The 515,701-nt window shown below is 48.4% G+C and overlaps 5 protein-coding genes and 5 long non-coding RNA genes across 22 annotated transcripts; 5 read left to right on the top strand and 5 right to left on the bottom strand.

Moving 5' to 3' along the window:
* Positions 1 to 29,795: 29,795 nt before the first annotated feature.
* Positions 29,796 to 264,535, bottom strand: Xkr6 (XK related 6). The gene is made up of 3 exons (XM_004848447.3): positions 263,212 to 264,535; positions 65,758 to 65,954; positions 29,796 to 48,241 (listed from the first exon to the last, which is right to left on the bottom strand). Exons 1-3 carry the CDS (start codon positions 263,973 to 263,975, stop codon positions 47,277 to 47,279), a joined length of 1,926 nt encoding a protein of 641 aa, XP_004848504.1. The 5' UTR covers positions 263,976 to 264,535; the 3' UTR covers positions 29,796 to 47,276.
* LOC110350053 (uncharacterized) lies at positions 65,768 to 72,218 on the top strand. 2 transcript variants are annotated; one of them, XR_002396354.2, is made up of 3 exons: positions 65,768 to 65,935; positions 67,055 to 68,265; positions 69,051 to 72,218. It is a non-coding gene; the product is annotated as an uncharacterized LOC110350053 (long non-coding RNA). The 2 variants fall into 2 exon arrangements; XR_002396353.2 differs by having other exon boundaries at positions 67,055 to 72,218.
* LOC147826863 (uncharacterized) lies at positions 186,985 to 263,203 on the bottom strand. Its single transcript, XR_015453347.1, has 2 exons — positions 193,531 to 263,203; positions 186,985 to 191,594 (listed from the first exon to the last, which is right to left on the bottom strand). It is a non-coding gene; the product is annotated as an uncharacterized LOC147826863 (long non-coding RNA).
* Positions 264,536 to 271,233: 6,698 nt separating the features above from the next.
* Positions 271,234 to 282,667, bottom strand: LOC110349997 (uncharacterized). Its single transcript, XR_002396238.2, has 4 exons — positions 282,602 to 282,667; positions 278,296 to 278,435; positions 273,904 to 274,041; positions 271,234 to 271,745 (listed from the first exon to the last, which is right to left on the bottom strand). It is a non-coding gene; the product is annotated as an uncharacterized LOC110349997 (long non-coding RNA).
* A 39,284-nt stretch (positions 282,668 to 321,951) lies between these two features.
* LOC110350054 (uncharacterized) lies at positions 321,952 to 325,251 on the bottom strand. The gene is made up of 2 exons (XR_015453343.1): positions 325,099 to 325,251; positions 321,952 to 322,945 (listed from the first exon to the last, which is right to left on the bottom strand). It is a non-coding gene; the product is annotated as an uncharacterized LOC110350054 (long non-coding RNA).
* A 312-nt stretch (positions 325,252 to 325,563) lies between these two features.
* On the top strand, positions 325,564 to 364,481 carry Mtmr9 (myotubularin related protein 9). Its single transcript, XM_004848448.4, has 10 exons — positions 325,564 to 325,891; positions 336,213 to 336,321; positions 340,447 to 340,572; positions 341,681 to 341,854; positions 343,787 to 344,004; positions 348,056 to 348,217; positions 350,584 to 350,725; positions 352,828 to 353,048; positions 356,135 to 356,286; positions 359,055 to 364,481. The coding sequence occupies exons 1-10, from the start codon at positions 325,710 to 325,712 to the stop codon at positions 359,225 to 359,227; spliced, it is 1,659 nt and encodes a 552-aa protein (XP_004848505.1). The 5' UTR covers positions 325,564 to 325,709; the 3' UTR covers positions 359,228 to 364,481.
* Positions 364,482 to 368,452: 3,971 nt separating this feature from the next.
* LOC101705643 (L-threonine 3-dehydrogenase, mitochondrial-like) lies at positions 368,453 to 388,732 on the top strand. 6 transcript variants are annotated; one of them, XR_015453342.1, is made up of 10 exons: positions 368,474 to 368,570; positions 374,153 to 374,364; positions 376,439 to 376,481; positions 377,132 to 377,202; positions 378,137 to 378,286; positions 378,386 to 378,558; positions 379,632 to 379,722; positions 380,665 to 380,982; positions 381,521 to 381,710; positions 382,756 to 382,986. XR_015453342.1 is itself a non-coding variant. In XM_087216742.1 (10 exons), exons 2-9 carry the CDS (start codon positions 374,169 to 374,171, stop codon positions 381,658 to 381,660), a joined length of 1,182 nt encoding a protein of 393 aa, XP_087072868.1. In that variant the 5' UTR covers positions 368,474 to 368,570; positions 374,153 to 374,168; the 3' UTR covers positions 381,661 to 381,684; positions 387,898 to 388,732. The 6 variants fall into 6 exon arrangements, 5 of the variants coding, with proteins under 5 accessions (XP_087072869.1, XP_087072868.1, XP_004848507.2 ...); XM_087216742.1 differs by lacking the exon at positions 382,756 to 382,986 and adding an exon at positions 387,898 to 388,732 and having other exon boundaries at positions 381,521 to 381,684; XM_004848450.4 differs by having other exon boundaries at positions 380,713 to 380,982; positions 381,521 to 381,684.
* A 20,312-nt stretch (positions 388,733 to 409,044) lies between these two features.
* LOC147826862 (uncharacterized) lies at positions 409,045 to 443,477 on the top strand. Of its 3 annotated transcripts, XR_015453346.1 has the most exons (4): positions 409,045 to 409,647; positions 411,310 to 411,427; positions 411,879 to 412,070; positions 418,621 to 443,477. It is a non-coding gene; the product is annotated as an uncharacterized LOC147826862 (long non-coding RNA). The 3 variants fall into 3 exon arrangements; XR_015453345.1 differs by lacking the exon at positions 411,310 to 411,427 and having other exon boundaries at positions 433,369 to 443,477; XR_015453344.1 differs by lacking the exon at positions 411,310 to 411,427.
* Fam167a (family with sequence similarity 167 member A) lies at positions 419,498 to 434,349 on the bottom strand. The gene is made up of 2 exons (XM_021261361.2): positions 433,969 to 434,349; positions 419,498 to 422,071 (listed from the first exon to the last, which is right to left on the bottom strand). The coding sequence occupies exons 1-2, from the start codon at positions 434,347 to 434,349 to the stop codon at positions 421,808 to 421,810; spliced, it is 645 nt and encodes a 214-aa protein (XP_021117020.1). The 3' UTR covers positions 419,498 to 421,807.
* An 18,331-nt stretch (positions 443,478 to 461,808) lies between the features above and the next one.
* Blk (BLK proto-oncogene, Src family tyrosine kinase) lies at positions 461,809 to 508,843 on the top strand. 5 transcript variants are annotated; one of them, XM_004848453.3, is made up of 13 exons: positions 461,809 to 462,089; positions 494,019 to 494,175; positions 495,643 to 495,694; positions 496,752 to 496,845; positions 497,531 to 497,629; positions 498,474 to 498,577; positions 503,596 to 503,742; positions 504,257 to 504,409; positions 504,614 to 504,793; positions 505,560 to 505,636; positions 507,145 to 507,295; positions 508,011 to 508,142; positions 508,481 to 508,841. In XM_004848453.3, exons 2-13 carry the CDS (start codon positions 494,071 to 494,073, stop codon positions 508,684 to 508,686), a joined length of 1,500 nt encoding a protein of 499 aa, XP_004848510.1. In that variant the 5' UTR covers positions 461,809 to 462,089; positions 494,019 to 494,070; the 3' UTR covers positions 508,687 to 508,841. The 5 variants fall into 5 exon arrangements, with proteins under 5 accessions (XP_004848510.1, XP_087072866.1, XP_087072865.1 ...); XM_087216739.1 differs by lacking the exon at positions 461,809 to 462,089 and adding an exon at positions 489,512 to 489,714 and having other exon boundaries at positions 508,481 to 508,842; XM_087216740.1 differs by lacking the exon at positions 503,596 to 503,742 and having other exon boundaries at positions 508,481 to 508,843.
* The last annotated feature ends 6,858 nt before the right edge of the window (positions 508,844 to 515,701 follow it).

Raw genomic sequence — 515,701 nt, 5'->3', positions numbered from 1 at the left:
GTGACCAGAGCAGCGCCCAGGTGTCCAGAGAAGCTATGCGAAGCATGTTCTTAATAAAACTCACCTTTAGGGATCTAGACTAACAAGATAACTTCCTTTATTTCATAAAAGTTAGAAAGAAGAAACACAAAAGAGTATTTACTATTAGTAACTATTCAGGAAACAAGAGGGGAGTGCAAGTTAATGGGAGCAGCTAAGTCGTGGCATGAAGAATAAGATTAAAATAGAGATTTGGACTTAGGAAGGCAAGATAATGAACATTTTAGGATAACTAGGGGATCTGTTTAATTATAGCAGTGAAAATGAAGGCACGTATACAGAGAGAATAGTGAATTAGTATTTTTCAAGTCCCACATATTTTGGTCTGTGATTCAGGAAGATAAATATGGTCAGAAAGGTTGAGGCAGAAGTCTGTGATGGTCTAGTACTGACCACCCATCACCATGCCCGAGCATGCCAACCTCCCCCCCTACAATGCTCTGTACGAAGCCACAAAGGAATGTTGTAGCACAGATTCTGCATTTAGGTGAATCCAAAGTTTCTTCCACCTCCAGCATCCTCTATGTCTATGAAATATTCATGAGAATTACAGCAATTTATCTAGAAAAGAAACAGAGCTGGAGCTCGTCAGTTAAATTTCCCTTACTCCTCAGAGACAGCAGCCTGATACAATACAAAAAGCAAAAACAAGTATTATAATGGCAGTCAGAAAACCTAAAAGCCCAAGTTCTACTATAGGCTTGGCAGTATGGCTTTGGACAAATCATCTCACCTCTTTTAGTATCAGCATTCCAATCAATATTTTAAAAAGAGCTGAATGATATTTGAGGTGGTTTCCATGTGTAAAAACTTACAGAGAATACTTTAATCCAAAAAATACAACTCAATAGTCTGACCATTAGGGAAATATAGCATGAGAGTTCAAAATTTAAATTTGGAAACAAGACATCCTGGGTTCATATTTTAGCTCTGTCACTCACCAGCTTTGCTGCTCTTCTGTATGCTGGGCTGAGTACTTCTCTCCTCTATGCAGCTATTCTTCATCTGTAAGATAGGAACAACAGTGCCTACTGTGTAGAGGTGTTACAGGGAGTAATGAGATGCTACTTTTCATGTGAGTCATTATAATATTAAGTAAAATGGAGGTGAGGGTGATTATACCAACAATTCTTTGTTGTTTCAAGCATGTACTAAGAGCTAGGGTTACAAAGGTGGACAGAAACAATCAAGTCCCCTACCCTCATTGAATTTGCATTTTAACAGGGGAGATGACGTGAATCAAATAAGTATATCAAATGCTATAAAGGAGTGATTTGTGTGGTTAGAAAAGAATATAATATAAAGACAAAAATTAGGAAGCATATGAATGTAAATGTGAACTGGAGCCACGTGTCATGCCATGAGCAGTAGAAAGGGATGTGTTATGGGAGCTCAGAGCAGAAGGCTCACCCCAGCCAGGAGCGGCATGGAGAGTGTGGGTGGCCTGAGATTCTGCCTCTGTCTCTGCCAAAATTTTATGACATCATGCTATAGCCATCACAAAAGGGCTGTGAAAATCTGTAAAACTCAACCCTCCGAAATCATGGCCGCAGATCCAAATTAACATTATGGTGTCAAAGGACCCATGTATTTCCTCGGTCTTATAACCTCAGTTTATTGCCCTAACACAACTTCCCCTAACCTTTGAGTGAGACAGTGACAAGTTAGTTTCTCATATCGTGAGATGTTTCCAGGGGCAGCTGGTGGGGAGGAGAGAAGGATGGTGGGGCTGGGGCAGGGAGAGGCCTGCGAAGAGGAGGAGTAGAAGCAGAGTGAAGGGTGGACGACAACAATAGAAATAGGATGGCGACTGACGGAGTACCCTCTCCAGGCTTCCTGTCCTGACTGCAGGTGGAGGGTTCTGGTCCTGACAGTGGGAAAGCCAGAACCTCCATTATGGCGTGATGAGTGGACACCCTGGAATCAGCCGAGGAGGCTTCCCAGGCTCCACTGTTGGTGCCTCCGATCCTTTCTACACAACTTTCTTTCTGCTTTCCAGTGTTCACTGGCTAAGCAGCCTGGAGCCCAGGAAGCTCTGCTGGTATGGTCTGTCCCCACCATGGTGGGCTTCCTGGCTGTGGTAATTAGCACAATGAACCCCCACATTAGGAGTCAAATGTGGCTCTGGTGCTGCAGTTGTGACCCCACTCTGATTCCTCATCTGCTATTCCAGCAGATTGCTGTGATGACTCAGAGTGGACACAGGGACACCTGAGAACAGAAGCAATCTAAAGGTACACATGGCCACTGCCCGGGGCCTAATCTTCTCTATTCCCGTTCTTCGTGTCCTACTTTCCTCTTCCTCTGCACTTACCAGCTGGTGAGCCTAGGCAGCTGACTTAGTAAATTTCCTGTGTCTCAGGTTCTCCATCCACGTGCTGCTATTCTTTTTTTTTTTGGTATCGGGGATTGAACTTGAGTCCTTGAGCTTGCACAGCAGGCAGCCAAACCACTGAGTTAAATTCCCGGCCCCATCCATCCACGTGATAGATGGTACCCGCCTCAAAAGTGCTATACGTGCTCTACAGTGAAGATGTGTGACCTGCCCATAATTCCTATGTTGGGACCTAATCCCCAGTATGAGGGTATTTGGAAGGGATTAGGTCATGAGGGGGAAGCCTTCACGAACAGGATTAATGCCCTAATAAGAGACCGAACAGACTCCCCCTTCCCCTTCTTATCGTGTGAGAACTCAATGAGAAAGCTGCTGTCTGTGAGCTGGGAAGCGGCCCTCACTGGGCATGGAACCTGCCAGCACCTTGACCTTCGACTCCCGGCCTCCAAAACCGTGAGTCATACAGTTCTGTCATTTATGGGGCTGTGTATTTTGTTACTGCAGCCCAGAGTGACTGAGACGACACATACATTGGCGGTTAAATTAGGTGATTTGGACAGCACTTGGGATGGAGAAGGAACTCAGGAAATGGCCTGCCGGTGTTTATGTGCACATAGGTTTTGGTTTTGTTGTTGCTGTTGTTGCTTTGTTGTAACGGTCTGTGTCACCTAGGCCACCATCTTGATCTGTCCACTAATGATTTCAGTGTAGTAGTAGACAAGGGCGATTCTCAGGGGCAGGGGTGAGAACCTTTGAACTAAGAACTCTTCGGAGTTGGACCCTCCTTGAGTCACTAGGTGATGAGGAGCTGGTAAAGAGGAGGCCATGATCAAGAAGCACAAATACAGAGAAGAGAGACTATTTTACAGAAATCCCTGTAAGTCCTACAGCACATTTGTGATTTAGAGTTAATTTACAAAGAGCACTTTTAGGAAACTCTGTCACGAGAAATATTGTTAAGTAAATAAAACCGTTTGCAAAACTGTAGGTACCTTATTTTTAAAAACTCACTTTAAGAAAAAATATGTACGATAGTCTACATATATAGTTAATAGAGGCATGGGAAATGTGGGGAGAATATTTCAGACTATAAATACTAGTATTTTCTGCAAAGTGGGAAATGAATTACAACTTCTACAGCATGCATTTCTGTATTGTCAAAACTATTAAATAATAACATAATGTTTCTTTACCGTATCAGAATGGTTTAAATATATCTATCCACCCTATTAGTATGAGAAAGGGCCACACCCCCTTGGAATCTGGGGTCTGCATGTGGGATGGACGCCGTAAGAATCTTGCCTGGACATTTCACTCATCTGATCCCCTCAATCCAAGGTGTGCTGGAAACCGACTCTAGGCATCACCTTGTTGACAGCTACCTGATACCTGTAGGGCCCCTAAGAGCCAAGCAAGCGCAGATCCACTGAAATGACAGCCAGCTGGCAAAACCAAACAAAAAGCCATAATCCTGCAGCCAAAGATAGAAGAGTAGGACTTCTCCCACAGTCTTCTCGGAGTGAAGACTCCACAACAGGGCTCCAGGAACCCCTTCGAGCCCCAAGGCCTCCCTGGTCTCAGGGTGCTCACCGTCCACCACACCTGGCGCTGGCTGTCTGCGTCACATTCTCCTTTGTCTGCATTTTCTTTCCTCTCCCTTTGCCATCGCTTTCCCTGCAGATGTTCAACTTTAGCTTTTGCCTGTGCTGCTTGATTTCTCTTCGCCACATAGCCTCACACTTCTCAGGGATCTCCCTTGCTTCCAGGTGCCCCCCAAGAGTTCTTCGGGATCTTGGCCTCACCTTTGTCTTCATCCTCTGTGGCTGTGGGTCCTGCCTCGGTACTGACCAGGGCCCTCTCTGCCTTAGGAGCTCTGTTTCCCAGAGTCTTGTGCCTGGGACCAGCCCTTCCATCCTTAACTAGACCCAACGGGGTTCTGTGTAGACCCCCCTGCCTTGTGTCAGTGTAACCCTTTCTGATCTTAGAAGGGGGTGTGCTGGAGACACTGATGTTCTGTGAGTGTCTGATGCAGCTGCCTGGCTGTGGTGGAGGGAAGAGTACAGGTCTGGGAGCTGATAGCCTGGGAACCAGGCCCAGTGCTCACCAGGCCAAAAAAGTCAGTCGACTGCCTCTGCAGCTTCACTCCTCTGGAAGATGGCACCCGCCCAAGAGGAACCATGTGCCTGACCAAGAAGGATAAATGACAGAAGGTGGAAGGCAGGACCACTGTGATTAAGAGGCTGAGTCTAATCGAGCCATCCACAGCACACCCAGAATGCAATTCAAGCCGTTGTCATCTTCCTTTCCTCTGTTTACCTCACAAAGTCCGAGGGAGTGTGGAGCTTCAAAATGTGGGAGCATTTCCTCAGCTGTGCTTGTCCAGGGTGAAGGCAAGGGGGCAAGGCTTTGCCCTGGCTGCAGGGTCTCCCCTAGACAATCGCTGGAGACCACTGAGGATCAGCCATGGGGTGACATTCACTGACTGTTCTTGAATCACAGCATCAGCCACCTTGGGCAACTTCTGTCTCTCTTTTTTTGAAAACATCCTTGGGAAGAGCTATTATTAATCATTTCCCTCTGTTTTTGGAGAATTTAAGAGCAAATCTGGAGGCTAGGGCAGAGGAGAAAGTGTGCAGCAATGCAGAACTCAAGTTTTAAGGGGGCCTGAGCAAGAGGGTTGGGGCATAGCAGGAAAGTTGCTCATCTCTTGGTTTTGCCTGGAGCAGAAACAGGCCTTGCTGATAAAAGGTAAACTCATAAATTAGTCTTCATGGAAATAAGGGACAACTGAAAGAGAACCTGAGGTCATTAGTGTGAATTTCACATCCTACACAAACATTCTGCGTTATTGAAAACTCTCAACTTCTGGTCTCAGCAGCACTTCGTTGAGCTACAGGGGGTTATTCATGACAGCCCTTCCCAGAACCCCCACTACCAGTGAAACGGGAAGCCCAAACTTGTCTTTACATATTACCAGGAAAAGAAGGCCGGCCTTTGTGTGGATGTCTGTGCCCACCCATGTCCTGCCCAGATTCGAGTGTTAAAATCCTAAGCCCAAGGCAATGGTATAAGGAGGTGAGGAGGCATGAGGGTAGAGTCCTCAGGAGTCAATTAGGGCCCCCACAAAGGGGAAGCGGGGAGCTCCTGCCCACTCCACCACAGGACAACACAGAAACCAAATCTGGTAGTGATTCACTCTTGTCCCAGCCTCCAGAACGATGAGAAATAAATTTCCGTTGTTTGTGGGCCACTCAGTCTATGGTACTTTGTTAGAGCAGTCCGAATGGACTAATGTAGGCAAATTGTACATCGGCACGGGGTGAGAGTCTTAAATTCTGGGCCCAGATTCCCTAAAAGTGAAAGTCCAGAAAGGGGTCTTCCATCGTTGTCTTTGATGTAAACATTCCGTAAAGGTGGGACACTAGATGCACTGCACGAAAGGTCTTAGTTTAAGGTGATCAAACCTCCTTTATCTTTTTTTCAGAACCTAAATCTTTGTAAACAAATCTTTGCAAACCTGCTGCAAGCTAAAGATTGCCCATCAGTTTAATGAGAGTTTTGGAAAAGAGATTTGGGACTGAATGCACTGAAGGGGGCTTTCCATTCTTCCCTGCTGGCCACATCCCCACATTTGCCCCTTCACGGGACTAAAGCGCCATCTGTTCTATAAAACTGGTCACTGATCTGTTTCTGAAGTACTGGCTTAGGACTTGAAATAATCTGGCAGTCAGTTCCCTGTCCAGCGTCACATGTTCTTGGAAGAGATTGAAGATACGTAGGGGACTCAGAAGGCAAAGCTGCCTCCCTCTGCAATGCTCCTCCCAGAAAACAAGCCTGCCCTGCAGGTGCCGCCCCAGAGAGGGAGTGCAGGGCACAAAAGGGAGGTGGAGAAAGTTGCAAGTGTAAAAGGGTGGGGAGAAGGGCCATGGAGGGAGGCGGAGCCAATGGCCGGAGGTCACAACTATGTGGCACTCATCTGTATCGCACTTCCTTCTGATCACAGCACCCCAGGAGTGCTGGATCGGGGCAGCCTCCTGCAGAGAGGACCCGCCCATACCGACATGGGCTCCTTTCAGGTAGGGTCCTCCGCTTGCCTCCCAAATGGCACAGTTTGGAAATGGACTGTGTCCAAGCATGCAGCAGAGGGAGTAAGTCCAGGACTCACATGAGCACCACCTGTTTGCCAGGCAGGCTGTGCAAGCTGTGGGAGTGCAGCCCCACGGATGCAGTTCCAACCGACACCTCTTGCTCCCTTCTTCCTCCCTCTCCCCCCCCCCTTGTTTCCACCTGCCCAGCCCACCCCACCTTCCACGTGCCATCCGGCAGAGTCCAAACTGGGCACTGATTTTGCTTTGCTCCTAAAAAAGCAATAAGAAACAATGCTAATCCAACAATAAGAAACCTTTTTGCTGGATGTCCCTGGGGCTTGGGCAGAAGACAGTGTGCTTCAGGGATCCGTTTGTAGGATTTCTAGCATAAGGCAATAGTAGTGGGGAGGGCACAATCCAGAGCTTTTCTGTCTCTCTCCATCCTCCAACCTCCATGTTAGCAATGATTTCTCCCCTCCGGTTTCTTCTCACCTTAGCTTCTCTGGGGTTTCTCCTGCCTGGCCCCTTGCTTGGCCTTCAATTGACAGCCCACATCTGGCCCTCTGAGTGGGTTGTTCAGGGGCACACGTGGCTGGGAGGCCATACTCAGTGTAAAGCACCCCGAGAGGAAGTTGGTACCTAGCAGGCCCTCCACTTACCTCCTCACCCGCCCTGTACCATATTGTTTTCTCCTGGGGCCAGCTGCTTCCAACTCCCAGGTGCAAGCAGCCTCTGCCCACACTGAAGTCAATTAGCACTCCATGTTTTGCACCCCTGGAGGATCTGTCCCTCCCCCGCTATGCATAAAGAAAAAGGCACACACACGTGTTATTAAAATGAACTGTTTATATTATCTCAGTTGAGTCAATACATTATAATGTATTAAAATGGAAAGGTACAAAATTGAAATAAATACTTTCTGATTCATGTATAAATCTTTTTTTTGTCAAGATGACTTTTATCGTTAGTACATGTCACAAGAAAACATTTAAAATGACACCAAAACAATCATTGAAATCATGGTGCGTGGAGGAAAAAGGTAAAGAAAACAACCGTTGGCTTGTTTTGGCATGAGATCTTGATGCAGTTTGGGTTCCCCAAAACCATGTGAAGGGTGGTAAAATAAAAATGCTCAAAACTGGCTTAAAAAAATAAACAGGCTTTACAAAAGAAAACTCTCTTTTTTTTCTTAACCCAGCCACTTCTCTACATGGTCTGCACTTACAATAGATACATTCATTATTGTCCAAGGGAAGACAGCAACTGCCGTTCAATTAAAGAGCTTGGTGGACAGGCTGAAGAAAGATGCTGCAGCTGAAGGGGAGTAGCGTGTTCCAGAGAACGAAAAAGTCTAGATGGTCCTCACTGAGCATGAGGGGTGGAGGGTCTCTGGGCGAGAGGTGGAGGGAGAGGAGAGGGAGAGTCCAGATCTGAAGCAACGGAGACCAAAGAAGGGCATCGGCTTGGCAGTGGTCACAAGGGGCCCGGGCATCTCTCCTGCCTGAGCAGTCCTGGGCTTGTCCCCAGCCTGGGAACATTGCTCTGTTCTGTCAGTGAGAGGTGAACCCTGGGCTTTGGAGCCAGGCCTTAGGCTCTTATCAGGCACAGCAGCAATGGGGAGACGGGGCGGGCCTCCCTCGGATGAATGCCACACACAGAGGGGCTTCTCAACAGTTCTGACTGCTTATTAGGTGGTCATTAAGGCAATAAGGACTTTAGCAAACTAGAGGTTAAGGGCAGCTAAATTCAGCCAGATTGAACGTAAACAAAAGGTGAGAAGGGGTCTCTTTCTCCTCAGCTACCTGTCCCCCAAGTGCAAGGGGGCCTGGCCTCCTGAAGCTGAATTTACAGTACACAGTAGCGGAGGGCTTGCCCTTTGGAAAGAAGGCTCCGTGGAAAGAAGGCTTGTCCCTGACTTGGGGCAACTTAACCAAGTTTCTACTCTCCACATCTCTCTCCTGGGCTCACTCAGCTGGCGAGCAGAAGGCCAGGCACCAAGGTTCATGGCAGAAGTCAGGTCAAGACCCCTGCTAGCAACCACCTGGCCCATCCCAGTGACCTGGAACACCATGGGGCCTGCAAAGCCCGGCCTGGTGATTGCACACCCCATGAGGCCTATGCTCAGCTGGAGAAGAGGACAAGCATTTCAGGGTTCTGGAATGGTCCCTCAAAGCAGATGGAAAGATAGCAACACAGCCATGGGGATGTGGAGTCCTGGGTGGCCTCTGAGGGGATGAAAGAAGCTCCTTTGACTTGGATCCACTCACAAAGTTGCAGAAGACAGAAGAGTGCAGAGGGGAGAGCCTTCTCCTTCCTTTGTGCTCTGGAGGAAGGACACAGAGTCACCTTGGAATAAAGCTGAGGAGACAGGAAGCTCAGAGCTGCCTGCTGTTTGGGGTCAACTTCAGGCAAGAAGCTGGGTGAGCTGGCAGCTGCAAGGTCCTGGCGCTGATGAAGAGGCTCTCAGATGATTGCTGCCAAAGAGCCACCTACCTACTCCTGCCGGTGCAGCACCCGTGAGCTTGGGAAGGCAGACAGGAGCCCTTCTATCCTCCAGACTGAGATGGCAGGCTGGGGAGTGCTCTCCAAGAGATGCCTTGGGCCTGCGGCTGCAGTAGCATGGAGACCCTGTGCCCTAGTTACTCAGGACGCCCTGAGCGTGGGACATCCCTGAGGACGAGATGTGCACTAGGAGAAAAGTCAGTCGTAATGACCAGTCATCTGTGCACCAGTTCCCTGCCTGACTTTTCTCTGGTGCAAGCTATCTTATTTTGTGGGCAATATATTATGCAGGACTCTAAGAACTATAATAATAAAGAAAATGTGATCATCAAGCTGTGGGGATGTGAACAAAACAGGATCGGCCATGAGACAGTAATCACTGTTGAAGTGGATTGATAGACCCATGGGACTTCCTTGGGCAATTCTACTGTAATACGTGTTCAAATATTGTCTAATGTATCCACAATACAAAACAAGTCTTCTTGGAGGTTATGTAGCTTAATTCCCCATTTTACAGACGGAATTCGGTGGGCAAGGGCCCAAAGTCACACAGATTTCCTGCAGAGACAGTAGTACAAGAAACCAGTCATCTTTTGGCAGGGATTGGGATATTTTGGCTGGATTCACATTTGTCACTCAATGTCATGCTCTGCTCTTACCACTTTCAGAAGCAGGCTGTGATCTTTAGAACTGCTGCCAACCAGCCTTGGGAACATGATGCTGATGGCAAGCTTCCTTTCTTGCTTTGCTCAGCTTACAGACACCCATCTGGGGAGCTCAGTGGAGCCAGCACCTTGGGCCTGGGTGTTACTGTGAGCAGCAAACATGACCCTACGGACTCGAGGTTTAGAAAGCCAGTTGGAACAGACAAAAACTGAAAACCTGCTATGATGGCAATGCCAGCTGTGTAGAAAGAGCGCACAGAGGCCGACCGCAGTGTGCACCCGTTAGGCGCCATTCAGCAGGTGTGGATGAGAGGAATGGATTAGGACAGTGGGGTCCTGAAACAGCATAGGTCCAAATTCTAACATGTTCTCTAATTTTAGAAAGAGAGATCATAATTATAATCATTATTATTCATATCAAGCAAATTAGCTTTAGGACCTATGGCCCTGACTTGGAGGTCATGACGGTAGTTTCTTTTCTGGTTAATTGGCCAATTCCCCTCTCTAGTAGAGCCACCAGGGGGCACTCTGTAGCCAAGACATTTTGAGAGGCAAAACCATCTCCCCCTACCAGTGATGGTGAACCTTTTCGAGCTTTCAAAGATAACAAAGAGCCTGCTGCAGCTGTGCTTGGGTTCACCATCACTGCACCCCATCCCTCATCTGAGGGGATCAAAGCAATTACCGTACTGGCCCACCCCTTTTCAGGGGAAACACCACCAAGCAAGGACACTAAAGGTCCTTCCCGAGCCCTGCCTGTGGCTCAGGCTTTTTGTCAGCCCAGTTGGGGGCCTGGTAAGGGTGGGGAGTTTTGCATTTTGAGAGGAGGGAGAGAGCCGAAGAGCTGGATGGCATCCTTTGAAGGAGTAAAGCCCTTTAAAAAGTTTGATGTCTTTCCTGTACTTTAATTGGAATAAAAGACAGCTCTCCTCTTAAGAAGAAAAAGGCTCCTCAGAACTGGAGTCTAGGGAAAGGGAGGCAGGACTCATAGGCCCTTCTCCGGGATGTGACACAGTAAGAATCGAGGGGGGCCTTGAGAGCAAATCACAGACTCTGATCCAAAAACTCAAAGGAACATACACATTCTAGATGAGATCTTTGTGAGCTGGAGGAGGGGGAGAGGATACAAACCCCAGAGTCCTTCCAAAGGGAAACAGGCCAGAAGCCGGAGCTTCCAAGTTCCGTGAGGGAGGAATGGTGGCCAGGAACCCTGCCAGCACTTTTAGGAAGATGATACTCAAAGAAATTCCCAGCTCTGCCATTTTGTGTGAGGAAAATATGCTTTGGCTGCTGGTGGTTCAGTGGAGATAAAAGTTAACAGAGGGAGGCACATAAAAAACAAAACCAAAGGAATTTGTAGTAAGCATTATGAAGATTTGCCTGGATTAAATAGTTGTGAGTTGGCTAAAACAGATTACTAAGAGGGACTGGGAATATTCTCTTGGGGTGGCCAGAGGCCTCAAGAGTGAAGATATCCAAGAAGGGAGGGATGAAGAGAACAAGGGAAGGAGAAATGGCCGGGAGAGGGTGGGAAGATGGATGGATGGTCAAACCGCTTTGTGATTATTTAGAAAAATCTGTCTCAGCAGGAGACTTAGGAAGGCCAGGTTATAGATTTAGATTCTCCCATTTCTTATTGTTGTCCCTCTCTTCCTTATTCCTCAGAAATCCAGGTAAACGCGACGTCAGCTCATTCGTCATCCCAAATGCTAGTCTTCTTAGCTTGGCTTACACAGGGCCAGGATGGGACAACAGGGAGCGTGCGTGTGTGTTCACACTGATTATGATCACCGGGAAAATGAACTCTTTTCCTTCCCAGGGATTTATATCAAGCCTGGTGGTTGGGAAAATATCATCCGAATTTCCCAAATTAAAATGAAGGCTCTGAGCCAGTGTTTACCAAATAGCAGAGGGACCCAGTCTGAGACTTGGGAGGCAGTTTCTGATGAAGTCCTGTTCTAGCTATGTCTCTCTGGCACATCCCTTCCCTCTCTGGGCTCCATGCTCCCCCATGTGAATGGACGAGGCTGGGCACATGAGATGCTGTCGCTCTGGAATAGGCATGAATGGGTGGGAGCTGGATTCTGGGATCCTGAAGATCTCTAGAGCCTCAAATGCAGAGAGGTGATCCTGCTCCTGGCAAGGGGCGAGCAAACTTTCCAGAAGGTTCCAGTGTCAGCGCATTGCTTCTCCAGGAGGAGAGAAGCCTGCCTGCCATGTCTCTGTGGAACTACGCAGCTTTGCAGTCAAGCTTGAATCTGAGGAAAAGTAGGAAATGCTTTCGAACTGAATGAAAGTTCAGTGTATTTTGAAAGACATCTGACCGCAATAATGGGCAATAATATGACCAACCTTCATAGCTGCATACATCACTGAGATGTGCAATGCCCACAAGAAAGAGGGTGCTTGTGAAGCCTTTGAGCTCTGAGCTCTTGACTTTGAGGAGGGAGAAACGTGGAACATCCAAGCGCTGGTCCACTTGGTTGGCCATAGGATGGACAGTTCACTACAAAGCCATTAAGCCCAAGAGCCTGAAAAGACTGGCTGTAGCCACAGCCTGAGGAGGAGGGAGTACCCCATCTGCAGAGGGGTGCACTGTTCAGTCAGACCAGTGTCTGAGAAAGTCGGCCCTGGAAATATCTACCTGGATGCTTCTAACACCAACTGTGCATGTTGGTTCCTAGACATGGGGGGAGAGAGGAGGTGTCTATTGAAATTTGGGGTGGGAAAATACAGAATAGCATACTCTTAGCATTCCCATGGGAAAAACAAGTCCATAGGTTCTGAGGAAAGACAGGATCTGGGACAGGGACTCAACTCCTTTGACCAGAGATATTGCCTAAAAATTCTGTCTCCTTCCAAGTTGTGCAGGAGCTCCCCGGGGATAAGAGGACTGTGGGTCCCAGGCTCATCTTGAACTAGGACAGGACCTGGCCTTTGAGACATGTCTTTCCCCTGAGCACATCCGACGTCCAAAGGAGCAGAGGGGATCCTGCAAGCTTTGTCCCCAACCACAGGGCGATTCAGTCTCTTAGGTAGTTAAGGATCCACCTTTTGCTTTAAGTGTACTAAAGACCCAAGAAAATGTAGTTGCTTCTCCCTGCTCCCCACACTGCCCTTTCTAACCCTACCGATGAGGAAACAGAGGCACAACGAAGTCACCAAGTTTTCTGCAGTCTTGCACGGATCTGGCCACACTCTGGCAAGAAAGCCTACAAGGGATGTATACGTCCCTTTCTGAATCCTTCCATATCTTCCCTTGCCTTTCTGCTTAATTCACATTTAAAGTCTGTCTGCTGTCTATCTGTCTATAATATAGCATATGTACTATTATATATAAAATATAAATAACTCTTAGTTTCCTGCTTACCTTCCTGTCCTTTTCTTCTTCTTTATATAACTAGGACTTGAAAAAAAACCCAAACAAAACAAAACAAGAAAAGAGCTGTTCCGAGACAAGGGAGAGCCACAGGACTGCTCGAAGGATGACCTCCAGAAGGAGATGGCAGCCCTTGTCCACAGGCCTGCGTGCTTCACATCTGGGCTGCTCAGCAATTGGGTGGAATACAGTTCAACAGAAATCAGCAATGGAGACACCTGTGCCAGATGAAGTGAACTTCCACAACCTGGTTTTAAGGAACAGTAAATACAATAGAGACAGATAGATACACTATGTTGAGTCTTCAATACTAAAGCAAGTTATAAATAGAATTATGCTAAATTAAAGAAGACAAACATCATTGGGAATAGTCTGGTCAACAACCAATCACCATGAGAATCAAAAAGTAAACCAGCCTTTTCACTGAGTACCTCCACGACATTTCTCAATGCACTAAGTACATTTTAACCATGCAAAAATACACAAACATCTTAACTAGGTTGTTTTTCTTTTTGTAAAAAAAAAAATCAAACAGCAACATTATGCATTTTTGTTAATTATATTGGTTAAAGTAACAGCCAGTGGCTGCCAAATATCAGATACATCATATACATATTTTTATACAGAATCTGGACAACACAACATTACACATCAGAGAGAGAAAGAGAGAAAAAGAGAGAGATTATTTGTTCCTTTGTGATTTTGTTGTTGTTGTTCAGTAAAAAAAAACATAAAGTAAAATATGAGAAGCAATGCTAAGAAGGAAAACACTTCAACAGTTAGGATTACACAGGAGAATTGCTAATCGGAAATACAGGAGGAAGAGTTCATATTTAGGTCTGCGTCTAGAATTTTCTTCACCAAGAAACCAAGGAGCACAACAGGTGTATTGGTTGGAAAAGCAGAAAGAGAGATAACTTCATGCTGTCTGTTTCCCAGCACGTTTCCAGCAAGAAGAAAAAATCATAATCACAAATTAATTTCACAAGTTTTGTTTCCAAAAATGTCCTCCCTTACCCAGGAAACTGGGCAATGCAGGGGTGGGGGCAACTCAGTCGAGAGAGTCCTTGGCAAAGGTTTGGCCAAAACCACTGGCCTTGAATTAGTTGGAGATGTGAGCTGTCTGTGGGAATTCACGCAATGGAATGCGACGTCAGCTTGCTCCATCTAGGCAAGATTTCCCTTTGATGGCCAGAGACCAGGCCGGAGACACAACCCCCATGACAAGTTCTCAGCCAGGCCCAGTCCTGCCCCTTAAACTTTTGGCATCAACACAATCATAAGAATTCAACCTGGAAAGAAAACAAGACCTTGAACACAAGCTATGGAAGCGCTACTGTGGATACGGTTAGATACAAAAATGTGAAAATTCAGATGTAATCAAAAATACAAAAATCAGTTTCAATAAGATTTGCTTTTTTTTTAAACCATTACAGTGCAAGGTTTTTCAAATTACAGTAAAAGTTATGTGTCTGCTTACAGTATCTAGAGAAAGTAGCTGATTTTGTTCTCCTAGAATCAGAGGTCCCTGATAAGTGAGATTGCACCAATCGGAAATCAACCAGCACAATAAATGGAGATCTTAACAGACACGGGGTTCACCATGGCCTTCGCCCCTTCAGACGGTAACAAAGAATGGCATCGTTTGCACAACTCATCAGCGTGAGGTTCTTCCTCATAAAAAAATGATAATAAATAGATGGTGTTCAAATGTCAACAAGAAAAGGACTGGAAAACCAGGGCTGAAGGGTGAAGGATCCTAAGGGAGTTTCCCACATCACTGAGCTTTTACCTCTGTACTTTAAAAAGAAGAAAGAAGAAGAAGAAGAAGAAGAAGAAGAAGAAGAAGAAGAAGAAGAAGAAGAAGAAGAAGAAGAAGAAGAAGAAGAAGAAGAAAAGGAGGAAGAAGAGGAAGAAAAAGTCTCTGCCTGAGCCTCTTTGGCCAATGCCAACGCGTGCTTCAGCTCCCTTATCCCAGGCTGATGGGAAGGAGAGCAACGCCAGCTGCAGGAGGGAAGGAAACAGAACAGCCATCAAGCCTGGCCCCCAGGGGAGGAAAAGGGAACCAAATGAGAGCTGGAGGCTGTGCTGGGGGACCGAGGAGCCTCCGACTGGCAAATGGATGGCCCTTGCCAAGGCTGTGGTGCCTCTGAGTCTCGTGCTATGGAAAGAAAGGGAAAGAGGCAAGAGCCCAAAGGACATCTGGAAACAGGGGTGGCCACTCCACCAGAGCCTCACCTTGGGGCAAGAGGCTGCAAAAGAGCGGTGTGGCTGAAGGAGGGTCCCAGGTGACGACTGTCTTCATGTCCATGCAGTGGGGCAGGAGGAGAAGCCGGGGGCCTGGAGGAGCTGCCGCTTGAGATTTGCAACGCTGACCAGGCAGGGATGGGTTTAGAGGTTTTTAGCACACTGGAGAGCCTTGGGGAGCCCTCTCTCTGTGACCAAGAGGAGGGGACAGATATTTGGCACCTCAGGCAAAGACAGACAGGAGCAGAAGCCAGGCAGCATGTCTGTTGGTCTTTGGCCTTTCAAGCAGCTCTTCTCTTGTCTTTCCCAAGAAAACAACTCTGACTCATGGGATTGGTTGGTCCCTTCCTAGTCTGCCTGTCCCTCCTAATGGTACGTGGCAAGCTCTTCTCAGCTGGTTGAATTTTAAATGAGGAGCTATTTTAAACAGCAAGAGACTGTTACTCAGGGCATGGGATTGGCCAGTCCTGTGTGGGGCGAGGACTGCAGACTATCCCTTCTCCCCTGGGATGTGGCTGGTGGTTTGATCTACTGGCTTCCTATCAGCAACCTGCATGGGTAGAGGTGAGTGAACCCTTGACTCACACCTACAGGCTAAGAAAGGAAAGAACCACAAACTCTCCTGCCATGTTAGCAAGTCTTCCAACCTTTGAAATAGAATGTGAAGTGGTATTGGAGCCCAGGAAGTACTGGATTATTCATGGCCACTGGAGGACATTTGGGAATGCTTTAACAACTTTGTTACATTCCTCAAAAGTAAAAGAAGGCTCCCTAGAACCTGCAGGCTCAGTGCCCATGAGCAATCACACAGTTCTGGGTCCTGCTGTCATGGATGGAGGTGGACAGCTGAGCTCAGTGAGCACATGGCTCCCTACACATATGGCTTATTGTTTATGCTGAGTCCCAGGCTCAGGCAGAGCCTATGTGCCTGTCCCTCCTAGTGTGCTTAGGTAGCTCATGCTTATTCAGACCTCTGGCCAGAAGGGATCCTGCCTACCCAGTCTTCCAAATCTCCTCTCTTACTTTCCCACAGTCCAGCACCCAGCTGTGGCCTATTATAGCAAAGCAGTCATCCTGAAAGCATGCTCTATGCTCCTCACCAAAACAGCCCACAGCCTGGTCCTCGGCTCATTGCTCTGAGTGTTGTAAAGTGGTTGGTTCCTCCAAGCCAGCTGAGGTCTACAGGCATTTCACAAATCCCCCAACTCTGCCTAGCTCCATTCACTCCCTCCAAATGGTATAGTTTTGATCTGACAGTTTGTGGTTGAAACACTTAAGGATTTGTGATCATGGGACAGGATGAAATGAGGAGGTGGGATGATATGGAGTCCAGAAAGGCTACAGCTATATTCTAAGAGGCCAGGACATGCCCCAGGACAAGGCTGGGATGTCCTGTTCCTGGTATCGGAGACTATTTGGCAGCATTTTCCTCCAGTTTTGGAGTTACTCATGGCTGAAAGACATTCCTAGCGAGGGTGTTTGAAGAACAGACATCTCTATGCCTACCTTGGTGGGAATTGGTGGCCTGCACACTTCTAACTCTCAAAAGAATGGGGTTGGCTCATCACTGACTGGGGCATGAGATTCAGGGTGGATTCTTAGTCCTTGGTACTGGTGTTGCCCTCAGGCAGGTCAACTTCTCTGACCTTCAGTTTCCTCATGTTCATATTAGATGTGACCTCACTATTCAGGCTGTTGAGAAGATCCAATTAGGTATCACATAGAAAAGCAGAAAAGGTCCATAATTTGGGGGACCCAAAGTTCACTTTTAATGGACAGTCACCTGCTCTAAGTGGACTTACAAGGAACAGTGGAGTTTGCAGGATTCCTTTTTGCATGGTTTTGTTTCACTTGGTCAACAGTGTCTTTAGAGATCAAATATGGTCAATCCCTATCTCATGGTGAGATAATGCTTTGGCCTTCACCCCAATACACTTAAACACTTAGCCATCACCCTAAGAAAAGGGATTGGAGACACCAATGTGTTTTTCATGGTGAAGATCAGTGTTTTGAGTATATTTATTAGGGTGGTAAGCAGTTGGCTTCATCTTTCTCTTTTAAATCAAGAGAAAAATATAGTTGAGTTGATTTAGGAGATATTTACCTTCAATTTAAAGAGACTCCCCCAGGTCCTTATGTTTATACACATTAGCATGGTTAAGGAAGGGTGTACACTTTTTCTCGGAGGAATGGGTGTGTTGATTACACCATTGTATGGAGGGAAGGAATCTTAGGGAATATTGTTTTCATTTGCAAAAGAGGAAGCTCTGCCTGGGCTGGTGGAGTGGGCTGGTGGCAAATCCAGTACTCCAGCTGGACTGTAGAGAGGAGGACTATGCTTGCAGGGGCAGAGAGGCTGAAGACAACAACTCCACATGGTCCTGGCATGCAGCAACACAGCTTCCTAACTCTGCATTTCTACATACAGAAGTCACTGGGTTTCAACTAGTTATACTTAGTGAAAATCCTCTGGTCAACTTTCAGTGGTGCAGTATGCTGAATTGAACTAGGAGATCTTGAAGGTTTAAATAAAGAATGCTATTTTTCATCCCTGTTGAACAGTAAAGACTTTTTAAAAATCCAACTCCTATTGACATAATCTGTAGCTTTGAAACAGACTTGTTTGGACTAAATAAATAATATAGAAATGAGCACCTGGTTAGTGATGAATGCAGTGGATGTGATACATCTTGACTTCAGAACTCTGTTGATAAAGTACCTCAAAACAGCTCTCAGCATTTTCTATGAGGATAGATCAGTGACAAAGGAAGAATAATTCTTGAAAGGAATTGACAACTAACTGTTGGTTGAAAGGGACATTGTGGGATTAGCTGAGGGCTTCTTATCTCACAGGGAACTTTTGAAGGTTATTCAGCTAACACAAGGTCCAGGATGACCCTCGTGCCATGTCTTTGTGCCCTGTGTTTCTCTCAGCTGTTTCCAAGAGAACAACCTTCTTCCTCATTCTCCCATCCCATTTACAAACTCACAGCATCCCGCTTAACCTAAACTCTTTGAGGCCATAAGGTTCAGAATGAAGGCCTGTGATCCATGGATGTGAAGAAATGATGGTTAAGAATGATGGGTAGAATACTGTAGTGAGGTTGAGTTTCAGGTCTTTTGTTTTCCCTGGATGTAAAGCAGGAAAGGGGCCCATTTTTTCTGCCTCCAGATCTGGAATAACATAATTGTAGGGGAAACAATCCATTTTCTTCACAGAGAAATCTACCAAAAGGAAAGAGGACTCTTACTACTCCCCCCATCTTTGTCTCTTCTTTCTATTTAAGCCATTTTTCCTAAGAGAGCATTGCTTTGGAGAAGGCTGTTGGTAATCTTGTAAGAGATGTCCTCTAAAAATGGTAGTCAAGAGAGCCATATATGGTACCCAAGGGGGACTACATTTAGCAAAAGGAAGGGACAAACTGTAGTCATTGTTTCCTCATCAACTGTCCCTAATGTCCTAATCTGAGGATGGGCCACCCCTGAGGAATGCTCAGCAGTCCTTCAGAAAGGCAGGTGAAGGCAGAGAGTTCATGATGCCTCCTACCATCTCCTCTGTCTTTCAGCTCAGTGATGTTAAAGTTGTCTTCCTTTCCTGGAACCCAAAGAGCTCCATCTGTGCTCATCAGTTTCAGCCTTGATGAACAGGGCTGAGCCTCCCCATCAGACTATCAATTACTCAGGGACAGGGTCCAGGCAAGGACCTGGCATCTCTGCTGGGTGAATGACAAGTGAGTCAGAATACTAGCTCATGAACAGAATGACTCAGCTGTGCGTTCTGACTGAGCCCTTCATTCTCAAAAGAAGAAATCTCTTCTTTTAACCTCACGATATAACTGCCAGTTTTGATGACTGGGGTCAGACAAAGTCAAGGTCTTCGCATGCTTCCTGAGGCAAAGAGCCCAGTCCTTCAGGTTGGCCAACTTGGACACAACAAATCGTGCTACATACAAAGTTTCACTGCTCAGTTTCTTTTAAGCAGTTTAAGTTCTAATGACAATGATGCCACCACTCCATACCCCAGTGTCTTCTCTGCCATAAAAGCTTCTTGGGAAAGACCAAAAGAATACCAATGGAATTAAAAAGTAGGCTCTCGTAGTATCTGCACGAGGCATTTTTTTAGGGAAAATCTTTGGAAATGAAGGAAAGGATTTGTATTCTATACATCAGACTCAAGCTGATTGATGTCTTAGGGGCTCTATTCTTGGCCATCTCAGATGGATTGTTTATACACAGGTAAAACTATCCTTGGCCACTATGGGCCCAGATTGAATGCCCCATTGTGGGCTGGATCCTCAATGTTCAGTTGGGCAACAGGGAGAAAAGAAAGGCGAAACCCCCCACCAATGAAATAAGAGAGTGTGTGCCAGAGGCACGGGGACAATGGCAGGGGGCTTCCCATCAGGACACCTGAGCTGGTAGCCTGGTGTTATCTCTTAGTAATGGAGGAAAGTAGGAAAGATCATCCCATCCCATCACCTCTAGATGATAATGTGAGGATGAAGAATAAGTTAGGTAAACTAAATAAGCAAACAGAAAAGCACTTAGCAAACTGGCACGAAACACTCAGTCAATACGAGTTAAGTCTGAGATGAAAGATAGCTTAGGTGACACACTCTTGGCAGATAACATTGTGGGTGAGGCACACAGGAGCCAGGGAAGGTCTGGGTGTCACCCTCAGGGGATTTGCATGTGTGGTCAGGCTCACCGGGAAGCCAGCTCATGTGTGGTAAAGAGAATTATCAAAATTTGAGGTTTTGAAGCTTGAAGTTAAAAATTACTTGTGCAGAGAAGTCTGTTTTTTTCTGAATGGATGCTGCACAGACATAGTTGATCAATCAGCCCTAGGGAGGGAGGTGGGCACCATCCCACCCAAGTGGAAAAGAACCCAGGCCATGGATTGGCAACAATGGAGGTTAAAGAGAGAATGACCACATGGAACAAGACTAAGAGAACTTGGCATTTCTAAGCCTGTTTGCTCCACTGAGTTCAGGACAGTCATCCCCTACATTTCTACTTAGACATGCTGAGATGCCTTTGCATCTCTCATTGGATATCTGAATGTTTTTGTTTTTGTGCTTTTCTAAGCCTCAAAACATGGAATTAGGTTGAAGGAATTGTGGGAGAATTTGTGTGTAGGGCTGAGGAAATTGAGGACTATGGAGGAAAGAGTTAGAGAAAAACAATTTTTCTTGGCTTCCCTTCCTATATACTTGGTGGTACCTGGAAAAGGCCAGAGCACTGAACAAGTTCTAGGAGATATGGGATCTCCAAATCCCAAAGCTCAGTCCCCCAGTAGGACAACGCTGTGTGCATTTCGACCAGCTGCTGTGGCTGCTACAGTGAAGCCTTAGGGCTGACCAAACTCTTCACAGTTCAACTGGTTCTGGGAGCTGCAGTAGTCTCAAGTTTTGTAGAATTGTGGCCTAATCAGGAGTGAATTGAAAATTTATTTAGAAATGGAAGCTGGGCTCTTCAGTGACTTTTGGAAAACTCAGTCTTTAAGAGATGCCATTCATTACTCAAATTCCTTCCTTTTGACTTTAAAAACTCAGTGGTCCCAGAAATCAAATGTAGAGTGGTCAACTGACACCTTCTAACCTCCTGAGGTCCCTGCACTGTGGGCACATGCAAGTCACCACTTGAGCCCTCATTGTTCCCAGCTTCCACCACATGTATAGCCCCAGAGGAGGCATCACACAGAACACAGCTGCAGCAAACTGAACACTGAGCCCTGGCATGCACACGGGACGCCGACCAGTGCCTTCAAGCCCAGCTTCAGAAGTTGTCCTGGAGGCCTCTGCAGAGAGGATGTGGATCTCCATAAGGGGGAGCCATTCTTTGGGTCACATTTCCAACCCAGAGTCAGCCTTCCTGCAGAGAAAGGACCGTTCTTTCAACAGGACAGGTGAATGCCAACAGGCAGTGACAGACAGAGTACAGAATGAATATGTGCTGCTGGAAATGGTCTTGCTTTCTTGTCAGAAGCCAAACACCATCTCAAGTGAATGGATGATAGGACACAACTGTGAGCATGGCCAGCCCGCAGATTCCAGGCCAAAGGCCAGTGTTTCAAAGGTCTTCCCTTACTCTTCTCTGTGGAGGTGCCACTCCGTGTTTTGGATGCCCAGTATAGCACCTTGAACCTCTCTTTGGGCTCTATTTTTCACAGTATCATGGTTATTTCTTACTGTTTCTAATTAAAAGCCCCAAAGTTTGTTTTGCCTTTAGATCCCCTACAGTTCTACCCCTGTGTTTGGCAAAGTAAGTGTTGAATAAATACTTGATAGTTGGCAGAGCGAATTTGAGGTGGGAACACTTTCTTGCAGGAAAGCTGCCGTGAAGTAAAAGAGACTCATCACCTGCTGCCTCAGCCTTGTGCAAGGAAGATCAGTGCATGGTGGACCCAATGACCTGGAATTTTAAAGCCCAAAACTCTGCCATGGCTGTACAACACCTCAAATTCAGGGGGAGAGAGATCCTTGTGCCATTTGACCCAACACATTGAAATATACCTGCCACCTCTGGTCCAGTCATTTCAAAGTTCCTCAGGCCTAGAAGATGTTCCTGGCTGGGAGAAAGGCCCTCAGCAGTCAGCTGGGGGAGAGGGAGGGCAGAAGTGGAGTCCAACTTGGACAGAGTGGATTCCAAATTCAAGAGTTCAAGAGTACCTAACAGCCATCAACAGCATCAAAGGCATCTCCATCCAGAACCATCACTTCCGGGGCAGTGCCTTCTCTCTTCCCAGGGGACAAAGAAGTGTCTCATTGTCCAGGAACAATGAGAAACACTAATGGGATCCTCACAGAAGTATGGAAAACTCCCCCGCAACAAATCACCTGCAGCAGTCCGGCTCAAAGAGCAGCCCAGTCTGCAGAGGCATGCCACTGGACTGGGAAGGTGGGAGAAAGGAAGCTTTGTTTCTGGGAGAGTTGAGGCTTGCCTTCCTCCCCTGTTCCACACCACTCTGACAAGGGTGCTGGGATTTCCTCCACCAGAGATTTACACATCCCCTACCTGGATGAAACTGGCCCATCCAGGTCAAAGGTCCTGACCGCACCTTCTCCTTGGGCGACAAAGAATGGAACCTTCCTCTAAAAGAAAGAAATTAAACCTGATGTTCCGGGCCACAGCCACATGGTGAAAATGCCTCTGCTACCAAGGCAGGCGGCCCTCTTTCTGTCAGCCCTGACATTCCCAGAAGTACCTGCTTTAGGGTCGAAGGTGGCCCAAGAAAGAGGAAAGAGTGGCTAGCCCAGTATTCAGGCTTCAAAAGGTCTCCAGTAAGTGGGGATCCCCTGTGAGGTGCAGGGAGGTGGAACAGGCATCGTTGGGCATTGGGCAGGACGGAAGGTGGAGTATGAGAAAAGATCCCACAAAAATCCACCGAAATAGGCTCCTCTGAACCCACCACAGCTGTCACCAAAAGAATAAAGAATAACAAGAATTGTGCTTTCTAGTAACAGAAAACAAAAACAAAAAGCCAACGTGTTTAATTATCTTAAAGGAAAGCTTGGAAAGCTCAGTGAGGTAGCAAATTCCTCAAAATCGAAAACCAGCTTTGGAAGCATATTTTCATTGTGCCCATCTGTGTGGTTGTGTGTGTGTGAATACATCATATATTCCCACTCACCAACTCATACATGTATATACATATAAATATATATTTATCAGTATAATTTTCCTCCAAATCAACACCAGTGTATTCCATCTTCAGCACACATTTTTATCTGCATTTCAATTCATAGACAGACCATTGTACCATAAAAAGAGAGAAATAGCCAAGAACAGGCCAAGCATAGCCTAGCCAGAGTTGTTCCGAAAGCTAGTTCTGCATTGTTAAAGAACAAAGATAACCTCCCCAAGTACAAGTTAAAATGTCAATTATCAATACACACCAGCAATTCTTTATGATCGTTGGAAGAAAAAAGAGAAAAATCCAACATATTATGAAGTTGAATCTTAAGTGTTTTCATTTTTTGTAGTATGATATGCATTTTATGGGAAAAGTCATCATTTGTGGAAATGATTCCTCCCTTTGATTACTATTTCCCCTTGCTCCTTGGAGTTGGGGAATAATAAAAGATTTATAGGATTTTACAGAAGGGTCATTTTTAAGGATATTTTACTCTAATGTACAGACCTTTCTTTATCCCACTTAAAACATACTGAATAAACTTGAGAAAAGCCCTACATATTTTGGTCAAAGACACAGAAAAACAAAGGTTGTAAAACTATACAAATTACATAGGCTCACCACCTAGATGTGCTTAGCTAAAGGAAAGTAATTCTGTCCAAACACATAGAAAAAGGGAATCAATTGCAGACAATCCACCTTCTATCCAAGATTCCAGGAACCTGTCCTGTAATTGGTCAGGGCTCTTCTGAAAAGCTTGAGTCTCTATGGCATCGCTGGCTTGTAGACTACAGTTATTTCCAAAGCACCATCCCTCTTAACACATGGTATGGAAGAGAGTTCCAGAAGGTTTAGAGAAGAGGTGGGGCTGGGCACAGCATAGTTCACCACCAAATAGCACAACACACAAAATCAACCTAGAGAAAATGGCCAAGTCAAAAAAGTCAAAAGGAGCCAAATAGACAAGAACAGTAGGGAGTCAGTGAGTTCCATATTCCATGCCAAGAAATTGAAGTTACAAAAAGAAATAAGGTTGGACATAAATAAATAACAGCAGCTTCAAAAAGTCAAAGCCAAACCAATGTTTCCTTTTTCCCCCTACACACAAACCTTTCATTTTGAACCCAAAGCACAATGGCGTTGAGATCAATAATTGTATCTGGAAGATTCAAGTCTGCAGACACTTCCATTGATCACGTTGAGTCCACAGAAATAAAGCACCTTTGAAACCAAGAGTTGTTCAAGAATCCTAATGTCTTATTCAATGTGTCAAAAAAGCACAGTTAAAATAATTAGAATGACTCATCAAATGGCAAACACAATATTGACTTAGCGAATGGACAAAAGGGCTCCCGAGGACGATTCACAACTAAGAAGATAGAGCACAGTAAAAGGCTATGACGTTTCATGAATATTCTGTTATAGCTTTGAACTTTATTGCAAAGCAAAAATATATATTTTTATATATATATATTTTTATCTACATTTCACCTCTGACACTGTACACAACACGAAAGCACAGGAAAACCAAAAAAATCATAATGAGGTAGATACATAACACTTACAGATGGAGGAGACTAAAGATTTTAAATTTGGCTTAATACAGTGGTCATCAATGTCTGCATTTTCAACACAGCAGCAAGCATTAATTCACTGGGCAAGAAGCCCAGGGATCTCAAATCCAAAAATAAACCCCATTAAAAAATACCTGCTTCAAAATGAAAAAAAATTTTTTTAAGTTAGCATATCAGATGTGTTCAATTGCAAACCCTGGTAAAATTAAGAAAAAAATTGTTTTTGCTTTTGTGCCCAGGGGAAAAAAAGTAATTTAAATATATCAAGTTAGGAGTAGCCTATCCCTTGGGGTGTTCTCTGTACTCTTGTTTGGCGGGGTTCAGCACCTCCTGAGCTGGGCAGGACATGGGATGGTGAGAAAGTCAGGGATTCTTCCTTCTGCCTGCACCGCCTCGCCATGGCTGCTGCTGAGGCCGCTGGCTTTGGGGCCCTGAGGACGGGCTGGCTGGAAGGGCGCTTGGTTGCACCATGCCTTTCCTCTGAGGGATCGGCTGCTCTGGGAGATGGAAGCAGGGGCACCCAGCCTGGGACAGTCCCTTTCCCTTGGGCATCTCCACCCACAACTCTGCCAGTGAGGAGCTGGGTGGGTCATCCAGAAGGCCTCCTTCTGCCTCGATTTTAACCCCAACCGCCCTGTCCCTGTCCAAGGCATCTTTGGGCACCAGGCAGCCAGGGCAGAGAGCTGCTCCCCACTGTCCCCATGACTGGGTCTGAATGGAGGGAGGAACCTGGGATGGCTGAGACAGTGCCTAGAGAACGGAGCTAAGGTCCAGCCGGCACCGCCGGACAGCTAACAGAGACCCAAGAGAAAAACGCAGAGGGAGCAAGGCTTGGACCCGGGCCCAAAGGGAACCAAACTTTTTAGGATAGTTCGAGAGTTATTTTCACTCCTCACACGATCCTGCTTTGGGTGAGAAATAGAAACAACGGGGAACAGTTGCAGGCCAGGTCAGCCCCCCGACCAGAGGGAAGACTGGGGATCCCAGTGGAGTCAGTGAGAAGATGGTGGGCCGGGGGTGGCCGGGGGACAGGCAGCGTGAAGGTGGGGTGGTCTCCTTGGCCTCCCAGAAGCCAGTGTCCCCTGGGCTGTGCTGCAGGTTTGTCCTTCATCTTCCCATGGGACTGTGAGTGCCTTGGGAGACCCTCTTTCCGCTTGTCTTCCCAGCACTGCACCTACCCCAGGGCATCACCCAGATTGAACTGGGCTTTTGGAAAACTCGACAAGGGGATCTGAGTGGCTCAGAAGGGAGGTGTCTGCGGCGATCTCTGCCTTGAGACGCTAAGCTCCCCCACGCAGGCAGCTCCCAGGCCTCTCCGACCTCCCTCCGCCCGTCTCAGACAGAGACTTGCATTTGAACTTGGAACTTAAAACACTGGGCCCAGCAGGGAAGGAACTAAAATCAGTTCAGCTGAGTCTGTGTCACAGTGGAGGTCCCTGCGAGACCAGGCAGGGCCCTGTCTGTCTTGGGCAATTCATTTTAGGAGGCAGAGACAGGGAGTCTGTGACTCCGGTTCTTGCCTTCAGGAATTCCTGAACAGGGTTCGGCCTAGCGCAGTTCCAAGAGTCCTGAAGCTCATTAACCCAGAGCCTGGATCTCTGTCCCCAGCACCAAAGAAATTAGCTGGGGCTGCAGCAGGCAGTTTTAGGCTGATTCTAAGGGAGGACTCCGATGTCAAGGCATCCATAGTAAAAGAACAGAAGGAGCTTCATCCTTAGGGGCCTTTGAGTTTGACATTTTTGTCTGTGACCTTGTGGAGGAGCAAAGGTGGGGGAGTCTCCTTCACACCCTGAGAGCCCATAGTGCCTACGCTACACCCCACTTCCTCTCTTCCCCTTTCTCCTCCCCCTTGGACTCCCTTCATCCTCATTACATTGTTTTCTCCTATAAGCAGTTCACATGGCTGTGAGCTTCACTTTCTTAAGCCCCCTCTTTTAATGTGGGCCACTGCATGCCCTAGCTTAGGTGGTGACAACTGTTTATCTCCCCAAATCTGAGTGCATCCACTCAGCACTCAAGACTTTCCATGGAATGCATTTGCTTACCTCGCTGGGGGTTTTTGGTTTTTGTTTGTTGGTTTTTTGTTTTTTTGGTACCAGGGATCGAACTCGGGTCCTTGCGCTTTCACCTTGCTGTTTTAGATCTGTTTGGTTTGGATCAATCACAGCCATCACTAGGTTCACCCCTGTGTTTTCAGAGATGGGGAAACTGAGTCTCACGGAAGGCAAGTGGCCAGCCCAGGACTGCGGGACAAGAGCAGCAGTCACAGTCTCCAACGCTGTGCTCATCTCCCACCTCTGGGACATTTCCAGCTGAGTCCTTCCTGATTCTGACCCATAGCCATTGTCCAGAAACCTGCTTAGAACTGACCAGGGAATCTTACATTTCCTAATTTCTTCTAACTCCACCTGTCAACTCCTCTAATGAATCCTAGAGGAAATTACCCATTTATCTGGAAGTCATCTTTTGAGGTAATGGAAAATGAAAGCAAAACACAAGGAGTCAGAAGGGCTCTTCCCCTTAGGCCTCCTGCACCGGATGTGCCCAGGGCACCCGCAGAACACAGGTACCCTGCTACCTTTCCCACTCCTTCTAGCTTCTGCGGGCATCGGCAGAGACAGTGCCCAGGCTGCATGCCGCCCATCTCCAACTGTCCATGCTGGGCCCTGTGAGCCACCTGGTCTTTGTGGGCCTTTGGAAGAGGAACGAGGTGGACCTCTGGTGTGGGCCAGAACCAGAATAGCCGACTTTGACTCCTTGACTGACTGCAGGGCCCTATGCGAGTCACAGCACCTACTGAGTCTGTTTCCTTGTCTGTGAAACGAGGTGGGATTTCTCACCCTGCAAGGGCTGGGAGGGGGTCGTCTGTACAAAGGTACCAACATGGAACTTCCCTCATTTCTGGTGCTCAGTTGACATCAGATGATTCTGAGCTCCCCTGTCCTTCCAAAAGTTCCTCACTGCAACTTGCTAAAACCACTACTAAGGACCCACTGAACTCTCTGACCCAACATCCCTGGGCCAGTGGGAATCCTGAGCACTTGTCTTCTCTGAAGGGACTGTCCCCTGCTCCCATCCCAGCACGCACAGCATCTCTGTCCAGGTTCCTTCTTCCGAAGCAGCCAGGGAAGGTGCTGGGCTGCACCTGAGTCCCCTGCCCTGGCATTAGAAATGGCCCACCTATGGTGCCAAAGGAACTCAGGTGCCAAACGCCAAATGCCACCATGGGACACATTCGCTCTGGCGGGGAAGCTTCCTTGCCGGGGTCTGCCAGCACTTGTTGTGAGCTGTTGGGCTCCAGACGGGCAGGTTCTATGGGTCCAGCTCTGCGAGAGAGACTCAGCATTGCTGTGGTCCCCATAGGCAGGCATGGCATTTCCAGACAGGAAGAGGGCCACAGCCCAGACAGGTGTTGAGAAGCCTGATCTGGCTCTGGGTGAGGCGTGAGAGAGATCTGGACACTTCTACCTTGAGGCCCCTTTGGGTGTTGCCTTAAACCCAGGGCCTCTTGGAAGACCTGGAGACTTTGGATCTCCGAGGCCATCTCGGGGCCTGAGTACAGATGGGCCAGCCTGGGAAAGGGGCTAGGGGCAGTCACGGGACAGGATCTCAGCAGCCTCTGAGAGGCTCCAGGCTCCCAGCCGTGTTTTAGGGCAGCCAGGGGTTGGGAACGAACTTTCTTATGTCCTGGAACGGATGTCCTCTGGATTTTCTGAGCCTTAAACACAGGTCAGCTCCTGGCAAGACTACTGGGGGTACTTATGCAGCTGGACCCCGTGATAGGCCTAATGATCCCCAGAAAACTACCTCAAAGGATAAAGCAGCAAAAGGAAAGGATGAGTGAGCATCTCCTGGGGTGGGACATGGCAGGAGTGGTCTGCAGACAGGACAGAGGTGAATGAACGACACTCCATCTAGATCTCCTGAGTAGCTAAGGGAATGTCTGAGACCTGCCAGCGGGGAGCAAGGCTGCTACAGACCATGCACTTTCCTTGGAAGCCAGACTTCCTCTCTCATCCCCGAGGAATCCCGTTGAAGCTCCCCCCAGCCACAGAGTGGGAGCGGGTTGTGCTGGAGCAGTTAGGCAGTGTCTGAATTTATCTTTAAAAGCTGTCTTGGATGGCTTGGCCACCTTGTGCGAGATTTGTAAACCGTGAGCAAAACTCAGACTTGTGCAGGATCTCAACCGACAGAGCCGAGAAGCTGCCTTCTGCACGCAGGACTGTCCCTGCCTACTTTGTGCTTTGTGTAACCTGGGACCTCGATTCTTCCCTGTGACATTTGTCAGAGCCCCGTGAGAGCCTTCTGGATGGGTTGGGAGTATGCTGAAATCCACCTCGTTCCTCAGTAGCTAAGGGTAAGCTTCTAATCCGTCTCCAGATGGCCTACAGTCTGTGGGAGGGCTAGCTTCCTGACCAGACTGTCAGGCGCCCGAACATTCCCCTTCTACCCAAATTTCAAAATGGAAGCAGAGGCATTAACCCCACTCAGGCAAGCTGCCATTGGTGGCTGGCGGCAGGGAGGGGTACCAGCAAAGGTGCCATTTGGCACTGGGAATGGGCCGCAGGTTGGGACAGCAGCTAAGGAGGATGTAGATGACTGACAACTAAGGCGAAAGATTCTAGTTGACCCTCTAGGGATAGGTTACTCCACATAGATGACCACAAAGAAAGGAAGCAAGACACCAAACAGGGCATGTCCTTTTCTGCGTACCCCAGCTCCCTGCTGCGGGTGTATCCAGCCCCAGGATGTAGGGGCTACAAAAGCTGCAGGTGTACATCAAATCACCCAGCCCCAGGCCACATGCTTAGGGTTCTACTTAAGCCAAATTTTTTTTCTTGCCTTAAGTCAACACATCCCCCAAACATATACCGCACAAAGTAGAATCCATAAAGAAAATAGATATATCAAACCAAGAGGAAGATGAGAACAGGCTGTAAACATGTAACTGAAACACAAAATACATATCAGTTTTTCCCCTACAGAACCAAGCAGGTGTACATCGAATCATTTCAAATGAAAGCAAAGGAAACTGCTTGTTGTTGTTGTTGTTGTTAGCTCTTAAATTTAAGAAAAGAATCGCGGTAGCATGCTCACCTTGAACCAGGGGTCGGATATTGTGGTTCTTGGACAAAGGAAAAAAATCTGTGAGGGATAGGGAAACAGTTTGGAAATCTGTGAGGGATAGGGAAACAGTTTGGAAATCTGTGAGGGATAGGGAAACAGTTTGGAAATCTGAGGTGAAGGCGGGAGGGAGGAGAAAGGGAAGGATTGCATAGTTGTGAAACAGTGGCTTCTCATCAAGGTGAACAAGTGCATCTCGGATAAAATAGCATTTGATATAGTTTTTTTCTATTCATTTCTGTTTGCTGTATTTTGTTTTCTGTCCACCAGACATTTCATACACTGAGACATATATACAGTACACACACACGCACACACGCACACACACATGCTAGCGCTAAACACCTGAATTACACAGCCAACCTCTGAAAGGACTCCACACCACTAGTTCTGGCACAGTTTGGATTCACCAATACACTCTTCCTACACCTTCGCCCCACTTCCTATCAAAAGTTGTCTTTCAGATTCTTGCTTTCAGTAGCAACTAAAGAAGGGTTGGTAGTGGGGATGAAGGTGTGAAAGACAGCACCAGAAATGGTTCAATTCTCTTACTGAACTTCCGTGGCAATGCCCCACATTCTGGGTGGGAGAGGGGGTCATTATTCTTTAAGAGATGAGAGATAAAACAACTGTCTTTTAAAAAAGTTTTCTTGAGGTAAACATTCTATGTTAACACCCCAGCGGAGACCATTTTTACAGTGCTGTTGAGAAACCTTCAAATAAGGAAGAAAACCACCAATGTGTGACAGCAATGCTTAGAACATGAAAAATCACATCTCCATTGTAACATTCCCATCGTCTCTCATTCAGCCTAGTCCTTCTGGTAACACTCAGAACAGAACAGAAATGTCAGTAATGTCAGGAATCTCTCTGTGCATCACCATCCAATCCCCACCATGAACCTCTCTCGCACACATACTAAAAGTTGTGAACCAAGTGAAAATTAAAACCAAAGATGAGCACTGTACATTTTCCCATTCTTTCTATCTACCTCAAGCACACATAAATATATATATATCATATATATAATATATGGTAATTTACATTAATATATGAAATAGCAAAGGTCTTTTAGTTACATTTTCTAGAGAATCTCAGCCTCTTATCTTTATTTTCTATTCTCTCTCATTTTTTGGATAAACAATTGGCTATAACAATCTATAGTAAGGCTTCACAGAAAGAATTCTGCATGTTTTGTTTTTCTCTAAGAACCAAAGTATATAAAATGAGGTTTGATTCTAGCACCTTATACAGTATTAGTGATGTTGTTCCCTTGGGAGAAATTAGCACTACCCAACATCCTAAGTGAATCTCAACCAGTTATACAATATTCCAAGGTATTGCCAAAGGAAGGACACAAAACGTAGTAGAGATGGAGGAAGAAAGAGGAACAAAGCAAAACACCAAGATTAAAATCTTAGCAACATACAAACAAAATCTCAAAAACACGTCAAGTTGCTGTCTCCAGATTAATAATGATGTAATGATTTTGTGTCCTTGATTAATCCTTTTAAGTTACCCTTCCCCTTGATGTAAGGAAGGAGTATGATACCTACTTTGGATGGGGAAACAGTCTGGAAAACTTATGCAGATCACAGAGGAAACCAAGTCCAGAAACACAGTCAGGAATGCCTGAACTCTGGCCCCTTACTCCCAGACTGTTCCTCCCAACTTTGAGTGGTGAATTGAGATTTTGGAAAAGCAGCTTATTGGTCACAGGCAGGGAAGCCAAATGAACAAAGAATTTTTTAAAAATATCAGCACCAAAGGAAGTTGAAAAGAAGCTGCTCTTTGCTCCCTTATCAAACACTCATGTGATGGAGACAGCAACTTTCACAAGAAAGGAGAACGCTCTTGTCACAGGAGAAAAACCCATCTCATCCGTCACTGTCCTTCCCCAACGTCATTCTTCCAAGAGATCCATTAGTTCCAGCTGAGTAGTAGTATTTTTTGCAGAGGATTGATCAACTCCCAACCAAAGCTGCATCAGAACCTCAATTATATAATCATATAACTATAGTGACATGTCAGTATCTATATACGTATACATTAAAGTCTTTTACCGCACTGGCACATAATACCAAGGGAAGTACTGGCATTGCTGCTTGCTGCAAGTGGCTGCCTTGAGTGGAGTGAATGACAAACAAGCACCACGAGAAAAGGCACCACAAGGTTTCGAGAAGTTAAATTATTTGTTGTCACCACCCTGACCTGCCATGACCTTCTGTCACTACCTGACCACCCTGACTTTCTGTTTCCTACCCTGGTGTGGGGTAGGGGGGGAAGACAGAAAAGTTCTTCATCCTCAGGAAAGACCCTGGAGCCATTGATTCAAAATATCTCAGCCCATGTGCATTTGTCTACTCCAACACAATAGAGAGAGAGGTGAAAAAGAGCCTGACACTGTTTTTTTCAATGCAACTGTCTTTTTTGGCTAAGAGAAAAGGAAAAATATTTCAGCCTTTAGAAAGTAATGAGGAGCCTCAGACTCTGGAAACAAAGATTTCCTAAAGACGAAAAATCTCATGCTAAGAAAAATCTATATAGAATTGTGTTTTTCTAACATAACTTGGCTGTGATGCATTAAGAAAGAAAAAAGAAAGAGGGAACAGGAAGGAAGGAAGAAAAAGAAAGAGAAAGAAAGGAAGGAAGGAAGGAAGGAAGGAAGAAAGAAAGAAAGAAAGAAAGAAAGAAAGAAAGAAAATTACATCCATAGGCAGAGTTTGCGACAAATAGAACCAGTTCTAGATTAATGAGGACGGACAGATGCCCCTGTCTGTCCACATAGCCTTGAACCATACAGGTTGACTTAGAATCAGTTCTACTCCATCCACAGAGTCTAGCCAAGAAATGGAAGCCATTGGCCACCTGGAGCACCAAAATTCTGTGTGCCACTGTCCAACTGGGAAAGGATTGCAAGCTGATGAAATGGCATTGAAGCTATCATTAGAGCCTTTGCCAGCCTTGAAATATCCACACCTCTGTTCCTCCAGGTGAGAGCCATGCTACATCTGCCAATGGGAATCCTGTCTTTCCTGCAGGAAAGTCTCTGGGCACAGAGGGGGAACAGGGTCCCCCCACCAGCCATTGTCCCTGCCTGGCTCTATGTCTGGGCTGGGAAAGGGAAGTCCACTGGCCATGCTGGTGTGACCTGCAGGCTCCCAGGATGTGCCTTCCACTTCCAAGCCCATGGAGACAAGACACGGAGACCTGTGACCAGGATCAAGATGGTTCCCCGCACAGGGACCACTCTTCCCAAACTCAAGCATGAAGGACCCTAGTTAGCAAAACAGACTCCATATTGCTGCTTGACCCACCTGCCTGCCCTTTAGGTGAACTCAGAAGGAAGAAGCTTAGAAACCTCCTCCCCTTAGACAGTCTCTTTAGAAACCACAATTAATCAACTATTGTTTTACAAATGTTCTAACCGCAGGACATTCTGCTTCCTTACCTTTCGCTTGCTTTGCTAGTTCTACCCCCATAGGGAGGCCTAAAAACTGTTGGCCTCCAAGGTGTATAAAACATGTTTGTCTCCCCCCAGTCGGGGCTCGAGTCCAATGCTCAGCTCGGGTCCCAGCTGGTAATAAATTCCTGTGTGGACTTAATATCGGTCTCTGGTTGATTCTCTCTCGCTGGGTCTAACAAAGCCGACATATCTCCTGAAGACAGGAGGAAGCTGCTGCTGGTGGTCTTCGAAATACATCATTTAAATGAAATTCTAGCTTTCCTTCTGGTTCTTTGAGCTGGGCTTTCTGGTTTTAATGGTTTCCAAATTCAGAGTTTTGTTTGTACCAAAAGTGATCACCCCATTTAAGAAAGATAATAATAATCAAATAAATAATGTGTACTATCTTCCAACATTCCAAAGTGTTTACCTAAGCCTACTTCAAGGGCAGGGACAGCAGAGGCAAACAAAAGACTTCTGTCCAAGCAGTCCTTCAGTCTCAAAGGGCTTCCTCTAGCACCTTCCTGGGACAGAGAAAAGCCACCAGTCCCCCTTTCCCGGGGCCTCCTCGTATGCTCTCTGCCACCGACTGCTTTCCATCCCAACAGTCCTGGTTGTTTGGGAGTCTCTGCCTTAGGCGCTGGAGGGGAGTGGTCTCTGCTTAATTCTTCCTTTCTGGGGTTTCCAGAACCTCCTTCTGGACAGGACATTTACACCCCTGGCCTCAGGCCCTGCCCTCCTCCAACCTGGGACCACAGCAAGTGGAGTCTCAAGGGGAAGCGCAGCTCCATGCTGCTGCTGGCCACCAGAGATGGGAGAAAGGGAGGGAACCCCAGTCTCACTGGGGGAGACTGGTGGAAGGTGGAATCTGTGGCCCAGGGGATGAGAAGCAGGGACAGGCTCAGCTCCATGCTGCCTCCGCCCATAGCCTCATGCTCAAGATCATGCGCTCCCCCCGGGGCCCTGCAGCATTTTCCTGGGCCTTTGTGCCATCACCGTTTGCCATGTACTAGGCAGTCATGCACTATCTGAGTCATGACCACTGGAGTATTTTAGAACTGGAAAGAATATTTTGGACATGAGGACATTGATGATTAGAAAAGCCAAATAACTGCCTCATGGCCACAGAGTTCCGATTTAATGATTTCCTACTGGGAGTCTTTCTGCTACCCCATTATGCCAGGCTCAGATTTCCTTTCCAGACTTTACAACATCTTTTGGATTGTCCTTTGATATTTCCCCTCCCTCTTGTTTGATCCGTGGGCAAGGACTACGGTTGGCATACAACAGATGTTCAGTTAAATTACATTCGGAGAACCGGGGTTTCTTTCTCCCTCCAAAGGTGCATGTTAGTTACATCACCCCCACTGCACTAGGGGCCCTGGCCTTGCCCAGAGAGCACCAACCATCACCTGTGTGGCTTTGTCATGATACACAGCCAGGTGACTACCCAGGCCTCTCGGGTATGCTAACCTGGCCCTGAGAGAGGGGCCGTCACGGACTCACTGGAGTTCCCCCAGGTGAGGAATTTGACTAACAGCAGGTAGCCATGAACCTGTCCCTTTGAGAAGCTCAGCCTGTACACTTTGTTCTCAGCCTGTAGTTTGCGGAAGATTATTTCAGCACCCTCAAGAGCAGAAGTGAGCCAGGTCTGAGCTTTGGAAGGTGCACGCTATCCACCCGGTTCTTCCCAGGATGTAATTACATCAATGCAGGAAATGGAGAAGAGAATGCTGGCTGCACACATGGGTTTACTTCTATGCAAAGTTGCTGCCCTATGGTATCAGGAATGCAGGGGCCTGGCCACCAGCCTCAGCTCCTAACAGCCAAGTTCTCCCACTTTGCCTTTAGGGATCCACTTGCCCAATCACTTCCTTTGGGGTGGGATGGGGAGTTTGGAATCTAAAAATCAATGATGTTTAAGGCCCTGCTCCCTAGAAAGCCAAGAATACAAGTTTCTCAGGCAGCTGAGGCTCCGTGGACAGGAACGACTGGAAATTGTGTTAGCCCTTTAGGGAAAATTACAAATTATATGCACTCATGGCTCTAAATTACCTGAGAAGTTCAGGAAATGGGAAGCCTATTCCAGCACCTTCACGGGACAGAGAAAAGCCACTTGTCCCTGTTTCCCAGGGCCTCCATGAAGAGTCTACTAGATGCGTCATCAGCCTTAGTGGGTTACCCTGAAGAAGGAAGACTGGGAGAAGAGCATCGAAGAAAAACTAAAATGCGAGAGGAGGTCCCTGAAACCCGGTTCTGAAGACAGAGACCAGATTCCAGTCTTCTGAGACCTGCAGACTGCAAAGGGCCTGAGAGCCATGGGCTCAGGAGAAGCCACAGTGCCTCATGCATGGGGTGGAGTCAGTGGGGCCAGAGCACTGCCACACCATGCCACGCCAGCTGGCAGCCAGGCTCAGGCTGCAAAACCCTGGGGCGCTCGGCACTCAGCAAACTACAGAGACAGCCCGAGACACCAGGAGATGTTGATGAGGTCGCAGAGAATATTTTCTCCTTCTCCTCTTCCCCTCTCACTCCACTCCTCTCTCCTCTCCTCTCCTCCTCTTTCCCTTCCTTCCTTCCACTTAAATATTTTTTTGTGTGTAACAAACCTGTCAGGTTTTTTTTTACTAGTGAAAGGCTGAAGCCACACAGGAAGCCCGGGCTGCCCCACTGGCCCATGACTGCTCTCTCATCTTCCTTCATCCCACCTCCTGATTTCTCTCCTTGGATTCCATGGAGAAGCCTCTCTGTGACACCAGCAGAAAAGTGGGTCTCTTGAACACATGCTCTCACCAGAAAGGCCCCGCAGGGGGAAGAGAATGGAAACATTGCACACCAGGGTTTGGGCCTGGGGACAAAGGGACCTAAGAATGTGTCCAGGGCCAGAAGTTGGACTGTGCGTAGATGTCCTTAGGGAAAGCAGAGTCAATGGCTGCCTGCATGGCTCTGGGGCTGGGATGGCACAGCTGGGATGAGGCAAGGGAGGAAAGGTGATGGGGTGATGGCTGGTCCCGGCATGACAGTGCACACCAGCTGGCCCCAAGGCCACAAGGCCACACCGCCAGGTTTCCAGAAATACAGACCACACATGAGTGACAGATCAGAAGAGCCCCGGAGGCTCTTCTGGGGGACTGGGGCTAGAAAGGTGTCTAGGGGTCCTGGACAGACCCTGTGGACTTTGCCACCAGGCCTCCCAGGTGGCGGGGGAGTCTTAGCAAGCACCTGCCGGATCTGAGCTGTCCTTGAACATGGACCGCAGGACTGAAGATGGCCGCCTTGGTTCTTCCAGCTAGAGCAGGAGCTCGGGAAGGAAAGGCTGGTGGCTCAGAACACTGCCTCATGGGTGCCTTCTCCCTCCCAGAAGCACGTGCTCTCCCCTTCCGAGGAAGGATTCTTCCAGTGCGCCCAACATCCTGTTGCCTCACTTGTGCTCGTTTCGTGGCCGGGACAGAAGGGGACTAGAGTGGTTTTTCACTGCAAATGTACCTGTGCTTTTTCTGAAGCTGTCAGAAAGACCAAGGTTTGTCGTCCTAGCAGGAGAAGTTGTGGCTCTGCTGGAACTAGCCGCCCCCAACGCCCCCAGCAAGTGCCTGAAATGTTTCCCACCTATCAGAGTTGCTAGGAGGACTTTGCATCTAGGCAGGGGAGTCCCTGCCCCTGAGTCCTCAAGGTCTAGCCCAGCTTCACCTGCATATATTGATCCTGCAGGTCAGCTATGCATGCAGTTCATGGTCCAAGACCTTGGTGGCCAAAGAATATCCAACATCCACCAGGATCAGAGCTGTGGCAGACAAGCTCCAAGCTCCATCACCTGTGTTTGTTTTCTTTCCCTACTTTGGTGACTGTCCTGCTAACTGGCCAGGTCTACTTGTGTGATCAGCATTGTGCAAAACAGGGAGCTGTCTAGGAAGCTGTTTCCTGGAACACCCATGTCGGGCTGCAGACCTACTAGGAATGTTGGTCACAACTAGAGAGTCTCTCAAAGTCCAGTACAGAGACGAGGGTGTTGACCAGCCAGGGGTTTCTTTAAGACCCTGTGCCCTCAAGAAAGGAAACCATTCATCTAGGTCAGGTCTACTCTAAGTCTACCAGGAGCTTTAAATATCAGAATATTCTTTCCCTTGAAGCTTTCAAGACCTTTAGGAGAAAAGACACACACATATGTATACATACACATATACATATCCAGGATTGCCACATGTATGTATCTCAGTGTGATCAATAAGCACAGAATATGGTTACCCTCTCATCGCTCCCTGGCTTCTGCATAGTTCGTAACAATTTCACAATCTCAATCACCTCCTAGCTGAGGAGGTTTTCAGTGTGCCTGCTCTCTCCTTCTGTTCCCTCCTTGGGCAACTCATAGTAAGTATAAATCCAAACAGGGAGAAAGCCATCAAGCAGGAGCAGGTCCACAGCACAGTGGTTGACAGTGTGGCAGAGGGCATCTGTGGTTGTTATTTTTATGAGATAATGCCCCAGATAGCCCAGGAGCTGTGAAAACTGTACATTTTCTGTCATGGCCCACATTGGCTTCACAGGCTATGAGTGTCCCGACTGCATTCCAAACACTGTCTGTCCCTCTCTCCTATCCTCCACCTTCATGAAATCGCCACCAGGGACCCAGTGCCAGACCTTTTAAAGGCACATGGATTTTAACAAAAGGAAGAGACAGCTCCTGTTCTTGACTTCTGGCAGACTGGACCAATGGCAGTACTGGGGATGGCGTGATGCATCGGGCAGAAGCATGCAGCAATAGTGGTGCCAAGGCAAGTGGAAGGCTGTAGGAGCCAGGGGAAGCAAAGAGCCTGGACGTGCAGACGAGGCCTTGTGGAATCAACAAATCAACACCAAAGCTGGGAGCTGTTGGTCGGCATGGGTTACAGAAGGGAAGAGACTTGGCTGAGAAACTCAGAATGAGCCAGGGCAAGATGGCAGCTCCAGAGGTGAAGCCACCCCTTCCTCAGGCTCCAGGTAGAAAGGGAAAGGATGTGAAGGCTCAGCGCTGCCTTGGGTACCTAAGGGAACTCACTGCGACCTCCCCAGTCCTTTATCCAAGACAGAGAGGACCACTATGGACATCTGAGACCCCATCCCTTCTTACAAAAAGGATTTGTTTTTCAAACCAAAATACCTTCCTTTTCTCTTTGTCCTTTCTACCCTCTGAAAGGAAAATTATTTCTCTTCTACCACACCAAGGAAGCTCCCACTGCGTTCTGAGGATTTCTAGGGACTCTTGATCACTGAAAAGACCATTCCCATAGCTAAAAGCCTCAGGGAGCACCCTGAGGAAGCTTCAGTGTGGGGCTGGAATCTGCACCTGTTCAGCTCAATAGAGGGTTTGGCTCTTTGCAGAATTGAGTGAATCCCTGGCTCAGCACTCTCCAAGCAATCAGAGATTCTCTGTGTTTTAGAACACGTTAGAATCCAGACTTGGTTCACTGTGTTTAGAAAGGGAAGAACTTTCTGCAGATGGAAAAACAAACAAGAAATAGTTTAAAAGGCTTTGTGTTATGTGAGGCAGCTAAGCAATTGAAAATGATCCCCTCCTCCCCGAAAGACATCTCATGTTTTAATCTGTTTTCTAGTAAAGACCCATGTCTTTGGAAGCCAAGCCTTTCCAGCAAACAGCGTACCAGACTTTCCTAGGAAACGAACAAACCAGAAAGTGCCCACTCTACCAGGACAGCAGAAGCAAATCATTCTCTGGGTCTAAAGAGAGGAGATGAAGGCTGCAGTCACAATAAGTTGAGCACAGGAGGGACAGTTGAGATAATAGAACCAAATGTGCTCAGCACTGGGAGCACTCACTGCCACGTGCCTTCATCTCCCCTCGAAGGGAATACAGTGAGCCACGTTTGCTTCTCAGAAGGGCATTCTCTGATGGGCGCCACGGGACTTACAGCCCTTCCTTCTTGCTTGCCCAGATACTCAGGCAGGAAAGGAGAGTAGCTTCGCTGGGCAGAAAGTCAGAGTTCACCTTTCTTGCCCTCAGCTGAGATAACACTGCTATTCTGCCCTCTTATCTCTTTAAAATATTCTTAACCTAAAAAGAACAGAGGTGGAGCTCATGTCTTTTCCTCCACTGCACCAAGCATGGTGCCTTGCACGTAGTAGGTGCTTGCTTAGTGTTCAAAAGGATTTTAAATAGAAGCAAAGTGATAACCATAACACTTTGATCCTTCAAGCGCTTTACCAGACATTAATTACTTTATCCTCACAACATCCCTGTGAGGTAGGTAAGCAATATTCTTATTTCACAAGAAGAGAAATTGGCCCCAGAGTGACTGAACCTAGGTAGGTCTGTGGAAAGACAGAGTCCTACATTTTTTGTTTCCAGATACATGATCTGTCCATAAGACCATGCCTCTCTTTTCTTTAGGCACTTTCTCTGATACTTTTGTTTACAAAAAAATGCTGAAATACGTCACTCTGTAAAATCAATTTCCTCTATTTGAAAAAAATATGCTTTGCCCTTTCTGCTTCAGAGAGTCAGGAAGGACTGACTAGCTGGTTGCCGATGCTTTGCTTCCACATACTCACTCTCCTCTTCCTTTCACCTTTCCTATAGTCTACCAAGGCATCCGGTTCCCTGGAGGTCCACACGGAACCCATCCTCAAAGTTCTCCTTCCCGAGTGCCACACAATCCATTCACCAGTCCAAAGGGTGCTGGTGGACTCAGAAGTGGGTCTGGGGTCTTGTGCATGCCTTCCTTTTGGTAATCATCAGAAATATTTTCTGGAAACAAATAACCCTGGCAGATTTTGGCCTAGTCACAGAACAATCAGACACAAAATCCAACAGAAGTCATCACTGATTTCCAGGCAGTGACCTGGACCCTCGTGCCATCACAGCAGTATTCACCTTGGGGAGCAGGGTCAGGGCAGGTGGGACGGAGTTTGGGCTCCACTGTCAAGGGCGAGAGGTTTGGGGGCAGCAACCGAGACCTGCCCTTGGAAGCACTCTGTTCCTCATGACAGTTCTTTCTTTCCCTTTCTTTTTTGCTAAGAATTTCTAGATCAGACATACCTGTCAGGGCCAGATTGACTGATCCATAACAGTTGAAGCTTCTATAATTCTCCTTTCCAGTTCTCAGAGCCAATCGCAAATCAGTGTCCCAGCTGGGAGGCTTGAGTGCTAGTGTCCTCCCTGGTTCCCACCTGCCCTCACTCTGGGTTGGGTCCCAAGAATACATAAAGTCCTTTAGGATAGGTCTGGTTTCTTGCTCAAAGTGTAGCTTGGTCCTTGAAATGATAACAGTCAAACCATAATAAAAAGGAAAAAAAAAAAGGAAAGAAAAAGAAATTCAACTTAGTTTTTCCAATTCAAATGATGCGGAAAAAAAATACCCTGATTTAGAAAAAGAAAATTTGTGATAGTCCCCACCCCAGCCTTGTTTATCTCTGAATCTCTGCCTCCAGGCATCAGTAAAAGCACACCGGGGAGGGATGAAGACCACCATGGGGACCCACATATTTGGTGACTGGGACAACTGAAAAGCAAATTTTGTTTTCGGTATTCTGCAGAGGGGAAAGAGAAGGTGAGTCCTTTGGATGAGGTGAGCCTCAGGGTTTAGAACAAGGTGAGAGATACTTTCTGAAGAGCTTTCTGCCACCTTTCAAACAACCTCCACGCACTCACGTACCTCCCTTCTCTGTCTGCCCAAAGTTCAGTGGATATCGGTTTTCAGATTGACATTCCCATAATTGGTCCTTTAGGACAAATTAACATCAAGAGATTTGGTTTAAGAATTACAAGTGGTCAGTTTGAGCCAGGTGACCAGGGTCACCTGACCAGGGTACCATTGAACTGGGTTCACAGTGCTGTGAATGTCTAAGGACTCCAGGGATGTGAGTCTTCTCCCTGTCCATGTGTCCTTCCTGCTCATCCTGGGGGCTTCTGGGTGCCAGTGTTCCTGGAAATCTCCCTCCTTCCATGGTTTTATTTCCCAAGGAATGAGGCTGCCCCTCTTCCTCCCACCATACCTTCGCTACAGGCAACATCGAATCCTCACAACATCCCTGAGCAGGAGGGAGAGCAGAAGTTGGCCCTCTCCCTCTTCACTTTACAGATGGAGAAACCAAGGCACCGAGAGGTGAAGTGAGTTATCCACAGTCACAGTGGGGCCCCTGAATCAGCCTGTGGCATTTCCTGATCTTTCCCGATCTTTCTGGGCCTAAGAAGAGCGCCTACGAGGTGGGCAGCTGGAGCAAATCCTCAAGCCCCCTCTAGCGGAGAACCCGGGAGCTGCACTGCAGATGAGCCGAGGAGTTCATTGAACTGGTGAGCGCGTCTGTGTCCGCCATGACACATGGCCTAGGTTTGCTATGGACAGTTCACACAGTTACCAATTGTCACTAGACCAAAGGGAAATAATAAATATCTTTGTCTTCCTTGGTTTGAGGTTGACTTTTTAGGAGTAGTGTACCCTGGAGGCAGGAGCATAGTTACTGCCTGACTTCAGTTTGGGCCAGGATCTTGGGATTACTATTAGGAGTGGGTGGGCCAAGGCAAGGTCTCCTACAGGACCTGCACATTGTCCTGCATGCAACAGGGCAGCCCAGGGCAGTGTCCCTAGGTCCTGCCTGCTCATGTCCACTGTGGTCTGGTCGTAAGTGTCGGCCTGGTGAAGGGGAACCTCCTGCCGCACTCCGTCTGCTGCCCTCAGGAGCTGTCATTAACAGCACTCACGACCTTTGGCTCCAGTATGGCTCAGCAGTGTGCTGCCAACCACTGCAAGGAAAGGCACAGGGAGCAAGAAGAAGCAGATGGTGCCTGGGGGAGAGGAATAAGGCAGACAGAACCAGGCGGGCAGAGGAAAAAAGCTGTAGCTGGATCAAGGCAGTGTGTCTGATATTTGGCCAATAGCACAAGATGCAGCGTTTGGAGCCGGAAAAGAAACCTTTAAAGCAGCTGAAGATGGGGGAGCAGGAGGTGTGCATTGCCACTGCAAGAATTCAAAATAAACGACATCCTTTTCCCCAGAGAGGGGCTTAGGAACACATCTCTGAGAGGGCAGTGTTGCCATGTTATGTCTTGACATTGGGTTGGGCACACACTGATTTAGGATGCACAGGGACAGGCTTCTTACAAGCTTATGGCACTGAAACTGTAGATGGGCTGGCCTCTGGGATACCCACATTCCCGAAGCTGGGCTGTGGGTGAGAATGGAATGTTGCTTCTGTGACAGTGGCCAGACTGGGATGAGGACAAAATGACACAAACTTGGACCTGGACCTTCAGGAAAGGAGTTCCTTGTGCCATGCTATGTGAGGAGGGCCATCATCCTTGAGGACATGTTGGAGAATAAAGCAATGAAATCCCTATAAGCACGGCTGGCCCGGCTCCTCCCCTTCACTAGCACATGGTCTTTCCCAGGGCTCCCCTAAGCACTTCCGGTCTACTCTGCAAAGTTCCCTGTCTATACCAAGAATGTCACTTGGATCTAGGTGAAGTCACAATGATCTTTCTTCCCTTTACATTCTCTAAATTTAAGTCCCATTCCCTCCAATCAAATCTGATCATGTTATTACAATATTTCCTTAATGGAACAGGAAACACCACTCTAGGGGGGACCAGACAGATGTCAGCTGACTGTCACCAGCTCAACCCTCCAAAAAGCAGGGATGGGCAGGTGTGGAAGCTTTGGAGTGCACCCCAGTCTAGCTTTCTCTTAGGCCTCGCACCTGCACGCTGCTATCTCCTGGCTCCATTCCTAGTTAAGGGGCAGAGCACATTGTGCTCAGGTCCAGCCACAGGAGCGGAGCAGCAGAGACAGGGAAGAGGAAGGTGTGAGGTCTCCAGCAGGAGCACAGACACCCGAGGGAGTTCAGATGGATACAAGGAAGTGGGGCTGTGGCTCTACCTGAGCTTCTCCAAATGAGGCCAGCACCAGACACCTTTCTTCTGTCCTTATGACCAGGTGGAGGGAGAATGGAGAAAACGACTTAATTTGGCTGGCTTGTAGTGGCACAGGGGCCGGTGCCCGTGGTGTGAGATGGCACACAGCCAGTGGAATCACCCTCGTGGCCAGACAGGTTCTGCTCTCTTTCAGCCTCTGTGGGACTCAATGAGAGGCCGCAGGGACCACAGAGTGCTGGGTGATTCTGTGCCTGGGTAGTGGTGGGGTCCCCTGGGGCCATAGGGAAATGCTGTCTCCCTTGATTGTGGCTGTTTCATGGTATGGCACTGCAGCCAGGAGAGACTGGGTCTATTCCACTTTGGCCCCTGATTGTCTTGGGGTATGTGTTCTCCATGGGATCCTTGGCTCCCAGCTTGCTGAGACAAGTGTGACTCTAGAGTCCAAGGTAGCACCTTCCAGAGAGAGTGGACAAATGTTCGGGATATGAAAAACTTTGGAGCAGGTGAAGTCAGTATCACTGATGCAGTGAATTGAAAGCCACTTATCTCCCCTCATCGTGGCCTTAAGAGACACGAAGCCTCCTGTCTCAGGCTGTGACCGTGAGCTCAGCAACATTGCCCCAAAGACGCCTGAGCAGGCTGAGGCTTCCTTACATGGAGAGGCCGATAGAGGCAGCGAGACCTACCGAGCACAGTGACAGAGTTTTCAGAACTGTTGCTAACAAGAGCAGTCCCGTTATGGTGAAAGACCCTGCTCCTTAGAATAGAAAGAAGAGCCAATGCCCTGTGGGCTTAAATGACATGTGGAACGGGGGAAGATTCAGTGGGGGCCATGAGGAACAGAGAAGCAAGTTTATTTTATTCTACGGCTTCTGGTGCCGATGGCCTCATCTCCTACCAGAGCCAAGTGCCTGGATTATTATTTGTCATCAAGGTGTCCTGGGAAAGAAATGGGCCCAGAGATGTCTTTTTTAAAATGCTGTAGGCCATCCACCAGGAAGCAGCTGGGACAGAGTGGCCTGGCACCTTGCTGGCCCATAAACAGGAGGTTATCAGGAGCCCAAGCAAATGGCAGGTCCCCAGGGGATGAGGCCATCATATCATATAGGTGCAGTGGCCAAGGAGGATCTGGATGTTCAGGACCCGAGTCATCTGGAGGCGGGGACAGACTTCCCCAGTGGATTTCTGCAGTGACACCAGGGCCATCTACCTACCAGCAAGGGGAGTGGATGCCTGGGGCAAATGGAGAGGGTGTTTCCTGGTGACTAGAAAAGCAGGGACTGCTAGAAGATGAGGAGCAAGTGACAACAGGGGACATCTGTCTGGTCACAGTGCTTGTCTCCCTCTCTCCCTTCTCTGCGGCTCACCTTCCTTCCCTTTCCTGTCTCTCAGCAAAACCGTTTTCCCAGCAGGTATGAACAGGTGCAGGGGCTCACCTGCACCGTGGGGACAGGTGCCAGTGCCATGGAAGAGTGGGGAAGCAGGGTGGAAAGGAGAAATGTGTCTCAGCCCCGGCTCCCAGAGCCGTGTCCAATAGCCACTGAACTCAAGGCCTCCTGCGCTGCCCTGTGGCCTCCTCCTCCATCCCTGTGGCTACTGCCTCCCTGAGCTGGGAGCCGTCCGCCAACTCTTGGTGCTCGAGGTCAACACCTGAAGTTCTCTTTCTAGGTCTTGTGTAAATGTGAACACGCACACACACATGTGCACTAAATGTGGAGCAGTGAGAGAGCTGGCAAATGAAAACCCATGATGGGGTACAAATGAGAAGGAAATATATCTAAGCACAGACAAGAAAGCAGAGGTCCCAAGGGGGCACGTTGGGGACGGCTTCAAGGGAGCGGTTCCAGGGACACACAGAGCCCCCGACCTGGGGCAGACAAGAGCGGGGACCTCAGCCAGCCTGAGGGGTGGCCCCTCACCACCTCACCTTCCCCAGCCTCAGCAGAGTACACAGCAGAGTTTGAAAGCAGGGTCCTCAGCTGGTGGCATTGGGACCAGGGGACACCCGTAGGGAAGCGCCTCAGCTGCAGGAAGCTGGGTGTGGCTGGCCGTGGCTGGCCGGCCTGTCCCCTGGCTGCACCTGGGTAGCCCAGCTGGCCTTCACCACAGGCCCGGGTGTGCTCTGTTCCATCCTGCTTCCTAGGGAGGGGACCCGGAGGACCCCAGGGGATGCTGTCAGAGAGGGGGCCAGGAAGCACTGCAAAGTTGCGAGATAATTCAGGTAAGCAAGGAGATTGGAACAAAGGAAACAAACATTTGTTTTACAACTGATTTTTTAAATTTTTAGATAAACAATGAAGGAGATGAGAAGGAGAAGCCTCTTTGAATAATAACTTTCGAAAAAACAGCTCCACAAACATAAAAAAAAATTCCTCAGTGGAACAGCTTTTCCAGAATAGTTCAATGTGAGGCCTTGCACCCTACACAATTGTATCTGGAATTTTCTTTTAAAAAATTGCAACTACACACAACAAAGACCAATAGTATTTACTTTAAAATATTGTGTGTGTATATATATACTTATATTTATATATATATATATATCGTCTTTTGTGGAGATATTTTTCTTTTTTTATGTTTTTTTTCTTTTCCTTTTTTTTTTTGTGCCCAAGTAGAGATACAGTGGTATTGTGATGGTACCGCAGAACTTAGAAATAGTCCTGAAAGGAACAATACTCCAAAAAATAAAAAGTTGACAAATGGTTGAACACATTTGCAACACCTCCAGATATTCAACTTGGTACAATGAGAAAATCAATAGCAGAATCAAGTCCTCACCCACGCCACGTGGCCTCGCAGACCTGTGTCTGCTGCTGGTGGACACCTGCTCTCTGGGGAGGGGCCTCGTGCGGGCACCCCGAAACCCCCACCCCACCCGGGCCCTGGCGCTGGCCCTCCAGAGAGCCACGACAGCGCCTGCCTCCTAGCAATTTTGTGTATTTCTGGCAAGACCTTGCAGCAGGAACACACACACATATACACGTGCACTGTGGGCACACACACACGCATACACACACACATATACACTGCACACACAAATTTCCCACTCAACCCAGATGCACCAGGTGAGCTGAATGACTTTCAGCCAACCACAATGACAGAAGCACCAAACAGTCTTTGAAATGGGTCAGTTATTAGAATTTGACTTTTTATATATATAGATATATATATTCTAGTTTTCCTCTTTGTGTTATGTTTTCTTTTTTTTCTTAAAAAAAAGCACAAATGAAAAATGAATAATTCTTTCCAGATCAATTTAAGGCTTCCCACCAAATGGAAACAAGAGGCCTTACACACTAGCATATGTGATAGATGCATACCGTTGTCAGCCTTAAAATGACGGAAGAGATCTTTGCCGGTCACGGATTAAGTATTGTGCCTTTAAATTGATGTCGTTCTTTTTGCTACTATGCTGAGTTTTATTATTACTGATTCTCTTTGATGGCCGATATGGAAATCTCCTTTGATTGGCTGTAGAATTTCTTGACCTTACCGAATTGTTAGGGTGGCCTTTTGTTTTGTTCTGCTTTGCTTTTCACTGAGAAACAAATGCAATTCTTGCAAGGTGAGCACTGACATGTCCCATGGTCAGCCTTCCAGCAGCCTTCGGAGCCATTTGAGATCCAAACGGCCCTTTGGCTCCTCGAAGGCTCTGCCAGTGGGGACAGGGACAGGAGAGGAGGGAGAGAAACTGAACAGAGGGAGGGGTTTTATGCCTTTGCTTTTGGTAAATTTGTTTTCTTCAATACAAATAATCAGATAGATAGGAAGAATGATTGCTTTGTATTGTATTCTGTTGGCTGTTTTGTGTTTTCATTTGTAGATTTGCTTCATTTGATTATTTAATTTTCTCTCTCCTGGTGCAAAAATCACCAGAGAGTTTTGCATGAGAAAACGTGACAGTACTTAATGAAACTCAGCACCTAAGGGCATAAGGCAGTTGCAGGTTTTTTGTTTGTTCGTTTGTGTTTGTTTGTTTTGTTTTGTGTTGTTCTTTCAATCAGCACCAATCCCATAAATGATCTACACTTGGTGTAAGGTATAAAATTTTTTTTCTTTTGGAGTGGAGACGACTCCTCCTTCTCCATCCTATGAACCATAGTGTGGGATTTTTCAATACTGTTTCTTATGTGTAAAAAACAAAAGAAAGGTTTTCTTTTTGTTTTTCCTTACAAAACATAGAGAATATCTCTGTATACATACAGTGACTGGAAAGAAAGCCTATCTGAAGGGGACGTGACTTGTTGATGTTTTTGTAGTGGTGTCGGTGGTGGTGTAGTGGTTCTGTGTACTGGGGAAAGGGAGGGTTATATTTCTTGCAAGCGGCATTGGCCGCAAACCAGACTCAAGGTCCCCTTCTCAACTTGGGTCAAGATGTTCTTAGAGTGAAGACTCGTACTGCAGCAACTCATAGAGGAGCGGCCCATCTCGATAACGAATGCCTACTGCCGTGGGGGTGACATACTGCAGGATGTTAATAGTCCTTCTCAGTCTCCTGTCCACAAAGTGAGCATCCCAAGCTGGGTACCTCTTTCTTGGCATGTCAATCTTAATGAGGGGCCCTTCTGGGTAGTAAGGACGCCCCGACGGGGTAGAGGGCCCCAGGGGTCTCACTTGGAAAACGGGCAAGCAAGTGTCAGCTGTGAGATCCTCCTGTGGTTCCGTCACGGCTCTGGTGGGCGTAACCTGGGCCCCCCGGTACCCAGGGGTCTGCGGTGCCATGGGCTCAACATCGGGGGGCAAAGGGATGCCCCAGAGCAGCTCGGCACAACAGGAGCTGGCAAAGACCTTAGCCCGAGGCCCCATGGGATGCAGCACACCATAGTATAAGAGCATCAGTGCGATCCCAGCCACAAAGCTCACAAAGACACAACACAGTGCTGGCACCGCGTAGGAGTCAGTGGTCTCCGGGTTTCTGTAAAAATACCAAAGGAACGTCAAGGCAGCATTCTCGGTTAAGACTATCGTATAATATGCAAACATTCGGTATCGAGTCCGCCCTTCCTTGACGTTAAACCAGCAGAAAATGTACACAATCCCTACCACCATGTTGAACAGGATCTCCTCCCACTTGGACATGCAGAAGTCTGTCCCACCATGGATGACCCAGAAGGCCATGGCACACCAGTGCACCACCACGAAGATCCCGAAGTAGAGCTGGAAGATGGAAGCAAAGAGGGCAAAAGAGATAACCCGGGATGAGATGGTGAAGAGGCGCCAGAAGAGGTGGATGAGGGCCCCTCTGTAGCTCATGCTCTTCTTGTCGTCCCTGGAGTCCCGCAGCAGCTTGTGATAGGAGGCTAGCACCCAAGCCAGGGACATCAGGGAAGTCACAGAGGAGACACCTGCCAGAAAGACACAAACCCACACAGTCAAAACCTTGCACATCAACCACGGGTTACAGCAGGGCTGCCGGCCGAGGAGACGCTCACACACACCTCCATCTAAAGGAAGAGGGAGAAAGAAACACAAAGTCAGGAATCGGACTTGGGCCCACAGCCACTCCCTATGCTGAAGATTTTGCACACCTTACTTTGCTTCTACAGCTCTGCCTGGAATTGCAGGAGCTCCTCAGTGGCTCGGGGGTGAAGCTGAGGCCAGTGCACTTGGCCAGGAGTGGAGAATGGGAGCCACATCTGTCTAGAAGGGATCCCTGCTGCATGTGACATATGAACTCCCTGTCACCAGCAGCCTCTGCTCTCAGTGAAGCCCAGAGAAGGGACTGCAAATTGGGAAGACCAGTGGTGAACTCCCCAGCCCACTCTTCAGAGTGCTGTAGTTGCTCTCCTTCCCTGGCCTCAGCTCACTCGAGGCCCCATGAAACCCTTTCCTGGACCTTCTTCCCTTTGGCTTCTCCCCCATCCTCATCTCCCCATCCTACCCTGACCAAGGACCTGGGATATCTCACCCACTCATCTGGCAACCTCTGTCACTCTGCTCCCTTAGCCTCTGCACATCCTCACTGCTTTCTCCAGCCAACCCCTACTCAAGTTCTCCTGGGCCTTGACTGATGCAGCTGCCTCCTCTGGTTTCCCTCTGAGTTCAGTGGCATTGGGGGCACCTGTTCCACTCACTAGCTTGGCAAGGTTCCTAAGGCCATTGCCCTCCATTTCTGCCCAGTGTACAGAGTCTGAAAATGTCTGATCCCAAGTGATACTCGAATTGCCGTTGAGCAATTTTACTTCTAACTCCACCTACCTGATACTTGTAACTAAATCAAATGGTACACCATTAATAGATACTGGACTCTCTCCATGAGCCATACCAACTCCTCTCAAACAAGTTTGCCTGTCATCCTCAGCATCTCGGGCACAGCTCCACTCAGTCAACCTGACACCTCTTTTGCGGATCCTTTTGCCTTAAATTTCAGAGCTAAATACAACTAGATATCTGAATGTCATCCCACTGGCAACCATCTCCTCCCAAAGTTTCTGTTCTCCCAGAAGACAATTCCCCTACGACACTCTTCAGTGCTGAAATAAAAATTACCCATTAGTTTTTTCTCTTAAGCAAAATTGTTGACTCTGGGAGCTCCATTCATCCAGGACCAACTGAGCAGCCCCAAATCCTCCGTGTTCCCCTTTTCTTTTCCTAGTTCTCCCTATAGTGATCCAAACCCTAAAGAAGAATCAGAGTCCTGCCACTTGATAGTCCTAGCATTTACACTCCCCAACCCATCTCCCGAGGCCCTCTCATCTCAAATCAACGCCCAGCGACTCAGCTTGCAGAACAATATGGTGCCATGCAAACTCAGTATGTTGGCACAAACATAGGAAACACCTGGACGGCTGACTGCTACAATGAACAAGCATGTGTTGCTTTTGTAATAACAACAGAGATGCAAAACGAACAGTAGAGGGGAGACTCAATCCCAACTTTTCCATGGAAACCAATCTGGAGAACACCTCATGAGCAGCTGTGGAATGTTCTGAGGAGACACTTTCAGGGCCTGCCTTGCTCCCGGTACAGTGACACAGCTGCATCTCAGAGGACTGAGTGTTTCCTAGGTTGTTATAGAACCCAGCTGTGTTCGAGTTGTTACGTTGGGCAGGGAGAGGAATAGGTCCTCTTAGGAGTGATGGGATTTAGGGTGTGGGTTTCTAGGGAGGAGGGGACATGGGCAGTCATACATAGCCCAGTGGTCTGCACCAAGTTTATTCCCAATCGTGGGCCACACCCAGAAAGTTCTTTTCAAACAGCCTTGTGGCTCCAGCTGAACTCTGCCCTTCCTTCCTTCCTTCCTTCCTTCCTTCCTCCCTCCCTCCCTCCCTCCCTCCCTCCCTCTCTCTCTCTCTCTCTCCCTCCCTCCCTCCCTCTCTCTCTCTCCCCCTCCCTCTCTCTCTCTCTCCTCCAGGCTGGCCTCGTACTCATGATCTTGCTTCTTCAGCCTCCCCAGTGCTGCGATTACAAGCCTGCGCCACCCTGCCCAGCTCAATTCGGTCTGAGTGTGCTGCTGAGTAGACTTGAGGTGCCAGAGGACAGCCCCAGCTGTCACTGTTCCAACTCCACTGCTCAGCCTCATTCATTTCAAAAGTGAATGCAGAGGAATTTGGGTGTGTAACAGTCATCACTAGCAGAGCTAAAACTGGACCCTTCATTTCCAATCTTCCAGTCACCTATGGCATGTCCCGTCTGTCACTGCGATTTTGAGGACTGGGGCTCCGTTCTTGCCTTGCCTTTCATGAGGTGCAGCTGCAGCCTCCTGTCTGGGCTGACGCTCTCGGTGGGGACTTCTGGATTTTCTCTGCAGAGTTTGACACAAATGTTTCCCGATGGTTGTAAGACATCGATGCTAAGTTCCAAGGAGGGCTCAGGGACCGGTCACAAAGAAGGCTGGACTGCTGAGCACATAGACAGTGCTGGCTGAAGACTGGCAGCCACTCCCACCTCTCTGCTGCATCTGTTCCTAACTTGGTGAGCAATGCGCTGTGCACGGCATTATCCGCACTTCCGCCTCCCCATCTACAGGAAGCAGAGGCTCGGGAGTCTGGATGGGCAGGTGGGGTAAGTGAAGGGGGCCTGGTCTCCACTCAATGCCTGCTCCTCTTTCCACTGGCAGTGGCGTAAGCCTTTGCCCTGGCCACTTTCTAAATTCACCATGTCACCAACGAGCTCCTCATTCCTTCCAAGGGTCTTGGCCCATTCTACTGTTCCAGAGTCACCAATCCTCAGGACACCTCTGAGAAGGAAGGCCACCAGCGTGGGTGGGTCAGAGGTGGCCCACTAATTCTAGGGAGTCAGCGGGGGCAGGGTGAGAAGCCAGCACAGAGGCAGTCATGTGCTGTGACCCCTGTCAGCGTCACTCACAGAGCACCCACATCTACTGTCTGCTTTGGAAGCCCAGCCCCGTGGAAGATGCACCATGGGGCTCATCAAGGCCACATGAGGCCATGTGCGGGCCCACTCCAATCTGACCAGTGTCCTTATAAGAGGAGGATGTTGGAACACATAGAGGGGACACCTGGGCACATAAGCATGGAGGGAGACCACCAGGGGACATAGCGAAGGTGGCACCTGCCAGCCAAGGAGAGCTGCCTCAGGGGACACCAGCCCTGCCGACGTCTGGCCTTGGACCTCCAGCCTCCAGAAGTCTGAGGAAATAGAGCTCTGCCAGTCTGTCTGTGGTACTTTGTGATGATGACCCTAAGACACGAACGCTGGTCTCCCTTCTGTCCTCTCCTCCTCTCTCCCCACCCACCCCAATCCGGAGGAGTGAATCCAGGGCCTTTGCACTGAGCTACATTGCAAGACATTTTCTTTTTTCAGACAGGGTCTCTCTGAGTTGCTAGATTGCCCAGGCTGGATTAAACTTTTGATCCTCCTGCGTCAGCCTCCCGGAGTACTACATAGGGTCACAGGCATGTGCCACCACCCCGAGCTGTAATCTCATTTTTTAATTTAAGAAATTTTTTTTCCAAAAGTGTACATCTGCTAAGAGACAGGCACAGGATTTGGAGTCACAGTTCCACTGCAGTGGCCTTGAAAGCAACCTAACAGGCCCCAGACTCAGGCCTCAGTGAGAGACCAGGAAGGGTAGAAGCTGTGGAATCCACAAGAGGGCCTCAATTATTGGGCTAAAAACCCAATCTGAATTCTACTCTACCTTCCTCAGAGGCATAACATTCACGCCACAGAGAAAGAGGCCACTCCAACAGCATTAGCTGCAGCCGCCTCCTCACTGCCAAGTGACTCATCTTCCAAGGCCTGCAGTGAACCCTGGGGCCCAGGGGACCCGAAGCTTTCTCTCAGCAGAATCTCACGGGACGCACTCTGCCTTGCCTGAGGTGAACCCCAAAGTCAGTGCTTCTCCCAGACCAGACGCCAGCCCGCACGACTCCCTGCCGGTTCCACCTCTGCCCTCTGGCTCCATGCTGGTGCTCAGCCGTGACAGGCTCTGGGGTGACCTTCACGCCTCCTCATGCTTTCTGCACACGTGGCTTGCAGCCTTCTGCCGAGTGGATCCACATCCAGCGGCTTCGGCTGGGAATGTACTAGGAGGAGCCTTCACGGGCAGCTGCCCGGGGCCAGCCTAGGAGCAGCCTCTGCCCCCGGGCTGGGGTCTCAGGTGCCCTAATGTAATGACCACACCTCCTGGCCCACCGAGCAGAGCAGGAGGGACAGTCATTAGGCGAGGTCCAACTTGGTGGTCTCAGTGCCATTTCAATGCTGCTAATTGGGCTTTTCACCCACTGGAGAACAAAGCAGAAGATGTGCAAGCGGGATCCTGCTGAGGGGACTGGGGCGGGGCAGGACTTGGACCCGGACAGGGAAGATGCGGTGGAGACAGGAGGTGCAACGCAGGAGCTGAGAGGAGGGGTGGTAGGGAGGCCGGCACCCAGCGAGCTCAGGATTGAGCCGTGTCCCTCGCTCACCACGCGCAAAAGAGAGTGCAGGAGCACTGTGACAAGCCCCAACGGCATTCGCCACGCGAGCCAGAGGCGACCCCAACCCCGGCACAGACAAGGCTGGGCTGGCCACCAGTCGGCCTTCTCCACCCTTGCCACAGGGCGCCCGGTGCCACTGCCCCCCAGAACCACAAGTGGGAAGCACGTTTAAAGCAGAGGAACTGGAGGGGGCATCAAGCACCGGGCACAGCCGGACTCCTCGGGCTCCCGGGCCCTGCGCCTCCCACGCCGTCGCTCCTGTCTCCTCCCCAGCCCAGTCTTCACCCCACACTTGCTCCTTTCTCTCTCTCACAGCCCGGCTCGGCTCCTCTGAGCCTGCAGAGGCTGAGGCCCAGCTCAGGGCTCTCTTCCTGGGTGATGCCTGACACCAGGGCCCATCTGGTCCTCTCTCACCCCTATGCCCCAACGTCAGCTGCTCCTCACGCTCCCTGGATCTCTTTTCTTTCTCTTTCTGTCTTTCTTTCTTTCTCTCTCTCTTTCTTTCTCTCTCTTTCTTTCTTTCTTTCTTTCTTTCTCTCTCTCTCTCTCCCTTTCTTTTCTTTCTTCCTTTTTTTTCTTTCTTTCTTTCTTTCTCTCTCTTTCTTCTTTTCTTTCTCTTTCTTTCTTTCTTTCATCCTTTCTTTCTTTCCAACAGGGTCTCACTAGGTTGCCCAGGCTGGCCTTGAATTTGCAGTCCTCTTGCCTCAGCCTCTTGAGTAGCTGAGATTACAGTCCTGTGCCACCATGCTCAGCTGTTGAGCACTTTATGGCAATCTTTCAATGCTGGGCCTATTACCCCCATTTCACAGATGACAAAAGTAGAGCGGAAGTGAAGAAACTCAGGTGTGGTCTCAGCCATACATGGCCATCACCTGTGCACCTGGCATTGTACCCCAGTGGGCTGGGCCCCCAGAGTCCCAGAGTCGAGGTCTGCACTTGGCCGGCCACTTGCACCTCTGCACGTCCACGAGAGTGTCCACCTCGTAGCCTGGCCTCCTCACTCTCTGCCAATGTCATTTTTGTATTTTTTTCTGCACCCAGTTCCTCTTAGCAGCAATCTTCCTACATTTTTAAAAGCCCACAGCCTCTTCTTGGAAATGTCTCCAGGTAAAGATGAAGCAGCTGTGCCCAGTGCCTCTCAAGCACCACCAACTGTCTCCTTCCTGGCCTCTGCCAGGTGACACAACAACATCACAAAGCCATCTCCCTCTGCAGGCAGCCAGGGGAAGGAAACAAGCTTGGCAGAGGCTTTCAGGGAGCCAGGCTCAAGGACGGAAGGAACTCGGCCAAGGTCACACGGGTGGGAGCAGTTAGTGCTGGCTCTGAGGCCGGGACTGTGTGTCTGTCCCAGGGTCAGGGTCAGGGTCAGTGTGCTCCACAGTCGCCCGTGTTTAGAATTTGGGGGACTTTGGAGACTGGCTGACATCATGCAAGAGGCTTGAAGTCTTTATGAGGGGAAGATGTGTACCCCACAACCTGACAAAGGCTAACGAACAAGGGCTCCACCCAGTCCTGCCAAGGGCTGTTTGTGCCGAACTTACCAGCACACCACCAGGCAGGGTCAACCACCCTTCCTGGAAATCTTGGTAGCTCTCTGTGAAAATTAGAAGGGCCTGTCTCCACAGCCAGATGGACACTTCCGGGCCAGCACCTGTCACCCACCACCTGCCCCCAGCCAGAACCAGACTCCTCAAGGCAAATGTGAACGCAACAAAGAAAGCGAATTCCTTCTTAAACACCCGCTAAAAGTACCTTCATCTCGAAGTCAATAATTCCAGGTCTAACTGTGTTCTTTGAACACCATCTTTCGAAAGGACCGACACACGTGTTTCCTCACACTCCTACATCTGGAAAGGGTGCGATCCCCCATGACATCTCCACTGGCCCTAAAGGACAGAGTGGACAAGATGGTTCCCACCATCTGTGACCGGGGCCCTCAGGACTGACATGTCTGGGGCTGGGGAGTCAGGGACAAAGTGGCCTAGGGTCAGCACAAGAGGGAAGGTTGGGGTGTCTCAGGAGAGCCGAACTCTCTGGCTGGAGAAAAAGCTGTAGGTAGACAGAATTCCAATCTGGCCACCACAAGGGTAGCTTCAGTTCCCATGAAATGCTCTTTTTTGGCTTTGAGCCCACGCATAGCACAACATCTGCTACTTTCTACTAAGTTTGCAATCACTGCTACACCTCCTGTCTAATGAGCAGCTACTTTGGTCCAGATTGTGGACAAAGCATTTGCCATAAATTAACTCAATTCTTCCTACAAATCTGTCAGACGCAGTGGGCTGGTTTACAATGAGGAGAGCGGGGCTTATAGGATAAGTAACTTTTCCATATCAAGTGGTCAGAATATTGCCAAAGTGGGATTTGAACACCAGCCTGCGTGAATCCAGAACTCAGTTTCCCTTTTCACTCCCTAGGAAAGCGCTATCTCCTCTTCCTCGCCAACACGATGATGAGTCAGCATTCAGGTTGATACACAGCTTTCTTATTGTGCTCATCACCACCTGTCAGCCCTCTGATCACCTCTTAACACTGCCAAGGTTGGATGTGTGGTCTGGGGGGCTGAGGACCCACCCTAGAGGCCTGAGTTTCAGGCATCTGGAGGCAGCAACATCCCCTTCTCATCTTTCTTGCCTGAATTCCTGGGATGGATTCTGAGCCAGCCTCCCTCCATCTGCCCTGGTCACACTACGCTGCTCACACTTCAGCAGCCAAAGTGGCTAAGTGACAATATGTCCCTCCATGTGGCTTCCTGAGCCTCTTAGACCACCAGTGGTCACTGGTTTCCTGGCTTTCTTGGGGGAGGATATACACACCCACCATGATGAACTCAGCAGTGGCCACAGCCTGTGTCTGGGCCAGGCTCTGGGCTGTGTGCAGGACCTAGCCAAGTCACGCTGCTCCTAAAGATGGGGCAGCAGCATGCTCCTGAGAGTGTGCTCTAAAGCCAGCCAGAGCTGCCACCTTCCTGCCATGCAACATGGGCACTGTGCCCACCTCCTCATCTGTAAAAAGGTGATAGTAACTGCATACCAGCCATGAAAGAACTGTGAGGACTGAAGGAGCAATCGCAAAGCATGATGCCCACGTAAATGGGTACAAATAGAGTCACACAACCACGGGCCTGCGCCGTGCTGCCTCAAGCGCCTGTCCTTGCTCACCTACAGCGATGCTCCCTGCCTTTCTTCTCAGTCGCCTCCTGCTCACTCTCCGGGCTCAGCCCAGGCATCGCCTTCTCCCAGGACCCCCAGGGTGCACAGGGGAGACTGTCTCTGAGCTCACCATGGCGCCTTGTGCATTTCTCCTCCATTGCTGCTATTTTATAGCCACTCTTTCTCCCTCCCCTAGCAGTTCGTTTCAAGAGTAGCAAAACTGCCCTTCGTTCTTGCAGAGAAGTCACCCAGCAAATCTTTTCTGAGCTGATGCTTCACAGATGCTGCTTCCGAGCAAACCCAGGTAACCCTGCTGTTGACACCCTGACCACAGGACGCTGTAAACAAAACGCCTCAGCTGTCTGTGCTGGGAGAGCAGCGTTGCTTCGATTGCTCATTTAACCCACCTGCCCCATTGTGTCAGTTGGCCATGGCTGCTGTAACAAATGACCACAAATTCATTGGCTGAAAACAAACCAATTTATCACTACAGAAGTCTGGAGGTCACTCCGGGTTTTGCAGGGCTGGTGCGGCAGGGCGCCCCCTGGAGGCGCTGGGGAGTATCTGCGTCCTTGCTTTGCCAGCTTCTAGAGCGGCCTATCCTCCTTGCCCCTTTGGCCTTTTCTCCGTCTTTAGAGCCACAGGCCAGCATCTTCACATCTTTCTGCTTTAATTGTCACACTACTTCCTGTCCCTCTGATCTCCTGCTTCCTTTGTATCAGGTCCAACAGGGTAATCAGAGTGATCTCCCCATCTCAAAATCCTTAATCACATGTGCAGAGTCCCTTGTGCATACAGTGATATGGAGAGGTGCTGGGGTTAGGGATAGCATCTTGGTGGCCATAGTCAGCCAGTAACATCCATAACCACCCACTTAACGGCAAGCAGTCATTCTTAATTGGGTGATCTCACCCACAGGAGCCATTTGGTGTTGCCCAGAGACATTTGGTTCCCTGTAACTCAGGGTACAGGTAGATGGAGGCCAGGGATGCTGTCCAGTATCCTTCCATGCACTGGATGCACCCCCCACCACCACCATCAATGATCTGGCTTAGATACAACAGCTGTAAGGCAGAGTCAGGTTAGGCAGGAAATTCCTACGTCCTCAGCATTCTCCAGTGTTCTAACAGCTGGAGATTTCACCTTTCCAAGGAGAGCCCCTGGGAAGTTGCGAATATCCTGGAAAAAGCCCTTGGGGTATAGACACACGGACCTCCTGGTCTGACAAAGAGCAGTTGGTTCCTAAAGAAAGACCCACGTCCTGATCTGAAGCATGGGCTCCCAAATGCATTTCTCCTGTGGTTGCCAGGGAAGCAGGGATGGTGGGAAATACCATGGGGCCACTTGGGAGGGTGGTGCCAGCCCTCCCTGCAAGGAGCTTCAAGGTCAACTACAGCAGGGAAGCTAACTCCAGCTGTGGCTTCACGCGCCTCTTCCTTCTGAGATGCTGTTGGAGATAAGGAGACACCACCTTCCAGCAGCTGGATAAAGGCCAGGCGCAGAGACATCAGAGCAAGTGGCAGCCCCTGGGCTGGCACAGAGTGAGCTAGTGGGGCAGAGCCATCTGCCCTCCCGGAGGTCCTCTGAGCCCGCTGTCATTCAGGAGCACATAGCTGGCCTGGTTCAGTGCCCTGCTGCTTCCGGAAGTGATGGTGGGTGGCAGGGCAGTGGGAGGCCCTAGAGGGGACATGGGCTTTACCACAATGCCCCTGGCTTGCTCTGGCTGTATGGTCTTGGGCAAGTGACTGTCAAGCCTCAGTTTATTATTTGTGAGCCATAGGTAAAAATATAGACTTTGAATATGCAATGAATTATAAATATGGACCATGTAGGCACATCTTTGCTTATGCACATAAGTGTGTATTTAAAATATACTCTATATATTCTCTACATATGCATATTTTAAATATATAGTGTGTGTACATATGTAGATCATAGAGAGAGAATATACAGAGTAAGTGTAAATATATATTCTCTTTTTTAATATATACACTCACTATATATATACCTATATACTCAGAATATTCTTCATATTACTCAGATATCTATTTATTGTCACCTGTTTCCACTAAAATCTAAGCCCCTAGAGGGCAGAGACCCTCACCCCATCTTTTTTTTTTTTGGTACCAGGGATCGAACTCGGGTCCTTGCGCTTGCGGGGCAGGCGGCAGAACCACTGAGCTACATCCTCGGCCCCATCTTATTTATCTTCAAGCCCAAGGCCTGGCACCGGGCAATCCCACCACCCGGGGCATGGTCTGGGAGCAGACAACACCGGGAGGGATTATTCCTGCTTTAGACAGGCAGGAATGTGGCTCAGAGAGGTGGCCCTGGAAGTGACATGCCTGCAGGGGAAAGGCCTCGCTGCCCAGCTAGAGGGCCACTGCCCGTGGGGCACTTTCCCTGTGCCCGGGCAGAGGTGCCACCTACTCCTCCTCAGCCCCTTGGGTGGAGCGCTTAGCTGTGCTTCCCTGCCCAAGGGATGTGCTCTGTGAGAGCAGCGCACAAAGCCAGGCCAGGGGTCACAGGAGGAGCTGTGCTGGGTGCGGCAGGATGCAGCGCCTTTTCTTCCAAGTGAGGTCTCCGGAGGCGACCACGGGGACAAGCAGAGCAGGGCTTGGAGGGCATGGCAGCAGGAAGCCATCACTCCAGAATCTCCAGGTCCTCCTTGGGGTCTGCAGCTTGGAAAAGCTCTTCTGCTGCTCAGCCACAGCCTCTCCAGGAGCCAGACTTTTCTCAGAGGCCAGGATCCTTCAGGGCTGCTGCTGGCATCCTGCAGAGATTTCCGGCTTCCTCCGCAGTGTCAGAGCTGGTGGGGGTCTCCTGCTGTGGCCCAGGACCCTTTGCAGCTGCCACTCAGCTCAGTGGACTATGTATACACAGTGTCCCTCAGCCGGTGGCTTTCCCACGCGGGCCACAGGCTGAAGAGCGGCTCTGTGCACCAGACCCGGGGAGCTGAGCTGGGCCTGCACAAGGCTCCCTGCCTGGCCTGGGACCCTGGTGCCAGAGATTCATGCTGAGCCACCTCTGCTCCTGTCTGCCTCTCGCTGGGCCTCAGACACAAGCAGCTCCGGTTGCCCAAGGCCTCTCCTCCGTCTTCCCTCCTTCTACAACCCTTCTTCCAGAAGGCCACCGTCGCTGCCTCCCACCTGTGCACCCCAGCTCCAAGGTGACCTGTAACTGTTTCTGCCTGGCTGAGGGGTGCGAGAGGCTCTGCTGCCCTCCCTCTCTGCTTGCTCCACTGTGCCCCTCAGGGCTTGTTATTCTCCAATATATGAAACAAAATATTTGCTTTGCTTACTGCCTGTCTCTCTGCAAGAGAGGCAGGTACCAAGAGGGCAGGGGTTCTGTTTGGCTTTTTTCTTACTGTGTCTGTCTCCAGCTCCTACAGACACTATAGGGCACATAATAGATTAATAAGCACTTCCTTGCTAGTCATTGCTCAGGCCTCTAAACTTGCTGCCGGAGTGCCTTCTCCTGGGGCACCACCGTGGTCACCTCTACCAGCTCAGGAAGCTCATAGCAGTGTCCCGCTCTGTGCCAACTTCTCATGCACAAACATGACCAAATGGCCAACTGCTACTGTACCTGTATCAGCTGTAAGCAAATCCATTGAGTATTCCATTCTTGGATTTTTTTTCTGCTGTTTTAAGACCCTCCTTGTCCGTTGTTAGGGGCAACCTCCCTGAAAGGCTTGATTCAGGCTAGATTGAGGCAGTTCAGCAAGTTCTGTGTGACAGCATGTTTTGTGACTTTGAAGAGGAAGGGTTGAGGGTTGTGCTGCCTGGCCAGCAGGACCTGTGGGTGCACACAAAGCAGACTGCCCATGGTACTGCCTCCAGAAGGGAAAAGGAGGCAGAGTCAGGAGGAGACTCGGGGAAACACCTCTGTCCGTGTTCTGCTGGAGGAGGAGGTCCTGTATTGACGTGGCTCTCTCCATCAGCAAAGACGAAGAGGCAGAATAGTCAGAAACAGGGGACCAAGAGGGACTTGTACATCTTCTCCTTTATTTATCTGCGGGTGGCCAAGACACAAGAATGAAAGGGGCAACCTGAAGATGAGATCTCATGTGGGCACCTCTGTGTACCCTCAGTCTGAAGCTCAGGGCATCCCAGAGGTGGCCCAGCTGCCCTCTGAGAGGACTGCAGCCAAGGAGCGTCCCACCAGGGAGGGGTGGGCACGTGAGCAGACAGGGGCCCAGAAACTCCTCTGGGCAAGGGCATTCATCACCCAGTGTTGTTTGATGCCACAAATTGGCCGTTTCAGTAACAAATTTGACTTCCTGTTTATGAGGGAACAAAGTGGGAAAATAACAGCTATGGTGAACGGCACAGACCCAGGATCTGCCACCCACGGCCAGGTTACCATTGCTTCAGGGCAGCAGCCTCACCCCACTGTAACCGGGTCCCAGGCGATGACTGTGGCAGTTTGAATGTGATCCCCAAAGCTCACGTTCTGGAAACCAAATCCTCAAAGTATAAGTTAATGGGATCTGGAGGTGGAGCTTTCAGTAGGTGACTATGATCCAATGAGGTCATGAAAGTAGTGGCTTCATGAGAAGAACGAGCCAAGCTGGCACACTTGCTCCGTCTTACCATGGCTGCCCTGTGCCACATTCTGATGTGCAGGAGCCTACACCAGATGCCAGAGGCATGCTCTTGTCTTCCCAGCCTCCAGAGCCGTAAGCTGAGTACACTTCCATTCTTTCCCAATCACTCAGTCTCTGCTATTCTGTTATACACAGAAAGTGGACTAAGACGATGAAGTAGTTACCTTTTGTGTTCTGGACTTGCAGAGAGTGACAGCCAATGCGCACGTGAGCAGGACTGGAAAGGACCAGAGAGCATTTGTCACTTAAGAAAAGAAATGCTCTAAGAGGAGACATGGATGTTGTCCCTTTTGGGGAGAAGAAGGAAGGGAGGTGCAGCAGGAGCCCAGCAGCCAGCACTGGGAAGCCTTGGGAGGCCTTCCATGCGCCTGTGGACCAGCACCGGAAACCGTGCTCCTTCCTCGAGGGAGGCCTGGTCAGGGCACCGAGCCATGGGAGCTGAGGCTCCTGTGAGAGGCTCTTTGCCCTCACCAGGGGAAGAAGCAGCATGCGGAGCAGCAGCTGGAGACAGCACAGGCACACTAGCCTAATGTGAGCAGGAGAAGGGGAAAGATCGCTCACCTATTTGAGTCATTTGGTTGCTGTCAGTCAGAGCTCTTGCTAGAAAAAGAAGCTGACGTGAAATTCCAGTGCAAGCCACCGGAAGGGCTTGTGAGGCCAGAGGAGTCTGGCAGTGGAGTTAAGAAGGAAGAAACTAGTAGGGTGGTTGGCACCAAAGACACAGAAACAACGGTGCCTCATTGCTTCTCAGACACGTCTGTGTAAAGGAAGATCCACGTTTGGTTGCAGGGCTTCATGTTCTCTCGCACTTCTTTGCCTTAGCAAAGACGCTTGTGTGGATGCAAGTGTGACCCTGGGATCTGTGATTATGAATGGCTAGCTGAAGGACCATGGGCTCTTCCTGTCATGTCGTCATCTCAACTGCAGGCCAGGTGGCAAGGGGCAGGGGGCCCTTTGAGAGTGCCTGCCTTGTTGTGGCAACTTCCTTCCTCCTCTGTGTGTCAGCTTCACAATGGGATCGATGGCCCCTGAGGCTGACATCTCCCCACCTCCACTCATGGGTTCCCAGAGCTCCTGGAAAGCACCGCATGACAGTGTCGCTTAGAAGAACAAGTCACAGCCTGCTTTGTTCACCGCCAAGAGACGCCCAGCCCCGGGGGCACATTGTCAATGTTCCCCTGAGCAGGGCTGCTCTGCACCTCACCAGCTCTGTACCCCATTACTCTACCTTCAAGTTCCAGTCCCAGCCCAAACCCAAGCCCATCTAGGGACCTCCAGTTGTGGCCCTAACTGAATTTGAAGGTTGAGGGGTACCTGCAGTTAGGCGGTCTCTGAGGACACCTGGGATTTCCTCTGGCTCCTCTGAGACAGAAGTCTAAGAAGATTGAAGGACCGTGCACCATATTGGGTGTGTGGGGCACTAGGATTCATTGCCAAACCTCTGACCGAGCCGGTGGGGCACTTTGGAATAGTCCTCGCTCTCCCTTGGGCTTCAGCTTCTCCATCTATAAAAGTGGTGAGCTCCATAATCACTGAAGTCCCAGTTTCCAGCACAGAGGCTGAGATTTTATGTGCAGGGCAGCAGGAGGACAGGCAGCCTTCAAAGAGGCCGGACTCCCTTTATCTCTCAAGAACCTCATTCGAGGTCAGAATGACAGGCGGGTGCTTAAGTGGCAAGGTTTTCCCAGAGCGGGTGCCTGGCGTCTGTGTGTGGACAAGCCTTAGGACAGGAGGGTCCTAAGTCTCAAGCCCATTCCTGACTGGTCACACTCAGCTCTCTCTGGGAGCACCTTGCAGAGGTGGCCTGGGCAGGAAGCTCTGAGACTGAGGACACTTTCAAATTGCCAGGCTACACACACTCAGGAGACAAGAGGCAGAAGTGTCCTCTCTGGTCCAGTCCTTGTGGTGGCCCCTGGAACTCACGCCCACCTACACACCCATGCTGATCAGCGTGTGCTGGTCCCCAGCTGGGCAGTGGTGCGTGACAGTCCTTCCTCTCCCTTGGATCACGGACCTGCTCCCACAGAGTTCGTGCAAGTCTGTCTCCTTCAGACTCAGCCCCAGCTGCCCTGGCTTACAGCACAGGCTTGGAGCCTGGCTGCCTGGGTAGAGGCCCCAGTCCCCCCTCACAAGCCTATGGCCTTGTGCATGGTCCCTGACCTCTTTGGGCCTCAGCATTATCAGCCACAGAATGGGAATAATAAAAGCGTCTGCTTCAAGAGCTGCCGTGGGACTTCAATGGTTAATCAGTCCATATGAGCTTAGACTAAACCCCGTTCTGAGCTCCCAAGTTTTAACTTTGGGTGTTGGCATAGCCACCACTATCACCACCATCCTGTGGGCAACGCACTCCATGGTCCCTGGGCTCAGAGCCCCTCCCCACCCACCGAAACAGGCTCTCTCAGGCCTTGTCCCTTGGCACTTGTGTTCCAATGCCCAACCTTCTCCTCTGAGTGAGCTCCTACTCATCCATCAAGACCCAGAATGAACGTCACCTCCTCTGTGATGTCCCCAGAAACAGTTACCTTCTCCTCTGTGCTCCCGAAGAACCAGTGCCTAAGTTTTGAAGTCTAAAATGCAGAGTACCAAACTCTAAATTCCTGAAGGGCGGGTGACTTTGCAAACGCATTCGGAACACGCCTGGCCCATGCTGGGATGAAAACGAGATGGTCACGGAGCCCCGTGAGGAGGAGGACTTGGCCCCTCCAGCACTGTGAGTCCTGCTAGCGAGCCCCCAGCCCGACCCCGCCGAAGTTCACACAGATGCATCTCAAAGGCCCAAGGTAAGGAGAGCTGACAACACTGGCAAGTCCCATCCATCCCCAGGCTCACTCTTGCCAGAAGCGCAGTTAGAAGGCCTTCTGCTGTGCACGTGTCAGGCTCTTCTGCTCCTGTGGTCAGTTCTCCAGAACAGCCTCTGAGGTGCCCACCGCTCCATGTCCTGACTCCCTTGGTCCCCGTCCTCTGAGCCCTCAACAACCCCGCACCTGTGCCAGGTGTCTTTGTTCCCTTGCACAGCTCTGTCAAGTTTTCTGCATGACCTCTCCCCCCACACATGGCCTAAATTCAAGCTTGTGGGGCCACTAGGCCCCTCTCTGGGCCCTGCCTTTTGCTTCCTTCCTGCCCTCCTACTGCTCACCAGCCACACCAGACCAAGCCACACTCTTTCTGCCTCAGGGCCTTTGAGCAGGCTCTTCCCATCACTGCTCCTTCCTGCCTGCCATCATTCCCTCACCTAAGTGGAAGCTCTCCAGAGAGGCTTCCTTGGCCCCTGCCTCAGTGGGCTTCCTTCCTATTAGCCCCGGCCCCACATCACGTAGGCACGGAGACTTCCCACATCTAATTGTTTCGGGCCATCTCCCAGAGAGGACGGAAGATTTGCAAAGGTGGGCACCAGGCCTGCTGGGTTCCCTGTGACTCCTCAGCACACGCCAGCCCCTGGCTGGACACACCTGTGCAGAATCGCAAACTGCCTCGCCGACGTGGAGCCATGGATGTGGCTCACCCCACCCTGGCAGCCACTCTGGAAGTCTCCATTATTCCCACTTTACCAATGAGGAAGCACAGGAAATTGCCCCGCCTCAATCATCAAGTCCAAAATGACAGGGTAGAAAGTTGCAGGCAGTTCTCTCTGCCTTTTCTGCAGGCTAGGCTGCGTTCCAAGCCCACCCCAAGCCCAACACCAGCACAGCCTCCATGCACATGACTCCAGCATATTATTATTAATTATTTATTATTATTTCACCAAAGTCTATATTTGTGGGGAGACTGCATACAAATATACCTTGCAGGCTGAATACTGTATTGTTACCCCAGTGACTAGTGAGGACCAGGTGTAGAGAGATGGCAAGCAAGGTACGGGCAGAGGTTGACGCCGGGCAAGATGAATGGAAAGCCCAACTAGTAAAGCAGTCGGGATGGTATCAGTGATCTCTCCACCCACCTACAGCATTCACACGATAGGGCAGGTGGGAGTCATCGCAAAGCCTGACGAAGCACGGCCAATGAACCAGGGATCTCACCAGTAACACCTGGGGCCCCATTCGGCAGACAGAGCTACAACAAAAGCATCACCAGACACAGCAGACACTGAATAAAGACTGCCAGGGCCTGGAGGTGACAGCCCAGGAAACACACTAGCCGGAGGAGCAGGGCCAAGCAGGGCAGGCGCCTCTCCCCCAGCTGCCTCTGCTGCTAGATCACACATGCTCCTGCCAGCCTCTCAGTCAGCACCTCGGGATGAATCCTCCCGGCAACTTTTCTGTTTGAATACTCCTAGCGACGAGACAATCACTGCCTCCTGAGACCAGCTTCCGGTTGCTGGATGGAATCTCTCCCACCTGAATTGACAAGTCTCCCTGGCGCTTGCACTGCCCTTTGGCATGATTTTTCCTTCCCCGTGACACCTCTGCAGATGCTGGGATTCATACACCCCAAGACTTCCCGGGCTATCCCATCTCCCCCAGGGGTCGCCGTTTCTGGCCCTTCCGGTCCCGCACCTCCTGCCCTGGGAGAGCTCCTGTGCCCCTGGCACATGCTCTGAGACCTGGCCTTGACCCGCACACCTAACCTCAGGGGAGCTCCTGCGGCCAGAGTGCTTAGAGGGCCCCCTGCTGTGGAGACCTTGCTGTCTGCACTGTGCTGGGCTCCTGAGGATCCCCGGGCGGTACCTGAGGCCAGGGACAGGTGTGTGCCACCCTCTCCCCAACTGGAGCTCAACCCCTGCAGCCTGTCTTACAGCCGGGCCTCTGCCTGAGCTTGGAGCAAGAGCAGCACAGCTGAGCCCACGTCTGACGCCTATCGGATTCTGCCTTAGAGTCGCATGCCATCTCCAGGCCGAGCTTCCCACCCACAGAGGGGCAAACACCCGGCCCAGGCCAACGCCCGAGGAGAGGGGCCGCTCCGGCGGCTTGGGAGACCCAAGGCTCTGAGCTCTGCGGGGACCCGGCTGGCCCTGCTGCCCCAGGCGCAAGAGAGCCCGCTCTGCGCTGCCCGGGGGGTCAAGGTGTCTTGGGAAGGCTGAGCAGGCTCCCACAGGGGGGTCGGGGAAATCTGTGCCCCATCAGCATCGCATGCCCTGAGCTGGGCATCCCCGACCCGCGGCGCCAGGGGAGATGCCAGGACCTGCGCGGGCCGGAAGCCGCGGGTCAGCCCGGTGGGGGCGTGGCCGGAAGGTGGGCGTGGTGGGCGGGGCGGGGCCGACGCGCGGCACTCACAGGGCAGCGTCTCGGCGCTGTTCTTCTGGATCATTATGCAGAGCTGTAGCACCAGTTGGGGGGCGCTCTCCAGGAAGGTCTCCAGGAGGCGCAGCATGTTGACGTCTGCATATTCGTACATCATAGCCCAGTAGAAGCGTCGCTGGTGTTCCTTCTGCCGCTGGCTCTGAATCCCCAGGTACATGGTGCGGATATACCTGCCAGGAGACAGGGGACAGAACACAGGAGCGTGGGTGGGCGCCGGGGCTGCAGTAGGACCCGGCAGAAGTCCGCTAACACCAAGAGCCCCTCCCACCGCTGTGGGCAGAAGTTCTGGAGGCTTGGATGTGAGTCTAGGTTCATCCGGCCCAAGGACACAGTGCTGAGGCCTGGGGTCAGGAATCCTAGCCCTCCTGGCCTCCATCTGCTCATCTGGAGAATGAGCCAGGAGGGCCACATGATAGCCCAGGGCCGGCCAGTCAGGCATCTCAGCAGGTCTGAGGGGTTCCCCAGGTTCAGTTGGGGGCCATTCTGGCAGGGCGGCCCCCAGATCTAACGGTCTGGAGAGGAAGGTAATTGACATTTGTGAGTACTGCTCCCTGGCTGGCCACACCCAGGTGGTGAGTCAATGGGCATAATTCTCACCGATGGCAGAGGGACAGCTGGGGCTCCCAGCGCCACCCCACCTACTCAGGCTGGAGTCGATGGCAGAGCATGTAGGAGGTGGCCCCAGGCCACTGTCCACTGCGGCTTGTGTGTCCCCCTCTACACCAGGGAGGCCCAGAGATGGCTAGGGAGCCTCCATCCCTGGGCAGTCCTGCATCCACTGACTCTACTCTCAGGGTGACACCCAGGCTCCGTGGAAGGCCCAAGGGGCAAAGGGCGCAGGTACAGGTGGAAAAGCAGAGGCTCCAGGTCAACTCTGCAGACGGGGACCTCGAGCCAGCTGTCCCAGCCCTGTACCCTGACACAGCCTCCGGGGTGGGTGGCGCTGGATCAGCCAGAAGACGTGCCTGGTAAGCTCTCACCCTGGAGTTCTGTCTTCAAGCCCCAGGCAAGAGGAAGGTTTAAGGTGCCAGGTAAAACCAGCAAGAGTCCGAGTCCTGGGCTTTGTGTGCCCAGTTAGATCAAGAACAGGAGCCGCGGACCAGGTGCCAGGCCCATGGGAGGAGCTGGCATACATTACTGCGCCTTCTGAAATGCCCGGCTGGAGTCCTAAAGATGCAGCCCATGAATGACACCCCATCGAGGCCCTGCTGTCCTCGAGCATTTCCAGGGGCCCGCTTGGGACTATGTATGGTGCTCTCTGTCCCCACAGGCACTGCCCTCCCTGCCAGCATCGAGTCTCCTCAGCAGCCTGCACTTCCACTCTGCCCCATGACAACCTCTTCACCTGGCACCCAAAGTGCTCTTTTCGGATCCCGAGTGTGACGGTGCCACTCCCTCCCTCTGCTGACCTACCTCAGCTTGCCACCGCCCTCAGAGTAAGCCACAGCTCTCACGGCCCCCAGCCTTGCTGTCTCTGGGCTCACCCCTGTCCTCTTGTCAGCCCCTTCTCATCTGTCTTTCCTGTCTGTCATGAACTCCAACAAACGTGCTAGCAACGGGTCCCCCCTTCGGGGTCTGGAGAACAGTGCCGTGGCATGCTGTCTGCATTTCAAGGGCGCCTGCCCCAGCCAGGCGCTGCAGGTCTCCCAGCTCACGGAGTCACCTGTGTGGGCCAGGTCTAGGTATCGCCGTCTACCAAGCGGAGAGACTGAGGCTCTGAGGGGAAGCAAAGCCCTACATTCTGGTTGTTTCGAGTTCTGTCACTTGCTGGCTGTGGCACTTCCCACGACTTGTTGCTTCTTCCCGGGCCTGTGAATTCACAACACCAGGGAACCAGGGGAGAGGCCCAGGAAGGGAGGGAGACTGCTGTGCCCTATTGGCAGAGCTATGGCAGGGAGAGGGACAGAGATGCACAGACTAAGAGAGGGAAGAGAGAGGGAAAAAAATCAGAAGAGAGAGAAGTAGGAGGGAATCAAAGGAGGAGGAGAGAAAGGCATCCAGTTCTGCCTGGCACTGAGGATCTCACCAATCCAAAGTGGTCCCTGATCCGAAACTCAGCTCTGCTCTGGTGCCATGGGCACAGACTCCACCGGAAACCAGACTACAGACTGCTGTGCTGCCCCACAAATGGCCAGCTGCTGAAGGAGGGGCTGTGTGGCAGAACTGAGCCTGCCTATCTATGACGCCTACGCCCAGGTTCACCAAGGTCTGCCCTTCCCAGGCCCAAAGGAGCCCTGCCCTGTCCCCCACCCTCCATCTTCCCCCAGGCTGCCTCTCTGCCCACCGAGGCTAGGGCAGAGGAAGGGAAGCAGCCCCGAACATGCTAATCAGACCGGAACACTTGCAGGAGAAGCTGACTTGTCTCAACTGTGACAGCCCAGGGCACAGGAGGGGCAAAGCTGGAGCCTGTCCCCAAGCCCAGCAGCAAAGAGGTGCCAGGCACAGCGCACTCCAGGATCTACGGCAATCAACCTGCCCAGTGTGAGTGTGGGCCTCCTGGTCCGCCGAACACGCAGCTCTCCCTTCCCTCCTTGATGCCTCCAGGCCTCAGCAAGGCTCCTCCTCTCTCCCCGCTCTCCTTTTGGGGTCCTGGAGGTGACAGGAGCACTGTCTTGTAGCAGTTAGGTCTGCACACTGCTGAGGCTTTATGGCCGAGGACCCCCGTGTCCGAGAGTGAGCTGACCAGTGCCAATCACACAGGGACGGGGAGGCAGGGCTGGGGCCTCTGCCTCCCTGATGCTGCTTGTCCCCCAACAGCACAAGCAAAGTGCCTGTCCCTCCTGCCTACACACGCTGTTGTCCCCAAGGGCACAGGCATTTCTCCTCTGAACGTGCCCAGTCGTGCCACCTCCTCTCTCAGGAAACACCAGTTGGGAGTGCTGGGAGCGGTCCCCTCTCCTCTCGCCCTCCCCGCAGGCCTCTGCCTGTCTGCTTCCGGTTGGTCTGGGTGACCTCTGAGGTCCCCCGCGGGCTACTTCTAGCTGGCCTTCCAGCTCTTCGCGCAGACAGCCTGGCCGGCGGCCACACGGTGGCGCCAGACCCTAAGCGTCGCGGGAGGGACGCTGCACCCCGGTGATCTCATACCTAGGACGCGCGCGCCCTCCTCTGCGACAGCGCGGGTACAGGGCCGGTGGGTGAGGCGCGGTGCGACCGGAGGTGAGGCGCGGTGCGACCGGAGGTGCAGCGTCGCGAGGGGAAGGCACAGTGATGCAGGCGACACGCGGCTGCCAGGCCTCCAAACTCCCGAGTCTTCCCTTCCTTGGCAGGTTCCAGATGAGAAGACACCAACCTGCTCCTCCTGGGTCTGCTTCCATGTCTGTGTCACCTCCTGTCGCACTGCCTCCCCCGAGAACACTGGCTCATATGGAGCACAGGTGGTAATGCAGAGAGCGCTCGGAACTGGGCCTGGCCTGTGCCCCCCAGGACTGTCAGCATGGGCAGGTCACCTCCTGACTTAGCCCCGGCCACCCAAATGCAGCAGGGAGGGCGAGCTGCCTGGCCTCTGAGCTTCTGCCCACATTTTATGACCTCATTCTTCCTCAAGCAAGCTGCTTCACACGGTGCAAAGTATTAACTCATTTACTCCTCATAACCACAGTATTAGCCTCATCTCACGGGAGGAAAACTGCAGCCTCAGTTTACCCAGCTGCATAAGTGGCTGCACAGGGCTTTGCATCATCAGGCAGCCTGGTCCAGGGCTAGTGCCCTTAGCGCCTGCCACATGCCTCTGTGGGACTCCATTGCCTCTGCCTTCAGCACTAAGTCCAGCCTGCCCCTCGTGACAGCGGAGAAGCAGGGTTTGCCCTGAACCCTGGGCTCCCTCGCAGTCTGCCACACAGCTGTGTTACCTGGTCCAGTGGGGCCCAGGAATGGATGCCTCTGAGAATGGGAGCGGCCAGCAGGGGAACATTGAAGCCACCACCTGGTGGGTGAGCCCTGCTCCCTGGGGTGCACTCTTCCTGTCTTCTGTCAGCCACTCTGCTCCACTGTGAGCCTTGGAATTATTTGCAACCCCCATCTCTGGCTCTAGGAGAACCCTCGAGTCCTGTGAGCAGGCTTTTTGACATCAGCACTTCTTTTTTCTGTTGACTCATCTGAGATTCAGAGAGACTGACCGATTTCCCCAAAATCACATAGCCAGTCATGGTCTGGGCAAATTGGAGAAGAAATCCCAGACTGTCTTGCTCCACTGGGTGTTAGCGAGGGCTCTGCCCAAGCCTGGCTGAGACGGAAAATAAGCGATTTCCACAAGGGGCAGGAGGCTGAAGTTTGCCTGTCTGGGCCTACAATCCCTTGCTTGCAGAAGTGGCGTTGAAACTTTTGATTGTGGAGAACAACCCACCCTGAGAGCTCCTTGCAGGGCTGTGCCCAGATCTTAAGGGAACCTTGAAAAAGGGAGTAAATCCTGCCGTCACTTAAACTATAAACAACTCCAGATCTGCGTGCTCTTTTCTGGAAAGTGGAAAAGGAAGCAGACTTCCCTATTCATTTTATGAGACCAGCATTACCCCGTCATGACAGCCAGACAAACTCGTCGCAGGAAAATTAAACTGCATGCAATATTCCTCTAAATAAAGATGCAAATGTCTTCAAAAATATCAGCAAATCAAATAGTGTGTTGAAAGAATGATGCGACAGATCTGACTAGGGTTTATGTGCGAACTGGAAGGCTAGTTCAGTATTCAAAAAAAACAATTGAAGTAATCTATGATATTATTCACAAAAACCACCTGGCACATCAATGGATGCAGAAATAAGGCGGTTGACAAAATTTAACATCCACTCATGGTAAAAAAAAAAAAAAAACAACAACAACTCAGCAAACTAAACATGAAAGGATATTTCCTCAACCCAACGTGGACATGGGGCCTTTACAGAAACCTACAGTTAATGTCATACTCAATGATAAAAGGTGGAATGCTTTAGTCTTAAGGTCGGGAATGAGGCCGTGATGTTATTTTCCCCTCCCTTTGATTTAGTATCGTACTGGAAGGCTAGCCTGTGCACGAAGTTAAAGACAAATATACACAGAAAGACTGCTAAGAAAGGAGTGAAACTGCCCCAAATGTAAGTGACATGATTGCTGAGACTGAAAACACGAAGTAGCTATAAAACTCCATGGAATTCATTCATAAATCTAGCAATGTCTTACAGTACTAGGTCAGCATATAAAAATCAATAGCATTTTATAAACTATTGATGGGCAACAAATTTTTAAGATATACACTATTTAAATTAGCTCCAAAAATGAAATTCTTAGATAGAATTCTAATGAAATATGCAATGTTTGCATGCTGAAGCTACAAAATGCTAATCAAAGAAAATCTAGATGATAGTGAGACATACAAAGCTCATGGATTGGAAGATGCGGTTTTGTAAAGGTGACAGTTGCCCCAAAATTGATTTATACATTAGAAGTAATTTCAGTAAAAATAAACATACCAACAGGATTTTTTTTTTTTTTTTTGCAGATTCTAAAATCTCCATAGAAAGGTAAAGGACCTAGAGTAGCCAAAATAACTTCACAAAAGAATAAATTTGAAGAACTCACACTATGATTTTGGGACTTTACTAAAAAACTACAGAGTCACATTGGCAGAGAGAAATGTGGATCAGGGAAAGAGAACAGAGCCCAGGAGCAGGCCATGTAATTACAGTGAACTGGTTTCTTATAGAAGCGCTAAGTCACCTCAGTCAAGAAAAGAAAGTCTGCCCAATGACACAGGAACAGTTAGTTGTTCATATGCAACAGTTAACAAGATGTAGCATAGGTTAAGATGTAAAAGAAAGATTTTAAAAGGAAAACCTAGGAGAAAATCTTCATGGCCTTGCCTTGGGTAGAGTTCTTACATATGACAGCAAACTCATGATCCATAAAAGAAAGCTTGATGAATGAAACTTCATCAAAATTAAAAATTCCTGTTATGTGATGGCATTGTTAAGAAAAGGCAGGCTAGGACAGTGTGGCGAACCTTTTAGAGCTTTCAGTGATAAACAGCCTGGTGCTTCATGGGTGCCATGGGTTCACTATCTCTGGTCTGAAGACATCAGGAAACCCGAGACCAGAATATATAATGGATGCTCCAAAGCCATCAGTGAGACAACACATCAACCCAGTGTTTCAAAATGGGCCAAATTTTTGAACAGACGTTTCACCAAAGAAGGCATACAATGGTAAATAAGCACAGGAAAAGAGCTCAACATTGTAAAATCAGGAAACAAATATAAAATCGCAATGAAAAAACACACAACGAGTCATTGCTTCCTACGGAAATCACTAAAACTTGTATTGGACTGACAATATCAAGTGCTGGAGGGAGTATGGAGCAACAGGAATGCTCACAGAAGGCAGGGATGAAAGCAATGGTCCAGGCTCCCTGGGGAACAGCTGAGAGTCTCATAAAGTAAACCATGCTCTCGCCGTGTCACGCACACCTGGGCTTTTTTTGTTGTGTTTTTTTTTGGTACCGGGGATAGAACTAGGGACCTTGCACTTTTGAGGCTGGCAGCGGCACCACTGAGCTAAATCCCTGGCCCCCTACACCTGGGTTTTTATTCTGGAAACTAAAACTTATGTCCTCACAAAAAGCATGTACACAGATGTTTTTCCAGTCATACTCATAGGTGCTAATTATCCTTCAAGAGGTAGATGGATAAACAAACATGCATGTCCATACCGGGGGATGCAGGGCAGGGTCCATCGATACGGTGGCTCTTGAGGGCCACACGCTGCAGGGCCTGCCTCTGTCAGCAGTCATAGACCACGTGGTTCCACTTAGGTGACATTCTGGCGCATGGTCGGCGCTGGGACAGGTCAGAGACACCCTGGGGTTATGTCCCAAAAAACATGTCTTAAATTGGAAGTATTAGGTCCAAACTACATCTGAGACACCTGACCACTGAGGCCCACAGCTCAGCGCAGTGCGCCCGGCAGGAAGGGTGAGCTATTTCCCCTGGGATCACAGGACTGTCAGCATCGAGAGAGGACTGTGCCGAATATCACAAGACCGGAAAAAGACCCAAATTCAAACCCCATGCGCAGGTTCTACTGACTGCAGACCGCTTTCACAGCAGTGTAGTCAGGGCATTGTAAGTTAAAGCATTGTAAGCCCAGAGCATTTGTAGTTGAAAGGAGGAAAGACAAGAGGGAGGGAGGATTTGAGACAGAGACAGGTAAGAGGAGGGAGGGAGGAGATGGGGAGGAGGAGGACGGGAAGGGAAGGCAGGAGGAGCAGGAGACGCACGGAGGCAGGAGCTCAGATGGGAGGCAGTGAGAGCCACAGCCTGAGTGCACTGAGCGCCCCTGAGCCCCAGGCCACCTCCTCCAGCTGCCACTGTGCAAAGGGCACCAGCTTCCTGCCAGCGCCCGTGGGCCAGGCAGGGGACCTGAAGCCCCAGGAAGTCACTGGAGATCTGAGTCTGGGCTGGGTGGAGACTGAGGCAGGTACCGAATTCCAGCCGTGGGCCCTGTGTAGAGCAGGCAGCTCTTTCCTGGCCATGGCCACCTGCAGGGGCTGCCCTGGGAGCAAAGCCACACTGCAAAGCGCGTGCCTTCCCAGCCCCTCCCAGCCCCCAGGAGCGCCCCTTGGTCAGGAGCAGTGTCGCCTATCCACGACAGAGGAGACTTGTGCCTGCTGCCCAGGACCCTGCTGGCACACACGTGCCCTCTGCCGGGGTCTAGTTGGTCCCTGCTGGCTGGTGCCCCAGACCCGACCCAGGGATCCTCTCCAGCCAGAAACTGAGCTCCAGAGGGAGCCAGTAGCTCCCGCTGTTCCTTTGGGGCCGGACCACCATGCAAGTGGCTCTGCGTGGATGGGAGGCCAGGCCTAGGAGCAGGCGAGGACCTGGCTCTGGTCCCAGCTGCCACAGTGTTGGGGCCACCAGCACAGGCCTCTCAGATGCCAAGGATGAGTGGTCTCCGACTCCTGGTGGCAGCCCTCACCTCGGCAGGGCCTGAGAGGAGGCCCCTCCTCCTGCCTCCTCCTGCCACAGCCTCCTCTTTTGGGTCCCTCTGCCTACCTCCCCATCCCCACATCCACTGCAGAGCCTCAGCCCTGGACTCCAAGTGCTCCAGAAGTCCCAGGGGCAGAGTGGCATGTAGGTTGGCACTTGGGGACAGGATGAAGGGATCCGGGGTGAGGATGACAACAACGCCAAGTAGTAACGACTGAGGCCAGCAGGCACCAGCAGGAGCGCTTGGCATGGGGTGGGGCCCCTGCCCTGCCAACCCCATGGGGTCCTTTTGACAGGAAACAGAGGGAAAGGGACTGGCTGCTTGTCCAGCTGGTGTCTGTGACCCAAACAATAGACCATGTGGAGGGTGTGTGGGAGCTGTGGTTAGGCTCTGTCCCCCACAGGACCCCAAGCCCCGAGGGCCGGCCCAGCCCCTACCAGCACCCAGGAGAGCCTGCAGAACCTGCTGCCTGTGACGTGCCAGGGGAGGCTCCGGTCCCACGCCCGCACCTCGGAGCCTTCTTGGTCGTGAGTCTTGTGGCAGCTTCAGGCTGTGAAGCCATGAGGACCTGGAGGGGCTGGACTGGGCTGGTGACAGCCCGACGTCCCCCTGACCCCTAGCCCTCGGAGTCTCACCTACCACCCCTGGGCTCACCAAGGAGGCCCTGGGGCCTGAGGCCACCAAAGCACACAGGTCCCCAGAGGCGCACCCAGGACGCCTCCAGCAGAGCGGCAGCAGCCCAGCTCGAGGGGTGCTCTCTGACCCCTTCCGGCCGAGCTCACTTCAGGCGATTTCCAGAAAGAGCCACAAAGCCCAGCCCTAAGGCAGGACAGGGCTTTTCTGTGAAGTTAATAATAGTCATCCCCCTGCTCTTGTCAAAATGCCTTTATCCCTTTGGCACATTTGAACAAAAGCAGCCCTCCAGGGGCCTGCCCTTACCCTGGTGTAGCTGCCATGCACACACCCTCTTCCATGTGCACACCCAGCCCTGCACCCACCCGCACGCCACCCATGGGGACACACTCCACACGGACACCCCACACGTGGACACACATGCTGTGAGGACCCAGTCAGCCATACGGAACACGCATGCACATCCACAGACATGGCGTGCACACACACACTGCCACACACTTGTACACGCATGGGATACCTGTGAGCCCACAGCCACATCTGCCTGGCCTGCACTCAGTCAGCCTGGGTCGCAGGTCTGTCTGTCTGTCCCCCTTATCCAGGGCGACCTGCTTCCGGCCATTCACTGTCACCGCGGCCTCCGCAGGGGAGGTGGGCAGACAGAGAAGAAAGCCAAACCCCTCAAGCCGCTGGGCCCCTCTTGGCCCCTGCAGACTCCTTCAGAGGGGACAGCAAGGCTCCAATTACCAGGCAGAGAGAAGAGAGGGGGCCGGGGGTCTCCAAATCCGGTGTATGTGCCCCATTGTTGAGGGCAGAGCTGAGCCCCCCATGTGTCCCGACTTGCCAGGTCCCCTGCCCACCCCGTCCACCCTGTTGTGCTTCCCCTCTCTGCGCCGGGCTGGCTGGGAGTCCCGACCGTTACTGAGGTGCAGGGCTCTGGGATTCACAGCACATCTCGTCTGGGTGCCTGCTCCGGAGGGTGTGGCAGGACCTGTCTCCTGTGTGTCTTGTCCTTGCTGACCACACCCCAGGTAAGAAAGTCCCAGACAGGGTGACCACATGCAAAGGCCCAAAGGTGGGGTGCAGGAGGTCTGGGGCCACGACAGCTTGGGAGGGACCTAGCCTGTGGGGCTCTGCGTTTCCCTTCTACACAAGGCGGCTGGGGGTGGCCTGGATCTTGGAATGTGTCTTCCAAGCCCCCATCCCCAGCCACGAGGGCTTCCTGGGTACCCCTCACTGGGGCTTGGCTCCTGCTGGCCCACCTGCCTGGGGCCCTCCCTGAGCAGGCTCAGCGCCCCTCCAGTGCCTCACCCCTGCCAGGTTAGGGCATTTTCTGTCCCTGGTCCTCATGGTTCTGGGGACTCAGTGTCATAGTAGCTCCATGTACTGGCCTCATCCTTGGTGCCAGCGAAATGGATGGGTTCACTCTGTGCTCACAGGATTCCCCCACAAAACCCTAGAGGTCCCCATGATGAAGCTGAAGCAAGAGAAGGACAGGGGGCGCTGTGGGGTGCACACCAGGGTGGCTGCCCCCAGGGGCTGTGCTTCCAGTCTCCACGTTAAGCCTCTCTCTGCCTGGCTGTGTTGCTCGTGGGTCCCCTGAGGCTCTCGCTAAGTTGCTAAGCTGCCCAGGCTGGGCTCAAGCTTGTGAGCCTCCTGCCTCAGCCTCCCAGAGTGCTGGGATCTAACTAGATTTTAACCTCCACGGAGGGACATCCCTGTGCCCAGAGTCCGTGGTAGCAGCCATCCAATCAGAGTGTACTAGAGTGGAAGGCTGGACTCGTTGACCACAAGATACCTGGAGTCCCAGCTTCAAACACACATGACACTCGTCCCGGGGACAGGTGGCCAGGTGGGGCTGGAGTGCAGCAAAGCATGCAAGAGGGCCTGGGGGTGTGGCTCCAGGAGAGAGCGCTGGCCTAGCGTGCACATGGCTTCAGTTCCCAGTACTGCAAAAAATAAAAGTAAAAAAATAAAAGCAGGAAAGATTTGGGTTGAACACAACGCACTTAGCAAGCAGCTCCAAAGAGGCAGGTTCTCTGCCTTCCTGGGCAGCTGAAGAGAGTGAAAGCCAATCTACAAGGCTGCTAGACACCCTGACCCCCAGAGGGCAGGTGGGCGCTGTAGGCTTCTAGTGGGCTCTCTCAGCTCTAGAAGTTTCTCAAGGCCAAGCACGGCCCTGCACACCAGTCCCGCCTGTGACTCCCTCAAAACCACCCAAAAGGCAAGGTGTGCCCAGCACCCTCCCCACTGGGACAGCGCACCGAGGCAGGCCCTGCGCTCAGCTGTGAGAGCCCAGGCTGCATGCCCATGGCTCTGAGTGTGAGGGTGGGTTCTAGAACCTGCCACCTGCCCAGGGCCCGGCTGGCACCAGAGGACTCCACACCCCCGCCCCATCCAGCAGAGGCCTCCACATGGAGGGAGGTGGCGGGCCGCTGCCAGCTCTGCCCCTGGGAGTGGCACATCAGATCGGAGCTATTTTTAGACCTCCTGGTCCACGTGTCTGACATCGGCTGAGCCATGGTGGCAGCTGGGGCGAGAGAGAGAGCCGGCATGAAATAGCATTTCTTCCCAGGCCTAGCGGAAGCGCAGGGGAAGCGCCTGGGAGCTTTAGGAAGCAGGAGGTTGCACACAGTAGCCGCCGCCCAGGGTCTTGCTGGACATGAGGTCTTGTCGGTGGGGTGACCTGAACGTCACTTGCTGGACAGTCGTGGACAGAGCCCCAGCCACCTCACTCCAGCTGCATTTCCCACCCACAGAAGGGGCCAGGCCACAAACCTGCTTAAAGAGGTTTAGGTTCCTTGGAGAGCCCAAGTCTTGGAGAAATGCCTTCTGCGCCGCATTATAACCTCCCAGAGTGGAGACCACGTTTGGGGTGTCTGTTTATCTTTGTTTCTCTGGTAGGAGGCGCACTGCCTGCCATAGCACAGGCGTCTGACATTTTTAGGGTTTGGTTTTTTGAGACAAAGGGCTTGCTATGTAGTCCAGGCTGGCCTTGAACTCACTGTTTAGCCCAGGCTGGCCTCCAACTTGTGGCGACCATCCTGTTTCACCCTCCTGGGTACTGGGATTACAGGTGCGTGCTACCATGCCTGGCTCACCTGATGTTTTCTAATAAATGAATAAACAAACTGAGCATCCAGTTAGCAAAATCCGGGAGTTGTGGAAAGTTCAGATGTTCACATTCCCACTTCCGGGCAGGGGCAGGCGAGGTCCCTTTCTCTGGCTCCAGGTCATCCCGTGGCCCTGTGGTGATCCGCAGAGCTGGATGAGCCTCACTCCTACTTTTCCAGTCTCCTCCTTACGCCTCATCCTCTGTGCTGGCAGAGTCCCCAAGCCTGAATGGAAGCACTGTTTCCCTCTCCAGCCAGTAAGATGAGCCCTAGGCAGGAGGCCGTGGCTGACATTGTGACAGCTGCCATGCCCAGAATGGCAAGGGCCACTCTACCTGTACCCTAGGGCTGAGGACTTCGGACGTAGGTTCCCGCCAGTGCTGCCCGGGTGCCCACTGTGACCTGGATGTGCCAGGGTCCAGGTGGCCCACGAGCACGCAGGCAGAGGGCTCTGCCAGGGAAAATGCCACCTGCTGTTCTGAGTCCTTCACATTTTCAGGGGGGAAGCCCCGGCCGTAAGTAAGTGCTCTGGACTTTTCTGGAGCTCTGAGTTATATCACAAACATACAAACAGAAGCACAGTATAACACCACCTGGGGCAGGGCCGGAAGCAGCCCTGGGCACCATGGGAGGATATGCTAGTGCCCATCCTAAGCCTTGGGTATGGGGTGGCTGGAATCATCCAGTGTCTTTTTCAGTTCATAGTGGATCTGTCTTTATGAATTTATCTCAAGTGCTGAATGAAGGTGGCTTCTCATTCAACTCTGCTACCTCTCAGGATAACACACCCTGTAGTTTGTTCATCCTGGGTGGGCCCTGTGTTCTTCAATTTAACAAAAGTTCCCCTTCAAGACCCTCCTGAGCACTCTGTGTTGCAGTCCAGCCCCCTCCCAAGCAGATTCAAGCATCCAGTGGACATAGCTGAGCACCTACTGCCTGCCAGGCACTATGGGAGGCACAGCGGACCTGGAAAAAGTCCCTGCCCTTGCTTGTCCTGTTCACCGACCAATCAAGGTGGGGCAGCAGGAGCAGAGAGCAGCACTGGAGATGGGGAGTCACCAGGAAGCAGTCCTGGGAGGCCCCTGGGGTGTGTATGGGGCACAGGGGGGCAGAGATGGGGCTGGAGGTGCAGAAGGGGCCCAGGGGGGTGAAGCCAAGGCCATGGCTGGGGCCACTCAGGGAGAGCTGTGCAGGACTGGCCCGGAGGATGGTGCCACTGAGCTTTGAGAGAGGAGATCAGAAGGGAGCAGCAAGAGAAGCTCCGCTCAGCCAGACCGAAAGAGGGAGGGGTCAGACCCTCAGGGTTCAGGCCCTCTCGCCCCCCAGGCTTCCCATCCTCAACTTCAACCAACCTAAGACTGAAAACATTTCATTTGTACTGAACATGTACAAACTTTTGGGGGTCACGATTCCCTAAACGGTACAGCATGACAGCAATGTACATAGTACTTCCATTTTGTTAGGTATCACAAGTCACCTGGACATGATGTAGGCTATCTGGGAGGAAATATGCAGGTTTGGTGCAAAAACCAGGCCATTTTATAGAGGAAACTTGAGCAGTGGAGGATTTTGGTATCTGACACTGCCTTAGTCATTTTTCTGTCTCCGGGACAAAATACTTGACATCCACAACTTAAGGGAGGAATGATTTATTTTGGCTCACAGTTTCCAGTGGGTTCAGTCCATGGTTGGCTGGCCCCAAAGCAGAAAGAGCACAGCAGAGGGGTCTGGGGGGAGGACAGCTGCTCACGCCATGGCGACCAGGAAGCAGAGAGAGAAGAAGGAGCTGGAGGCAAGAGGACACCCTTCCGGGCCCTGTCACACTGAGCCCCTTCAACCAGGCCCCACCTCCTGACAGCACATTCAGCCACTAATAGATTAATCAGTGGATGCATCTCCTGGTGAGTATGGCACCCCATGACCCAATCCCCTGAGTGGGAGCATTTTAGATCTAAACCACGACAGAAACCAGTTCTCCCAGACCCCAGGAACAACTGTGTAAGCGAAGGCAGCGACGGGTCCCCAAACAGTCTTAGTCTAAACGCATAAGAGGGAAAGAAGAACAGTTCTGGCTTCTCTCAGACAGAGAATGCTTAATAATTCATTCCTCCATAGCTCAGCACATTCTGAACGAATTCGAGATGGCAAGAGCATACGATCCAGTTGGCAAGCACCAGGGACCCTCGGCTTACCGGCCACACCATCCCGCCCAAGGTCACCCTGAGGAACTGTGAACATTTTCTGAGGCAGGCAGCCTGAGAGTAGTTCCTTGCACCCCATCTTGTTGGACCCCACAAATGTCCCCATCAGCAGGTACTAGTGTTATGTCATTCTATGCACAAGAAACTGGAGGTCCAAAGACAGAAAATAACTTGCCCAAGGTCACACAGCAAGGATGGAGAGGTCAGACTTCACATCCAGGACTGACTGAGCCCCGAGAGCTCGGTACGAGGCTGGGAGGATTGCAGGGTGGCAGGCAGGAGGAGAGAGCTAGCCTGAGGTGCATCCCAAGGAAGGTGGCTCCGGCCTCGGCTAACAGTAGCGGATATGGGGACATCGCATGGGCATTGCTTCTCTGAGTTTTCAACCTCAGGTCTTCTGCTCTCCTGCGCACATCCTGGGGCTTCCCTAGCTCAAACAGGAAGACAGCTCCAGAGGAGCTTACCACCCTTTGTCACAGTCCATGTCCAGTGGCGATGGATAGGGACTTGGGACCAGAATTCATCTTCCCCTGGGGCAACCTTCATGGAGGCCAGTAATATCAAGAGGCCCTGTGGGAGCTCAGCAACTCTTCCTGGCTGGCCACAGCGAAGCAGTATGAAACTGGGCCATGTAGGACCCGTCCCTGTATATCTGAAAGTCCCACTAAAGCCTCAGGTGATTAAAGATGGGATGTCTAGAAGGTGGCTGGATGATGGAGGTGCTATAGTTGACTTGCTGTTAGGAGGTGGGGTCTGATCAGAAGAGGTGGGTCACTGGGGCGTGGCTTAGAGGGTCTACCTCTGTCCGTGACTCCTCCCTTGGTTCGCTGCTTCCTGTCTGCCAGGCCTTGAGCAGCTGTCTCCCACCATGCCCATCTGCCATCCCATCCTGCCTATGGACTGAAACATGAGCCATAGTAAACCTCTCCTTTAAGTTATGGTGTTGGGTATTGCATCTCAGCGACGAGGGAGGTGATTAAGGCAGTGGCCTCAGTGGGTGGGAGGAGGAAAAAGGTTTTCTTTCTGACCTGAGCCCAGAAGAGGACAGGAGCAAAGGGCAGTCTTCAGGCCCCCATGTTGGGAAAAGCCCCCTGGAGAAGGGCCAGGCTGGAGGTGACTAATTCTGAGCGGGCGGGCTGGGGGGCTAGGAAAGAGAAGGACCAGTGGTAAAGATGTCTCCTCCCTGGGCACAGCCTGGGGTCCACTGCAGGACCCTTCCCAGGCTCTGCTCAAACCTCACCCCCGTCTCACCCCCAGGCCTGGCTCTGAGCCCCCACCCAGGAAGGGGGCCTGCGGGCACCTGCAGAGCTCGCTCACACACTTCCACTCAGAAGCGATCTGGCAGTGGGGCAGATGGGGGCCCATACATCAACAATGTAATATACAAGCTCATGCATTATACACACAGCCCATGAGCCCCCCACTAAGTACTAATAAAATAAATAAATCAGACATTCTCATATTCTTAGCATGCTTGCGACGTCCTGAACAGTTATTCCCTTACATTATGATATTTGAATCTTGTGAGAATTCTGTGGATTTGGAACTGTTCATCTCATTTTACAAAGTGAGAAGAACTGGGTGATCCAAATCTATCACTTCCCTCCTTTATAAAATAGCTTTATTCACCCTTTGGAGGTGTATGATTCAGTAGTTTCGGTGCATTCACAATCGTGCACCATTGCCACAATGTAGTTCTAGACCACTTGCATCCCCTGAAAAGAGATCCTGAACCTATTAGCATCACCCTGTTCTTCTCTCTCACCACACCCCTAGGCAAGTACTAACCTTTTTTCTGGCTCTAAGGATTAGCATGTTCTGGGTCTTTCCTACAAATGGGCTCATATAATATATGGCTTCGTGTGCCTGGCTTCTTTCACTGAGGACAATGATTTCAAGGGCCACCCATGGTATAGCCCAGCGGTGATGAACCTATGGCAGGTGGGCTGCAGCAGGCTGTTTGTGTCATTGAAAGCCCTACAAGGTTCGCCATCACTGGTAGCCTGTATCAGTTTTTCATTCCTTTCCTACGGCTGTTCCTATGTGACATTTTGCATGTAGATGCCAGATTTTGTCTATCCATTCATCAGCTGATGGACATTTAAGTAGTTTCCATTTTCTGACTCTCATAAATAACAGTGCTATGAGCCTCCATGCACACAGTTTTGTAGGAACACATGCTTTCCTTTTCCTTGGAATATACCTACTGGTGAACTTGCTGGGTTTATGACAACTCTCTTTAACCTTCTGAGGAACTGCCAGAAGTTTTTACAGTGGAGCGCCTGCACCATTTTACAATCCCACCAGCAAAGTATAAGGTCTCAGCTTTCCCACATCTTTGCCAGCTCTTGTCATTTTCTGCCTTCACTTTGTCATTCTCCTGGGTACGAGGTGGCTGCTCATTGTGGTTTTGCTTTGCATTTCCCTAATAACTAATGACATTAAGCATCTTCCCACCTGCCTACTGGCCATTTGCATATCTCTGAGAAATGTAGATTTGTCTACATCACAATTGATATTTGGAGAAATGTCTGTTCAAATCTTTTGCCCATTTATTAATTGAGTTGACCACTATTGAGTAAGAGTTCTCTGTTTAGTCTGGATATAAAGTAATTATTTAAGGATTATGATTTGCAAATATTTTCTTATTCCGTAGGTCATCTTTTTATCTTCTTGGTGTGTATGTTGAAGCATAAATGTTTTTAATTTTGATGAAATCTAATCTGTCAGGTTTTCTTTGTCACTTAATTTTTTTGGTGTCATATCTAAGAAGGTTTTGTCTAATCCAAGGTTATGAAGCTTTATTCTTATGTTTTCTTCTAGGAGTTTTACACTTTCAGTTTTTACATTTAGGTTTATGGTCCATTCTGAGTTAGTTTTTTTGTTTGTTGGTTTGGTTTGGTTTTGTATGCTGCAAGGTAAGGGCTCAACTTCATTCTTTTGCATGTGAATATCCCATTGTCACAGCACCATTTGATGAAAACGTTTTTTTCCCCATCGAATTATCGCAGCATTCTTGTGAACTGTCAATTGCCCACATGCATACAGATTTCTTTCTGGACAATCCTGCTCCATTGACCTATATGTCTAGTCTTAGGTCAGTATCACAACATCTTGAATACTAGAGCTGGACGTAAGTTTTGCAAATGGCAGTGTAAGTCCTCCAACTTTGTTAATGTTTTCCAGGATTGTCTCCCTGCCTTCTAAAGTAAAGTTTATAGAGTGAAGACTGTCACATATGGGTAAGTGTGTCATGTGTATTAACTCCCTTAACATGACCTGTGAGGAATGTTCTATCACAGTTCCAACTTGCAGATGAAGAAACCGAGGTGTGAGCAAGTCTGTGGCTTGCCACAGATGGAGCTGGCAGCAGAGCTGGACGATGATGGAAGCGATGCGATTCTGCTCCCCTGACAGACACCCAGGGATGCCAGGAGGAGCACGGGGAACAGAGAAGAGCCTGGGTACAGAGAAGCTCATTGAACCTCTGTGGCTGAGGCCAGATGGGACCAGGTCAACAGGTCCCTGGCCAACGCTCCCCTCTACCCACAAGACCGCTGCTCATTCAGGGAGCCCAGATGCTCATTTTGAGCTGACACTGCCTCGACAAATGCAGGAAGGGAGAGAGTGACCACTCCTTTGCCTCCCCACCTCCCTACTGCCAGCTGTGGGACCTTCCCAGCTACAAGGTGAGAGGATGGGGCTCGGCCCATGGACGCCTGTGTGCTCTCTGCCAGCCCCTCGGTGGGCCCAGGGACCACCTGCCCGGGACAGAGGCTCCATTCCTGTCCTCAGGGAGTGGATCTTGCTATGGTTCTGTCTAGATGTCACCCCAAAGCCTCATGTGGTCAGAGGTGGGGCTTTTTCAAAAATGGCTGAATCTAGACTGGGTGATTGATTCACAGTGCAATGCTAGGATTTTTTACATCTTCGGCCTGCCATGGACCGTTTCTCCCGTGATCGCCCTCTGCCATGCCAGCCTGCCTTGGAGCCAGCTGATTCTGGACTGAAACCTCTACAAACTGTAAGCTAAATAGATCTTTCTTCCTTTAACTTCGGGTGTTGGATATTTTGTCTCAGCAAGAGGAAAAAGTAACTAAGACAGCCCTGGAGAGGGTCTATGTGGAGTCACTGTCCCCACCTCCTGTTGCCCTGTGATATCCCTGGATTCATCTCTCTTCTGCCCAAACTAAGACCCTGGAGGCCAGTGGCCCTGCCCAACATTGTGTGGCCCCTGAAGCAGGATCCCAGGGCCTGGCAGGCACCTGGTCACAGCCAGCAGGGACTAAGCCTGGTGATTACTGTGAGCTACTGGCTGCCAGCAGCTGGCATTGGAGTCACCCAGCCTGGACCTTGCCAGCGCTGGGGGAGACACGCCTGCTCCTGCCACCCTGCAGAGCTGCCCGGGCAGAGCTCAGTGCCCCGTCTCAGCACTGGAAACCCTGGCCGCCTTCTCGGGGTGCCCTCCCTCATCCTCACTGCTGAGACCCTCCAAACACTGGACATCACTTTGGGAATCCACTGTGTCCTCTCCTCAGCCCCCAGCCCTGTCACTGTGGCTATAATGTCATTACTTTCTTGTTTTTCCTCCTGTCTCCTTCTTAAGACCACAAGCTCCTCAAAAGCAGGGATTTGCTGTATTAACTGGGCTCTCAGCTGGGGCTCAGTTAATGTCAGAGCGAATGAATGAATGTGTGGCCACTGATCCAGCCACCCCAGGGACAGCCCTGGGAAGTCTCCCAGTGGATCAGCTGTGGCCCAGACCCACCAGTGCAGAGTCTCGGAAGTTGCAGTGTCACACGGCCCGGCCACCCAGCAGGGACTCCGGGTGACTGTGGCACACTGTGCTTTCCCACACATCCGCGTCCTTTGAGCCTCTGACGTAGATGAGGCAACTACCATCACTCCCACTCCACAGATGGGGACCCCAAGGCCATGAGAGGTCAAGGACATGATGGCTTTCACCCACCAGGACTTCCAAGGTCACACGCAGCAGTCGGGCTGGCTTTTGTGGCTCCAAGACCAAGAGCTGAGTTGGTTCCCTGGTCCTGTTTGCTCTCCCAGCCTTGTCCCTTGTGGTCGCCCTGGGACATGAGGTCATCCTGTTCATGGGGAAGAAGCTCCTGGAAATGTCTGCTCTGGACCAATCCCTCCCCTGCCGTAGGTTCCTATGTTGAGCCCTCATCCCAAAACCTCAGAAGGTGACTGTATTTGGGGTGTGGATTTAAAGGGGCAATAAGGTGGAATGAGGACACAAAGGAGGTCCTCATCCTATCTGATTGGTGTCTTCACAAGAGGAGATGATAGAACCCAGACACACAGAGCAAAGGGCACAGGTGAGGACACATGAAGATGATCGTTAAGGACTGGTTTGTGTCCCCGGTCTCCCCAAATCTGCACATTGAAGCTCTAATCCCAGGTGTGACAGTTCGGAGAGTGGAGCTTTGAGGAGACGGAAGGTTAAGGGAAACCACCTGGGTGGGGCCCTGACACGACAGTATTAGCGTCTTGTCTTCAAAAGAAGAGACCCCAGTGATCTCGCTCCACGCCACGCACAGAGCAAAGGCTGAGCAGAGAGGTCTCGGAGGGAGCAGTCCTGCCAGCACCTGGATCTTGACATCCAGCCCAATCCGTGCATCATGTTGTGTGGCCCGGGAGGACTAATTGTCCGGAGAACACCCATGGAGAAGGGGAGCCTCCAGTTACTCATTCAGCAGACAGTCAGTGCACACACACCAGGCGTGTGGCCACCTGGCCAGGACGGTCACGGCACAGACGGGGGGCACAGACTTTGAACTTGGGGGCTCCACCTGCCATCACTTCCTGCCTTAGACCGTTAGACATCATTCCTTTGGCACAGGGGAGCGAGCAAGTGCACCCCATCTGGATTTGCACAGAGCAACCGGAAGTCAGAGGGAGGCGTGCAGGACCTGCCCTCTTCCCTTTACAGCGAGAGAAATCTGAGCCTGAGCGGGATGAGCCTGGGCCTGGGCCTTGTTCCCAGCTCTGCCTTCCGGCCTGCACTTGTCAGCCACCTCGCTGCCTTCCCTCGAGGGCCCTGTGCTGGGACTGGCGCTGCCCCGGGAAGGAGGCAGAAGCGGAGCTGGCCCACTCTGTTCCTCTAGCCACGTGCTGGCACTGACCCTGCAAAGTAAGCACTGGTGCTGTTTGGCCTGTGATGGGGTCAGTCCCTCTAAACCCGTTGTACCTGGAAAGCATCACCATGTCAGAAAGGTCCCCGTCACAACCGGCTCCTGAGCTTCCTCGCCGGCAGCACGGTGTGCACTGGAGTGTCACTTGGTGACTTGGTTACCCGGAAGCTGACCGGGCTGTGGCTTGCTGTCACACAGGGGGTCACATTGCATCTCACTGGCACAGGAAAAGATCTGAATGCAGAGTTCTAAGTTCAGCTTGTACCTGATTCACACTGCTTTCACACCATCCTAAATTGAAAGTTCTTAGGTGGAGCCATCAGAAACCATGGACCGCCTTATGCAGGGCCTCACTCCTCAGCGTGAGGACCAGGTGACCTTCTGCTTCCATTGTCACAGTGCTAACTTGGCCTCTTTTCCTTCCTTCCTGCTCACCTGAGAGGCACCTCTGGGTGGGTGGTGGGGAGACACGAGTGGGTTGCCATTCCTCTGTCCATGCCTGGGGACCTGCCTTCTCTGTCCAGGGACACGGTTCAGCCCCTCACCCTACAAAAGTAGGGCCTGAGGCTGCCCCACACTCTTGGCAAGGGCTCACCATTGGCAGGATCGCTGAGCTGAGGGTCATAGGAGAGGACGCTCACCCCACTGAGAGGATCACAGGAGAGGAGGCTCACCCCACTGAGAGGGTCATAGGAGAGGGCGCTCACCCCACTGAGAGGGTCATAGGAGTGGACGCTCACCCCACTGAGAGGATCACAGGAGAGGACGCTCACCCCACTGAGAGGGTCATAGGAGAGGGCACTCACCCCACTGAGAGGATCACAGGAGAGGGCGCTCATCCCACTGAGAGGGTCACAGGAATGGACGCTCACCCCACTGAGAGGGTCACAGGAGAGGACGCTCACCCCACTGAGAGGGTCATAGGAGTGGACGCTCACCCCACTGAGAGGATCACAGGAGAGGGCGCTCACCCCACTGAGAGGGTAATAGGAGAGGACGCTCACCCCACTGAGAGGGTCATAGGAGAGGGCGCTCATCCCACTGAGAGGCAGCCCTTCCTACCTTGGCCAGCAGAGATCCCAAGGGTAGAGGCTGATGCAGATCCAGGAATCAGGATCCCATACCCAAGTGGAGCTTTCCAGGAGAAATGCAGCACATAGCAAAGAAAGGAGTGTGTGGAGCCAGTGGCCTCCTGGGAGCTGGAGCCAATGACAGCACAGGGCAGTACTCTGTGCACAACAGTGTGTCTAGGGGGCAGCAGGGCAAAACTTGGGGAGGCACACCTGTAGCTGCTCAGTGCCGGGGAGGCCTCACCCACCGCTCGAGCCCTGTGGGGTGAAGGCCCCACGCCTTCCTCGCAGTGTCTCCCCCGCCAGGATCCCCTGAGGGGCAGGAAGCCTAGAGGAGCTGACATTGGGGTTCCGAGTGTGCCCCTCACCACTCATCTCCTGCAAGGGACAGGCTCCTGGTGGCCAGAGACAACTATCAGCCTCCTGCAACCTCGGGAGACAGGCAGACCGGAGCCCCTGGACACAGGAAGAAAAGCTGGGCACTGCCGGGGAGATGGGTGTCCACCTGCCAGCCGGCTGACACCTGCCCTGAAGCCCAGTGGCTGTCAGTAGAGCTCGGGGCTGGTGACCATAACGGCGCGGTGTGGTGTCACCCACCCTAGGACAGGGACCTCTCCCTCCTGCCCCAGAATGAGACAAAGTGGAGAGCAGAGAAACCCATCCAGATCCAACTCCGTAGTCCCTGTCGGAACTTGAATTAAATCAAATTAGCAGCCAAGGAATTTCCTGAATCTGAAAAATGACCCTCAGCATTATTTTTTAAAAACAAAACCAAAGCGTTAAGGAAAAGACAAACCCAAAGCGTTAAGGAAAAAACAAACCTTGGTGAACTATGGTTGGATTTGTAATTAAGCTTTGCTGTTAAGCTGAAACACAAGTAGAAACTGCAGGTGACTTGGAAGGTGTGCGGGCCTGACAGTGCGCTGTGTGGCCTTGAGCAAATCCCTTGCCCACCCTGGGTCTCAGCTTCACTCATCTTTGTCAGGCTAGAAAATCTAAATGGCTCACAGTGCTGCTGACCTAATCCCTAAATCTCAAAATAGGCTCCAAATGGGCTCTGCAAGCCCTGCCATGCGGCCCCAGTTCCGTCTGGATGATAACCAAGCCAAATCATCTGGAAAGGAATGTTCTCCCTTGCCATCTGTGAGCAGCCTGGGAAACGGAGGACTGAACCCTGGGACGAGGAGCCTGCTGGCTCCCTGGCGCCAGCCCTAGGATAATTATGTGCTAGGACTTTCCTCCGGGTTCACTGAGCTTCCTCTGCAAGTGACAACGAGCTGCCTGTGGGGGGCAGCCTTCTCCAAGGAGGGTCCTTGCCCAGTGCCCTGGGCAGGGCTCGCACTGAGGTCTGGAGGCCACAGCCCCGCGGGCAGGTGGCAGGGTAGCAGCATCCCTGGATCTGTCCAGTCTCAGGTCACAGAGCTGGGTGGAAAGCCCGTGACTGTCCCCTGAGCCGGCCTTCTTTTACAGAGGAAGAAACGGGCTGAGAGCCCAGACGCAGCCCGGCCACCAGCTGTCACAGGCGGTACTCGTTTGCACTTCCATTTCCCATCTAAAACAGAGCGACTCGGTCCTTCTCCAGCCCCTGGTGTGGGGTGAGTGTGTCCCTCGAGGAGAAGGGGAGGCTGGGACAGTGGGACATGCCTGGGCTGTGGTTATTTTCTGGCACAATCTATGTGTTCATTGCTGTAGGAAAGCATTTTTATATTTATTTATTTATTTATTTATTTATTTATTTATTTATTTACTTTTGGTACCGGGGATTGAACTCGGGAAACCTTGTGCTTGTGAGGCAGGCGGTGGAACCACTGAACTAAATCCCCGGCTGCAGGGAAGCATTTTAAGTCCTCCCAGAGAAAAGCGTTTAACCCCCTTCCAGGCTGAGCACCACACTTTGGCGCGCCTGTAACCAGAATGAGCAGCGGCAGCTGGCACTGCAGGACCCTGGACTGGAGCTCACACAGGACAGTGACAGTTCACGCCACTTGCCCCAGGCTCCCGGCTCCTCCTCTGTCCCCTGTCTCCGTTCCACAGTGGCACCTGGCCTGGAGGCCACAGGAACAGGGGAGGACTGGGTCCCCTCTGCCTGCCACACAGAAAAGGAGCCTTGGTTTCTGAGGCTCTGGGTGGGGCAATGGGTGGGCATTGGAGGGGGACGGGTCTCCCCCAGCTCTGTACTCCGTCTGGGCTGCTGGAACCAAATACCACAGCGAGCGCAGCTTAGACAATGGACGTTGAGTTCTCAGGGTTCTGGAGTCTGGAAGTCCAAGATCCAGGTGTCAGTCCCCACCTCCTAACACCACTCTCAAGGGAATCTGGGAACACAAGCACCCCGTCCGTGACATCCGCTATCAGAGAAGTGATGGAGGAGTAATCACTCATGGCTGGACACTGCCATGGGCCCCTTCTGTGGGCCCCTTCCAGTGCCCCTGAGGCAGGAACACTGTGGGGAGTAGGAGGTGGCCCTCAAAGGTTGCTTTCAAACAGGAGTTTCTGGGACCAGGGCTGGAACTAAGGGGAGCAGGAGTAAGGTGGCACTTACTCACAAGGGCCAACCCTGTACATGCACACCAGCTGGCGAGAGCCTCCTTAAAATGTGCGCCTGGAGTGTCATGATTCACTCTAGCCCTGCCCAGCCCCTGACTCTCCACCCACTCTCACACTGCTCTCTTCCACCGGGTCCACCGGGAGTGCACTCAGAGGCCTGCACGCAGGCACAGCAGGTGGGTTCAGGTACAGCCTACAGGTGTCAAAGGAGCCCTCAAACCGTTGGTGCAGAAACATTAGGCACATTGTGGGCACTAGCCCTGGCCATGGACCACCCGTGAGCTCCCCATAGGCAGGGGGCAGGGAGCTGAGGCCTCTCCTTCCATGAGACAACCCCTCCCTCCAGCTGGGAACAAGAAAAGGAAAACTCCTGCAAGTTCCACTCTGGGCCAGGCTGCCTGCCAACTCTGCATATTTGATCCTAAACAGAGTCCAGCAAGGAGGGGATGGTTTTAAATTTACAAGTAAGGAAACTGAGGTTCAGAGATGTAAAAGGATTTGCTCAGGGTCACAGGGAATGTGTGCCTTGGGTCCAACCTCCAGGGTCAAGAGTTATCAAGTCCCAAGGGTTGGATTTTCATTCATTCTCATCTCCTCTCTACACTCCCAGTCATTCCTCTCACAGATCTTCTGTGGCCTAGATGTGCCTCAACAGCTGCGGGCGATCACAGGCGGGCAATCACAGGCAGGCCCTTCAGAGATGACTGGATTATGGGGTCCTGAGAGCTGACTTCCTGTAGGAGGTGGGGCCTGGTGGGAAGAGGCGGGTGCTGTGGGTGTGACCCGGAAGGCTCCTCCACGGACTGTGTCAGCCTTCCTGTGAGCAGCTCTCCTCCACTCTGCCTCTCTGCCATGCCAGCCTGCCTTGGAGTCAGCTGACTCTGGACTCACATGTGAGCCAAAATAAACTTTGCCTTCCTTAAATTGTAGATGTTGACTATTTTGTCCCACCAAGGAGAAAAATGACAGATAGGGTCTGTTCGGGGTGGGAGGGACTCCAGCAGCTCAGGAGATGGCCTGGCTTAGTCCATACAGAAACAAGCGAACACACAAGGGCCGAGAAGAGACCAGGAAGACAGGCAGCAGAGGGAAGCACCAGCTCAGACTGGCTGACCACCAGCCTCCTCCAGGCCCAACAGCACCAGGCCTAGAGGGAGACCGCAACAGCAGCAGATTAGAAAGACGGGCCCAGGAACTCGACTTTGTCCTTTCTCACTCTCGCACATGGAGCCTGGGTTGTTGCATGTGGCTGCTGGTCCCCTGCTCTCGGCCAGGCAGGATCAATGCTGCCTCTGAAGGGCAATGTTGCCGGCAGGAAGGGAGGCCCAGGAGCCTTTAACCACACCGAGTCCTCCAACAAAACGGGGGTGTTTAGTGTTCATGCAGCAGGATGCAAGGGTAATTACACCCCCTTTTCTTTAGAGCACCTCGCCCTGGGATGCTGGGGAACATGGCACACATCTACCTTCCCCACTTAAAATGCCAAGCTCAGGCCTGCTGTTTCTTGGAAGCACAATGCGATAGTCCTGGTCTAATCATGACTTCACGCAGGCGCGGGAGTGGGGAGGAGGCGGCCCCCCCAAAGCACTGAGGGGACTTATTTTCAATCTTTCTTGAGAAGTAAGAAAGTGCAAACCCTAAGTAGGCTTAAATGCTTTTTCGGTGAAGCATAATATTATCATACAATAGAAGGGTTATTAAGTCGCATAATACAACTTGTTCCATCACCTCATTTGGGCGACATAATTGCACTGCATTTCTGGGGCTCAGAGTCCTCACAGTGGGGCCCGCGGCAGGGTCCAGGGCCGTGGCCCAGCCTAGAGGGAGCCCCTGGTGCCCCTCGAGGTAGAGCAGGCCTTCTTTTCCTAGAGGTGTGGCCAGGGACCTGAGTATATTTTTGTTCCTTTTTGATATTTTACCTCTTTTGGCACTTGGAAGGGGAGTCAGACCCAGGTTAATATTTCTTGCCTTTCCTGCTCTATTCTGAAGCCGATATTCTGGTTCCTCTGTTTTGAGGCCGCATGGGATCTTGGGTCTGGACAGCGTTCCCAAAGGCACGGCTGTGCTTGACCCCGAGACCCCTCCCTGGTCGCCCTGCCCAATCCTAGGTCCGATTCTACGGCCAAGGCCTGCCTCCTCCTGACCTTCTTGTCTCTTTTGCAGGCTCAAGCGGCCCTCGACAACGTGTGGGCTGCTGTGGCACAGGACCTCGCACCAGCTGTCCCCTTGGTGTGCAGGGCTCTGTCTCCAGAAACGTACCTGGCCCTCCCCTCCTTGCTCAAAGGTCACTCACTGTATGGATGCAGTTTCCTCAGCAAAGGCCGCTCCTCCCCGGTCTCCTATGGTTCCTTCCCTCCGTGGCCATTCACCATCCACACCAGCTGCCCCACGTCCCTTAGACTCTAGCGTGGTCTCCCTGTCTGCACTGGGACGATCACACCAGGACTGGACGTAAGCATCTAACAGCATGGTGGTACAGCGTACACAGCCCATCCAGGCTGGCGTCTCACTGTCTCCTGCCGCAGCCCCATCCAGGGCCTCACTGAAGAGCAGGCCATCCACTCAGGGACTGAAAGCTGCTGGGGGCTTGGTGTCTCCTTGGTTTCTCCAGCAGCTGCAGCCCAGGATGGGTCTGGCAGCCTGGCAGCTTTTTGCTGTGCAGGAGGAGCCCAGGTTTATGCCTATAGCTTTCTTGGAAGCCCTTTTCCCTCACACAAGCCAGGTTGGTGGGAACTGCACTGACTCAGTTTCCCTGATCTCTGCAACCCTCTCTTGCAGGAGCCAAACCCTGCCTCTCTGTGGCCTCCTGTCTCCCCCAGAGTTGAAGGGCACGGCCTTGGCATGACCCCTGGCGTGGCCTTGGGAGCCTGCTGGGCAGGCTCTCAGCTATCCATGGAGGAAGCACGCTGCTGGGGTCAGGACCACCTCACTGCCTGCACCTACTCACAGAGAAGACGGAGCTGCGTGGGGGACACGAGGCCCACGCAGACCTAGGTGAGATGCAGCTGCCAGCCACCAGCTCCCAGCACAGCCCGGGCACACACAGAACCACTGGCTGCATGCACACAAGGAGGAGGAGTACAGAACACTTCTGGTCACTTTACATGCTAAGCTTGGGCACGCAGGGGCTCAGGGGGGCAGCCCTGGATACCTCTCTTTCCAGAAGGAAAACCAAGACACCAACAGCTAGCTGGAAACTTGAGGAGGGGGCTCGGTGCTTGAAAGCAGCCTCTCTTCTTCCCTCCTGGCAGCTGCAGGGTGTTACCGGGGCAACAGATGTCTGTCTGACAGGATTCAGGATTTAACTCTTACTCCGCACCAAGCACAAATGTGAAAACTGAGGAGGCCTGAGCAGATGTTCTTGCTTTTGAGTCTGAGCTGCTGAGGGAAGGGCTCAAGTCGCTTGTGGGGCTTCCGGTCTGAGTCGGGCACTTCCAGCTTCCACACTGCCCCGTCTCACACAAGCACGGGGGGCTTACTCACTGGGAACCGAAGAATGGCCTCAGTGTCTGCGATAGTAGGCTTCCTGCAGGGCCCCGAGCCCACCCCCAGCCCCAGCTGGGATCCTCCGCAGGTGCAACTTCGCTGATCTGCAAAGCACGGATCGCAGGGGCCCGCCCACCCCTAGCGTGAGGCCCAAGAATTTGCATTTCTAGCAAGCGAGGCTGAAGCTCCGGCCCATGGAGCACCTTCAGACCATCGCAACAGCCTTGCTACTCCGTGCATGGCCCTCAGACCCGCAGCATCAGCGTGGCCTAGACATTAACTAGCAGCCAGTGCCATCAGCGCTGGGCACAGGGCGGGAACTGCGCTCAGGGCTCTGCGCCCTGGCAGGGCTGGTTCCGTACCAGTGCGCTCATGTGAGGCTTCAACCCCTGCACCAGCTGGGCTCGGGGAGGCCCAAGGTGAAAGGTGCACAGGACGAGGCCAGTGGAGGTCGGACGGGCCGGGCTGAGAGGGGTGCTGGGGACGGAGCAGCCCCGTCTCCTCTCCGCTTCCTGCCCAGTTTCCGCCTGGCCCAACTGAGCCCCAGGGGGAGGAGAGCACCTTGGTCTCTTGGGCCCAGCACAGGGGCAGGGTCTTCAGACACATGGGAGATGCCAGCACCACACGCTGGGCCCTCTTTCTGTAGGAGAAAGGACTATTCCATCCCAGTGCCCAGCTTCGGAGGGGAGAGGCGGCGGGTGGGGAGCTGGGTCACCGCTCGGGATGGCTGCGACCGGCCCTTCCTCGTCCTCCCTTCTCCCCCTTGCCCGGAAGTGTTACTCCAGCGAGATTCCTCTTCCGGAGCTGCTTCCCCAGGAAGAGGCGGCACCCATGGCGAGCGGAGGAGAGGCCAGGGCAGCGGGGCTCCGGGGCTGCAGTGGGGTGCAGGGTGAGGAGTGAGGGATGGGGGCCGGTCTCACAGTCCCAGTGGGGCCGAATGAAAAGAGCTCTGGATGGGGAGGGGTGCACACAGTTGCACAGTGTGAATGCAGGCGGTGCCCCTGGACTGGACCTTCACAAACGGTTACAACGGTAAATGGCATGTGGTGTATATTGTACCGCAACTCGAAAACAAAATTAAAGAAAGAGTTCCTGGGTTCAAATCCCAGCTCTAACACTTGCTGGTGTGCGACCTGAAAACGGGCTTGGCCTCTCTGGGCCTCAACTTCCTTCCTCCAGAACATGGTCCTTGCTGCTCCGAGGCCGCTTGGGCTGCAGGGCTTGGGTCAAAGCCCCAGCAGGCACGCAGCAGCAGCAGCAGCAGCAGGGCAGGGCAGAGCCAGTGGCTTCATGCTGGCCGTGGCTCTGCCACTGAGGAGAGGGGATAGTGGGCGGGGTGTGGCCAGTGTCACCCCAGGCCCCAGGCAGCCTCGAGAAGGCTACAGGTCCCTTCTCCCAGTGAGAACGCAGCAGCAGCACGGAAGAGGACTGCTCCCAGGAGTCATCCCCAGCTCCCCAAGAAGCCAGGTTCCAGTGTAGTTGCCACCCGGAGCAACCGCAGCTGAGAGCAGTGTTTCTGACCTTTGTCCTCTGAAGGCCCACAAGAGGTCCTACCTCTGTTCTGACCCTGTGGCTGCACCAGCAAAGGAAGAATCTGTTCCAGCAAGGTCTAAAATCTGGAGGAAGGAAGCCTCTCTGTAGAAGAAGAGGCCACAGGAAGCCAGGAGGCCCGAGTTCAGATCCCAGCCCAACCCTGCCCAGCGGCTGGCAAGCTCAAGTCCAAGTGTTGGCCTTTGCTCCAGCCTTGGCTGGCTGGCCACATGCTGCCGGCGACTGTGGTGCAGATCCCTGCTCTCCTTCTTGCACAATTCTACCTCTTGAGGTCTCCTGCCCCGGAAAAACGGAAGCCTCAGAACTAGCTTTCCTGAGGGTTTCGTGAGGCCAGGAATGGAAAATGGCATTTGTGGATGAGGGGCTCCTGGCACACAGGCCCAGCCAGGGTCATGCAGGGGCCTTCTGCTGCCTATCCGCTGCAGAGGCTCCGGGATCAGGATGCTGTCACAGGGCAGGCCCAGCTCCCAGAGCCCTGGAGGACCTCAAGCTGCAGCCTCCAACCCCATGTGCAGGGTGAGAGCCTGAAACAGTGGTGCCCGCACCCCCAGTCATGGGCTCACAACAGACGGATGCCCTCCTCAAATTCTAGGGAACCGAAGAGAAGCCACCCCTGCACCTCACTGCACAGCCCTCTCTAGAGCAGAGGTGGACTCTCGGTACCGACAGTTGCCATCCCTGGGCACTGCCTGCTTGGGACTCTCAAGGGTGTTTCGACCTCAGCCCTAAGCAGACAGGGCTGTGCTGAGTCAGACTCTCTCTTGGGTTTTCTCCTCTGCCCACTCCACCCCACCTAGTGCACTTTCCTTTAGTAAATCTCCACCTTTCTTACCACTTCTGTGTATCCTGCTCAGCGCCTTGTTTGGGGAACAACCTGGATATTGGGTGAGACTGTTCAGTAATGGGGGGCTTTTGACGGCCTCTATCCCCACATCACTGGCAGGGCTGAGGGGTGGCATTCCTTTATCTCGCATCCAACACAGTCTTTGGTGTCAGTGAGCACACAAGGGCCAACAGCAAACAGAAACCTTCAGGAGTTCAAAGTCCATGATCTGGCATGAGTGAGGAGACAGCCACCAGGTCTTACTCCCAAAATAAATGTCACATGGCTTCTTATTTCTAAGCTCTCTCTCTCTCTCTCTCTCTCTCTCCTCTCTCTCTCTCTGCAAGATACGTAGGAGAATCATGCCTAGATACCTAGAAGAATCAAGATACCTTTGGAGAATAATTTCTCCAAAACTGACCTGGCCTCCCTGAGAGCAGAAGACCCTGTCTGGGAGCCCCTGGGAGCCCCAGTTCACAGTGGGCTCAGGGGAACCAGGGAGCCACGTGTGGGTGTGCAAGGGGTTGCTGCTGAGCATGTGCACCACAGAGGCAGGGCATTCTTCCCAGCCTGGAAGCAGCCTCACTACCTGTCTCACTGACTGGCTCCCCAGAGCTGTCCAGGCCAGCACCACAGTGTCACTGAGATGGGACTCACAGAGCTCAAGCCGTTGGAAGGAGCCCAGACCTCCAGGTTCCACCATAATCCTCAGGGCCACTCTGCCCTCTGGAGGCCCCATGGCAGCACCCCAGTGGAGATGACAGGACTTCTAACCATGAAGAGACACAAGACTTTCTGAGATTCCAAGCTGCCTCTCGGTGAGCCTGGGAGGTGGTGAGTGTCACTGGAGGGATTTGGGATGAGACTAAATTACAGCCCTGGATGTGACCCAAAATATGTGACAGCTAGTGCTGGACCAGCCAGTCAGCAAGAAGGTCTTGACTACCCAGGAGGTGGGCCAGGCACACACACCCAGTGCCTCTGTCAGTACTCTGAGAGGGCACCTGACGGCCAATCCCTCCTTCTCTAAGGCTGGCTCTGTCTGGGATGGAGGAGAGGAAAGAGGAAGACTTTCTGGAATCAGACAGTAACTTAAGCAAGTGACCTAATCACTGTGGTTGGAGACAGTAACATTACCTCTGCAGTCCATGCAAGGAAAAGCCGAAGCACAGTAGGCCCCAGTAAGTGGAAGGCATCGTTTCAGCAACCTGTGGCAATATAGGTGATGACGACTCCAGAACCCGTCTGTCCTAGGAGGACCTTGAGGGTCTTCTGGTTCCACCAGAAAGAATGAGGGAAATCGAGGGGGACTGGTCCCCGGCTCCTGTGCACCCCCTGAGGTACCAATGACCTCCAGTGAAGTCCTCAACCACCACCTGAGCCCTGACTCACCACCATTCAGAACAGATTTGTAGGAGACAATAGATTTATTGCCTGATATGCATATTTAATGACTTTCATAGATAGTTCATAAATACACCATGCAATTTATTGGTATTTAATGTTATGCATTAATGAATAATTTTTAGGCCATCCAACATTGGCCATTCTGAAAACCTTAATAGAACATTCAATAACTCTTGTCAAGACTTAATAAATTCCCTTGGATTAATATATCCCGGGAACTGCACTCCGTCTCAGACGAGTTAAACAATACATGTGATAAGATGAGGGGAGACAGTTTGTCGAAGCCTGATTCAGCAGGAAACAGGTACATTTTGTCTCACGGGCCCTTTGTTGGGGTCTCTTAGGCATCCTTTTCCAGAGGGTGTGGGCAGGAATCTGAGGCGGGGACGCTGTTGGTCTCTGACCCTAACAGACCGGACTGTGGCGCCTCCTCTGCCCCGGCTGGCTCTGTCCTGGGTCCTCCTCCTTTCCCTGCACTGGCTTTTGGCTTTGACAAAGGTGCTCACTGTCAGCGTCAGCCACTGCCCCAGAGTCTCCTCCCAGCCCGAGCCAGACGTCTGCTTTGTTCTGCAAAGGCAGGGACATGAGTTGGTCTTACAAGTATGGGCTTTCAGCAAAGGCATGGCCAGGTCCTGTCTCTGCTGCCCAAGAGACTTGGGTGACTCTGTGGCCTGTGGGCGGGGCCACTTCCATCGCTGGAGGTTCCAGGCCCCCAGAGTGCCATCCCATTCCTTTGTCAGCTGAAGAGCTACAGATCCCCACACAGAAGGTCACCTCTGGACAAATGGCCCTGCTGTCATGCCCAGCCTGCAGACTCCATTTGCTGGGAGTCCAACTCGACCAAAGACCTGTTGGACTTTGGGGACCCATCTTCAGTGTCACTTCCTCTTTGGAGCCTTCCCTGAACCCCCCACTGGAAAACCTCTCTCCTTGCCTCCTGGGGTGTCATGGCCCAGCCAGGGCTACCCCTCTTTCTGCTCCTTGCACTAGGAGGTTGCTCCTTGTCCCCCGGCCCTGCAGGGCCCAGAGGAGTGTCACATACGTTTGCTGAAAGGCTATTTATGTAAGACCAACTCATGTTCCTGTCTTTGTAGAACAAAGTGGGTGTCTGGCATCAGCAGGTGCAGGGGCCCAGGGGCCCTCTGCATATCTGGCCTGCTCTTAATTCCCAGAGGATGTGCATGGAGCCCAGGCCAACTCCCACCCACTCAGATAAGCCATGCCAGCCCATCAGAGCTGGCCCTGTGGCCATGTCCTCTCCAGCCAGGTCCTGTAAAAACACCCCTATCCCTCTAGCACCTTGGCAACCAAGCCAGGTGGACAAGTACTTCACCTGTCTTAGCCATTTCCTTTTCAGCAAAGTAAGCTGAGCATACATGGCCTCCTTCTCCCCTTCTCACACAGGAAATCCTGTTTGCAGGTCCATGGTGGACAAGGCAGGGCTGGCTGGGGCTGGAAATGGCCATGAGCAGTTCCTGCCCACCAGACCCTGTGGCCTGGGGAGAGGAGTTTCCAGCTGCAAGCTCAGGATCTGATTCAAAAGCTGAGGTCTTGCCAAGGGCTAGAGGACTGGCTCCTCCTGGGCTTTCCTGGGGCCTGGAAGGGCCTCCACACCCTAGTGACCTTGGAGGACCTGGGGAATCTAGTGATCCTGAGCCAGCTTTTCTGGCTCCCCTACTGCACCCAAGCCTGCTGCTGCACTCAGCCACGACCCGTCCTGGCTCACCCTGGAGCCCAGGTAGATGTCTCTGTCCCAGGGAACTCCCCACTGGAGACCCAGGGACACCCAGGGCACTTGCAAGGAGATGCACTCTGCAGGCTGGGACACAGGGAGGGGCATGTGGAGAGGAGGGGACATTTGGGCTGGGAATTGGAAGGTGAAGCCAGAGGACCCCACTTAGGGGTCGTTCAGGGGAAGGAGCAGCTCCAGGAACAAGAGTCCCAAGGAGGCTCCCAGTTCAAGACAGAGATGTCTGTCTATGTGGGTCCCAAGGGTGACAGGGAGCTGTCCACAGATGTTACCTGGGGGAGTGACCTCATCTGGCTTATGCTTGGGAAAGGCCACTCGGGAACTTCGGCCCACAGGACAGGGATTCTCTCTGCTGTCTGCTCAGCACTAAGACTGCCTGGTACATGGTCAGTGCCCGGTGTAGTGTAAAATGGTGACAACTGAAGGACTATGGTATCTATGTTGTAAGGATCGCCGCTGATATCTACGTTATATGGATGATGACTGGAGGGCTATGGTATCTATCTGCCTATGCGATATTGATCGTGGCAGGTGGATTATGACATCTGCATGGTGTGGATGAAGGCTGAAGGGCTATCTGTGTGTGCTGCATGGACTGTGACTGATGACCCAGAGGCTGGAGGGACCAGAACAAGGATGCTGGGGGTGGTGGGAGAATTTCATAGGCAGTTGTGGAGAGAGAGGAGAGAGAGAGAGAGAGAGAGAGAGAGAGAGAGAGAGAGAGAGAGAGAGAGAGAGAGAGAGAGAGAGAGAGAGAGAGAAGAAGAAGAAGAAGAAGAAGAAGAAGAAGAAGAAGAAGAAGAAGAGAAAAAGAGAGAAAAAGGAGAAGAAGAGAAGGAGGAGGGGAGCAGAGGGAAGAGGAGGAGGAGGAGGAAGGCAGGCTGGTCAGTACTGAGCTTTCCCAAGTTCACAGGGGCCAAATACTGGGCAAATACAGACCCCTTCTCTGCCTTCCCATTCTCCTCCGAAAGCTCCTCACTCCCCACCGTCAGCTAGGCCCAGAAAACCAGGTGCCTGAGTCAGAAGCCAGGGCACAGCTACAACAAAAACCCAGAAACAGTTCCAGCTCCCTCCCCCTGGCTTGTGTGTTTGTGCTTGTGCTCATAGCACACATGAGGGGAATAAGCACTTTTCCTGAGAGTGAAATTGTTAATAGCTCTATGGCAGGATTAATTCCACCAACAGTCCGTGTTGTTTGGAACCCAGTGCAGTATTCCAGGCAAGGCCATGGGGACCTGGGCCAGTGGGTACAAAGCACAAGCAGAGATTTCCCCAACTGGGGCCGGCAAGGGTGAAGAGCCCAAGGGCTTCCAGGTGGCCAAAGCTGCCGAGGCTGACTGAACCCCACTGGCAGAAGCACTGGACAGAAGCCGTCGGAGCACAAAACCACCTTCTGAGGGCCGGGGATGTAGCTCAGTGGCACTGCGCCTGCCTGCCAAGCACAAGGTCCTGAGTTTGATCCCCAGTACCAAAGAGAAAAAAGAAAAAAAAAAACCTTTCTAATCTCTGGTCTCTCTGGATCCAGGAATCAACAAAATCATAGGCTCAGGGATCTAGAACAAACCTCCTAAAGTCTAAGTCAGCTTCACTTTCCAGGTAATAAAATATCTGAAATGAAATATCCTAGAGAAAAATATGAATTACCAGAGCCAACCTCTAGAAAAACAGAAAAGGTAAAGAAAATAATTATCATAGCAAAAACTGTAACAGAGCTGAACTCACTAAAAGGAACTTGGTCCAATTGGTTTTACAAAAAAATGCCAACTAATCCCTAAGAAATGGATGACTACAAAACTATTTTAAATGTTTCAGAGCACAGAGAAAGAAAGAATGTTTCCCTTTCCTTTGTATAAAATTAGTGTGGCATTGACAGCAAAACCCAAGAAGATAAAACATAAGTTAACTATAGGCCAATCTTAGAAATATTATTGTAAAATTCTTAAATAAAACATTTGCAAACAGAACCCAGAAGCAAAAAGTAACAGCATGGCACATCTCAGACAAATGAGTCATAGGTTTCAGAAAAACAGGGATGTATGAAGAAATGTACCACCACAACTTTCCATCATAATGGATCAAAAGAGAAAAACCATACGGTCATCACCATGGATACTGAATGTGTGCTTTATAAAATTTGAAATCTATTCTCAATTAAAATATAACTCTTGTTTTTATGTCTTAATATAATAAAATTCTCACATGGATTCACAATCACATACATACACAACCACACACATTTCAACTCATGAACCAGTTCACACCTACTTAGGAAGCACTAGAAGAGTCATAAGATGTCTATTATCAATGCACATTTTTTTTGGTACCAGGGATCGAACTCAGGTCCTTGTGCTTGTGCAGCAGGCAGCAAAACCACTGAGCTAAATCCCCAGGCCTCAATACACATATTTAGGATTGGTCTGGGGTACCAATCTACTCAACTAGAAAGGAAGAAGTATAAAAGTTGTAAAGAAGGAGGTAAAATTATCATTGTTTTCAGGTGAAAACTCCAGAGACTCAGCTGATACATGACTGAAGTAGCAAAGGAAAGTCATTGGGTTGTTGAGTACAGAATTATTGAGCAGAAACCACCAGCTTTCCAAATGAAAACAGCCAATGAAAAGTAACACAAAAGATAAAATCCACAGGAATATACTCAAGAAGAAATATGTGTGAGGAAAACACTCAAATTCTGCTCTGGAAATAACCAATTTAACAACAGAAAGATATCTTACATTCTTAGATAGTAAACCCCAACCCCACAAAGATGTAGATTTTCCAAAGTTTAATCCATAAATTTAGTGCAGCCCCACTGAAAATCAGTGGATTTTTAACTAGGTTGGCAAACTCCCAAATTCACAAAGAAAAATAAACAAGCAAGAATATTGAGAATGTATCTGGAATAAGTAGGAATCGTAAACGGAGACTACTGTCAGATTCTTCTACCCTGATTCCACAAGCAGCCATTGTAAGCCTACTTAGTAGATGGAGAAAGGAGAGAGAGACCCCTAACTGATACACACCCCATGCAAGGTACCCAGAAATTGGAGCCACTGAGGAACAAGACTGTATAGATTCCATGATATCTTCCTTACAAAGGGGATGACTCCAGGTCTGCTGTGAGAATTATCAGCAGTTCCAGGCAAAGGGGAATTAAAATATACCAGAATCACAGAGATTGGCACCAACTTAAAACACCAAAAAAGAAAAGAAGAGATCAAAGAGTTGCTGGTCCCAATTCTTCATCACAGAACAGACCTTCTAAAGATGTGAACTCATTCTGTGAATTCAACCTCTAGAATCTGTCATAGGCTCACGTCAGATTGATCTTTCCATTCAGTAGCTTGTGGAATGACTCCTGATGACCAAGTCACATCATTCTAGGTGGCTCATAGTATGAGGTGAGCACCCTGGATACATAAAGGACTGCTTGGCACTAGCAGTGGGACTCGGTGCTGGCACTCGTGAAACAATGGGGAGGATCCACACCCTTCTATCAACCCACCACTCACCTGTGTACAGTACTGAAAAGCAGACAGTCAGGTGACTCTAAGCCAGGTGAGTGGCAGGAGCTCTATGGAAGTTATATAGAAAGGTGGGCAGTGCCCGTGAAGGCCAAGATGCAGGTGAGTTCCATTACCTGGAAACACCAATAGTTGGGCAAGAATGAATAAAAGACTCATTTGCTTGTATTAAGGGAAATGAGTAGGGAAATGCTTCCAAGACTGACAGAAGTAATGCTCTTCTTGTAATTTCTTTGGTTATCTGTGAGAAAACAAGACAGTCAGAGGATCATTAACAATGATTCATAATGGATCGCACAGTTAACTAAAATGTGGTTGGCCCCAAATCACAAACCATATGAGATGTGACACCAACAACATCTACATTAGATTTCATCCTAAGCTGTATCCATTTCAATAATTAAAACAAATAACAGGGAAAGAGAGATTAAGTTTAAAATGACAGGCCCCAATATAGCAGGGTAGTTGGAGGAATGTTTCAAATCCCAACTCCTGCACCAATGAGTGTGCGACATTAAGTAAGTTTCTTAGCTTTTCAACGTCCAGGCTTAGCCATAAAATCAATCCAATATCACAGAAGTTATGAAAATTAAATGGCATAATGCATATAAAGCACTTAGTATAATGCCTAGCCATAGCATGTGCTTTAAAAAAGTGGTTTTGATAATAGTGTGATGATATAAGAAGCAAAGCACTCATGTAAATACCCTGCCTTGGGTCACAGACTAATTACAAAAGAAAAAGTGTGGATGTTATGTAAAGAAATGGCCTAGACAAACTAGTTCCTTGCTTCTGGGATCTTTTGACTGAGCTCTGTTTGCTGTCTGTTACAGAATCAGATGAGGCGTCAGGGATCACCCTTGACTCATTTGTATTCAGGGGATCAGCGGTCGGCCGAGTAGACCCCACCTGGAACTCAGCTTAAATTCCTGTCTTGCCACGTGACCCACGGGAGGTAGCCGTTCTCTTCCTGATGGTGGCAGCCTTTGTAAAATGCTGAGACCGTGATACTCCACTTCATGTGAGAGGTTGCAGAAATGGAGGCCCACTGCGAAAGAAACCGAAACTTTTGTGGCAGCCAGGTGTTTGAATGGGTAATGTTTACACTTTCAAGTGATCTTTGATGCAGAGGATGCAATGGAGAGGGCCGGTACAAAGGAACCGCGATGGAGGCGTCGTTAGGGGAGGACTGGAAAATACGGTACAGTACCGGCTATTTTCACAGTGGCGCACTGAGCTGCTGGCCGAGGTCCTGAAGCCCCGCCCCTGCTCCCACAGTAGCTGTCCATGGTCCCAGCTCACTGTGTCTGGTAGACGTCTCAGCGTGGCTTGGAGCTGCGGAGTAGCTCAAGGAAGCCCGGTGGGGGTGCTGAGCACGGTTCTGAAACCCCTCTCTGGGCCCTAAAGTATCTGTCCATGGTCCCAACCCACGGTGGGAGAAGCCTGTTCTCAGTATTCAAAAATTTGCTCTGGCTTAAATTGCCGGCTTCTTTCCCTTTGAATTCTGGTCAGTTCCTATGTCTAATGAACTGGCCTGGGGATCATTATGATTCACAGGCTATCCAAAGAAGCAGGTTCTAATTCAAGATTAATTTGGATGTTAAGATTGGAAGATGAGTTTATCTTTCCTCAGTCCTCAGGATTGCCATGGGTCTTAATTTGTGGGAAAACAACAGCTCAAATCAATATCAATGTATTCTCTGGGAAACCTTCCTCGCAGACCGATCCAAGTTCAGGCAGTTCTCTATGCACTTGAGTGGGTAATCCTGGATCAGATCAGACCAGAATCATGGCTTATATAAATTTAGCTGGAGGTGGCATTATAGAATTAGTATCTTCAGTAACTCGTCTTCAATGTCTATTTTGGATTCCCTTATAACTTCCTTTCTCCATCCTTTACAAGACAGCATATTTCTTTTTACTCCTGTCCATACATCCCGAGTGGAATTAGTTCAAACACTGTTCTCTGGTTTTGCTTCCAAATATACAAAATGGATAAAGCCTAGTGAATAACAACAAAGTTGGAAAATTGAACTGGATAATTCTTAGTCCCTGAATCCACATTTTAATTTCCTGCCTATAAACAGGTGGTTAACAACGGATGTCATAAGACAGCCATGTGATAGGTGCAGCAGGAAATGCAGAACTGGGCATGAATCCTACCCACAGGCCTTCACAGTCTAAATACCAAGATCTGCAATCTTCAGGGGATGGAGCACTATAAATAGCAGGGAGATGATATCATCATCTTCCAGCCTGTTGCTGCTCAGCTGTCAATTATTTTAAAAGAGGTTACCAAAGAATTAGTAGATGGTGGTAAATTCTAAACTCACTAATTCTCTCTCTCTCTTCCTCATCTCTTCCTCCTCCCTTCCTCCTCCCCCACTAGGCCAACAGCTTTCAGTGGCTACTTGTTAGAATAAAAAATTCATCTTAATAAAAGTCCATCCTTCTGCCTCTGCCAGAGCTCTTGTGTCTAACCAGTCCCTAATGTCCCCTCCAGGTAGGCAGGAAGATGTGTTTCTCTCACCAACTCACTGTCTCTAAATAAAGTCTCTATTCCTTTGGATAGTGAGAAACTCAGGGTTCAATCTTGAATGGATAGCAACCTGTGAACCTTTAAATTGAATCTAACATGTTAAAGGGAACTCTCGTCATGGAGGAAGACCTGGACTTGACATTGAGAGAGAGCACCTGGAGCTGGAGATTCCACCTGCCATTGACCTTGAACAAATTCCTTGACCTCTTCCATCCTATCAGCCAAGGGGCAACTGTGTACAAAGTCAATTCTGCCTCTGATGAGAAGGTCTCCAAAATGACACCTGAAGCTGCAACTGTAACAGAGGAGATAGAAGGAGGGGCTGGTCCTTGAACCACATTCCTCGATCCTGAGAGAGTGCTATTGAATGGATCTCCATGATCTCACTAAGTTTCTGGTGGCACAAACCACCCCTCATGCTAATTTGAGGCAGCAAGCCACCTTAGAAGGTCATAGAATGTCACCTTTCTCCAGGGATATGGATCCTTTGAAAAACCAGCATCTGATCTCTGCTAGCAAATAACAAGGAGAAAGAAAAGGTGGGAAATAGAGGCAGGATTTTTTCATGTACATATGTATGTATCTACGTTTATATAAATAGCAACTGAAATGGAACATGGGAGGAGGGTGCTTGCTATTTTAAGGACAAGCTCCAATAGTAAAGTCATCTTCCAAGTGACGCCACTCACTGGCGGTGTGCCCTCGAGTCCAGGCAAAGCTGTGCTGCTTTTTATTCAAGTCACATTGAATGCCTCTTACTGAACTATCCATCTTAATCAGCACCCACCATTCGCAGGAGCGGCCCCACGGCCAGGAAGCCCAGGGATGAGACGTGAGGGCAGTGGCGAGAGGTGACGTCACAGAAGGGAGGGGGAAGACAAGGGGTGGGAAGAGCTGGTGAGGAGGGGCCTAGGCAAAGGATCAGCCAGCCCTCACCTCTGGCTGCCTCAGTCTGCACCGCTCCTGCAGCCAGGTGTCTGGCTGAGTGGTGCATGGGCCAGGGCCTCCGACTCCAGGGTCGACCTGCTGCCATGCTCAGCAGAGCCAAGAGGCCCCCTGTGCCTGCAGATACAGAGGCAGAGCGCACAGAGCAGCGCACAGAGGGCACACAGGGGGCCAGAGTCCAGGGGCTGTACTCTGAGTCCATCCTCCTCACTCTTGGCTTCAGCCTTGTCCAATCCTTGTCACCCAGCCACACCACCCCATCACCCGATCATAGCACCCTGGCTCCTCCTCCATAGTACTTTGGAATGCTCCTGTGGGAGTTTCAATCACCAGAAAGAAAGCCCCACTATTTCGGAGGGATCTAGGGATCTCCCTCCCTCCCTCAGGTATAGCTACACAGCCCTATACCTGCAGCTGCAGCCCAGCCCATACCTGGAGTGAATCTGCAGCTGCCGACCAGACCTCAGCAAAGCCTTGCACCCCACACAGGGCCTAGAAGTGGTAACTAGTTTGACATTTCACCTACTCACTCTACCTGGAACCCACTGGAAATTCATACCTTGGCTGGGCTCTGAAAGCCCTGCCAACCCCTTGGCCTGGACACCTATGCCCTAGCTGGGAGGGGGAGTCCCTCTGAAAGCACCCACAATGCCATGTGACCACCCGTTGTCACCTGGCCAGAGGCTCCTAAGAACCAAACCCCTGGAGAAATCAACTCCAATCGGCATCAGTCCGAGCCTGTCACACACCTTCAGACCCTGTCATTTTGAGTTTCCACCTTGTCTGCAGGGGAAGCCCCTGCTGGCCCAGTCCCCAGGCTTGTTTCTGGCCTCCTCTCCTGAGCCAAACACTCTCATGCTCAGTGCTCTCCCAGGGCTCATAGTACTTGGTCTATAGACTCGCAGGGGTCTGGACATCTCAGACTCAGAGTTAGTGCAAGACCAGCAGGAGGAGTCCCATCCAGAGAAAGATGGGGGACTTGCAAGGTGACTGTCTCATGCCTTGTCACCAAGAGGTCACATCTGCTCTAAGAATCAAGTATGGAAGGTGCAATCCATGACCAGGGCTGTGTGATTTCCACATCACCCCCATGCCCAGCGCCTTGGAGGCTTAGGAAATCCATGTGCATTTCGTGCCTACTCACCACTTACACCTGTGTTACTCTGTAACCAGCAGGACAGCTGTAGAAAAGGAAAACCACACTTATTTCAGAGACCAGGAAACTAACTTGGGGGACTTTTGTAACTCATCCCAGCTTGCAGAACTAGTAAACAATGCATCTAGATTGCAAATGAAACCTTGTCTAATTCCAACATTTCTAATTACTCCTCCCTTTCAGCCCAGGAAAAGGACCTCAGGACAGCAGAAACACAGGTGTGGACAGATAGGTGGGGACACACAGAAGACACCTCCTGCACCACAGGTCACACCTCAGCCCAGCCCCTCTAGAGAAATGCTCAGCCCGGATTTACACTCCCAGCCTGCAGCAAGGCCTCCTGGGTGCAGACAGTGTGGCTGAGACACCATGCAGAAGCAGCAATCGGGTTTAGGCCAACACTGAAGAGCCTGGACAATCAGCGATCATGGAGAGTTTGTGTAAGCAGCAGCACTGTAGTCCTCAGTGCATGCTGTTAAGAAGAAACAAGAGATAGGAACAACGCATTTGTGAGCTGTTTAATCTGGGGCTGAGCTACGAATCAGAACAGCTGCTTAACATGGAGGCTTCAACCAGCCAGAGTGCAAAAATAAGTGGAGAAGAGGAGCCCCCTGCAGTAGATGGGCTGCCAGCATGAGGGGGGCTAACGGGGCCTCGGTCCTTTCTCCCAGGGGTAGTAGAAGTGGCTCCTGGAACCTTCCAGCCACTCTCTGGGGACCTCCAAATACAGGGCTTTCAGATCACCCCAAGTGTGTCATGATCAGTCTCCTCAGCACCTCTCAAGACGCCCCATCAGATAGACTCCACAGTTGAGGAACCCCGGGTCCCCTCACCACCCCCAGGTCTGGCCTCTGGCTTCTCTAGGAAATTGCTTGCCATTTGAGTCCTAGGAAGGCCACGGAGGAATGTGGAACATGCATCTGGGCCCAGGGACCTAAAGTCCACAGCCCATGCCTGGGTGGGAGCCCTGTCCCAAGGGAGTCCCTAGCCTTTCCAGGGCTCTGCCTGTGGAGACTGTTGCTCTTTGGCGGGGCCACATGGGACCATAGATAGCAGTGAGAACACAACCCAGTGCCATCACCAGAGCTGCCTATCAGTGGGAGCCCCAGCTCCTCTCCCTCCCTTATCACCCTCCACAGCTCCCAGAGGGGACGCAGTTCTCAAAAATGACTTCCATTCCCCCTGATGGTTTGGTACAGGCAAGACTGAGGCAGACTTAGGGTCTGGCTGAGCACTGTGACCAGTGACTCCTCTCCCTGCTGCATGGGAGGAACTGTGTCCATAAATGTCCCCATGAGGTCAGTTTTGTCAGCTTTGTCCGGCATTGGCCCATGTGCCCAGCTCACTGCAACTAGTAGCACTGGGGGCAAGAGCCCTGGACCACTGCGACAGGGCACACTGGCCGGAATTAGGTTACTATTCCACTGTTTAATTGGGTTTCAGTAGTTTATCCACCTGTACACAGCACACTGCCGGGGTCTGGATGTGTCCCTCCACAGTCCATGTGTTGAAATCCTCACCCACCACCAAGAGGACGGCATGAGAAGGTGACACCTTTGGGTCCTAACTGGGTCATGGCATGGAGCCCTCTTTGCAGAACAGATCCCAGAGAGCTCCTGGTTCTAGTTCTTTTACAATTTCACTTCTTTGAAGAAGAATAAGACACTACACCCCAACCCATTCTCTTGGCTTCCTGTCTTCTATATCTAGAGACAGTGTGAACTGAAGTGTGTGTGTGTGTGTGTGTGTGTGTATTGTATTTCCCATCACTGAGCCACAGTACCTGACACCCACAACTTAAAGAAGCAGAAATTTAATGTGGTTCATGGTTTCAGAGGGTTCGGTCCATGGTCTGAAGCAGCATGGTGGAAAGGTGTGGTGTAAGAAAGCAGAGCAGAGGATCAGCACCAGAGAGGAAGGGGTCAGGGACCAGAGAGAAACCCTAAAGTCACCCCCCATGACACACAGATACACCCAGGCTGTGCTTCACTAATCCTCTTGGTGGTTCCCAAGCCAGGCAAGTCAACAAAATGAAGCTTAACCACCACGGAGTGTGTGTCTCCTTGTATCTCTGGCTGTTTTTGATTGCACACTGCTCTTCCTATAAGAAAGGAACCACCCTTGGGGCAAGAAGAGACTAATAATCAAAGTCTCCCTTTAACCCTGTCCTCATTTGCTGAGAACCACGCACACACACACTCACACACAGACACACTTTCGAGCCCTATGTACCCTCTCTCCAGCGTACACCCAAGGTTCTTAGATTTCCGTTTTCAAACTGCCTCATCAGCATTGACCTTTGCATCTTTTCTACGTACTTTATTATAAATGACCCCATTCCACAAAGACTCGTAGAGGGTCTGGCCTGTAAGACTCCCGCCCAACCCAGAGCTAGAGTAACAGTGACAAGTGCGAGTCTCTAACTCTTTCCGCGTGTCCCTGGCATGTTTCCACTCATTTGAGCCTCAGAATGGCCCCAGGAACTGAGGGCGGTTGTGGTCTCCATTGTGCAGACCGGAAGATGGGCATGCATGACGCAGGGCCATGTGGTGGTCAGCAGGGAGCCAGGGCAACTGCCCCCCACACCTGCCTCCTCCCTCCAGCTGGGGAGGTAGCCAGATGAGGACAACCTCAAATGTGTGGAGCTCCTCCCTAAAGACGAGGGGTCAGGGAGAGGAGGCCACTCCAGGCAGAGGGCAGAGCACCGGCCACCGCCTGCACCGCGTGCATCTGCAGGGACCTGGGCAGGCGGTAGGGCGAAGACTGCCGGGCAGGAAGAGGGGGGTGGTGAAGATGCAGAGGCAGGTGGGGTCTGGGTCATGCTGAGCGACTGAGATGATGTGAAGAGACTAATGACTGAGTCTCCCTCGTTCCCCAACAGCCAGGCAGTGCTTACATTTACAATCTGACTCCTCCACCCAGAAAACGGCCTGACTGGATCAGGGGAGGAAAGGAGGGGAAGGTTAGGGAAGCTGAGAGGAGCTGTAGCCCCAACCCCAGGATGCTCCTAGAGCTGCAGGGGGGACGTGCTGTGGTCCCGACCCCACCTGTATCCTCCAGAAGGGAAGGCTGGGCCAGGAAGAGCAGGAGGCCTGGGGGCAGGCCGGGGTGTGCACAGTAGGGTTCGGGGTCTGCAGCTCTCCTGAAACACATCCCAGGCCCTTTATCAGGTCACCCTCCTCCCAGAGAGGCAGCCAGCCCCACACCCAGCATTTCCAGGAAAGATTCCCCACAGTGTGGAGAGAAGAGAGAAGACAGCGGACACACACACACACACACACACACACACACACACACACACACACACACACACACCCTGGTTGTCATTTTGAGCCTAATTGTTTTAGCACCAGCTGTCACATCTGCAGAATTCTCCCCTGATGCTGGTGACCTGCAAATTCTAGAATAGCGAGGATGTGTTTAAAAATAGCCCTGATTCCTAGAATTCACCTCTCCTTCTCAGGCCCCCTTCTCCATCTTACTGACAGGCCTGGTAAGAACTCCACTTCAAATTTAGGAGGATAAAGCCCAAAAGCAAAACCCTTTGAATCAGATTTGCTAGGAGGGTAAAGAAAGTGATGGAGGGGGGTGGAAGCCAAGGAGGGGGGGCCTGGGCGGTCTCCAGGAAGGCAGGCTGTGGGCCAGGGGACACTGCACCCAAGCCCAGGAGGTCCACCGACCATGTCTCCCGCCTGGCCACTCAGGTCCTCCAGGCCCCGGGGCAGGCTCCATTTCCTGGGGGCCTCTCTGCGGACAAGCACCCCACACTGACCACCCCCAGATCCCAAGATTCTGTTCCTCCTTGCTCCAGGAGTATGGTGGCATGGGACAAGCCAACCATGCAGCTGGGCACAGCCAGCTCTGTGACCAGGGCCAGCCCTTGAATCCCTCCGAGTCTCGGTTTCCCATCTGTGAAGCCGGCTCCCAGGATTCTTCTGAGGAGACGCACACAGAGGAAAGTGCCCTCCACGCCACGCTCGGGAGACAGCACACTCCTCCCGAGCACACCCGCTTCTCCCGCCTAGGCCCAGCTGCCTTGCTCTTCCAAGCCATCAGATGTGCTTTGACTTCAGCGAGGGCGATTGCGGCCGACAGGAGCTGTGGGTTTGTGGAAGGATTCCGACGCAGCACTGGCCATGGCACGGAGACACGGGGCAAGCTGAGGGTCCTAACACAGAGACAACGACTCTGATCCACCTGTTCTGGGAAAACAGCGCAAGCATTCAAGTCTGATATTGATGGAGGCAATGCTCATAATACGATGTTAAGAGAAAAATGCTGGATACAAATTGTATTTACAACATGTTCTCATGAATGTGAATGAAAATACTAACATGAAATTAGGCAAAATGTTGACAGATGGTTTCTAGGTAAAGAAGTTATTGTGAGGATTTTCTCTATTTCCAGAACAAAGGAAAGAAAGAAAGAAAGAGAGAGAGAGAGAAAGAAAGAAAGAAAGAAAGAAAGAAAGAAAGAAAGAAAGAAAGGAAGGAAGGAAGAGAGAGAGAAACTAAGTTTTGGTTTCCAAAGAGATCAATCAACACCATGGGATTTTAAAAAAATCTTCTTGTCACCCAAATAAATTAAATGTTCAGAAAACAATGTCCTCCAGATGTGCCTGAACAAAAGGTAGGCAAGGAGGAAGAGCAAATCAGCTGTGCTTCGGGTCTTGGGTTGGTACAGGCGGGATGGCCAGCCACGGGTGCTCAGCTCCAGCCATAACCGAGGCGTGGAGCAGCTCAGGAGGGCTTCTCCAGGAGCCCCAAGATGAACACCAATCCGGAGAACGCTCGTGCTTCCCGCAAACCAACAAAGGACGGACGCTAACACTGCTCCCACCCCGTATTCCCTTTGACTCAGGGCCTGTGCTGCTCACACACCCTCCATGGCTCCCTCTGTCAGAGCAGGAGGCTTCCCTCCTCCTCGGGCTTGGCACTCTGCCCACTCTGCCCCGTGCTCCCTCGACTCTACTCCTGCCTACCCAAGACAGAGGGAAACCTGCTTGTGTGCATCAGGAACTTCGAGCTGAAGAAGGGCCAGGGTCTGAAGGACCCACTGTCTCCACAGCTGTGTGGAAACGTAAGTGCACATGAGAGCCAGGCCCCAACTTACACCACTCCTAGAAAGTCAGTACGGCCAGGGATTTAGCTCAGTGGTTTCACCTCCTGCTGCGCAGGTGCAAGGACCCGAGTTCGATCCCCAGTACCAAAAACAAAAACAAAAACAAAAAAATTCCACAAAAGAAAGTCAGTAGGTGTGGGCTGGTCTTACTCGAGAGTTTCTTGGCCTTTGGTAAATCACTCCACAATAAACTGTGCGTGCGTGCGTGTGTGTGTGTGTGTCCCAATACAGAGAGGAGATGAGGTTTTGTAGAAACAGGATGAGCTTTGGAATAAGACAAATTTGGGTTCAAAACTGGTCCCAGACTTCCTAAAAAATTCCTAACCAGCACTCCTCAAAATCATCAAGGTAGCCAGACATGGTGGTACACAGCTGTAATCCTAGGACTCTGGGAGGCTGAGGCAGGAGGACTGCAACTTCAAGCCTACCCTGGGAAACCCAGAGACCCTGTCTCAAAATAAAAATTTCAAAAGGGCTGGAGAAGTAGCTCAGTGAGAAGGCCCTGGGTTCAATCCCTAGTGCCACAAAACAGTCAAGGTCACCAGATGTGAGACAGTCGTGAAGAACCCTAAAGGAGCCTAGAGACTGGCTGACTGGATACAACGTGGCAACCTGAATGACATCCCGGGAAACTAGGGAAATCTGAGTGAAGCCTGGGCTGTATCTAACGGCAGTACTGTATCAATCCACATCATTCATTAATTGTGACAAAGGCCCTACACTAAAGTGAGGGATGCGCAACAAGGGAAGGTGGGCATGGAGTGTGTGGAAATTCTCCAATACCTCACAGTCGTCCTGCAAACTTAAAACTTCTAAAAGAAAAGCTTTATTAACAATAGAGCAATAATAACTCAGGTTCCAGGTACTTATGAATGGCCCGCCTTCGGCAATTACTTCCCATTTTTTCAGCCTCAGCTCCTCATGGAGGAAATGGGACAGTCAGATCTTCTGATGTGAGGCATAGAAAGTGCCAGCCCAACACAATGTCTAGCACACGATCGAAACTCACTAAACATTCTTTGTAAAATCCAAACCAAAAAATGTATTGATGATGAAATAATAATAAATAATAATCAGTCTATATTCAAATTTTTCTAGTTCTCTCCAAAATATCCTTTATAACTTTCAATTTTTCTTCAATATCAAGACATGCATTTGATTACATTCTCAGGTCATTTTATTGCCTTTAAGTTTTAAAAAGTGCTCCTCTTTTTTTTCTTTTCATGACACTGACATTAAACCAGAGTCACAGGAAGGCAAAGCCCAGAAGCCCATTCCCCTTCCCCCAGCAGTGGTACAACTGAGGCTGCAGTCTGGCTCCAGCAATCTGCCCACGAGTCCTCCCAGGATGCTGGTTAGACCTTCCCTGCCTTCTGCACACCAGGCCCTCGGCTAAGCACACTGCATACATGACCTCCACACCTCTCAACAACCCCATCCAGCCACATTGTTATTCCTGCTTAGCACATGAGAAGCTAAGACTTGGGCTAATCCAATAACCTGCCCAAGTCCCACAGCTGTCTCAGCAGAGTTGGGATTTGAGCTCCTCCCCACACTACAAGGTCCCTGCCTTCAGGAACCCCCCGACTAGGAAAGACCAACCCTGGCCAAGCTACTTCAACAATGCATGATGCTGGCACTGTTACACAGAAAGCAGGAGACACCAGAGCCAAGGGTACGGAAGGTAGAGTCTCCAGATCTCAGCAAAGCCTCCCAGGTGGGTGGCCCAGGCTGGGCGATGGAGGGAAGGTGGCTTTCCTGCCCTGCAGCCATGGAGCAGATGGGCCTCCCTGGAAGGGAACCAGAGGTGGCTGGAAAAGAGGTGGGCACCAGGCTGAGGGCCCTGAATGTTTTCATTTGTTCTTTTATTCTTCATTCACTCATTCAGCAAATATTTCCAGGTCATGTAAGTGTCAGACTTGTTTTGATGCTAAGGGTGCAGCAGAGAACAAAAGGGGCAAAGCTCTGGCCTCAGAGAACTTACAGTCAAACAAGGAAGAAAGAAAGAGATGCTGACGAGTGTCGCAGAGATGAGCAGAGCGTGGCAGGGAGCCCTGCAGACAGAGGGCTGCCGAGTTCCATAGACAGGGCCCCATGCAGACAGGGCCGGAAGGGGACAGGGCACAGCCCTTGAGGGTGCCTGGGAAAGACATTCTAGGCAGAAAAGGCAAGCAGGGGAAAGGATGAAGGAACTAAAGGAGCCAGTGTGGCTGGAACCAGAACGGCGACTGGCTAAGAGCTGAGACCTGCTCCTGGGCCCATGGCGCCAGGTCCTGGGGGACATCCAGGAGCTTCGGTGGCCAGGAGACCAGTGCAATGAGACAGGTGTGCATGTGCCAGACACCTGGCTGCAAGCCTGGGGACCTGACCAGGGCAAGACAAGATGCCGAGGCAGGGGGCCATCATACTCGTCAATAACAGGAGCCCCTGGTCATTCCCAGGCCAATAAGGGATCCCAGTGAGGAGAAGCTGGGACAGAAAGGTCCAGCAGAGGCATCTTGTCCAGGGCTCTGTTATCCAGCCCATCTGCACAAAAGCCGCTCTGGGAGGCCACCACTTCGTCCAGCATCCGCTGTCCTCCTCAACATCCCAGCGTGCAGTTCAGCCCAAGCCATCCCAGGCCCTGTGCAAAGCAACTCTGTCCAGCACGCCTTTCCTCCCATGGCAGACAGGCCAAGGAGCCAAAAGGGACTCTGTAGGTTCTCTGGATCCATCATAATTGGAGTGTTTAAAGGTCCCCAAATGCCCATTAGACAATCCACACTTTCTAGCAGCCAGTAAATACTCTGGACCCGGTCAGCAATTTTAAAGGTCCTTAAATAGCTCATTTGCATAATCCATATTTTCAGGGCCCCTAAGCATTTGTCCTACCTGCCTAATCTCAATCTTTATTATGCACGAGGAAAAAAAGACTCCAGAGGAGTGTGGCAGCCCTTTGAAACCCTCCTGGGAAAATTGATTCTTGTTTTTAAAATGACCACATTTGCAAAAGCAGGCACGGAGCTAACCACAAAAGGAAAATGTTTAAAGGGGAGCTGTTCCCTTGTGTAGGCCCCAAAACACGTCTTTTCCTGGAAAGCCAGAAGGCCCTGCCTGCTCTCAGAGGATGCTGGGAACACAGCCCCCCAAACCTGGTTCCAGCTGGGGTGCTCTCTGACTCTCTCCACTCCCAGAGGCCCTGAGGAGGGCCGCAGGGCCACCTCAGCATATTGCTCGCCAGCCCTTCCCAGGTTCAGTCTCAGCTCAGCCTCGGCTGGGAGAAAGGACACGCAAGTTGCCAAGAGAAGTTAGGTCCCGGCATTGTGCACCGATCTGCACCGGGCTGCGGTACGACCTTTGCCACCCGGCAAGAGCCGGGTCACGGCCTCAGCCTCAGGGCACAGCGAGGAAAGGCCCCGAGAGAAGGGTCAGACAAGGCCCCCTCTGCTCTGCTGCCCCTCTGCTCTCCCTGAGACCGGAATTACGGCTCGTTCTGGAGGGGAGATCAGCACCATCTGCCACAGACCCGCACGATCCACACATCAGAACTCGAAGCCAAAGGAGCCAGACGGGAAAGAGCAGACCGTACGGCGCTGTTCCCAGGAACTTCTAGAACAGTCCGGACTGCAGCTATCCTGGAGTGGGGACCAGTGGGGAGCCCCAAGGCCTGCAGCAGCTCCGGGGCGCCTCACTCTGGAAGCGCAGGACTGTGCACGGATTTCCCAAAGTAATCCTCAGCCTGGCTGCAGTTTAGATTCCTCCCCTCCGCTCTTCTTCCCTTCCAGTTTACTCTTCTGAACACACCCGGATGCCAAGCTGCAGGGGGAAGAGATGGCTTCTCCTTTGTCTTGGTGCTTGCGGTTTGTTTCGGAAAGGTTTGGGGAGCGGGGAATATTTAGGCAATGGGACGCCTCTCTGTACCTGGACGCCAGACTTCTCCCCCGCAGCAGCCCCAGCACCTGGGGAGCGGCACCTGCATGAGGGAGGCTGGCAGGTGGCTCTGGGCTGCGCGGGCCTCAGGCTGGTCACAGGGCTTCTGACGCCACCACCAGGCCCCGAAAGGCTGGCTGAGCCCAGGACGAGCTGGCGTGGGGTGCGGGTGAGAACTGAGGGTCGGGGCGGCCCACGTTGGGGGGTGGTCGCCCGCTCCGCCTGCACCTCCAGAGCGGCCCCTCCTGGCCGGCCGAAGGCTCCGGGCCCCTGCGCAGGTGGGCGCGGGGAGCGCGCAGGGTGCCGGGCAGGCGGGCGGAAGTACGGGACGTCCGCGCCCGCTCCTGTCGCTCGCACAGGAAGGCTGCTGGTCCTCGGCCAGGCCTCTCTCCTAGCCTCCCACGCGGGGGCCCGGGCCGCTCCCGAGAGCGCCCCCCGCCGGCTGGCTGCGGACGCGCGGGGCTCGGCTGGGCGCTCCGGGTGCCCCCCACCCCGCCGCCCCCGTCCATCATCCCCCTGGAGCCCGCGCCCCGCGCCTCCCCCTCTGCAGCCCCTCTGAGCAGCGAGAGCGTCGCCAGGACCCGGGCTGCTGGGTCTCCTCTCTCCCGACAGCCGAGCCCCCCCACCCCCACCCCGGCTTCCCAGCCCTCTCGGACCCTTCCTGATTAAGCCCTGAGCGAGTCCCCTGGCCTTTAGACAGACATGGCAGCTGCATGTGTGGCCGAGTAGACACGCGTGTGGGGAGATCAGGGACGGATGGAGGGATAGAGGGGCTCAAGGGCTGGGTGGATGTAGACAACAGATAACTCAGAGAGGATGAGAAGAGAGCTTTAGGTAGATGATAGATGCACACAGGTGACCCAGAGAGATGACAGATGACAGGTGGACATAGACAGACCATAGAATAGACGGATAGATGATGGATGGACAGACCAATGGGTATGGGTATCTGTCCGAAGGGACAATCAGGACCCTGGTTTGCCAGGACAGTACCTAGGCCTTGAGGACCTACTCAACAGAAATGCAGTTACAGTGTCCCGCTGTGTGCTCAGTGCCTTGGGGCCCGCTGACTAAGCACAGCAGCCGCTCTGCCTGGAAGTCGGGGAGCTGCAGGAGGCCAGAGCACAGGCCAGGCTGGAGCCTGGGGCAGCCCAAACCGCTGGGTCCTGGTACCTGGAGACCCGGTGGGCACACACAGCCGGCTCTCGGTGCTGAGATTCCAGTGGGCATCAGAGACACTGCCCCACCACACCGGATCGGAGGAACACATGCTCCAGGAGGGTTCAAAATGGGGTGTATGACACAAACAGGAAGGGGAGCATCTGCCCCCGGTCTTGGGAATGGGCTAGGGGTCCCCAGAAGAAATAGCAAGTCTGGCAGAGGCACCCATGGGTGCCCACCCAAGTGGGGCTCTGATCTGCTCTCTGGTGGGGAGGAACTTGCAGGGGGCCCCGGTGTCTGAGGCGACAATGGTGCTGGGGTACAGCATGCTCAGAGAAAAGGAGGGGTCAGCAGAGGCCAGGCTGAGAGGGGCCTTGAGAGCCAGTCTCTCTTCAGTTCCTGCCTCCTTTGCTGTACTTGTGCCCAGGCACTCAGTATGATGCAAGGCCATCTTCCGGGCCAGGTCTCCAGCCCGGGGGACACATGACAACCCAAGTTGGTCAGCGTCCCACAGGAAGAGCAGTCAGAGGGCCCCCTGCTCCCAGCAGGCCCTCCCCCAGTCTGACCTGGGCTCCCACCTAGCCTACTCAGGGACAGCCTCCCCTCCGGGTGACTCAGCCCTTGCTCACAGCTCCTTTCCTGTCTTTAGCTAAGACGTGCACTGGTTACCATGACGACCCCAAGGAGCCTGGCTCATGCCTGTCTCTCCTGATGAGACCTGGGTATCTAAGTTTCTCATCTGCTCACCTACAGACCTGTTTCATAGGCGGCATCTCAGTCCTTCCTCCCTGCGAGAGCTTGGGAGCTCGGACGGGGCAGCAGTATGGGCAAGGGAGGCCTGAGGACAGACACCTCCACACCAGGACCCCGGGCTTAAGTTTCTGGCTCCAGGGGGAAGGTGTGTCAGCTTCCGGTTACTGTAACAAATACCTAAGATAATCAACTTACAAAGAGACTTATAAAGGTTTGCTGTAGCCCCTACTTTTGGAGGGTCCAATGTAAGACTATTTGACCCAACTGCTGGTGGTCTTATTGTCACACCAGTGCATGCTGGATCGGAACTGCTCACTTCATGGTCAGGAAGTCAAAAGAATAGGAAGAGCGTTAGGATTTATATCTAGATGCCCCCCCACCCCACCCGCCAAGCCTGCTGCACTTGCAGGTGAGGCTTCTGGGAGGTGACTGGATCAGGGGTGTGTGTCATTCATCACTGATGAGTTTATAGCCGAATGTGATGCTGGGAGGTGGAGCTTGGTCGGAGGTAGTGGACAGGTCACTGGGGCCATGTTCTGGCAAGTCTATCTCCTCCCTTGCTCCTCCCTTCACTCGCTCTACTTCCCAGCACCATCCTGTTCTTTGGAGCCCACTGACCCTGGACTGAGACATGAGCCAAAATAAATCTCTCCTCCTTTAAGTTGCACATGTCAAGTATTTTATCCCAGCAATGAGGAAAGAGACTCAGACAAGGAGGAAGAGGGCAGGGCCTCACGATCCCCTTCAAGGGCACATTGGGGAAGGACCCAAACCTCCACCTATTGAAGTTTCCACCACCTTCCAATAGAGTCTTGCTAGGGACCAAGGGATTAACACACGGGCCTTGGGGGACATTCCAGACCCAAACCATAGCAGAGGGGACAAGACAGAGCAGAGAACCAAGGGGTTTGGTGTCTGGGGAGAAGCCATGGGTCACACCAGGAGCTTCCATTATCCCAGGCCACAACACACGCTCCCTTTGAGAGCACAGGTGGGAGAAACACATGGCAGTTGTCCAATGGTGCCAGTCTCATCAAAATATCATACACACACCACCACCACCACGACCACCACCCCTGTGTTAGTTGGCTTTTCACTGCTGTGACAAATGGTGCAATGATCAACCTTGAAAAAGGAGGAAAGGTTTATTTTGTCTCCTTGTTTGGAAGTTTTGATGGCCCCTGCTTTGGGCCTCCCCGGCACAGAACCTCCTGGCCGGAGAGTGTGGTGGAGAAGGCCCTTCACCTCATGGCCAGCTGCAGAAGAGCGAAAGAGGAAGACTAGCGTCCCACAGTCCCCTGGCGGCACCTCCTGCCAGGCCCTGCCACCTTCTGAGGAAGGGCCCAGTTCAGAGACAAGCCTTTAACAGGTGGGCCTTGGAGGACTTTCCAGATTCAGATGATAGCAGTGGCCAAACTATTCTTCCTGAAACATGGTCCGGTGTTCCCCTGCCGCAAACCATCGATAGCTCCCTACTGCCAAGAAAGGGAACGCAAATGTCTTGCCCTGGACTCCTTCTCCTTTCAAAATCTCCCTCTCACGATCTACCTCATAGCCTGCTTTGCTGCTCCCTACAGACCCTCCTCCCCATGCCACAGCCCTGGAAGACCACTTCCTGATTCTTGGAGGGGCTCTGTCTCTCCTACCACTGAGCTTGCCTGGCACGGAGCCCTCTGTCCAGCCATCTTCGCTTCATAGACACACCCTCAAGCCATCTTCACTATCAAGGTTCAGTCCCGATTTCAGGCCCTTTTGCTTCTCTCCTGTCCTGGTTAAAATCCAATTCCTCCTTCTTCCTTCCTGGCTGCATCCTTGGGTCCCTAGGAAGGACTGAGTCTGTCACGTATCATGCTTCTTCATGGTCCCCTGAAGATAACCCCCTGGTCTTCTCCACTTTGGTGACCCTTAATTTTTGCTGTCAGAGGGCCTGGCCTAGGGCCAGAATTAATGTGAATTTCCTGGCACAAATGTGTCCTCCCCTTCCTCTCTGGCTTGGTTTGGAAAGCCTTCGCTGAAGATGCATCAGAAGACACTGGATGGGCAGCATCTGCTGCTGTGGCTTAAATCTAAAATGTCCCCCAAAAGTCTCATGTGTTTAGGAGTGGGATCTGGTCAGGAGAGGCAGGTCACTGGGATGTGACCTGGAAAGGTGTGTTCTTGTCCCCAGCTCCTTCCTTCCCTCTCTGCTTCCTGGCCACCATTTGGTGAGCTGCTTTGCTCTACCATCTGTCACACTCTTTGTGCACTGGAGTGAGTTGACCGTGGACTGAACCCGATGAAACCGTGAGCCAAATGAACCTTTCCTTTAAGCTGTGAGTGTCAGGTGTTTTGTCCCACCAACAGGACAGTGACTAATACAGCCCCACACTCTCACATACACACAGTCCTCTTCTGGGAAAGAGGCAGGGGACCAATCCTCTTCTGGACTCTGCTGCCTTCCATCCCAGCTCTGCAGAGCAGCAAGCAAAAAATGGGTGGCTGGGTCTTCTCGGGGTGGGAACAGGGCTCCCTGGCATCAGGCAAAGGAGGCAAAGGAGGCTCAGGAGCAGGCCACTGTGACATGCAGGCAAAGCCCCTGCTACACCCAGGCCCAGTCCTGGCCTTCTTGCCTGGAGGTAGGGTAAGCAGTGGTGTTGCCAGTGAGGCCGCAGGGCCTCGACCGCCACAGACCACCCCCCCAAGCCAGCAGGCACAGCCCTTGGAGGCAGAGGCTAACACGGCTACTTGGTCCCAGCCTCCCTCTAAGAGTGGGAGCATTGATTGGGCACCTGTGGGGCTCAGCACTGTGACCTCTGAGGATGCTTCACTTCTGCACAAGCCTGAACCCAGAAAAGAGAAATCCAATTGGAGGTCACGGTGCTCACTTCCCAGCTGGGCCCCAGCGTGGCAGAGGTGGAGGGTATAAACAGCGAGGAGTAGCCACTGAGAAATCAATGGCAAGCGGGGAAAATGGCCCTCTTCCCTGCTGGCAGGGCAAGGCAGGGCAGGACACGTGGTCCAGGCAGGGCCACCCCCATCCCAGCCGATACTGCAGGCCACAGACACGGGCCTCACTGCTCCCTGCCTGAGTCACAGTCCCCTTCCCTCGCCAGGAAGGGCCTCATCTGCTCTCACACCTTGGAATATGGGGACTTACAGGCTGAGCACAGGAGGAGGGGACCGCAAATAAAGGTCTCAGGAGGGGTTGAGCTTGGGCTCTCGGTGAGTCAGGGGTTGGCTGAGCTCACTGACTTAAACTCAGCAAGCTGGCACCGGTGTGGACACCACACATGGAAACACACCTGATCCACTGTCATCTATGGGTCCCCGCAGACGCTACCTAGTTATCCTGGAACTCACCGGGCCAGAGAGAACGGAGGCCCAACGACGTGCCCGGCCCTGTGGTGAGCCGCTTGTGCCTCACTGTGAAATGGTGACAGTGCCACTGTGCTTCAGAGGGCGTCTGTGAGGAGCACATGTGAAAATACGGGCCACACCTCAGCCTGTGAGGGGCCACGCATGTAGCAGGGATCTCTGGCTCTGACAGAGAGGAGCCTTCAGGTGCTGCCAGTAAAGGAGTGTCGCTGCCCCGGGAGATGGCCCCTGTGCCTTGATCCTTCGAGTCCCTGTGGTGCCTTTGACTGGCATTCTGGGCTGGCCTCTGAGGCCACCTTTGTGTTATAACCGCTTCTGGAGAGATGACACACGTGAAGGCCTGGAGCCGAGGCTACCACACAGTATGTGTCACGTCAGGCGAGCTTTTCACGACAATGACACAAGCTGCCCCTGGGAAGCCGGGCTTCCAGCGAACTTTCTAGAGAGGGACTTCTAGGGTCTAACGGACAAATGCAGGCCCTACAGTGCCTTAGCCAACCTGCATTCATCTGCCTCCTTGGGCCTTGCTCCACCTCTCAGACCGGAGGCTCTGTGTCCTAAGATGCCAGAAAAGACAGTGCACAAAGGCACTGTAAACCAGGTGGGGTGGCGCCTGCCTGCAATCCCAACACTCCAAAGTCTGAGGTAGGAGGATCTCCTTGAGTTCGGGGCCAGCCTGGGCTACATAGTGAGTTCAAGGCAGCCTGGGCTACATAGCAAGACCTTTCTGTAAAACACAAAGACTATGTGTCACGTGAGGGAGTTATAAAGAACCTTCTCTCTTCCTGCCTTGTGGGAGGTAAAAGGCTAAATTCCTATGGTGCTGGGCATGGAACTCAGACACAACTCGAGAGCTAGGCTGCTGAGAGCTTCCAGATGCTGCCGGCTTCCATTAGCCTCCCTCGGGTTAAGGATGCTCTTAACGTAAACCGATGGGCAGAGGCTCTGCCTTGTTTAAGTAATGGTTTCCACTCACATCGCAAACATAAATTGATAGTTACTCCTCTATTCTGAGGCCAGCACAATTCATAGTGGCTTCTCACCTTCTGCCCTTTTCAAGCAGAAAACACAGCTCAAAGAGAGGGGGAGGAAGCTGGGCCAGGACCCCAAAGTCACATAGGCCCCCCAGATTTTCCGAGTCCTCCAATGGTCCCTCACTTAAAGACCCTTCTTGATCACGCGAATGTGACACGTGAGACACAGCCGGGTCGGAAACACAGCAGAGGGGGGAGAAGCTGCCGCCCCTGGGAAAGAAAGGGGTCCACTGGGCGACCTCAGCCATCACTACGGGGGACAGTGACCCGAGTGTGAATCCAGATGCGGCTGCTTCACCTGAAGTGAACCAAAACTCTTGCTGGGCAACAGCGCCAAGCAACCTGCCACCAACTGAGCGGTCAGCAGTGGACAGAGTGGGCGGGGGGCCGAAAGCCCGGTGCTGCCGTCTGTGCTAGGATGCTTTTGCAATCCTTTGGGCCAGAGGAGGCAAAGCCCCTCTTCCAGACCCAGAGATGGAAGGTCAGCGTGCATCTCTCACCCTGAGGCCCCGAGAGTGGAACGCTTTATTCCTAAAGCATGGGCTTGTCCAGCTCCACTGGGCCGCCTACAGTGAAGCGACCACTTTACTTTTCTACCTGGTATTGGTGGTTAATTCAGGGACACTGTCACAGCCTCCAGGTCCTGGGAGCCCAGCTGAGACCTCCGCCTGCCACCACTCGGGCCGGGCTGCCAGTAGCTCAGCACCGCGGAGACGATCTCAGCTCCAGTTTGCTCAGACTCCAGACCAAAGGCTCCGCCTCAGCTTCTGATGGACTGAACAAAACTCAGGGACTGGACGGGAGCTGCCTCAGTCCCTGGGGCCGGCGCCAAGAAGCGCAGGGGCGGAAGGGTGGCGGGTAGGGGTTCCGGGGCCACACAGCTTCTCATCCGGCCGCCCCAACCCTGCCGGGGCTGTTCTCAGCGTGCGCCCGACACTACAGGGGGAGGAGTGGGTCCTCGGCGGGGCAGGCAGGGGACAGCACACCCCTGAGGGCGGGATTCCTTCCCAAAGAGATGCCTTCTCGGCCAGAAGCTGTGAAGGTCTCGGGATGAGGGTGGCAGGAGGCGGCAGAAGCATCCCTGGCCTGCCCCATGGGGCTGAGAGCAGGCCTCTGTCCATAAAGGCCCCTTCCTCCCATGGCCGCTGGCCACGGGCCGAGGTGGCTCCAGACACCGCACTCTGACTGTCCGCCCCTTGGGTGAGTGTCCTTCTAGCCCTGAGGCACACTGTCCTTCCCCTGCAGGCTGGGTGGGTCCCCACGGACTCTGGAGGTGGAACATTTGCAGGAGGGAAAGGGAGAGGAGATGGAGGCGGTGAGGGAAGGGAACCGAGGACAGTCCTCACGAGTCTTTCCGCACACACAGCCCTCCACCGAGACTCCCCTGTCCTAGGGGAGGCACACATGGAACACACAGAAGCACTTCGGGGATCCTCCACCCACCCTCATAATTTTATTTATTTATTTATTTATTTTTGGTACCGGGGATCGAACTCTGATCCTTGCGCTTGCACAGCAGGCGGCAAAACCACTGAGCTAAATCCCCGGCCAAAACCCTCATAATTTTAAATGAAATGCTTACACCTTCTTTGTGCCTTGTTGCAGACAACATGCCTGTGAGGAGGGCGTGTGTGTGTGTGTGTGTGTGTGTGTGTGTGTGTGTGATTCTCCATCCAAGTGCTTTCTCCTTTTCTCCCTTCATGATGTGGGCTGTTAACTCTCGCTCCTGCTCCCACCCTAACTTCTGGCCTGCCCAGCTGGGTGACCTGGGACAAGTTACCTGGGTGCCCAGTGGGGTGACCTCCAGGTCTGTTTCTGCATCGGGGAGGTGGGGCTGTGAGTGCACCCAGGGAAGCACCTGGTGACGCTGCCTTGCTAGGGTGCAGTGCACATGGTGCACCTCCAGAGTGGCAGCCACCCACCGGGCACATCGTTATTCATAAACACCACACTGCCCCCTCCCCAGCATCTGGCAATCCTCAGCCCCGGCCCCATGCCATGGTCAAGGACATCTCTCCACCTTGTGCGGGTGCTGGCACACCTCTGCCCACGAGGCCAGATCACCTGGACTCCTCTGAGGTCCCCTCCCTCCTGTTCTCCCACCCCTGCTGAGAGACCCCCCCACACACACACACACACTGACCCCATGGAGGCCCAAGGGAGCCAGAGGCATGGGCCAGGTGACGCAGACTCCAGTTTTGATGGTGTTAATCACCCCCACCTTTCTTTGGCAGTACTGAGAATTGAACCCAGGAAGCACTGAGCTATACCACCAGCCTTTTTGGTCTTTTTTCATTTTGAGACAGGTTTTCCCTAAGTTGCTCAGGCTAGCATTGAGCTTGCAATCCCCCTGCCTCAGCCTCCTGAAAAGCTGGGGTTACAGGCATGTGCCATCATGCCTAGCTACCATCCACCCCTCTTAAAGACACTGCAGGCGAGCAGATGGCTGGAAAGGGTGGGTGCTGAGGGCCTGGGATCCCCCAGAATGAAACTGTCCCTTGCCCAGGGTCCAGGCATGGCCTGGGTTGGGGTAGCCAATGTGGCTGGCCTGTCACATGGTCAGGAGCCAGGGCCCTCCTGGAAGAGGGGCCTGAAGGGAGCCAGGGAAGGACAGTACCTTTGTGCTGACTGGAGTGTCACCCAGGGATGAACAGATTTATTTCATGACAAGTTCAAATGCCCGTGCCAGACTTCCAGACACTTTCACTCCTGACGGCTCCCAAACACACCCATCTGCGGAACCCGGTATTCACCGCCCTGTCTATGTGAGTAAAGACTTCAATTCGCTGGTTACCTTTGATGTCCCTGCTGCCTTTCAACACAGTTTTACATAATCTAACTTCAGAGCCTGTTCTTTATCACACACTTCCTGTCTAAAAGCAGTCGATTGGTTGATGGACTCTATTTAAAAAGTACCTATTGAAGACTGGCTAGGGCCAGCTGTGAACCAGATCCTCCCGGTACAGAAGAGAGGAGGGGAGAGATGCTGGTTCACACTCTTCCCTCCAGGAGGCGTTCAGTGGGGGGACCGAAATCACACACCCAACAGGCTTGGCAACCATACCCAGAGAGAGGAACAAAACCTGCTTCAGGAATAAAAGACTGGTTCCTGCTTTGGCACAGGTCTGTGATTGCAGGTTTGTGAATTCCTGAGTTAGAATTTATGAATATACATCATGGTGCATGAAATAAAGCTCTTGATCTAATAATACTAATGCATGCAGATACAGTGTGTGCTGAGTGAGTAATTAGCAAAGCTGTTATCCCCGCTTGTGGAGGGAGGAGGAGAAACTGCCCATATTTATGTATGCTGTCCTGTCCACTGTGACCACCACCGGTAGGTGCTGAGCAGCAAAATGGTCCAGACCAAGCTGTGCTGCATTAAAATACACCAAATACCAAAAATGAGTACAAGACATTAAAAGAGCTCAGGAATAAATTTCGTATTGATCACATGTTTCAATGATAACATTTTTATATATGGAGTTAAATAGAATATAAGCTATGTTATTAAAATCAATTTCACCTACTTTTTGCATTGTTAAGTGTTGCTCCTAGGAAATTTAAAATCGCCAAGTAAGGTTCATTTTTAAGGCCCACATTCCACTGGTGTTGGCTAGTACAGAACTAAAACATTCATGTCCATTTCACTGCTACTTCTGCAAAGTAGGCATTGGCCCCATTTTAAAGATGAGTTAACTGAGAGTCAGAGAAGTGGTGAATTGCTCCAAGTCACTCCCATAAAGCTGCAGTAACTCATTTTTGGCAGTGGCTGTCAGGGGTTCATGCCTCAAGGTCTTCCCACAAACTGAAGACCAAGACAGCCAAGCTGACCAGCTGCAAGGCCTGGGCCAGCTGTCTGCTCTGTCTTGTTTGCCTCCCTCCCCGAAACAGGGCGCTCACGCCACCCTTACATGGTATGGTGGGAACAGAAGGAAGGTAAGTATCATGCTCAGCGAGTGGGGATGTCACCACTGTGTCAGACATCCTACAAATACCAGGTATGATTCAAAAAATACAGGGAATGTTTAAATGAAAAAATTTAAAAATTATTACAGCAAATGACACATTGCCATTGAGCCCTCTAAATATTCCCCCTCGCTTCACACACACTTGCTTCAACACTCTTGCCACTCCCTGAAGCAGTTCTGGAAGTCCTCTTTCATGGCTTTTTGTGGCTGCCTTGATGTTCTCAATCAATTCAAAATCTTTATGGCAATTTCTGTCAGGTAAGAACATCACAATGTGTCCTCATCCACCTTACTCACCAGAGCTGGGACCGTGCAACTTCTGGCTCATCCCCAAAGCCAAAATGACCGTGAAAGGTAAACATTTTTAATCCATTCAGGGAACAGAGGCAGTCAACACAACCAAAGGTGCTCATGAAAGAGGACTTCCAGAACTGCTTCAGAAAGTGGCAAGAATGATGGGATGGTGTGTTCAAAGGGAGAAGGAAGATGCTGAGGGAGATTAATGGCGATGTGCCTTTTACTGCAATCTAATAAAAGGCATCTTGGTTGTGTCCATGTTTTGGAGATTATAAATAAAGCTGCTATAAGTGAGCGGGTTTTTGAGTACATACATTTCCAGCATCTTTGAGTAAATATCCTGTAGCATAATTGTCAATTGTATGGTGAGTGCATGTGTAGTTTTATAACAAACCACCAAGCAGTCTTTCAAAATGACCATACGTTTTGTGTCCACCACCAGCAGTGAAGGAGAAACCACACTACTTTCAATGAGCTTGTTACCATGTTATTCTGACTTTTAGGGTTCCACACCGTCTACTCTCCTGGGGCTCCCCCAGGTAGCACTCAGCACCAGAATATCCACCTGTGCTGCCAAGGTCTTTCCATGTGCCACCCCACGAATCCTCACAGCAGCCCTAGGGCCTCAGCGCTACCCCCCACCCCCACATGTGGAAACGGAGGCTCCCCAGTCAGTGACTCGTCCAAGGCCACACTCCTCACAGACAGCAGAGGTGGCATTTGAACTCTCTGGCCCCTGGGACCTGTCTCTCCATCTTACACAGCTATGAGCACCTTAGGGGCCAAGAGGACACCTCACTCGCTCACCAGGACGTCACCCTGCCTGGCGTCTGCAGGACTCCAGGGATGCTGACCCTGCTCGGTGGCCCACTCAGCCCGTAGAAGGCAGGGCTCTGTCCCCTCACACGAGCTGTCCCCAAGAGTCCTGCCTGTCCCTCCTCCCAGGACCCTTCCCCTCATGGTCCCAGTGTTCCTTCTGGGCTGAAGACCCCCAAATCTTATACCCAACCTGCCCTCATGCAAAGACCTCCATCTCCTCTTATCTCCGGATGTCCATTGGCACTTGTCATTTTAGGGGGCCCTTCAGCCCCCTCGTAGTCACTGGTAGGAACTGAACATCTGTGCTCCCCCAGATCCATGCACTGAACCTTTCAGTCCTAGTGGAGCGGAGCTTAGAGGTGGGGCCTCTGGGGGGTGACGAGGTGGAGCCGAGATTATGAGGTGGGGCCTGCAATGGCACAAGTGTATAAGGATACGAGGCGGTGGGAACCAGGGAAGGCACCCAAGGAGACAGCCCCGAGGCAGCTCCCACAGGCCTGGTGCAGGGGAGAGACTCAGCGAATGTCTTAGGGCCATGACAGACCAGGTTCCCCCAGCCCCGGGTCCTGTGGGGCCACAGGTAGGGTGCCTCCGGCAGAGCACACAGTAGGACTTCATCCCTGCTGACCAGTCTGCCACCAATGCCCTAGGTGAGGGAGGGGCTGTATGAAGTGAGCCCCCTCTACTTTACTGCCCTTATCCGACAGCCCTCAAAATGGGGGCACCGGCCGGGGCTCGGCTTCCTCATGGAGCACCCACATCACTGACATCGAATAAATCGTTACAAGACTCTCACGACACAGTAGTCTCGTCACCATTTAAAGACTGGGAAACGGAGTCTCAGAGAAGGGGCACTGCTAGTAAAAGGCAGGGTTGGCGCAGTGGGCACCTACTGCCTCTCTCTCGGCCCACACCCAGCCTCCCAGCCTTGTCTGAGATGCCTCTGCCCACCACCTGCTGCCCTAGAGGTGGAGCCTGACCCAAGCCGAGCTGATCAAAGGCCCGTCCTTGGCCCCTGCCCCCTCGCATAAGAGCATGTGACCCCTTCTCAGCAAATCTGGAGATGGTACTGTGAGTACAAATGTCCAGAGAGATGGAGAAAGAGCAACGAGAGAGAGTGACTGACTGGGAGCTCTGGAACTCCCAGCCTGGGGTCCGTGGTGGCCAGAACCCCAGCTGCAGCCTTGCCCGGGTCTCCCAAAGCACATCCTTGGTTCATGCCAGGTCCAAGGGTTCCTGTTTACCTGGGAGGGTGCTAAGCTGGCAAGTCTGAAGCAGGGCTGAGGCAGAGGACACTCCAGATGGTGGGAGGGTCTCAGAAATGAGCCCAGGGAAGGGGAGAGGCAGGGCACCTCAGGTGTCTGCCAACACCTGGAGCGCTTCTCCCACTGCAGCAGGGCGTGGACTCAGAGCGGGGCCGGGGGACGATGGAGGCTGGGGGCTTCATGCCAGGCTCGGGTGGGTAGAGTCCAGCCTACTAGAGCGAAGAAACTCACTGGACAACTCCAGAGTTGCCACCTCTCCCAGTCTCACCTCACTCCGGGCTAAGAAAGGACTCATGCGTGGAAGCAGCGCTATCTCCTCCTGTCCCCACCAATACCTCCCACTTTTTACCAGTGCTGTGCTAACCCCTAGGCAAATCTTCCTTCTTGCACTGGACTGGAAAGTATTGGGGCAGAATTTGTGTCTGCCCCAGTTTGTTTTTGCTGCTCCAAAGCACCTGGCCCAGGCTCCAGCCTGTAACAAGAAAGTCTCAAAGTCTCAAGGATGTTTGTGAAATCAGGTCACCTGGGGACCCCAGAGGGCAGCCCCTACTCTGCCGTAGCTGTCTCTAAGCGGGTTTGTGTTAGCCCCATCCAGGGCTTCAAAGAGGGGCTCCCTGGGGCGGGGAGATGGGAGATGGGGCTTACACTGAGGTCCCCGACAACACCAGGGCTCTGGGGCACCATGCCCTTCCAGGAAAATCTTGCCTTTGCTCATCTAGTTTTGCTTTTACTTCCTTTACAAGTTGGTGCCAGACGCAGGGCTGAGAGCCAGATTAGCAATGAAAGCTGTCAAAAAATATCTCCCCTCCAGAAAAAGCAAAGGAAAACAACATCTTGGTGGGGTTTTCCAGGGTAAAAAAAAAAAAAAAAGTGAAATACTCTCTTGCCTTCTATGTGTTGCCCAAAAATGGCAGTTTTGCAGAGAGAAAGCATATTTTTCCCCGAGCAAAGCCGTTTGTAGTGTGAAAGATAGAGTGTGTGTATTGAGCACAAAGACACTAGTTGGCCCGAGGCACAGCTACGCAAGCTATTTTCACATGAGTTTAGACTGGGCAGAAAAGGCCTGGGAGGAGGAAAAATAAAATCTTTGTTTTGTGAATACAGAAAAAACCACTGGCTTGGATTGGATTCAAACCTAAGGTCTGGTCGGAAGCTAGACACGAGCTGCGTGAGGGCATGGGAGTCGGGGTGCTGCCCTGTTTGTGCTCTCTGGAAGGCGTAGGCGCGGTCTGACACCCAGGTCTGCTCCAGGAGGCGCTCAAGCATCCCTTGGTCCTGCCTCCTGTTCCCTTGGGACTCACCTCACCAGGCTCTGGAGAAGACCGAAGGAAGCGATGGCCATGGAGGTGTCAGCACAACCCCTGGCCCCCAGCGAGCACTGAGCGGCAGTGGTGGCTTTGCCGGTGACAGAGATGGTGATGGTGATGATGGAGGTGAAGAACACGGTGGTGATAATGGGGCTGGATGGCAGCGATGGGGTCGGTGATGATGATGAAGAAAATGATTGTGATGTTGATGGCAAGAGTGAGGACAGTAATGACCAGGGATGGTTGCGATGGCGATGAAGATGATCATGAGATGATGATAAGGATGATGGGAATGATGCTGGTGATGAAGAAAGATGTGACGATGAACACGGTAGTCATGGTGGTGGGGCTGAGGACCAAAGATGGTCACGATGAGAGGAGGAGGGGGACCACGACGTGATGACGATGGTGGAGACGGTGAGGGTGAGGGTGGGGGTGACTCCTGCCTCACTCCCTGTGGGTACCACTGCTCAGCTCCTGCTTCCTTCTCAGCTCAGCCAGCCCTCAGAGAACCTGGAGCCCAGTCACTTACAGGGTGGTGTGAGAACCAGCAGCACCAGCAGCCCTCCTGGGCATGTGTGAGTTACGCAGATTCCAGACCTTCACGTCACAACCCGAGAGCTCCAGGAACACGCACATTAAACAGGCCCCTAAGGAGCTCCAAAACTAGAGGTGGAGAACTCCCCGGAGTCCAGCCTCTCACTTTACAGATGCAGAGACTGGGGCCTGGGTGACCAGCTGGGGACGGCAGAGCCAGGACTTGCTTCAATTCCAGGAGCAGTCCCTTGGCATTCTAGGAGGCCTGTCGTTTATTCCACGGTTACAGCGTCAGTGCCAACTGCCTGCCCAGAGTGCAGCCCAGGGCCAAAACCAGATCAGACAACTGGGGTGGGAGGATGGAGCTCTCCAGAGCACCTGCCTGGGAAGTGGTGGGTGCCAACTGAGGGCAGCAGGGGCGTGGGGCTCAGTGGGAAAGGGTGCGTGGGTGGGGGAGCGGGAGGCCTGGAAGAGCTCGACGATCCAGGCGCATGGCCGGGGAGAGGCAGAAGCTGAGCTGGAGCTTTGAGGGATGAGCAGAGTTTGGGCAAACTAAATAAAAGCAGGGTATACTGAAGCAGAGAGAGCAGCGTGAATAAGGACACAGGTGGAAGGTTCAGGCTGCTTTGGGAACAGGAAGAAGTTGGGTCCAGAGCTCCAGGTGACTTGGGCCGCATAAGGCCCAGTGCTGGGAGGCCACAAGCACCATCCCACACTGAGCCAGGATGCTGGCTCTGCTCTCTCAGCAGCGGAGAGCCAGGGAGGCTGAGGAGCGCCTGAGGACGGGCATCCCTGCTGCCGCCTTCCGCTGGATGGAGCCAGAGGCAACCTGTCCCCAAGCTCAGGCCCCTAAAGGTACCCACATGTGACCATCAGGCCCAGGGGGTCAGCTGCCAGCTCCACAGGCCCACGGACAGCCCCCCCCCGCCTCACCATGGCCAAGCTGCTCCGGGCTCTGTGCCAACCCTGCACCCCCATCCCCCCTACACAGCCCACCTCGGCCCCTCCCTCACGCAGTGGAGAAATGAATGGGCCCCTGAGATCCGGGGCTGAGAGACGGGCTGGGCCGCCCGTGGGTGTCCCACAGGCTGAGTTTCCTCTTCATGCACACGGCCCAGCAGTGTGACCTGGGCCATGCTGCTTTGGATGTTGTTGGTTCCCCAGAATTCATGGACCAGAGCTTGGTCCCTGGGGTGGCCCTGCGGGGAGGTGCTAAGAGAGGAGCCTGGTGGGGGCGCATGGTCACTGGGAGCGAGCCCTGGAAACAGACTAAGGCATTTGTCACAAGGCCCCGGTTAGTTAGGGATTTTGACACAGTAAGGAAAAGCTGATGAATGCGGGCCAGTGACGCTTCTCGCTGAGCCTCCATTTTCTCATCTGTAAAATGGGGATGATGACACTTACCTTAAGGGGCCCCCAGGGGTTCAAAGGGCAGATGAGGGCAAACAGCCAGCCCAGTGGCCAGCGTGGGTGCCAGCTATGTGGTGGCTGCTCTGATGATGGTGATGACGATGACAACGGTGACGTAGCACCCCAGCTCCAGCCCGCATCATCGGCATCACCGCCAGCAGCAGTAGCAGCAGCAGCAGGGTCAAGCCATCTTCCGCTCTGCAGCCTCCTGGGCCCTCATGAGCCACGCAGCAGCTGGAGACTGAAATGCAAAGAGCAGCCCCAGGAGAGAAAGAGGGTGAAGGCCACATCTGCCCCCAAACAGGCTTGTCCGGTGCTCAAGGTAAAAAGAACCCAGTGTGGAGAGCAAAGGCTCAGCGGCTCCACACAAAGTGAGGAAGAGGCCCCGGGGCAGCCTGGGGAGGGGCCACAGGCCAAGAGAAAGTTCCAGAGCATCTTAGGTTCTTCCTGAAGCATCCCATCTGGCCCAGAATTAGCAAAGAAGGATTCACAGGCACAGGTGGCAAGGGTGCCTTCCACGGCACACAGCGAGGGTTGTTTACAAGATACTGCTAGACCCAGCATCCCTTGGGAGAGATGAGCTGGCGGGGGTTACAGCTGGGGAAACTGAGGGCAGGGAGGTAAGTGGTTTCCCTGAAATGCTGCAGTTCACATCTTGAAAGAAGCAGGTCTGATCTAACCTGTTCATTGCTGCCATGCGTGCACACACACGCATGCCTGAGTGCACACACACGCATGCCTGAGTGCATGTGTGCCTGCATGTGTGTGTGTGGGTGTATGCATGTGTGTCTAGACAATATAAGAAATCTGAGCAGAGGTTACCTGCATAAGAGAAAGGCTACCTGCAGAAGTCCCTTCCTAGCCAGGCGTGGTGGTGCACGCCTGTAATCCCAGCACTCAGGAGGCTGAGGCAGGTGGACTGCCATGAGTGTGAGGCCAGCCCAGGCTACACAATGAGTTCAAGCCCAGCCTGGAATAGATGAGAGCCTAGATGAGAGAGGGTGAACCAAGGAAGAACTGGGCCCCATCCAGGTTGGATGTGTTTAAAGCAAGGAGGACCCCACTGGTCTGGAAATTTCCAAGCTGTGGAACTGGAAGCTGTTGGGGTTGGAGCCCAGGAATCTGCATCTCAACAAAGCCTCTAGGGGACTGTATGTTAAACCTGATGCAGGCCAGAATCTGAGAAACACTGCTATTTTGGGGGTTCCCAGAAGTTTGAGGCAAATTTAATTAAGTTAATGTGACTAAGTTTTTAAACTATCATTATAAAACAGCCCTACCCTCAAGGTTGTAAGAGTAATTTTGACACTGGGGAGCTAGCATGGGCCAAGGGCTGCAGTCCTGTTCTCAGGACCAGTGTTCCTAGAACGTGGCCGTAGCTGGACCTCCGGGAACACAGAGCAGGTGCCCAGTCCTCTTCCAGGTCCGGAGCAGCCCTGCGCACGGAGGAAACGCTGAGGTAACATGCAGCCTGCGGTAGCCTCTGTGTGTCCCATGCCCCACGCACACTTACACCTCTGAACAGCTTCTGGATCTGTTTGCCCTCAACACAGCTGCAGATCTGAGTTAATCAGAACGTTAACACTGTGTTCCACCCATGCAAGAAGGAAGGCTGGGACTGATGGACAAAACCTGTAACTTTGCGTCCTCAGTGGGCCCATTTTTCTCATTTGTGAATGAGAAGCATTTGTGAATATTCTGAGTTTTCACATACAGGGTCCTTCATATGAGACCACTACCTGTACCTATGTTGTTTTGTGGGACTTTTGTAGGATTTAATTTCAGAAAAGATGCTTCTTCCTTTTGAATGTTGGGAAATTGCCATTTGAGGTCAGGCCTCTTAATTTAGAGGTGCAGCATCCAAATTCCCTGGTGACGAGGTTTTGAGTATAATTAAACAGAGAGCAGGGAAGACTTTGTCCAGTGGAGGGACACTAATAAATCGGGGGGAGAAGGGACGAGTATACTTTGGGGACTTAGGAAAGTAATTTTAGTCATTTAAGTGGCTTTCACTCTCAATGCCAGGACTTGGAGAAGTAACTGGCTCTGTTCAGCTGGGCATTGCAGCCTCGCGGGCTTCGAGCCACCTGGCTGGGTTCACTCATTTGCCCCCAGGAAGTCCCCCGAAACTCCCAGGTCGTGACGGCACTCTCAGCTCCGGGAGGGAGGGTCCCTGAGACCCGCCACCAGGAGCTCACGGCCCTGGCCACTCCAGGCCCAGTGAGACCCACCGGGACCTCTGTCACGGACAAGCGTGTCACATCATCTGCCACGGAGGCCAAGGAAGGAAGTGCGTGCCCCTCCCTCTGCTGCCTTACAACAACGCCAAGCCAAGAGGGGACAGGAGCCAAAGGATTCTGCTCTGAAAACGCCACCGGGTCTCACCTGCAGGTCTGACCTGTAGGTCTGAGGCAGAGAAAAAGTGGGGACCACAACCCGCAAGAGAGGCCAGGGAATGGGGCAGCCACAGAGTGACCAGACCGTGGGGCCCAGGCAGAAGGCTCTGAGGCCTCCAGGGTCCTCTAGCGGCCACGGTCAGGTCCAGCCTTACCTTGGCATGCATGCGTGTGTGTACATGTGCATGCACATGGGTGTGCCTGTGTATGCACACGTGTGTGCCTGTGTATGCATGGGTGTGCATGTGTATGCATGGGTGTACATGTGTGTGCATGTGTGTGTGCATGTGTATATATGTGTGCCTGTGTATGCATGGCTGTACCTGTGTACACATGTGTGTACATGTGTATGCATGGGTGTGTACATGTGTATGCATGTACATGTGTATGCGTGTGTGCATGTGTTTGCACATGTGTATGCATGTGTGTGTGTGTGTGTAAATGAGCATCCGCCAGCTGGGAGGACGATGAGTGATTCTGCTGCCTCTGTCCCTTTAGAAATGACATCAGCGGGCCCAGACAGACACAGCTGGCGCCAGCAGACTCAGGCAGAGGCCATACATCCAAGGCTGGCAGGAGGAAGACCACGGCGGTTGGGGGTGGGAAGCCCAGGGGTGGCAGTGACCCCACTGTGACTGCCTTGGACCCCTGAAAACAGCACAGCATCGGGGACACGGCTGAACCAGCAACTGTCCAGGCCCTCCCTGTGTGTCAGCGCCCACCTGACAAGCAGGCCCAGGCAGCCGAGCCAGGAGTGTCGCCAAGCACAGGCACAGCCAAGAGCAGAAGGGCATCAGCTGTTAGCAGGAAGGATGCCCACTCACTCTGCCCACTCACTCGAGACAGCACAACTGCTGGCTGCAGGCATTGAATTATTCATGCTGCCCGGCTGGGGCTCCCGCCTCTCATACTCCCTGCCCCAGGGCCCCGCGCTCCCCTCCATGGGCTGGGGGTGAGGAAGGATGCCAGGCAGTGTTTAGGAAGGACAGGCCCATCAGGAGGTGACAGGCATGGTGCCCACCTGCCCCTGCCCGTACCCAGAAGTGGGGCCTCCTGCTAGGCTGAGCCCGCCTCAGGGCACGGGGCTCTGTCCCGGGGCTGCCCTCACAGGTGGGCGCCCATCTGGGACAGCTCTGAAGGCACAGGAACCCAAGCTCAGGGACACCCTCTCGACCCAGGCACTTCCCAGAGACCCCACCTCCGAATAACTGTGCCTCGCTCAGGTTAGGATTCAACCCAGGTCCCCTCTCAGATTCCAGCCCTGGGGAAATCTCTCTGGATCCAGGCTCTCTGCTTTCCGGCTGAATGGCTCCCGGAGGGCAGGCAGGGGTCCTGCACTTCCTTCCACAGAGCCAGCCCACTTCCAGCCTCATGCAGACAGCACCCGAGCAGATGCTTACGTAGGTCTGACCAGCGTCACCCACAACCCGCACTCCACCTGCACCCTCCCCGCTTTCCTGAATGTCTGAGGTCCCCACTGCAGCTCAGAATCCGGTGTGGCTGAGCGGATGGCACAGAGAGAGAGAGAAGATAAAGAAGGCTTACCATGTCTCGACACTTACAAGTTTAAAGGCAATAGCCATAGTGAGAAGGATGTGACTTAAAAACAACAAAAAGAAAATAGTAAGTGTTGGCAAGGATGTGCAGAAACTGGAACACGGGGGAACTGCTGGCGGGAATATAAGATGATGCAGCCACTGTGGACAGCAGCATGACAGCCGCTTGAAAATTACACACTGGATGACCACGTAGCCCATATGCCCATGAGAAGTGGGGACAGGGACTCCCCAAGATCCTGCACACCCTGGCCCTGGCAGCACTACTCCCAATGGCCAGAGTGTGGGAGCAACTGGAAAGCATCAGAGGAGGAACCAACAGAATGTGGTTTAAACGTAAAACAGAGTATTACTCAGTTATCAAAAGGAAGGAACCTTTGACGCTACAACATGGATGAATCTTGATGTTCTGCCAAGTGAAGTAAGCCAGTTGTTTCTCCACAATAACCAAGACATGGAATCAACCTAAGTGCCCACGAGGGGAAAATGCATAAAGAAAGTCTGATAGACACATATGCATTCAATGCAGAGAGATAAACTTTAATGGAATACTATTCATTCTGAAAAGTAATAAGGAAATTGCCAGGCACATGCCTGTAATCCCAGCACTCAGGAGGCCGAGGCAGAAGGATCGATGCAAGTTCAAGGCCAGCCTGGGCTGCATAATGAGTTCAAGACCAGTCTAACGTACAGCATGAGGACTGCAGTTAATAACGTACAACATAACCCAGAACTTGCTAAGGGATTTTCAGTGCTCTCACCACTAGGCAAAGATGCTAACTGTGTGAGGGGATGTGTCTGGTGGCTCACTTGATTGTGGTGGTTGATTCACAATGTGCATGTGGAACAAAACCTCACGCTGTGACCACAGACAGACTGCTTGGTGTTGTGGTCCCAGTTTCACAGATGGGGACACAACTTGGAAGGGTCCCCTGCAGTACTAAGAAGGTTCCTCCACAGCCTTGCCCTCCTGACAGCCACACACATATTCCCACCTCTCCGGCAGCCCAGGGTGGTGACCATGTGACCCTCATCCCTCACATACACCCTGTACTCAGCCAAAGCAGTGGCCACCAAGTCACCAGCTGAGCCAGGGACACAAAGCGCTTCCATGGACCATGAAGTGAATGCCAGGCCTTCTTGGCCGATCCTATCATGGCACTGGTTGGCAAGTGGTATCCTACCCTTATTTCTCAACTTCATTTGCCTACAGTTCTGAAAAACACAGGGTGTATGGGGCAGATCATGCAGAGCGGAAGTTTGGGTCTTTCCCAGCATCAGAAGGAAACTACTGTCTCATGGAGGCCATGACTTCTGTCCCACATCCCACCCACCAGCAGACTTGTAGAAGCCTGTATTGAGATCTATTAATGTTTAGCACTATGAGCTGTCTCAGTCTGTTTTCTGATGCTATAACTGAATACCTGAGGCCAGCTAGCTTACAAAGTAAAAAGGTTCAATTTTTCTAACAGTTCTGGAGGCTGGAAAGTCCAGGAGCATGGTACCCTACAGGGACTCGTGCTGCTTTAAATTCATCCTGTTGGGTGAGGGAGTGATGTGTGCAAAAGGGGGAAACACAGGGGGTGGCCTCACTCTGTAGCAGCCTGCTCTTCAGGTAATGAAGCCAGTCCCATGAGAAAGGCAGTAGCAATCCCTCCCCTCTTAACATAATCTTCTCCTAACAGTCCCACCTTCCAGTACCACTACAATCCTCTCAATTTCAGAGGGGATAAACAATATCCAAACCACAGCAGCTGTGGACTGCAGGGAGGCCTAACGGGTGTCTATCTGCTCCAGAGTGGTGTTGACTAGATTTGAATGAGCTCTATATGACATTTCTTTGGGAGGCTGAGGCAGGAGGATGGCAAGTTCCAAGCCAACCTAAGCAACTTTGTCACCTAGACCTTGTCTCAAAAGGAAAAAGCAAAAGGCCTGGGGATGTAGCTCAGTGTAATGGTTCTGGTAGAAGTCTTTTAAAACAGCCAAACATCCCAAAATGAGCACCCAGGCCTCCTAGGAAGCCAGTGCTGACCTAACATCCAGGTTGCACCCTGCCCACCCCCGTGGGACACAGGTAAAGCGGGGCAAGGTCCTGGAACCCCAGGAGCTCCCCTGAACCCCAGACCAGCCTGGCGCTTTCCTGGGAGCCACCAGCACCTTGGGACTCAAATACAGCAGACAAGCAGGACCTGGACCAAGAACTCGGTGCTGTCAGGCAGGTGCCAAGCAGCACGCCAGACAGGGCTGCTCTCAGGAAGAAAAGGCCATTCTGTGCGGGAGAAAGACACCCGCCCACACGCAGGGAGAGGCAGAGCTCAGCACTGCACTGAGCAGCCCAGGCCTCACAGAGAGAGCTTGCCTTGCCTGGGGGTCCACGCCCACCTCTCGAGGGCTGGGCCGGGATGGAAGCTGCAGTCTAGCAGCTCAGCCCTGGTGTGCAGCCCCCGGAGGTGCCTGAGACTGGGCTCCTGGAGGGAAGCTGGCTGCTCCCACAGTGTCCAAAGGCCAGGCCAGGGTGCGTGGCCCCAGGAGGGCGTCAGGAATGGAGATTCCTGGGACTGACCCGGACACCTGAGTTCCTAGGTGGATCCTGGATGCTACAGAGCACCCAGGACTCTGATGAACAGGGGCAGCACAGGACCTGGCCCAGAGGCCCCTGAGGGCCTCTTCCAGGAGGGAAGGAGGTGGGAAGCCTGGGCCTCCCTTTCCGGGTCGCCCCAGGCTCTCCAGCAGGCTCCAGCCTTCAGCATTTGGGCCCCTCGGGATGAAGACATCTTGGCTGACGCCAGTCCCCAGACAGCCCAGGCCTGCTCCATGTAGCAGCTGTGGCTGCCCAGCTGCCTGCCCCGGTGCTCTAGGACAGCTTGTGCTGCCACTGTCAGCCTGGTGGGGTATGGAGGTCACCCGGCCAGTGCGTCCAGCCTTGGCAGAAGCATCTGTGGGTGAGTAGTAGCTCTGGTTGGGGACTCAGAAGCTCCTCCTCAGCTGCCGGCTTATCCCTGAGAGGGTCCCACTGGCTGCAGGGGCCCCGCTGGCTTCCTGCCTATTTGAGGAGGAGCCCGAAGCCCTCACCCTTTGCCCCAGACAGGACCAGCAGAAGGGCTCTGGGCTGCTCTAGGCCAGTGCTTCAGTTTTGCTATTTATGCGCAGAAATTGATGCCGGAGTGGAACCAGACCCAGTGCCTCCAAGCCTCACTCAGGAAGAGGGGCATTGAAGACCCCGGTCTCACAGGGCTGGTCTACCACCCCAGCATGGCCTCTCCCAAAGCCGCAGGCAAAGACAGCGCAGCAGAGCAGCTGGGAAGAATGGGGTGCTCCCTCCCAGGGGCCAAGGTGGCCAGGAGGACAGGAGGACAGGAGGACAGACAGCTTCGAGCAGGACCCAGCTGAGCCCTGAGGGGCAGAAGTCCAGCCTGCCCTGCACCCTGTGGGACCCCACCACCCAAGGGACGCAGGCCATGCTTGCTTCTAAGCCCATGAAGCCTGCGCAAGGGAGGTGCCTTGTGTCATCTTGGACATATCATGTCCTCTTCCAGCCTCACGCTCCCCTGCCATTTAAACAGGAAGGGGCACAGACTGCGAGGTACAGAAGGTTGGGAGACAGGGCTTTTTCTATGGGCAAAGTCGCCAAAGTCCCTGGGTTATGGAACCCTTCAGTGTCCAGCCCTGCCCACGTCACCCTCTCCTGGTCCATCCTCCTTCACCCCAGACCTGGGGGAGCCCCTCAATCACAGGCAAGGATCAATCCTGGATCCGCTCACACTAATTAGAAAGAAGGCTGGCTCGGAGGAGCTGCAGGGCTTCCACATGCTAGGCAGTAAGTGATTCATGTGCAGGAGGCGGGTGGCTGTGGCTTCTCCAGGCGTGCCGCCTCCTCTCTTCTTCCTCTTGGGTTCTTTCCCTTCGCTGTCCTCGCCTTCACTTTTTCCCTCCCTACCTTGGCTCCCAGAAACAGATGAGCTCAGATTGACCAGGCAGGGCTAGAATTTATCAATGGCTTGTTCTCTCTGGAAATGGCTTTCATCAATCAAATCTGTTTCTAGCCTTCTGTCCCCGAGAATTCCCACCAGGACCAAGATTCACTTGCTCTGCCCCATGGACAAAAATACAAACATCTCCCAGGCCACAAAGCTCCGTTTTCCCCCTTCTGTGCCCTCCAACAAATGCCCCCCATGCACACCCTGGGGGAGAAGGGAACCTCGCCCCCCTAAGTGGGGATTGGGGGCTTATTCTCAGTCTGTCTGCTCTCTAGAATTCAATGCCCTCAGGTGGGGAGTGCACAGGGCTTCAGCCACACAGAAGTGTGGGGAGCAGACCGTGGGTAGACAGAGAGGACCACTGAGCCACTGCCTGACAAGAGGCTGCTGTCATCAGTTTCCGCTCTGATCCCTCCTTCTAACCCCACCTACGACTGCTTCCTGAGCAAGAAAGCACGGTGGGCTGGTGAGTGCGCTGCACCCAGTGCAGGGCCTGCTGGGAGGGGCTGGGAGGGAGGAAGATGAGAGGACCTGAACCCTCCCCACCTCCTTCTCTAGGGAGCAGCTTCTTTCCACTGGCCCCAGGCAAGAGGGCTAGGGGCAGAGGCAGAGGTCCCAGGGCGAGTCACTGAACTCTCCAAAGATGGCCCGGGAGCCATGAAGCCTAAGTGTGCAGCTCAGCTCACAGGCTGTGCCTGGGACAGGAAACCCATCCATGTACCGGTGTTCAGGTTGTGCACTACCCAAATATAAGCAATGTCTTGGGAGGGTGCTGTTTCTGGCGCGTAGAAGGGATGTGCCCCTAAAAGGCAGCCTGTGGAGGAAGTGCTAAAGGAAAGAGGCATTCGTGATACTTAATAAGGCCATCTCCACTGAGGGGTGCTATCAGGAGGGGTGCAGGGACTGTGACGCCAGGGTTTTGCAGTGGGAAGAGAGTTGGGCTCAACTCGGAATACGCCGGGGACAGGTTCCGTGAGGAAATTAGGCCTGGGAGGACCCTCGTTAGGAGCAGCAGAGGAGAAGTGAGAATGTTGACCACACATCGAGGGTGGGGTCTCTGCTAAGCCCCCCAGCGGGTAGGAGACTTGCTAGAACTGGAGTGCGTGGGCCATGGACAGAGGCCCAGGTTGGCGGCAGCACCAGCAGGGAGGAAGCCAGCTGCCGCCCCACGCGTAGCTCAGGGCTGGGGATCTGGCTCCCTAGCCCCAAGTTCCACGTCCGGGCCAGCTCTGCCTGAGCAGTACCAACTCTCAAGCTCGGCCCTGAAGGGCAATCACACAGCTGGGGGCCTCTCGGATTCACTGAGGGCCTGAGGGCTGTGTGGCACCTCCCCGGGAAGCAGCAGCCGGGTGGCCCGAGTCTTCTCCCCAGGAGGGAAGCGCAGCCACGGGGCAGGAGAAGTCCTCTAGCCCACCCACCCTGCCTTGGGCCTGCGGATCCCACTGCTGGCAACACAGGCTGCTAGGAAGACCTCGCTCCTTCCTGTGCCCCTCTGCACACCTGCCAGCCACAGGGCCCTACAAAGGGTCCCAGAAGCACAAACACTAAGGACGTCACCCTTTCAGTGCCTCACCAGCGCCCCCTGCTGGATGCCCCGCAAGAGGGCCCTGGTGAGATTCCAGCTCCGTCCTGTGAGGTGCGCTCCCCAGGGGCTATTCCGGGTCCCGCAGGTGGGGACAGCCCTCAGAGGCGTCCTGCGCTCTCTTCCAACTCGGGAAGGCACCGGGAAGCACCGCGAGTGGAGCCTGATTACCATTCCCTGGGGATTGCCGCCTCTTTTTATTTATGCATTTACTGGGAAGCTCTTTATTTACGTTGCTGTAATTTACATTTCCCACAAGATCCTTCCTTCCCCATCTCCTTTCCATTCTCCACGTTGCTAACTACGGAGCTCCCCAACTGCTCTCAAACGCCAGCCACGCACACGCTCTGCTGAGAAGTGCCAGGTAAATATGCTCCAAGCTCAGGGGACACGTGTGTCCAGAGCAGGCACATGCCACCCTCTCGCCGCTGACTTAGATGCAGCACCCCTGACATGGGAGGCAGCTCCCCACGGCAGGAAGGAAGGACAGGGGCTGCAACCCCTGCTGGGTGACGCTGGACGATCACGCTCACTTCCGGGAACCCGCTGCCCTGGCCCCTGGGGGAGCCAGCCCTGGAGTCCTGGGCCCTGTCCCCCAGCCTCCCTGGTCTACTTCCTGTCCCTGGGAGGGGACACCTCCCCAGGCTCCAGGCAGGTGGCCGTCCATGGGGATGAAAGTCTGTGGTCACAGCCACCTTACCATCCCACAGCAAGGTTCAAACCATGGCCATGGCTCAAAAGCCGCTCTTGGTGGCCCCAGATCTAACCTGGTCACAAGAGGATCTTCCTGCTGGTCTCACTTCCCTCATCAGGGCTTCCCTCCAAACTAAACAAGAAACGATGGGAACGTCCCTTACTGCGCGGGAACCCCGTGCTCCCCATTGCTGCTTTACTGCCTTTTATCACACTTGTCTCTCTGACTCGTTTCTCAAACATTTCTTTCTCATATTCTCGGTCTCCCCTCTCTACAGTGTGAATTCCACATGGGAGGAATTTTGTCTGTTTTGTTCCTTGCAGAGAAATGAACAGGGGCTGGCACACAGGTGGGGCCTGAACCCCTCCTGTCGAATGAATGAATGACCAGGACGCGGCCTGCCCGGGGGCCCGTGTCTTCCTCTCTGCATGCAGGACCCTGCCTCATGCTCAGGACAGCTCTGCCAGGTGGGCCCTGTTGCTGTTCTCATTTCACACGTGTGAGAATGTGAATGCCATACAATAATCCTATAAATCATGTGCTCTGATGCATCTGAGCTCATCCCAGGAGGAGGAGCAGAGGCCAGCTGGGAGTGTGGGAACCCAGCCCCTAAGCAGAGCCTGCCTGGGGCAGGGTGTGGACTGGAGCCACGGAACCCGAGGGGCTCTCCCGTCCCAGGCTCAGAGCATCCAGGCTTCTCCACCTTCTTGCCTTCTCAGCCCTCAGCACCCACTGACCCTCCTCCTCCACGCAGCTCCCTGGACGTTCACCCACGCTGGCCCCACGCAGGACCTGTCTGTCCACGGAGGGCACACAGGCCACTTACCCTATGTGGTCGCCTCGCACGACTGCCCCCAAGGACAGGAACCCCGTAAGTCACCTGAGCCCTCTCCTAGCAGCCAGCAGCATCAGTCCTCCTGCTTCCCGAAGCCCAGGCCCAGGGCCATGGGAGACGCTGGAGGCCAGGGCTCGGGCTCCGGGTTCCTCAAGGGGAGGTGGTGTCAGCCCTGTTCCCTCCCTGTGTCGAGTCTCGCCTGGGGCTTCAGTGCTGAGTTGAAGTGACCTTGGGGCAGGGCCTAGCCTGGTCCTTGCACATTGTAAATCATCGCTGAATGAATGAATGAACAAAGAAAGAAAACAAGCAGCAAGCGCACCCCAGGGGCCACTGGCTCTCGTTGCCCCTCCAGCCCGATGGAGCTGAGGGGCTCAGCATGCTGAGCCCCATCGTCACCAGACCACTTGGTGCCCCCAGTAGGCACTACCCGGCAGGCAACTGCAGAGCCATCAGCTTCCAGGGCTGTGGTGCCCACTCCAGGGTCTGTTTACAAACTGGACTCTGTGCGTGAGACAAACACAGGTCCATTCGAGCACCTGCGACGGTGCCGGGCGGAGGAAGGGCATAGATGGGACAGAGGGGCACCCACACCTGGTCACCTGGCCGCTGTTCCTGCTCCCCACCCTGGCTCCCAAATGGCCAGTGAAGGCTCGGTGTCCGCAGTGACTCTGGCTGTACATGGGCCATGGTGGTGGTGGCAGCATCCACACGATAGGGCATGAGAAGGACTGAGGCCAAGCGTACAGTGGCGCCCTGAGGCGGACGCCATGGGCATCACTGCAGGTGACAGGACGGGTCTGAAGCATTATTCAGAATGTTTCTCTGGCCCAATTTCTCCCCCAGTTCACAGCCCGGAGCCCTGTTAACTTCCACACCTTTCCCACCACACCACCCTGAGTTACTCCTTCGCCCTTTCTGACATTGCCAGACACCAGCGATGGGCCTGGATTGAAACTCATCCAGGAAAAGAAATCCAAAAGGACAAAAGCATCCCGACATGAGTGCATTCCCCACGTTGGTATTTCTCCTTCCCACAGCCACCTGCCCAGGGTAAGGTCACGACTTGGGGAGGAGGCAGGTGGAGATACAGGAGAAGAACCCCAAGCTCCAGGCTTCTGCGGCAGGTGCAGGGGGACACACAGGACAGGACTGCAGACACCACTGAGAGCAAGGCTTTGCACACAGCCAAGGCCAGCAAGGGCCTCTGCCCTGCCTCACACCCGAGAAGCCTTTCTTAGACAATGCCCAGACCCACATTGACCTCCTCTGCCACTCTGCAGTGCCTCAGTGGTGCCAACAAGCTGCCGGCCGGGGTGCTCCTGGGACACCCACAAAGAGACAGTGGATTCTCAGAGGGGGCTTATTTCTACCTGCAGATTGGTGTTTCGAGTTTTCATGGATAAAAAGCATGGGAAAGATTGCAAAGAGCTGACAGCAAGGAGTCCCACTTTCTGCCCAGGGCCCCATGTCCCAGGAGGGGAAGGAACACACAGGAGCCCCTGCTGGTGCTGGCACTTCCACCTCCTACCTACAAGTGCTAAGCTTGGGGGTTTTCTGGCAGTTCTTTTGATAACTGTTTGTTGCACCATATACTGCCCTGGGGCCTGAGGATGAAGAAGGGAATGAGTGATGGAGATGAGCAGATACAATCAAAGGTAATTCCAATGGACACACAGGGAAATAGCCCTTCTGATATCAATGCTGATAACAACACTGACTGCTAAGTATTATTTTGCAGATAATGGCCCAGAAAGGGGAAGTAACTTGTCCAAGATCTCCAAGGTGGGATTGGGAGCCAGGTCCAAACCTGTGTGCTGACTGCAATGTCTGCTGAAAATGCCTGTCTCCTGGCCCAGGCTGAAAGAGCTGGTCTGTAGCTCCATGTGAAAAATCTGGCCCCACGGCACCGTGAATGGGGAAGAATAAAGAGTCCACTTGTAACGCCCTGTTTAAAAAATTCTAAAGTGGTACAAACGGGAACATACACTTTGACTAGAAGCTACCACCTGACAACACACCCTGAAAAACGCTCTTGTCCTAGAGGACTCCAAAAATCCCAGCCTGGAGACACCAGCACCAGAAGCGCCTTCGGGAAGGGCTCTGTCCAGGGTGCTGAGGAGCTTGGCGGAGGCTCAGGGATTGCAATCCCATTCCCCCCTTCTGGCGCAAGCCCCAGGGCAGGAGGAGCCCATTGAACCTACTCGGCCCAGGGATGGGGAAGGTGGAAGAAGGCTGGGCAGAGGGAGAGAGGGCGGGGAGGGGCTGCCGGCCGGCATGGGGGCCCAAGTGCGAGGGTCAGGCCGGGACCCGCAGGGAGGAGCTGCTGATGCTCTTAGCTCCAGGGATCAGAATGGGGTGAAACCAGGACAACAGCACGCGAATACATCCAGGGCAAAGAGCTCTGAAAACACAGAATTTCATGGAACAGACAGGCCGGGGAAACCAGGATGCTGAGAGAAACTAGACATGACAGCAGACAGCAAGTAAGATCCAACTGCAAGAATGACAGGCAGGAGGACAAGCTGCGTGCCCGAGGCTGTCTTGCCCGGCTGTCCCTGCCTAGGCGCTGGGCAGCTGGGCCACGGAGGGCAACACAGCCCACGTACCGCTAGGCTGTGGAGCCGAGGCCAGCGGTGGAGAGGAGTTGCAGGCTTCTCAGGAGAGCTGGGAGAGGCTGTGACCTGTGATCTCTCGAGCGGATGTTGGTTACACATTCCTTCATCTACCCCACTCCCTCCTCGCCCATGTAGAAAGACCTTCTACATCAGGGTCCAGACCAATACATCCAGCTCCATGAGGTCAGGAGCCACACACTTCCCCCACACTCTCTTTCCTCTCCTTCCCAGTACAGCACAGATCCAAAGAAAATGGGATTGGCTGATTAAGAGCACTACTGCAGAGAGCTTCTAGCTAAAGCAATTTTCTGAATCCTTTCAAACAGCGAAGAATTTCACATCATAAACACAAACATAACTCGAATGTGATATATTTTAGAAGTTCTGGTTTCCTTTGTCATATGGAATAAATTTTTACCTATTTTATTTTCCAGCAGGTTGTGCTTTTATTTTTTAATTAATTTATTTATTTTTTGTACCGGGGATTGAACTCAGGATCTTGCACTTGCAAGGTAGGCGGTGTGGAATAAATTTTTTTAAAATACTGTGATAGAAACCACTATGAACCTTTCAAAACTGTCCCTAATTCTGCCTGGGAATGCAGTGGACCACATTTCCCAGCCTTCTTAACAATCAAGGTGCCCACGAAACTGAGCTCTAGCCTGGGGGAGTAGCCAGAAGTGAGCATCCATCCAATCACTTCCAATTGTAGGCTGGGCCCTAAAATGCTCCCACAGGTAATTCTCCACTAAGAGGAGGACTGCTAAAGGGAACAAGCCCCACCCCAGAATATCTTTCAGAAAAGGAAGCTCAGTAATTCATAGGGAGAAGAGAAAGTGTTTAGTCAGAATTACAGCGGTAATTCTCCAGTCTTCTCATGCAGTGGCTAGAAGTCAACTCCAGAGCCCAGGAAATGAAGGATGGAATACTCAGGGTTCTTGAATCCCCACGTGAAAGACCACCCACCAATCATATCTATTGCACTCCTATGTGGACAAGAAATAAATGTAAGTCTAACTAAGCTTCAGAGATGGTGGCATTCACTGATGACAGTCTCCAGCATGAGGTGAACACAGGCACGAACGATGCACATGGTGCACAGCAGGGCAGGCTGGGGAGAGGCAGGTACAGGTAAGGGTCACTGCTGCACCCATGGGGAGGCACCTGGTGCTGGAAACATCTCCCAAGGCAAGGGCTCCAAGAGTTCCTGGAACCATTGGCTGGCTAGGGAAACATTTTGAACCTCTCCCTTCACTTCTGCCATTCTCAGCCCCACCTGCAACTTGGACCTGGATACAGACACTGAATTCACTGTTGATCAGCTCCCCTCTCTGTGGCTATTCTGCCAGACATTTTGATTTAACCGATGGCCCCAGGTCTTTTCCAGTTAGAGATTGAGTGGACACATCTCCTTCTCTTCGAACTTTGTCCCCGAGCTACTAATTTCCCTTGATCTTCTGAACTTGCTGCTGGGTGTGATAAAAGCTTGCTGAGTCTTACTGCACCCTCTATTTCCTGAGACCTTCTCCAGTTCCCTTTTACAGCACCATCTATCAAGCCTTCCACTTCCACTGCATTCTGGGCTCTCTTTCACGCATCACTTCACTACATGGCTTTTCCAAGTCCTCCAGCACACTTGCTGCTCTGCCCTGCTTCCCTTTTCTTTTCCAGTAAATGGTTTCCTTCATCTTGCATGCAAGTCCTCTCTTCCCAGAGCTCCAACCACAGCCCTGCTGAGTCCCTGGGGTGGACTCCCTCTACATTAATCTTTCAGCTAGGAGCAAGCTCATCCTCCCTCTCCATTCCTGCCCATCTTGGCCTTACTTAAGTCCAGCCATGAAGACGGCAGAGTAAGAAAGTGTTTGGCAGGCATTCTCACTCCTGGGAGTGGGACTCCCAGCAGGGACAGCCTGCTATTCCCAGGTCACATCTGTCCTGGTATCTCACTTGCTAAGGGGGACAAGCCCCACCCCAGAGTATCGTTCAGGAAAGGAAGCCTGGTAATTCACAGGGAAAAGAGAAAGTATTTAGTCAAAAGCACATTACTAGAAGTGTTACTGACTTGTTCTGGTCTTTTGCTTCTTTAAATATTTCATTTTCTGCCATCTTAACAAATATAGGCTAATTTCTATTTGGATACTCTGTTGTTTCATTCCTTTTTTTCCTCCAGGTATTTATAATTCTTCCTCTTCTAAGAAGAATTGTGATAGCTCACAATAGAACGCTCCTAAATAGTAAAATAACTTATCACATGAAAGAATATGAACCAATTAAGGAACTGACAAGATTCGGGGATCCATGCATCACAGGCTAAGGGTATTCATTGTCACTGAGCATAAAATTGAGCCCCGAACTTCAATCCAGCTAGAATAAAAGACAAAGCAAAAGGAAAACAGAGCAACAAAGACCTCAGTGGTTAATATTAGAAGGCAACAATGTACGTGACTATATTCCTTGCTACTCTTGTAACAAACTCTTTGAAATACTTTAAAAATACTTCTTTACACCCAGCCTCTTTGCTAAAAGGATACGACACAGCACAAAGGAAAGAAATCATTATGATATCAATAAAGACCAGAGACACACTAAATGGGAAATGGTGCATGGGAGGAGGAATAATTACAACTTCATTTTAAAAGGCTGGACTCAAGAGAATGAACACCGCGATACAGAACTTAGCTCTAAGCTGCCCACCATCCACAGCAAAGAGGGAAACACAAGAAGGTGAGGGTGCTGGATTCTTTCCAATACAATCGTGGATGACTTTTCCACCCATGAAGGAGAGGAAGTTGTCCCTGGGTCTTGTAAGTTTCAAAAGAAAGAACTTTGGAAGGAACTTCCTCAGGGCTTGATCATGTAACCCTCCAGACCTACAGCCATTTCCACTGTCCCGTGGTTTGTCACATGACCAGGTCTTTCCCTCAGCCGTGGATAATCCTCTATCCTCTAAGGCTTTAGGTATTTGGGTACCATGACGACCACATACCATCCATGGGCTCTACCAACCACAGTTGACGTTTGTTTCCTTTCACTCCATTCACATTTTTACTTAAAGTTTGTGCTATCCTCAGAAATCTCAGCTCTGATACATTAATGGCTTTTGAGAGCATTTTCATCCCTTTCTGGGTTGAGAATGACTTCCTGTTATGGTTTAGATCTAAAATGTTCCCCTAAAGTCTCATGTGTTTGGAGGGGGGACCTGGTCGGAAGAAGCAGGCCACTGGAGCTCGGGCCCGGAAGGGTGTATCGCTGTCCCTCCCTCCTCCCTCCTCTCTGCTTCCTGGTTGCTGTGGGTTGAGCAGCTGCCCTCCACCATGTCTTTCCACCTCGCTGTTTCTGCCGTGCAGCTAGCTGGCCATGGACCTAGCTGGCCATGGACCTAGCTGGCCATGGACTGGATCCTCAGAAATCATGAACCAATTTAAAGTTCTCCTCCTTTAAGCTGTGGGTGTTCAGTATTTGGTCCCAGCAATAAGAAAGCTAACACGCTTCCTCTTTCTTTGCATTTCACCAGAATTCCATCTTTCCCTCCAATCCTAGTCCAAGTCTCGCCTCCTCCACAGAGACTTTCTTGGCTGCTTGACGTGAACCTGGCCTGACTCCAGAGCACACCTATTGCTCCTACCATGTTACTACACAGCAGCTGCTCAAATACAGAGTAAGCTCTGCACATGCAAATCATAACAAAGTGCACAGTAGGTGCCTAATAAACATGGTGACAGGGCTGAGCAATGAATGTGGGCCAGGAATAAATGGTCAAACCTTCTTCCAGCTATAAAATGGCAGAGAGGTGAGATGGTGAGGGTACTGTGTATTCTCCAAGGCTTCTGCCACCTTACACTCCCGGCTTTACCTCCAGGCGTCCGTGGTGTCCCGTGGCCGCCATGTAGATTCCCTCATGCACACCCTGACTTCAGGGTTGTCTGGGCATTTCCCCACCAGGGAGTCCGCAGAGGCTCCTTTAGCTGGCAGCAGCCATCCCCGTCTCTAGAACAGCACTCTCTGCTGCTTGCTGACTGCTTGTGACAGCTCAGCATCTTGGGCCACCTTCTGTACCCATCACTCTTATCGAAATGGCCTCAGCACCTGCATGTTCCAAACACACTGTTCCTCATCTCCACTTTCCTGGGCTCCTGTCCTCTGCGTCTCACGTCTGTTCATCTTCAGGAACGTGCTGACATTTGTGTGTGGGTGTGAATGTTCAGTCTGTTCCGTTCGTGTGTCAACTTGCTGCGTGTCAGACCACACGGTGACAGAAGCACTACTCCCAGCTCCGAAACTTGGGGAATGTGCTTTCACTTCTCTGTGCCTCGGTTTCCCCATCTGTGCCATAGTTTTCAAATGAGACCACGCTGCCCGAGGTGTGGTCACCAGCCCTCCTGTTCTGTGCCACTGCTCAGCCCCAGCTTGGTCGCCCCACAATCCGCTCTACTACTGGTAATGGTCCTACGAGAAACTTTCCTTCTAAAGAGTGCATGATGTTACTTTCTCATACCATCTCCTTCCATCCTCAAAATAAAACAAAATAAAAAAGAAACAAAGTATTACAATCACTGTGGCCATTTTCCAAGAGGAAACTGAGGCCTGAGAGGTTCCCCTGGACATACATCCATGTCTTTAAAACCCAGACTCCATGCTTCCCACCCTAGCAACCGGGGATGCTGGAGAGGCACAGCTGAGGGCCCCGGAGCCCACACACCTGTCCTTCTGCCCTGAGGGACGTGGGAGTTGTTGACACTCCTTCCTGGATGGCACTGGTAGAAACGTCCAAATAGGTGGTGGCACTAAGGTGGGGGTCCCAGGGCAGGCAGAGGCGACGGGCAGGGCTGCACAGTGCTGCCTCACCTAGCAGAACAGAAGGTCCGTGTGAGCTGCCACTTGGGTGCAGGCAGCTGCAGAGACACCACAGAGGCCGGCGGGAGGGACGAGTGTCTGCGTGGGATGCCTGACACAGGAATCTGAGTCACCCTGGCTGCAGAGGAGGTGACTCCAACTCTCCCAGCAGGGGCACAGGCAAGAGCCTGGAGGTTCTAGAACAAACCTGCACGTTGGCTTGAACTTGCATCCTTCAGCAGGTTTCCTCCAATCCCAGACACAGAGCCTAGAGTGCCCCATCTGGGCCATCCTGAGCCAGTCACCTCCCCTCTGCATCAGGGCCTACTCCTAACATCCCGAGCATCGCACCTCGTGGTCCCTGAGGTCCCTTTGAATGCTAACCTCCCATGATTCCCAATGAGTAAAGTACACTGGGTTATTAACTACATCTGACACAGCGAAACTCTTGATCTCAGTTGTGGTCCACGCCCTCCCCTGGGCTCCTTCCCCTCCTGGACATGCTCCCTGGTAGGGATGCTAGCAGTTTGCCAACAGCGTCCTCTTCTTCCTGGGCCCCACCCTTCAGCTTCCCCACAGCCAGAAGTGGCCACAGGGATGCAGAGAACAAGTGAATGAATGCGGAGTCTGAGTGCTCTGTGCCAGCACTGCGACAAGACGAGGAAGCAGTGGGGCTGCCTCCCGGCTTGGATCCTGGAATGAAAGACTGGAAAGCCACCCAAGCCCAAATAAGGCCCTGAGTTGAGTTCACGGCAGTGCCATTTTCTCAGTGTTAACCAATGTGCTGTATCCGTGTGAGACGTTCACGTTAGAGCGAGCTGGGTGGGGGAAGTGTGCGGACTGTGTCTTCACAACTTTTTGTCCAATCTAATCATTCCTGAAGAGCAGCCGTGGCTCTGTGTGGACAGGCCTCTCCTCCTCTCTTGCCCCATCTCCAGCTGGACACAGAGATGACAATGGCACGAGAGAGGGAGGAAGCTGGGAGGGCAGCCACCCACTGAGGAGGCTGAGCCCCCGGCCTGGGGCCTGCTTGTCATGGCAGCTGCCCCCCCACCAGCTGATACACACACGCTGCCGATGCCCATGACTGGCGCTCTCTGGGGGCTGCGCCCAGTGCGTCTGCCTCCTTGCTGGGTGGGGAGCTCCTTGAGATCCAGAATCAGGTTCTCCTTCTCTCGTGTCCTGAGGGCCGCCGGTCAGTCTGGAAAAGCATAGCCCGTGAACAGCCTCTCCCAGCCCGTCTGCCCTCTGTGGCCCTCAAAGGCCACCAGGGTGAGTGGTGCCCTTGGTCCTGCCGGGGGGCCCTCCAGCTCCAGACTGTCAGAGACGAAGGGACCTTGGCCACTGTCCGCCAGCGGCAGGCTGGGGGCCCTGGAGACGGTGGGGTGGCACCCTGGGCACAGTGGGGCCTCAGCAGAGGACCCTCCTTCAGCAAAGGCCTGTCCTGCCAAATGCCACCCGTGCCCCAATGCTGACACTGATTGTGCCCACCCTTCTTGTGCTGTTTCCCGTTGTTCTTGTCCCCTTCACCCTGCCGCCTGCTAACCTCTGTCCTTTTCCTGCCTGCACTGCACCTCCTTCCACCCTCTCCCCAGCAGCCTCAGCAAGGACCCGCTGCTTCCGGGGCCCTGAATAATGACCGGGGCAGGAATGCACTGACCAGGGCTGCTGGGTACTTTGGGAACAACACCCACATGGGCTCCCATGAGCAAAGAACCCAGCCTTGCTCACTCGGGGCCTCTCATCTCCTCCCCTGACACACGCACACACGAGCCCACACATGCGCGCGCGCACACACACACACACGCTAGCAAGGAGCAGTTATTTGCATCAGATCCTCGGGTGCCCACAGCACTGGCAATAATTGATTTCTTCCTCCAGAAGAGGCATCTGCCAGGCAGTTAGCGCCTTCTCCCTCAGCCCTGACTGCTCTCCTGCCTGCATTCTCCCATCTGCGGCCTCCGCACGCTGCTCCTCCTTAGTGGGGCCATCCTCGCACTGCCTCTTTTCAGCCCAGACTAGGTGTCCTTACTCATCATTAACCCGGGACAGCACAGAATCCCCCCCTCGTTCCATCCTCAGGGCGGAAACCAACGCCATGACCTTTGCCACCAAGTCTGGCTCCTCAATTAAAAAAAGAAACGGTCCCTTGGTCCCTCCTCGCTGGAACAGAGTGGGGCCCTGTCCTCGGTGAGACAAGCTCCCTCGCCTCCGAGAGAGAGGACTGCCGGGAAGGCTCCACTGGGAGGATCTCGATTTTCCCCAGCCCTGGAGTCCTGGCTTCTCTGTCCTGGCCTTTCTCCACCTCAGCATCTCCCCTGCAAGGCTCTCCGAGCCCCACCTGGAGGGTGGGGCAGAACTCGGGGCCCAGAAGCCTGCAGGCTTGGGCTGCCCACGGGTGTTCTCCTTGCCTACTTCCTCTTAGGGCTCCCATGCTGGGCTATCCATGTGCTTGACCCAGTCCCTGAGCCCATCTCTCAGCCTTAACGATGAGCACCGAGACGGTGGCCTCTGACCAATGGCATCAGCCCGCGGACGTCCCTAAGAGGGCTCCAGAGGGCACCGATGAGCAAGTGAGTGCTGTGTGAGAGAGCTCTGTGGTCAGGGTCTTCTCATTTGCTTACTGCAGAATCACCTGGCTGCTTTCATGCACCAATCTGCACTGTGGATTGCAAAGTGGGGACGCCACATGGTGCTCCCCACCACAGGTCACTAGCAAGCCAAGGTTTGTGAGGTTAGGGCCTCTGGGATGAGTCAACCTTGGAAACTTCCCAAAGGACCTTGATACTGACCCAGGATCAGTAAAACACAGGCCAAGTTGGCCCACAATGTCTGCCCTTTTCCTTTTTCTCTTTTCTCTTCTTTTTTTCAGTACTGAGAACTGAACCCAGGGTTCTTGCATCTCCAATCCTTTTTCTTTTTCTTTTTTCTTTTTTCTTTTCTTTTCTCAAGATAGGATCTCACTAGGTGTCTAAGTTACCCATGCTGGGCTTGAACATGTGATCTTCCTGCCTCAGCTTCTTGCAGTGCTGGGATTGCAGGCCTGCGCCACCACTCCTGGCTAGAAAATTATTTTCTGAAGTTGAGTCGTGAATTATGCAGACTCCACTTCCCTCTGGATTTCCATAGCTGCAGAGTCCAGGTGCTGAATATAGGAGCCCTGAACACAAACGCAGAGAAAGGGGGGAAAGGGAAGGGAGAGCCACAGAAAAGCGTGGGGTCCACGAGTTCTCGGGGCAGGGGGTGGCCACTCTCCAGTACTGTCCTCTCCTCGCTCATTTGCTCTGCCTAGGTTTGCATTTCTGTGCAGTGTGGATGTTATGAATCCACGCCCCATAAATCCCTACCAAGAGATTTGGGTAAAGGTGGAAGCCAGGTTTATGCCAGTACATTTTATTGAAAAAATTCTTCCTTTATGACTTTATGATGATGTTTTTGCTAGATTTCACATGTGTAGACAGAACCTGAAAACCTGATTCAAGATCTACTTCTGGGTGGAGTGAGAGACTCAGAAAAAGCCTAAGTGGAGTGATGGGGTGGTGGAGTGCTTAAAAAGCAAAACAAAACAGAAACAAGCAGGTAATGAGTGAGCAGCTCAGCTCTAGTCCCATCTTCAAACATGACAGCACCCCAGTCCTGGATCCCGAAAGGAAATACATGCACCAAGTCAAACAATGGGACAAAAAGTGCATATAATGGCTCCTTAAAGTTACACAGCACTTTCAACTCACAAATTTTTTCCTACTCTTGATTCCACTTGACCCTCATGACATCCTTAGGTAGTGGGTGGAAGGGAAAGAGCCTCCCATTGTATGGATGGTGAAGCAGTCAAAGGTGGCATCCCAGGATCGCCCACCTTAGTGGCAAAGCAAGGACAAAGCAGGGAGCCTCCTGAATCTCTGCCTCACCGTCCTCCCCTGGAACCCACCAGACTCCAGTCTGGAGGACAAGAATACGCAAGAGATGAGTCCATAACTCAGCCACCTCGTCACTGGGACACCACCCCAGCAAGTTACCTAGTCCCCAACACTGGGGCACAGCTGGAATTTGGGGACACAGATGGTGACTTCCCTCCTCTTCTTGCCAAGTTCATCTCACTCGCTGGAATGGGATCAGACACCCATGTCTCCCCTTCAAAGCTGGGTCCTATTGCACACGCCGCAGGGAGGAGCCAAGCTTGCTGAGGGGGGATATCCAGGCCTCCACCGGTGTGCTTTCAGTGCTTGGAAACCGAGGCCCCAGAGGAGCTGAAGAGATGCAATAAAGACAAGAATGAGGACTGCTCTGGGCTGTGTCTCTCCAGAATTCCTAACTCCCAGGACCTCAGCATATGTTTGGAGACAGGGCCATAAAGAGGTGATTTAGGTTACATTAGGTCACCTGGGCCCTAATCCAAGCCTACTGAGATTCTTATCAAGAGAGACGAGGACGGGCACACATAGAGGGAGGCCGTGTAAGGACACAGTGAGAAGGCAGCCATCCCCAAGCCAAGGAGAGAGGCCCCGGGAGAAACAGCCCTGCCCACCCCTGGATCTTGGACTCCCAAGCTCCAAAACCGTGAAGAAAGAACTGTCTGCCATTGAAGTCACCTGGCCTACAGGGCCTTTTACATAAACTAATACAAGGCCCAAGGTCAGGTGGGGACTTGGGCAGGAGCTGAGAGGCGGCCCGGTACCCTCTCCCCTGGGGAACAATCCCTGGTCATGTCCTCACTGTTAACACCACGGGCCACCCTGGCTTCCTTCACCAGCACCGTGTCCCCAGAACTTCGGATTATGCCAAGAAGACAACACCAGATAAAGCATCTGTTCCCTCCTCCAAAAAGCTTAAAGTCTAGCAGAAGGATAAGATAGAAACACATTGTCAAAATGAATAGAGAAAACATGTGATTGTTTAAAACACAATGTGTTGCAGAAGCCAGGGTGAGAGTTAACTGTTTGAACCCAGGACACGTTTCCCGGTGGCAGCGAGCTCTGTGCCCCTGTGACTCCAGCCAGCCCTCAGCCCCCGTCGCTGACAGGGGTGATAAGATGTCACCTTCATGGCTGATACTGCCGTTTCCCACTCGCCTCTCCCTGGTCTAGTGATGCCCTGGAATGGTGGCCTGACTCCCCTCGATAGCCACCATTCGGAAGGGGGTCTGGAGCTCAGACAGAGGTTTAGGACTTGCCCAAGATCATGCAGCTTGCCCAGGGGGCGACAAGAGTCCCTGAGTCTGGTGTTAGTGCAGGAAGGAGGAGAACACTGTGACCAGCCCCGCCCCGCCCCCACCTACCCCTGCATGCTGGATAGAGGAAGTGCGGGCCACACACACCAGCCAACACCAGTGTGTCAGAGTCGGTGGTCAGAGGCCTGGGTAGCTGAAGTGATGTCTAAATTGCACAGGGGGTCGCCTGTCAAAGCTGCTCCAACATGCTAAAAGGTCGTGGGCTCAGCACATTCTGAAATGAGGGCCTGGTCTGTATTTTCCTGGGAATAGTAGCTGTCCACTACCTAGTACTGTGTTGGTTCAGAGTAGCATTTGTCCACAAAGACCTCTCACTCAAACATGGCGGGCCATGGGTGAAGGGCTGTTGTAAAAGGCAGAGTAGGATTGTCCCAAGCCAACAACAGTCGTGGGACGAAGCTCCAACCTCCAACACTAATAATAACATCCCCTGTCCATCTGCAACAGACCAGATTTGGGCTTCTGCCATTACCTATGCACTGATCAATACCAAAGATGAATTAAACGGATGAAAATCAATCCCAAAGCCAGTTTTTCTTTCCAGACCAAATATTTCCATCAATAATAGAGAATTAAAAGATGCCGCTAGATCCGGATACCTCACTGCACATAGTTCAATCACAGGTTGTGAAAATAGATTAAGAAGTAGAAATTTTTGCCAAATGTGATTCTGGGGTCCGTGGCAGACGGAGAAGAACCATGAGGACCATGCAGCTCCAGAATGAGTGACTGTGGGCGGCCGTCCAATCCAGATGCCAGTAGACAACTCTCACCCAGGTGGCCTGAGGCTCCCCTGCCAGCTCAGTGGGCTGGGAGTCCAGGCAGAAGGTTCCAGAATGCCACTAGGACACAAGGCAGACACACTGAAAACATTCGGGGTCTGAGTGGCCAGCCTAGAAGAAGGACTAGAAAAAGACATTGAAACACAGATGTGGTGGGCGTCACAGAAGACTGGGACTTGCTGACTTCCCATTGCTGAAGGCTTGAGCAACAAATTAAGACTCTTCAAAGCAGCAGCTTCAGGTTATTCTTGGGAAAATGCAAGCCTGGGTGTTTTCTCAAATGTCTCACCTCTGAGGATCACAGCCACAGCAATGGGGCCGCCCTGTCAGAAAGAAAGGATCCAGGGCACACACAGCTGCAGAAGCTTCTCGAGAGCTGCACTCTCTGCCTTGGCACCCTTGCTCCCACTGCAGGGCTCCTCCACCTTGGGGGCTCCCAAACAGCCCAGTGTCCACTATCAGGCCATGTGTGAAAGGTGGAGTTTAGTGGTGATGAGGATGTAGCAGCAAGACCCACACCCAGTACTGCCCGGCCCTACCCAGAGCCCGTGGAATCTTTGGCCTCATGATTCATTCATTTATTCACTTAGCCAATGGATCACTTCCTGGGCTCTGGCAGGTACCGGAAACTCCTCCCACAGATGTGAGGGTGCAGACAGAAATGGAGGTGGTCATTGAGTCACAGGTCCCTGCTTGGAGCAGGTCTAGCTGGGGAGAACTTCGCCCCGTCAACAAACCTCTGAGTGCGGGATACATATGTACCAGCCATGCCAGGGTCTGAGGGCAGCTTCCTGCCCAGGAAACTCCAAGGCCAGAAGGGGAGACAGGCAGAGTGGATGGGCTACAAAGGGGCAAGGTTCCGGGGAGCTTTGGGGTCTGGCCCCCCGCCCCGAGAGATGGAAACCAGCTGTAGCACACTGTTACCTGCAAGGAGCCAGCAAACTGCTGCCAAGTGAGCTCTAAGTGCTGGAGCATCTGGGGGCAGCTGTCTTGGAGAGCAGGGTGCAGGAGAAGGGGCAGAGCTCTGGGGACACAGCTGCTGCACGGTGCAGAAGCTCCCGACAGCCACAGGGCTTGGCTGGTGGCACTGTGCCTGGAAGCTGAGGTGCTGGCAGGGTGGGGATGGGGAGCAGAGACCCTCCAGAGGTAGCCATCTTGCCTGAGATGTGGGGTGCAGGAACCCTGCCAAGACATGAACTCAGGAGAAAATGATGGGCCCATCTATGTGCCATGGGTGCCTGGGCTAGACATGGAGTCAAGTTCATCTTGTGTGATCCTGTTAAGGAACTAAACAGAGACTGGGAGTGGTGGGGAATTGTTTCATGTGCACCTGACTGGGCTAAGCCATGCCCAGGTAGCCGGTGCCACGCTCCTTGATGCATCACCAGAAGTGTTTCTGGAGATTGGCATTTGCACCATTAGAAGTCCTGACCCCCAAAGCACATGGATGCCACCCAATCCACTGAGGGCCTTCATAGAAAAAACAGGTGGTGGGAGAGGGATGAATTCATTCTCTGAGCTGGGACCTTCACCTCCTGACCTTTCAATAGATAGCTGCTCCTGATTCTTGGGCCCTCAGCCTTGGACTGAATTTTACCACTGGCTTTCCTGGGCATCCAGTCTGCAGAAGGCAGATCATGGGCCTTCTTGGCCTCCGTAATCATGTAAGTCAATTTCTGTGAGAACTATCCTCATGGGTGTGTGTCTGTGTGTGCGCACATGTGGGTGTGCATGCATGTGTGTGGGGGGGTATGTGTGCATGTGTGTGTGTGTGGGTGTGAGTGGGTACACATACATTGTTTCTTTGGATAACCCTGGCTAACACAGCTGGCATGGACAAGGGCTGTAAGCATGAATGTGTCAACAACTCCTAATCTTTTGTCCATTTCCTCTTCTTCTGCAAAAAGTCCTTTCTAGAGTCAGGGGTTGGGAAAAAATGTCCCCAGCAACTCCAAGTGTGTGCATCATTGCTCTGGGGAAAGAGGAGTCTCCCACCAGTCAGGGCTGATGACAGGAAGGACTGCAATGACTACTCTCTTGGACATTTCCAAAGGATTCCCACGCATGTTCCCAACTCAATCCTCATGTCAATCCTGGGCGGTAAGTAGAGTGTTATTGCTCCCAGGTTCTCAAGTTTAAAAAGTGACTTCATCCTGAACAAATTTTCATACACTGATGTAGGGCCTGGTCAGAGAAGCAACTCACTTGGGCTGTGGCCCGGAAAGGGTTCATGTCCTACCCCGCTCCTCCCTTCTCTCTCTGGTTCCTGATCTCCATGTGGGAGCAGTTTTGCTCCACCAGGCCCTTCCACCAGGCTGTTCTGTCTTGGAGCCAACTGACCATCAGCCAAACTAAATCTCTTCTCCTTTACGTTGTGGGCATCAGATATTGTGTCCTAGAAATGAAAGTGACTAAGACAATGGGTAAAACACGGTCTACACATACAATGGCACATGTTCAGCCTTCAAAAGAAAGAAAAATGGAGCTGGCCATGCTGGCACATGCCCGTAATCCCAGCACTCTGGGAAGCTGAGGCAGGAGGATTGCAAGTTCCAGCCCAGCCTGGGTAACTTAGCTAGACCCCATCTCAGAATAAAAAAAGGACTGGGGATGTAGCTCAGTGCAAAAGCCCTGGGTCCAATTCCCAGTACCACACACACACACACGAGGAAGGAAATTCTAACATTACAACATGGATGAACTTGAAGACATTCAGCTCAGGGGAATAAGCAGGCACAAAGGGACACATGCTGCATAGTTCCAGGGTGTGAGGTCCCCAGAGTAGAGACAGGGAGCTGACGGGGGTTCCAAGGCTGGGGAAGGGAGCAGGGGGCTCATGCTTGAGGGGTACAAGTCTGGTTGGGAATCTGATCAACAGTGCACTGCCCAACAACGTAATGTACGTAAGGCCACTGAATTCTACACAGTTTAAGATGGTAAAGTCTCTTGCATGTATTTTTACCACAACTTTAAAATGTTTTTTAGTTTTTAGTGACTGAACCTTGGTCTTCTATCAGATTGCTGACCTAATCGCTACACCATCAGCTGAGCTTTAATGACGCCACAGAACAAGAGCTACAGTGACAGGGTGAGCGCCCGGCTGTATGAGTTTAGCCTCTGTCGCCTCTCTGGGTTTCGGCTTTCTGGCCTGTAAGTGGACACCACTACACATCACTGATAGGGTCCCTTGCCACAGGAATGGCAAGAAGGGGTCAGCGACATCCAGTCAGAACCAGGGTCTAGGGGCTGCTGGCCACCTCTGTGTCTATGGGTGGATGGACACAAGAATGTCCCATGCCCAGTGGAGCACCGAGTCACACCCCATGGGGCTGAGGGAGTCTGGGCCTTTCCAAGTAATAACAGCTTGGTTCCTGGAGTGGAAAGCTGTCCCCAGCTTCTGGGGTCCCTACGCAGCCCTGAGCTCAATGCCTTTGGGGTCCAGCTGGCCTTGGCGCAGCCCTCCTCTCCCCAGGTGGCCTTGGCTGGGTCACTTCATTTCTTCAAGTACCAACTCCTTGAGTATGAAGACCTATGGCCCTGCCGGGGGTGCCACAAGGGTCAGATGGTACCCTGGGCTCGGCAGACTTGCACGTTGGGTCTCAATACGTCTCCTCCCTTAGTGGGGCCCCAAGTGTTCTGGGTAAGAGGCAGTGAGCATGCTTCCTCTCTGTCTGTGCCATGCTTCCAGGGGGCAGTGGGGGACATTGGCAGCTCCGGATGGGAGGGTCCTGCACCCTGTTGTGCCAGGAAGGGCCCTAACACAGATCGGGAGCCTCCAGGAGGGAGGACCTCCGAGGTGCAGCCCTAGGACAGCTGAGGAAGGAGGCTCTGGCTGTGAAGAAGAAACCCCCACTTCTGGGTAAGGAGCCCCATCCACTTCTCAGCTCCAGGACGCATTTGAGCACAGACTCTGGTCCCCATGGCAACCACTTCAATCTGTGTCAGCGCCAGTCTGTGGCTGCTGCAGCTGCAGGAGGCGGGAACCCCTCGAAAGCTCCTCTGAACTGGGACCATAGGGGACACGGAGGAGAGAGCCCAGTGTGGGAACAGCTTCCCCCTGCTCAGCCCTCAGCAGGCAGTGAGGGGCTGGTGGGCAGGAAGGAGGTAGCAGGGCCCCATCAGCCCTGGGAGCTCTGCTGCCAAAGCTCTCTGGGGGCCTGCTCTGCATCCACCTTGGAACCTTCCTCAAGGGTTTATCGAATCCCTCTGAGCCTGCTGGGAACACAGGCCTATTTCTAAATTTCCATTTGGAAGGCTAGAGCAGGGGAAGAGATTCCAGAGGGAATGCAGAATGGACACTTAGTGAATTTCTTGCTATGCACCCTGATGCCTTACCAATCCGATGCACGTTCATTAGCCCCACAAGCCTAGGATGGCTGTCACCACTGCACAGGTGAGAGGGGCCCCAGAGAGTGCTCGTGTCTCCTCGAAGGCCACACAGCTGTGCACACTGGTGCTGGAACCCAAGCTCAGCTTCGGCCTATCCTTCTGCCTGTCGCCTCCCTTCTCCCTGTTTCCCTGGGCCCCTCCCTGTAGCGGGGGCCGGCAGCTTCCAACCCAGAAACCCCCTGCTGTGAACTCTTAGGGTTCAAAGCAAGGGAAGGCTCTGACAAGGGATGTACTGAGCTTCAACCAGGGTCCTGGGGGTACAGCTTTGCTGGGACTTAGGCGTCCTGACACCCTTCCAGTGAGCTCGCCACAGCAGTCACCCCAGGGTAGGAGCAGACTGCTGTCCACAGTCACCCAGGAAGTACCTAGCACTCGGCCTAGAGAGCCCAGGTGGAGGGTCTGGGCACACAAGGAACAGTGAGAGACAGGCCCATAGGTCTCCGCCTCAGCTCCAAGAGACCACAGAGGGGACACCCTCCTGAGAGGGACTGGATCCCTTATCCCTGTGAGCAGCCTATTGCAGTGGACTCTCGCTGATGCCCGAGCACAAGGCCAGGGCGCCTATGGCTGCACCAGGGCACTCTGTGCAGAGCCAGGCCAGGAAATGGACTCTGCTGGATCTTCCAAGTTCCATGCCATCTGCCACCTGAACTCTGTCTCCCAGGAGCAGCGAGACGGACACAAGGACGCAGTCCAGTTTCCAGCCACCTGCTCCAGGCTGAAAATGCCTCCTCCCCAAGAAGAAAAGTGGCTTTGGAGCAGCAGGTGCCTATGTGCACAGCTCTGCCTCCCCTGAGTGTCTGAAAGAGCGGAAGGAAGGGTGTGAGCCAGAAGCCAGGAAGGAGCCACGTCCCATTGGGCAGCAACACGGGAATGTGCGGCTACATGCGGTGCACAGTAGAATAAGTGCAGCTCCAAAGTAGGAAGCCAATCTCTATTTCTGACTTGAGAAATCCACAGTGAATAAAGCAAGTTGCAGGACACCATGTCTACGCTCACTCCCATTTGTAACCTAAAATCTGTGCATCTGTATGTAAGTTTGATTAAGCATGCACGCAGAATAGCACAGAAGCCTACACCACAATCACTGCTATTCACCGCCACCTCATCCCTAGGCTTGTGGGAGCCGGAAGAGGCTGAAGAAGAAAGGAGAGAATTCTGGTTTGCTTTGGACACTGCATGCAATTTGGTAATAGAGGTCAGGCAACATTATAGTAACAAAAACGCAATACAGATGAAAAGTAAAATAAAATAATTACAAAAGGCCCCCAGAGACTCTTAAACAAGAACGCATGTTTGCAACCAGGCTCCTCTAAAAGTTGTTGGAACCCCTGTCTGCAGAGACCAATCTCAAAAGGCAAGAAAAAAATGTCCACTTTCCTTTTGCAATCGAATATTTAAATTGGACATGTTGTGGTCTTTGCTGGATTAGAAAACCCTCAGCTTTTCCAGAAATTTGAGTCTTCATAATCAGGTAGATTCCAAGCAAACCAACAAAAAGAGATCCATTCCCATGCAATTTGTCCAAGCTCTGGCATGTGGTAAGTTGGAGGATCGGACTTCTTAAGAAAGGGCAGACTTTCGTAGGAGGATGAGGAAGTAAAGAGAGATCATTAAGTCAAAAGAGGGGTCTTTTACAATTCCACAGACCTATTAGGCTCATTTTTGGCAACGTATTTATGTCTAGTTCTCTGAACGGCAGAATGTTGGAGATGTAAAGCCGACTCTTGCCACTGCTTTCAGCCTGTCCCTGCTCATCATCATGGTGATAACCTTCAGAACCATCTACATAGCCCACTTCTGTCCAGCCATCAGCCAGGAAGTCTGTGGGGAGTACTGGCTGTGCCAGGAAATGATGTAGGGGAGGAGGCAGGATCCCTGAAGCCTGAACAAGGCAGGAAAAAGAAGATGAGAGAGGGAGAGAGAGAGAGAGAGGGAGGGAGTGCACCATGACCCCAGATACTCTGCTGTTTGCAGCTCATGCAGCCTTCCCAAGCACCATCTGCCCATTGGGGCTGACGATTTCTTTGGAAAGGAGTGGATTTATGACCACCCCTTTGTACAGGAGGGGAGGGAGTCCATAGAATAAGATATGTATGAGAACAGGACAAATATGCAGGACGCATCACTAGCAAACAGTCATGAAGAAACAGAAGTCTGCAGCTGTCTGGGGCAAATCCCTCCACTTTGGGTGAAGGTGAAGCCGTTAATTTTATGAAACAGCAGCAACACACTGCTCTTCTGGAGCCTGAGAGAAGCAGCTTCCCCTTCTGAGGCCACAGAATAGCACAGTTGTGCTGAAAAGAAGCCCAGACTCTGAGAAAGTAGCTAATTCTTACTTTGATTGAGAAAAGAACTAAAACTATGCTCTAAAAACAGTGCTCCCACTGGAAGATGCGAGAGAAACTGAGAAGACAGACTTTAACTTTAGAATGACCTCGGATTCCTAATGCATTAATCGCTCAAATGGAATAAATCTATTCCTGCAGGGGCAGAATCAAACAGTTATCTGTGATCCAATGTCAAATAGGTTATCCCTTGATTAAGGTCTTAACATGGATGAGAATTTTATTGAAATGATTTCCATTATCTGCACAGCAGTTCATCACAAATATATTTGGCCCAGTGTATTTCAAATATGATTTGATCACATCAAAATGTGGCCATTTAATTCATTTTAATCAGGAAATTAAATGCATCTGCCTTGCTTCCTCTCTTGGGGCTGCTCCGTCTCGGGAAATTCCCATGCTGGCAGGTTCACACAAGTCCTTGGTGGGAACACTCTCGGTCTGGTTTCTCTCTCCCTGCCACATGGCTCCTGCCCTGTGTCCTGACCATCAAGCTGAAAGGGAAACTGACCGACCATCCAATGCCCTGTAGCCAAGAATCACCTCTGCTGGCTCAGTGGAGAGAGAAGCTACGATGTGCACGGGTGAGGAGGGGTTCATCCGCACCAGCTCATCAGGAAGCCAGGGAAGTCCCTCTGCTTCCCCAAGTGTCCCTTATTGTCAGCATCAAAGGCAACAAAAGCAAAGGGTTCCTGCCCTTCACAGAGGTTCCAAGAGCCGAGCAGGAGTGGTGACTGCACACTGCTATTCCTGCCAGGCCTCTCTGCTGGGACCTGGAAGCTAGGCAGGGCACTTCCGGCTTTGCTGCCAGAGACAGCTACATCACTGCCAGCGTATGCTGCAGTCCGGCCAGAAGCAGGGACGTGGCCAAGGGAAATTCGAGGAGCACTTCTGCTCCGAGCACAGACACGCAATCCGTGCTTGCCTACTCCAGGTCTTATTAACAACTGGGGTCTGGAACATCGTGAAAAGTCCCCATGGGGCTGACATAATAATATGCAGGAGCAAGAGTCAGTCGAGGTCAGAAGGGCTTCATTAGGGCAGGTGGTGAATCTCAAAGTCTGCCGAGTTACGGGGGTCCAGCCTGTGACCTGGGAGAAGGGAAAACAACAGTCCTCTGTTCCAAAAGTGGTCCCTAAGGCCAGCCCTGTGTTTCCCCACTGCTCTGGATTGGGATGCAGCAAGACTTGCTGAAGCCAGGCGTGGGGCTGGGCCTTCTAGCTTTCCTCTAGCTCTTTGCTGAATGGGGGACTAGGTGATGCTGCTACTCTGACAACTTGGGACTCAAGCACTGAACGTGCACTCAAAAGCCAGAAAATGGAGCCCCTGGAGAGGCCTTCAGCATTTATGCTTACTTATTTACAGTTACTGTTTCTAGCTTTCTGCAAAAGAGGGTGTGGGCAAGTGCAGCAGGCCAGTGAGCAGTGAGCCACGGGCCTGGGTGAGGTTCCACACCCATCTGCTGCTGGGCGCTTTCTTCAGGACCCTCCTCCCTGGGGCTTCAGATTCTCTGAGTCTCCCTGAAGCCTGGGTGCTGCAGGACCTCAGGATCTCCCTCTTGGTGTGGGGTGCGAACCCCACTGACTCAAAGAGCCCACGAGCCTGCCTTGTACCCTGCCACTGTCCACAGTGGCAGCCAAGGATGAGCACAGTTGCCATCCCAGCGAGGTGGCCCGGGGACTCCTGGTGAGCGCAGGCATGAGGCAGGGCTTCCCTTCCACCTGAGCTTCACGCAAAGAGGCAGCCAAGTGATCCCCTCCACTTCCCAGGAGGGCTTTGGGGTTGCAGTGCCTGAGCATCAGCAGGGAGCCACCTGTCGTGAATGCCATGTCTTCTCCTTTGTGCTGATGTCCCCTCTGGGATTTGACAGGCAGCAGTATCCTCACTTGAAATCAGGCTTTATTTATTTTTATCACTCTCCCATTGGGCTCTATATTCCCCAGCCTGGGTCACCAGCTTCCCTCTCAACCTCCCTCGCCAGAAAGCAAGACTTCACCAGGCCTGGGCTGAGTTTCCCCTTTTGGGCCTGGGACTGTTCCCAAGAGGAAAAACCAAGTGCAGAAAGATATTCATCTCACTATTATGTGTAAAAGTAAAAAGTGTGAGAAAGCAACCTAAGTGCCCAACAAGAAGGGAAGGCTTAGCAGCAATGAGGGGTCCGGTGAGCTGTTGTGAGAGTAATTATGAAAATCACAACTGTATTAAAAAGTGATTGGAATATATTAAGAAGGCTAGTGAACAACTGTACACCCACTATGATCACAACTATACATTTTAAACTTTTGGAGGGGCATGCAGAAGTAAATAAATACAGCTCTTGAGACAGAGAGACTACACCTTTGTTTTTTAAACTCCTTTCATGCTCTATTTTTAAAATGAGTAATTTTGAATGAAAAGCAAGGAATGCAGAGAGAAGGGGGTACTCACCAGGGTCCCTACATCCCAGCTCTCAGCTCTGCTTCTGGCCTATCTCACCACACGGACCTGGGTTTATTCCTCTCTGCGCCCCGGGCCCCATGACACACAGGAAGTGGCACAGAGTGATGGCCTGGTGTCTTCTGCATCGGACTTCCTACGGCTCTGCTCAGCCGCAAACAGAGCTGACTGACCTCATTAGACCATGACTTTGACCATCAATATTTAACAAACCAAGGGAGCTGGAGACCTGGTCCGAGCACCATCTGTGGACACTCAGTAGCAGGAGACATTTGCCACATTCAGTGTCAGCCAAGCCTGGCTTTCCTGTGCACACATAGAAGCTACTGCATCACTCTCAGGCTGGATCCCAGACTCAGACATGATTTCTGCCATTTTAAAATAAAACTCTCCTGTGTCTAAGAATTGTGCTATTTTCCATACAGCATATCCTAATTTTGGAAGAGAAAGAAAGGAAAATATTTATTCAGAAAGTGCTTCATATTTACATAGCACCTAACGCTAATGAAACATCTTCTCCGCTCTTAATGATGAGATTAAGGTGTAAATTTAGAGCTCCACCCACCAGCCTGGTGCGTTCCTTGTTCAGTCCAAGTCTGTCTGAAATAAGTTACCAGGCATCACCAGCTTTCGGAGTCAATGTGTGGGATCTATTTTTTCCCTTCTACCGTGAGGCACTTTCCAGTAACAGTTCAGCTACTTCCCAGGGCTCAGTCAGAGAAGGTCCCCATTCACTTCTACATTGCTGCTGGGACTGTGGCCAGCTTGAAGGGAGGGGAGAGGTTGCGCACATGCTAGATGGCACAGTTGGCCTTCTCTGTCTTGCTCACACGTTTGCAATTGGTCAACTCCTGAGAAAACAGAGCTTGCTCTTGCGACAGACAGCCTCCCAAAGAATGGGCCTGAAAAAGGCTCTCTGTCTCTCCACTAGTAAAGCCCAGGCCTTGGGATCTGCTGTCCACCTGCCTGAGCTATCTCTCACCTCCCAGCTGGTGGCCCTGCCTGGTGGCCTTCCCCCAGCCTCCTCTGTCCCCTTGATGACCTCCCGCTGCTCCTTCCAGGCCCCTCCAGGTGATGCCTCCCCTGTCACCCCAGAGCAGTCTGCACAAAGCTCCATGAACACCACCATTTGCCTCTCCCGTGACCCCACGGGTCTGCCCTGGGTCCCTGGGCAGCACTGGGAGCCGTTAAGGGTACGGGCCACATCTCCGTGTCTCTGGAGACAGGCCAGGTTCATTCTCTCTCTCTGCAGGTATAGCTGGGGTGCCTGCTCTGTGTGCCAGGTGCTGAGTAGCTGGGTTCTCCTCTCCAGGAGCCTACAGCCCCTTCAGGGAGCCAGGCCCATGGAAATGCTAAGTGTGTGCGTGTCAGAGGCAGAAGGTGTGTGCGTGTGCACTACTGTGCTCATCCTCGTCCTCACATGATCTCATCCGCCTGGGAGGATTGACCGTTCTCATTGCACAGACATGATAGAAAACACCCTGAGGGGTCATGAGGCTGCTCAGGGTCAGGGGAGTGGGGGGTGGCAGGGGCTGAGGATGGGGGACACCTGGGTGGGAAATTACCCACCGCTAGGCCTGGAGAGGGTGCCTGCCCTGTAACTGTCCCCTTCTGCCCAGCCTTGCTTGGCTACAGGACCAAGCTGGCCCAGGTCTCCACAGTGTCCTCAGGAGAGTCCCGCCCACAGACTGCCACGGTGGACCTGGGCCAGCCATGCCTGCACCACTGGTCCTCCCCTCCTCCAGCAGACCTCAGCCCACAGCCATGCTTCCAGAGGGAGCTTCTAGGAGGACACCAGTGGCTGCTCCCTTCCGTCCCCATCAGCCTCACTCTGCGTGGTGGCCTTCGTTCCGCTGTGCCATGAAAGGCCTCTCCAACTGCTCTGTGGAGCTCTGCACATCTGAGAGACTGGCATTCCCACAGTGAAGGCCACAGACCTCTCCCTCACCTCACTTGGGGACCTGCGAGGATGCCCATGGCAGGTCCCATCCAAAGCCTACTGAGTCCAAAGGGCTCCAGGTGGGGCCCAGGACTCTGTTTTCTCCCCCTGCTCACCAGTGTTAGCGCTCCACCATCCCAAACTCTAAGCAGCTCTGTCGCAGGACAAGCATCTTCTCCTCTTTGATAAGTGGCCTGAGTGCCCCGGCAACATTGTCATGGGACTGACAGTCACCCACGTGCCCTGATTGGAAGTCAACATATTGTTAGATGAAAAAGATTTTTTTAAAGCCACTGACCCAGCAGTTTCTGAATAGTGGCTCAAACACAGTTACTTGAGGAAGAAAGGTAGCACTGCAGGGAAATGGGGATGGTCTTGGCTGATCCGCAGGATATTCTGGAAGGCTAAGGACTAGCGAGACCTGCCGGAGGCCCTGCCTGTAGATGTGTCTGGCACACAGTAGATATTCAATCAATGATTGCTATTATTATCCATAAGCAGCAGCCTGCAGCAGTGGCAAACTTCAAATGGGGGGAGGGCACTCGACAGAACTACATCCCATCATTTCATTATTGCAATCATCAAAAGCCCTCTTGTGGCATGAACACATCACACCCCACCCAGCACACATCAAGGCAACCCTAGGCCGACAGGTCTCAAATGTCAGAAAGAAGAAAAAGCTTTCAATGACAATAAGTCAAGTTGCACACACTAGAAAGAGACACGGTGAGGTTAAGTGACTTACCTCAGCTACAAAGCCACTCCCCAGCAGAGACTGGAATCTAATCCAGGTCTCTGGCATCCCACTGATCCTATCTCTTTGCTACATCCTGCTGCCTCTCCAGTGAAAGGGGAGACTTCAAATAAAAAGCAGTCACTTGTCTGCTGCTAATAGAGGCAGCAGCGGCATGGCTGCCGCCGGCATCCTCTGAAAACACTTAGCAGCAGACATGCCTGAGAGAACAGAGCCGGAAGATCACCTGGCCAGCGCTGTCCTGCAGGGACCAGTCATGCCCTTCTTGGCCAGCTCCAGGGAATGGCTCCACAGCCAGTTTCTTCAGAGCTGGTACAGTCTCCCCTTTCCTCCAAGAGGTGCAGGAGCATGGGCAGCAGAGCCCAGCAGCCCTGAACTCCTCTCCACGTTCTCCCCTCTGTCTTACCCTCACCCCACTCTTCCAGAGGCCAGAAACCTTGTACACTGTAGAGTCCTTCTGTACACAGCTCATCTGTTCCACTCCTACCGGATCCTGTAATAGCTTAGCTGGGGCTTCAGCATTTAGCTCTTGCTACATCTTCCTTTGGAGGCCACACTCAGCGATGGTCTCAGGGAAGAGGACACTGGGCCTCCATGCTGGTTAAACCACCCTCATCCATTCCTCCCCTTCTTCCTTGCTAAGAGAAATCTGGTCCTGAGTTTCCTCCCCCAGGGTAGGCTCTCAGGCTCAGGATAAAGCTACCCCACTTCTATTTCCAAGGATTCACTCTAAGCTCAGCAATATGACGAAGTCTCGCTGTTTGCCATGATGGGTACTTGGAGTGGGAGTGGGTATGAAAAGGTTTCTTCTTTCTTGAAGAGAAACACAGGAAGAGACTTCCCCTCCTTCCTCCAGACCCTGACATTTCTCAAGACACCAGGAGAAAGGAAAGTCATCTAGTTGCCACAAAGGGAGCCAGCCTGACATTCTGAAGATGACAGAGCAAAAAGACAGAAGGAGCCTAGGTCTTTGATGTCACTTATTAGCTCCTGAACTAACCAGTTCTAGAATCACCTTCCCCAGAAACTTCATGGTAAGTGAAACACTTTCTTTGTCTAGGTGACTATGAAATGAACTTTCTGTATTTATAGCAAAATCATCCTTAATGATTGCCAATCTTTCTTCTCAAAATGGTCTTAGCATTTAATTAATGAGATAGAATATTACCAGCACTAGTTTCCGAGCTGCACATAAGATCTACATATTACTAAGCACAACGTTTAGCATTTTAGAAATTCTTCTTGAGTGAATGGGATGTAAACTGGACTCCTTTGTTTTTCACATTTCGATTAAAAGAGTGGCCTGATAATAAACAGGAAGGACAGTGATGCAGTGCCACCTTATTCATGAGCATAAACCAGCAGGGTCCCTGAGAGAGGGAGAAGTAGGCCTGTAGATCGAACTTTCACTGTGGTATGGCACATTTTTACTGTACTTTTACACATCCATGCCTTACCTTTCCTTCCAGATTGTAAGTGTTTGGGGTGCTGGGCTATGGCTTATATTTCTCTACCCCCCCCCCCATATCTTGGGGAAGGCCTTGTGACAGGCATACGAGTAAAAAAAGGACAACTGATCAATGCTATACACCAGATAGACTGGTGTGGCTGAATAGAATAGGACCAACCTGCTCACAGCAGGCACCTGGTCAAATATCAGGAACAAGGGATACTACTGTGGTGTTTGGGTGAGGATGGCCAATTCAATCATCTACGAGTCGAAGAGGAGGAAAAGGAGTCTAGGTCATCCCTTCTGTACTAAAGGTCACACGATGCCTCTGGGTTACACACCTACTTGGTGATGGAGTTTGGGTTACAGGTGGGATCTAGAAAAGGAGGACAAATGTCTTCAGATCTAGGTTTAGTGGCCTCCTGACCCCGAGAACGTCAGCAGGTCCATGTGTTAGAGCAGAGGACACTGATCCAAATGGTTCTACCGCAAGCATCTCTCCCTGGGCCTTCTGGAGCACTTGGAAAACAGCAGTCTCCAGCAGTTGTCACATGCATGTCCAGAAGAAAACTGAAATCCCCAGTGGTGCTGTGATACACTGGCAGAGGCATGGAGTGTGGGCTGGCCCAGTGAGAGATGTGTTAGCCTGCATCCTCTTTGGGGAGGAAAGGCCCGGGGACTGGTCTGTTACAGTCTTCTCGGAGAAATGTGCATGGAACCAACACAGCCAAAGAGGTGGCCACTGTGGCAGTGGGACACTGTGTTCAAGGTGGAAAGCAACTTCCAGACAAAAATATAGTCACACACGGGAGGGGACAGGACCGATGACCAGGGTTCAAACCTCACTTCTGCTGCTTTCCAGCTGGATGACCTTACACAACACTTCCATAAGCCTTTGTAGTACTCTCTGTAGTCGGGCACAATACCGTATAGTGACAACTAATGCTTACGTATCATCTTCTTGAAACAGGCACCGTCAAACCATTTTACACAGTGAAACTATGCCAACTTCAAGGGCTGTTTATAAGGCTCACAGGAGGTGACTGTGAAAGGGCTTGTTAACCCGAAGGCACAAGGCAAAGGTTAGTTAATTAAAGTGAGGCCTGCTTCCCATTTTTCTTTCTCAAGAGCCAAGACCAGTGATGGCGAACCTTGTAGAGCTTTCACTGATAACATACAGCCAGCCGTGGTATGAGTGCCATAGGGCAGAGCGCCACTCCCACTGGGCTAGAGTGTCCCCTGGGGTCCCCATGATGAAGGGTCAGTCTGCTCTAATAGCAAGATCACCTCTCAGAAAGGACACAATCTTTATCTAGGCTCTGAGATTGTTCCCCTGTCCGTGCTCAGGGATCCTGTTTGTCTCGGGCTCCGTTTCTTCCTTTGTTTATTGCCCTTACACGTGCTGAGTCCCTTCAGTGTTGTGGGCTGCTTCCCATGTGAAACCCAAGACCTTGAAGAGAGGCAAGTAATGACAGAACAGAGTGGGCCGGAGGGGGACAGTGTCTTAGTCCCTTTCTTGTCACTGGGACACAATATCCGACACCCACAACTTAAAGGAGAGGTTTACTTTGGCTCACAGATTTTAGAGGATTTAGTCCACTGTTGCTGGCTCCAAGAGAGACATAGTATCGCAGAAGGGTCTGGTAGAAGAAAGCTGCTCACGTTATGGCTATGGAAGCGGAGAGAAAAGGGAGGTGCCAGGGCCAAGAATACACCCTTCCAGGCCACACTCCCAGTGACACCTCCAACCAGGCCCCGCCTCCTCACAGCACACTCAGCTGCTCTCATTAGTGATGAATCCACAGACGAGTGCAGCGCCTCGAGATCCAATCACTTTCCAAAAGCCACACCTGTGAGTGCATGAGAGTTTGGGGGAACATTAGCAGACAGGCTGGGCACACAGAGCGCAGGGCATGTCTGAGACCATGGAGAAAGCAGTGCACTGAGGCGCAGTGGGACAACACAGAAGGGGAGTTCTGGGAAGACCAGACTCCAGCCCTGACCCCACCCACAGAGAAGGGACCCTGCCAGGTCTGAGCGACCACCCTGCACCACAGATGTGACGTGATGGAGCACTCAGATGTCCAGGCACTGCAGGGGCACAGCGGGGATGAGATACTGCTCCCTGCACAGAGCCAGGCACAGGGAGACCATGGCATGGGATGAGCAGGCACTGCCCAGTTGGAGGATGAGTCAGGAACAGCTCAGAGGGAGTCACATCCAGCTTCAAGAGGAATAGAAGTGCCCGAGGGACAAGCACCCTGGGATGGTCAGCCCTACCCAAAGCGCCAAGAAGGGGTGGCATGTCCACAGCAGCATTTACACTGCACAAATCAGGAGCCACATATGGGCTTGACCGAGGCCAACCAAGAGAAGCTTCTGTCTCCCCAGGTCAGAGGCCTGGAGGACACCCCAGGGCGGCTGCTTCTGTCCTCCACTTTGGATGAAGCTGCCTAATTACAGCCAGCTGTCTGTCAGATCTGAACAATGTTCGCAGACAAGTGCTCAGGGGTCAGCGCACTAAGTCCCTGAACTGCCCTGACCTGGACACCGAGAGCCAACTGCTCCTCAGGGCAGGAGCAAAGGTCAGTCCTGCCGCTCTGTGCTTCCCAGCCCTCTGCCCCTTCCCCTTGTCACAAGGTAGAGCACACTGTGTGGGACACCAAGATACGCACTGCAGCTAGAAGTGTCTACCCTGGTGTGATGGTGATACAAAACTTACTGAGTGATTTCATCATTAAAATATTCTCAGTTGCATATTTTCATCTTTGGAACCCTAGCCTGCATTTTCTATGAGGCAATAAATAGTTCTTTAGAAATCGAATTCCCGTATTTTTTTTTCCCTTTTGCTTTGAAATTAGAGTAGTCCCCTCATGAAATGAGTTTGTCTGTGTCAAGATCTGAGTCAGGAGAATTGGATCCATCTGTACATTCAAGTGCCTTTTCTGGTTAGTCCTGCAAGCCCAGCCACCACACCTCCAGGCGGAGGTGGAGCCAGCGGACAGGACAGGGCAGGGGAGGGAAGTGGGAGCTGCTGCTATCACACTCAGAGGCAGAACGGGCAGGAACACCCAGACCCAACCTCCAGCCCTCATCCTTTTCAAAAACAGAGCCCACCTTTCTGTCACCACCGTGCATGGAGCACACACACAGCCAAAGGAAGCAAAGGCACAAGAGCAATGTCTGCCATTCGCCGATCTCCTCCCAGAGCCCAAGCATCCTGCTAGATGATTTCAGATATCATCTCCGGTCATCTGTGGGATTCTGTGAAACAGCCAGGAATTCTGTTTTTAAGACAGGGAAACTGCGACTCAGAGAAGTCAATGTGCCTGAGGTGACACAGATAGTAATGGCAGAGCTAGCAGGCTGGTCTTTGCTGAAAGGCCGAGCTTTCCCCGGGATAACCGGTGTGGATGGCACAGTGAGATGCCTCACTTGCCACCCAACCGCACCCCTCACAATGCGTCTGAAGGGAAGCGTGGTTAGGTGCTGGCACCAGGGAGGCTGGTGGCTGGGCGATGTCACACAGGCCTTGTACAGGGGCCACCTTTGCTCACTTCTCTTATGTGGAGCTCGGAAACAAATGCTTCAAAGAAAGAAGGCTCCTAAGCTGGTGCAGGCTGGCAACACAATCCAGCTCATCCATCCACACACAATAAGCAACCCAACTCAAAAAACCAAAGCCCAAGCCAAACCAAGCTCTAGATGGCAACTCAGACTGCATCTCCATCAGTGATTGCAGGGCTGACATTCAGTACTAACCAATTCTCTTCTGACTGGTAAACTGCAAATACTCCAGCCACACCCCCTGCCAGCTGGGCCACCTCCATATCCTGGGACTAATCACAGTCCAGCCCCTGAGGGTTCTCATGGCCCAGCAGGGACTCCAGCCTAAGGTGATGTCCATTCAGATTAGCAGGGTCCTTGCCTTACAGGTCCTTCAGGAGGGCGAAGATCACACCTGCCTATCTGGCCCTTCTGTTCAGTCAATGGAGGGTATTAATTATCCAGCAAGCAGCTCCCGCTCTGTCACACATTCTGGCTGTAAATCCATTACTTACCTGCAGCCTCTAAGCCCAGCTGTGTTTGCAATCATGGCCCTTGAAAAGCATTGCTTGGGAAAAGTGCACCAACTTTTATGATCACATTCGGTAGACAGCCAAGACTGGGGAACTGAATCTAATACCTGGGGAGCCCCAAGAAAAAGGCATGTGAGGCCAGGTAGCACAGGAGGAAGATGAGTGCAAAGGGACACTGAGGCGGGAAGGGTGCCCCAGTGATGCACCGTCCTCAGGCGGGGGGCGGGGTGCAGTGGGGCTGGAGGGGCCCCCTGACAGCAGCACAAACGCAGACTCAATACACTTGGGGGTGCTGGGAAGCTCATACTGACATTTAAATTCCAAGAGCACTCGCTGGGCTTTTCCACTGCTCAAGAAGAAAGGAGGTGTGCTGTGACGAGGGAGGAGCCTGCATGAGGGAGGAGCCTGGCTTTCCTGAACAATGTTCCTTTGAAAGCCGCTCGGGCCTCCACTTAGTAGGGATCACTGGACCCTAGGATCCGTGTCTGGCTGCCACTGGCTCATTCCTGACTCTTATTTACCTCCCCAGCCAGCAACACAGGAACGCCAAAGTTTCCTCCAGAGAGCAAGAGAGAGGAAAGCAACTTATTTTTCCTTCTTTTTTGGTCATATCATTCAACACGGTGAAGCCAGGACTTACTCAAAGTTTGGAATCCCTGTAGTTTTGTTGGCCGTCCAGTAGCCCTCTCCCATCTGCCCGGCCCCCATCACCCAACAGAGCAGACTTGGCAGGAGGTGTCGCCTCAGGCCCCCCAGAAGGGGAAGGCTCCAGTCCCCTCTCCTTTGTTCTGTGCCCCAAGATAACTGGGGGAGGAGCAGAGACTCCATAAGAGATGCTGGCTGGAGGGGCTAGGGTCACACTGCTCAGCCCTGTGGAGGGGACTCGCCAGGGCTTCCCCCGCCTGCCGTCTAGTTCCTTATCCAATCTCTCTACTCCTACATGTTCATTCTTCCCATACCTCCGCACACAGACAGCCAGAAATGGATTCTGTACATTGCCACCCAGTAGGATGACCTGCAGATGCCATTCACACTGACCTTAAAGGAAGAGGACCAGCATTCTTGAGGACAGGACTCCTGTCCTGAATGCCATGGTTCAAAGGAAGCTGTGATAAACCCACTGTTCCAAAAGATGGGGATCTACCAGCAGATTCAGAATGTTCCAAAGGGGGATCCCGGGCTTCCTGGAACACTATGGGGGTCCCACTCCTGTGGAGAGCCCAGCCCAGCCTCCATGTTCAGACAACCTGTGAACATCTGATCTCACACAAGGTCATTGTCATGAGAAAGAGCAGGTCCTCTTCGCTGGAAATGCTTGAGAAGAGGAAGCGCAGGGACTTCTGTTCTGGAAAGAGTGACCCTTCCACCCTAGGGTTTCAAGTAACCTCCCTAGATAAGGCAAAGCCATGGAAACACACCGTCTATGACTGATAGCTGGGAAACATCATGTGTAGCCAGAGTGTGTGGGAAAGGAAGGGACAGGTGGAAGGTCAGCAGCACCAAGAGCTCAGAGACACCTGTTTGAAAGAGTGCAAACAAAACTCCATCCAGTGTCATGTCAGGAAGATATTTCAGGCTCACACCTTGGAAAATTGTGCTATCAGAAGGGATCTTCAAATCCGAACCTGTGTATCAGCTTACACATAATAGAGATGTTGTTAAATATCCACTTGAGGCAAAAAAAAAAAAAAAAAAAAAAGATTTTACAGAAACTCAGTCTGACATAAAATGATAATTCTGACCTAGATCCTTCTGCAAAAGAATGAATCTCTCAAAACCAGTCTTACACAGCCAAGCATAAAACAAGCTGTTTCATTACAGGTGATTTCAGATCACGATGCCAGCCCCGTTTATTTGGCCCACACCCACACCTCACATGGCTTTGTCATGTTACTAATGTTTTGTGGCACTGCCTTCCTCTCCAACTAACAGCAAAGTCCCTGGAAAAGTGAGATCATGGCTGATGCACAGCAGTCTGGATTCTTAGTAAATGTAAGGGCAGAATGGCTGAAGTGGGACCTAATATCCTTTCTTCCTTCAGGTGACAAAGACAACAGGGGATGCATGGTGCTCATGAAAATCAATGAGCTATAGACATTAGATATCTAGATTCAAGTGACAAGGATTAAACCATAATCTTAACATTGATTTCAATGCTTTGGATGTACAATCTGAGACTCATTTATTTCTTCAGCCAATATTTAATGAGCTCCTGTAAGTACAAGGCATTAAAAATGAATGGAATGGTTATCTGTCTTTCAGTGTCTACTCTAGCAAGATAAAATAAACTTTAATGTGAAAAATTTCATATTAGAGTCAAAGCAATCTGGGGATTTTATGCAAATTTTGATTATTTGTGGCAGGGCAAATCAGGATTGGCTATATGTGCTTTGCACATGGAAGATCCTCAATAAATGGATGGATGAATGGATGAAAAGGGGAGCAGGAGGGCGGGTGGATGAATGGCTCAAGTGGACATTTAACAACATCTCTGTTATGCGTGGGCTGATGTACAGGTGTGGATTTGAAGATGTCTTCTGATAGCACAATTTTCCTAGGTGTGACCCTGAAATACCTTCCTGACCTGACAATGAATAGCACATCGATGGGTGGACGGATGAGGAGGTGAATAGGCAGATGGAAGGGTGGGTGGGTCAGTAGGAGGATGGGTGGGTAGGTGGATGGAGGGGTGGGAGAGGCAACATTTTAATAGGCTTTGAAAGGAGAAGTCCCATTTGTGTAGTTAAAGGGATACAGAGATTTCGGCCAACAAAGCCACACAGGCCATGACAGAGGAGCACTGAGCACAAACTACTACCCATGGCTGGTCCATCAGGTCCCCAAGGGGTGTGCTAGAGCATCAGGTGAGACTCAGAGGCAGGGGCCAGGAACAAGGGTCACAAGCACCGAACCAGTAGTGTCTGACCTGCAGAGCTGGCAGAGGGACTGGAACCCACACATCGGGTAAACAGGAATCTTAGAGAGCACAAATTTTTTTTTTTTTTTGGCACCAGGGATCGAACTTGGGTCCTTGCACTTGCGCAGCAGGTGGCAAAACCACTGAGCTAAATCCCCGGCCCCAGGAATTTTAGAATGCAACAAAGAAATACTTACAGGGACCCCACTAAGTGCTTTCTAAAAGGAAAATATTCAAGCATATAAGGATAATAATAGTAATACCCGGAACACTTACATAACCACCTAGGTTTGTCAAAATTTAACATGCATTCAAAGCTTTATTTTATTTTTAAGAAATAAATCACTTAACACATAACTGAAACTTTTTCCATATCCCTCTCTATTCTACTCCCCTTCCTGAAGTAGCAGCCATTGCATTGAATTTTCATTAGTCACTCCCATGCATATTTTCAAATTTTTTACTAGGTATATAGTTAGCTGTATATGCACACGTGTATGAATACATGTCATATGTTCGTTACACTGGATTATGAAAACTTATGCAGATCCACAAGCTCTTGTGCAAAAACCCTTGTAGTTCAGAATTCCTTGTCCCTTAGAAGAGTGGTCGAGTGCAACATGCCCACTGCGGCCAAGGCACAACTCCATTCTGCAGTTGAGTGCACAAATACAGCAGGTAGGATAAAGTCTAATTAACAAGAAAACATACTGTCATGTTTTTCTGACATATAACCTTGTACCAAACTTAAGAAACATTTTCAGAGTTTGGTATGTGGATTGCAGATAAGGGATTGCAAACTTATGGCACTTTTTAAAAAATTTTTCCGATTACAACTCAGGGTAAGAAATGGATTTTCCACTGGAACTTACTGAGCCCATGTGTGCCTGGGCAGTCACATATGTACACATACACCTGCAAATGGAAAACTAATGTTTCCTTAACACTATGTGTGAGGCACTGGAATGTGTTGTTTTATTGCATTTATTTTGTTTTTGGAATTCTGGCTGTAGCCCATTAAATTAATGTCAGAGCCTGCACAGGACACTTTGACCTGAGTCCCCCTTCATAGGTGGGGGTGAGGGGAGGACCCTGGCTGGACAGATCACTGCAGTGGAGGAGGGGTGGGGGTCGGGGGATAAAAGGAGGAGGAGGAAGTGCAGCAGTTTTCTGGGTGCTGGCCATGGTGCTGGCCATCAAAGACTAGCAGGAGACCTGCACAGAATAGTTTGAAGATAAACTTCCCGTGGGTGTGGGTCAAGAAGCTCACTTCATTATGCTTCTGGAGAAACCTCAGCCAGAAAAGAGCTCAGACTCCCTTCCAACATCTCTTGATTTTTCTGGTCTGCAATAATCATAAGTAGGTTTTCCATTGTGGAATGGAAGGACCAGGCAGGGTTGGAAAGGCCACACATTCCAGCCAGTTGAGCTCTTCTTGCAGGAGGCATCAGGCTTACGGCCAAGAGGACACCTGGCTGGACTGCCTGTGCCCACTGCGTGGGCCTGGCTCACAGTCAGCTCACGGCAGTGCAGGACAAACCTCTCTGGCCAGAGCCCTCCCCTGCCCAGTTGTCAAGCCTCCCTCTCTTCCTGCTGAACTCACACAGAAAGGACAATGTGGCCCTTTCCTTCTGGAAATTACCTCCCATGCATTCACATCTGGTTTAAGTATTTTAAACAGGAGAACAATATAAAAGCAGTGTAATAACTACCTCTGGCCATTCTTCTTTCCTGTTTAAAATTTCATGTAACTAAGGGACTTATTATTCACAAACTTTAGCACTTTATACTTCATGACCTTTACATTACCTTCTTTTTGTTTTGGGCATGTATAATTTCCCTCCCTAACTGATCAGAGGGCCTCAAAATCAGCAAAGAACCTCTCCTTAGGATCCTCTGTCCACACCCTCACCCCCAAGTCCCCCCTTCACATCACACACTGAGGGGCACAGAGCTGGCCATAGTGGGGCCAACAGCAGGGCCCCCACCAACTGCCAGACAATAGACACAGAGTCCTCATAGCCTGCTGAGGTGGCCGAGTCCTTACCTTTATCGCTCATTGTCATCAGCATTAGAACTGCCATTTCTGAGGCTTCCAGAACCCTAAGTTCCTTGCTCAAAGCCATGCTCTGCCAATACCTTCCGTCTCACTACTGCGGGGAGACTGTCTCCTCCTTAAAAACACAGAATGCCACTATTTACCAGGCAGACACTAACCCTGGTTTGTGGGCAGATTTCTACAACTCCAGCCTGGAGAAACAGGAATGTATTTGCAGTGTGAACTGATAGCTTGATTTTGTGCACAGATATAATCAATCTGCAAATATCTATCTGAAATTCTACGCTCCAGTTCACATGAGGGCCTACTACACATCAAAGAGTCATGAATCTTGGTTTTAAAAATATACAAATGTGATATATTATTGAATATGTTGTACAGTCTTAAATTTGGTTTATGCTGTTAAAAGCCACTTGCTGTACCTAAGGCAGAAATGAGAATCAGCCATGGAACTTGGAAATAATCACATGCACATTGGATAATGCCAAATGGGGAGACTGGTACTTTTGGAGAACCAGTGGGATTCTGTGGGGAGCTCTTCCAGCACACTCAGTTCTGGATTCCCTTCCAAATAAAAGCCAGAGCAGCATTCTGATCCTTTTGGTTAACAGATGGTCATGACTATGAGAAAACACACCCACTTCACTGATAAAAGCTAATGTGCAAAGCAAGCCAAAAGAAAAAATACCTACACCTTGGCTCTGCTCCTTTGAAAGTCTTCAGACTTGTAGAAGATATTTTAAAAAACAAAAAACATGATTCAGTGACTCTGAGCTGTAACCCAGGCAATGGTAATTTTTAAAAGCCCAGATTATTCATACCTGGTTAAGACTGGACCAAATTTAATTGAGAATTGCATTTTTCTCAAAACCACTGCTGCCAACTAACAATTCCACTGTCTTCCAATTAAGTCTACAATTTAAAATAACTTTAATAGTCATTTTATATCAGGAGTGGGAAGACATTTTTAAGCCTAAAAGCAGGAGAAAGCATAAATATGCTTCTTCCTTGGGAAAATACCAAATGGCGATGGAGCTGGTGCAGTAGGAGGCCCCAAAGGCCACCAGGGGCCTCATGGTAGCAAGGCTGAGGACAAGGGGCAGATCCTGTCACCAAACTGGGCCGGCTGTCCGAGGACGCTATAGTCAAGTGTCTGGAGGACAGTTGTCTCTTTTCCCTGCCTGCCATGGAGCTGAAATGACTGACATCTTCCTGCGTGCATCCCTCAGGGACAAAGTTCTGAAGATTACGCCAGTGTAGAAGCAAACTGGTGCTGGCCAGTGGCCCAGGTTCAAAGCATCTGTTGCTATGGGAGACTACAACAGTCACACCAGTCTGGGTGTAATGTGCTCCAAGGAGGTGGCCCTGCCATCGGCGGGCCCACCATCCCGACCAAGCTCTCCATTACCCTGCATACAGTCTATCAGAGGAACAAGATCTGCAAGGCCCACAGCACCCCTTGCAAGGGGGCCGGCTGCTGTGGCTCTCTGTTGTGCATCTGACCCCTGCCCCCAGAGGCAATGGCATTGTCTCAGCCCCTGGCCCAAGAAGCTGCTGCTGCTGGTTAGCATTGATGGCTGCTATGCCACTATCACACCGAGAAATTTTGCCATGGCTACCTCTGATGCCACCTCCAACACCTACAGCTACCCGACCCCGAGCTCTGGAGTGAGACTGTTCACCAATCTCCCTACCAGGAATTAACGGCCATCCTGTAAAAATCCATGCCAGCATCTCCAGCCAGAGGACTCAAGCTCCAGCAGTAGCTACAACATAGGGTTTTATACAAGAAAAATAAAGTGAATGAAACCTGAAAAAAACCAAGAAGGATAAAAGTTTAAACATTTGACTAGATAAAAGTGTAAATTTTTCTGACCGTCAAAAAATACAATAAAGTTAAAGAACAAATGAAGGAAATATCTATGTAAGTGACAAAAGTTAATTCATCAATGAATACTTTAAACATATCTTTTGCATTGATAATTCCACTTCTTGGTATTTATCCTGAAGGAATAAACACAGATGTACATCGAGATTTAGTACAAGGATTCTTGCTGCCAATATAACACATTAAACAACAGAAAACAATTTAAATCATCATCAATAAAGGACTGGGCAAAGTATACTACAACCTGATAGAATGCCAACTAGCAAAAATGCCCTTAAATAATGTTCAAAATTTGGTAAACTACTCATTCTAATATTTTTATGTGAGAGAGCAGTTTACAAAACTTTAACTGTTGAAACAAAACAGCGCGATCATCTCATTTTTTAAAAATATGTTCACACATGACACTGGCCCAATTGTAACATCTGTTATCGCAGAGCAGTAGGAGGACAGTGAGTCTTTGCTTTACACCTTTCTTCATTTCCAAAGTTTTGCAGTGAACACTACTAGGCTTCTAAGGAGATACTATTAGGGCACTGCAAATGGAGGCTCTCATTATGAACTGAATAAAATACCAAAGGAATTGAATCCTTCTGGGCCACCACTGGATCACAGTGACCGATGGGAGGGGCGGTTTGGCAAAGGAAAGCAGACAGACCAATGGCAGTAACCAAGCAGCCTTTTCCTGAAGGATGGACCTGAAAGCCAAAGGCTGCAGGAGTCTCTCTGCCTTGCATCCTATTGGCCGGGCACCTGTGGATAGCAGGGAGGGCAGTGGGGCTTAGCCCTGCAAACAACACCTGTGATGTCCTCACTGGAGCCTTCCGCTCCTTGCTCCTTGTTCTGCAACATTAGCTATCTCTCATTGTGTACCTATGAAGAATACGCATAAGATCTCCACCAACTCTGCCCAAACACCAAATCAGAACCTAGCCAAAATCTGGGTAGGATGGTACACAACTGTGACCCCAGCTACTCAGAAGGCTGAGGAAGGAGGATCACAAGTTCAAGGATAAGCTGGGCAACTTAGCAAGACTCTGTCTCTAGATTAAAAAATAAAAAAGGGCTGGGGATGTAGCTTAGTGGTAGAGTGCTTACCTAGCATGTCTGAGGCCTTAGGCTTAATCCACAGTACTGCAAAACAAACCAAAATCAAACAAACCCAGCTGGTTTGCAAATTCTGAGTGAAACTGGACCCACTTGCATATGGTCTGTATGTCCTTTGTATCATCTGACAGCAGCACCACTTCATCGACTGATGCCACTAAGGTCTCGGGCTGTGGGTCCACTGGAGGGCAGATGGCTGCTTGCGGTCAAGTTGAACTTCCAAACACAATGAACTTAGTTTCTCATCAGCAGGACACCTGCCATGTGCAACTCGAAGATTGCACATGCATTTTACCTTTTTACATCTTTAGTCTCACTCATAAAGTCTCGAGACATAATTCTAAGAAAAGTATTTGTATATTTTCCCTTTGGGTTTCCAAAGCTATCATTTTAGGTTCCCCCACTCAAGATGCCACAATGAAATCACAATTGGTCCACTGCAAACACTCCATGGGAGGTAGAGGTCTGCTTCTAGGACACCCTGTGGCCACTGCCTCACTGTGCCTGCTTCCATACATGTCAAACTGGGTCACACCAGCACTGCCAAGCTCCCAGGACAGTTAGAAAGTTCCTCTGAAAACAATGCATGCCAAAGTTCTCGGCAAGCTGGAGACCAGCTAGTACTAGTGTGCAGAGTGGGCACCAGCAGCTGGCTTCCCTTGTGAGCCAGTTAGAAAAGAGGGTCCCAAGCTCTGCCCCAGAAGCACTGAATCTGGATCTGCAATTGGATCAGATCCCCAGGTGGTGTACTATGCAGGAGGAACCCAACAGCCCTTGCAGGGTTATCTCCAAGAGCCGGTACATGAGCAAGAGGCCCCAGCAGGCAGGATGAGCATCAGGTCCTAGTTTTATCAGTCTCTGGCTTTCTCCAAAGCCACTAATGCCACGCATACTTCTTATCATTGGAATGGTAAGCCAGAAAGCACACAGTAGGACTTTACTTTGGTACTCTCATAGCTGACACAGGAATTGTTTCATCAGAACTAGGCAGAACGGCTGTGCCCATAGGTTAGGGTTACTTGTTCACACGTTTCCATCATACTCCTGTTTTCAATATTCACTTTTCAAAGAAAAGTTCAACGGACCTCTTTTTGAGTATTTGAGTTATTTACTTTTGAAGAATTCATGTATTGCTTGCATACATGAGACCAACTGAGGATTCCCACTCTTTTAGTCCGTTCACATTCTTGGAGAACTAGTTTCCCTCTCTCCCCCTTTCTTTTCAATTGTAAGTGGAGGAGGGATGAAAGAACATGTTTTATTGTGTTTCAAGAGTTGCTTTTTAGTAAGACTTTCTGGGTCCAAGGACTTTCTTAAAAGGTGTGATCAAGGAGAAAACAAGCTTAATGAGAGCTCGGTCCCCCCAAGCACCCTGAGGTGGGCTCTCTCATTCCACTCTGCCCCTGCCGCTTCCCCATGAACAGCCAGGCTCCACGAGACAACTCTGCCCCTCTGCATGTAGCTCCCACGCTCCAGACATCCTTAGCCTCGGGATGGCAGGAGGCGATCTTGTCCACCAAACTCACGCTCTGAAGGCTGCCCCGCCAACTTGCAACCCTGGCCTGCAACCCAATGCCGGGCACCTTGTTCCTGCTTGTGAGTACCCACTGGCTGCAGGATCCACTGAAATGTTTTCAAATGGTGAAGTTTAGTATTATCCTGAGTGAACTCCAACTGGGGGGGCAGGGATTGGAGGCTCTGGCCTCAGGGGAACACTCAAGCAGAGACTGAGCCAGAGGCAGGTGTGGTGCTGCTGGCCAGAGCAGTCCTGGATGGGTATCTTTAAATCCAGAGTCTTTCAAATCTCCAAATTTTTCTACAAGTCCCTGGGTGGAAGCAGGAGGCATTCATTCATCTACTTATTCAATGAAAGAACACAAATTCCTAACTCATCAGGGCTTGTTTTAGGCCTTCAGGAAACAGCCTTGGACAAACAAAGACCCTGCTGTCCTGGAGCTTGTACTTTAGTATGTGTGCATGTGCGCACTTACAGGGAATCTGAAATGTCACGTCATGACCACTGCCATGAGGAAAGGGAGATCAGGACGCAGGCCACTCCGGACAGGATGATCAGAGAAGGCTTATCTTCAGCAGAGACACAGGATGCAACGGAGTGAGTCCTGCATCCTTAGCAAGGGGAACAGGAAGTGTAAAGGCCTGAGAGGGAGAAGAGGGGAGGACGATGGAAGAGGTGCTACAGCTAGGGAGAGCTCATTCTTAGGGAGAATGAATTGATGACTCCAACTGAAGGCAAGCCTTCCACATAACAGGACAGAGTCCTTTAGCTTTGGGTTCTTCTCATTGTATTTAGTGTCCAACCGCTTAGCCTAGAAACCATTCGGCGAACTTAAGATCACAAAGTGGCTGAGGAGGACAAGTTGGGCAGGCCAGGGCTGAGCAGCCCTGAGTGCATGAATCCAATTAGACCACTTCAAGGGGGCTTTGCCTAAGACAATAAAAAACGAGTTAATGTTCACACAACCCTCGTAAAGAATGGCTAGACTGAGAGCAGCACCAGAACCGAGCTGCAGGATTTCCAACTTCACTGAAAACTGTGTTGTCACTTTGATCTGCCTAATTAGAGTAGTAGAACTCAGAATCAAAGCAGTTTCACAAGAGGAAACTAGAAAGTTGTTTTCAGTTTACCTTTGACTCGTGCTAATCATCTTAGATGGCAAAAGCTTCTGTTGGCACTGGCTTAGGAGTCTGGCTGCAAATGCAAATCACCTGCAGCAGGTGCCAGGGCAGGGGGCACACTGGACACAGACCAGGGGGCCCTGTGGTTCCTGTGCCTGCAGCCGAGAGAGCCCCATCTATGCCGTCATCACACAGATCCAAAGGGAGAAGCCACTGTGCAAGGGTTTGAAGAGTGCACACAATGCTTCAAGCACTCAATTCTAGTACTGTGTGTCCACCTACAGACATCTGAATTTCTAAAATGTCCATGACCTACAACGAGGCAGTAACCGCTAAGAGTAGAAACTATCCAGGAGAGTCAATGAAACTGAGTTTGTAAGAGTGGAAAAACTGCAAGAACCCAAATAACAAAAACTATAAACGATTTAATTTCCAGCAAAGGGGAGTTAGTTACATCCATAAAGTGGCTGTCAAAAAGGATCCTGCTAGTGTGGTCCCTAAACTGGGAACACGAGAGATCAGAAATGATCATGCTTGGTGTGTCAACAATAGTGTGACAGTGAACTTCGTTATATTCTTCGGCCTCGTTGGCAATTTTTACATACCATATCTTTACCAGATTTAGATATTACAAGGAATAGTGAGTATAAGATACAAGTTTTAGCTCAGCTGCCAATGGCATTTTTAAAAAGAGGGAATGGCAGCTACTGAATCCTATTTAATTTTAATTTACATAGATATATCCAAGAAAGAAAGCACAGAGGAAGGAAGAAACAATTTGCCACAATGGCTTCCTGGAGAAATGTTGAACACTTTCTTTGGTAGAAGAGTAAAGCAATGTTCCGACACCTGCTGTCATTTTTGTACAATCATTAAGAAATCCCACTGCTCAGAAATTCAGTCATGCCAGTCAGAACTCTGCTGAGTCAGGCACACGAGGACCTGAGGGATGGGTCCCCGCCACCCGTGAGCTGCGCACTGGCCTGCACCCGGCCGGGTATTGAACTAATTGGCCACTTCTCAAAGAGAGGAAGCTATCCTACAATAATGTCAGTATTTTAATTATGTTCTTGAACATTCCACAAAGGAGGCACTTTAAATCGTACAGTCACCCTTTCCGTAATGCGGATTTGTAAGGTAAAAATGGCCACTGAAAACCAATCAAGAGTTGGAGAAAAACTCTAATTTCTAAGGGAAGTCCGAGACAGCATTTAACCAAAACTGAAACTCAGCTTTGGAGCAAGACTGAGTACTGGAAAAAGATTAAGCTTGTAACTTTCACCCTGGCCCTACAATCACAATCTTGCCCTTTCTCTTCAAAACAGAAAACTGCAAATGTACCACAATCTTTATGTCATATTTTAGTGAAATTATTTCAATGCATATTGGTTTATAATCTTTTTCTCTGCTGCAAAATTGGGAATGTTGAAAATATATAATCCAGAAGTTTCATGGCAAAGAGCACCATCCAGTATTGTGAAATTTAAAAGCCCGTGAGGAGGGTCTTGGACTTACACCCACGGGAAAGGATGTGGAGCGAGGCGACACACAAGGCCAAAATATCTCTCCAGCCAATTTCAGTTCATTCCGTAATATCATTCTTGCTTTCAAGTCCCAGGGAATACAGGAAGCAGGTGTCCGCGTCACTAATCACAGCCCAGGGTTTAATAATTCAATGTTGGGTCTACTAAGAAAGTCTCTAAGGAAGACACTTAATGCAGATTATGGTGAGCTTTCCCTAATGAGCAATTCAGTAAAAATTCTGCAATATCCAGGGAGGTAACGGTAGGTACTTTGGAGTATTATAAACCATATAAAGATGTTTCCTCCAAACTTCCTGCCTACAATAGCAATTTAGGAAAGATGCTCTTGGAGAAGACAAGGGAAAAAATTCCAGGGTCTTCCTTGGAGATCACTCTACAACACCGTATATAAAGCAATTACCAGATGGGCAGGCCCATGAGTTGGCTCAAATGCATCCTTCACATCTGCTCCTTCAAAGTCCTTGCATCCAGTTAAACTAGCTAATAAAGGCAGTCTAATCACACAGGACTGTGACATATAGTCAATCCTACACCCGATATTATAGATGAGCAGAAATAAAAATAATGTAAGTTATAACTATTGCATCATTTTGGCCATTTATTGGTGTACAATTCTTGTTGCTAAGTTGGTGACTAGTTAGCAGTTAGAAAATAATCAGTAAGGCAGTAGAAATGATTTCCTGAGTCTGTGTGGTAGTGTATCTTCACATCATCTGAGTTTTCAGTTCACTTTTACCTCTATAACTACCGATAATCTGTTTTGAGAGATTTCCAGAAAGTTTTGGTTAAGAGTTGGTTGAAGTGGGTTAATTCTAGCCACCACGTCAGGCTTTTAAAACAGTATCTCCCATGGTACAACAACACTAAAGTGATGATCTAAACTTTCCCGTTTCCAGACAGCCCAATTATTGTCCTATGAGTTATAGGTCATGGGATAAATGAAATTAAATGGCAGACTTGACTCCTCAACATGTTAATACTTACGGAACAGTTCCAGGAAACCACAGCTCCCAGACTCTTGTTCACAGACCAGTAAAATATTTTAAAACTATTTTTAGAGAAGGCAGGATTATAAACTTTAGATTTTACAGAATAAAGGGCATACAGCAGTGAGAAAGGCATACGAAGGGCAATCTGAAAAAGAGTAACGTCTTCACCTTGCCCTTGTTTCAGCCCATAGGACACAGCCTACCTCAGGGGAGCCCTTCCTTTCCCTGAGCTACATGTCCCCCATCCTCCCACCTTACTACCAGTGCTAGCGCTGGGCAGAAAAGCTACAAACCCTGACTTAGATTATTACAGGTCTTTTAATTCATTTCCTTCAACTCACATGCATTTTCTTACACAAAAATTTATTAACTAAAAGCTGCTTCAGAGTACAAAGTCACTTTATTCAAAGTTTGCTCCATATACAGAATCTGTTAATGGGCATTTCCAGTCCCACCCTACTCCCCACACTTGGTAATTACAAAGTTCAGAGACACTCACTGGAGAAAATACATGGACCCTGATTACACTTTTATATATGGAAAACACGTGCATGCCAAGCAGCTCTAGGGAATATTTGTACATTATATGAAAAGTAAAAAGTCATGCTTTAAAATTTTTCTCAAAAATGAAACTATTGTTTAAAATAATTAGACCATTTAATTTCATTAAAGTCAGAAAATTATATGCAGTGTATCCTTTTACAAATAACACATAGGCACTGATTATGAAACTATGTGAAAATCTTAGAGAAATATCTTATTTTTATTATGTCAGTATAATATGGTACTTTTTAAGCAATTATAATTTTTTTGAAGACACATACAACAGTCAATGTGGGTTCGAGTGGGCCTAAAAAGAGGTCTCATCTTGACCAATCTTTCCATCAGAATCTTAACACAACGCTTCCTCTGCATGTTTTACCAGCACCCAAGGGAAACAGGTGGGGCTCCCAATGACCTCCTTCACTGGACACCTCCTGCACCTAGCAAACTTCTGAGTCAGCTCTGCTCAAGGCACAGAACAGAGCCAAGGACGCTACGTCACCACCACGGCCGAGGTCGCCTTTAGAACACAATGCTGTGAACTTAGATGGGGAAGCTCCCAGACACAAGCCTTAGACAGCCAAGATCCCTAGGTGTGGATCTGTTCCACTTCCCCCCAGAGAGGGAGATGGAAATAAAAAGCAAGACACAGACTCTTGCAGCAAGGCAGCTGCAAAGCTATTCTCAGCGGGACAAAACCTGACAATGGGAGGAGAGAAGGCTAAATTGCAGGTGATGCTTCTAACCTTGAGACAAACAGGCTGACACTGGGCCTGCTGGGAAGTGGCCAGTGCCCCTGGGGAAGAACGGGCAGGACAGACGAGTCCGTCATGCACGTTCACGCCAACACTATGGGACAGCCGTGAAAACACAGCACGGGTGCTGAGGTCAGGAGGTGGAATTGTGAAGCATACACTGCAGAAACCCAGGACATTATACTCAAAAAGGAACTTAAAAAAAAAATACCTATAAATCCTGAATAAATGATGCCTAACTTTCAGCTGGCTCACTGATCCAGGCCCCTCTCCACTAGACTATACTGAAATGTTTCAGAGGTGAGTTCTGTTCTGCTTACACTGAAGGTACATGTTATAAGGCTACTTCATGTCTACAGGTTCAATTCAGACAGACAGATTCTGTCTCACATATAAACAGCAGTGCTTCTCAAATGGGCTATGTCAGCCCCTGAAGATGCTCTTCCAGCTACTCAGTCCCAAGAGCAGAGTTTCTTCAGATTTCTTGATTTTCTGAGGATGATCTTCCACATGAGCTGGATTTTGCAGGAAAGTGGCAGTGAGTGACAGGGCCAGCAGGTGAACTGAGGTTACACAGGAAGACTGGAGCTGTTCAGTGCACTTTTTTGTGGTTGAAATACATTTCTAATAATATCAATCAGCTGCATCCATTCTGTGTCGACATATAAACTGATAATATTCTTCTCTAAACTTATAAATGAGTGAATAAAACTGAGAAATAATCATACATTTGGAAAGAAAGGAATAAAAATAATCTGGGAATCTTGACAATTTTTCTGAAAATATGCTGCAAATTCAAAAGTCACAAAACAACAGAATTCCAAATTTCCAATCTCTATTTTACTTTGAAGTATACAGTTTACAGCATGAATCTGATATCCTGAGACAAGAGAAGGACCCAGGGAAGAAACTTTCATAGTCATCAGAAATTTTAGCAAAAAGCACGCTCATTTTAAAAACAAGGCATTGATATTCAACTTATTCTGAAATAACCCTTTCACCAGCAGGAACCCAGGGCTCTATGTCCTCTTGTACTTGATGCACGCTTCGCAGACCATTGGTCCATTTCACTGTAAATCTCTTGACTGTGGCTGCAGGTCTCTGTGTTGAAACAGTAGCATCCTTCAAGGCCGATGTCCCAATCCAAGGCAGCAGAGAACTACTGACAGAGCTGCAACGCAGTTGGAGCAAGGACAGGAAGAGGCTCTTTCTTCAGATCAGGGCTTCCTGACACTCGGCCAAGAGGAGCCCTTGCACACCTAGAAACCACACAGAAACACCAGGTCTGTGCAGTCTTCCTGCCAAGAGGAGCCCTGGATTCTCTTAAAGGTCTGACAGGAGTTTGTCTAAAATTCCAAAACACAAGGGCTATGGTTTTAGGTCACTTTCTCTGGGTCCCTCTAGGCTTAGTGTACCCGGACTCTCACACCTCTGTTCCTCCTGGGATAAACGGAGTCAGACTTTGGATTGTAAGCAGTGTGTTCGGGCGTGAAGTGCAGTGGCTCAGGAATGTACAGATTTCCCATGAAACACACATTAAAATCCTCTTACAATATAATGTAGGCTGACATAAGACTTAAAGAGAAAATTTCATTTAAAAGTTCCTAGGAAGCAACCATCAAAAACTGGTTATATGCAGGTACTAAATTCTCTGCAATCCTCAGTATTCTACTGTATTTCCTGAAGTTACACAGTGGGGACAAAACAACTTTATTCATAACATTTTTCTAATATCCCAGGTATTTTTTGGAATTAAGTAAATCTTTGAGCCACATACCTCTTTAGAACCCACCAGAATAAAATCAAACTCACTGTTTGGAAATGCATCAGTATTTCTAAAGATCACATCACTATCCTTAAAACACTGCCACATGCAGTGTGTTACCCAAAACAACAAAATGCCTCTTACTGAGGCATCTTGCACACCAGCTTAATTCCCCAGGAAAGTAACTTCCTTCCCTCTGTGCATTTTAAGTTGGCGCTAAGAAATTTAAGCCCACCCACCCCTACTTTGTATTGTGAGGTTCTTAAGTTTTTCCCACTCTTGGGTCTCTTTCACTTGTACGCAGTTATTAGAATCTAAGAAGGTCTTTAAAATATTCATTCCAGTAGGGACTAAATTTTTTCCTGCCTGGGTAATTCCTTCTCTGTATAGCAAATGCCTAGGCCCAGTCAATACTGTGGCTAGAATTGGCTCAGAGGAAACACCTCTACTGACAAAAGTACCACAGAAGGCAAGTTTTTAAAAGGCCAGCTGAAGCCAGGGATTTAGCTCAGTGGTTCCGGTGCCTGCCTCGCAAGTGCAAGGTCCCAAGTTCGATCGCTGGTACCAAAAGAAGGAAAAAAAAAAAAAGGAAGGCCAGCTGAAATGGGAAAACAGCTAAATAGGGAACACACGTTTAGATTAAAATGTAACTTGATTTAAAAATAAAATCTAATGTGTTTATTGTGCCTGCTATTAAACATACATCAGCCAATTCCTCTTATAACAAAGCAAAACAAAAATGGGAGCAGGGGTAATGGGCAGCCCTTCAGCCCCTGAAAGCTTTCCAACAGAAATGTGAGGAAACATCTATTGGAGGCGTATACTGATTTCATGAATTCTGGATAATCCCCTAATAATAAACCTTGCAATAAACTCATATGTGAATATGTTCTCAAGCTATTATCAGGCTCCAGTTCCCTGCACTTTCTTCATCTTTCTCCTTCAATCCTTTCCGAGTTGTTTCTGCATGTGGTCTTACAAATCGGTCTTGTCCAGACTGGGCCACCAGAGAAGGGCGGCAGCCATATTTGATCTGTGTCCCCCAGCATGTTCTCAAGTCTCGATCCCAGCAGGGGCGGGCGAGACTGGGAAGAGATGGGCGCCATGGCCCCTCACAGGCCATCTACCACTATGCAGCAATACTAGCTCTCCGTCCGTCCCAAGGCTGAGGTCACCCCGGCCACAGCCCAGGCTTACTGAGCAGTCCACAGCTGGACGCCGTGCTCAGGTACATGAAGAAGTGACCTTTCAACTTTGGAGGAACACTGAGCCTTCTTGGAGACCAGAGGGATCCCCTTCTCTACCTTATTCATACCGCCTACCTTTTAGCTCCTATGCAGTTCGTTCACCTGATAAGAGGAAGGGGGAAGCAAGGAGGTGAAAACGAACAGCTCTTTTTCCTCCTCGTTAGCATTTCTGTCCTATATAATGTCAAATTTTGAAAACTGGCAGCATTTTGCCCCAAGTGTATTTGGATATAATTTGGGTAGAATTTGCATATTCTAATATAGACTGTTTCCAGGTTGAAATTTTGTAATTACCACCTTTTGGATTGTCACCTGATGATTTTTTCCCTCTTCTTTATGTCTGAGCAATACTCTGGTCTAAGTAACATACACTGCAAAGTAGAGAGAAAAGAAGACAAGCTAATTGAACAGGCATGGGAGGAATTACTTAACTGCCTGAGGAAATATGAAATCCCTAAGATCCCCAAACCGTCAAAAGAGTATGGCACTAATACTGACAGCTAACAATTTAAGACATGCATGCCAACTTAAAAGGACAAAGTTCTTTTATATACTTTTATTAAATTTACTATTTCACCTACTAAGTAATCATATAACTTCCAAGATTTCTAATTATTTCCAACATATTCAACTTAGGGATCCAAGATTCTGAACATGCCATCACCAAAAAAAATTGCAAACCTAAAAAACAAAAAAGGGAACAGAATTAAACAATGTCAAAGGAAAAGACGTTCTCAGAAAAGGTATTTACTTTTAAATTTTCAAAACATTTTAATGTTAATGTTTTCTCTCATCTTACATTTATAGCTCAAGTCTAATAGTAACGTTTTACTTAGAAACATGGAAGTTTATCAAAATAAATATTAAGCATCATACATATTACCTATTTAACTATCTAATATTTACTGGGTGAAAATATGTTCACATTTACAATGTGAAGCTTTAAAATGGCACTAGTTCTGTATTTTCTTATGGAAGCTATCACCATAATGACATTCAAATGCATAAATGAAATTACAGATTTTGTTCCTGTACAACTCATACCTTTAGAAACTACTTTTTTAGCCAATTAACAGTAGTTAAAGTCTTTGTCGTTCCACATTAACTTCTAGTACATGAAATAAGAAAGATGCTCTTCAAAGATTTTTCTAACTTCCAAACAGCCCAATCTAGTTAGGATTTTTATTAAAAAATTGGGAGTAAGTGAAAGAAATCAGAACTTCCCAAAAGATAGTTATCAGTAATTGTTTCTCATTAAAATACTATTACTACACAAAAATGAAGTACACTGAAAGCTCTCCTACAATAGGCTTAAATACCACGCTTAGACCAGCGTATTTACTGATTTTACAGAAAACCAACAGTTCTGAGTTCACATGTATAGAAACATAAAGCTACACATGAGGAGAGCTGGCAAAACAAAGAACTCGGGGCTCCCCAGGGCCCCCTCAGAATGGACTGGGCTGGCCTTCCAGCATGGGCGGGACCACAGACATAAGGTCACCCGTGCCGGTGGACCCAGCAGGGCCACAGCTCCACCGTGGCTCCTGAGCAGCTGTTCTCAGTGCACAAGAACGATTCCCCATCACTACAGAAAGCCACAGACATACCCTCTATTTTTCAAGTCATTCCCAGTATCTAACAGATGAAAACGCTACAGAAAAACAGTGACACAGAACTAGTGACAACTGAGCCTCTAGAAGAAAACATAAAAATAAATATGACTTTTGTTTAAAAACAAAAATATTACCCTCTAGAATGGGGCAAAATTTCACCTTCTAAGCATCTCATCAATTTTATAGGATAAACGGAAGTAATTTTGTGATGCTGCTTTTGCCATTAATGCTACTTCAGGTAAGACAGGAAATGAAATAGTAACAAACCGCTTCTCCTAACTAGTGGCTTAGTGTAAAATCTTAACTTGAGCAAGGAACCCTACTGAAATTCTGTTTCTAGGGAGGGAAGCCCAGTGTGGCCCTGAAGCACTGCTTCATCACACACTTAGCAAGACATGGGCCATCAGAATAAACCTGGCCACACACATCCCCCAAAAAGCTGAATGAAGAAAAACGATGCTATTATGTACAACTATAAGATATATTTTGAACTTTTAATAATTAAAGCAGAGTGAACTGTACAAATGAAATTCTCAATAGCACTTTACATTTAAAAAAGTAAAACACATTATCTACATAAAACATCAAATTTATCATAGGAAGAGAATGTTGTGGCAAGAATCCTTACTTTCTAGTCTGAAAACTTACTAAGTTTAAGACTAAACCTACTGGTTGTCAAAAAAAAAAAACCAAAACACTTCAATCTGCAAATTCCTAATATAGTAAATATTTTATTATCACTTAAGTAGCTCAAGAAGTCACTTGGAAAAGAGAAAAAGACCCTGTGTTTAAACAATTTTACAAGGTTTGAGTAGCACATGAAGACTGATGTTAATCCAGTTGCTGAACATCAGCACAGTTCAGTTAGGCTGTGTCAGTATGTTGCTTAATGCCTTTCGTTCCCAACTCTAAAGATAATTGAATCTTACAAAGGAAGGAACAGGGATGGGTACAGACATGGAAATGTGAGGCCCCTCTCTGTCCCTCAGGTTTGCCATTACCATTCTGTGTGAAGTGGTTTCAGGACCAGGTGACAGCACACTTCTAGCCAGAAAGCGGATGACCTCAAAATCACCTCATGTCAGGTTGAGGCCTCATGTCTTTCGCTTAGAGCTAAAAATAAAAATACATGTGAATGAACAAATGATCATGGAATGAAATCGCTAACATGACACTAAGATATGAAATATCAGAAGTTATCTTTATCACAGAAAAATGAACAGGTACACATTTCTACACAGAAAGTCACAATCCTGTTTTGAAGGGAAGGATGCCCTTCTTATCTTGTTAATTCCAAGTTGGTTCTACAAAGCTAAAGTAGTATTCTAGTCACTTCCTGAGATATGACACATTTATTTTTTTATGCTGAAATATAAGAGTATCACTAATGAAACTAATAAAGGTAAGGTAGCAATTTAACTTCTTTTTCTAAACAAAAACCATGACAAAAAAGAAAACGAAAGCTAAGTGTAATGCTGATGACATCAATGGTGTGGCTCCAAGAAATGCACTTTTGTATATTCAGAATGCCTAGTTTCAACCAATGCCTATGTTTCTATGTACAGCAAGTCAAATGTCAAGGACACAAAAGGCCCCGAACCTCCTCGGCGAGTCTGCAGCCCTAGAGCCAAGCTGCTATTCTGAGACTACACCGAGATGGTGGGAGACTTGTGTGCAGACTGCTGTCCTCACCGGAGGCAGGAGGGCGGTGCGCACCAGGCAACAACACAAGGAGTCTGTGGGACTGCAGGCAAGAGCCGCCTGGCTTTATGGTCGGTCTACAGTCCCAGCACTTCACAGCTCCACACGTGGTCTCAGGAACGGCACCATCAAGTTTCCCCTTAAAAAGGATCAATGAATTCTGCTGATTTAGTTGTAAATCGACAAATTACAGAATCACGTTTCTATCAAAACAATCTCTATGTCAGTATACTACCATGTCAAATACATGCTGATGAGAAATGGTGACCTCAGTCCAGCCTGAACCTCTTTCGCGAGGGGCTAATAAGCCCCACAATACTCGGGGCTCAACGCGCACCCCTTGGCAGCCCTCTTCCCCCGGCCGGGACAGGCATACCAGGCTCTCCCTCCTCGCCCAAGCAGAAGCCACCATCTCTTAAGAGGAGTCCCGCACTGTCACACATGCAGTGTCCCCCACTCAACAGCGACCTGCCTTGTACACCTGCTGCTCTGTGCACGATGTTCGTCAGTCAGAAAATCAAGACACCGAGCTCAAAACACAGCACTGACTCGGAAAACATCAGCTGCATCTATCTCCTCCTCCACTCCTGAGGCCAGAGCACACTGCGGATGCATCACAGCTCAAGCTGAAATGTGAAACCGCGTAAATACTGAAGGAAACCGGGAGAAAGTTTCAAGAATACAGTTGAAGGGCCGGGGATTTAGCTCGGTGGTTCTGCCACCTGTCTCACAAGCGCAAGGTCCTGAGTCCAATCCCTGGTACCAAAAAAAAAAAATACAATTTGAAGCACAGAACTTTAATGATGATGCAAGATCTAGGAGTCAAAGGACACAAATGTTTGGGGAAAAGGCAGAAAGACAAACCAAACCAAAAAACTACCAAGAACAAAGAGAAAAGTATTTGTAGCAAATATGAATATAGACAGTTCTTAGAAATTGTTAAGGAAGAGATAAATAACCCAATGAAATATGAGCAACAAAGATAATTTACCGAGGAGAAAAATGACCAGTAAATATATGAAAATCTCTTCAAGTCCACTCAAAAACAAAGAAACACAAAGCAAAAGAGGATGCAGGCAAGTTGACAGTGACTATCAAGAATGCAGACACTTCAGTTCTTAGGAGACTTTTTTTGAATGTCCACAGGATGATCCGAATGCTGTCCGGAATTAGTCCAGCACAATAGTTAAACACAGAGAAAATAAAAATGCCTCTCATGCTCCTGCATCAAATTCCCCTATCACCTTTCTCTTATAATCAACCATGAAATCTAATGTTACCGACTCAAAACATTCTCATCCGGCTCACCTGTCTTGAAAGGGCTGGACGACCAGATTCAGTACAGGGGAAGCTCAGTGTGACTGCACGCCTGAGCCCCGCTCTTTTCCCACATCCAGCTCTCTCGGAGGTGACACAGAACGCTAATCCTGCTCACAGAAACACCGCAATCTGCAGAAATGATCCGACCACACAAGCACCTTATAAACAGGCAGCACATTCTCCCCGAGACTGACCGAAAGTGCCTGAGAACCCAGCTGTCTTCGCACAGAGATGTTCATGATAAATCCACGCTCCCCCAGCCGCATGCCACAGTGTTTCTGATACTAACGTCACGGTGTCGAGACACTTTTGTGCTTCCCAAAAAGCATGGGTAACAAGGCGACCCTGTCTGGGCTCGTGGGAGAAATGAATATACAGTACCGAAGGGCACTGGTGTGTAGTGAAAACATGCATATTCGCCCCAGGTAAGGAACAGCAACGGAGAGGATCGTGCTGTGCCGTACTGCAGCTTTCCGGAGGCACTGGCGTCACAGAATTCCCGCCTGAGAAGGCTTCCCTTCCTGAAGCTGGCTCCTGCACTCTCACCAGCTGCGCCTCTCCTCCCATCTCCTCCCCACCAGGAGCTTCGCCCCTGCCCTTCCACACCACTCACAACTCTCTTCGCTGGAAGCCTAATGGAAAAGGTAGCAGCCACGGTGGACCCACAAGTGACAAGATTCTTTAATCTTCTAAGTGGAATGACAAGTAGTAACCATAAAAAAATTATCTTAAGGAAAACTTCAAATATATACAAAAGACACGGAATAGTGCGGTGAGGCCTGTGGACCCTCACCCTGTTTCAACATCACCATTCTGTTATTTTTGCTTCACCTTCATCTCATCTTCTCCCACTCCTCATCCCCAATTCCATGATTATTTGCCTTCTTCACTCGAGGTAAAGCTTATAACTAGGTATGTGTTTTGTTGCATGGGGGGCCTCTCTCCTTTTTTCCATCTTAACCATCTTTAAAAATGTAGGGCGATAATTATAAGTACATTCATTGTTACACCATCATCACATCTACCTCTAGGACTTTTTTCTTTTTTGGTACTGGGGATTGAACTCAGGACCTTGCACTTGCGAGGGAGGCGCCAGAACCACTGACCTAAATCCCCAGCCCTTCTAGGACATTTTAAATCTTACAAAACCAAAATTGCACTCATTAAATACTAACTGCCCATTCCGCCTCTCCCCACCCCGCCCTGCAACCTGCGTTCTACTTTCTGTCTCTAGAAACTAATTACTCTGGTACATCAACAGAAGTGGAGTCCCACATTGGTCCTTTTGTGGCTGGCTTACTTCACTCAGTAAAATGATTGCCAGGTTCCTCCACACTGTGACATGCAGCAGAACTCCCTTCCTTGTCAAGGCTGAACAATATGCCATGCATCCAAAGATGATCACTTAGATGGCTCCCACCTTTTGGCTACTGTGAATGTGGCGGCTATAGGATAGCAGCGTGTTCCTTAAGTTCTTGGTTTCAGTTTTCTTGAATATATACCCAGAAGTGAATTTGCTGGGTCTGAAAGCACTTCTGTTTTTCGTTTTTTGAGGAACCTCCATATTGTGTTTCATAGTAGCCGTGCAAACAAACATATGTTCCTACCACCAGCACAGAGGGTGACAAACATTTTTAAGGCAACTAACACTTGACATAAATTTAGCATTTATACAGTGCTTTCCTATACATTGTATAATTCTCCAAACACAAATGATTAGCTGAGATTTTTGAACCATTGGCAAGTGTTTAAGATCCTTGTTTCTATCTTCCCACACTTCCTAATAAATGTTCTTTTCCAATCTGACTGGATTAAGCCAATGACATTAAGTACTATTAGATACACAGCTAGCCAAACACTAAAAATATTAACAGTGAAGGGCCTTAAAAGACTTAAATAAAAATGTAAATGCAATGGGATGATAATAGAGATCCCAAGATTAACCTAAAACAGCTATCCCAATAAACAGCCTTCACAAATACTAGCTAGTAATTAAGTAACTCCAATTTGTTTCTATCAAAGATGTAAATATACAAAGTACTTCCAAATAACCAAAGTAGCCTAGCAGAATAGCAGTAAAAACTCCAAAGTCAAAGAACACTTTTGGGACTCAAACCCAGAGCCACACACATAACAGGAAAGTGCGGTTCTGCGCAGCTGAATCCACAGCCCAGGCAGGCTCTTTCCTCAGCACCCTGCTAGAACACCCTAGAGGAACAGTCTGTCAGTCAGCAGGCGACACCCAACTTCCCTGAAATAAACACCCTTGGAATAATCTTCAAAAGTGTTGGTAACTTAGGTCTCCAGGGGGAAACTACACAAGAAAAATAAATATGCAGTTATACACATTACCTACCAATGGGATAAACACATTTATACTAACATTCCAAATCAAAATCTAAGTATTTAAACTTTAAAGGTCCATGCCCTACACATAGCACAACTATTTATAATAATTACCCTGATCTGATTGGTGCATGCTGTATGTGTATGTTGAAATACCGTATTATACCCCATTAATATGTACACTAATACATGCAATAAAAAGTAAATCAACTAACCATACGTGTTTATTTTAGGGCCTCAACTGTGTTACATCCATGTATGTCTATCTTGTTCCAGTGTTAATATTATAATGCTTTTGTAATTGTAAGTGTTCAAGTTTTCTTTTATCAAATTTATTTCTAAGAATTGTAAATAGGTCTGTATTTTTTCTCGACAACTTGCTTTAAATTGCTAACAACCATCTCACTAAAGATGTTTTTTTATAAAGTTAAAACTTGAAAAAGTACTAGTCATTTTTCAACCTGAAGATTCTTTACTAGGGAATTTTTTTTGACAAATACACTGGTACCTTGGTTCCTGAACTTAATCTGTTCTAAGATTTGGGAAAAGATGGCCATGTTTGTGTTTGTGTGGGAAAGATGGCTGCAGTTGTATTTGTCACCCGGTGTAGAGTCTGCAAACAAAAGCAAAATTTTGCCAAATGCTTCTATTTGCAAACCAAATCGTCTACAAACAAATGTGTCTGTGAACTGAGGCACCGCTGTGCTCTAATCCGGAAATTGGCCTTTCTGCTTCATACTGGGCGGTCAACTAAAGACCACAGGCTACAGTCTGAAGCCCGATTAATCTTCCCTAACAATTCCATCACCAACCTCAAGCTGGAAGGAAGAATTGAAAATCAGAGCTGACACAGACAATGACTAAAAGCTTGAGTGTGCACAGTTGAAGACACCTGACTACCCATGGGTAAGCCTAAGCGGGTTGGCCGAGCAGTCAGCCCTCTACATCCGTGGGCTCCACAGGTATGGATTCCAATGATGGCTGAGCAGACACTTGAAAAGAAAACCATATCTGCACTGAATATTAACAGATCTTGTTCCTTGTCATTATTTCCTAAGCTCTCCAGTGTAACAACTATTTATACAGCACTCACATCATGTTAGGTTTACAAATCATCTAGAGATGAGCTAAACTATAGAGAAGGACATGGGCAGTTTATATGCAAATACTGCACCATTTTCTATAAGGACTTGAGCACCTGAGGCTTCTGGTATCCACGGAAGGTCCTAGAACCAACCTCCATGAATCCCAGGAGACAACTGCAAAGATAAATAATTTCTATAAGGATCTCAATACAAATATCCGTATCTTCTACTTTTAAAGAAATTGACTTTCCTGAAGAAATTCAATACACACACACACACACACACAAACTAAAACTGCTTCATTTCTCATTCCCAGAAGCCGTTATTTGGAGACAAACATGGCGCTGCAGCTCCTATGACCCGCCTGTCCCCACTGACAGGTGCCTGAACTGGGGCTCTCTCTCCTGGGACTGCCGCCTCCTCTCAGAGAGGATCTGCTCAATGCCCCTCCTCAGGGAGGCCAGGCGAGCAGCCTACCACTCGGCCTCATCACACTGAACCTGCCCGCCACCCCTCCTGATCTGCCTCAGTCTCCTGCCCAGCACAATTCACTACTCGGACTCTATCTCTGCTTAGTGATTCTCTATCTCCCCTACTAGAATGATTCTAATTTCCTGGCATCTATATGTGAAACTATGGTCAATAGTCTAATCATTCAAAGAAGTATTCTATTATCTGGAGCATTCGGCTTACCCAACCAGGAGACAGATGCCCTTCCAACCTCAATCAGCAAACCAGGAAGCACTGGCCACTAAGTTTGTACCTTAATCCGGGCTGGACCCGAGATGATCCCTAAATCACAGCTCCAAGACCATCAGCTCTCTGTGGACACAACTGCGCTTGAATTAAACACAAATTGTAACTGACCACAAACAAGCCCATCTTTAGAGATACAAAAGTCCCAGGCAAAAGCTGCAGACAACTGCAGAGGTCCCCTACCCGGATTAGAATAAAAGTGGGTGTCAAAGCTCAAAGTATTGCAAAGGACTGTTACACTGGCCAAGCAATTACAAAAACTAAACTCTGAGTAAGAGACCACTTTTGGATTGGCGGAGGTGAAGAGAAATTAAAAGGAAGAAAAAAGGGGGTGGCAGGCATTGCAGGTCACTCCAGTAATTAGTACTCTGGGAGACTGAGGGGGGGATCGCAAGCTCGAGCCCAGCCAGGGCAACTTACTGAGACCCTGTCTCAAAATTTAAAAATAAATTAAAAGGGCTGGGGGTGAAGCTCAGTGTGAGGGCCCTGAGTTCCAGCCCCAGCACCTCAAAACAAAACAAATGAAAATAACATGGGTAGGGAGGGCGCAGCACGAGAAGATGGATACAAAGGGAGGAGAGAAAGTAGGCAATGAATAAATAAATGTTCCACAGGATGCCTACATAATTTCCAGGACCTAGCGCACAGTGAAAATGCAAGTCACTTTTAGATATTATTATAGATTTCAAGATGGAAACAGGAACTGTTAAGTCCAGAGAGCGACCCCCTGTGGGCACGCGGTGAGAGAAGGGAGAGGCACAGGCGGAGGGGGCCCTGGGCACCGCTGCCCAACCATGGGGCATGGCAAGGCCCAGCTTTGTCTCCAGACTTTACTGGGTGGTGGACTCTGCTCTGAAACAAAGGGGAAGGGAGAGGACACAACATTAAGATCGTAAAACACAATTCTATGGCTGAGTATGAGGTTAATTAGCAAAAAGCAGATGGGCACTTGCTCAGCAGGAAACAGGATTGCTAAGTTTCACTGTGGGGTCATAATGAAGATGCTCTGGGGCCTGTCACTGCCCAGGAAAGATCAATGTGGCTGCCTGAGAGCAACACTATACATTACGGCTTAAATATCTAACATAAAGAAGGTCAGCAGATGCCAAAGACAAACTTTTCCTTATTCCCTAACTGTTCAGGGTTAAGCACGGTTTCAAGAAAAAAAGGAAAAACACTCTCAGGTAAGATGGAGAAACATGGGGGGTGGACAGCAAGTTTTCATAACAGAATGGGTCCTGGGAGAATGAAAGAAATTGACTTTTAAAACTAGAAAAAGAACTCTGTACAATTCCCAGCTATGTCACCATTCCAAGAAACATGTCTACTATCCTCTCAAGGTACTTGTGGATTGAGTCCAGGGCCTTGGGCCTGCTAGGCAAGTGATCTCCACAGAACTACATCCCTGGCCCTTTTAACGTTTTATTTTGACTCAAGATCTCATTAAGTTGACCTCACTGGCCTTGAATGATTTAAATTTGATGTTTTTCCTAAGTTCATAATAAGAAGACTCATTTGTATTTTATAATTTTTAAAAATTGCAGATCAAGCATCCCTAACCCAAAATGTGGCTTCAAACTCTGATGTTGGGACGGGGATTTAGCTCAGTGGTTCGGCTGCCTGCCTCACAAGCGCAAGGTCCCGAGTTTGATCCCCGGTACAAAAAAAAAAAAAAATCTGAAACTTTTTGAGAACTGACACAATGCCCAAAAGTTTCAGATTTTATGACATTTCAGATTTTCACATTAGGGATATTCAACCAGTAGAGCCTATGTAAATATTCCAAAAGTCAAAAACTGCAAAATTGGATTCTAGTTCTAAACATTTTGGATATGGGATGGGATATTCAACCCATATTCAGCCCCTCACTATCAACTTGAAATTCAAAGAGCAGACATCAATTTAATAATGAACTGCTTATTTTGCTATCAATCTAGTAAAAAAAAAAAAAAGTGTCTTAGTTACTTTCCTCTTGCTGAGACAAAATACCCGACATCCAAAGTTAAAGGAGGAAAGGTTTATTTCAGCTCACAGTTTGTAGAGGTTTCAGTCCCTCATTGGCTGGCTCCAAGGCAGGATGGCATGGAAGAGGGGCATTGCAGAGGAGAAACAGTTCATGGCAAGCAGAGAAGACAGCAAAGCAGCAAGCAACAAGCAACAACACTAGCTATCTCTCTGTTCCTTATATTCTAACCAGGTACACGCCTTTATGGTGGGCTCTATCCCACCTTTCCGCCTCTTTCTGTCACTTCTAAGGCCCCATGTGATTATACTAGGCTCACCCAGATAATCGGGATCATCACTGCACAATCACATCTGCAAAGTCTCTTTTGCACTGTGGGTAATGTATTTACAAGTTCTGGGGATTAGGACATGAACATCACTAGTCCTTATATTGTCTACCACAAAGTTATTTTATATTAATGCTGACTTACATTGATTTTATGTTACTCAGCTCAAATTTGATTTTAAAAATTCAATCTTACCTTAAAACTTCAATACTGTTACCTAATAAAGTGTTTTAAGTCACTTTTTCCTGTTGCTGGGACAAAATACTGACACTTGAAACTTAAAGGAGAGGCATATTTTGGCTCAGGGTTTCAGAGGGCTCAGTTCATGGTCAGCTGGATCCAAGGCAGAGACCTGGCAGAGTAAAGCTGCTCAATGCATGGTGGCTGGGAAGCACAGTAGATTGCAAAGATCCAGAGAGCAATGGGTCCAGGACCAGATATAGTCCTCAAGGTCAGGCCTCCTTGACTCACTTCCTCCAACTAGGCCCCACCTCCTAACACTACATTCAACTATGAACTCTCAACAGGTTAACCCACTGATGAAGGTTAGTGCCCGTGCAATCCAATCACTTCTTCAGGAGTTTCTTAATCCAGTCAAGTTGACAACCAAGGTTAATTGACACAGAAGGACATGGCTATTTCATTTATAGTTCATACTAATAGTAGATTACATTTTCTGTTTCAGTTTTCACATAAAATGCCATATCTTATTTACCAATGGAGGAAAAAGTATAATAGTTAAGTAATCATTAATGTTCCTGAGACTATACCAATTTATATGGGGCAAACTGAACAATAAACTAGCAAAGAGGAAGTTAGTAAGAGAATCTAAACAGTTCATTAAGCATTTCCTGTTGGAAACAGGGAATGTGCAAATCACACTATTCTGGTTTTCCTTCTCCACCATGGCCAGGCCTTCTTGGTCCCCTGCGCTGGATGCTTCTCCTCTGCTACCTCTAACCTGACAGTGCCCAAAGCTCAGGCCTCAGGCCTTGCTGTGCACATTCACTCCATCAGGAAAGCCACTCAACCTCAGGTCTTCACCATGTATGCTGACAACTCCAAATTTTCTATCTCCAGTCTGGATCAGACACCTGAACCCTAGTCTTCTGTATTATAGCTGCCTCCTTCACAATGGCCTTAGGTGTTAAACAGGTGTCTCTGCAAATCCAAAGCCAAATTCCTGATCCTCCCTACAAACCTGCTCCTCATCTTAGCTCATTAAATGACAGCTCTACTCCTTCAAAAACCTTAGCACTGTCCCCTGTAACTTTCTTTCCCTCACATCAGCATATCCATCAGCATGTCAAATTAGCTCTACCTTCAAAATGTACCCAGAACCTCACTGCTTCTTACCGTTCCCACCATTATTATCCAAGCCAAGTCACCATCATCTCCTGCCCAGGCCTGTGTGTTAACTAATTTTCTACTATCCTTGTTCTTCTGGTTTGTCTAATAATGTAGCCAGAATTTTAAAAACTGAAGTTATTCTCATATCCTCTCACTAAAGTTTGTAAATAATGAAATTAAACAGATTTTAGGTTTCAACTGGAGTACAGATCCCATGTAATCAAGACGCCAATCGGGATATAATACTTCCAGCTTTGGGCTATTATGACTGAGGCTGTTATAAACCTTCTCATGTATATATGGCTTCACTGGTAAATACCCAAGGGCACAACTGCTCTGTGACAGGGCAGGTACACGTAGCTGCTGGTTCACAGCAGCACTATTCAGAATAGCCAAAAGGTACAAGAGGCCCAAATGTCCATCAATAGATGTTCAGGTAAATAAACTGTGGTGTATTCATACATTGGATTACTGTTTGGACACGAAAAAGAATGAAGTACTGACACACACTACCAGCTGGGTAAACGTTGAAAACATTACATTAAATGAAAGACGCCAGACACAAAAGGGCACATTTATAAGAAATAACCAGAACAGTTAAACCCACAAAGACAGAACGCAAATTGGTGGTTGGAATGAAGGGGAAATGGCAGCAGTTGCTTAATGGCTGTGGAGTTTTCCTTCCAGGTGATGAAAATGTTTTGGAACTAGCTAGAGGAAGTGGTTGCTCAGCATGTGAATATGCTGTGTGTTACTGAATTGTTCCACATCATGTGAATTTCACCTCAAAAGAAACTATTTCTGTGGAAAAATATTCCACAATTTTTTTTTCTTGTAAAAAGTTTAAAGGTTTACCATTGCTCTTGAATCTGCAAGTCAAGTTTTCACTGATGGTACTTTCAAAAAATCTTATCACTGAACATTTATCATGGGGATTTGGTACACATACATAATACATTGTTGGTGGGAATATAAACTAGTACAACCACCCTAGAAATCAGTGTGGAGATGCCTCAAACCCTAAAAACTGAAATGTCATCAGGCCCAGCTCTGCCCCTTTCGAGGCATCTTCTCAAGAGTTAAAAGCCATCACTTTACAGGGATACATGCATACCCATGTGCACAGTAGCAAAATTTATCATAGCTAAATCATGGAAATGGCCTATATGCCCATCGACAGATGAATGGATAAAGTATTTTTTTTAACGTTTCTAAAACAATGTATTTTTCAGCAAATAACTGAAATCTGATCCTTTTTACTTACTGGTCAAGACTTGAGCTTGAGATTTTTAAGTTCCCAAAGCACACACGTTTTACACAGTCTCTACACCAGAGCAAGGGAGCAGGGTGGTGGGTCTTTAAAGGGAAATTCAGGGCTCTTTACTTCCCTCCTCCCTCCTCCCACCACCCATTCACCCTCCTTGGATTCATCAGGATCAGGAGCAAGAGCAGGAAGTTCATATTACAGAGACCCTGCAAGGGTACTGATGGAACAAAGGCAGGCTCATTAAAAATCTGAACTCAAGTGCTGTGGTCTCTTTAGGCATCTTTAGGATATAACTGGTTCTCATGTATCAGAGGGCCCTGGAGAGGTGCTCTAGCCTAACTCTGCCTACAGGCTGGCCACTGAAAACCTTGTACGAATCACTCACTGTCTCTGGGATGCTCAGAGCAAACAAGGACCACAGAAGCAGGTAGGGGCCTTTACGAAGGACATACAGATGTGCACACCTCCTAGACCCAGCAGGATGCCAGGACCTCTTCCTTTACATTACACTCCACTTGACTGTCAGTGTAAAAATCCATGTGGGACAACTGTGCTCCCAAATAGTAAATCCTGTAGTTAAACCACACAATTTGGAGCCGACAACCACCAACAGCCGCTATGACATCATGTACGATATAAGCTGGTTACGTAACTGAGTGCCCTGTTTTAGAAGATTCTGTCCCGGGGCACTCTTGTCTTGCTGTGGTAATCCTTGTTCATAGCTCTGATCTCAATGAAAACAACATTCCAAAGCCCTGACATTGCAATGAGTTCGGCATTTATACGCTCGGGTTCAGTTCAGTGAGCCTCTTTCTTTTTCTTTAGCTTCACAGCTCCCAGCCTTTCTCTTCATTTGTCACACAGACAATTCAACTGTCCCCTCTTTCTGTTTCTTTCAGGTTCTTAATCTGGATTATGCCTCTTTCGATTTCTATTTGGAAGTATGTGTCTGTGTGCACATGAATTTGGAAGATGTGAGATACAAGGAAGAGCCGGGGATTTAGCTCAGTGGTGCCACTGCCTGCCTCGCAAGCACAAGGTCCCGAGTTCAATCCCCAGTACCTAAAAAAATACCCAAAATGAAACAAAGATACAAGGAAGAGTGGTACAGAAGGCATTTATAAACTAGGTACAATAAAATAGAACGATTATAACAATGTGTTGTTAAGAGATTTCCTAACACTTCTCAGAATGGCATACAATTTAAAATTTATGAACTGTTTATTTCTGGAACTTTCCATTTACTCTTGTGTGTGTGAGAGATACTAGGGATTGAACCCAGGGCCTTCACACTGAGCTATATATCCCCAGCCCTTTTTACATTTTAAATTTTGAGCCAGGGTCTTGCTAAATCACCCTGGCTGGGCTCAAGTTGTGATCCTCCTGTTGGCACTCCCAGGTGCTGGGACTAAAGGCAAACACCAGATGTCTTCTGGACTGCTACTGACTGCAGGTTAGCTCAAACCTCAGAAACTGAAACCAAGTCTAAAGGGAGGAAGAGGAGAGATATACGATTTTTTCCTGTTGACTCAAAAAGTCATTTTTTTTCCCTCTACATTTTATGCTCTCCTCTAGTAGATCCCAAACATCAGCACTGCTGAGCCCTAGCCCCGGAGATTCTATCCATCAGGAGGGGGTGGGGTGGAGAACCTGCATTTCTAAAATGTTCTCTCTCAGGTGACTGGCAGTTGCTGGTGCCAGGACCACATTCTGAAAAGCAATGATGTAATAACATCAAGTAATCAATTACAGGCACCAGATGTGCTCAAAGTCAAGGTGGGCACGTCTCAGTCACAGTCTAAGTCACACTATCTCAGTCTACACCAGTTTCTTCTCCACCAAGCCAATGCTGTATAGCCTTCGGGCCCCAACGGCTCTGCACTCCATGGAAATGCCTCATCTTCAATTCTTTACTTCACGCTGATTTTGTCTCTACCTATATATGTACTCTGCTTGGAAGACTTTTTCTTTTTTACTACTAACATTTCTCTCCATATTTCTTGTGATGTGCAAAGGAAAAGAAATATCGTCCAATGAAAATTCCATAAATAAATGCCTTGAGGACAAAAGGTGTTCCTTGAGTCAGACTTTAAAAGATGCAAGTTAAAAAGAATAGTTAGAAGTAAATTTATATATTTCTGAGATCAAAGATCTCTAAGAAAAATGAGGAAATGAAATGCATATGACATCTAACGTCACAGTGCAGATTATACTGAGGTGCAAGTTATACTGCAAAGTAAACACATTAACATAATTCGTCATAAATACAAATGCACAAGGGAGAGGGTGAAAATGGGCACCAGGAATTGAAATGCTCGTTTAAGTTTCGTTGCTTTCAGGCATCAGAGCTAAAGTATTATCATTGCTATGTTCACTGGAGTGAAATTTGGTGAATTTATAAAAACATGGTGGCAATTTAATTTTTTTGAGAGACAAGTCTTAGCTGAGCTGGGCGAAAGAATCACTAACCCACATGCTGAACTGAATGTAACTCAGAAGATCTACGGGCCAAGTGTGTGAGGAGTATCTTTCCACATCTGCCTCCCAGAGAAGGGGGACAAAAACTGTAAGGATCTCAATTCCTCCTCTGGAATATGCAAGACCTTTCTGAGGGGGCCTTGAGCTGAAGAGAGCAGAGTTTCTGAGACTGCATATTCTCCAGAGAGGCTTTTAAAGGAATAAATGTGAGCAGTATAGGCCAAAGCTCAGCAAAGATCTGAGTGCTTAGATCAACTTTTAGTGGGAAAAGCATGCTGGCGGGACTAAATTCCTCCATTAGAAATGGGGAGGCAGCTCAAACATGCTATTCCCCACACCTTCCCTAGCCCCAGTGGCCTCATTCCTTTCGAGATCAATGTTATTTCCCAAAGAAATGTCAGGTCTTACAACCACCCATACTCCAAATATAATGGACTCCATGCCTTCCATATATCATACGCCTAATCAGCTCAAGTGATCTCCTACTTTAAAACTCAGAATGACTTCCCTTCACTTAACACAATAAAGTTTAACCCTATGACTTTGCCTGAGACCATTCGTGACCTGGTCTCTTTCCCTTTTAACCTGAGCTTCTATCAACTCCATCTTCGTATCGTTTCTACTACCCCTAAAGCACCTGATATGCTCACAGCTTATGCCTTAACAGATGTTGCTGTTCTGTATGATCCTTCATCATCCCTCCCCAGCTTCCCGGTCCATTTGGAGAACTCTCACACTCTACATCAAAACAGCCAAGCATCTTTATGATGCCTTCCTTGTCTACTGTCCCTAATGCTCTCACCCCTGTGTCTCCAAGCACCTTCCTCCCACCTCTTTCATAGCCCTGACAGCAATGTGTGCTACTGTTCATCTAGCTGGCTTATCCCTTTTTGAACGTCCTATCCCAGTACCTTAAGGGCTGGGAGAACAAGGATTGTTGTCCTATGTATCTCTGTGCAGTATTAGCAACAATTAAAGTGTCTGATAAATACAAGGATGTAGAGAAATGGATAGCCTCACACACAGTTGGACAACCTGACAGTGACTATTGGAGGTAAAAAATGAAAACCTGTATGCTCTATGATTCAGGGGCACTTATTTCTGTATCCTAGGCACAATGGCAGGCATTGAGTGAATGCTGAATAAGATGAATGTGTGGAATAAGATGCTAGGTAGCATTTTCATTTGTTAGATTTCTAAGGAATTCAAACATAGGAAACATACATGAACTATTTTTTTACATTTTGGGGGAAAAGAAGATTTTATGGTACTTTTTATTGTGACTGGGAAAGTAAATTAATACAACCTTTTGTGGGAGCAATTTGAATATGCACATGAACACACACACCTTTATCTACTGCAACACAAACTGCCTATGGAAATGATCATGGACATACATACATAAAGCTATAGTCACACAAGTGCTATGCTACTATGGTGTTATTTATAATAGCAAATTAGAAGCCCTAAATGACCAATAATAAATCAGCTAATTACTACAGTACAACAATAAAATGCTATGTAACCGTGAAAAATTATGTTGAAGAATGTAATTCAATGATACAAAAATGTATTTCCACCATATTGTTAGAAGTGAAAAGGCTGTTTTATTTGTTTAAAAAATAATGTCAATACATGCAAAGAAAAAACACTGAATTTTTAAACAAAAATTATTTTTAAAAAGATAAAAATATTAAAAAGTACATTTTAAAACAGAAGAAACCATACAGAAAATGGTAAACATTTAAAGAAATAGATTCATATATTACTTATACAATTGAAAATTACAAGTATTTCAACAGTATTACAAGGTATTTCTAAGGCATATTCTCTTATCCATGGAACTAGGATATTTTCCATAGTGGATGGCGCCTTATAAATAGTTGCAATTTTCAGAGGGGGATTTAGCTCAGCAGCACCGTGCCTGCCTTGCCATCCAGGAAGAGGCTGGCACCGGGAACTACAGTGGCCAGCACCCTGACTTTGGACTTCTAAGACTTCAGCAGGAATAACTCCCTGTTGTATAAGCCCCAAATCTATGGTATTTTTGTTACAGCAGCCTGAAGAGACTAAGACAACTCACAGGTAGTATCTATGAATGGTGTGGCTACAGATCTATCATTCCTTTTTCTTTTTGCGTATTTGTAATAATCTAAATTTTCTACAACGACCACATGGATTCTTTAAAAAGAAAAGATAAAAATGTTTAAATACTTGTAGAACATTAAATGTCCACACACTTAAGAGGAAAAAGAATGTAGAAAACCCTATGTGATGGTAGACATACAAACGTGAGCAAAACATGTAAATGAAGAGATGTGCATTTCTGCAACTGTCTCCACTTTCCTCTGATATTTCTGAAATAGGGGTATTCAGGAAACCAGCATGTACTAGATAATAAGAGAAGGAAGACCTAGTTAAGACACAAAGGACTCAAGGAGAGTAGAAACTTTTCTTCACTTGCATATTCTAGCCAGAACAGTTTGGAATTCTCTCTGGACGTAGATGGTGCCTCTTATGCCTTGACGCTTCACCGAAGTCTTCTGTGAGACCCGCTACGCTGCCAATGGAGCAGGTCAGGAAAACTGCTACTGTATCTCTACCACCTCAGCTTTCTGGAAGAAGAAAGCAGGAAGAAGGTCTCTCTCTAGCCTGCTCTTCTGGACCAAATGGACCAGGAACACACACCTGAAAGGAAATATACAGCCTCCAACATAAGCAACATGTGTAGGTAGCACCGCATCACAGGGGATTTGCTGAAGAAGTTGTTAAAGCTGATAAGAGAGTGAGTTGGCTCTGAAACTCCCTTGTTTTTTAACTCTTCTCATCTCCTCTGTCTGGCTTTCTGAACTGCACCAGAATTTTAGAATCTTTAATTAAAGCAAACAAAGAAATTCTGGGGAAGACTGATATATTAAATGGACTACAGAGTAAGATTTAAGTTCAAAGTCCTATTTCTTGATATTACTCTCCCTTGGCCCACAATAAATCCAGTAAGTGTCTCTGTAATGCCCAAACTGAAGCACCCAGCAACCCTTCCCCCTTGGAAGACAGAAGAGCAGCAAGGTGGGCCTCCCAGGCCACTGTATTCAATGTAAACAATATTCCTAAGAGAATGTCCACTTTTTTTACCATAGAAGCAGGCTACATGCCGGAAACACCTGCTAACATTCTGCCCTTAAGATTCACTCCACAAGAAGGCTATAAATGCAAGGATCCTAAGCAGATCCTCCAGGTACTTAAATAATGAAACACCTGTTCCAGGGAGAGAGCTGCATGATGGCTCCCATCAAGTGCTGGCAGATGACTGGCTCTCCTGCCATCTTCTCCATTAGTATGAAAAGCTAGGAGTGAGAACCAAAACCATCTTACCAGAGGAACAGGACATTGGTTAAGTGTCTAATACAAGAAAACTTCATGGCATTTTATAGGCAAGGTTCTACCTGTTAACAATTACAGCCCAGTACCGTATATGCAGCCACACTGCTACTGAATGAATGAATGCTAGGAGTTAATGTAGCACCCACTCTACTGGCTCTAGGTAGTTTGCCTACGTTAGTTTTCCATTCTGTATTTGATTTCAGGTTCTTACTAAAGTAATTAACCTGAGAAGGCAGTAATTAGCAGAACTCTTATTTTAAAATTTTAATCTTCCTTCTGAAGTCCATGTAACAAAGGAGGTTTCCTGTTTAAAGAAATCAAAATACTCTTAGAACCAAAGCAATCTTCAAATTGATGAAAACAGCGAGATTATGACTAGTACAGCAGGAAGGCCAATTCCTAGTCCTTTTCTGAATTTCCACAAAATTACTAATTTTATTTGAAACGTTCTATATTCCCTCGGCAAAACTGTATAAAATAACTTACATTCCAAGGTCACTGCATATATTTTTATGCCGAAGTATCTGGTACACTTCATTAACTGGTAATGAAAACTGACCTCAAGATAAGATTTTCAGTAATGTACTTATATATATGCAGCTAGTTGCCATATTCTGAATAATTTTCAGTTACTCAATAGTGATTAAAAAAAATCAATTAATTCACTAACACACTATGGTAACTTCACATTAACCTTTAACATTAAGTGCAAATTATAAAGCTCTAACAGATAACTTTACTTTCTTGGCCTTTATGACACAGCTGTTGTTTTACAAAAGTAGACTATGAAATAAGACAAAATCTTTACTTTTCTCTAGACAAATTATAATTTTCTCTAAATATGATATAAAAACAGAACAGGCAACAAAACCAAAACACTTGGAGACATCATTTCTGATGTAAGCTGACATCTGGAATCCTCAGGGACATACAAGCAGGCAGGCATAAACCACCACCACCAGCCGTAAAGTACGGCCCAGAAACAGCGTGGCAGGAGGCAGGAGGCAGGATGCAGAAGGTCACCCGGGAGGAACAGCCTGGGTGCTCACTGGAGCAGCTTTTGATAAAAAACAAACATACAACATAAAATTTTGCCAAAGGGATAAAACCTAAATCTGGTCAAGCATCTGTATTCAGATGCCAATCTGAAAAGAATACAAGAGGACCCAGGAATGTGTTAAATTATACCAGCAGAGTGCGGACTGAGCAAACAAAGGCCAAATGGCGGGAGACACCTAAATTTAAAAAGAGGTGCAAAAGATAGAGTCTAGCTAGGTATGGTGGTGCACGCCTACAGCCCAGCTACCAGGAAGGCCGAGGAAGGAGGATCACAAGTTTGAGGATAGCCTGGGCAACTTAGCAAGACCTTGTCTCAAAATAAAACATAAAAAGAGAAGGATGCAGCTTAGTGGTAGAGCACTTGCCCAGCATGCATGAGGCCCTGGGTTCAATCCCCTGTACTGACAAAAAAAAAAGTCAAAAATCTCAGCAAACCCTGAGTGCCTAATGATGTACACAGGGGAGAAGAGTAAAGGAAATAGAAAAAAGTAAATAGCAGGCAATTTCTTTTCTTTTGTTTTTTGGAGAAGCAAAGGGACAATGGTTGGGAGGGGAAGCAGGAGGAGTTTCTTCTTCCCAGGTTGGTACCGGATGGAGGCGACAAGGGCATTCCCTTCATATTAGTTCTCTAAGTTACTGCCTTAGTATACCAGGGCTCCCAAAATGCAACAGCACAGACCAAGGGACTTAACAACACACACTGGTTTCATCATAGTTCTGGAGGCCAGAAGTCCAAGATCAAGGGGTGGTCAGGGCTGGTTTCTCCTGAGGACCGGATTTCTGGGTGACAGTTACTCTCTCATGGGCCCTTTCTTTCGTGAACATGCATCCTGGTGTCTCTTCCTCTGCTATGGGCAGAACCCTTCAGTCTACAGCAGGCTGCATCCTTATGATCTCACTTAACCTCCTCAACCTCTCTAAAGCCTCTATCTACAAACACAGTTACACGGGGGAGGCAGGGCTTTCCATCTAAATCTGGAGAGGAAGAGAACTCAGCCCATAACCACTACACATTTATTTCATGTTGTGTTATTTTACAGTAAGAATGAGTGTGTGTACATAAAGTAGGCTCAGAGGTCTTCTCTGCTCCCTCCTGAAAGTCCACTAAAACAAAGGAATGAGACCACAGAAACCCAGAAGGAAAAGGAGAATGGGACATGCATAATACACCATTCTTCTAAAATGGGAAGCAGATGGACAGTCCACTGGGGAAAAGCCACAAAGAAGGAAGCAGACTCAAACTAAAATACCAGAAAGTTCACAAAATGAAACACCAGATGCTCTAGAGACCAGCAGGCCGACTGGGACTAGGACAGGGTTGATAACACATCTGACTATAAAGATCAGCCATATTTCCTCTTGCTCTCCTCTAGTGATTACATATGGAAACGGACCCCCTGTTCCTCTGCCAGGCAGACATCTCCAAATCTGCTGTACAGACTCAGCCCTGGGTATAGGGGAAAGGCGAGGGGCAAGCTGCCAAGCCCCTTCCTTCTTTCTTCAGTGCCCTCCCTGAAGCATCCAAACATTACATTTTGGCTCCACAGAGTTAAATAAAAGTCCTTATCTCCAAAGTCTTCCTTGTTCATATCCAAAAACAGTAACAACTAGGTTTGCCCTCTAAAGAAAAGAGATCAAGAAAACCATAGTTGATAACTCCCCTAAAACTAAAGATAAACAGTCCTTGCTGAAGTCCAAGAGTAAGAACACAGAATAAAACGATCCACATCACTATTCTAAAATATATTTGTTAATGACATGCCATGTTCTAATACTACTAGTGGAAATAGAAGAATATACTATGTTCATAGATATTGTTCAGTATCATTAAGATTCAATACAATCCTAATAGCACATTTTTTTTCCCTCAATTGACAAAGAGATTTCAAAATGCATATGAAATGCAAGGGACTCAGAGTAGTCAACACAACTCTGAAAAGTAGTAACATCAGAGAACTTATATGACTTGAAGACAAATTTTTAAATTTACATTATGTGAGACAGCACAGTATGGGCATTGAGACACACCCCAAAACTGGAGCAGACTGAAGCTTGGGAACCAAGACAAGCCAGTAAAGAAAGAAGTCCAACAACAGAACAACTAGAAAACATGCGGGAAAAAACAGATCCATACTTCATATACAAAAAGTAACTTACAAAGGGTCATGACCTGGATTTTACATGGGAAATGCTACAAGAAAACAGGCGACAATTTCTCCACTTCTGTGTTTGGCAACTATCTGTAATATACAACAACAAAAGTACAGTCTGTTAAGAACACAATAAAATGCATTTCACTAAAATTAAAAAGTCCACTCATTAGAAGACACTGTTTCCACAATGTGAAGCCACTGGGAGTGGTGGCACACAACTAATCCCAGCTACTTAGTACGCTGAGGCAAGGGTATTGCAAGTTGAAGGCCAGCTAGGGCAACTTAGCAGATCTTGTTTCAAGAATTGAAAAAAAAAAAATTGTTAAAAGCTGGGGATGTAGCTAGCACTCTTTAAATTCAATTCCCACTTTGAGGAGGAGTGGTGAAAAGACAAACTTAAACTGGGCGGGGCGTGGGGGGGATACTTCCAAAGCAGTATCTGATAAGGAATAATGCGTATCCATTATTCACAGTGCAAAGACACAGAAACAATCTCAATGTCTATCACAGGAAATATGAATAATGAAATGTGATCCATCTGTCTGTCTGTCTATCCCTACCCATCTATCTACCTATCCATCTATGCCACAGTATTATTCAGCCTCAAATACAGGAGGAAAGGCTGACATCTGTGACAATATAAGTGGATCTAGAAGACACTATGGTAAGTGAAGGAACCCAGACACAGAAAAATAAATACTCCCGGACCTTACTCATATGTGCAGCCTAAAATAGGAAAACCCAGAGAAACACAGAGTAGAATGGTGGCTGTGAGGGCTGGGGAGAAGAAAAAGGAGGAAGAGGTAGGTGGAGGGTGTGAAGTTTCTCACACAAGGTGAACAGCCCTGGAAACCGACCAGTCAGCATCTTGCCTCTGGCTAACAGTACTGCGTTTATGCTTAAAATTCGCTAAGAAGGTAGAGTTAATGTTACCTGTTCTTACCATACAATAGTACTAGTAATAATGAAGGTGCGAGAAAATTTTAGGGGGTGATGGACACTTTTGTCCTGCAGAGTATTGATGATTTCAAAGATATAAACTTACCCTCCAACTTTGCAAGTTGTACAGATTAAATATGTGCAGCTTTTTATAAGTCAATCATAAACATTGCACCTGAAGTTTATTCGATAATAAACAACACAACGAAAATATGGGCATGAAATCTGAACAAATACTTAACCAAACAAAAAATAAGCATAAGAAAATCTGGTCAATATCTTAAGTCATTAGAGTGATATAATTTAAAACCACAAGATACTATTACACACCTATGAGAAAGGTTAAAATTACACCCCATCATAACCAGGTGCTGGCAAGCACTTGGGCTGAATCGGGGCTCCCTCTCAAAACTCCCATGATGAATGTCCTACCTCCAAGCACCAAAGAAAGTGACTGGATTTGAAAAAAGGGTCTTTATAGAGGTGACTAAGCTAAAATGAGGCTGATCCTATCTGAGCAGTATCTTTAGGACAGCCAGGAAATGTGGACACAAAAAGAAACACCAGGAACATACGCACCAAGTCAAGACCATGTGGAGAGGTCGCTAGAGGGGCGATATGAACAGCGGGGAGAGAAGGCTCAGAGAAAACCAATCCTGCTGGCACCCTGATCCTGGGCTTCTCGCCTCCAGAACTATGAGAAAGCAAATTTCTGTTACTTAAACCACACGCAGTGTGTGTGTGTGTGTGTGTGTGTGTGTGTGTGTGTGTGTGTGTGTGTGTGTGTGTGTGTGTGTGTGTGTGTGTGTGTGTTATGGCAGCCCTGGCAAGCCAGCATGACAGAGATACGAAGCAACCATAAATTCCCATGCTGCTGACAGGAAGGTAAAATGGAAAACAGTTTGGTAGTTTCTTAAGACTCTGAACATGCCAGAGATGTAAACTCAGTGACAGCACTTGCCTAGCGTGCACAAGGCCCTGGGTTCAAGTTGTAGCATGGGGTAGGATTTAAACAAATCATCCAGCAATTCTATTCTTAGGTATTTACCTAGAAGAAATAGACATATGTCCGCACAAAGACTTGTTGACAAAATGTTCAGAGCACACTTACTTGTAATAATCCCAAACTACAAACAAGAATCCATTAAGAGATGGACAGAAGTGGCCTTTATATTGTGTTTCCATACAATGCAGTATTTCTAACCAATAGAAAGTAATGAACTATTAATACCATCCTAGAAGAATGGATCTGGAAATAATTATGCTGAATAAAAGAAGCCACGTAGAAAAGCTAGTGTACAACTACGTTAACAGAAAATCCCGAAAGTGGCAAACTCTACCAAAACAACAGCAGATCCGCGGTTACCTGGGGATGTGGGATAACGGGGGTGTTACTTGTAGGTGCGTGTGGATAACAGGGCACCACACTCACTGGCGGATTCATCCACTCATTCCATAGCTGACTTGCTGTCAGGTGGGGCCTGGCTGGAAGAGGCAGTCACTGAGGGTGCCCTGGAAGGGTGCATCTCCCTCCCTCCCCAGCTCCTCCCTTCTCTCTGCTTCCTGGCCACCATGACCTGAGCAGCTCTCCTCCTCCTCTGCTGCCCAGGGCCTTCCGCCAGGTTGAGGCTGTTTCTGCCTTTGAGCCAAGCAATTGAAACTTTTGAAACTGCAAACCAAAATAAACCTCTCCTCCTTTAAGTGCTGGGCACTGGGTAATATGTCTCAGCGACGCAAAAGTGACTAGGACAAAGGGGATTGGGAAAATAAAACTTAGAGGAGGGAGCTATTTGGAGTGAATGTTTATGTAGCCCCTCAACTTCAAACCTTCAAATACTAACCACCAAGCTGGGCGCATGGTGTACCCCTCCGAGGCCAGCACTCTGGGAGGCTGAGGCAGGAGAATCAAGCTTGAGGCCACCCTGGGCTACATAGTGAGACCCTGTCTTAAAAAAAGAAAAAACAAAGCAGAATCCAACCATGCTGGCACCCTGAGCTTTTTCTCCAGCTTCCAAAACTGTGAGAAATGTTGTGGAAATCATCCAGTCTGTACTAACTTGTTAAAACAGCTTGAAGTGACCAAGAAAAGAAACGACAGGTATGTTAATTATCATGATTGTGGGTCTCGTGGATATGTAAATACATATTTGAAAGATATTTACACTTCACATGTGCGTAGTTGTCATGTCAATTAAACGTCAAAAAAACTTTAAAAACTTAAATATGCACATACACACTTAAAGTTAAAATAGCAAAAGGGAAAAGTGACACAAAAACATCAGTCAATATTTTAATAAAACTCTTACGCCTTGACAGAACAAGTTTAGTTGAGACACAACTACATACTCAACTAACTCTAACTCTACAGCACAAAAAGAGAACTGCTACTCAAGAAACACGTTAGACTAATAAAAAGAACATCTTAATAAATCATAAAGAGAAGAGAGCTGGGCGTCATGACCCAGGCCTGTAATCCCAGCAATGGAGAGGCTGAGGCAGGAGAATCACAGTGAGGTCAAGGCCAGCCAAACTACACAGTGAGACCTTATCTCCAAAAAGTAAGTAAACAATAAAAAGGAAGAAAGCATCCTTCGAGCATTCCAATCATAACGCAGTAATTTATACCAAAAAACACCACCAAAAAGCCCTATCCTACTAGAATTTCACATACTCTCTCATGTGTGGCTATCAGGTCAAAGGTGAAATTAAAAATTATACACTATCTAGAGAATTATAAATAAAAACGAGGTCAAAATCTAGACATAATTATTAAACCTATAACCCGAGGTTTATAGTTCTTAAACCTATTACTAAATTAAGAAAGCAAATAAATGCATATGCATATAAATGAAGTCAGAAAAAAATGAATTTAGAAAATGAAAGGAGAGAATTAATAGTAACTGAAATACACACACAAAAAGAGTAGAGCCAATAAACCTGAAGAGTGTTATCTCTCATACAATTCAATATAATCACTCACTATCACACTACTCAACATTTAGGAGAAACCATCAATGCACAAAACTGAAAAGGAGAACACAGGAAAGGTAAAAAGAATTACAGTATAGGAAATTTTTCTTAACTCAATGTTCATAAATCTGAGAATAGGGTTCAAATGAACAAACATTTGAAAACAATAACCAGCAAAACTGACTTAATTTGTAAAACATTTCCTGGTAAGCCTGAGTAAAATAATGCCTTGGAAGGAACTGAGTAAACTACAATCCCAAAATCAGTCCAAATGATTCCATTAATGATCGTTCTGTCACCAGGGAACAGATCACTCTAAAGCTATTTAAAATCCTCCTGCCAACAGATAAAACTTGTCAATTCCTTTTACAAAGAATAATATCAAAACACATTGAAAAAGAAAAACCAAAGACACATCATTTATGAAAACTAATGAACACTCAAAATTACATGCAACAGAAAGGATGCAGCAGTACATTAAAGAAATATTATACCTTATCAAGGATTTCACTCCAATTACAAGATAAAAAGAACCCTATTCACACTTCTAAAACAATGATGAATCCCCTTGTATATGGGATATAAAAGATGCTTCAAAGTAACTGGAAGACAAGACTTTCAGTGAATCAAAAGGGTCAATACTGCTAAGTAGCCGATTCATACCAATGTGACTGATGTCAACAAAATCCTAAATAAAAATCCCAATATATTTACTTTGTAAACTTCAAAATGATCTTAAAGTTCAATCTGATGAATAAACAAGACTGACCAGAAAATTCAATCAGATATTAAACAAATGTATGGATATACTAGCATGGCACAGAATTTTATAAACCTAACAGAATGAGTAAAATGCACCAGATAAACAATAGCAAATTATTAACAAGGAAGTGAAGGAATCTGCTAGTGCAAGTGTAGTTAGACATAATCACTTTATAAAAAGTGTTTGCTGGTATCTAATAAAACTGATCACAAGACTATGCAGAAGAGAAAAAAGAAAAGCCAAATATAAATATCAAAGAAAATAACAGGGCAAAAAGCTAAACCAAACATAAAACTGTTAAAGTAGATGAAAGACTTTTATCAAAATAAAGGAAGACATAATATAGCAATTTTCCTCCTAGAACCACAGCCAAGACAAGTTTTGTGTGTATGTTCATCAAGACAGAAATCCAAGTACAGTCATGGAAGCACTATTCCTAGTACCTAGAAACTGGGACAACCCAAACACCCACCAGTAGTAGAATGGGGAAGAACAGTAAATAGTACATTCATACAATAGAAGGATACATGAGAAAGAACAGCCTACAAAACAACTGGCTGAACCTCAAAAACAATACTGAGCTACAGGAGTAAGGCATCGAAGCGTCTGTATGATTCTTTATGACTGCATTCAGATAAAGTTTACACACAGTTGAAAATCCTCTAAGGTGCTAAAGTGAGGGTCAGGGTTCAATCTTGGCTGTACTGGGAGAGGAGGATTCTGTTAGTGCCTAGGGTTGCTAGGTGGTTTTCTATGGCTCAGGTTTCTTGATCTAGGTGTGGTTACAACTGAATGATTACTTTGTCAAATTCACTGAGTTAAATAGATATATTTGCATGTATATGTTTTAAATTGTAAACATTATAAAGGAAGGTATGAAAAATAGAACAGAGTTCAGAATATGCAAATAAAACGAAGTACTTAAGTATAGCACGTAGTTTATACATGTGGCATTTCAAATCAGTGCTAACAAATGGTGCCAAGCTAATTCTGTAGCCTTATGGGTAAACTTACATTTTTCTTTTAAAACCAAACTGAACAAAAAGAATTCCAATTGGGTCAAAGAAATAAATATAGAAAATGAAAATATCAGAAAAAGGTGAATTTCTTTTGTCTACTCATGAAGTAGGAATGATTTATGAAACTTTGTACCAAACCCAGAAAATCACACAACACTAACAAATTTTTAAAACGTCTACAGAGCAAAAGACACATATACCACCAACCACTCATACACATGGTTGAAAGAGAAAGAAAAAAATCTACAACATATGAACTAAAACTTCTCTTCCCTAATATGCAAAGGGCTCATAAATAATTAGAAATATGAGAAAACATGACTGAAATACAAAAAAATTAAAGCGGCCATAAACCATAATTATTCAAATTCAATTAAGAACTACAAGTTAATATAAATGTCTTGGCTATCAGATTAAAAGACTTAATTGTACTTCCTTGAAGAAAATATAAATTTGTTTTTGTTTTTTATCTTTATATCCTGAAGTCCAGAAATATTTATCCTAATATATATATTTATCCTAATATATATATATGTATATACATATTTTTTTTTTTGTACCAGGGATCAAACTCAGGACCTTGCGCTTGCAAGCCAGGCAGCGGAACCACTGCGCTAAATCCCTGGCCCAATCCTACTGAATATTAAAAAAGGTGCAAAAGGTAAATATATATGGTACCAAGAAACCTTTTGCATTCATGAAAAATTAGAAGTCAAATGTTTTCAGTAAGAAATTGTTTTAACAAATCATGGTACAATGTAATATACAACACAATGCATTTGCACACAAACATTTAATATAAGCAGAACTACATAATATAGAAAGATATGCAAGATGTTAAATTAAAATATCAAACTGTAAGATAATATAAAGTGTAATTTCATTTCTCCAAAGTAAGAGCATAAAAAAAAATAGGGGACCAGTCAACAAGCCTTCAATAAAGGTAATTTCTGTGAGGACAAAGTTAAGGGGAATTTTCACTTTCTGTATCTTATATGTTGAGAATGTTCCTATATTTGAAATCATTATGTACACTTTTGTAATATGAAAAGCTATATAAAAAATTAACAAAATGAAAATATTTCAAGAAGGCTCATGCTCCAAAATTTAAAACCTGCTGTTGTTTTATCTTTTGTGTATAAAACATATGCAAAAAAAAAGGAGAAATTAACGTGACTATACAAGAGTCCATCCCCCCTAAGTTTTGCTTACTTCTTCCCGATTCCACTCTATTTCTTAAGTGGAAATATTTGACTCTGAAAAAGGGGAATTAGAATGAGCTCTTCAAATTCCTTCTGATCTTGAAATCTGCTTTTTTCCCTTCCCTTTTCTCCTTTCTATCTCCTTCAATCACAGTAATAAAGAGCTGCATTAATCATTGTACTCAATGACATTTTGTTATCTTTCCTTAATTCAAAATTAGTGTTAGTTTCTCCCAAAGAAAAAAGAAATCCTCTTCTCTTTTGTAAGCATTCCTTACTAAGTGCCCATTACCTACAATCTTCAGGATATTTTTCCAATTTGTGCTTTTTTTTCCTCCAATGATATAAATATCCACTGCATATTTGGAAAAGTTTTCTTCCCCTCAATTGTCTACTAGTAAAACATTTTTCTAGTAGTAAAAGTAAGCGAGACATGATTGTCTATTTTTCCCCCCAGTGCTGGCGATTGAACACAGGGCCTTGCACATGCTAGGAAAAAACTATCACTGAGGCGTATCCTCAGCCCATTGTTTCCTAATTTTCAATTATATGTTTACTGAGCTTTAATCCAAGTTGATGAATATTAATAAAAATAAATCACACACCACCACATTTTGACAGGTATACATGTATATAAAAAGCCACTGCATTTCAAAATATTTAAATGTACTTGGAAAAGTATTCTACAGGACTGCAGGTAATGGTATAAGAGCAAGGAACTTGAGCATAATTTACTATGATTTTCTAACATTTAATCACGGCAAGACTTTAATCTTGGCGCATGCTCAGTAGGAAGAATGTAATATTCTTGCTGCATACATACGATGTGACATCATAAAGCTTGTGCTAAACCATGAAGCACTGTCAGCAAAAGCAGCAGAGGCACATTGAGACGATCCTCTTAAGTGAAATAAACAGGAAACGCATGTGTAAACACCGAATAGTTTCTCTAGTGTGAGAACCTGAAAGTGTAAATAAGGACTAAAAGGTATAATAGATAATGTGAAATAGGAAGAAAGGGGGAAAGGGGAAGGGGAAGGGGAAGTGGGAGAGGTAGGGGAAAGGAAAGAAGGGAATGGAATTAATATGAGAAAATGGAAAAATGGAAACAAAGTCTTTGTAAATAGGGAGGGATGGAGGGGTTGAAGGGAGGGCAGGGGAAGGGGGAAAAATAAGAACCAAGAGAGATTATGTAAAGGTGCAAATTTCCGATGATGAATGTCATCGTACTGTATACCTAAAATGAACCAATAAAATAAAATTAAAAAAAAAAAAGGAGCAGAGCAATCTGGAAGTGGGTTCAGAACAGACAGCCTATCTTCTTCTTTCCCAGAATTTAGACCCAAGATCCATGTGACACTCTCAGCCAATAAAACTATTTCTACATTTGCTCAGGCTTTTTCAATACATTCACATTGCCTTCAGCTGCACATTTTTCCCCTTTAAAAAGCCCATTATGGGCTGGGGATTTAGCTCAGTGGTTCCGCTGCCTGCGTCACAAGCACAAGGTCCCAAGTTTGATCCTGGTACCAAAAAAAGCCCGTTAGGAGTCAGCCTTCAAACGTTCCTAATGGCTCTCAATCAGCCAGGAAGGACGATTACTAAGCCTGCACTAACACTGCAATTCTGGCTATGCATACGCAAACAAGGTCATTCATTATCTGAGCACCTAGGGAACCAAAGGGAGGCGCAACTGGGTCAAGATAGCACAGAAAAAGGGAAAAAATGGAAATTAGCTTATTAACAAAGTACTATAAAAACAAAAGGCTTTCTCTCTCGATTTATATTGAAAGTATACATAAGGTTTTGCTGAAGTACCCAGAATTCACATAGTATCTTAAGAATCTTTTCCAGTAAGCTGCAGGATAAAGTACTGGCACTAACTAGTGATATCGGGGATGGGATAGGGGCTTGGGGAAACTTCTGAAGACCCAGGGCTCTGCTGATCCACAGTGGTCCTCCCTCAAATACCCTGCAGAAGCCCTTAGGTTCCCAACTCCAAACACACTGCTGGTGGTACCAATATCGCTCAAGGTTCAACACACTTCTAAAGCTAAACTAGTATTGTTTTCTTAAGACTGAAATCTAGATATAAAATCACTGGAAGGACAGGGGAAGGCGGAGACGAAAATGCACACCAGCACTAAAGAGTAACTTGTCCTCACCGAACTTTTTCCTAATAAATATATACTTCAAACAAAGACTCTCACTTGTATTTACTGAGTAACACCATTAGGGTTAACACCGTTACTGGCTGTGGAGGCGAACACCTGTGATCCAGCTATTGGCTGAGGCAGGATCAAAGCTGCAGGCAGGGCTGGTGAATGCAGTGAGACCCTGTCTCAAAATTTAAAAAGCTCAATGCTCCCTGCGTTCAATCCCTACTACTATCAAACAATAAAGGAAAGGAAGAAATACTGCTTTAGCTCACTGATCTATTTTTATATAGCAAGGGACTAAAATTAACTTAGCAAACAGCCAAAAATGACAATCTGCTTCTCAACTAGATATTGAAAACGTTTTTTCTAGGTATTCCTTTCAACCACCATTATAAACAAATATAATCATCCAGTCACAATTCCCCTGATGATAATTTTCCTAAGCAAACTGTTTTTACTACCCATAGTTCAGCAAAACATTACTGGGTCACAGGAGCTTGAACGCTGGCCAAACTCAAGCCGGCAGAACTGTCAGCTAGGGTGAGGAGCGCACCAACAGGGGTGGGTGTGCACTCCTTCATGTTCTGACCACAAGCACACAATCAACACAAGAGTGACGCTAACAACATCTTACTATTCGGAAGACTTTAATTACTAATTTTAAAATTACAATTAGAATACAGTGAGATTGTTCTCCACGATCCACAGAATTACAACTGCCAACTTCAGTTTAATGAATGAAGAAACTCAGTCGGTATGAAAATAACCACTATTCCGCCGCCTGCCTCCCAGGTGCAAGGTCCCGAGTTCGATCCCTGGTACCAAAAAAAAGAAAGAAAAAGAAAATAACCACTACCAAAATAAAAAGAAAAAAAACTACATGGACAACCGAGTTCAGTATTTACAGTTCCCTTAGATAGCTATTCTTAGTTGACCCAAATAAACCAATTTACTGGGTCAATAGGGAGCATGCAGAAACAAAGGCCTCTATGAGAAATGCAGAAACATGAGACTTCTTGCATGCAGCATGCATAACATGCAGAGCAAAAATTTCTGCACATCCAACCAGTTTCAATAGGTCAGACACCTTTAGGTTTGGAAGTTCTTACTGCTGCTATTCAGAATAAAAATATCTAAATACAGCTTAGAAACTTAAATACTATTACTAGAGAAGAATCCACATGAGAGTAATAATTGGTCTATAAGGTGGTCTTTTGTTCATTCAGAGTCCTGACACAAAGGCTATAAAGTACAACATATTTTTTTAAATATCTAAAAGACAAAGAACAACTTTCTTTTATTTTTTTTTTACAACTTTCATTTAATGGGTTGCAATATATGATGAACAAAGGATTGGTTTTTATGGGAGGTTTTTCCTCCACTGGTGGTAGAAGCGAGAGCCATCTAATTCTTACTTGAACAAGTGGCTTTCTAACGACGCCATAATGGACTTTCCATTCTTTCACGGACTCACGCCAAAAGCCTCAAGAGGTATCCTGGACTCCTTCCACTCAAACGAACACTTCCAATCCACCAACAAATCCTGCTGCCCCTTTCCTTCAAAAGAGTTCGAGATTCAAACTCCTTTCCCCCTATATATCATGGGGTATAGCCAACACCCTACCCTTCTGGACTATACAAACATCCTAAGCAGTCTGTCTGCTTCCAAGCCTGCCCTCCAAGATCAGTCCCAACATAAAACTCAACACACTTCTTTCAAATTGATGAATGTAGTAAAGAGGCTGGCCTGGCCCAAAGACAGGCCTGGGCTTTGCCTGGACTTGCAGGGCTTCTGTGTCACACCTGACAGAAGTGTCCCTGCTGAGGGAATGGGCTGGCCACACTGGACCTCAGGGAGGGCTGGCCAAACGGCCCTAGGGTGGAAGCTAGCCCTGCCAGAAAGACAAACGTGTGACTTAGGGTGGCAGTTCTGGCTCCTGGTTATCAGGGGACCTCAAGACTTGAGTTCAACTTTTGGGCAATTAGCTGAGCAAGCAACCCTAAAAGTCCTAATAAATTCAACATGGGATGCAGAAGCTCAGGAGACCATCCCTGGTTGGTGACACCCCATTTGCACTGTCACACACCAGTTCTGGGAGGGCAGCTCACCCTGACTCCATGGAAGAAGAGAACTGAAGATTCACAACGGAACCTCCCGGGCTCTGCCTCACATCTCTCTTCTTTTGGGTGACTTTGATCTGCATCAAAATCCTCCTTTTTCCCCCCAGTGCTGGGAATCAAATCCAGGATGTCAAGCTGGCTGGGTAAGCACTGAGCTACACTCCTATGCCCCAAATTCTCTTTAAAAAACCCTAACCAAGAGTATTACAGCTCTCACAGTAAGTTCTCAGTTCTTACAGCAAATCTTCACACCCGAAGGCAGTTGGCAAACCTCGCAAACTACACAGGCGAGGGCAGAAGTGAGAGCAGTCTTGGCTAACTCTGAAGAGGTATCCCCTGGTGTGTTTTTGTAGTTTTCTTGAAAATTAAGTGATACCTACAATACTCTACATGTATTGTCCTTTTCTGTGGGGAGCTCCCCTTCCTATATTTAAGGTGACCGGATCTACTAAGGTCTATCCTCCCAGCACTGAAGAGGAAACAAAAGTACCCTCCGGTCTGTCCTTTCTTGCCCTTTGCAGGCGCCATTATTCCCCCAACAGTCTCAGCACAGTAGACTGCAATCCTTTAGACTCAAAACTGAATTCTAAAAAAATTCTACCAGTCTCATGTATCTGCTACATAAAATTTCTACTCCTCCTGGGAGAGAAAGCCAAATCAAGGGATACAAAAGGTTTTCGAGGAACACAGCCCTTGTTTATCTGCGCAGCATCAGAGGTGAACACAAAGCGGAATCTAGTCAGGCCCCTGGTGTCACCCTGAGGCCCCTGCTTGCCAGTCTTGATGTTTCACCCTCCCGGGAACCGTGCTCATGCCACAGGCTTATTGTATTACTCAAAAAGACTGCAAGCTTGGCTTGGCCACAGTCACCATAGTCTTCCTGCCTTGCTTCAAGCTTCCAGATGTTTAGCGGGACTGACTATTATTTAACATTTGGGCAGACTGAATTCTCTTGCCTGACCAGTTAATTGAGGGCCAAGAATTCCAGAGTGGTACGTTTAACACTGAAAGGAAAAGAACTGCTCTTAATTCAGTATGACTGAAGGCTCTGTAATTTGAATATTTTAAAATCTCAATGTATAAAGAACACCCTCCCAAGAGGGGAAAGAAAGGTTTCACAGTAGCTGTGTATGATCTTTAGGATAAGGAGTCTGATGGAGCCCAGGGTCCTGGAATGGGATCGAAAACAGGCTGCTGCACAGACTCGGCTCGCCCTGGACAACCACAGCGGTCTCGCTGTAGAGCTCCAGAGTTCGCACTGAGCCGGCAGCCTGGCAGTTTGCAGAGCCCACCAGGGAAGCTCACAGCCTCTGCCCTTCGCTCAAGCCCCCACCAGCCTCTTTCCCCCTGCAGCCCACTGAGTCAATGCTGATCTCGGGAGACAGCTTCCTGGCATCCCAGCACTCTCTCCTGCTGTCCCTGCCTGGCTTGGGCTCCCACGCTCTTCTCCAGATTCTGCAGAACTCTTACCAGAGAAGTCTCCTGGGGTGGTCACCCACAAACGAGGCCACTTACACACACACACTCCACTTTGACAGCTTCAACTGTGAGACCAACTACTCCTGTCCAACGCGTCTTCTCCACCGGGCCGGATGCTTGAGCAGGGGACTCGCATGTTTCTTCCTCATTACCGTGTCACAGTGCTTTGCATATTTTTGCTAAATGAGTGAGTCCAGAAGCATAATACGTACTGACTCTGAAGGTTTCAAAGTTTATTATCAATACAAATTATGTACTGTAATTTTTGTAAAATTTCCTTGCAAAATTATCAAAGGAAAATGTTTCTTTAAAATGAGAATTGTTCATAATTATAACACAACAGTTTTTCAACAATAAAACTTCAGGAGAGCTTTTGAGTATCTGAGTAAGTCTGTTTTCACTAAGGATTTAGAAAAGAAAGAATATATATGCAAAAGTGATAACTGCCTAATGAAGTTTCATTTTAAATTAATTTCCAAAGTCAATTAATATCATGCCCAAAGGGCTTTACAACCATGAACAAAAAAATCTCCTTTTGTTAAGCATAGGGTCAACCCTATGTTCAAATGTGGTTTATTTTAAAGCAGGAATAATTTTTCTCATATTCAATTCTTTTATAAATAGTATCTATCTGGTTAGAAATTAACAGTTAACCCTGTGATCTAAGCTGAATGAAAAAAGGTCACCATAAAAATTAGTCCTCTTCATGGCACACAGTTAAAAGTTATTAGGAAGAAAACAGGTGTGGATGTACTAAGTATGCAAACAGCTCGATTCGTTTCTAAAGAAGAACCAACCTGTCTAGAACAAACTAAGCTACACAGACTAGCTTCACTTCCCCAGCACCCTGAGCAAATTTGACAATGGAGCCTGCAGCCCCAAAGCATGAGAAAAAGCTGCAGAATTTCCCACATTACATATAGTTTGTATCCTTCTATACATGTGTTCTACATCCTTAGTGACCTCAACCAAGTTCATCAAGAGCATAGATACGCTGATACTCCTATCACTAAAACTTAGCAAAGACCTTAAATATATACTAAAAGTAGGAGTTAAGTAAGTAGTGTGAATACAGTAACAGCAAAGTCAAAGTTAGGCCACAGCCGAACTTACCTGCCAGCCAACTCTTAAGATTTACGTAAAACTGATCATTCTAAACAGAGCACACACTGGCAATGAAGCGCCAATTAGACTACACAGTCTCTCTCCTAATGCAACAGAGGGAGACCTACTTCACGTTAGATCAGCCCTTCCACCTTCTCAGGAGCCTGATTTCAATCAGCTGCTTCCCTTTTCTTCCTCCACTGGTGCCTGGCTTTCATTAAACACACATGTCCTTCCCAACTCAGCTAGAGGAAAAACTCTGGGTCTTCCTTATCATTTCCAGTCTCTCACTCCCAATCCCCTTCATCAAAATGGGAAGCCTGCAATTCTCTCCCACCTACTCATGTACATACAGATACAAGCAGGAAATTATTAATCCACAAAACTAAAGGTGAAAGTATTTATGTACAAATTACTAAACAATCATTTAAACATTTTACAATTTACAGACTGAGAAACTTATTCAGTTCTCTTTCCACTCCGCCTTCTCCTCCCTCGCCCACTGTACATCTAGCTCACCTCCCACTCTATCACTGCGCCTACGTCAGAATCCTCACCAATTAGAAACCAAACGGTGCATTTCTGCCCAGTCTTTGTGGTTTTATTCCCTCTGCTTAGACTGCTTCTCGACCTTCTGCTGATTTAATAGCTTGCTCATTCTGCAAGGCCAATGCTAAGGGACAGCTCTCTCCAGCCCTCCCAGCCCTCTCACCTGAAATGAAACCATCCCCTTACCAGTGCTCCTCTGATACTTTGCTCAGAGTTCCCCTGGGGCGAGCGACATAACATTCTCTATATCCTTCACTGCCTTTCTCTTCAACTGGGCTGAATTCCTGGAGGATAGACACTGTTTTAATCTAAGTCAACAGAGTTTAAAACACCTGTGAAATGTCTAAAGTTGTATACAAAATCTATGTCTTAATGTTTCAGGAGAAAAAGTCTTTAGCCGCTAACACTTTGTAAGAGAGGACTGACCCCAAAGAAGTTAAAAATTACCCTTCCTCAAACCAACACGCACTTGACATTCATTAAGTGTTAAAATGTCATCAATACAATGCTAAGCAACTGGAGAGTGATAAATCAGTTTCTGTGCCAGGCAAGACAACAAAGCCTGGAGTTCAACAGTAATGCCACCACGTTGGCTTTTTACGGGCAAATGAATCATGGTAAAGTAAGATGCTGACTAGGGGGAAGTGGGCAAAAGGCAAGGGAACACTTCTGGGCCATTTTTACAACTTTTCTGTAAACCTAAAATTATTCAAAAGTAAAAGGTTTAAGAGTCTCTCTGGACATAGTTACAAACCTCTAAGATTCTTAGTTTCCAAACACCAAAGAATTGTTAGCAAACAAGACCAACTGTCCAATCTTCATTTATGTAACATGAACATGTCAGAAGGGTGTTATACTCAAACTAAAGCAAAAATCTGAGTCCATTATAATTATAAAAATTATAAAATTACAACTTGTAACTCAGTGATTGGCATTTATTTCTTAATAACAAATCTTCCAGAGTGAAACTGATGACTTCAAATTTGAACCACCCAATGGCTCTACTCATGCATGGCCTTGGGCAAGGTACTGGGACAGACAGAGGAGGGAAAGGGCAGGCAGACAGCGCGGAGACAGGGAAGGGCAGAGCTATGAAACGCGGAGATGACAGACATGGCTTATCCTTTTCAGCTCTACACTTACATTCAAACACATCAATTGCACAAGCGTAGGCGGTGATGAACCAGGGAGGGAGGGAATGATTTGCAGAACACCAATCCCACCACAGTGAACCTTGCGGCTTCCCCTTCCTGTAACACAGGATCCAACTGTCAGCAAGTGGTAGATAATGTGGTTAAAAGCACAGGTCATGATGCTGAACTGCGTGTTCTGAAACCCAGCTACCACTGTCCAGCTGGACAATGCTGGACAAATCAGTGACCTCCTAGGGCCTCAGTTTCCCCCTTTGTGAAATGTACGTATCTTGTGGGTTGGGTGTGGTGTTCAAATGAGTTCATAAATGCCAGCTACTATGATTGTGCACTAAATATCACCAGCTATGTACTCAGTTCCCTGAGCCCTCGCAGACTGGCCTCTCTTTTCTGAAAACTCTTGAGGAAGCAGTCACCAGAGAGTAACAGATATTATCTTGGATCTACTTGATCTACTGTGCATGATTTAAGCAAATCATTCTCACACCTGGGTTTACTGCTAATAATGTATTCTGTATAACCTACAAGTAACATCCATGCTTCAGTGTGTGAACGCCTAGGACAAACGCCAACCCAGACTGCAACAGAGGACAGTCACCCACCTCACATCCCGCTTCTGTCTGGCTCTCAGTTGGCCTCATGTTCTAAGGGACACTGGGCCGGTCTCCACATCTGGATCAACGCATCAGCATCATGCCCGAACATTCTCAGTCTCCAACCCAACCTCACTAAACCAGAGGCGCTGGCCCAGGGTCCAACAAGCCATGCTTTAACAAGTTCTCTAGGTCAGCTGCTAGAGATCCAGTCAGGGAAGCTCCGAACTAATAATGGTAGTTGTACAGCTTTGTCACTAGGAAGGCACTGCCCAGGAAGCACAGCTTCTGGGGTAGTTTGCTTACTCTTAAAAATGAACAAAGGGATCCTGCCTGCCTTGGCCTTCTGATGTTGTGCAATGGTGATGCGATGCTCAGAATGCTGCAGCTACCACATGACCCTGGAGGCCAAGCTGAACACACGTGTGGCAGGCTGAGTCCACGACATGGTCAGGCCAGTAAAATAACTAAGCAGGGATTCACCCTACCCAGGGGATCTCTTGAGATTTGAGATAATATCACACTGTGTCAAGTGTAAGAAAGACTTATCAATGCAAAGGTGCATTATTATTTTATGAGTCATCAAGTTAATGCTGCCATCCTAACTGAAATGCCCTTCACTTAAATATTCCATGTCTCAATTTCAGGAATGTTCAAATACAAAGAAATGTACATCTTGGAATAAAAAACAGTAAACTGCTTAAGCCAGATGAATAGTTTTCTGGTTTTGCTAAAAGTATCTCCATTGATTTGTTGAGGATATTCTGTTCCATTTTGGGTATTCATTAAGATGCAGAGGACGCGAAACACTGGAAAGAACAGTGGGGGATCTTGAAATATAAAGAGAAAAAGTAAAGCCAGGTGGGATAACGCACACCTGTAATCCCAATGGTGGGAGGCTGAGGCAGGAAGATCTCAAGTTCAAGCCCAGGACTTAGCAAGACCCTGCCTTAAAAAATAAAAATAGGGGGCCGGGGCTGTAGCTCAGTGGTTCTGGTGCCTGCCTTGCAAGCGGAAGGACCCGGGTTCGATCCCTGGTACCAAAAAATATAAATAGGTCTGGGGATTTAGATCAGTGCCGTGGGTTCTTCCAGAGTACCAGGAGATGGTGGGTAAAAACAGAAAGGTAAAAGAAAGTAGGGATGGGGATTTAGCTCAGTGGTGCCGCCACCTGCCTCACAAGCACAAGGTCCCGAGTTCGATCCCTGGTACCCCAAAAAAGAAAGTAAAATACACAGACTGAGAAAAATAAGGCTTAGGAGGAGGTATTCTAAGTGTCCTCAAATTACTGAGGGCTGGACAACTGTAAAAGGATTAGACTTAAGGTGGCTCCAGATAAAAGCTAAAGAAAAGCAAATTTTAACTTAGGCGCAAATCTACCAATGTAAAGAGCTGCCTTAAAAATGGTATAATGTACTCAAGCAGAAAGAGAACCATATTTGGAAAATTAAACGAGCTTCTGTCCTGACTAGGAAGGTGGACTGGATCAGATTCACCGATGTGACTGGTCCTGATCAACTGTGGGAGGAAGGGAAACGTGACTTTTTTCAATAATCAGGTACTAGATAGTTTTGTTTCAAATTTCATTTAAAGACAGCTAAACTAGAATTGAAAATGTCAGTAATTTGGCAATAAAAATTACAGAACATACTTTATCCTCCACAAATTACACAAGAGGAATTTTTTTGGGGGGGATCATGTCTTTAGTTGCACTATTGTGGCTGCCTTAATGTCCTGAATCGATTTAAAATATTTACCTTTCATGGTTAATTTGACTTTAAAGAAAGGCCACGAGTCACATGGTGCTAGATCCAATGAATAAAGCAGATGAGGACACAGTGTGATGTTTTTATAAGCCTGCCTTCCATTGGATGGCACCCTGCAGCAGCCTTCATGATATGTTTGATCACACCTCATAAAGACAACCCCAAATGAGGACTTCCAGAACTGCTTCAGAAAAGTAGGCAGAATGATGGGAAAGCTATGGGAAGCGAGGGGGATTCTGAGGGAGATTAGTGGCTATTCGTTTTCTACTGTAATACATACTTTTATTTAAACATTCACTGTACATCTGATCACACCTCATATAAAAGTCTGGTGCCTGACTTTCTGAAGATAGTTAAACATTATTAGAAAAGGCCTATCAGTTAACCCAGCCAGGCAACCGTCCTGAAAGTTTTAAGGATGTCTGTCTCCTAATACTTGAAGCCAGAAAAAGAACTCTAAGAAGCCACACCGCTGCAGCAGATCTCTAAGCCTTGGCCCGGACTCCAGAGCCCGTGCAGGGCCCTCCTGGTATTTCTGAACATGAGCAGCTCCCTCACTCTCTGGCCACCTTATCTTTTTGCACCAACAGCCTCCAACATGTCACATAAGGAAAAGAAAACCACAGTTCTTCCTTCAAAAGAAAAAGGTTCTTTCACCTACTTGGTTCCCCTGCACATGAAACAGGGAAGTCGGAACCGTTTGCTACATGCAATACCACATCAAAAGCAAGTGATCATAACCTAAAGGCATTTTTAATAGAATGAGTACTATTTAAAATGACCACAAATCAATAAATTTAGTATAAAAATTGTCAGATAATATTAAACCATACTCTTCAAGGGTAAGCCCTAAATAATTACCTTTCAAACTTGAGGGGATTTTAAAATAGCTTTATGTAAAGTATAAACATGGCACAGCTTGCATTAGCCAGGTTAACGTATTTGACAAGAACACTTCCGTATGTGATTAATTCTAGTAAATAATTACTGTTGCAGGAAGAGTGCAACCATTCTCATCAGACAGCAGAGACTGTTTGTTGCTGGTCGCACTGTCATTTTCCAGGCCTAGGCCAAATTTGCACCTCCCTATCTTGACCTGCTGCACAGTTACGTAGTTCTGGAGACAGGTGTCCCCGGGACAGATTTATTCCTATAATATAATCTAAAGGCAAACATTTTGAAACTAAGAGCAAATAACAGATCATCTACTGAATTTGGCACAGGAACTTACTCAGGTGGAACAAAATACATTGTTTTGTTGTTTGCATGCTCTGTTGCTCACCTTTTCGTTTCTAACAACACTGCTCTACAGCACTTCCTGTGCTAGCCCCTGTGTAAGCACATAAACTCCCTTATTTTGCTAGGAGGTAGGTGGATAGACTACTGTGTTCTCATCTAACAGCACAGGACCTGAGGCAAGGGAGCTGACTCAGTAGCCTACCCATGGCCACAATCCAATTTTGTTCTGAATCTTCTCTGTGATCTCTGCCCCAGTGGCCCCCTCCCCGAAAAGTGGAGACATCAGAAAGACCACCACCTCTGGCCCTCCTCTCCTGCTAAGTTAGACATGGGCTTCGGAACCGTGATGTGAGTGAAAACGAGTGTGTCAGTGTTAAGCCTGCAGTCCCGGCCGGAAGGGGGAGGCGGGTGCCTGCCTCCCTCCTGGCTCTGCCTATTCAGGGCCAGAGAGTCAAATTATCTCCAAGGCTCCAGCTTCAATTCCAGCACAGCAGTGAGGTTTGAAAGTGCCTCAAGCAGAGCTCACACTTCTCTGATCCTTTACAAAATCAAACTGCAACTGAGTGTCATAGCAGGCCAGGAATGAGGTCAATTACTCAGGTACTTGCTCGACTTTCTCCTTTTCTCCACCCCTGGGGTCCGGGCTCTATTCCCAGCACTCACTCTGAGCTGTTGTTAGCCCTTTCCCCTCGTGGAACTGCCTCTCCATTTATGCTATTCTCAGTCTTCTTCACTATGGATTCCTGTGGGAGAAATGAAAAGGCTGGAAAGAGGAAAATGAAGTGCAAATTCAGGAGGCTCTGTTCAAGTCACTGCTTTAAAATGTGCACAGACAAAACATAATACGCATAACATACATTCACACACATGAACAAAGCACATGCAAACAACATGCTGTAAGTCTCCACCCATCCATTTCTAACTACACTGCTTTTTTTTAAACACGATTGTTTCTCAATGTCCACTTGTCAGACGTCAAATACCACAAAGAACACTGGCCACCTGAGCCCATCTCCTACACCAACATCATCACCTACCTAAGAAACAGGCACTGGAGCTTCGCTGCTGACTCATCTGTGAAACGGGTAACCCCAGCTCCCCGACGTCATATCACTAGTGGGACACTGGCCCCAAGGAGAGCTGTGTGTTTACACCGAAGAAGTAGAGGCACAAGAAGGAACCTCGGAGCTCTTCAATGCAAGCAAATCCTTTGAAGCAACATTATTACTACGGAATCCAACCTTTCCCTGTCTGTAACTACTTTAAGCAGCGAAGTGCAGGCAGGTCCACTAACTTCTATGGTTTTAGGGGGAATTTTAACCAAATTATGTTTCTGGTTTACACTTAGACAAACAAAGTGGGAAAAATAAAGGATGCTGGGAAGTAGGCATGTACTTTTGGATAACAGCAACCTTAGCTTTGATTAGTAGAAACCATAATTTATTAGCAAGGATTTTTCTATTTTTTTCTCCAACTCAATCTTCAGAATAAATGGAATGTGTCAACTCCCAGATTATACTTAGGAAAATTAACGATAAACCCCAATCCAGTATCAAAATGGACAAAAGTGACCAGAGAGACACCTTTTTTTCTTTTTCAGTTCAGGGAATTGAACCCAGGGTCTTTGTACTGAGCAACGTCCCAACTTTTTTGTTTTTTTATTTTTTTCATTTTCTGTCTTTTATTTTGAGGTAGGGCCTCAACAAAGCTGCTAAATTGCCCAGGCTGGACTCAAACTTGTGATCTTCCCGCCTTAGCCTCCAGATTTCAGGGATTACAGGTGTGCATCATCAAATTTGTCAAACTCTTATTGAAATGGTCTCGGTTGTTTTCTGTGCTGTAACAGAACAGCTAACACTGGGTAGTTTATAAGCAGTGGCGTTTATTTGGCTCACAGTTCTGGAGGCTGGGGGTACTAGGATATGTGGGTCGTCTCTAACTATGGGTAGTGCTAAAATCTCTCTTCTCCGGAATACGCTCTGCTTCATCACTCACATTCTTAAAAGATCACGGGCAGTGGTGCGGTCTTGTTCTTCCAAAAGACTAACTCTCCATATTTGCAAACTCTTTACAAATGCATGAGTTTGCTGCACTATGTTTTCCAGTAAATGTGTTAACTATGAAGTCATTCTGTAAGTCAAATCAGGCTTATCACTCGCTGTCTTCAGTCATTTTGGAAATATTTTCACAGGGGAATAAAAATCCAAAAACAGAGCTTTAAGACATCATGAAATCACAAGGTACTTGCTACAGCCTGAATTTTGTACCTCCTCCCAAATCAGTAAGGCGAAACCTCCCCCGACAGTGATAGTATAAGAGGTGGAGGTGGAAGGGAGGTGCCTAGGTCAGGAGGAGGAAACTCTTGTGAATGGGCTCTGTGCCTTCGTAAGAGTCCGCAGGGAGCTAGCCACCCTCCCTCTTTTGTCGCCAGAGGAACCCAGCTACAAACCAGAAAGATTGTTGTTGACTTCCCAGCCTCCAGAAAGGTGAGAAATTCGGGCTCTTGTTCAAAAGTGACCAAGAATATGGCATTGTTTTTTTATAGTAGTTCAAGTGGACTGTGACAGCATCAAAGCTTTAAAAAAATTTAAACTAATGTTTAAGAGAGAAAATGTTGATCCTGAAGCCAGAGTAACGGAGGTAGAAGGACTGGACAGCAATGGGACATCTCACACCTGCAGCGTGTGCATGGGTGGTAGAGGAAATGCCTGCTGTAGGGATGGACACAGACTACTGCAGGGATCTGACAGGTGATGTCGGGAAAAATGGCCCAGTAGACAGTTCTGAGTGCCCCTCCACCCTCTCACACCTGAACCATCAGAAAGAAGCACCAACCGTCAGAACTAAGGTTGTCAGAACTCCAAGACAGGCAAAGGCTTACAGCAATTGGCTGAACACTGAACCAAGAGCAGGAAGCCTTTACAGCATTTTTATTTGCATTTGCCCTGTCCCCTCTTTGTGCGGCAGCAGCCCAGGTTCCCTGAATGGGACTTTGGTCCCTGCTTCTGAAAGGAGCAGGGCAGGGCACGCTTCTTGCTTAGAAGACCCTAAGTTTTCACCTTAGGCTGAATGACAGGCTAGAAGCCAGGCTGGAGAGCTGCCCCAGCAAAAGGCCAATCGGCAAGGACTAGGACAGATACTTTTGTTTGGTTCTTTCCTTTTCTCTTATTTTGCAGTGCTGGGGACTGAACGCAGGGCCTTCGCACTGAGCTACATCCCAAGTCCTTTTTTATTTTAAGACAGGATCTCCCTAAGTTGACAGGTTGGACTCACATTTGTGATGTCCTGTCTTGGCCTGCCAGACATGCACCACGATGCTCAGATGCTTACTTCTTGGCTATTTTACTTCCTCACATTCAAAGAAACCTCTGTCAAAAACCCTAGTGAAATATAAGCTGCAAAACAGTGTTTAGGGGACCACACATGGCAAGCAGTACAGTCCCTGCAAAAATACCTGGGAAAGGTCGCTTGGAAAAAAAGCAGGAAGGAGGCCTACAGCTTTCAACAATCCCAAAACCCTTAAGGAAGAAGGAGACTCTGGTTTCCAGAGACACCACATTCTAACTTTCACACATCTGGCTGTTCCACAACAACAAAACACAAGGCATAATCAAAGAGCAGGCAAGTACAGTCCACCAAAGGAAAGAAAGTAATGGCCAGAATAATGTTCTTAGGAAGGCCAGACTTACTATACAAAGTTACTTAACACACAAAGACTCTGAAGCAACTTGGTTAAATATGTTCAGTACCAATATGCTTTGAAACTGGGTTGAAGTACACTGTATGTTGATAAAAGGGTCAATTTATCAAAAATATAAAATGTTCCAAGCATAAATACACCCAAAAAGGGGTGCCTTAAAATATAAGAACCACTGATAGAACTAAACAGAGTATTTCCCAATAGTATCTTCAACATACTCCATTTCAATAGTGGATAGAATAATTTAACAAAAGATAAATAAGGAAATAGAGCAAGTATACAAAACATAAACCAACAAGATCTAATAGACATGCAGAACATTCTGTCAAACAACAGCAGATCAGATACTCTTTTAAAGTGTACCTGGAATATTCTCCAGGAAAGGCCATGTTAGTTCACAACATAAATCTCCATAAATTAAAAAAGACAGAACTCATCCAAAGTACATTCTGGGAGCACAATGCAATGAACTAGAAATTGACAGAAGAAAAATGGGAAAATTCACAAATACATAGAAATGAAATACTCTTTAAAAAAACCAATGAGTTATAGAGGAAATCACTGGGGCAATCAGCAAACATTTTAAGAAAAATGAAAATGAAACCAAAAGATAGATATTGAGATTTAGGGAATACAGTAAAAGTAATACTCAGTGGGAAATTAATAGTTATAAACACCTATATGCAAAGAAATATATCTCAAAAAACCCCCCAAAGAACCCTGTTTTACCCCTGAGGAAATAAAAAGACCTAAAAGCAGAAAAAAGGCAGTGTTATTAGAAAGAAGATAAATGAATAAAACTGATGAACCCAAAAGTTGCTTCTTCGAAAAAGTTAACAAAATTTACAAGCCGTTAGCTAGACTGAGAAAAAAAGAGATGTAAATAGCTAAAATCAAAAATAAAAGTGGTGCTATTACTACCAACCTTAAAGAAACAAAAAGGACTACAAGAGAATACTATGAACAAGTGAACATCAAATGATTTAACCCACACAATGGATAAATTCCTAGAAACACGCAAATTATATAAAGTGACTTCAGAAATCTCAACAAACCTAAAACAAGTAAAGAGATTAAATCAACTGCCCCAAAACACCTCTCAAAAATGAAATATCCATATCAAAGGCTTTCTTGATGAATTTCAAAAAACTTTTAAAGAATTGCCACCAATCTTTCTCCAACTCTTCCAAAGACTAGAACACTTCACAACTCACTGATGAAGACAGCAATACACTTGTAGGAAACCTAGACAAAAACATCACAAGAAAATTTACAAACCAGTATTCTTCATGGAAGCATATGCAAAACCCTCAACAAAAGACTCACAAGCCAAATCCTACAGTGTATTAAAGGAATTGAATTATATACCAGGCATGAGCAAATGAGACATATTCCTGGAATGCAAGGATGGTTCAACACATGGAAATTGATCATCTGTGGCACACTATATTAACAGAATGAAGGAGCAAAAGATCATACTGACACAGAAAAAGCATTTGACAACAATTTAATATTATTTCATGATTAAAAAAATACTTAGAAAATTAGAAATTAAAGGAAAATTCCTCAACATGATAAAAAACATTTACAAAAAGTAACATCAACCTCAATGGTGAAAGTTTTCCCCTTAAGGTCAAGTAGGACCCAAGGAAGCCTGCTTTCACCACTGCCATGCACCAAATTTTGTGGAAGTGCTGAGCAGACCAATCAGGCAAAGAAGAAAAATGCCTATCAATTAGGAAGGAAGAAGTAAAACTGTCTCAAATTGAAGATGGGATGCTCTTATACATAAAATATCCCAAAGAATTCACAAAATACTAACAATCCATAATAATAAAACACCTAAAAAATAAATTTAACCCAGAAAGTAGAAGATGTGTACACTGAAAACAGCAAAATATTACTTCAGGAAATTAAAGACCTATATAAATGGGAAGGCATCCTTTATTTACAGTTAGAAGACAATATTATTAACATCACAAAACTACTCAAAGCAATCTACACATTTAGTGCAATTTCTATTAAAACTCCAGCTTTTGCAGAAATGTAAAGGTTTATCTTCAAATTTATAAGGAATTTCAGGAAACCTTAAACAGTCAAAATAATCCTGAAAGTGAAAAAAACAGCTGTAGGACTCACATGTTCCAATATAAAAAACAGTGATCAAATCAGTGTGGTGCTGACATAAGGACAGACCAATATAGATCAATGGGCTACAACAGAGTCCAGAAATAAAACCATACAACTATGGTCAATTGATTCTCAACAAGGATGCCAATTCTATTTCATAGGGAAGGAACAGTCTCTTTAGATAGTGTTGGCACAGCTGGATTCTACACACAAACAAATGATGCTACACACACATCACATACAAAAATTAACCTAAAATGGATCAACAGCATAAACATAAAAGGTAAAACCATAAAGTTTTCAGAAGAAAACATAAGGGTAAACTTTAAATGACCTTGGGTTCAGCAATGGATATTTAGATATAGCAGTAATATCATGAGCAACAAAAGAAACATTAGATAAACTGAACTTGAAATTAAAAACATTAATACTAGGATGACAATAAATGAACAAAAAGAAAAAAAAAACATGTTAGTGAAGATATACACAAACTGGAATATCATACACTGCTGGTGGGAATATAAAACAATGCACCTACTTTGGGAAACAACGTGGTAGTTATCCAAAGAGTTAAACAGAATGACCATGTGATCCACCACTCCATGCCTAGCAGATACTCACACACAGTGTTCATGGCAGCACTATTCTCAAGCTAAAAGGTAGAATCAACCCAAAAGTCCATCACCAGACGATGGATAAACAAAATGCAGTATATCAACACTATGGAATATTATTCAATCTTAAGAAGGAACAAAGTTATGACATATTCTACAACACAAATGAAACTTAAAACACAATGCTAGGTTAAATATGCCAGACACAAAGGAGTAAATATTGTATGACTGTAGTTATATGAGATACCTAGAATAGGGAAACTCATAGACACAGACAATAGAACTGAGATTACCAGGGGCTGGAAGGAGGGGGAAATGAAGAATTCAAATGTAATGGGAACAGGGATTCTGTCTGGGATGATGAAAAAGTCCAGGGAGCAGACAATGATGATGGATGGAAAACACTGTGAATGTACTTGATGACACACTGAACCCTAAGGGTCAAAATGGTAAAATTTATGCTACACATTTTATCACAATAAAAAAACATTTAAATGGTTAAAATGGTGTATTTTATGTTAATATATTTTACAATAAAACTTTTAAGAAAAAGAGGAATAAGTCTTTGTGATCTCTCAGATAAAATTTTTCTTTAGAGGCTTGAAAATAGGAGCCTGCCACTTCTAGTTGGATCTAGTAGATCAAACTCTGAGTAATCAGTTAATGTCTTGAACTGAACAAAGAACAAATCACAGTGCTAACCTGCTGTAATTTGCAGCTCCTCAACAAACTTAAGCACATGCGCTGGGCATGAGGGTGGCACACCAAAAATGTGAGCTACTAAGGATGACCACAAGTTCCAGACCAGCCTGGGAAAAATGGAGAGACCCAGGCTCAAAATGGGGAGGGGCCCTAGCGATGAACCTCAGTGGTAGTGCTGGTTGAGCATGCATGAGGCCCTGGTTCAAGCCCCAGCTCTGCCAAAAAGAAAAAAAAAGAATTGTCAGAGGACCTAGCAAGTCCACTCTGAAGTATACATCCCAGAGAAGTTAAAACCCACATCCTCATAAAACCTTATATGTGAATTCTAGTAGCCCTATTTGTTACCAGTCAAGTAATAGAAACAATCCAATGTCCCTTGATTACAAAATTAGCATATACATCCAGTGGGGTATTATTCAGTCATGAAAATGAATAAAGCACTGATTCATGCTACACTAGGGATGAATCTTGAAGAGGCTGGTGGAAGGAAGAAGAGGGTTAAGATGTGCACAGAGGTTTCTACTTTGGAGGAGTAAAATGTTCCAAATTAGATTGTGATAATGGTTGCATAGCCCTGTGAATATACAATGTGATCCACATCTCAAGTGCTGAAGCAAAGTCTTAAGGAAAGAACAGCATCCATATGTGCAGAACATTCTCAAAACCCTACCTGGTATCATACGTTTCTGCAATGCTGGAGAATACTCTTCGGTTTAAGTAATTTACAGAAGAACACTGCATGTCACCCTTGACATGAACAAAGCATACTCTGTTCTATCAACCTTCACAGTGATGCTCCAACACCAGATTCAGATTAGCAATTTGGAATTCTTCAAACCAGATGTTTAGAAATTTCTAGTTTAGAAAGTATTAAAAGAACTGAGAAAATATTTTGTCATCTTTAAACACTTTATTCTTGAGTTCCTAAAGTCTACATTTTGATAAGTCTCACCTAACTGGTCGGGTAGGGGGACAAAGCAGCTTAGAAAAAAACAAAACGATGTGGTGTGGTGTGTTGTGGTGAACAACACAAGTCCAGGTGCAAGGAAGCAACATGCAACAAAAATAGCCATTAAGCATTCTGCTGGTAGCTTGGCATGTGATGCACGCCTGTAATCCCAGCACTCTAAGAGGCTGAGGGAGGGAAATCTCAGGTTTGTGCCCACCTTGACTTAGTGAGGCCCTGTCTCAAAATTAAAAAGTTGAAAGGGCTCAGGATGTAGCTCAGTGAAAAAGCTTAGGTTCACTCCCCATACAGGGATTCTGCTGGTGCTGTGATCAGATACGCATGTACATACACTTGCAAGCACACATGAATGTACAGCTAATTCACAAGACATCTAAGGAGAAACAACATCAATCCAAAACACACTACTAACCAGCAGAGTAAGACCTCACTGCAGGTCTCAAAATGCCAAGCTTGCCACAGCACACCCTGCGGTGAGCCAGGCATCCACAGGGCTCCTCCGTGTGACAGGCCAATGTGTGCCCTTTCCCACACAGCTGCTCACCAAGGTCACCCACCATCACTGCCTCCAGGTGCTCTCCACACACCCATGCCTGCCTGACACAATGGGCGTGGTTCACTGTGGCCAGGGTGGTACAGAGAAACGAGGATAGCTTTCTCTTTCTCCTTTTTGGTACCACAGAAACAGCCTCCAGATAAATCAATTTTCCCCCTTTACCTCATGGATGTCTCCAGATCTACCTGCCTATTCATTTGGAGCAAAAGCCAGAAGAACGCTGGCCCCAGAGAAAGGTATCAAGAATACAGCCCCAAGCTGGGGATTTAGTTCAGTGGTGCAGCCTGCCTCAAAAGCACAAGGTCCTGAGTTCAATCCCTGGTACCAAAAGAAAAAAAAAAGAATACAGCCCTACTGATGGCTCTGGGGAAAGGTTTACTTCAACACGGTGAAGCCCAAAGGGGGACTGAATCCTGCATGCAGTCTGGTACCAGTGGAGCTGTCTCATGTTAATCAGTCATATAAAGTCTCTTTTCCTGGCATTTAAGTCATTAACATATAATAATTTCCATTTATCCAATTTTGGGGCAAAAAGTGTGATTTAAAAACATCAGCTCAAAGATGGCATGACATTTTAAGAACATGATTCCGGAGCAGGACCAGCTAAGCTGGAACGTCTTACTAGGCTGTGTGACACTGGGCAAGTTGCTTACTTCTCTATGCCTTGGACATCACATCTGTAAAATGGGGCAAAGGGACTCACTTCCCCGGGCTGCAGTGGGGGTCGGTGCAGTAAGTGACACGCGCAAGGTAGCTGTAGCTCTTACTCCAAACACACCTGGACAATGAACCTGGAAAGCTGTCTCCTCTAAGTAGAGTTTTCTTCTACTCAACCCACCCCCACCAGTTCCTCCACACCACCGCTGTCACAAGAGGACGTGGGTGTGGCACTAATACGTCCACAAGCACAAAGTCACTCAGAACTGATGGATTCTGCTCAGAATCACTGAGATGTTGAGCTCTTTTGACAGGGCACAAAAAAAGGATGGATGGAAGAGGCAGACAGACAGACAGAAAAAAGGAGAATGACCACAGCCTCTCACAGCTTTTGGGATGGAGGGAAGGGTCACACTTACTCTCCTGGTATCAGCATTTTTGTCTGACTTGCTGACCAAACCATACATTTCCTTTATTTAAAAAAATGCTGTTTCAATAAACACAATGAGAAACATTTCTCAAAAGTAAAACCGCTACTGGCTGGGAACAGCTGACAGTGTATTTCTCCTGTCCCACGTTCCGTGCAGCTCACGTGCTTGCGCAGGCTCCGCTGGAGCAAAATGATTACAGCTGTCAATTATCCCCTCCATGAATGAGAAACGAGGAGGGGACCTCAAACTGCATTAGGCGCGCATGTGGAGATTCCAACACTTCCTCCCTAGGAATAAGGCGCTCGCTCCTCTGCTTCCAGATGGCGAGCGACGCTCCAACAAAACCCACATATTCAAAACAAGTGCAGCAATGTTTATGGCACATCCTTCTCCAAAGCAGCTGCTCCAGACAGTGTGTGGCACAGCAATGAGGAAATCAGAGTGTATGTCCAACTAATGAAATCTTTTACGAGTGGAGTACTATGCAGACTCCCAAACTGGTAGCTGCCTGCCAGCTGCTGCCTAAATACTATTTTCCAACATCTTCTGAAGGCTAGTAGTTACTCAAATAGATTTTTTAAAGAAAATGAATGCAAAATATTGTAATTATTAGAAGATTATTATAATTAGGCATTCTGTTCTTTCCTTTGACGCAAGGAACAAAGTAGCTGTGACTGTTGCAAAGAACACAAAGTGCTTCCCTTGGTTGCTTGTTCACCCGCTCAGAGGTGACACTGGTTTGCAGGGCAGAGACCCTGACCCGTGCGGTCCTCCAAGTACATCTCTCACCGCAAGTCTCCGCGAGTACTGCAGGTCTTCTCACCAGCTCATTCCACAACCTCCAATGAGGCAAAGGCGAAAGGACCACAAATGTCCCAAGTCCACATTCTGCACAGCACAACACTTAACCACAGTTCGGGTGTGCTTCAAACTTCCCTTTCTCTAAGACAAGGACGAAGAAAATAAAGAATTTGTTCCCAATATCCACTCCTAAGATTCCTTATAGTAAGTGTTCACAAAAATTGTTTTTCACTTGTGACTATCTACACTTGGTCATCCACCTCATGCCACTCGATACGCAACAGATGGTTGCAGCCCTGTGCACTGCGTACACTTCCTTCTCCTACCAGACCAACGATCTCTCAACGTAAGCGCCAGTGTGTTCAAAGCACACTGCCCATCTGTCTGCCAACAGCACCGTGGAACGCAGGGCTCCTCACGAGCCGTCTTTCCTATAGGTGCAGACGGTGTAAAACCAGGGCAAGAACACAAGATTGCAACCTCATCCTCTCAGAAACAAAAAAATAGAGGGAGAAACACTGATCTGCATGGGAAGTGTGACAGATGAACAGCAATCTGAGCCCCTGGAATGAGATGCTGCACTACTCACTTCTCAGAGATTGGCAAACCAAACACCTTGTAAATGCATTTAATTTCTGGACTGAATGTTTGCAAACCGACAGTAATATCACTGCCCTACACGTAACAACTTTAAAGCACCTTTCCCAGTAAGTTACCTGATCTCAAAAAAACTGGACAATCCCATAATTAGAATAAACCCAGGAAATTAGCTAATCCAAATACCAACCTAAGTTTAAACCCTTCCTTTTGACCTTTCTACCCACTTTAAGATTAGCAATTAGTAGTATCATTTCTAAGTTGCAGACTCACGGCCGTCTCATGAAATGACAAGTGAAGGTCTGTTGTGTTCAACACTGAGAATGAAGTCCCCCCAGAGACACTTGTGAGGGAAAAAATGTTTTCAAGTTCACTGGTAAACTGTTTTTATTAAAAAATCCTTTCTATTATGAAATGCATATACTTTTTTACAAATTGCATTAAGCCGAATTTTATGTCAAATTCCATTCCAAGACGTTAATCTTCTGCCCCACAGTGCTCTCTGCTCCCCAGATCAAGGACCTTGAGGAGAAACGAAGCTGTGGCTGGCGGGTGCACTGGGCACCACAGTGGCTGGCCGAGGATGCGGGGACCTGGGGAGCCCCACAGAGCTGGAGGACCTTGCCTACAGAAAGCCCCATGCAGCTTCTGGGGCAGAGCAAAGGCGTCTCTGGCGGCCTTCCTGGTGACTATTTTTAGGACATTGAGCTCTGGGCAAAGTCTGGCAACCCTGGCAGCAAGATGTTCCTGCTGGCAGAGCGGCAGAGTCCAGCTGCGCTGCTGACAGCCACTTCGAGCGTCGCCAACACTGAGAAGACAGAGAGGATGGAGGCAACGCCCACGCGAGCCCTCAGCCTGTAACCACTCCTAAGGTGGGGAAACTAAGGCTCTGAGAACTCGGCGAGTTGTTCCAAATCCTCGGCACAGCGAAAAGAGAGCACATCATCTGCAGGATTAAAGCGATGCATAACGAAGCCCCACGGCTTTCCACTCGCTGTACATGCGACCAGGGCAGCAAGTGGACAAGCACACTGGTCACAGCCACCACGGACTTCTTCCTGCTTATCCTACAGCAAAGCCAAAGACTGGCTTACTGCATAACTGGCACAGCAGCATGTTTTCATAAACATGTAGTCTGCTTACCTGAAGGGTTAAGAATACAAACTACCTGCATTTTAGCCAGACTGACATTGGGTCAACTTTAAAAGTGTTTCAAAGCCGGATGTGGTGGCATACACTTGTAATCCCAGCACTCACGGAGGCTGAGGCAGAAGAATCTCAAGTTCAAGCCCAAGCTGGGCAACTTAGCAAGACCCTGTCCCAAAATAAAAATTAAAAATAGGGCTGGGGTTCAGTGCAAAGGCCCCGGGTGCCATGCCCAGTACTGGCCCCCCCAACAAAATTTCCCAACTTGTGATGCTAAAGAACATAAAAAACAAAAGTTTCCCAAGCCATGACGCTAAAGAACATGTTACGAGTTGAAAAGTGTCTCCACAAAAAGCATAGTTATAAGCCATAACCCCGTCCCTCAGAACAGGACCTTATTGGGAAGCAAAGCCACTACAGATGTGGTGAGGTCACATCAATTAAGGTGAGGTCATAATCCAATAGGCTGGGCCCTTAATCCAATAACTGTTTTCCTCAGGAGGAAAGGGAAGTCTGGACACAAACACGGGGAAGACATCAGTGACAGCAGGGGGCAAACTGAAGTTCTGATACTGCAAGCTTCCAGCTGGAAAAAAGCTACAGTGCACAGCTGGGATGCAAATGGAAGGTGCCCTCTTTATCAGAAGCAAGGAACGGATTATTATTTTCTATCAGGTAATAATGGACTTTGGGCATCATATATTAAAAGATAGATTAAAATCAACCTCTACCTACTCTCAATTCACCTAACACTGCAAAGAGACTGAAACCACCTGAGCCAACTAGACAGGCAAACCTCCCAGGTTGACTGTGACTGCTCTCGAGGTGCCACCAGTTAAATGCTTCCTCGGTACTTGTGTGCACATGCATGTTTATTCACACTTGCACACAGCACTGTTTCTCCTTCCTCAGAGCCCTGGGGTTCAAGTCCTACCTTACCTGAAGCCCGACTCCATCTCACCTGTGTCAGCACAGGGCAATCCTTTAATGCCACATTTTCTCATTCACTGCAACAGATAATGCACCTTACAATGTATTAATCACACTGCAGGATACAAAGATGAATCAGACATAGAGACTACCCTTATGGAGTTCAACAAAGGAAAGAGGAATCGATTATAAATAAGACAAAAATAAATAAAGTGTTGGACTGGGGGTATCACTCAGTGGTAGAGCTTGTGCTTAGCATGCACAGGCCTGGGTTTGATCCCCAGTATCATACAATAGAAACAGAAGGACCAAGGACCAAAAGTACTTTGCTTGGGAATGTTCAAAGTTAAAAGTGATTATGAGGCTGCAAGGGCCAGGATCAGCTTTCATGGTACAGGTAACAATTAAGAGAGGTAGTAGACTGTTGGGATATGAACAAAGGGCAGTGGGAACCCTCCAGGCCAGGCTTTCTGGTCCTTGGCCCTGGAAGTTGGGAGGTAACTCTGCTCCAGGGCTGTCCTGTGCGCTGCAGGATGTGTAGCAGCAACACTGGCCTCTTCCAAATGCCAACATGGCTCTTGCAGCTGTGAGAAAAAAGCCACAGTTCCTAGACACTGCTGCACATCCTGACAGGTGGGGCAGGGGAGAAGCGTGGGCCCCGGCAGAGAAGCGGGTGAAGAAACCAGACTGCCAACAGTACGAGGTGGGAGAGCCGTAACACCAAAGCACTGAGTGCCAGGGCAAAATGTAATAAAGTAATGAAATGCAGGCTAGACATCTTCTGGAACCACACGGCTCCAAAACTTGTGACTTGTGAGTGTGAGTGTATTCGGTGAACAAAGAGGACTGGAGGACTCTGATCGGGAACTAACCAGCTCAGAGCACTATTTGTCAACACAGCTGTGTGCTGCCGGTGTGAGTGGCCGTCCCGTCCTCGGGTGAGAGGGCTTACAGTGCCGTCACTCACACTCACACTTTCGTCAGCAACTAAAGGGGGTTGAATTTTTTTTGGTCAACAGCTTGTCTTTCAAACTTGTTTTTTAAAATCTTATGGAAGACATTTTTAGACTTTTTTTGGTCCTAGATAATACTTTGACTTCAGGACATGCTTGCCTAACTTCATTCTTAGATATGCATAATCTTTTTATTAAAGCACATGTCAGCATGTAAACATCACAAAGTAGCTACAGTTTTCTTCAGATTTCACTTGCAATTGGGAGAATTACTCAGCACATATTTAAAACTGCTTTACACCTTTACACCTTTACTTGGAGAATTAAGGTACTCTGGGAAAGCAGTTAAGTACAGGAGGAAAATGTGGTCAGGAACAACCTTATCAATTCCGAGTCCACTACTGTGGGCCAGGCAGAAGAGGCCATGAACATCTAATTGCTGTGTATGCACTGAGCATTACCAAGGCTTTATGTGTTACTCTTAATTTTCTAAACAACCCTCAGGGGAGCAATATCCTCTTCCAGAAAGCTGTCCCTGATCACATACAAATAAGCACCATGGCACACCTGAGAAAACCGGGGAGCAGGCAGGTTAGGGAACTCACCCACACTGCCGAGCCACGGCAGGGTGTGGGCTCTAGGATGAGGGCCAGATGCCCCCATCTCCCGGCCTTCACTAACGGGCGGCGGCGAGGCTCACTACAGCAGGCCAATCTGGAGCAGCGATCTTCTGATTTAAAGTACCACACATTTCTTACCAGGGTAATACCCTGCGTGCCTGTCCCATCAGGCAGCCCGTACCACAGGTGCTTCAGAGCCATGCAGCAGCAAGACATACATATTACAGCCCCATCGTGAAGAGGTTATTAACACGGGAGTTTTCCTTTTCACAACTGTCGTTTTGGCTATACTTCCATAGCATTAGCACCAGGGGTAATGTTTTACCTGACAGTGGTCACAATGTGCCAAGGAAGTGGAAGGGATCAATTTAATAACATTCAAGCCAGGCGTGGTGGCACAAGCCTGTAATCCTAGCACTTGGGAAGCTGAGGCAGGAGAATCACCGAGAGTTTAAGGCCAGCCTGGACTACACAGTGAGTTCAAGGCCAGCCTGGACTACACAGCGAGACCCCATCTCCAAAATACAAAAAACGAACAACAAAATGTTTAGGTGACACAAAGGTGACTGGTTCCAGATGGACAGCACAACGAGAAGAGCTACGCCTTGACCTACTGGGCTGGTCACCAGGGTATACTCAGCACCAGTTCTGCTTTCAAACTGCCAATAGTACCAGACAAGGAAAAGAAAACAATTGTTTGTTCATCTGTCTGTGTATTTAACTTGTGAGGCGGGCTATGAAGAAATGAAAATATTTAGAGGATTTGTTCCATTTTTTAAATTGTGGTAAATACATATAATAAAATCTGGCACCTTAACCATTTTTAACGGTACAGTTCAATGGCATTAAGCACATTCATACTATTGTACCATTTCCAGAACTCTTTATTTCAAAAAAACTGAAATGTTATATCTATTAAAAAGAGCTCCTCATTGCTCCCTTCCCCCAGCCCTTGGCAACCACCACTGTACTCTGTGTCTCTGAATAAGATTATTCTAGAAACCTCACCTAAGTGGAATCATAGTTACGTCCTTTTGAAACCAACCCATTTAAGTTAGTATAATATCCCTGTCACAGTCACTTTCTCATTGCTGGGACAAAATATCCAACACCCACAACTTAAACGTTTCAGTCCATAGTTGGCTGGCTCCAAGGCAGAGGGGCATGGCAGAGGGGAAGGGGGAAAGCGGCTCAATCCTGGTGGCCAGGATGCAGACAGAGAAGGGAGCAGCTGGGAAGGGTAAGCCACCCTTCCAGGCCATGCCCCAGGGACCTGCCTCCTGCCAGGCCCCACCTCCCAATAGCACATTCAGCTATGGATTCACCAGTGGAACCATCCACCAATGTGGATGGTCCCCCCTTGGTCCAATCACCCCAGCTCTGGACAGGTGAGACTTCTGGGGGATATCCTAGTTCCAAACCATAACAATACACAAAGTTCATCCATGCTGTGGCATGAGTCAAAATTCCATTCCTTTCTGAGGCTGAGTAACATTCCACTGCTTATAGACCGCATTTTGTTTATAGATTCATCCACAGGACACTTGGACTGCTTCTACCTTTTGGCCATCATGATTACTATTGCTATAAATATGAATGTACAAATATCTGAGACCCTGCTTTACACTCCTTTGGGTATATACCCAGAAGTGGCATTACTGAATTATATGGTAATTCCATATTTAATTCTTTGAGGAACCACCATATTGTTTGCCATAGCAACTGCACCATATGACATTCCCACCAATATAGCACAAGCGTTCCAATTTTTCCACAGACTCATCAACACCTGTTATTTTCTGGTGTTTGGATAGCAACCATCTTAATGGGTTGAGGTGTTGCTTGTTCCTTTTTTTAATTACTATTCAACTTTACGTGTTTACATGTGCATGCTAATCACGATTACTACAATATGAAGTTAAACAGTTTGTTTTTTAGCTTGGTCTTGGAAAGAGGTCCAAACACCGTTGGGCTACGTTAGATATTTGGAGAGAACACCCCAATGGCTTATGAACTGAACATGCTCACAAAAAGGCTTTGAACACAGTGTAAAGATGACAACCAAATCTGCACCAGTATTACGTTTTGGAAGCAACACATATAATGGTATTTATTTTGAGCAAGATCAGTTAGAGCCAATCCATGGCTTTATATAATACCAAGGAGTCAGGGTCATTTGTAGTTCAGGAATAATATCCTATGGCTACCATAGATAGAACAGTGTATGGGAGTGACTAAGCCAGCACAGAGTAAGTCCATATAAAAAAATATTAAATCCGTATTAGTAAGATCAGTTAGGCAACAAATTATCTCACACTGTATATTTGACCCATTCCACCATGACGAGTCTGTTAAAGGCCTCAGTGTTGTTTTTACTTCTCATTACATAATATATGTAGTTTAATCTCTAAGGTCATTTTACTCAGCCACACAAGTCACAGATTTTGGCTTTTAAAGAAACAAAAATCTTAACCCTAGTCCCCTGGCAGTCTTGACCGGCAGTATTACGGAAAAGAGCCTTGGTTATTAAGTAGCCTCTAAATAAGCGCATATAGTTATTATGTTCATGTGTTAGTAACCTAATTTTTAAAAGCCAATTAAGAATTCCAGCAAATGTAACCTAATACTTGGAATTAACAGAACAGGGACTCTAAAACAGCTGTTTAAAACCTCATACTAGAATGGTATGTCTCATTTTTAAAATTTCTATAAGAACTTATAAAACATACTGACATGTTCTGAGGGACATTTTAGGCTAAATTTTTTACCTAAGTCACATTTAGATATTAATACCTTTATAAGGAATTTTTATATAATTTTAACCCATTCTCTAGGGTTACTAACACAAATCAAATGAATTCGATGTTTTAGTCTATAAAGTTTTAGTGTAAATTTCTAAACTTAGGTACAATTTTGCATGTTTTTTTAGGTAATATACTTGGTGGTTTGTATAATAAACAGGGAAAAAACAAGGTGTTACTTCTGGGAGTACAAGTAGTTAAATGGAAGACAGTACTCAATAAACTTCCCACATAGGAACACAAGCCAAGGCCCTAAACTTTCCTAAACCAGATGAACCATGTTTTAAGACTCAAAACATTGACAAGTCTTAGGCAGAAGCCATAATACTTTTTATTTAGTCTGTGAAGGTCATTTTTAACCTCAATAAAATTTCATCTGAAAAAAATTATTTAAAAGCCTAGCTGCACGTCTGAGATATAGCTCAGGGCCTGGGTTCAATCTCCACCACCACCAAAAAAATTTAAAAAAAAAAAAAATAGTGAAATCTTCTAGCTATGTTGTTTCAATGTATTTTAATTTATTGCATTTAGTATGGTTCACACTTCAAATAATTAAACTCAGCTATTACTTTTAAAGCTTACTGAAACAGCTACCTGGTTTTAACAGTCCCAGAGCAATTTGTTCTTGTATGACCCTCGAGCTAAGAGTGGTTTTTACATTTTTAAAGGGAACTATGCAACACAAGCCTTACATAATCCTAAAATATTTCTTTACACAGAAAGCTTGTTGACCCCTGAATTAAAACAGAAATCAGTTAAAAAGTAACTGCCTCTTATACTCTTCAATCAGTATCATTTCACATACATATGTGTACACGTACACACACACACACACACACAGACACACACACACACACACCCCTGTACCTGCCCTCCATGATCTGGACAGTCCCTGGTCTAAAGCACAGAATTATTTCCCTCTGGTCTCTAGCCACCTAAACACAAGCCCCCTCTTGCAGGGGGTAAAGCTGTCACCCACACAGGGTTGCATCTGCCAGCCACCCTTAACCTAGGTGTGGTCACCTGGCAGGGTGCTGACCACTGAGTCGGAGAGGGAGTGGTATTGCGAGTTCAAGGAGCTGTCACTCTTTCCCCACGGTGCCCTTCCTTTCTCTGTCTGGACACTAATGGTGCTGAGTCTTAGAGGAGTCACGGCCACCATCAGCCAGGGTCAACGCAGACGACATGCCTGTGGTAAAGCCACTGACAGGATTGTTATTGCAGGAACCGAGGAAGCAAATTCTAATGATTGCTAACATACACTTAGAGCTGCTGCCTTTCCTGCACAACTAACTTCTACTGGATCTGGAAGTTCTCCCAATCACCCTTCAAAAAAAGAAAAGAAAAAACTATGAAAACAGATTGTTTATATTGCACAAAGCTGTCTGTTTATTCTACCCATCAGTCTTTTCCTTGACAACTGGCTACTGTTGCTCTTTTTTGTTTACTGCATGCTCAGATGAATTTTAATCTAAATCTCTCTACAATCACACTTGCAATGAGTGGAAACTTCAAGCCCTTCCTTCCCGCACTGCTGTGCTGGTCAGGTACTGAGGCAGTGCTGAGGGACGGTCACAGCACATTCTGTGACTAGGTGACAAAGCCGGGCTTTCACAGGATTAAAACAGCCTTCTTCCCATCTTTATTTACGTAAGGACCAACAAATCACAGAAGAGTAACAAGTTTCACTTACCCCTGAAATACCAGAGTCCATAAATGCTACAAGCATGTTCTAATTCTTTTTCCACATTCATAATGTAACTGTTTTTTAACTTCTGCTTCATTATGACAACTTCTGTTTAATCTGCAAACTAAGTAATGAGTCCTTTTTGTAGCTTCTCTTTTCTTTCACTCCAAAGGAATACCAACCAAAACCACCTGAGACGCTTCAATTCTGAATACATCATTTCTTTATTGGAAGGCACAATCTTTACTTTCAGAATGAGCTCTTGAAAACTGCCTTACTGAAAGCAAAATGGCAGTATCTTAATACACACAAGGCTTTGACAACCATCCAGCTTACTACACAAGCAAAATGACACATCTGTAATTTCGCTCATTCTGATCCAGAGTGACCGGTCAGCAGGGCACCCAAGCCGCTCCACTGTGCCCTGTGCTTGCACATCCAGCCCAGGTCCCAGCACCTCCCCAGGACTCTGAGCCCACACTTCCCAGCTTCGAGGCTCTGGATCCTCTCCACTGGAGCAGTGCATTCCCAGATGAAGCTCCAAGGCTGCTGTTTTGGCCTGTGCGGACTCAGGGTGTGCTTGCTGGGCCCTGTACTAACAGCTCACCCTCCATCAGGCACCCGCAGGCTCCTCCTCAGCCCTCCTCCAGCTATTTTCCCTGGGACTCTCTCAAGCAAAATGTACTCAAGTCATTTTTCTTCTCTCCTCCCTTCACTCTTGTCTCTAATGACACTCAATACCCATCAGGTCACTTCTCTCCTTCCATTCACCAGCTTCTTTTTAGGAGTCCTAGCCTTGGCACCAATTTCAACAAATACAATGCTTCTGAAAATCTGAGACATGAAATTCACTCTGGATGGAGTATCAATTTTCTCGGCACAATAAAATCCTCTAACCCGGCATTTCTAAGCACAAAAAGTGATTGTTCATACCCATAATAATGACTTGGAAGTACTTTAAAGTTTTAAAGAAGCTCCTAAATCAAAGAAATATACAATTACGACTCATAGACTTTGAATGTTCAATGTCTTCACGGTATTCTAAATTTTAGGCAGAGTATATGGCAACAGCAGTTATCTGATTAATACAACACATTTTTCACCAACCCATTCCAGCTAAAGTATGACCCAACCAAAGAATGTTTAAACACTGATGTTCTATTCAAATAATCTGCAGGGCTTCTTTTATACATTCCACTCCTCTAAATCTAATCTGCCTAGAGCTTAAGTTTACAAAATAATCCCAAGTCTAGTATGTATTAATTCTCCTTTAAAACTTCTAATCAGACTACACAACTGTGGTTCTCACCCCTGTCCACATACTGCCTGGAGAACCTTCTAAAAACCTCAACTCTCAAAAACACTTGGATTCTCAGACCCATCCCCAAACTCCTGGACCATAACCATGTACAGTGGACCCAAATGTCTGATTCCCCAAGTGATTCCAATGCTCAGCCAAGGCCTAGAAATAGGTACCTTATGATCCTGAGGTCAGAAGTGCTGCTCCCAGGGTTTCCAACAGGTTACAGAGAACCAACCCATTGGTGCCACATGTACAGGGAGCTTCAGGGCTAGGCAGTGGCCAAGAGGGCACTGCCAACCCCATGTATTCCACCCTGTAATGCAGGAATCATCAATCAGGCTGGAAGGTATATCTACCCTCTGAAAGGGACGTGACAGGCGTGCTGAAGATAACGCCCTGAAGACACAGGTCAGGAGTACCACTCAACCATGAGTGACCACAGACTACAAGACCTGGAGGGCAGCCCCATCTCCGTGGGTTCAGTATTAGAAATGAGGGGTCTCAGAGAATCTCAGCTTTACATAAAAGAGGCCCCAGGGGCACAAGGACACCGTTCCTCCACATTCAACAAGCCAGAACAGCAGTCTCATGATAAAGCGAAGTCATTCTGCCTGCCCATAGCTCAGCTGCCAGGGCTTCCATGCAGCGCCAAGAACCTCCTGGTGTACAGCGTGGGACCTATTTTGCCATGGGTGAGATCTGCCTTCCTAACTTTCCTCCAGTTACCAATGACATGGGTTACTGCTGCTCGGAGCCCACTTCTTCATCTGTAAAAATGGGCGTGAAAAACTTGCGAAAATCAAATGAGGCAAATACAGGTATGAAAACAAAACATTTAGTCTATATCTTTTATCTTGCTTATTAGTTTCTCTAACCCTCCTCCACTCTAATTTTCATCGCAGTCTGACATGTTACGTCTGCTCCTATTAATGTTCACATCAGTTTACTGCATGGCTCACACACACCGTCTCCAACTCTAAGCAGGGTGTGCGGCACCACGGGGCACACTTCATCATTGCTGCTCAAAACTAGTATGAAGTTACACTCACCGACTGTTTACAGACTACACACTCCCAACCCACCAGTGCCTAGATTCAAACTCACATCTTCAGGACAGACTGGTTTGGTTTTGAAACGCTCAGATACTAACTCCAGTATAGTATGGGTTACCGTGGGTTACGGTCTTCGTCCCTTATCCAAGAGTGACACATTCCAAGACCTCAGAGGGCGCCTGAAACCTCAGACAGCACCGATCTCCACAATACATACCTGCCATAGTTTATTCATGAGGTACCATAAGAAATCAGCAGCAACTAGTAAAACAGCTATAGAAATATACTGTAATAAAAGTTACCTAAAACTTAATCACTCTGTCTGGAATGTGCATTCAGTATTCTGGGGCCACAGCTGAACACAGAACTAAAACCCCAGACTGAAGTTGGGGGGAACTACAGTGCCTGCTGATTGCAAAGGGGCAAGGTGCTTTATACGCAGAAGTCTGGGGTCCACAACCTTAACCAAGAGAGAAAACTTAGCATCACCAGTATCGGGGCAAACCAGGTACCAAGTGCCTGCTGATAGGACGCAAACATGGAGCAGGAAGCAGTGCCTGGGACAAAAATAGAGACCCTGAACACAATCAAGCCCCTAGATGCAACTTGAAAATAACCAGAAATAAAGAAGGCAAAGGACACCTGCAGCAAACAAGGGACAGACGAGAGAACTGGCCTGAACTCTGCAAAAAGTCACTGGCATGAGATAAAAACAAGTAATTGTTCTTGAGTTAACATAATGTATGAATTCTTATTAATTTTGAGGGGAGGGGAAAAACTAAACCCACTGTTGGAGATAATCAGAAGCACAAAGCAGCTATTAGATGACTCTATGGAATGAATCACGGTGGTACTGTTAACTGTCTGGTGGGTAACAGTACTGCAGCTCCGCGGGTTATTTTACGGTGAAGCAGTCAGAGCTACACAGCTATGGTGCAGGCGGGTGTCGCTCCGCATCTCTCTCTCCTGCCCGCATGCGTAGACATCCACGCACAAGCGCAGCAACCCCCCCCCCCAGCCAATAGTCCCGTGAGGCCGAGGATGTTGTGTCCCCATGTCTGGTGGCTAGCCTGAGACGCAGCGTGAAGGAACACACGGGGAGCGCCTACGCTGGGCTCGCCCTGCCACTCTACTTCACAGCAGCGTCTCAAGCCATGGTTTTGGTCTTCCTCATCTCTGCTACCTTCCCCATCTGTCCAGTACATGTGAAATGGATCAAGGGGGACTGGGGGTCCACAGTGACAGAGTTTCCAGCTCCTGCACCGCACCCACAACTCTGAGAGCATGTGGCCAGGGCCAACATTATCAATTCCACCTCCCTGCCAGGAGCGCTGTCCATCCAGGAGCTACGTCCTGAAACCCGAGGGTTCTGATTTCTTCCTAAACATGAGCGAGTAGCAATCTATGCTCCATAAACTCATGAACAAGATAACACAGAAATTGCTTCCATATATTTGGGGGCGGGGGGGTTACGGGGATCAAACTCAGGACCTTGCACTTGCGAGGCAGTGGACGGAACCACTGAGCCAAATCCCCAGCCGCCATGTATTTTTTTAAAAAGACAAGAACACTGCACTTGGGAAACTGAGGCAGGAAGATCACTGCAAGTTCGAGGCCAGCCTGAAGTACATAGTAAGACCCTGGCTCCAAAAAAAAGAAAAAAAAAAAAAAAAAAAACCACAACAACAATATTGTACTTAGAACAAGAACTATTTTAAAAATCACTTTGATGTTTCAAGATTAAGAGATAGCTATATGAGAAGAAACTGTCAGCAATATGAAAAAAACAGGGTCGTATGGTTATCTTAAGCTATTTTAAAGTAACAATAGTCTTAGATCTACCCACATTACATACATATAAAAGAAAAACCTGAGGCTGATTTCATGTAGAAATATACTAATGTTTTGGTGACAATATTCACTGCATCCTCTATGCAAATTCTACCTTTCCCCAAAATCAATACAACCCCAAAACAAACCTACACCTTAATTTAAGAAAAGAAAATTCACTTAACAGAATGATTTCCCAAAAAAGCTCAACTGACACAGATGCTACTGTTTAAAAGAAAAGAAAAGTAAAAGAAACTGCAGGGCGTAGTGGTGCACACCTGTAACCCAGCACTCTGGGAAGCCAAAGCAGGACTCCAAGTTCAAGCCCACCTTGGGCTATTCCCCGACCTAGCAAGGCTCCCTCACGATAAGAAATGTAAAAAGACTGGGGATGTAGTTCAATGAGAAAGCACTTGGCTCCATTATCCCCCCACACATTTCTTTTTCAAAATCAAAAAATACACATAAATAAACTGCATTAGCTGATCATGAGTTTCTATCCCCAAAAAGAAATTAATCTTGGTAAATGATCACAAAACCTCCAGAATACAAAGTTACACAAATAAATGCATTGACTTAGCTTACTCTAAAACTAAAAACTTAAAACAAGTTTACAAAAAATAACCACTTTAAAATAGCTCAATTTTAACCAAATTACAAACTCACAAAATTAACTGACAAACCAAGTTAACAAATTTTTCAGACAGTTTAGCCCACTGTAAAATTTAGGGAGAGATATAAGATGCTCCTACGGGTAGCAACGTGACTAAAATGATAAGCATTCTTTAACTTAACTGCTAAAGGTTTAATGAACTGGAATAACACATTAGGACTTATAAATCTGTACTTAAAATATGGTCCTAGAAATCATACACATTTTTAAAAATCTTAATGTTCAAACCAGAGTCTGAAATTCCCTCTTTAAAACTGTTTTCAGAGCACTACTACCTATAGCATAATGTGTTTTTAAGTAAAAGGGCATAACATTCTGGGGATGAAAAGAATTTAAATAATAATAAATAAAATTAAACTGAAGGGACATTAAAGATCAAACAATTTAACTCCTTATTTATTAACTATATGAGGAAACTGAGGCCAACAGCTGGTTGTAACATAGAGTGCTAAACCCAATTTCCACCTGTCCTTTTCCTGTGCTGGGCACTGGACCACTAAAGGGTGCATACACACCAGGCGAGCATGGTACCACTGAGCTCCATGCCCAGCCCTAAACCTCTTACCACCAATGTTTGTTTCCTGTACACCATGCTGTGCTGTGTACTCTTATTTTTTAATAACCTCCAGTAGCAGCCAATAGTGGACTGTCCTTAGACAATTAGTCAAAAGTTATTGAACTTTTAAAATGAGGCTATATTTTCATGATTTTTAAGAAAACACTGTAACTCTTTCAGAGCCAAATAAGTCATCCAAAACTTCTGACTCAGAAGCAACTATGTAGGAAGACTTACTGAGAGCGCACATAAAGCCAACCATCCCATGGTAGATGGCAATGCTTGTGATGAACTTTATTTCTTTATGTATCCCACAGAATCTTCCCAACAACCCAGAATTTATCCACTGCATAAGCTTGACTGATTGGCCTTACGCATAAAGCATAAAATCCAACAAAGCAAATAAGAGTGAAGATAGACATGAATGACTTCTGATTTCTGTCACATGCCTACTGGATTCCAGGATGCCAGACTTCTGAAACATAGACTGATGTTTTGTCTCGGGATCATGCTGGAAATACTATGTTGCACGGCTAGTTCTAATTTTACTCCAAGCATGCTACTTTTTAAAATCATTTTCCCTTGAAAATTCACAATAAACTTCAAGTTTTTACTATTATTGTTCACTAAAAATTGAGGCATAATCTTCAAAGATGCTCTCTTCATATTCATTCTCCTGGAGGAAGCATCTCTGCCTAAATTTAACTCTTCTGTCCTCACAGTTAACCATGTATTCTAGATTTTTGAAGTGAGAAAGAAAGGGAAAAACCAGATAGGCAACTTTAAGTGGTTACATTTGCTCTTTCTTCTCTGATGTTACTGAAGGGTCTTGCCCACTGAAAGATCATAAAAAGTATCATCCTGTATTTTCTTCTAGTGTTTTTAGAGCTTAATAGTTTATGTTTCCAGCTTTTAATTATTTTCAAATCTTTTGTTTACATAAGGCAGAAGCCTATTATTTTTTTCATTTGGGTAATCAACTGCCACAATGTCATTTGTTAAACAGCTCTTTTACCATTCACTGACCAGAAATTTACTATGAACTAAATTCTCACAAGTGCACCAATTTATTTCTAGACAATCTAGCCTCTTCACTATTTGCTCGATTTCTCTGCTAGCAGCACACTGGTCTAATTACTAACATGGCATCCAATTTGATAGGGTAAGGTAATTTTCTTTCTCAGTTTTTTTTTTTTTTTGACTACTCAAACACATTTTATTGTTCTCAAATCAATATTATTTGTCTCTCCTAAAAAAAAAATCTCACTGAGTATCTTTTTAATCAGAATCCCATCAAAGGGCCAGGGATTTAGCTTGGTGGTTCTGCTGCCTGCCTCACAAGCGCAAGGTCCCAAGTTTGATTCCCGGTACCAAAAAAAAAAAAACCCAAAAAACAATCCCATCAAGTTTATGGAAAAAAGGGCTGGGGATTTAGCTCAGTGGTTCTGCCGCCTTCCTCGCAAGCTCAAGGTCCTGAGTTCGATCCCTGGTACCAAAAAAAAAAAAAAAAGTTTATGGAAAAAAATGAAGTTTTTACAGCATTGATATTCCCTGCCCAGTAATAAGCAGAAAAGCTACATACACATGTACATAATCTTTTCATGTGACTATCACTGGTCCCCTGTTCCAACACAAATGAAGTTCCTTATTTATAAGGTGACATTTCCATTATGAAATCACAAAATCTTAAGAGTCACAGGGACATTCCAACACCACTGTAATCCCAGTCATGCTTTCCTCAAGCCTACTCAAAAAGAATCCTTGCAAAATTAAACAGGATTATTATACCTTTTACATACAAAGTAGTACCTGTACCATACACAAGGCAAGTAAGTGGGCTACATTTTTTGCAGGCTGCTGTGAGTTTGGGAATCATATTTCTGCTCAAAAAAGGAGAAAACAATGAGAAGCCAGAGTGCCTACCCTTGAGACAGCTCCAAGACTTTTACACATTCATGTTTCAAGGTAGTCAGCACTGAGCAGGGACCAAACTTCATAGTATCACATGTTTCCTTTCCCGTTGTCTCATTCTGTTTGTCAAGAACACAGATCTGATATCCACTCCTGAGTGGAATAAGCCTGAGACCCGATTTTAAGTGTCTGGCGACCCTGGGAAGCTTTAGAAGCTGGGACCCTTGGGGGGCTGCCCCGGGAGCCTTCTCCGCCAGGTCCAAAGGTGCCCAGGAATGTCTGTCTTTAAAAGCTGCTGAAGTTCTATTCTCAGCCAGAATGTAAATATTTGACATGAGCAAAGAACCACAGCACATTAAGTATCCCTGCATATGGCTGTGGAGAAGGGGCAGGGTGATTTTTAAAAGTTTTTCAAGCATCTTCAGCAGCCCATCTGCACTCACTGAGTAGGCAGAGCTGGGAGTCTATGTTATACCAAAGTCTCACCGCAGAAAAACTTGCTAAACCAAAGCTTTTCACTGTTCAGGTGATGGCACTGTTAGGAAATGAGCAACGCCTTCAGTTTTCTCCCTTGAAAGACGCCCTTGACGCCAGCCCATCTTCCAAGATAATGTAAAGCTGGCCTATGCTTTAAAGCTGGCTGATCCTACAAAGCACTTACTATATTTCTCTTCTATCCAGTAAAGCAGAAGAATGCATGCACACACACACACACACAAAATCAAATAAATTCCAAGGGAGAGTAATGATTCTGTCGCTAGACTGAGTTTTGGCCGAAGAGCTGTTGCTTCCGGACTGAAGACACTGTCCGCACACTGAGCCACTCCCCGAGGGAAGGGCTCCACACCAACACAAACTTCCACCCACCGACTCAAGATGCAAATTCAATCGCACCGCGTGGTGTCACCCTCCAAGAAAATGACCTCGCTTTCTAATAACAACAGACTGTACTGGATGAAGTGGAACCTGGCGTGACTCACATCCTTGTGAGGAGTGACTTACACGCCTGTTCACCCCTGGGAAAAGCACCTAAAAGTAGAGCTACCCAGCAAGCGACGTGTTAGTAATCAGCACAACAAAGCGCACCTCAAACTGACCTTACGCACACATGAGAACTCTGCATGTGAACGTTCGCTCATGATACCAATTCACTGCGCACACAACCATTTTTCCATGCTCCAATTCGGGCCCAGTCAAAAATGCTTCTTTATACTCTGTAAATACACCTGTCTGGTGCAAGACATGTCAAGTATTTGGCATCTTGAAAGGAAAAACAACACACACCTTAATGTCAGGGGAAAATACATTTTCTTAAATAGCCACTGAGCTTTGTCCAAGCAAGACTCAAGTAATTTTACATTTTTTTAAAAAAGGAAAGAAAAAGCATGTGAAGAGTCAGGTACTCGTGATTGCATGGAATCAGTTTTGACAATGGATAACTTCAGACACCTTTTTTTAGAAATGTGGTTCCAATCAAATGGGAGAATTCCTAGGCCTTAACCTTTATGTCATGTGGCCACATGAAATAGCAAAATTTAAGTCGCAAATATGATAAAGGAAACAACTACAACCCCAAGAAACCTGCAGTAAAAACTTAGGCATTGTGTATATGCTCATTTAAAAGTAGCTGTCTGCCAAGAGAGGAAAACAAGAATAAAACTCTTTCTCCAAAGCTCCTGCATCAGAGTGACTTCAGAGCGAGCGACATGCCTAGCAGGAAGGAAGGAGCAGATCCTGCTCCCGGAGCGCTTCACGCAGAGCCCACTGGAAAAATTAAACAAAAATAAAATCCTTCCTTGGCAAATACTGCTTTTGAAATACAGCTATGTTCGACAAAATGGCTTAGCTGAATTAGCATGTCTTTTAATATCTTATCTTTATGTAGAGATACATTCTAATCTTGAAACTTAAAAAATTAGATACACAAAAATCACAGGCATCTTCCCAAAATATACATGTATCACCGTAGACCTTGAAAGTTAAATGAAGAGGAGGAAAAAAAAATGCCACCCCACTTAACACAACTACAAGAGCTAAATTTACACTTAAAATGTACTTTTCAGTCTGTACCAAATGTGGACTTGACTTTAATCAAGGTTCATGTGAAGGGGGGTTGCTCAAAAGGATTGTGAAACCGAACTCCAACTTCCTTAGGTCTCAAAAGCTTACTACTAATAAACGCTACAGATTACATTAGAAGTAACTGTCAGGAATTTGGGATTTTAACCTGACACCAACACTCACTGCTCACACTCAAAAGTGTAACACAAGGAGATGGGTAACTCTGGCTCCTTCAACAAAAGCCTACTTATTAAATACATGCTGTTAAATCCTGTTAGTACTTCAAAGTCTCTCTTCCCTATACTTTTTGTCCTCCTTCTCCTTCACTGTTCGTGTTTTACCAGCCTCCAAGAAGCTGAAGAAAAGCTATCTCCAATGCCAAATGCACTGTCTTTGAGTCATTATGGTATGGAGTATTTGGAGATGGGCAGGTTTGAGAATTTTGATTTCAAATTCAAAACATATTTCAAAATGTTATTTGACCTCAAGCTATGCTCCTAACAACTAAAACAACCAGCAGTTTTTTCCTATTTTATTCCCTCTGTTATTATAAACTTAGCAGCAGGAAACATGATCTGCAGACAAACGCACCTAAGGAAATGGTTTCTTGGTTCAACCGAAAAACACCAGTAAACAACCACGGGAAAACCAGGAAAATCAAGAATTACCCCAAAATTCACTCTGTAAGACAAAGTTCTGACATTTGCCCTCATGACTTAACTCAATCCCATACTTTTTAAAACGTTTTAAGATTCAGAATAGAGATCTGGACAAACCACCCAAAAGACAATGAACTTTCTTACAGCTGACCTGCATAACCCTCCAGCTCCCTGAGATTCAAAGGCCTAAAATTTCCCACCAGCCCTAGGAGTCGAGGCAGGCTAGGCCAGTAGCCTTCTCACGGCAGCAACGCACCTGAAGGGCTCTTTCCAGTACAATCTGTCTTCCCTAAGATGTTTTTCTCTTGCAAATGCTGTCTACAACTCACTGCTCCTAGAATACAGCCAAGCTGACTGAGCTGGGGGTGCAGACTAAGGTCTCAATGGGATCACTTTGCCTTGATGCATCCAGTTAAGGGTCCCGGAGAGAAGGCATCGCAAGTGGTTTTGGCGGGGGTCACCTGGCACCCGGGAATTACAGAAGAGGAAGGTGCCGCCAAGCTAAGCCTCGGTCTGGTGTAAACAGCAATCACTTGCACCTCGGCCTGGCTACCAAAAACGAAAGAGGGGCCGGTGGTTAAAGAATTTTCTAGCGGTGCCTGCTCTGTCACCAACCTCCAATTTTTACCTGTCACTAAGGAAAGGGCACGTCTAACCCAGCAAAGAGTCATTTTTCCTTACAGGAGGGCAGACTTTCGCAGGGGGTCTGGGACTGCGGGAGGGGGAGGGAGCGTGGAACCGAGGGGCGCTATCGGGAAAAGCAGCCGGGGCTTCTCCACCCGGGGGCCCACGCTGGCCACTGCAGAGGGGAGCGGGGCGGAGGGCGGGCCCCCGGGACGCCAGCCGGGGTGCACACACAGCGCCCGCGGCTGGTTACCTTGGGGCGGAGGGGGCAGGGACAATCGGGAGACGGAGGTCTGCCGAGGCGGCGGGGAGGGAAGGCTGGGACAGGGTCTCCGGCAAGTGCGACCCAGGGCTGCAGCCCGGCACTCGGCAGGACCCGGCCTCCCCGGCCAAAAGGCGTGGCCGGCGTCGGATGGCGCGCCGCCCCCTCCTAGCAGCCGGCGGCCAGGGCCCCCGCCCCCACGCCCGCAGCGCGCTTACCTCCACACCTGCCCCATCTGCAGCAGGTGGATGACCGACTGCCAGATCCACACGGAGAGGCGGCACAGGCGCTGCGCCCCCGGCGTGGCCGAGACCCCCGCGCCAGGGCCGCCACGGGCCGCGCCGTGGCCGTAGCCGGCCCCCATCATGGGGGGGCCCCGGCTGCTGAGCCCCTCCACGGCGCCCAGCCCGCCGCCCGTGTAGTCCTGCACGAACCAGCGGAAGCTCAGGCTCTGCACCAGCAGCGACGGCACCAGCACGAAGGAGAGGGTCAGCCCGAAGTAGCCATAGTCCCCCTTGCGGTAGTAGTCGAGGGCCAGCCACAGGTCGGTGCCCACGTCCCCGAAGAAGACCAGCAGCGCCAGCACGATCCACAGGCAGTCGAGCCACGGCCGCTCCGCCTGCGGCGCCGAGGGCTGCGGCCGCGCGGCCGGGGGCGTCGGGGGGCGGCGGCCGTTGGCCCCGGGCGGCTGCAGCGGCTGGTCCCCCCCGTCGGCGGCGGCGGCGGCGCTGCGGCGCGGCTTCTTGCCCAGGAGGGAGCGCAGGCAGGCGGAGCGGCAGCCCCAGTAGCACGAGGAGGTGTTGCAGCAGTGGCAGATGTGCAGCGAGCTGCTCTCGCCGGGCTCGCTGCCGTCGCCGCCGCCGCCGCAGCCGCCGCCCCCGGGCTCCCCGTCCTCCTCGCCGCCGCTGCCCACCGCCTCGTCCAGGTTGTGCAGCTGGGCGAAGCCCACCCCCACGCCGCCGCCATCGGATTTCGCCGCCATCTTGACTCTCTTCCCAGCTCCGGAGGTTGGGGGGGGAGGGACGGGTGGGGGGGAGAAGGCAGGGACCGGGGAGGGGGGGAAACGAATGGAGAGGAAGGGGGGCGGGGAGGAAGCGGGGGAGCAAACGAACGCGGGGGGAGTGGGCCAGGGAACCCCCTCCGCTTCCGGGTAGTCGGCGTCACTTCCGGGCGAGCCCCCCAATCGCACGGCGCCCGCAGCTCCCCGGCCCTACCCTCCCGGCCAAGATGGCCGCCCTCCTGTGCCTCAGCTGCTGGGCGGGGGGCCGGGGGGTTCTCCCCGCCAGGGCTCCCCTTCCCCTCTTCCGTTGACCCCGAAACCCATCAGGTTGACCCCTCGGCGTTTCAGAATCCCGCTGGGCCGAGTGAGGCGGTCCAAAGTGATCCCTGGAGGGGGCAGTGCCAGACGTTTTGGGGTCCCCTTCCTCAGCGTCGCAGCTCACAGCTTTCCTCCTGGAGAAACGCCCCCTAACACCCTCCCGGCTGCTGGCGGAGGGGCGGAACCTCTGAGGGAAGGGGCGGAGCTAGTGCAAAGCAGGTGATTACGTGTCACTTCCGGGAGATGGGATGACCTCATTGTGTAGTTAGAGCCCCCCCCATCAAGATGGCTGTGTCTCACCTTTTTGGCTGTATCTTCTCCTTTTTCTTCTACAGTTCACTCTTGTTGTTTATTTACTTTGGGGGGGCTCCAAAAATTACACAAGTCGGTTGAGATTCCCACAAACAATTTACTGATCCTCTTTGATTTTGACACCTCTCCTCCTCTCTTACCTCTGTGGACCCCCCGGATTTTCCTGCCACTGACAACTTTGCATCCTTTGTAATAAAGTTTCCACCATTCCCTTAAGAAAATGCCAGGCAGAACCCAGCTAGATATCAGCCTGATGTGTCTTGCATGTTGGAAGGATTAAATGGACATATTTTGACCTTGAGTATATTTTCTAAACAAACTATATTTCTACCAACTTTTTAAAAGTGTGTGATTTTCAGATTCCATGATCTTAATTTGGAAAATTCAGGCTACTTGAATGTGTGAAGATTGTCTTTAAGAATTTTTTTGTTGCTAAGGTTCTGTGTGTAAACATGGCTTTAAATGAGTGAAAATGTTACTGATGTGCTATATCATTAAAATAGGTGCAGGGGACACTACTTGAACTTAGCTAACAAATTACATAAGTGAAGCACCACTGAATGGATTTGAATTACAATGATCTTTCAATGAATGTATATTTTGAGCCAGATAGGGCAAGCTATATGATTACAGTTGTCACTGATTAGGTGAAACATTTTGAAGTTAAAAAGAGAAAGAAGACACCTGGATTTACTCATTGACCTCCCTAGCTATTTTAACTCATTTTCTGAGCCTTTATTCTTCTCCCTTAAGTAAAATCTAATAATGCTAATAACTTTCTTTAAAAGATTAAGAGGACAAATGAAGTGATATTTGTAACCACTGAGTTGCCTTTGACAACTTCAATAGTTAGTTTGATCTATGACATTCAATGCTAGAGCACACCACCAAATTTGAAAGTGGCAGGGGAGAATGGGAACACCACACACAATTTTTTTGTGAGTACGAATGCCAAGGAAGAAAAATACTTTGAGGAAATACAAAATGTATACCCCAGATGTGGGAGGTAGGGGGTGATTCTAAAATCTACTTTTGGAAACAAGTCACATAACTGTATCCTTTTATTTCATACAGAGATTTAATCCCCTTACTTCCTATGATAGTAAAACTTAAAGCTAACAAGTAAAAATTCTGCATATAGATGGAATTCTGTTTCTTTCCTGAGTTTGAAAGAATAACATCTTAAATCTCAAAAGCATAGAGTACAGTTGCTCAGGTTTAGAGACCAGTTTCTCTAAAATGGTAATATGAATAATGTGAGCAAGAAAACCTCTTTAAACCTGTTTCCTCCTTTAAAACATTTCAAACATTTGCTGGGTGGCAAGCCATTCAAAGCACCCAACATGATACCTAATAGGCAGTGGGCACTAAATAAATGGTAAGTGCTTTTGTTATTATTGCCATTATTATTATTATTATTATTGTATTTGTATAGTATCAACATATGTCCACCTATATTTCTTTTTTTTTCTTTTTTTTCTTTTTTTGGTACCGGGGATGTCTACCTATATTTCATTGAGTATATTTGATATCTCTAATAAAAGAGCATTTTGAGATACTTCTAGGAACTAGGTGCAATTAATTTGTGCTTTTAAATATATTTTCTCTATTTAAGCTATGAGGCTATGAAATGAGATACAAAAGCAAGCAGTAACGGCTTATTTATCATTCCTATTTCTCTGTGCCCTGGAAGAACATAATCTACTAGTGAAATTAGCTAAGTAAATTACATTCGCTGTTCAGGCTGACAAATGAGGTTATGAGTCAAAAGTGTTTACCACAATTGAAGCTTCAAGTAGAAACATAAGATTCTCAGACTGTCAAGTGATTTCAACTTTATATGTGCTGGTTCAACAACTTAATCTTTCTTGTCTCCTTTGGAAGAGGGATATATTGTAGAACCCAGAAAGTTCTAAACTTAAAATCACTTACAGTGACAGTGAACCTCTCGTGAAGGCTCATTGAAAGATTACCATAAGTTGCAGCTGTGTTTTGAGTGGTACTTTTTCAGCTAGAATTTAGGGGCAAATAAATGTTCCAAGTAAATCCAGTACCTAGCTGAATATTATATATATTGTAGGCTCTCAGTAAATATTAGATAAACAAATGGGTTAATTGATTAATTTTTCTGCGTAACCAAAAAAACCTTAAACCAGAGATTTAACCATTCAAGTGCCCCAAAATGTACAGTATTTCACATTTTATGATACAAATCTTCGTAAAACTCATGGATCTATTAGAGAAATACCTCAAAACTTTAATTAAATAAGGAGAAAATAAATGAATTTGTTGCCCACTGGCCTGTTTTCTGTACACCAGGAAGATAAGTAACCATTTGTTTGTCTGTTTGTTTATTTGGTGTTGGGAATTGAAGCCAGAGCCTTGCACACATGCTCTAGTGCTAAACTACACCCCTGGCCCCAGTTAACCTTTCCTTGGCCTTGAGGCAGCCTTATGCTCAAAGGCTCTGGCTGTGCCTACCCACACCTACTGGGAACCTTCGGTGGTGGTGGCGGCGGTGGTTTTCTTCTAACCACTGTTTCTTTCAACTCTCTGCTATGTTCAGTTAGTTAATATCTTGGGCCCCAATACTTCCACTCTTATATAGGATGAGAAGCCGAACATCAAAGTGTATTGCAATTACATGTAAACTATTACAAATGCATTTTTAGAACTTCTTCTGTGAGTCTAGTAAGACAGCATTAACATGGGGAAGGGAAGATGGGACATAAATTTTAATGGTGGGGTTTTCTTCCTGATTCCCTGCTATTTTCAGAAAAGCAAAAGGGGGAAATTAGTGTGAAATGCAATTGGGTATTAAGCACTCTCTCAAACATTGTCCTCTTTAATCTTACAAAGATCCAAAAAGATGTGGGAATTTATTCCCCATTCTAATTGTTTGGAAAACCCCCTCAGTTCTGCCACATGACTGTCACACCCTAGGGAGAGAGAGTAGCCATAGGTTTCAGACCAAGCAGGGGTCATTCCAAAGCCTGTGCCACCTGCCCTACACTGCCTTGGCCCAGGCAGCTAGTGGCACCTCTGAACGAAGTCTGTCACTGTATTAGCCACAGGAGAGACCTTGTTATGATGCTAGCCTATATCTAGGAGACAGAACACTTGAATTTCCATATGGGGAGAGGCCTCAGCAAAAGCATTTCAGAAGCTTCCTCGTGCATTCTTCAAAAGGTTTGAGCCTGGGTGAGGCATGGGAACTGTGGGGAGATGACATGGTCATCCATTCTGTGCCTTGTGTCTCACTACTATAGGAATAGGAATTCTTTGAGTACTGCAGAGTAAGTTCATAAAACCCATTATCCTTAGAAGTACATTTCTGTATTTGATGTTACGAATTCAAGTGTTAGCAAGCGCCCTCATGTATTGTTGCTGGCGGTACAAAATGGTACAGCCTCTACAGAGGGGAGGAACTGGGCACTGCCAAAATTACAAATGCAGTCACCCCCTGAGACAAGAGTCTTTATGGGAATTTATCCTACAGACAAACATGCATGTATCAGAAAGTACATGGTTATGTAATGAGATTATTCATGTGCATTTTTCATAATAGCAAGAGAAAAGGGAGGGATAAAGACCCAAAGGGAAACTAGTTAAATAAATTACGGTGCATCCACATAACAGACCATGATTTAGTGATGTTGAAAAGTGATAGGTTTCTTTTTAGTGATACAGAGTGGGTGGTAGATTGTTTTGTTATACAAAAATAGCAAGGTGCAGTTTCCATACAATGTGCTATATTTTCTGTAAGAGAATGGATAAGTTTATTCCTGTTTGCTTATGTTTGTATAAAGCAATTCTAGAAAGATGCCTGAGAAAGCAATTAAAGTGTTTACTTGTAGGGTGGTGGTAGTGGTGTGAACAGGGGGAGGAATGGGAGAAAGATACTAAATATTTGGGGGAGATAAAATATACTAAATACTTTCAGGGAGTGTGCCCACACCTGCAGTGTCATGGGTAAGCAAGGATGAAGGAGTAGCACACCTGTATTCTCCAGCAGTAACACTAAAGAGGATTTTGTAAAGGTGTTTGTCTCATCAGATCTCAGTGTAGGACTGGGGTTTTAGCGCTGGTAGTGCTTGCTTACCTTACATAGGGACCTGGGTCTGACCCCAGCACTGATAGTAAGGAGGTTACAACCCTGACATCTGTGAATCGACTGAAACTTTTCTGAAGCTTCTTTGTATTTTTATTCACTGTATCTTCTAAGTAGGAATAATAAGCTTCATGATTTAACTCCCCAAAGAGCACAGGACATTGTAACTTCATCGTATATACACTTACCGTAGGTGCAATCAACCATTTGTGCTCAACCAAAAGAAAACGGGGAGCAAGCAATAGCAAGTCAAATCAGAGAGTGAGCATGGAGCTTACGGCCCCGGGTTGGGTGTGAGATTGGCAATGGAAAAATGCCCTTTCCACAGCAGACCTTCATTTCTCATACGATTTTATTGCCAGGAAAAGTGTGCTGTGTTTGTCCTACAACGTGACCTCCAAATTCAAGCCAAGTATTCCTCTCCTTCTTCCTCACCTTCTCCTTCAACCAAATCCACACCAACCTCCTCATAATCCTTGTCCCGAACCAAATATACGAGATTTGATCTGATGCTGACTAATTATTTGAGCAGAGTGATACAGTGTTTCTGATGCAAAGAAAATTTGGGGCATAGATAGTACTTATGCTCAGTGCTGACCTTAGATCCTATCATCACCAGTGCCCCAAGTAATCAGAAATCCCACAGTGGTTTCTCTTTGGAGTTTTAGACATATCTCTTGGTTACAGTACTTCAGAATGTGGCAGACACTAAGTCTAACTGAATTCAGCAAATGTTTCTTGAAAACTTACTGTGAGTCTAACTTTCTTTGGTTCAAAGAAACGTGAAATAATTTCTGCAAATTGTAGTTCCATTGTCAAGAGCAAACAGACACCAGCAAAAGTGAGTTAGAACAGCATCATAAATGAATCATGAACTGATGCCAAAATTTATAGCACAATGAGTGGTCAGAAAGTATAAGACAGAACCTTTGTTTATCAGCAGATATTTAAGTGGCGCTACATGCCGGACACCGTTCTCTGAAACTCATTACAATCTTCCACGTGTGCATGGTGGGGCGGTATTATAATTTTAGCTGATGATTACATTGAATCTCCTCTTGCTCTTTTTAAATAAAAAGTTTTGAGGTTTGTTTTTCAATCACAAGATGCAGGTTCTATATTTAAATCCCAGCTCTGCCATTGAAATGTAGTATATTGGGCAAGGTACTTTCTTATTTAAATTTATGTTCCTGAACCATAAAAACGGGGAGAAAATTTAACTTATTTAACTGACATTTTAATGAAATAATGTATGTAAAAAGTACCTGAAACTATGAGTGGCTGGTGCTGGCCAGTCCCTGCCTCAGGTTGTGAGACCCACGTGAAGGTCTTCCCTTTGCTAAGTCCTTCGTACACTGATGGACACCATATTTTTTACCTGGCTTTGTAGCATTGTGTGATAATTGTGCAGGACTTTTCCTTTAATGACAGAAGATGTGTGATGAACTAGGCAGTCACACAGCCCTGAGTCTGGAGTTCCAGTTCAACCCATGTCTATCACTTTGTGGAAGATACTTTGGCTTTTGGGTTTATTTTCCTTATGGGTAAAATAATGTCCATAATGTTCATCCCTCCACGAGCTTATCAGGAGGTGAATATCCAGTACACAGTGAGTGCTAAATGGATCCTGATCCTCCCTCTCTAGTTACTCCCTGTACTTGTTTCCTTTGACTCTTATAACAGATTGTCACAAGCGTAGTTACTTAAACAACGTATTACCTTAAGGTTCTGAAGATCAGACCTGAAAGGGGCCTCACAGCTAAATCCAGGGATGGGCAGGGCTGTGTTCCTTCTGGAAGCTCTGAGGAAAATCTGTCCCCGCCTCTTTCTTGGAGTTCAGATTCTGCTGTTTTCCTTGGCCCACGGCCCCTTCCATCTTCAAAGCCAATGACTGCTTCACTCTGACTTCTGCTTCTGCCCCTGCGTCTCCTTTTCTCACTCAGCACTCCTCCCTTCCTCTGTCCTGTATAAGGACTCACTTGAGTCATCCAGGATAATCTCCACATCTCAAAACCTATAACTGAGTCATATCTGGAAAGTCCCTTTGTGCCACGCAAGGTGACATGTTCACAGATACCAGGGATTAGCATGTGGCCAGATTCAAAGAACCCTTCTTCTGCCCACCACTCCCTTTAAGCTTTTCCTCATGTGCAAATCTGAGCTCATCCCCCTAGGCCCTAAAACCAGCGCTGTCCTCCAAGGTTTCTTACACCCAAAGGCCAGCCTCACTGGGCTGTCCAAACCTCTGGTTGATGGCACATAAATTCCAAGACCAGAGGACAAGAATGAAATTAAAGACACTTTTTGTACAGCTCCCTTGTTACAGATGAGGAAGAAGAAACTGACCGTAGAAGACAGTTGCCTATTTAGGATCCCATTAGTTGCCTCAGACCACGGGTGGAAATTTTAATTTCCTGTTATTCAAGTCAGGACTCTTTTCCAGTACATTATGATTCACATATCTTATGAAGTTGCGTAGATTATTCCTTTTCAATGTTTGACAGCTCTTCATTCTTTATTTCTTAATGGCAAAAACACTGAGCTTACAGATTATATTAATCAGATTCTCCTGAGAAACTGACCCAATCCGAGATAAATGAAGAGATTTAGGATGGGAATTGACTGATGATTACACATGCTGAGAAGTCCCACGGTCTGCCCACAGCATGACAGAGCGCCAGGAAAACTGGTGGTTTCATTCAGTCTGAGTCCTGGAAACCTGGGACAAATGAAGCTAGTCCCGGTCTGAGTCTGAAGGCTCAAGAACCAGGAACACCAGTGTCCCAGGGCAGGGGAAAATGGTGCCAAGCTGAAATGGAAGCAGACTCCCCTTGCTTGGCCTTTGTGTTCTGTTCAGGCCCTCTGTAGATGGGATAATGACCTCCTGTCTGAGTAAGGACGGGTCTTCTCTGCTCAGTCTGACTTTTCAGTGTCATTCTCCTCCAGAAGCACCTCATGGACACAGCCAGAAATAATGCTTCATCCAGTTTCTGGGCATCCTTTAGTCCAGTCTAGTTGGTGCATGAAATTAACCATCACAGGAGGCAAGAAAAACAAGTCGGTTTGTTTCAATGACAGTATTTATCATATAAAATTTACCAGCTGGAAGATTTAGATTATTAATTCAGATTGAGTCTCAGTTCTTATATAGGACAGGAATGTTAACATCTGCCCTACTTTCCTGCAAGAGCTGAGGTGAGGATCTCTCTTGTGGGCTTACTGCGTGCTTTCTAAGTCATAAAGAGGTGTAAAATACACAGGGAACTATTCCACCCAGGTTGGGGCTTTCTCCAACTCGTATTCTCCAACTTTTCCTAATTCTTGTTTTTGTGGAACAGGGAATCGAACTCAGGACCTTGTGCTTGCCAGGCAGGCGTGGTGCCACTGAACTACATCCCCGGCCCTGTATTCTCCAACTTGTATTCTCTTTTCCTGTTCATCCTGCCTACCATCATCAGACTAATAAACCTAAGATGTTACCATCCTATTTTGAGAATACATAATGGCATGCTATCAACTGCCACACCAAATCCGACCTGCACCCTTAGTTTTCGCATCTTCCATTGTCTCATTCCAGCCTACAAAGCCATTTTAGTTTCCAGTATTGGTCAGAACATCCCCCGGTCCTCCAGGAAAATGCCTTTCCTATCCACTGGGCCCTTCACCCTTCTGCCTTGGAGCTAATTATCTCCATTCCTTTGCAAAGCCTCCTGCTCTCTACCAAGCATTTCAGTTCAAGGCAATGCACTTTTAACAAAGGCCTCCTATGAGGAAGGGGCCGTGTTAGCAAGGCCTCACATGCCCTCTCTTCTTTCAGTATCCATCTCAGATCCCACCTCCATCAGCAAAAATCCTCTTGACTCTTCCAGGACACAATAATACCCTTTTCCTTGAAATTCCAAAGCATTTCAAATCACTACCACCAACTTTAGCTTATTTGTATACAAAATCTATGTCCTTTTAATTCATGCAATGATTTTTTTAAAGTCGGAACCATAAGGGACCACCATTTCATCCAATTCTTCACTTTAAATAAGAGGACCCTGAGATATGTATCCATGCAATATTTACTGAGCATGTACTATGTGTCAGGCCTGTGCCCAAGGAATATAGTAGTAAAACATCATCTCTTGCACTGTTTTCCTTCTTCTTTTGCAGTGCTGGAATTGAACCCAGGCTCTTGCACATGCTAGGCAAGTGTTCTTCCACTGAGCTCCATCTCCAGCCTTATATATCACTGTCCTGGGGCTTATATGCAGTCTCTGGAACTTCCAAAGAGAAGGGGTGGACACAGACCAAAGAGAGTGTATGACATGGGCAGAGACAGAAACAAGAAAGAGAAAGAGACTCGCGAAATTGCATAGTGTGTCTGCAGCACTGGATGCCTGAAAGCAGGGAAGGTGGTAAGTGGAGAAGGGAGCTAGTCTCTGGAGAGTCCTAAGTGTCAGGTTAAGACTTTAAAGTGGGTCCTATAGGCTCTGTCAGTAAAGTGACAAAATCAACTTTGGGTTTGAGACATTACTTTGATGACAGTGTGGAAGTTGGAGCCAAAAAGTGTCTTGGGCTTTTTAGCTGATGCCTCTCTAAACCAGTATTTTGAGGTTCAACATTTATTTAGAAAATTCGGAGAGAAACTCATTTTCTTTTGGTAAAAATCCTATTCAGAAACAGATTAAGTCTTTTAGCCCAAGCAGAATCAATTGTTTTAAAAATTAGTAAAATTGTCCCTTCTTTTCTGTAGTACTCTTTCTATCATCCGTTCTATTTTATGATTTTTCTAAACTAAAGCACTTTGGGGGAAGCATATTTAAGGATTTACAATTTAGATAAGACCATAAGCCCTCCTTCTTATGGTCAGCACTATATGATGCATCGTTTGGTTTTAAAATGTCAGCAGAATGCAAACTTTCCATTAATATAGTCACATATAATCTTTGGGAAGAAGCCCCAGTAAAGTAACTCTGCTGACCGGGACTTTTTTCCTCCTCCCAAGAGCGGTCTACTTAGGCCTGGTGGCCAACAGACTCCTAACGACCTCCATGACAACCTGCTGGTGCTCGCGCCTTTGTGTCATTCCCACCCTGCAATGTGGGCAGGACCTGACCCCAGAATGTGGTACGGTGATGGTTGTCACTCTTGTGACTGATATGACATTACACAAGACCTCACCTTAGCAAACTGAGCCAGGGGCTCTCCCTGTGGGCTTGATGTCACAAGCAGCCATGTTGCAGAAGTCCCTGTGAGAAGGAAACCACGTGTGACCCATCACACTAGGGAGCAGCTTCAGCGAACAGCAGAGAGCCAGGCCTGCAGTGACAGAAACACAGGGAAAGAAGTTTGGCCAACACACTGAGTGGGCTTTAAAGGGGTCCTTCCCTGGTTGAGTCCCAGGTAAGAATCCAAGCCCACCCACAACCTCACTGCAGCTATGCAGACAGAGGACCTGGCCAAGCTATGCCTGCGCTCCGCCCCACAGATGCAGTTGGAGTTATTAGGATAAGTGTGCATTAGACTGCATAGTTTGTAGAACTTTATTACAGAGCAATGGGAAACTAATAAACATTCAGCAATCCTAATCCAAACACCCCAAATTGGAAATGCTCCCAAATCTGAAACTTTTTGTAGCTTGCTCAAAAAGTTTCAAGTTTTAGAGGACTTCACATTCTGAATTTTTAAATTAGGGATGCTCAACCAGTAAAGTCCATGCAGATATTCCAAAATCAGAAGCCCCAAAACATTTCTGGTCCAAAGCATTTTGGATAAAGCTACTCAACCTGTATAGCATGCAAAATTGAAGCTATTCACATTTGGCTAGCTTTTAGGGTTGAGAACTGAACTAACTGGCACCATATTTCTGATTAACTTAGATATTTTGCTTATAGTCTGAATCCACCAACCATATTTTCTTGTCTTCATAGACTGAATCCATCCCATCCCCTGTCCGTAGCCCCCTTGCCGGTTCACCCCTCACCCAGCTCCTAGCTCCACCTTGGGTAGAAATGGAGGCAGAAACATGCAGGGGGCACTGTCATCATTCAGGTGAGCTCAGAGGGGCCTGGCACACAGCAGAGGCAGCTGGGAAAGAAGAGAGGTGACCAGTGCAGGGAAGAGCTCAGAGCCTTAGGTCCTGTACCACCATCACTGTACATCGTGGCCTTGCCTGGGGAATGCTCATCATGAAACCCCTAAGGCAGGACTGGCAGGGCTCAAAGCAACTTGGGAAATGAAGAGGAGGTTCAGCAGCATTTCAGTGTTCATGGACATGGGTCCACAGGTATTCACTTTACACTGTGCTTTATAATTTGTATGTCCAAATGCCACAGATTTGTGTATAATCTATAGATTATAAAATTTGTGCTGTAGAGTTAATAGTGGAGAATTTCACATATAAACGTTAAGTTCTCCCTAAAGTACTTCATGACCATTCATCTCTTATAGGACTGTCACTTTCCAGAAGAAGGTTCCACCATTTGAAGGAACAGAATTCCAGTCAGACACAAATAATGCTACCAACATGGGCCACGCCCTGAAGCTCTCATTCACTGAGTTTGTTTCTGTTGCCCGTCTTCTGTACCCCAGGTATAATAGAAGATAAGAGCAACCAGGCACAGTGACACATACCTATAATCCCAGCTATTCAGGAGGCAGAGGCATAAAATAGAAGAGGGCTGGGGTGCAGCTTAGTGGTAGAGTGTTTGCCTGAGGCAAATGTACTACCAGAAGGAGATGGAGAAAGAGGAGGAGGAGGAGGAGAGGGAAGGAGGGGAGAGAAGGAAGAGGGAGAGAGGGGAGGGTTAAGGGAGGGGAGGGGGAAGAAGCACAGGAAAAAGAAGGAAGAGCAGGAGGAAGAAGGGCGCAGGGAGGAGGAGGAAAGGTGGAGGAAGTGGGAAGGAGGAGGACGTGGGGAGAAAAAGGAGGTAGAAAAGAGGAGGGTGGGAAGAAAGTAGGAGGAGCAGGAGGGGGAGAGGGGAAAAGGAGGAAGAAGAGAAGAAGAATGAAAGAAAAAAGCAAGAGACAAACAAACCAGGATGAGAAGAAAGAAAAGAAAAACCCAACCGAGAAATTCCTTTTCAAAATGCTAAACAAGAGAAAGACCTCGGTGAAAGAGGCCTGCAGGCGGAGCAGACCGAAAGCTCAGCGTTCTGAAAGACAGGTGGGAGCCATTCACTCTGCACGCAGGTGAGGCTCGGTGAGGCTGAGCTGAATGCAGAGCTGCACGCAGGGCCCACACAGGGCTCTGTGTGCCACTTCGGGCCGGGTGGCCCCTCGCAGAGCATCGCCAGCCTCCAGCGCCTGCTCAGCTCTGAGCTCCTTCTTCATTTCAACATTTTCAACCAGTACTGACTGGGCAAAGTCATCTGCTAGCTGCGGGGCCGGCAAGATGCCAGGCTGGGTCAGACACAGCCCTGGCCCCAGGGATTCTTGGGTTAGGGAGGGAGCGGAACTGTCTACATCATGGATCTCTGGTGAATTGAAAAAGCAGATGTGTGTGCCTAAGAAACCTCTAATCATCCTCCGATCTGGCCGCATTCTCTTCGTGCCCAAAAGCTTCACCAGGACAGGGTCACATGTTCACCTACCTTCTTGCCCTTGGCCCTACTGCCATCTTCATCCCCCTTATATGAGTAGAAAAGTTTGATTCTTGCATTTTGCCATTCCTTATTATGTTTTTGCATAACAGTTGCCAACAGGACAATATTCCTGAGTAGATCACACAAATCTTTTTCAAAATAACAGGTGCTACCTCCGGGTTTTGTGTATTATCTTTCTAAACACTGCGTTTGTCTTTGTTCCCAGAACTATGTACTACTAGACTGATAGTTTGAATGATTTTTCAAGAATAATCCCTAAATCCTTTTCTTGATCTGTGTGCTAGAGGATTATTTTCTGCCTAGACACATCACTGGACTGGGCTCCTTGCTCCACAATTAATTATTAGTTTGTCTACATTAAATTACACTTGCCATCTGTTGATAAAATCACAAAAGTCTCAAAGCCTCTTCCATTGCTGTCGCTGTTTGTTGTTGGTTTGTTCTGTTCCTATCAGCTGAATCTGCTGCAAACTAGGAGATTTGGTTTCCAATTTCTTTTCCAAGTCTCTTGTCAGTAGTGGAACCTCTTTGTGAAGATTTTCTATAGAGTAGTGTGTGTGTGTGTGTGTGTGTGTGTGTGTGTGTGTGGTTTGGCACACTTAAGACAAAAATCAGTATAACCAAACTTTCTGGAAAGAAGAATTAAAAGAAGTGAAAAGTGATACTGAACAATCTCACAATGGATCATAAAAAATGGATTCTAACATAAGAAAGAATAACAGTGGAAATAAAACCATATTCCTCAACACATAAGACAACAAAATCAACATAAAACAAAACAGTATCACTAATAATTTGAATCATAATGTTCCAATTTCGATGTGGAAGAAACAATGCATTGTTTTAGTTTCAATTACACAATTGGATTTCTATTTGATGCCTAATGCTACAAGATGGGCGACACCTCCAGCGCCTTCAATGATGACATCCTGGAGTCTCGCATGGGCCAAGGCGTGTGTTAGTTTTCGGGGCTGCATGATAAACAGGACTGGATGGGTGGCTTTAACAACCAACATTTATTTCCTAACACTTCTGGAAGCCAGAAGCCCACTCTGAGGGTGGCAGCAGGGTTGGTTTGTCCAGAGGCCACTCTTCGGCTTGTCACGGTCACCTTCTCACTGTGTCCTCACCTGGCCCTCCTCAGTGTGTGTGTGTGTGTCCTCATTTCTCCTGGTAAGAGCACCAGTCATGTGGGGTTAGAGCCCACCCTGATGATATCACTTAACTTCCACAGCCTCTTGACGGTCCCGGTCTCCAAATACAGCCACTCCGAGGTCCTGGAGGTTAGGACCATTACGTGGATGGGGGGAGGAGGGGCAACTCTGCCTGGAACAGCCTTGAGCAGCATGGCTCCTTCTGGCCGTGCACCAGCCGTCTGCACAGAGACAAGGGGCTGATCTCAGGCACTGGGGCGTCATGCCCCTGAAGACCCACTGCTTTCTTCTGCCTGCCAGCAGCGTTGAGGTCTCCAGACGCATCCCCAAGACAAGGACTCTCTGGTGCTCATGGCCCCACATCCTGAGGACACCATGCTGCACATGAGACGCCACCCCATCACCACCCTGCACCCCAGGGAAACAACAGAGGCTTCTGCTCTTCCAACGCCCCCAGCCTCTGCAGCTGTCATCCAAATGGGCAATTTGTCTTCCTGGCTTCAAAAGGACCCTGGCTGCCTCAGACCCTGTTCTCCTTCTTAGCTTTTTCTTTCTTTGGTACCAGGGATCGAACTCAGGACCTTGTGGTTGTGAGGCAGGCACGGTGCCACTGAGCTAAATCCCCGGCCCTCCTGTTCTCCTTAAGGAGTTATCCCTTTCAGGACAAAAGCCTGGAGATCCAATAGAATCCTCCTGCTTCCTGCCTCAAGCAGGTTGCCCTGGAATGGAGAAGCACCTGCTTGAATTGAAACAGAAACTGCAGTTAAGATTATTCAGTTACAATACCAACAGCATATTTGTGTTTTTCTAATTACCTGTGTTCTAAGAGTTCCATTTAGTGTTTTATAGTTGTATAGTTTTCTTTCTCAATCAAGAATGATGAGGTCTTGGGCCAAGGATTTAGCTCAGTGGTTCGGGCACCTGCCTCGAAAGCGCAAGGTCCTGAGTTTGATCCCTGGTACCAAAAAAATAAACAAGAAAAGAAAGATTGTGTTAGGGCCAGGGATTAGCTCAGTGGTTCTGCCACCTGCCTTGCAAGTGCAAGGTCCTAAGTTCAATCCCCAGTACCAAAAAAAAAAAAAAAAAAAAAAGAATGATGAGGTCTTATAGAAATGGAATATATATTAGCAAATCTCACGATAGCAAGAATTTATTTGCATTAAACTTTATACTGAGGAAACAAAATAAAATATTTATCTTTGGATATAAAACACAAAAGTCAAACAAAACAAGACCATTATTGCATCTGAATGTCCTTTTTAAAAAACATGTTTTTCTAGGGCTGGGGATTTAGCTCAGTGGTTTCATCACCTGCTGCGCAAGCACAAGAACCCAAGTTTGATCCCTGGTACCCCCAAAAAACCCCATGTTTTTCTGATTTTAAAAAATTGGATATATGTTCTTGGTTAAAAGCTTGAAAAGCAAAATGTAAAAGTTATCGGTATCCCTACAACCTAGAAATGGCCCATTAATTTTAGATCCCTATTATATATTTAGACAGTCTCTATAACTATTTGCTGTAGATTTGTTTATTCATCAATTGTGTGTTGATATTTACCATGTGTAAGGGAATTCATACAGGATTCTGAATTCCTTACAACAGTGCTGGCTAATGTGGCCCAGGCCTTTCGGGGCCCAGGTTGTTCCCCAAGCTCTAGTTAGCAGTGATTGGACAAATACCTGTCTCTGGAGCCACTGTGGGCAGGTAAAGGCAGCGGGTCTAAAAAAGACTTTTCTCCAAGCACCCCTTCTTGGCCCAGTCCGTTCCCATTGAGCACAGAGGAGGTGAATTGGGCCAGAACATTTTGGGGTAGCCCCGGGAAAGGTGGCTTCTCAAGAGAAGGGAAGCTGGGTGGAAAAGCCCATCCCAGTCCAGACGGATCATGTAGAACCATGGCGGAGGGCCACTTGATAAGAGCATCTTTAACATTTTCTATTGTAAAAATACACAATAAAATAGGACAGTTATGCACTTAAATGTACCGCAAGTTGCAACCAAGCTGACTTTTAAAATGTTTATCTCAAACTGCCAAGATTCCTTTAGCATTTCCCAAAGGCAGGGAGAGTTACTGTGGCTCCACTTTCTCTAGAGAGGAGAGATAAGAGCCAGGTCTTGCATATATTTGGAAGGCCCTGTGAGTGTGGCCTGTGACACCGAGCGGAGAAGTTGGGGAGGACAGTGCCCACGTAAGAGGATGTTTGTTTGTCTGTTTATTTGCTTCCCTTCTGCAGAGACAAGAAAGCTCACCTCAGGAAGAACTCAGTCTGTGCTGGGCACTGGGCTAGCCCAAGCCCAGTGCCCACCATTTAACTTTGCCACACCTCTTCTACAGAGAATGTGCTTGTCCTGCCCCAGAGGAAACCCAGATGGGAACTCATTGGTCCGTGTCATACAGTCCCAAAGGGGGGGCGCTGGGACGTTAATTCAGGTCACTCTGACGATAAAGTGTATGCTTTTTAAAAAGAATTCCCAGTAACTGAGGTAGAATAATAAAAACGCTCGTCAGGGTGGGGTAGGAAATAGGGTGGAATCCCCTATCACTACTGTAATGTTTCAATTTTGAAAAGCATTACTTAGGAAGCTAATGAGTTACTCTTTGGCTCCTTTAGGAAGGTTATCAGAGTCATTTGTTATTGGGAAGTGGAAAGCATTGTGAAAATGAAGAAAAGAACACAGAAATCAGTAAAAAGGAAAAGTAATTATTTTTGTGTCTATTCAATAGCTCAGAAATTTTGCTGTTGCTTTTTTATTCTTTAATGATTTTTATGAGTGAATCAAGATATAAAGAAATAGAGGAGCTCTTAAGGGTATGATGAGAATTTTTAAAGCACAAAACACTGGCTTTTATTTAATTAGAAAGATTCCTTACAGTCTAAGATTTTAGAACTATACTACTTGATATTTTTAAGGCACTTCAAAGTTTTAGAATAATTATATAAAAATATAAAATCATCCCTATTAGCAATGTTTACATTTAAAACAAATTTAAAATTTTTGTTTGTTTCTTTGAGACAGACTCTTGCTAAGATACCCAGCCTGGCCTTGAATTCAGAATTCCACTGCCTCAGTCTTCCAGATTTCATGTGCAATTTAATAGTTGCTGGCTCACTTAATACTTTTGTTTGTTTGTTTGTTTTGGTACGGGGGAATCTAACTCGGGTCCTTCTGCTTTCGAGGTAGGCAGCTGAATCACTGAGCTACATCCCCGGCCCCACTTAATACTTTGTAAGCCTCCATAACTATGAGGATGTTAAAGAAAATGTCTTATTAAAACATCAACTGGATTGTTTTCTTTTCTAACAGGAAACAGTTCAGAATGTAATATTTGCTTCCCTGCATTAAATAAATGCCTCGCTAGGTTTTATCATTTTTTTCAGTCCATGCTTTAAAGGCCCAAGACATAATGGAAATGTCAATTTTTCTGTTATAGTAATGGAAATTTTCAGTAGCCATCACCTCCTCAGTGACCCAGGCTACTGAGATGGGTCACGTAAGGGTCTCATGTGAGCGCCACTCCGAGGACAGGCTGATCTTTCTGGACCCGCTCCTGTTTCACCTCGATCCCTTAACCCTTCTGGGCCCCAGGGCTGCTGTGTAGAAATAGAATAATCCGCTCCCTACGTGTGTCTTCCAGTTACTGGGAGGAGTTGGCTTGTTAGAGAATAACTTCCTCCTGTGCCAGGGGGCTGGGTCTTCAGTGGGTACTCAGTAAACGCTCAAGGGACAAATCCATCCACCGACTCTAAAAATAAACCAAGCATCTGTAGACCTCAGCTCCCAGCGTTGCTAACAACCATTAACCTTACTACCATCTGGAAACGGGGTTTGCATTGGTGTGCTTTGTATTCCCAGAGTCACAAAAGAGAAAAACGGGGGCCAAAACCTAAAACCAGACATGTGAGATGCAATCTAATCTTAATTTCAAAATAGAAATAAGGTTATTCAGTGAAAAGTGCAGACAATGAAAATAAACTTCAATTTAACAATAAGGGCACTTAAGGAAGACAGAAGTAGAACAAGAGAAGAAAGGAACTATCCCACTCAGAGCTCAGCCTAGCACAAGGGGCCAAAATCTACTCCATGTACTGACATTGCTGTTTAAAATGTCTGCCTTAGCTGGGGGTGGTGGCCTGCTCCAGTGTGCCTACTACTCTCTACTCAGGAGGCTGAGGCAGGAGGATCGCTTGAGCCCAGGAGTTTAAGGCCAGGCCGGGAAACATGGTTAAGACACTGTGTCAATAAAGTAGGGCTGGTGATACAGGTCAATGAGTAGAGCACAAAAGGCCCCAGGTTCGATCCCTAGCACAACAAAAATAAGATAAAAATAAACTAAAATGATAAAATGCCTACTTTGGTATTTTTATATTGCCTGAAATGTACAAACTGTAGGGAGGTAGATTTTATTCTGGATTCAGGAGGACATTCTCGAAATCATCTCATTTCAAGACAACCAGATACTTTGGTACTTTGAAAAGGAAGTGGGCCCTGCCACAAACAAAAAGCAAATAAAAAATGCTGGAGATGTAGCTTGGTGGCAGAGCATGTGCCTAGCATGTATGAGCCCATGGGTTCAATCCCCAGCACTGCCAAGTAAATAAATGAAAACACAACTTTCATGGGGAATTCAGGCCATTGTGTCTGGGCCACTGAGTGAGCAGGCACACTACCTGAGGTGCTCTCTGCTCAACAAAGGGGACACGGCCTGAGAAATGTGTGTGTGTCCAGGGCAAGTGTGCCAGTGTGCAGGTGGCAGGGGGCAGTTACACACTGCACACCCAGGCTCTGTGCGCAGCCTGTTGCTTGTGGTCTGCAGACCTGCACAGCCCATTGCTGCGCCAGGTACTGTTGGCCACTGTAAGACAACAGGCTGTGTGTCTCTGAACATATCCGTGTGTACAAAAGACAGCAAAAATTCTAGGCAGTAGGGATTTTCCAGCCCCACATGAGCTCACAGGACCACTGCCATGCAGTGTTGTACAGTGGCCATCCTGGCTTCCCGCCAGTTTGTCTCACACACAGGTTCTGTTGTTGATGGAAATGGTGCGTGGCACGTGACTGTATGATGGGGAAAGGGCTCATGGCCCAAGGAAGTTCAGACAAAAGTTAGAAACTCTGCTGACCTCTTTACGTGTCCTCTTCCTCCAGAGCTGCTGTTAGAAAACACAGGTCTGTCTTGTCATTCTTCTAAAGAGCTTCCTATGATATCACAGAGCAATGCTTGGGGATGATTTCCTCCCCCTCCCCCCTCCCTCTCCCCTCCCCCCACCCCACTTGTCCCCACTCCCCTGTTCCCAGCAGCTTTCCCCCGGCCCTAGCTTTCCTCAGTGGCCCTCTAAGACCCTGAGCCTCCAGCCACCCTGGGCTCCTCTACACGCACTACTTCTGTCACCATCTTTGCCCTTGGGTCAGCTCCATTACTCTTTAGCCTGGACAGTGTCCACTCCTTCTTCAGAGGCTGCTGTGGTTCCTTAATCGCCTGAGGAGCTTCCAGGAAAGCTAGGGCCCCACCAGGGAGCCTGAGTTCCTGGAGATCTTTTATGTTCCTCTTAGCGGCCCTCCTTCCCTTTCCCATGGGTTTCGAGAGCTCTGTCCATGCCCTTCTGCCTCACCACACCCACACCGGGAGCTGGAGTTGGCTTCCCACCCATCGATGTGAAGCGTGAGACCGCCAGCCCATTGTTCGTTCGCCCTTGGTGTCCCCTGTCAGAGCCCCGCCCCAGCTCACCTCTCTACAGCAAAGGGCGACAGCCTGTGTCCTCCCTGGAGGTTGTTCAGTCACCGAGCCTGTGTTCCTCCTCCAGAACATTCCCCAGCTGCCCACCCATTTCCCCTTCTCCATGGCTGGGCACATGTGGTTTGCTGCTGCAAACAGGGGCCTCTGGCTGCCTCTTGCATCTAATGAAAACTCATCGGGGGCTCTGAGCCGCTCCCCCATCTGTCTCTGAGCCATTTCTTCCCAGCCCCCAGCCTGCTGTCTGCACAGCTGCTCACTGTCTTCCCTCCCTCCAGTCTCCAGAGCCTCCAACTTTCTGTGTGCTGGGTCCCTCCACCTTAGGGTGCCCCACTGTTCCCTCTGGGCAGTTGAGTCCATGGGCACGGAACTCGCCTGCCTCTGCCTTTGGAGTGCCTGGGCCCAGGAGATGTGTGCTTGAGGATGTGCACTGTGAGTCCAGACTGCTGTGTGAATTGGACTGCTGCCATTGCTAGGGTTGTTTTCGGCCACCCAACTCCACTCAGTAGTTCCAGGCACAGCTCTGTACCCTCGAAGCCCTTTCTTAGAAGCACTGTGAGCTACTTTGCAAGGACCCGGAGACAAACACATTTATGCTCCCCTTCCTTACATGGCTGTTCCAGTGCTCTTTACTTAGTTCCATTTTTCTAACAGGCTTTAAGTTAACTGCAAGTTCATCACATCCTCAGATAAGCTTCCAAGTCCTGCTGCTGGGACTCCAAAGCCCTCCCGAAGCCCTGGCTCTCAGACCCAGGGGTTCACAGGAGTCAGAATCCAGCTCTGTTCTCCTAGAAACCCGGGAGCAAAGTGCGGGAGGCTGCAGCCGCCTCCGCCCGCCTTGGGGTTGGCATTGGCACAGCGACTTCGGGGCAGGACGGGGGCGTTGCAGTGGATTCCTGGCTCCCTGCGTGCAGCTCCCACGGAGGAGTGGGTGGCCAGCAATTTCAAGTCCTTTTCTCCTCTCCCTACCAGAGAGGCTCGGCTCTCCATAGCTCACACGAATGAGTGGACCATTTGGTTATAAGCTTATGATTCGCCCATCACCCCCAGGAACGCTGTTAAAACGGCTTTTGTCCTTCTGAAAACCTGTGCAGCCGAGTGTGCTTAGAGTTTACAAAGGAGCATAAAGGCTCCCCGGGTCGTGTGGGGAGGACCGGGCACTACACATGGTTTCCTTTGTCTGGCTTTCCAAGACTCTCGTAGGACAAATGGGATTAAATGTAGCACTTTCTTTTCTCCACAGCCCCCTGAGCCTCACCCCCTTTGGGACCTTTTACTCTGCACGCAGCCCTGGAGACCTCTGCCCTCGGGTGACTGCGACATCCAGAAATTCCTCTTTGCCCCAGCCCTGGCAAGGACTAATTGCTACCATCAGGAAAGCGAGGGCCAGCCTGCGGAGGCCATGCTACCAGTATCGGGCACCCAGCTCCTGCTTCTGTACCCTGCTGTCCTCCCAGAGGCTCCCCCACCGTGGGGCTTCTGGGCCACACTCCAAGCAGTGCCCTCTCCTGCATCACTTTGTCCTGGGCCCCTCTGCTACGCTCCTGAATTTCCTAAGGGGCAGTTTCAAGTTCACAGGAGAACCGCAAGTGAGACAGGAAGTAGCTTTACCAAGCACCTAGCAAATGCCAAGTGCCCTGCTAGGTGCCATCATATGGACTGCACTGCCATTCAGTTGTCACAGCGGCCCATAAAGGGCTGCTAGAATCCCTGTTTTGTGTTTCACTCAGCAAAACCCCAGCAGCTCAACCCAAGGAGGCTCCGTTCTCCTTTGGATTTGCATCCGCCGTGCCTGTGCGCAGGTTGGACATTCAGACACCAGGCCACAGGGGCTCTGCCTTCACTAGCGGCCCTGCCTGGTGGCCATGGGTGGTCACTCGTCACAGTGAGAGAAAACAGTGTGGGCTGACACCCAGACTTGGCGGAATCGCTGGGGCTCTCCTCTGCCACCTGCAGTACTCCTGTGGCCCCATGTGACTCACTGCAGGGGCACAGCAGAGTTGGGACAGCAGATGCACCGTTGAGTGAGCAGCTGTGGCCCCACCAGGTTGTGGAAATGTACCGCGGAGTAGCTACCCTGCTTTAGATGAGCGAATCGGCTTTTTTTGGCCCGCAGAGAACTCTACTGTGGGCTCACACCTTAGCAATTTGCCTGGGCCTCCATTTGGCCACTTCTGTGGGTCCCATCCGTGAATATTCTATGAACGCTTCTTTAGTGTACAGGGTGCTGATGCTGAGAGGCCAACAGGATGTTTACAGCCTCAGAGGGGAAGTCAGGCCCACTACAGTAAGCGTCACTTTAATAAAATGCAGATTTTGATCAATGGAACAAGAAGACTACCAAGTGCTTTGGGACTTCAGAGGAAACAGCCATTTCCTTCCGGGAGCCTGGAAGGGACTGAGAGGGGATTTGTATCTTTCAATGGGTCTTTCAGGATTGATCAGAATTTCCCTGAAGGTTAGGGTTGTGGATGGCACCTGGGGGACATTCCGTGGCCCTTCGCCGGCCGGGCATCTCCACCCTGGACACCACAGCGGGACACCCTAGACCCTGCTAGGGACAGCAGCCCTCAGAATATTAACCACTGACTTTTTTCCTCCTCCTCCCTTTGGAAATCTCTCGTCTGCACGAACATATTTATTTTCCTTTTACCTTGGGGTTTGTAATCAAACATGAATTTAATCTGCCTAAACACACATCACAGAAGCCTGTAGTCAGTTAGACATTTACACTCCCTCTGTTTTTGGTGTGTTCATTTCTCCTCTTTGAAACAAATGTTCTGGCAAATGAATGCAACTTCAGGACAAAGGATACAGACCAGAGCCCAGCTCCATGGGGTGTCTGGTCCAGTCATAAGGCCTGGCCCTGGGAATTCACACCCCTGCCAGGACCAAAGGGCTCCTTCCTGTGACTTGCTGTGTGCCCCAGAGAACTTACCCAGCTTCTCTGCACTTGAGTTTCTTGGTTAAGTAGCAAAGACTATTTCTGGATTATTTGATCCTTTCTTGAGCAAATATTGATCGAGTACCTCCTCCAAACCAGGAAATGTACCAGTCACAAATGACCTCAGTGAAAGCATTTTCTTCACCAGCAAAGAAAGGAGGCAGGGAAGGAAACAAATGAGTAAGAACTGCGTGCCTACTGTGCGCCGCGACATCTGCTGAGGCCTCCCACACGCGTGTGGATGCTGCACGACTCCCTCGAGGCAGGGATTTCCCACACTCTGCAGTGAAGAAGCCAAGGGACACCCACAGTACCTTGCAGGGTGGCATTTAGCTGTTGAGCAGCAGAGCCAAGCTGCCAGCTTTGCAAACTGTTGGAGGCGAGGCCCACGCCGATTCGGCAGCGCCGTGGCGCGAGGCACTGCCAGCAGAAGTCCCGCTGCTGACGGTGCTTTTCTTCTGAGCCCCCGGAGCCTCCGCAGGGACGCTCATTAGCCTTTGCAGGTAAGAAAGAGCAATTTTGCAGCTCTCTTGATACATGTGCTGGGTGCCTCTCAGTTAGGAAGGGAGGACACCTGCCATTTCACCCCCACCCCAGCTTTCTGGGGCCCCCTGGGCCCCCTGCACGGTGCTGTGTCTGCTGGTGTCCCTGGAGGCTCCGCTGAGTCACCATTTGCTCACTCCCTCTTAATTATTCACAATTACCTAAGTTCTCAGCCCTACAATAAGCAAGGCACAGGGTAGCATTTTCTAGACATATGTGTTTAGGGTTGCTGGCACATTTGTAAACTTATTAGTGCCTGTGCATACCATATCATTAAGATCAAATTATCTACGAGTTTTAAATAGGGCCTATTGCTACTGTGCTGGTGGAAAGCCTCAGGAAAAAGCATTTGCCTCTTAAACATATACAGCTCACACACACGTGCACATGTAGGCACGTGTGCGTGACACACACACGCACGCATGCATGCTCACACAACACACTACTCCAATTGCTGAGCCTTCCATTCTCACAAGGCCGGCAGCCCATGTGGTGCAGCTGGACGGAAGAAGGAGGCCCACTCTGCTGAGACACTTGCTTTTGGGGAAGCTGACATCACAAGCCGAGGGACACATTCTAGGCCGACTGTGGCTGGCCCGTGGGTGGCAGCTGGACGGGGATTGAGCACGAGGCCGGCACTCAGACAGAGTGTGTCTGGGTGAGACTAGGGCAGAAGGGTGGAGGCTGGTCCTTCAGGAGGGCGGCCACAGCCTGCCACAGCCTCCGAGCTCCACAGTACCCAAGCCAGAAATAAACAAGCGATCGCTAGAGACCGGTCAGGGTTGGGGCAGAAGGAGCAAGGAGGTGGGAAAGGCAAAGTCCGGGCTCATCCTGAGAAGCCCACTGTGAGTCTCTTCAGGGCTGACTTTGACAAGCTCGGCCCTGTCTGTGGGGACCTGAAAGTCCAGTGTGGGGGTGACGGAGGATATGCCGAGGAGGGGTGACTAGGGCCTGCGAACAGGGGCCTTCTCTGCTGAATGGGTGGTAAGTGGAGGAGAGGAAGCAGACTGCCAGGGTGAGAAGCCCAAAGTGGCCCTTGAGGACAGGAGCCAGGCGGAAGAGCCAGCCCGCACCCCGGGAGGACAGCACCAGCCCACCACAGTGACCGGACACAGCCTGGCTGCTGGGCTCCAGAAGTGCCTGGCAGGAAAGCTGGGCAGGAACTGGTGTGGCTCTGCAGAAAGGGCAGGACTGGCTCCGGGCAGGAGAGAAGTCGGCCAGATGCGGCACAACAGAGCCTCCTGCCTTCTTCCGCGTACAGCTTCAGTGTCTGCGAAGCCATCTCAGCGGTGTTTGAGGCAGACACGATGTCCCTGAGCATGGACACGGAGGAGCTCTGAGTTCATATCCTTGCTCTGCCGCCCACTGGCACCTAGAATAGCGCCTGGCATATGGCGGTGCACGAAGGGATGCGTGAGTCAATGGAGGCTGAGCGCTTGCTGTGAGACCTGGGCAGGCTGATCACTCCCAGCCACCACGTCCTCTCTGTGCAGCAGAGGTGACAGTGTCATGTGTTGATCCTGGGCCATGACTCAGGGGCTGGAAGTGGCTACTGCGCTGAGGTGGAGGCTTAGAGCAGTGCCCCTGCTGCCCACGCCGGCCCTGTCTTTCCCTGGGGCGCCAGAGCCTTCTCCAAGCCATCTGGAACAGGGGCTGAGCATTTGGAGGTGCAAAAGGGAGATATTATGGCCTTGCGCAGGATCTACTATAAAGGGCCTTCCGGAGGGAGGTGTGGGTCCCTGCATTTCCAGGAGCTCCCTGCACGACTGTCCACCCCTGCTAAGGAGTAAGAGCTTTGCTTCATAAATTAAAATAGCAAGTCAACACGTGAGTGCAGCAGCCCGCAGCTGAAGACGGCAGTGCAGGCTGGAGTGGTGGGACCCTCTGCGGTTGAACATGTGATGTCGAGAAGGACCTTTCACTCTGGGACAGAGGCTGGCCTCATGCGGCGCCAGAACCCCTCACCCCTCAGCTCTCTCGGGCCAAACTCCGAGCGAAAATAAATTTTATGGACAGTTCTACATTTTACATGGATAGGGAGAAAGAAAATGAGGGGGCATGGACAGCTGGGAAACAGACAGAGGCTTATGTCCTGGTTTGGAAATAGTGGGGCCGTCGGGGGAGAAGCGGGCAGCGCACTTGAACTGCAGGCCGTCTGCATCCCAGTCACTTTCTCACACCCAGCAAGGGCCTCCATACCCACAATGCCCAGTGTGGTTTCCTTTCCCGGGGTCAGAACAGGGCATGGAGGGTCACAGCTTCACTCGGGGCCGTTCATTGGCCTCTCTCTTCCTTCCCCCCGTCACTGAGTCCCAGTCGAGCTGACATCAAATCTGCCCTCTTAGTTCAGTGACACCGGGCACCCCCGCCTCCTCTCCCTTCCCACTGTCACTGCTCTGTTTTAGAAATCTGCCACTGAGCGCTTCTCGATTAGTCTCTGCCTATATTTCCTCCCATCATAGCCTCAAAACAGCCCCCCAAGGTGGCCACGGTTAATTCTCCCATGGAGTCTTGAAGGGGAGTGAGCTCCAGCACGCCACAGGGACAAGTACACATGCACTCTTGGACAGATTGCCTGGGGTCAAATTCCAAGTCCCCCTCAGTTAGGTTTTACATCTAAAAGGTCCCCCAAATCCTATGTGTTCAGAGGGAGGGTTTTGGAAGGTACCTGGACTGCGGGCGCTGTGCGCATCTGGGGACTGACCCATGGATGAGTTTAGAGCTGTTAGGAGGTGAGGCCCGGGTGAAGGAGTCAGCCTGCAGGACCGACCTGGAATGTGCGTTTTTCTCCCTAGCTCCTCCCTTCCTCTGCTTCCGGGCTGCCAGGGGTTGAGCAGCTGTCCCCTGCCATGCCCTTCCACCACGCTGCTTCTGGCTTGGAGTCAGCTGACTGTGGACTGGGGTCTCTAAAACTGTGAGCCAAAGTAAACTTCTCTTGCTTTAAGTAGAGCTGTTGGATATTTTGTCCCAGTGACAGGAAAGTCACTAACATGCCCCTCCAACAAGCTGTCTTTGGGCCGAGCAAGTTAACTTAACTTCCTTTGCCATAGATTCCCCACCTGTGAAATGGGGATGATAATAATAGTTCTTCCTCTTAGTCATGAAGATTATGCACTAACATGTGCAAAGCATGTCATTGCTTTGCTTAAAAAAGACTGTGTGGGCAGTCTATGGACTTCGAGCTAAGGCCCATACGTCAGTCTGAATTATTCATAACAGTCAAAGTCGTTGACACTCTGCCTGTTAATCCTTCCTTCTCTCTCATTGTTCCATCCTCACTCAATCTCAGCTCCAGCTCCTTCAAGTTATTTAAGGTCCTGGAATACACTCTGCCCCTTCCAACTGCCATGATATTTTGCCAGCACTTTCCTTTATATGGGATACTTACCCAGTTCCATCTTTCTTTCCTTTTTCCATCTTCTGGTGGGGAAAGATGTGGTCTCATTTTCTGTTCACCATTTGGAGAGCTCCTGTATGTGTTCTGAAACACACACACACACACACACACACACACACACACCCCTTGTTGGGATTTAGCTTGTGATTATATCGAATCTCTTTCCATCTTTGTAGTTGATTTTCCATTTATCTAGGTGACTTTTACAATTTCTCAATAAATTTTTGTAACAATCAGTGGAGTTGTGTCACTTGATAGTTTTTATGCAAATTGTAGTATCAGAAATTTTTATTTTCTGTTTGCTGCTGATCTGTAGAAATACAGTTGACATTTATATATATATTAACCCTGTGTCTGGTAGCCTTGCTGAAATCATTTATTATCAATCATGTCTACAGATACTAATGGTCTTTCTTTCTTTCTTCCTTCCTTCCTTCCTTTCCAACCTTCATACCTTCTCTCCCCTGCCTTACCATGTGGCCTAGGACTGCCAAGACGGAGTTGAGTATAAGTGACATTATAGGGATAACTTCACCTTGTTTCCGATTTGGGGAGGAAGTTTCAAAAAAAGAATAACTGGCAGACTCATAGTGCCAGTATTGTGGCCTGTTGAAATCTGCAACAGCAAAGGCAGGGGCAACTGGTGCAAAGAGAGACAAGTAGACCAATAGAACAAATGGAGTCCAGAAATACGTTAACACAACCGTGGCTGCCTGAAATGCTTTGGAGGTGGTGTTCAAGGCTATGGGGAAGGGCAATCTTTCAGTAGATGGTGCTGGATCCACTGGATCTCCACATGGGGAAAAATGAGCCATGATCCTTACCTCACACCAAACAAAACCATTATTCCAGGGTTTTGAAAAATGTGGAATACCACCCTGCCATAGAAAGACTAATCTTAAAACTTGAGTCATTTGTAGGAAAATGGATGTACCTTGAGACCATAATGTTAAGTGAAGTAACTCAGACACACAAGCTTAAATACTGCATAGTTTCTCTTATATGAAAACTTACATATAAAATGAAATTAAAGACAGATACAGGAAAAAAGAGAAAGAAAAAAAGCTATTATAATCCAGTGCAGACAATGTATCTAAAAACGTACCTTGGCTTAATACAATTGTCTTACATGTTTTATATGTTCTTTAGCCTACTAGTTTGATTTTCAATCTGTATATGTGATAATCAACTTTATAAGGTCTTATAAGATAAATAAATGAATCTGATGCTGAAGAAATAAAAGGGGATGAGGAGTGGGAAAAAGAAGGGAATTGGAATGTGTTATGCACATGTACCTATTCCCTACAGTGAATGTAATCATTATATACTGCAAACATGTACTAATAGAAGTAAAAAAAAAAACAAAGCCTACCATTCCAGATGGGTTGAACATCTAAGCATGGAAAGTAAGACAACTAGGTTGTAGAGAAAAAAAAAATTATGGACTTTTCCTGATCTTGAAGTAGACAGAGATTGACAGTAGCCTTGATGGAAAAAAATTGATGTGGTTGATATGTTACATTAAATTTAATATTGGTTATGACATTAAAATTAGGAACTTCTATATTGGCATAGGAAAAGACTTCATGAACAAAACCTCAATAGCATGGGAACTAGCAGAAAGAATCAAAGACTGGGATCTCATCTTATTAAAAAGCTTCTGGACTGCAAGAGAAACCACCAACAGAGCTAAGAGACAACCTACAATGTGGGGAAAAAGTTTTTAGCAGCTGTACCTCAGACAAAGGACTACTATCGAGAATATATAAAGAACTCAAAAAAATCAGACCCCCCAAATTCAAAGACCCAGTTCAAAAATGGGCATCTGAAATGAACAGACATTTCTCAGACAAAGAAGTAAAAGCAGCAAATAAACCTATGAAAAAATGTTCAACATCACTGGTCATTCAAGAGATGCAGATGAAAACAACACTGAGATTCCACCTCACCCCACAAAGAATGGCTGCTATCAAGAAATCAACCAATAACAAATGCTGGCAGGGTTGTGGGGAGAAGGGAACCCTTCTTCATTGCTGTTGGGAGTGCAGACTGGTGCAACCACTGTGGAAATCAGTGTGGAGATACCTCAGAGAAGTAGGACTGGAGGTTCCATTTGACCCAGCTATTCCGCTGCTGGGGATCTTCCCAAAAGAATTTAAAGAATCATACCACAGAGATATATGTGCACCCATGTTTATAGTGGCACAGTTTGTAATGGCTAAAGCTTAGAAACAGCCCAATTGCCCATCAACTGGAAACTGAACAAAGAAGATGTGGTTTTTTTATAAAATGGAGTACTACTCAGCCATAAAGAATGAGAAACTAGAGTAATTTATAGCTAAATGGATGCATATTGAGGCCATACTCTTAAGTGAAATAAATAGAACACACGTGTAAATACCGAATAGTTTCTCTAGTGTGAGAAACTGAAAATGTAAATAAGGATTAAAAGGATTAATAATAAATAATTGATAATTTGAAATAGGAAAAGGTCCAAAAGGGTAGGGATGGTGGGAGGGAAAGAGGAAAGGAAAGAAGGGAAAGAAAAAATTACGAGAAAAGAAAAAAATGGAAACAAAGTCTATGTAAATATGAAAGAGTAGAGGGGGTGAAGGGTGCACAGGTAATGGGGAAAAAATAGGAACCAAGATACATCATGTACAGGTACAGGCACCCAAAGATAAATGTAAACATATTGTATACCTAAAATGTACCAATAAAATAATTTAAGGAAAAAAAATAAAATAAAATTAGGAACTTCTGCTCATCAAGCGTCACCATTGAGAGAGTCAAAGATAACACACAGGATGGGAGGAGCTATGTGCAGAATGTTTATCTAATCACTGTTTTCACCAGACTATAAAAATAACTCCCACAAGTCCATATGAAGTCCATATGAAAAGGGCACACTGTTCCATAGAAGGATGTGGAGAAGAAACATACAGTTGCACCCAAGGAAGGCCATCTAAATGGGTAATAAGCCTATGAAAAGGTGGTAAGGTTTACTCGCTGTTAGGGGAAATGGAAATGAAAACCAAGTGGAGACATACCCCTCCGTCAATCAGAATGGTCAGAATGAAAAACACAAAACCAGGTCCTGGAGATCCAGAAGGCCCACGTCCTGTGGACAGAAGTACGAATGGGTGTAATCACTCACTGTTCTGTGTGCGGAGCCTGTGCACATCCTGACCCAGAATTTCCACTCCTGGGTGTGCCTTCCACGTAGAAATTTGTGCACATTCACCAGAAGACATTTGTCAGTGTTCATAGCGGCTCTGTTCACAGCAGCCAAACCCTGGCACTCAGAGAGGAGTGGGTACTGCACTTTAGGGACCATTACATAGCAAGGAGAATGAGTGGATCCAGCCGCACGTAGGAAGGTGGATAACGCTCATGCATGTAATGTTGAGTGGAAAGGCAGGCATAAAGGGAAGCATGCAATACGATCCCGTTCACATCAGCAGGAAAGACAGCAGCTATCAGAGCCACTGAGGGCCCCGGAAGGGGTGGTATGCAGCTCCTGAGGACACAATCAGCTTCGGCCTGGGAGGGGCTGTGTATTCCCCAGGGAAAGCCATGCTTGAGCCATATCCTAAGGAGGGACTAGGAGTTCTCCAGGTAGACAAGGAGGGCAAGGACATCTCGGGAAGATGAAGGAGCCGCGCGCCTTGGTGGAATGGCCTGGAACCACCCAGAGTATCGGAGGAAGGGGTGGTGGATGCCATGGTACAGAGCTGGAAGTTTCCAGGGGTAACGGGGCATCACTGAAGGGTGAAGCAGGACGCGGTGTGCCCAGCAAGCTGCTGTGGAGCCATACCTCTGGTTGCAGTGAGGAAGGTGCATTTTAAGGCAACTTGGAAAACTGTGGGAGCCCTCTGAGGGCCCCGGTGGCAGTGGGAAGGGAGGAGGACACAGGCACAAATGGGGTGCTCCTGCCGGTGGGCGCAAAGCAGGAGGACTGGGGCCTGGGGCCTCTCCACCCTCTCCGTGAGCTCAAGGGGAGCGTGCTGAGTAAGAGGTACGTTATGGGGTAACGTCTTCTTTTTACATTTTCCTCCTTGTAACTAGAAGAACTTGGAAAAGTAAAATAGCAAGGCTGGGGGTGTGGGATGCAGGAGGAAACAGGGTACATATGCTGATGTCACTTGGGAACGGTACCCAGCTCACATTTCCATCTATTATCTTAGGTGGAAATATGTTTCTAGCCCAAAAGAATGATTTAAAAAGCTGCCTGTGAAATAAACAAGTGCACGAAACCATGTAGTGCAAAAGGCCCCAGCAGAAGGTTTTCCTTAGAGCGCAGCCTTCTGGGTAATGCAGCCCACAGACTGCAGCCCAGCAAGCTCTGTGCTTTTGCAAGGAGGAAAAAAATCCCACTTATCTAAGAAGAGCATCTGAGGCTCCCTGGCTGGCAGGTGCTTAAGAGCATGGAACAGATGGCCCCCCATGCACCAGAAGTCCTGTACGTATGCGGAAGGTGCAGGCACACCGGCTCCCTGCTACTGAGGCAGGGAAAACAGGCAGCAAGGGTGTTCTGATTTCTCTCTAGGAGCCCCCAAGCCTCAGGATCTCATAGGCGAGGCTTGGGGAAGGTGACTGGACTGGGAGGGCTTGGAGCTGACTTGCTGTGAGGAGGTGGCGTCTGATTGGAGGAGGTCACTGGGGCGTGGCCTGGAAGGGTTTGTCCTCCCCAGCTCCTCCCTTCAGTCTCTGCCTCCTGCTTCCTGTTCTCCATGCCTTGAGCTGCAGGGCCCCAGGCTCCTCTGCCACACCACCCTGCCTTTGACCTGGCCGACTGTAGACTGAAACATGAGCCAAAATAAACTTCTCATTCATTGTAAGTTGTGAGTGTCTCAGTGCCAAGAGAGACTGAGACGGAAGGATGTGAGCCTTGCTCAAGTCTCTCCTCCGAGTGCGGAATCCCTGTTGGTGGCTATTCAGGGACCTCTTCTCACTAGTACTGGGAAGGGTCCTGCTGGCCACCTCTGCTTTGTCACTTCTGAGGGAAATTGGACCCAGTTTACCAAGGATTTCCATGGGGCTTCCCGTGTGCTCTTGGAGCCCCACAAGCCTCCTGGTTCCTGGCGGTAACTGTGCATCCAGGTCCCCTTCCTGGAGGCTTTAGGTGCTTCTCTGTGGCCTCGCAAGCTCCATGTCTACTCACCCCCAGGTCCTGCTGGTAAGATCTGGTGGGCCTTTGTGGAGTGAGGTGCAGGTCACCATGGCTGAGGGAAAACACTAGCCTGAGTGTGACTTGATTAGGTCCCCAAGGGGCCGCTCCCCCGATAGATCTGGGGCAGGTTCTTCGAGCTCTCTAAGTCTCCAGCCTGCAGAATGGATGAAATGATATTATGGGCGTTATGGAGCTCGTTGAGGACTTTAATGTCCTGATTTCTTTGCATATCTTGCCACATAGCAAACCCTAAATAAATACTACCCCATCGGGCAAAAGAGACACATGAGCCACGCCAGCTGGTGATGTTGGGAATCCTGGGGTTCATTTCTTACCCGAAGGACTAAGCACCATGGAAGCTATCAAGGTTGCCTTCTCAAGAAGGAAGGCCCCACTGGAACAAAGGGGAAATGCTCTATTGCAATTGACCAAGGCATCAAGCTTAGAAAAGATGGTGCCCCACCATCCTCAGAGAGACCAAGAACAGCCGGTTCCTAGAGAGGGCACACTAGCTGCCCACGAGCCCAGTGCATTTTTCAAATGCAAGCCAACCACACCCCACCATGTCCCTAAGTGAGCCTGCTCTGGTCACTGCACACCTGGCCTCATGGTCCAGGGCCAGCCCTCTGCTCGAGCCCACTGAGATGGCCCCGAAGCCTGTGTGGGCTGTGGGAACTGCAGCAAGGCCTCCTGCCCACACTGTCCCCTCCCTGGCTTCATGACCAACCCCAGTGCTTCTGTGGGTGCCCCCCATGGCGTGACGGCCCCCTCCTCCTATGAACAGTGATAACAAGACACCTTTCCAATGGCAAGTGTCTGCCTATCTGTGGGCCTCACTCCAAGCCCAAGTTTTCTAGTAAAACTGCATTTGCAAAGAGGCTGAGCTATTCTGCAGAGGACATAGGGAAACGGTGCCTGGGAGCTGTTTACAGTGAACAACCTTGGATTCAGGACAATTGAGGCAACCAGGAGTTATTTTCTAGAAGGACCGAGCTTGAGAAAGCAGCTGAACAGCTGGACAGGGGGATAAAAGCCAACATATATTGACAAAGTTGACTAATTCGCGAGAGACAGAAGATGGAGGCAGACCTCTGATGTGGAAGAGGAGTGGGAAACCAGCATAAGTGATGGCTTGTGGAGGGAAACTAGGCAGTAGGGTATTCTTGCAAATCCCTCAGGCCTTACCTATCATCAAGTTCAAAACAATTCCTTTACGACATTGAATGTGACGGGCAGGACGTGCAGGACTTGGGGGTCACCTCATTAAATATCACTAGTGTCCTCCGATCACACCAGTCCAATCTTCCTCCCTCCAAAATTTCAAAATTGCCTTCTTGCCCAACCACTAAGTAGATCAACAGTGTTTCCTCTCGTTTCTGGTACTGGAGATTGAACCCAGGGCCTTTGTACTGAGTTACATCCTTATCTCTTTTTAATTTTTAATTTTGACACAGAGTCTCACTAAGTTTCTGAGTCGCTAAGATAGGGTTCAAATTTGGGATCTTCCTGCCTCAGCCTCTTGGGGTGCTGTGATTATAGGCTTGCACATCTGGTACCAGTGTTCTTTAAAGTCTAGGAGTTACTACTGCTAGTCTCTGAAGCCCATTGCCAGAACATGTTAAGATGAAGAAGAAAAAATATAAGAAGAAATATATGGGCGCCAGGCATGGTGGTGCATGCCTGTAATCCCAGCACTCAGGAGGCAGAGGCAGGAGGATTGCCACAAATTTGAGGCCAGCCTGGGGTACAAAATGAGTTCAGGGCCAGCCTGAACACAAAGCGAGACCTTGTCTCAAGAAAAAAAAAAACAACAAAGAAGAAGAAGAAGAAGAAGAAGAAGAAGAAGAAGAAGAAGAAGAAGAAGAAGAAGAAGAAGAAGAAGAAGAGGAAGAAGAAGAAGGAGAAGAAGAAGAAATATATGGGCTGGGGATTTAGCTCAGTGGTTCTGCTGCCTGCCTTGCAATTGCAAGGTCCTGAGTTCAGTCCCTGGTACCGGAAACAAAATACACATGATCAACTAAGCCATAGTGGTTTACTTTTTGTGTGTGTGTGTGTGTGTGTGGTTTACTTTTGAAAGCAAGTCAGAATCTTTTTTTGGGGTCCAGGATTGAACTCTGGACCTTGTGCTTGCGAAGCAGGTGGCAGAACCACTGAGCTAAATCCCTGGCCCACAAGTCACAATCTTTAAGTGAATCTTCTTAGAAAACTGCTTTTAGATCACAGTGTCACAATTAAGCAAGTTGCTGTAGAGCTGGAAGTGTGGTTTGGGGCGGGAACTGCTCAAACCCTCCTGCTCTGAGCTGTTGAGGGGTGGAGGGCCCAGGGGAATTACCGCTCCTAGCTGTGTGGCTTGTGCACACCAATCAGTAAATTTGGAATAGAGTGCTAATTTCTAGGCACTTGTAAAGATGAAGTAATGCTCGCAAAGGGCTTAGTTCGATGCATAATAGTAAGGGGCAAAAGGGAAGGGGAAGTGGGAGGGGTAGGGGAAAGGAAAGAAGGGAATGGAAATAATATGAGAAAATGAAAAAATGGAAACAAAGTCTTTATAAATAAGGAGGGATGGAGGGGTTGAAGGGAGGGCAGAGGAATGGGGGAAAAATAGGAACCAAGAAAGATTATGTAAAGGTACAAATTTCCAATGATGAACGTCATTATATTGTATACCTAAAATGTACCGATAAAATTAATTTTTTAAAAAACAAGGTAAACAATTACTAATTTATACAGTATCCAATCTTATAACTCCAACTTTCCACCAGAGGGCGCCAAACACTAGCCTGGAACTTGCAAAGGTAAGGGTTTTTTGTTGTTGTTGTTTGTTTGTTTGTTTTGGTTTGGTTTTCGTTTTCCCCCTTCTGCCTTCCTGCACCTGGACAGGGATACCAACAGCTGGTTTTTCCCAGACACGCAATTTGTAAATCATGCTCAAGATCCCAACCACTGATGTCCGAACAAAAGGACTTAGTAGACTATTTTTTGGTTGCTTCACTCCTGAGAACTAAACTTGAAATAAAAACATTTAACTGTGAGACCATTTATTTAAATTAAGGCAACTTGGACAGAGGGACAGGCATAGTAACTTTGCAGAGTTGGCTGTCATTTTACACCTGCGACACGGAGAGGAGAAACCTGAGGATCAGCCTCTGGGAGTGGCCACCCTAGTCTTGTTTTTGCATTGTTTGTAGAAGATGCAAACACAATTATACGACTGGCTAAAAGTTCATTTTTTATATCCCAGGGTGTGAGCAATTCTAAATAGTGTTAATGATAAAATACTACTTCGTAAAAAAATCTTTTGTTCTTTGAAGTTATGAATCATTTCTGCAATTTACCACTGATTTTACCGTATGTGTAAGTTCCACTTTGGCATATTTTCTTACTTACCTATTCATGAATCCACGTATGCTGTCTGGAAATGAATGCAGAAAATGTCCTTATGTTTAGGCGGGCTTGCCCCGTGGATTCGGCCCTGTGTATTTTTGCTCCAGCGTAGTTTCAGACACATTTTGAGCTTGGCGTTTACTCCAACTGCCTCCAACTTCTGTGTTTAAACAGTGGGTTTAAAATAAACCACGAGAGCACAGTGATGATAAAGACAAAGAAGCAGACCTTATTTTACTTTTGTCATTCTCGGTGCTTGTGCTTAAAATTTGAAATGGTAAAATAGGACTGAGATATTAATTTTTTTTGGCAAACTGTAAAGTTAGTTCACATGTAATATGTTACTATGAATATTAAATGGAAGCATACTTTCCTTTAAATTGTGTATTTTGAAACTATACATTGAACCAAAAAGATAATGATTGCTGTTGATTTTTCCATGATTCTAATTGTAGAAATACTTTTGTTGTAGATTGGGTGTGTGTTAAAAATTATCCAAGCCACGTGTCAAATAATCTAGGTCCACCCTAGGCTTCAGTCCCAACCTAGTGACTTCCACTTCCCTTCCTGGGAGGCATCTGGCTGCTGGCTGCCATCCGAGAAGGGAAGGAGGGCTTCCCTAGTGGAGAATGTGATCCTGCTCTAGCCAAGTTGAGAGAGAAGTCAGTCTTCAGCTTGCAGAAGAATCTTAGAGGTAGCCCGTATTAGCTCTTTTTGCTGACGTACGCTACCCAACACTCACCACATAAAGGAAGAGAGGTTTAATGGTTTGGGGTGATTCAGTCCATGGTTGGCTGGCTCTGGAAAGGCATGGTGGTGGAAGAGAGCTGCTCACCTCATGGCAGCCAGGAAGCTGAGAGATGGGGGAGCAGGGACACAAATGCACCCTTCCAGGTCACATGACAAATGACCCCCCTCCAACCTGTCCCCACCTCCTAACAGCACATTCAGCTACTGGGTTAGTAAAGGAATCAGTGGATGAACCCACTGATGAGTATGGAGCCCCCGTGATCTAGTTACCTTCCACACACACGTGAGAATCTGGGGGAACATCTGAGATTTAAACCACAACATGGTCCAATAGGATTGCCTGCTGTGGCACCTCTCCTAGTCCAATCCAAAGCCATGCACCTCCCACCTCTGTGCCGTCTGGTCCCTGTATTGAAGGAGATTCTACGTGGGAAGATCTCAGAGCACTTGACAGTGGCCTTGGTCTGCAAGCTGAGCAATGTTGATCTGTGGTCCCGGCTGGAGGGCCCGGGAGGTGACAGCCTTTGAAAGCCTCAGGCTCACCCTTTGAGACTGGAACTTGGTCAGTTATTACTCATGAAGAGAAAGCGACTGTGCCTCTGTCCCTTCTCCTTGCATTGTTGCGATGTCTGAGTCCCCTCTTCCTGGTCTGCCGCCGTGGACTGCTAACACACAGCTCCCTTCCAGCTTCCAATCTAGCAACACCAGCCCCATTCACGGGAGATCCGGTTACACGAAGAACTTGGTTTCTGTCCTTGCAGTGGTTGCTATTTATGGCCAAGGACACTGCAACCCAGAGGAGGCAAGCAAGTTGCACAGTGTCACTCAGCTAATGACAGGAAGGGTGAGTCTGCACGGGGGTCCTGGAACGCCACGCATCCTTCCAGGCACGGACACCAACAAGCTCTGTGTTCCTTCCTGAAAGCTTTCTAAAAAATTGTTTTGGCATTTTAATTGTGATAGGATCCACACGTGATAAAATCCATCGTCTTGACCTTTTTAAGTGCATGGCACTGTGCAAGTGCTTTTATGCTGTATGCAGCTGTCACCACCATCCATTCGTCTTGCAAAACTAGAACCCCACAGCCATCAAGTCCTGGCTTCCTGCCTCCTCCTACCCCAGATCTTACAAGGCAGATATGACCATTGCTGCTATCCCCATTCCATAGATGAGGAAACAGGTATGGAGAGATCCAGTACTCCCTGATCAGGCCCAGCTCCTCGGTTCAAAGCCTGGCAACCAGGCTCCCAAGGCAAGGGCTCCACCTCCTGGTGTCCACAGGGAGCCCGTCAGTGCTCTGTGAACTCCTTCCCACCTTGAGCCTGTCAGAACTGCGAGGCGGAGGCCTGGAGCTGGAAACCAGCCTCAGGTCCACGGAAAGGCAGAGGGACTCCCATTCAGCCCCTCGGCCTAGGCGCTGGCCTCTGGCTTCCAGCTCAGCCTCTGGGACTGGGGCGGGGACTTCCGCCGCCTTTGGGTCCTGTGCTCCGCTCTCATCCAGATCCGGAGCAGCTGTGGTTCCTGTCCCCAGCCCTAGGGGCAGCCCCTGGGCTCCAGCTCGCCTGTGCCAGGGAATGGAGCCCTGGGCTTTGGCCAGGGAGCAGCAGGCTGGCTGACCTGGGCCCATGCGGCAGGGAGATGCTGTCTTCGTGGGGAAGCTCCTCTTGGCCCTTGTAGTCCATTGCTGCCGAGGCAGAAGCCCACCTTCCTCCCACCTCTGTGAGCCTCTGTCTGACGATGCTGAGCAGAAGGAAGACTGTGGGACACTCACCTGACCCTGTGCACATGAAGGGGCCTCAGACTATAATCCAGCACTCTGGGAGGCTGAGGCAGAAGCGTCACAAAGTCCAGCCCACCCTGGGCAACGTAGCGAGACCCTGTCTCAAAAAATAAAAAAAGTCTGAGGATGAAGCTCAGTGCTAAGGCCCTGGGTTCAATCCCCAGTACCACACCCACACACCCACAAAGTCAGATGCTTCAGGATCAGAAACAAGGCAAAGATGGTCTGGCCACTCCCATTCAACACTGCATTGTAAGACCCAGCAGGGCAATCAGGTTAGGAAAGGGAGTACAACACAGCCACGTTAAAGAAAGGAGTAAGAGTGTGTCTGTTCCCAGGTGGTGTGGTCTTATATGCAGAAAAGTCTAAAGATTCAACAACAGAAACCCATTCGAGTTAATAAACAAATTCAGCAAAGTTGCAGAACACAAAATCTGCACCCCGCAATCAGTTGAGTTTCCATACACTAATAATGAGCAATCCAGAAAGAAAACAAACGATTCTGTTTACAATAGCATTACAACAATAAAATCAGAATATACTTAACTGAGGAGCCACAAAGCATGTACACTGAAAACTATAAAACATTATGGAAAAAAGTTTGAAAAGATGCAAATAAACAGAAAAAGACCTATTTTTATGGATTCAAAGACTTAGTATTTTTAAACTGTCTCATCCCTCCTGCCCACCATGTCAAATGTAAAAGTTCTGTGCATCAAAGTACATAATAGTAAATAGGCAACTCACAGAATGGGAGACGTCATCACATTGACTACCTGAGAAGGGGTTAATATCCAGCATTTATAAAGCACCATAACCCAAGAGCAGAGTGAATATGTAATCTCTTTAAACAAAATTCATAATTCATTAGGAGTATAATGTGAACTCGAAATTGAATTTTTATATAATCTTCTTGTACTTGTTGCCTAATAATATTTCTCCCCATTAACTTTATTGGTACATTTTAGGTATAAAATACAGTTACATTCATCATTGGGATCTTGTGCCATTACATGAGTCTCTTGGTTCTTATTTTTTTTCCCCTTCCCTTGCCCTCCCTTCACCCCCTCCAACTTTCCCTATTTGCAAAGACCTTGTTTCCATTTTTTTCTTCTTCTCATGTTTTTTCCTTTCCCTTTTTTCCCTTCCCCTACCCCTCCCAATTCCCCTGCTCTTTTAGACTTTTTCTTCCTGTTACACAATATCAGTTATACATTTTTTAAATTACAATATTAAGATCTAGGAGACATTAACACAGCTTTTACAGAATTTAAAAGGATAGAGAAAGCATATTACAAAAATCTTTTTTGAAATAAATTTGACAACTTCTAAGAAGTAACTTGGAAGACAAATTAATGAAACTAACTCTGGAGGAAATATAAAATTTGAATAGCACTTATTAAAGAAAGTATATCCCTAGCTTGAAAACCTACCTATATGACAACAGCAGGCTCATAAACATTTTAACTGATAAATTATATCAAACAGTTAAAGCAGAAAAAAGAAGGAAGACTTCTCCCCTCATTTTAGGAACTCAACATTGTGCTAATCCTAAAACTGGATAAAGATAATAGAAGAAAAAAGTATGAACATAGATAGAAATTTGTTTGACAAGACAAACTATTAGAAGTCAGATCTGGCAGGATGTAGAAAGTTGTTTTGTTATAGGGATGGCAGTGTTGGTTCAGCATTGGAAGATCTACCCCCCAAAGTCATCATTTTAACAGAGGAAAGGAAAAAGCCGTATGATCCTGTCACTAGTTGGAGAAAAAGTATTAGACTAAATTCTACAGCTCTTCATGGTAAAAGCTATCAGGAGACTAGAAGTAGAACAGAAACTTCTCAACAGATTAAAGACATGTACTCCATACTTCCAGCAAGAACGCCTTATATGAATGGAGAAGATACAATGCTTTCTCCTTAAGGTGGGGAACAAGGGCAGATATGCTTACTCTTTATCTGTCCATTAGTTGCCTAATAATATTAAAACTGTATATTTTTCTTAAGATTTCAACCCAAAGGGCTAGGGATTTAGCTCAGTGGTTCTGCTGCCTGCCTCACGAGTGCAAGGTCCCAAGTTTGATCCCCAGTACCAAAAAAAAAAAAAAAAAAGATTTCAACCCAAAAGTGTTTTGGAAACACCATCATGTGACTGCTGCTGTTGGACCAATGAAGACGTGGTCTTGACCCTTTGTAATTAATCAACAGAAACCACTATGTTATTAAAGCTACCGTTTTCTTTTTTCCGATCCAAAAACTTTTTGGAGAGAAGAATAATTTCATATTAGAAAAAGAAATACTTTTTACACTTCTGTTAATGACTTAGTTGCTTAAACATGGTTTAACTCTTTATAAAATACTATTTTTTACTATCTTTTTTACCATATTAAGTTTACAGTTACAGGTGTTGTGTATTCACATTGTTTTTTAAAAACATACACCTTTTGATGGATGTTTTAATAACTAAACTTTTTAAAAGTATTCTCATTTTAAAATTTCCTTTTCCAAGATGAAAAATTATTGCATGTCCAATTTCTTCCTTTTTTTCTGTAAGAGAATAGGTTTTTTAAAGTGCGTGTTTGCATTACATAATCATGCATGTTCTGGAGAAGACTAATTTCCTTAAGCTACCTCAACAAGGGCAGGGTGTGCAGCTCACGGTTAGAGAGCATGCTTAGAGTGCATGAGGCTCTTGGTTCTATCTCTTAACACCACAAAATAAAGCCAAACACCAATAGAAGTGGTTATAGAATGTAATTTATAGCTTGACTTACTCAGACAAAGTTCACATTTTATTTCTCTTAACTGGAAAATTCTCCCTAAAGGACTGCACACTTCAAGCATTATGTGTTTTGGCATTGTTTCTTTAAAAATGTTTGCAATTGGGTGTCTTTGAGATTCTTCATCTCGTTCACTAAAGTGTTCTGTAACTTCTAGAAACAATCAAAATAAAAGCTGTACTGAATGTGCAAGATCTTCCAACCGTGCTTGCTAATCCCCCAGGGAGACAGGGTAGCCTGTCTATTCTAGATCGTATTTCCGCAGCGTGTCCTTAGCCTACTAGGGATGCAATTAGTTCGCACTTCCAGCGTTGCGTGGGCTGGCTAGTGGTAGAGCTTTCACAAATTAAAACAAACTCTCTTTTTAATGTGGAAGGGTTCTTTATTAGTTTAAAAATAGCTCTCAACAGGCCAGAGATTTAGCTCAGTGGTGCCGCTGCCTGCCTCACAAGCACAAGGCCCTGAGTTCGATCCCAGTACCAAAAAAAAAAAAAGCTCTCAACTCTGCTCCTGACCAGCAGTGAATATAGGAACACCTGTTCTTTCTCGAAGGGTGGGCTTCTGATGGGGGCAGGGGTATGAGAGTTGATGAGAGAGCCATCCTGGAAGAGCTATGTGAACAGGTGTCTTTGCATCAGAGCCTGATTTCCCACTCTGATTATAGGCTGGGTGTGAGGGAGCTAGAGGCTCAGGGAGGCTGTGCTGGAGAAGTCCCGGGTGTCACTTAAGGCAGCCACCACACACAGGCCATTTCCATATCTTAGATTCAAGAGCCTCTTAGTATATCCTTCTTCATATCAAGTTACCCCTGCAAAGGCTGTGGGAGGTGCAGCATAACTACTGCTCTGCCTCCATTTCTAAGGGTCTACACCAATGTGTAAGATTCAGCAGATTCTGTGCTGAGAAATTATATCCCAGAAACCGGAAGAACCATAATGTAAAAGCACACAAACAAGATTGGAAAGTCCAGTTCCCGATCTCTCTAGACACAAGTTAGGTGGCGGATACCCAGGTGGAGCTTATGGTGCCCATATCGGTATCACTGAAATTTTCAAGGGACAGTTGAGACCATTTCTCCCAAACCTGGCTCTCTACAGGCTCAACATTAACCTTACAATTAACCTTACATTAATTTGCATGTTCCTCTTAGCGGTTGCTGCAATTGCTGTTTCCCCTTCACCTCCTCCCGCTCGTAACAGCTCTGTTGGACTATGATCCATATACCATACAATTACTAATTGAAAGTGTACGCCCTAATGTTTTAAAATCTTTTCAAAAGCCGTGTCACCATCACCACAATCAAGTTTAGAATATTTTCATCACCCCAAAAAGGGTGAATCCTGTAGCAATCACTCCCTGTTGTTGTCGTCCCCAACCCATCCCATACACCTAGCTCAAGCAGCCACTGATCCATTTTCTGCCTCTATAGATTTGCCGACTCTGGACATTTCATGTATGGGTCATATAGCATGTGTTCTTTTGTGATGGCTTCTTTCCCTTAGCATGATATTTTCAGACTTCACCCATTCCTTTGTGGTGGCCAAGTAACATCTTTCTGTGTGGATGTATCACATTTCTTTTTTGGTTTTTTTTTGTACCAGGGATTGAACTCGAGACCTTGCGTTTCTGAGGCAGTAGAACCACTGAGCTAAATCCCCACCTGTATCACATTTCTTTTACTCATTTACCAGTAAGTGGATAATTGGATTTCTATCTGTTGGCTATTATAAATAATGCTTCTGTAAGCATTCATAAACAAGTTTTTGTGTGTACATGTTTTCATTTTCCTTAGGAATACACCTATGGAATTTCTGGTCAAACAGCAATTCTATGTTTAGCTCCTTGAGGAACTGCCAGACTATTTTCAAAGGTGACTGCACCATTTTACACTCCTACCAAAACTGTGTGAGGGTTTCAATATCTCCACAGCCTCACCAAGGATTACTTTCTGACTTTCTGTTTATAGCAGTCTTAATATGTATGATCTTTATTTGCATTTTTCAGTAGTTAACAGTCAAGCATCTCTTCCTGTGCTTATTGACCATTATATTATTTTTTTTGGAGAAATGTCTGTTCAGATTTCTGGCCATTTTTAATTGCATTGGGTTGTTTGTTTTTAAGTAGGTGTTCTTTATATATTCTAAGTATAAGTCCCTTTTCAGATATATAATTTGCAAATTTTTCTGTAGCTCTGCAGATTGTCTTTTAAATGTCTTGATATTGTCCCTTGAAGCACAAAAGTTTGTTTATTTATTTTGGGTTTTTTCAGGCTGGGCTTGAACTCACTAGGTAGCCCAGGCTAGCCTCCAACTTGCTGCAATCTTCCTGCCTCAGTCTCCCAAGTGCTGGGATTACAGGTCTGTGCCACCACACCCAGAGAAGCACAAAAGTTTTAAATTTTAGTGAAGTTCAATTTATTTTTGTTTTTATTGCTTATGCTTTGGGTGTCATATTTAAGTATCCATGGTCAAATCAAAGGTCATAGAAATTTGTTTCATTTGGAGTTACATTCTGTAAATGGTATGAGGAAGGGGGTACAACATTCATCTTTTGCATCTGGTTATTTAGTTACCCTACTGCCACTTGTGAAAAGACTTCTCCACTGAATGGTCTTGGCATCCTTGGTAAAAATCAGTTCTCTTCTTACAAGAGAAATTATTTCCTGATTGAATTTTTCTCTACTGATCTAGTTCTCTGTCTTTATGCCAGTTACACACTGTTTTGATTACTACTGCTTTGTAGGTTTTAAACTTGGGAAGTATGAGTTCTTTTATGACATAGTTTGGCTATTTTGAGTCACTTGAAGTTCTGTATGAATTTTATGATCAGCCTGTCAAATTTTCTGAGAATTAAGCTAGAATTCTAATAGTTATTACTTTGAGTCTGCAGATCATTTGAGAGATTATTGCCATCTTGCCATTATGTCTCCCATCCATGAACATGGGATATCTTTCTATTTATTTAGATCTTTCATTTCTTTTAATAATATTTTGAAATTTTCAGAATAAAATTTTGTATTTCTTAAATTAAATTTATTCTTAAATATTTTATTCCTTTTAACACAATTGCAAATGAAATTGTTTCCCTTATTTTATTTTAAATTGTTCATTGAAAGAATATAGAAATAAGAATATTTTTTGTATTGATCTTATATCCTGCAACCTGTTTGACTTTATTAGTTTTAATAGATTTTTAGGGAATGAAATAGGAGTTTTAAAATACAATATCATGTGTATCATGTGACTGGAGATAAGTTTACATCTTCCTTTTTTGTTGCTGTTGTTGTTCTTTTGTTTTGTTTTTTTCTTTTGAGACAGAGTCTCACTATGTAGGCCAGGATAGCCATGAACTTGGCCTTCTGCTTTAGCATGGGGATTACAGGCACATGGCACCACACCCAGTTGTATCCTCCTTTCTAATTGGAATGAGATTTATTTTATTTTCTCACCTAAGTGCCTTACTAGAACCTCCAATGATGAGAGTGGACAAATGACTCTTGTCTCACTGCTAATCTTAGAACTATGCAATCTTTCTCCATTAAGCACCAAGCTAGCTGTATTTTTTTCCTAGATGCCTTCTATTAGGTCCCTTCTATGTAGTTTTTGAGTATTTTTATGAAGAAAGGATGTTAGATTTTGCCAAATGCCTTTTCAACATAATGTATGGTTCATGAACTTGATTCTTTCCACAATTCTGGTTGCAAACTGAGTTGGATGAGAACTGAATTAAATTCAGTGATTAGATTCAATGTTAACTATTTGAAGAAATGAGTTGGTTCTTGTCCAGAATCACAGAGATAATTGAGTTCATGAACTGAGGTACCACTGTAATTGATTTTTAGATATTAAACCAACCTTGCCTTCCTGGGATCAATTGCACTGCTTTTCATATGTTACTGGATTTGGATTACTAGTATTTTGTTGAGGATTTTTGTGTCTGAAGTCACAAGAGATATGGATCTGTAGTTTTCTTGTCTTGTGATGTCTGTCTGATGTTGATATTGGAGTAATACTGGCATCCTAAAATGAATTAGAAAATGTTCCATTCTCTCCTTTTTTTCTTTTTGGAAGAATTTGTGAAAAATTGGCATTGATTCTTTTAAAACTATTTGGTGGAATTGAGCAGAATCTATCTGAACCTGAACTTTTCCTTGTACATATATACTTTTTGATTACTAATTTAATCTTTTTTTTTTTTTTGCTTGTGGTAGGTCTATCTTGTCTGTGTCATTTTCAGTAACTTATGCTTTTCTAGGAATTCGTCCTTATCTTCAAAGTTACCTAATTTATTGGTATACAATTGTTGGGAGGATTCCTTTATAGTCTTTTTAAATTTCTCTTAGGCCAGTAGTAATGTTCCCTCTTTTGTTTCTGATTCTAATATTTTGACTCTTCTGTCTTATTTCTTGATTGAATTTTGTCATTTTTGTTCATCTCTTCAATGAACCAGCTTCTGATTTCACTGAAGAGAATAAATGTGTGTCATATTTAAGCCACAAGTTTTTAGAAAGTTGTTATAACAACCAAAAGAAATAAATACAGTATGTTAAGAGCCTGGCACATAGTAAATATTCAGTAACTATGGTTTCCTCCACATTGCTGTTATTTGTGTATGCCAAACACTCATGGTATCAAGGTGCTGTGGTACTTGCAGCTTCAGAATCTCCTGGGGAGCTTGTGGAACAAGCCTAATGCTCCTGAAGTTCTGATTCAGAGAGTTGAGGCAGGGCCTGGTGATCTGCTGTCCTCCCATTCTTCCCCAGGAAGTTATGATGTGTTTCACAGCCTGCACCTTAAGATACCCTGCCCATAGCCAACTAAGATCTGATGCCACCACCAAAGTAACTCCAAGGGAATGTGGACAGTTGTGGGATCCCTGAGACAGAAGCAGCTTCTGGGATGCTGTTGAAAGCCAACATCTGCAGATGTTGCAGAACTGGACTCCTGTGGTTCAGACACATTCACACTAAGATTCATGCCAACACCAGGATGGCTTCTCCTAGCTCCAAACTTCATCACTAGGATGACAGTAGCCTCACTTAAAGTACTTGTCTGAAACAAAACAAAATGGAAGACAAACAGCTGAGCACAGAGACACACACCTACAATTCCACCACTCTGGGAAGTGGAGGAAGGCGGATCACAAGTTTGAGTCTGGTTTGGACAGCTTAGCTACTTAGCAAGATCCAGTCTCAAAATAAAAAATAAAAAGGGGGCTGGGATGTAACTCAGTAGTAGGGCACCACTAGGTTTGATCCCCAGTACAGTATGAAAGAAAGAAAGAGAAAACCCAAAATAATACAAAATAATTTAAGGCTACCAGTACATTTACTGTGTGTTTTAGCCAGCACCTGACATAGGATCCTGGTCTCCTTTTCCTAGAGTATTAATTAAAAGGGGATTATAATTGTGAATCTTTCCTCTGGCTCTCTGAGATGCATACACACATCCTGCAACTCAAAAATGTCTTTCAAGGTCTTGAAAGCCATCCTTTGAAATGGGATCATCAGGGTCTTTGGCTCTGTTATAATCCAAGATCTTTAACAGAGAGCACCTTTCCAATGTTTCAGAGAGACACAAGGTGGCAACAAAGATTTTATTACTTACAGGCTCTGGGGGTGCATGGCATGCCTGAGAACCACCCCTCCAACATGCACACACATGCACACACACACACACACACACACACACACAGGTCAGGGAGTGTGTGGAGAGGGACAGAGGGACCCATGGGCCAGTGCTTTCACTGGGTCCAGGAAGTTATCTAAACAGTTTCCTGTGGGGAATTTTAATTGGCAAGTGTAAAACAAGCAGGCATGGATTCTAGGAGGTCACACTGTGACCACAGGGTGGTCACTGCAGCACGGTTGCACAGTCCATGCAGGGTGGGGGCTCAGCTGGGGCTCAGCCACATTGGTTGTGTGTAGCTGTCCCTTAAGGAGGTGGCCACCAGGAGCAAGCTGCCTATGGCCGACGTTTGGATCCACCACACTGAAGAACTTGGAGGAAGAGGTGGATATCAAGGTGATTGAGCCCTGCTTCTGTAGGAGAAGGTCCAATTTATATTCAAAATGGATGTGGCAACATTAAAAATAAGAATTCACCCCCAGTCTCCCAGGCCCTGTGGGAGGGCAGAGTCCTAACTTTGATAATCACTGGTTATCAGATGCAGATGGCTGAATTGCATCGGCACCAACCAAGCCTCTGTCCCTTTTCATTTCCCTCGCTTACCGAGCTCCCTCAGTCCCCCTTGCTAGTGCCTCACTCTCCCCTTAACACGCCCGGTCACCTCTGTGCAAATCCAAATTCACTTCAGTTTACACTCAACTCTGGCCCTGTTGGAACAGTCATTGTTGATTAAAATCTGTCCTTAACAATGTTATCATTATGTATATATATATATATATATATATATATATATAGTACCAATAAAATTAATATTTATAACTTTTTATTTTAATATAATGCAAGTAGGTATTAATAAAGAAAATATAAAAATACTTCTATGAAAAAATAAAATTTCATAACAAAATAATTAGAGAATAACAATGGCAAATACACTGTATATCATTATCTAAAAAGAATATGTTTTCTTTTTTTCCCCCCATTAAGTTTATTGGTACAATTTAGGTATAAAATACATTTATATACATCATTGGGATCTGTACCATTACATGATGTATCTTGGTTCCTATTTTTTTTCCCCTTCCCCTGCCCTCCCTTCACCCCCTCCACCCTTCCCTATTTGCAAAGATTTTGTTTCCATTTTTTTCCTTTTGTTTTTTTTTTTCATTTGTTTGTTTTGTTTTGTTTTTTGGTACCGGGGATCGAACTCGGGTCCTTGCGCTTGTGTAGCAGGCAGTGAAACCACTGAGCTAAATCCCCGGCCCCTCAATGTTTTCCTTTTCTCATATTTTTTCTTTTCCCTTCTTTCCTTTCCCCTACCCCTCCTACTTCCTCTACTCCTTTAGACCTTTTCTTCCTATTATACAATATCAATTATACATTTTTAAAATTAAAATATCAAGACCTAGGAGACATTACCACAGATTTTACAGAATTTAAAAGGATATAGAAAGCATATTTCAAAAATCTATTTTGAAATAAATTTAAACTTCTAAGAAGTACCTTGGAAGCCAAATTAATGAAACTAACTCTGGAGGAAATATAAAATTTGAATAGCACCTATTAAAGAAAGTACATTCCTAGCTTGAAAACCTACCTATATGACAACAACAGGCTTTTATACATTTTAACTGATAAATGATATCAAACAATTAAAGCCGAAAAGAAAGAAACAATTCTCCCCTAATTTTAGGAAATCAACATTGTTCTAATCCTAAAACTGGATAAAGATAATAGAAGAAAAAATCATGAACATAGATAGAAATTTGTTTAACAAAACAAACTATTAGAAGTCAGATCTGGCAGGATGTAGAAAGTGGTTTTATTATAGGGATGGCAGTTTTGGTTCAGCATTGGAAGATCCACCACCAAAAGTCATCATTTTAACAGAGGAAAGGAAAAAGCCGTATGATCCTGTCACTAGTTGGAGAAAAAGTATTGGACTAAATTCCACAGCTGTTCATGGTAAAAGCTATCAGGAGACTAGAAGTAGAACAGAGCCTTCTCAACAGATTAAAAACATGTACTCCATACTTCAGCGAGAACACCTTGTATGAATGGAGAAGATACAATGCTTTCTCCCTAAGGTGGGGAACAAGGGCAGATATGCTTACTCTTCATCTGTCCATTAAACTTTGAAACATAGGCCCAAATAAAAATAGTCTGGCAATAAAATGACAGAATCAGGATAGGATTGGCAAGGTATAAGTAAAATCTTTATATGTAGATAAAAAGATCATCTACAGAGAAAATACTAAGAAATCTCTAGGATCCCCTAGAACTTGTATTTGAATTTAGCAGGATTAGAAAACACAAGGTATATATTAGAAATCCAGGTCTATGTATACTTGCTATAAATGAAGAATTGGATATTGAAATTTAAAAGTTATGTAGGAGTACAAAGGACCTAGAAAAGTAAAAAGAAAAAGAAAAAAAAACAGTGTTGGAAGATGTTTAGTACCCAATTTTAAGACTTCTTCTAAAGCTACAGTAATCAAGGCAGTGTTGGTGTAAGGAAAGACATATAGATCATTGGACTAAAACAGAGAATCTAGAAACAGAATCATACATATGTGGTCCACTGAGTTTTGAAAGATTATTTAACATTTACATTTTATAGAATATAAACTCAATTCAAGAGCAGAGGAAAAGATAGTGTTTTCAGCAAATGGCACTAGAACACCTGGTATCCATATATAAAAAATTAACCTCAACCCTTTATTTCCACACATAAAAATAACTTGAAAGGATCTATGAACCTAAATATGAAAGACTACAACTATAAAACTTTATAAGGGAAAATGTTTATGAATTTAGGGTAGGCAAGAACTACCTAAGATACAAAAAAACATGATGTATAAAATAAAAATATTGATAAATGAGATTCCATCAAAATTTAGAATTTTAAATGACATCATTAAAATGAAAAGTAGTCCTTAAGCAGACCATATTTACAATGCATATAACCTATGGCCAGAATATATAAAGAACTCTTACAGCTCATTAATAGACAACCCAATTAAAAAGTAGACACAAAAGATGATAAATAGCCAGTACAGCACAAGGAAAGGTGTGCAACACTAGAATCAGAAAAATACTAATCAGTACAATAACAAGATTGAATTATACAGTCATTAGGGAGATGAAGTTAAAAGTTTTAAAAGCCTTGTCATGACTTTTTCTTTTTGTTGTATTCTCTCCCTTTGCGTTTAATTTGTCACGCCCAATGGATTCATTCTGCTGGGTTTCCTGGAGTTGTGATCCTCATTGCCATTTCCTAGGATATTGTCTAAAATTTTTTGGAGTGCTGGTTTGATATTCATGAAGTTCCTAAGGTGCTCTTTATCATGAAAGTATCTTATTTCTCCATCAATTTTGAAAGATAGTTTTGCAGGGTACATCAATCTGGGTTGGAGGCTGTTTTCCTTTAGGGCTTGAAATACATCACTCCAAGCTCTTCTTGCCTTGAGGGTTTGCATTGAGAAGGCTGCTGTGATTCTGATGGGCTTTCCTTTGTATATGATTTGTTTCTTTTCTCTCACTGCTTGTAGAATTTTATTCTTCTGTTGGATTTCTGGAATCCTATTATATGCCTATGTGTAGATATTTTTTTTGATCAAGGCTAGTTGGAGTCCTATATGCCTCACTTATCTGTATGAAAAGTTCTTTTCCCCTGCTTGGGAAGTCTTCTGCCATCACTTCTGTGAACAGTTTTTTTTATGTCATCTGCACTCCCTCCTCTTTCTTCATTGACTCCAGTCGTTCTTATGTTATTCTTCTTTGTATCGTCTAGCAGCTGCTGGATTGATTTGTGTTTCCTCACAATTTTAAAGCAATTTTTCTTTCTCTGGTCACTAATTGCAATCTTATCTTCTATATCTGAAATTCTGTCCTCACATAGGTTCATTCTGTTGCATAGACTTTCACTGGAGTTTTTAATCTCCTGGAAATCTGTTTGCATCTGTTTTATGGATTCCATTTGTTTCCTATGTTGGGATTCCATCATGTTCCTGAGCTCCTCTCTAGATTTATCAATCACATCTTGCACTATGAGCACAATCTCTGCTGTTATCTGAGAAATTATTTCCAATTTTATTTTTTCCAGATCCTCTTTTGTTGCCAGTTCAGGAAGTCCAGGTGGTTGAGTATCAGAGTGTTCCATCTCGTTTCCCTTTGGGGTTGTTGTAGGTGATCTGGAAGCCTGGTTTTGAGACTTGTTTATGTGTCTTCTCATTTTGATGGGGGGGGTGGAGTGCTGCTGGCACCCACATAGCTCACCACCTGTGTGCTGGTGGGGGTGGTGTGGCAGCCCAGAAGCCTCCTCTTGTGCCTGCTGGTTTTCTTGATAATAGCGATTCTTTCTGGAGTAAGACGGAATCTCAGTTTTGTTTTAATTTGCATCTCTCAAATGACCAGTGATGTTGAATATTTTTCCATATACTTATTTGCTGTTTGTACTTCTTCATCAGAGAAGTGTGTATTCATCTCATTTTTGGATTGGGTCTTTAAATTTGGGGAGTCTGATTTTTTTCAATTCTGTATATGTTCTAGATATGGTTTCTTTGTCTGAGGAACAACTGGCTACAATTTTTTCCCACTCTGTGGGTTGTCTCTTCACTCTGTTGGTGGTTTCTTTTGCTGTGTATAAGACTTTTTTTTTTTTTTGGTACTGGGGATCGAACTCGGGACCTTGCGCTTGCGAGCCAGGCTGTAGAACCACTGAGCTAAATCCCCAGCCCATATAAGCTTTTTTAAAAAAATAGCTTTATTATCAAACACACACACATACAAAAATTAAAACCATTCAAAGAAGAACAATGCAAGGGAAAAAAACTACAATAATATTCAAATACAGTAGAACTCAACCAAAACAAAACTGAAAAGCACTTAAACATGTTTCTATATAACTTAAAAAAGCATCTCAAGCAACAACAAGACATCAGAGGATGTGATTTGCTTCAGAAAGATTCCCCCAAACCCACATTGAACAAATAGTGGTCTGGAAAAAAAACTCCAGTTAGCTAGCAGACTCCACTTAAGCCAAGCTTCTCCCTAATTTAAATTTCAATACAGTCATATGACACCCAATGGAAACACAATCCGAGAAATATGTTATTAGGCCATTTCATCCATGTGTATCCTTAATTACACTTTCAGTTTCTCACACTAGAGAAACTATTCAGTATTTACACATGTGTGTCCTATTTATTTCACTTAAGAGCATGGCCTCAATACATAAAAGCTTTTTAATAAGATGAGATCCTCATTGTTGAGTGTTTGTAGTATTTCCCATGGGATCTAGGTTTTATTTATGAAGTCTTTGCCTACACTTATGTCCCCAAGAGTTATTCTTTCTTCCAGCAGATCAAGTGTTTCTGTTTTAATATTTAGATCTTTGGTCCATTTTGATTTTAGTTTAGTTCATGGTGAGACACATGGGCCTAGTTTTAGTCTTTGGCATGTGGAAAGCCAGTTTTTCCTGCACCCTTTATTAAAGAGGCTATATTTCTTCCAGTGAACGTGTTTGGCCCCTTGGTGGCCAAGTGTGTTTGGGGTTCTTCCTGCATCTTCTAGTCTGTCCCATTGATCTTCAGGTCTGTTTTTTCCCCCAGTACCATGCTGTTTTTATCACAGTAGCTCTGTAGTATAATTTCAAGTCAGGGATTGTGATGCTCCCTTCCTTGCCTTTGTTCCCTAGAATTTGTATTTGTGTGTGTGTGTGTGTGTGTGTGTGTGTGTGCGCGCGTGCGTGCTATTCTAGGTCTCTTCTGGTTCCAAATGAATTTTAGTAATGTTTTCTCTAGTTCTGTGAGATGTTCTAATGGTATTTTGATTGGTATTGCATTAAATCTGTATAACAATTTTGGGAGTATGGCCATTTTCACTATGTTGATTCTTCCTACCCAAGAGCAAGGGATATCTTTTCATTTTCTGATATCCTCTTTGATCTCTTTTTTCAGAGTACTGTAATTTTCAATTAAAGTAAAGATCTTTTACTTCCTTCATTAGATTAATTCCTAGGTAGTTTATTTTTTTGGATGCTATTGTGAAAGGTGTTGTTTCCCTAATTTCTCTCTCAGTGAGTTTGTTATTCATGTACAGGAAAGGTATTGACTTTTGAGTGTTGACTTTGTGTCTAGCTATGCTACTGAATTTGGTTATTAAATCTAGAAGTCTTTGGTGGAGTTTTTGGGGTCTTCTATGTAGAGTATCATGTTATCCACAAATAATGGTAATTTAACTTCTCCTTTTCCCATCTTTATTCCTTTTATTTCTTTCTCTTGTCTAATTGGTCTCACTAATGTTTCCAGAACTTGTTCCTGATTTTAGAGTGAAAGCTTCCAGTTTTTGACCATTTAGTATGATGTTGGCTGTTGGTTTGTCATAGGTGGCTTTTATCAGATTGAAATAAAGATTGTCTATTCTAATTTTCTGTAGAGTTTTTATCATGAATGAGTAATAACATTAATTTAAAAAAATAAAATAAAATCTGTCCTTAAGATTGTGACCAGTGTCCAGCTTTATCTTTGACACTGACAAAGAGAGAATATCTTATCAAGTCTTAGCACAGGATATATTCCTAATTGAAGCTTATCAAAAACAGGTATTTAAATTTAAATTAAAAATCTAAAGTGCAAGGTCCCAAGTTCCATCCCTGGTACCAAATTAATTAAATAAATAAATAATCTAAGAGACATATGTATTCAAACACACACACTCATGTGCTCATGCACAGAGTCACTTCTGAAACCAAGGAGAAAATGTGAGAGAATCGAGTGAGAAGACTGTTTACCATGGAGGAACTGACTACAAATGCAGCAGAAATGGACCCAAGCAAGGAAGTATCTGTTCCCTGATGTCTGTTTGCAAACATCTCCTCTCCCCTGGGGATGGGAAGTTGTAGGGAGCACAGGCCAGAGGCCAGCTGACAAGGTAGACAGGGTACTTATGTCAGGCAAATAGCTGGTATTTGCAAAGAAGCTGCTTCTTCATCCACTATTACAGAAGAAAATGATTCAGTGATCCTTAAAGCATGGCAAGGAAGTCATTATTCAGGACCACTGTGAGAGGTAAAGGGACCACTTGAAGTAGGGGGACAGAGATTGGGCTCAGCTCCAAATACAGCCTAGGAAAGTGGGAATTCACAGGCCAAGAGTGGGGGCTTGGTGGTGGTCAGTGTGTGGACAATTACTAGGAGGAAAGATCAGATGCAATAAGGATTCTTGGCAAGCCAACCTGACAGGGTTCTTGCTGATGACAAACCAAGGTTGCTGGGCATTACCTGGTGGATGACGGAGGATGAGAAATAGCTCAGATGTCCACAGGAATCGGACACAGAGGGTGGGTGGGGAATTCTTTCCTGAAACTGGACTTTACATGGAAGTACACAGATGGCTGGGAGGGTTTAGGATCTGGCCAAGCTGGGGCTGTGGTAGAGCACTCACTTGGCATTCACAAGGCCTGGGGTCTGATTCCCAGCACTGCAAAAACAGAACAGAACAAAACAATAACAGCAATAAAACTCTAATCTTTGGTCAAGCAAAGGATCAATGTTACTCATGCATGTCAAAAAAAAAAAAAAAAAGAACTAAACTAGACTGAATCAGTAGTGGAGAAGGAAGTATTGGCAGTAGAAATTGCACTGATATGAAAGCTCGATCAGCCACTGCCACTAAATAGCCCTATAATCTTAGCTAAGTCACTTCTGTCTCTGAGATTTGATTTCCTTGTGTGTAAAATGAAAACATTAGACTGGAAAAATCAATTTCAATTTACATATATGTTTTCAGTACTGGTATTGAACCCAGGGAGTTTATACTGAGCTACATGTCCAGCCCTTTTTAATTTTTTTTAAAAATTTTGAGACAAGGTCTCTTTAAGTTGCTAAGTTGCCCAGGCTGACCTCAAACTTACAATCCTCCTGCCTCAGCCTCCTGCTGGGATCACAGGCGTGCACCGCCACACCTGGCTTCAATGAGATATATTTATCAAATGCCAGCTATGCACACCAGTGGACTCAACTCTGGGGCTGCAAAGATAAATGAAGCCCAGTCTCCACCTTCGTGCGGATGAAGGAGATAGGAGCCCTTCAGAGAGTGCAAGGGAATTGCTGTCCAGTGCACAGGCCCTGGGCAGGGCAGGAAGGGAGATTAGGATAAAGAGAGCAAACGCTGGAAGTAGGGTGGAGCAATGGAGAAAGAAAGTCAAGAAAAGGAAAGTATGGTCAGAAAGTGGAATTCGGGGATTTGAACATTTCAGGTGTAGAAAAACTCTTTTCGATGACAAGAAGACATCGCGTAGACTAAATCATGAATGCATTATTTACCAGATCACTCCTGACCTCCAAAACAACTAACTTCATAGCAGTGGTTTACTGTTGCCATGTCTTTTGGTGACTTCTAGGAATGCAGCCATCCTCAGAAGGGTGGATAATCAGGCCTCCCTGTGTCCAAGCCCCTTTGACATGAAGATGGGATTGCCAACCCAGGCCTCCCAAGACCTCAAGCGATGCCCAGCTGCAACTCTGTGCTCGGAGTTGAGTTCACATGGCAGAACTTGCATGAATGACTGTTACGTTACAGCAAGTCAAAATTTATTACATCTTTCACATTTTAATTTTAAAAATCTTAATTCTAAAATAAATTTCATACTACCTAAAAGTTGAATAAAAAAGAACAATAAAGAAGAGTAAAATAAATATTTTTAAACCTTTTACCTAGATTAACCAATTGCCAAAACTTTGTCATTTTTGTTGTCTTTTACCATGTGCATCTGTGTATACCTACAGAAAACTAAGACAGCCACACATCTATACATATACATGCTACATATATGCATGCACATTATTCAGAAACAACTGGGAGTAGGTTATAGACATCATGATGATTTGTCTTTAAATATTTCAGGGGAACATCTCTAAAGAAAAAGGACATTTACATACATAACCACATTTTCATTATCCCATCAATTTCCCACCTAAGAAAATCAACAATGACTCAGTAATATCCTCTAGGATACAATCCATGTTCATATATTCATACTTCCTCCATATATCTTCTGTAGCATTTTTCCCTAATAAGAGTTTAATCAAGGTTTGTGACCTTTTAAAAATTTTATTTACTTTTAAATTCTGTAAAATCTGTTGTAATATCTCCTAGATCTTGATATTGTAATTTTAAAAATGTAAAACTGATATTGTGTAATAGGATGTAAAGGTCTAAAGGAGCAGGGGAAGTGGGAGGGGTAGGGGAAAGGAAAGAAGGGAAAAGAAAAAATATGAGAAAAGGAAAAATGGGAACAAAATCTTTGCAAATAGGGAAGTGTGGAGGGGGTGAAGGGAGGGCAGGGGAAGGGGTAAAAATAAGAACCAAGAGACTCATGTAAAGGTACAATATCCCAATGATGTATGTAACTGTATTTGATACCTAAAATGTACCAATAAACTTGACGGGGGGGGGGATTTTATTTAAAAAACATTTTTTTGAGATTGTGTCTCACTTTTCCTCAGGCTGACCTTTAACAGCTGGGCTCCAGTGATCCTCCTGCCTCAGCCTCCCAAATGCTGGGACTACAGGCACATGCCCCCATCCCTGGCTCCTCCTGCCTTTTCCACTTTTTTTGGTTTTGTTTTCCATGGGATTGGATTCTTAGGAGAGTCCAAGCCAACCGCCCTTTAGTCCCCACCTCGTGGCTGTGTCTGATGGCTTCTTCAGGCTCAGAGTTTCCATCAGCATGCTGGGAACGAGGGTTCCCCAGGCCCAGGTGCGCCTCTCACAGCTGGTCAGGAGCTCTGAGTGTCCGGGCTTCTGGTGTTGTCACTTGGTGATGGTGATGACCACCAGAGACCCCCACTGCGAAGCTCTGCTGCTCTTCACAATACCTCAGCTTTCCGTGAGTGTTGCTTATAGATCTGTCCTCTTCTCGGGTCATCTCAGAAAGAAAGAGGGAGGAAAAGAAGAAAGGACAGTGGAGGAAAGCCAGGGGGCAAGTGACAGGGTTGTCACAGTCTATTAAACAAATCAAAGGGCTGAAACAAAATCTGTATGCCACATTTAGAATTACACACAAGCTTCATGACAGTGTTGTAGAAAACCCGACGTGCGGAGCCAGGGAGGTGGGGCCACAGGCCGAGGGCAGCCTGAGCCCCTTCAGTGGACACTGACCCCCACTGACGTTCAGTGACAGCACCATAAACCCGGCAGTCATCCCCGAATGAGCATCCTTGACAATCCCACCTAGTTAATTTTCTTACTCCTCAATTAGGCCTTTATTTTAGATTTGTCTCTTTATTTTAATTATGTCCAATTACTTGTAATTGCATATTCCTAGATTGTTTCATTATGGCCATGAGCAGAAAAGCCAAGACAGTGTGCGGAGTCTCCTGACGTCCTCCGGAGGCCTCAACTGCCCGCATATACGGGGAGCTGTCCGCTTGGACAACTGCGTCCCTGCCCAGCAAGGGAAGGGGATGCAGCTTCCGCTGTGCTCTAGGGAGCACTTGCTCCCAACACCTTCAACTCCATCTGCCACCAATTCTGCCTTGCTGGCCTGAGGCTGCCACACAGCTTGATACTGAGGAACTCTTGGGGAACCAGGGAGAGGACCGAGAGGAGAGAGAGCGAGAACACCAGCCGGTTCACCCAGCCCGTTTTATCTCCATTCACCAGCTCACGGGTTAAGCCATTGTTTGGAGTGAGTTTTTATGTAGCAGTGCCAACAATTCTCTTTTCCACTTTGCCACTTTCCTCTCAGGTGCCAGGATCCCACTCTGCTTGGTCTCAAAAATGAAGAGGCTCAGTAGCTGAGGCCTGGGAGCATAGCTCTGAGCATGCAGGATCTGGACACAGACCTGACCGCCCTCTCATTGTGCCCGCAGCTTCCCTTTTGTCCAGTCAGTGAGCCCTTACTTTTTCTTCGCTTATTAAGAAAGGCTACCTTTTTTCATCAGCAACAGTTCAGGATCTTAAGAGACAAAAAGTGGGCAAAATAAGTCCGACTTCAATTAGTGGGACAGCAGGGGCCTGGGCTTTGGACTCAGACGTGTTGCTGAGGGTGTCGCCCCACTGCTGGGCTTCTTGGAGCTAGCACAGCGCCTCTGCTCTCTGCTTCCCCAGGTTACAGAGAGGCTCCTATGTGAGAGAGGATTTCAAAACATTTACAAGCTGCAGCCCACTGGCCAAATGCAAGAAATTATCGGCATCATTGTCACTGAAAAGTTACTCACCTGGTTGAACTTGACTCCCGCAGGTGGGGATGATGTGCACACTACCCTTCTCTACTCCCATCACCCACCACCGTGCATGTCTGCAACCCTATTTAAATTCACTCAGACCGGGGCTGGGAAGGCCAGGGAGCAATATGGAAAGTTAATGTGTACAAGGCAGCTAGTCAATAAAACAGGCACTTAGGTAGGCGCTGCACATCCCTCAATCAAGATATGGTCCTTGCCCTCGAGGCGCTTATGAGCGGGACACTACAGGCAAGAAGGACCCTCTCAACCCTGTTTATTAAGTGGCAAAATCAGAGAGAAACCAAAGTGGACTCAGGCTGCACAGGGTGGCAGTGGACCACAGTGGTGAACATCATTGAGTCTGCACTTGGCTGCCTGGGTCTGGGTCTGGACCACTTCTGGCCATCTGACCTCGGAAAAGTTATTAAGCTCTCCATGCCTTAGTTTCCACATTGGGAAAGGGAGAATAAGAGCCAGTTGTACTACTGTAGTTTTCTAGGGCCGTTATAACAGAATGTCACCGATGGGATAGGTTAAACACAGAAAAGTACTTCTTCACAATTTTAGAGAGCAGAAGTTCAAGATCAGGTGTCAATGGATTGGTTTCTCATGGGGCCTCTCCTGGGCTTGTGGATGGCTGCTCTCTCTGTGTCTTCATGTAGTCTTCCCTCTGTGCGTGTCTACATCCTACTCTCCTCTTCTTAGGGTACTGGTTGTCCTGGATTAGGGCCTCTTTAAAGATGCTATCTCCAAATACAGTTCCTAGGGTTAGGATTCCAACTCATGAAGGGGGGCACAATTCAGCCCTTAGCATCGGCCTCAAGCACTGTGGGGAGGACTGTAGGAGACAATACATACAAACACTTAGCCTAACATCTGGAACACGGTAACATTCAATGCTACGCGCTACTATTATGTGGTGCCGTGGAGCCGAGATAATGTGGTACCCACAGTCATAGGGAGAATCAGAAAGCTTCCCAGAGCAGTGACCTCCAAGAGGAAAGCTGAAGGCTGACAGGCATCAACAGGTCAAGGGACAAGGTACTGTCACTGGATGGGATGTGATGAGGTCCTCCCAAAGAGGAGATGGAGACCTCGCTCACCCCGTGGAATAATTTCAAGACACGATAGTGTAAGGCATAGACAGATTTATTAGGCAGTTAGAAAGTAAGAGAAGCTAAGGAAGGGATTTCAGCTTGGGGAGCTGAAGAGGGCACAGCTCTGGTGGAGAGGATCAGACTGGCCCATTAGGAAAAGAATGAGACCAGCCTTTATGGATGAGCTCCGGTGGGCCAGCGTCTGGTTGACCATTACCTCAGTTCTGGTTTTGCAAGATGGCCCTTGGAGAAATTCTTCCAGCTTCAAGGGGCAATTTGTTCTCCATGAGGTGATTTCTGCTTGGGGAAGTCTGCTTTGTGGAGGCTCTGCTGAACTCAAGGTGATGGCATGTTCAGGGCAATGGCTGGAGACTTCTGGGTGGTCATTGGTAGCTGAATGTACCTGTAAATCTTTTATCCTGGTGTCCCCAGTCTTGAAGGTGGATGAAATAGGTCATATAAATTTAAGGCTAATTAACTTTGTATTGCCAGCTTTTAGACAGACATCCTCTAAATGATTAACATCCTCTATGTAGAGCCAAGTATGAGTCTGACTCAGTTTTAAGATAACAAAGGAGAGATTGTTCTGCTTTTACTTACCTACTGGGTATCTGGAGGCTCAAGTAAAGAATCACTACTGTCTATTTAGCAACAACCACTTCCAAGTCCCTGACTGCCTCAGAAGAAAACACAAATGCTTTTACTAAGTAACAGGATAAGGGTTCAGGAGTTTGTCTTCTCTCCCCATGGTGGTCTCTGACAGCATCATTGGAAGCAAGAAGAGCATGTGCCATACAGGAAGAACATGTAGATTCTTTCAAATATTGCTTTCTCAAACTTCACTGTGCCCACAGATCATCCAGGAATCTTGTTAAATTGCAGATTCTGATCAATAGCTTTGGAACTTCTAACCAATTTCCCAGAGGATGCAAAAAACACTGGTCCTTGTTCCACACTTTCACTTAGTAGCCAGGTTCTAGCTGGTGCAAAAATCTCAGGAAGAAATTGCAAGTTGTGTGCCGGTCAGTGTCTGGCATGAAAAATTACAGGGGGTGAGACCGAGGGACTGCTGAAGACAGAGAGAGCAGGATAGATGAGTCCTGAGATGCTGATCACTGCCTGAAGAGAGAGGTGGATGGAAGGGAAACCCCATGGGAAGAAAGTTGACCAATTATAAGAAATTCCTTGTTAGGGAGGTGAGAAATGGTGGTGGCCTGAACTAAAGTCTTGGCCTTCTGCATGGAAAGAATGAGAGGGATTATACTAGAAGACAGAATCAGCAGCTTGGTGATCAATATGCTTGGGAGATGTTGGGGAGAGGGACCAGATGAAAGACCTGGGATGAGTTTATCAGCTGCCCACAGTGAACACGAGGTATGTAGAGGACAACTGTTCATCAGTGGGACACCCAGGAAGGGCCTTCTCCCTCTTAGATGCTCCTGTTATTTTCGGAAATTATTAACCTGCCTTCATCAAACTGTCTGCCTCATTGCTACAAACCACTCAAGGCCTAGCAGGGAAACACAAAATCCGGAGAGTGAATCCGTACTTTGAAAGTTAGCACTTACTCTTCTTTTGTTCACTAGCTCTTTGGAGTGTGTGAGCCTTCTCAAACTAGCTGTTATTCCTTGAGGGCGAGGTTTCGTGTGAAATCTATCATTTCCATTCTCCACAGTGACCAAGTGGACACTTAACAAAGGTTAGTTGATTATTCATCTGATTACCTATTAATACCATTTTATCTCACAGATTGGTGATAACAGTGGTAACAGCTGTAGGGCACTGAGTTCTTTATATCACAAACACCATCCAAACCCTTGAGACCTTTGTGTCCAGACAATTTGGACATGTTTGACTCCGGTTTCTTTGGATTAAATGGAACCCTGGCAATTATGGTTGAACTCCACCGCCACCTACTGTTTATGTCACGAAGTGCTCGCCATCTCTGCCCACGCTCTATTTTTTCCCATTGTATTTTTGTTTTCCTTGGCTCTCAAGGGTTTTCCATGCTTTGAGCTTCACCTCACAGAAGACGTAATTATCTAATAGTTTCTAGTGTTTCACTATAACAATCCAGCAGATACTGACAATTTTCTCTTGTGGGCAGAGAAAAAGCTTATGGCTTTACAGAATATTAAGCACGTTAAAATTAATGACATCATAGTCTTTGTATATGCTCTTTTAAGGAAAACTAAAAGAAAAAAAGTTCATGGAATTATTGAAGGATTTCCCCTTTTCTAGTAAATATTAAACTGGACATCTACCTTGACCATACTACATTCAGAGTATAAACCTCACTTATCCTTTTAAGTTCCTCTTTCAAATGATACTTTCTCCAAAAACCTCTCCCTGAGGCTTCATTCTGGAAGTAAATTTTCCCTTCCACAATTGGTAACTGTGATAATGAACCACATAGATGAAAGATGAAAAATTCCAGTTTTAAAAAACAGACTCATGATTTCCTTCATCATCCCTTTTAACTGATGTTTTTTCTTTTGCAGACAAATAAGCAAATCTGTGCTCTCAGGGATAACAACATTGTACAGTGTTTTGTTTTAAGAGGGGAACATTTTAGGAAGGACAAAGACAAAAGTAAGGACAAGACGGTTGATTTGGTGAGGTTTGGTCTTTGAATACACTAAAATTTTGGTCAACTCACAGTTCTGAGATACCACATCGTGCGGGTTTCAAAAGCTAAAGAAGTAAAAGCTAGCCAGGACCCAAACATATTTCCCTTCTATTTCCTATTTTAGAATAACAATGCCAGTTTAGAGGGATTGGAGGAGGAACCAACAAGGAGAGCTCTGGCATAACTGAGGAGCCTGTGGGTAGCTTAGCGGATTGCACCCAGCGGGGAGGCTGCGCAATCTTGGAGGCCTCCGGCCAGTCCTCCTAGGGTGAGGCCTCATCCCTTCCTCTCTGTGTATCAAATCTGCACCCATTGAGCTGCCCCTCACAGGTATTTGGATGCTTCCCTCCTCCTTGTTCAAGGTCACAGCGCCGGGGCAGCGATTCTGTGTCCCTAGGCTTCTCCCTGGTCACGGTTACTGCCTCCGTCTACACTTGATGTCTTTTCACAGCGAAGGGATGAAAATCGCCACAGTTGATAACAGTCCCACGCTCTGAGGCCCCTTGAGAGCCTGCTACTCAAGTGAGGGAGACAGAACAGGGCCCTCTTCTCACCTCTTCCCGGCGTTGTCTGATAAGGACTGCAGCGGGAGGGCGTGAAAGCAAAGAAGTTTTTTTCCCCGTTGGAACAGAATTTCCCGTTCCGGTTGTATTTCCGGAGCATTTGCAGCGGACCTCAGCGAGGACCAACTTCCGGTCCTGACCTCTCAGTCTTCCGAGTTTTCAGGGCGGCTGCTTCCGCCCTGAGTTGACTCGTTGCGAACAGCTACTTCCGCCAGGAGTCCCTAGCGACTTGGGCTGGACAGCTGGCCGTAAAGTGGCCTTCCCTTTCTCCTTTCAGCTTGCCCGCCCGAGGCCTGGCGCTCTGGTGGGAGCCGTTGCTGCAGAGCCAGTCGCGGCCGTTCTCTGGGGCCGAGCCCAGGGCCTGGTTGAACAGGAAGTGCCAGCGAGACGCCGGGGCCGGGCCCAACCCTTGTCTCCCGCTGCGGCCAGTGCAGTGCCCGCAGGCCTCGCCGCGCCCACCCCGGCTTGGGGCGGGGCCGCCTCCCCACCCTGGACTCCGCCCCGCGGCCCGGCCGTGCCCCGCCACCCTCAGCCCTGCGGGTGTGTGACCGCCGTGCCCCTCGGTTGCCCGGTCTTCTCCCGGCTCCGGCCGCTGGGGGACCATGGAGTTTGCGGAGCTGATCAAGACGCCGCGGGTGGACAATGTGGTGCTGCACCGGCCTTTTTACCCAGCCGTCGAGGGGACCCTGTGCCTGACCGGCCACCACCTGATCCTGTCCTCCCGCCAGGACAACACGGAGGAGCTGTGGCTTCTCCATTCGAACATCGACGCCATCGACAAGCGGTGAGTGGCCATTGCGCCCCCGTTCCGCTGGGAGCCGGGGTCCTGTGGTGGGCGCCCGAGGAAAAGCTTCCTCGGTGTTTTTCTGGTGGCCCTTTGCCCAGCCAGCCAGCAGAGTGGCTCTTCGTAGCCTAGATTCAGGATTTGAGTTTTAGACAACGGAAGGGTGTCCAGATGGGGTGCTTGGTTTCTGTTAAATCTGGGTGAATTTCTAAGTTATCATTTGGTTATCATCCTGCTTGTCATTTTGGGAGCATAACACCTTTACCCAAAGTAAAATTTCGTCTCCTTTTTCCATCATATTCCTTGAATCATTATTGATTGTCAATCACAGTTCATGAAGTTTCGATTGGATAAGATTCAGATAGTCTTTACTACTTTGGAGGAAAATTCAAAGAACTGAGTATGTAATTTCTAGTGTCTACATGCCACAGAACCATTTTATTTCCTCCTCCAAAATGTTCAGTTTAAGCTGGGTGTGGTGCTGCACACCTAAAATCCCAGCACTCAGAGAGGCTGAGGCAGGAAGATCATGGGTTTGGAGCTCAGACTGGGCGATTTAATGAGATCTTGTCTCAAAACAAACAATAAAAAGGCTCTGGGGATGTGGCTCTTTGGGGAGGCTCTGGGTTCAGTATGGTGAATGGGGATCAGTTTATCCTATTTCTTCCTATTTCTTACCTCCGGGTCATCACTCCTAGTACGGGAAATTACATGTCTCTCATTCATCTTTACTCAGTTCTGCTTTTGGGAAGAACAGAGTCAGCCCTTAAGAAACTAATCTATCCAGGGCCAGGGATTTAGCTCAGTGGTTCTGTTGCCTGCCTCGAAGGCACAAGGACCCAAGTTCCATCCCCGGTACCAAAAAAAGAAACTAATCTATCTGTTAAAAGCAGGTCATTACTTTTCATCTTTGCAAAGTCAAAAAGCTGTACTTCCACCTGCACTTGAACTTCCCATCACTTCCGTGTCCCTGTGTACTCTAGCTGGGAGAAGGAAAATTAATCAGCTAGTTTACATGAATGACTGCACTTTTTTCCATTGCCACACAGGGTATAAAGAGATTCCTACGGAGGAGCATGTGCCTTCAAATAATCCATAATGGTAGAATTTTCAGCAGTTTGGGCAAAGCAGTGGTAGATTGCATTCATTCAAGCAGAGGGTTCTTCCTCTAGTCATCTTCTCCAACGCAAAGGTTTTCAGTGGTCTCTCTCTTATCACCTGCATGATACAGCCCTTAGCCTGTCATTCCTCACAATCCATGTTTGACCCTAACCTATTTTCCTCTATTTTTATTTTTTTTCCTGTAGTATGGGGAATTGAACTTAGCGCTTCTACACTGAGACACCAAGCTACATGCCAGCCCCGCCCCTTTTTTGAGAGAGGATCTTGCTGTCACTAAGTTGGCCAGGCTAGACCCTGACTCCTGATCTTCCTGCCTCAGCCTCCCGGAGTGCTGGGATTACAAGGCATGTGCTGCTGCACCCGGTACACTATCTCTTGCCTTTCCTTTTCATGAACCTTTCTTTCACGATCTGTTTTTACTAGCTAATCGTCACTATTTAGTGTTGCTCATAAAAGCCCTGCATTCTGTCATCTTTGTAATTTATTGACTTCTTCCTTTTGTGGGAATGCCTTGCTCCTCCCATTTGTTAAACATTTATCAAATGCCTTTATGTTCCAGACATTTTGTGAGGCATTAAAGACACAGGATTAATAGAATGTAGCTCTTGTTTTCCTGAGGTCATAGGCTATCATATTTGTTACTCATTTATCAGTATTCAGTTTAACCAGTTCAGCAGCCACATCTTTCACAGATTTTTTCTGTCAATCACACACCTAGAATTCCTTTCACCTTGAAATCTTATAAATATTTAATTATACTTCTTTCATAAGTGTATATTCAAATTTTCATTTTGATAGTGACATATATATTAGCTTTTTGAAGCCAGAACTCAAATCTGATTATTTTTTCCTCTTCAAAATTTCTCTGTGGCTTGGACTCATAGGGACAAGGAAATAGAGAAAGACCAGCCCCTGAATGGCCATTGGTACCAGAGAGGACATATCCAGTCTGTCTGTGACTGTGGACTCTTTCCCAGTTGACTTCCTTTTAGGGTTACTCTCCATTCATTGATTTTCTCATGTTTACTTAGCATTTACTAGGTGCTGGGCTTCATTGGGTTATAAAGAAGTTCTATAAGCCAGGGCATTTTAATCTGTTATAGGAGAAGTGACAAGCTGTAGACACATGGATCCTTTTCCTGGGAAACAGTATGGTGTAGTGGGAAGAGCATGATTGTGGTCAGGTCAGTTTAATTATTGCTCTCAAGAAATATTTACTTCTCTGTGTTCCTCCCAGCACTGCCCGGGCTCTGCAGGTGGAATGGTGACTAAGGCAGACAGGTGCTTATATACTTGGGGAGGAGATGGACTAAATAAGTCAACAGATAAGGAAATAGCAATGTCAGGTAGTAAGTGACAGAGAGGGAAATAAAGGAAGATGAAAGATTGGAGAATGCCAAGAAACAGCGTCTTGAGAAAGGATTTCAGAGATGGCAAATGACATTGGATTATAGACCTGAAGGAAGGGAGAAGCCAGCAAAGTGAGTATCTGGGGAGAAAGCATTGTAGCCAGAGGGAACAGTGCATGCAAAGAGCCTGAGTCAGGAACATGCTTGATGTCTACAGCTAAGAGTGTACTACCCAGCTTTCCCATACTTGATGCCCACAACATAAAGCAGGAGATGCCTAATTTGGCTCATGGTTTCAGGAGATTCAGTTCATGCCTGCCTGGCTCCAAGGCGGGAACATCATGGCAGAAGGGCATGGCAGAGCAAAGCTGCTGAGTTTATGATGATCAAGAAGCAGAGCAGGGGAACAGTGCCGAGAGGAATGGATGAGGGATCAGGTAAAGTACTCAAGATCATGTCTCCAAGACCTATCCAGACACACCCAGAAGTGTGTTCCATGAAACACATGGTGGATCCTAACCAGTCAAATTGACATTATGAAGCTTAACTGTCACATCCTACCCCTTGTCAGCTTGGCACCCAAACATATCCCCTTAAACTATACTTAATCTCCAAATAAACAAAAAGTCATAATTCCACTTAATATAATACAGCTATCATATGTGCAACCAAGACATAATAATCCCTTCCCCAGAATGTCAACACCTTCAGCATTTTTCAAGAGTCTAAGTCTTCTGAGACTGTAATCAAACTCTTAGCTGTGAACCTCTATAAAAATAAATTACATATCCCAACATACAATGACACAGAGTAAACATTCCTATTCTACAAGGGAGGAAGAGGATGGTAGCAAGAATGGGGCCAATGTAAGACTGAAAGCCAGCAGGGTAGTCACTAAGTTGTATAGCTCCATATTCAGTATCTGGGGCACAGGGTGGTAAAATGTGAGTTCCTAAAGGCAGCCCCACTCCTATGGTCTTGGTGGTTGCAGCCCACATGGCCTTTCTCTTGGGCTGGCTGTGCTCAGTGCTTGCAGCTTTCCTCATCAAGTGTTCCATGTTCCTTGCATCTCTGACTTCCTGGGATCTCCACTGCACCTTTGGCTTCATCCCCACAGCTTCATGCACTGCCCTCTCAGGGCCTCCCAGACCTTCCTTTGAAATCTTGATAGTGACCTCTCTGATGCCACAGCTCTTACATTCTGCATTCTGGTGAAACCAGCATCACATGGAATAGCCAAAGTCTGCTACCAGCACAAGCAGTAGCTGGGCCCCCTTGGACCATGGCAGCAGCAGCATCTTGAGTGTCTGGATGTGTTAGCACAGTGAAATGAAACCTCAGGAACCAATTCCCTAAGCAGCTTTTCTCAATTAGGAGGTCTAGGGGCTCTCTTCTCAAATGAAAGGTTTTCACTTTTGCATGTTTGAGCCTGCAGTGGGTGAGGTCTTGTTTATTCCTGAGATGCCCTCAAGCATTTTTTTAATTTTTTTTTTTGTCTCTGTACAAAGTACTTGGTTTCTTTTTAATGGCACTACTCTCCTTTAACAGCCACACATACTTTGGCCCTCACTTTCTACATGGTTCCTCCTGGGCCAAAATTGCTTTTCAAATTTTTCTCCTCTGGTTTTTGCACCTGATTCTCACTATAAATGTGACTAAAAGCAGCCAGCAGAACCCACACGAAAGCCTGAGTGTTGGACTGCATAGAAATTTCCTCTGGCAGTAACCCATTGCCCTTAATCTCAGTGTCTCAAAGTCTCAGGACATGGGCAAAATGTAGACTTTTTTTTCCAGTGTGTAGTACGCATGTCCTCTAATCCAGTTGCCAGTTGTTCCTACCTGAAACCTCCTGAAGCTGGCCTTACTGTTCGCATAGTATCAGCATTCTCGGATTCTGCCTGTCAGTCAGAATTACCCATCAGGCTGTGCTCACAGCATTTAAAGCTCCTCTGTTCTGCATCTCCAAACCTTTTCAGACTCTTCCCCAGACCAACCCCAAAGACTTATAAACCACATAGTCAGGTACAGTCACAGCAATGGCCCCCGTCCTCTGGTACCAAATTTCTGTATTAGTCACTTTCCTGTGGCTAAGACACAATATCTGACACCCACAATTTAAAGGAGAGGTTTAATTTGCCTTATGGGTTTTGGGAGATTCGGTCCTTGCTTGGCTGCTCCAAGGCAGGAACATCATGGTAGGATGGTGAAGTAAATCTTATTTCATGGTGGCCTGGAAGCAGAGCCCGGGAATAGTGCTAGAGCAAGGGACCAGATATATAGTACCAAAGGTCAGGTCTCCATGACCCACCAGACACACCCTAAGCAGCTCCCAAGCCAATCAGATGAACACAATCATGCTTAATCATCCCAGAGAGCAAAAGCACCAGTGCGCCCGACCTGCAGGGCGCAGGGGCTGGGGTGATGGTAGGGATGTGGTTGGAAGGATAAGCGGGGACCAGATGTGCAGCATCTTGTAGACTGTGTAGTGGCTTTCACGGGGATTCTCGGAGAGCCGAAAGTAAGGAAATAGACCTGGGAGTGACTGTGCCTCCCAGGGTTAGCTAATTCCTAGGGACAGCGAACAGTTTGCTGGCAGGCATGCCCTTGAGCCAACCAAACCCAAGGTCATACCCCTCATCCGCCTCTTTATCGAGCCCCCACAGACAGGGCCGCCATTCCCCTACCTAAACTAACCTCAGGGTCAGGTACCAGGCAAGGAAGAACCACCACTCGATCCCAGAGCCTGCCCCAATGAGTCAGACCCTCCAACCCGGATCTGTTAAGAGCTTGCCTACCTGCCTTGCCCCTTCTTTTCTTCGAAAACCACAGTAAAGGGCCTGACCCATGCTTTGCCCGCACTCTTCCTGCTCCTGCCGGCCTCGCGCTTCCCTGAGTGTGCCCTCTGCTTGGCAAGTGTGAGTAGCAAACTAGTTTTCAGTGGCAGTCCTCTGATCTGTTGGCCTGACTGCATATGAATAAAAACAAAGTCCTGGGTGTGAATTAAGATATTGTTATATCTTATAGGAATATAGAAGCCCTATTGATTTTTCTATTGTATTTGGCAGCCTAGCCAAAACTTACTAATTCTAATAGCTATTTCATAGTTTTCATTGGATTTCTTCTTCTTCTTTTTTCCTTTTGCAGTGCTAGGGATCAAACCCATGGTCCCCTTGATCTACACAAGTGCTGTGCCCTGAGACACACTTCCAGTCCATTGGATTTCTGAATACACAGTCATGCCATTGGGAATAAAGACAGTTTGACTTCCTCTTCAGTCTGGATGTCCTTCCTTCTCCTTCAGTATAATGTTGAATAGAGAGTGAAAGTGAACGTGTGCTATCTTGATCTTAGAATTCGTTTTTCAGCATTTTTATGTGCTGTATATGTAGAGTTTTTGTTTTTATAAATGTTCTTATTTGGTTGAGGAATTTCCTTTGTGTTCCTAGCTTGCTGAGGTTTTTTTTTTTTTTAAATCAGGAGCAGATGTTAGATTTTGTCAAATGCCTTTACTACATCTATTGAGATGACATAAGGTTTTTCATTTTTTTGTTTGTAATACGGTGAATTATTTGATGTCAAATGTTAAGCTGAAATTGCAGTCTGGAATAAACCCCCGTTGGTTGTGATATATTATCCTTTTTATGTACTCCTGGATTTGATTTGCTAATATTTTGGTTAGAAATTTTGCATCTTAAATTCATGCAGGATATTGGTCTGTAGTTTTCTTGTAATACATTTTGTTTGTTTGTGTTTTTTTTAATAGGGTAATGTTGGTCTCATGGAATGAGTTAACAAGAGTAATTCCTTCTTTATCAATTTTCTGGAAGTGTTTGTCTTCCATGTGTAGTGTTTTCCCATTAAGTGTTTTGTTGAATTCATTGGCAAAGCCATCTGGTCTTGGAGTTTTCATTGTGGGGAGGATTTTAATGAAAATTTCAGCTTAATAGATATAGAGCTAGTAAGGCTATTTCTTCTTGAAAGTTGTTGGTAGTTTGTGTTTTTTGAAGAATTTGCCAATTTCGTTTACCTTGTTGTATAAGTAAATAATACAACTAGTAAATACTGTTTCTATTATTTCCTGTTATTCTTTCAGTGTCTGTAGAATCTGTAGTGATTGCTAGTCTCAGTACTGATACTGGTAAATTGTGATCTTTCTTTTCTTGATTAGTTTGGCTAGAGGTTTGTCACTTTCATTGTACCTTTTAAGTAATCTTTTTTTCTGTTTTTTTCTTTTCCAGATCATTTAATTTTGCTATGCTCTTTATGATTTAATTTCTTTTACTTTTGGTTTAACTCGCGGCTCTGTCTGGTAAAGTGGATGCTGAGAACACTACAGCTTCTCTATACTGTAAATTTACCACAGGTTCTGCTTTAGTAGCATCCTAACATTTTGATATATTTTTATTTTCACTCAGTTCAAATACTTTATAAATTCCCATTTGATTTCTTCTTCACCTACAGGTTCTTTGTAAGTATTCTAGTTTCTGAATATTTGGGTATTTTCCAGAAGTTACTTTGTTATTGGTACCTGATTTAATTTTATTGTGTTGAGATCATTTACTTTGTGTGTCTTGAGTCCTTTCAGATTTGTTGAGACTTACTGTATGTCCTCAAACATGGTCTGTCTTGGTAAAGACGCCCCATGTGCTCTTAATAAAAAAATATGTTAATAAAAAAGAATGTGTATCTTGCATTGGATGGGATGGTCCATAGACACGAGTTAGGCCAAGGTGGTCAATAGTGGTGTTCCAGTCTTCAGTGTTTCTGGTTTCTTTGTTCTGTCTGTAGTTGAGAAAGGGATATTGAAATTTCTGAGTATAATTGTGGAACAGTTCCTTTTGGTTCTGTCAGTTTTTGCATCATGCATTTCGAAGCAATGTTAATTGCATCAGTGGTTATGTCCTCTTAGTGAATTGATCTCTTCATTATTATGAAAGAACCTTTACACCTGGTAATATTTATCACTCTGAAACCTACTTTTCTGATTGTACTATAGCTAGTATTTGGCCTTGATAGGTGCTGGATATTTTCGTATTGTTATAAATATTCTTTGGCTTAGTTCTGCGATTCAGTTAAATCAGTTGGAAGCCACTTGGCCTTTCTGAGGCTTGGCCCTTGGGCTTTGCAAGCTGGGCCTGAAGCAGTGCTCAGTCTAGGAGCAGCCATTTCCGCTGCACCCTTCTGAGGATTCTGCCTGGTCCCTTTAAGTTGCCAGGTTTTTACAGTCTGTTGGTGGCCCGGTCCCAGCCTGTGTGAGACCTGCTGCCTTTGAACCTCCCAGCTGCTTCTCTCCAAGCGGCCGCCCTCCGTTTTGTGTAGTTTGTAATAGAATACCACAGACTGGGTAGTTTGTAGAGAGAAGAAATTTATTTTTCACAGTTCTGGAAGCTGGAAGTCCCACATGCAGGTGTCAGTGTTTGGTAAAGGCCTCCGTACTGTGCGACCCACAGCGTAAGGATAACGGAGCAAGAGAGAGGAACCTCATGACCTGCTCACCTTAGGGCTCCAGCCTTGGGGGACTGATGTGTTGTGGATTAAGTTTACAACACATGAACATTCAGACCACAGCACCAGCCTTGGGTGATTTGATTTCTTCTCAGGCATGTGTACTGATCAGTATTTTGCTGAGCACTTGAGTTTCACCCTCCACAGATCTCTCCAGGGTTTTGGGGGGTTTTTTTTGTTTTTTTGTTTTTTTGTTTTTGGTACCAGGGATCAAACTCAGGACCTTGTGCTTGCCAGGCAGGCGCTGTGCCTCTGTGCTACATCCCCAGCCCTTCTGCCGTTTTCTCTATATTTTCCGCCCGACCTTCTCATTGGTGACCTTAGCCCATGTGTTCCTTTCTGGCTGTTGGCCCTGCCCAGGTTCCCTCTTCCTGCCTGCTTGGAAACTCTCAGAGCAGCTGAAGGACTCATTCACAGGACTCTCCTTGTTTCTGTCTCCCAGGGACCAGTGCTCTGTGTTTTTTGCTATTCAGTGGCTTGGAAACAGTCATTCCTTATGTTTTATGTGGTCATTTCGGTTGTTTGAGGTGGGAGAGTGAATTAGTCCCTGTTATCCCAACCTTTACTGGAAGTAGAAGTGCCAAGAGTATGTTTGTGCAAGTATGATTTAATAAAGGCATTCCCTTGTGTTGGTCAGTTGTGGAAGGCTTGTGGCATTTTCTTCAGTGCCATCTGACTCATGATAATGTTTGCCTACCAGAATTAACAGTGTGGTGATGTGAGGTAAAGAAGTGGGACTCGGGAAGAGTAGATGTAGGAGTCGTGTTTCTAAGTTGGGCAAAATGCAAATAAAATTAGCAATGCAATAAAATTTTGATCAATCTAAGAGTTCCTAGTGCAGGGAATACTCAGAAATATTACTGGAAGAGAACCGGGGCCCATCAGTGGCAAGGCAAAAAAAATAATAAAATCAGCTATTGCTTTCTACATCCTGCCAGATCTGACTTCCAAGAGTTTGTTTTGTTAAACAAATTTCTATCTATGTTCATACTTTTTTCTTCTATTATCTTTATCCAGTTTTAGGATTAGCACAATGTTGAGTTCCTAAAATGAGGGGAGAAGTCTTCCTTCTTTTTTCTGCTTTAATTGTTTGATATAATTTATCAGTTAAAATGTTTATGAGCCTGCTGTTGTCATATAGGTAGGTTTTCAAGCTAGGAATATACTTTCTTTAATAGGTGCTATTCAAATTTGATATTTCCTCCAGAGTTAGTTTCATTAATTTGTCTTCTAAGTTACTTCTTAGAAGTTGTCAAATTTATTTCAAAACAGATTTTTGTAATATGCTTTCTCTATCCTTTTAAATCCTGTAAAATCTGTGGTAATGTCTCCTAGATCTTAATATTGCAATTTAAAAAATGTATAACTGATATTATGTAACAGGAAGAAAAAGTCTGAAAGAGCAGGGGAATTGGGAGGGGTAGGGGAAGGGAAAAAAGGGAAAGGAAAAAATATGAGAAGAGGGAAAAAATGGAAACAAGGTCTTTGGAAATAGGGAAGGGTGGAGAGGGTGAAGGGAGGGCAGGGGAAGGGGAAAAAAATAAGAACCAAGATACTCATGTAATGGTACAAGATCCCAATGATGAATGTAACTGTATTTTATACCTAAAATGTACCAATAAAGTTAATGGGGAAAAAAATTTTTTTAAAAATCAGCTATTGCAAGTGTAGACAATAACAACAATCAACCAGATATCCCAACTACGGTGAAATTAAATTTATACAAAACTTACCAATACAAAATGTGTGATTAGATATGGCATTTACTCTGAAGTTTTCCTTGGTTTAATATAGCTATTATAAACTAATAATTTTGAAGTAGTGAAAAGAGGTATTTGTATTTTAAATGGATTGTTACATGCTCAGAAGTAGGTACGATCTAAAATGAACTGTTTCCTATTTTTCAGAAGTAGCTCTCTACAAACGCTTAACACATTAATTACAGATTCGTTTCCATTCTTTGGAGGAAGACCCCAAATAATCTTCATTAAATGAATTAGCCTAATGTGAATTACTATTACCATATGTATTTGAGAAAATCATAAATACATTTATTTTAAATATGTTATAACTTTAACATTTTTCTTTCTTTTATTTTAATGTAACACAAGTAGATACTAATAAAGAAAACATATAAAAGCACTCTTCTTCTATGAAAAAGTAAAATAAAATTTTATAACAAAGTAATTAATGATGCTAGCCTGACTCTTACTTAGAGCACCTGGGAAGAATAAAGTTGTATAGGTAGTGATTTCACTTTCATTTTCTTCTCAAATAAATATTTAATCAGATATTTAAAATTGATACTATATGTGTTCTTAAGCATGATTTGTAATTTCTTACAGATTTGTGGGATCGCTGGGTACAATCATCATAAAATGTAAAGATTTTCGAATTATTCAGTTGGATATTCCTGGAATGGAGGAATGTTTAAATATAGCCAGTTCCATTGAGGTAAGTTTTGTGTCTGTGTGTGTGTTTGTGATGAGAAGGTTATTTTGTCTTTTTTTTAAAGTGCATGTTAGTGACACAGAATGGTGATGTTTGTTTGGAGAGTTTGGTACATGAATTTAACATAGCTTGATGATTTTTAAGTCTCATTACTCCTCTCTCCCATTCCTGATCCCTTTTGCTATCTCCAAAATTCTGCCTTCTAGTTTCCTGTCATCTCTCATTCATTCATTCATTCATTCATGGTTTCTCACATAAGAAATCGTGCAGTATTTACCTTTCTGAGTCTGGCATATTTCACTTAGCATGATGGTCTCCAGTTCTATCCATTTTCCTGGACATGACATGATTTCATTCTTCTTTATGGCAGAATAATTACCCATTGTGTATATAAACCACATTTTCTTTATCTGTTCTTGGACATCCAGGCTGTTTCCATAGTTTAGCTGTGGCAGATTGCAGTTATAATTATCACTGTAGTATGGTACCTTTAATTCTTTGGGGAATATACCCAGGAGAGGCACAGCTGGATTAAATGGTGGCTTTATTTTTAGTTTTTTGAAGACTGTTCATACTGATTTCCTTAGTGGTTGTACTAGTTTACATTCCTACCAGGAATATAGGAGAGTCCTTTTTTTCCTTATATCATTGCCAGCATTTGTTGTCTTTTGTATTCTTGATGGTCTAACTAGGGTGAGATGGAATCTCAATGTAGTTTTAACTTGGATTTTCCTAAAAGCTAAACATGTTGAACATTTTTTCATATACTTATTGACCATTTGTACTACTTTTTTTGAGAAGTGTGTGTTCAGTTCATTGCCTACTAAGTGATTGGGCTCTTTGGGTTTTTTGATGTTAAGTTTTTTTAGTTCTTTATATATTCTAGGTATTAATCCTCTGTTAATAGTAATTGGTAAAGTATTTCTCCCATTCTGTAGACTGTCTTTTCACTCTGTTGATTGTTTCCTTTGCTATGCAGAAGCTTTTGTTTTGTTTTCTGGTACCGGAAATCAAACTCCGGCCCTTGCGCTTGTGCAGCAGGCAGTGAAACCACTGAGCTAAATCCCTGGCCCTGCAGAAGCTTTTTAACTTGACATAATCCCATTTATTGATTCTTCATATTTCCGGTGCTGTTGGCTTTCTATTCAGGAAGCATTTGCCTGCGCTGTGGCTTCCAGTGTTTTCCTTGAATTATCTTCCAGTGGTTGTAAAGTTTTTGTTTTATATCTAGATCTTTGATCCATTTTAATTTTATTTTAGTACAGGCTGAGAGGGATCTAGTTTGAATCTTCTGCATGTTTTCCTAGTACCATTTTTAAAGAGGCTCTCTTTTCCCCAGTGTATGTTTTTGGCCCCTTTGTCAGAAATCAGATGGCTTGGGTACATGGGTTTGATTCTCTATCTTCTGCTCTATTCCAGAATAAAGGAATTCCTTGGGTATTTTTTTTTCCATTAAGTTTATTGGTACATTTTAGGTATAAAATACAGTTACATTCATCATTGGGATCTTGTACCTTTACATGATGTATCTTGGTTCTTATTTTTTTTTCCCTTCCCCTGCCCTCCCTTCACCCTCTCCACCCTTCCCTATTTGCAAAGACTTTGTTTCCACTTTTTTTCTTTTCTCATATTTTTTCTTTTCTCTTCTTTCCTTTCCCCTACCCCTCCCACTTCCCCTGCTCCTTTAGCCGTTTTCTTCATATTACACAGTATCAGGTATACATTTTTAAAATTACAATATCAAAATTTAGAGGACATTACCACAGATTTTGACATTCCTTGTTTAACAAAGCAGTTTTGTCCCTGTGAGTAGGTTATTAAATGAATTGGTCGCCAAATGAGAAATTGTGTTTGGTATGTCTATTACAATATTCAGAACAAAGAAATGTTCAAAGGAAACGCCAACTTGATGACTTTGCTTTTATTTGCATAACTTTTAAATGCAGTACTGTAATGTATAACACAACATAATACTGTACTATATAGTGCAATCAGCAAAAATTACAGTACTGTCTGAACAAGGTGTACTATACAAAAAAAGACGTTGAGGCTCTATAAACAGAATGTACAGAACTGTACAAAAGAAAAAAAATGATAGGTCATAAATCCAAATAGCTCACCTAGGTCGTAAGTCCAGTCATTAAGTGGGTAGGTTGTTAAATGAGGAATATTTATACATGGCCTATAAGTCCGTTTTTGTTATTATGGCTTTGTAGTATAACTTGATAACTGCCATTGTGATATCTCTGGCATTGCTTTTTTGCTCAGAAGTGCTTTGGCTATTCTGGATCTTTTTCTAATTTCATATGAATTTTAAAATAGGCTTTTTCTAGTTCTGTGACAAATGTTGGTATTTTAATAATAATCACATTGAATCTGTAGATCACTTTTGGTAATATGGCCATCTTCACAGTACTAGGTCTTCCAGTCCATGCACAAAGGAGGTCTTTTTATTTTCTAATGTCTTTGATTTCTTTCTTCAGTGTTCTATAATTTTCATTGTAGAAGTCTTGTACCTTCTTGGTTAGGTTGATTCCTAGATATTTTGTTTTATTTTATTTATTTTTGTGGTACCTGGGATAGAACTCAGGACCTTGCACTTGCAAGGCAGATGCCTGGCATTACTGAGCTAAATCCCTGGCCTGATATTAAATTTTTTTGTAGCTACTGTGAATGGAATTATTTTCCTGATTTCTTTCTCAGTGGAGTCATTATTGGTGTACAAGAACCCTTTTGCTTTTTACATGTTTTTTTGTATTACTCTGGAGGCAAAATATGCTGGCAGAGACAAGTTACATTCTGATGGCAACAGCTTGTGTGCTTCTTCATCCGAGACTTGCTCATGCTCTTTGACTCTGGTTCTGAAGACTGATGGGAAGTGTCACCTGATTCCGTGTTGTATGAGTGCAATAGGGCTTTTGTTTACTTTAGCAGTTTTCAGTATTACTTGTTTTATCTGAGTAACCCTGATTCCATGAACTGCTTAAAATTCCAAGGAGTTGTATTGCAATGACTTTATAAGAATCTCATGAGTTCGTATTGGCCAGGTAAAAGACATGGTTTCATGTGAGTACTTTTGAGTATTTCTTTACAGAACCGCTAGAAATTTAGCAAGGAGGTTCTTAGGGACATCTTGGAAGTCCTGCTTTGCACTTCTTGTTGCTGTATAAATCTTGGTCTCTGCTCTGTGTCAGACAGCTGTGAACATCTTTTCTTCTCTGACGGGTTTGTCCAAGTGACGCACCTTGTGGAATTTTAATCCACTGAGCAAGTCGGTCAGAGCACTGTAGTGGGCAGCTCCTCGTGGGCTGTGAGAGCTGCCCTGCTGTTTAAATTATGTTTGAATTATGTTTGAATTAGTGACTGCTGTTTGAATTACGCTAACTGGGGCAAGTACCCTCTTTTTTCCCAACTGTAGAAATACTTTTTCCTGTGCTCCCTGGTCAGAAGGATGAATCAATCTGCCAGGTGAGGGAAGGTGTTCCTTCTCTCTGTTTCTCACAGGTTTTCCTGGTTTGTCGCCCAGAATTCACATGCTCCAGATAAATGTATGCCCGCTGGGACCACAGAGCTCTTGCTCCCCGGGGCCCTGTGAGGGGGACACTGTTATTTCCTCCATTGTACAGCGGAGGACACTGAGGCATAGAGAGTTACGTGACTGAGCTGCTGCTGCACAGCTGGGTTGGAACTTGAGTCCCGCAATCTGACTCCTGCCCACTGGGCTGCATCGTGCTGTTGTATAGTTACTGTTGGGCACTGGTTATAAATAATGTACTTGTTTATATAGCTAATAATGGATTAGCTGTAACTAGCCAAAAACTCTTTGTACTCTGACCCCCAGACATTCCAGGACCTTTTTTTATAGCTTTATTCAATTGTGTCAAGAGGAGTTATTTCATTTTTGTCCTAGAATAGGTGTGCACGATTTCTGTTCACTTTTTCATTCAGTGTGAGATGCCTTGTTAATGCTACAAGCATGGAGCTTAGCTCACTAAGACTATAATTGTGTCAAGCTATGCATGTAGCAGTAGGGTGCCTATCATTGCGAGGCCCCGTGTGCCTGCCACCACTCCGTCAGTGAGAATGTGCTTCGACTGTGGCGTGCTCTGTTTCTCCTTCTGCTCCCAGGCGCTGTCTACCCTGGACTCCATCACTCTGATGTACCCCTTCTTCTACCGGCCAATGTTTGAGGTGATAGAAGATGGCTGGCATTCCTTCCTTCCTGAGCAAGAGTTCGAGCTCTACTCTTCCGCTGTGAGTAACCTTCGAGAACTGTGGGCTCTCAAATCCATAGCATTGTTCATTACTCGTGGTAAAGAGAAATAACCCAACTCCTTACGGTGCTTGTGAAAATGATCACTTCCCTTTGAGAGTATAAGCTGCGGTTAATGTACCTGTGCCCAGAAGAAGTGTCTATTACCTGTCGGTGCTGCAGCCAAAATGCTTTTTCTTCTATGAGGTTAATATAGGCCAAATATTACTTTTTAAATTTTGGAAATTATAGTGGTAAAACATTTAAGATATGCGTAAAGATAGTCCTGGGAAATTACATGGTAATTATTGAGTATTTTAAAATGTCTCCTTAGAACAATTTTATATGTAGTAATTAGATGCAGAAGTGAACCCGTCTTTGCAGCTACAAGTCACCATTCAAGTCAGCCCCCGGCACTGTTCACTAACTGAAAAACTAACTATAACCTTACCCAATCCCATCTCTCATGTCTCCAAAAGACATGTGGTATTGAGAAGAGAGGTCCGAGACATGCGTGGATAGTAAAGGAAGAAGATCTGATATTTAAGAAAGATGTTACCAGCCTTACTTGATGTAGGTGGTAGCTGTTTCAGTCTGTTCTACGTAAGCTGTGTCTGGGGCATCAGAGTCTTACTGTGCTGTTTTAAGGTGACCATAACAACCTGAACAGACCCAGAAAAGGACAGTAGGATGAGTTGACCACAGTAATCATGGATAAGCTCGACATATTTAACTTGGCGAACAGAAGACTTCCAGGGAAATAACCATCAAATCCGGTGTCATGTGAAATAGGGAACTGAAGCTGTATTGTCTGAAATCGTGGTTACAAAAAACTGATAGAGGAAGTTGTAGAGCAACAGGTTTTGCTCAATGCGAGGGAGAACTTTCTAGGAACTTTCTAGGGTAGCTAGCAGTGTGGGAAGCTGGCCTTCAAGAGCGGAGCTTCTTGTCTCTGGAAATATTAAGGGTAGGGTACGGATCCTTCAGTTAGATCCCTGAGACGTGGCTTCTCATTCATGAAAAGTGTTCTTTCAGGACCTTTAAACTTTTTCAGATTATTTTTCGACATTACGGTACTTGCTTAGCTTTGAAGTGTTTTGTGTTTTCCAGACCAGTGAATGGAGGCTAAGCTATGTCAATAAGGAGTTTGCTGTCTGTCCTTCGTACCCACCAATTGTCATAGTGCCCAAATCCATTGATGATGAAGCTCTTCGGAAAGTAGCTACATTTCGACATGGAGGGCGCTTCCCAGTGCTAAGCTATTACTACAAAAAGAATGGAATGGTAAGTGTGCAGAACTACTCCCCAAGCTGCGAGAGGCTTACACGGGGGTCTTTAAGGAATGTCCTCTTTCTCTGCCATTCTGTTCCTGGAACTGTTTATCCAAGTCGCCCACCAGGATTTCCTTAATGGAAACTCCAGGGAATGAGGAGGAAGATGCTTTCTCTGATGAGGGTGCGGCTGGATTCTTTCTGCTAGCTGCTCACCCTTAGGAAAGCCCAGATAGATTTGCCTTCAGGATGCAGTGCAACGAAAACCAGTGTTGATTTGATGTCTACACCGACATTGTTAAGGTAGAAAAATGAGAAATTTCTCTGCCCGGGCTAAGGGTGAGGTGCTTTAACCATTCTCACCAAGTTTCTATGGGAAAGGCTCATTGAGCAGGTGTTTCTGTTTTCAAAAGAGGAGAATGGTACCCGTCATTCACCCTACTTCAGAAAATACAGAAGTCGAGATGGAATAGGCAAGGGCTTTGGGGTATTAGTTTTCTAAATATTTCTAAGTTACTTTCCCCTCTCATTTTTTCCCAGTCAGTAAATTCTGCCTGTCATTTTGAGACCAATAATAAATTTGTGGCTAATTATAGCTGTCTTCTCATTTTTCCTTTCCCCATGATAATATGCAAAAAAGGGATATTTAGTGTAAACATATTTTTAAAAATCTGTTGCTTTGAAATAACTCTAAACCGTTCACCAGGGAAGAGATTAATATGATAGATACTGATTTCTTGGGGAAAATTTTGAAAGCAACCCTTTAAAATGTGTAGCTGGTGGTCTTTGGAGATGCACGGGTAAGTCCTGGGATACAGAGCAGGGGGCAGAGGGTCGGTCACTGGAGAATAACACCGGACAAGCAGCTTTCCAGGAACAAAATTATTCCCAGATAACCTTCTGATTTTGTGCTTGGAGCCTTTTCTCTTGCAAATCCTTGCAAAACCAGCCAACCCTATGTATATGCAGTTGAGATTGGAGGGAAGTCTTACACTTACCCTTTTTCCTGAAGGTCCGTTGATGTTAGTCAATCAAATAATAAGAGGAAAAGAACATAGGAATCTTGTCATGTGCCTGAGCACAGGCATGTGAGGCCCCCAGAGCAGCAAGGGGGCTGAGCCTTAGGTGGAGCGAGACAGGAGAAGGTGTTGGGTTCTGGGTACGGAGGCAGCCCAGACTGGGGAAGGTTAGGGGTGTGCACTGCAAGCAGGGTTGGCTCCTATGAGGGGAAGTCTCCCAGGTGACAGCCACCTGTGGCCACCTCTCTGTGCCAGCTGTCAGGCCTCTCCTGGTGCTAAGATCCCTCGAGGCAGAAAGGGCTTGGGGGCATCCGCTAAAAAGCCCCTCCCTGTATCACTGTTCACTAATGTAGACAAACATTTCTTTTTACTGGGAAATGAACGTAGGGCCTTGCACTTGCTCTGTCACAGAGCCATATCCCCAGGCCTTTTTAAAACTTACTTTTGAGACAGGATCTCACTAAGTTGCCCAGGCTCACCTTGAACTTGCCATCCTCCTCCTCAGCCTCCAGGGTAGCTGGGATTCAGTTGTGTGATGCCACACTCAGCCAACAGACAGCTTTTCAGAGCCATTTCTGTGTCTGCAGAGGTCTGCAGTTTATTGGGAGTGGGACAGTTTACTCTCCCATAAAATCAAGGCCATCACTGTCTTCATTACAGGGCCAGGTCTACCAGTTGTTCGCATTCATGAACTAGCTGAATTGTAACATTTTGTCTTAAAGAGAGCATATAATTTCCTTTGTACTTTGAGATAGCAGGATGAAAAATTGTGGAAAAGTGAAAATTAACTATTGTCACTGCGTGTAAATATTTGTTTCTCTGATCAGATCCATTCCAAATTGTTTTCAGGATTCCCTGTTCCCCTTTCTGTTTTTAGAAATTTTAACAGCCACTGCTATTGAACTGTCGGAATATTGTGCTTCCAGGTAATTATGCGGAGCGGCCAGCCGCTCACTGGCACGAATGGGAGAAGGTGCAAGGAAGATGAGAAGTTGATAAACGCTACCCTCAGGGCAGGCAAGCGTGGCTACATCATTGACACCAGGTCTCTAAACGTGGCCCAGCAAGCTAGAGCCAGAGGAGGCGGCTTCGAGCAGGAAGCTCATTATCCGCAGTGGCGACGAATTCACAAATCCATCGAGAGGTGAGACTGGAGGTGGGCAGGACTCCTGGGAAACTAATTGCAGTGAGTGAGTCCTTAGGGTACAGAAATCACAAGTGTTCAAGTGAACATGCGTTTTACTTTGGGGTGAGGGCCGAGGATTTAGCTCAGTGGTTTTGCTGCCTGCCTCGCAAGCGCAAGGACCCGAGTTCAATCCCCGGTACCAAAAAAAAAAAAAATTGGGGGTCAATAATTGGCTGGATAACTCTTCTCATTGTGTTCTGTTTTGGGGTCAGCTCAATTTAGGCTTAATTCGCAAAAATTGCATATATTATGGCACGTGATGTGCAGTTTTGACAGCCTATAAGTTGTGAAATGAATAAAACAATCTAATAAAAGTTCATCGTCTCACATACTTAATTTTTTGAGTGAGAACATCTAAGATCTACTTTCTTAACAATTTTCTTTCTTTCTTTCTTTCTTCCTTTCTTCCTTTCTTCCTTTCTTTCTTGAGACAGGGTCTTGCTGTGTAGTTCAGGCTGGCCCTGGACTCACTGTGTACCCCAGGCTGGCCTCAAACTCACGGCGATCCTCTTGCCTCAGCCTCCCAAGTGCTGAGATTATAGGCGTGCGCCGCCAGGCTTGGCCTTAGCAGTTTTCAAGTACATGGTACATTATTTCTAGCTGTAGCCACCATGCTGTAGACCCAGCTCCAGAACTCACTCCTCCTGAGGGGCTGCAGCTCTGTACCCTTTGACCAACACCTGCCCACCTCCATGCCTGCCTCCGCCCTGGTAACCACCATTCTACTTTCTGCTTCTTTTGAGTTTGTCTTTGTAGATTCCACATAAAAGTGTGACTGTGCAATATTTGTCGTTCTGTTTCTGGCTTACTTCATTAACTCTAACGTCTTCCGGGTGTGTCCATGTAGTTGCAAATGGCAGACTTTCCTTCTTTTTTAAGGCTGAGTAGGAGAATCCACTGCAGATATGTACTGCATTTTCTTTCCCATTAACCTGTTGATTGATGCTTATCTTCGCTCTTGCAAATAATACTACAGTGACCATCGGAGTGCAGACACCTCTTTGAGATCCTCCTTTCATTCCCTCTTGGTTATACCCAGAAGTGGGACTGCTTGCTTGCATGGTAATTCTGTGTTTAGTGTGCTGGGAGCTGTGCTATAGTTTTCCCTCGTGGCTGCACTAGTTGATACTCCTGCCAACAGTAAGGGGTCCCTTTTCTCCACATTCTTTACCAACACTTATCTTTTTGATAATAGCTGTTCTAATAGCCACAAGATGGTATCTCATTGTGGTCGTAATTTACATTTCCCTGATACTTAACTATGCTGAGTATCTTTTAATATACCTATTAACCATATGTATGTCTTCTTTTGAGAAATGTCAATTTCAGGTACTCTGCCCCTTTTTTCGGTTGTTTTCTTACTATTGAGTTGTTTTGAGTCCTATCTATATTTTGGATTTTTACTCCTTATTTAATGTATTCTATTTCCTCCCTTTCTGCAAGTTTTTTCTTTACCCTTTTGAGCATTTTCTTTGCTATTCAGAAGCCTATTTTTGCTTTTGTTGCTTGTGCTTATTTTTGACATATCCAAAGAATCTTTGTCCAGAATAATGTCAGGCAGTTTTCCCCTTATGTTTTCTTCTAATGGCATTACCGTTTCATGTCTTACATTTAAGTCTTTAATCTATTTTGGGATGGTTTTGTATATGATGTAAGATAGTGATTCAGCTTCTTTCTTACCATTATTTATTTTAAAGACCTGTTCTTTTCTCATTGTGTGTTCTTGTCATCCTTTTCAAAGATCACTTAACTGTAAGTGTATGGATTTATTTCTAGGGTCTCTGTTTTATTCCTTTGGTTGATTTGTCTGTTTTTATGCCATTACCATGTGATTTTGATCACTGTATCTTGGTAGTATATTTTAAAATCAGCTAGTGTGGTGCTGTTAGCTTTATTACTTTTACTCAGGATTGCTTTGGTTATTTTTGTGTGTGGTCCCATACAAATTTTTGGATTTTTTTCTGTTTCTTTGAAGACTCATTGGAATTTTGTTAGAGAGTTTGTTGAATTTGTAGATTGCTTTGGGTAGTATGGGTATTTTAATAATATTTTTTCAATCCATGAACACAAGATGTCTTTCAATTTATTTGTGTTCTTCAGTTTCTTTCTTTAGTGTTTTATAGTTTTCAGTGTGTAAGTCTTTTACTATCTTGGTTACATTATTCCCAAGTATTTTATTTATTCCTTTCATTGCTATTATAAGTGGGATTTCCATGATTTCTTTTTCAGGTAGTTCATTGTTAGTACGTAGGAATGCTCATAATTTTTGTATGTAGAATTTGTATTTTGCAACTTTTCTGAATTCATTTGTTGTTTTAGCAGGTGTGTGTGTGTAGTCTTTAGATTCTATATACAAGATTATGTCATTTGTAAACAGGCAATTTAACTTCTCCTTTCTTCCTTATATGCTTTTTCTCTCTTTCTGTTGCCCAGTTGCTTTGGCTAGGACTTCAGGTACAATATTGAATAAAAGTAATGAAAATAGGTATACTTATCTTGTTCCTGATCTTCAGAAAAAGCTTTCACCTTTTGCTGTTGAGTATGATGTTGGCTGTGGATTTATCTTGTATGGTCTTTACTGGGTTGATGTATGTTCATGAAAGGATGCTGAACTTTGTCAAATCTTTTTCTATATCTATTAAGATAGTCACTTTTTTGCGTTCATTCTATTAATGTGGTTTATCACATTTTTCTGTATGTTGAATCATCTTTGTATATGAAGGAGAAATCCCACATGATCATAGTCATAATCCTTTTAATGTTCTGTTGAATTTGGTTTGCTAGTGTTTTGTTGATGATTTTTGCATCTGTGTTCATCACTTATATTGGCTCATCATAGTGTGCTTGTCTACCTTTGATATAAGGTAATGCTGGCCTAGTAAATGAATTTGGAAGCGTTCCCTCCTCTTCAGTTTTTGGGAAGACTTTGAGAAGGGTTGTATTAATTCTTTAAATGTTTGGTAGAATTCAGTCCTCTCTTTGAGAGGAGCTTTTTAAAATTACTGATTCAATCTCCTCATTATTGGTGTGTTCAGATTTTCTATCTCTTCATGATCCATTCTTGGTAGATTCTGTGCTTCTAGGAATTCATCCATTTCTTTATAGGTTATCCAATTTGTTGGTGTATAATTTTTCATAGAAGTCTCTTATATCCTTTGTATTTCAGTGTTATCAGTTGTAGTGTTTCTTTTTTCACTTCTCATTTGAGTCTTCTGTCTTTTTTTAAATTTAGTCTAGCTAAATGTGTGTCAATTTTGATTATCTTTTTAAAAGACCAATTCTCATGATATCTTATAAGGTAAGCAAAAAAAACAAAACAAAACCCTAAAAACAAAAACAAAACTTCTCTTGGACACCTGATATTATTTTAATAAATTAAAATTAAATATTTATTTATTTTAGTAAATAAATAGCAGTCTTTCTCTACTTTAACTCTGAGATCCATCACTGCCTCATCTGCTCCTCTAAGTGCAGATCAGGGGCTGCCAAACAGATGGAGCAGCTTTGCTACGTATAATCTTCCTAAGCTAAAAAACTGCAAGGTTTACTTTCTCCCTGTACCCAGCCATTTTCTCATCCTGTTTGCTTCACCTAAAGAGCCTCTGGTTTCACTTTAAACAATCTCTGTAGAAGGCTGCTGGGGGTGGCGTCAGCGGTAGAGAGCAGCTCTGAGTGGGTCCTGGTGCCCTGCGGAGGATGCAAGGTCGCCTGCCAGGGTGCAGCAAGGTGGGACTGCAGTGTGAGTGCCGCTCTGTCTGGGGACCCGTCACAGACTGCGGGGGCCATGGGTGAGCTGCACCTCAGCTGTGCAGATGGAGAACACCTGACCGCGACAGTCACTGGAGGCATCTGTGCTACAGCCTTCGTTCGTTTTCCAGTGGTTAATCTTCAGTTTCCTGAGCAGTAGTGATTTGAACTACTGTTGCCTGTGGATATTTAGGGGCAGTTTATCATTCTATTTCATGTTTTCTTTTTCTATTTCTTACTTTCTCTTTCTTGTTTTTAAAAGATACCACGTTCTTCAGGAGAGCTTAATCAAACTCGTGGAAGCTTGTAACGACCAAACACATAACATGGACCGGTGGCTCAGTAAGCTGGAGGCCTCCAACTGGCTGACACACATCAAAGAGATCCTGACGACCGCCTGCCTGGCAGCACAGTGCATCGACAGGTACCGCGCCCTGGCCCTTCTCGGCAGGACACGCTGATCACCAGACTTCATTTTTATCCAGACACGTGGCTATAGTCTGTCCCTGTTGGGTAGCTTATGTTCAGGTCATTGTAACAATTACTGTGTAAGCGAGTGAACACCATTCAGTTACTGAGGGATATGCACAGAGCCTGGCATTTAGAGAATTAATATCTGTTAATGAGTGAACCAAGTATATATATATGTCCTCTGTGACACGATTTTTAAAACTTACTAAAGGACTTATTTCTTCCCGTAAAATCCTTAAATTATGAATTCACCAATTTTCCATTTCTTATACTGTGAACAAGAATCAAAGGAAGTTTTCTTATTTGTTCTCAGAAAACCTAACTCACCTCCATATTCTTGCCTCATAGAAAGGAGATGTGGTTTTGTTACACAGTGACAAGGTCTTTTCTCATCACTCAGATACCTTATTACGATCCACTTGACATGCAGTTATAGCTGGATCTCAACTTGAGAAAACGTGAAGAATATGAAGTGATTTTAGTTTGTTCACTCAGTGAAAGGTTGCTAATCCTTGAGACTTGAGGCAGAAGACTTAAAGAGAGGCAGAAGGCATGGCAGAAATTATTGCAGAAGCTTAGAATGCCCTTTTTAAGAAGGGGATTTCCACTAAAACTTATTGCAGATGGGTATAAGTATTGTCACAACTTAGTCGGGTAGTGCTTTTCTGTGAGACTTGACTTTATTTTCTTGGTGCTTCCACATTAGGGAAATATGATCAGAGAGACACTGATGATGGACTGGGTTGTGTAAGATCTTTGGTAGTTAACCACAGCAGCGAGGACAGGAAGAAACCCTTGGGTCAGGATTGCCAGGTGTTGTTGTAGGGTTAGATATACTCATTTAGCCAGTGAAACATGGAAATTACAGGTCAGGGTTCTATGGGGGAGAGATCAATAATGCAGAATGATGAGGTGTTACTCTTCAGGTTTTTTTTTTATAGCCTAAATCTCCCTGATTTCTCCTTACATTACCAGTGAGAGGTTTCTGTTTTCCTATGAAACATGAATTGTAATAAACGTATCATCGCCTTGTCTGCTTTTTCAGCTGCAGTAATAAGATGATACAGATCAGGGCAACCCTAGCTACAGATGAGTTTACCTATGGCTGGGTTGAGTTTGGGCTGGCCACCTTCACCAGGTGGGGACTTCCAAACTCTAGGGTTAGGGGTCCCCTTTCTGAGACATATTAGCTTATTATTTATACCTCCATAAAATTTTGGCCTAATAATTAATTGCTAAAAATGTACAAATAGACCTTAAATTAATTAAATTAAATTCAGAATAAGCCATATATAGGAACTTTAAAGTATTTGCTCATTCTTTTTAGTGTAGTCATTAGATTTTATCCTAAGAATGGAATTATTAACCTACCATGGGTGAACTTCAGGGAGTCTGTTATTTTAAAATTAATAACTCCCAAATAATTCAGCAGAAGACAAAAAGCGAATTAAGTACATCATTTACTTTGTAATGAAAATTGGTTTATCCTGTATCCTAAATATCCAACTACAGGATTAAGAAAATTACAGTTCATCACTTACTAGTAGAATATTATGTAGTCATTAATACAGGAAATTACTTTCTAACTATGTAAAGTATATATGTACATGGGAAAAGAATTGACAGTAGTTATCAAACATGAAATTTCTCCTTTCCAAAAATTTCTTCACTGTTTTTCAGTAAAAAGAAGAGGGTGGGGACTGCAGTTAATCTCCCGTGGTGTTTCCTTCCATTCTCGGCCGAACAGTGGGCCCTGGGCCCGCACGTCTCCTAGGACAGTGGTGTCTTTGCCACTAACTCTATAGATTGACTGTTTTTGTTTTTTTCTGTTCCTATGTTTTTAAAAGTGTGGTCTAGGACTTTTTCTCAGATGCATTACAGTTCATGAAGGCATCCTTTTCGTCAGCTGACAGAAACACAGAATTGAAGGTCAGAAGAAATAATTTTAGTGGGTGTTTATAGGTTTGATGAGAAAAGGCTTTACTCAGCTATTGAAGCAAAAAAGTTAAGTGCCTGCCCTCACAAGAACTGCTTTTGACTGGTTTTTCAAGGGATAGAAAATTTAGCAGAAAAGCGCTGTGAAATTTGTCGCAGCTGAAGAGATTTTTTCCATGTGAAATGTGGGGGTCACTACAGCCTTATGTTTTCCCAAGACAGCCTCTCATCTGCCCGGTGCCTTACTTAGACTGCAACCCCTGCAGGACAGGACCGATGCAGGGGACTGAAACACCGCGCTTGCACTTGATAAATGCTTGTCATTAGCAGGGGTCGCTGACTGTGTCAGGAGTGTCCCGTTTGTGCTCTGGATTTTCCTCCCAGGGAAGGTGCATCCATACTGATCCACGGAACAGAAGGAACGGACTCTACACTGCAGGTGACCTCCCTGGCCCAGATCATCTTAGACCCGAGGAGCAGGACCATCCGGGGCTTTGAGGCCTTGGTGGAGAGAGAGTGGCTCCAGGTGAGGGAAGCTCCTGATGGGAGAGGAACTGCGCTCTTGGTACTGCTGTCCTGCTGTGCGAAACTTTGATGGACTGAAAAGTTTTAATTGTACGTTTAATTTTCTGTGGGCCTATAAATCTCTTTCCCTCATTACGTGTTTATAATCTTCACTACCTCTCAATTTCTAGTTCTCTCTTTGCTTATACTGTTTATTTAGCACCTCGTCCACTTAAAAGCCTTCTGTTAGCTCTACAGGCTGAGCGTCCCTGCTCTGAAAATGCAGAATGCTCTGAAATCTAAAATTTTCTAAGGGCCAGCACTTGACCTCATGTGCCATGTTAGTCACATGCAGGTGCACTAAAGATGCTGTGCAAAATCACCTTCGGGCTCTGTGTATACGGTGTAGAGGAAACATAAAGGAATTGCAAAAGCTTTAAAGTATTTGTTCACACTCGCTAGCCTGATCTCCCATTCTGTAAGCTGTCTTTTTATTCCGTTGCTTATTTCCTTTGCCATACAGAAGCTTTTTAATTTGATGTCGAGGCTTGAGTCTCATCCCCAAGATACCTCATTAAGTATGTGAACATATTCCAAGATATCAAAAATTCTGAACTCCGTAACACTTCTGGTCCCAGGCATTTTAGATAAGGGATACCCAACCTGTTCTTTGTTACATACGAAAGAAATACGAAGAATATAAAACATAGTCTGTCTCCAAAAACCGTAGTCTTGATGGAGATAGAGTAGCCCGGAAGGGCAGGTGGGCAGCGGCTGTAACAGAGCTTGTACCGTAGCACTTCCTGCCCTCCACCCCCATGCGCATCCTCCCCTCTCCCCTAAGCAGGTGAAGTCCTTGTCATCCCTCGAGAGCCAGCTAAAAGTCACTGCTCCTATAAAGGCTTTGAGACCTTATTCTCCTTCACGGATAACATTGATCCATTTCCTTCACATCCTGTTTCCTGAACTAGCACCCCCCCCACCAAAGAACAGTGACAGGTGCCCTGTCATCTGTTTATCCCTAGGACAGCACAGTGCTGTCATAATGTTGCGTGACTACTAAAATAAACACAGATTGAAGTCCTCCAAGTCACAGATTAACTTATGAATGTATTTTCACTGTGTATCTTAGTACATAGTTGTGATTGAAAACAAATGCTTAGATATATGTTGGAGACAGATATATCCACTTCTGATGAAGAAGACTTTCTGGCCCCTCCAGTTATGATGCAGATGTTTCTTGTGTTAGTGCTGTTAGATATATATACCCTGTGTACCTCCCGTATTTGGTGCAAGTCTATTCAGCTACATTTCTCATGATCCATAGTAAACAAACAAGTGAGTGTGCTTTACCTAATTATATGTTACTATTGTAATACACGTCCAGATCTGCATCCTATTAGCCACTAGAAAGTTTCCTTGCACTCTCTTTGTTGGCTAAAGTAGAATAAGGCCCCAGGGGCAAAGCAGGCCTGTGGGGTAAGAGAGTGACTTGTGGCCAGCTCAGTACTTGGCTTTGGGTACTTAAACTTACTTTAGGCGGAAGGTTGCCACCTTGTCTCTTGCGATTTTGAAGGGGGAGAAAAGGTTAATGAAGGACAGTTTTATCTCTAATATAAAAGTACAGTATTTATTAAGATCTTTTCTTGTGATCCCCAAACTGACTTCCACAGTTGGCCTGCCGAGCACCGTGCTTGTCTGTGTTTGTGATGAGGGTTACATAGCTCGCAGTACAACTGACGGTTTCTGATAAATAGAGGTGATTGCTGTCCTCCTTTTATACCCAAGAGCTTTATGTTCTTTGACCCTACTCCACGTTTTACAGATCTCCAAGGTTTTGTTTTTACATCTTTATCGTTTGTTACTTTCATTATTCTTTCATTCCTGGCCCAGGGGCAGTTGCAGCTCCTGGGGTCATCATGTCTTGACTGCACAGCATTGTCCAGGATTTGGAAATTGTCTTTTTCCTCAGTTGCCGAAATTCCTCATTTAAACCAAGAAGTAATCCGTCTGAGCAGGAGCCGCCCTGTTCTGTGACGCTCTGGTTAACGCGGTTCCGCATGCCGTCCTAAGGGTGTGAAGTGACCTCCTAGGGTGCGAGTCATGTTTCCCTCCTCTCCCTAGGCTGGTCACCCGTTCCAGCAGCGCTGTGCACAGTCAGCCTACTGCAGCAGCAAGCAGAAGTGGGAGGCGCCTGTGTTCCTGCTCTTCTTGGACTGCGTGTGGCAGATACTTCGTCAGTTCCCTTGCTCGTTTGAATTTAATGAGCATTTCCTTGTCATGCTCTTTGAGCACGCTTATGCCTCACAATTTGGAACTTTTCTGGGCAACAATGAAAGTGAAAGGTGGGTATGCTGCTCACATGAGGCCATTTCATTATTAATTTTATTGACTTCCTAAAGGAGACTAGGTGTGGGTCTATATTGATGTTACCTATAAGAAGGTAGGCGCTACAGTGAGGCATGGACTAAATTACAGGAACTCTAGCCTTATCATAAGCCAGTCGTGTTCTAGGGGAGAGGGTGTCCTTGACTTTGTTCTGTTAGGTTAAAATTAGGGCTGGACTTGCAGCTCGGTGTGGAGCTCTTGCCTAGCAAGTGTGAGGCCCTGGGTTCCGTCCCAGCACTGCAGAGAAGCAAAAAACAGGAGAATGCAGATGTCTCATAGATGTGCACCAAATTCATCCATGTACCATGTGGAATCTGTAAAGTATTAGCTTGTACTCTTTAGCCTGGTTCCCCATTCTGTAAGCTGTCTTTTCACCCTGTTGATATTTTCCTTTGCCGTGCAGAAACCTTTTAATTTGATGTTGTCCCACTTGTGGATTCTTGCTGTTAGATCCTGTACTGCTGGAGAAAGTCTTTGCCCGTGCCTATGATTTTCATTGTTCCCCTGTGTTTTCTTGTAGGATTTTCAGAGTTCCAGATCTCTGATCCATTTTGAGTTGATTTTTGTACAGGTTGAGAGACAGGGTTCTAGTTTCCATCTTCCACATATGGAAATCCAGTCCTGCAAGCTTCCCCAGCTTTCGCTTTGGCCCCTTGCCAGCAGTCAGGTGGCTGTAGTTGTGTGGGTTTGTGTCTTCGGTTGTATTCCCTTGATCAGTGTTTCTGTTCTTGTGCTTTGTAGTATATTTTGAAATTGGGGATTGTGATAGCTCTAGTCTCATTCTTTCTGTTTAGGATTGCTTTGGCTATTCTAGGTCTTTTGTGCTTCTGTATGCATTTTAGTATTGTTTTTTCTAGTTCTGTGAAAAATGGCATTGGTATCTTCATGACGATTGCATTGACTGTGTGGATCTCTTGGTAATTTGGCCATCTTAGCAATATTATTTCTGCCGATCCATGGGCATGGGAGGGCTCTCCACCTTCTAGTGTCTTCTTCACTTTTCTGTTTTTTTAGTGTTCTCTAATTTTCATTGTAGAGCTCTTTTACCTCTTTGATTAGGTGTATTCCTAAATTTTGTTTTTGCTATTGTGAATGGAATTGTCAATTGTCTTGATTTCTTTCTCAGCAGGTTCGTTATTGCTGTGTAGAAAGGCTGTTGACCTTTCTGTGTTGACCTTGTATCCCTCCACTTCGCTCCATTTGTTCAGCACATCTAAAATTGTCCTGGTGTTTTAAGGGTCTTGTAGAAAGGATTATATCGTCTGAAAACAGGAGTAATTTGACTTCTTCCTTCCTTACTCGTTTCTCCTTCCTTTCTTTATCTTGCCTCATTGCTGTGGCTAAAACTTCAAGTACTGTGTTAGACATGGGGCCGCCAGAAGTGGCCTTGTTATTCCTGATTTTCGAGGAATGCTTTCAGTTTTTTACTATTCAGTATGATATTGGTATGGGTTTCCTATAGACAGTATGGTTTTAATTGTACTGGGACGAGATCCTTCTAAACCTGGTTTCTTCATGGTTTTTATCACGAAGGGATGTTAAATTTTGGTAAAGGTTTTTCTGCATCTGTTGAAATGATGGTGGGATTTCATTTTATTTATTTCGCTGGGTTGAAAGCAACTTGCTCATGGTGTGTGCCGGAGCCCCAGAAGTACCCCGCTGACTCTGCTGAGTGTGAGGGAAGTGAGTGAACCTAGTGCAGGGAAGACAGTAACCCCCTGTCAGCGGGCTCCCCTCAGTGTAACAGTTACAGTGGAACCTTGGTTTACAAACTTCATTTGCTTTATCATTTTGGAGAAGAGGGCTGGGTTTGTGTTTGTGTGGGAAAGATGGCCGTGTCGTGTTTGTCACCCGATGCACAGTTTGTGAAGGGCAGCAAAATGTTGCCGAACTCATGTTTGTGAACGAACTATTTGGAGACAGAAGCGATGGCCACGGTTTACAGTAGTTAACGTGTGAAGAGAAAAGGGTTCTTTTGCCTCGAGGTTTCAGGGCCTCTCGGTGACTGGCACAGCGCTGCTCCGGGGGTCCGCAGGGTGGTGATGACACAGGAGGCTGCGCTGGGTCAGACCAAGTCACCACCATGAGGAGGGAGGCGAGGAGGGTGGGCTGCGGGTGGCTGATAAACGATTTCCAGGAGCAAAACAGACTCCAAGACTTGAGTGTAACAGGATCCTGTGAAAATTTAATGTAGTATCTTTTTAGTTAATGTTAGATTCACACAGGGTTTCAGTCTTGGTTAAAACTTACTTTTTCTAAAATGGGCTGGTCCACTCCTGCCCGGTCATTTATTCCACGACGAAGAGTTTTACAGTTTATTTTCAGGACTACTATGAACACAATTTATTACGCAGAGATGTAGATTAAATTCGTCTTCACATTAAGATTGAGTTTATTTTTAATCTTTGACAATTTGTGTTTTATATGTACGGCACTTATTTTTCCTAAAATCTAAAATTCTCTAAAAAATGTTTAGTTTTGCGATTTATTCAACTTCCGTTTTTAAGATGATGCATCTAATTTTAATAATGATGCATGTAACCCCTCCACTAGGCATATCAGAAACAAAAGTTAGAAAGCTCTTTATAATTAGCTATTTTAAATTGAAATATGATCCCATGTACAATAAAGGCCTTTTGCATATGCTCTAGATCTGTGATGGCGAACCTTTCAGAGCTTTGAAGGATACAAACAGCCCGCTGTCAGGGCAGGGATTTAGCTCAGTGGCACCACAGGTCCTGCGTTCGATCCCTGGTACCAAAAATGACACACAACAAAAGCCAGCGCACTGTGGCACGCGTGCCGTGGGTTCACCGGCACTGCTCTAGATCACGGGTTACCATGTAAGGCAGCCTTGTTTCTCTGGGCGAGAGTTCTAAGGGTGACTGACATATTTGACAGCATTTGCTTTCTCTTCTGAGACTCTCCTGCTCGTACTGGTCACATAGAGAGTAAGTTCACGTATCCTGGAACTCGATCAGAGGCGTGGATGAGCAGGTGTCGTAAACCAGCTGCCTTAATGGCAATTTTCTCTCTCGGTCAGATGCAAGCTGAAGCTGCAGCAGAAGACGATGTCTCTGTGGTCCTGGGTCAATCGGCCCAGCAAGCTGTGTCAGTTCACCAACCCCCTCTTCGAAGCCAACAACCTGGTCATCTGGCCTTCTGTGGCCCCGCAGAGCCTGCAGCTGTGGGAAGGTACCACGCCACGTGTGCACATGCGCTCTGCCAGCCTTGCTGGGTCCCCAGGGTGCACCCTGCCCCTCCCTGTGGGTGTGTTCTCTCTGCTCCTTTCCCAGCCCTTTTTCTCATTTTTTATATTGAAACAGGAGACGGTCTCCCTCAGTTACTAAGTTGCCCACTCTGGACCTAAACTTAGGATTCTCCTGCCTCAGCCTCCTAAAGTCGTGGGATTACAGGTGCATGCCACCATGCCCAGCTAGTGTGTTACTTCCTGCATAAGAGAGTTGGTGGGTAGTTGAGACATCAATTGTAAGCTCCTCAGAGAGTTTCTGTTTTCCTTTATGAAGCTGTCCCTGGGGTAGGTGTGGGTGTTAAATGGTATCAAATGCTTACATGCCCAGTCATTCCAGTGAGTCTAGAAAGGACACAAAATATCATTGGTGCAGAATTTTCACCTATCTCATTGTTCATATGGAACAATAACCAATGTAGAATTGTTATATTAATCTAAAGTATGATTTTTTATAAATACTAATTTCTCACACTACTGAAGCTTATCCTAAGTAGCAAAGCTTGTGTTAAGAAAAGTTGCCTGTGGGTGTGGTGGTGCACACCTGTAATCCAGCACTAGGGAGGCTGAGGCAGGAGGATTGCTGGAAGTTCGAGGCCAATCTGGGCTACATAGTGAGTTCAAGGCCAGCCTGAACTGCACAGAGAGACCCTGTCTCCAAAAAAAAAAAAAAAAAAGTGTCCAAACTTAGAAAATATTAGCTGTTCTTTAAACAAAGACTATAAAATACTATTTAATTGCTGTGTCATCATTTTGAAGTCAGTGAGCAGATCTTTACTCATGTAGGTATCAAGCCACACGGAGTGCAGGTGACAGCGTGGTGGCTGTTTGATAAATGAAACCGACTTGCCAGGGTGTGAGTTGTTGTACTGCATTCCCACTCAGCCTCCTGCAGGGCAGCTGACAGGGGAGCGCTCTTCGCCCTTTGTGTGGAGAGGCTCTCTGGTTGCCTTGTTTTCGGGGTCTGTTCCTGCCACTTCTCCAGGAGCCAGTGCTCATCCTGTCCCTCTGGGCCTGCGCATCTGCATCATTGGCTTCCCTGACTTTGGCCCTGGGTCAGTCCTGTCCACCCAGCGTTAGAAGGCGGGGGTGGGGCTTTAGCTCTGTGGTGCCAAGCCTGCCTCGTGAGCGCAAGGTCCTGAGTTCAATCACCAGTGCCAGAAACAAAAAGAGGGCGGGGAAGGGAAGCAGCCGCCGCAGTCCCCAGGTTCCAGCTGCAGGCTTTCGTGCATTGATTTTATTAAGCCCATCTGGCTGCTTGAAACAGAACTTAGCCTGCCCCCTTCCCCACTGCTGTAGGCAGTCACGGGTGTGGGTGCGTGGTCTCCTTCCTGTGTGAAGACCCCAGGGACACTCTGTGTTCCATCACTGAGTCTGGCTGCCGGGGTTCGCATGGCCAACTAACCAGTTCTACCAGACTCATTGGGACTTTAGACATTAAGTGATGGAAGGAAAACTTTATTTTGTGCACGAATTCCTACCGTGCCATTAGGAACAGAGATTCTATAAGTGCTTAGTCAGTGCCTGGGAGAAATTCTCTGTAAGGTAAATCTTAGGGTAGATACATACATTGCGTGTGACTACCGGCCTTTTTTTTTCGGGGAGGGGGGTGAGAAAGGATCTGACTGTGTAGTCCAGGTTGGGCTAGAACTCATGGTGATCCTCCTGCTTCAGCCTCCCGAGTGCTGAGATTACAGGTGTGCACCACCACACCCGGCTGCACTCTTTGGCCTTTTAAGACTTTCTGGTATTCATATTTATATCATAACTAAGCATTAATAGCAATTTCTATATTGAAGAATAGAATAATCATGTAATAAAAGAAAAAATAGGTCAGTTAACCTTTAAGCAGTCAGCCTCTGTATCTGTGGGATCCTCATGCATGAATTCTACCAACTGTGGATCTAACAATTTTTTTAAGCCCACATCTATATTAAACATATACAGATTTTTTTCCTTGTCATTATTCCCTAAATAATATAGTATAACAACTAATTCCTTAACATTTACATTGTATTTATTGTCATAAGTAGTCTAGAGATGACTTAAAATATGCAGGAGGATATGCATACATTATATACAAATACTGTCATTTTTATAAGAGGGACTGAGCCTCTGAGGATTTGGGGTGCCCAGGATGCTGAGGGGCAAGTGTATATCCTCGCAGTGCATAATAAAGGGCAGTTATTATTTGAGGAAAGCAGCAACTGCCTGCAGACTCGGACACTGCCTCGGTGGGTGGGAGAGTGTACTGGCCTCGAGGCTTGCGTAGCAGTTTGCGGGGTCCCCTGGGCTTCCTAGAGCAGTCACTTTCGGGGAAAGGTGGTTTCACACTGTGGGAGACCTCACAGGTCTGAGAAGATTCTACAGTTGTAAAAACAAGTGCTCAGTCTTGTGATGCTAGAAAGTTTATAGCAGTGTAAATGACCAGCTCCTATTTTTTACTGTATCACAGAACAGTATTTTGATTTATTTGATAAGTTTGTGGAATTTTTATGAAGAATTAATGGGCATGTACTATATAAAAATATTGGTACTGCATTAATTGGACCCTTTCGGTACCTCAAGACTCCTGTACATTTTAGAGCGTGAGAAAGCCCAGTGTGGGTTGTGGGGAGGAAGGGCAGTGCGCAGTGTGCTTCACAGAATTCTGTACTCCCCACTAAGCAGGTGTTGACCCACAGAATGTATCTTTCTCCCTCTGGATTCCTAGGGATTTTCCTGCGGTGGAACAGGTCTTCTAAGTATCAGGATGAAGCGTATGAGGAGGTGGTGAACATCATCGAGTATAACAAGGAGTTGCAAGCCAAGGTCAACATCCTGCGGAGGCAGCTGGCTGAGCTGGAGACAGAGGACAGCTGCGGGAGGCCCTCTGAGCACCCCTGAGCGCCACGCCCAGCCCTGCCGGCCTCGTGGGTCTCACCTGCCCTTCAACTGACTCGTATACTGAAGCCTGGAACTTCCGGCTTCACTTGGGACCCCTCTGATGGCCTGGCTTTCTCAGTACCGTGGAACAAATCTCACTACAACCACACCTATTTTATGTGGCCCGCTAGGCCCTTTGCTTTGGAAGCAGGAAGGAGGTGCTAGTTATTTAATTTGACATGAAATCGGTGACCTAGAGAATGCTACTTGTCACAGGCAACTTCACCGAGCTTCTTCCATGGCCACTTCCCACTCCATGCTCCAGCCCAGACCAGGACACAAGACTCTCCGTTGGCAGTAGTTGGTTTAAAAAGGGTCAGGTTTGTAAGCACTCAGTATAGAAATGTTTTTCCTTTTTGTTTTTTTTGGTACCGGGGATCGAACTTGGGACCTTGTGCTTGCAAGGCAGGCGCTGGAACCACTGAGCTAAATCCCCGGCTAGAAACGTTTTTCAAAGCTGAAATGGTGGATAAACCAAGAACTTTGTGTTTAACATGCCATTTCTAATACCTTTGCCCCTTAAAATAACCTTCTCTTTAAAACGGTTTTGGGACGAACAAAGCTGAATTCATTCTCATTCTGGTTTGTCAAGAAGGGAGAACTGGAACACTTACTCAAGGTAAATTCTTTCCACAAGGGCAGCGGGTATGGCTCTCTGCTACTTACAAGAGTTAAATTTCTTTGAAGGGAAGATACTAAAAGTACGTGCAATATAGAATCAGAGCAGGCATTTGTTACTGATAGAGAACTGTTGCTGTTGAATTGGTTTTTCAGTTTGGGGCCATACATACGAAAGGTGTATCAAATGCAAAATGAAACTGTCACTTAAAATAGGGTTGTTACACTTAAGCTACAAATATGGTTTCCTTAAACCAGAGCTGCACTGCCCTCGTCTGAAGTTCTTATTGCATCGGTTTATACCTCTGTATGTGTATGTGTATTTTAGTTGATTTTTAAGTATTTTAAGAGTTTACTGATACTAAGGTTAACACTTTCATGTTGACTTGAGCAGCTTGCAAATTTGTCTTGACGGCTGATTTGTCCATGACTGTCAGGCAAATACAGTTTAACCAGAGGGGAAGATTATGAATGTGGTGCAGCTTTATGTTTGAAACTGCAGAGAGAGTTTTGAAATGTCTCAGTAACACAGGACAGCAGTGACTGTGTGCGCGACCTGCTGGTTTGTTTACACCTGCAATGTTCAGTACTGGTTCAGTACTCCTCATCCCACTGCCCCTTTTATCAATACTATCTGTTCTGTTTTTCCCTGAAGAGGACAGTGGAAGAGTAATCCCTAATACTGTTTCCACACCATCTGTATCAACCACTGCAATGTGGAACACAACAAACTGGATCCCACCTCAGACTGAGTGTTGAGCTAAAAAAGTATAACTTTAAAAAATTGACTAGGGGCCGGGATTTAGCTCAGTGGTTCCGCTGCTTGCCTCAAAAGCAGGAAGACCCGAGTTCGGTCCCTGGTACCAAAAAATAAAATAAAATAAAATAAATAAATTGACTAGCAGGGGCCGCGGATTTAGCTCAGTGGTTTCGCCCCCTGCTGCGCAAGCGCAAGAACCTGAGTTCGATTCCCGGTACCCAAAAAAAAAAAAAAAAATCTAGCAAAATCTGCAGCCATGTCCAGAAACCTCCGCACGTGGCCAGCGCCTTGCACCTCCCGTTGCCCTAGCTTCCCTGAGACTTGCGGCAAAGGGTAGGCAGCAATCAGCGGTCTAGATTCCTGTAGTAAATTTGCCTGCCTTCTTCTCCAAACTCACCTTTGTTCTTGGCTCTGACTACAAATCCTGGGACATTAACACCCCCACGGAAGACAGGGAAGGAGCGGAAGAGGCGCCCTGCCTTGCTCTGCCCTTGTCTGTGTTGTGCGAAGAAGTGCCTGTCATTGCCTCCTTTAATGCTCCTCAAACTCGCTGGCAGTGCTTGTTTGGCAGCTGACCTTTCCGTGTACTCCTGCTTTTATCTCCAGGCCACCCATGAAGGACTCTTTTTCTCAGTGGGCCCATAAGGAAAATCGCCTAGAGGTCCTTTTCCTCAGTGATTCTTCAGAGTGCCTCCCGCTGCTCCTGTGGGCTGGGGCTTCCGGGCAGCCACTGTGAAGGGAGCCTTTATCAGGCTTGGGCTTGGAGGACTTAGACGTTTGAGTGTCACCTGTCGCTGACGAACGGTGCGTGTGACCCAGCAACAGTGACGGCGGAGCATTTCTGTTCCTTTTTCTTTCCCGCATTGAGACAGCATTCATCACTGTTTTAGTATATGTGCTGCCGAAGCGAGCACATCATCACTGTTTTGACAAGTTTGCATTTTAGTTTTTGGTTTTTTTTGGTACGGGGGATCGAACTTCTTGGGTCCTTGTGCTTGTGCAGCAGGCGGGGAAACCACTGAGCTAAATCCTAGTATTAACTTTTAAGTAGGGGTCATCTAAGCCCCAAGCCACTTTGCAGGTTGTAAACACAAACTCTGGTGTCAGTGCGCTTTCAACAGGGTCATTTCATAACGGAAACACTAGAGTTTCCCCAGACTCCAGAGAGCTATGCACAAGTGCGGTGTCAGTATGATTTGAAGAAAGTAATTAGTAATATGATTAAATTACCTTGCCCTTGGGTGAAAAGAATAAATAAAATGGATAAACCCAAGAGAAGATTCTTGCTAAGCATTAGGTTTAGAGAGTTGCCTTTGATAACTGTGACTTTAAGAACCTTAAGGAAGAGGGGCTGGGGATTTAGCTCAGTGGTTCCACCGCTTGCCTTGTAAGCACAAGGACCCGAGTTCGATCCCCGGTACCGAAAAAAAAAAAGAACCTTAAGGAAGAGAACGGAGCAGAATCAGTGAGCAAGCAAATGCTCAGTAGATGCCAGGAATACTCAAGTGGGGTCCACTCAAATTCAGGTGTGTCTGCCATCCTCTCTGTTCATGCAGAGTGGAGCCTGGCATACATTTGGGGTTGTTCAGAAAGAAGCCCCACGAAGACCATTTTTAAAATACAGAGGATCACTATCCTCCTTTATCCACAATACAAGGATCCTTAAGTTTAAATTCATACATATATTTTTTTGGTACTGGGGATCGAACTCGGGACCTTGCACTTTCGAGGCAGGCGCCAGAACCACTGAGCTAAATCCCCGGCCCTAAATTCATATTTTTTGAAAACCAAAAGAACATAGCTATTTGATTATAAAACTGGAAGCATTTTTGGTTCAAGACTTTTCAATAATTATTTGTTTGGTCAAAATTATTAAGTGGGAAGAAAAGCAGAAATAATAAAATCTAATAGTTTAAAATGAAATATAAATGTATTTTATTTCTAAGAAAAATGAGGCTGTTGAAGCAAGATTTTAAAGTGATTTTTAGGCAGCCTTGGGAGGACCATGATAGACATTCTTGAAAATCCCATATAAAGGATTTAAAATTTTCTTTATGAAGGATTTATAAGCATTGGAACTTTGAGGCCTGACTTAGAAGTGAGATCTCATTTTGTTTCATTTCATTTTAGAAGATGAAATTTAGTGGGATTTTAGCCTTTCATTCAGTCAGTATTAGGTTTATGTTAAATTTTTAAAAATCAATATCATGGGAAAGATTTGACCAGTAATTTAGTGTCTTGAACTGAAAAATAGGAGTAACATTTTGTCGCATTTTGAAAAATCTGCTTAAATAACTGCAGCAGTTTTCTGGGTTCGGAGATGGCTGTTCTAATTGTCACTTTTAAGTGGGTCATCGGGCTGGTTTACTATCGGACTGTAATCCGAGGCAGAGGTTTTAATGTTTACCTACTTCCAGATTTAAGAAATGAAAACTACATGAGGATATTATGGGCATTCTTCATGAGAAAAGCATTTCCTGGACAGAGAATGGGGATGTGTGAATAGAATGGGAGCTTTGACCTTCCCTGGGCACAGAAGTCACCTGGCACATCCAGTGCAGGCTTGCGCTATACCTCAGGACCACATGCCCTCGTACTTCTTTTTCTTTAACACAAAGAACTCCCCCCCAGAGCTGTTATTTTAAGTTATTGCCAAATAGTATTTTGTGTTTTTCACCATCTAGAGAGAAAACATTAAAAGAGGACGTCTCCATTTTTATTTGTTAGATATGAAATGCTGAATTTTTTTCAGTATTAGTATTCTAATGTTTCTTTTCGTGAATAAAACTACTTTTACCTTTACTGAGTCTTTACGACCCACTGTCAACAACAGCATATTCTTTCTTTAAACCAGTGGTCCCAGAAGAGACCATCTGAAACTCCAGCACTAGTTTTTAGAAGCTCTGACCTTGTTATCTAAATTCTAAGAAACCTAACGCATGGTGTCTGGAAGAGCAGGGCAGAGCAGTAGTTTGTGCTCAGTTCAATGAAAAGTGCTGGAGCTCCCCGAGACACTGCATTGCCCGGACGCAAGCTCACTGGCTTTTGAGCCTGTGGTGCAGGCGGCTGCAAGTCTAAGGTGTTCTGTATTGGTGTTGTGGTGAGAGTTGTACAACACTGCCTCTGTGTGTCAGGCCAGTCATTCGATTCACTTTTAAAATGCACATATCTTTGGAGAGGCGAATTATTCTACACAAATATACCCTGGAGCCCATCGTTTAGAATCCATATAGATCTATTACCATCTACACTAAAAATATTGTACTTGCATAACTTAGTTTGTAGAAAACAGAATATGTATTTCTTCAATAGCCAGGTGTTTGGGTTGTACTCTCGATATACTTGATTGTACTCTTGGGTTTAAGTGCACTATTATTCACGTCTTACACATAAAATTGCACTGTATGGCGAATGTATCTTAACATATGCTTTGCTGAAACCTCAGAGCTATAAGGTACAGGTTTTTATATTGTGAACCTAAATGTGTATGTATGTGTGTGTGTGTATGTGTGTGTGTGTGTTTATATATAGCCTTAGGGAAAATTCTGAACTTTTGTAAGTGTGTAACCTTTTAATATTCTTCGTAATGTTCACTAAGTGATAAGTTCACTTATGTCCTGTAACTGGAATCAGTCACCTGGAGTTGGCTGGTTTGTCGAGCTTAGTTTACTGAGTCAAGAAGCAGTCTTGTTGAATGTGATGCTGTTCTTACTGTGTAGTACTCGTGTGTGGTGTTCTCCCTCAGCCTCAGAGGCAAACATGTTGCACAGATAGATGCTAGTGTTAAAGTTCTATAGACAATGGTAATAAAATTTGAATATATTCAATGCTGATAAATCCGGAGGCTGATTTTATTTTTTTGAAATATTTGCAAGAGTTTTGATAGTATTCCAGTTAAAACTACTGTATATTTTGACCACATATTTTTGAAAAATTGAAAGCTGCAAAAATGATGCAACATAATACAGTGATCTCCCATATGCTGTTCATATAGACTAAGCAGTTGATAACATAGCCCGTATTTTCTGTAACACTTTATGTGTGCATGTGTATGATTTGTTTGTTGTTTTGCAGAAATATTTTCAAGTAAGCTGTAGAAATCATGGACTTTCCTTCTAAATACAGGTGTCTGTCAAGAATTAGAAATTATCATATATATAATTAATTCAATTGAGTATGTATTACCTCAAATGAATTAATCAGTGAGGGGAAAGGGAAATCTTTTTCTTATGGTAAAATGTCAATTATCAACGATAGGAAGGATCATGAAATTAGAAAGCAAATTGGAGCAGTAACTGATTTAGGCACAATCAGTGAATGGTAAAACTAGCAAGTGAAAGTTTGTAGGGATAGAATATAGTACACAATTATCTTTCCACAAAATATTTATTAATTACAAAGGGAAAAATAGTAACTTCATAGCAAAGGAACCTGCTAGATACCACCGTATCTGAGCAAAGGTTACATCATGTGTCTTCTGCTTTGATCCATTCACGGCAGAGAAAAGAACACAACCTGAACTGGATTATGGGAAGCATTATACAAACCCAAATATAAAATGAGTGGTCATCATTCTAAAACAAAAACATCAAGCTTACAGAAGAAAAGGAAATACTGGTAAGCTTTTAGGTTTAAAATTGCTTCAGATTTTCTAACTAAAGCCCCAAATTAACAGAAAATAGCAAGTGATATCATACAAAGCTTTTTTTTTTTGGTACCGGGGATCAAACTCGGGACTTGGCGCTTGCACAGGAGGTGCCAGAACCACTACATGCAAAGCTTTAAAGCAAACTAAGAGTCAGATTATTTCAATGAATGAAAACTCTCTCCAATAAAGAAGATATTATCACATATTCCAAAACACACATCTTCTAACAAAACCTTCAGATATGAAGGAAAAATCTCAAAGAAATTGCAAAACTCAAAACAGATAAACCAAAGAAAGAGGAGGAAGGAAGGAGAAAGAACTTAGGGTTTGGGGATAAAAACAAAATCATTTTAAAGATGAGGATGAAGCAGGGTATGGTGATGCATGTGGATTCCTGCATTTGAGGCTAGCCTGGGATACACAGTAAGACCCTGTCTCAAAAAACAAACAAAAATGGGCCGGGGATTTAGCTCAGTGGTTCCACCGCCTGCTGCACAAGCACAAGGACCCAAGTTTGATCCCCGGTACCAAAAAAAAAAAAAAAAAAAAAAGATGATGAAATTCAAGATACCTGATGGAGAACAGGGCCAACTCAAAATTTAGTAAGTGGGATTGAAGAAACCCATGATAACCTAAAAGTGAAAATGAAAATAAGCAGAAATGATCAGAGAAGAAGTGACAGAGGCTGAGATACATGAATGATTAGAGTGTCTGAAAAATGGTAACAATGGAACAGAGCTAATATGCAAATCTATAGTCCAGGACAAGTGCCCTGAAAACAATTTTTTAAGCTTGAGGGAAACTGCATCCAAATTGCCTGACTTCAAGACCTATCCTCCTAAAACCATTAGACTTTAATGAAGAGGAAAAATATCTCCAGGACCTCCAGGCAAAAAAGTCACCTAAGGGCCGGGGATTTAGCTCAGTGGTGCCGCCACCGGCCTTGCAAGTGCAAGGTCCTGAGTTCAATCCCCAGTACCAAAGAAAAAAAAAAGTCACCTAAAATCAAATTGTTATTAGGGTTCTCCACAACATACAAGACAGAAAGGAAAGCAGCATTTTCAAGAAATACTCCTCTGCTTCCTTTCAGCGGGCCGTCTTTCAGTGAATTGCCAAACCCAGTGAGAAAGAGAGGAACCCAGTATATGTTCTCTGGGCCTTTTAGAAAACATGGAGTTGTTCTTGGGGCCATGTATATGCCAGTCTACAAAAAGGGTGATATTGTAGAACTCACAGGAATGGATACTCTTCCAACAGGAATGCCACACAAATGTTATCAAGGCAGAATGGAGGAGTCTACAGTGTTACCCAGTGGTAAACAAGGTAAGATACTTGCCAAGAGAATTAATATGCATAGTGAGCATATTAAGCACTCTTAAAGAGTTGCAGGAGCTTCCTGAAAGGCATCTAGGAGAATAACCAGGAAGCCAAAAAGAAAGTTACAGTGCCTGGGTTCAACTGAAGTGTGAGCCTGCCCCACCCAAAAAACACTGAGTGAGAACCCGTGAGAAGGAACTGACATGCTGGAACCTATTTCCTATGAATCCATGGCATAACCCGGGGATATACCCTGGTCGTTCAGCACGTGATAAGCAGCTAAGTGTTCTAGCCCCTGCTTAAAAATAAAAAAGTGTTCTGAATTGTAAGGATGATTTTCTTAATTGAATAGGTGTGTGGTGCCTTTACCTCAGAGAAACACACCTGGAGCAGATTCTCATTGTACCTAGTTAGTTGTGTTAGGTCCTTTACTTTTCAGTGTTTCGCTTGCTGAAAGATGTGAGATATTGTGCAGGTGTACACTCAAATGGCCAAATATTTATATTGGCTTGAAGATTCTCTAACACATCGTGGGAAAAATGTATAAAAATAAATGGAAGTCAGTGTATGGCGTTTCAGTTAAATTGTTCAAAGTGGGCGGGGGGGGGGGGCCCTCTGTGTTCTTCTCCAAGAGTGGACACCTCTTCCTCTCTGGGTACAACTTGAACAGCAATGTGTGGGGTGCGCTGAAAGCCAAACACCTGGAACTAACACCAGTAGCAGGTGGACACCATTCCAGTCCTGAAGTGCTGCCGTGACCACGCCCTGTCCATCTGTGCTCACACGGACACCCTGACTCCCCGGAGAAGGGTGGAGAGCCAGTCTGGCGAGGACAGCAGGTCAGTTCGGAGCCAGAAGCCCACAGCGGGGTCCCTGAGCAGGTCTGGCCTTCTCAGAGCTGGGCCTCCCCGGTGTAGACAGCAGTTGCTGCTTCAGCCTCTTGGCCGTCCAATCAGGATTCAAACCCAGAGGGAGTGTCTGCCCCTGGACTGAGGCACCCGTAACATCAGACTGCCCGAAACCACCTGCCTTTCCGTCCTGGAAGTCAGCTTTGGGCCTGTCCTCGGGAATGTAGGCAGGGTCTTAGAGCTGTTTTCCCCACACCTTACTGGGCTTGCAGATCACTTGGGGATCTTGTTACAAAGCCACTTCCCCGAGTCAGCAAGCCTGGGAGGGAGGGGCTGCTGAGTGCGGGGACCACACCTTGAGGACCAGGCCCGGGTAGGGTTCCCAAGTCAGACTGTAGGTTGGAGTCACGTGCGCAGCGTTAGGAGCCACTCACACCTGGACCCTTCCCTTCGAGTTTCTGAGGCCTTTGGTCGGACGTGCAGCCTGCGATTCGACGGTTCAGAAACTCCCAGGGCGATCGTCGGGAGCCCCGGAGTCTGAGAACCCCGGCCCTAGAAGCCGCTCGCGGACCGCCGGGTGACGCAGGGCCGCACCCCGAGGCTGACCCCGCAGGCCCGGGAGAATTTGCACTTCCACCGCCTCCAGGGCTAGTTGGCTGCTAGCCCAGGCCTGAAGGTCGCCTATCTTGCTAGCGATGTGCCCAGCTGACAAACCTAGAGGAAGGCCTCTTCTCGGCAGTCCCGCGCCGGCTTCTGCATCCCGCGCTCCTGCCCATCCCCGGTGGCCTGGGCTCCTGACCCGGCCCGAGCTCGGCCGCTGGGGGTCTGCTCCTGCCGCGGACGCTGTTGCAGTCGCCCCCACCCTGACCGAGCCCGCGGGACCCTGTGCCCGGCCGCCCCCAGGTGTAGGTCTGGGCCGCCGGGCATCCGAGGCGGAGGGGGTTGCCACGGCAACAGCGCCCTCCCGCGGTGACGCCCCTCGGAGCCCTCGGGACTGAGCGCCGGGATTGGTGCGCTGCGGGGCGGCTTGGGTGGCGCGAGCATAAAGGCGGGCGCGCGGCGGGCGCAGGGTCTGCGGCGCCCGGCTCCGAGCGTCCCCGGCCCGGCCGCCAGGTCAGTGGGGCGCCCGGGCGAGTCCAGCCCCGGGAGGGGGCGCTGCGGGGTCTGCAGGCGCCACCGCTGCCCCGCGCTTTTGGGGACGGCGCCCTCCCGGGCAGAGGAGCCGCGTCGGAGCCCGACCCGGTGGGGTCTTGGGGGCCGGGGGGGGGGGGGCGAATCCCAGGCGCCGCGGTCCCCTCTCGGGAGGGCGAGCTCTGAGGAGCCAGGACTCCCGGAGAACCCGCTTTCCGGCCCGGCTCCGCCGGCTCAGAGACTTAACGTGCAAAGCAGTGCAACCGCAGCGGTGCGGCGGGGCACCCGGCCCCGTCCTCCCCTCGGTGCCGGGGCTGCCCTCGTGAGGCGGGAAGGTGGAGGAGGCGCAAAGAGGCTTTGGGACCCCGGCCCGAGCGCTGCCCGGGCGGGCCGTCAGGATCCTGCAGAACGGGGTGGGGTCCCCGCTGCAGGGTTGGCTGAGAGGGTTAAACAGGAGCTGCGGGCCGAGGTGTCACAGGGCCAGCTTCCCCTTCGGTCTTTACTAGGAAGAGGACGCTCCGTCGCCTACTGAACCAGGGGCTTTTCAGGTGCGAGCGACCACTTGGCCACGTATGGGGCCCGCAAGGGTGACTTCTCCTCCAGGAAAAGTCGGGTGGAGGTGAGAGGACCCGAGGAAGGAAGGCGGGCGAGGTCACCGGTACCGGTGGGGGGGACCCCGGGTCCGGAGGCTGCCACCACCTGGGCCAGGCAGGCCTTCCAGAGCGGCTGGCAGGGAGCGCGTGGGAGACCCCCGAGGCAGCGAGGAGGGACGAGCGCAGCCGGAGGCCTGCAGAGGGCGCCCGGGCTCCCGATGGCGGATTTCTAGTTCCTGTGCGAGTCCTCCTAGGGTCCTTGCCTATGGCAAGCGCGGGTGTCAGCACCTCCGGCGGGGCCTGGGTGGGGAACTTGTTCCTTCATCTTGGGGGCGCCTCTGTCGACCTAGTCCTCTTTGATCTCTTGCAGTTAGACCGGGTGCTTGGGAGAGAAAGAAAGGCTCTTTGATCTTTAGGGAGGGACTGAGGATCTTCTTTGATGGTTTCTCTCCATAAGTTTGATTGCTATCCTGGCCCAGCAAGTTCTGCTTTGGACCAGCAGTTCTCAAAGTGTGATGTGGGGAGCCCTGCGGGCCTGAGAGCTTTCCTCAGAACTGTTTCAGGGCGGACAGTGGGGTGCCTGCCTTCTCTCTCACAGCAGACGACATGACTTCCACTTTTCCTGCGATGGCAGATGGATGACCTGTGTATTCTTCTTCCCGGAGTCTCCTAGGGTAGCAGGCTTGGGATGTAGATACGTGTATTTTTGGAGATAAAAATCAAGGTTTTTTAGTGTTTCTACTGTACATCCTTTGCTAGGGATCTTCACCTAAACCCGCTCGTAAACGCTGACTTTCAGTTCTTGAGTTTTCCTGGGACTCTGGAAGAGCAACAGGAAGTGTATTTTGTGATCTCGCTTTGTTCAGGCTGGCCCTGAACTCATTGTGTAGCCCAGGCTGGCCTTGAACTCATAGCAATCCTCCTGCCGCAGCCTCCTAAATGCTGGTTATTTTGTGGTCTTCGTTTGAAATTTTAAAAAATTTTAAGTGGTATAAAGTTATTCTTGAATTTAATAATTCTAGAATGAAAGGATACTACTAACTTGTATATTTTGTACTTGGGAGTAGGTTATTGGCAGAAGAGGGGATATTAGGAGAACTGAGTTTTCACCTCGCACCATCTATGTCTAGCAATGCAGAATAGGATGCCTCGGGCATCCTCACAGCTCCTGACTCTGACTTGAAGGGGAGGAGTTTACTCCAAAGGAATGGACAAAACTAAATAAAAACGTGGAAAGCGTCCCTCAGCTTTCCTGCCGCTAATAATCTGCCTTCTGAGTCTCCTGTCCCAGACCCGTTCTGGCTCATATCACAGTGGCCGTAGCATCATTTTGAGTCCAGTTACTCCTCGGAGTTCTCCGAGGGAGGACAGCTTGGGTGGCTCAGCTGTGGACAGGATGAGCTCTTTAAAAAGCCCCAATTTTTTGTTACAACTTTTCAGACTAGGAATGAGGCAGGCATTGAAACAACAAAAAGGATAAGTTATCGGATTGCATTGGCTGGAAGAACACACAATAAAGCCTTGTTTGGAGGGAAAAGCACTGAAGGAAATCGTACTCCTGCCACTTGCAGGGATTTAGGAAGCCGAGCAGCGGAGATGTGGTTTTGCCTTACAGATGGAAGCGGTGTCGTTAGTCTCTGCCTTGCTTGTGCTCCCGTGGGGTCTGTCCAGTTGTGGAAGGATTCTGAAAAATGAACAAAGCGAGCTTGTCACCTCAGCTACTGCAGTTTGTGTCCCCACTGTGAGCTTGACAGGGCCCCAAAACTCAGGGGTTTCCTGGTGAGATCAGAGGTGGCACGAGCAGCATGACTTTCTGATGTTTGCAGTGAAGCGTGTTAGCCTTCATTTGGAAGGCACGCATTAACTCTCTGAACCAACGTTTTCCAAAAGTCCAGTTGTGGAGTTTCAAAATCATGCAGGGCTAAGCAATCGCTCAAAGCATTAGATGGACCGAGAGGTTTTAATGTAGTGAGGTACAGAAGGTTTGTTGACAAGGTTCCAGATACACACTGTAACCTTTAAGAAAGGTTAAAAGCTAGTTAACCTTTGAATTTTGCAGAGGCATTGTCGGAAAAGACTGAGAAAATACCATTCTCTTTTCCCAGTACTTTGCTGTGTGAGTTTGGGTTTTCATACTTCAATCAAAGAAACAGATTGAGTGCACAAGCGGGTCTGAGAGTCTGGCTGTCTTCTATGAAGACAGATATCAGAATTTTGTTAAATATAGATATGCTAGCATATTTATTGTTGAATGAATTAATAAAAATGTTAAACATTTATTGGTATTGATTCTTCTCTTCCCTTTCCTCTCCCTTCCCTCCTTCCTCTCCTCAGTTCTCTTCTCCCTCCCCCTCCCCGAGTGCTTGGGGTTGAACCCAGGGCCTTGTACCTGCTAAGCAGGTGCTCTGCCACTGAGCCGCAGCCCCAGCCCTTGGTTTTGACTTTCTATACTGCCAATATCAATTTTGCGGCCCTCAACTTTTAAGTGTAAAGGAGTCTTAAAAGTAAAACTTTGAGAATTGCGGCCTCGTTAACAATGGAGACAGATCGTGAGTATAGTGGATTAAGTCATGGTCAGCTTGAGTACAAACGCCCGGCTGAACTGAGTCAGCGAGGTTCCGGGCGTGGGCGTGGAAGACCCACCTGAGGATTGCTGCCAACAGCATAAAAGGAGAGTAGAAAGGGAAGATACAGGCTGCCAATTTCCCAGGAGAAGCTTGGCGTGGCTGGTTTTCCCAATCCAACTTGCTGTTCTTGTCGGAGGAGCTCGGGGCCTTGCTGTCGCTGGGAATGGCAGCTGCTCTCCTCAGGGGAGCTCTGGTCTTCACCATGAGCATCACTTCCTGGCTCCAGTGCAGCTCCCCCAGCCTTCCGGCGTAGATCCTCTGCCTGCCAGCACAGACTCGCTAGCTTCCACCCCTGGGCTTCGGGCCTCTGGTGCAGACCCTTGGTATGGACTTGCCTGAGACATCGCCGTGGGACCCAGGCCCGCGGCTGGATGCTTCAGGGCTCTAGTGCACGGACAGATCTCTTGCACTCTTCTGCATTTGACTTTGGGGTGAATACTATAAGATACTCCTATAAATTTATGTGTCCTATATCGAATCCATTCCCTTGCAAACCCTGACTACAGCAGTGAGAATGTGGGTATAGTTTCATCCTTGTGGGAAGGTGATAGTGCTTACGGATGGTGCTGATGTCCCTGGGGCACCATTGTGTGTGCTGCCCATTGCCACAGAAAGGAGGTTCCCAAAGTGGCCCTGTGAGGGGCCTTTCCTGGGACAGGGCCCTAGGTTACCCCCCTTCCAGTGCTGGCCCAGCCAGGAGGCCTGAGGTCCACCCAGGGCAGGAAGGGCAACTTCCATTGCCCATGTAGGAGTAGCCAGGATGAAGGGCCACAGGTGGTTTGCAGAGCTGAGGACCCCCCAGAAGCTGCTGGGGCTCTACTTGCCTTATTTCTGTGTACTACAGAAAAAAAATCTGTGGCTCCTAAGAGTGTGAAAGCATGTTTTCAGAACCAGGATTTTGTTTTATTTTCGATTACTGGGACCTGGCGATGAGCTGGGATTGCAGGAAAGTGTCTGCTACTCTGGTTGTAACCACTGTAAGTCTGCCCAAGGTACTAAGTTAAGTTCGGGTTTCACTGCGAATGTGTTGGGCTGTGACTTGTCAGCCTTTCCCTCCACACTGCAACATAGAAGACAGCTGGGGTATTAACCCATTACCGCTAGGTGACCTTGGAGGCTCGCAGACCCTCACAGGGAAGGGACCCCTTGCACATGAGTGTAGCCTGCACAGGTCAAAGTGGAGGGTGCTGTAGCCTGTTTCTGGGGGAGCCGGGTAGTTGGTGTCAGAAGCAGCAAAGGGAGTGGCTGGCTGTGGGTTGCTCTGACCGCTTGCCTGGGTGTTGGGAACAGAATGGGGAAGGTGGGTTTCCCAAGCTGTGTGTGACCTTGAGGCCAGGCCGGACTGCAAGAACAACTGGAGTTTGAGCTAATGAGAAAGAGGAGCTGCCAGGGTTGGACAAACATTTGTCACTTTGGAGGCCAGGAGAAAATGGCTTTTCTAAATGATTCTTTCGAAGGATATAGCAGTATAACAAGAATTCTTTACAGCTTACTAAATATTGCTGAGGATATTTTTCTCGTAACCATCTGCTCTTCTAGTCTGGTCCGTCCAAAGACAACATCTGGGTGTTACTGGGGATTTCCGAGCACGGTTTAGTCTGAGACCTGTTTGTGCCCTTGGGTGGCATGTGGACCAATGTGGCAGAAATCGAGAGCCTTCCTAGGACCCTCGGGCTGGTGTTCAAGAGCTGAGCTCTCTGCGTTCCCCGGAAGCCGGATCCTGATACACTGAGACCCCACACCCTCACTTCCTGGTCCTCAGTTTTTTGTGCCCATGACTGAAGAATTCAGTCAAGACACATAAGCCATGTGGACATAAGTAGAATTTATTGTAAAGTAGATTGTCTCTTTTGCGGGGGGGCATGTTTGAGACTGGGTCTCACTGTGTAGTTTAGGCTGGCCTTGAACTCACTATGTAGCCCAGGCTGGCCTTGGAACTCTTGGTGATCCTCCTGCCTCAGCCTCCTGAGTGCTGGGATTACAAGCATGCACCACTGCTCAGTTTTAAAGTCTAATTAACTGGCAAGGCATGCTGCTTTGGACACCCTGCCCCATCTGTCCCTCGGGCCTGCTGATATCCACCTGCCTGCCTGGTATCTGTGCAGTAGCCCCAATGCCTCAGATCCCTGCTGGTGTCAGCACTGTGCAGTCTGATCCGAATCTCACTGGCCCTTCATGTGTGAGCCACAGTTCATCCCTTTATCACAGGCCAGGCCACAGCAGGCACAGGACTGGCTTCCTATCCAGCTGACAACTGAAGTGTTAATAATGTCAGTGAAAGAGGTCCTTTCTGGGAGCTGGGAGATCAGGATTACCTGGCTAACCCTGCACCCCCTTTTTCCAGGGTATTTGAGAAGCAGATGCTGGTGGTCAGGATGCTGAGGCCCATAGTGGGTGGCATGGTGCGGACCCTGGCCTGCAGAAGCTGCACCGCCATCCTGCCGCCTGTCCTGCCAGTCCGGGTTCTAAGCAGCTCCCCTGTGCAGACTCCAACAGATGCCCATTTCCACTCTGCCTCTTCCTCGGAAACTGGCCCTCCTCGGGTCTTAATTACAGGTGCGTTCTTCTACCACCTTCCTTCCCATTTGTGGCTTGAGTGCCACTTTCCTTGTGTTGCCTTTGGCTTTGAACATGTGACGTGCCACCAGGACCTCCCCGGGGCAGCTGTCCCGCAGCAGGTAAAGGCAGCCAGAGCAGGCCGGGCCGGATGACGTCCAGGCTGGTGTGAAAGGGGCTGTGGTGTGAGAAGGCCCTCAGTGTGAGGCCTCCCTACGCCATCATGTTTACCAGAGCTGCTGACCTCTCTTTATTCATTCGATGAGGCCTCCCCTGCCCTCAGCTTTCTGTAGAACAGTGCAGAGTCCAAATCTGCCCTCACCACTGCTGCCCGCACTTGGTTTCCCTGACAAGATTTTTTCTGTTGCCTGGAAGGACCTGAGAATTCAGGGCCAAACTGCTCCTATGAGGACCGGCCAGGGAGTGGAGGCAAAGGGAAGGAAGGAAGGGTGTAGGAATCAGAACGTGGATTCTGGACCCACACGCATCTTTCCATTCCCACTCTGGGGCTGGTCCCAAACTGTCAGTGCAGCATTTTGGAAATAGAGAGGCTGAGGTAGCACCTGCCCTGCGAGTGTCATACGCAGCTCGTTATCACCTGGTGGACTCCCAGATCTTCAGTCCTCATCCTCGGTCCGCTCCTGTGGCCCGATTCTGTGCCCTGCAGGCTTTGTGATGTCATTCCCAGACCACTTCCTGTCGTGCCAGCTACTGCTCATTGACAGATGTGTTTTATTTCCTGCTGCTCTGCCTGGTTTTCTTCTTTGGCTTCATCTTGCTGTCCTCACTCCTTCCACCTCCACAAGGGCATCCCCAGGGGCACAGATGCTCCTGGAAATCCGCCACATGACAGTCACAGTGCTCCTCCCCTGGATGTGCTCCAGGCCCTGGCTTTGCCATTTCTCTCTGGGGCATTTGGAAGCTGTACTGTCCCTCTTCCACTTTGTCGGTGGCTCCTCACTCATGGCATCCTCTGCCCTTTCCTCATGACTTCCTGCTCTTTCTCCCCTCAGTGCCCTCAAACCCCAGCCCAGTGCCCAGTGCGGATGGAGGTGGGATTCTGGGTGGTCCCTCCAGAGCTTTCTGCCACACTGTCATTACACAGGATTGAGGAGGTTCCTGAAGCTGAGATAAGCAATCTAACCTGCCCTACTCGTGCAGTAGGTTTAGCAGGTTTGCTGGCTCTGCTGACTCCTTTGAGGAAAAAGAATCTTAGGATGGGTCAGTGAGAGGCCCAGGAGGGAAGGGCTTTCTTGGGCAGAAATTCAGAGGTGTGCACTCAAAGAAATAGAGGACATTTATGCTACTCTTGAGGGGCTGGAAACCCCAGGAAAAGGCGGCCTCTGCCCCAGAAGGGTACTGGCCCATTTTACAGGTGTGAGCCTGATTTTTTTTTTTCTAAGATAGGTGATTTAAACATTCTTGGACTCTCTCAACCTGTTCCTTTATCTTAGGATCAGGTTCCTGCTCTGTACCTTCTCAGTGAAGCCAGTCCATGGACTGAAGGTGTTCCTGAGGAGTTTGGGTGTGCTGGGTCTGGAGGGAGAGGAGCCTAAATTTTGTGAAGGGAAGCTGATAAGGGGGTGCATTGGGCGACTTTGACGGGGTCCGGACGTTGCAGTCTTCTTACAAGTACGGTATTTTAGTTGCCATTTCCTCGGCTCCCTTCCCCCTACCTTGTATTTCTTCCCTCCTACCCCAAAACCATTTGTGCTTGGTGCTGAACGTTTCTGGCACCGGCAGCATATGAGCTTCTGCGCTGTCCCATCCTGAAGGCCGGGCTGAGTTCTGCACGCGGGCCCAGCAGCAGGTGGCTTTTCTTGTGCCCTGGCTTCCCCTTCACGCTGGAGGGTGTCTGTCTCTGACACTGTCCCCAAGGGGTCTCTGTCCTGGCTGACTGGGGATCGTTCCGTGCTCCCAGTGCAGTGCCATTTGCTGAGAAGAGTAGCGGCTGGCCCGAGACCCACCAGCCCAGACCAGGGTCCCATCCAACCCCTGTTCCTTATCACCTTCTGGGAGTGATCGAGCTGGCTAGATGTGGATTACAGTTGCACTGTTTTTCTTCTTCCTCTAGGGGGTCTCGGCCAGCTGGGAATGGGCCTTGCCAACCTTTTGCGGTAAGAGCTTTACGAGCTTGAAACTGAAAATCTGAGTTCCTACATGTGCCGCTCACTTTGGCATAGCATAACCCTCTTTCTCCCTCCTCCCGCCCCAGCCACTCTTAAGCTACCACATCTCACTGGCTGCTGAAAACACATGTTTTGTCTCCTAACGCTGCCACGGGCCTGTGGCTCAGTCCCTCTGGCTGGACCCTCGCTCCTTGCTAATAACTTAGGCGAAGTGAGACTCCGGCCCTGGTGGCCCCTTGACTTGTAGTTGTCTGGGGCAGAGAAGGGAACCGTGTGGGCTTTGGAGTGAGTGGGATGGAATACCGAGGAGAGAGAGGTAAAAACTCCCACAGTACGGAAGAAATTGGTGACAGAATAGAAATAGAAGATGAGGGCCGGGGGGGAGGCCTGAGCGTTCGTGGTTCCAGGGTGTCTGGGTGAAGAGGAACTCACAGTTTCTATTTAACAGGACTTGTGTGTGTGTGTGTGTGTGTGTGTGTGTGTGTGTGTGTGGTACCAGGGATCGAACTTGGGACCTTGCGTTTTGGAGGCAGGCGGCGGAACCACTGAGCTAAATCCCCGGGCCTTAACAGGACATTTTTATCAGGATCTGTTGCCCCTCAGTGTCGCCAACTTGCGTGTTCTGGCTTTCCCTTTAGGAATCGATTTGGGAAGGACAATGTGATTTTGTCAGACATAAAGAAACCCCCCAGCCATGTCTTCTGTAGCGGTGAGTGGCCCATATACCTTGATGCTGGTTTATTCTTAATTCTCAAAGTACAGTTAAAGAGGCGGCCCATGGAATCAGTGTGCAACGGCTCAGAACCAGGCTTGAAAACAGAAGTTACTGCATAGAAGTATTTTCTGTTTTTTAATGTTGCTGCTGTTCAGGTGATACAAAAACAGGAGAGCTCTTTGGAACTTGAAGGAAAATTTAGAATAATATCTTTGATATTATTTGGAATAGTATCTTTGTAATAAAATCTTTGGTTCCTGCTTTTTGAGTTTTTAGTTACAGCTCGGAGAGAACACAAAAATCAAGTTCTCTGATGAGGAAAAGGGATTTTTAAAATTTGGAGAAACTAATCGTGGTGTTACAGTGTAAAATGAATTGATTTTAAGCTACTGCACACACACACACACACACACACACACACACACAAACCTCAGATTCCCCGAGTGAATCTTTCTACTGCCTCAAAAACATCATTAAGTCGGCGTGGTGGCACATACATATCTGTAACCCCAGCACTCTGGGAGGCTGAAGCAGGAGGATCACAACTTTGAACTCAGCCTGGGCAATTAGCAACTGATCAAAGCCCTGTCTCAAAATAATAAAGTTTAAAAGGAGCTGTTGATGTAGCTCAGTGCGAGGGCGAAAGTGTTACAGTGTCTCTTGTCCTTGGGCCCCGCCTTCTGCCAGTTGCTTAACTTCTTTCGCACCTCATTTCCTCATCAGTGAAATGCGCTCACCTCCAGGGCCCCGAGAGGGTGAACCCCGCACGGCCCAGCCTGGGCCCCAGCACGGTCCTGCAGGGCAGCAGCTGTCCTTGCCTGTGGGGTGGCCACGGCCTGTGACTGCGTCAGCAAAACGCAGTGATTCCCAGTGGGAACCTGCGAGCCCCAGCCTGTTCGCTCTGCGGCTCCTTCTGTCTTCCTCCCAGGCCCGTTTGTTTACGCCGACGTCTTGGACCGACAGAACCTCCGTGAGATCGTGGTGAACAACCGCGTCACCTGGCTGCTGCACTACAGCGCTCTGCTCAGCGCCGCGGGCGAGGCGAACGTGTCCCTGGCCAGAGCTGTGAATATCACCGGTGAGAGTCAGGGTCCACTCCAGCCCAAGCGGATTGGTTTTCCCAGCTGCCTGTGAGAAGAGATTCTCCCCAGGGTGTGAGAATATCTGTGCATTTCAGGGTTGCACAACGTTTTGGACATCGCAGCAGAACACAACCTGCGACTGTTTGTCCCCAGCACGATTGGGGCGTTTGGACCTACCTCTCCCCGGAACCGAACCCCTGACCTCAGCGTGCAGAGACCCAGGACCATCTATGGGGTGTCCAAGGTCCACGCGGAGCTCATGGGGGAGGTAAGTGTTACTCACAAGATTGCCAAGTGTGTGGGCACCAGATGACTCCCAGGGTCCTTTCCCATTCTTTTCCCTCAAGCACCGCTGGTCCTTCCATGTGGGTCTCTCCCTCCTCCAGCCTGGCCTCCAGGGTGCTTCCTTACCTCACGTGTTTGCTAAGTGGCCCATGCTGGTGGCCCCAAAGAGCTCAGCCATGGCACAGCTGCCTCTGGCATGGCGATGCCAGCATTTCCCGTCCGCTCCCTGTCCTTGGGTTGCCGCATGTCCCCTCTGAGTGGCTCTGTTCTCTCAGGTTCCTGGTGTTACTTGTTACTCGTGGTAGCTTTACAGCTTTCTACAGAAAACCTCACACATCTTTTTGGGTTGGTTTTGCTTTGTTTTACTACCACTCTGTGTCTCTATAACTAACTGCAGTTTAGTCAGTGACCTGTTGCAGTCATTGCTCTCTGATCTCTGCCTTCCCCGCCCCACTGTGGTTCTGGAGGGCAGGAGCTTTCGGTGCAGAGTTCAGGACAAGGAGAGAGGCTGCAGATCCCTGCTGGGATTTACTCTTCACAGTGTCAGTGTATCATCGAGATGGTGATTCGTTGAAGATAAAGAGTTGAGTGTTTCTTAAAGACTAGTGGAAAGTGTGAAATCTTCATTTTCTTTAGGAGGGTTTGGACGTAACTATCAAAAGGTAGTTCAGAAGCTGGGTGTGGTGGCACATGCGTGCCTCAGTCCCAGCACTCTGGGAGGCTGAGGCAGGAGGATCCCAAGTTGGAACCCAGCCAAAGATGAAAAAGAAAACAGGGCTGAGGGGATAGCCCAATACAAAGGCCCTGGGTTCAGCCCCCGTATCCCCCACGGAGAGGAAAAAAGATATTTCAGAAGAAAGCTGTTATTTCTTTTTCTTTTTCTTTTTCTATTTTTTTTTTTTTTTTGGTACCAGGGATCAAACTCAGGTCCTTGCGCTTGTGGAGCAGGTGGGGAAACCACTGAGCTAAATCCCTGGCCCCGAAAGCTGTTCTTTCTTTGCTTTGTTCCATCAGATTTAAGATACCTTTTTTGAGTAAGTTTTCTTGTTTTCCTAGTATTACTGTCACCGGTATGGGCTTGATTTCCGGTGCCTGAGATACCCTGGAGTCATTTCCGCTGACTCCCAGCCTGGGGGAGGAACGACAGGTGAGCTTGGTCTCTGAGTTCTCGTGCCTGTGACACAGGCCTCTTCCGGTCCCAGGAGGCTACTTTGGGATGGGTGGATGTGCTGTCTCTTTCCCCAGTGCCACCCAAGTTCCTGTGCCCTCTCCCGATGTGAATTCCAGATGCGCCTTGTACCCTGTCAACTTGCCCTCGTTCAGGGGTGTGTGCTGGTATCATCCATCGGCCGCCGATGTACTGGCATCAAACATAATATGCAGGTCAAATGTGTGAACACACAGGAAGACCCCAAAGCATGGCCTCTTTCTTTGAATACAGCCTTGTGTCTTGGTCCGGAGAGAGCTGTCTGCACCAAGTGTTTGAAGGCAGCTTCCGCAGCAGCTCCTTTGCACTCGGGTGCATTGTGCTCCGCAGCCTTCACACTGGGATCCTTCCCCTCTCAGTGGTCCTGAGATGCACTAGAAAAGACGCTTGACAGAGTCTGCAGGATTTTAAAGAGTCTTTGGTTTGCGTCACTTTTAAAAAGCTTTTGCCTTCATACAGGGCTTCCCCAGGTGTGGCCCAGGGGCCCTAGGTGTCCTTGCCTCTCTTTTGTGGGTCGAGGAGGTGACAACCACTTTCATATCGGGACAGAGACATTACTGGGCGTTTCCCCTCCTCCCTTCACAAGAGCACTGAGGGGTCCCCAGGGCTGTGGCCCAGGGACAGCAGCAGCAGCAGCAGGAGGAGGAGGGGACACTGCCTGTGTCCCCCCAAGCCCGGCACTGCAAGACTCAAAATGCAGGCAGACTGTTCTCAGCACATTTTCTTTCCCATATCACATGTTAATATAGGTTTATTATTGTCACTCTGGAATGTAGTAATACTTTTTTAAGTCTTGGTTGTCTGTGTAAGACAGCGTAGACCTAGCTTGCAGTGGTTGTAGGTCAAGACTAAGACACCTGAGGGCCACTGCCTCTGTCCCAGGCGCTGCTTTGCCTTGTGGCAAGGAACCCAGTCGGGACTCTCTTTCAGACTACGCTGTCCAGATTTTCCACGATGCTGTGAAGAGGGGCAAGTTCGAGTGCAACCTGAGACCCAGCACCAGGCTCCCAATGATGTACATGGACGACTGTCTCCGGGCCACCCTGGAGGTCATGGAGGCCCCGGCTGAGTCCTTTTCCATGAGGACCTACAACGTCACCGCCATGAGCTTCACCCCCGACGAGCTGGCCCAGGAGATAGCCAAGCACGTGCCCGAGTTCCGCATCACATACTGTGTGGACCCTGTCCGGCAGGCCATAGGTGAGTCCCCAAGGGCTGGCCACCCCCAAGCCCAGACAGAGCCTTCTGGGGTTCCCGCCAGCCCCGGCCCAGGACACACCCGGAGCTTGGAAGGTGAACAGCTCTCTCCAGGCTGACACTGCTGCAGAATTGGCTGTTGTTGAGCTGGTGAACAGACGCTGGGCTTGGGGGAGTGGTGTCAAGTAGATGACATGACTCCGTTCCAAATAAGCAGGTAAGGGCATTGCACTGTTTAGCGGTTTAAAGGCAAAGGAAAAAACCCAGCATTGGGTTTTCCTATACTGTAACTGCTGCTTGTGCCCTCTTGGGTGGGAAATGCCTGCCTTCAGAATTGCTTGCGGTTCGCAATGTGAAAGTCACAGCCACTGACGTCGTGATGCAGTCTGGTCCTGTGAGGAGGTGACTGTGGACACGGCCATTCTGCCCCTCTACAGGGCTGCCCTTTCGTGCACCTTGTACACCAACAGGCGAATAAAATGCCCTGTACCGTTTGCGACTCCAGAGCCTGCGTAACCCAGCCGCCTGCCTCTCTCCCCAGCCGACAGCTGGCCCGTGAGCTTGGACGACAGCATGGCACGCAAGGACTGGGGGTGGAAGCACGACTTTGATCTTCCCGAGCTGGTGACAACAATGCTGAGCTTGCATGGTTGCGACACCCGGATTGCCCAAGCCAACTAAAGGCGTCAGAGGAGCTGCTCCCAGGTCCTGCAGGGCCACGAGGGACAATGGTCAGGACTCCAGGGAGCCTATGTTCCTTGGAATGGGATGACAGATCAGGCTGGGTGGAGGGTGGCGTTAATTGGAGGGTTTCCAAAACACCATGGGTTTAGTGGGAGGGCTTCAGGCATAGCCTGAACTGTGTCCCTGACCTGGTCTGAACACCCATGCCACGGTGGGGAGACCTAGGACATAATCAAGATGAAGGACCATTTCTGGAAAGGTAAAGTGTGCTACATGTGTACTTAATCTAAATTTCACCCAAAGGCTCCACTATTCTCTTGACCACAGACCAAAGGTTACATTTTAAAAGCTCCAAAGGATGTATGCAGTATTCTTAATGTCCCATCAGAACATAAAACATGTTTGAACATATTAATCCTATATTCAGCATGTTCAAGAGATTTTAATGCTTCTTCAACAATTACCACTTCTCTTGTATGTTTCTATTGTGTTTTGTTGGTTGGGTTTGGTTTTTTCTTTTTTTTTTTTTTTTGAGACAAGGTCTCACTATGGAGTTCAGACTGACCTTGAACTCACTATGTAAGCCATTCTGGGCCCAAACTCGAAACAATCCTCCTGCCTCAGCCTCCTGAGTGCTGGGATCACAGGTGTGCGCCACCGTAACCGGCTTGTTCGTTGACGGGTTCTCCCAGTGTAGTTCAGGCTGGACTTGAACTCATGATGTAGCCCACACTGGCCTCGAACTCATGGCTATCCACCTGCCTCAGCCTTGTGAGAGCTGGGATTATAGTCATGTGGCACCACCCAGCTCTCTGTATGATGTAGGAAACGGAAGATGTGAAGATGATGTAGCTAATGAAGGGCAGCCTTCTCTTCCTGAGACTCCCTTCCCATCAGGGCACTAAGTCATGTCCACTAGCACTGTGACTCCCTCATCAGCGATGTCAGAACTCCAGGGAGCTTGTCTTGTTGGTGGGGGTTTGGGACTGCACCCCTCAGACAGACTCAGAGGTGGGAGAATCCAGCAAGGAGGGCCCACCAGTCTGGGCCACTTCTGAATGCTGCGTTCTGAAGAGCACTTTCTTGTTGCAGCCTTGCCGGGTTCTCAGCCCCAGCCTGCCCACAGGGGAGCCGCTCCACGCCTTCTGACCAGACTGTTGTGTAGGCATTCAGGTCAAGGCTCAGCTACCTCCTGAAGCCACCTGCCAGGGCACTCTCCACCCCACAGGTCAGCTGTGGCTACACATGATAATGGCCACGGTGGATTAAAAGGCATTTATATTATGTGTCAATGACAATAAATAAATTGTTATGCATTTGGAACTGTTAGGTTGCAGTGTGAGTTTTTTGGAGCCATAACCGGGTTTAAAATCTGTTTGACTTAATTGGAGAACTTTAGGTCATTGCATTAATTGGCCACCCTTAATCTCAGTCTCCTACAAAGTCTCAGGACATGAGCCAAGTATAGACAAATTTCCTGCCAGAGCATAACACAAATGATTGGGAGTCCAACTCTCAATGGAGTTCTTGTTTCCAACTGAAACTTCCTGAGGTTGGTCTTTACCAGCTGCATTTCTACCAGCATTCTGGTCTTCTGAGCTCTGACCAGAATCTCCCATTGAGGCAGGAGATTAGGGCATGGCAAAGCTGGCTGGGGAAGTAGGCATGACCTGTTGATTACAAAATCCCAGGACACATGCGCAGAACAGTTCCCAGAGCCCTGCACATGGACTTCTCTCAAGAGCTCGAGCAGTTTCAGATAGGATGGCCTAGACTTGACATCAGCCGGAGTGTGAGATACAAAAACGTTGACATTGAGCTCCCACTACTGTGTGCTTTCACAGTAGTTCTGAAATGGAAAAAACGAGAGCAGAGACTGATGTCTCAAGGCTGACAGTCTAAAGTTTGCCCCTCCCACTAAACCCACGAAGGTCACTGTGCTCGGAAGATGAACAGCTGAAACACAGCTGCCTACCTCCCTGTGTCTTAACGATAAGCTGTAAATGGGGCTGGGGATTTAGCTCAGTGGCACTGTACCTGCCTTGCAAGTGCAAGGTCCTGAGTTCAATCCCCCTTACCAAAAAAAAAGATAAGCTGTAAAAACATTTACCTCCCTACTCTTTGCTAAGTTCTGCTTCTGTAAAATTCTGCTTGTTCCCTAGCCCTGGCTGAAGAACAGACAAATATGAGGACAAACAGAGAAACAAACAAATGGGGCTCAGACTCTGGAAGGTGACTTCCACTGGGCCCCTAGCTAGCGAATAAACCTGCCTTTCCCTTCGATACTCTGAGGGCCACTCGCTCTCTTCCTTGGTCTGCCTGCCCTCTGAGTGCCATTTCAGTTCACCCTCATGCTATAGGTGAACTTTTACTTGGCCAGCATTCGCCCTGCAGAGCATGTTTCTTTTCCTACCTTTACTAAATGTAAAACTTTGCTACCATTTGTGCCTGCATTGGCCAATTCTTTGTTCAGGCCAGAAGGAACCTAGAAACCACTTCTAAAAGATTTCAGCACCCCAAACCCAGTAATATCATCAAGCTTCACTCACAGCATTCCAGGGCTGCTGCTTCCAAACTTCCACACTTTTCCAAACCTTTCCAAACTTCTCCCATGGACAATTGCAAAGGCTCCTGAACCACATGGTCAGGTAGACACAGCAATGACCCCACTCGCAATATCAAAATCTGTCTTAGTTATTTTCCTCATTGCTGAGATACCCACAACTGTACGGAAGAAGGGTTTATTTTAGCTCACAGTTTGGAGGTTTCAGTCCATGGTTGGCTGCCTCCATGGCAGGGCAGAGGGGCGTGGCAGGAAGAAGCAGTGAGACAGATCAAGGGCAGACTAATCTACTGATGAGTATCACCCCAGGATCCACCTCCCCCAAACCTGCAGGAATGCATGTGCCTTTGGGGGACATCTAGATATAAACCCTAACGGTGGGCTTTGGGATTAAAACACACACACACACACACACACACACACACACACACACACACAGAGCACTTGCCTCTTCTCTGGAGTTGTTCATCCTGAGGAAGTGCTTGGTCACCAGTGCGGATATTAGTCTGCTGAAGTGATTCTGTGTGGTATTGCTGTCCTGTGCCTCAGGGCTGCCACAAGGTCTGCTGTTTAAAATGACAAACAAGGATGTTTCTGCATCCCAGGCCACTGCTGTGGTGGCTGGAGGTACTAAATTGTTTCTTTTGTGGTACTGGAGGTTGAACCCAGGGCCTTTGTACTGAGATAGATCCCAGCCCTTTTTACTTTGAGGCAGGATCACACCAAGTCACTAAATTGCCTGGGTTGGGCTTAAATTTAATATCTTCCTGCATCAGGGTACTGGGATTATAGGGATGGGCAATCATGCCTGGGATTTTCTTTTGCTTCTCTTTCCTTCTCCTCCTCCTCTCCCCCCTCCTCCCCCTCCTCCCCCTCCTCCTCCTCCTCCTCCTCCATAGGGTCTTGCTATGTTGCCCAGGCTGGCCTTGAACTCCTAGACTCAAATGTTCCTCCTGCTTCAGTCTCCAAGCAGCTGGGATGAAAGGCATGTGCTATCACACCCATCTACTAATAGTACTTTTCAACTCACACAGGGCCAGGTCACTAATTGGCTAGCTACTACTGTGTGTCATGTTGAAGACCTGAATGTTTTTAAAAACTTTTTATTGAATCCCAGCACTCTGGGAGGCTGACGCAGAAGGATGGCAGGTTCAAGCCCAGCCTAAGCAACTTAGTGACTTAGTAACACCTTGTCTCAAAATAAACAACTGTACAAAGGGCTGGGGAGGTAGCTCTGTCTAAAGACCAGGAGTTCGATCACCAGTACCACTTCCTGAAAAAAACCTTCTATTAAGAATTCAAACAACTTAAAAGATACATAATATAAATCACCTTGGCCTCTAAATCTAATTGATGAGTAGAGTTAACAATATAGTGTGTTTCCTGATTTTTCCTCCTATACTTACACAAGGATTAAAAGGTCAAACTTTGAATTTCTTTTCACTGTAAAGGTGGGGCTAAGCCAACACTACCCACTTTTGGAAGAGACAGACTTGTTAGCAACCTAATATAGCAATTGTTTTAGAATATTCTTTAGTCTTCCTGAGTGTGATAACAGTAACGTAAATGTAGTTTTAACATTTGCTACTTAAAAATAGCTGCATCAGGGCTGGGGATTTAGCTCAGTGGTGCTGCCACCTGCCTGGCAAACGCAAGGTCCTGAGTTCAATCCCCGGTACCAAAAAAAAAAAAAAAAAAATAGCTGCATCACCCAATAATTATATAGTCATTTCAGAAACATACAATTATTGGGTCATAGAGCATAAACACTTATTTACATAGTCAAATTCCTATTGAGAAAAAGATTAATTTATGATGACATTATCTTCTAAAACACTTCCCAGTATATATTTACTACAATATTGCTTACATTTTGATTTAGCGTTTTTAAAAGTTTTAGGAATATAAACTTCACCCATGAGATAGTAATCCTGTTTTAAGATCACATTAAGATGAATTAGTCATCTTTGAAAACAGAATTGTCCCATACCAGTCTTTACAGCTTTTGGACCCTGGATGTTTGACTATAAGGTGGCTAAATGAGACCGATAACCCTTTGCCTTCCAATGTGAAAGTCTCCGGAAAAACTCTTTCACCCAATTTAAATGTGTAACTTTTAGGATAGATGTGATTCTTCTAGTAGTTAAGAGGTGAATCCTCTACAAATTGTGAGCCAAAATAAACCTCTCCTCTTTTAACTTATGCCTGTCAGGAATTTTACCCCAGCAAAAAGAAAGTAACTAAGAAATTTTGGTAGTAGGAGTGGGTCATCGGTTGCTGTGACTACCTGAACCTGTGGTTCGGGAGCCTTAGGAACTGGCTTGTGGGAGGAGTTTGGAAAGGTGTGGGAAAGCCAGGGGCAGAAGAAGCATCGCGCAGTCCTGTGAGCCAAGCTTGGTGAGAGATGCTGGTCAGAGCTGAAGGCCAGAATTCGGTAAAAATGCAGATGGAAAAGACCTGGATCAGGAGGTTTCAGTTGGGAAGGACTCCCTTGGCAGCTGGACTCGAGATCACATATGTTATTCTCTGGCAAAAAATTTGTCCACATTTTCTCCCGAGACTGCAGGAGACTGAGATTAAGGGCAGTGAACTAATCAGTTTAGTGAAGAAAATTTCAAGGCAGCCTAATATTTGGGTAGCAGCATGGCTTCTTTGGGAGGCTCGTACAGTTAAGAGCAAACAACCCAGGAGCCAGGGATTTAGCTCAGTGGTGCCTGCCTCGAGCCTGCCTTGAAAGGCCTGAGTTCCATCTCAGATACTGAAAAAAAAAAGAAGGAAAGAAAAGAAAAAGAAAAAAAAATGTGAGTGTCAAGAGCAAACAGCCCAGTTGAATGAGTTAAAAACTTTTGAATTTGGCCAGAAAAGGAAGCTCTGGTAAATCTGTGGTCTGCAAAATTGAAACAGAGGAGAGCTTGGTTTGCTAAAAAGATTAGCATTAAACAGAAGTCAAATACTTCAGATCTGGCTGATACAAAGGATGCCTCCAGGGCATGGGAGGAATCAGAAAGACCCCACACTTCCCAGGCTCTAGGGTGGAAAACTGAGACTTTGCCTCTGCAAGAGAACCCCAGGGCACTGTGCTCCTGCAGGAGGCAGCCTGGAGAATGGAAACTGATTCCCTAGGATTCAGCTTACCTTGCTCAGCCATCCGGCACGTGCGGAGGCCTCTGCCACCACCAGCAAAATACAAAAGGGCTCGCTGTGCTCAGGCTAGTGGCAGACCTTGACGTCATCCCCATGGTGCTGCTTTTAGGTGCGTGCACAGGGAGAGTTGTGGTGTCACAGGCTTCCACCCAGCTTTCAGAAGGCCCGGGAGGCCAGGCAGTGTGTCCCTGAGAGGGCAGTGTGTGAAGCTGAAGGTGCAGTGGAGACCCCAGAGGGTTGGAGAGGCCAGGAACATGGACATCTGAAGAAAGCTGCAGGGAGGGAGCAAAGCTGGCCCCAGAGAGAGGCCATAAGGGCCATGTTCACTAGCAGTGCAGTGGGATGGGGCTGTCCGAGCTGTTTACAGCCTGCATCTCCGATGGGTCCCGGACATAGAGCTACAGGATTTAATGTTTACCCCACTGGGTTTTGGTCTTGCTCTGATTTCTTTATCCCTTTTGGAATGGGAATGTTTACCTGAAGCCTGTGTGTGTTGGAGGTGTTTAACTTTCTTTTAATTTTTACAGGGGTTCACAGCTACGAGTTTGCTTTAAATCGAAGAGGAGACTTTAGACTTGGACTTTTCAGCCATGCTGGAACTGTTAGGACTTCGGCAACTCTTAGAGCTGGACTAAACGCTTTTTCGTAAAGGGATGGGCATGAGTCTGGGGGGTCAGGGGTGGAGTGTTATGATTTATACCTGGATGTTCCCCAAACCCTCATGTGCTTACAGAAGATGATTTCATATTTCTACTTCTGGTTTCCCTTTAATAAACCAGTATCAAAATACTTTAATTCAAAAATATTTTCCTTAAAGTTATTCATCACATCCATATTAAGGCAAGGATTATTTGCTTGCCTTGCTGAGGAATATATAATGGCTAAAATATGGATTTCCATCCTCTGAAGTAGGTAGAACTATGCTGGAGCAGTTTGAAAGTTCTCTTTCTTATTAAATCATATTGTTGCTTTTGTAGGAAAAGCTCAAACAGTTACTAAATATCTGCCATATGCTTTGAAACTAATTTTGCAATGTTTGCTAACTTCTGGAAATGAACTTCTGTGCTGACATACTTATTCAGTCTTGAAACAGATGGGGGAGTCTGAGGGAAGAAATAAAAGATTTTAAAGAATCTTCCTGCTCTATTAAAGGTTCAAAAGCTAGCCCTGTTAGTATTGAATTCTGACCATGTGATGGTTCACATAGTTATATGGAGACCATTTTCAACATCCTGTTCAGGACAAAATTCACACTTCCCTGGAAAGAATTCCTTATGCTGTAAATATTGTGCCTTATTTTATATTTTAATACTTTAATAAAGGCTTCTGTTTTGTGATAACTTTTCTCAGCAAATTTTGAGAAAGCCCAGAGTGACTTCGTAAGTTAAAAGCCTATCACCTGTACCTCTCGCATCCCCAACAGAAAATCTTAAACACTGTTGTTGTTTTTTTAAATTTCACTCTTTTTAGTTTAAAGATGCAGGTAGAGTTAAAACCTTGTTTCCTTTTCTTTACTGTGGGCCAGGTATATTCCTGGCTCCACCAAGGGTCATGCATATGTAACTTATGAAATCCCAATATTGTGAAACATTTTTATTGATATTTCACATAACATGGTCTACAAATCTTAGGTATAGGCTGATGCATTTTACAGATACTTGAATCCATGTAGCTACTGCCTGGATCAAAATTAAAGATTTTTAATTTTATTTTTTCTGGAAATAGGGTTGACCTTTCCAGACTCATTAGAAACTATTCCTTCTTAAGGGCCAGGGATTTAGCTCAGTGGTTCCACTGCCTGCCTTGAAAGCGCAAGGACCCGAGTTCCATCCCTGGTACCAAAAAAAAAGAAGAACTCAAGTGTCTTCTTTGAGCTAGAAACTATTCCTTCTTATAGTTTATTTATAGACTGATTTGTGGATTTTCTATAAAATGTGACATTTGTGAACCATGACAAGTTTCCTTCCAGTCTTTATACCTTTTGTTTCTTTGTCTTGTATTTTAGCATTAGACAGGACCTGGGGATAAGAGTGAATGAAAGCAATGCACACGAGCACATTTGCTGGCTCCCACTGCGAAGGAAGGCTTTCAGTGTGTCATCATTACACGTCATATTAGCTGTAGGCCTTTTATAGCTATCTGTTATTAGATTAAGGAGGTCCCTTCTACTTTTGGTTTGCTGTGAGAGAATTTTCTCCATGTTGATACACAAATTTAATATAATTCCTGTTGAAATTCTAGCAAGATATTTCATAGGTAAAGATAAAATTATTCTAAAATTATATGGAAAGGAACAGCAACTAAAATAGCTAAAATCATTCTGAAAGAGAAGAAAATGAGAGGAATCAGTCTACCTCATTCCAAGGCTTACTGTTCAGCTGTGTGATCAGTATTGTTTGGCACTGGTGGAAGGACAGGCACATAGATCAGTGAATAGAATGGGGATCTCAGACATAGTTTTGCACTTCTGTTCCCAAATCTTTTTCTTTTCTTCAGTACTGGGGATCAAACCCAAGGCCTCACACATGCTAAGCAAGGGCTCCACCAATGAGCTACACCCTCAACATCCAAATCATTTTTGATAAAGTTGCAAAAGCAATTCAATGCAGGAAAGATAGCTGCTTGTGCAAATGGCTCCAGGAACAAGTTGATATCTACAGGTCAAACAATGAACCTCGGACTAAGTCTCATATTTATACAAAAATTAGTTCATTAGGTATCATGAATAGAAAACAAATCTATAAAACTTTTTTTTAAACAATAGGAGAAGGGCCAGGGATTTAGCTCAGTGGTTCTGCCACCTGCCTTGCAAGCACAAGGACTCAAGTTCCATCCCTGGTACCAAAAAAAAAAAAAAAAGAGAAAATCTTCAAAACCCAGGGCTAGGCAAAGAATTCTAAGATTTGATGCCGAGAGTATAATCTCTGAAAAAAAGAAAACCAAATTAATAACTTGGACATCATCCAAATTAAAAACTTTGACTTTGCAAATGACTATGTTAGGATTAAAAGATAATTACAGGCCTGGGAGAAAATATTTGCAAACCCCATACCCGACAAAGAATTAATATGCATGATAAATGAAGAATTCTCAAAAGTCAACAGTACAAAAAGAACTCAGCTAGAAAGTGGACAAAAGACTGCAAAGGCATCTCTCCAGGGAAGAGGTGCTTCCTCGAGGCCTGGGCAGGGCAGAAACTAAACTCCCCTTGTTACTGGCTCAACTCTGACATTCAATGTGGCAGATACATAACCTTTTCCTGTGGTATTTGGTAGCGGTAGAGTGGTTATTTTCTAAACATTTTCTGCTGGAATAGGTTGCTTCTTTCCAGATTCTTTGATTAGAGAGGCCAGGCTGTGGTTGGGGTTCTTTTCCTTCTGCACCTGTTGTCAATTCCAGGTTGCCAGCTTCTCCACACCCAGTCTGGACCACACACAAGAATGCATCACTGTTTTGCTTCAGATTTTTCTTTTCTCCTGAGGCTTTCTTCTGAAAGGGAGACAGGCTTCCTTTCAGTGTGTCCACAATATATATTCCAGTGTTTTCAGTTCTTAGAGAGAGGGAGAGGGAAAGATAAGTCTATGCCTTCTGATATAGGGGGAAGAGATGTAACTACCAAACCTACTAGATACCCGAAATGAGAGTTTGTGTTCTCTAAAATGAAAGAATGACTTCTAGGAACAATGGAATTTAAGACTAGGAAAAATTTATTGAGAGAAAGAAAGCTTCTGCCTAAGAGAGGCAGAGGGGGACCAGAAAGTGGGTTGCCCACCCACCCCACTTTTCAAAGCTGTTTTATACAGCAAAGCCATGTGGTGACGTGGGTGCAAAGTGGGGCGAAACTATAAGACCCAGTGGAAATTTACAGGGTGGGCATGAGGTGGGACAAAACCATGACCAACCAATAAGATTACAAGTACTGTCACCCAGGTGATATTGATTAAATGGGGGTCAGTGGGGGAGCAAGTCACTTGGCAGGTGTACAAGGATTTTCAGTAAGGGTGAGTCAGGGATATTTCCTGGAGAGCCTGGGTTAAGACCCTGGCCCCTCATCCAGGTGATTGATACCTGTTTAGAATATCAATCACTGCTGTTCATCCTACATGGGTGTGGTAGCTTCTCTCCTTTTACAGTGCTGGCCTTCAGTGAAGGTGTCTTCACTCCTCCATGTTGGCTTCTGGAGGGCCGGCCCTGTCTAACTCCCTACCAGGTATCTAATTAACTTTCCTATCAGCAATATTCCCCCCTCTGAAGAAGTACCCCTAACTGCTGTGAGGGGGCACAGGGCGAAGACCAGTCTGGCTACTTCCGGCTGAAGAGGGTCATAGTTGTGATCAGCAGTCAGAGTTACTCTACAGAGGGTCTATCTAAAGGCCCTGGATAGGCGCCAGGCATTGTCATCTTGGTAGCCGTATAGCTTTGAGTCTGGAGGAGACAAAGCCAGTTAAGAATACATGGGCCAAATTATAAGATCATCAAGATTGCTATGAATATAGCAAACAAGGGTTTCCACTGGGAGGAACTAGTAATACCCTCCCACAAGGAGGATAAGGAGAAGGTCCAGGGGACTTCAGAATCCAACATAGAAGTCCTATTGTATAGTTTAGCAGTTATGAGCTGTTTACAAGGTTGATCTGGTGAATCCCAGTAAAAGAAGTCTAGCACAATTGTCATTGGTTCCATTTGTATGACTGCTTGGAGTTGGTAGCCTCTAGGCAAGAATGAACAAAACTTTTAAGAAATTAGAGCAAAGCGCAAGGACCTGAGTTCAATCCCCGGTACCAAAACAAAGAAATTAGAGCATGTATAATCTGAGCATGAGCACACTAGAATGAGAGGGTAGGTTGGGGAGAAGTCACACTTAGATACTGGAATAGTGATTGTAACCTGTTAGCTCTTAGACTGTTATTGATGGAGGTTATCTATAAGTCTGATACTTTGTCTTAAGTCTCTCTAGTTTTAGCTGAAAGAAGGTAAGAGATAATTTGATAAACAAATTTCTCTAAGAAATATAAAACTCTACCTGAGCTCTTATAGATTCTACCATAATTTTTCCTAATGATCTATAACCATGGTCAGCTAGGGTAGAGCCGGAAACTGCCAGAAGGAGTCAGCAACTCGAGCCCCTTTTCATTTCTAGCCTCATTACTATGGCAATATTTTATACTACTTTTGGTTATTCTTTTCTGCTGGGTGTCTAAGACCAAGTTAAAGTCAGACCTGTGTCAATCAGTATGAACCTCTTGCTATCTATCAAGGTCAGTTAAGTCTCCTCAGGCATTATTTTGGAACCATGCATAGAGCTTCTCAGCTCCTCTGTCAGGGTCAGCCATCAGGATGGGACATGGCCTTGCTTGACCATGTTGCTTTCAGTGAAAGTGTGGGAGACTTTTCCCTCTTGGTGACCTTCCTTTGGCACATGGTACATTTGTCCTCTGGTGTCCAGCAATCTCCTTGCTCAGGAGGTTGTGTGACTTACCAAAGATGTAGGATCCTGTAGGAAAGGTTCCTTTGTGTCCCGGATCTTTGTTGACCGTGAAAGACCAGGGCCAAAATACTGGCTGTCCTCTTAGCCCAGTCACCTTTCTAGTTTTGGTCTCCAAACTTTAGTTGTTGAACACCCAGAAGAGAAGATCAGTGACATTAGTAGTGCAGTAGGAGCAGTGAGCTTAACTATTATAATTTTGTCTGGATATTAAGGACTTTTGAAATATAAAGCACAGTTAGAAAGGCTGTTATTTCTTATCAACCATGCTTGTTCTAGTAGTTGAATCCCTGCAGAATGTTAACAGAGAACAGTTATACATTATATACAGAAACTTAAGATCAAGAGCCACACAGAGTATTTTAGCACGACAAACATGATGACATTATCTTTGTAACACTTACATGTCCATCTCTGTATGGAATAGTGTTAGTCAAACACCTCCATCTGATCACAAGACATTAAATGACATAAAGAAAGTTCTTATTTCTTATTTGTTATCCTTTAACAGGATGCCAACCAAAGAGAACATACATATTCGCCTATAAATGTTCCTTAGAAGTTCATAATGTCTAGCCTCTAATTTCATTCTTTTTTTAGGGGGAGGTACCAGGGATCGAACTTGGGTCCTTGTGCTTGTGCAGCAGGTGGCAAAACCACTGAGCTAAATCCCCGGCCCCTGGAGCCTCTAATTTTAGTGTGTGACATTGTTTTGACTCTTTGGCGACTGAGCATCCCTAAGTGTAGTGACACATATAACACACATCACATAAGTTTTAAGAAAACTATTGTTTGACTGGTTGTCTCATGCTGGCTTGACATGTGCCTCTCATCACAAGTAGCTGGAGCACAAGAGAAAGGAAGATACCTGAGTCAAAAAAGATCACTGCCACACACAATATCCTAGGAGATTTGTACACTCAGAAGGCACGAATGGGTACACCATGAAATAACAATGAAACCCTTTGTCTCCTAATTTTGTTTTGTACCAAGAGCATTTTTAAAAAAACCTTATTGTTTTCCCACAGAAAACTTAGCCATTTGACTATGACCAATGTATTCATATCACAATAATAATATGTTTAGCAATGTATTTCCCACAAGGGTATAGAAATTATCAGGGTCCCCTTTGTACTTTTTTTTTTTGTAAGGGGATCAAACTCAGGACCTTGCACTTGCAAGGCAGGTGGTGGCCCACTGAGCTAACTCCCCAGGCCATGAGGTCCCCTTTGTGAACAAAGGCTGGAATAAATTTTTTCCAGGTAGATATTCCTTTATTTACCAAGGAGAGTCCTGTCCAGTAGGTTTCCTAAGGCCAAGAGTCTTTTTTATTATCTTAACAAATTTTTAGATGACCTATGTGAGCCAGATCATAACAATTAACACATTTTTTTGATCGATGAAAGATTCCTGAGATATTATATATAGACAACAATATATACTGTATTTGTAAAACCAGTTGACATTATTTGGATCATCTGGCAACCTAGGGGAAGCATGTCTTTAATGACATTTATCTACAAGCCAACCTGGGTTACAGGTTGCCATCTTAAACAATGCAAAATGCCAAAAGAAAAATGTTCAAACACAACTGTAGCATGTAAAAACACAAATGCTAGTTACTGATTGCTATTTTCCCCAGTGTAAGACAAAACAATTGTTGTAAATTGCCTTAGTCTGACCTCCTGAAAGAAGGAGTGGTCTGACTACAAGGGATTCTCAAATGAACTCCCAACAAGTTGGAGGAAAGTATAAGGGGAGTTTTGAACTCACTAGCAGAGAGAAAAAGTTCAAATAAAGCTCAAGCTGGTTAAACATCCAAAAAATCATCATATAGCATTTAAAAGCCTGCAGTCAGTGTTCCAAAGTACACAACCTATCAGCAAAGGTATTTTTCTCTCCTACACACATAAATGATGAAGACCATGCCTTGGGGGGAGAAAAGGTTCAGGTAGTTTTTAATCTATCAAACATTCAGGTTTTTTTTTTAAACATTTGTCTAGAGGTTTTATTAGTAGTAGAGAAACAGTCCAAACCTGTAGCTCAACTCTTACTGGAGGCTTAAGAAAGGGCTCTCATGGTATCATTTCAGAGTACTCTGAGACAGAGGATATCTGATGATCACTGACAGAGTTCCCCTTTCACCTCACTGAGGAGTCCAGATAGGGACAAGATGTGGAGATTTTCTGCTGATTACCCGGACAGGCTGTTAGGGAGCTAGTTTCTTCTGAGGGACCTTTGGGTATCCACCAGAGAGTAGCCCTGGCCATGACCCCTCTGTTGTCACCTCAGTTTCTGCTAGTTCCATGCAGAGATCTGCCTCTAAAAGGAACCCAATTGCCTATCTGGTCAATGTTCCACCCACCATTGGTGTCAATGGGAGTGGGGATTCACCAGAGGGCAACTGGAGAAAGCTGTCCTCTGCTTTGAGAGTGGTAGCTGCCCTAAAGGCAATTACTAGCTGGCAGAGTGACCACTGTTTGGCATTCTATAAGGGACAGATAAAAGCCTGAACTGTCTTAATCTGAGATGATTTCATAAGAGTCCAATTTTACAACATTTTTAAGCAACTAAATCCAAATGCAACATATGCAAAACAAGAGTAAAATTAATTTTAACAAAGGACAATGCTTTCATCATGTCCTATAGATTCCCATATGTTGTACTGTCATTGTCATTTAATTGTAGGAACTGTCTGATTTCTTCTTTAATTTCCTCTGTGACCCACTGGTTATTCAGAAGTGTGTTGTTCAATTTCCAAGTGTTTATGAAATTCTTTCGGTTTCTTTTGCTATTGATCTCCAATTTCATCACACTGTGGTCTGATAATATACAGGGGATAACTTCGATTCCTTTGCACTTACTTAAACATGTTTTAGGAGTGAGTATGTGGTCTATTTTGGAGAACAACCTCTGTGCAGCTGAGAAGAATGTGTATTCTGATTTTTTGGGGTAGAACACTCTGTAAACATCTGTTAAATTCGTTTGTTCAAGAGTTTGATTGAGATCTAGTATTTCATTGTTTATTTTTTGTCTAGTTGATCTATCTATTTGTGACGGTATGGTAATGAGGTCCACCACTACTATTGTATTAGTGCTTATATGATTTTTCATGTTCATTAGTATTTGTTTTATATAGTTGAGCACACTAGTGTTTGGTGTGTATATATTTATGATTGTCAGCTCTTCCTCTTGGATCTTTCCCTTTACAAGGATATAGTGTCCTTCTTTGTCTCTCTTAAGCAGTGTTGGTTTGAAATCCACTTGATCTGCAAAGAGGATAGCTACTGCTGCTTTTTTTCAGGTTTCTGTGACATGGAGTATTGTTTTCCACCCTTTAACTTTCACTCTATGAGTTTCTTTTTGAATTAAGTGTTTCTTATATGCAGCATATTGTTGGATCTTGCTTCTTGACCCATTCTGCCAGTCTATTTCTTTTGATTAGTAAATTGAGATGATTAATATTGATGGTTATAACTGATATGTATTGACTTATCATTGTCATGACTTTTTCTTTTCATTGGATTGTCCCCTTTGCATTTAATTTCTTGTTGTGCCTAATGGATTCATTCTGCTGTGCTTCCTGGGGTTGTGATCCTCGTTGTCTTTTCCTAGGATATTGTCTAAAATTTTTTGGAGTGCTGGTTTGGTATTCATGAAGTTCCTAAGGTGCTCTTTGTCATGAAAGTATCTTATTTCTCCATCAATTTTGAAAGATAGTTTTGCAGAGTACATCAATCTGGGTTGGAGGCTGTTTTCCTTTAGGGCTTGAAATACATCACTCCAGGCTCTTCTTACCTCAACGGTTTATGTTGAGAAGTGTTCTGTGATCCTGATGGGTTTTCCTTTGTATGTGACTTGTGTCTTTTCTCTCACTGCTTGTAGAACTTTGTTCTTCTGTTGGGTTTCTGGAATCTTAACAATTATATGCCTATGTGTAGATTTCTTTTGATCAAGGCCAGTTGGAGTCGTATATACCTTACTTATCTGTAGGTCAAGTTCTTTTCCCCTGCTTGGGAAGTTTTCTGCCATCACTTCTGTGAATGAAAGCAGTCTTACAAGGTAAATTCATAGCAGTGAATACTCATTAGGAAAACAGAGTAAGCCCAATTAAACTACCTGATGCTGAACCTCAAGCTTCTAGAAAAAGAAGAACAGGACAAACCCAAAACTCATACAAGGGAGGAAATTATAAAGATCAGAGCAGAAATCAATGCAATGGAGACTAAGAGAATGATACAAAATATCAATGAGGCCAAGAGTTGGTTCTTCGAAAGAATCAACAAAATTGACAAACCCTTAGCCAACCTTATCAGAAAAAGGAAAGAAAAAGCCCAAATCCATGCAATTAGGAACGAAAAGGATGAAATTACAACGGACCCAGCAGAAATCCAGAGGATCATCAATACCTACTTAGAGAACCTATACGCCAAGAAAATTGACAACACAGAAGAAATGGACAGATTCCTAGATACGTATGAATTACCAAAGTTGAAGGAAGAAGACATAAAAATTATAAACAACCCAATATCAATCAATGAAATAGAAAACGTAAGTAAAATCTTACCAACTAAGAAAAGCCCAGGCCCTGATGGCTTCACAGCTGAATTCTACAAGACATTTAGAGAGGAACTACTGCCACTCCTGTTTAAACTCTTCAGTGAAATTGAAAGGGAAGCAATACTTCCAAATTCATTCCTGGAAGCAGTGTTACTATGATTCCAAAACCAGGGAAAGACCCAACCAAAAGAGAGAACTACAGGCCAATCTCACTAATGAACATAGATGCAAAAATCCTCAACAAGATACTGGCAAATAGAATGCAGAAGATCATCAAGAAGATCATACACTCTGACCAAGTGGGATTCATCCCAGGGATGCAGGGATGGTTCAACATACACAGATAAATAAATGTAATACACTATTTCAACAAAGCCAAGGACAAAAACCATATGGTCACCTCAATAGATGCAGAAAAACCATTTGACAAAATCCAAAACTCATTTATGATAAAAATGCTAAAAATATTGGAATAGACGGTCTCTACCTCAAACTGATAAAAGCCAGTGCTGAAAAACCAACAGCTAATATCATACTGAATGGTCACAAACTGAAATCCTTCACCCTAAAATCAGGAACAAGGCAAAGATGTCCACTATCAACACTTCTGTTCAATATAGTCTTGGAAGCATTACTCACAGCAATTAGACAAGAAAAGAAATAAAAGGAATAAAGATAGGAAATGAAGAAGTCAAATTGTCATTATTTGCAGATGACATGATACTCTATATAGAAGACCCCAAGAACTCCACCAAAAGTCTTCTAGACTTAATAACCAACTTCAGTAAAGTAGCTGGATACAAGGTCAACACACGAAAATCAATAGCTTTCCTCTACATGAACAATAGACTCACTGAGAGAGAAATAGGGCAAACAATTCCTTTCACAATAGCATCCAAAAAACTGAAATACCTAGGAATCAACCTAACAAAAGAAATCAAAGACCTCTTTTCTGAAAATTATAGCACTCTGAAAAGAGAGATTGAAGAGGATATCAGAAAATGGAAAGACATCCCCTACTCCTGAGTAAGAAGAATCAACATAGTGAAAATGGCCATACTTCCAAAACTGCTATATAGATTCAATGCAATCCCAATTGAAATTCCAGCAGCATACTTCACAGACCTTGAGAAAACAATCCAAAAATTATTTGAAACAAGAGACCTAGAATAGTAAAACCAATCCTAGGCAACAGAGACATGGCAGGGTGTATCACAATCCCCAACTTGCAACTATACTACAAAGCTACTGTGATAAAAACAACATGGTACTGGCAAAGAAACAGACCTGAGGACCAGTGGAACAGATTAGAAGATGTAGAAACAACTCCAGGCACACTCAGCCACCTCATCTTTGACAAAGGAGCCAAACACAATCACTGGAGGACACATAGCCTCTTTAATAAATGGTGCTGGAAAAATTTGGTTTCAACTTGCCAAAGATTAAAACTAGACCTATATATCTCACCATGCACTAAACTTAAATCAAAATGGATTAAAGATCTAAATATTAAAACAGAAACACTGAACCAGCTGGAACAGAGGTTAAGTAGAACTCTTGAAGACATTGGTGTAGGAAAAGATTTTATGAACATAACCTCATTTGTCCGTGAACTAGCACAAACAATCAACAAGTGGGATCTCTTCTTATTAATAAGCTTCTGCACAGCAAGAGAAACCACCAGCAGTGTGAAGAGACAACCACAATGTGGGAAAAAATTTTCACCTGTTGTTCCTTAGACAAAGGTCTACTATCTCAAATCTATAAAGAATTTTAAAAAATCAGACCTCCCAAATTTAAAGACCTAATCCGAAAATGGGCATCTGAAATGAACAGACATTTCTCACACAAAGAAGTAGAAATAGAAAATAAGCATATGAAAAAAGGTTCAACATCACTGGTCATTCGAGAGATGCAAATGCTGAGATTCCACCTCAACCCAGAAAGAATGGCTGCTATCATGAAATCAACCAATAACAAACGCTGGCAGGGCTGTGGGGAAAGAGGAACCCTGCTCCACTGCTGGTGGGAGTGTAGACTGGTGCAACCACTGTGGAAATCAGTATGGAGATACCTCAAAGAACTAGGCCTGGAAGTCCCATTTGACCCAGCTATTCCCTTGCTGGGTATCTTCCCCAAAGAATTAAAAGAATCATACCACAGTGATATATGTGCACCCATGTTCATTGCAGCACAGTTTGTAATAGCTAAAATTGGAAGCAGCCCAAATGCCCATCAACTGGAGACTGGATAAAGAAAATATGGGTGTTTTTTTTTTTAAATAAAATGGAGTACTACTCAGCCATTAAACAATGAGAAATTAGAGACATTTATAGCTAAGTGGATGCACATTGAGGTAATACTCTTAAGTGAAATAAACAGGACACACGTGTAAATACCGAATAGTTTCTCTAGTGTGAGAAACTGAAAGTGTAAATAAGGACTAAAAAGGATAATAGATAATGTAAAATAGGAAGAAAAGGGGCAAAGGGGAAGGGGAAGTGGGAGGGGTAGGAGAAAGGAAAGAAGGGAATGGAATTAATATGAGAAAATGAAAAATGGAAACAAAGTCTTTATAAATAAGGAGGGATGGAGGGGTTGAAGGGAGGGCAGGGGAAGGGGGAAAAATAAGAACAAAGAGAGATTATGTAAAGGTACAAATTTCCAATGATGAATGTCTTTATATTGTACACCTAAAATGTACCAATAAAATTAATTTTAAAAAAAACAAAGGACAGTGCATCATAAAAGAGAGAAGCAATTTGCAATAATTTCAAAACATACAATTTAAAATTAAGACACTTTTGGGCCAGGGATTTAGCTCAGTGGTGCCGCCCCCAGCTTCACAAGTGCAAGGTCCTGAGTTCGATCCCTGGTACCAAAAAAACCAAAAAACCCCCCAAATTAAGACACTTTTGAAACAAAGGCCAAAACAAAAACCAGAATCTATGAAACAAATAGCCAGAGCCTACGAAATGAAAAGTTACAATGTATGAAGCAAAAAGACCAAAGTTAGAACCTATGAAAGAAAGCTCTTACCTCCAACCAGTGATCTGGGTGGAAGACCTCCAAAATGATATAGGGAAAGAGATGTAACTCCCAAACCTACTAGATACCCGAAATGGGAGTTTGTGTTCTCTAAAATGAAAGAATGACTTCTAGGAACAACGGAAGTTAAGAGTAGGAAAAAGTTAATGAGAGAAAGAAAGCTTCTAAGAGAGGCAGAGGGGGACCAGAAAGTGGGTTGCCCACCCACCCCACTTTTCAAAGCTGTTTTATACAGCAAAGCCATGTGGTGACGTGGGTGCAAAGTGGGGCAAAACTATAAGACCCAGTGGAAATTTACAGGGTGGGCATGAGGTGGGACAAAACCATGACCAACCAATAAGATTACAAGTACTGTCACCCAGGTGATATTGATTAAATAGGGGTCAGTGGGGGAGCAAGTCACTTGGCAGGTGTACAAGGATTTTCAGTAAGGGTGAGTCAGGGATATTTCCTGGAGAGGCTGGGTTAAGACCTTGGCCCCTCACCAAGGTGATTGATACCTGTTTAGAATATCAATCACTGCTGTTCATCCTACATGGGTGTGGTAGTTTCTCTCCTTTTACAGTGCTGGCCTTCAGTGAAGGTGTCTTCACTCCTCCATGTTGGCTTCTGGAGGTCTGGCCCTGTCTAACTGCCTACAAGATATCTAATTAACTTTCCTATCAGCAATACTTCTTCTTGAAATCCAGAATGCTTTTTTGTTTATTTCATTTTTATTTTTTATTTTTTATGGTGATGAGGATCAAACTCAGGACATTGCACATGCTAGATAAGCACTCTACCACCAGCTACAACTCTGGCCCCTCTCACTACCTTTTAAAAGTTAAAAATCCATCTTCTCCCCAGCAATCCCTCCATATGACACATATTAATGTGCAACTGAAAATGATATGAAATGGAAAAACTCAGCTATAATTGGGTCCATTAAAAGCACATTTATATAGGTTGAAATAAATTAAAACAAATAGTTTAAAAGTAAAAATGTAGACACATACCAAACTCTTAGAATTAAAAGAGGAATTCAGCAAGGTTGCAGGATACAAGATCAATACACAAATATCAAAGAAGTTTCTATATGCTAGTGTTATGCCAAGCAAGCCAGGAAATCACCAAACACCGGGACAAAGACTAAAAGGAGTTTATTCACGTGTGGACTCCACCCTGTAGGAGAAGTGAGACTAAAAGGAGTTTATTCACGTGTGGACTCTACCCTCTAAGGAGAAGTGAAGCCAGAAGCAGGGGACAGCACAGCTTTTATAGGTAACTCAAACAAAGAAGCTCAGGGAGAGGTCAACATGTCCTTCAACCAGCTGCAAATTATCTTTTACAACCCAGCTATCTTGTCAAGATAGGACATTCTATGGCTACAGGGTTAGGCGGTTACAGGGAGGCACCAGGCACCATCTGTTCTCAGGGAACGATAAAGCATATCTACAGAAGCAGAGCGAGCGGGTTAGAAGGGCAGTTACAAAAAATACATCTTTAAGGGAATTCCAGCACTCTGTAAGTGGAGGGGTATGAGGGGAGTTTATTCGCAGGCCAAGATGGCATTGCTTAGGTTCACCTTTGGCCTCACACTAGCAATGGACAACCCCAAAGTAAAATTTATATTGCAAAGACATCTCAATAAATAAAGAAATAGCATTTCGTAAAACCAGTCTTTATAAAACTCTCAAAAATTTAGGAGAGGAACTTCCTCACCCTGATAAAGGGAATCCACAAAAACCAAAACTCTACAAACTAGCATCAATCTTTCCCCTTAAAGTCAGGAAGGAGAAGAGGATGTCCTCTCTCGCCACTTCTGTCCCACTATTACAGATAGATGAGCTAGGTAGAAATATTATAGGCAGTCAGATAGGGCAAAGTGCTGGAGAAGGCCAGGACAAAGGGAAAACAAACCACAGCACCACATCAATTAGACTTCCTGGCTGTATGCACAGACAGGGACAGACCACCCTAAGCCAAGGGGATTTGCTGGAAGGTTATTGGGGGCTCTTGTATTGTAGACAGCCAAGTTAGTTATAGATATTACAGCTGGTTATACAGGGCTGGGCCTTCAGCATGGAGGACAATTGTGGCCCAAGGCATATTCACTGAAGGCCAGGATTGCTTCTCCTGGGATAAATAGCAGTGATTGATATTCTACCAATCACCTGGGTGGGGGGTTAGCGTCCTCTGTGGGACTTACCAGACCCTCCGCGGTGTTCAGCTCCCGTCTGCTGCCCCTCCCCACTTCTTCCTCCCAGCACCACTGCTACTGTGTTATGTGCAGGGAGTGCTGGCCAGTTTGCTGTTCCTCAACATCTGCTCTTTCACACCAGAGAGTTTACCCTTACTCTAAGACATCTGCCTTCCTACTTCCTTGAGTCTCACCTCAGTCTTGTAAGCAAACACACCACCAATTGACCAAGGAATTGATCGAGTCTCTCATTCACGTATTTGTGACTAGAGGTGCATGCAGTTCATCATTGTACATCCTGGCACATCCTGTACTTCCTCTCCAACCTGCTTCCCTGGCTCCTCCTGGTCACACTCGGGATCTCCTTGTGGGATGAGCTTTCCAAGGTCTTTATAAGACCAGCAGGTGAGCCTCAGAATGGGAGAGTACTGAGCTGCAGCCCTGTGTATCTGAGCTGTTCCCTTGATGTGAGATCTTTTGGGTGCCGAAGATCCTAGGCTAAAGAAGAAATAGTCCTTCTCCTAAGGGACTGAGAGTCTAGTGGGGAGAAATAGAAAAAAACCAAGAAGGCAATTATGATGCACTGTGGTAGGGGCTAAAATGTGATAAATTTTTTACTTGGTCATACAAATGGCATCTCAAATTTGACTTACCTGTGAGGAAATCCTATGAAAGAATTCGAAATGGGCAAAAAGATTACCACCCGACCCATCTGGATCATCCGGGCCTTTCAGCCATTACTATGGATAATTTTATTTTTAGACAATTTCACAACTAATACTTATTTTTGAGCTGTTTTGCAGCTGTTAAAACCAAGAAAATGCACCTCGCCTCCGCTGTGAGCTGGGATGTGCCTTTCTAGGACTCCCGAGGCCCAACAGCGACAGCTCTAACTGCTCATTCTCCATTTCTCTAGAGTTTCCCACGTTTCTACAGATTTTCTGTTTTGCTTTTATTTCTGGTTTCCTGTGGGCTGGTAAGCAGCTCTCTGTGGGTAGCAGCAATGAAGGTATTTGGTTCTACGTATTTTTTAAAAGTCTACTTTCTGTTGAGTGACAGAAAAATCTTGTTCATCGTTTTTCTTCTTTTTTTTTGTACCAGGAATTGAACTCAAGGCCTCACGCTTGCCAGGCGGGTGCTGCAGCACTGAGCTACATGCCCGGCTTGTCTTGTTTTTCTATTGGTCTGTTTTTAGCTCAAGTCAATTAAGAATTCTGTGTCTGCCGGGAAGGAATTCCCAAAGTTACCGCATGACCCTTGTTTCTGATAGGTCTCCCACCACCTCAGCAGCTATTATGTACAGTAGCTGCCCTCTTCCTCTGGTGCCTTGGCCCCGCCCCTGTGTGACGTCATGCCAAGATGGTTTCTCCCACCAAAGAACAAACCTTTCTTCCCAGGATGCCCCTGTTCCCACCCAGAGAGTAACCTAATACTCGCTCACCTCCTACCACCTAGTCCCTAGCCACTACCGCACTCAACCCCGCCTCAGCCCCTACAAGCCCCACCCCCGCCCCTATAAAAGGCTCTCCCTGCCCCAGCCATATCGCTTTTTGTCTCTCCTTTGTTCAGAGGCAGCTCGGCAGATCTGTTCCCCTAATAAAGGCTTGTTGTGGCCTGGTCTGGTCTTGGTTTTCAGCCCTTTTACCTGACATTTCCTCCTCTAAATTGCTCTTCGCCAAGAGCCGAAGTTGTAGAGATGACAGTGCGAGCCCTCTGTGCCTCTGAATTTGAAATGTTTGTATATTTCTGGAAGGTTTAAAAACCCTGAATTACAATGTCCCTCAATTTAATGCAGCTCTGTTTTGACTGACTTTAGAGATAAATAAGTGTTGGTATAAATATTCTTAGAATTCCCACCAAGTAAGAAGATTAAATTCCTAATACCAGGTCAGAATCATTTCAGAATCCAAGTTTACACAATTAAGATTGACTTTTGGTAAATGAGACAAGCTTAATAATTTTAATTAGAAGAATAGCCATGTTACTTTTTTTTTTTTAATCAGGCATACATTTAATTTTACTGGGGTTGTCTGTTCTAAATTTATAGAAACTTACCATCCAATAAGTGCTTACTTAATTTACATAACATATAGAATTCTCCCCCCCCTTAAGTTTATTGGTCCATTTTAGGTATAAAATACATTTACATACATCATTGGGATCTTGAACCATTACATGAGTATCTTGGTTCTTATTTTTTACATGTAGAATTCTTAAATGTGGAAGTTTATAACTAAATTCAGTCATTATGTTAACAAAATATTTCTTTCAACAGTAACTAAAGTTTTGTACTCGAAAGACAATTTCCAGGGCCGGGGATTTAGCTCAGTGGTTTCACCACCTGCTGCGCAAGCACAAGGACCCAAGTTCAATTCCCGGTACCAAAAAAAAAAAAAAAGACAATTTCCAAGATTTTTAGGTATCTTAAGACCTTGGGCTGAGATTAAATTAATTAATGGATAATCACTGCCCATCAAGATGACATAAATTCTATAAAATGACGAGGCATGGATTACTAAATGTGATTTAAGTATGCAACTACCGTGTCCGATTCGTGTGTGATGGAGGGATTCCCCTTTGCACTTTCCCAGGATGTGTGGCTGCAGAAGGCTGAGTCACTGGGGCTGCAAGTTCTTCTAAGACGATTGATCATCTGGAACTGCAGCTCTCTTATCCAGGCTCTCACTTAACTTCTCTTGCTCTGTGAAACAGGAGTTCGGTTCAAGTTAAAAACTTTAACATGGTGCTTGCATCTTGGCACAGTGACAGAAACCCAAGCGTGCCCAGGCTTTTGTCTTTCTAGGAAAGACCACTTCCCCCCAAAGCAGAGATTCCCCAACCTTCTGAAGGAGTCTTCAGACCACAAAGTCAGAGCCCCTCTGTCCGGAAAGCACCTGCCCCCCACAGCCCGCCCTTCTTCCCAGGCAGGTCCCTTTTGAAGTCCGCTTCCCTACAGGCCTGAGCGAACGTTCAGCCAGCTACAGACCCCATGTTCTCACAGCTGGCAGTGCCTGGGGCTGAAACAGTGAGCCATATATCCTGGGTTGTCCTTTGGGGCTGCACTAAGAGAAGAGGAATTATCTTGGGCTGGGTATAAAATATATATGGTTAATGTGTATAAGTAAAAAAAAAACAAAACTCCTTACGTTTTAACTTTTTCTCTAAAAATCTAAAAAAACCCCAGGATAACATAAATGTAATCTTTGAACTTTCCAGTAGCTCATTTCTAGTACAGATTCTCGCTAATGAAACATCATCAAATAGGATTTTCACATTTAAAACAAGGGACTTAGGCATGGTGGTGCACCCCTGTAATCCCAGCACCCAGAAGGATGAGCCAGGAAGATCTAAAGTTCAAACCATCCTGGACCTAATAGTGACAACCTGTCTCAGAGAACCACAATAAACAAACAAAAATAAAATAAAAAGACAACACCAGCCACAACAGGGAAAGGGGGACAGAATTAACACGTTAAATTATTTTACGAAATAGCACAAACCCAGATTTAGTAATTAACTAAGAAAGCTTACATGTTCTCTTACTTAGTAACAATAAAAGCCAAAAGCCAGTCTTGGGCGCACACAGCTGGGAAGACTGACAATGCTGTTGGGGAGAATCGCTGTGTTGCGCACAAAGGCATGACGTCGGATCACCCGGCCCAGGCGGGCAGGTGAATGTGCGTGCAAGGGTGCCTTGCCTGTCTGGATGAAGTCAGCCTCCGCAGAAAGCCTGGAATCCAGAGTTCCATTTTGTAGCCAGCTGTGGTGGTGCACGCCTGTAATTCAGGCCTCTAGGAGGCTAAGGCAGGAGGATTGCAAGTTCAAGCCCAACCCGGGGAATTTAGCAACTTAGCAAGCCACCCCCCCCCCCAAAAGAAAGAAAGAAAGATCTAAAAAAGGCTGGGGATGTAGCTCAGTGTGGAGGCCTTGGGTTCCATCCCCAGTACTGCAAGAAGAAAACAAAAAAACCAAAAAAGTTTCATTCCACCTTTCCCTCTCAGGGAATCTGGGAATCGGATACAGCCATAGAGAGGTCACCTCGGAGCCAGGGAGGGCTGCAGCTGCTGGGCAAGATGCCTCCAAGGTAGCTCAGCGACAGGTGTCGGCTCTCATCCCTGCAGCCTTGTGTCCACCTGGTGGAAACGAGCCCATCTCGCTCCAGACTCTCAAGCTGGGGCATGCACTGATACTCTTTGCCGCCACTCCTTGGGAACTGCGGCCTTGTACTTAACTCTGCAGGAAGCAAGATGCCAGGGTTCCCCAGGAGCTGGAGAAACCTCTGCTACGTCTGACGGCAGCTGGCTGGGCACAGAGCATGGCCCATGCAGGCTGCCTAGGACCCCGGATGTGGGTGAGGCCCAGTGTGAATGGAGGTGGGCAGGGCTGGGGGGCTGGGAGAAGGTGCATCAGAACTGGAAGAGGACAGTCAGGAAGAGGAGCGTGTGCCTGGGGGTCCTGCAGCTCTGTCCCCAGAATCAGGGCCCACAGCTGCACTGTGCTCTCTTAAGGAGAGCAGGTGAGAAGGGAAACTCATCCTGGCTTGCAGCGGTTCCTGCAGGAAAGAGAGGACAGCAGCCCTGAGTGGGTGTAGTGACCTCGCTGTGGTCAGCACGAGGAGTCTCAAGGGAGGGATGTCAAGGAGCGGGGAGCTCAGCAGGGGTGAGGCCCTCGGGGAGCCATAGCCCTGGGCTTAATGCTCCAGGTTCTGGGCTCTACACAGAGTTCCCCACAACACAGACCCGCTCAGGAGAGGCCACTTCCGGGTAGCTTTCCCCTCCTCTGACCGTGTCTGGGATTCCCCAGAGGAGTGAAGCTGTGCATTATCAGCTCGGCTCAGTTTGTCAGGAGAGGGTGCTAGCCTTCACCACAGTCTCAAAGGGCTCCTTGGCACCCCAAAAGGTGAGCCACAGTCTGAGGGAATCAAGTTGGGGCACCAGTGTGCACCTTGCTCCCCGCTCTTCCCAGGAGCAGGCCTGGGCCTGGCCATCCCCGGGCCTGGTGGGCTGTGACAGAAGAGCACAAGCAGGTCATGTGTGCAGGCTGGAGCTGCTCCCACCCCACTCAACTTCTCCCCGCTCTGCCAGGTCTCAAGGCTCAGGCCTTGGGCACTGATAGCGTCCTCCCCTCTCTGCCACAGTCAACAGGGCCATGATCATGAGGCAGATCAAAGGCTGTCAATGCCACCTTATCGCTGCAGTGAGCAGGTGTATTAGGCCTTCCTTTTGACAGGCCCTTGGGCTTTTCCCAAAGATGGAAGGCTGCAGTGGGTCAAGGGCAGAATCTCTCCCTGCCTTCGGCCCTCTGAGTCCCTCTCAGGGCCACTGCTCTTCCAAGCTTGGCTCCCCAACAGATCTGGTTTCTAGAAGCCATGGACGTGTGTGAAGATGTGTAGTCAGAACGGGGGCACTGGATTAGATACAACTGTCCGATGGGCTGTGACCCACCATCCCTGGCTGTGACAGCACTGGCTGCAGAGGTGGAGAAAGGGAGGTTGCAGGCTCAGGGATCTATGTGCTGCTGTATCAGTCAGCTTTCTGTTACTGTAACAAAATGCCTAGATAGTCTGCTTAGTTGGAGGAAAAGTTTATTTTGGCTCACGGCTTCAGAGCATTCTGTCCATGGCTCAGTGGTTCCATGGCTGTTGGGCCTGTGGTGAGGGAGCATGTGACAGTGGGGCACACATGAAGGAGCAGAGCTGCTCACCGACATGTGGCCAGGAGGCAGAGACAGAGAGGGGAAGGGCTGTGCCCAGGGTCCCCTCAAGACCCCCTAATGGCCTAACTTCCTCCTACCAGCCCCCTCCTAAGGGTTCATCTCCTTCCCCTGGCACCACAGGCTGGGGATGCATGTCCCTCCTGGGGACATTCAAGACCCGACCATCGCTCCTGTGAAGGGCACAGTAGCTTCTCCCTCTGTGGGTGCAGAGCTGAAGAGCCAGGTCCTGAGGGGGAGGTGGGCAGTTTTCTCACTTCCTCATGCAGGACAGGTGACCTTCTCTTCCCCAAGGACCCGCAGTGGCTCCAGGGCAGAGTCTCTCCTCTGCCTGGGGCTCCTCGAGGTCCCTCATCCAGAGCCACTGTTCTTCCAGGCTTGGCCTGTGGACATTTTCCAGAAATGTTTGGGGTTTGGCCTGGACCACAGGAGGGGAGGCTTTGCAGGCTTTGGAGCCCATTGGGCTGGATGGGCGGTTGTCCCAGGAGTGATCCGTGGCCAAAATCATACGTGAGAAAAGCAAGGAGGGCCCCAGCTTCTTTCTCTGTGACATGAATTTCACAACGGGGGGCGGGAGGCCATGCTGGGCATTCCTGGGAAACGAGACCCAAATGGTCAGGTGGGATGGGTGGTCCTTGTTTACACGGGTGAGGACAGGCACGAAGGGTTGAGTCCACTCCTGGGGTCAGATCCCAGGCCACAGGGACAAGCAGGCCAAAAAGCAACCCCAGCTCTGGCCAGTCTGCTGCTCTAGTTGGGTGGTTGTGCCTCTGAGTTTGCTTGTGAGCAGAACTAGAAGCTGCGCCCCCTGGCACCCACAGGCATGGCCTGTGCAGGGCAGACTTAGATAGGAGCCAGGGCAGCAGGAAGAGCAGCTCTGGCTGGGAGAGGGGGAGACAGCAGGGAAAGGAGAGGGGAATTATTGAGCTTGGTCTTTCTCTAGTCCACAGGGAGAGAATTTTAATTTTAATTTTTTAAATTTAAATGAGAGACCAAGAGAGATGGCGGAGCCATAACAAAGGTTTTGCAAAGAGCTGCAAACACTTGTCGTGGAGCGGATGCAGTGTGAAGGCCAACATTTTCTTCCCCAGCAAGCCAGAGGCCTGGCGAAGGCAGAGCTGCTCCCCCGCAGCAGGGAAACTTCTGGAGCCCTGGAGCCGGGACTGGGTCACACTTCCCAGGGACCCGCATGTCTGGGACGTGGTTTCCAGGGAACCTGGAGCGCTGAGAAGTCAGCAAGATGGCCGAAGCCTGGGTGTGAGGTGAGACCACTCCCTGCTGCCTCCTCACATGGTGAGTGGGGTTTCTTCAGGGTTGATTCTGTGAGGACCAGGTGGAGGGCCGAGCTCTGTGTCTGGTCAATGTTGGTAGAACGGAGGCAGCACCTCCAGGTGAGGGTTCCCCGGTGAGGTGGCTCCCAGGCTGAGGCAGAGTCTATGGGAGGTAGACACGGGGCCCCCGGGTGTTCCTGCCCTTAGCTGAGCCACCTTTAAAGCAGGGAACCCCGTGTTCTCTGCATTTGTACATGCTCTGTCCCCTTCCTGCCTTGCTGCTCACAGCGAGCTCCTCTGACCAGCAACCCCAGCCGTAGGCACCCTGGGATCCCCCCAGGCCTGCTAGAAGGGCACCCCAGACCAGCTGCGGCCCAACCCACAAGATTGCTGGAAAACTGTGGGCACAGGAAAGTCTGGGAAGCCGCTCCATTACCTGTGAGAGTTGTCGGTGTCCAAGCAGACCTTGAGTCAAGCCCTACACAAATACAAAACAAAGAAAGCCAGGAGGCTTGAGAGGGGGAGATCTTGCCTGTGCACCTGATGACAAGAGCTTTGGCCAAGGGTCTGTTGCAGCCCCAAGCTTGCGTGGAGAGCACTTCCGCCCAGCCGTCCATCCAATGACTGCTCGACTTCTGAGGGGCACCACCTTTGCCTTTGACCCCGAGAACCCTTGCTGTTGATCCCTGTGGCCAAAGATCATTGTTTCAAAACCACTGGCGTCACCCTGGTCCTTTTGCCTTTGTGAGCTTCTGTCACCTGTCCCCTCTGAACACTGTTTCCATGAGGGGCGTGTTCTGCATTAGAGCTCTCCCGCTCACTCTTGAACACACAGCACTTTAGAGATGTTCTCCGATTGCTGTTTTTTGAGACAGGGTCTGGCTGTGTCCAGGCTGCCCTTGAACTCGCTGCAAGGGATCAAACAGACTGAGGTGTGGGGAGAGCCTGGCACATGGCCTGGTCTGGGAGACCAGACCCTCCTTGTGGCTCGTCCTGCCTGTCTCTTCTGCAGGACGGGGCTGAGGGGTCCCTTCAGAAGCCTCCAGGTAGCTCTGAGGCAAGCTCACTGCTGTTTACCATGTCCAGCACCTGTGGCCTGCAGTGGCACCCACAGAAGGCCCTCGTGCACCCATGAGACTGGCAAGGGCCTCAGGAGAAAGCTCAGCGGTGGGAAAAGGAGGTGGCTGGTGGGATCCCCGCTCCAGGCCTCAGAAACTGATGGGGTTGAGGCTGGGAGGCTGGGAGATCGGACCCCAGGGGCTCAGACAGGAACAGCAAGTGAGGAGAGGAGGCAGTGGCGTCTGAGTCACCATTTTAGGACCTTGGAAAGGAAAGGGTTTGAGACAGTAGAGAATGAAAGGGATTGGTAAGATGGGAGGAGCAGATTCAGTACAAGGGGTGATCAAAAAATACAACAAATGCTTACATATAAACATGTATCATGGTAAAGACACACGGTCATTAGTCCCACTCAAAAGCCTCCCCCTCACTTAGAACACACTTATCCTCCATTCGTGGCACTTTCCGAAGCAACTCTGGAAGTTCTTTTATGTGATCAAAATACAGTGAATGCTGCTGCTGAGCACCAGCCAACAGAAAGGCAGGCTGGTGAAAGCATCTCAGTGTGCCCCAGTCCACCTCATTCACCTGACCTGGCACTGCGTGACTTCTGCTTGGTCCCCAGAGTCAAAATAACCACGAAAGGTAAGCAGCCGTGACAGGGCAGCCGAAGACCCCCATGAAAGAGGACCTCCAGAACTGCCTCAGGAAGTGACAAGCATGAAGGGATGAGCGCGTTTGCAGTAAGAGGGAGGGGCAGGGATGTAGCTCAGTGGCCCTGCACCTGCCTGGCAAGTGCAAGGTCCTGAGTTCGAGTCCCAGTACCAAAAAACAACAGCAAAAAAATGAAGCGAGGGGAAGGATTTTGAAGGGGACTAATGGCAATGTGTCTTTTACGGTAATGAATTTTTTAAAAAAAATTGAAACATTCACAGTAGTTTTTGATCTCACCTTATATTATGAGAGATAACTTACATTTTATTAAACACCTCACATTTTTTTCTATAGGTTTGATTTTTTTATTTTTTATTTTTTTTTTTGGTACCAGGGATCGAACTTGGGTCCTTGCGCTTGCGCAGCAGGTGGCGGAACCACTGAGCTAAATCCCCGGCCCTTTTAGTTGTTTTTTAAAAAACTATAGATTTCTTTTTTAGTTTTTTTTGGAAACTACAGTCTTCCTTTTCTCTGTTTTAGCTTTTGTGAAACTGTATAGTGCGTATGACATACATATGGAACGTGCATATAGTGAAAGCGCACTGCTCAGTAAGCGCAAAAATGTACAGCTCCAGACTATGGGCCTCCACGTTCATGGTTCTGCCTCCTCATATTCAGCCAGCTGTCAATGAAAAATATTAAGGAAAAAACCCTTGCATCTGTACTGAACAGGTAAAAAAATTTTCTTGTTGTTATTCCCTGAAAAATAACAGCCCAGCATTTACATTGTGCGGATCTCAGTCACCTAGAGATGATTCATAGTGCACGCAGGATGGGTGCGGGTGGAAGCGCATCTGTGCCGTTTTATATGAGAGAGTGGGTGTCTGTATACTTTGGTGTCCGTGAGGTGTCCTGGGGCCAACCTCCCTCGGAACTGCAGGACAGGCGTTGTCATGAAGCAAGTCCTCAGTACTGAGCAGCTAGGGAGCGGAAGCTTGAGGCATGGGCTGCGGTGGGTGACACCGGCAGCCGAGGGGAGGACAGGACTGGAGGGCCAGGCCCTGGGAGCTGGGGTGGGGGTGGGGGGCTCGGGGCCTGTGTTGGCAGCGGAGGAGAGACAGAGCAGTTACTTTGGGGTGAAGGGGGGTGCGCCTCTCCTCTGTGGCTTCTCACATCTCCGGGCAGCACCCAGAGCAGCAGTGGTCAGCCCGTGTGGGAGGAGATGCCTAGCTCATCCTGTCAGACGGGACCTGGCAGGCAGGTTGGGCACTGCCACCAGCCCTGGACAGCCCAAGGCGACCATCCTGGAGGGAGGAAGTGGGACCCACCCCAGAGGGACGGCCCACTGCCAGCCAGTCCAGGGGCCAGGTCCACTGCCCTTCGGGGCAAATGTTTGATTGGCTTGGCCTGAGGGCCCCTGCTGAGTTTCAAGTGCGATAAGGCAGAAAGCAAACCCCTGATCCGTGACAGGTCAAGGCAACCCCTGTGGGAAAGATGGGGTCATGTGGCCATTATGCAAGCCTCAAAATGGGGCATTTCTGGTTTTCTGTATGCAGCTGGGAGTTTCTGATACCTATTTATATAGAACCAGCACTTCTAAACAAGGGGACTGTGACAAATGCCACGTCCACCCTGGCCTTCCATCTGCCCAGTTCCCACACCTCCCAGGGTCAACTTTGCTCTTAGTTTTGTATGCGTCTTTCCAGAGCTTTGAAATGCACATCCAAGCAAATCAAATACTGGAGTCCTCTCCTCGCTTTGGTTACAACAAATTATGTACTCGAGAACCTTGCACACCTTGCTTTATCCCCATTTTTTTTTATTGTGGCAAAATATGCAGCATATAAAATTTACCATCTGAGCATTTCCAAGTACACATTCAGCTGCTCTGTGCATCTGTATCACTGCACAGGGCTCAACGCCGTCCACCAGAATCTTCTCAGCTCACAACACTGCAAGTGGCACCGTGGATTATTCTGTGTCCCCATCCCCACCCCACAACCCCCTTCCACTTTGGTCTCTGAACTTGGCTACGCTAGGCGCCTCCTGTCAGTGGATCACACTCTTTGCGGCTGTCGTATTTCATTCAGCGTAGGGTCCTTAAAGTTCACCCACGTGTTCGCATGTCAGAGTTTCCTTTCATCTGAAGGTTGAATTGTGTTCTGTTGCATGCATGGATCACACTGCTTATCTGCCCATCTGCTGATGGATGCTCGGGTTCCTTCAGGTCTTAGCTACTGTGAATAACGCAGCTATGAATGTCAGTGGACATGTCTTTGAGGCCCTGCATTCTATTCTTTAGGGTGCATATGCATCTTTCTTTCTTTCTTTCTTTCTTTCTTTCTTTCTTTCTTTCTTTCTTTCTTTCTTTACTTAACAGTATCTTAGAGATCTTTCCAACCCTGAGAACTCTTTTTATTTTTTATTTTTGCACTACGGTACTAGGGATTAAACCCAGGACCTTAAGCATGCTAGGCAAGAGTGCTACCACTGAGCTACATCCCCACCCCTTTTTATTTTATTTTGAGACGGGGTCTTGCTAAATTGCAGGTTGGCTTTGAACTTGTGATCCTCCTGCCTCAGCCTCCCAAGAGCTGGGATAACAGGTGTGGGCCATCCTACCCAGCTCCACATTCATTTTATGCATGAAAAACCTGAGTCCTGGAGAGGGGAAGGGGCTTCGCAACCTCTGAACTCAGATTGGGTCTGAGGACAGGCCTCTCACTCCAGACCAATGGACTCCCAGAACAATGCTCCTTTTTCTTGGCATTCTGTTACTTATATAAAAATTAATCTTAGCTCATAAGCTCAGGGCCTAAAATACCATTCCACGAAAAGGTGAAAATGACATTTGAGGTGTGGTTTCCCGTTGCTGCTCTTAGGCATGCGCACGCGCACACACACAAACACACACACAACCAATTGTGCTGATGGAAATGGCTGTGGTTTCATGCACTGTGGACCAGGCAAGCAAGTGCCTGGCGACTTGTGCATTTCATATACTGTTCCATCGCCGCGAAATCGTAAATTCCTTTAACCCAGGGGACAGGGAAGCTGGCGCGGGAGGTAGGTTCCACCATTAGCGCCCTGGTCAGCGTTTCTGTTATATCCCTGCGCAGCGCTTTCCCTGAACCGGAGCTGCTGTCCAGTCCTCTTGGGAATGGGGTTCCAGGTGAGGCTCCTGATGGGCTGAATGGCGCCCCCTTTCGTCGCCGTGGTCCTGACCTCAGCGTGTGGCCTTACTCGGAGCGGGGTTCTCACAGCACAGAGGATGGGTGGCCTTGTAAGAGGAGGAGATTCCGGCAGAGACACGCGAGGGAAACACTGTGACGAAGACGCAGGGACAACGGAAGGGAGAAACTTCTCGCCAGCACGGCTGAGCTGGAGAACGCGAGTCTGGGCGTCCTTCTTTCGGGGCGTGGGAGGAGCAGCGGCCCTCGGAGCAGGCCCAAGCAGACGAGGAGGAGACTGGAGGGACAGGGCGAGGCCTCTGCAGGCCTCTGCTGGCCTCTGCTGTTCCTGAGCAGCTCCTTCCGCCAGGCCCTCGCCCACCCCCGCGTGGGCTGTGACACCCACAGCAGCCGACAGGAGCAAGAGAAAAGCACGACGGGTTTACTTAGCCAAAGCCCACCTAGCACAAAAGCCTTTGGGAGTGAAGACTGAAGGCCCAGGAAAGCCGTGTCTTCCGGTGCTAAGTCTGCGTTGCAGAAGACGCGCAGGGTCATGGAGAAACAGACAAAAGGGGGTCGTAAACCCAGTGTGTGTGTGTGTGTGTGTGTGTGTGTGTGTGTGTGTGTGTGTGTGTGTGTGTGTGATATTAAGCCCAAGAAAGCCTGAGGCTGAGGCGAGAGGATCACCACGAGTTCAAGGCCAGCCTACTTAGTAAGTTCAAGGCCGTTCTGAACCACATAATGAGACACTGTCTCAAAAAAAAGAAAGAAAGAAAGAAAAAAAAATCAAACCAAACCAAACCAAAAAACAAAAAGGAAAAGAAATCGTTTTAAAATAAAAGCATTTATTAAGCCAGACATGGTGGCTCACACCTGTAATCCCAGCACTCAGGAGGCTGAGGGAGGAGGATCTCTGCAAGTTTTGAGTCTGACATAGGCTACATAGTGAGTCCAAAGCAAGCCTGGGCTAAATAGGGAGACCCTGTCTCAATTCATCCATCCATCCATGCATCCATCCGTCCATGCAAGCATTTGTGTGAGAGGATACGGACCTGGCCTCTTCTGTAGACCTTTTTTGCCTGTAGCGCTCTGTGGGTGTGGCCTGGGGCAGGTGAGGCCCAGGTGTGCTGGCTGTCTGCAAGATGGAGCCACAGAGACAGAGGAGAGAGTCTGAGAGACATCTTCTCCTAAAGGCAAACAGCAAAAGCAGGCGAGCTCATGAAGATTAGAAGAGCAGAGACGCGTCTGCCCAGGGAGAAGGGCCCAGGAGCAGGCGGCCTTTTGTGAGTGGCGTCTTTCTGTACCGGACGCGCGGGAGGAAAGTGGATGGATGTGGATGTGGTTGTGGATGTGGATGTGGAATCTTTCTGAGGAAGGCGGAGGTGGGCATGAGGAGCCAGGGGAAAACGCAGTGACGAGAGAGCACCGCCCCTCCTGCAGGGGGCGCCAGGCCTCGGCTTCAGGATGGCAAAGGCCCGGCCGGCCCCGAGCTGGGTGAGGCCAGTGTGAGGCGGGATCCGGAGATGCCGGGGGGCTGACGGGTGAGAACGACAGGGAGCCGTAAGGGCTTCGTTGCCTCTGCCCACCAGGAAGCGCAGCTTTGAAAAATTAGAAGGCAAGCATCTAATGGCGCAGAGACTTAAACATATATCGCTGCTTTCGGGCTGATAAGGGCCGTTTAATCTTCTTTATAAAGGCCGGCGCCAGAGCGGAGACCCGGAGCGCACAGGCGGCGCGAAAGACACCCGAGTGTTCTGTTTTCAGCCTCTGGTCGCTTCCCTCCCCGGGGGTGGCCCGCGGTCCATATTTACAAGTGTTCGCAGGATTGGATTGGATTGTGACGCCGTGCTGCGACTGGAGGTTTGGATTTTGAGCGATGGACGCTGGCATCCGAACTTGGAGTATTCATTCCCGCAGAAGGCCGAGAAAACACCAGCGCCGCGAGTGTATAGACCCCTGTTTCTCCAGCAGGGGGCAGCTTGGGATTCCCTGAGCAGCGGATCGGAGGGGTAGGTCCAAAACTCCCCGGCCTTCACTCTAGGGGCAGAAAGCCGCGGGTTTGATTCCCCAGACCTCTGCTGTGCGTGGGGCAGGGCAGTGCGGGCGCAAAGCTGCGGGAAGAGGCGATGCGAAGTCAGGAGGCGGCGGGCCTGCTCCAGCGCCGGTGACCTTGGCGATCCCCAGCTCCCGACCGGTTTCTTTGTCTGAAACAGGAAAACCTCTGCCCCGGTGGCTACAGCCCCGGTGGTGAGGGCGTGCACTGCCGTATCTGGTCGGCCCCGCCTCGGCTTGGGGTCAGTGCAAGACCGTGCCTCTTTTAATGTTTCGTGTGATACCATTCTGAGCCCCATTTCGTCACGGCAAGCCTGCATGTTCCCTTCTTCACCCCCAGACTGTTCCTTGCGGCTCTGCTTTGCCCCTCGAAGTGGAGGATGTCACCCCTCTGGGGCCCAGGTTCCTGGAGTCTGTGTCCTGCAGTCCGGCTGCCTGGGGTCGCCTCCTGCGAGGGGTCCGGGTCCCAGCAGCTGCAGTGACGTCAGCAAGCCCAGCTTTGGCCCTTCCAGAGGCAACTGGCGCCCTCCGCACGCCCCCAGCAGGCCGGGAAGGGGTCTTTGCGAGGGCCTGGCTCACCCGACTCCAGCTGCGTCACTGAAGAGGAGCGCGCTGGTGGAGTTTTTTCCTGTCTGCTAGGAATAGAAGCCCCGAAATGTCTTAAACAGAAACTGCTCTTCCTTAAAAAGAAACCAAGCTTTGACGCCTGGGGCGCCCGCAAGAACTCTTACGTTGACGGGCAGAGCAGAGGCAGCTTGGCAGAGCAGAGTGCTCGGGACGAGGTGAAGGGGCACAGGGCACAGGCAGTGTGAGTCCCGTCTCCGGCAGGCAGCTGTGGAGCTGGTGAGGGCCGTGGGGCCTGCGATCCTCCTGTCCCTGAGCCTCAAGCTCGGAAATTGTGACTCAGGCCCCTGTTCTTATAATTGGCTGGAGCATTAAAGATGGGGCGGTGCTGGCTGCTTCATGGTTCCAGATTTGGGGCTAATTCTCAGTCTTACAAAACGCGCCTGACCTGACTTTGCTTTTGCTCGACCCTCCTTGGTTTCTCGGCCGCCTCCCGCTCTCCTCTCCCTTCTCAATTTCCTTCTCTCTCCGCACCGAGATCCTGGTGCTTCTGACCCGGGTCGTGCCTGTCCCAGAGCACAGGAGTGGGGGCACCCACCCTCCTTGCCCACATAGGGTGTTCACGGCCACCTCTCAGGGGAAAGAAGCCTGGTCCCCCGCCCCGAGTGGCACAGCCGAGGCCACAGTGGGTGGAATCCAGCAGGTGTCGCTGCAGACAAGGGCTGCTTGATTTTGCCTCCATCCGTGAAAAGGTTTGTGTGCCCTGCAGATTTATACACCATATCATGTGCTGCGGAGCCAAGGTTATGCACACTTACAGCAAACTGAAAGTGGAAAGGAAGAGGCTAAAAATACCGCAGAAGTTGTCATCTTTCCTTCTCACCTCTAACGGCATCCTCCTGTCGCCTGCCAGGTGCTGACTAATGTCAGGTCTGCCGGCCCAGGCCACCTCAGGGCACGGGCCCAGCCTGGGTGCAGGTTACGAGGCCACTCGTGCCCGCTCCGCCTCTTCTCCACTGGGGACGGGGTGGTGAGTGCTTCCCACCCTTGGGAGTCGGGGTCTGCCCTGGACTGGCTTTGGTGAAGGCAGGGTGAGCAGAGGGGGCCCCAGTGCTTCCAGGTAGATGCTCGAAGGGCTCCTCCATTCATTCCTGTTTCACAGAGAAATAGGAGCAATGCCCCAGCCTCCTCTTTTTGCCAGCGCTCACAGCACCAACCCGCACATCGGTGGCTGCACCTTTGCCTTCTTCTTGCTATGAAAAAAAGATATGGTGCGTGTTTAAAGTTTTTAAAAGACTTATTACAGTAAAAGGCACATTGCCATGAATCCCCCTCAAAATCCTCCCCCTTGCTTGATCACACACCCACTGTCCCTGCCACTTTCTGAAGCAGCTCTGGAGTCCTCTTTCGTGAGGGTCTTTTGTTGTGCTGTCCTGGCTGCCTCATGTCCTGAATCGACTTGAAACATTTACCCTTCGTGGTCATTTTGACTTTAGGGAGGAGCCAGAAGTCACACAGTACCAGATCCTACCACTAAGGTGGATGAGGACACAGCATCGTGTTTTTGACAAAATAGCCATAAACATTTGGTCAATGAGGAGTGACCAAAAGATAGGGTAAGTATTCAAACTTAAAAATTTATGACAGTAAAAGACATTTCACTAATCATCTTCAGATACTCAGAATACTCCCCCTCGCTTTGAACTTGTGTATCCCATAGTTCTTGGGAATGCGTCTTTCACTATAAGTTTTTGGCTTTGATCCCTGCTCAGCTCACTTCTCTTTCCCCTTTACAGCAAAGTTACTTGACACAGTGGCCTCTATTGGCTCTCTGCACTTATTTCTTCACCTCCCATTTTCTGTAAGAGGTGTGTAAGAGGCTGACAATATTAAAGCCACAAGCCTTTTCAGAGCATGGCAGTGTTGTCTCTTTGTGGCAAAAGCTATTGAGAAATGGACTGACCTGACTCTAGCTATGGTCAAATGCAGGAGTAATACCTGTGTCTCTTAACTCCACATCCTGAGTTCCCAGTGTATTCCCTGTGGGATTTAATGGTACCAGCCTTGCTTGGGGGAAGGCAGGTAAAAGAAATAGTGATGCTGGTCATTTCCTCCCACCACAACTGTATCTGATCACTCAGATCATTCATCCATCCATTGATCCATCCATCCTCTATTCATTGATTTATCCATCATTCATCATCCATCCATCATCAATCTATTGATTCCCATCTGTCCATCATCCATCCATCATCCATCAAGCCATTGATTTGTCCATCCATCCATCCATCCGTGCATGCACACATCCATCCTTTCAATGCTGTAACAGGGACAAGCTAAAAGGAAGTAAATGTCTCTCTTCATATGGACATCTTCTTTTGAAATATTTTTATTTCACTTTATCTAACAGCAATATAGAAACATAATCATAAAAAATAAAATTGTAAATTGTCCATCGATTATGTAATAGCACTTGGTATTGCTACAGGGTAGGTCTTGGGCGAGGCCAGGCCATGGTGGAGCCTGCCCACACCCTCTAGGCTTCTGTGATTTCTATGGAGCCCAGGAAGGCAGCCCATGAAGGCATTGGGCAAGACCACTCGTGGTAGCGTGGCACTGACTCTGTGTTGACATCCTCAGGGATGGCACGGAGATGGCGAATGGGCAAAACTACAAGCAGTGTTGTATTCACGTGGTGAGCTGGATGTGGGGCCAGCATGTTGCTGCCCACACAAGTAGGGACTTCACGGACAGAGCTGAACGACTCAGGCAGCTGCTTGTGCTCACTGTGGAAGGCAGGTACTGACAGACACTGGACTGTGTGTAGGAAAACATGTCTTTCCCTCCACTTCTCTGATCCCCCCACCTCCCCTACTTATCCCAAAATAAAATCCCCAGGATGAACTACACAAAACAGCTGAGACATCTCACCTATGCCAAACTGTGTGCCTGGGGTTGGTTTCTTCCCAGGGAACAGAGAGGAGGGAAAATCTGGGTTAACTGAGCCCAAGCTCTTCAGCACAGCAGATCTATGGCTGTAATTACACCCAACTCAGCACCCACCTTCCTTCAGTGCCACTTTTCCTCCTACCGTAATGACTGATTTCTAAAAGGAAGACTGACCAGTTGGGCTTTTTCCAGAATATGGATGGGCTTCCCGCGAGCGTTCTCTGCAGTGTGGGTGTCACCAGGGGAGGACTCTGGCATGGTCTGGATGGAGGTGACAGGACAGGAGGTGACAGTCCCCTCAGGAGTGTGATGTGGGACCTTGGATGCGTGCCTGGGACTTCAGGGTGACAAGAAACCCTGACTGCATGGTTCTACCTTCTTTGACAGAAGCACTAACTTTCTGACTCTTTGAGATCACCATGAAGATACCGTGTTCCCTTCTGGCTACTTGGGGCCACTCATTTGCATCTTCCCACCCTCAGCCGCCCCAAACCAGCCCCTCCCCAGGTGGGCCCACGTGGTTCCCCCACCATGGCAGGGAAGAAAGGAGGCGCGGGCTTCCGTCAGCCTGGTTAGACTTCGGGGTGGGGATGAGGGAATATGTGCTCTTGGGTCACCAGCCCGCATCAGCCAGGCACTCGGGACTGCAGAGCGGAGGGTTGGGTGGGGCTGAGCAGGGTGGAGGGGAGAGGGGCTGGTGGTCTGTGGACTTGGCAAAGCAGCAGGGCCATCTTTGGGGTTCAAGCTCATTGATGTGTGACCTGTGGGATCCTACTCACAAGCACTTCACACTTCAGGTTCCACAGCCACTGAGCCAGCCACCACCCACGTCGTTAGTGAGAGGGCTCCACTAGCACCTCGGAGGGCCGGGGGGACTCCTGACCTCGGGGTCACACCAGGCACCATGTGGCGTCGGGCAAGGACCAGCTCGGCTATCACTGTGCCGACCCCGGGAACTCTGAGCCCAACCCCAGACTCTGCTTGATCTACTCTCTGGCTCCCAGTTTGGACGAGGACCCAACAGTTACTAACGAGCTAGCGACAGAGCGACAGTCTTAAGAAAGTTGTTGAGGTTAGGCACAGCCTCAGAGGTGGCTTCTGGGCTCCCTGGATGGTGTCTCTGGTGGGGACAAGGAGGTGCTGTGGGTGACACTCTCAGAGCCGTGCTGTCCTGGAAAATTTGGCTATGAGAAATCAGTTCCCAGCCTGCCAGGTGCTCCTGGCGGATGTGGGTGACGGTGCAAAGGCCCTTGGTGGCTGTGACTGGCACATGTGGTCAGGGGAGGCGACAGGGTGTCTGGACTTGCTCCATCCAAGCTGCACCACTGAGTGGTCATCACACGTCTAGGCCGTTCTGGGAAAATCTCCAGGGCCATACAGTGCCAAGCCCAAAGCCTGCCAGGAGCCTGGACGGTACTTGCCAGGGGTCGGCTGCCAGCTGAAGAGCCCTGTTATCTTTTGGTGTTCTGGTCCTGGTGGGTCCCCATCAAGGTCACCGAGTCACCTACTCAGAGCTGGGACTCGGGTGGCCCCAGCACAGGAGGAGTAGCCCGATCACCTCCCGTCTCCCACACCCCCCGGGAGCCTCCTGTGAGAACAAAGTCCTGGAGCCCTGCGTGGGACGCCGGTTCACAGCACCAGAGAGTCCAGCACACAGGAATGTGGGCCATGGAGGAAGGAGGAGGTGGCCACGCCTGGCCCCGGGCCCCACCCCATCCCTGCGCCCGAGGCTCCTCAGCAGAGGGAGAACCTCCGGGAGTTGATGTTCATCTTGGTGACGCCAATGAGCCTGAGCGGAGTGGACAGGCTGAAGGCAGAGGCCAGGGGCGAGTCGCAGAAGAGGTCGGACAGCTCATCCCGCTCCTCCAGCTCGTAGGTGGCGTCGTTCAGCATCCTCCTGTGCAGGCGGCAGGTCTGCTCGATCTTCAGCTTGTTGATGTCGCTGCGTAGGCGCATGAGCTGCCTGGCCAGCTGCTGGTCCTGCAGCCTCATCTCGGCCTGGAGGAGGAGAGGAGGTGCCAGGAGAGGCGGCTCGGCCCCCGGCAGAGCCAGACCTGGTAATCAGAGGCCTCACGCGAGCGTGGACCTGCTGGTCTACCTAGAAACATTAGCACCTTCCCAGCCTAAAGAGATGAAAATTCAGACCTGGTGGGGTGGTGACAGCTGAGGGTGTGCTTGGCCGGCAGGGCTTTGTGCCACGCTAGCTACTACCTCTCAGTCCTTTCCCGAGCGAGGTGCCAGGCGGCCAGGCTTCAAGGTGCTTCTGGCTCATTCCCACTGTTTAGGGACTTTAGATGGAGGAAGAGGATAGGAAAAGGGTGAGCACACAGCTCCTCTGGGTGGGAAGAGGGGATGCGATGGGGAGAGGATTTGGGGTGTCAACTACAGTGGTGACATAGCTGCCCATGTCACCCACAGGTCACGGAGGAGGAGATGGAGGCACAGCAAAGAAACCCCGTGACCCCCATGGGTGGCAGAGCTGGGCTGGGAACCCAGAGAGTCAGACACCAGGACCCAAATGGCTGACGGCCAAGTTCTGCCTCTTGGGTGGAGCAGGAGCAGCAGGGAGCCTGGAGCCAGCTGGGGGCTCAGTGACCCGGTAGGAAGTTCTTGAAGTTGGTGGGGCCTCAGGGCTTCCTGATGAGGAAGGGCTGTGAGAACGCTCCCACGGCAGTTTCCAAAATCGATCCACACACTGTCCCTTGGGAACCCTCACCGTCTCCCTTGGGACATCACCTCCTGATGTCGTCATGACACAGTCAGGGACCACCCCAGTGATGGAGAACAGGCAGAATCCTGGGCCCTCACCTGCTCCTCACCTGCTCCTCACCGACAACATGATTTGTGTTTTCTTGTGGGACATCACAGATTTGAAAGCCATTTTTGCTACGAACCCTGACTTCTCACTTGGGTCTACAGATGCCCAGAAAGTCACTGAAACACAACAAAGCTTGGCCTTCACTTTGCAGTGCTTGTTACTCTCAATCTCGGCTCAAATCCCTTCTCAGCTCTCCCTCGGGGTATGTTTATCTTTCAGGGAGTGTCCTTCTCAGAGGTGGCCAGACGGGGTTGATAAGCCCTGAGTGTACATGGTCTCAGCCCCTTCAAGGCTGAGAACCCCAAGATAAGAGGTTTACAGGGATGTTCAGCTGCACCCAGAAGCCCCCAGCCATTGTCCGAAAGCTGTGATCGCCTGGCATTATGGTTTAGATCCAGAACGCCCCCCCCCAAGGCCTCGTATGCTAGGGTGGGGCTCTGTACATTAACTGAATTATGGGGCAATAAGGCTGCCTGCTGTTGGGAGGGGGGGTCTGGCTGGAAGAGGCGGTGCCGGGGGCTTGACCGGGAAGGGTGCATCCGCCCCAGCTCTCTTTGCCGTCTGCTTCTCGGCTGCCATGAGGTGAGAAGCTTTTCCTCTGCACTGCCGTTTTACCCTGGAGGCCGTCAACCATGAACTGAAACTGTGATCCCAAATAAACCACTCATTTAAATTTCGGGTGTTGGGGATTGTGTGTCAGCCACAGTCTAAGTGACCAGGACACCAGGATGCCAGGAAAGGCAGAGCCCATGTGACCGAGATCACCACAGACAGAACCCTTGCTCTGGGACAGAGCCGTCCCTCACTCAGCCACGTCGTCCTGACGCCGGGGATGACACGATGACCAGCAGCTCCCTGAAATCTGGTGTCCTGCCTTTCCAATCCCTACGTGGGAGCTGGAGTCCTTCCCTCTCACCCCCTAACTTTCCAGAGAGCTTTCCCCCTGCTGATTTGTGCTGTAGTTTTAATTTCCATTTCTACTAAAGCAAAGAGTCGTGGTGGCTGGCGACACCAGCAGGGCATTGGGTCTGACTCACAAGTTGGGATGTGGGGTGCAGAAGCTTCAGCACGGGGCTTCCTCTGTGACCGGGCAGAGCGGGGCCAGAGTTACCATCTCACCAGGCGGAGTGTGTTTTCCATTAACAACACTTTGTCACCAAGACAGGCTGCCCCCGCTGCTCCTACCAACTTGAGACCTGATTCCTTCCCACCATTTACTTTTGGTGCACTTGGAAGTGGGGACTGTTTTGTATTTTTGTGTCCTTCTGCTCTACCTGGCGCTCAGAGCCAAATGAGCCAGGAGATTCCAGAGGGACTCTCCCTGTGGTTATGCAAATGTCTCACTTTCCCCTGCTCAGCTTTGCACATAGACTTTGCTGGGTAAAAAAAAATTGCGACATCACCAGTAAGCATTTCAGTGTTTCTCTTTCTCTCTCTTTCTCATATTGATGTACTTTACAGATCTCTTTTCTCCTGATTTCATAAATGAGAAAAATTGAGATCAAAAGCCTTGCTGGAGGGTTAGCAAGGTATTTAACAGCAAAATTGGGACGAAAGTCCATCATCCCACTTCACTAGTTTACTCTTCCATCTGTGAGCATCACAACTCAAATTCAGTGCCAATCAGAAATTCTGCTGCTCTGGAGTAGTGCCACGTTAAGGATGACAGGCTGCCAGGGGGTGGTTGGACATTCATTTGCTTTCTGTGGAGCCCCTAACGGACCCTGGCACCAGGCTGGGTGCTGCCCAAGGGCTTGTGAAGGAGAGTTGAGTCAGCTCTGTCTGCAGATAGCACGCACTTTGGCCCACCGCCTTGGCCTCTTGGAGCCTGGTCGGTTCTGCTTCTCTTTGGGAGCTCTGTCATCCAAAGACAGAGCTCACTGAAATCAAAGAGCCCTATGGTTTAGATTTGAACTTTGGCTGCAGGAATTGGCTCTTTAGTCTGAAAAGATCCTTCAGAGCTAGAGACTTTCGGATCTGAACAGTTGTTGGAGAGCAGCTATAAGACACAGCCGCCTGCAGGAGACACCTGGGGAGGGAGAGGGGCTCTTTCTCAGAGCCTGTGAATCTAGCAAAAGGTCAGAGGGCCATCGAGGCTTGAAGGCCCAGCAGAGTCAGCTGGGAAGAGGGGAACGGGTGGCACAGGCCCAGGTTCCTGGTGGACAAAGGCCACCACGGTGGAGTCACCTCACACACCCATTCTGCTGAGATACATTTGCTGCTGCATGTGGAAAGGAAGACAAGGAAAACCAGTTTCAAAGGGTATTTGATTCTGGCCAGTGCCCATCTTCCTGCTCCATGTGAACTCCAAGAGGGTGTGGAACTGGGAGCTTTGGTCCTTCGGGCAGCTCCCAGCATGGGCAAGGACGCACTGTGGGTCCACGCATTCAGAAGCCCAGGATACATACGGTGCTATGACCCTGAACCATGAACCATGGTCCTTCACACCCTGAAACCTGCACCAGAAGGCTGGCTGCATGGGACCCTGTCTTCCCTGCCCTGTGCACCACTCGGTCCTGCCAAGGAGACTTCATGCCTCAGGCACTAACCAGAGCCCCAAGGAGGAGGTGGCTCCGCTCCAATGAAACCAAATCCATGAAGAAACCAGTTCCCACAGTGCCTGCGGAAACCCAGCAGGACCAGGAGCCTTTGTTTCCCCAGGATGAACATGCTCACAGCAGGGCTGTCATTTGTTTGTCTAGCTGCTGGGTGGCTCTGAACCACTGTGGCACATGCATGACTGTCCCATCAGGCAGCATGGGACAGTCCCCTTGGGCAGTACAAGCTGCTTGGTGAGATGGTCATGCCTGTTCCTCCTGTGGTTCAAACCAGCGGGAGGGAACATGCTTTAAAAGCTGTGGGAAACGCATATAACATAAAGTGTACCTCTTAGTGATTTTCCAGCTCAAAGTGCACAGGCACCGGGGTGCGCCCACTGCTGCCATCCCTCTCTGAAACCTCTTGAATCAACTGAAAAGCAACTCCTGGCCCCATTTCCTGAGCCCCCTGCTGCCCCTGTTCCTCCTCTCGCTGTGAATCCGACTGCTCTGCTGACCTTGCAGAAGGGGAGTCGTACAGTGTATGTCCTTGTGACCAGCTTACTGCACATAGCGTGAAGTCCTCCGGGGCTCATGGCACAGGGGAGATGTTTTACTAAGCGGAGTCTCTTCAGAGACGTCTAATGGAGACGCATCTGCGCTGACAGGCAGGAGGCCACGGCTCCAGGTAAGAACCTGGGACAAGTGCAGCCACTCTCCCCCACCCCTGACTGGGTGGCCTTGGGTGAGTCACTCTGAATTTCTGTCTCATCTGCCGGAAGTGGACACAGAGATTCAGGCGCCCTGGACCCTGGAGCAGGAGACCCTGTAGGGACCCCGACTCCCCCAGGCTGGCCAGTCTCCCTCTGGGGATGAGGGCATCAGCTGATTCTCAGAGGAGTGGCCTCCCAGTCCCTCAATCCTGTAGTTAGCCACAAGACCCCCAGAAAGCTGGACAGATGCCCCAGCCAGGTCTGCCAGCGCCATGTGGGTGAGGGTGGGTCCCCACAGCATGAAGGAAAAAAGTGGGGCTTGGCTGCTGCCAACAGAGGTTGGATTCTCTGGGGGGATAAGAGCTTAGGAGAGCCACTGCCTCCTCAGGCACGAGGTGAGCCCCGGGCCTGGGTGACTAAACGAGCCATCAATGAGACAGCTCTGCAGGGAGAGGAGAGGGCTGCCAAGCTTGGGCAGGAGAGGGGCAGGCGGGAAGAGACATGGCAAGAGACCCGTCGGATGGCCAGCCAGGGAACTAGAGAAGACAAGGAGCACCCGCGTTCTGGGAGACAGAGGAGGAGCCGTGTCCTGCCGTCAGGCTGGAGCAACACAAACAAAGCCTGTAGAAAAGCCCTGGGAAATAGCAGATCAAACAAATTCCCACAGGACTCCAGTTTCACTTTGGGGGTACAAACCCCAAACAAAGGAAAGCCAGGACTCCAATAGAGCCATGCAGCCCACATCCACAGCAGCACTATTCATAACAGCCTGAAGGTGGAAGCAGCCCAGCAGCCACTGACTGCTGAACAGATAAACACATGTGGTCTATCCATGTGCTGGAATAGCACTCAGCCTTGAAAAGGAGAACATTCTGACACACGCCACACGTGGAGGAGGCCTGAAGACATTATGCTAAGGGACATAAGCCCATCACAAAAGGACAAATACTGCATGATCCTACTCTCGGGATGTAGCTAGAACGGTCAGGTTCGTAGAGATAGAAAGAAGGGTGGGGTGGCCAGCGTGGGGGGTGGAGACTCAGCATGCCCCGCGCGGAGAGCCCCAAGGGGAAGGGCTCTGTGTCTAGACCCTGCTCCTGGGGTTCCTATCCACCCTTCCCCAGCTGGCTCTGATGCTGCACAGGGCCCAGCACGGGACCTGGGCCGGCTTCTCGGTGTGTGAAGGGGGACACACGAGGCTTCTCTCGGGATGGGGTAAGGAGCCTGGCGCACGGGGTTGGTAACCTGGCTCAGTGTTTATTTCACTTCCCCGGAAGTGCACTGTGCTGTTACCGCCCGGATTGTGTAGCAAGGCTGGGAGCAAGGGCATTCTTTGGTCTCAGGTTTGGTCTCTAGCAAGCGCTGCATTCATGCTGGAAGCAGCAGGCAGGTGGGGTGCTGAGTGTGCTGCTGAGTGGAAACCTGAGGTTCCCGGAAAATGCACAAAGGAGAGTTCAAAGGTCCCCAGAAGGCAGAGCAAGTCTGCGAGCTGACTGCCAGGAGGCTCCTATCAGAGGCAGGGCCCAGCTACAGGGGTCAGGCAGCGGCGGCCCTGCTCTGCAGTCCTGGCCTGGGGCTGGGTAGCAGGGAGGGCGAACTGGCTCTGTCCCTGGGCTGTTTCGGGAGGAAAGAAGGAGCTCCCCGAGGACTCCTTCTGATCTGCCCCAGGGCTGCTGGCCTCTGGGCCCAGGGTCGCCCCATGAGATGAGCAGCCATGGGCAGGTATGAGCCCTCTGCAGGGAGGGCAATAGGGCCTCCCTCCTGGACACTGTTCCAGGGCAGGGGTGCTGGGAACTATGTACCCGTTGGCCAGGTGAGGACCTGAATGGACATTTCTCAAAAGAAGACGCACGAGGGGCCGGAAAGTCCCTGGAGCCACGGTCACCATCACTGATCACCACCAGAACGCGGGCCAAAACCCCAGCAAGGGCATCTCGCGCTAGAATGGCCGCTCAGCACAGAGACAGGAAGTAGCAAGTGCTGCTGAGGCTATGAGGGAGGACAGGGAGGAGCAGAACTCCTGGGGGACCAGTACGCCCACCACGGGTCTATCTCCAAAGGAAACAAAATCATCACACCAAAGAGATCCCTGCCTTCCACGTTTACTGCAGCACTGCTCCCGGGAGCCTGGCGGGGAACCAACTGTCATGCCCATCAGTGGGTGCATGCCTTAAATACCGTGATCTATGCACACAATGGGGTATTATGCACCCATAAAAAAGAGCAGAATCTTGTTATTTGTCTCAACACGGATGGAACCAGACAGAGGACATTATGTCAGGGGAAGTAAGCTGGGCACAGTGGACAAATACCATAAATTCTCACTTATTTGTGAAAGCTAAAAATCGTTCTGTCAGGAAAGTAGTGAGAACAGAGGTCACTACAAGCTAGGAAGATCGGCAGGCAGGGGACAAAGAGGCCAGATAATGAGTGCCAGAATACTCTGGGCGGAGGCATTAGTGCTAATGCTCTGGAGCACAGTAGGGGAACCACAGCCTACAACAATTCATTTACTTATGCGGAGACAGGGTCTCACTCTGTAGTCTAGGCTGGCCTCAAACTCATGGCAATCCTCCTGCCTCAGCCTCTTGAGTGATGGGACTGGTTTAGTCTACAAGTTATTACTCAGTTCACAAGGGCTAGAGCCAAGAGTTTGAAGGTTCGGAGTAAACAAAACTGATAATAATTGAGGAGACAGAAATGTTAATTCCCTTGACTGGATCATTACACATGAATTATGTCACTGTAGCCCATAAATAAGTACACACTCGTCAATTTGCTACAGTAGTGTATGTCAGCAAGGGACAGTCCCGCCTAGGAACACGCCTTGGGTGGAGCAGTCCCTTCCAACCGAAGACCTGGTCTTTGCTTAGAATCCTGAGCATTCTTCTGAGAGAGGGGGCTGGTTTGAGAAAGCGCGCCAGCTAGGGACTGAGTTCCCACATTACCGTGACAAAACAGGACGGTTGGGCAGATTGGCTTTCCCAAAGCCGCACCCCTAGGATGTGGCAGAACTTGACTCGGGTCTGATCCGATTGCGCTCTCACACGTTGGATGCCTTTCCCACCCACAGCACCCGCCCGCCCCCCAGGCCAGCTGCTCCGCTCGAGAGGCTCCTGCAGGGACCCTAAGTCCAGCACTGCCTGAGTGCGGGCTGAGCCTCCATAGAGGCGGGCGGGAGTGGGGAGCACTCGGCAGGTCCCCTGGCGCCCCCTTCGAGGAGGGAAACTGGGCGGCTTGCTGGGCTCCTGCTTACCCTTGGTGCTACCTCGGTGAAGACAGAAAAGGGCGGTGAGGGAGCCCTGGGTGGGTCGGCTTCACCCGGGTCAGTGCTGCCCACTGGCCAGCTCGAGGACGGCACCGTCTCCTTTACCTGCTTCTAGGAGAATCTATTCTGTTTTTAGCTGTTTTACCACAGGGTGAGAAGACAGACAGGAGGTGGGTACTTTCTTTCATTTTCATAATCTCTAAATATAAAGCGTGGTAAAAAAAAAATAAAGTGAATGTTTAAATTTTTAAAAATTGGAGTAAAAAATACACTGCTTTTCATCGCACCCCCCCCCAAAAAAAACAGCTCCTCTTTCAAGAGCGTCATTAGTTGCATTGCTGTGTCTGCTTCGATGTCCTAAATTGATTAAAAATGCTGACCTTAGGGCCGGGGATTTAGCTCAGTGGTTCCGCCGCCTGCCTCGAAAGTGCAAGGTCCCGAGTTCGATCCCCGGTACCTCCCATGACACCTAGGACACCAGTGTCTTCCGGGGCCCCAGGTGGAATCCCCCTCCAAGGGTGGCCTGTGTGACCAGCCCCTAGCACTGCAGAGGCTGTGGCAAAGGGTGCCTGGCTGGATCCCTCCTGTGAGTCAGTCCCCGCTCTGAGCACTGTAACGTCCTCACCGTGTAGCGGGCCTGGTCCCTGCTCAGCACCGCCACGAATCGCAACGCCTGGACTTCTGTGAGTGTCTGGCTCTGACTGAGCAGGGTGAAAGGCCGGCTGTGACCGCTTGTTGACTTGGACACTTGATGTGTCTGGGACAAAGGAAGGGGGCCTGGATCTGGACCTAGGGTACCGGTTCATCTGGGTTTGGCCAGCCCACGTCCGTGGCCTGGACAAGTCACTCCCCGCTCTGTCCTTCAGATCTCTGAACCTGCACTTCCTTCTCATCTGTACAATGTGAATAGCAAATGCTTCCGGGCCTCCCGGGAGGACACTGTGTGTCACGGTGCTTCGGGACCGTAACAGGATCTTTACCGGGGAGATGGGACCATGGCCCTTCCTGCCTCCATCCCTGCCGTATGGGAGGGTGAGCTGTCAGTGGGCTGGGCTATGCAGCAGGTTTGGACAGCTGTGGCCTTGGGAGCTGAGGCCTCCCCGGAGCCATGTGCTCGCCATAGCATCCGGCCAAGGCACGGCCAGGAGCGGGCTCCACTGGCCACCAAGCTGCAGCCGCGAACACAGGGAGCCAGCTGGGTGGTCTCTGGGCCTGCACCATGCAGGCCCTGGCTGGTTCAAACCTGTCGGTTTCTCTTCCCTTTTTCTAACACTATAAACACCTTCTTGGGGCTCCATCTGCGGGGATCAAACACCTGGATGAAACTACAAGAAAAAACGTCTGCTGGTGCCTGGGGAGTCTCACTACAAAGACAGCACATTAGGAAGCCGGATGTGTTGTTTTCAGCTTTGCCACCACAGGCTGAGCAGAAGACTTTACCACCCAGATTGGCCAGGGAATGTGTGAGACTGAGAGACAAGGCAGGGAGGAGGGTCCCTGTTCGAAGGGGGTCAGGGGCATTTGCAAAATGTTCCAGATTCCTCGCTTAGCTGGAGGGGACCACAGCCTTCCCTCCTGTGCTTCCCCGAGCTCTTCTCCCACCCAGGCCCTGGGCTGCCGAAAGGGGCAGAGCTGGTGACCGTGACCGCCAGTGACCCAACCCGGGCAGCGGTGAGGTGCTCGATGTGCATCCTGTCACTGGCCCTGAGTGATGATGTCACAGGAATAGTCCGAAGTCACCTTGTGCAGAGGCCCCCTCCCTTCTGTTCCCAGTGCCTGGGCTACAGGCAAAGCCACTCCCCTGGCAGGCCCCCAGGGGTGTCGGAGCAGCTGTCATTTATTTCCCTGCAGTGAGAGGTCAGGAGGAGAACCTGGGGCGGCCCTGCGGCCCCTGCTTGCCATGGAAACGGTCCATCAGACGGCCCTATCTGCCCTTCAGCTGGCTGTGCAGGAGGCAGCAGGACAGAGGACAGTGCTTCCAGACCCGGCACCGCCTGCCTCTGATGGGGCAAGGCTGAGAGCCACCTCCCAGCATCCACTGACTGCTCCGGGAGGGCTGCCGGGTGGTCAGACAGCAGGTTAGGGCCTGTCTGCTCCGGGGCCAACACCCCACATAACCCACTGCATCACAGGCCTTTGGTTGGTTTTGTTGGCTGTGGGGAAAGAGGACAAATTCCCACATGAGCCTGAGGAATCACTGAGGAGAGACTGCTTGGTGCATAGAATACTTGATTCTGGGCTCAAACAAATGCAGTGTAATAAAGGTTATGCCAGCCATTTTCACTGGGCTAAAAAAACAGTTCGATTTCTTTTAAGGCACCTTTGCTGGTTCACAGAAGGTGAATTAGAGAAACAACAGCACGAAGCTGTGTTTTGACAGAGCCTTAAAATCAGCAGAAGCCAGGCGTGGTGCGGCCTGAGTGTAATCCCAGTACTCGGGAAGGTAGAGAGTTCGAGCCCAGCCTGGTCAATTTCGGGCCTGTTGCAAGTTCTGAATCACGAGCCCCAACCCAGACCCACAGACCCGGATCATTTTATCAAGAGACCCAAGAGATCTGTATGCGCCTTGGAGTTGGGGGTCACTGCTCTTTCAGCCTGTCCCCCAGGTCCCCGGCAGTGCTGCCACTCCCCACAGCTCTCTATGGCAATGGTGAAGGCTGGTCCGAGCCCTGGCCCTGCCATGTCCTAGACACAGCATCTTGCGGCGTTGCCCGACCACCAGGAGCCTCAGTTTGCTCATCCACAGGATGGGGTCAATAAGATCAAGTGCCCAGTGCTGTGGTGGGGACCAAAGAGAGAGCAGAAAGCTGGGGTTCTCACTCGCTCTTGCTGCCCCTCCGTCCCTCCCCATGCATTCTGTTCATGGTTGACATCTTTGAGAACTCATATTTTCGGGAAAACTGATTCCCTTTGGAGGACGCCGTGTGCTATGGTGGCCAGAAGAGCAACCCGGCAGGCTGGGGTTCCAGTGGCAACTTCCTTCTTATTGCTACAGCCTCTCCGAGCCAGGGCACCCGGCAGGCGAGGTCACGTGACCACGGCAAGGACGCGTCTCACTATCATTATCATTGCTGTTATTACCCACTCCTGATAGCACCGAGAGGCCTCTGGGAGAGAGGAAAATGTTATGTAAACAGAAAGCAGGCTAATATTCCCTCTGCCCGTGTCAGACAGCCTTTGGCAACCGAATCAGTGCTGACAATGACGAATGCTCTGCCAGTTGCCTCTGGGGTCCCCCTCCACACTCCTGAGGCTGCTCCTGCACCTGGCCCACTTCCTGCCCTGCCAGCTGATACTGGAAGCACAGGAGTGCTTCAAAAGCTACAGATAGGGCCACCACCCCCAGATGCTCATTTAATGGGCTGGGGGTGAGGCAGAGGCTTTGGGAGTTTGGAAAGTTCCCCTGGTGGTAACAGAGCTGGGGTTGGCTGCAGGGCACCTCTCTGTCCATGCAGGGTTACGGGACAGCCCTGGGGAAGTCGATCCCGGCCTGCACACCGGGAGGAGGCTGCCTTCTCACCCTCCCACACCAGAGGGGGCCCTCCCTGAATGGAACTTATTTAGAAAGTAAAAGCTTCTGCTCCCAGAAACAATACAATCTCAAATGAACCTAAAACAACAAGTTGGGTCCTTGATTAATGGAAATATTTTTTGTTCTTTTTTATGAAAACAGATCACAGCGCCTTAGCTTTAGAAATTCAAAGAGCAGCTTTCAGGGTCTTTCTTGGGGCCCGGCATGTCCACATCCCCACAGAGCGAGAACCCCCGGGGGCTGTGTCCAGAGGCCGGAGCACATACACCCCAGTTACCAGCAACACACACAGCGGTGTCCTCTGGGAAGCCTCTCAGCATCAAGGATCAAAACCAGAAAGGTTTCCAATTCATCAGACACCTGAGACCCTTACCACCCCAAACCCAGCTTCGGGAATTCCAGGCCTCAATGGGGATCTGTTTTTCAGGATTCTGTAAAACCAGCCAAATGGGCCTCTGCCTGCCCCGTTGCCCCAAGAGCTACTCATGGCTCCGGAGGGCAGCCTTTCCTGGACTCCTGGATCCCCGGGACCTGGCAGGCCTAACATGGGCCTCAGGTAACAGCACGGTAGGGGCTGAGAGCGTGGGGAGGCTCAGCTTCGTGCGTGGATCTGCTACAAAGCCGCCATACCGGGGACTGGAGATCCTCCCCGGGGGAGGTGGGCACAGGGCACCCCGCTCTCAGGCTGAGGTTCACTGCACAGCACAGTGAGAGATGTTCCTGATGGGGATCTGCTTTGGCTGTGGGCAGGAAAAGGGTCAAGCTGCTCATGCCAGCTCAAAACAACCTGGCCTTTGCTCATACTCATGCCTCCTGGCACGCTGGTCAGGAGCTGTGGGGCCCTGACACGAGCTCGGGGTCTCAGGGCAGCACGCGCGTCCTCCACTTCTGTGCTTAGGCACTGATTGACACAGGGCTCCCCAAAGCAGGCAGGTGGGCTCTGCAGACGTGCAGGAGTGTGGGGAGTGGGAGCATGCATGCCGAGGAGGGGAGACAGACCGGGGCCTTGCAGGGCGTGGTCACTCACCAGTTCCTTCCTGAGCCATGTGAGAGCCTCATCGATGCTCTGGAAGCCCTCCAGCTTGCCCGTGGACAGCGGCCCATCACCCTGGCTGGCGCTCCCAGGAGGTGGCAGGTGCTCTCCGGCCTCTTTCGGGGCCAGCAGGGGCCCCTCGGCCCCACACTCTCCCTGCTCCATGCTCGCCTCCTCGGCGGCCGGCCTGGGGAAGGGCCACATCTGCTCCTCCAGCCGGGCCTGCCACTCCAGGTAGGAGGGCCTGCGGGTCTCCAGCCTCAGCTTCTCAGTGAGGGCCTTCAGGCTGCGGAGGTGGTCATCGGGAGGAGCAGCAGCTCCCACCGGCCCGCCTTCCTCACCTGCTTCTTCCACTTGGATCTGGGGCAGAGACATTCTAGAGTCTGTCCCGGCCACCACACATGGGAGGGCACGGAGAGCAGCAGGAGAGGCTGGGCAGGTGGCGAGCCTGGGTCCAGCTCTGCAGGGGCCTCATCCAGCTGGGGTGTGGGTCGGTCTGGGAGGCGGGGCACCCGGAACTGAGAGCCCAGGAGCCCTCTCGAGCAGATGTGGGGCCCAGCGTCTAGGATGAATCCCGGAATCCTGTGGGTGCCACGCTGGGCAGGGGCAGGAACAGACAGGACAGCAGGAATCTGTGCGCAGCCTCTGCCAAGATCTCCCCGTCCTGGGGGTGCGCAGAGATCAGAGCCCAGTGGGCAGGCCCTGCGGGAAGGACAGGACCCCTCAGTCCGCATTCCTCCGCACGGGCCTAGAGGCAGGTATGTCCACTCGCCAGGAGGGGAAACTGAGGCTCAGAGAGGCCCACACGAGGCCCGGAAGGGACACAGTGTCACCACTTTAACTCAAAGAAGAGACGGGAATGCTACGATCGGGTCATGTTTTATCATTTCTAAAAACGATTCCACTTCCATGACCTAATGCTTATGGGAAGTCGGTAGAGATTTACTTTTATCCCCGTTTTACACTTGAGGAACTGGAGTCCCGAAGACGCTAAGTGACTCACCGAGACACATCTCCCAGCTCGACCCCGAGGGTGCCCGAGCCAGCTGCCCAGGCAGTCGGACTGCAGGCTCAGGTGCGTTGGCTCTGCTCGGTGCCCTGCTTCCGGGACCCCACCCACCAGCTCAGCCGCCTCCCCTCAGCTTCCTCCTCCGCTCTTCAGGGGCGGAATGAAGCACCTGCGGTTGCAGAGGCAGGAGCAGGGCTGTTACCCAACGAGGATCTCATGACTCACCCTTCCGGGGCGCTGGCTCTCACGTTCTCCAGGGGCCCAGACCTCGAGGGCTCCGGCTGTGGATCGAGCCGCCTCCTTGTGCCTGGAAGGGGCATAAGCCAAGGGTCACCTCACCCCCTCATGACAAAGGGGAGAAAAGTGCCTGCCGAGAGTCGGAATTGGATGGGGCTCTCTCGTCCTTAGGGCCCTGTGTCCCCGGGACTGCGTGAGTGGGGGCGGCAGCAGGAGATACGTTGCTGGACCCTGGCTTTCAGAGTGAGTTTCACAAATCTGTGCTGAGGAAACGGAACACAGCTGTAAAATGGAATGGATCGCTATGGAACAATATCCAAGAGAAGGCTTAAGTGAAAAGGCCAGGTGCTCAGCAGTCTGACATGGCACCACACTGTGGGAAACAGGAGGGAAAAGGGGATGATGTTTGTTGACTTCTATATGCCTAAAAGAAATCCCTGCCCCAAGGACTCCTGGCAGCATTGGATCCCAGGCTCCCAGGGCTTCTGGCTTCTGATTCCACGGGTCTGGGCCCAGAGTCAGACAGTAGCACATCCCTGAGATCCACATGAGCATCCAGGGCTGAGGACGCCTGGGATCACATCCTAGCTCTGAGCTCCGTTGGGTTGGCTGAACCTCGGTTTCCACATCTGGAAAGTGGGGTGATACTGCCAACTTCTGAGGCTCTCGGGGATCAGCAGGACAAGGTTCCCCAGTGCTGCCTGAATCTCTGGTCATATGCAGCCTTCTTAGAATCTCTTCCAAGGCTCCCAGCTGCCCACTGCTTGTCTGGCTCTTTGCTGAGGTCAGGGTCCTTTCAGAGTGTGCCTGGGATAGCTGAACCCCCAGGGTGGGGTCTCTTGTTCCAGCCAGCAGAGCTTTAGAAAGGGTCCAGCGGCAGGCAGGTAACCCGTGGGAGGCCTCGCCCTCCCTCCCCTGCAGAGGGCGCTGTCCTGCGTGGTGAGGTCAGGCTCTCCTCCCAGGGCGCGGCAAACCCTGCGACTTTTCCCTGGTGTGGGTTTTAATCAGCAGCTTCTGCAGCCTTTCCGAGAGGCCCTGGGAACAGAAGCCCGTGAGCTGAGTCAGCGGCAGAGCAGCCCGTCATCTGGCCTGTGTGCCAAGCTCACTCCAGCCTCGCCCCAGCCCAGGAGGCAGTCGGGGAGCGTGGAGACCTGGACTAAGGGCCCGGGGCACAGCACCGCGTGACTCTGGTCAGTCTCTTTCCACCCCTGGGGCAGCCACCTCAGTGCCAAGGTGGGAGCACCTCGTGCAGGGCTGGGGCAAAATGCAAATTCTGGGCTCCTTGCTGAAGAAGATGACGGACAAGGAGGAGGAGCAGGAGGAGCAGGAGAAAGAGGGGAAGGAGAAATTGTCATCAGCTATGGTGGCACACACCTATAATCTCGGCACTCTGGGAGGCTGAAGCAGGAAGATTGTAAGTTAGAGTCCAGCCTGGGCAACTTAGTAAGACCCTGTCTCAAAATAAGAAATTGAAAAAGGACTGAGGATACAGTTTATCATGGAGGTCCTGGGTTTAATCCCCAGTACAAAAAAAAGTCCTAAGATTTTCAGGATGGTGATAACAGAGCATAGCCCAAGCAAGAGTCCCTGCGCCCTTCCATGCCTGGGTCCCCCGCCCCGGAAGCCCTGAGATAATACTGACTTCCTAAGTCCTCGGATGAAACACAAGACAAACAGCTGTCAGCAGAGTGCTGGTCTGCAGCGAGCCCTAGACCAGCCATGGCAAACCTATGGCACCTCGAAGCTCGTTTGTCATCTCTGAAAGCTTTAAAAGGTGTGCCATCACCACCCCAGACAATGCCACCCCGAGGCAACCTACCCGTGCCACCTCATAGCCACGTCGCCCTTGTCCCTCCACTGTGCAGGCATCTGGGTGAACCTTGACCTGCCTCGGGGCTGAGCCACCCTGGGTCCGGGCATCTTTCCCTGGAAGCCAGCCCACACAGGCAGTTGACCCCATCTCCTCCTGAGTTTGGGATCCCAAAGGCCTGAGAGATCTCCGTCAAGAGCAGGTCTGCCTTGGAGGGGAGCAGCCCAGCTCACTGGGCCAGCAGCTCATTCCTTTCCTCCCAAGCCAAGGGTGCTGGGGTGACCAAGGTCTAAGTGCTGTCCATACCGGAGGCCTGAGCCAGACTCAGGCCTGGTTCTGGTCCAAGAATGACTGCCAACAAGCCCAGGACCCACGTTCAGTCTCCTCCGCTGGGCCCCAGCTTCCTGGCCTCTTGCCGCCCCCAGCACATTTGCACGACGAGGGCCTGCTGAAACAGGCTCCCTTCTCCTGCCCCAGGACTGCCACCCCTGGGTGTCCTGGTGGCTGAAGAGGCCTAGAGGGCTGCCCCACCTCCTTTCCAGCTGGGTGCAGGAGCTGAGCTGGAGTGTTGCCCACCCAGGCCAGGGAGGTGCTAGGAGGAAGGTTTGCCAGCCACTGCCCACTCGGCACTGAGGCAGATGCCTCTTGAGCTGGCAGAGAGGTGCCACCCGGGTGCTGGGGACAGACGCCAGCCCTAGACAGCCTCTCAGATGGGCACAACAGTAGGGGGACTGCTGGGTCTGGACCCAGGGAGGAAGAGCCCTTCACCATGCGGGGCTTTGCATCTAACCTAGGTGCCTCAGGGTCGGGGAACACAGGTGGAGGCAGAAGCCAGGACTGGAGCCCAGGGGCTCCGGAAAACAAACTTTAATCAGTAATCCCTCCAGGCCCAGGCAAGCCCCGCCAGCAGGCTACCCAGCAGCACGGAGGACGCCTTGGGGGTTCCAGTCTTCCTACAGCCGAGATGTGCCCGGGCCTAGGGCCCACGCTGCACCTTGCCGTTCAAACACGTCCCCTGGCTTTGCCAACCATGAGCTAATTCCCCGGCCAGGGAGGAAGCAGGTGGATGCAGTCCCGGGAGCAGCCCACACCTCCCTCCTCTCATGACAACCTAATGTGCTGGCCTGGAGACCTTCACGCCCACATCCCCCGGGCTGCTGGCAAATTCTCCTCCTCTTCCCCGCCTGGGCTCTCGTCTGCACTTTCCTGTCTTAGATTCTTCAAGAGCTGTTCATTTCTCCCACATAATAGGCAAGCTTTGTAACCCCCCAACTCCCAGCCCCTCTGGTTCCACGCTGGCTCATACCCCCGAGACTGTGTCCCTCCGCCCCAGCCCCTTCTCTCCCTCCTCTGCCTTGGCTCTCTGGGCTCATCTTCTTCTGGACGCTTCCTTTGACTTGCCAGGGCTGGGTTCTGGGTGCCCAGCAATTACTCAGAGCAACCACACTAGGACTCCTAAAAGCGTCCCATGTGCTACCACACGTGCTGCTCAATTAGCAAGCTTCATCCCCATTTTTCCAAAGGGAAGACTGAGGCACCGACAGGTTAGGTAGCCTACCCCAGGTCACAGAGCTAGTGAGCTGAATCTGGAACTTGAGGCTCTGCTGTCTGGCTCCAGGCTGGTGTAACCACTGGGCGTCCTGCCCCTCTTAAACCACTACACTCATCCCAGGGACATCCTTGATGGTCCCTCTGCTAGACTCTCATGTTCACAAGCGTGAGGACCAAGACTTGTGCCTTACGTGTCGGACATGTAAACCTGACAGAGTTAATGGGCAAGCAGATCAGAATTCCTCCACTTAGTGCAGCCCAGCCTGGCTCACATTTGAGAAGAGGGGACCCTGCCCCACCTCTCCCACCTGAACTCATGGATGCGCTGACCTCGGACTTCCTGAACACAGCTGTGCCAGCCCCACACTTGGAACACGTCAGGAACAGCTTCGGCATGTGCCACATCCCAGGACCCTGGCCTGGACCCAGACAGGGCCTCCCGGCAACATGGGAGATTATTTCTGGCCAGCACCCTCCCCCTCCCCTGTGGAAAGTGCGCCCCCTACCGTGCGCCCTGTGGTGCTGACACCCCCTCTGCCTTGGGTGGTCACATGACCCGCCTGGGCGGATGGGAGTCCCCACCAGAAGCTGGCCTTGCTCCTAGGCTGCCGGGGGACTGGGGGCCCTTGCTCTCCCCTGGGCAGGGCTGCTGGCCTACAAACCAGGCAGACAGGACGGTCTGGTGCCCTCAACGAGGCCCAGTTGAAGCCACCCCACCCCGCCTTGCTCACACAGCTTCCACATTCTCCTGGGCTTACACGCCTCTGAGCTGGCTTCTGGCATCTCTAACTGACCGGTGGAAGCCTGTGTGGAAGAACGGATGCAAAAGAAATGGGGGGATTTACTGATACTTGGCTTTTGCTTGCCTGTTTCCAGCCCTCCTCCTTTCCTGGTTGTAGTGAGCAACAATCAAGTTGGGGACAGCCGGCTAAGCACCCTTTGGTTTGTTCTCTTGGACCAGAGGACCAAATGCTTCCTCCTTTCCACCTCCAGGCCCTGGCCACAGGTGGGAGCAGTAATTTCAGCTTGGCCAGTCAGGGGCTCAGGCCTCTCTGGGATTCAGCTCTGTGGCTGAATCGCTGTGCCCTGACCAGCATCATCTTAGCCAAACTGTCCCCACTAAAGGACTGTCGAGGGGTCCCCCGACTCTGTCCTCTGGTGTGGCCTGACCTGTCCCTTGGGACTTTCCCTTTGGCCAATTCTGTGAGCCCCCAGATCCTTTTCTGTTGCTGGCACTCAGGGGCCCTGATTCGTGTGCAGAGGCAACATGGGTAGAGAGGCAGGCGGCGTCATAAAACATGACAACAGGAAGGCCTCCCCTCCCATGTGTCCTTCTGTCCCTCAGTGGGGAGTGCCACCTGCAGTGGGAACCACAGGGTGTAAGGTGCTGGGCTGTCCTCCTGGTGAGACTGTGCGGATGCGTGTCCTCATTCACACTGACCATAGGCAGGTGTCACAGTCCTGCGCCTCCTGGCAGAAGTGCCACAGTGGGTCACTGTACAGCAACGGCTGTCCTTTGGTCACGCAGCCCTCTCCACCCGGCTGCAGTGCCTGGGAGCTGTGGCAAACAACTGGAGGAGACCAGCCTGGCATGGGGCTCGGGAAAAGAGGCGCACTATTTAGAACACAAGCAGGGTCGGGACCTCGCAGACCTGTCCCTCAGCGCAGCCCGGGCAGGGCAACAATAATGTCGCCGTTGAGGGACTTCACACATTGGTGTCTCACCTGTTCCAATTTCACCCAGGAAAACACCACGGCCAGCGTGCTGGCTCTGGGGAGTGTGGATCTGTCACAGGGCGCGGCGGCGGGGCATGGCTGGGCTGTGTGCAATTCCTGCCGCACTGAGCCTGAGCCCAGAGACGTGGGTGCTGTCCCCTCCCTCTGGCCCCTGAATGTCTCACCGGGCTCCTCCAGCCACAGTGCCTGTTACCTTCTAAAACACAACTGGGATCCTGCCCCATAACTTTCCTGTGAGTGACGTCTTAACAACACTCAAGCTGCTGATACTTACTGAGCCCTGACACACGCCAGGCACCTCATGTGCACAAAGACAGCCTTGATCCAAAAACTATGATCACCCCACGATAGAGGAGGAAACTGAGGCACAGACCAAGGAAACTGGGCCAGAGGCACTCAGAGTGTACAGGGTGGGGCAAGGGTTGGACCTGGGTGCGGAGGAGCCAGCAAGGCTGAGCGGGGCTGGGACAGGCTGAGGCTCTTCCGCCCTCTCCCTGGTCTGCCCAAATGGAACTGTCGCCCTGCAGACAGCAGCTCTGCCCTGCTCTGTGCTGCCCTGTGACGCTGGTTCCATCAAGGGGACCGCCTAGACCATCACCATGATCCTTGTCTGCTTGGCAAGGAAGCCTGGACAGGCCTTTAGTCCCCTTCAGCTGGGCCAACTGTGCCAGAGGCCCGAGTGACCACCACCTTGCATAAACACACCTGTCAGAGCTGGCCGCCTGTGGGCCCCACCCATCTGGAAAACTTGGGTCCTCTGAGAAGTTTCTGGAATGCAGAAATGGCCATACCGGGGTGAGTCCCTGCAGGCTCCACCTTTCCTCAGCCAGGCGGGTCTGGGAGTGGATGAGCTCTGTGTCACCTTGGCCGGCCTGCTCATGCCCGCCCGACGCCATCCAGGCTGCCCGCTGCTCTGGGCCCGGAAGGTGGCAGGCGCTCACACGCAAGCATGAAGCTGCTGTGTCCCTCTGCTGAGTGTTCCACACGGGCCTCCGAGCCACGGGACCCCATCAGCATCACAGCCTGGCTAAGGATAGAGTCAGACAGGGAGCACAGTGGCCTCTCACAGCCCCTCCGGCCTCTGTCCATGTCACTTCTTTTTTCTCTTCCACACACTGTGGCTGAGAAACAAAACCCCAGAGAAATCATGTGGCCAGCGCAGGTCACCCAGCTCCATTAGTGCTGCCTGATGGGCTTGGACTGGAATCTTTTTAACTCCAAGCTGATCCTTGCTTCTGTTGTCTAGAAAATGGGAACCTTGCTTCCTCTTGCCAGGATGTTATTAGGAAAGGCTCTCACAAATGCTTGTTAAGAGCTTTGCAAATTCAAAGTGCTAGGTCAGTGCTGAATAGTGGGTGGGCTGTGCTCCTGCTGCCAGAGGCGACTCACAGTCTCCTGCAAGAAGGCTGGGGGTGCAAACCTTTCCTTTCTCAAAGAAGTTAGGGAGAAAATCCACCAAGAAAGGCTTGCAAGTCCCTGTTGGTCATTGGGAGGAGGCGCTGGCTCCTGGAGCCATGCATCTAATTTACAGCTCCCCTAAAGGAAAGGAGAGGAGAAAGCTCAGGGCTGCTGTGGGGAGGCGGGAGCATGCGGACAGGCAAGGGCTGCTCTGGAGGGCAGGGGGCGAGGTGCCTGTGACTCCGGGTCTGCGGCAGGAAGTGGCCAAGGGAAACGCAGAGACAGACAAAGCAAGGATGCCCACCCAGAACAGGCCCAGGCAGCGTGGCCTCACCCCGGCCAGCTGACACCCGTGACCACAGGACTTTTCTGACGAAAGGTCACAGTGGCAGTGGGGATTTGGGCACCGAAAGCAGACAGAGTGGCCTTTAGAGCAATCTGCAGAGACGAAAGCAGAGCACAGCTTGGGGCAGTGTCCTGGCTACAGGAAAAGGATGTTTCCCAGCTGAGGACCCTGCAGCCCCCTGGAGAGTCACCCAAGTGGCATTTGTCTCAGCTCCCAAACAAGGCAGCGAGCCTTTCAGATCCTCGAGATAATTGGCTCCAACTTCAAATCAGCAAAATCAACAAACTCCAGTTGGAATGGGATTTGTCTGATGATTTGCTTTCTGTTTTCCTCTGCAAGTTCCCAGCCCAGCCATTCCACAAGGACTCCCTAAGGGGTTCTGTGGTGCATGCGTGTTTTTGTGGGGTGCAGGTCTGGGCATGCTGATGTTGGGGTAGGAGCACTTAGCATTTCCCAGAATGCAAGTGGGCCCGTCCTGGCAATGCAGAGGGTCCACTGTGGCCTCAGCCAGGCTGGGAATGGTGGTGTGGTCAGCAGCTAGTTGCAGGAGTGGCACTGCAGACACTCTGGGGTGCAGAGGGGAAGTTTGTCCTGCGTGGCTGCAGGCAGGACAGAATAGGAGGCATGAGAATGTTCCCTTACTGTGCAAGCTGTTTCCACGGCCTTGGCCAACCAACTCAGCCCCCTGAGGCCTCAGGTTCATCATCCAGAAACAGGGTCATGGTGGAAGCTAGCTGGAAGCCTAGGAGGATCAAAGGAGTAAGGTGCACATGAGTTCTTAGTTCTGGCTCTACATGGACTGCTCCTGCCTGCCCTCGACTGTGCCTGGCTGGTGCAGTCCTTGTCCTGTCGCATGGCGAAAAGGCTTCCGAGCCACCCCAGTGCCCTGAGGCATGTCCATGTGCTGCAGAGTGTCAGCTTCCTGTCACACCATGCTCTGGCTGCACAAGCTACAGGGACTTCTCATCAGTCCTCACCACGCTGTGTGCTCCTAGAGGGCAGAGTCACATCTTGTTCGTCCTCAGCACCCTGTGCTTAAATCCTTTGCACCTTAAATCCTTTGCAGACACAGCTCGATGTTCTGGGTGGTGTTAGTGGGCTGGCTGCAACCCAGCTGCATTCGAGTGGAGACCCTCACACCCCATCTCATAGGAGGAAGTCCCCATGCCGCAGGCGGCTAGGGCAGCTGTCCTGTCCAATCCCCAGAAGCAGCATTTGGTATTTAGCAAAGCAAGTGCTGGGAATGCACTGGCATTGAGGAAGACAGAGGTATCCAGCTTGACTCCAACAGGGGCAAGCAGAAGGGTCTGCCGAGCCTTCTGGGAGGCATCCAGGGCACCAGGAGGCAGATGGCTGAGACCTCAGTGGGGCTTTGGGACAGGCTCTGGATCTGCAAATAAATGTGCCCAAACCTGCCTACTTGTGTGGTAGAATTTGTTCTCAGGCTTGCTCTCACTCAAATCTGACAGTAGGGCTGCTGTCACCTTCCTCTGGGTTTTCAGCAGCTGCTACCAACCAAATAAAATGACAATGACCACAGCACAACCAGCTGTGTGGCTCTGCCTGTGTGGCCAAAGGGTGTGAGTCAGTTCCTGCCTGTCTCAGTGTCCCCAGGGCTGAGCCTCATAGGTGCTCCAGGACCAGGCATCCAGTGTCCTTCTGCCTTGATGGTGGGTTGAGGGCAGTGCCAGCCCTCAAGTAGAGTTTCCAGAGGCCCTTCCCAGCCCAACTCAGAGGCACTGCTGGCTTTCTGGAATGAGGAAGTGTCCCCAGCCTTGCAGAGGCCCCCTGCTGCTCTCCCACCTGGAAATGAGCTTGGATGTGACCCAGTGCCAAGGGACATGCCCTGGGAGGGAGCTGAGGGGACCCACCGCCAGATCCCACATGTGCACCGGGTACCTGGGAAGGGGCTTCTGGTGGCGCTGGGGAAGAGGGGGCTCAGTCCGTGACCCCCTGGAGAGAAGCTGAACCCTGCCTGCTGGGGAAGAGACTACACTGGAGGGGCTGGGGATTCTGGAGAGTCCTTTTGTGATGGGCCAGGCAGGAGAGGACCCCCTGGAGAGAGCCCCCATTCGAGGGGCCACAAGGAGCGCAGCGGCCGCCTTGCCGTGGCATGACAAGGGCCCAGGGCCAAGCCGCCCTGGAGAAAGTGGTCTTTCCCATCGCACGGGAGCTGGACAGAGGAGCTGTGCTGCAGACGGAGGGAAGGGCTGAGTGCCCAGGAAAAAGGGACAGACGGCTGGGGCAGTGCAGCCTCGGACTCCTCTTGCTGTTCCTCCCTCTCCCTGTCTCGCCTTTCTTCTGGAGAGAGAGGCGTGGAGAGGGACGGACTGAGCTTCAGTGGACAGGGCACCTTGCCCAGCCGGGGAATCGCTGAGGTTTGCAGTCCTCCAGGCTCCTTCCAGCAGCTGGCCCTCTGTGGCAGCCGGGACGCTGTGGGGCTGCGGGCTCGCCAGGCTCCCCGGGTCTGCGCCAGCCCATCTCGCCTGCTCCTGCCCTCTGCCTGATCAGCTGTCCCCTCCCTCCCCTCTCACCCGAAAGCCCAGGCGCTCACCCATCAGAGCCATCGTGAGGACTCCCAAGGGACTCCCCAGCCTCACGGTCACCAGACAATGGGTCGTCTTCTGCCCGGCAGGCAGCTCAGTGTCCCAGTCAAGCAAAGAGCCATCGCTTGGCAGAACACAGCTTGGGGGCCGGGATTCCAGGTGTCTCCTGGGCCACCGGGATTGTCCACCAGCAAGATCCACCCGGCAGCACAGGAGCAACAGGCAGCTGTGCCCTCACTGCCCGGGTCTCCAAGGTGGAATTCATTTAAGTCCCTCCCGGACTTATCCAAGCTAGTGGATAGAGCAGCAGGGACTGGTCACTTAGGGAGATCCACGCAGGGAACTGGGAAGATGGGGATGGGACCAAGGATGCAGGGGTCTCGGGGCAGCCGGAAGGAGCCCGTGAAGCCACCCAGGCCCACTTGGTCTTCCAGACTCTGCAAGTGACCAGTGTTTGCTGCTCACTGCGCCCCTGGAGATGGCAGGGGGCCCTCAGGTCACGGGGTGAGCCCAGTACACAGTGCTCATCTCACCTTCTCTGGGCAGGGGACCCCTTGGATTTCCTACAGCAGCCTTCGCTGGAGATGCTGTTTCATCTCTGCTCTTTCACCAGCTGTGTGAGCTGCACCGATGGCTTACCCTATGGCTCCCTCTGGCCACACAGGCACACCACTGTCCCCTGCAAGGGTGGCCACGAGGCCAGCATGACCACCAGCAGCGTGTGATTGGCGGAAGCACTCAGCAGACAAACGCTGGAAGAACAGCTTGGCTTCTTTGCCAGGTCCTGAAAATCACGCTGGCGGGAGCCCCCACCCTGTGGAAGCAGTTGGGCTACAGGTGCCGCCACCTCTGCTTTCTCTTCCCGAGCAGGATGCCTGTCTCTGGGGCATGGTAGGGAAGCTGCTTCGGAGCCATGACTCCCGGGCACTGTGGGGATAGCCCGCGCATGGGACCTGTCTTGTCACCTGGGACTCTCCGGGAGGACAGGAAGTGTGTACAACTCAACTCAGGAGAGCCGCTGTGGGTGTGACAGCACCAGCACGCGCCACCTGGGACCACCCACCTCCAGATCTGCTCAGCAAGACGCAGAACGGCTGATCCAGGTGCTAAGGGGGTTCCGGAAAAGCACCACGCCCACTGACTTGGCGGAAGGAGACCCCTCCTTGTCATCGGCGCCCCTCCTCCTGGTGACCCTGGTGCCCGGCTGCATGGCTGAACCCCCTTCCCCGAGGGCCTGTGGGCGTGTGGTCCACTCCTGTCACCCTGGCTTCAGCCCCTAGAGCAATTGTGGCTGGGCCCGTGCCCTGGGTCACTTGGACTGGGGACTGCAGTCTTGGGCTAGGAACTTCCACGAGGCTGAGCCTGAGTGGAGGTCACAGCTGACCTGGGCAGCCTGCGCCGTCCGCTGCTACTCCAAATGCCCACCCAGAATCTCAGCCCTGCACAGGCCAGCAGGGCGCTGAGGCTGAGATGGAGCCTAGCGCCTCGCAGCAGCCCAGCCTGGGGAGGGGGTGCGAGAGCAGGTGACTGGGACCCTCGGCAGCTCGAGTGTTCCCCCAGCCCTCCTCCCGGCCCAGGGCGCGAACCCACCTTCGGCGCGGGAGGCGTCCGCGCGGTCGGGTCGCGCTATCGTTGCCGCTGTCGCTGCTGCTCCGGCCCGGCTGGGCTGGCGGCTCCCGCCTCTTGTGGATCCTCAGCTCTGTTCTTTTGAAGGGACGTGGTTTTTTCTGCGTTGCGTCAGGGCGGTTGCCTGGCGACGCCGAGCTCTGGCGCCCGCCTTTGGGCAACGTTGCGGCCTCATTCAAGCCCGGCCGGGGTCCGAGCGCGCGGGTCCTAGAGCCCCCCGGCTTCGCCTGCCCTGGGCGACAGAGGGCCAAACGCCCTCGCAGACCCAAAACGAAACCAAACCCAGAGGTCTATTTTTCGTGAAGCCCGAATCCCACCTCCCCGGAAGGGAACAGTAGAGCCATGTGGCTTTGCCTGCATGGAGGGCAGGAACCTCACGCCCAGCCTGCACTGCGCCCACAGCGGCTTGGGCTGTCCCCAAGCCCCAGGCCTGGCAGCGACTCCAGGGCAGGGGTGCAGCCCTGCGTGCTGGGAGAACCCAGCGCTGCAGCACCTAGGACACTCACAGGTTGGCGCTGGTGAGGCCCTGGCCTTCTACAGTCTATGCACATCCTGACTGCCGCAAGGCCTCCTCCCCCAGGCCCCCCCAAGCCCCTTTCCTGATGCCTGGGGCCAGAAGGGTCCCCCAAGTTAACCTGCCAGTCTTTCTCCCTCATCTCCTCCTGCCCTGTGGGCATCCTCTGTCCCTCGTCCATGTTGGTGTCCTTCAGGGGCTTCCCGCCCTCACCTGTTGTGCTAGAGGACACTTGAGGGGTGACCTTCAACTCAACCTTTAACTCTGGACATGTCCCATCTCCGCCCACCACTGCCTTGGCTCTGGGTGGGAGGCTGGGGTGTATGAATGTGACTCTCTTCAAGGGCACATCATAGCCTCGCGAGTTGGTTCTGCTCCCCCTCCACCTCCCCGGCTCCGAGGGCATCTCCGAGAGTGTCCGAAGAGAGGTATGAGCGAGACTGTGGAACTGCAGCCCAGAAAGGCTCGGTGCTGCTGGGAGCCTGCTTCTGGGGTGTTGGAAGAGATGAAGGGGCGCTAGGTGAAGACACAGGAGGATCGAACCCACCTCCCTGGGGTGGGCACAGGGCTTTCCCTCCCCCTGCTCCCGGGTCAGAGCATCTTGTCCGGGGCCCATTTGCAGCCACACTAAGGCAAACAGGAGACGCACCGCCCTTTACTTCAAGGCGGTAACATTGAAGCCGCCTCTCAGTTTCCCTAGATTCATTTACCTGTCCACACAATAAATACCAACTAGCACCTTCTAAATAGCAGACAGTGTTCCAGGTTTTTAGGGAACAACTTAGATAAAGGACCTTGCCTGGGGGAGCTAATATCCTAGCAGGGGAAGGGAGGTCCTGGTAAATTAGTGATGTGATCCCTTACAGAGAACAAAAATGTAGACCTGGACTAAAAGCCATGGTATGTGTGGGAGGTGGGAGCAGGCCTGACCTCATTAGTAAGGTGGTTTTAGAGCAAAGATTTCAGATGAGGGAGCAAGCTTGAAGTGTCTGGGCAGGGGGAAGGGTGCTGCGGGAGAGAGCAGTCGGTGCAAAGGCCCTGAGGCAGCAAATGTGGAGCCCGGCTGGGGAAGGCTGTGGGAGGTGATGTCAGAGACAGAGTGGGGCCTGGCTGACCCTTGGGAAGTCTCTCCTTTCCCAAGGAACCAGAGTGCACACTGGACAGCATTTCTGCTTGCTGCACTCCCAGGCACGAAGTCCCCACAATCCGCTCTCCCATCCCCGTTTATATGCTGAAGCTGCTGAGGGCAACTCCATGCCATGCATCTCTCCCTGTGCTGGTGACTTGCTGTGCTCACTGGATAGAGGGAGAACAGGGGCATTTCTGTTGAGTTATGATCCAGAGGAGCCTGGGGGGTGACACAGGTTCAAGTCTGCTAGCTCTGTCATCTCCCTCAGGACAGACCCTTTCTGCCAGGAGCAGTTGCGTGGGTTCCAGAGGACCCAGGAAGACATTGCCGGGTGGATTTAACAGCATGGGCTCTACTGCTCTTGCCTTCAGAAGAGGTGACTCAGGCAAGGGTGCTCCCTGGCCTGAGGGAGCCCATGAGGCGTCCCCGCCTGAGAGCCATGGGGATTAGAGAGTTTCCCAGTGGTAAGCTAATTAGCTGGGCATCCACCTTGATCCTGGGTGTCACCCAGCACCTGAGCCCACGTGAGGAGCAGGAGCAGGCTTTGGCAGGGACCTGAGACTGAGGCAGCAGAGGAAGCAGTGCTTGGAAGAGCAGCACCATTGCCCTGTGTGGCTGGACATTGTCCTGAGGCTGAAGTCAGAGGTGGAGGGCACAGGGCAGCAGCAAGGTGCTGGGTGTGATCATGCAGTAATGGAACTGGGAAGGGTCACCGCCCTCCTGTCTCAGGGAAGCTGAAGGAGGACAGGCCTGGACAGGAGGCCCAGCAAGAGATGGTTTCTGTTTCTTCGGAGGCAAGAGGAGCTGGGTGTATGGGCCCCAGGGGTGGCTCATGGAAAAGAGGATCGCTGCGTTTCCCAGAGGAGGAGGATGCATGGGGACAGCAGGTGGTGGAGGGAATCAGCAGGCACTGGAGTCAGGCAGCTGGGTCGAGCCCTGCACAGCTGGGGATCGTTGTGCCTGCAACAGTCACTTCAGTAGCTGCAGCAGCTTCATGGATGCAATGGAAATCATCTCATTAGCACTGAGATGGAGAAGCCACCGGCATCCCTGGCCTGGATGGGGGATGGAGACAGCCTTGCTCGTCCTCTTCCAGGTCGGGGGCTGTGGTCCGGGGGGCCTTTCCCTCAGGGTCACACCCAGGATCTGCTGCCCTGGCCCATGCTCGGGCCCGAGCAGCCTCTTCCTGCTCTGTGAGGCTTGGGAGGAGGTTGCACTGTCAGACTGGGGAGCCCCTCACCTTGGTAGAGGAAAGGGAGCCCAGGTGGGGCTAAACCTGGCTTCCTGTGCCCCACGGAGTTCCAGGAGTCCTAGGATGTGCGCTCAGTGCCTAGCTTTGAGGTTGTTACAAAGGTGTATTTGTCCAGGCAGGAGGGACAAATAAACCTTATTTCACAGGTTATTAGCTTTATTTGAAATGTTCAAATATTCAGACACATGGTGCATGGCCTACTTTTAATGCATTTGCTTTGGACGTCTCTGTTTCCGGGGGTGGGTGTGATGACAGCCCACCTCGTGGTTTGTTTATGGAGCAGATGACATGGTGCACTGGGGACAAATGTCTCCATCCTGGCCTTATGGAGCTGGCTCTTGTCTCCTGTGAACCTTGCAAGAACGGTCATGGCCTAAGTGTTTGCAAGCCCGGCCCCAGCTGGTGCCTGGGAAAGCTGGATAGAGAGCTCCCTGGCGGGCACAGAGTGTGACCAAGAGCAGAAATGCTGCCATTCACAGTGGTGCACAACCCTGATGTGCAGGAGCAAGCTGCCAGGCATGACTGCAAGTATCACCTCCCCCAAGGAGCCTGATGTTCCCCGCGGGAACCAGAGGATACAGCTTCTAGGCCCTGGCACTAATCAGACCTCTGTCGCATGAGTCACAAGTGGTCCAAGCTCTGGCATCCCCTGGTCCCAGTTCCATGATGCTCAGCGCCCACTGCCAGAACTCTTCAGTGCTGGCCATGGCCCTGAGGCAGAGGATCTAGTGAATATGCAGGTCTGGGCCAGCAGGAGGGCATGGCTGGCTAGATGGAGAGAAAGCCTGCTCAGAGGCTGGGACAAGGGCGAGTGGGAGATGCTCAGGTACACGGCGGGGATGGAGCCCCCTCTGGAAGACACCCTGCTTGTCTTGTGCCCTGCTTTAAGCACAGGGTAGAGCGATGTGAACCTATGTCAGGATGTGAAAGTCTAAGGCCTTTGATAGAACCCTGGCCCTTGAGGAAGCCAGGCCAGGAATGCCAACAGCTTCTCAGTTCACACTTACAGCTTCACACACTGCCCTATCAGGGGCACATTGCCTGGCTTTCCAGGTATTCTTCTGAAATCTGAGTGGAAGCCTCCCTGACACCACAATTCTTGCATTCTGCGTGTCTGTCAAACCACCACCATGTGGATGATGTCAAGGTCACTGGCAGCTCAAGCAGTAGTCAGGCCCCTCTGGATCATTGCTGCAGAATCCTTTGAGTACCTTGTTGACTGAGCTCCTGAAACTCTTTCTTTACCTGGTCCCGGTTGAGTTGACTTCCCTGGAGCTCTGCTCAACACAAAGTTTTTGCTTTTACATTACTTGCCATGTGAACAGTGGGGTCTTGCTCATTCCCAGGATGCCTTTAAGGCATCTTTTCTATTCTTCTCCTTTTTAATCTTGTCAGCAACCTTGCTTTCTAAAGCACTACTTTTGCAGGTGCTTCCTTTCTGGCCTCCAGCAAATTTTTCAAATTATTCAACTTGTCTTTTTGCTCCTGTTTCTCACAGTATATCTTGGTAAAAGCAGCAAGCAGTACTCATGCTACAGCCTGAATGTTGGGCTGCCCTGAACTTTTCTCCACCAGATAATTAGTCCACCACACTTAACCTCAAACTGGCAAATTCTCAGGATATGGGCAAAATGCAGATAAATTTTCTGTCAAAGCACAACACAGCCTTCAGTCCAACTGCCAGTGGTGTCCTTGTTCCTAATTGAAACTTCCTGAGTCTGATCTTTACTGTCTGCACCTCTATGAGCAGTCTGGCCTTCTGAGCCCTGACTAGGATCTCACATCAAGCTCAGCTCACAGCATCTCTAGCCAGCATCTCCAAACCTTTCCAATCCCTTCCTTAAGCCACTTACAAAAACTTCTAAACCACATGGTCAGGGATGGTCCTGGTAAGGACCCCACCTTTCTGGTATCAAAATCTGTCTTTGTTACTTTTTTGTCACTGAGATATAATACCAAACACCCAAAACTTAAAGGAGAAGAGATTTATTTTGGCTCATGGATACTGGCCAAGGCAGAATGGCATGGCACAAGGGCATAGAGGAGGAAAAGCTGGTCATGCCATAGTGGACAGGAACCAGAGACAAAGGGATGAGCTTGGGAGTTAGATATATCCTTTCAGGTCACATCTCCAGTGACCTGCCTCTTCTGACCAGACCCCATCTTCTAAGAGGAAGTCAGCTATAGGACCGCCAAGATTCAGTCACTTTTCAAAAGCCCCACCTATGAGCACATGAGACCTTTGGAGGACATTGTTGATCTAAACCATAACAATGTCCAAGTGCTCCAACGTCATTTATCAAAATATCTTCCTTTCTCTGTTGTTTTAAAGTAACAATGTTTTAATACAATTGATTTTACTACATGCATGCATGGGTCATCCTGTTCAATTCTATTGATCTAACCCGTCCCTGAGTCAATAGTACACTGAACTTTTTTTTTGACACTCATAAATTTTGCTAATCCTTGTAGCAATTCTATGGGAGCATTATTCTCTTTTTACAGATGAGGAAATTGAAGCCCAGAGGGTCAAAAGAATTTGTCCACAGCCTGACTCACCAAGTGCTCAAGGCCAGAAGAGTCCACACAAGGGACTGTAGACTCCTGTCTGCTCAGTTTCCTTGGGGCCACACCTTGTGCCGCAGGAAATAAACAAACAGCATGGTCCTTGAGCTTTGTCATGAGTCCTGGGGAGGTTGGGTCCTAGTTTGCACAGTGTCCCCCCAAGAATACCCCCTGGGTGCTCTGGGACACCAGGTCGAACTTCCTGTGAGCTCAGCTCCCAAGAACTAGGCTTCTTTGATCGGCTGGGTTGCTTTTCTCTTTTGGAGGCTGTGGTCCTGAGCCCTGGGCTGTGCTTTCCATTCTCTGTTCCAGAAACCCAGAGCCAAGCAGGCGGCCCCTTAGCTGGAGAAGCTGCCCTGCGGCTCTGGCCTTGCTGTCTTTGTTCCTCCTCACTCTGTTCTACTGTACTGCGTTCATCTCCCATTCGCCCCATTCCTCCATCCCATCCTCTTTAAGCATGTTTTATCTTGATGTGTTATGGATATGTCTCTTTGGGAACAAAGTAACAAGACCATCTGTGATACGGAATGGGCAGCATTTCGAGCAGTTGTGAGAGCTACCTGGGGCCCAAGTGCCGCAAGTTAGAAGATCCCAAGGTCTTCCAGGGCCTCCAGGCTTCCCTGCCCTCCCCAGAGCCTCCTGCTCCTCATTCCCAGAAAGAACTTTGCCAGATGCCGACTCCTGCAGTCCCTGAGCCTGTGCAGCCCAGCCCACCCACCAACCAGCCTGCTCTTTCTTGCTCTGGGCTTGGTCTGTGTCCCATGGAATGACCCAAGCTCAGTGACAGCGTCTGCTGCAGCCCAGGGAGCCCAGGAGCCTCCCAGATGTGCAGGCCTGCAACAACTTCCATTGGCTTGGTCTTGACTCACCAGGGTGGGCTCTGCCACGCCTCGGGGTCCCTGGGGGTCTCAGGAGGGCCTGCAGCAGTTGAGCTGCAGATATTACTGCCCTTTCTTTAAATTACTGAGCAAGTTTGGTTTGTGGCAGCTCAGCCTTCAGGATTTGAAGTTCCCAGCACATCTGCTCTCAACTCAAACCGGTCATTAGTGGGATTGTGGAAAGGAGGTCTGGGAAGTGTTTTCTAAGAGGCAAATGTTGGAGAGAAAAAAGGACTGGACTGCAGACCAGGAGGCCTGGGATTCGATCCTGTGCCTCTGCTCCCTAGCTTGTGGCTTTAAGCAAAATTCTTTCTTTTCTTAACCCTGTGAAATGGTGGCCATCAGACTCAGATCTGAGGAGTGTCTTGGTCACTCACAAGGACCAGTCAGATTCTTGGGGTACAGTGATTCGCAGGGAGAAGAGCCTTTCTCATGGGTCTGACTGTATTCTGGAGAGCAAAGACGGGCAAGCAATCAAGCCCATAGGAGAGGCCCCTTTTGGTATTGATTAGCATCATCCAGAAAAGAAAGGGCCACCCAAGGGAGAGCAGTGGGGAGCGGGCAGTGGAAAGTGATCAAGAAAGCAACTGTCCAGGCCACGGACACCCTGCCCTGGGAGACAGCAATGGGAGTGGACACAGTGGGCAGACTCAGACGCCACTGGAGGTGGAGCCCAGTGGATGTGCTGCCTGGGAGAAGGTGTCAAGCACATCCATCCCTGCCGGACCAGGTGGAGTCTGAATCATTCACAAACAGGCAGCCCTTCCTGAGCAAGGCTGGTGGCGGGGGGCGGGAGGACCCAGGCAGAAGACACCAGGTGTCTCTCTGGGAGGACTTGAGCATAGGCCAAGCACCAAACTGCACTGCTGAGCTGATGTTCAAACTGCCAGAAGAGTTCGATTAGCACCCAGGGAAGTGCAGCATTCTGGGCCGGTGGGACGCTCAGCCTGGGGCCATTGGCAGCTGGAAGTCAACAGCTTGTGGGCCCCTGCTGGGCTGCAGCACAGCCCACGGACACACGCAGGCAAGTGGAGCCACCTGTGGCGCGTGTGCACGCACGTGTGTGTGTGTGTGTGTGTGTGCGCGCATGCGCGTGTGCATACAGGGACACAGTCATGGGGACGCCTGGCTTTTGAATACACACTTACTCAGGATAAGCACAGGGAACTGGCTTTCCAGCTCCGTGCCAGACTTCTGCACCAACACTTGCGTTTTCCCCCAGATAACAGCCCAACATGGGATAAAAGTTGCTGCTTCCTGTTTGCAAAGGGAAAGCAACAATGCAGAGGACTTGAATTCCTCAACCAAGGTCACATTCAGCAAGTGGTAGAGCCAACGTGAAATGTTTCTGACATATCAGCCTCCAATCTTTCTGCTCTCTACACCAGGGCAGAGGTCAGGGGATTGAAGCAGGGCCTCACCAGGGAAAGGAACCTTTATAAAGCAGCTCACCCTCAGACTCCCGGCGGGGAGGGGACATGGAAGTGCACAGAGCTGTGAGGCCAGGGATGCAGCAGAAGCAGGGAAGAGAAATCTGGGGAGGGGCTGGGGTCACACTGAGTTACCCTGTGCCACCCCCTTTCCGCTTCCAGCCTAAGTATCCTCAGCTACAGGAGGGAGAGGAGGTAAATGAGAGGTGGAAAACCCCAAGGTCTTATTAATTCCAGAATATCGTGTGACCAAGCCCAGCAGGCAAAGGGGCAGCCCCTCTCTCTGTCATTCATTGTCCCACTTGTGATAGAAGGTTGGGGCTTAAAACAGGTTTGCCTTCGACAGCGCACAAAGCCACAGCACCATGGAGGAAGAAATGGCCAACGGAAGTCAGCCAAGCACCCTGGAGATGAGGGGAAAGCTCCAGCCGAGGGGTAACCCTGCCCAGCTCCTCTGATCGCTGCCGTGAGGGATTCCCACCCTGAGGACTTCTCAAAACAAAACAGGAACCTGGATTTAAATAGAAATCTCCTGGCTTTTAACTACTGTCACCAAATACAACATTTAAAGTAAATGGGCTAAAAAGCAAGAGGGCAAACAAAAGGCAAAACACATCTGGGGTAGACTGTCCCTGGACTGGACCAGCACCCCCTTCGTAGCAGGGGGGCAGTCTGTGGGTGCCATGACCTGCTCTGCCAGCAGCTACAGTCAGGGTGCATGCAATAGGCCGCCCTCCTCACAGGTACCAGTGCCAGCAAGCCAGCTTGGCCTCTGGCTGCAACCAACCAGGACAGCTGTGCAGTGAAGTCCTCCTGAGGATTCAGAGCTACCAACCCTCCCCGAGGACCTTGGGTGTCCCCATGGTCACGCCTTCCAAGTGTCCAGCCAACGTGGTCCCAGTGATGAAGGCTAACGTCCAGATGTTTCTCTGGGCTCAGCAACTGCTCTAAAAGCTCTGTGTCCATCGCTCACTGAATCTTCACCAACCCTAGAGAATAGATGTCGTTGTCATCCCACTCCGAGGCCAGGGAACACACCCCAGCCAGGTTAGGGGACTCTATGCTGTTGGTCACCAAGCTATTTCAGTGTTACTTAGGGACTCACAGGCGAGGACTTTCATGACTGGGTGCATTGTGTGTTTAACTTAAAAGAAATGGTAACAAAAATTTGGGGTGCGTTTTGAGAGCCAACCACTGTCAGACCTGTTGTTACAAGAACCTTAAGAAGTGGACCTTGTCTTCCTCGTTTTAGAGATGAGGAAACTGAGTCCCCAGCAGTTAGGTGACGCAGCTGAAAGTTCACGGCTGGTGAGTTGATACAACTGGGATTCCAGCTTCACACTACATGGCAGGAAGGCCTGAGCTCATCCTCTGGGATCCGGCAGCTTCTCAGGCTCAACAGACTCCCATCCAGGAACTCCACACCAGCATTTGCTTTTGCTCTCTGGGGCTTGATTCCTGAATGATAGTGAAAATCAACCTAGTTGGTCAAACTAACATTTAAAAAACAAAATAGATATGGAATGATGTCAGCAAGGTGGCAGGCTAGAAGCTCCCACCCCTCATCCACCGACAAAAACAATAATTTAACAACAACCACAGATGAAAATAGCTTTGGGAGTGCTGGAGAGTATGATTAGGAAGCTGCAAAACCCCCAGGGAGGACAAAAACTGAGCATGGTGGCATTGGAATACGTAGGAAGCTCTTTGCCTATGTCACCCCAACCTCAGACATAGTTCAATGCCAGGAAGTTTTTCCGTGTCCTTGATTTCCTTCATGGGGGGAAAAGGCAGGCAGCAGGAATCCAACAGCTTCCTTCACTGGGAATCCCAGAAGCCTTGCTGTTGCCATGGTGACCTGCAGCCCTGACCACTGAAAAGGATGCCATCTTCACAGGGCCGACCCCAGCAGATGGAGCTGCTGGGCCCAAACCACACTGCCCCTCCACAGCCGGAACTGCGGCTGCAGCCCCTGTGCCCAGAGCTGCCGCTGTGCCTGCCTGGCTGGACTTGCCACCACACACACAAACACACACACACAGACACACACACACACACGCACGCACAAGATCCCGGCATTCCAAGCCCTACTGTCACTGCCCCTACATGCTCACCCGATAGTCCAATGGCCCAGGCACCACCAGTGCCCACTACCAAACCTGGTGCTGCCAGCTGCTGCCCAACATACACCCCACAGGCCTCGGACAAGCGTTCATGCACATCCCTGGAACCCCGCACCGCACCGGCCCTTGAGCCCACCCCCAGATGAAAGTCTTTTCCCCGGTACCAATCCACAGAGTTGAGAGGAGGTGACTGCTCCTGCCTGCAAACACCAACACAAGGCTCTGAGTATCACGAGGCAATCAAGGAAGCAGGAACCACCAAAGGATGCAATAAATTTTTAATAAACAAAGCAATGAAGAGCTGCAAATTTCCTGACAAGGAATTCAAAATAATTGTTCTAAAGAAACTCAACAAACTACAAGAGAATGCAAATAGACAACTCAACTATATCAGCAAAATAATACTTGAACTAAATTAGAAATTCAACAAGATATGTAAATAATACAAAAAAGAATCAAACAGGAATTCTAGAGTTGAAGAATACTATGAATGGAGTGAAAAAAATTTAATACAAATGATCCACAGCAGACTCAATCAGCCACAAAAAAGAATCAGCAAAGTCTGTTTTGTTTTGTTTTTTTGGTACCAGGGATCAAACTCGGGTCCTTGCGCTTGCAAGGCAAGCAGCAGAGCCACTGAGCTAAATCCCCAGCTCCTAGCAAACTCTTAAAACAAAAAATTTGTGGGCTGGGGATTTAGCTCAGTGGTTCCATTGCCTGCCTTGCAAGCGCAAGGTCCCAAGTTTGATGCCCAGTACCAAAAGAAATAATGACTGAAAATTTCCTAAAACTTGGAAAGGAAATAGATATCCAAATTCACGAAGGTAAAATAAAACCCCCAAATAGGATCGACCCAAAGAAGACAACATGAAGGCATATTATAATCAAATTGTCAAAAGTCAGGAACAAATAATTTTAAAAGCAGCAAGAAGAAAGCAACTCATCACATATAAAGGAAGCTCCAAAACACTATAAGCATGTTTCTAAGCAGAAAAATTGCCAGCCAGGAAAGTGGTATGATATAGCCAGAGTACCGAAGGAAAGCTGAGGTTGGGGTCTCCCAGTTAAGAATACAATACACTTTAAATTTAAGAATACACTTAGACTGAAAATGAAGGACTAGAAAGAGATACAAATTGTAACCCAAAAAAAGAAAAAAGAATAAGACAAACGAACAAGGATGCCAATATGAGTATCAAAGTAGACTTTGAGTATTGAACTGTCTCTAGAAATAAAGAAGGTTATTATATAATAATAAAAGGGTCAATTCAATGGGAAGATAAAACAAGTATAAATATATATATACACATATATGCCTAAATATGCATAAAGCAAATAAGATAGATCTGAAGAGAGAAAATGACAGCAATACAATGAGAGTAGGAAGCTTCAATATCTTACTTTCAATAATGGGTAGAACATCCAGACAGGAAAAAAATCAAACAGATTGCTGACTTGAACAACACTGTTGATAAATGGATCTTATACAGACATATAGAAACTTTAAAACCCAAAAGAGAAGAAGGTATGTACTTGCAAAGGCACATGGAAAAGTCTCCAGAGTAGATCACTTGTTCAGTCCCAGAATAAATCTCAACAAATTTTAAAAGATTAAAATTGTGCCAAGCGTCTTTTCTGACCTCACTGGAATAAAAGGAGAAATCAGTAATAGTGGAAAAATTCGCACATAATGGAAACTAAATAACAGATTCTAGGTTCCAGGGTTACGTATAGAAATCTGAAGCTATTTTGGTTATTGACCCGCTACTATCCGTTTTTCTCTCTGGAAACTTGTGACTATTCTCTTTACTTCATCATTCTGAAATTTTGCGGTACAGGCCCTTGGTATGTGTTTATTTTTATCACTATGCTGAGTCTTCAGTGGACCTTTTCAATCTGGAACAGGACTTTCACTTTAAAATATTTTCTTTAAATGTTTCATGATTTCTTCTTTTCTGTTTTCTTTCTTCCTTCTTTATGGAAGTTTCTGTTATTCAAGTTAATTTTTTCCCTTTTTCTCTTCTATTTTTTCCCCCTGTCTTTCTATTTTTTTGAGTTTTCTTCAGTTTTTATCTTCCAAATGTTTCATTTTTTTCTATTAATTCCTAAGATTCTCTGACTCTTCTTTTTTAAGCGTCCTAGTTTTCTTATTTTGTGGTTCAGTTTTATCTGTTATCTCTCCAGCAATAGCAACTAGTCTTTTTTGAACACTTTTTTTTTTTTTGGTACCAAGGACCAAACTCAGGACCTCATGCTTTCGAGGCAGGCGCCAGAACCACTGAGCTGAATCCCTGGCCCAGCTAGTCTTTTTTGAAGTGGTCCTTTCCTAAACTCATCCTGCATGTGCTCTGTATTCTCCAGGGTTTTTTCCCTCCTACTTGTTTTGTCTCTGTTTCTTTTAAAGATTGTTTTCCAAATACCTACTTATATGCTTATTCTTGTCCCATTTCTCTCTTGCACTGTAGTGATTCCGGTTTCTGTTTTATTTTCCTGAGAGCCGTTGTGCTTTATTTTAGTCACTGAATCTGGTTTTATATTACAGACTTAGTCTCTTCCATGGCGTGCTATCACTAATGTCATAATGTAGCTTTTACTCTTCATATTTTACATTGTTTTTGCTCTTTTCCCCTCAGAGTGTCTTTTCTTCCCTCATTTTTTTGGGGGGGGGACCAGAGATCGAACTCGGAACCTTGCGCTTTCAAGGCAGGCGTCAGAACCACTGAGCTAAATCCCCGGCCCTCTTCCCTCATTTTATAATAATCTTCCAATTATTTAGACGGAGGTTATTCTCAGACACCTTGAATAAGGAAGCCTTCCACCCTCCACTGCCCACCCCGCGTGGCTGGAGGAACACATTCAGATCTGCAGCCGGTCGTCCAATCATCCTTGGCGCTCGCTTTTCCTGTACCCCCTTGGGTTTCCCCCACCCACGGCCTCGCTTATGCCTATCTAAGAGTCAGTTAGGAACATATAGGACATTTATGTTATCAGCGCTTGCATAGTGCTCTTACTTGCAATTCTGGCTGAACCTCTGTCCACACTGAACCAAGATATAACCTCAAGCAGATAAAGCTGCAGCTTTTCACTTCCTGTCTAGAACTGATTCTATTAGCATTAGGCCACAAAACTACTGGTTTTCATCTTCCCACCCCATACCTAAGCTGCTATCTGCAGCTGCTTGTCTTCACCGACAACCTCTAGCCAAGCACACTACTCTGACTAGTAAACTTGTGCTTTTCCATAGCTAAGATGGCAAGGGGGTCCCCAGGAGAGAAGACCACAGACCATTGCCCATTCAGAGAGAGCAGTAGGCTTTTCTCAATTTGTTTTCTGGTTTTGGTTATTTTCTAGCTCCTTAACATGGTGTTTTGGTTTTTGTTTTTACAATTTGTCTAGCTTTATATTTGTTTCTTCAAAAGGAAATTGCTCAGCTTCTCATACCACCATCCATGGAGGTGAATCTTGGACTGGATTGTTTTAGGTTCTTTTCTTCCACTCAAATATTCTATTGCCTACAGCTTTGATTCTGATCAGAGACGAACTGCTATCAGGAGGCTGGTGTAGACTCATGGAAGGAGAGCTCTGAATTTTGCATAAGTCACCTCACATGTGCAAAAATAAATGGGAGCAGTGAGGCAGAAAGCTTCAGAGCTGGGGTTGTCTCAGCCCAGCCCTCAGGGACCTCTCTGTGGTCATCAACAACAGTGTCTAATGAAGGGCAGACACCCTTCGCCTCACCTGACATGGCGAGCTGCCCCCCATCTCCTCCCCAGGTCCTCTCCCCACCTCCCTTCTGCTTTTCTCATGGACACTGTGAGAGCAAACGTGGCTGAAGTGAACTTTCACTTCTGCTCAGACACCTGGCACCCAGTCTCCATGTCATTTCCTTGTTCTTTTCTGAGTAGCGGCTGGAGTGTGTGTGTGTGTGTGTGTGTGTGTGTGTGTTGAAGAGAGAGGTGACTTATTTTCAAGCCACATCAAGGCCAGCACAGTTAAACTTCTCCCCATGTCAAACTCCCATAGTTCCTCCCACTCTAGCCTGGAGTAGATGAACCATTGTCAGAGGAAAATGGATTTTCTCTTAGGAAACTGGAGTTCCTGCTCCATGTTTTATTCTCCATAGCATCAAGTCCAAATTTATGGACTTGTGTTGTCCGAACAATTATATATTCAGGCCCCACTGATAAAGCATTAGAGGCAATTCCAGCTGCTGCGCTAAATCCCTGTTTAGTAAAATATTCAACCCAGGAATCTGCCTGAGAGGTAGTTTGCAGGATTCTTAGTTCAAAGCCACTCCCTTGATAACTTCCACCAATAATCCTTGATGGGGTTATTGCTCTTGCCTTTGTGCCCTCTTAGGCCACTGTAACCACATTTACTGTGCCCCACTGTAACCATCCACAGGACGCCCTCTCCATGCTCCACAGGCTGAGTCCTCCAGGCTGCCGGTGTCTGTTTACAGCTCCAGCTCCAGCTCCTAGTGTGTGCATGGCGCAGAGTAGATGATCAGAAGTTTGTTGTGTTAATGGAATTTAAATGAGAAGCCAGAGTACTCTTATCTCAAATCAGTAACCTTTAAAATCATAAATTTAAGGAGTTTGGAACTCTCTCAACTTGTGTAACACTTAGGTCGGACTCTTACATGTCAGGAGGCCACTGTAGTTTTACACTAGTGGTCACTACCATGTACTGAGCATCCTCAGGGTGCTGGACACTTTCCCAAGCCCTTTGCAACCAAGTACAGGAAAAGACGAAGCAGCACGAAAGATGAGATTTGGGACTTAGATTTGCATATGCACACCAGATTCCAGTATTTGTCATTTACTAGGCACTAAATGCTGTGACAGGCACATTTTACATATGAACTCACTTATTCTCGCAAAAGCTGTGTTGGGAAAATGAAGCAGGTTGCTTCCACAGTGCCTTAGAACTCTGTGTTGCTGTTGCTACTGTGAACACCTCTTGAAAACTTTCTACAGCCCTAAACTCCAAGGAAAAACGCTCCAGACTGTGGGCTGTGGTGCAGAAACTGGCAGGTCTGCCCCACACCCCTCAAGGGTCTTAGGCCATCAGGGACCAGAAGGGCCTCCCCTGGCTCCCCCTGATGCCTGGAGGAGATGTTGGCCAGTGGCTCACCTTGGCTCTGGGTCAGCAGGTCTCATGTCATCTGGGCAGCCTGCTGTGGAGCAGGACACTCCCCACCACTCCAGATGCCGGGGTCCTGTCTCTGCTCCTCTAACTCTTCATAGCCAAGTGAAGCAGCACTACTGAAGCAGCTCTGAGATCAGATCAGCTACTTGCTGTGGTGCTGCAAAACCCAGGAGGCATTCACTCTTACTGAAAACCAATTTCGTTCATGCTCACCTGGCCACTGAAAGTACATAGCATTCTGTGACCTAGCTATTATTAGTATCATTTAAAAGGCAAAACCAAACCAACAAGGCTGAGGCAACGCTGCCCTGGCTGCCACAAGCAGGCCCCGAGCTGTTTGTCTGCAAGGCAGAGCAAAGTAGTCTGTAGTTGGCTGGAGGTTTGCTACCCCTGTCAGACTCGGTGTGGGAAAATTCTAGCCAAGCCACTAAACCAAAACCCCAGGAGGAAACCTTGGGGTGGTAGGGGGGCATTGTGACCAGTGTGGCCCAAGGGCAGAGGAAGGTCACCTGCTGTGGTCCTTTTTCTCTAGGGCAGAGGGGCTGTGGGACCCAGTGAACCCACAGAAGACTTCACAATGCCCGCTGGAGGAGGCTCTTGTTGACCGGCTCCTGGGGGCAGCTGCTGGAGCTCCGATCACAGACAGGGCACTGACACCCCTGCCCGCTACTGCAGGAAGCCACAAGCTACACAGACTGACTGAGAGGAGTTGGAGCCATCTGGGGATGGGCTTTCTCTGTAGACCTGCTGCTTATAGCTAGTGGGGCGCTGCCATCTGAGGAGCAATGGTGAGGAGCCGCTGAACACCACAAGGTAGGTCTCTGGCCCTTCCAGTTTCGGTGTCTCACATCTCTACCTTGTTCAGAGTGCTCCAAGGCCTAGAAGTTGGGTGAGCGGGCAGGGACATGGCCCTGGGATTTGGCGATGGAGAACGAGGGAATTAACCTGGTTGTGTGGGGACAGCAAACAGGCGCTCTGCCACTGGCTCCTTTCCAACTCAGAGAGATGTTCTGATTTACAAAAGCTCATCTCATCCACCAGGACGGAGTCCACCCTGGGGCTGGGCTGCAGGAGGGAGGTGACAAGGACACACAGGCCAGCTGTGGAGCTGGAGGCAAGTGACGGGGACTCCCTGGAAAGGGAGCAGCAATACCCACCGGCCAGAGCCCAGCGAGGTGGCAGCAACACACAGGAGCGCCTGGCTCAAGGTCTACGGCAGGCTGTTGCTTTTGTTTCACTTGGTTTGTTTTTGAATGAAGTTACTCTGTTTAGCAGTCATTCAGGGTTGGCATGACCGAACCTTTGTAGCTCGGAGATCTACTTCATCTGGAAAGGAAAGAATAGTTGATAACATATTTTGAGAGGATTTTTGAAATTTCTAGGGCTTTGATAGATTTGCCATTTGTTTTGTCATCGGTTGTTGATTTCACCCTCATTGACCCACACTACATGGGAACTAAAGACTGTTACTTCGTGGTCTGCAGTTACTGGGAATTCCCTAGATGCACGTGGGTGCTCCTGCAGCGTCAGTCCCTGAACCAGGAGTAAGGACTGGACCCAGAGCTGTGAGGTGCCGGACCCTGCAGACACCGGCTTACCCAAGTGGCAGAGGCCGGAGGACCTGTCCCTGTGCAGGGGCTCCGTCTAGCGAGGCCAGCAGGCCTGCCCCAGAGCTGTCGTGTGGTGAGGGTTGTGGGGACACAGGGTGGCCGTGGGCACTGTGAGCAAAGAGGAGACGTCCACACTGGTCCTGAGCTGTAGGACGTGGGAGTCACCTCTGTGAGAAGCTGAGAGGGGCGGCAGCCAGGGTGCCCACAGCAGCCTTCTGGAAGCGATGGTGGCAGGGGTAGGAGCTACTACAGGCTGGCAGCAGGGAGGCAGATGTGACCAGAGAGGCCGCAGTCACCACTTTTCAGTGTTGATTTTCATCTCCGAGCTTTGTGATTTTCATCTCAGCATTGTGATTTTCATCTACCCATCTTCCTGCAGCTTTGTGATTCGCTGGCTTCCACAGCAGCTCTAATCTGGCTGAGGCCTTGCTTCCGAGCGGGATGCACCTGCTCTGCTTGGGCCACAGGGGTGGGGGCCAGCCTGCTCTGTCCTACTCCCTCTCGACACATCTGCACCTCACAGTGGGATGCTGGCCAGGGCAGGGGCCCCCCTAACACGAGCTGGCTCCCCAGGCCTGCACCCCATCCTGCAGGCCACAGCGCACTCTGGGGAGAATTTTCCATTTTCTGGATTACAGGTGTGGGGATGGCAGTGCCCAGGGACAGCAGATTTCACCCAGCAGGGGTATTGGGGGAGAGTGGTAAACAATGCAAAACGCCACCGCAAAGTTCAAAGAGAAAGTGGGGACCACTGGGCCACGAACGACAGCTTCTCCCAGAGTGATCAGCGTTGGATCACTTCTACTCTGAGGCAGGATGAGCGTAGTTTATCAAAAAAAAACAAAACAACTTTTCATTTTGGAGTAATTCTAGATTTGCAGAGAAATGACGAAGGTAATTTTCAGCCAGGTTCCTGTGAGGTTAACATCTAACTTAACCATGGTACATTTGCCAGAGCTAAGACATTAACATCAACACAGTGGGATTAATTAGACTCCAGACTTTGTCTGGATTTAACCTATTTTTCTACTAGTGACTTTTGTTGCTGTTGTTCTAGGATCCAATCTGGGATCTGAGTTCTGCATTCGTTTTCTTAGTTTCCTCTGACCTGTGAGAGTTTCCTCATCTTTCCTTGTCTTTCATGAGCTTGACAGTTTTGAAAGTCAAGCATGTGGTGGACCGTCCCTCCATATGAGTTTATCTGCCCTTTCCAGTTAGTATCGGTTGTAGGTTTTAAGGAGGAACTGCATCAGAGCAGAAGTTCACTTAGTAATGACCTCACTGCTCTGTGACCTGTGTCCCTCCCTGTGAAATGGGAGCCACACCCACACCCGCGGTACAGATGTGAGCACTAAAATGAACCTCAAGTGTGAGTCCAGGGCTTGACATGTAGAGGAGACTCCCTGAGTCCCCGTGTGGTTCCCAGTGTCCCACTAAAGAACTAAAGAACAGTGCAGCCTGTAAACGGGTCATGAGGAAGTTCTTGTGGGTCTTGTCGTCACTCTCTGCTGGCCTCTTTGCACACCTGACATGTAGGGTGCGGGTGACCCGGGGCTGGGAGGGAAACAAGACCCGGCTGGGCTGCAGAACTTGAGGGTCCTCTCGCAGGGTCACTGAGGTGCAGGGAGGGTGAGTGCGTGTGCATGTGTAATATATACCCACGAGGAGCATCCTCAGGACATGAGATGCGTCTTGCTTACTGGGTTAAGTTGGTTCTGATCTTTGAGACCAGGCGTGCCTGGTGGGTTTCCTAGCGCCTGTGAGCTCCATGAACTTGGAGGCAAGTTGTATGAGGGTGAGCATTCTCTGTCAAGAGCATTGATAGCTTTCATCACCTTCCCAAATGTGTCTGCCTGTCCAACAATGTTTGGAATCACCATATCCACTATTTAATGAGGATAATTTACATTTGTCTTTCAGTGTGTTGTGGACATGAAGTGTGGAAAGGATTCGGGCAAGGAGTTAGTTGAAGCAGTCATGTAGGTTGGCAGCTGAACACGCAGCCTGGGGACCATAGGGGCAGAGTTCAAAGCTCAGCCCTGCCCCTGCATGGTTGGGTGACCTTGGGCAAATCAGAGCCTCTTCAACACATAACGGTCCTGACCTCTGTCTGCTAGCAGCCTGACCTGCCTCAGGCAGACTGTATCCTCTGGGGATTATTTCTGTCTCTGCTGATACTAGCACACTGCAAGCTTCTCCACATTACACCCAAAGCCCTGGTCCTTAGGCGAGTTGTACCTTCACAGCAAGCACAATTTCCATTCTTCTCACGCCACTCAGTTCTCGGTATCAGAATCACTGGGAGATCTTTGTAGTTAGAAAAGACACACTTTATACGATGACTTCTTTGATTTATTTTTATGCACAATATCTACTTTGAAATCTCAAAAAGGAGAGCACAGTTCGGCAATGTTTCTCCGAAGAGGAGATGAGTTTACTACAGTTGGGAAATGTGAGGCTAGATGTTGTGAGTGTTCCCGGGTCAAGCTGACCAAGACTTGTGTTTGAATCCCAGCCTTTGGACTGTTCAGTTAATCACGTTCCCTGAGGTGGGCTCGGGCATCCACTGTCCCTGGCCGGTGCTGATGACCACATAACAAAGTAGAAACTCGCGGTGGTGTTTACATTTACTGCCACTCACCAGTTCTTGCCCAAGAAGGGAGGTCATTCTGGGAGTTCCTTGCCTCTCCAGAGCAGGGTGTGGCTCTCAAGCCCTAACCCTGACCCCAGTCCTTTCCGCTCTTGCTTTGGACTCCAAGACACACAGGGCCAGAGTTGCGCCTGTCATCAATTGTGTGCAGGTCGCTGCCTTTGCTTTCCACCACATTCGTTTCCTGACCTAATTTACACTCTGGTCTTATATCTTCTTCTATTTTTTCTCTTATTGTATTGTATTTATTTTTATAAGTGTCCTCAGCTCTTTTTTTTTTTTTTGAAACTTCAGAAAATGCATAAATGAATAGAAACACATCCTGTGGATGCTCTGTAAAACTCAGCTCCCAGTTCATGAGCAATGCAAGGGAAAGTCCTATGGTGAAATGTTTAGGTGCGGGCTAGGATAGTAGACAAATAGCTTCAGTTTCAGCTGCCTACTTTTACAAATATTCCACTCTGCACTGTAAAGATCATATGAATTATTTTATTCTCTTTTATTCCTGCCACTTCTGTGGTACAAACTCATTTTACATTCAGATAGATTTAAAAGTTGTACCTCATATTTGTGGTTTTATTTGGCCGTCCCTATGGGAAAGGCTGGACTGTCCTTTTTTGCTCCTTAACTTGGAAAAGGGAAGATTTCCAGTTTGTGGCTTCCATCCGATGGCTCTGAGGCACCCATCAGTGTGGGCGAAGCGTAGGTCAAGATAGGTTTCTAGCAGATTGAGGGCAGTGTGTGCTAGAAACATTTAACAACCACTTTCCCGGACACAGATGTACCATGCACATTCATAGCTTTATTATTAAATTTGCTGATGTAAAGGTCGTGTAACACATAACTGTACAGAATAGAAAATATACACTATTCTTTATCATCAGTGCTACGCAGCCAGCTTAGTCTCATAGAAAGCTTTCACTGGCTTTTGCCAGTTTCTGTGGCCTGACTGGGGCTGCAGTTGAACTGCAGTTGGCATGGACATGAGTGGATATTTTCATTTACGTTAAGGAGCAGATCAAAGAGAAACAAGACGTCCGTTAAAACCGCAGTCTCAGTCATTGATGTGAGTGGCTTCTGCTCAGTTGGGTTAGGAATGGTTTCTAAATCCTCAGAAGTTTCCTCGAGTGTTTGTTATTCACCTTGACTGTTAAGTCAAGAAAATCAACAAAGCAAACGGACCCAGGTCTGTAGCATTTGCCTGTCCTGTGGTATCGACACTCCCGCCAAGCCCCAGTTCAAGCTGCGGAGATGTGGCTCACCGTGGGCTTGGCACTGTCACCTCACAGACACCAGGGACGCACATAACCGAAGTGTGGCTAATACCAGAATCCAGCAGAAGTAATTAGGAGCCAACGGGATTTACTGTTTATGACCTTTGTTTTTAATGTAATTCTCTCTCTTGTATTTTATATATAATTTAATATTACACTTAGAGCAATTTATTTCATTTTTTTTTTTGGTTTTTTGAGATAGTCTCACTATGTAGTTTAAGATAGTCTGGAACTCACTACGGCTTTAAACTCAGTGATTGGGGCTGGGGATTTAGCTCAGTGGTTCGGCCACCTGCCTCACGAGTGCAAGGTCCCAAGTTCAGTCCCCAGTACCAAAAAAATAAAAAATAATAAACCAAGTGATCTTCCTGCCTCAGCCTCCAGGGGCACTGGGATTACTGGTGTGTACCACCATGCCTGGCTATTAATTCATTTTATGTAGTTTTTATAATTTCATTTTGAAGAAGGATGTGCTGAGCTCCCAGCTCATAACATTCCTGAAAACTGGAATCTTCCAATGGCTTTTGCAAGCCAGCCCGAGCTTCTCCAGAACCATGGCGCTGAGCAGCGGAGTAACTCATCTCAAGACGCAGGCAGGGTGGGGCCTGGTGGCGTCTGGCTTGGCTGATGCCCCACAGAGAGCCTGCCTCTAGAGTTTTCCCAAGTCCAGAGGCCTACGGCCCCGCTGCATGCTCACTCAGCACAGGGAAAGAGGAGCCCCGCATGAGACCTTCTGACAGTGGTCAGGTCCCCACCCTGTAGCCGCTGGCCCAGTTCTCTCCAGGGCTTTCGTCTCTCCTCTGCCCACCTCGACCCTGAGCTGAGAGGCACAGTGACAGAACAGGAAGGAGAGTTCCATGCTGACCCCAAGCTGAGGCTGGCAAGCAGACCCCTGCTGTCTGGACGCCTGGGCTGGTGGCCCAATTTGCGAATGTGGAGGACAGAAGGGGAGACTGTGCCCATATTCTGCCAAGGTCTTACCCAGGCAAGGCCTCTGGCCTCCCCTGGAGCAGGGTCCTGGTTGGAGGGTGTCACTTACTCCGAAATGGCCACCCCACCTGCTACCAAGCCCTGTGTGAGCACCGCTGAGCTCTGGCTTGGATGCTCTTCCTGCCACCAAGTGTAAGTGTGTGCACAGAGTGTAAGTGTGTGCACTGCGTTTTCAAGCTGTGTTTACAAAGTTTGGAGCTGTGTAAAAGCGCTTGGAATGGGGAAGGAGTGGAGACGGGTTGGGGAGGAGGGGACAGCTTGGAAACTCTCAGAGCTGCAGGAGGGAAGGACGCGGACTTTAAAAGCAGAAAGCAGAATTCCTAACTGCCTGCCTGGGGTCAGCACTGCCCCTGGGAGCCATCCTAGAACAGTGGGCACAGGTGCAGGCCACCGAGATGGTGCCGAGATGCGGGCGGGCGCTGGTGTCCTGCCCAGCGGGTGAGTCGCTGTCCCAGAAGGGCCAGCGTGGCCACCCTGGCTCTGAGTGAAGACACTGCCCACACTGCGGGGCGTGGGAACCTTGCCGGGTCCCTCTGCTGTGAAGCCCATCCTCCTACTCAGAAGCACCAGGTCGGCCCACTCCCCTGCACTCCCTCTGCCTCCCTGGCTCCTCGTGTCCCCTGACTGTCATGACTGCCTGGGAAGTGCAGGAGGCCCGGAGGATGCAGAAATGGTCACAGAAACGGGCACAGCTCATTCATCCCAACCCAGATCCAGTTTTGGTGGGGCTGTCCGCGAGGTTCTGCAGTACACTGCGGCCACCAGATGAGTTACCACTTGAGTGTCCCAAGGCCAGACTCGTGGCAAAGGGCTCTGGGGCTGTGGCTTCCCCAGCTGTGGACTGGGCCGGAGATGGGGACTCGTCAGAGGCTGCGGTCACAGCCTTTCCCTAGGAGGCCTGCTAGCAGTGACCCATGTGCTGATCTCCGCCCCTCCCCAGGTCACCGTGACCACCGATGGTGGGCCTGTGCCCCCAGGGTTCTCTGCAGGAACATTCTCAGCAGTTTTTTCTCCATGGCTGCAGCAGACCTCACGCTCCATGGACACACTGTGGAGCCCCTAGCTTTGTTTCCAGAGTCAGCAGTTGCCAGCAGGAAGCCAGGCCAGGCCTGAGGCTTGGCAGCGAGGGACCAACACTCCCACCCCCGACGGGCCTGTTGTGCCAGACAAGTCGGGGACACGTCATTCACATCTGACCCTGCGTCACTCCACTGGTGGATGACGTGAGTGTAAAAGTTACAGACTCCCCTGATCTAGGCGTGGGAGTCCCTGCCGTTTGTGTGAGCTGGTCTCTGCTGTGGACCTCAACGGAGTGGGGTCTGACCTGAAGCAGGGCGGCACCGGAAATGCTGACTGCGCCTTAAGCTCTTCCCAGCACCAGCCTGGGGTTTTGTGGTCATCTGGGTCTGGGGGCTCCGGGGAAGCTGTGGAACCAGCAGGCGGCGGAAACGGAGACTGGGCTGCGGCCACTGGAAAGAACTGGCTAATTTTGTACAGACACATAGTGTGTCCTTGACTTTAAGACTGGAAAAATTATACAACCCTGAAGAACACTTTGAAAACAGATGCACAGCCCTCAATAATGCTGCCATGCTAGCCTTGCTCCCTGGAGCCGGTTGTCTTGGTTACCTGCTGCACAGGTGTTCGCTGCAGAAGCAGGAGGGAGGCGTGCTTTCCCTTTTCTTCTTTTCATTGCAGCACAAGCATCTCTGCCGTGGTGGCAGCTCTTCACCGTGACCGCGTCTGAGGCATCAGAATATTTCACTGTATTAGCTCTATGTCGTGTGGGCTTTTAGTCTGCTTAGTCTTTACCATCACAGAGGGCTGCGATTAAACACAAGGCAACAAGCAGCCCATAGAGCCATTCTGAACTGCACTGTAGCACTGGAGGCTTTTTCCCTAATCCCTCCAAGGAATGGCAGTTAAACGAGAGACCAAAGGCTCATCTTGGGGGGTGGGGGGCTGTGAATGGCTCTGTCAGTAGTGGCGATGGTGGCCGGAGTGTTTCATCCCCTCTCATCCAGCTCCCTGGAGACCGGACTTGTGGGCCAGGGCTGCTGATGTGGTCTTTGGCCAGAGAACAGACTCCCCGCTGCCTGGGAAGTGAAATGACTCACAAGGAAAGAAACCCCAGAGCATCGGTCTCATTTGTTCTTAATCAGAGGTCCGTGAACCATTCTGGGGCTAGGCTGGGAAAGAGGCCCTGAGACTGGGTGCCAGATTTGGCATGTAAGTTTAAATTTTGAAAAGTTTAGATGTTAAATGTTCATAATAGTAAGAGTGTATGATCAAGTTTCCTTACTGTGCTGGATAAATAAAATGCATTCAGTTTTTCAAAGTGACCTGTGATGTATAAATGTGTTGTCTGCAGATGGTTTCCTTAGATTCTCTAAGGGGGCTGTGGCCCCAGCATATTTTTATTTTTATTTTATTTATGTATTATTGGTGCTGGGGAGCAAACACAGGACCTTGCTCTTGCAAGGCAGGCGCAGTGCCACCGAGCTAAATCCCCCGCCCCCCAACGTATTTTTTAAACAACTGAGCTTCTCTCTCTCTCTCTCTCTCTCTCTCCTCTCTCCTGTTGCTGGGCAGTCTGTGATTGAAATGAACAGCTCTGAGGATCTGCTTCTACGTACGGAAGTCCTGAGCTCCAGCCGTGGCACGGAAGCCCAGGGGCTGAATTTTAAGGGTCTGAGACGCTTGCCAAGGGACATAGCGCTAGCCTGTGAGGAGCCCCGGATTGGAACCCAGGCTTTGCTTTGCCACGTCTGTGTGCACCGGCTTTGTTAAAGTGCCTCATTATTCCGAGAGTGGTTCTATTTCAACTTCTTTAACCAAAGCTAATTGCTGATGTGTTAGAAGGAAGCGATTCTGCCACGATTCTTGCCATTCCTGGTTCTTAACTAAAGGAAATGTTTTGACATTTTTAAAAATAGAAAGACCCACCCCCTAGGTTTGCATTTCTCTCCAGGGAGCTGGAGTGACACAGAAATATTGTGGTTGGTTAATTGTCCTTTCTAGCCACAACTGTTAGCCCTACGAGGTGAGCTGTATTTAGCAAACTGAAGTGTTACTGGTTAAGGATGAAGGAGCCAGTAAGACTGAAATTCAAGAGCCCAGACCAGAAAAGTTCAGCCACTGGAGTGGGAGATGTCAGCCCGCTGGCTTCCTGAGTACCGTTGGGCCTTCCTCTTCGAACAGCGGTTACTAGCAACACTCCGTGCACCACGACTTCCCACATGTATCTGGTTTCCTTTCTCGGTAGCCCGGTCTTGAATCTCCCCGAAGTCTAGCATGTAAATCTGGAAGCAAAGGGCATGAGCACGGTTCAGTTTCACGTCTACAGCTTCTCCCGGGGGTCTCTGCTAGGTTCCCCACTAATCATCACCAACAACTGGAGGCCATCGAAGGGAAGCCAGCCTGCAGCGGTGAGCAGTCGGGGCATGAAAGAGAGCAAGTAATATTTTCATCTTTGCACTTTTGATGCAGCACAATATTAAACATTACATAGTTGTGCCTCCATGACCTCAAAGTACTGGCTGATGATCACTGATCGGTAGATAGGATGACACCAGATTTGGGTATAAATGACATCTTTCTAGCATTCTCTTGGTAAACTGAATTGTCCTTTATGGCAGTGAGATATTTCTGGGAGAGACAAAAGTAGGCATTTTCTTATGTTTGGATTTTCCTGGGTTGATTGACTTGTTAATTCAGGGAATGATTTTTATATATGTGTGTGTGTGTGTGTGTGTGTGTGTGTGTGTGTGTGTGTGTGTGTTCCGGGGCTTGGGTGAGGCCTGAATATACAAAGATTAAGAAGAAGGCAGGAAGGAAAGAAGGAAGAGAGAGAGAGAGAGAGGGAGAGAGAGAGAAAGAAAGGAAGGGAAAAGAAAGAATCGCCCTTCCCCTGCAAGGCTGAGTGAAGGCGGATGTGCCTTCTGCCCCGTGGCTTTGTGTGAGGTTCTGAGGCTTGAGGAACGGTGGCCAAGGGTACAGGACCCCGAGTTCACGATGCCCTCACCCCACCTTGAGGGCAGATGCTCTTCAGCCGGCCCAGGGAGATCCCCACAGGAGACCATGGGCAGTGTTAGGGTAGCTCTTCCAGAGCTATCGTTTCTTATCCTGGCCCAGTCACTGTCTCCATTAGCATTAAAATCCTCATTCTGAACAGTGCCCTAAGACTAAGAGGTCTTAGCGTGGACTCAGGTGGTCCGGGAGACAAATGGCTCTAAACTTCGCAGTTTTATGATATTGGTCTCAATAGAGATTTTTATATGGGATTTTACATTTTACAGATTACCTTTATTTAACTTGATCCCTTAAGACAAGCGGGAGAGGTACTTGGACCCCTACGAAATATTTACTTTGCCTGGGTCATCCTCCTACTCCGCCCTGTCCTCCAAGTCCTGAGCTTGCTGTGGTCCCAGGCTGCTCCATGATGCACTGCGAGGGGGGCCCTGGCAGCTTAGGAACCAGGAGCCCTGAATCTAGAAGGGATGAGATGGCAGCAGGGGAGAGGCCAGCAAGGGTGAAGACCAGTGACTCTCAGGCCAGGCTGAAAGCAGGAGGGAGCTGAGATGGGAAGAGAGGTTGGAGAACTGTTCCTACAGGGGACATCCATCAAGAGCAGCAGTGCAGAGTGGGCTCCGGGCTGCCTCACCTCCGGTGATCAGAGTGAGGCCAGCCGACTCAGCATGAGCTCAGGATGGCCTGAGCTGGGGTCACTTACTGACTTCCATGGCTGGCAGGCCTGGTGCCCTGCAGTACACTGCATGAGTGGGAATTTGAGTAACCAGAGTAGCTATCAGCCGGCCCGGCAGGGCGCTGGAGTCCACCGTGGCATGCAGAAGCCCGTGCCTTGGAAGGGAGTCAGCTGGCTGTGTGGGAGCTGGCTGAGTCCCTGTGGGTGTGCTATGCATCGGGTAGAAGGGGAGGGAGTCGGGCTCTTCTGGTTAGGTCCACTTTGCTTCGAGACCTTGGGAAACAAGGACAGTCTCTGTTTTTGTCAGTGAATGGAGTCTGGGTGGGTCCTCAAGTCCTCCGTCCCTGGTCACCCTGACCATGTGCCCCCCACTGCTGCATCAGGCCATCTTCCCAGCTCACGGAAAGGCTCAGGGGGCCACCATCTGCACCTGGCATCTGGCCGCCACTCAGGTGATGTCCCTCTGTGAAAGGGGCCTTCACGTCCCGCAGTAAAGGTACAGTCATAAGGAAGGGGCTAAGCCTGGAGCCAGGTGCCTGGGTGCTCAGCCAGGAGCCCAGCGGTGGCCTCTCATAGCCGGTTTGAGGCCCAGAGGCCGCCCAATCTCCTAAGCCTCACACGCCAACCGAGCTCAAAGGGGCGGGGTGGGGACAGAGGTACAGAGGCTGGGACCATGGTCCACTCTGCGCGGGGACCCTGCTTCTGGCCCCAATGGCTATGGTGGCCTCCTCCCACCTCTAAGGAAGCGCCTAGAAAATGTAGATCGTTCTGTGTCTGACTGATTTCACTTAGCATTATGGTCTCAAGATCCATCCATTTTCCTACAAGTGACTCAAATCTATCCTTCTTTATGGCCCAGTAGTACTCCATTATGTGTAGATATACCGGATTTTCTATATCTTTCACGTAGTTTCTCTACTATTCGAAATCCAAAGTATAAATAATTAAAGAGCAAAAGAAAAAAGAAGTGGCAGGAAACAGGGAGATAGACTCTGGAGATGAGAAGGGGATCTAGGGAAGGAGGAAGAGGAGAAGGAGGAGAGGGAGGGCATGAAATGATTGGTTCGATATGTACCTGTACTGATTCCCCAGGATGAATGACAAGTATGTATTAACTGTCACAAATACATACCAATAAAAAACCTAAAATACAGATCCTGGTTGGGCTCAGACATTCAGTATCATGTAGGGTACCTGGGTCCAGGCCCGGCCGCCAGCCCCTGCCCAGGAAGTGGCTCCCAGACTGCAGCCATGCTAACCCCGCTCAGGGTCAGCGTACACCTGGCCCAGCCTCCCCCAGCCTCCCCATCCCCCATTCGGACCCTGTTTCTGGCAGCAGGCGTGGAGAGGCTGCCGGCGCTCGGGTGAGGGAGGGCGCTCGGGGCTGGCGGCCGATGGTGAGGCTACCCAGATAGAGGACCGAGCACTGCCGTGGTTGCCCCTGCCTGCCCCGCACCTGGCTCAGGGACCTCAGGCAACCTGGCCCACCGGTCTCTGCTTTCCTCGTTGAAAAGTGAGGTGATCAGTGGCTGCCTCTGGGGAGGGTAGAGCCTGGCAGGTGGCCTGGCAGAGGCTCTGGGACCAAGGAGGTGGCCCGCACCTCTGCACATTTCTGATGACGTCACCTTCCTCTAGCCGGCTTCCTTGCATTCTGCGGTCCGGGCACCTGCCTTCATTTCCTCCCCCCCCTTCCACGATCTTTGACTTTATCTGGTTTCTAACTTTCTAATCCAGTAACTTCCCTCAATTTCCAGAGTTTCGCCTTTTCGCATACAGTCGAAGCATTTAAAATTCCATTGTTCCCTAGAGGCACCATCTTGGTTTCCAGCGACATCACACTTGCGGTGCTGGGCGTCGGGTGCCTGGCAGGAGACAGCCTCTGTGGGCAGCCTGGTTCTCCTCTGCTTTCTTCACAGCAGTGGTTTCAAAGGTGGAAATCACAGCTCTTTCGCTGTCCATAAAATCAATTTCTTGTTGCTGGGGATTTAGCTCAGTGGTTCCGGCACCTGCCTCGCAAGCGTAAGGACCCGAGTTCGATCCCTGGTACCAAAAAAAAAAAAAGAAAAATCAATTTCTTGTGTTGTCTTGGGCCCTTTAAAATCAAAATGGTAAAAGACAGGAAATGTCCGAGTGCATTGCTTAAGGAGGGAAGAAGTTTCTCGAAGCTCTCGTTCTCATGGTGCAGGGCGGTGTATGCACATGGCACTGGAAGCGTCCTGTACTGCAGGTGTACAGTGTCATTCTCTCTGATGGACACATTAAAAAAGAAAAGGGGGGGCGGGGACTTAGTTCAGTGGTTTCGCTGCCTGCTGGCCCATGGGTGCCCACACAGTGAGGGCGCTCAGAGAGACACCCAGAGGACAGTGGGTGTGCTGTGACTTCCTCAAGGCACTTTAATCAATGATCTCCTGAAAAAAAATCTTCTACAGGGTTATGCATATATTCTGTCTTCTCCCATTTCTCCAAGAACTAAAATCAGTAAAATCCAAGGAGTCAGAGGAGAAGCTCCCAAACTTCCATTTTCCTCAGGGATGAAAATGGATTTCTGTTGTTTAAGCCACCCAGTCCTTGGCTCTAGAACTCCCTTGAACATCCCTAACAAACTAACACACCCCTACCACTAGGACCTCAGTCCCTGGCCCTCGTCCCTAGAACCAACTGCTCTATGTTGTGTCTATGGATCTCACTACTCTACGGCCACCATATAAATGAGATCTTATAGAATTTACCCTTCTGTGACTGGCTTTCTTCACTTGGCATAATGTTCTCAGGTTGATCTAGCCTATGACAGAATTTCCTTCCTTTATAAGGCTGAATAATTTCCATTGGATGCATAGACCACATTTTGTTTCTATCCATCCATCCATCCGTCCATCCATCTATTCTCCTATCCATCCATCCATCCATCCATCCATTCATTGATAAAAACTTGGTTTGCTTCCAACTTGGGATACTGTGAGTGACACTGCCATGAATGTGGGGTGCAGTACCTGTATTTATTGAAGTCCCTGCTTTTAACTGTTTGGGGTTTATGGCCAGCAGTGAGGTTGCTGGATTGCACAGTAATTCAATGTTCAAATTTTTAAGCAACTTCCACTTGGGACTTTGGGTTTGACTTTGAGTGAGATGGGGCCATTGGAGAGCTCTGTGTGGGGAGGTGGTATGTGGTGGCCTCTGTCTCAGAGCCACAGTTGGCTGGCCTTTGGGAACGGGCTGGTGGGAGGGCTGGGGAAGGAGCAGGGAGACCAGATGAGGCCGTGGCTGCAGGTGTCTTGGTGAGGGTGACAACAGCTCAGCCAGAGATGCAAATGGAGGCAGGGAGGGTGGCCCAGCTCTGGCTGTATGGTAACAGCAGCATCAGCAGAAATGAGTGACGGTTGAGTGACTACAAGGAGAAAGAGCACAAGGGACTGGAAGAAGAGTTGCAGTTTGCCTGCGTGAGGAAGACTGGAGCCCCACCGGGTACAGAGAAGACCAGGAGCTCGGTTCTGGCCATTATGCATCTGAGACGTCCTAGGAGTCCCAGCAGCAAGAGCAAGGCTGACGCTGATAGCTTGCTCCCTGAACTCTACCAGCCTCTTCTCTGGACCTTTCCCCTCATGAGTGTCACAGGCTCACAGCCTCCACGTACACCCAGATGCTCCAGGCCCTGTGTGATCTTTGGAAAGCACTTTTCCAGGGTGTGTGAGAGTGAGCAGTCCCAGGGAGGCCAGCAGACAGCCACCCAGCCCATGACGAGCAGGGGACTGTGTCAGCTCCTAGGCCCATGCCCTTCCCAGCCGAGCCAGGATGTGCAGGCTACTGGACACAGTGCTGCCTGCCCTGCCAAGCCTGCTCCTATGCTCACAGCTCTCGGCCCTGTTACATGGAAGAACCCTGCTCTCCAAGGCCTCAGGCAGCTGGACCAGTCAAGGGTCCCCTCTCGGAGTGCAGTCGACGCTAGAAGGCCAGGGAAGCACATTTGTCCTCAGTGTCAAGAACTGCCTGGCCCTGTGTCCTCTGAGGAACCTCAAGGGTCATCAGAGGTGGTTCAGGCTGGGCCTGCGCCATGACCACTGTCAGTGTGTGAGGGACACCAGTGCCCCAGAGCACCCTCTGCAGAAGGGGAAACTGAGGCCAGATGGGGGTGGGAGCGTGCAGGGCACGTAACTGCCTATGGATGACTTGGTCATGGAGCCACTCCTCTGTGGTCCCAGGTGCTCGGCACTGGATACTTTATCCACAAGCCATAGACTTCCTGCCTCAGGCTCAGCTAGGAAGAAACATTGCCCCATTGTGCTCCTGACAGTGGCCCCTGCCAGCGCCTGGGAGGCACAGAGGGACAATCACTTTCCTGTGAGTTTACACAGCACATTTACTGCTCTAGAAAGCTCACCTGTTGGGAGCCGGGCCGGATACTGGGTCCTGATTGTGAGCTCAGACACCTGACAGCGGGGCAGGCAGGGGCGGAGGCAGAGGACCTCGTCTTCAGGAGGATGGAGCGCATCTCTTCCCCTAGCACACAGCCCCTCTCAGCTGCAGGCCACCACCCACTGCGCTGTCATCTCGCCATTTCCATCCGCGTCCGGTCTCCACTGATGACGCCGGTCACAGCCTCTCCCGTCACTCCTGCCTAGGGCCCCTGCTTCCAGCCCGCACCCACCGCCTCTTCTTCTCGCAGCCGCCACTGCCGGGATCCACATGAGAGGGAGTCAGCCCCGCCCGAAACCACCCAGTCACTGGCACTTGCACGCGGTCCCAGCGCCTCGCCCTGCCTCTCTCCTGGAGCCGCCCACACCCGGCTCCTGTGCACCGGCTGCCTCCTGCTGCTGGATCCTGCCAAGCTCTCGCCTCCTGGGGGCCTGGCCTCTTGCTGCTGCTCTCTGCCCTGTCAGCCTTGCAAAGCCAGCTTCCTGTGGCCCAGGACCGGAGAGGTCTCTGAACGGCCCAGCGCCTCTGGCATCGCGTGGTCCCGGTTGACCTACTCTGTGCCCTGGGCATGAGCTCCTCATGGGGGATCGGACTGTCCCTGGATGTCATCAGGGGCTGCTGGAGGCTCACAGCGTGAAAGTCAACCTGGCAGCCTGGATCCGGAACCCTGAAACAGCCTTAGACATCGAAAGTGCTTTCCTGCCGAGAGCACGAGACGCGGACAAGAAATTCCACACACAATCTTGGGTGAAGAGCCACGCCGATGCACATGCGCACAACAGGGAAACTTGAGAGACTGCGTCTAAATTTGAATGACCTGAAAAACGCTGTACTATCCTATTGTGTGGTAAGAATATTAAACTTACGTGCAGCACAGTGAGTTAATGTTCACTTTGAGCCTCCGAGTGCTGGACCCTCCCGAGGACTTTACTTTTATATTTGCCAATTCTAAGGCCCTGGGAGGTGGCTATCATCCATGATCACTGTCGTCATCTCAATTCTGCTGACTGGAAAAGCAAGACTTATGAAGAGCCAGGAAGCTGGCAAAGGTGCTTAGTTGTAAATTGTAACATCAGGGGTTGGAGACGGACTGTCTCCTTCTGAGGACTCCATTTCAGTAGTGCTCCTTACTGCTTTCAGTTTTATAAAAATTTAAAATGTGCCTATCGCCCCAAAAGACTAAGAGGAAATACTCCAAAATATTAACAGAGATTACCTCTGGGTATTGAGCGCATGGGAAAATTTTTCTTTAAAATTTCCTATATTAATATTTTTCTTATAATAAGCACATATTATTTTAATATAAAGTTTTAAGTTTTATCAATCAATAAATTACCACACACAGGTGCAGATCAATTTAGCGTATTTACATAGAAACCAAAAAAAAGCTATTTGGGTCAACATGATATTTAATATTTTGTAATAGAGTAGGGCTCATTTCACAACGAAAGGAGAATCTGACATTAAGAAACATGTGCCTGGGGCCAAGGATTTAGCTCAGTGGTTTCAAAGCCTGCTGCGCAAGCTCAAGGACCCGAGTTCAATCCCCGGTGCCAAAAAAAAAAAAAAGAAGAAGAAATATGTGCCTGAAATTTGTTCCATCAGCAACCAAAGTAGAAAAGTGACAGTCAAGTGTTGCGGTACATACTTTAAAAAAGAGATTCAAGAGAATCTAACTGCACTCCTTAAAAGGCTGCTTGTGGTGCTGGGAAAAAGGAAATACCCAGTAGCTACTGCATAGCCCAGCTGAGGAGAAGTCAGAGGTTTCTTCTAATGGTGATATAATTTAACTGTGCTTTAGAACTTCTAGCCAGCATAAGATAACTAGAAAAAGGAATGAAGCATCCACTTATTTAGAGGAAAGACATAAAAGGTTATGATATATTTGTCTTCCAGACTAGTCTACGTCAAGCAACTAAGAGCCATTGGAATTAATAGGAAATCTGAAATACACAAACTTCAATAGCTTTCTTTGTCCAATAATAACACGGACATTGCCAATTCTCCAAAAATAACAAATGAGTTTAAATGCAATGCTGAGAAAAATTAGCACAGGAGTGTTTAACCTGTCAAAATTATTCTTAATTATATTATAAAACTAAATGACAAAGAGTAACAGAGAAAGTGTTGAAAAGAAGGAATTAAACTGTCCCACCAAAGAGGAGCAATTGATGGGTGTGGTTTTATGCAGGAATAGACACTCAGTCCAGATACAGGGCTCCGAAGATGTGGGAATTTAGTATGTGATAGGGAGGATTTCAAGTCAGTGAGAATGATGGGTTATTCTTTTAAATTTTATTATAAAATATTTGATTTGACAATTCAATAATGCATTTATTCTAAAGATATGTGCCTAAACTTTGTCTAATGATTTTAATTTTTGCCTTTGACATTTAATCTTTAATCAGTTTGTATCTGATAGTGGAGAGTGGCTGCATCCTTTCCCCTGTTGTCTTTGTACATTCCTTTGCCAGCCCAGCTCTTGATCGCTACGGGTTTTAGTCAGTGTTCATATCTATAGGGATATCTCTCTGCCTCATTCTTTTCCTTTGTGGATAGCTTTGCTGTTCTCAAGCCTTTTCTCAGCCACAGAATTTTGGAGTCAGCTTGTAAATTTCCCCAAAAGCATATGTCAGAATAGTGGTTGAGGGGCCGGGGATTTAGCTCAGTGGTTCTGCTTCCTGTCTCGAAAGTGCAAGGACCCGAGTTTGATCCCTGGTACCAAAAAAAAAAAAAAAAGAATAGTGGTTGAAAATGCTTTTGATTTTTGAATGATTTGGAAAGAATGTGCATCTCTATGCTATGAGTCCTCCTGGTCATGATCAATCACATCTCTGTACAAATTTGCACATTTTTCCTGGATATATATCTAGGTAAATTAGGGCTTTAGTTGGTCTTTGAATTTTTGTAGAAGTTATAAATGCTGATAAGATACAAGTAGGCCATATACAGTGGTGAAATGTGTGCCAGAAACACCTCAAAAGTCATCAAGGAAAAGCGGATTAAAGCAAGAAGATTCCATCATCACCCATTCTGTTAGAAAGAGAAGGTCTGAAAAAACAAATAAAAAGAAAAAAAGAAAAAGGAGGTCTGGTGAGCAGGTCGGGGGAGTCTGGGGGGAAATTAGATGTCCTGGCTGGTCTTGGTAGGCTTATATATATCTGGTCACTTTGGCCATCAGCTGGGAACCCCAGTGCCACCACAGAAGCACGCCTTGCTGGTCACCATGTGGATTAGTGCACGAGTCCTCAGGTCGTCCTGAGAAATGCTCACATCTGAGCGAAAGGTGTGAGAAGGAAAGCTCGTGGGGCTCTGCTCATGACAGAACACAGCTCCAGAATCAAAACTTGGTAAATAAAAGTAGGGTTATTTATCTCATAGAGTAGGATAAAGAAAAAGAACTAGGGATCTCTCACAATGAACAAATCTCAGAAACAAAAGATCTGAGCAAAGCAAATTGCAAAAAGTTTTTATATATCATAAGACCATTTTGTAAAAGTTTAAAAAACAAAACAAAAACATGTGTTGGTTATGACTACTTATAATGCCATCGATGTACAAAGTCATGCATGGCAGTAATACCCTCTCATTGCCAGATAGTTATTACTTTTAGAAGAGGCAAGAGGAGAAAATAATGATCAAGCTGTAGCTGTGTCTTTGGATTTGTAATATTAAAAAGGATAGTGGCAGGAAAGAGAACCAAAATATCAGTAGCTGTTTAAATTAGTGCTGGTACATTAATTTCTTTCTGTGCTTTGCTATACATTTAAAATGTTCTTAGTTAATAGTGAAAAATTGAAATAGTTCTATTGTCCTATAATCTCTGGATGGGAAAGACATTTCCAAGGAAAGACTAATATGAAAGGTTAATAAACTGGCTAGATAAAAAAAATTATGCACTTTTGTGCATGCTACATGCTGCAAAGTTAAAAAGGAAAAGCTAAATGAGAAAAATGTTTATGATGTATATGACAGAGTAAGGTATACCTTAAATATATGTGTCACATAAAAGCTTTTCCTGTCAGGCGTGGTAGCACACAACTGTAATCCCAGCATTCTGGAAGCTGAGGCAGGAGGATTTCTGTGAGTTTGAGGCCAGCCTGGGATACATGGTGAGTTCAAGGCCAGCCTGAACAACATAGCGAGATCCTATCTCAAAATATATTTTTTTAAAAAAGCTCTTGCATATCATGGAGAAAATGATAAACACCTCAATGTAAAATTAAGCAGAGGACATGAACAACCAATCATAATGTGAGAAAGTGATTAATAAATATGTGGTAAGTATTAATAGGATAGTCAGTGAAAACTATGTTGTTCACTTTTCATTTAGGAGATTGATAATGTTTTTGCAAAAAAAAAAAACCTGATGTAAGCCATTGGTGAGGAACTGAAAAAATGGCCTTTTCTTCAACACTGAAAGTATAAATCAGTCTTCCCCTGAAGAAGCCAGTTTAGCATCAGCAGCAGATTTGTAACATGCAATTCCACTTATACACCTATACAAACTTGGCTTCAAACGCACAGCACAGTTAAGGATATATTTTATGAGTGTGTTTACAACAGGCTTATTTGTAATAGCCAAAGTTTGAAAATAACTTATTTCACCAATGGTAGGTAAATGAGGTAATGGTACGCCTGCAGAATGGCAGACAGAGAATAATATGGCTTTAAAATTATATTTACTCACATATAATTTACACCGCAGTATTCACAGAAAGGACTAAGTGATGAAGCAGGGTAAACAGTGCACCCTATTTGTGAGTGTGGATGCTTGTGTAAAACCTCTGGTAACACAGGCTAAGTGGTCCTAATGGCTTTCCACTGGCCCTGGATTTCTAAGTGATTTTTCATCTTTCTTTGGGCAGACCTAGAATTTTCTGATTTTCTACCTGTGTGCATTGCGTGCATAATAAAAATGTGATTAAAAAAGTAAAAGGTAACTTATAAATAAATTAACTTAGAATGGTTAAAAAGAACAGTGAGCTTTATTGGAGAAAGTGCAAGGAAATACATACTCATACTCTGCTGTATGAAATGTGTAAAGCTCAATCAGGCCATGTCTCTTGAAAGGTTTATGTCCGTGGGCCTAGCAATTCCACTTGTAGGATTTTACCCTCAATGAAAATTCATGGAAGATTTGAGCCAGAATAAAGTCCATGAGCAAAGGGCATTTTTGCAGCATGCTCATGATATTAAAAGCATTGGAAGCGAGTTGGTATGTGACAGGGAGAATGGGGAAAATACGCCTGCTGCACCCTTCTGCATAAGAGAAAGAGGCAGCGAAAAGATGAGCCTGATATGTTCTTTGAAAAGCAGGTCACAAAACGGGATGTAGATTATGATTCCATTTTTGCTTTTTTAAAAAAAGTGGCCGTGGAAAATCACACACCAGCATGCTACTGTGGTCGTCTCTGCATGACGGTGTTGTCATTAATTTTGATCTTCCATCCTATTTTCTGAATTTCCCGTAGCAAAAGCAAATTGCAGTGGTCAGGGGAGATATCTGATGTGAATGCTAAGAGAAGACTCAGTCCTGCAAGCACAGCGGGACTGGTGGAGGACTGGGTGTCACCTCCCTCGCCCTATCCCTGCCTTTCCGTCACAGTGTCCAGGGTCCACATTCCTTTCTTAAAACTTGGGGTGATCACCTGTTTTTCTTTGTTTCCCTTCACGTTTTAAAAAGGCGTTTAGGTAACATGTGCTTATTGCTCTATGCTTAGCCCACCCCTGCAGATGTAACTGAAGTCCTCCAGCCCCTCTGCTTTTGAATTTCACTCCCAGAATCTGTGTTAGCAGCTCGATCTGTTGCTAAATCTACTTTTGGCTTCATTTACGACTTTAACAAATATGACTACTAGCTCCTTTAGGTAGATTAAATGTGAAAGATGCTACCTCTTTCTTATCTGCGCCCATCTGAACCCTCCTCCCTCCTCTGCTCCAATTTTAGTAGTTATATTTAGCTTTCTTGTAACTGGCTTTATGGGTTAAAAGCATGCATTTAGGTCATCATATCTTCATTTATCAAGTTTTAAAAATATGGTATTATTTCACTCTTTCCTTTTGGCTTCATACCCTACTTCGTAGTAAAATTGTAACATTTACATTGCGTTCAGTGCTTATTATACTTCACTGTGTTTCATCAGTAGGTTGATACTCAAAAGTTTTTAAATTTGTAAACTAGGCATTACAATAATATAACTACATATTTTTTTCCTGTAGCACCAAGTAGAATAATTGGATACATCGAGGAGGCCTCCCGATGCTATGTCATTAACACTTGTCGTTTGAGAAAGAATTCCCCAGATATAAAGATTTAATGAAGCACCTTTCATTTTCCTTTTGGTATTTGGAGTCACACACAAAAAATGATATCATCTTTAACACTTCATTTCCAGTCTATTTGGAGTACATTCTAGGTAACTTATTTTCCCCTGTATTTGCCTGTGTCCAAGGGGAACTTTCAATGATTTTAAGCTTAATTTGGGATGAAACAGGTATAAGCTTTTTCAACCATGTTACAAAATTCAACACACCAAAGAATATGCAAAGCTCAACATCTTGATATGGCTCCCATAGGTTTTTACGATTAGCCTTAATGTGTAAGTTATAAATCACACTCTATAAGGCTCACCTGTCTTACGTGTACAATTATGAGTTTGTACAAACACACATACTTGTGTAACCACCAGTGCACTCAAAATCTAGAACACTTCCATCACCCCCAAAAGTTCCTCCAGCAGTTTTGAGCCCAGTTCCCTTATACCATACCCAGCCCCTGGCAACCACAGGTCTGTGTTCTGTTGCTATAGTTTTGCTATCTAGAGTTTCATGTGTATGGACTTGGGCTGTATTCTTTTGTATTTAGCTTCTTTCTCTAGCACAGTCCTCTTAAGGCTAATCTACATTGTTACAGGTATCAGTAGTTCTTTACAACCACAATATTTCTTATTCACTTATCAGTTAATAGCCATTTGTGTTGTTTCCACTTGAGATAATATGAATAAGGCTACAGTGATCATACATGTACAAGTCCTTCTGTGGTCACATATTGTCATTCTCTTTAACAAGTAACTAGAAATTCAACTTATCAATTTTTTTTTCTTTCTTGGATTGCACTGTTGGTGTTGTATTTAAAAACTCATTTAAGTTTTTTGAAGTTTTTTCTAATTTTATATTTTAGTTTTCTAGTTTTATACTTATATTTAATTTTATAAATATATAAAATTTAAATATTTGTAAATTAGTTCACTTTATATTTAGTTCTATGATCCATTGTGAGTTAAATTTTGTGAAAGATGTACATTGGGTAGATAGTTTTGTTTTGTTTTGTTGCATGTGGATGTCCAATTTTTCCAACACATTTGTTGAAAAGGTGACCCTCTACCCATTGAGTTGCCTCCATTCTTTGTCAAAGATCAGTAGACTATGTTTGTATCCATTGATTTCTGGACTCTCTATTCTGGTCCATTGACCCACTTGTCTATTGTGACTTTAGAGCAAGTCAGGTAGAGTCATCCCCAAATTTATTCTCCCCTTTAGCACTGTGTTGGCTCTTTTGAGTCTTTGTCCACATAAACCTGAGAATCAGCTGTTTATATCCACAAAATATCTTGTTGGGAGTTCAATGCGTTGAATCTGTGTGTCAAGTTGAGAAGAACTAGTCTCTTGACAATACGGAGGCTTCCTATCTATATGCATGGAATATTCCCCCATTTACTTAGACCTTTGATTTCTTTTGTCAGGGTTTGATTTCACTAGATTAAACCTAAGTATAGGTATTTTTGGTGTTAATGTAGACAGTATGATGTTAAGTTTCAAAATTCAATTGTTCATTTCTAGAACATTATAAAGTAATTAACTTTTCTATTACCCTTGAATCTTGCAATCGTACTGTAATTGCATATTAGTTCTGGGATTTGGCGGGGGATGTTGTTGATTCTTTGGTATTTTTAACATAGAGAATCATGTCATTTGTGACAATTTTTATTTCTCCCTTTCCAATCTGTATACTTTTAATTTTCTTTTCTTGTCTTATTGCATAAGCTGGGACTTCCAGTAGGATGTTGGCTAGGAGGTGTGAGCATGGACACCCTTGAAGTGTCTCTGATCTTATATATTAGTCATTTGGCACTCTTTCCTAGGGTAGTTTTGGACCTGTACTGCAGATCACCAACTCGAACTTCATACCTATCTTATTATATTTCAATTATGGTTTTAATTTGCAAGAATGCTTTTTTTCTGATTATTTCAGAAGACAAAGAGGGCCAGGGAGGAGAGGGACAGGGAAAGGGGACTGGACGGGATTCTTTCTCACTCACACAGTGTTTTGAGGCTCTGTGTGGGAAAATACTTTGCAGGCTGGAAAGTACCACACAACATTCTAGTTATTACAAAAAGGGAAGTTATCCCCCATGTCAAAAAACTATGAGGATATAGTGATGTGTAAGAAATATTGGTGTGAAGGACAAAAAATATTCGTTTCCTTTAGAGATAGAGGATTGCTGGCAGTAAAACTCTCAGGATTATTTATGAGGGACCCAGAGGAAGCAATTCCATGGCCTTCGGGACTGTCTTCTAGCCCTTTGTACAACCCAATGCCTGCTCCAGAAGCAAAGCCAAGTACAGTAAAAGAAAGAGTCACCCTGAGGTAGCACCAGCACCCTCAGGAGCATGCTCTAAATGTGCAGACCAGGGATCCCCACTTGGACCTACCTGGCAGAACTGCTGGGCAGAACTCAGGGTCAGCCAACTCCCCAGCAGGTTATAATGCAAACTGAGGTTTCAGAACCATTGTGCCACTGAGCACAACTGACTCCATTAGCAAGAAATAAGCCCAGGATTTAATTTTTCACTTATTTTCAAAAATGAGAACTATGCAAAAACTTAAAAACAGAAAAATAGACTAAGGCCCACTGTCCCATCGATATAAAATACACAGTAGCTGTACTGACTTGTAGTGCTAACAGTTTAATTATCACACTGTGAAGATTTGCAGAACATAGATGTACACGGTGTCACCCAAAAGCAGGATCTCTGTTCACATAAAGGAATAGTATTTGTTTTCATCATTGCCTGAGGAGTTTCAGGCTTCCCCAAGTCTGCAGAGAGAAATGTAGGTGACTCCACAAGCATGCTTTGGTCTTAATGCAGCTTTACCAGAAAACCATCTTCCTTCCTGAAGTTTTGCTCAGAACCCTCAAACTTTTTATCATCTGAAATCTTTTCCATCCAATTGACCACAGTGGCAGCAGTGGGGTGAGTATCCTCAGCAAGGATATTTTTGTTTCATAGAATTGAGCCACATGGTTGTCTCCTCCTCCCTGTGCCCATGTTAGCGGCTGCTTTGATCAGAGGTACACACTAGTCTCAGGCCACCAGTGCTAGCCTGTCCCTTTGCAGGAAGCCACACATTCCCGGGGACTCACCTTCTCACTCAAGGGCTGAAAGTGGAATAGGGGTGGTGTGCAGACTTAGGCTGAGGCCTCGGCAGGATAAACCGAACACAGAGCTGGGTTGGAGATGGCGCTTGAAATTTTATTACAGCCTGGCTTGGGTGGCTGGATGGTTAGACGACACCATGGAATGATGGCCGGTCCTGTTAGGTTTGAGAAAAGGATGACGTGATCACGGAGAAAACTCTTTCATAGTTTAGAGAGGTGTGGACAGTGGGGCAGGTGAAACGACTCGCTTCAAGTCATTCCTTTATTTCATTTCAGAAAGTTTCACTTGCTCATTTCTAACAAAGTGACTTGTTGTCACATACTTCAAGAAAAAATGTAAAAATGCTTACTGAATCTGGGTGATGACCAGATAAAGGCTCATTCTACTGCCGTGTGTTTTCAAATGTTTCATAAAAACAGTTTCAATCTAAGCGGTTAGAACTCAGCCATCCTCCTCGCCTCCGGCTGTGCTCCTCCCGGGTGAAGGAGTTTCTTGCTGAGCTCACTGCACTCTGCAGAACCCTCTTCCTTGAGTCATTTTGGTGACCTTGAACTGCTGTGCTCTGTGCCTCTCCATCCTACCACAGAGCCGGCTCTGACCTCCTCCTGGGGCCGCGACTTCTGCTGCACCTGACCCAGTGCACGGCTGGCAGCGACTGAATGTTTGTGACCAGGGAGATGAACAAAAGGATACAGAGCCCTAGAGCCACCCCAGCTATTCAGCACAGGCGGGGCCATCAGTACTGGGGCAGAGGAGGGAAGGCCTTGGCAGGGCGAGGCACCTGAGTTGAGAGATAGGAAGTAGGTTTGAACTCAAGCTCTGGTCTCCTCTTTAACTCGGAGCCACAGGCCAATGGCTCCACTGCGAGCATGTACAAGACAATGCCATGCTGTGAGTCTGTACAGGGAGAGGACTCAGTGCTGGGCACTGCTTCTGCTCCTGGTGCCACCACACGAACAGGAAGCTCATGTCTCAGTGTGGCCGCCAACTCCAAGGTGAGCTCAGCTTTCCCAGCAGGCTTGCCTGTCCTACCTGGACGTTACCCACCTGTGTCTGGGGGGCGGGGCAGGATTCCAGATCCCAGGCTTAGGAGTCTATCAGAACTGGGTTTAAGGCTGGCCTCGAAGCTCGATGTTGCCAAGCCTCGCTTGTAGAACAGGGCTGCCTCCTCCCTCCTGCCGGAAGCTCTGATCAGGGCTGGACGTGGTGCGCATGCCTGTAATCCGGGCACTTGGGAGGCTGAGGCAGGAGGAAGGCCACCAATTGGAGGCCAGCCTGAACTGCATAGTGAGACCCTGTCTCAAACACCCCCCCAAGAGGAATAAAGTGAAATACTCATTGCATACTCACCATGACTGGGCACTGTTAATAACATGTAATGCCGGTTGGGTCTTTACAACACTCTGGAGGCAGAAATTAGTGTTACTCTGAGATTAAGAGACAGACTGTTAAGCAGCACTTCACAAAATGGCCAAGCCAGGACTCCGACTCCACATTCTTGTCCCCATGCTGTGTTCCCAACAGCCGATGCTGGACACAGGGTCTGGCTCCATGCACAGAAGCCAGGAAGTGTCTCGCACACGATAGCCAGCTGCATCCCCAAGCCGGCGCTGCCTGGGAGCCCACCTTGCGGCTGGTGGGCCCCTGGCCTCTGAGAGGAAACCCTGGGTTTCTGAGCAGCCAGGCCTGCTGGGTCCCACACTGGCCTCTCCACCACGCACCACCGACCCCTCCAGCTCCCGACACCAGGCCTCTACCCCCGGAGGAAAGGACCCCCCACCCAGGCCACCTGGCCACCCCATGCCACAGGCCGCCCCTGAGTTCACGTGCATCTAGAAATACACGCAAGTGTTGCGTTAACCAAAAATAAGGAAAGAAAACTTGATATTTATGCGGTGCCCTGCTTTCTCCTTGCCTCTCTCCCTCTCCCCCTGGCCTTGCCTGGGCTGCTTGGCAGCTGTGTGACTTAGACACAGGTTGTCGGTCCTGGCCTGCACACGACAGCCTCTGCATTTGCCCTCCACGTGCCAACGTCCACAAACACCTTCCATATGCTGAGTTCAGAGACTGAAAATTCCCAGGCGCCAAGGGCAGCCGCCCACCTGCAGCAGCTCAGCTGTGCCAGGACAACTGTTTCCGCCGTGTAGCACAATTGTTTGAGTATTTTGATGCACTTTCTCCTTATTTTACACAAATAACCGTATCCTGTAGTCGTGGGAACAGGCATAATTAGACTTCTGTGAAAGGCACTGGAAGTAGATAGTGGGGATTTGACAAACTGGCAAGAGACAATTAAGGATGTTATAGCCTGCTTTAATTCTGTAGAAAGAACTGCTCCGGCCCCACCAAAATAGGAGGTCAATTGTTTTGAGCCCTGGTTCCTTGAACTACCTACTACCCCTCCAGACCAGGGGCAAGGAGAGGCTCTTGTGATCTCGGCCTGGACTTGGAGAGTGACATGCAGCCCCCACAGGGAAGGCGACGGGGCATCTGAACTGGAGGCCTAATCTGGGCCCCAGGTGGGGCTGCGCACACACCAGCTTTGGGCAGTGAGCGTGGTGCAGAATTGGAGGCAGGCGGTGTCCTGCGACTCCGAGCTCCGCCACCACCACGCAACCTTCATGAGCTTCTTGGACTCTCCTTCTTCAGCTGCCAAAGAGGATACCTGCAGCTAATCTGTGGATGTTATCGTGAATATCAAAGAATTAGAGATGTCAAGGTCTTCTTAACCATAACACTCTGGGCAAGTGTAAATAAAAGGTTTCTCATCTCTCTATTTTTAGCTGTTGCCTCCACCACATCCCCTGCTTGATGGAGGCTGTGTCAGGCTCTGAGCATCTCCCCAGGGGGGCATGGACCTCCTCGGTCCCCGGGGATCCGCATGGGGCTCTGGTTCATTTCCAATCGGTGGCTCCCCTCCCCCACCGTCCCCTCCTTCTGCCAACCCTCCCACCACACACGCGTGCACACGCGTGCCCTCTCTCACATGCACGTACAAACACATACCTAAGAACACACACCTGTAGACAGACACACACACATGCAACCACACACCCACACACCCACTGTCTTCCGCCCTTCCCCGCCGGGAAGGAGGCCAGCGTCGGCACCCCAGGCTGGCACGTGTCACCTTGGCTCTGGGTGGACCTTCTGCACTTCCTGGCTCCACCCGACCCTAAAGTGTGCAGGGGCTGCCCGTGCCTCAGTGCCATCGCTCAGTCAGAGAACCTCCGAGGGACTCGGGTCTCCAGTCAGGGCCATCGTGCGTAGGGATCTGCAGAGAGCCTCAGTGTCCCTCAAAGCTGTGGAGTGCCGTTCGTCCGGACACCGCTAAGGAGTCAAAGGACCCAGAAGTGTAAGTAAGGGCTCATTTGATCCTAGGAATTTTACTTCCTGTCAGGTCTTTAACTGTTTGGTTATGTGAGGTGGATGTACATGTCTGCTCAGGAAGTTTAAAGTTGGTGACAATATGGCTGAGTGGCTGGAGGCAGCCACTGGGGCCAGGGACTTGGGTGGGTACAGGAAAAGGTACTGAGTTCAGGGAAAGTTCTGGAAGCTGCAGCCTCCTGAGCTTTAAGCTGGGGAGGCTGGAAGAGGTCAGGAAAGCCTGAGGCCAGGCACTGGCCTTGCCATGAACTAGGGGCTGGCCTGGCTCCAGGTCATATGCCCATGAGTTGCTGAAAATCATTCACATTCTTTTCTCATTTTTGTTCTTGTACCAAGAATATATGCTTACTACTTAAGAATTGAAGAAATACATACATTTATGAGAAAGATAGCATCACATGAAGTCCTATCACCCAAGATAAACAATATGCACATCTTAGGAAATATCTTTTTTGAGGCACTGCTTTGCATTAACACCCACACACTATTTTAAAAATTCGCCTTTTGCGGGGGTGGTTTGTCTCTGTTTTTTGTCTCTACCTCCCTTACCACCACTACTGCCAAAATCAAAACAACCAAATAAAACAAACCAAGTAAATCAACTGGCTGTCCATCCTCCCCAACCTCACTCCATGTCATGTACAGGCACATGGTGTCTTCAAATGTGGGGTTGCTCAGTACCTTTTGGCCTCCTTCTTTCCAACACACTAGCGGTTCCATTTAGCCTCACTGGTAAAGATCCAGCACATTCTTCTTAGTTTTAATGTTTGCTTTCATTGAGTATTTATCTCTTTTTTTCCCCACATCCTTTTTAATAGTTGCATAATATTTTAGAGAATTTTAGTGTATAAATTTCTTTAACAGTTCCCTAACTGGTGAGAAGTTTCATTAATGATTTTTGTTTGGAGGTTCTATTTGTTTTGCTGCTACAACTATTGCTAAAATAAACATTTTTATATGTCATATATTTCCATATATTGATGTTTTACTAATCTGAAAGGTCCAGTATAAAATTTTAAATTCAAAAGTATGTGTATTTTTCAATTTTAACAGAATCTAAAAGATTTATTTGGACTGAGAATATGCTTGTTGTTACAGTGCTTGTCTAAAATGCGCAAGCCCCCGAGTTCAATCCCTAGCACTGCAAAAATAAAGAATAAATTAGTGAAAGATTACTTTCTAAAAAGTTGGTGGTATATTTCATATTTTATTTGCTAGATAAATATTTGTTAAGCACACACTCTGAGCCAGGTACTGCTTTAGCCATTTGGATTCAACAATGAAAGCAAAGATCCCAGCTCTCAGAGATGTCACACTAGAGGTAGAGTAGGGAAAACAAACGAAAGCACAATGCCTAGAAAAAATACCGTTCTCTCTGGGACCTGTGCCAACAATTTTGCCTTGCTTTAACATGAATTATTGGCATTTTATTCCATTTACGTATTTATTTTTGCTAGTCTAATGCAATATGATATATTTTATTATCTCCATTTGTATTTTGTGCTTAGTAAATAATATTTTTCTTGTGTTCCCTTTGCTATCTGGATTTGTGTTGCATAATTTTTATGCATTTTTCTATTGAGTAGATTGGTGCCACACCATACTTCTTGCCAGTTTTCGTGAGCTCTAAATGTATTGTAAATAGACATTTTTCTGCCTTACGTTCACAAATCTATCTTCCCCCCGCCAGCCTATTACTTGTTCTTGAGTTTGATGAGTCTCTTTTACCAGACAATAGTTTGATGTTTATGAGCTTGTGGATGTCTTGTTCTCTCTTAAATTCTGGCTGTTCTATTTTGTTAATAGTTATCACCAAACTTGGGTTATATTTATAGTTTAAGTTTTCTTCCAATAAAAATTTAAAAAATATACAGTAATGGCTTGGTTCACGAACAATTCAGTTTGCAAACAGAAGCATGCAGCAAAATTTTGCTTGCATTTGCAAATTCTACATCAGATGATGAACACGAATGTAGTCATCTTCTGCAGAATTTTGGAATGAATTAAGTTTCTGAACCGAGGCACCACTGTATTTTTAAGTATACATGGATTTTTTTCAAGCTGGGGATCAATCCTAGGTCCCTGCACATGCTAGGCCAGTGATCTACTCCTATGCAATACTTCCAGCTCTATTTTTTAATAGGGTGTGAAGTAAGGGTTCGATTGTATTTTCTTCCAAGTAGGTAATCTTTTCCCAATATTATTTATTAAAATAAGCCATCAATTTTCAACTGAATTAAAATAGCACTTTTTCATATATGTGGTCCTCATATTTATCAGTGTCTGTTTGCATGTTTATTATTCTATTCCACTGGTTATATGTCTATTCTCATTCCCGTTTCATGCTATTTTGATTATAGACTTCTTTTTTATGATTTTAAAGCTAGGATTAAGACTTTATTTGGTCAGGTAAAGTTTAAAATAATTATATCCAATTACAAATTTAAATTATATTTCAAAGTACATTCAATTCATATTAGAACAAGAAAGAAGTCATAATCAAGAAAGAGAATAGATTAAAATAGTTACAATACAACATAAAACTTAATGGCAACAGATGGGTAAACACGGAAGGAATGGGAGATCTCTATAAATCATCAAAATGGCAGATGGCGGAGGGAAAATGGGAATGGGCCAATTCTTACAGGAGAAACTGGAAATGTGTTTAAAAATCTACTATGTGGAATGGCCCCAGAAACAGATGAGTTAACACCTGAGTCCTACCCAGCCTTTGCAGAGGATGCAATCCCAATGCCATTACACTACTCCCACAGAATGAAGGCAGAGAGCTCCCAAATACCGTTAAGGCTAACACCTCGTACACAAATCCCCCTGAGAATGGTGATTCTTGCTCTAATAAGATAGTAGTATAAGTAGGATCCATTCTTGTCGAAAAGACTAACCTGGTGCAACCATTTAGCCTTTTAAGCCTTGATGTCTACAAATGATGTTAACAGAAAATTTACCAACACAATTCACTACATCAACAAAGTTTTTAAAAACTGGTTACATTAACAGATAACAAGTAAGCATCTGTTCAAAATCAGTAGTTATTCCTCATACAAACACTGAATTCCATATCCAAACTTCTAAAATGAAAGATTTCTGAAAACGGCAGTGTTGCTTGTGATTTGGACACCATAGCTCATCGGTGGTAATGCTGATCTGAATTAACATAAAGAAACATTAAATATGAAAGTGTCATATTGTTCTTTAAAATGTAAAGGGTGTTCTGGCAAAGCATACACAAAATGAGCATACTTGTGGATTAGTTACTGTGGCTATCTGTCCTCTACTCAAAATTATTGTAGTCTTCTTTTGTCAAGGTGAGTTAAGGGAAGGATAATGTGAGGAATGTTTCAACTCCTTGGAAGAAATGTATGGCTGGGCTTTATTAAATCCAAGGCAATACTGGGAGGAAGCGAATATTTATTTCATGTATCACTAAAAGGAAAGAATGCTATAGTGATTGCACTATGAAGAGTCATCAACTGTAAGATACCTCCTGGTTTCAGAAATGTTGAAATGTAAAAAGGGGTGTATCTTAGAACTGGTGAAATACGGTACCTATACCCAAAGGGTAAATGAAAACCTAAATCTTGGGGCAGCTGTAAGCACAGGGCTGTGGTGGTCTCAGGTCAGACTGGACTCAGGGCTGGTGCGGCACTGGCTATGGGGTGGTTGTGGAGGGGCTGCTTAGTGTTGGGCATCACCCTCCCTGAAGAGCAGGCCCAGCTCGAGTGCGGTGAGGGGGCCGGGTGGGGTGGTCTCTGGGGTCTTCCAACACCCCGCGTGCTGATTCTCTACTAGAGAACAAACTCGACCACACTTTTCTCACCTCTAGAGTCTCAGTATTACAGAGAAGCAGTGAGTGACCTCTCAGTCTGCCCTATGTGTAAGATGTCTCACCTGAAGAACCTACTAGAACCTCCGGCTGTTCCAACAAAGCCTCACTATCTACAAAGCAGCCTGGAGCCCAGAGAGGAGATGTGACCTCCCTGGCCGCTCAGCCCACCCAGTGGCAAAATAAGACTAAAGTCCAGGCCACTGACTCTAGAACCGGCAAGACTGCCCTGCCTGGGTTTCTGTCCCAGAGAACTGGGGTCCACCCCAGAAGTGTCTGGCCCTTGCGTCAGGCCCAATGATTGCTGTGTCCTAAACAGTCATCTCTCCTCTCTGAGCCACTTAAAGGTTACGGACACCGGCCTAGCTCGCCAGCCCCTGCTAACCACACTGATCGGAAGGGCGGTGGGGGGGGGCTCCTTCCTGCAGAGATCTCAGGACCCGAGGCCTCACGCAACATCTCCTGTGTGCTGTCTGAAGGATGGGGCTGCTGAGCAGCAAGAGGCAGGTCACCGAGAAGGGCAAGGGCTGGAGCCCTGTGAAGGCCAGTTCCCGGAGCCAGGGTCCCCCGCCTCTACCGCCCCTGGTGAGTGACCGGCCCTTCGGAGCAGACACGGGCGGGGCACACGGGGCTCCTGGACCAGGCCCTCTGCAGCATTTCCAGGGATGCTGGTTTGGGATGACGGTGTCCCGCCCCGCTGCTCGGCACCCAGGCTCTTGTGGTCTGGGCAGTGGGAGTCAAGCCTGGACGCACCTTCTGCTCTTGGATGGGCATGTCCAAGTGGGCCTTGTCGCACTCTGAGGGGCCCTCTGGGACAGAGGCTGCATTTCCCATTTCCTGTCCTCCCGAGCCGAGCCCCAAGCTAGCACAGAATGAGATGATGTGTGAATGAATGTGTGGCCCAGCGGCTGGACCTGGACAGCTTGAGGGATTGCCGCAAAGTTATAGGCTAATAAGTAGCAGGCATTTTTAACTTTACAAAGCCTCATAATATATACTAATTATGGAAAAATGATAATTCCTCATCATCCCACCTCTGGGGACACCCGAGTTAGCTCCTCAGAGCTCCTGTCCCAGCCCCTTTTCCATGCATCTTTCGTGTCATGGGTTCCTGTTTTTGAAGGAACCCTGTCATGCACACCATTTTGCAAATTCCACTTCAAATATGGATGCAATAAGTATAGAATTTAAGAAAGGAATAAACACACGTCAGGTTGAAAGAAGACAACAAAATAAACACATACCATGCCCAGCCACTTCCCACCCTCAGGAATAAAAGTGACTGGTTCCTTGGAAGCTCTCCGCCTGCGTCAGTTTGTCCCCTCCGACCCAGGCACCCACAGCTCAAATCTGCTTATCATTCTTTGCTTTTTTTACAGCATCACACACACACACTCACACTGTGTAGTTTCATTTCTCACACTGTGCACTTTATGTAAACTGACTCCATCAGCATGCATTCCTCTGAGAATAGGGTTCGTCCAGCACTAGGTCTGTGAGTCTCACCCACACAGGCATCTCAAGCTATGGCTCATTCATCCACGGCCTGCCTGTGCCACAGTCCGTCTACCTCTGTCATGGGTCACAAGGGTCACTCCACATTTTAAAATGTTTCGTGCATTGCTCTTACCGTGATTGTTAGGCACATTCTTACTATTTCCTGGTACACACATGCAGAAGTTTATCCACACTATGTATACCTGAGTTTTAGGAAAATATACTTTAAAAATACTTTTCCTCGTCAACAACTGCCCTTTACAACTTCATCTTTGAGTGGCAGGGGCAGGATTTAAACCCAGGTGCCTACAGACATGGGCCTTCCCTACACGAGGTCAGGTGAGCCCCAGGTCTGGGACTGTCGGGGACATCGGTGATGCCCTGGAGTCACTGCAGAATTTACCTGCACAGCCTCCGCAGGCATCTTGTCCACCTTCCTTGTTTGGAGTGGACCTCACAATAATCTAGCCACAGGCTCTACCCTGTGCTCCTGCGGCCAGCTCTGCCCACACCGCAGGCTGGGGAACTAACTCAGTGTGTGGCTTTCTGCCCAAGGTTGTCTTTAACCACCTGACCCCTCCACCTCCTGACGAACACCCAGACCAAGGTAAGAAGGGGACACTCCCTCCCCAGGGCCCCGGCTTTGTGGGGCTGGAACAGGGACAGTCTAGTGGGCCCTAGAGTTGGAGGGAGGATGCCCTGGCGGAAGCTGACTTGGCTGGCTCTGTCCCTGGCTTCATCTGCCTCCTGGGGTCTCTCCAGGAAGCAAGCACAAGTCGTTCAGAGTCCCTGAGACTGTGGGATTAAAGTCAAGACCTTACAACCTGTAAACCAAAACATGAGGAAAGAGCTACAGGAAGTACAGGAGCCATCTCCAAGCCTTAGCGCCTTTCAAAGAGACTTAGCGCCCAGTTCAAGGACAGCTGCCCCTCTGCCCCATGTGGAGGCCCCCGGGAGTCTCCCCCTCCCAGCCTGTTTAGAAGCCGCCCCTCCACCACCCTCCACACCCACCCGCCCTCCTCACCAGACTCCACTTCTGCCTGGTAGGCAGGGTGGTGCTGGAGACACAGGGTGCTATCGAAGCTGTCCCAGGCCAGGGGCTCAGACATCAGGGGCTCCCAGGGTAGGCCCTGGTCCCGAGCTGGCTCGCCAGCATGCTGGCACAGTGTCCACACCACAGCGGAAGACCACAGAGCTTGCAGCGCTCCCAGGCCTCCCGTGCCTGTCACAGGGACTGGAAGGGACCGCGGCTCAGGGGAGGGCTGGGGCCAGGCGGCAGGGTGTTGGCAGCTGGAGGAGCCTCAGTGAGGCTCTGAGCACCAAAGGTGTGAAGACTCAGGGCTGAGGCTGCCTGGTGCCAAGTCACCCTCTCTTGGGGGTGGGAGTGGGTCTGCGGCCCTCTGGTGGCAGCATGGCTGCCTCCACAAGGCTGCCCCGGTGTCTCCATCAGCCTGGGCCTTCTGAGGGGCAGCCCACCCCTGGAGGGGACCCCCGGTCCAGTCTGGAGAACTTCCTCTTCAGGAGCGGTGCTAGGGGAGAAGCTGCCGGGGGCTCGGCTGTCCCTAACCCTCCTGGTGGCCGGAAACGGGCTCCCGTACCCCAGCCCAGTCCCCACCACCCTCTCCTAGGCTGGACTGGCTGCCATGTCTTCCTTGTCCTTCCAGAGGAGCATTATGTGATGGCCCTGTATGACTACACTGCCGTGAGTGACCGGAACCTGCAGATGCTGAAGGGGGAGAAGCTGCAGGTCCTGAAGGGGTGCGTTTCCCGGGTGTCCTCCCCGACAGGGCCCCTCGGCCTCGCTGCACCCCAGCATCTTATTCTTGCCTGCTCAGCCAGTCACCCCGCCTTTTCTTAGACTTGACCCAGTTGCCGAGCCCTGCAAAGTCTCGCTGGAGAGGCGGCCCCCACTCGTGACATTCTCTTCACTCCCCGCGACACCCCCGCCGGTGTCACCTCCTTGGGCTCCCCTGGGGTGACCCTCCCTCGAGGGTTCCAAGCTCACCTCTGAGGTGAGCTCACCTGCATCACGAGTCCAAGCAGCTTTGTCTGGCTTCTGCTCTGCCCGTGGAGGCACTGCAGCCTTGCTCTCTGCCAACCGTACTTTGTCCCGTGGAGCCCGAAGACCTGCCTGACTTTGTCCCTGAGGCCCCACAAGGCCTCGTGCCGAGCATACGAAGGCTCTGGGCTCTTCATGGGCTGCCTCAGGGTCCCCCCTGCTTCACAACCCTCCAGGCCAGACCCGACTCATTCTCTGAGTTCCGGACAAGGCCAGTGTGGCTAGGGGTGGGACCCTCCTGGGCCAGCAGGCAGCCTGCGCAAATTCCCCCGGGGCAACGTCTTCCCTCTTCCCTGAGGCTCCAGCCCACTGGCTGACCTCGAGAGGAGAGGAGGAGAGGGTCCGGAGACCCGCTCTCCCAAGGCCATCTCCCCTCTCCCTCAGCACTGGAGACTGGTGGTTGGCCAGGTCGCTTGTCACCGGGAGAGAGGGCTACGTGCCAAGCAACTTCGTGGCCCCAGTGGAGACCCTGGAAGTAGAAAAGTAGGTGGACAAGGGAAGCCCTCTCACGCCGAGGGGTGGCCACTGCCCCTGCCCTGCAGGCCGCAGTATAGGGGGGCCGTGGGACTCCATGGGGGACCAGAGAGGGGCGGGGATTGGAGCTGCTGGAAGAAGTCAGCCCTGGTTCCCAACGACGTCTCTGCCATAGTGTGATGCTCAGGGTGCTGCTCTTCCCATTGCTGAGAATGTCCCTTCCCTGGCTGCCCCGGATGGAACTGTCCCCAGTGTCCAGCACCCTCCAGAGCTCACAGCCAGGCCTCTGGAAACAGGACTCAGGCCCACAGGGCCCAGGGTGCTGCTGGGTCCAGGGACTGCTTCCCAGAGCCCCATGGCCACCTCCACACCCACCAGGAAGGGTCGGCACAGCCAGGCCAGGGGGCCCATTCATTGAAGCCAAGGCCAGGAGCAGAGGCTGGGGAAGGTGTCCCGGGGTAACACACACCTCCCCCCACCCCCGCCTGGACTCTGGCGCCTCCACGCTGCAGGACTTGGGCTGAGGGGGCCTGGAGGGGAGCTGGGAGCCCTCTGGGATTTCAGTCACCGACAGATGCCCAGAGGCGGTTGTTGCTGGGTTGGGTGCACTTCGCCAGAACAGAGTTAGAGGTTGCCCAGCGATGCTCCCTTTCAGGGAAGCCCAAGCTCAGGGCCCAGGGAAGAAGCTGGGATGGCGACAGGGACAGAGGGTGTTCAGTGGAACAAGATGCGGGACCGGTGGTGAGGGCTGACCTGGGACAGAAGCGTCTCCCCTTGGCTGCAGAGGGCACAGCTGAGGAGCGCGGCAGGCAGCCTGGCCGCCCCTGAGCCTTGGCCCCGTGCCGTTTCCCAGGTGGTTCTTCAGGTCCATCAGCCGGAAGGATGCTGAAAGACGGCTGCTGGCTCCCATGAACAAGGCCGGCTCCTTCCTTGTCAGGGAGAGCGAGACCACCGAAGGTGAGCAGCCGAGGCCTCGTGCCCACCTCTTCCCCGGGCAGCGCCCGCCCTCCCAGGCTCTCGTGGAGCTGAGGAGCTGGCAGCTTCCGTCCTGGCTGCCTCCCACGTGGGTCCCGGCCAGGCTCTGAGGCTGTCTGCGACAGTGGCTCTGGCCACCCAGGCTGGACTCCTCCCGGGCCATGGGTGGCAGAGGTGGTGGGGCCCCACCGAACAGCAGGAACACGGAGACTGCGGGGCGCCTCACAGAGGATTTGGAATCAGGGGATTTGGGAGAAAGGAACCTTACAGGTCTCCTCAGCCAGAGGCTGGTGGGGAACACAAGTTTGGGGGGCGGCCTGGGCCTGATTGGAGAAGGGGGTGACAAGGTGGAGAAGTGGGGAGACCACACCCTGATCCCAAGACTCAGGGACTCAGAGACTCGGCAAACTGCTGCATTTCTCTCCTTCTTTGGCTCTTGGTTAAGTGACCCAACTTCTTCATGTCCTTTTCATTGTAAAATTGCCCAGGTGTGGTGGCACACACCTGTAATCCCAGCACTCAGGCGGCTGAGGCAGGATTGCTACGAGTTCAAGGCCAGCCTGAAGTACATAGGGAGACTCTGCCTCAAAAAAACCAAAAGATGAATTTTTGTTGTAAAATATACAACACATATAAAGCATGCATAAATTATGAATGCATAATCATATGAAGTACAGTGGAAAATATGACAAATGTCCACATTTTAAAAAATCGATTGCAGTAAAAAGCATATTGCCATTAATCCCCTTCTAAACTCTCCCCTCACTTCAGCTTATTTATCCCATTGTTCAGGCCACTTTCTGAAGCAGCTCTAGCAATCTTCTTTCATACCCTGTGTCCTGAATTGATGTGATACGTTTACTTTGCATGGTCATTTTGATTTTTGCTACAGTGACAGATCCAGTGAATAAGGTAGATGAGAACATACACCATAGCATCTTTATTTCACAGAAGCTGCTCTAACAAGGTGATCAACTCAATGTGATCAACAAGTACGGTCCATGTTTAAATTTAAAGATTGATGACAGTAAAAGACTGCCATTAATTGCCCTCAAAATACTTAAAAGACTCTCCTTTGCTTTGAACTTATTTATCCAATCTTTCTTGGCAGTGTGTCTTTTATTGGTAGTAAGATTGTAAAAATTTAAATATTTACTGTATTTTTCAGTTTGTCCTTGTAAATCATAGTGTACTGGGAAGTAAATCCCTATGTTCAACCAAGAGACAGAACACTGGACCCTCACCCCTCCACTCAGTCCCTTCCTGATTGACCCTGCTCCCTGAGAGGTGACCCTTCCTCCCTCTTCTGAACAGGTTCACTACCCGTGTTTGTCTGCTTTTCACTTTATACAAATGCAAGTTCTCTATTTGTATTTCTATGTCTTCTTTACTCAGGGTTGTTTACGAGATCCTGCATTAGTCAGCCAGGGCCGCTGTAACAAGCATTGCAGAGAACAGGGAAAGAGGAAATTACCAGAACCACTCCAGTGGGTCCTGGTCTCCTGTGAGCCACTACAGCACAAAAAGACAGGAAACCAGACTTAGAGAGGATGCTGTGTTCTGGGCCTGATCAATGCTTCTCTAGGCAGCAAAGACAAAGGCATCCTGAACCTGCCACTATTTACTGAGTTCATAGAGAATATCACATGACTCAGAGGGCAGCAATAATCCTAAATTGACAAGGCTCTTATAATTGGAGAAAGTATCATATGTCTCAGAGGGTGGCAGCAATCCTATGACCATGAGGATCTTATGCTGATGAGGATCTATTGTTGATTAGGATGGTAAGATGAGCAAAGATATTCTTACAACAGTAGGCGGGATGAGTTAAACTGATAAGAAATTCGTGTCCTTCCCCAGGTGAAAGCTTTCTTATACTTGGTTCTCAAAGAACCAGGATGTCTTCAACTGACGTAACCTTGCCCTTGAGTGTCACGGCATCACAGGACCATTGAGGTCTCAGCTGTGACTGGAGGCAAAAATGGAGTTATGTTTTGGCATGCCATAGCTGGCCCGCAGGCAAGACTAGGCCTAATCATAATTTAATTGTGAAATGATTTTTCCCCAAAATTATGTAGAATGGCTCCTGACAAAACACCACCAATGGGTGCCTTCAACAACAGGGTTTATGTCCTCTGGGGTCAGGTCCTGGCAGGGCTGGCTCCTCCTGAGGTCTCTCTCCTTGGCCTGATGCCTCTTTCTCCTTGTCCTTATATGGTCATCCCTCTGATGTCCTCTTCCCATAGAGACCCACTCCTTTGGGTTAGAGCCCACCCTAGTCTCCTCATTTTGCCCTAATTACCTCTGTAACAACCCTGTCTCCAAACACAGCCAGGGACTGGGGTTAGGACTGTAGCATATGAATGTGGGGAGTGGGAGGAGCCAGTTCATCCCATAAAAGATAAGTTCATGAGTTTGGAATGGTGGTGGTTCATGTCATCATTGTTCAGAATCCAGCATGAGTGGCCCACTGCCTGCTCAGCCACTCCACTGCAGGGGACAGTGGTGTCCAGAGCGAGGCTATTAAGAAGCAGTTGCTCTGAGGCCTACCATGTGTGTGCCCTGGTACCTCCTTGCCTCTGTGAGATGCTAGGCCAGTACCCATCTGACAGATGAGAGACTGAGCCCGAGACAGGAAGTGATGTGTCTGAGGCCAACAGTGTCAGAGCCAGAGTGTCAACGGCCAATCACGGAGGAGGTTCAGAATCTGCACAAGCTGTGGACTGTGTGGACCTGGGCTGAACAGGGGCTCTTCCCAAGCCCTGTGTCCAAAGCTTTCATTCACCAGGAGGGGACCTGCTTCTTCTGAATGGAGAGGAGATGGTAGCAGTGACACTGGAGGAGAAAGGGGAGACAGAGTGACCAAAACACAAGTTGGGTTCCCTGCAGTGGGGCAGTGGACGGAGGCTCTCTGTGACCTAGGACAGCCACCAGAGCAGCAGGCAGGGGTGCAGAGTGTCCTCAAGGCCAGGACCAGGCTGGGCAGGGCGTGCCTGGGAAGCTGGGGTGCTCTGTGTAGAATTTCCTGAAAGGCACCAGCAGCTGCATTACATGTGATACAGCCCTCTGTGTCACATCCATATAGACACTTTATGTACAGTTAGGATATTGCCATTCCCACGTTCTTGGTAGAGCACCTCTGCCCAAGAAACAACTGGAGAATCACATTGCAAACACATTTCAAAGGGGAGAGACTAGAATAACAGGACCTCTCGTATCCAACCCTCAGCTTCAACAACTCTCAGAGGAGCCAGTGTGCTTTCTTCGGTGTGCCCACTCCGCCCCTATTCTTTGGAGTCAGTTATCATGCCATTTCACTCTGGGAATGACATCTGAACCACCGCTTGTTGCTAAGGTCCCCCTCGCAGGAAAAAGAGGAGCAAGATGGGGTTCTCTAAAAGGCCAGGATTTCTCCTGTCCTTGCCCACCCCAGGAAGGGGTCCAAGCTAGGAACTGGCCCAATAGAGCTGGGGTTGCAGACTGTCCAAGTAGTGTCACACACTCACGTGTGCTCCACCACACATGCATGCATGCATGCACACAGTGCTCTTTGCAGTTCCAAAACCACAGCCTGTGGATGCAAGACAGGCAAAGAAGCTGCCCCGGAAGCCCCAGTGGCCTCCATTTATTGGTGTCCATGCAGGGACCAACTGGTTTCCCAGGTCAAAGGCAGGTGGATCCTCCCATGTTAGGGAATCTGAATCTAGGAGAGTGAGGTGCTGCATGTCCTGAGCAGCCCAGGAGCATGGAGAAGGGGCCTAGGCTCTGCAAACCTGAAGCTGATGGGATTAGGAAGTGCAGGGATAGGACCTCAGAGGAGCCACGGCAAGGGAAGGCCCCACGCATGAGCAGCAGCCTGTGAAATGGGGAGAAAAGCTCTTGTCCCCACTACAGCAGCAGCAGGATGAGTACGCCCACAGGGCCCAAGGTCCTTAGAGACTTCGGACACGGCTGTACCAAGCTGGGGCCTGATGGGAAAGTCTGGAGCATCGGGCTTCGGGCTAGGGTGTGGGGGCCAAAACAACTGAGAGGTGCACCGTCCCTCAGTATCCTTTTGCAGATAGGTAGAGAGATGCACACTGGCAACAGAAGAGAGAAGTGAGCGTGGTGGAGGTCCTGTGCTGAAGACAGGCCCGGAAAATCAAGCCTCAGAACGCCAAGAAAGAAGTGTCCAAGCCTGACCCCTGGCGGGGGATGGTGGTACTGCTCCTGGTAGGGGCACCCTTGGCCAGCTAACTTGGGGTGACCGCGGGATCCGTGTCCCCACCTCCCACGTAAGAGTTGAGGAGAGGAGGTGTCCATGCTACCCAGCGAGCCGGCCAGAGGCGTTTTATAAAAGCACCAAGGCTGTGGAAAGGAGTTGCTCAACTGGAAAGTCTTTCCCCTAAATTTCTCTTAACCCTTGGCATCTGCTACAACCTGAGTTTGGGAAAAACATAAACGTAGATGACAAAAGACACAGGGGTGTGTACAACAAGCAGCTGTATTTTTTTTTTTTTTTTTGGTACCGGGGGTCAAACTCTAGACCTTGTGCTTTCAAGGCAGGCACTGGAACCACTGAGCTAAATCCCCGGCCGTATAAGCAGCTGAATCTGCAGGCACCCCTAGGAAGTGGCTTGCTCTGCTCCCCATCACAGTGCTGGACACTGATCGCCATGGGGTGGGGTGGGGGGCACAATGTAAATAAAGCCCGAGGCGCCCAGTGAAGCCACACTACTTCATATTCCATGGCAAAGGGAGGTGAGGGACCAGGCATCCAGTAGGGCCCATGTGACTCCTGGGAGACTGTCCTACTTGCTCATGGTCCCCTGGCTGCCTCTGGGGGGCCTTAGGGCCAATGACAAGGGCAGTCAGGTGGAACCAAGAGGGGGCTCCCAGGAAAAGGGAACTTATGCTGGAAGTGGCAAAGATGGAGCACAGAATTTGGGGAACTCTGTTCCAGAGACCTGATTCCTCATGCCAGAGCCTGACATCTCCTGTGTGCATCTGTTACACTCTAGGGTCCTTTTCCCTGTCTGTGAAGGATGTCACTGCCCAGGGGGACATAGTCAAGCACTATAAGATCCGCTCCCTGGACGAAGGGGGCTACTACATCTCCCCCCGGACCACCTTCCCCTCCCTCCAGGCCCTCGTGCAGCACTATACCAGTAAGAGGGGTGTCTGGGGGCGGGGCTTAACCCCACATTAGGACTCACTTGGGGGGAGGGGACGGCAAAACCAGGCCTCTTAGGTTGGCAACTTTCAGCATGCTTCAAAGTCAGTGACCTGACCCCATCTCCTGGCTCATCCTGGAGCCACTGGACAAGATTTTCAGTCTTCAAGAGAGTAGGTCAGGGAGAGCAGGCCCTGTTCTGCAAAGTGAACAGATGGCCAGGCATGGTGGCTCCCAGCACTCGGGAGGCTGAAGCAGGAGCATCGTGGTGAGTCTGAGGTCAGCCTGGTCTATGTGGTGAGTTTAAGGTCTTTTGTAGTGAGTACTGTATATCAAGACTATGTCTCAAGAAAACCCCACAAACAAAACAAAATGAACAGAAAGTGCCACAAGTGTGCACACAAGCGCCAGGGCCAGGGTGTGAGGGGACGTAGCTGGGCACACTGTGGCTCCTGGCTGACAACTGGCTGCCCGGTACCCTCCAGCGCCTCTCTTCTTCCCCACCACAGAGAAAGGGGACGGCTTGTGCCAGATGCTGACCCTGCCCTGTGCAAGCGTGGCCCCGCAGAACCCCTGGGCCCAGGACGAGTGGGAGATCCCCCGGCAGTCTCTCAAGCTGGTGCGCAAACTCGGGTCCGGGCAGTTCGGCGAGGTCTGGATGGGTGAGTGGCAGCTGAGGCACCACTACCCTTCAGTGTGACCGACACCCCTCCCGGTAAATCCTCCTTGGCCTGCGGGCCGGGATTTCCAGGAGGCTGAGACAGGCCTGCACCCTACCCAAGACGCTGTCCATCACCCGCAGGAGATGCACCCTCCAGCTCTGCTCCAAGCATCTGACGCTCCTCCCGCCTCTCCTCCTTGGGCAGGTTATTACAAAAACAACGTAAAGGTGGCCATCAAGACCCTGAAGGAGGGAGCCATGTCGCCCGAAGCCTTCCTGGGCGAGGCCAACCTGATGAAGACCCTGCAGCACGAGCGGCTGGTCCGTCTGTACGCCGTGGTGACCAAGGAGCCCATCTACATCGTCACAGAGTACATGGCCCGAGGTGGTGCCCCGCCCCACGCGCGCTTTTGGGGTCCAGGCTGGGGCGCAGGAGGGTGGACGCCGTCCCTGCCGGGGGTCTCCAGAGGACTGGAGTAGCACCGCACCGTGGGACAATGCTGGGGCTGGGGCTGGGGCTGGGGCTGGGGCTGGGAGCCCGGAGGGCAGAGTGGTTGCCATGGAGCTGGCTCTCAGCCCGCCCTTCCAGGGGTCGTGGTCTGCAGCCGGGACAGGCAGGGACAGAGCCGAGGGCTGGGCACAGAGGGTTCTAGTTCCGGTTCTGCCCCCTCCCTGCCACCGACCTTTTACATCTGGGTGAACAGGCCCCGGCTCGGGGGCCAGAGGGCCCACGCACGGTGCATCCTCATGGGGAGCGGCTTGGCTCGGGCCTCAGGCTCTCTCTGCCCTCCTTCCCTCCCGCCTCCCATGTCCCTGTCACACACTGCTCCGTGGGCCTTCACGTGCCGTGACAGTATGAAAGCCCCAGAGGGCCGGGTGACAGACTGCCGCCGTGCTGCGCCTCCACGAGCAGCTCCCAGCGCTTGGTCCCCAGGATGCGGGGACCTGTGCCCGCTTGTGCCCTGATGGCTCCCTGCACCCAGCTGGACGTAACCTGTGGGGACCGAGGGCTGAGGTGGGAGTGCCGTGGGGTTCAAGGCGCCCAGCAGCTGCAGGAGGCTCCTGCCTGGTCACCAGAGAGACGGACGCCACTGGCTGTGCGGGGCGGAGTGCAGCCGCTTGGCTGAAGCACCGCGCCCTGTCTCTCCTAGGATGCCTGCTGGATTTCCTGAAGACGGAGGAAGGCAGCAGATTGTCCCTCCCTAGACTGATCGACATGTCGGCCCAGGTTGGTGACGGGAGCCCCGGGTCAGGAGGGATGGTCCTCCTCTGAGCCCGCAGCTGGAGCGCATCCTGGGAGAGATCGCCCCGCTCACTTGGGCTGCACGGGGAAGACCAGAAGGCTCTAGTGTGCACACAGACGGAGGAGGGAAGGCAAAAGCGCTCTGGTGGGACCTGTCTCTCCCTTAGACAAACGCCTTCCGTGGGAGGGGGCTCGGGACGCACTGCTCCTGTCCCAGGTGCCCGGGACATCGAGGCCCTGAGGACCCCAGGCCCCAGGAGCCCTCAGTCCCGGTGCAGCCCCAGGACAGGCCTAGCCTCAGAGCAGGCATCTCCTCCGAGCCCCAGAACCCCCACTCTGCCATCCCTGGGGGTCCCCTGAAGTGCTCTGCAGACCCAGTGAGGGGGCAGCAGCTGACCGAGGGTCTTTCCCCCGGGAATGTCAGCTCGGGGCTCACCCGCAGGAAGGCACAGCTAGCTGGTGGCCTGTGTGTCTGTTACAACTGCAGCCCTCAGCAAGGAGGCCACGGTCTGTGGCCAGCATGTGAGACACACACACACGCACACGCACACGCACACCACCCCGCAGCCCCCGCCCTGCCCTGTGCTATCTGCCCAGAGTATCAGTGCGGGAAGTGAGGTCACCGCGCCTTTTCCGCTGAGCTGGGCAGAGCCTTAGGCAGCGGGTGAGATGCTTGAGGAAAACACTGGTAACCGGTTTCCACCCCACGACAGTGATAAGCCTGTCGCCTGTCCTCTCCCTTCTTCCTTTCCCTCTCTCATCCTCCCCTGTCTCTTTCAATCCCACTGCAACCCTGGGAAAGCCCGGGTCACTGGGGACAAAGGCTGAAAAGCACTCTGAGTACAGGAGCTAGGTGTGGTCAGGGGCTGACTGGGGGAAGGACACCGGGAAGCAGAACCTCGCAGACGGACAGCTTCTGAGCCCGCTTCGGGCCACACTGCCGCCTCACCTGCGCGTGCGCGCTCACGGCATTGCACGCACACGGGGCCCTGGGCGCTCCCCTTCCCGCTCCACGGGACAAAGCACGAAGTCCCCAGGTCGCTTTGTGCCCGGTGCCCCGCCACACTGTTCCCTTCTGCCCCGAGTGCCCGAGTCCCAGAGGCAGGTCCCCAGGCAGCGAGGAGTCACCAGTCACTCCTGCTAAGGTCTCCCCAGGTGAAGGAGGAGGTCACCTCTCTTCCCCTGCCTCGGTTTCTTCCCCGTCAGTGGGTGAACAGCCCGTTAGCGGCCTCGGCTGAAAAGCAGGAGTGGGGGACAGGCAGGCCTGTGCCTCTGACAAAGCCGTCTCCCCACCCGGGCCTCCGGGCCGGCCCAGCTGATGCCCCCCGCCCAACCCGAGCCCCCTCCTGGGCAGCAGCACGCCCTCCACGCACCCACTGTCGAACAAACCCCAAACGCCGCCCGGGAGGCAGGCGAGGGGCAGACCTTCTCAGCCCAGGCCGTGCACGGATGGGCCTGGCTCCACCGTCCTTCCCGGTGCATCCCGTCCGCAGATTGCCGAAGGGATGGCGTACATCGAGCACATGAATTCCATCCACCGCGACCTGAGGGCCGCCAACATCCTGGTGTCTGAGGCCTTGTGCTGCAAGATCGCCGACTTCGGCTTGGCCCGCATCGTGGACAGCGAATACACGGCCCAGGAGGGTGAGCAGAGCCCGGCCACTTCCCAGCTCCCGGGGCCTCGAGCTTCCCCTTGGCTGTGTCGGAAGGCCCGGGATCCCATCAGCCTTTCCTGGCTGGGCCACACCCCTCGCTTCCCTCTGAGGGCTGGCACACCAGAGGTGCCGGGGTCTTCCAGGGGAGCAGCCCCGGCAGGAGGCTGAGCCCCTCGCCCGCCCGCCCTGACCTTGGGGCCTGCAGCCGGGTCAGCCCCGGAAAGGCTCGGAGAAGCCCTGTAGCGATGCTTGCGTTTCCATTTGCTTCTCCTGGCGTCTCTCAGGCTGATCTGAGTCCACATGCTTTTGCTTCTTAGCTCCTTTTAACTCCCACTGGAGTCGGGCTCCACGGAACCCACTTTAGAAATGAGGCTCTAAAGCATGAGCAACAACCCTCCTACGTGACACAGGGTCCAATACAAGCAGCACTGATACAACCGAAGGAAAACCCACTTCGCCAGAGGGTGCGAATGCATTTAGCAAAGAAGCCAAGTCACCAAGGTGTACTCAGCCCCAGCGCAGTGGGGAGTGGCCCGAGTCCCCTCTGCTGCAGACCCTGGGCCTGCATGACTCAGGCCTGCGTCCCCACAGAGGCCTCTCTGCCATGCCTGACCCCGCCCGGCCCGGGTTGGGGCCGGGAGCGTGCGGGGGGGGGGGGGCGGCAGCTGGGCACGGCCTCAGGGAGCTCGGGGACCTTCCCACAGGGGCCAAGTTCCCCATCAAGTGGACCGCGCCGGAGGCCATCCACTTCGGGGTGTTCACCATCAAAGCGGATGTGTGGTCCTTTGGCGTCCTCCTGATGGAAATCGTCACCTACGGCCGTGTGCCCTACCCAGGTAGGCGGCTGCCTGGGGAGGGGGCACAATGTCCTGTGTCTCATCTGCAGAGAGGCGCTGCCCCTCCGGAGGAAACCCACGGCCTCATGTTCAGCTCCTCTCCCTAAATAAAAAGTAAATGAGCCAGGCACGGTGGCGCAGGCCTATAACCCTAGCACTCTGGGAGGCTGAGGCTGAAGGGTCCCAAGTTCGATTCCAGCTACTTACCCTGGGCAGTTTTAGACCCAGTTTCAAAATAAAAATGTAAAAGGCAGGACCGGTACAGAGCTCATGCCAAGGCCAGGCAGGTGAACCCTTGGTCTGAGCCGCCCGCCCCACACCTGTCCCGACCTCCACAGGCATGAGCAACCCCGAGGTCATCCGCAGCCTGGAGCGGGGCTACCGCATGCCGCGCCCCGACTCGTGCCCGCCCGCGCTGTACCGCGACGTGATCGCCGAGTGCTGGCGAGCGCGCCCGGAGGAGCGGCCCACCTTCGAGTTCCTGCAGTCGGTGCTGGAGGACTTCTACACGGCCACCGAGGCCCAGTATGAGCTGCAGCCCTAGCGTCCCGGCTCGGGAGCTCAGGGTGACCGGGCAGAGGCGACCGCGGGGCGGCGCCCGTCTCCGGACAAATCCGTGCGCCCCCCCCCCCCCCCGCGAATTCCTGCGCGGCTCTGCTAGGCTCCGAGTGAGGACTTAGCCCAGCCCTAGCCGTCCACGGCGTCCACGTGTGCCCGGCAGTAGGTGACTGCCATCGTGTAAGGCTCGGCCCGGGCACCGCGCGGGGTCCCTGTCCCCCAGAACCGGGTCCGGGTCTGGGTCCGGGTCCCCCAGGCGGCTGCTGGGCGGGGGCGGCCCCAGCGCCTTGGGCCCCCTCCGCAGTAAAGCTGCTGGTGGGTGACACGCCCGAACGCCGCACTGGACTCGCGCAGATTGGGGGGCGGGGGTCACAGGGCCCGGGAGGCAGCGGACCCCCCACCCCGCTAATACGCGCCTGCTTCGCTGCCCCTTGCGGCCGGAAGGCGGCGCCCTCGCCCCACCAATCCTGGGCTCCTGGGGAGCACAGAACCAGGGTGGGAGCCGGCGCCTGGGGGCCTCGCCAGGAGGGGACCCCTCCCAGGCTCCGACACCCCGGGCCCACGCATGAACCCCGAGTGGGCCGGGATGGGGACACAGGAGGGGAGGCAGGAAGGCGGGTTCTGTTCTCCCTCCCTCTCCTCCCCCTGCCCCTCCCTCGCCTTCCCTCTTTTTCTGCTCTTCCTTCTTTTTGAGCAGTTGAGGTTTTCAGAAAGATAAACGCCAAGTACACAGCGTCCCCAAATGCCCCCAGTCTCCCAGTTTCCCCTGTTCTCAACCGTCTTCGGCTGGTGCGCCTCTTCGATGGACTCCCGGCGTTGCTTCGTTGTTTACCAAAGCCGGGTTACCCTGGGGCCCCTGTGCGGGCCCCTGTGGGCGTTAGCCACGACCGTGTTACGCAGGATAATCGCACTGCCCGACTCCGTCTCCTCACCCCCTTACCCCCTTGACTTCTTGGCACCCACTTCTCATGCTTTGATCGCTCTGCGTTAGCTGTGATGACCCACAAGGCAGGATTAATGGCACCATCTGCACAGAGGGAGAAACTGAGGCACGGAGGGCCGTCACACACTACGCATGAGTAGTGGGGGGGGGCAGATCGGGCGCTGCGGGGCTGTGGAGTGGGCTGAGGTCACCCTGCAGGGCTCAGGAATCCAGAAGGCCGGAAGAAGGGATCCCAGAGGGAGCTGCCTCGCTGGGGCCCAGGGCTGAGGAGGCCTGGCTCATGCGAACTGAACAGATGGGGACCCCAGAGAGTCCCTCCTCCTGCCAGTAGGGGGCACAGGACAGAGAAGGATCCAGCCCTAGGGCTCCATGGGAAGAGCAGCTGCCCTGACACAGCCTGGGAGCACCCAGGGGTCCTTGGGGGGGGAGGGGCAGAGGACCCTCTGAAGTGGCTTCCTATGCTGTCCCTCAGGCAGAGCCGCGCCCACCCCCATTGCTCAGCCCTGCCTGCACTGGAGAAGCACACGGAGGTAGCAGTAGGGGACACAGGCCAGTGGGGGGTGCATTAAAAATACCCGTGGACCTGGGCACCCCGTGTTACAGCCCCCTCCTGCGCTGATGCCCACCCAGGGCGGAGGGCTGCTGGGCCAGGCAGAGCAAGGCTGGTGATGCCCCTTCAACAGCGCTGGCTGCCAGCACCTAGGGGTGCCTGATGCCCAGGTCCCGGCACCGCAGGCCCAGCTGGTGCTGCTCCCAGCTTCAATGTGCAAGTGGTACCTGCGGAACCCGGAGAAGGAGCCCCGAGACCAGCAAGCCCCTTCCCCTCCTCCTCTTCCTCTTCCCCGGAATGGAAGGGGACCGCGGCGACTTTCCCCCACAGGTGCTGCGCTTGTCCCCATGGGCCCGAAGTGAATACATTCCCTGGGGTGTGCTCCTGTTCCACACATCAGTAAATTTATCCAGGACAAAGGGCCTTCCGAATCCCAGGCAGAGGGTGAATTGTGAGGATGGGGAGGGGTCACTTCCGCCCGGCACTGTGTCTTGCTAGCAGAGGGAAGATCACCCACGTGGCTGTCCTGAGCATGCTCCCAGCCTGGACCTGCACCGGTCACAGCACTGCTGTCCCGACCAGAGCTCTGGCGAGGACAGCTGGAGCCTGGGGACACCAAGCTGTCCTTCCTGGAATGGAGGCTGTGCCCACCCTGTCCCTTCCTGGACCCAGGGAACATCTGTCATATGAATAACGGCAGGGCCTTAGCTCACACGGTCCTGGGTTCAAACCCAAAGTCCAGGCACTTCCTGTCCCAGGACGTGTGACTGCAGACATCACTAGACTCTGCTGAGCCTCATTTCCTCATCTGTAGAGCAGGCACAGTCATGGCGCACACACAGACACACACACCCTGAATAGCTCCTCGCCAGGCTGCAAGTGACAGCACACAAGCCTAGGGCCTGCCACGGGTACCTGGAGAAATCGGCTCTTCCTGGTGGTATTGTAGCCTCCAAAGCAAGGCTTGCCCTGGGCTCTGCATCCTCTGTGATCCCCGTCTCAGGTGCCAGCCTCTGTCTGACACTCTCCCCTTTGCTGCACTCTCCACCCTTGGGCGGGACTTCGCAGGCGCACACAGGGCTGGACTCGAGGGCCTGGGTCGGCCCGGCGTGTACCAGCCACATCACTGTGGGTAGCTCAGTTCCATGTTCCCTGGTCTCCTGGTCTGTGCACATTGGGAAGCAATGTCCCCCACAGGGTGTGTCCGGGACGGGGAGAGAACTTAGGAAATGTCCCCCCAAAGTCCCAAATGTGTCAGTGTATCAGTGTACAGCAGGGCCTCAGTTTGCCAGACTCCTGTGGCTTCAACAGCTGACCTTTATTTCCTCACAGTTCTGAAGACGAAGTCCGAGGTCAAGGTGAAGCAGGGCTGGCACTGTCTAAGGCCTCTCTCTTTGCCTCCCTCCCCAGCCCTGACAACCATCATTCCACTTTCTGTCCTGTGATCAGAGTGTCTAAATGCCTCACTTCTGTAGACTTGCATAGCTCTTGTCTCATGAACTGGCTTGTCTTACTTAACATCCTATGCTCTTCATGCATCCGGGTATCAGAAACCTATCTCTTTTTGAGGCTCTATAACATTCCGCTTTCTGGGTTTTATTGTCAGCTTTCATTGCTGTGATAAAATACTTGACATACTCAACTTAAAGGAGAGGTTTCTTTGGCTCACAATTTCAGGGGATTCAGTCCATGGTTTCCTGGCTCCAAGGCAGAAACATCATGGCAGAAGAGTGTGGCAGAGGAAAGCTACTCACCTCAGGGTAGCCAGGAAGCAGAGAGAGCAACAAGAGCCAGAGAGAGGAAGGGTCCAGAGCCAAGGATATGTCCTTCCAGGTTATACACAGGGGACGACTTCCTCCAACTGGCCTGCCTCCTAATAGCACGCTCAGCTGTGAATCCATTAATGGATTCATCCCATGATCCAATCACCTTCACCAGAGCCCTACCTCTTGACACTTTTGGGAGATATTTTTGACCCAAACCATAATGATAAACTACATTTTGTTTTCCACTCCTCTGTCGACAGACATCTATGTGGCTTCCAGCTGCTGGCCTTTGTGAATAATGCTGGCGTGAGCCCATGTGTGCAGATACCTCCTTCAGACCCATGGCTGGGCCAAAGGGCAGTTTGTTTAATTTTCGAGGGGCTGTCATTACTGCTGTCTACCGCATCGCCATCGTTTTACGTTCCCACCAGCAGTGACAAGGGTTCCAATGTCCCCACTCCCTGGAGGCGGGGCTTTGTGGGCTGGGCCTCCCAGATGTCCCCAAGTGTGTCCACATCCTGGGGGACATGTGCTCAGGCCCCCACTCAAAGTGTCCCAATGTCACCCAGCATCGCAGGCGTCACAGCCAGGAGCACATCTGGTTCTGGGCCCTCGATCTCAAGGTGACAAGGGCGTAGGGAAGAAGGAGGCCAGGGAGTGGGAGGGGCCCCGGGCCTCTGGTGGGCCCTGCCCAGCTGAGCATGGATGACACTGATAGCACGGAGTTGCTTGTACCAAGTGCAGAGCTTCCTAACCAGCCACCATTACTGAGTATAAAGTGGGGGCGACTTTGCACAGCCCTAGGGCCAGGTCGGCTGATCCTAGCCGTACAGATGAGAACGTGGCCCAGAGAGGGTAAGCCACTGGCCCTGGGCCACACACTGGGGAGCTGGGGCCTTGGAGAAAGACTCTGGTGGAGATGATTCCCTGTGCTCCTCAAGCCTGGAGAGCCTGCAATGGAGGCCCGGGTGTGGGGAGCCTGAGTGGGAGGCAGGAGAGAGAAAGGGCCGCCCACCCCTGCCTCGAGTGCGGCCCTCCTCCGGCCCCGTTTTGCTGGCTGGCTGACCTAGGTTATTAGAACAGTAGGGCCTCAATTTTTTTTTTTTTTGAAAACCAGTCCCCAAGTCCACCATCTGCATCGTCCTGTGCTTCTCACAAATGAGAAACTGAGGCCCAGATAAGGATTTGCCCAAGGACCAAGAAGAGCAGTGGGAATGGCCACTTGGCCCTGCCCTGGCCTCAGGACCCTGGCCAGGCCTCCTGTGTCCCCATCCCCTGCCAGAAGCAGATGACAGATGACAGCTTCCTCTGGAGTTTGGGGAATAGAAATCTGTGCACTTGAGGGCCCTTCCGTCAGACGCAGCACTTCATGGAAGATGCCAGTCCTTCACCAGCGGGCAGCTCCTCATTCCTGGGGACAGCACAGCATCTGTAAAGCAGTTCCTCCCCGCAGCAGGGCAGCACCTGGACACAGCAGTCTTCAGTGTACAGGGACTCCAGGTCCCGCTTTCCAAGGGCACCCTTCACCTCCTGGGGTGTGGTGCCCTTTTCCATCCTGGGCCTTGGGAAGGTGGGCTGGGCCTTCAGCTCCCCGGCAGCATCCCCAGGATGGGGGTCCCAGGCCACAGACCCCACGCTCCACACTCACACTGAGGGACCCTGGAGAGGATGCTGAGACCATGAGAGCTTTCAAGAAGTTGAGGAGCAAGGGGGCCTGACACACAGACCCGTCACGGGCCCAGGGGACAGTCCCTCCTGGCACAAGGCGGGGCACACTGCAGAAAGGATGCCAAGAGGGTGCACAGAAGCCTGGCAGATGAGGAGCAGCTAGAAGCACCTGGTGCTGACGGGGCCACCGGCCCAAGGGACTGTCACGCTGGATGTGGCCACAGCATCCCTGGAGACATGCGGTGGCCGGCGGCCCTGTGCATGAGCTCAGCTCTCTGTGATGACTCACTGACTGAGAGCTCCGCCTGACATCACCCAGGGCCCAAGAATAGCCCTCAGGCCAGGGCAAGGCAGAATCGGGCTCCAGGTGCATGGCAGTGTCCAGCTCACACACGAGACTTCGTGACTTCTCAGCCCCAGCCGGACCCTGAAGAGATTCACCCACAAAGAAGGGCGTCCCCCCCTTCTGGGGGCCCCCATGACTTGTGCACTGGGGTCCCTGTGTGCACAGACAGGCCCAGAGCGAACCCCGGCTGACAGCCTGCCCGATGTTCCTGTGCCTCACTCGTGCTCCCTGCGCTGCTTCTGTTCTGGGCCCTCGAGGTGCAGCTGTCTGCCGAGCTCTGTGGCTCCATCCCCACCCCTGTACCCCCACACTCCCGAAAGGGATGGAGCAGGGCTCTGAGGCTGCAGATCCCACAGGGGCTGCAGCGGGACTGGGCTGGCCCAAGACCCCTGGAGCCTCGGCCCCCTGCAGGAGGTGCTGGAAAGGGTTCACCTCCCCTCCCCACTCTGCGCCGGATTGGCTGTGGGGGTCCTGGAAAATCACTGACCTTCTCTGACCCTAGTGTGGCCATCTCTAAATGGACACCATCACGATCACCTTGGAGGGACGATGGGCCCAACACAGCCGGGCACAGAAAACTCCGGCCCCGCCTCACGCACACAGTAGGACGTCAGCGCATGCACACAGCCTCCTTCCCCCGACTGGCTCGGAAGCCAAAGCCCAGGCCAGACTCCCCCTTCCCTGGGTCCCCTTTCCCAGCCACCCCATCTGCCCTGTTTCTACCTCTTGGCCCTTGGACCACCGGACCCCTTGCCACGGCCAGCGGAGGCTGACAGGCTGACGGGAGCCAGGCCCCGGGCGTGGCAGATGGCGGAGGACCGATGAGGTGCTGGGGCGGGGGGGGGGGGAATGCAGCAGGGGCTGGGAGGCAGGGAGACAGGAGGGCGCGGGCGCTTGCTAATCTCAGCCCAGTGCCTTCTGGAAGGGCCAGGGCACCATCTAGGGGCATCTCTGGCGAAGCCTCCCCTGCTGGTACCAAGGTCACTCTGCTGCTCGTGGCTAAAATTAGCCTTGCGCTCATGGCCCTGGACTGCAGTGGCCTTTTCCCATGAACCCCTGGGACCTGGCCCTGCGCAGACACCGTGAGCTGCCTGCCCTCTCTCTCCAGAGAGCAAATAGGACTCCAGCCACTGTTCTGCAGGCAGAGGAGGGTGGGCATGTGTGTGGGTGGGTGTGTGCACAGGCAGGCGTGATTAACCAAGAAGGGTGTCCAGGGTTCCCATCGCCTTCCATCTTCCAGCCCCGCCTTCCATCTTCCAGCCCCGGCATCAAGTACTGGGCTCAGCAGCACCCACCCACCACACCCCTCCTGAGGTTAAGAAAAATAGCCAGACTGGTGGCACACGCCTGTAATCCAGCACTCTGGGAGGCTGAGGCAGGAGGACTGCAAGTTTGAGCAATTTGGCACCTTAACAAGACCTTGTCTCAAAATAAAATTAAAAAGGGCAGGGATGTAGCTTGCTGTGAAAGCCCTGGGTTCAATCCCTAGCACTGAAAACAACAACGACAAAACCATGGGTATCAAGTGAGTGAGCCAACCAGGAAGCAAAATGCGCACCAGTCTGAACCGGCTGTCCCTTCTGCTGAGCCGCGGTCCTAATCCCTCCATGTTGCCCGCACCTGGCGCAGGACCTGGTCCCTACAACGTGCTCCATGGCTGTGTGGAAACCTGGGTCAGCAGTCTGTGTGTGGTCCACATCCCAGGGAGAACAGCACCATCAGCCCGGT

The sequence above is a fragment of the Heterocephalus glaber genome, unplaced genomic scaffold, assembly GCF_053883595.1.
Source record: "Heterocephalus glaber isolate CG9 unplaced genomic scaffold, H.glaber_assembly_v1.0 deba00001460, whole genome shotgun sequence".
Lineage (NCBI taxonomy): Eukaryota > Metazoa > Chordata > Mammalia > Rodentia > Bathyergidae > Heterocephalus > Heterocephalus glaber.
The sequence above is the reverse complement of the archived record's forward strand: the minus strand, read 5'-3'. Positions and strand labels throughout refer to the sequence as shown.

What these genes read in the sequence shown, in the direction of transcription:
- Blk (XM_021261362.2), top strand. Translation starts at nt 496,499, where the DNA reads ATGGCTGCCTCCACAAGGCTGCCCCGGTGTCTCCATCAGCCTGGGCCT. An exon ending in GGAGAGCGAGACCACCGAAG is followed by an intron (nt 498,578 to 503,595) that starts GTGAGCAGCCGA and finishes GTTACACTCTAG; the next exon opens with GGTCCTTTTCCCTGTCTGTG. An exon ending in CCTCGTGCAGCACTATACCA is followed by an intron (nt 503,743 to 504,256) that starts GTAAGAGGGGTG and finishes TCCCCACCACAG; the next exon opens with AGAAAGGGGACGGCTTGTGC.
- Fam167a (XM_021261361.2), bottom strand. Translation starts at nt 434,349, where the DNA reads ATGTCTCTGCCCCAGATCCAAGTGGAAGAAGCAGGTGAGGAAGGCGGG. An exon ending in CATGGCTCAGGAAGGAACTG is followed by an intron (nt 422,072 to 433,968) that starts GTGAGTGACCAC and finishes CTCCTCCTCCAG; the next exon opens with GCCGAGATGAGGCTGCAGGA.
- Mtmr9 (XM_004848448.4), top strand. Translation starts at nt 325,710, where the DNA reads ATGGAGTTTGCGGAGCTGATCAAGACGCCGCGGGTGGACAATGTGGTG. An exon ending in ATATAGCCAGTTCCATTGAG is followed by an intron (nt 336,322 to 340,446) that starts GTAAGTTTTGTG and finishes TTCTGCTCCCAG; the next exon opens with GCGCTGTCTACCCTGGACTC. An exon ending in ACTACAAAAAGAATGGAATG is followed by an intron (nt 341,855 to 343,786) that starts GTAAGTGTGCAG and finishes TTGTGCTTCCAG; the next exon opens with GTAATTATGCGGAGCGGCCA.
- LOC101705643 (XM_087216742.1), top strand. Translation starts at nt 374,169, where the DNA reads ATGCTGGTGGTCAGGATGCTGAGGCCCATAGTGGGTGGCATGGTGCGG. An exon ending in CAGCCATGTCTTCTGTAGCG is followed by an intron (nt 377,203 to 378,136) that starts GTGAGTGGCCCA and finishes TCTTCCTCCCAG; the next exon opens with GCCCGTTTGTTTACGCCGAC. An exon ending in ACGCGGAGCTCATGGGGGAG is followed by an intron (nt 378,559 to 379,631) that starts GTAAGTGTTACT and finishes TTGTTTTCCTAG; the next exon opens with TATTACTGTCACCGGTATGG.
- Xkr6 (XM_004848447.3), bottom strand. Translation starts at nt 263,975, where the DNA reads ATGGCGGCGAAATCCGATGGCGGCGGCGTGGGGGTGGGCTTCGCCCAG. An exon ending in CAGATGGGGCAGGTGTGGAG is followed by an intron (nt 65,955 to 263,211) that starts GTAAGCGCGCTG and finishes GTCTCCTGGCAG; the next exon opens with GTATATCCGCACCATGTACC. An exon ending in CAGCGCCGAGACGCTGCCCT is followed by an intron (nt 48,242 to 65,757) that starts GTGAGTGCCGCG and finishes TCTTTCTGGCAG; the next exon opens with GTGTCTCCTCTGTGACTTCC.